General features: G+C 36.9%; 6 protein-coding genes, 1 non-coding gene and 1 pseudogene across 14 annotated transcripts; 4 read left to right on the top strand and 4 right to left on the bottom strand.

The window, feature by feature from the left end:
• Positions 1-65,345: 65,345 nt before the first annotated feature.
• LOC118932417 (dynein light chain 1, cytoplasmic-like) lies at positions 65,346-65,643 on the top strand. Its single transcript, XM_036925848.2, has one exon. The coding sequence runs from the start codon at positions 65,346-65,348 to the stop codon at positions 65,592-65,594; it is 249 nt and encodes an 82-aa protein (XP_036781743.2). The 3' UTR covers positions 65,595-65,643.
• An 18,337-nt stretch (positions 65,644-83,980) lies between these two features.
• XPO1 (exportin 1) lies at positions 83,981-123,665 on the top strand. 2 transcript variants are annotated; one of them, XM_057497166.1, is made up of 25 exons: positions 83,981-84,740; positions 87,890-88,021; positions 92,367-92,468; positions 95,945-96,017; positions 106,592-106,653; positions 106,866-106,910; positions 108,058-108,239; positions 109,129-109,177; positions 109,255-109,374; positions 110,594-110,722; positions 111,272-111,430; positions 112,370-112,567; positions 113,036-113,174; positions 113,362-113,543; positions 113,626-113,782; positions 113,878-114,041; positions 114,333-114,467; positions 114,810-114,993; positions 117,562-117,668; positions 119,344-119,538; positions 120,294-120,462; positions 121,124-121,258; positions 121,338-121,497; positions 121,578-121,674; positions 122,618-123,665. In XM_057497166.1, the coding sequence occupies exons 2-25, from the start codon at positions 87,896-87,898 to the stop codon at positions 122,762-122,764; spliced, it is 3,216 nt and encodes a 1,071-aa protein (XP_057353149.1). In that variant the 5' UTR covers positions 83,981-84,740; positions 87,890-87,895; the 3' UTR covers positions 122,765-123,665. The 2 variants fall into 2 exon arrangements, with proteins under 2 accessions (XP_057353149.1, XP_057353150.1); XM_057497167.1 differs by lacking the exons at positions 83,981-84,740; positions 87,890-88,021 and adding an exon at positions 93,585-93,648.
• Positions 123,666-159,472: 35,807 nt separating this feature from the next.
• On the top strand, positions 159,473-448,899 carry USP34 (ubiquitin specific peptidase 34). 7 transcript variants are annotated; one of them, XM_057497160.1, is made up of 80 exons: positions 159,473-159,606; positions 211,711-211,798; positions 221,054-221,474; positions 226,914-226,964; positions 227,112-227,261; positions 244,747-244,814; positions 246,624-246,677; positions 247,444-247,636; positions 273,694-273,755; positions 299,685-299,766; positions 299,850-299,942; positions 308,925-309,050; positions 309,738-309,867; positions 310,951-311,081; positions 311,364-311,974; positions 313,955-314,169; positions 318,117-318,232; positions 318,320-318,447; positions 325,448-325,537; positions 327,869-327,964; positions 332,658-332,740; positions 349,247-349,401; positions 350,515-350,628; positions 351,965-352,064; positions 352,196-352,355; positions 354,992-355,118; positions 355,207-355,354; positions 359,380-359,480; positions 359,692-359,901; positions 363,038-363,163; positions 364,384-364,506; positions 364,646-364,729; positions 365,201-365,287; positions 372,963-373,163; positions 375,303-375,385; positions 377,938-377,978; positions 378,120-378,244; positions 379,271-379,423; positions 380,399-380,503; positions 381,813-381,868; positions 381,964-382,084; positions 391,602-391,785; positions 392,214-392,377; positions 395,502-395,567; positions 396,822-396,968; positions 397,071-397,127; positions 397,230-397,307; positions 397,701-397,795; positions 400,456-400,628; positions 403,306-403,459; positions 404,538-404,616; positions 405,823-405,876; positions 405,994-406,089; positions 409,823-409,887; positions 409,982-410,057; positions 410,138-410,185; positions 410,297-410,362; positions 412,780-412,860; positions 414,597-414,682; positions 415,059-415,227; positions 415,327-415,401; positions 416,563-416,714; positions 420,111-420,159; positions 420,242-420,346; positions 420,425-420,469; positions 421,206-421,310; positions 422,396-422,543; positions 426,746-427,380; positions 429,304-429,461; positions 430,962-431,040; positions 432,557-432,683; positions 433,297-433,404; positions 434,543-434,647; positions 434,764-434,888; positions 435,883-436,006; positions 443,794-443,873; positions 446,065-446,205; positions 446,313-446,456; positions 447,350-447,509; positions 447,654-448,899. In XM_057497160.1, the coding sequence occupies exons 1-80, from the start codon at positions 159,564-159,566 to the stop codon at positions 448,259-448,261; spliced, it is 10,662 nt and encodes a 3,553-aa protein (XP_057353143.1). In that variant the 5' UTR covers positions 159,473-159,563; the 3' UTR covers positions 448,262-448,899. The 7 variants fall into 7 exon arrangements, 6 of the variants coding, with proteins under 6 accessions (XP_057353143.1, XP_057353144.1, XP_057353146.1 ...); XM_057497161.1 differs by having other exon boundaries at positions 392,217-392,377; XM_057497163.1 differs by having other exon boundaries at positions 355,285-355,354.
• Positions 173,801-176,225, bottom strand: LOC118932486 (cytochrome c-like; annotated as a pseudogene).
• Positions 386,604-389,709, top strand: LOC130679718 (putative RNA polymerase II subunit B1 CTD phosphatase RPAP2). The gene is made up of 2 exons (XM_057489122.1): positions 386,604-386,622; positions 387,882-389,709. The coding sequence occupies exons 1-2, from the start codon at positions 386,604-386,606 to the stop codon at positions 389,681-389,683; spliced, it is 1,821 nt and encodes a 606-aa protein (XP_057345105.1). The 3' UTR covers positions 389,684-389,709.
• Positions 412,104-412,210, bottom strand: LOC118932519 (U6 spliceosomal RNA). The gene has a single exon (XR_005032818.1). It is a non-coding gene; the product is annotated as a U6 spliceosomal RNA (small nuclear RNA).
• A 145-nt stretch (positions 448,900-449,044) lies between the features above and the next one.
• On the bottom strand, positions 449,045-473,322 carry LOC118932484 (activator of 90 kDa heat shock protein ATPase homolog 2-like). The gene is given in 12 exon segments (XM_057497547.1): positions 449,045-449,627; positions 449,769-449,806; positions 450,331-450,405; positions 450,407-450,445; positions 450,845-450,949; positions 451,633-451,685; positions 451,688-451,720; positions 452,741-452,803; positions 452,806-452,842; positions 454,667-454,752; positions 459,289-459,297; positions 473,112-473,322. Coding segments are annotated over 12 exon segments (921 nt in total). The 3' UTR covers positions 449,045-449,455.
• Positions 473,323-486,246: 12,924 nt separating this feature from the next.
• On the bottom strand, positions 486,247-488,147 carry C2H2orf74 (chromosome 2 C2orf74 homolog). The gene is made up of 5 exons (XM_036926070.2): positions 488,053-488,147; positions 487,721-487,819; positions 487,439-487,619; positions 487,383-487,385; positions 486,247-486,634 (listed from the first exon to the last, which is right to left on the bottom strand). The coding sequence occupies exons 1-5, from the start codon at positions 488,145-488,147 to the stop codon at positions 486,461-486,463; spliced, it is 552 nt and encodes a 183-aa protein (XP_036781965.2). The 3' UTR covers positions 486,247-486,460.
• Between the last annotated feature and the right edge of the window lie 39,366 nt (positions 488,148-527,513).

The following is a 527,513-nucleotide window of genomic DNA, read 5'->3' on the forward strand; positions in this document are numbered from 1 at the left end:
TATCATATGTTAATTGACCGTATATGCTTGGGTTTATATCTGGGCTTTTTATTCTGTTCCATCAATCTTTGAGTCTGTTCTTATGCCACAACCATGTTGTTTTGATTATTGTAGCTTTGTAGTATAGCTTGAAGTCAGGAAGTGTAATACCCCTGGCTTTATTCTTCTTTCTCAGGATTGCTTGGCTCTTTGGGGTATTTTGTGATTTCATATGAATTTTAAGATTCTTGTTCTAGTTCATTGAGAAATCCCATTGGTATTTTGATAAGGATTGCATTGAATCTGTAAGTTGCTTTGGGCGGAATGACAATATTAATTCTTCCTATCCATGAACATGGGAGAGATTTCCATTTATTTGTGTCTTCTTTAATTTCTCTCATGAGTGTCTTATAGTTTTCAGAGTACAGGTCTTTTACCTCCTTGGTTAAGTTTATTCCTAGGTATTTTATTCTTTTTGATGCAATTGTACATGGAATATTTTTCCTGATTTCTCTTTCTGCTAGTGCGATATTAGTATATGGGAATGCAACAGATTTCTGTGTATTAATTTTGTATCCTGCAACTTTGCTGAACCCAGTTGTTAGTTCTAATAGTTTTTGGTGGAGTTTTTTGGGTTTGTCGTTTACAGCCTTTATTATGTTGAGGTATATACCCTCTATACCCATTTTGTTGAGAGTTTTTATCAGGAATGGATGTTGAATTTTGTCAAATACTTTCTCAGCATCTATTGAGATGATCATGTGGTTTTTATCCTTTTCATTAATATGGTGTATGACATTGATTGGTTTATGAATGTTGTACCATCCTTGCATCCCTGAAATATATCCCACCTGGTCACAATGAATGATCCTTTTGATGTATTTTTTAATTCAGTTTGCTAATATTTTTTTGAGGATTTTTGTATCTATGTTCATCAGGTATATTGGTCTATACTTTGAATTTTTGGTAGTGTCTCTGCCTGATTTCGGTATTAGAGTGATGCTGGCCTCATAGAATGAGTGTGGAAGTATTCCCTCCTCTTCTACCTTTTGGAATACTTTAAGGATGGGTATTAGTTCTTCTTTAAATGTTTGGTAGAATTCAGCTGTGAAGCCATCTGATCCTGGATTTTGTTTTTTGAGAGTTTTGTTTGTTGGGAGTTTTTTGATCACCAATTTAATTTCATTGCTCAGGTTTTCTGTTTCTTCCTGAGTCAGTCTTGGAAGGTTGTATTTTTCTAGGAATTTGCCTTTTCTTCTAGGTTGTCCAATTTATTGGCATATAATTTTTCTTAGAATTCTTTGTATTTCTGTGGTACCCATTGTGACTATTCCTTTTTAATTTCTGATTTTGTTTATTTGTGTACTTTATTTTTTTTCTTGGTAAGTATGTTTAGGGATTTGTCTATTTTGCTTGTATTCTCAAAAGAACCAGCTCTTGGTTTTGTTGATTTTTTTCTACTGTTTTATTCTTCTTTATTTTATTTCTGCTCTGATCTTTATTATGTCCCTCCTTCTACTAACTTTGGTTTTCATTTGTTCTCCTTTTTCTAGATTCTTTAATTGTGAGTTTAGGCTGTTTATTTGGGATTGTTTTTGTTTCTTGAGGTAGGCCTGTATTGCTATGTACTTCCCTCTTAGAATCACTTTTGTGGCATCCCACAAATTTTGGACTGTTGTGTTATTGTTTTCATTTGTCTCCATGAATTGCTTTCTGTCTTAATTTGATCCCTTGATTATTTAGAAGCGTGTTGTTTCACCTCCATGTGTTTGCAGGCTTTTTTGTTTTCTTTGTGTAATTTATTTCTAGTTTCATACCATTGTGGTCTGAGAAGCTGCTTGATACAATTTCAATCTTTTTAAATTTATTGAGGGTCTTTTTGTGGCCTAGTATGTGATCTATTCTGGAGAACATTCCATGTACACTTGAGAAATGTTTATCCTGCTGCTGTTGGGTGGAATGTTCTGTAGTTATTTGTGAAGTCCATCTGATCTAATCTGTTGTACAGTACCTTGTTACCTTATTTATTTACTGTCTGGTTGATCTGTCTACTGATGTAAGTGGTATGCCCAATTTGTTTTTTTAAGAAAAGTGTGTAACTGTATCTGAGAAAGATATTCACCAATATGTTAATACTCTTTTCTTTGAGAGTTGGGCTTATTATTGATTATTTTAATTTCCTTCTTTGTGCTTGCCTGAATTTTCAAAAGTTACTACACTTGACATGTTTTCTTATATAATTTAAAAAGTTACCCCCAAGAGTCAATTTGGAGTGTTCTGTGAGTACTTCAGTTTGCTCCTTATTAGTCTCCCATAGTACTCTGAGCCACATATATGAATTTTAAATGAGAAACATCAATCCTGGGTTATGTAGAGAATTCTTCCTATTTGATTATGTACTACAAGGAGAAGGTAAGAGTAGAGGGATGGCAGATGGTAAGGGTGGATAAAACAGCTTAATTGGCTTTGTTACCTTTGTTATAAGTTTTCCTTTCAAGAAGAATCACTTAATGATTTTCTAGCCGAATGAGCTATTTTACATTTGTAGGGAAGACAAAACTTCACTATTTGCCAGGACCATATGCTTTTTTGATATTCATAAAGGCTTTGAAGTCTAAAATATATGCTGTTTAGGAATGTTAGTCTAGACTAGAGAATAATAGCTCTCCTCTAAATAACATATAAGTATCTTCCTAAATTAGCCTTGGCAGGGGGAAATTTAAAAATTAGAAGATATGGATCAGAATCAAGTTCTATAACTTAATACATTCCTTATAAAACATTTATGAGTTTGATTGAAGGATTATTTTAGAGACATTTATGTATAGCATAAATGCAAATTAAATGTAAAAAAATCTAATAATGAGAAAATGAGTCTTAAGAATACCAGCAGGTGGCATAAATAATTTATTTAACCAAAACTGCCAAGGTACATATTGTAAAAGATACCTTCTCTAATCTTTCCTCTGTGAAAAAATTCTCTTGAATATTTAAACCAAAATTCCCAATTAAACATAATTAAAGAAGATTAACTTGGATATAAATATAAAAATTTAAATTATAGGAGATAGATCTCTTATTTATCAACCTGAAGCTAGATTGTAAACCGTGTGCCTAGGCCTATCATTAAACTAAAACACAGAAGACAGCATTTAATGAGAATATTTCACCTAAATGCTCTACCCAGCATACTTCAGCATCTCTGAAGTGAGAGGAGTATCCTGACATTAGAAACTTACAAAAATAATGTCTTCAAAAGCTACATGGGTGTGTACCTGCCACAGTAAATTGCTCTGCAAGAGTAATATGAAGCCTCTCCTCCCTTCAAATGCAGCTGGAATGTTGGTCTCAACATTCAGTCTTTACTGGGTACTAATAGGGCACCAAGACACCAACCTATCAAATACCTGTTGGCTGCCTTGGATCTGAAAGAGGGTATCTTTCCCATTCGTCAACATCTGATGAAATGGCCAACAGGAAATGCTTGGCTTCACTTGCCTTTGTACCTGTCCTCATGAAAATAGCCCTCATCAGAGAAGTGCGTGCCAGAGATAGTTGGATTATAGTGGGTTTGGCCTTGAATTACATTGGAAGAGGAAACTTTTGTCAAGCGTAGCTCTGTAGGTTCTTGACTATCAACAGTATGTATTACAGAGGCAGAAGTCTGTGAAGCCAGTATGTCACCTAAGAACTCTAGAGCACTGCTTCTTGACCTGGAACCCCCATTAGGAGGGTCAGGGACCACGGATTTATCCACTGGCTATAATCAACATATGTGTAAAGTCCAGAACAAACTGCTTTCTCTGGAAAGTGAGATTGTAGGAGTTGTCTATTTTATACTCACTATTATATCTTTCATAGCTAGCCTTATACATAGCAGGTACCAAATAAATCTTGTTGAATGAATGCTTTTCTATAAAGTTTAGATTTTTTGAAATGAGCCTATAACTTTTGAAATCATAAAGAAAATAAAGGTTTTCTGGTATTTTCATTCTCAACAAAGAATCACTCTACTAGAGAAGGTGAAAACCTACTTCTTTTTTCTCCCCATCTTTATTTTGAATTAATTTTATTTTTGAATGAAAATACTACTCAATATATACAAGCCTGACAGAACCTACATAACCTAAAGAGTGTCTAAACCAGATAACTATCAATTATATAAATCATCAATGACTCATTTCAGAGACTTTCCAGGTATCCCCACTACCTGTTTGAATAAACACACTCCACTGTTTCTGCACTGATGTTTTCTTGTGGATGCCTTAAACACAGCTGCATTTTAAAGCATTGCCTCTCACAGTTGTGGTCCTTTTCCCACGTTAGCCAGGAAGCAATACTAAAAGTCAGCAGCTTTTCTTTAAGTGAGATATCCACAATGTTGCTCTGTGTTTCTCGCAAGCAATCCTTAGCTTGCATCCCAGCTAGGCCAAATATTAATTGGAAGACAAATGAGTGGAAGGATGTAGAAAAAAGTTTACTTTAAAATCATGTTATAAATAATGATTGGAGTCCAAGGCCACCTCACAAAAGTTGGATTCACATATAAGATCGTTTGAAAATGAATTTTGGTATACAGATTAGTAGACATTCAGTGTGTATTTGAAGAGTGAATGAATATTGATGGTCAGTGAATGAATATGGACTCATTTGGTTGTAAGAAATTGAGGTTGGCTAAATTAGCTTCTTAGCCAGAGGAATTTATAAACTGAGACCCACAGTCTCGCTCTCTACGTGTCCAGGAAGGCACCTTCTTTGCTCCTAGCACCTAGCAGTTGTTGATACCTGCGGGCACTTAGAGCTTGGGTATTGGTAGCTCGGTGTCTTATTGGTAAGCCTGTGTCGGTGTCTTGACAAAGATCTTCTGGTTGGAGCCTGAGGAAACTTACTCTAAGGGCACCAGCCTGTTCTTGCTCACAACTCTGGGCTGTGGCAGTTCTCAGAGAAGGAAGGTTGTGGGCTGGAGCATTAGAGTAATTGATTACGTTTATGTTTTAAAGCTTTAGGCCATTTCAGGTCTTTTTTCTTCTTTTATTTATTTATTTACTTACTTACTTACTTGTTTGCTTGTTTGTTTATTTGTTTGTTTGTTTTTATTATGGTGTCATTGATATACACTCTTATGAAGGTTTCATATGAAAAACATTGCGGTTACTACATTCACCCATATTATCAAGTCCACCCCATAACCCAGTTAAGTCACTGTCCATCAATGTAGTATGATGCCACAAAGTCCCTACTTGTCTTCTCTGTGCTACACTGTCCTCCCCGTCACCCTACACACACCATGTATACTAATCATATTACATCTCAATCCCCTTCTCCTCCCTCCCCACCCACCCTTCCCCACCCCTCCCCTGTGGGAACCACTAATCCCTGCTTGGAGTCTGTGAGTCTGCTGCTGTTTTGTTCCTTCAGTTTTGCTTCTTTGCTATACTCCACAAATGAGGAAAATCATGTGGTACTTTTCTTTCTCCGCCTGGCTTATTTCACTGAGCATAATATCTGCCAGCTCCACCCATGTTGTTGCAAATGGTAGGATTTGTTTTCATTTCATGGCTGAGTAGTATTCCATTGTGTATACATACCACTTCTTCTTTATCCATTCACCTACTGATGGACACTTAGGTTGGTTCCATATCTTGGCTATTATAAATAGTGCTGCGATAAACATACAGGTGCATATGTCTTTTTGAATCTGAGATCTTGCTTTCTTTGGGTAAATTCCTAGGATTGGAATTCTTGGGTCAAATGGTATTTCTATTTTTAGTTTTTTGAGGACCCTCCATATTGCTTTCCACAATGGTTGAACTAATTTACATTCCAACTAATTTAATGTAGTTAGAGTGTTCCCTTTCTCCACATCCTTGCCAGCATTTGTTGTTCCTAGTATTTTCGATGTTTGCCATCCTGTCTGGTGTGAGGTGATATCTCATTGTGGTTTTAATTTGCATTTCCCTGATAATTAGCGATGTGGAGCATCTTTTCATGTGTCTGTTGGCCATCTGAATTTCTTCTTTGGAGAAGTGTCTGTTCAGATCCTCTGCCCATTTTTTAATAGGGCTATTCGCTTTTTGGGTGTTGAGGCATGTGAGTTCTTTATATATTTTGGATGTTAACCCCTTGTCAGATATGTCATTTACAAATATATTCTCCCATATTGTAGGATGCCTTTTTGTTCTGCTGATGGTGTCCTTTGCTGTACAGAAGCTTTTTAGCTTGATGTAGTCCCATTTGTTCATTTTTCCTTTTGTTTCCCTAGCCCAAGGAGATGCGTTCAGGAAAAAGTTGGTTGTGTTTGTATTCAGGAGATTTTTGCCTATGTTCTCTTCTAAGAGTTTTATGGTTTCATGACTTACATTCACATCTTGGATCCATTTTGAGTTTACTTTTGAGTATGGAGTTAGACAGTAATTCAGTTTTGTTCTCTTACATGTAGCTGTCCAGTTTTGCCAACACCAGCTGTTGAAGAGGCTGTCATTTCCCCATTGTATGTCCATGGCTCCTTTATTGTATATGAATTGACCATATATGCTTTCATTAATATCTGGACTCTCTATTCTCTTCCATTGGTTTATGGGTCTGTTCTTGTGACAGTATCAATTTGTCTTGATTACTGTGGCTTTGTAGTAGAGCTTAAAGTTGGTAAGCGAGATCCCCCCTGCTTTATTCTTCCTTCTCAGGATTGCTTGGGCTATTCAGGGTCTTTTGTGGTTCCACATGAATGTTAGAACTATTTGTTCCAGTTCATTGAAGAATGTTGTTGGTATTTTGATAGGGATTGCATTGAATCTGTAGATTGCTTTAGGCAGGATGGCCATTCTGACAATATTAATTCTTCCTAGCCAAGAATATGGGGTGAATTTCCATTTATTAGTATCCTCTTTAATTTGTTTTAAGAGTGTCTTATAGTTTTCAGGGTATAGGTCTTTCACTTCCTTGGTTAGTTTTATTCCTAAGTATTTTATTCTTTTTGATGCAATTATGACTGGAATTGTTTTCCTGATTTCTCTTTCTGCTAGTTCATAGTTAGTGTATAGGAATAGAACAGATTTCTGTGTATTAATTTTCTATCCTGCAACTTTGCTGAATTCAAATATTAGTTCTAGTAGTTTTGGAGTGGATGTTTTAGGGTTCTCATGTCATCTGCAAGCAGTGACAATTTGACTTCTTCCTTACCAATCTGGATGCCTTTTATTTCTTTGTGTTGTTTGATTGCTGTGGCAAGGACCTCCAGTACTATGTTGAATAAAAGCGGAGAGAGTGGGCATCCTTGTGTTGTACCCTATCTTAGAGAAATAGCTTTGAGCTTCTCACTGTTAAGTATGATGTTCGGTGTGGGTTTGTCATATATGGCCTTTATTATGTTTAGGTACTTGCCCTCTATACCCATTTTGTTGGGAGTTTTTATCATGAATAGATGTTGAATTTTGTTGAATGCTTTTTCAGCATCTATGGAAATGATCATGTGGTTTTTGTCCTTGTCCTTCTTTTTGTTGATGTGGTGGATGATGTTGATGGATTTTCAAATGTTGCACCATCCTTGTATCCCTGGGATGAATCCCACTTAATCAGAGTGCATAATCCTCTTGATGTATTTTTGAATTTGGTTTGCTAATATTTTGTTGAGTATTTTTGCATCTATGTTCATCAGGGATATTGGTCTGTAATTTTCTTTTTTTGTGGTGTCTTTGCCTAGTTTTGGTATTAAATTGATGCTGGCTTCATAGAATGAGTTTGGAAGTATTCCCTCCTCTTCTATTTTTTGGAAAACTTTAAGGAGAATGGGTATTACGTTTTCTCTAAATGTCTGGTAAAATTCAGCAGTGAATCCATCTGATATGGAGGTTTTGTTCTTGGGTAGTTTTTTGATTACCAAGTCAGTTTCATTGCTGGTAACCAGTCTGTTTAGATTTTTTGTTTCTTCCTTGGTCATTCTTGGAAGGTTGTATTTTTCTAGAAAGTTGTTCATTTCTTCTAGGTTATCCAGTTTGTTAGCATATAGATTTTCATAGTATTCTCTAATAATTCTTTGTATTTCTGTGGTGTTCATCATGATTTTTCCTTTCTCATTTCTGATTCTGTTTATGTGTGGAGATTATCTTTTTCTTAATAAGTCTGGCTAGGGGTTTATCTATTTTGTTTATTTCCTCAAAGAACCACCTCTTGGTTTCATTATTTTTTCTATTGTTTTATTCTTCTCAATTTTATTTATTTATTCTCTGATCTTTATTATGTCCCTCCTTCTGCTGACTTTGGGCTTCATTTATTCTTCTTTTTCTAGTTTCAATAATTGTGACTTTAGACTATTCATTTGGGATTGTTCTTCCTTCTTTAAATAGGCTTGGATTGCTGTATACTTTCCTCTTACAACTGTCTTCGCTGCATCCCATAGAAGTTGGGGCATTGTGCAGTTGTTTTCATTTGTCTCCATATATTGCTTAATCTCTGTTTTAATTTGGTCATTGATCCATTGATAATTTAGGAGCATGTTAAGCCTTCTTGTATTCGTGAGCCTTTTTGGTTTCTCCCTCCTGAATTCATCCCTTAGTTCTTGAATATTTCTCTGTAGCTCCATCAGCATGCTTATGACTTTTATTTTGAATTCTTTTTCAGGAGGATTGGTGATTTCAGTCTCACCAGGCCCTTTCTCTGGTGTTTGAGGGATTTGGGACTGAACAAGGTTCTTCTGCCTTTTTGTGACAATGGGAGTGGTTGCCAGTGATTGGTGCATGTGTCAGCTGGGAGAACAAAGTCCCTTCCTGCTTGCCAGTTGCCTTGCCTGTCTCTGCTCTCTGTGCCAGTTAACCGTACACAGGGAGCAGCCTCTGGGTTAATCCCCTGAGCTGCTGTGGGTAGGCCGGCCCTTGGGATGGCCTAGGGCATTGGTGGGGGTTGCAGGCCAGTGGCGGGTGTTCTGCCATGAGAACAGAACCCCTTCATGCTTCCCAGACTCTGCACCCATCTCCTCTGTCTGTGCCAGTCAACTGCATGCAGGGTGCAGCCTCTGGGTTAATCCCTTCAGCTGCCATGGGTGGCCTGGCCCTCGGGATGGCTGAGGGCATTGGCGGGAGTTGCAGACCAGTAGCGTGTGTTCTGCCATGAGAACAGAGCACCTTCGTGCTTCCTGGACTCTGTGCCCTTCTCTGTTTTCTGTGCTGGTCAACCGCGCACAGGGAGCAGTCTCTGGGTCTGGGCCTGTTAGCCACATGCAGGGAGAAGCCTCTGTGTTAAGCTGTGTGGTTGCGGTAGGTGGGGCTGGTCCCCGGCTGTTCCGCAGCAATGGCGTGTCAGCCAGTTTGCTTGTAGTGCTGATGAGGGGGGAGGAACAACAGGTTGCTTATTGCCGTGAGGGTGTTTGGACTTGTGTTGCCACCCAGCAGGTTAGGACACCTGAAGTTCCTTAAAGTTCCCAGCCTGCTTGGCTGAGTGTGCCAGGATGATTTTGTCCACCTATTAAACTGTTGTCCCTTTAAAACTTTTAAAGTGCCTGCTTTTCTTTTGTCCCAGGGCAGCCAGCTGTGGGAACCTGTTTTCAGTCTTAATTTCAGATTTTGCTTTTCCACTCCTCTAATATCCAGCACACCATGCAATGTGTGTCTGGGCTCCCGGTGCAGATTACTAGGGATGGTTATTTAGCAGTCCTGTGCTCCCACTCCCTTCCCACTCTGATTCTTTTCCTCCCGCTGGTGAGCTGGGGTCGGGGAAATGCTCGCATCCCACTGGGTCATGGCTATGCATCATATCCTTTTCCATGAGATGTTGGGTCCTCGCAGATGTAGCCTGGCTCATGCACTGTATCTTCTGGTCACTCTTTCAGAAATAGTTGTATTTGCTGTATTTTCTAAATATAGGTGGTTTTGGGAGGAGATTTCCCCCACCCTACTCATGCTGGCATCTTGAGAATCCCCTCAAAACCATCTTCTTAAAAGCAGCTTATAATATAGTAAGGAAAATATCATGCTGAAACATAAGGCATGAACCAAAAGAGATAAGTGGAGCACTGAAGCTACTTTTGAGGAAATTTACCAGACTTGGTAAACTTGAACTTCATTTTTCATGGAGCACAGAGTTCAGGACCCATCCAGGATGGGAGGCTGATAGGAGAGACCCTGCTCTCATAAAGTTTGGACCAGAAATAAACCCATCCCCACTCCTCCACCCAGCATTCAGCAAGGAAAATTGCCATGGTGCTGAGCAAAGCAAGGGGGAACTGTCCCAAAGAGCTGTAACAGAGATTTGGAACATCCTGAGTGTAGATTCACAGCCCAAATTTACATCCCTGAGTAGTCCTATGAACCTCAAGTTAAGTCTAAATAAAGTGAGGTGAGAGAGAGGGGCGGAAGATGGCGGCGTGAGTAGAGCAGCGGAAATCTCCTCCCAAAACAACATATATCTATGAAAATATAACAAAGACAACCCTTCCTAGAATAAAGACCAGAGGACACAGGACAATATCCAGAACACATCCGCACCTGAGAGAACCCAGCGCCTCGCGAAGGGGGTAAGATACAAGCCCCGGCCCCGCGGGAGCCGAGCGCCCCTCCCCCCAGCTCCCAGCGGGAGAAGAATAGGCAGAGCGGGAGGGAGACGGAGCCCAGGACTGCCGAACACCCAGCCCCAGCCATCCGGGCCAGAGTGCAGGGCGCTCAATACTAGGAAAACAGGGCAGCAAGAACAGTGAGCAGGCACTGGAGGCTGGGCGACAGAGTACACAAGAAAAGCGCGTGACCATTTTTTTTGCTTTTTTGCTGTTTTGTTTTGGCGAGCGCTTTTTGGAAGTCTTAAAGGGATAGGGACCCCAATACTAGGGAAACAGGGCAGAAAGACCGGTGAGCAGAGGCCTGAGGCTGGCACTGGAGAATAAAGAAAAACGAACGACCACCTTTTTTTTTTTAATTAAAAAAAATTTTTTTTTTTTTTAATTTAAAATTTTTTTTTCTTTTTTTTTTTTTTTTTGGTGGGCATTGTTTTGTTTTGGCGGGTGCTTTTTGGAAGTCTTAAAGGGGCAGGGCAGGTCACTTAATCCAGAGGTAGGGAATCCGGGGATCTCTGGGCACCCTAACCCCTGGGCTGCAGGGAGCAGGCAGGCCCCTTACGGAGATAAATAGCCTCCCAGCAGCTCCTGCTCCAACGCGACTCCACCATTTTGGAGTAGCTGCCCGAGCCAGGCCACGCCCACAGCAACAGCGGAGATTAACTCCATAGCAGCCGGGCAGGAAGCAGAAACCCTGTCTGCGCAAGCCACTAGAGGTCACTGTTCTCCCAGGAGAGGAGGGCCACAAACCAACAAGAAAGGAAGTCCTTCCAGCCGTCACTCGTCCCAGTTCTGCAGACTATTCCTATCACCATGAAAAGGCAAAGCTACAGGCAGACAAAGATCACAGAGACAACACCAGAGAAGGAGACAGACCTAACCAGTCTCCCTGAAAAAGAATTCAAAATAAGAATCATAAACATGCTGACAGAGATGCAGAGAAATACGCAAGAGAAATGGGATGAAGTCCGGAAGGAGATCACAGATGCCAGAAAGGAGATCGCAGAAATGAAACAAACTCTGGACGGGTTTATAAGCAGAATGGATAGGATGCAAGAGGCCATTGATAGAATTGAAACCAGAGAACAGGAACGCATAGAAGCTGACATAGAGAGAGACAAAAGGATCTCCAGGAATGAAACAATATTAAGAGAACTGTGTGACCAATCCAAAAGGAACAATATCCGCATTATAGGGGTCCCAGAAGAAGAAGAGAGAGGAAAAGAGATGGAAAGTATCTTAGAAGAAATAATTGCTGAAAACTTCCCCACACTGGGGGAGGAAGTAATCGAACAGACCACGGAAATACACAGAACCCCCAACAGAAAGGATCCAAGAAGGGCAACACCAAGACACATAATAATTAAAATGGCAAAGATCAAGGACAAGGAAAGAGTGTTAAAGGCAGCTAGAGAGAAAAAGGTCACCTATAAAGGGAAACCCATCAGGCTAACATCAGATTTCTCAACAGAAACCCTACAGGTCAGAAGAGAATGGCATGATATATTTAATACAATGAAACAGAAGGGCCTTGAACCAAGGATACTGTATCCAGCACGACTATCATTCAAATATGACGGTGGGATTAAACAATTCCCAGACAAACAAAAGCTGAGGGAATTTGCTTTCCACAAACCACCTCTACAGAACATCTTACAGGGACTGCTCTAGATGGGAGCACTCCTAGAAAGAGCACAGCACAAAACACCCAACATATGAAGAATCGAGGAGGAGGAACAAGAAGGGAGAGAAGAAAAGAATCTCCAGACAGTGTATATAACAGCTCAATAAGCGAGCTAAGTTAGGCAGTAAGATACTAAAGAGGCTAACCTTGAACCTTTGGTAACCACGAATTTAAAGCCTGCAATGGCAATAAGTACATATCTTTCAACAGTCACCCTAAATGTTAATGGGTTGAATGCACCAATCAAAAGACACAGAGTAACAGAATGGATAAAAAAGCAAGACCCATCTATATGCTGCTTACAAGAAACTCACCTCAAACCCAAAGACATGTACAGACTAAAAGTCAAGGGATGGAAAAACATATTTCAAGCAAACAACAGTGAGAAGAAAGCAGGGGTTGCAGTACTAATATCAGACAAAATAGACTTCAAAACAAAGAAAGTAACAAGAGATAAAGAAAGACACTACATAATGATAAAGGGCTCAGTCAAACAAGAGGATATAACCATTCTAAATATATATGCACCAAACACAGGAGCACCAGCATATGTGAAACAAATACTAACAGAACTAAAGGGGGATATAGACTGCAATGCATTCATTCTAGGAGACTTCAACACACCACTCACCCCAAAGGATAGATCCACCGGGCAGAAAATAAGTAAGGACACGGAAGCACTGAACAACACAGTAGAGCAGATGGACCTAATAGACATCTATAGAACTCTACATCCAAAAGCAGCGGGATATACATTCTTCTCAAGTGCACATGGAACATTCTCCAGAATAGACCACATACTAGGCCACAAAAAGAGCCTCAGAAAATTCCAAAAGATTGAAATCCTACCAACCAACTTTTCAGACCACAAAGGCATAAAACTAGAAATAAACTGTACAAAGAAAGCAAAGAGGCTCACAAACACATGGAGGCTTAACAACACACTCCTAAATAATCAATGGATCAATGACCAAATCAAAATGGAGATCCAGCAATATATGGAAACAAATGACAACAACAACACAAAGCCCCAACTTCTGTGGGACACAGCAAAAGCAGTCTTAAGAGGAAAGTATATAGCAATCCAAGCATATTTAAAAAAGGAAGAGCAATCCCAAATGAATGGTCTAATGTCACAATTATCGAAATTGGAAAAAGAAGAACAGATGAGGCCTAAGGTCAGCAGAAGGAGGGACATAATAAAGATCAGAGAAGAAATAAATAAAATTGAGAAGAATAAAACAATAGCAAAAATCAATGAAACCAAGAGCTGGTTCTTCGAGAAAATAAACAAAATAGATAAGCCTCTAGCCAGACTTATTAAGAAGAAAAGAGAGTCAACACAAATCAACAGTATCAGAAACGAGAAAGGAAAAATCACGACGGACCCCACGGAAATGCAAAGAATTATTGGAGAATACTATGAAAACCTATATGCTAACAAGCTGGGAAACCTAGGAGAAATGGACAACTTCCTAGAAAAATATAACCTTCCAAGATTGACCCAGGAAGAAACAGAAAATCTAAACAGACCAATTACCAGCAACGAAATTGAAGCGGTAATCAAAAAACTACCAAAGAAAAAAACCCCCGGGCCAGATGGATTTACCTCGGAATTTTATCAGACATACAGGGAAGACATAATACCCATTCTCCTTAAAGTTTTCCAAAAAATAGAGGAGGAGGGGATACTCCCAAACTCATCCTGTGAAGCTAACATCACCCTAATACCAAAACCAGGCAAAGACCCCACCAAAAAAGAAAACTACAGACCAATATCCCTGATGAACGTAGATGCAAAAATACTCAACAAAATATTAGCAAACCGAATTCAAAAATACATCAAAAGGATCATACACCATGACCAAGTGGGATTCATCCCAGGGATGCAAGGACGGTACAACATTCGAAAGTCCATCAACATCATCCACCACATCAACAAAAAGAAAGACAAAAACCACATGATCATCTCCATAGATGCTGAAAAAGCATTTGACAAAGTTCAACATCCATTCATGTTAAAAACTCTCAGCAAAATGGGAATAGACGGCAAGTACCTCAACATAATAAATGCCATCTATGATAAACCCACAGCCAACATTATATTGAACAGCGAGAAGCTGAAAGCATTTCCTCTGAGATCGGGAACTAGACAGGGATGCCCACTCTCTCCACTGTTATTTAACATAGTACTGGAGGTCCTAGCTACGGCAATCAGACAAAATAAAGAAATACAAGGAATCCAGATTGGTAAAGAAGAAGTTAAAATGTCACTATTTGCAGATGACATGATACTGTACATAAAAAACCCTAAAGACTCCACCCCAAAACTACTAGAACTGATATCGGAATACAGCAAAGTTGCAGGATACAAAATCAACACACAGAAATCTGTGGCTTTCCTATATACTAACAATGAACCAACAGAAAGAGAAATCAGGAAAACAACTCCATTCACAATTGCATCAAAAAAAATAAAATACCTAGGAATAAACCTAACCAAAGAAGTGAAAGACTTATACTCTGAAAACTACAAGTCACTCTTAAGAGAAATTAAAGGGGACACTAACAGATGGAAACTCATCCCATGCTCGTGGCTAGGAAGAATTAATATCGTTAAAATGGCCATCCTGCCCAAAGCAATATACAGATTTGATGCAATCCCTATGAAACTACCAGCAACATTCTTCAATGAACTGGAACAAATAATTCAAGAATTCATATGGAAACACCAAAGACCCCGAATAGCCAAAGCAATCCTGAGAAAGAAGAATAAAGTAGGGGGGATCTCACTCCCCAACTTCAAGCTCTACTATAAAGCCATAGTAATCAAGACAATTTGGTACTGGCACAAGAGCAGAGCCACAGACCAATGGAACAGACTAGAGAATCCAGACATTAACCCAGACATATATGGTCAATTAATATTTGATAAAGGAGCCATGGACATACAATGGCGAAATGACAGTCTCTTCAACAGGTGGTGCTGGCAAAACTGGACAGCTACATGTAGGAGAATGAAACTGGACCATTGTCTAACCCCATATACAAAAGTAAACTCAAAATGGATCAAAGACCTGAATGTAAGTCATGAAACCATTAAACTCTTGGAAGAAAACATAGGCAAAAACCTCTTAGACATAAACATGAGTGACCTCTTCTTGAACATATCTCCCCGGGCAAGGAACACAACAGCAAAAATGAGTAAGTGGGACTATATTAAGCTGAAAAGCTTCTGTACAGCAAAAGACACCATCAATAGAACAAGAAGGATCCCTACAGTATGGGAGAATATATTTGAAAATGACACATCCGATAAAGGCTTGACGTCCAGAATATATAAGGAGCTCACATGCCTCAACAAACAAAAAACAAATAACCCAATTAAAAAATGGGCAGAGGAACAGAACAGACAGTTCTCCAAAAAAGAAATACAGATGGCCAACAGACACATGAAAAGATGCTCCACATCGCTAATTATCAGAGAAATGCAAATTAAAACTACAATGAGGTATCACCTAACACCAGTAAGGATGGCTGCCATCCAAAAGACAAACAACAACAAATGTTGGCGAGGCTGTGGAGAAAGGGGAACCCTCCTACACTGCTGGTGCGAATGTAAGTTAGTTCAACCATTGTGGAAAGCAGTATGGAGGTACATCAAAATGCTCAAAACAGACTTACCATTTGACCCAGGAATTCCACTCCTAGGAATTTACCCTACGAACGCAGCAATCAAGTTTGAGAAAGACAGATGCACCCCTATGTTTATTGCAGCACTATTTACAATAGCCAAGAATTGGAAGCAACCTAAATGTCCATCGATAGATGAATGGATAAAGAAGATATGGTACATATACACAATGGAATACTACTCAGCCATAAGAAAAGGGCAAATCCAATCATTTGCAGCAACATGGATGGAGCTGGAGGGTATTATGCTCAGTGAAACAAGCCAAGCAGAGAAAGAGAAATACCAAATGATTTCACTTATCTGTGGAATATAAGAACAAAGGAAAAACTGAAGGAACAAAACAGCAGCAGAATCACAGAACTCAAGAATGGACTAACAGGTACCAACGGGAAAGGGACTGGGGAGGATGGGTGGGTAGGGAGGGATAAGGGGGGGAGAAGTAGGGGGGTATTAAGATTAACATGCATGGGGGGGTAGGAGAAAAGGGAGGGCTGTACAACACAGAGAAGGCAAGTAGTGATTCTACAAAATTTTGCTATGCTGATGGACAGTGACTGTAAAGGGCTTTATAGGGGAGACCTGGTATAGGGGAGAGCCTAGTAAACATAATATTCGTCATGTAAGTGTAGATTAGTGATACCAAAAACAAAGCAAAAAAAAAAAAAAAAAGGGCAGTTCCTGTGTGGTAACCTCCAACGAGTTCTACACAAGGGTATAAAGGGCATATAAAAGTGTAGGCAAAGGGTCTGTTTGTGTTTATACAGAGGATCAAAGCCTAATTGGGCTACCCCGAAAATGAACTAAGATACAATATGAAAAAGAACTTCCAACATCAGCACTCTCTGGAAGACTCATGCCAGAAGATGATCATCAAAAAACCCCAGCAAAGATCCACGCACTGCTACAGCTGTACATGCACTCATCCCACCAGTTCCTGGACTTGCCATGGGAATGAGGAAGGAGATATCTAAGCTGGCCTGTGCATACAGTAAAACAACAAATTTGACTGGATCTATACTGCTGGAACTCAACCAAGAATTTGGAGAAGTGCAAATTGTAGCGCTCCAAAGTCTTACAACTACAGACTATTTACTGTTAAAAGAACATATGGCATGTGAACAGTCCCCAGGAATGGGTTGTTTTAATTTGTCTGATGTCTCTCAGACTGTTCAAGTTCAGTTGGACAATATCCACCATATCATAGATAAGTTTTCACAAATGCCTAAGGTGCCTAACTGGTTTTCTTGGTTTCACTGGAGATGGCTGGTAATTACAGATATGCTTTGGTTATGTAACTATATTCCTATTATGTTAATGTGTGTGTGCAATTTAAGTAGTAGCTTAAAACCTATATATGCTGAAGTTACTCTACAAGAAGATATGTCAAAGAAATAATCAATCTTCCCATGTTTTCTTCCGCCTGCTACTTCTATAGCTTTTCTTCTTCCTTCCTAATTACAACCCTTAAATAGAATTCGTGCCTCATATCAAATTTACCGAGTATCATAATTCTTTACCACTCTCCCCCTGCTACTTCTATAGCTTTTCTTCTTCCTTCCTAATTACAACCCTTAAATAGAATTCGTGCCTCATATCAAATTTACCGAGTATCATAATTCTTCCAAGTGGTAAAGATACCTCAAGACAAATGCTGGGCATAGAAGCTACAGGGCATAAATATGCAAAGAAGTAAAAAGCTAACCTTTTCAAACAATAAGGCTTCCCTCTCACTTACCAACTTCACATTTCCCTGTATGGCCCCGGAAGATGACTGGTTAGCCAGAGACGGGTAAGATTCCTCAAGGGAGGAACAACCTAAGACAGGCACAGTCGCAGGGGGGCCATCAGGTGAGAAATTGGGGATCAACAGAGGTGAGGCTTAGAACCTCACCCCCCCTGTTCTGAGAGAAATCTTCTGCATACGTGGATGTTTTATTGCCCTTGTCTAGCTTGGATTAACACATAGTCTACAGGCACACACCTGATCATCTACATTTGCTCTCTTACAACGCTAAACTATGTTTTCTACCTTTATCTTGTATCTACCTACCACTTCAGCATTTTATTAAAAATAATAATAATAAAGAGAGAAATGTGGTATCCACATATAAGTCAAGTATAAAAACCAAATGAGTATTCATATTTGAACTGACTGTTTAGAGTTCATAATGCATGAGCAAAACCGAAAGTTTCTGTGATGACTGCCCTTGTACTGTTCATTATGTAACTTATTCATTATGTAAGAATTTGTTCTACATGTAAGAACTTGTTTGTTATGCCTCAGAAGATTGGAGACTGATGAAAATTAGGCTTGGGGTGGATTAATGATTGTGCATTGAGCATTGACTCCCCTATACAGAATTTTATTGTCGTTAACAACCATTTGATCAATAAATATGAGAGATGCCCTCACAAAAAAAAAAAAAAAAAAAAGGACAGACTTCCAATGGTAAAATAAATAAGTAACCGGGATGTAATGTATAGCATAAGGAATATAGTCAAGATATTGTAACAGCTTGGTAGGGTGATAGCTGGAACCTAGAATTATGTATATAAATGTTCTACCACTGTGTTGTACACTTGAAACTAATGTAATGTAATACTGTGCGTCAACTACCCTTCAATAAAAAATAATTATTTAAAAAAAAAAAAAAAAAAAGAAGGAAAGTGGCCATGAGCTAAGAACTGTAGGCAGCCTCTAGAAGCTGGAAAAAGACAAGGAAATGGATTCTCACCTAGCTCCTCCATAAGGAATACAGCCCTGCCAACATCTTGATTTTAGTCCAATGAGACCCATTTTGGACTTCTGACCTCTTACACTATAAGACAATAAAATAGAGTTGTTTTAAGCCACTATAAAATAAAAATAAAAAAAAATAAAGTGAGGTGATACTAACAGAAAGTGGTGAACTGATGGTGCACGATTTCTGAGGCTAGGTCAGAAAAAGCCAGGCAGCTTCTACCAGGTTCTCCTGGAATGCTCACTTTCAGGAGAACCCATCTCAGAATCCCGCTGCCTTGCTATGAGAAACCCATATGTAGTTGCTTTAGTCATAGTCCCAGGTATGCCCTGCATTTGAGATATTCCGGTCCAGGCATCAGGTATGTGAATGAAGAAAACTCTAGATGATTTCAGCCCTCAGCCAAATGGATCACTCTTGGTGTTCAGGTCTTTCCCATGGGGGACCCAGACATTGTGCAGCAGAGACAAGCAGTCCATATTGTACCCCCACCATATAATAATCCAAATAAGATAGTTATTGTTTTTTACACTAAGTTTAAGGTGGTTTGTGATTCAGTGATTATAATCAGAACAGATTTTATTACCTGGAAATGGATGCTGTCATAAGAAAAACCCAAAACATGTGGTATTAGCTTTGAGACCAGGTGGCAGGGAGAAGCTGGAAGAGCCTTTGGGAAGATTGTTAGCAAAAGCCTGATAGAGACCCAGAAGACTGTCAGTGAGGACTGACAGGAAAGTGAGAAAATAACTGGAAGCTGGAGGAAAAGGGAGTCTTTTAGGTAGTGGTGGAAAGTTTAGCAACACTGTTGCCTGCCACAACATGGAAAATAGGAGCTGTACATAATGAACTCAGTGATGTAGTTAAGGAGATTTATGGGCAGAGTGTTGAAAGTGCCAACTTGTCTCTTTTAGCTGTGATGATAAGATTTAAAGAGAAATGAGCTTAGAAAGGAACAAAATTTGGAAGAACTGCAAGGGAGCCAGGACTTGCTAAATTTAAAAAATAAAACTATTTCTTATTCTCAGCTGTTTCAGAGGGCAAAAGAATTCTCAAATTTAAACATTATTTCAGAGCTAAAATCAAAGCCAGAGTGGGCCTGTAAGATCCCTACTTAAAACTTCAAAGATCTAAGGTGGTACTCCTACAAACTTTCAGCTAGACAAAGGCCTTGTAAGGATCTCAAAGGTGTACCTGTAGACACTTCCTGTTAAAATTAGAGCTTCTAACATATAAGCATTGTTCTCAGCTGCCTCACAAGGGGTCCAAGATATAAAAAGACCTTCTGCAGTGAAACTCTGTCACCACTCCATCAAAAGATAGAATCTAATTCCCCTCTGCATGAATCTGGAATGGCCTATATCTCTCAGGTAACCAATACGATGTGGCAGAAGTGACATTGCCTCACTTCTGGGTCAAAAAAGGCCATGCCACTTCCACTTGTTCTCCTGAAATACTTGCCTTCAGGATGTTCCTTCTTGGAAACCAGCTGCCAGGCTATAAGAAGCCCAATCACACGGAGATGCTTCAGTCAATAGCCCTGGCTGAGGCCAGCCTTTGCATCATACCAGCCCAGGCACCAGAGATGAGTGATGGAGCCTTCAGATTATCACAGCCTCCAGCTTTTTTATTTTCTAATTAAGGTATCATTGATATAAAATCTTATGAAGGTTTCACAGGAAAAACATTGTGGTTTCATCATTCACCCATATTATCAAGTCTGCCTCACAACCCCATTGCAGTCACTATCAGTGTAGTAAGATGCTGTAGAGTCATTACTTCTCTTCTCCATGCTATACTGCCTTCCGTGTGACCTACCTATATTGTGCGTACTAATAATTATAATGTCCCTTAACCCCATTCTTCTTCCCTCCCCTCCTACCCTCCCCAATCCCTTCCCTCTGATAACCACTAGTCCTGTCTTGGAGTCTCACAGCCCCCAGATCTCCAAATCACCCCCAGCATTTGAGTCTTACAGCTGAGGGCCCAGTCACCATGGAGCTGAGACAAGCTATCTCTGCTATGCCCTACCCACACTCCTGACCCACAGAGTTTGTGAGCATAAGATGGTTATGGCTTTATATCACTAAATTTGGGATAGTTTGATACACAGCAGTAGAAACCAGAATAGGAAGCATGACACATTAAAAGAACCAAAAGAAGGTGGTGTGGCAGGTGAAGGTGGGCTACTACTGGGTACTTGAAGCAACAATAATTTCTGTTGTTTTCTACCATGAGAAATAAAAAATCAGATAAAGAAGTAAAAGACAAGATCATTTGAGACAGGTAAGATATGGAGATTTGGCTTATACGTCTGTGTAATCCCTAAACCATGCAGAGTACATTACTCATTTTCAGTCTTTCCTATTATTGTAGAGTTAAATGCAGAGGCTTCTGCCCCTACCCAGGTTTGCTTTACATCAGGCTTCCTTACAGAACAGGGCCCAACGGCAGCTCTTACCACACCCTGAGCAACAACCAGCAGATGTCTAAGCTGGCCCTCCATACATCCCTGTTCTTGCTAAAGCCAGGCAACTGCAGCCAACCCTGGGCTTGGAGCTGTTTCGTCCCACCACCAGCAAAACCCTCTTTCTGTTAGTGACCCTGGTTTTTCTTCCTGTGAAAAGAAAAAGCAAGAAATTTTGTACAGTTTCTTTTGGCCTAGATAGGATTCCCCTTTCCCCTGGGCCATTCTCCTACAGGGGCATTGATTTCAAGGACACCCTGCCATGGCTCACTCTTCTCTGTATTAATTGTGTGGCTTTGCATGAATTCTAAATCAGGAGGCATTAGATGTTTAGGTCATTTGCACATGGCTTTCACTTTAGAATGTACTTAGGGTATAGGGCAAATGCCTGTTGATCCCATGTTTATTTTTTCAGCTGGTGGTTGAAATTCTGGTCTATAATAGATGGGAATGCCAGTGTCATGTTCATATTCATATAATTGCAAATCTTGCATACATAAGGGCCGTATTTCTACCCTCAGCACATAAATAAAAGTGATTTTCATGTTTGTGTTTCCGAAGTAAATACCATTGTATTTACCCCCAAACTCCACCCCCTAGAAATATTTTGAAAAGAAAAGACATGAATATTGAAAAATCTCATCCCAAACTTGTGGGGGAATGTTATTAATATGTGAGGCTTTTTTTAATTATAAAGGCTTTTAAAAAACTATTCTACAAATATGACCACTATTCTGCCTTTAGTATCTTACACCTCTTAAATGAATAACATACTCCCTTTTCTATGTGTTTATTCAATCATTTAATAAATATTGATTGAGTGCCTACTGTGAGCCAGATTTTGGGGATACACAAGTGATCAAGATAGACAAAAGAGGTCCTTGCTTCATGGCACCTATATTCTGGTTCAGGGGAAAAAACAGTAAACAAAAATAAATAGTAAGGTAATTTCTCGCTGAGAAAAATGCTTTAAAGAAAATAAGCAAGGGTAATGAGTGACTAAGAGAGGTCACTTTAGGTAGAATGGCTAGAGAAGGTTTCTCAGACCTATAAACTAAGAAAGAGCCAGTCATGTGAAAATCTGGAGGAAGAGCTGTGGGCAGAGAGATGGTCAAGTGCAGAAGCCTGAGGGTGGAAGAAGTAAGTATAGAGCTGGAGAAGTAGGAAAGGGCCAGATCATGCAGAACCTGATGGGCTTCCCCACTGAGGTGATTTTTGCTTAGGGAGTGACATGATCAGATTTATATATTTTAAATATCAGAGCTTACTTTGGCTGATGTGAGGAATGGACAGGAAGCAGATTGGGGACTAAGGGAGTTGGAAACCAGTTACAAGACCACAACAGTTCATAAGAAAGGCTGCTTCTCTTGCGCCATCAGCTAAATATATGTTTTGACTGTTTTTTAGACAGTGGCATTGATTAATTCACATGTATTGTCACGTAGTGGGCTAGTAGGTACTCAATAAATGTTGTATTCCTTCTCTTGACATTCAGCTCACTCACAAAGTGATTTTTTCAATCACATGAAATATTTCCCATGATACAATACCACATGTCCTTCCCCTGACAAATAAAAACAACTTACATGAATCATGACATTTAAAAAATACTTTAAATAAAAAATGTGTGGAAAAGCTCCAAAACAACAGCAAGCTGGAAACTGAGCTTTGCCATCCCCTTTTGCTCTTACCACTTCCCCATACAAGTTTGTAAGGCAAAATTGAGCCCTGAAACAGTTCTCAACCCTAGCCACACTTTGAAATCACACGGAAAGCTTTAAAAAAATACTGATGTCTGGATCCCAGCCCCTGAGATTCTTATTTAATTGGTTTGTCCTGGGCATCAGCACTTTTAAAAACCTCTTTTCAGATGATTCTAATGTGCAGCCAGGATTGGGAACTACTGGTCTACTAGCGCCTTAAAGAGTTATACGTGGGGCCAGGGACTAAACAATAAACACAAACTATGACAACTTGTTTCCACAGACAAGATATGGTTCCCCAGTTATGCACTCCTATGGTTCCCTGTACTTTTTCCTTCATGGAATTTAAACAGCTGTGTGTGTGTGTGTGTGTGTGTGTGTGTGAGAGAGAGAGAGAGAGAGAGAGAGAGAGAGAGAGAATGAGAGAGGGAAAGAGAGAGTGAGCCTGCATGAGATTGAGGAACTAACAGCAGTCTCTAAGCTTCCTGAGGGCAAGGCATCTGTTTATCAAGGCAGTATAGCATTGTGATTAACACTCTAAGTTCTAGACTCAATCGGCCCTGGAGTCCCAGTTCTTTAAAGAAGTCCCCACTTGCCAGCTGGGGACCTTGGACAGATTTCTTAAGCATCTGTATCTCAGTTTCCTCAGCTGCAAAACGGGACTGTTGCTCAGTTAGGGTGGTTGTGAGAACTGTGTGAGCTGTGCAGTGGTTTAGAACATGTCTGCAAATTCCCCAGCACTCCTCCTTCCAAAACATTGGGCTGAAATTATCTTCCCTTGAGCATGGGTGGACCTCACGACTTACAAATAGAATATGACAGAAATGATGGTGCCTCTGAGATTAGGACACAGAAGGCACTGTGGTTTTGGATCACTTGCTCCGGGGAAAGTCGGCTGTCCTCCTGCGTGGTCACTCAGTCAGCTAGTGGAGAGGCCCCTGTGGTGAAGAGCCGCGACCTGCTGACAGCCCTGTGAGGGAGCCATCTGAATGCGGCTCCTCCAGCCCCAGCCAAGACTTCAGGTAACTGCAGTCCCTGCTGACGTCCCGACAGAAGCCTCCTGAGAGGCTCTAAACCAGAACCAACCTGCTGAGGCACTCCAGAATTTCTTACCTACAGAAATTGAGATAATAAGTGCTTGTTGTTTAAACCATTGTGTTTCGGGTCTATTTTTACCCAGCAATAGAGAACTTCTTCCGTAAATGTTGCTCGTTGTTACTGCTGTGTTCTCCTTTGTATCCTTAGCACCTAACACCTGCTACCTAGTAGGAGCTCAGTACACAGCATGTGAGTGAATTCAGTCATTGGATGCACAAAGCGAAAGGAAGAGTTGAGGCAATCATCCACAGCAGTTGTTTCTGAAATTATTTGAGCAAGGGCATTTTCAAGCAAAATCTTAACCCGTGTTATCACAGTTGAGCCAAGAAAACAGAAACTAATTTAGTTATTTCAAAAAGAGGGAATTTAATATCAAGAATTGGTTAACAGGCACTGGAAGAGCCAAGAGGCCAAACAGGGAAGAATGAGGCAACCTAGAGATTAGCCAGAGCACGAAGCTGATATTCCTAGAGTCAGACAACGAGAACAGGTGGTATTGCCAGAGTCCAGAAGTTGGGGCCGTAGTGAGACCACAGAAGAAGGGTTTTGGTCCAGAGCCATGAAAGAGAAGCCACCTGAGTCAGAGATGCAGACGAAGAAACACCTTGGCTTCTTCCTTTACCTTGCCCTGGAGACTTTCACAGTGCATCCCACTGGCCAAATCTGGAAAGCCCGCTAGCAAAAGAGCCCTGGGAAATGTAGTTTCCTGTGGAGCAGAGCAGAGCAGGAATGGGCGAGGAATAGATCTGAGAGCCATATTACGTGTATGTAACTAGCATGTAATTATATATGTGTTTATGTATACATATGTATATACATAAATATATACATACAGCGAGAGAAATGATAAACAAATGTGGAAAATGACCAGCACACAGCAAAAAGAAAACAGATAAAATAATATTTATTTTACATGTTTAAATGTAAAGCATTTATACCTTTTGTCCAGTTGATAAGAACACGTTAATAAATTGGTAGTCTCCAGTGTGCTGAAATTTAATATGTTGCATATTTGAATATGTATAGTTTTTATTTTTAACTTTTAAATAAAATCATAGATTTGGGAAACCACTAATCTAAGTGATCAGTTGAAACACTTTAACCCTAAAAATTATTTTTTTCTTTTGTCATAAATGACAATATTAAGACACTTGATAAAATTTGAATAAGCTCTCAGTTAGAATAATAATATTATATAAATGTTAATATCCTGGTTTTTATTATTATGCTATGGTTATAAGAAAACAACCTTGTTTTTTAGGAAGTACACATTAAAGTATTGAGGGGTAAAGGGATATTATATGTGTATCATGTATGCCAAACTTTCAGGAAAAAGTTATGTATAATATGGAGAGAGAGAGAGAAAATGAAAAACAAATGTGGTAAATATTAATGTTTGGGGAATCTGGGTAAAGGGAACTCTTGCAAATTCATGCAAAGTTTATATAAGTCTGGAGTTATTTCAAAATAAAAATATTTTTCCTTAAATTACATATGATGGAATGGGAGAAGGTTTGGGGGGAATGATTAATAAGCTAGTTGAGAAAATAAAAGAAGAAAGACAACATTTGGCCAAATCTGAAAGTGGGCCATGGTCTTCTCAGTATCTGGCAAGTCGTATGGCAACTTGTGCCTGATATCTGGGGATGTTCCTGCAGCTGCTATCTTCTTCAGCTCTCCACCCACAAACCTCTTGAAGATGAAGATGGAAAGCAATAGCCTGGCAGTATTTACAGAGCATTCCAATACTCTTAGCTCCCCTGCCTAGTGGCAAGTCTCAAAATGAAAGACACCAGACCAAGAGAAGAATTTTGAGAAATATAAGACATTTGTAAGTGCAAGAAGATGAGGGAAATATGATTTACTTGGCAAGTAGGGAAGAAAATAAACTTTAAATGATCTAATAAATGTGTAAAAATGTGAGATGATGCTTAAAACACCAGGACTAATCTTCATAAATCCAAAGAGGCGATCAACATATTATAAATTAAATTTCCTGAAAGTCATTTGAGATTAAACTAGTACCCAGCATATATGATATAGGCAGTAGAGTTTTGTCTGCTATAGATTAATGAGAACATTACTCTGGAAGTTTTCTCTAAAATCAAGGCGTAATATTCTGAGAGCATGACTCAAAAATTGTATCAAACACTTCTTACCAATCCAGCAGAAAATGACTGGTACCCAAGGAAAAATGTACAAAAAAAACACAAAGAGGCAATTTACTAAGAAAAAACGCAAAATGCCAAAATAAATATATTTTTTAAAGCCTGCCTAATAATACAAAGAAATACAAATTTATACAATAGTGAAATATTATTTTTATTAATCAAATTAACAAACCTCTTTTTAAAAAATGTTAATACCCTGTGTAGTAAAGATATGACAGAGGACTGCATATACTTATTCATATCAAGAAAGAGCATAAATTGGTACTTTCTGGAGTGCAATTTAGCAGTCCATTTAAAAACACTTAAAGATACACATACTCTTTGACACAGAAATTCTCGAAGTTTATCTTAGGGAAATAATCATGGGTATCCCAAAAGATTTTGCCACAAGGAATATTTATAATGGAAAAATTTTAACAGCCTATATTTCTCCAATTGACTGGTTAAACCAAAATACATGCATAACATGGAGTGCTGTGCAGCCATTAGAGATGACATTAAAGGAAGAATAGTTTTAGGGCAGGGAAAATATTTTCATTATATTAACTAGGAAAAAGTGGGTTCTAAAACAACCTGTGAAATGGGATCAGTCAAAGCTAATTTGACAACTGAAGTGATTACCACTTAAGCCTGCCTCAGGAGCTTTCTCTCTAAACTTTAACTTCCCCATTTCTCCCAGGTCTCTAGATATTGTTGAATAACAAATGAAGTGTCAGGTAAGGGGATTCCTGGAGAATTTCTCTGATTCCTTTAGGACAATTTCCTGGTGCAGTGCTAAGCACAGAATCTGAGAGCCCCCAAATGAGTCACAACAGAAAATTCTAAGATCACTGCCATAATTTCCATGCTAGCTGTCTCAGCCACTGATTATATTAAGTAGTCAGTTTCTTAATATATCTGAGTATCTACCTTGGCCAACCACTCTGGATCGATTGGACCAATCGAGTTGGCATTAAGCCATTTGGAATGTGAATTAGGAGAACTCAGACTTTTCTGTCAAAGCCAGCCTCCGATTTTGTGTCCTAGATAGGCAGCCAGTGTTACAGGACACCAAACTGCAGAAAGACCACACACAAATGCGGGAGAGTCAAGGGAATGAAAAACACAATTCCTGGCTGTAAAGAAGTCAGGGATTAAGAATTTGATGCTGCTGTCCATTATATCACAATAAAAAATTTTCAAAAGGTGCTTGGTGCTGGAAAGGACTTCAGGTATAAAGAGATTAGTATAGGATTTTAGAGTCCCATACTTTCAGTCAGTCAGTCACCCTGCATGCCCACCTCCAACCTCTTGCCAACCATACAGGGTTTGCTTTTACCAAAAGACTACATCAATGTTTATTTACATTTTAAATAAGCTATCTCATGTTATAATGTAGGTAATTCACATACTAATTGCAAAAGGCACAAAAAAGGTAGAGAAGGAAATACTTTCCTACCACTCCAGGTCCCCAGCTATCCAATTCCCCATTCAGAAGCAACCCATGTCACTTCTTTCTTACCTGTAATTGTAGAGATAGTCTGTGCATCTCTGCGCATGTATATGTGGAGAGAGATATGGGTATAGATATATACAAAATAGTATATTATGGCTACTATTCTTCTTGATTTTTTCACTTAATTTGGAAACTATCATTTTGGAGATTCCATATCAATATATATAGGCCTTCCTTATTTTAAACTTTTAATTTAATAATAAAAAACTAGTCACATGGTTCAAAATTAATTTTAAAATAAAAGTTTCTCTCTCACCCTTGTCTCCAATCATCAGTTCCTAACCTATCCCCAAGAGCTAACCTTTATTATTTGTTCTTATGTAACTTTCCAAAATTGCTTTATTTTTTTGCTTGTAAGCCAATGCTTATTCTTTATTTCCCATATTTTCACACAAGAGGCAAAAATAGTACACAAACTCTATTGCTCCTTCCTTTTTCATTTAACAGTGTACCTTTGCAGAACTTTACCTTTTGGGTTGTGGCTCCTTCCTTTTTTCGTAACAGTTCAATAGTTTTCCATTGCATATTGTACCATAATTTATTTGCTCTTACAAATAATGCTGTAAGTAACCTTGTACTTGTGTAATTCCCTGCAAGTGCTAGTATTTGTGGATTAAATTCCCAGAAGACAAACTGATGTATCAACATCTATTTGTGTTTGTAATTTTGATTGATATTTTCAAATAGCCCTCTGGATGAACTGTACCAGTTTAAGCTCCTACCAGCAAATACATGAGACCCTGTTTCCCCATCCTGTGGCCAATACAGGTTTTTATCCAACTTTTATCCTTAGCAATCTTATGAATCAAATATGGTCATTTATTTAAGTTTTAATTTCCATTTCTCTTGAAGTGAGGTTTAGCACCTTTTCATTTATGTGAGCTGTATGTTTACATCCTGTGCCCATTTTCACACTACATTGTTTGCCTTTTGATAATGGATTTGTGGGAGTTCTTACATATTAGAAAAATGAGTCTTCATGTCATGCACTGCATACCTTTTTACCAGTTTGTTGTTGATCAATGACTCTATGATTTTTTTCATGCAGCTTATTTTCATTTTCACATCATCAAATGTATTTAACTTTTTCAGAGTCTGGGTTTTAGGCCTTCATTAGAATGGCCTTCTCCCCAGAATACCTCATATTCTTTCCTCTGGTACTTTCATGGTTTTGTTTTTTTATGTATAAATCTTTGATCCAACTGGAGGTCATTCTGATATGAAAAAGTAAAATTGGGATCAGTTTTGCCTTTTTCTCTATAGCTACCCAGCAGTTCTATGGAAAAATCCTTATTTTCTTCTATTTAAAAATGTTACTTTATCACATACTAAATTTCTATCTGTATTTGCGCCTATTGCTCTACTTTCTATCTCATCCTTTGAACTGTATGTCTCTACAGGCATCAGTGCCATAGTTTTAATTATTGATATCTAATAATATGGTTTAACATTTATCTGGTAGGACAGTGTCTCCTAATTGTTCTTCCTATTCAGAATTTTCTTGGCTATTCTTACCTGTTTGTTTTTCCACATGAAATTTAGAATCAGTTTGTTAAGTTCCCAGAAAAAAATAATCCTCCTGGTATTTTACTGGGATTGTGGTAAAGATTTTAAGATTAATTTAGTGAGAACTGATACCTTCATGATGTTGAATCTTTCATTCAAAGAACATAGCAGACATATCTGTAAAGTTTTTGATTCTCTCAGGAATGTTTTAAAGTTTTATTCAAATAGGTCTTATACATTTCTTGTTGAGTTCATTCCTAAGAATTTTTTTCTTTTTTTCCTTGGTGCAATTATAAATAATTTTGTTTCTCCTTAAATATTTAATATTTAGACATCTTTACATCTGGGTCAATATTCTCTGATTTCAAATTTCAAATATCATATTATAACTCTGAAGCAAGGTGGAATCAATGACACAGCACTCCAGGATGTCTCAAAGTATGAAACTTTGAAAGTAAGTAAGTTTCAATTGATTTTAATTTTTTTAAATGCCCATGCAAGGACATGGATCTGGCTTTAAAACCTAAGTTTAAACAGAACAAAAAATCCTCTCTAGGTTAAAAAAGTACAATCAACAAAAATTCTTTTTTAGAATAAGTTTCTACTACCATCCCTCCAGGCATCCCCAGAGTCAGGGATCTTCTTAAAAGGTAAATTGGATCATCTGACTCCATGCTTAAAATCTCCAGTGGCTTCTCATTGCACTGGGAATAAAATCAATACTTAAACAGACCTGCAAAGCCAACATGAAGATCTGGTCCCTTACACATCTCCTCTTCAATCTAATCTGCCAACTTTTCCTCAGACCTTTGCACATGCCTTCCCACCCTCTTCCCCTGGCACCCCAGGTCACTCATGGCTCAGTGTAAATGTCCCTTATTTGGGTGTCTTTCCCTGACCACCACATCGAAGTAGACTATCCCCGCTTAATTCTATATGTCAACCTTTTGTTTCCTTCCTCATAGGTGTCACAATTCTTAATTATTGTATCTGTTAGTCCCTCACCTTTTTGTATGTGCTCTAGACTGTGAGCTTTGGATGAGCAGGGTCTTTTGGGTCCCACTCACCACTGTATCCTCAGCTCCAAACACCTGGCCTCTGGCACATAATAGGGGTTCAATAAAGAACTGTTAAAAGAGTAAATGCATAGATTCCCAAACATGTTATCCATTTCTGTTCCTTTTTATTTTTATTCAAACTCTCCTTCCCCCCACTTGCCCTTTGCTGCCAAAATCCTACTGATCCTCCAAGGCCCAGCTTAAAGGGCATCTTCCCCAGCACCCCTTCCCTGATTGTTTACCATACATTCCTGCCTGCTTCCACCCCCTTCATGGCAGCTGAAGAACTCCCCTTACACCTAGTCAGCAACTTTTTCAAGTCCCCATGACAAGTATTTTAATCCTTCACCATTACTCCTACAAGGTCCCAACCTATTACCCCATGGGAAGGACCTCCCACTTCACTTAGAAAATAGAGGCCTTGCAGCAAGGTCCTCTGAGTGTAGCAGTTTCCCTTCAATATATACATTCTCAAGTTTCTTCCATTATAAAAACAAGTATGCAAATACATTAACAAAAACTCTGTCCATTGGCTTCCCCTTTGTGTGAGTTACCTACTACTGTGTAACACTGTACCCCAAAATTCCATAACTTAATAAAAATCATTAATTTTGCTCACAACCCTGCAATTTGGGCAGAGATCAGCAGGGAAGGTTACTCTGCTCCATGTGGCATTAGCAAGGCTGGCTCTACTGGGGGGTCTGGAGGGTCCACTTCAAGTTGGCATGTTAATGCTGGCTGTCAGCTGGGGCTGTAAGTGGGGTGTTGGTTCTTCTCCACATGGATCTCTCCACAGGCTGCTTGGACTTCTTCCCAACATGGTGGCTTCATTCAAGAGTGAGCGTCTGAGACAGAAAGTAGAAGGTACCAGTTGCTTAAGGTCTGAGTCCAGAAACTACTGCATCCTTAATTCTACCATTGTAGGGGCCGGCCTACGGCCGAGGCTGAGTCCCACTATGGCTGAACACCGCCCTTCCACTCTAGTTGACCAATGCCCTAAGGTGGCGCACGCTTCCTGGGCGCCACCCTGCCTGGTTTGGTGGCATTAGCATAAGGAAGTTGCTCCTGTAGGCTTGCATGATCTTGATCACCATAGGCCAGCTTCCTTTATATAAGGCATAAGCAGGAAAGAGAAGCACTCTCTCACTCTCTCACTCACTCACTCTCTCACTCATTCTCTCTCAATCTCTGTCTCTCTCTCCTCTCATTCTTCCTCTCATTCGCTCCCCCCGGCTGTTGCTTCTTCTCACTCACCTTCTCCCGGCCTTCCGAGCAACAATAAACAACTGAAGTGAACCAGGTCTGTGTACGTATCGCTGTCGTCACCGCCACAAGGGGCGAACGCGGCAGAGATTGAGAGAGAATGAGTGAGAGAGTGAGAGAGTGAGTGAGTGAGAGAGTGAGAGAGTGCTTCTCTTTCCTGCTTATGCCTTATATAAAGGAAGCTGGCCTATGGTGATCAAGATCATGCAAGCCTATAGGAGCAACTTCCTTATGCTAATGCCACCAAACCAGGCAGGGTGGCGCCCAGGAAGCGTGCGCCACCTTAGGGCATTGGTCAACTAGAGTGGAAGGGCGGTGTTCAGCCATAGTGGGACTCAGCCTCGGCCGTAGGCCGGCCCCTACATACCATGTTCTAATTGTTAAGATTTAGGGGAAGGGAATAAAATCCTATCTCTGGATGAGAGAATTGTAAAAGAATCTAGTTCATGTTTTTAAAACCATGACATCCTTTCAGATAAAGTAGGTTCTGTCCCCACTGCTTTTGCAGTCCAATCTACCCAAAAGAGTGGCCTCCACCATTTTCTCTTCCTTTCCAGCTATCTCTTCTTCACCAAAAGCAATCCACTTCAGTCTCCACAACTGTGAACTTGCTCATTGTTAAGTCCGGGGAAAGGAAGTCCCAGGGCAAAATACCTCTAAAAACCGAAATCAGTCAAAGGGAAAAATAAAGTTTAAAATCCGTTTATTGCCTACAAACTGCAATCCGGGCCCTTCTCTCTTTCTTGCTCCAGCAGAAACAAAACCGGCCCTCCCCTCATCTCTCAGGTACAGATAAGCCCTCGGTTGCCCAGGTAATTACCCACTGATGTGGAGATTAACTTCTCTCCACCCAGAGGAATGATGCAAATGCACTAAAGCCATACTTCTTTCCACCTCTGAACACCTATTGATATGCAGATGTACCTAAAGCCAGGCAAGATATTCTGGAAATATTGCAATTTTACCCACACTCACACCTAAGTCATCATGCTCATCCAGGAACCACTAATGTTCATGGACTGAGGCAGTTAACCAGATTGGGAATTCTTAGATTGAGATCCAAGTCCTCTAAAGTTGTATCTATAATCACGCACAGACGTGCATTTTTCTGGGTAGGTCCCATGGGTTTCATCAGCTTCTCAACAGGATCTCAACAGGATTGGAAAAGATTACTAGCCAGCAAGGGCTCTGCAGGGCTTCCAAGTACCTTAGCTTTAGGTTTCTAACATTTCTTCGGGAATTTTCTGAGTGGTAGGCACTAGTCTAAAGCTTTATGTTTATGTCATTTAGTCCTCAAAGTTACTCTATGAAATAGGTACTATTATTATCTCCATTTTACAGTTGAGTAAACTGAAACAGAGATGTTGCTAAGGATCGCAAGTTTGCGTCTTCCCAAAATTCACATGTTGAACCCTGATCCCAATGTGGTAGTATTTGGAGGTTGGCCTTTGGGAGTTAATTAGGTTATGAAGGTGGAGCCCTCATGAATGAGATTAGTGCCCTGATAAGTAGAGGCCAGATAACTAACTAGCTGTTGTTGCACCATATGACAGTGCAATGAGAAGTCACCAGTCTACAGGCTGGAGGAGATCCCCCACCAGAACTCTACCACGCTGGTGCTCTGATCCAACCTCAGGAACTGTAAGAAACAAATATCTGTTGTTTATAAGCCAACCAGTCCATGGAGCACTTTTTTACAGCAGCTCTGACTGACTAAGACAAACGGCAAGGATCTAAGTCAGGTTAATACAGCTGTTAAGTAGCAACACCAAGAATCAATGGGGCAACCTGAGTCTATATGCTTAACCCCTACTCTACACTGTCTCTCAAAATACCTTAATCATTTTAATAGCTAAATAGTATTCAGTGAGTTAATAGGCAACAATTTGGATAATCAGTCTCCTATTATTTAAATCCCTTCATTTAGGAAAATGAAAATTAGGTCTCAGAGATGTTAACTCGTACTTAGAGACTGATTGGTGAAAGACTCAGCTCACAATAGACAATGACTATTAAGTGCCTACTATATGACTGGCCCTTATTCTAGACCCTCTGAGTCCTTCCCCTCTGAAAGAGATTAGTACTAGATATGGGGAAACAAAACCCAAGGGAAGTAAGTAACACCCAAGAGCACAGAGCTGGCAAGCATCAGATCCAGGATTAAATTCCAGAACCTGTACCCTTTCTTCTCTGCTACACCATCTCCCAGTTAATCACATGTTCTCTGCTTTTCAATACTGTCTACTAGAAAGGCCCTCTTTCATACAATGGGGGTGAAAGTTTAAGTAGATGCAATCACCATGAAGGGTAACTTTGGCAGTATTTGAAAAAATTACATATATACATTCACAACAATGCAAATATACTTAACATTACTGAAGCAGACACTTAAAAATACTTAGGGTGGTTAAGTTTTACATGATTTTTACCACAATAAAAAAAAAACAGTAGAAAAATGACATTGTACATACCCTTTAACCCTATTGTAACTAGAAATTTATCCTATTGATATATACATATGTGCAAAATGATGTGTCTTCAAGAATATTCATTACAATATTGTTTGTATTAACAAAAGATCAGATGCAAGTGTCCATCAGAGGAAAACCAGTAAAATAAATTATGGTCCACTATGCAATGGAATACAAGGCAGCCTTTAAAAAGGAACAGGAAGATGTTTATACTGGTAGGGAAAGATTGCCATGATATATTGTAAAGAGAAAAAGGCAAGCAGTTGTGTAAAAAACAGTTGGTAGGAGGTTAAGGGATAGGAGAAGAAAATATATACATATTTGCTTATATACTGATAGACTATAAACTAGACTGATAGTTTCTGAAAAGAAACACAAGAAACTTTTAACATTGGTTGTTTCTGCAATGGAAGACTGGTGGCTGGGGACAGGGGACAGAGACTTTTATACCTTTAGAATTTTGAAGTTTTGTGAACTCAAGAAACTAAAAACAAATTAAAATTCCATTTTTTAATATAATCAGAGAAGTGAGAACTGGTGGAAAACTCAAGAAATCTGGACTAGATGAGTTCCAAGAAAGCTTCTAAAGCATTTACTAAGCTCATGATAAGACTCTGTGCATCTTACTTACTCACTGCTGTATGCCCAAAGACAACAGTTTGTAACCCTCTGTGGTACACAGCAAAGAATGAGTGAATGAGTTAATGGACAGCTGTGTTAACTACTTATTTTTATACTTCTCCATGATGTTAGGCTTTACACCCTGACAAGTTCAGACATTTTTAGTCAATATTTTTCTTCTGTATATGAAGGCCCATTTCGTCTTGTTGCATTATTGGTAGAAATAACCAGTTTTGTTGGTTAGGAGTCTCAGTTTAACCTTCCATATGTTTGAAGTCATTTGTGACCCCTTAGCCTTCCCTTTTACCATTTCAACCACCCCAATTCTTAACCTCTCAGACACCAATTTAGCATCTGTTCAATCATTGTGGCTTCTTTAAGCTCTCCAAATTCTTCTTTAAATGCAGATTTTCAATTGGTTCATGATATTTTAGTAAGGATCAGAGCTATCAATTATTGTGGAAGGATTATTGACCAGGTTTTTCAGTCTCCTCCACTTCCCTATGTTAGCATTTGAAAGAAAATCTTTTTGTTCCCCCAGAGATGTGGAGTTGGGGAAAAAAATCCCAGGTTTCAAACCAGGAGACCAGACTTTTGAATCTCTACCTTCCCCATTTACTGGTTGAGTGGCCTATCATTCATTCAACAAATATTTGTTGAGCCTACTCTATGCCAGGCACTGGTCTAGGCACTGAGGATAAAGTGGTGAACAGAACAAGTGATGTTCCTACTCCCCTGGAATTTACATTCTAGTGGGGAGAGACCACAAAAAACATGATGCATAAGTAAAATACATGCCATTTTAAATGGTGATAAGTGCTATGGAGAAAAATAAGGGTAAGGAGTGGGGGGTGGGGGCGGGCAGGGCACGCAATTTATTTAGAGTCAATAAACATCTTTCTTGGCAAGGCCATACTGAGAAAGTGATAATTAAGTCAAGGCCCTTTGGATGCGGGGGAGTGAGTCACGTGGATTTCTGGAGCTCAAGAGAAAGTCTCAGAGGTGGAAAGGAGGCTCAACGAGGAGCAGCAAGGAGTGAGTAGGGCTGGAGGGCAGTGAGCAGGGGAGCAGAGCAGAGGAATGGGTTTCAGCCAGAGAGGAAGCTGAGGGGCTGCAGAGTGACCTGTGGCGGAGTGGATTAACTCTGACAATTATAACAATACCTTATTCTCTGAGCTTTAAATAAAGTAACATACATGAAAAGTTCCTGCCACAGCATGTGACCTGAGCAGATGGAAGTAAGCTTAACTGAAAGTCTTTGTGGCTATTTCTCAGGGGGAATTGTTTTTTCCTAATGATTTACTCCCTGTGATTAGAGAGATATCTGTGTTCTGAACCATCTTCACGAAAACAAAAAACCATGTGGCTGATGTCAATTAAGGTGTTGGCCCATATCCCAGAGCTGATGTTTTTTATATTGAAAAGATATGTGCAGATTACAAACCCACCCATCTGTGGCAGAGAGAAAGCTGCCAGGATACCTTCCTTTAACTGAAGCCAAAGGTGAAGAGGTGAGAGGAACAGCAGCCCAGTGTCACTGGGGAGTGACACAGACCCATTTAGTGGATTCAGCAGAACATTTAGTTAGTGGATATATCTGACTAATTAATTCTCTGCAGTGCTCTGCTGTTACTTCTCTGGTCTTATCTAAGACCAGAGTTTCCAAACTACAGTAATGCCTAACCCAAACGGGTTTTTCTCTGCCTATCTATTTATTTACTGAGAGCTCGAGATTTTAGTTAAAGAAGAGAGAAGAGGCGACCTGACCCCTCAGCAGCCAATCAAGAGACATTTGTCTGAGAACAGAAGTGGAAGATGACCAATGCAGGAGCACATCCCCAGTTCCAGATTCTAGAGGGCCCAACTGCATTCAGTTGCTTCCTCCAAAGCATTTCCTTTGGGCCTGTAGGATAGCCTGCTGTTCTATCAACAGATAGAAACCTAGGTGGATTGAATTAATTTTGTTATCATCAATCCAGGTCTGTTAAATATTAATGCCTCAGGCCAAGATGACCTCAGGTTCTCCAAGAGGTATCCAGGTAACACAGTTTAACAACATCAGCAACTAATGTAAACAACACACAGTTATACTGACAGAGAATGAACTAAAATCAGTTGTGTTAGGGCAGTAAGATTATTTTATCCTATTTTTCAAACAATTGCTTTTGAAATAAAAAAAATACATAATGTGTTTTAGTAAATGTGGATTGCCAAGAAGCATTGTGTGATTAATTTGTGTCTCAAAACTCCAAACACACAATTCTATTAAGATTGACTTTTTAAAAAATTCAGTCCATCAGTATAATATGAAGCTATTAAGATATGTTGTAGAAGATAGGTGAGTGACTTAAAGAATGTTCAGGATATACTGCAATGAGTACTATATAATGTCATTAAGTGAATACTTTTATACATAAGGACAGTATGTATATGAAAATGAATAACATTATCAGTGTTAAATCTTAGATGAAAAATTACAAGTGGTTTTAATTTACTCTGTGCTGATCTTTATTTCAAAAATTTCTGCAATGTACATTATTACCCTTGTAATAAGAAATATTATTTTAAATTTTGTGTTAATTAAAATTCAACTGCCTAATATTTCTAAAAACCAAATTAATTTTCCAACTAGAAACACAAATAAAGCAATTCAGCTGTTTACTTTCTCTCCTACAGAAAATGGCCTGAGAAAAGCAGACAGCCGTAAGATTTGCACCTCAGTAATTTAGTAATGGCTGGCACTCTGCTAGGTGCTGTTGTCAGTGCTTTGCCAGCACCACCTCACCTAATCTGCACAAGCAGCCCAGGAAGAAGGCCCCTTTAGGGAGCCCATTTTAGAGATGGGAGAACCAAAGAGCAGAGAGGATAAATAAATTGCCCAAGACCACAAAGGGAAGAAGAGGCACAGATGTGGGCAGTGTGATTCCAAAACCTGAGTGTTCACCCCTGTTGGATGCTCACTACCATTCTCTGCTCCCAGACAGCCCTGGTCACCTCATCTATCACCACCAACAGCCTCGGCAGGCTCTAGCTCTCTCCTCAAAACCCACACTTCCCACCTCCTTCTCACTCCTAGCAGCTGACCTGATTTCAGAGAAAAGGAGAATCCCTTCAGCCTCCTGCATCCTTCCCTAACTTATCTATTTTCTCTCAAAGGGAGCAACCCTATATGACTGCAATATCTGGGACATATTGATATTTATATTTTTATCTGAAATTCAAATGTAACTGGACGTCCTATGTTTTTGAGCCACCCTACTTGGAGAAGATTCTCAACTATATTTCATCCTAAGAAAACACACCAAAGCAATCTTAATTCCTCATCTCTTTCCAACAACCAGTCACAGAGCCACAAGACGCCTATTACACCTACCAGACCCACGCTTCTCCCCAGGAAAACTGACAACCAAACCACACATCCTTTTGCCCTTGACAGTTCTGTTTGAACCTGTCAGGATCTGGCCTCTGCAGCTGTTTCGAGACGGTCATGGAAGATCACTAAAACCTCCACCTCCTGACTCAGAGCCTATTGTGTATTCTAACCAAATACCAGCTGCTCCTCCCCTCAGTTGTGGATGTGTCAATATACTAGGAGACGCCTGGTCATGGGAAACCCAACACCCCTCACCCTTGGTTACCATGTCAAATACAGCCTTTGGCTGACTCAGCACTTCTCCCTCACAACCCTGTTGCTCACAGCCCCAGGAAAAGCAAACCTTATCCTGAGCACACTGCCATTGTCAGTGAGGTGGGGAATGGAAAGGACTGGGGCATGGTAGATATTCCTGGAAAAATGGAATTCATCCTGTACCTTAGGGAAAACAACATTGCACTACTTTGTCGCGCGCCCCGTCCTCGCCGGCAAGAACAGCACGCAACAACAGCAGGATTCTTCTGCAGAAAGCTTTAATCTTCAGCTCTTTTGTGATACAATCATCAGGGGAAGGACCCAAAGGGAAAGACTGGGCTAGCTATATAGTTCTCATGCTCCAAGCTGATTGCGCGCCGTCTGTGATGCTTCATTAGCATAGCTGTTACGATACGCCAATTGGCTAGTAGGTGAAGGTCTAATTAGCATGTGGTATGCGGCCAGGAAGTGGCGGGATTATCCAGAAGTAGTCTTTGTTTTGCCTACAACTTTTTCTCAAGCTGGGCGCCATTTCTAGGTGCGGCAGGTATGGCTACCAACATCTCCCCCTTTTTTGTTTTGTTGAAACTCAGGGCAGAACTTGTCAGCTGAGGTGGAGATAGAGACCTGATCTCCAGAAACATTTGATGTCCTATTTTTGGAGAGGGGTTTGTAGACATCCACCCCTATGCAATCAGGCATGTCTCTCAGAGGGGCCCATGACCTCTTGCAGTGCAGTGCCTCGCACCCTCTAGCTGACGATGGGACCGCCCGGTACAAAGGGCTTGGGCCTGTGCAGTGACCCTCTTGTACCGAGTTTCGTATGAGAAGCTTCGGGTAAGCGAACAGGTACCTTAACCTGGTGCAATGCCACAAGGGCTCAGGGTGCAAGGGCTACCTCAAGCTAAAGCTGAGCTTCTTTATTGAGCATGTTGAGCCATACTTGGGGAGAGGCGCCAATATCTACCGCCATCAAGGCTTGAGCAAGGATCACTTTATCTTGCCTGTGTTGGGCACGGAGCCTGCATAACAACCAGAGTAGGAGCATGAGACCTCCAAGCATGAATACACCCATCCCAGCCATACCCGCCCACTCTTTAACGTGGGAGAGAGCTCTGTGGAACCAGGAAGAGAGTCCTTCTGCTACGGAAATATCTAGCCGGGTGGAGTTGATGTGGGTTATTTCTTGCCGTAGCTCTTCTAACGTTCCATCAAAGTCTTGGGACCAGTTTCCTGAAAGATACTGGGACAGGCTTCGTGACAGATTAGCTGCTCGCGTAAAGTTTTCATATTGTATGCTAGTAATGCAGAGAGCGCGAAACTTTCGCTCACATCCCAATTGGGCTAACTGCCAGAGCACATCTAGTTGCTCTTCCACTAGATCTACTCGCTGATTGAGGACCATAATTCCTCCTTTCATCTTTCCATCAAGTGAGGATTGACGGTCCAGAGCAGTGGCTACTGAATCCGCAAGATTATTCAATTCTGCAGCCGCTTTAACAGAGGTGTCCAAGGCTATGGCAGCTGCAGTGGCAGCCACTGCAGCCAGAGATATTAAAGCCACTATGGCGGCAGTGACACCAAAGTCACGTTTCTCACGAAACAAGGTCATGGAATCAGGTGAATCCACTGGGACAGGGACCCAGCGAGGAATGCGGGCCACTAAAGCATTGGAATGGACAGTTATATTCCAGCACTGAGACAAGAAACAGGTGTCATTGGAGCAAGAGTCAAAACTGTTATTGGATAAGATAAATAGAAATGGGGGATACACGCATACCGGAGTAGGTGGATATTGGGCAGGGGCTGGTGCAACTCTTTGACATGAAATATTATAAGTAGTCTTATTCACCTGGTATACAGTTTTGCCATCTAAGGTTGGGCTTGTAGCTTCATAGGTACAGGAACTATCAGACATCCCAATCCCTCCCCCTTGTAGGACAATAAAGGGAGAAAGGTCTGAACATGAACCATTAACTCCACACAGCAGCCATTTATCGAAGGGGTTCCTGCCTACATCTTGTAGGAACTCCCCTCCTTCTGCCACCCTTCTATAAATGCTGCCGGAAATTTCCTCCATATCTGGGGACAAGGAAAATTTGTGTCCCTCATCTGCCCAGGTTGTTGCATGTGACTGGCAATCAGTCCAGGGCCATTGCTCTCCCTCATAATCTCCCACACAATGGGGAGAATATTTGGGTTGACGGGGACGGTAAGGGAAGAATATGTTGCTATAATTAATCTGCTTAATAGGAGGTTTCACAAATGTACCATTGATCCAAAGGACCATTAGGCTTACTACTGCATTAGTGTAGGTCTTATTCTCACGAAAGGACTGACTAAATTCACCCGATTTTCTATCACGGCTAAACCACCTGTACATATGCTGTTTAAGGGACAGGCAATTTGAGTGGTTACGAGTGGTGAAGCACAAAGATCCATCGGTTTCAAAGGTTCGGTTTTCTCCTAAAGAAACTGCTAGAGAATCTAATGGTAAGTAAGGCAGGTTCATGCTAGAGTTAGTAGTAAAAAAGCGTGGAAAAACTGCTGCATTATAGCGAACAGGCATGGGCTTAGGGAAGACTGACAATATTCCCCATCTCAGTACTCCCTGAGTCAGGATTCCCATCGACAAGATCAGGATCCACAGGCACAGAGACGCCATCTCCTTTGTTCAGGACTTTCCTGGTCAGGCGTTCCGGGATCCAGAAGGGGTTTTCTTCACCCTGGGGAAAAACACATACAGCCCCCCTGGATCTAATTATAATTGGATCCGGGCCTTTCCATTGGTTAGATAGTACATCCTTCCATTTTACTAGTTCTTGTGGGTCTTTTGGCCATTGATGATGGCGGTCCGCCGCTGTATGGCCTTGAGCATCCAGATTCAAAAAATTGAGAGTGAAAAGTGCTAGGGCTATAGCTGTTTTGGGCGTGGGGGGTATGTCCTCAATTCCCCCTTTTTGTTTAATTAGATAGGATTTGAGAGTGCGGTTCGCGCGCTCCACAATCCCTTGACCCTGTGGGTTGTAAGGAAGACCAGTGATATGTTTAATTCCCATGTGATGACAAAATTGAGCAAATTTGGCAGAAGTATAGGCGGGACCATTGCCTGTTTTGAGGATTTGGGGTAACCCCCATGCGCTCCAAGCCTCAAGACAGTGGTGAATGACATGGGAAACTTTCTCTCCAGACAATGGGGAGGCAAAGATGACTCCCGAACATGTATCCACGGATACATGTACATATTTCAGCTTCCCAAAGGAAGAAATATGTGTTACATCCATTTGCCAAACCTGTAAAGGCTTAATACCTCTAGGATTGATCCCAACATGAGGTGTGGGAAGAAAACTGCAGCAGTGTTGGCAGCTAAGAACAATGTTCCTAGCTTCGGCTCTGGTTATGCTAAACCGCTTGCGCAGTGTATCAGCAGTGACATGAAATTGTGAGTGGAATTTTGAAGCAGTGGCGACAGGGTCTAGCAGAGGGAAAGCTATACTTCTAGTTGCAAGGTCTGCTAAGTGGTTGCCTTGGGTCATAGGCCCGGGAAGGCCTGAATGTGCTCTAATGTGGGTCATATATAAAGGAGAGCGTCTAAGGAGTAATTGTGATTGTATTTGTTTGAACAGGGTAGCTACCGAACTTGATGCTTTGATCAGCCCAGCTACTTCTAGGGAATTAACTGCATTAACAACATAACGATAGTCTGACACAATATTTAAAGGCCCATGAAAGGTTTGTAGTACTTCCAAAACTATATGGCACTCTACTATTTGAGGAGTATTGGGTGTATACCTTTTTGTTACTATATTGCCGTTATGGACATAGGCACCTGTACCTGTCTTGGATCCGTCTGTATAGACTGTGTCTCCGTGCGGTAACGGGGTGTGGCTAATGATTCGAGGGAATACTAAGGGATGAGCTTTAGCAAATTAAGGAGAGGATGCTTAGGGAAATGATTATCAAATGTTCCTGAAAAGCTGTAAGCAAGTATTGCCCAATCGTCATTCATGGCGCATAATGTTTGTATTTGCTCTTTGTTGTAGGGTGTTATGATTGTATTTGGAGCTTTTCCAAAGTGTGTGACTGAGGTTTTTATTCCCTTTAGAGCGAGACTGGCTATGGTAGCAGGGTAATATTCTATAGTTCTAGCCTGAGAGGCCTGGGGATGGATCCAGATCATTGGTCCTTGCTGCCACAAGACTGCAGTTGGCAGTCCCGGAGTAGGAAGAATGCATAATTCAAAAGGTTCATTTGATTGTATCCTACTCAATTGTGCTGTCATTAAGGCCTGTTCTACCTTATGGATAGCTTGCACTGCCTCAGGTGTAAGGGAACGCGGAGATGTTAGTTGTGAGTCTCCTTCTAGGGTTTTAAACAGTGGTTTCAAGTCAGTGGTAGGTATCTTTAAAAATGGCCGCAACCAATTAATGTCTCCTAGGAGTTTCTGGAAATCATTCAAAGTTCGCAGCTGATCATGTCTTATCTCAAGCTTTTGGGGGCAAATTACATCTGTATAAATGGTGGCTCCTAGGAATTTGCTAACACTAGATTTTTGGACTTTCTCACTGGCTATATTCAGTCCCCAAGTCTCTAGGGATTTAGTGAGCTTTACATAGGCCTCTTCTACTTCTGCTGATTGTGGGGAGCAGAGAAGGATATCATCCATGTAGTGAATGATTTTCAGTTTGGGGTAGTTTTCGCGAATTGGTGCTAGCGCTTGCTGAACATACAGTTGACATATGGTGGGGCTATTTGCCATCCCTTGAGGGAGGACTTTCCACTGAAATCTGGCGTCTGGTTGCTCATGATTAATAGCTGGCAGGGTGAAAGCAAACCTTTCTCTATCTTTGGTGTTTAGGTGTATGGAGAAAAAACAATCTTTGATGTCTATTATGATTACTTTCCATTCTTTGGGTAGAGCAGAGAGAAGTGGCAGTCCTCGCTGGACAGGTCCAAATAGCCTCATTTGAGCATTTACTGCTCTCAAGTCATGAAGCAATCTCCATGATCCTGACCTTTTTCTGATTATAAATATGGGCGTATTCCATGGAGATACAGAGGGTTCTAAATGTCCTAATTGGAGCTGTTCTTGTACTAAATGGTGAGCTGCTTCTAATTTCTCAGAGGATAGGGGCCACTGAGGAACCCATATGGCCTCCTCTGTAAGCCAAGGTATGGGCATGGCGTCTTCAATGGCCCCTACGAAAAACCCAGGCCATGACGGTCATTTTTTACTTTGGGAAGGATAGGCCCTGTGCGTCCCTGTTGGTGTTTCCCTAGTCCTTTACCAGGAATATATCCCATATCCATCATCATGCCTTGGGCAGGGGTGGAGTATTCATTAATAAGTTTAAGGCCTAGGCCCTGCATAACATCTCTCCCCCACAAATTGACAGGCAGTGGGAGCACATAAGGGGTAACTGTACCTTTTTGCCCTTCAGGCGCCTGCCATCTCAATGGTTTGGCACTAATGGTAGGACTAGACTCATACCCTAAACCTTGTAAAGAGTGTGAGGACTGTGTTATAGGCCATTTGGAGGGCCACCAGGTTGCAGAGATAATACTTCTATCTGCTCCAGTGTCTAGGATTCCTTCAAAACCTTTTCCCTCTATTTTAAGGGTCAATTTTGGTCTGTCTGCTAAATCTAATACTATAAAGGCTGAGTTATAATTAGAGGAACCAAAGCCCTTTTCTCCTCTCTCCGTGGTGGCAGCTGGATAATTGGCATGGAGACTAGGCAACACTAAGAGTTGGGCTATGCGGTCTCCTGGGGATATAGGGTAGATTCCTCTGGGGGCTGAACACATGATTTTTACCTGTCCCTCATAGTCTTGATCAATAACTCTGGGGTGGACTACAAGGCCTTTCAAGGTAGCAGAAGAGCGCCCCAAGAGCAACCCTACTGTTTCTGGTGTTAAGGGGCCTTTAAAGTCTGAGGGGATGGGTTGAACTCCCATCTGTGGAGTTAACACTATTCTGGTGGTGGCACGGATGTCCAATCCTGCTGAACCTGGAGTAGCTCTCCTTGGGGGGCTGTGCTGCTCCTGAAGGACACTGGTGTGCTGGTTGCCCCATATATTTGCGGGCCCTGGCGGCGGGGGCCCCTCTGGGAGTTTTTTGGCGACTCTAAGGGTTTCCCTTCTATGTCTTTAACAGATCGGCATTCCTTAGCCCAATGTCTGCCTTCCTTACATCTCGGGCACACTCCAGGGATTTTCTGGGCCGTCTGTTCGAAGTTTGGGCCCCTACAGTCTCTCTTCATATGACCTAGTTGTCCACATTGAAAACACTTAACATTCCTATTAAGGGTTTTTACTTGTTTATGGCTTTGCAATATAGCGGCGGCTAGGCCTGCATTGGTGAGGGGCCCTCCAATCTCCCTGCAAGCTTTCAGCCAAGCAGTCAATCCTTTCTGTTTCCAGGGGGTAATTGCCTGTCTGCATTCTCTGGTGCATTGTTCAAACACAAGTTGTTGGACAAGGGGCATGGCCTGTTCTTGATCTCCAAACACTCGGCCTGCAGCTTCCATCATGCGAGCGACGAAGTCTGAGAATGGCTCGCCTGGTCCCTGAATTATTTTTGTTAAATTACCTGACACTTGTCCTTTATTAGTGAGGGCCTTCCATGCCTTAGTAGCACACGCATTTATCTGTGTGTACAATGGTACAGGAAAAGCGATCTGGTTGGCTACCCACTGTCCCTGGCCTGTCAACATATCATAGGACCAATGACACGCGGGTTCCCCCGCAGCAGCGTTATCACGCGCCTGGGTCATGCTTATATCATGCCATAGTGCCTTCCACTCTATATACTGTCCCATGCTAGAAAGACAAGCTTTTGCTACATATTGCCAGTCTGAGGGTGTCATAGCGGATTCCGCCAGCCTTTCAATCTGCGCTAGGGTGTAATTAGCACTGACTCCATAGGTCCGAACGGCCTCTGCGAGGTCTTTAACCTCTTTATGGGTAAGGGGTTGATGGGCACGTGCTCCATTGTCTTCGATTACGGGGAACATCTGTCTAATTGCCCTTAAATCCTCTGGAGCACAGAAGGAATGTGCGCCGTTCGCATAGGGCGGCGGGGCTAAGGGCGATGAGGAGCGTCTCACTTTCATTTTCCCTTTGGTTTGCGTCTCCGTTTTGCTGGCATCTGTACTTTTGCACTTAGCAGTTCTAGAGACTCTGGTCTCTTCCTCCTCTTCCGAGGACATTAATTCATCTTCTGATTCCCTATTGGAAAGTTGGAGTTCCCTCAACTCTTTCCAGGGGTATTTGCTATTTTCTCCGAGGCGGTCGTCACCTGCTTCTCGGGGCTCTTTCGCTTTTGCCCTGGACGGGCTCTCTCCCTCACTCTGGGGCTTTTTAACTTTCGTTTTAGCGGCCCCTTTTCGGCCGCGAGCTAGCTCTGTCTCCCGTTCCGTTTCTGACATACTTTCTTGGATGTCTGACAAGGCTCTCTGACCTGCTTTTATCACCTTTTCACACTTTTCATCCTGCAGGCAAGCTCTAATCAGTTTCCATAGTGGTCTAGTGCCTCCTCTCAAGTGTCCCTCTTCTTCTTCTCTATCAAGATCTTTCCCTAACTTGTCCCAGCTCGGGATGGAGAGGGACCCTGAACAGATAAACCAGGGGGCAACACGGTCTATTTCTTTTACAAATGATCCTAAAACTTTGGTGGAGACCTTCAAATTTCGCTCTTTGAGAACTGCCTGTAATGCTGAGACTAACGATGGTGCGTTTCCCATGGTGCCTCTTTATTTACAGAGAACCATCAGCCACCACCCTTAAAAGCGCGTCTCTCGGAACTTACCTCTCCGGGCTATCTCTGCAGTTCTGAATCTTCTCCAGATGTCTGAAGGGTCCTCCCGGTGCCGGTGATGTTCTGGGTCCCGGGTTTCGGCACCACTTGTCGCGCGCCCCGTCCTCGCCGGCAAGAACAGCACGCAACAACAGCAGGATTCTTCTGCAGAAAGCTTTAATCTTCAGCTCTTTTGTGATACAATCATCAGGGGAAGGACCCAAAGGGAAAGACTGGGCTAGCTATATAGTTCTCATGCTCCAAGCTGATTGCGCGCCATCTGTGATGCTTCATTAGCATAGCTGTTACGATACGCCAATTGGCTAGTAGGTGAAGGTCTAATTAGCATGTGGTATGCAGCCAGGAAGTGGCGGGATTATCCAGAAGTAGTCTTTGTTTTGCCTACAACTTTTTCTCAAGCTGGGCGCCATTTCTAGGTGCGGCAGGTATGGCTACCAACACTACTTTACCACAACTGTTTCTCCTATTCTATACATTCCTTGAGAGCAGGAGCTACAACTTTTATGTCCATTTGCTGAGAATGATCACAAGGCCTGGAGAGCTTTACCTTGAATGAATGAATAAACCAATATCAAAACAGCCTACAACAAGGAATAACTAAGCAAACTGTGACACCTCAACTACATGGGCTACTACATACCTGCTTAAAGTAAGTGTATTACTATGTCAATACATAATGTGTATGTAAAATCAATTAAATTCAATGATAGATGTTAAGTCATTTGTATTCTGATTATAACTATGCTCAAATCTATGAACAGACTGCAATCAAGACTGGTAGAAAATTTGGAGTTGTAAATAGTTTAGACACTAGCACTCAGTGGGGGATTTCTTTATAAATTTGCTTAATTTTAAAATAAATACTTTCTTACAACAGAGAATCCAGAAAGACCTTTGGAATAAATAAATCCACAGGTCTCAGAATTTGAGCTCCTCTTAAAATTGGCTCAAGCTAGAAGATTTTCCTTTTCAAAGGTTACTATTCGAGTTCATGCTGTCCATACACCAGCCAATGTGACAGAAACAGCATCTAATCAACACAAATTGAAGGGTACATCTAGCCATGACCTGGTTGGTTTGACCAATAAAGACCCAGGTATGTATTTTCATTCCCCCAGATACTTCCCGTTGTCTTTTTGTATTTTATATTTAAATTCAGACTGTATTTAAATATTAGCTTAGTTCAAGAACTATAAGCTCACAGATCCACGTGAATCTCTCTCAAGACTATGTTTTCATCATAATCCTTCCCTAAAGCTCTTGATGGCTGCTGGTCGCCCAATCTTAATTCCGTCTGTTAGACTCCTACAGCAGCTAATTCTAAACTGTCCTTCCAATCTTATTTTTCACTAATCTTTTCTGCTAATATTCAATTTGCCCGTGGTATTTTACGCATAGAAATGTCTAATTCAAGCCCTACTCTCTTTGTAAAATCCTTAGGTCTTCCCTATCAGAAGAGTTTGGATTTCTCCTCGAAATTTCTCTGAATAGCATTTACTCTTGCATCTTTCTTCAACCTTTATCATTTTTCTGGCTCGTATTGTTAACTAATATCCTTTACATAAGTTCATTTGGTCTTCCCAAGTAGATAATGTCATCACTGAAGGAAGAACAAACCAGCAAACTACTTTTCACAAAGTGGGTTAATGGACCCAAGATTGGGTAGAGAAATTCAATTATGTACAATCCTCAAACCCCAGTGGCATCTTATAATTTCCAGAAATAATTGAAGGCTCAGGCTCCAGGGGACTAAATCATGCTAACCAAAAGCTCTAAAAATTATGTATAAGCCCTAATGTCCACTTCATATTTTGCAGTGGGGGTGACCATTTGTGTAGGTTACCTTCCTTCTGATGAAAACTAAATTACAGATGAGAAAGTTCCTAGTGAGCAGAGACAAGGAAAAGGAATTGGCTCTGTAACCATATATTAGTTTTCTATTGCTGCTATACCAAACTACCACAAATTTAGTAGCTAATTTCAGCACAAATTATTATCTTAGAGTTGTCTAGATTAGAAGTCTGACACAGGTCTCACTAAACTGAAATCAAGATGTTGGCAGGGCTCTATTCCTTTTCAGAGACTAGGGGAAAATCTGTTCCTTTGCCTTTCCCAGCTTTATTGGTGCCCACATTCCTTGGCTCGTGGCCCCCTTCTTCTAATCTTCAAAGCCAGCAATGTCAGACTGCTGATCTCTTCCATCTCCCTCTCCCACTTAAAAAACCCCTGTGATAACTTGGACTCACCCAAATAATCTAGGATAATCTCCCCATCTCAAGGTTCTTAATCATATTTGCACAGTCTCTTTGCTATGTAAAGTAACATAATCTGCATATTCTCAGGATTAGGAAATGGACATCTTTGGGAGGTCATTATTCTGCCTACCACAATCAAATTTCCAAAAAGATATGCATGTGAAACTAATATATTAAGTATGAATTTCAGCACATATGTAAAATAAAGAAATATTACTTTTATTCCCAAATTTTGGCTTTCATCAGAGTAAGGTAATGGGAAATTAATTCACAATCATTGTTGACTGCCCTGTATGTGGTGCATTTAATGTCAAAAAATCTTGGTCTCAATGAACAAGTGGGACCATATCAAGCTGAAAAGCTTCTGTACAGCAAAGGACACCATCAATAGAACAAAAAGGCATCCTACAGTATGGGAGAATATATTCATAAATGACAGATCTGATAAAGGGTTGACATCCAAAATATATAAAGAGCTCATGCACCTCAACAAACAAAAAGAAAATAATCCAATTGAAAAATGGGCAGAGGATCTGAACGGACACTTCTACAAAGAAGAAATTCAGATGGCCAACAGGGACATGACAAGATGCTCCACATCGCTAATCCTTAGAGAAATGCAAATTAAAACCACAATGAGGTATCACCTCACACCAGTAAGGATGGCCACCATCTAAAAGACAAACAACAACAAATGTTAGTGAGGTTGTGGAGAAAGGGGAACCCTCCTACACTGCTGGTGGGAATGTAAATTAGTTCAACCATTGTGGAAAGCAGTATGGAGGTTCCTCAAAAATCTCAAAATAGAAGTACCATTTGACCCAGGTATTTACCCTAAGAATGCAGGAGTCCACTTTGAAAAAGACATATGCACCCCTATGTTTACAGCAGCACTATTTACAATAGCCAAGAAATGGAAGCAACCTAAGTGTCCATCCATCAGTAGATGAATGAATAAAGAAGATGTGGTACATGTACACAATGGAATATTATTTAGCCATAAGAAGAAAACGAATCCTACCATTTGCAACAACATGGATGGAGCTAGAGGGTATTATGCTCAGTGAAATAAGCCAGGCAGAGAAAGACAAGTACCAAATGATTTCACTCATATGTGGAGTATAAGAACAAAGAAAAAACTGAAGGAACAAAACAGCAGCAGAATCACAGAACCCAAGAATGGACTAAGTTACCAAAGGGAAAGGGACTGGGGAGGATGGGTGGGAAGGGAGGGATAAGGGGGAGAAAAAGAAAGGAGGCATTAAGATTAGCATGTATAATGTGGGGGGAGGCACAGGGAGGGCTGTGCAACACAGAGAAGACAAGTAGTGATTCTACAGCATCTTACTACGCTGATGGACGGTGACTGTAATGAGGTTTGTGGGGGGGAATTGGTGAAGAGGAGAGCCTAGTAAACATAATATTCCTAATGTAATTGTAGATTAATGATACCAAAATAAAAAAAATTAAGGCCAGGATGTCAAAAGAAGTACCCAAGGTCACATGACTAGGAAAGGAAAGGGTTTACATAACCTGAGTTTTCTGACACCAGAGACTAAAATCCACACACAGAGTGGAGAAAAAATGGGAAGAGTTGAGTTCCTCTAAAATGATATACATTTTTTCCTTAATTTAGGATGTGGTTACGTCTGGACAAACCTGTCGTTAGTTGACAATAGCAGAAGTCAAAATGCATTTAATACACCTAACCTCCCAGTCTTAGCCTAGCCCAGTCTACCTTATATGTGCTCAGAGCGTTACGTTGGTCTCAGTGGGCCCATCAGCTAACACAGCCTATTTTATAGTGAAGTGTTGAGTATCTACTGTAACTTACTGAATACTGTACTGCAAGTGGAAAACAAAGTAGAGGTCTGGGTACAGAGTGCTTGTTAAGTGTATTGATTGTTTCCCCTCGTGATCATATGGCTGGGTGGAAGCTGTCTCACTGCCACTGCCCAGCATCACAGTAGAGTACTGAACCACAAAAAAAAAAAAAAAAAAAAAATCTTGGTCTCAGGCCATGTGGTCCCCTAATATGCAATGGCACTCTGCTCTGTGGGGTATGGGCATTTTTGCCCAAGCAGGGCACTTTGGGGTCCAGTCACCCTAAATGCCCCAATCTACTCTGAGGCCTTGACTCCTCCCAAGGCCCCCAAAATAGTAATGAAATTTGTGGTACTCTAGGACCCTGCCCTTCCTAGAAGAAACTCCCTCCCCCACCACAACTCCCACCCTATCAGTGGCAGGCAGGGGCTCCTCTCTCTTCCCTCCCCTTCACTGGGTTTACACTTTTATAAATGACCTGAAAAGCCTTTGGCTTTAAGCTGCTTTTGGCTTTCTTTCTTGCAAAAATTCCCAGGAAAGGAATTACAAAAGATCTAGACACAAAGAAACCTGTGTAGAGTGGGATGGGGTGGGGTGGGGTGGGGGCTGAGAAATAATATATTGAGCAAAAAACATTGCTACAATTAATAAATTAATATCTCAAAAAAAATTAGTAAATTAACATCTCAAAAAAGTCCTGTTGCCTAAATACACTCTATCTTTTTCCACCAGGACCTATTTCTATTTAGATAACTTCTTTCATTTCATCTTCCTTATAGATAGCTTTGCAGAAGCACTGGTAAATTCAGACTCTTTCAGGGTCCTTTTTAAAAAATTGAGGTATAATTGATATATAACTTTATATAGTTTCAAGTATACAGCATAATGATTCGTGAAATGATCACCACAATAAGTCGAGTTACGAACATAGTGACCATACAAAGTTACAAAAAAAATTTTTTTTCTTGTTATGAGAAGTTTTAGGATTTACTCTCTTGGCAACTTTCAAATTTGCACTTTGATATTATTAACTATGGTTACTAGGCTGTACATTATATCCCCATGACTTACTCATTTTATAGTTATGGCTTTAAAAAAAAATACCTTATAAGCCATGAAACTTCTGTTACATTTATCATTTAGCAGTGAATGTTTCTAATAATGTGGTTTATCTTATTTAGCTAGTTTAACCTAGCTGCTCCCTTAAAGGATTTGGGGTTACACCCTTATCTATCAGTGAGGTAGTTATAAAACAAAGTTAGGATGGGTTGTTCTGTCTGACAATAACCAACCTTTTTATGTGTGTGTATTTTGCACATTTAATTTATTTTTACAGTTTTTTAATCATGGTAAAATATACATAACATTAAAATTGCCACTTTAACAATTTTAGAGTATTTGATTCAGGGGCATTAAGTACAATGTTGTGCAACTATCATCACTAACTATCTAGTTCGAGAGCTTTTTCATCACCTCAAATGGAAACCGCATATCCATTAAGCAGTCAGTTTCTACTCCCTTTTCCCAAACCCTTAATTTGTGGAGTTTTTATGTTAATTTTTTCACCAGATATAATACATTCACAAACAAATATAAAATACATAAGCAATGTACAGGTAAAAATCTCTTTCCCACCCTATCATATCTGTTTCTCTTCAGGATGCTTCCAATTTCTTTATGCATATATAATAAGCATATTCTCACTCATTTTTACCTAGAATGTACCATTCTATAAACAGTTCTATACCCTGCTGTTTTTTTACTTAAAAACATATCCTTATAAAGTTGTTGTAGCAGCTAATGTGTAGGTAACCATAAATCCTGTTTTGCTTGGAGCAGTCTCTGCTATGCCTGTTTTCCAGGTGTTTGCATGATAAGTTATACACTCACCCTACTTATACAGAGTTTGTAACTCATGTTTCACCAAATAAAGTTATAAACTATTTTGGGAGCCAGGTCCATCATTGACCAATTAATAAATATTTGTTGACTAATTCATTATGAATCCTAGGTGACTCCTAAGTCAGACTTTGAAAATGACTAGTCTAGTAAAATATATAATGCCCAAGTGATCCTTAGCCTGTCAACCTTGAAAATCAACTGGAATGTGTTACTTATCTACCTCACAGACAGGCTCAAGAAACAAAGAATAAATTATCAATTATATTTGAAGTTGCTACTTCTTTTTGGAAAGCAAGTTGGCTATCTATGACAATATTAAATGCACATACTCTCTGGAAATCCTCTACTGGAAAGTGATTCCACATATATATTTACACAAATATTATTGTTAGGTGGTGTTTATTGTAATAGTTAATAGCAAAAACTAGAAACCACCTACATGTCCATCAAGAGGGATATGGTTAAATAATTTCTCAATTAAATGATATGTATCCATTAAAAAGAGTGTAGCATCAAGAGATTGAGAAGACAAGCCACAGACTAGGAGAAATATTTGTAAAAGACACATCTGATAGAAGACTGTTACAAAAATATACACAGAATTCTTAAAAGTCAACCATAAGAAAATAAACGACTCAATTACAAAATGAGCAGAAGACCTGAATATCTCACCAGAGAAGATATACAGAGGGCAAGTAAGCATACGAAAAGATGTTCAACATCATATGTCATTAGGAAATTGTAAATTAAAACAACAATGAGCTGTCACTACAGACCTGTTAGAATGACCAAAATCTAAGACATTGACAATACCAAATGCTGACAAGGATATTGAGCCACAGGATCTCTCATTTATTGCTGGTGGGAATACAAAAAGGCACAACCACTTTGGAAGACAGTTTGGCAGCTTCTTACCAGTTAAAAACATACTCTAACCATATGATGCAGCAATTGCACTGCTTGATATCTACCCAGATGAGCTGAAAACTTATGTCCACACAAAAACCTATACACAGATATTTATAGTAGCTTAATTGATAATTGTCAAAACTTGAAAGCAACCAAGATGTCCTTTAGTAGGTGAATGGGTGAATACATGGTAGTATATCCAGGCAATGGAATATTGTTCAATAAAAAAAAAAGAGCTATCAGGCCATGAAAAGACACAAAAGAACCTTAAATGCTTATTATTTTAAGTGATATTATTACTTATCATTATTATTATATATAATATACTTATATAATATACTTATAATTATTCACTTATTACTAAGTGAAAGAAGCCAATCTGAAAAAGCCCCATCCTAAATGATTCCAACTACAGTTGTTCCCCCTTCATCTGCAGGGAATACATTCCAAGACTCTCAGTGAATGTCTGAAACCACCAAAGAGTATGAACTATATAAATATATATATGGTTTTTATATGTACTATATATATAATGTTTTTTTATACATACATGAGACAGAGACCATGGGCTTAGTCAGAGTAGGGTGAAGGCCTCCAGAGAAAAAGCAGAGCAAGATAATTACAGTCAGAACAATGTAACAATGTGCAAAGAAGTCCCTATTGAAACTCTGTGTTAAGCATTATGCAAAGTCACACTAATTCTCTAGGGTAAAGATACCAGACTAGGAATATAGACATCTTCAGTGAGATCAGTTAAAGCTCAAAAGGCCAGGAGCAACTTGGCCTGGAATGTTTGAGTGTTCTGCAAATAAAGAACAGCATCTCAGCCTAACCCATGACTTCACTGTATCAATTAGATCATGACAATGTAAAATTTACCTTAGCCTGCTAAAAGGCCCAGCTTATTTTAATTGTACCTCTGTGCTGTTTTCCCTTCTTTAATCTTAATCAAGTAATCTGCAACCTAGGCTAATTTGGTAAGCAATCCCAACTGTAAACAGCCCTAGCAAACAGACAACAACCCAGCCCACCGTAGGGGCAGGGCAGGTGGTACAAGTCTGCACCCCTAGCCCTTATCTACATTCCTGAAAATCCTCAACTGACTATAAATCCCCTAGACAACACACCATCACAGGCTCTCTTGTACCCTCCTGGCGTGAGCCAAGAGCTCTATCCTCTCACTGTATCTCTCAATAAAAGCCTCTCCCTGGCTCTCCTACCTTGGGTGTTTGCTAAGTTCATTCTTCAACTCTGCAAACAAGAACCCTGGCATCATACATACCTATGATAAAGTTTAATTTATAAGTTAGGCATAGCAAGAGATTAGAAACAGTAAGTAATAATAAAATAGAACAATAATAGCAATATTCTGTTATATGTTACATGAATGTGGTCTCTCTCTCTCTTAAAATACCTTATTGTACTGTACTCACCCTTTTTCTTATGATATGAGATGACAAAATGCCTGCATGATGAGATGAAATGAGGTGAATGGCGTAGGCATTATAACATAGGCTACTATTGACCTTCTGAGCATATGTCAGAAAGAGGATCATCTTCTGGGACTTCACTTGACTGAGGGTAACTGAAACCTTGGAAAGCAAAAACATGGATAAGGGGGGACAACTGTATATGACATTCTGGAAAAGGCAAAACTATGGAGACAGTAAAAAGATCAGTGGTTGCCAGGGGTCAAGGGGAAAGGAGGGATGAATAGGCAGACCATAGAGGATTTTTAGGGCAATAAACTGTTTTTGTATGATACTGTAATTGTGGATACATGTCATTATACATTTGTCCAACCTCACAGAATGCACACCACCAAGAGTGAGCCTTAATGTAAACTACGGACTTTGGGTGATAATGATGTGTCACTTTAAGTTCACTGTAACAAATATTCTACTGTGGTGTACGATGTTGATAGTGGGGGAGGCTGTATGGATTTAAGGACGGAGGCATATGAGAACCCTCTGTACTTTCTGCTTGATTTTGCTGTGAACCTAAAATTGTGAAGTTTATTAACTAGAAAAAATTGAGTGTGGCACACTGTTAAGAGCCATCCTACTCAAGACATAGTGTTGGGTGAATAAAGTGAGTTCAGAACCATGCTTTATGATCTTATTTTGTGTAGAAAAAAAGAAATATAGAGAAATGGGTATATTAAATATGCTCAGAACATTAATGGAAAGACATAAAAGAACTTGCTAACTGGGGAGTGGGTTGGAGACACAGGAATGGGGAACTTTTATTTCCTTCAGGATACAGATTAAAATTTTAATATGAAGATGTAGTTCTGATGTTTTTTCCATGATAACTTATTTCAATTATTGAAGTAATAAATGGATTTTTTTTTTTGGCAAGATAGTCTAACAATTCAGATACGGTAAAAGTGCTCTTGATCTCCCTCCACCCAGTCCACCCCCTTCCCAGGAGACAACCTCTGATGGCAGTTTATTTGTATCCTTTTTTCATGGTTTTTAAAGGTATATTAAATCCCTTTGAGCTGCTTGAATCTCTGTGTTTATTATTAGTTGTGAAAGTCCCCAGTGACTACAGAAATACTCTTTATGGGGAAAGGGAAGTTTTAAAATAGGGGAGAGATAATATTTATCATAAGTTTGCCCAGCAGCAGGGAAAACCCCAGGCCTTTTTTAGATATCTTGAGAGTAGAAGGATGGCTTAAGGTGACTGGCCAGAGGCTGGGAGTGGACACAGAAAGGAAACCGAGAACAATAGGGTCACTCCACCTCTGCTCCTCTGGAGGTGGAGCCACAGCAGTAAGTGTGGAGTTGACCTAATCAATGTAATTTAGGGATTAAAACGTCACCAGAGTTAAAATCTTGTCATTATTTTGAATTCTAAAATAGGATATGGTTAAAGAGTGAAAAAGTCCAAGTATCAGATGCTTCTTTAGGTTTAAACTGCACAGGAGTTAGAAAGGGATGTGGAAGATGATGCCAATTAAATTATTTTGCTGCTTTACAATTGTTATAGGGATTAAAAATAGATGGGTGTTGTAGAATCCTTTCATTAAACAAGTTGCTTTCTGTGTCATTTTTGGATTATCAAACTATTTTCCCAAAATATTAATTTATTCTCCTGATCATAAAAAAAAAAACAAAACTGAATTTTACCCTGTTCAGGCCAGAATATGTATCTAGAGAGCTGGGAAATTCCTAATGTGGGCATTTGGTTTCAATTGGGAAAAAACGAGACTGGGACTCCAGTCCTGTCACTAACCACTGTATGATCTCTCGCTTAATTGCTCAATGCTTCATTTGTCTCGTCTGTAAAATGATGTTGGTACAAATTACTTTTATGGTCCTATGGCTTGAAAATCTTAGTTGAACCCGTCTAGTTAATGTTAAGACTGTCAGACTGAATCATGCACTCAAAATGAAGTGGAGAGTTGGATCAATTGTATGGATCATTCTGAAAAATAAATAAATTGTACCTCAATTAGATGTTTTTCAAGCCAAACTGTTTATTCTGTTGTATTTTTCTGGGGCTGTGAGATCAGAAACCTACCTGATGTGTGGATGCAGTTCACTTGTTCTCAGCTTCACTTCACCCAGGTGGCCCTCAGAGATTCAACCATTTATACCTCAAAATGCCAGGCATAGTTTTGCTCTTTCTGTGCTGTGGAAACAAAGATGTTCTTTCAACCTCGATACTGACCAGGTTTCACAGATAGTGCCTACCACCATGTAGCCAACCAGCCCTTCTCAAACTTGAAAATACCTATGGGTCACCTGGGGATCTTTTAAAATGCAGATTATGATACAGTAGGTCTTGGGGAGGCTCAGGAGTCTGCAGTTCTACCCAGCTTCCAGGTATGCTGACGCTGCTGATCTGTGTTCCACACTTGAAGTACCAAGGGGCTAAACCACTAGCCCCTATTGTCTTAAAATCCCTTTTCCCAAATGCAGCAATATTTGATGAACAGTAACTGATAAAACTAATGCTACTTTTAGATAGTATTTGTGAAATAAAGCCAGAATTAAGGTCATTCCTAAAATAAATGTGTTGAGTCTGGATGCATAATGCTTTGCTAATAAGTTAGGAAACTTACAAGCATGTTTCTTTCTCTTTCATTCTATAGATAGATACCTTATACAGCAAAAAAAACTTATTAAAACATATAACTCCCTTGCAAAAGAAAAGATTCAAGGCAGTAGTTTGTGATGATTAATGAGATCATCTATGTGAAAACCCTTAACCTCATGTCTAGTACTTAGAAAATGCTTAACCCAAAGATGTATAACCAAGGAAGGCAAAAGATATGAAGAGGCATTTCCTAGATGGGAAATCTGGAATGGTCAATAAACACATGAAAAGTTGTACAACGCCATTAGAAATCAGAAAGCTGAAATTTCAGACCACAGTGAGACACCTCTTAAAACCTTCAGATCGGCAAAAAGTAAAAAAATCATATGCTAGCACATGCTGGTGAGGATGCTATATACTGCTTGTGGATGTAAACTGGTGCAATTACTTTGGAAAACAACTAGGCATTACTTGAGAAAGTTGAAGAATATGAATATCCAACTACCTAGTAATTCCAATTGTAGCAGCAAATCCTAGAGAAATTCTTCTACAACACACTCATAGACATGCACAAAGAAGCTCATACGCATAAGAGAAAAAATGGAAACAACCCAAGTGTTCATTCACAGTAGAATGGAAAAGTAGTTTTATATTCATGTGAAGGATATTATATAACAGAAGAAAAATGACTGTAGTCACACACATCATAGATGAATCTTATAAACTTAATGTTGAGGGAAAGGAAAAGAAGAGAATACACAAAATATGAAAAACACAGTGAAAACATGGGTTTTTTAAAGAAGAAGTATGTCATAAAACTGAAGAAAAACAAGAGAATGATAAGTACAAAAATCAGCGTAATGATTATACTGGGCTAAGGACATAACTGCGGTTGGGCACCATGAGGAGTTTTAGATATATTGACGATGACTGATTTTTTTTTTTATTAAGGTATCATTGATACACACTCTTATGAAGGTTTCACATGACAAACAATGTGGTTACTACATTCACCCATATTATTAAGTACCCCCTATGCCCCATTGAAGTCACTGTCCATCAGTGTAGTAAGATGCCACAGAGTCATTACTTGTCTTCTCTATGCTACACTGTCTTCCTCATGAATCCCCCTACACACACCATGCTTACTAATCATAATACCCCTCAATCCCCTTCTCCCTTCCTCCCCACATGCCCTCCCCCACCCCTCCCCTTTGGTAACCGCTGGTCCCTTCTTGGAGTCTGAGAATCTGCTGCTGTTTTGTTCCTTCAGTTTTGCTTTGTTGTTATACTCCACAAATGAGGGAAATCATTTGGTACTTGTCCTTCTCTGCCTGGTTTATTTCACTGAGCATAATACCCTCTAGCTCCATCCATGTTGTTGCAAATGGTAGGGTTTGTTTCTTTCTTAGTGTATATGTACCACCTCTTCTTTATCCATTCATCTTTTGATGGACACTTAGATTGCTTCCATATCTTGGCTATTGTAAATAGTGCTGCAATAAACATAGGGGTGCATATGTCTTTTTGGATCTGAGAACTTGTTTTCTTTGGGTAAATTCATAGGAGTGGAATTCCTGGGTCAAATAGTATTTCTATTTTTAGATTTTTGAGGAACCTCCATACTGCTTTCCACAATGGATTAACTAATTTGCATTCCCACCAGCAGTGTAGGAGGGTTCCCCTTTCTCTGCATTCTTCTTTAAACTGTACATGTATTTTTATATATATTTACTCATATATATGATATCTATTTCATAACAAAACTTTAAAGAAATATATGTATAGCTATATTACAATAAATAAGGAAGGAATGAAAGAAAAAGAAAAAGAAAAATTGGACCACAATAGCCTTTGGTATAATCTTGGAATATTTTCATTCATTCTTTTTTTAAATGCATGTTGAGGTTTTTCCTTCCAACCCTTTTTTAAGTGTGTGTATTTCAAAAAAATAATCAGTCTATATACTTTAGTATCCTACTTTTTCTCATATTATCCATGCATGCTGTTATGGTCTTTATGATCATATTTTAATAGTTGCATAATAATCTATTATATCACATGAAGTAGATCAATTACTTAGCTATTTTTATATTATTGGATATTTAGATTTTTTCCATCTTTTTTTTAATTATTCTGATCTCCAGTTGTCCTCTTTTGGATAATTTACATATGGTAAATTTCTAACAGAAAAATTATAAGGTCAAAGGGTTTGAATATTTGTAGATTTTTCAAACATGTGCATATTGTATTTTCTGCAGCCAAGAACATATCTCCATTCAGATGCACGCAAATCATTTCAAATTCAAACTTTCTAAAATAGAACTTATTATCATCCTCTCTAAACTGGCCCTCTTCTCCCAATTCCTGTACTACTGGTAATAGAAATATCAGGAACCCAGGCTGGCCAAACCCCTGCTCCTAATTCCTAGAAATGTGCTCCCAAAAGACTGCCCAAACTAGAGACAGGTTCTTCCTCAAGGATTTGGGTGTTCTGTGAAAGGGCACGCCCTTTCTGCAGAAGCTATGCCAACACTTTAATAATCAATGCTAACAACTAACATTTAGTCAGCATTTACTATGGGTCAGGCTCTATTCAAATGCTTTACATTTGTTATATGTGAAGTACTTTTAGAAACTCCTCTATTTTCCAGGATTTGTAGAACTCCAATGATTATGCTAAAGAATTATACACTGCCTCCCTTAATTTGCATGACCAATGTTATCATTTTGAGCTGTGGTGAGCTTTATTCTTTCATATAGTGAAAAGCAGAGATGGGGTTTGAGCCCAGGTGGTTTCCTTCCAGTGGCCCAGGTTCTAAAGCACCACTGAATGTGAGGTCTCCATAGAACTAAGTTGTTGATTGTCTCTTTGAAATTTTTTTGTTTTAGCTTCTCTACCACCGGCTCCTGGCCCTCATCCTTCCTCTCTCCCTGCTCCTTTTGAGGCTCTTTTCCTTGATTCTGTTTCTCAGTGTACCACTGAAATGCTAGTGTTCCTTAAGACTGTCTTGATGAGATCTCATTCACTCCATGATTCAACTACTATGTGCACCAAAATGACTCCGAGCCCCTGACTCTTCTGTTGTTGAAGAAAAAGATGGCAACACAATGTCTAGCTTGGGACAGGAGGAAAAGGATATAGATTGGTGAGTGAGGACAATAACTTTAATATTATACATGCTGCCTTTGATGTGAAGATAGATAAGTAAAAACAAACAAAACCCAATAATAATCAATATGAATAGCTAACGTTTAGTCAGCACTTACTGTGGATCAGGCATTATTCAAAATGCTTTACATTTATTAACTTGCCCTCACTACAACCCAGTTAGGCAGGCACTATTATTATTATGTGCTTGTCCAGAGTGGGTACTCAATAAATACTGTTGAATGAATGCAATCCTTTTTTACAGATGAGGGAACAAGGTTTAGGATATTAAGTTGCCCAAGATCTCACAGATAGTAAATGGTAAATTAGAACAGTCTGATTCCAGGGCCTATAAATGTTTGCCATGATCCCCCAAATCCCTTTAAAATTGGACCCTAACCTACTTTACTGGACTCATCTCTGGATGCTTCCTAGTGTCCTTTCTCTGTCCTAGTAATTGTTCTCCAAATTTATGAAGTTCGTTCATTTTTGCCCATAGAGATGCCCATTCAGGCTCTTAGCTCTGGAATGCCTTTCTCTTCTCCCCCCTGGTCAGGGGAGATGTTCTCAACCTTCAATATCCAACTTTCTTATGACTGCCTGTAAGAAGCCCTCCTTCACCCTGAGGCTGAATTACTCACTCCCTCTCATATTGCTTCCACAACACTTTCTTCATGCCTCTAATTACAGATACTCTATCACTGTATTATGATTGATTTATGTGTCCGCATCTCACCAGGTTGTGTTCTCCTTCAGGGCAGGGACTGGGAGTCATTCATGTTTGTGTCCCCAGTCTGGCAGGTAATCAGGATTCAATAAATATTTGTTAAATGAATGAATAAATGGATGCCTTTGATTTGACTTTGCAAAAGATACAGAAAATATTTCTTTGAAAGGACACTTCTTATATTCACCTTTTTACAGAAGTTAAGGACATAAGATTAAATACTAATTTAGCAAAGGCCTTGGATAGGGAACTATTTCAATATCGCCAAGGTATCTTGCTTTCTAACATTACTTAATACAGGGTGTCAAGGAATAATTACAAAGACAAACCTTAAGTGTACTCAAATGGAGGAGGCTGAACAAATCAACGTGAATGGTTTGCTGATACAATCTAGAGAACGAAACCTAGGGAACTTAAAAGCCAAAGAAGTCTCAAATATTTTCATTTATCTTTTAAACTTTAGACAAAGGAATTGGGAATTGAGGGAAAACAATACCAGGCATCCTGCACTAAGTCTGTTTTTATGACTTCTGTCCAAATGCCTTCTCAAAACCATTAAGGACATCAAGTTCTCAGTGTGGATTATGTGTCATCTCTTTGTGAGATACAGATAACAGCAAGTTGGGTTTCTGAGACTGGTCATTTGGTAGGTTATTTGGATCCTTGGGTCTCTGAAAATTGTGAATTCCTGCCAACCTGTCTTACTAACTATTAACTTCAAGAGAGATGCATCTGACTCATTGACAGATCCAGAAGTTGGGCCATCCTCTTCATTGTTATCCTGGTATATAGTACTTGACAAATATCCCAATATTATTTTCAGTAACTTGGTTAAGTCTTTCCACCATTTCCCTCCTCACCTTTCTCTGTGTAACCAAAAACATCAGTTGAAAAACTCTCAGAAGAGCTTTTATTAATTCCATCCACAAATATGGTCCAAAGTATCAACACTGTGGTGAAAACAAAGCTCACGAAGAACTGTATTCAAAGAGTTCTTTCGGCTATTTGTCACTGCTTCTTCCGTAAACTTTACCTGCTTGCCAAAGGGAGCCAGGCTAATGAGAAGAGCGCTTGGTCTGTGGGCACAGGAGCATCACAGAAGTACCTACAAAGAGACAGGAGCTTCATGCTGACTGTCGAATTGTTGATTTCTAACCCGTCATGTGAAAGGCTCATGAGCCAGAGAGGTTCAACATTCAGACAGAGAAGATGATTAATAGTTCAAAGCTCAAGAGAGTGGGAGTGGGGTGTGTGAGCCACAGCATAGGTGGAAAAAATAGCCTTAATAGGTGGAAAGGAGGGGTGTTATTTTGGAGGCAGGAAGTTGGGGGAGGTCCTTTTAAAAGCATTCTGTTTTCTCTAAAGTAGGAGGTGAGGTCATTCTTGGAGGGTGAGGTGGGCAGGTCAGAGATTTGTGGAGGTTTGAAAAGGCTGTTGTAGATAATAGGAAACATTCACTTTCGTTTGGCAGCCCCGAGGGGCCCCTTTGAGGTGGACCCACGGAAAGGCAAGGGAAGGAGGGGTCAAAGTAAAGGGCTATCGGCTGCAAAAAGAAGAAATGAAGGCAGCACTCAGTCCAAAGGGAGAGAGAGAGGAGGAGAGGTCAAAGAACTATGGAAAAGAAGCAGGAATCTGAGGAGCAATTGAGGAAAGGGCTGGGTTTAGGGAAAGTTTGGTCAGAGAGTGGGGTGTCCAAATAATAATCATTTTAAGTGTAAGAAACAGTAGCAACTTGAAACAAAATTAAATATACTGCAATTTTGTAATCCTGCATTTCAGCATTGGTTTTATTTGTAGAGTGTGCTTTTCAAACTTTTTTTAAAATAAAATTTTGTGTAGACCTACATGGTTAGATCCAGAATGGGTGATCTAGAGCCCAATGTATCCTGTGTCAGCTTTACACCCCCAACAGCAACCCTGGAGCACCTCCATTTAATCTAGGGACTCTTCAAAACAGTTTATATCCGCCATCATTTGAGTTTTGACATTGAAAAAATTTTATATCAAACGAACACAATTCTGCTCTTGTTCTTGATAAGATGCTGAGTCACATATTTACTATCATCAAAGTCATGAAATCGTATCAGGAGCACACATTTCTATATTTCCTACAGTAGATAAGTATTACATTTATCATATATTCTAACTAGAGTCTGAAATGCAATTGATTCTGGATTCAGTTTGATAATGTGTCAAGACCCACCAAAAGAGCTAGCTAGCACTTGGGAAATTCCAAAGACAGAGCTTCCCAGCTACGGGAAAGAAACAGGTAGAGCTAATTTTCTGCATTTTTAGGGCTAAAGTAGGTCTTCTGTCTGTCCTGTCTCCTTATTTAACATTCTGACATTTGAGTAGAGACTTGCCTGAAGTGAGGAAGGAACTGTGGGAGGAGGAGCAGCAAGTGTAAGGCCATGGGGTGAACAATGGGGCTAGAACTGAGTGAGTGTGTGGGAGAGCAATACTGCAGGAAATTAGATCAAAGAGATGCAGGGGGCAATCGTGTAAAGCCCAGCACTCAACAGCATGCATGAGACTTTGATAAGATCACTAGTGTGGAATTAGAAGAAAGGTCTTAAAAGTGAGCTGGGAAATAGGAATATTGAGAGGTGTGGATGACTAGGGCTGGGTATTTAGCAGTCCTGTGATTCCACTCCCTCCCTACTCGATTCCTCTCCTCCCGTCAGTGGGCTAGGGTCTGGGGCGTGCTCGAGTCCCGCCCGGCTGCGGCTTGTGTCTTACCCCCTTCATGAGGCACTGAGTTCTCGCAGATGTAGATGTAGCCTGGCTGTTGTACTGTATCTTCTGGTCTCTCTTTTAGGAATAGTTGTATTTGTTGTATTCTCAAAAATATATATGGTTTTGGGAGGAGATTTCGGCTGCCCTACTCACGCCGCCATCTTGGCTCCTCCCCTACCATACTGTTTTTATTATTATTGCTCTATAATATATGTTTACATCTGTTAGCATGAAATCTACACTCATGACTCTCCTTTTTAGAATTAAAACATGTGTATGTGGATGTCTATGATTTTTTATTTTTATACATGAGCTAAATACGTTCTCAAATTTAAAATTATTTAGTTTTGTTTTAATGGCATTAAGCATTTAAAATAATTTGATAAATGACCTCTTTCAAATATAGAATTTTCTCACCTAATCACCTGGTCTGGGTTTCCAATTATTCAAGTTTCCATTTATTCAAGTCTTAGTTTCTTCATATAGGTCACACTCTTTATTTGCCAAAATTACTTTTAGGCACTTTATATTTTTTACAGTTATTGTGAACAAAGTCTCTTTTTCATATTTTCTTTTTCCTAGTTTGTAGAAATGGTCTTAATATATGTATGCATTCTCTTATGTTTTCTTGTTAGACCCAACATTATTTTCAATTTCCTTTATCTGGAGGTATTCAATTAATTTTATCAATTTGAATCAGTTTTTAAAGTTATCTAGCTATGTAATCATGTTCAAATAATGAGTCATTGCATTCTCCTTTTGGATATTTTTTCATCATATCTAAAACATGTTTTGTTGCATTGGTTAGAACATTTAACACAAGATTATAGAAAAGTGGTTGCAATTTGTATCATAAGCAGAGCTAATCTCCTTTATATAAAAAAGCTCCTTCCAAATCCAGAGAAAAAGACCAACAAGAGAAAAATGGACAAAGGATGTAAACAGACAGTTCAGAGAGAAGGAAATGCAAACTCTTAAATATTAAAAAAAAAAAAAGCTCACCCTCACTTATAATGAGAAAAACATGGTGCCATTTTTTATCTATTAGATTAGCAAATAACCAGAAGTTTGTTAACACTATGTGTTAAAAGGCTGTGGGGAAACAGGTGCTCTCATCCACTGCTAGTGAGAATGTAAATTGATTTAGTCCCTATAGAGGGCAATTTGGCAATATCTTTAAAAATTACAAATATATATAACTTTTGACCAGCAATACCACTTTTAGGAATTTATCCTACCTGCACAATTGACCTATGTACAAGGTTATTCACTGCAGCATTCTTTGTAATAGGAACAAATTGGAAACAATCCAAATGCCTATCAACAAGGAACTGGTTGAATGAATTGTAGTATATCCATAAAGTGGAATACTACATTGTGGAGAAGGAATGAAGTGCTAATGATACAGAAAGATCTTCAAGATATATATCACCAACTGAAAAAAACAAAGTGCAAAACAGTGTGTATGATATGCTACCTTTTCTGGGGAAGGAAGAGGAAAAAATAAGAATATATATTTATTTGTATATTCATAAAGAAATTCTGGAAAAAATGCATACAGTACTTATAGAAGGGATTACCTTTGGTAATCTGGGTCTGAGCCAATGGTAGGCAGGAGCAGGAAAATTTTAAGTGAACCTGCTAATTTTTTTTAATGTTTAAATCATGAGAATGCATTGTCTATTCAAAAAAGTATGTGGGGAAAAATATGTGAATGCATTACATACTCAACATTAAAAAAATTTGTATCAAAATGCACCACGGCGTTGGTAGTGATGGCAGCTCCCACTGGTTGGAGCCTTGCCAGCCCTTCCCCCAGGAGACCACTGCAGTTGGCCAGGTCCTGCTGCACCGTAATTATGTGTGACAGAAAGGACAAGATAAAAAATGTTGATATGCCGGGGGAGATGCAACAGGACTCTGTGGAGTATGCTACTCAGGAACTGGAGAAATATAACACAGAGGACACTGCAGCCCATATTAAGGAGTTTGACAAGACCTCCCAAGTTTTTGGGAGGAACCTCGGTAATTACCTGACACCTGAAACCAAACACTTCATCTACTTCTGCCTGGGCCAAGTGGCCATTCTTCTGTTCAAATCTGGTTAGAAGCATGGACTGTGCTACAAACCCAGCAGTCCATCCAAAAACAAGGACTGCAGCCCAAATTCCAATACAAGAGACTGAAATCTTCAGCCTTGCCTAAAGGGACACATCAATCTTGAAACCTTTATTGTGTTGTTTTGTACAGGATTCTCTGTATTCATTTGTTGTGGTTATAAAACATTTAGCAAAAAAAATGTTTTTAATCCATTTTTAAATGGGTTATTATGGGCTCCTTTTAAATTGTCAACAGGATATAGTGAAGTGGTTGGACATATTCCCAGTGGCTGGACTCACTGTGTCACATCTTGTATGTATGTGTGCAGCTTTCTGCTGTGGAGCCAGAAAACCTGGATAAGCTGAATTCAAACATTGGCTGTGGCCTTAGGCAAGTTCTTTAACCACCACATGGGGCTGTCATGAGGATTCAATCAGGGAGACAATGTTGTATAGGTTTTAGTTCAAAGTCTAGCTGTGCTAAGTGGAGATGGTTGTTTTCATGTGTTTTGATAGTTGGTGCTTGCCCCTCCCTCCTCCCAAGGCACCTGACACCCACTTCCCTTCAAAGCGCTTGTGCTCTGTGGTAGCAGTTTGTTTCCAAGTCTGATCCCTTGAAGGCAGACACCCTGTCTTACTTAGCTCTGTATCCACAGTACCCAACACATTGCCTGGCATATAGTAAGCTGTAGTGGGCACATAATAAATGTGTTCCTTCATTCAACAAATATCTATTGAGCACCTACTATTTGCCGAACAGGCTTGCTGCTGAGTGTTGAAAAGATCCGTGGTCCTGTTGACAGTCTAGCAGAGGAGACAGATATTAAACAGATGCTTGATTACAGTGTGATGAGTGAGAAGTACTAGTGTCTCAAGTACAATGAGACCCTGCAGGGAGGAGTCAGTCTGGGAGAGTCTCCCTTAAAAACTGGCTTTTAAAATGAGAATTAAAGATAAATCAAATTACTTCAGTCAAGATTATGAAGTGTTGCAGGCAGAGGGAACTGCCTTCCCAAAGGAAAGTAGTTTACGCCCTTGGGGAGCCAACAGGCCAGCTGACCCTTAGGGAGTGAGGAGAGAAACATCTGCAGCGGCCTTGGCCCAGAAGGTAGACTTGATAAAACTTGTTAACCCTGGTGTACTTGATACTAAGAACAATGGGTTTCCATTGCAGGGGTTTAGGTAGGAGAAAGAATTGATTAGATTTGCATTTCTTAAAAATTTTTGGCTGCTCTAGAAAGGTTAGGAAGCTTTTATAATTGTTGAGGATAATGATGGTAAGTGTTAAAGGAGTGAACAGAGGAACCCCAAACAACAATTCATCACCAATTATACTCAAATAGACTATAGTACAAATTTACTTGGTTTGCTCATTCTTTTATATTTCACTGAGATCACATCCTCTTTACTTAGATCTAGGAATTCACAGATCTCTTCAAGCTACAGATTATTAACCAGTTTGAGAGTGGTTACCTCTACAGATAGATCCTTTTACCTGTTGATACAATTTTACTGCAGAGGGTAATCAAATCTTGAAACTCTGGGGAGACCTCGCCCTGCTAACCCATCACACAAGTGCTCTCCTTAGGAGAAGCCTCAAAGAACTTCAGAAGAAAAATAAGAAAGGGTGTAGTTCTGGCAGAGGAGTGAAAGCAAATATGGAAACTGAGGAGTATCAGAATAAAGCCAATTTCAATCTTATTTAGTGTGGTTTTTACAGTTCTTTGGCTGCCTTAAGCATCAAGAAATTAATTTGAGTAGCAGTTCAGAAAGTGGCACTCTAGGGTTTTAATATTTTTAGGAAGCTTCTGTTCTAACAATAGCTATCCAGTATATTTGGCCAAAGTTAATAGAATTAGAACAATGTAACAACAGATTCTGTTTGTTTTAACAAAATAAAAATAACAACACTCATACACAACTTAAAATTCTGAAATTATTTTTATTCTGTTCATCATCTTATAAAGAGTTTGACATTTTTGCTGATATAGGTGCTAAGTAATAAAGTTCAGAATATCTGTTTAGAAGGCTATTACTTTAGGAAAAAAGCCATTGTTTTATAATATAAGTAGTTCAGTAGTGCTTCAAATGTGATGCTTTGAGCTGTATAAGTCTGAATGAGTAAAAATTCAAAAGACAATGATCAAAATTTTAAATGTCTTATTAAAACACATTTCCTTACCAGAAGGAGAGTCTGTAAACACAATCTGAAAATGAATCTCAAACACTGGAATCTTCTTCCAGAGTGACTTGATGAGGTTGATAAGCACCTTCCGTGACAAAATTTATTCTCTGACTCTGAGTGGTAGGGTAGTTTGGTAATTGTGTAGCAGTTGAATTTTCTTTTCTTTTAAACCAAGGGAAACACTATATTTTGATGATATCTCACTAATATGTAACAGCAAATTTGTCATGGTTGCAATTTATCAATCAAATAAATGATAGGTCATGAGAGCAGTGTGTATCTGGAATGCCTGACAGAGCCTGGCACCATGGACTGTACACAGACATTCAGAAATGTCTATCCCCACCTGGTGACTGGTAATCGTAATAAGTATTGAGTGCTTAGTGGTAGGCACTTTGATACAAGCTTTACAAGATACAATTAACTACCAATTCTCATCAATGACCCTATGAGGTAGATTCTGTTTTCCTCATTTACAGATGAGGATGCTTGATCATAAAGATGATGGGCAACTTGCACGAAATCACAGAGCTAGGAGATAGTGGAGCTGGAATTTGAAATCAGACATCTGTCCTTACAGTCTTTAATCACTGTTTCTTAAATATGGTATGACTAAAGCTGAGGTTTTCAAGCAGCAGGCCATAGATGTGGGTCTTTTAAAAATTAAATATAATATAATAGATTAGAACAGAAAATATAAGAATGCACCATGGTAAAGGGAAGTAATGTTTCATAGAACTAATGTCCTGTTTCAGTCACTTAGGTGTAGACAGGTGGATTGGGTCAATGTAAAATGTATTTTTTACTGTGGGTTGTGGTAAAAAATCTTTGCAAGCCCATTAACCTCAAGTATGGTTGATTTTTTTTTTAACTATCTAACCAACAGTATTGAACTGATTAGTTTCTTAAGTTCACCTTACTAAATAATTGTAAAAAGCTTGAGAAAGGTTATTTAAATTTTATCTATTTAAATTTTAAAAACTTGACTAAAAAGTTAAAAAAATTAGAAGTGCACAAAAATTTTAAGACCATAAATATAATAATTTGAGATCTCATATGGTGAAGCATTTATCTTTCAATTAAAATAAAAATTTGAGCATCAGAGTTCAAACTACCCTCATCTTTGGTATTTTTTGTCCTCTTCAATATTTTCAAGCAAGAAAGTTGGACTGATGCATTTTTAGGTTTAATTTTGCAGGTAAAATAAGATAGTGGTGATATTTTCCCTTTCTGGAACACTAATTCTGTTAGGTTCGCATCTGTGACAGTAAGATTTTGTAATGTACTTCTCATTTGATATTGTGTGGTGTTTTCACATTTAAAAAATAATCTATGCTCCTTTCCCAGTTTATTAGTAAGAGTTCTGCAAACATAGGCAATGGATTAGCCTTTCTGACTTTGTTTCTTATTTGTGTGTTTGATTAATTCTGACCTTATTTGAAAATGTTTTTGACGGGATATTGAACTTTGAAATTTAGGCTTTTGTCATCGCTTCTTGATTGTGGAAATATGCAAAGGTTGAAGAATGAATCAAAGCTCCCATTATGTAGGTTAAATGTGTTTATTATGTTAAGATTATTGCTGATTTCCAATAATGGGCTATTGATTAACTATAATGACCTTCTCCACTATCTCTGACACATTGTTTTTGTGGGTTAGTTTGCCCCCTTACTTCAGGAATTATAGTTCAATATTTTATGAGTTACAAGATTTTCCAGAGGGTATCTGAAAAGTGTACAGGATTTTTCTCTGTGGAAAGCATAAAACATCATTTCTGACATATCTAAGTGATAAGACTTCTCTAAAAAAAAAAAAACAGATACAGCATACAATATATTTTTACACTACTTTGGACAAGGGATCTCTATGTAATATGATTCTAAATGGCTGGTTGCACAGACTTTTCTCTTTGTACAAACTGTGTAAAAAGAGGTCCTTTCAAGCATTTTTCTGTAAGTCTCCTTCCTTCCAAAGAGCAATAGAAAATTTATATATTGATTATATTTGCCTTTTTTTTGACAACAGGATAGCCTCTTCTGTCCTCTCTCAGGCCTAAGGTGACTACTTTAATAAACATTGCTCTGAGTCTTTTGTAAATCTTAGTTGTATGAGTTTTATGTTTATTTTGTTTTGTTTGTGAGTAAGGATTTATCAGCTCTACCTTGTGTATACAGTTTTATTCATTCATTCATCTCTTAATTCAGCAAATATTTACTGAATACCTAATCTACATGTAGGTACCATGTGTAACTCAATAGAACACGAAGACATACTGCAGAGTTCCTGCTCTTCAGGAGCTCATCACTCTATTGGGGAGAGAAGATGTGAAGCCAATAAACCAAGTTCTGATGATTCTATCCCTTTAACATTTCTTGAATCTTGCCATACCTTGCCATTTGTCAAGGGTGCTACATTAGTTCAGGCCATCGACAACTCTTCCCTGGTATTCTGCAATAGTCATTCTAACATATCTCTTCCCAGTCTTGTTTGCTTCAAAACTGTTCTTCACAGTGTTCTTTCTAAAATGCTAATCTACTCCTTTTGCTAAAACCCTATAAAGACTCACTATTGTGCTCAGGATAACGTCCAAATTGTCAAACTGGCTGTATCTGTCCTTGCTTCTCTCTTTTGTCCCATTGCCAGCCATTCGTCTTCTTCAACTGTGTTTTCCAGCCACTCTGAATTCCTTTCCTTTCAAAATCCCTAATTGACTGTGCTTATCTTCCCTCACATTCTCCCTGCTTGGAATGTTATCTGTAGATGTGTGCTCATTAATTCATTTATTCACTCAAAACATCTTAAGTGTGTCTGCATGTCCATGTATTTCCCATTGCAGTCAGGAGATGGATGTGTGAGCAGGCCATTGTACTGCAGTAGGCAAGTCCCAGGATGGATGTATCACAGCAACTGTGGAAATCCTGGATGCACCGAAGTCCAGGGAATCATTGGAGGGAGGCAAGAGGTGAAGAGCAGTCTGGATTGAGGGAGTAACATGCATCAAAACAAAAAGCTGAGAGCTGTTTTTCTGGGAAACAGCCATCAGTGAGGCCTGAGTGAAGAATGTGCAAACCTCAGAGGATAAGCAGGACTAGGGGAGGCAGGGCCCAATCACTTAGCGCCTTGCCTCATATGCTAGGGAGTTGGGGTATTGGAGAGCCACAAGAATTTTGTAAAAGGAGGACCTGATCACATTTGTTTTTTAAGATCAATGCTCTATCAGCATTACTAGAAAAAGGGTCAATTTGTGACAAATTGCTTAAATAAGCAACCCCCCCAAAAAATCTGAAAAATTTCAGAGGCCACCTTATGAAGCTAGAGCAATTAACTAGCATGCTGAAGTTTAAATTGCATAAATGCATACTAGTTAAAATTTCTCATATTTTAACAGGCCAAGAGTATGAGTCTTTGAGGGCAGAATCTCTGCCTGACTTGTTCTCTTCCATATTCTCACCTCCTACAATAAGATCTATTATGGAGGATATTATCAATAAATGTTTTTAACCAGTGACTCAGAAATGTCTTTAAAGATTTCTCCCAAGATCATTCAATGAAAATAACCTTGGTATTAAAAAAAGCCCAACAATGCAACTACTTTAACCCCACTTGTTAAGGACAACATGTTCAAATTTATGAAACTGTGTATAATTACTCAGAAACTATTGTAGTTCCAATTATAAGAAAAATCAGACCTGAAGGAACATTTTTATCATTTGGTCTTTTTCTGTCTAGAGGAGTAAAGTTTTTTTTCTCATCGTTGTAGCCCCATCACAGTACTTGTCACATGCAGGGGCTCAAAATATTAGTTAGATGAGTGAATGGCTAAGTATAGAGAATGTTTCTTTAAGGCACACACATTCACAAAATCCCTAATTAAAAAAAAATTCTGCACTTCTGTTTATCTGCTCTAATCTTCAAGAAGAAAGGATCACAAAGAAGTTAAGGATTGTCAGTGAGCCAGAAAGGACCTTAAAGAACCTTTTAGCAGTTCCATCACTTCAAGGACGGTGACAAGCTCTGCCTGTCTATTAAGGGCAGAACTGAGAGAAGAATCCAGATCTCCTGATTCCAGACAGTTTTCCCTGTTGCATTTGGCAACTTCAATTTAAAAAGAAAAAAAGGTGGCAACATTTATAAAAATATTGTTTCATCCTGTGAAACTCACATTTTTGTACAGCTCAAACCTCTCTCTCTCCACTGCAGAATTAGTATAGAGCCATATATCTCCTGTAGGAGCATAATTTGTAATACAGATGTGAAATTCATAAATGAAGGTACTCTTGTCCCTCAAGTAAATCGTGCATGTTTTTCTGCATGGCGGTTATTTCCACAGTACAAGTTGTTTGGCTGTGGTCTTCAACCAATGAAGTTTATGTTGTACACAAGACCTTGGGGATTTCATGTTCACTGGCATCAGTAAAAGCAAATTCCCTCATGATCCCCTACCAAGAATTTCATTATGACATCCTGCCAGTTGCTTTCTCAGATGTGCATGGGATTCTGCTTTCCTCTCTGGATTCCCTCTCTGAAGCCCCATTTACGCTGTCCTCTCTCACTGGTCCTTTAGGGCCCGTTAGTGATCCTCTTTTCTTCCCTTAGCTGCTCTGACCTCATAAGAAATTGCTTGCAGATATCTCACTCCCGCAAAAGCTAGTGTCTGAAACCACTCTCCCCACCCCACACCATTCATTTGTGAGATTAACTAGAAGGGAGAAATAACACTTGCCCCAGACTCCCATTCTGCATCTCTAATGGCAGAGACCAGAAGACAGTTGTAGGCACTGCCCAATGGCCTTAGGGCTGCTTATAGTCCCTTGGGTCCTCTCTGGAGCAGCGTCAGTGAAGCAGGAAGGGAAGCCCTGCCACTTGTCTTCTTAGCCCCAACCTATGGAAGGGCACTCACACCTCTTACCTTGGGGGTTCAACCTTGGGCCCTGCTGAGTTCCTTGACAGAAATAACATAGGAGTCTGGGAGCCCAAACAGGCTGCAGTCTACATTCTCAATGAGATGTGGTGATTAGGTGAACTTCTGGTGAAAAGATGATCAGGAGCTGTATGAACTTCCAACTGCCCTTTGCTTGTCTATCATAGGCTTACTTACGTCAAGGACTTCCGTATCCTTCTCTAGCATCAGATCTGAAGCAAGACAAGACTGGACAAATTCTCCTGGCATAACTGAGTGGTGAACTCCATGACTTGCCTCCTGTCTTCTCTAGCTGCAGCAGTGGAAGCATGAACTCCTCAGAAAATAGAGGCCTTTTTGGACCAGTTTTAGAATTTGAAAATGCTATAATAGGTACAGGACCTCGGGGGCTCTCAAAAACCCTTGACTAATCTGTGTAGCGAAGATTTCTTGGTTTCCTGGCATACTCTCCTTCCAATCAGAAAACTGAAACCTTTGTACAAAATAGGGAGATTTGTATTTTGGTGTGGTAGGAATAAGCTGGAACTGTTTAAAGTCATGTCATTTGTAAGACCCCCTCTTCCTTCTCCATAGCTTCCTTAGGTTGAGTCCATTGGTTTATCATAAAGATGATGCTTCTGCCTGGAAGTGTGCAAACTACCACCTGGGTAATTAAGTCTTTGATCTTCACTGTCTCCCACTTCACCCGCTGAAGGCCAATCCAGCACTGTTTTCTATTTCCTCAGTCTGGCAAGTCTCTGGGCTTGTTTTGACTCAGCTTCCTAGATAGCATACGGTTCCAGCTAAGCAGGCACCCAGCCCATGACTACCCGCCCTCAGCCCCCCACCAGCCACTGTGCAGTGGTCCAGTTGTTTCAGTGTTGCCAACTGGTTCAGCCTCAGTTTCACACACCCTTTCTATTTTATTTGCTCATCTGTCACCTTCTCCAAAATTCACTGCAAAACCCTCATTGGGGAATCCTATTGTTATCCAGCAAAGAAAGAAGTGTTGCTTATCCTGGTTTAAACACAATCTGGAAAGGAAAGTCTGTGTAGTGCATTAGTGATGAGCAGAGAGATTATATTTAGGTTCTACATAAAACCTATAGTTGAATTTTCAGGCAAATTACTTTCAGTGTGTCCTTTGGTATAATTTGACTCCTTTAGGAAAGACTTAAGAAATATTTAAAATTACCAGCATTCATGGATCTCAGGAAAAGCTTATATTTTTAAATATTAAAGTGCTTTTTACAGAGTGTATTCAATAGGTTGGATTTCTACAGGCAAGGAAAAGTGTCATGAAATAATATCTGGATAAATAAGGGGAAAAATTGTTTGAATTTTTACTGTCAAGCATTTTCTATGTTCAAGATATTATGCCCCAAATCAAATTTCACAGTATATAAAGATTTTTTAAATATTGCTTTTTAAAAATTAAACATTCAAATATTTGGAAATTTGGACTTACTTTGGTCTTATTTCTGAATTATTCATGTCTGTCTACATGTATAAAGCATTTGGCAGACTAGTTACTGATAAATGGTTAATTTACCAGGCAGTTTTCTTATAAACAATTACTATTATTTGATTTCCATCAAATTACTTTGTGCAACCAGAAGAAACAGTAAGTGTCCAAGATTCAGAGCCTTGTAAAGAACCCCTTTGCAACTTCCAAATATATTATGGAGTTTTTTTTGTTTCTGTTTTTGTTTTTGTCTTAGAAGGTGTTGAGTGAGAAGAGAATTTTCATCAGATTCTTTCGATTCCACAAGCCCTGCCTCCCCAACATTTTTTTCTCAAATGTGTAAAGAAGGATGGAGAGGAGGAATGAATATATGTATGTACAAGTGAAAAACATTTAATACTTTTGTGCAATTGAACAATTATTATAAAAGGAACTTGTAGAGAAAGATGTTATGATCTCATGTTTACACATGTATGTTGTTTACCACATTTCTTAGGTAAAGGATATATAGCCTTATGTACAGAGGGTTAGAATTACTGAAATTATGACTATAATGGCCCATATAGTTATATAATATTTTTCACTTTGCTTTTCATGTTTAAGTGGTTTACACATTATTTATTTGAAAATCTTCAGATTCTAGTTACATTACATTACTTCAGATTCTAGTATATTATAGTTGTTACTTCAGATTCTAGTATATTATAGTTGTATTGCCAAATCATGCTAGATGATTCTTAAGAAAATATTCCATTAATTGTGGCAATTTGCAAAATGCATGAGCAAATGCACCTGTTATTGAAATAAGTCTTTTGCTTTTACAACATTACTCAGGGTAAAGATAATAGAATGGTTAGTTACATATTAAATAAATAAATTCTGGATTTTATACTCCTTTTCTTTGGGATTTTGGCTATAGCTCTGAAATACTTTTTAAGAGAACTTGAAAGTTTCTAGTTAAGTCAAATTAAAATAAAGTTATCAGGAATTAGGTAAGGATACCCATTCTTACCTTTCTTATTCAGCATAGTGCTGGAGGTCCTAGCCACAGCAACCATACAAGAAAAAGAAATAAAAGACATCCAAATTAGTAAGTAAGAAGTAAAATCGTCACTATTTGCAGATGACATGATACTTTATATAGAAAACCCTAAAGATTTCACCAAAAAACTATTAGAAATAGTAAATGAATTCAGCAAAGTTACAGAATACAAAAGTAATATACAGAAATCTGTTGTATTTCTATGTACTAAGAATGAACTAGCAGAAAGAGAAATTAGAGAACAATCCCATTTATAATTGCACCAAAAAAAACCCCTAGGAATAAATAAGGAGGTAAAAGACCTGAACTTTGAAAACTATAATACACCGATAAAAGAAAGATGACACAAATAAATGGAAAGATATTCCATGCTCATGGAATGGAAGAATTTATGTTGTTAAAATGTCCATACTACCCAAAGCAAACGGCAAGATTTCATTCTTTTTTTATGTCTGAGCAATATTCTATTGTGCATATATTACCACTTCTTCTTTATCCATTCATCTATGGCTAACAATGCACAAGTGTTCCCTTTACTCCACATCCTTACCAACACTTGTTATTTCCTGTCCTTTTATACTAGCAATTCTGACTGGTATGAGGTAATTTCTCATTATGGTTTTGATTTGCACTTCCTTGATGATTAGTGATATTGAGCATCTTTTCATGTGCCTGTTGGCAAGCTGTATGTCTTCTTTGGAAGAATGTCTGTTTAGTGCCTCTGCCCATTTTAAAATAGGATTGCTTTTTTTTTGGTGTTAGGTTTTATGAGTTATTTATATATTTTGGATACCAATGCCTTATCAGATATATCATCTGCAAATATATTCCCCAGTTCAGTAGGTTATCTTTTCATTTTGTTGATGGCTTCCTTTGCTGTGCAGAAGAAGCTTTTTAGGTTGACTGTAATTCCACTAAACGAATGCCCTATGGTTTCACTTATACATGGAATCTAAAGAACAAAATAAATGGACACATAAACAAACAAAAACCCAGAAACAGACTCTTAAATACAGCCAACAAACTGGTGGTTGCCTAAGGGGAGTAGAGTAGAGAGGTGAAATAGGCAATGAGGATAAAGAAGAACAAGCTTTCAATTATAAAATAAGTCAAGGGATGAAAAGTACAGCATGGGGAATATAGTCAACAATATTGTAATAACTTGGTATGGTGACAGATGATAACTACACTTATGGTGAACATTATGTAATAGATATAAATGTCAAGTCACTATGTTTATACCTGTGACTATTGTAATATTATGCCCACTGTACTTCAAGAAAAAAAAGAAAGCTCTTTTTAAAAAGACCTTATACATCTACATACATCCAAGCCCTTCCAGAGGATGGTATTTCTTTTCTTTTCTTCTTCCCAATGTTTTGGGATTTTCATCCAAATGGAAAGAAATAAGAACCAAAACAGTTTATTCTTTCTAGGAATCTTCATGCTTCAATCATTCATTCATTCATTCTTTTATCAGGGTATCCTTGTACACTTTTCAATTTATCTTCAAATACTAATACTGTGTCCATTCAGTTTGTCTTCAGATTTCTGTGTCCACTTCCCCATCTTAAAATGGCAATTGTAGTAGTTCCTTCCTCATTAGGTTATTGTGGAAATGAAGTGAATAAATATCAAAAGTGCTTAGAAAATAAGTTCCTGGCACATAGAAAGTGCTCAATAAATGTAGCCATTATTATACTTGCTGTTTTTTATTATAACCTTCACCTTATGACCTATCTGGATTTATGGTCTATTTGCTCTTTGATTCTAACATTCTCAATAAGTATGTAGAAATCCACTTGAAATGGTTTAAACATAAAACAACCTGAAGGCCCGGTGAGGTACTGAGGTTTTTCTACTAATGTATTTATGATGCTAATTTGATCTCCTCAGAGAGAAATTTCTTCTGGTCTAGAAATACATTTTAAAACTTTTCCCAGGAGGAAAGAACTGCAAAATACAGAGTACCCAAAAATAGCATGTTTTTTTATGAGTGCAATACAAACTTGCATACACCATGCCCCCCAGACATTACTTTTGGGCCTTTTCTGTTTAAATTCTCAAATTCTGTCCCCATCCCACCCCAACACACACCACAGTGACCTAATCTAGTGTCTTGTTATTCAAAGTTCAAAGTATGGTCCACTATCAGCATTAGTATTAGCATCTACTGGGAGTTAGAAATGCAGAATTTCAGGCACTGCCCCCTATTGAATCATAATCTGCACATCAATAGGCTCCCTAGGTGATTCACATTAAAGTTGGAGAAACACTGATCTAATTGAGATTCAGCTTTTCTTCCCTCTAGTGTGCCAGGGGTAACTTCGAATACTTTAAAACTAGATCAGGGTCCTGATCTAGTAATATATTATTATTAAAATAGTAATATCTTACTATTTTTGTCTGCTTTTTAAGTGTTCTGCTAATGGTGATAGTACTTAAACTTCTTTTTTTTTTCATCATTAATGTACAATTACATAAGCAACATTATGGTTACTAGACTCCCCCTATTTTCAAGTCCCCACCACATACCCCATTGCAGTCACTGTCCATCAGCATAGTAAGATGCTATAGAGTCACTACTTGTCTTTTCTGTGTTGTACTGCCTTCCCCATGCCACCTCCCTACATTCTTACCATTAGACAAGTGCAGCACCAGGCAGGCAGAGAACAGCAGGGCAAAGAATCAGGTAGACCTACTAAACAGTGAGAATTAAAGGAAGTAAAATGCACCTAGTTTGAAGTGACATCTAGCAGTTTTTTCCTTTGTTCAGAGTCATAATAGAGTTATAGAATTTCATATCTGGTAACATCTTCTCATCAACATTAATTTGCAGGACTTCATTGGATTACAAAAGTCAAAAAAAATTAATTCATGAATTCAACATATGTTTATTAAGCACACCAAGAAGCTGACACAAAGCTCCTGTCTTTAAGGAATTTATAGGTGATGGAAAATTGAGGTCCTACTTCTGCCTCATTCTCTGCAACCTGTTCTCTTGCAATGCACCCCAGAAAATAGAAACTCCACCCTTCCAGTCACTGAAACAGAAATCCATGAAGTCATCTTTGAATCCTCCTTCTCACACATCCTGATCCAATCCTATAGGAAATCCTTTTCACTCTACTTTGAAAATACATCCAGAATTTGAATACTTCCATGACTACCCCTCTGATCAATCCCTGAATTTGTGCAGAATCTCCTAACAGGTCTCCCTATTTCTATGCTATCTCCCCAGGCTAGTCTCATGATGGCATCTAAAGTGACCCTGTTAAGATTTGAAGTCAAGGTTATCACATCTCTTTTCAAACATTTGGAGGGCTCCCAATCTCAGAGAAAACAAGTCAAAGCATTTATAGTGGCCTACAGTGAGGCCAGGCATCATCTGGCCCCCCACCTGTCCTATTTATTGCTATGACTACATCTCTGTCTTGCTCAGTCAGCTCTGGCCACAATACTGCCTCCTTTATGGTCCTTAACACACAGTGGTGTTCTGGTAAAGATTTAACAGCAGACTCTCAGGAGGAAAAAGTCATGAATTTTAGCTGATTTCCATGGTGTAAGAACTTCCATTGTGGCTGATTTCAAGCTAACCAATGTAATGTCACAAAGCATGGAGTTATGAAGAGATGCAGAGGAGCACATTATTATATGTTATGTCCATCATGCAAATACCATTGATGTAAATAATCTCATGAGCACAGCTACTAGTGAAGTGTTAACATAATTAAGAAGTGTTATGTTTTGAGAGCTTATTACCTTTGTTTTTAATATAATCTATTTAATAGTACATTTATATAATTTAATTTTTCATAATGGCTGCGTTTGACCACAAAATTGCAAAATTCCTGAAAATGTAACAATTAGATCCCAGGAATCAGCGGAGCTGGCTCTAGCACACCGCTGTAAATAGCATGGCCAACATGCTTCCATCTGCCTGGAAAGTTCTCCTGGACTTGCGAGGAGTCCCTCTTTCATCTCTTTCAGGTCTTTTCATTAATGTTCCCCTCCAGGTGATGCCTCCTCAGCCCCCCATCTTAAATCGCACCCTTCCCCTGCACTCCCTATTCTATTACCTTGATTCATTTACAACCTTAACACTTATTGCCATACTACAAATCATTTCTGACTTCTTTGTTATTTACTTCCACTGTCCTCCATTAGACTCAAAGTGCAATGAAAGCAGGGATTTTTTTTGTAGGATTTGTTCCCTCTTGAATCCTCAGCACTTTGAACAGTGACCTGCAAATACAGATCTCTCAATATATCTTGAATGAATGGTTTAATGTCACCTCTTCATTTCCTTTATTTTACTTCCTTTTCTGATTCTCATTGCCTAATAAATAATGGAATGTATATGTGTGAGAGAAATGGCATATCTTTCCAATGCACAGGTATCAAATTTACCTTCCCTAGTTTTTTTTTTTTTTACTTCTTATATATGCAGACTCCAAACTCCAGCTCATTTTTGTTCTTGGCTTATAAATACTAAAGGAAAAACAACTCTGTGGCATCCCCTGTCCTGTCTGAGAATGATCCTAGTTAAAAGACACTTCATTTCTCACTTCTCCATGAGTAACAGTCTGGGCCCATTTTTGAATGCCACTTCATAGAACTGTATAAATTTCTCAGACTGCCAAACTATAATTCCTAGACTTAGCAGCTTTGTCAGATACTTTTATGCTATGTTCTCAAAAAGGCAGCAACTTAACTTTCCAGTGATTGCTGATTTTGCTCCTCACTGATTTGAGGTTTTTCAGAGACCCATATACATTATTCACTGAGGTCTTAGCCACATAGGGAGTTTAGTTTCACAAACATATTATTCACAAATTTCCATAAACATTCTCAACCTTGTAAATTGAGTTTGATAGGAATAGGATTGCAACCTGGACTATGCCTTTCCAGGTCAATTTTTTCTTCAAAAGAGTATCCGGTCTCTCCCACCTCCATGCTTCAGCATCATACACAATTATACTGTTGTCCAAGTTACATTGGTGTCGTTTTTTTGAAATGTAAGGATGTGATGTGACATACTGCTTCATGAAGAATTTTTAAAAGCAAATGGAAAAACATCTTCCTTATAAGAAATTACACAAAGAAATTCACAAATATCTTTCCCAGTACTTTCCTTCAGGCCTTACAAATCACAAACATACCCTAGAGATTCATTGCGAGAAAAAGCCCATGGAGTTTTGAATTTGTGCTCAATACCTGAATATGCCCAGTGAGTTAGACTCATGGTATGTTTAGTCCAAGTGCCCATTTTTTAATGACTTGTGAGAAGTTCATGTTGGAAGGTCACTGTTGTATCTCTGAGAACAAAGAGGTATCAATTTTCTGAAAAAGAGTGAAATGACTAATTCCATTATTAAAATAGTAAACTTATTGCATATCCTTACTTAAAAAATTTTTTACTACATTATATGGGCATTTATTTAATCTTATTATGTGTATTCCTCGAAAAGCTCACAGTTAGGGGAGATTGTCTTCAGAAACAAAAGGTCAAATTAAAATGCAAAGATTGCTCATTTGACTCTGGTGTGACCTTAGGAAATATCTGTGGTTTTGATAGGGAATAAAGAGATAGTGTTCACATATTGTGGTGGGTATGTAAGTTGACACAATCATTTTAGGGGCACCTTGGCAGTAACCAGCAAAATAACAAACATATATGGCTTTTCAGACAGTAATTCCACCCTTAGATGTTAACCTAGAGATATATTCACATTTGTGCACAAAATGTACAGAGATATTCACTGCAGCGTTATTGTAAGAGGAAAAACCGGAAATAGTCTAACTGTCCTCAGCAGTGGGATAGTTGAATCATTTATGGTACTGAGAAGATGGGGAAGACTGGAGCTTTTAACAACGATGAGGTAGATTCATACATTCTGACCTGTTAAGTAAAAAGCAAGTTACTGAACAATATGCATAGAATAATGTCATATATGTTGAACAAAACACAAAGCAGATGTATTTCTAAATGCATAGAAAATATCTCAAAGCATACACACCACACCCTCAACGATGATTATCTCTGGGCAAGAAAAAGAACTGGGGTGAGGCGAACATATGAAGGGGACTTTTACTTTTTACTTTAGATACTTCTTCCTCTATTGTTTAATTGTTAACCGTGTTCATGTGTTACTTTTTAAATCAAAAAAAATTTTTTTAAGTAGAAATAAGTGACAAGTGGTAAAAAGGAATTTATGGGTTTCTTTTATTAATGATGAATGTTAATGATTTGTGAGACAATGTGAACTTGTAGAAAGAACAAAAACGTGGGTTCCAATATTGAGTCAAAGTCTCTGGAGTGGTGTGTACTTGTGTGTATGTGTTTGTGTGTGTGATGGTGGGAACAGCAAGAGGAAGATCTACAAAATAATAACTATTTTACAGTGTTGCTTGGAGAATTCAGTGAAATATCGTACAAAAAGGTCTCTAACAGCCTGCTAGACAGCAGGGAGGCAAGAAATGTAGTTTACTTACATATTGTTATCCATATCCCACTTGAAGGGATATGAAATCTGATTTCAACAAATAAAGATAATGAAAAATGTGTGAATGCAGGTCAGGCCTGTGTTCTAAATTTGATCCTGAACATTTAGTGACCAAACATATTATTTGCCCCAGTCACTTCTTTTTGTGCTTATTAATAAGTTTATATGGACTACTCTGTTTTGGCTAACTCTGGGCAAAAAAACGATGGGCTTATTATTTACATCTGATTCATCGATGTGACCTCTTGGCAAATATGATTTAAAGATGTCATGAAAAGAGTCAAAGAGGGGGTGAGTGGGGAGGGTGAGGGACTCAGAAATTCTCAATCATGATATAAGTTGGTCACAAGGATAGTAGTACAGCATGGAGAATATAGCCAATGATTCTGAAACATCTTTCTACGTTGACTGGTAGTAACTGCACTAGAGGGGGTGAGGATTTAATAACATGGGTAGCTGTTGAACCACTGTGTTGTATATTTGAAACTAATATAAGATTGCCTATCAACAATATTTCAATTAAAAAATTATTTTAAAAAATAGTCAAATAAGGAGACAGTACACTGAGACTATTCAAACTTAGCAATCCACAAAATGCTTTACTAGTCACATGGCTTTTTCACATTCATTTGAACCCTTACAGGGATGAGACAGGCATGGATGGTATCAGCCACATTAAATAGGTGAGAAGGAACTGCTGAGGTCCAAATAGGTGAAGTGACTTGCCCAAGGTTACAAACTGAGCAAACCCAGGTCGTACTCCCTCTCAGTTTTTATTTTTGTAATTCTGCTATCTAAAAAATACGTGATCTGGTCCAGAGGTTGAAAATGTAGAGGGAAAAACTTTTTAAAAAACATATCCCATATGTATTATATATTATGGTTTGATATTATTCAGTTAAACTATGAATAAAAGTCTTAGGTCTGAAAGTCATTTAATATCATTTTGGTAAATCTACACATTTAGTTATTGGGTTTTTCTTAATTGCAGGAAGAGGGAGTTATAGTTAAGTGGTGCTTTGGTGTTAGCTATTGTTGAGTCTAGATTTGCTTAAGAAAACTGTGTTGATTTAATAAAGCATTTATTAACTTTTCGGTACTAGAAAGGGCCTAGAAAATTTTGGTGGGCTGCTTGCTCTCTTAGACAAAGATCAGTTAGTAAAGCTGGTTTGGAAAGGGCACCTGGGTACAAACAAGAGTGGTAAGCTTATGAAAGGATACGTGCGTGACTTTCATTTAAGATACAGTATTTAGTGTTGATGATGTATATGAAGGGCAGCTATACTAAAGAGAAAAACGGAGGGTAGGGACAGGTCGAGCTCACCTGGTGGGAGGCAGTTGGCATTTAAGTTTACCCAGCAAAAATGTGCAACATTATACCATTTACAAGGATTTACAGAAGCAGCCAAATTCCAGCCGGGGAAGACACCGAGTTAAAATGTGGAGACTTGCCCAAGAACTATTGAGCGTTTCTTTTCCAGGACTCTTAGAGGATCACGGGACGCCAAGAGTGCACGCCCCCACACTTCACCCCATCCTTTCTCACAGATATTCTCACCCTCAAAATCCTGGCCCCAAACCCAGGCTTTTAAAACAGATTAGACAGGGATGGGGCCTGCAACTAGCCTCCGAAATACTCCTCGCTCCTTCTTTACCCCGGTCCCCCAACTGAAAAAACTGGGCGTGCCCTCCCTTTCCGTAGCGCAGCCCCCGTGCGAAGGGGCGGGTCTCGATCCCAGCGGGCTCAGGCCCCGCAAGTTGGCGGGAGCTGGAGGGGCGGGCCAGCGCCGGTCCCGGAGAAGCCGAGCGAACGCTGCAGTGTGTCGCTCTCAAACTCGCGCCGCCACCAGCTCACGAGCTGCGCCCCACCCTCTCCGTCACCAAAGGTACCCAGCCAATGAACGGGCCGAAAAGGCCCGGCTTGCGGGCTAAGCGCGGGGATGGGGAGCGACGGGAGGGGAACGGGAAGTTGAGGGCGGGCTGCGTTTGACTGACAGCTCCCTCGAGCCAGTCCTCCGCGTGGCTTCTCTTCGCTCTCTGCGCTGCTCTTCTCAGCTCTTCGTCCCACCTCCTCCTCGTCCTCCCCACTCCTCGCTCCTTTACGACCCGCCCCACTTCCCCTCCCCCACTCTGCGGGCAAATCGCTGCTGGAAAGAGGCGGGGGCAGAAGCGGCGGGCTCGTGTGGAGACTTGAGGCAGGATTGACGGGCGATCTGGCCAATAAGAGGTAGGCTGATGGCGCGGCTGTGGCTGGAACCGACCAATGGGAGAGCGGGCTGGGGGCGGAGGCCCAGGTTCCAAACGCTCCGCGGCGCCATGGGCTGAAAACTCAACCGAGATGGAATCTCCCAGTCTGAACCGGTTTCAACCGGTTCCGAGTTTGAGGCACTAGGAGGAGGGGGAGAAGCGGCTGCAGCGGCCGCGGCGGGAGCAGCGGGAGCCACAGCATCAGCGAGAGCAACAGTAGCTACAGCCCCGGCGGTGGTGCCCGTTCCAGTCTTTGCTGCTGCAGTCCGTGCAACCACCCAGAGGGGGAGGGGGAGCCACCAGGCGCTGAGGAGAGGAGAGGGGGAAAGTTTAGGCGAGCCGGGTGGGGGTGCCCAGCGCCGGCGCCGCGTGAGAGGGAGCCGTGTTGTGGTGGGGGGAGTCGGACTGCAACTGGCAGCAGAGCGTCCCCGGCCGTGTGGACTCCGCAGCCCCCACTCCTGCCGCTCCCGCTGCCGCCTGTGGCTGGAGGGTCCCCCGGGGCTGAATCTTTGGGACTTGACCCCGTTCCCCTCCCCCTTCCGCACTCCCCAGCCAGGCGGGAGCATTTAATCCACAGATAATTCCCCTTCTCTTTTTGGGGGGGCGGGTGGGTGTGTGTGTTGGGGGGAGGTGTCCCTGAAATAGTAAATATTATTAAGCTTTTTTGGCCCTTATCCGTTTTTTTAGTTTCCTTTTTTAAGGTGGGAAAACTGTGAAACCCACCTTGATTTCCTCCCCTCTTACCCCTTCCACCTTCCCTCGCCCGAATCCCCCGACAAGGAAGGAAGCAGCAGTTGGTTTAGGCTCTGGGTAAGTCCGCTGTGTCTCCGGGGCCGAGGGTCGGGTGGTTGCGCGGCGGGTGGGGAGGAGGCCGGCGTGGGGCGCGGCGGCCGCCGCGGGAGGCGAGCCCGGGAGGCGGCGGCGGGCCCACAGCGGACCCTGCGATTGAATGGAGCCGCTGCTGCCGCTGGGGCATGGAGGCGGGAGGGGAGTGCTTGCTGGGTTATTCGCGTGTGCGTGTGGCCGTGGAGGAAGGCGAGGAGCGTGGTAGAGAAGCTGTGCCTCGCGTGAGAGGGGAAGGGCTTCCCCAGCCCCTTGGGTTGGGAAGAAGTTGGGGTGATTTCAGGAACATGTTTGTAAATTATTAGGAGTGGAAGTTTCCAGAAATATTTAGTGCACCAGCATTGAAACGTCCGCCTGCATCACGTGGCTCCTCGGTGGAAAGCTTGGGATCGGAGGAGGGAGGGGCTGCTGAGTCGCTGCTCCTGCTGCAAGGAAACTCAGAATCTTTGGGTGTTTTGCAGAGTAGTATTAGAAGTAGTAAAGATTTGTTGATTTTTATTTTTCCGGTATCTGCAAATGGGGTTCTGTGTTGTAGTTTGTTTTCGGGGACTTGAGTGTGCTATTTCAACGAATCATTTATTGCTGGCGTTGTACAGTGGGGATGCCCTGATTCTCCTTCATTCCGAGGTCTCTGGAGTTTGGGGTGGGTGGGAGGAAGTGGTATAGTAGAGGAAGCATTAAAGATTTGCCCAGCTCGAATCTCTGATCACGCAGAGGCCATGCTGCACTGAGAATGGGGCGGTGAACTTCAGGCGCCTGGTTCTAAATACCTCCTCCGAGTATGGGCGGGGTGTGTGAGTGCTCCGGTATGCTATAGTTAGAAGTGCTGCAGATCGTTTCGGGTAGGAAGCCAGGGGAGGGCGGGCCTTAGTGAGGTCTGTTTCTACTGAATGAAGCGGCAATTACCCACGCACCTAAGTAGCAGTGCCTTGTAGCGACTTGTTTTTTGACATACTAGGTAGTTATCATTAAAGAACGGTTTTGAATTTACATGGGAGCTGGCAGTGGATAGTTGCCTGCCTACTAAGTTTGAAATGGTAGTGAAGGTATTTTGGTAGTCCTACTTGTAGAGTCACCACATTGTTGGATAATCCCTTGTATATGCTATCCAGTGAGTGGATTTTAGGATTGAGTGTCCCAAGGAGAAAAGAGCTTTTGTGGTTTCCCCTTTCCCTCTATGGCTGCTTGCTATCTGCCTGATTGTATATCTTCAGCGTGTGGGACACTGCTGTTAGTGGAAAGAATGTTTTGGAAGCAGTTTGGGGGAAATAAGTGTGCTTGGCATTGGCCAGAAAGCCGCCATTTCTGTACTTCGTACAGTTTCAAGAATAGGTAGGTCATTTCGAAGATAGCCGCTGGTTACAAGGATGGCAAACTACTGAATTTAACACAAGCTTCTATTCTAAACCTGACTTTTCACAGAGTTTAACTCAGAGAACTCTAAGGACAGTGTACTTGAAAATGAAACTTTTTAGACTCTCTTGTTTAGCTTATTATGATAGGACTAGGAGAAAAGTTCTAACATTGTATGGCACTAGAAGGGAAATTTATTCATTTGTGGAATATGTAGTTCCTTTTTTAATAGTATTTGGATCAAAACTTGTGTATGTCGGGCATTGTGTATTAAAAACACGTTTGATTGCTGTAAGAACTGAAATCTAATCAGCTTTTACTGTCAGTAATAGATCAAAAGACTTCAGAAAAATAAATTCTTGAACTCTTCCGATATTTACATTAAATGACTCATCTTTTAGACTTCTGATTTGTTGTTACTATCAGTAAACAAAATATTTAAGTTGAAATTGCAGCAATTGTTAAGAACATTTTAAAACTTCTGTGAAATAGCTAAGAAATAACACTTTTTTCCTGTCAAGTTAGTACTTCCAAACATGATGTAATCAAATTAGTTACCCATTTCTAGAGGTGGAGAAGTGGAGGTGACCATCTGACCTTGTTGGGTGTAAATACAGTAAACCATGGGTTCTTCACCTGAGGCTTCCTGCATGGCTTTCAGGGCGTCCTGAATTTTCTGTAATTGTATACAAAATTGTGGGGGTTTTTTTTGGCAAGTGCCGTCGTCTTCCTCTGGTTGTTAAGGCATCTTGACTCAAAAAAGGTGAAGGAGTTCTGATGTATATTCATACTCGAGTGGCACTTTCTTTGGGAAAAAAGAAAGATTCTTATAATGTTGTGCAACAAAAATGTGAAATGGGTGCCAGCAACTTGTAGTAGAACCCTCTTAAAAGTTGTATATGAATCTGTAGGTTTGAGGCAATATATTGAGATGAAGAAGCTCATTTTTCTATTACAATAGGATTTGTTTTCATTTGGAAAATAGTTGGTAAGCTCTTACAGTTTTTGCCTTGTCAGTGAATACCTGGAAATTTTTAGAAATCTTGTTTGACATATTCCCGTAAAGGTTTTCTAGACCATATTTCCAAGGGTTTGTACATAAGTAATTTTAATCCCCAAATTCTTTTGGGGGTTGACAGAAAATACTTTGAGTGTAGAAATATAAGTTCTTTAGAGCAGTAAGGGCACCAGATTTTGTTAGACTTGTGGTTCCTGTTAATTATTGCTGTGTACAATAGGGAAACTTGGATACCACATTTAATTTTTAGCATCTTCCTGCCTTTTCATCATATCTTAAAGATTAAGGTAACAAGAAATGAAGGGAAGTAAGCTTTTTACTGAACTAGAAGACTACTTAGTAAGGGGAAAGAAAACACTTCTCTTGAGCTTAATCTGTATTTAAAAATTGAGAAGACTTTGAACTGTATCAGGTTTTAGGGCCATGAATTCCTAATAATAGATTACTTTTAAAAACAGAATTGTTTATGTAAATGATACTATAAAGAACTTTAAGATTTTTGTGGGGTCTAAAAAGAAGCATTAGAAAAGTTGAATGGGCCTAATAATTTAATACAGTTATGGAGTAGTTGAGTAACTTAAGCTTTCATTTGCTTTTACTGTCTCAGTTATTTAGGAAAAGTCTCTAAAGTACTCATTGAAATATTTGTAAGAACATATTTGAAGTAAAATAACTTGAGTATGAAGTTTTTGACTGATCATATCAAAACTTCATAAGCACCTTAAAATCTTTTCTTTATTTTCAGTAATCTATGCCAGCAATTATGACAATGTTAGCAGACCATGCAGCTCGTCAGCTGCTTGATTTCAGCCAAAAACTGGATATCAACCTGTTAGACAATGTGGTGAATTGTTTGTACCATGGAGAAGGAGCCCAGGTAAAGTAGCTGATCAAGTTTATAACATTATTGCAGTGTTAACAAAGTTGTGTTTAGAATAAAAATTTAAATGATCACCTTGTAAAAAACTGTCCCATAGTTTGTATATTAAATTAGAGTTACAAATATGTATATCAACTATTAATGAGAAGTGGTCTGGAGAAAGAAATTGCGTATTGACATGGTTAGAATGGGATGCATCCTTACACTTCTTGTTCTTAAGAAACTTTTACCCATTTAATAAAAGAGCCCAATGTGTTTTAATGCTTTGTAGATTAACTAAAGGTGGTTTGTACCTTATATATTTAATAAATTTGGAGTTAATATGATCTATTTAAAACATAAGTTACAGAACAACTTCACAGATACAAACTTGTTTTAGAAATCCAATAGTACCAAGCAGCTTCACATTATTTGAATTTTAGTACTTGGAGAAGTGGTACTGTTAATGTGGGGATTATATATAATCCATGTTTTGATCAGTTTAAAGTATGGGGGAATGTTTTGGGTTTTTTTTTAGCATCCAGTTGAAAGGTAAATGGGAAGGATGTTTGTATACTTTTTAGTTGTATATGTTACAAGAAACTAGGCAATCTTGAATCTTCACCCTGTGGAGTTAATAGTAGAAAGAGCTTTATATGACTAAAAAGTTTCTGTTGTTGGATTAAAAAGTCTTTTAAAGTGATCTGGCAAATATTTTAGTGCCAAAATACTCCATTCCTGATAGATAATGTTTAGTATATATGGAGTTACATCAAGATACTAATTTATATTTGCACTGGTAAACCTGATTTAGAAACCTGAAATGTGTCTTATCTTTTTACATAGTCCAAAAAACATTGTGTAAATATTAGCATGTGTGCAAATATTTTCATGTGAAATCCAACATTAATTGGTTTCACCTATAATAGAGAGAAAAGAAAAAAGGGCTATGAAAGTTTAAGAGTGGGAAAGTTATTGTGCAGTTTGTTTTTTCTCTTGTTCAGTTTTACACTCCCAAGAGGCGTTTTTTGATCAGTGTTCTTATCTTCAGAAGCGTTCTTGAAGAAGTTATTCCATCCATGTTTATTACACATATTCCGTTGTTTTCTTTGTGCTATAAATTCTGCATGGATGGAGCTTTAAGCTTCATTTCATTTTAACATAGATGTATGGAAAACAACTGCTTTTGGGAGAAAGTATTTAAAAAGTAAGGTTGAAATGGATGAAGTTTTGTCGGGCTCAACTTTGGGAACAAAATTGTAGCCATTAAGAAGGTGGGATATTAGTTGTATCACATCAGTCTTCTACTATCATTGTTTACAACATCTAAAAGTATGAATAAAGGAAGAGACCATTGTTCTAGGCTGTATCACCAAAAAGTAGCAGTAATTTTTAACATGAATATGTTAGTAGTAATACTGCTTTTAGTGTCTCACAGTATTGAGGTGTAATGATTAAGTTTGAATTTTTATAAAAAATAGGTTTAGAAAAGTGTTTATTTACTGTTTTAAAGGCAAAACTAACTTTCCGTAAAGTTAAGAGTTCTGTCTAGTTAGATCTCATGTGACAGATCAGTTGCATTAAAGATAATCATTAAACTGGTAATTTGTTATAGATAAGGAAACTGAGATTTAGAGCTTCAAGTCAGTTAAGAACTTTTTTCTAAGTCATTTATTTAAACTTCCAGTTCAGACTGTTTTTCATATACCACCTCTTTGGGGGTTTTATGTTGAATAAGAAGTAGAAAGCTGTAGTGGGGAACATGTTTTTAGTGTTAGATGTCTTAATTTTGTTCCAGTAAGTTTTCTAGTCTTCGCTCTAGAGGCTTAATGTACAAAGTGTTACCTACCTTGCCAGAAATTGGAGGATTAGTGATGTTTGCAAAGTACCTATTAGGGTGCTTGATACTTAGAAGGCATTTTTTTTAAAGGGTACTTTTGGAAGTGTAAGGAAAATTTAGCATGTGTGACATAAACTAAGTGTTTTAAAATATGGTATGGTTTCTTAATTTTTTTCCCAATCTCATAAAATACATGCTAAAAATGGCAAGTAGAAATTATAACTATTAAACTTTTAAACTCAACTGTAGGTAGGCCTTTTTTTTTTTTTTAAAGACTACGTAACTTTGGAGCGGAAGAAATTATTAGAAGGTGGCTTTTAAATCTGTAGACAGAGCTTTTTGCTAAGAAGGGTAGTACAGTAGGATATTTAGCACTGTAACATTAGGACTACCTTCTGTTATAAGCATTTTTTCTATTTTTAGCCATGTAGGCAGCCAAGAAAAAGATAGGGAAGGCTGGGTGTTTTATCCAATATTGTGTTAAATGTCTTGAACTCTTTTAATCTACTGCTTAGCAACTAAAATACTTGCACCATTCAGTTAGTAACACGGGGAGATGCCAGATTTTCTCTTTAGTCTCCTTTTGTGTCTTTTTTTAACCCCTCCTGGAGTTTTTAAGTTAATAAAGGAATATTACATAAGGGTAGTGGGATTAGGACAAATTAATCATTAGTATGCAAATATTAAAGGAAAGAACATGATTTATGCAGAGATTGAAGTGGTTGGTGGTAGTGTGGGCAGTACTCACTTATGTGTGGAATGCTCATCAGTTAAAAGCAATTATATCTTACCCAAGTAACTTTTACTGGACATGAGTCTTTAGTATATACCTTACCTTTTTGTTACTATTTTATGTGCAAGTCTGTCTAATTAGAATATCTAATTAGATATTCTCAGGGAGAGAAAACACTGCTAAAATGTGCTTTGGTCCTACATAAGTCACACTACTATTTTTTCTGCCTTTTGTCAGTTATTGTATAACATAGTTACAACTCCTTAAAGCTATCAGTCCCTTAATGAAATCAAATAAAATATGTATAGTTGTATTGTAAAAGCTTGTTCTCTAGCTATAATCCTAAACCCTCAGGGTAGAATCCAGGTGACTGATTTTTCTTCCAAGTTCCACAGTGGTTCTGGGATGGTTGTCAAGATACAGAACTACCAACACTGTAGTTAGTGGGCATGTATTTCTCATAGTTTTCTTTTAAATAATAAGCAGTGTATATTGCTGGTTGATTGATTGGAAAAATAATAACTGCTACCTGAGGAAAATCTTAACATCAAAGTCAACATAGGAATAATTTTTTTGTAACTTGGCATAAAAACCAAGTTAAAGATTATGGGGTGTCCAAGGTGGTTGAAACAAGAATGCTTCTCTCCCTCCTTACTGATGCTCTCTGATTTCTAACCCATAAAGTTAATTCTTAAGTGATTAGTCTAATTAGATCAAGTAAATTAGACAAGTTTTAAAACCAGACTTTTTGCTTACAACCTTGTATAACTGGGTAAAAGATAATTAGGGAGGATCCAGATGAGCTGCAAAACAGACTTTACAGGTGAAAAGGATTAAACTGCTATTTCTTGAAAAAGACATCAGTAGAATTACCAGTCTTTGTGTTTATAATATGCAAAATTAATAACGGTTAAAAGGAAGAAAGTAGATACATAATGTCAGCATAGCCAGATATTTTAAACTGTTGATTGTCAGTTATACCTCAGTAAAGCCAGGGTGGCGGGTGGGAACAGGACGCACTGTCAAAAGAGCATATTGCAGAAGGATTTTTTTATATAGATAAAATTTAGTAACAACCATATTGTTTATCAAATTCATACACATGCTGTGAAAATATGGAAAAGACACCTAATTCATGAAGGTGATTATCTCTAAAGAAGGAACAAAGGAAGGAAATGGCACTGGAGAAAGGAAGGAAGGTGTAAAGGTGACTTCCATAAGTTAGATCTTTTATGTTTAAAAGATACAGGACACACTACAATGAATTGGTACCATTTGTTAGTGCTAGATGCTGGCTGCATAGGTTTAATGTTTCTGGGCTTGCATTTTAAAAACATAAAAGCAGTTAGTCTTCCCATGAAATATATTTTTATTATTTAGAGATATCTTGATGACTCTTATAAAGCAGAGTATATACCATTCCATAATTTATCTAGATATGAATTTTTGTATGTTGTTTTTGGTCCATTGTAAGTTCTGAGAACTTATTTTGTGGAATAGATCTTTGTTAGCATTGGTTGAATTTAAATTGTTTTAAGAATACCAAATAAGGCAGATTGCCCCGCCCACCCACCAAAAAGCTATTCTGTTTCAAAGAATAAACTCCCCATTTCTTTGAAGTTTATGGGTGATGATGGATACTTTTTATTTCTATAAGGACTAATTATCTCTCTGAGTATTTGTTGATAGACTCACTGTTCCTATTAGGATTTGTGCCTTGCTCAATGCCATTTTGATGAATGATTCTGAAGAACAAGTAAGCTTACAATTCTTTCTGTATAATATTTTAGCAAAGAATGGCTCAAGAAGTGCTGACGCATTTAAAGGAGCATCCTGATGCGTGGACACGAGTCGACACAATTTTGGAATTTTCACAGAATATGAACACGAAAGTAAGCAAGTGGTGGTTTTAAAATCCATTATTTCTTCTTTCTTCCAGTCAAACTTTGAGGAAGGTATCTCATTTTTAGTATTAGTATTTGTTATCTCAAACCATTTAATATTGTTAACTTATTTCAAAATTTAGTCTTAAACATAGAATTACTTCTTGCAAATAGTCCTAAGAATTATGAATGAAGTTTTGTAATTGGGACTAGAATGCAAGGTAGCACCTTTTTTTTTTGTTGTTTGCTTTTTTTTTTCCTTTTTAGAATATGTATGCAGATCTTAGTTGCATAAATTCTGAACGTTATTCAGAGATGAAACATCAGAAATTATTTTGGGCAGTTATTTTGGGCAAGTGATCAATATACTATAGGCTAGGCACCTCCAACACCAAGTTGTGTGGGCAGTGTAAAACCCTACTACTATACTCCATGGTACCAATGCTTTTAATGGGACAGCACTCAGTTTTTATCTGCCATTGAAAATGTTATAATTCAGGTCCTTTTTTCTTAAGTTTGAACAGAAGGGTTGATCAAAATGTGTTTTGACTGTTTTAGGCTTGATGATTCACACTTCTCTCTAAACTGCCTTAAAGTAATAAAATACCATGCATGGCATTCTGTTTAATACACACAAGGTTTTCACTTGGTATACATTGTGTTAAAACAGAAAATAGCCATGTTCACATCTATTTCTGAAATCAGACTGTGTTATTAACAGTTTTAAAATATTAATTAGTTTTGACATCTTGTAAATTTTAGGGCAAAAATACAGTCCAGAACTTCCTCAAAGTGCTAACCTTAAGTAACATAACAGTGTTTGCCTGTTTGCTTGCCTGGTAAATTTTGCTTTTTATACTGACAGACATTACTAATGTTTAAGTTGATTTATCAACAGTATTTTTAAAAACTCAAATTTGTCTTGTGAAAAATGAGATGATTAGAGGAACAGAAAGAAAGCAACAGGTAAAGAATTCTTCAATTTACATAAATTACAAATGATTTGGTGCTAAATTTATGCACTATGACATTTGGCTTTTATGCAATCATTTTTTTTTTCTTTAAAGATGTTAACACTACCTGATATTAATCATAATGTTCCATTATGTTGATTGCTTGTAATAGGAAGAAAAGGGGTGTCTTCCTGTGCAACTGACACAGCTAGGCTTTGACGGCAGGCCTCCACAAGGTCTACCCTTTTGATTCCCTTTAACTGAATTCTGTTCATCAATTGTTTTTGTTTCATGGGTGGTGGGAGGGGAAAGGGGAATTCAATGCATAAAATAAGTATTTATAAGGGCTCAGTAGAAATTTCTACCATAGGGATCATTTCATGCATTTATTTTTTCATTTAGTCTTTGCTGTTATCTGTCCCTCATCTTCATAACTCAGCAGTGGATTTCTTAAAGTCCTGATTTAAGTACAAAGCAGAAATGTAGTTCTTTGGAATGATGTTTGGGTTTTTTATGGATATTTGCAAGGTAGTCGTTTATCATTGGCCCTCAGATTTGGCTATCATTTTGGGTTTTTAAAATCAGAATCAAAGAAATGAGAGTTTTCTTCATATGTGGGGTTTTAATGTCTAGGAGAGATTGGGTTTTAGGATATTATTATGATTTATGCATTTCTTTGACCTCTGAAAAACTTTTATTGGGCTTTGTGCCTCAGGCTCCTTGGCAAACGGAAAATACGAATTGTGTCTTCAAGCTTATGCTACCTTTATATAGTTGGAGAAAGGGCTAGAGGTCAGTAAATAGGCAATTTAGGTAATAGAGACATAAATGAAGAAGTAAATTAATGTAACGAAGGGGGAAATACCCTTCAATTAAAAAGAAGTATAATCTGAAAAACATTGCAAAATACAATGAAGTTACTAAGATTATTCTTACAGGTATATTTGTGGTAGTTTTGTTCTTTTTTTTAAGGTCTTGTAACTGGTTGAGAATTAAGAGGATATATTCCATATACTAAAAAGTGCATTGTTTTGACTTACTAAAACTTGATGGTCTGATAAATTACCTATAAAATAAATACAGAAAAATTTTAGGGTAGTTTTTTTTTTTTTAAGTTAATTTAGACTCTGAGTCAATCAGAACCTTAATCTTTTTGCTTATTTACATTTTTCTGAGATCCAGACCTATAAAGAGAAGTAAATGAACAGGGATAGAAGAAAGCTTCACTATTTACTGCTGATTATGAAACCTTTTAATGGTATCAAATTTACAATTTCAGATTTTTGCTTTGACCTTGTTTTTATTTTGGAAGTCTTTTTAAGGAATGTTGTGCAAATGTAGGATTTTAGTTGAAATGGCAAAATTTCCTGAAAAGTATGAAATGTTAAAAGTGAAAGAAAACAGCAAAAACATTTACTATTTGAGCACAATGTAGTTTGGGACAGTCTACATTGTACTTTGGATAAAATGAGCATTTACATGATCCCTTTGGTTGAAATACTAATGCTCCTATTTTATTGTGTGATGACTAACCATTTTAAAGATGAACTCTTATTCTCAGCCAAAACTTGCAATCTGAGGTTGTATGTCTATATATGAATGAATTTACCTTTCAGGTATTGTAGCCGGTTCTTCCCTAATTCAACCAGTTGGAACATACCACAACAATTTTGTCCCTTTTCTTCCTCCTGTCTATCCACACTAATTGGTCATGGTAATAATTTTGGGTAGTAACTCCTATAACATTATAAATTACTATAAACAGTTTGACTATTTAGAGTGAGTAATCAGCAGGAGGGACAAAATGGCTTGAAAGTGGTATCTGTGTTTACTAACTTCTTTCATGTTTTAGTTTTTATATTTAGGAAGGAATACCTGAAAGGTAGATACAGATTGCAACATGCATTTGTGTATTATTTTGACTGTGCACAAAAGTTTATCTTTAAATTAGTAGAAATAGCAATTGTAAGGGTGGGGTTAAAATTTAAAATTAGACCCATGGGCTGTCTTGCTGCTCCTTAAGTAACACACCAGTGATGTTTGTAAACACTTTCTGATGAAAATATCTCTCTGACAATACTTTAATACTTGGCCAAGAGCTTACAACTCCTAGAGGTTGGTAGGAAGCTTGAGAGCACCCAAGCTGCTAAATTCTTAGGAGCCTGGTCTTGTTAAAGTACATTAGCCTATGAGCAGTCATTTATGCTGTGAATTCATATCTGGCTGCTACTCTCCTTCTACAGATGAGCCCATTTGGCTGCTAAAGGGCTTTTTATTTGGTTCTTCCTCCTGGTGTGAGCATGTATAAACAGCAGGACGTTAAATAGAGTAGTAAACAACAAAATGAGGAAAATGCATGAAAATCAAGTATATGGGTGAATAGATCTTGTTTAATATTTGTAATTAAACTTGGTAGCATAATGTTTTTGAAACTTTAGATGTAAGTGTGTGAATGTCTGTCCATTTGTGAATCCTGAAAAGTTGTCAGTCTTATAGCAATATAGTCACATGTGTCTATTCTCCAATTTTCAGTATTATGGACTACAAATTTTGGAAAATGTGATAAAAACAAGGTGGAAGATCCTTCCAAGGAACCAGTGTGAAGGTAGGAAAATGTTTTAAAGAATCGTGATTTCAGAAGTTTATTATTCCTGGTGTTTTTATTATATATCTGAGTAGGGGTGGGTGAATTGGATTTGTAGTTATTATGCTCTATAATTACTGCTTTTATTCTGTGGCAAGGCAGGTTCTGTTTATATTTTGGGGTGGGGAGGAAGAATGTTATCTTATTGGAGAAAGAGGAAGGAAACCAAACTAGTTAATAAATATTGTTCTGAAGATATGTATCAACTGATAATTAATCTGGACAATGTCTGAAGTGAATGAAATTTGAAGATGTGATTATATGTGTTGTTTTAAGTACACCAAAGAGTAACTGACAGGTAATGAGTATTGTTAACACATGGAATAATATTTAAGTTTAACAGCAAAGGAAAAACCAAGTTTTAAAAATCACAAGCCTTTAAATTTTGAAAGACTGGGTGTTACCTTATAAGAGGTTGGCTTCCAAACTAAGGAAATAATCAGAAAATGAAGGTGTGGTGATGCCTGGTATTATACATTTAACTTTCCCCTTTGTTCTATCTTGGTAAAGGTAATGATAGTTTAAGAAACCTGGGACTTGGCATTGAATTCTTTGCTGTTATTCCCAGTTTTTACATTCTACCTATTTTATATTAACTTTATTCCTGAAAATATGAATAGAGGTCTGGACTTTATAGTGGAGGGTGTACTACTACTGGTGGCATTTTCTTCTACGAAAATATGTCCCCTTTGACTGACTATTAGTCTTTAAGATGTTGTTTTGCACCTGTTTTCTCATGTTCTCTTTATGGTGGGATAGTGGCCTTGTTTACTTGGCTAGTCTGACTTAAATCTTGGCATCTTTTCTAGCATATTTAGAAGTGAATAAGACAATTCTTTATGGCACTGTCCTTAATATACCATAAACCATAGATCAATAATGATAGTTTATAAGGAAGTAGTGCCACCAAAAAGTTCTTATTCAAAAGGTTTATTTGGGTTGAAACTTAGGTCATGTTTTGTGACCTCAGATAATTACAGTTTGACTGTGTGACCCCAAAAGATCCTTCATACTTCATTTTGCTTTTTAAGGACCTTTGGGACAGTCCTTGTTTCTTTACTGCTATTGTATGTTTTGAACCTCAAAATCTAACTTCCGCCATGGCTCAACCACACCAACAAAAAAGTGTTTAATTTTTCACTTCAGTACCGTTTAACTGTAAGTCACCTTTTGTTTCTGAACACCTAGACCTCTGCTTCTTACCACATAAGGACTGGACTAGATGATCCTCCAATATCTTTAGTTTTAAAACTAAATGATTTAAAATTATACTAGCTTAGTTATCAAAGTCATCATTGTGTTTGTTACTGAAAAAAGAGGAAGTCTCCCTGAGGATTTGACAGTTTTAACTTTCTACAGGAGTGGGTGATAAGTTTTGGTTTTTAACATAATCACAGTAGTTCCATATATTTGTATGTAAGTATAAAATGTACACATTCCAGGAGGTAGAAGAGTTAATTTTGAAAATCTAACCATCTTATTTGAAAAATAAGTGGGACATAGGGGTTGTAATAATTCTGCCTGACTGAAGAGAAATTTAGTTTTGTTCATGTGCTCTTATTCTGTGTGGGTGAGTTAACTTCATTTCTCTACAAGCAGTATTTAGTTAAAAAATGCATATATCTTTCCGAACCACCTTTTCCCCCTGAATTTTTGTCACCACTATTGATAAAATTAAGTAGGGTGTAAACTTTTTTTCCCCGAAGTTACTCTGTCACCCACAGATAGTTGCCGCTGTCAGTGTCATTACATGGAGGAAAAAGAGTGTGTAACTTCTAAGGTCTTCCAGAGGTTCACTATTAGAAGAACATGTAAAATGGCGTCCCCTCAATGTCAATGAACTCTAGAGTCTAGATCTAGATAGGCAACAGCAGCTTTGCATGCTCTATTTAATGATTTGTGTTTTTAAGGTAATTTACCTATTTGTTAAACATCGGAAAATAAGTTCAGTACTATATTAATTTGATAATTCTTATTAACATTGTTAGTCCTGGGAGGCTGTCTAAGCTTAAGATTTTGTACTTCAAAATATACTAACATTGTTAGCTAATAAGTTAGCTTTACCTTGTCCAGCCTCCTTAGCGTGTATATTTATTAACGTGGGACATCCATTTGTGTTTCTGCTTTGTACAAAGCACTGTTGGGTATTAAGACTATCTAAATCCCTACATCAATGTGTTACATGTGGGAAGATGAAACATGTAAATAAAGAAATACATGAGCATTAAATTAGGTACATATAATGAGCGCTGCTACAGAAAAGGGTGTAAGAGGAGTAAACATACTAAAAGAAGGGGGATTATGGTTAGTTTGGACACTTTTCGGCAAGCTCATTTACACAATTGGTAGTCCTTGATGTAACAGCAAGCCAAAATACGTTTAATACATTTTTTTTGGTATCATTAATCTACAATTACGTGAGGAACATTATGTTTACTAGGTTCCCCCCTTCACCAAGCCCCCCCCACAACTCCCATTACAGTCACTGTCCATCAGCATAGTAAGATGCTGTAGAGTTTAATACATTTTTTGCAATCTAACGTTTCTTTTATTTGCTTTCAGGTTCTTATCCATAAGCATATGTTAATTTTTACATGTTCTTTCAGCATAATGGCATTTTCAATGTAGGTCTTTTGTCTGAAAGCACTTTGCCACAAAAATCCCTGACAGCTCTGGACTGGGTTAGAGGTCTCTTACTGTGTGCTCCTTAGTGTATCCTGTACCAGGGGAACCACAGATCAATAATAAAATTTCAATAGCAAAAGACACACAGATAATAGTCAAGTGAGAAGATTAAAAAAAATTAAAAGGCATTTTAATAAAAAGCAAAGGAAGTATAACCTCATAATAAAACATTTTAATATATTTAGGCTTATGTAATACAAAATTTACTAAATTGCTCAGGTCTTTAATCATTTTGCTTTAGGTAAGAAAAATGTTTCTATTTGGAGTTTTACCCCTTCCACATCTTAGCATTTATTACACTTGGCTATTACTGTTTTTCTCATCCTTCCCCTATTCTCCAAAGTGTAAGTTTAATGTTATCAGGGATCAGAGAATGTTTTCATTGCATTGTTACTGCTTGGTATATAGGTGGTCAGTATATAATTACTCAGTGAGCTGCTTATTATTGATCTATGTTCCCCAATTTACTTCATTCCTCTACTTTAAGGGCCTAATGATTTGGCCAGTATTTTCGCTCACTTGTATGCAGTAGACTAATGGCAGTGCAGAGGTTGGGGATGCCTGACCTTCATACAGTCAAATCCACACGTAACTTTTGACTCCCCACACGCATTATTAGTAATAGCTTACTGTTGACTAGAAGTCTTACTGATAACACAGTCAGTTAAAACATTTAGTATGTTATATGTATCACATATAGAAAAAAATAAGTGGAGAAAAAATTTTCTTAAATTGTCACATTCAAGTTTTTTCCAGTATATCGAAAAAAAGTCTGTGAACCCACACACAGTTCAGACTCATGTTCATGGGTCAACTGTGTGTACGTTTGATGTCTTTGAGGTTAAATTTTGAAGTGAATGTTTACTTAATGAGCTATCATAGGTCAAGGACTAAATATTTGAGTGAAGAAAGATGGAAGGGAAATTTTAATATGAGAAGGAGAATAGAGAGTGTTTGCTAGTCACTAAAGTAACTAACTTAAAGTAACTAGGACTGTCAATGGATGTTTGTTCTCTGTCTTGGCTATACATGAACTAAAATTATCCAACTAAACCGCTTAAATAAAAAGAATTTTGTGCTTGGATTAGAAAATTCAAACCTTAAAGAAGGGAAGGGAGAACGTCCTTTGTCCCTCCGTGAAAAACAATTTATAGGAAGATAGCTGGATTTAAAAAATTTAAAGAGTCATCTTTTAATCTCTTAAAGCATATGGTTCACAGATTTTTCTTGAGATAGGTAAGAATTTGCTGACATTGTGAAAAGGGGTGGTGAATTTATGAAAAAATAGTACAAGTGATAAACTCAATAATGTTTAAGTACCTTGAATCCTGACCATCTTGTGAGTTTATTGGGATATGATATTAGAGGTAACATGTATAGATCTCTCTCTCTGCTTCTAGCAGTGAAGTATGAATAAATACGGCATGTGTGTGTAACCAGCATTTTTCCACAAAAATATTTCTATTTCTCTTCATTTCACCAAATAACCAGGTATTAGTCTCAAGTTATCTTGAAACTTTTTGCAGTAGCTTCCTAACTGGGCACCTTAAAACACACTTTCGTATGTCTCATATAATTTCTGCCACAAAGGATTTAGCATGGTATTTTAAGGACAGCACTGATTCTGTTACTTTCATGATTAAGATCTCCCACTATACTGAAGATCACACGTTCTAATGAGTTGCCTTTAAGCAATACTGGCTTTTAAAAATACTTTGCCAGTTTTTGTTGTTGTTTTACATTGTTTTTTTAAGCTTTGGGATATATTTGATGTACACAATAAACTGCATATTTTAAAGTGTACTATTTAATAAATTTGACTTAGGCATATACCCATGAACCTACCACTATAATTCAAGGACTTCGTCTTTGTGAGTACCTTCTCCCTTTAGCCCCCCAATCTTTGTTAACTTGATGAGCTAGGAATAGTGACTGGATCACCTACCTGGTAGATGTATATTTAACTGCCCAGCCGTTTTCTTAAATGATTTTATCAACTTTATATTCTTATCGGCAGTATATTGGTATACTTCATGTCCTCGCTGAAGTGTGGTATGGTTAGTGTTTTTATTTTAGCTGTTACAGATCATATATAATGGCTTGTCGTTGTGGCTTTAGTTTGCGTTGCCCTAATAACTGTTGAGCATCCTTTCACATTATCTGTATATGTAGTCTTACAAGTTGTTTGTCTTACTCCCTACTGAAATTGATTGTTGTTGGATTTTGAAAAGAAAAATTAAGTTTTGGGGCTTTTAAGTCCTTGCGTCTAAAGCAAATCCATGGTAAAAATATTTGTTCCCTTCTCGTAGAATGTAGTGTTTGAAACGTTTTCAGTCTAATCTCAGATTTGACAGGTGTGTTTATATATTTTTACCAGTTTTATTCCGTGATGAGGTAATCAAGGGAAATATAATTTTTTTTTAAGTGGCAGTGTTTTCAAGATAATCAGTTCCATTTAAGCAGAATACATTGACAAAAAACTATTTTCCTACCATGTGTCGTTAAGATAACAGTTTGGTCTCTGCAGGGTTTCTTAATTATGTGTAACTTCCATAAGAGGTCTTCACTTGAGATCTAGCAATGCCTAATCCTACCTTGCATCCATGTAGCAGTAGGAGACACAAATCACCTATAGAAATAATTTGTTAAGTGGTGGATTTCAATGAAGTGGCTTTTTTGTTACAGGAAAAATCATGAATCTTAATAATACCTAACAATGTTTACCATTTTAAGTATAATTCATGTCAGTAAGTACATTGACAGTATTGTGCAACCATCATCACTGTCCATCTCCGGAACTTTTTCATCATCCCAGATATCCCTGAACATTAACTCTATCCAGTGTCAACCACTATTATTTTACAGCCACTATTATCAGTTACAATAATAATACATCATAACCACTGTTGCTCTGTGAATTTGCCTCTTCTGGGTAACTCATAAGGGCATACAATATTTGTTTTTGTGTCTGGTTTATTTTACTTAGTATATGTTTGTTTACAAGGTTCATATTTGCAGCACGTATCAGAATTTCATTCCTTTTTAAGGCTGAATAAAGTGTGCATTGGTGGTACAGTGGTGAGCATGGCTGCCTTCCTTTTTAAGGCTGAGTAATGTGTGTATATATACCACATATTGTTTATCAGTTCAGTTCATCTATGGATAGACATTTTGTTTCTACCTTTTGCTTACTAGAAAAAATGATGCTATAAACTTAGTAAAATTTTAATTGCTGCATATCTTGTAGTGTTCTTTTCAGTGTCTGAGGCTGTAAACCCTTTTAAGAATGATGAATATTACAGGTCATTCCTCTTAAAAATTACTAAACATGCAGGCAAAAAGTTAGTCTTGTTCTAGCCTTTCTATGGGAGCCCTAGGTTAAGAACTACTATTTTTGAGTTTAACTAGTTGTTTCTCACCTTGCTGTTTGTTTTCACAACTATTTAACTGAGAGAGGAATAGGAACAATATTCTGGATTCCTTTAGAAAATAAAGAGGACAGATAACTAATTTTATTGACTATCTCTGATGATTGGTATTAATGGCTTGAATGGACTGATAATTGGTAATAAATGTGTGACATGGGAGAAAAAAAGGGAGTAAAAGGCATGACATGGGAAAATAGCCTTGCTTTCAAATTGCATATGGCTTTGATGGTGAGATGTGCCAAATTTGTATTTTTTATAGCTTATAAAGGAAACCTATTTAAAGTGAAATTGATCAGATGCTTTTAAGTATTGCACAACTGTTGATTTTGCCTCTTTGTATTTTTACTTGTGTAATAGTGTTTTAAGGCCTTCCATTTTCTGTGGTATATGAAAACTAGTCATTGAAAGGAATCAGAATGTGCAAGCTTTTCATTCAGATTTTACGGTTTAGAAATGTAGGGTTTTTTGCCTCTTACTCTGTAGGATCTTGTTTTTCATTGAAAACTTACTACATGGCAGTGTATCACTGACTAAATACAATAATGTAGAACCATAGATTTAAATTTTGAAAGGGCTTTTGTTTGCTTCCATGGAATTATGGCACCACCAGTGTGTTGTAGTCAGTAACTTCTCATATTTCAAAGGGTTTTAATGAATTGTCTTTATGAAAATCCAGGTTCAGTATGCATTTCTTTTACCCTATCATTAAGTATCCAATGTTTGCAAGATATTCTTTATAGATAAAATTATTAAATTTGCTGTGTAAGTTACCAGATGATGTTTAGCTTTTAAGTCAGCATAGGATTTCTTTAAAACCATCTGTTTTAGCTAGCTAAAGTTGATACCTATCCACTTAAAATTTATATTAAATATTTGACCCTGCTTTTTTTGAAAGTGGGATTGTCAAACACATTTTCTTGACATTGAGAAAATAGATTATAGAAGATAAATGCACAAACTCAGGGATTTGGGAAATTTACACGTCATAAGCTGCCTTTCAATGACTAGGCATTTTTATACTGTATCTTTTCAAGAAATTATACATGGCTGGTCTTAGAAAAAAAGGAGTTAACACTTCTCAATAAATATTTGAAGGTTTAACCTTGAGAGGTTTAATTTTGTTCATACTGAGAAGAATAGGATGGGGTGGTGCAATGGATAGAAATATCCTAAGTCACTGTATGAATCCTTTGAAAAAACTTGGTGACATAGTAACCATATAAGAACATGATTGCACTTGTTGTGACATACAATCTGAGAACTCTTCAGTGAGGTGTTCTTCTCTGTTTTTGTTTTTTTAATATATATATCAAGTTTTCCTGATTCTCAAGGAAGAACTTAGAAAGCTGCTGAAAGAAGTATCAGTTTCTTCACATACTTTCTGAATACTTGGAAACAGATAGCACAAGATTACTAGTAAGGTTTTTACTGATAATGAAGCCTGTAAAGGTAGTACTTTGTTGTAAAAAGGGTGTTCTACGTGCACGTACAGACACTAATTCATTTGGCACAAAGGAGACACTGGGATTATCATTTTCTGTTAAATCTCAGAAGCTAAGCTTTTTCTGCTACTTGTGAAAATTGGCTTTTCTACCTTCCTGTGTGTGTCACCATTGTTCTGTTTTCTTTTTAAGGTGCAATTCACAATTGTAAAACTGTTCTTAATTGAAGTGCTTTTGTTTTTTAAATTTTGGGTAAACGACAGATGGGGGTTGGAGGAGTTAATGGTACTTAATCAAATAATCCTTGTACCTACCAGTTGAGATTCTAGACAGATGACTTATGTGCAGTAGTAGTATTTGATTAAAAAGGTGTTATTTATATATGATTCCATTGTTTTGAAGGGATAGAAGTACTGATCCTTGTAGAAATGACATTAAATTGAAACTTCTTTGTGGGAAACTTCCCATTTGTTTCTTGACTACTTATTTCACATTTTTCCTATTTTCATCTTTTACCCTTTGCTCCATCCACAGGTGAATTTCAGAAGCCTCTGAAAAGAGGGAGACCATATTTAATTCATTTAATTGGTAACAGAAGAGTTGAAGGATCTGCCTGATCCTATTCTTTTACTCCCTGAGGCTAAAAAAAGCCTCCCATCAGACATACGTTGTCACTAGAGGCAATAGTAGCTTTAGACATTGCCTTGTTCTTTAAGACAGATTTAGAAGAACAATATTGAATCTCTTACAGTATTGTCAGTCATTTAATCTGAGAGGGTAGGCGTATTTTTGTTGTTCTAAACCCTGTCGCCTGTGTTAAGGTTTCAGAGGGATGCCTACTATGTATTTTTTATAGAATCCCCCTTTATTTTTTAGGTTCTTAATGATGTGTAAAGAGCAGAAGGATCAGCATTATCAGAATTATGGTTTGATTAAGAGCTAAAGGATATTAAGGACATGAGTATTGTGTGGGTGACCCTAAATAATTGGTACAGTTCATGCATTTTTAAAACAAATTTGATTCCCCATAATTGTTTCATTTTGAAAAATCACCTTATTAAAACTAGTCCTGATTTTATTTTGTCCACAAAGCCTTTTGTTATATGAATAATTTTAGACTTTAGAAAATGTTGCCCCAAAAGTAAAGACTGCATGAATGCCTAAAAAGTTGATAAAACTGTAATAAAATGATCAAAATGAAAAAACTAATAGTAGTTTAGTACCTTTGATTAATCTATGGGCCCTTAGTTCAAATTTCATGTTTTCTTTCATGTCCTTTTTCTGTTCTACAGCTCATTTTGTTGCATCTCTTTAGTCTCCTAATCCATAGCAGTTCTTAATTCTTGATTGCTGTCTTTGACATTTTTGATGAGTCCTGGTCATTTGATTCATAGATGGTATTTCAGTTTAGTTTTGTCTACTGTTTTCTCATTATTAGGCTGAGGTTCCACATTTTTTGGCAAGAATATCACACAAGTAATACATCCTCAGCCCACTAAACCAAGACATGGGGTACATGATGTCAATGTGCTTAATTATTCATTTATTATTAATCATTATCAGTTGGTTATAGTGGCGCCTGCTGGTTTTCTTTGTACAAAATAAATTTTCATTTTGAGAGAGATAGCTGTCTTGGGAAGACAGTTTGAGACTATGTAGATGTCCCATTTCTTCTGAAAGGTTTGCCCATTTTAGTATTCATCGATGGATCTTGCCTGCAACAGTTAGTATTGTGGTCTAATGTAGAACTGACTTTTAAAAATGTAAATGATAAAATTTTTATTAGATTGTATGTGTTTGTACTTAATTTTTTGGCAACCAGCAGGCAGTTTTTTAAATACTTCTTACACTGTAAATATTGGTACTACTTAAATTACATTTTCAGTTGGTAAATAACCCTCATAAGATATTATACTAATAAAATTATTTCTATTTGGGACATTTTAGGAAAGGACAGTTTCAACATAATCAGTAAAAATTACTTACAAGTGTGAATGAACAGAACCATAGGGTAATCGTAAATTTATACTTTAGCTCATGAAGATTACTGTATATAAGCACTTTGTGGCCATCAAGTTGGCTATATTTCTTGGTAATTCTTATGGATAAATGTCTTAGTGAATGCCTTTTCAAGGAAAATTGAGTCCAGCACTCCAGATTTGTTAGATGAGGCTTGGCGGGGGGGGACACAGCCCCACAACTCTATATTTCCGAAGTTCAGATAGCTCTGAAATTCGAAGATTTTAATGGATTATTTGGTGGTAAAGCTTAAATTAAACAGATGTGAGAGTAGTCTTTAGTGGGAAATAACTTTCAGGAGTATTAATGTAAGTTCATTGCATTACATTACTTCAAAATTTAAGGCAACCTATACTAGATGCTGAGTAAATTCTGAATGATGCAAATTAAAATCAAAGGCATGAAGTGTCTTCACTGTTCAAATAATAGGTTATTAAGATATCCTTAGGGAGAAAACACTACAAACAAAAACCCTGTTTTAACTACATTGTAGTGGGGGGACTTAATGGTATAATTAAAATAAACTGGAAAGGGATAACATCTGGCCTTGATTTATAAATATTTCTACATAAATTTATAATGCTTTAAAAGTTGCATATTTAGGGATTTTGTAGTTTTAACCCATAAAAAAATTACTTGATGTATGTATTTATTTAAATGAACAGCATATTAGTCCCTTGTGTATTTTTATTTTGGAAAATCACATATTGGTGTACTTGACTGGCATTAGCATTAAAGAATATCTTAGAGGATAATTTATTACTACTAAATCTGTATTTTGTAAAGGTTAACCAAAAAATTTTTAATGTAGTATACTAAGTGATTGACGTTTTCCAAAAAATGCCAGTATTGGTGATGGGATTGGCCTATTAATTTTACTGTTATCCCTTTCCCTCAGTTTTTTTGTTCTCGAAAATTTATTAGCATGCTGTAAAAGTATTGAATAATTTTTTTTTAATAGGAATTAAAAAATACGTTGTTGGCCTCATCATTAAGACGTCATCTGACCCAACTTGTGTAGAGGTAAGAGCTTTTTTGGAAATTATTGTGAGAGCATAAGATCATTTAAATATTGAATCTTCAGCTTAAGCCTATTTCAGACATACACATACATGTAGAATCACTTACAATAGATCTGCAGTCATTTTTCTCTCAGGGATTGCCTGTGCTTATATTCTTTCTTATTACACTTACTATAGGTCCTCACTTAATCTGAACTTTTTTTCTTTTCTTAGAAGGAAAAGGTGTATATCGGGAAATTAAATATGATTCTTGTTCAGGTAAGCTCAGTAGATTCACTGTTTTCTTTAAGAATTAAATGCCTCAGTTAGGCTGATAACTTGAACAAAATATCCAAACCTATTTTATCAAATGAGTAGACTAACATCTTACAGAAGTAGTGTAGTAGTAGTAGTTTTTACAATAACTGTAATAGTTAAGCTGCTGCCTAGAATTTGAAATTTTTAATTTGCTGTGGTAGGAAATACTATAAACCCTATCACTTTTATGGCTCCTATATAGATGGGACTCATTAAAATTGTTCTTATCGTGGTACTGTGCATGTTTCCACTGTCATCTATCTCAATCTTAATTCATAAATCTTGGCCTTTGAATTCAGCATTTCATTTATTGACCTCTATACTTAGCTTCTCTTCAAACTTTCTATTCAGACTTCAAAATTTTATATTTACCTTTTTTTTTTTTTTTTTTTGTAATGCCATATAATTTTCTGGAGAGCGTTAGTTGGTATATGAGGGGGAAGAAAAAAGATTTTTATACTTAGTAAGTTTTGAAACAAAAATTTTCATTAAGTTTATAAAACTGAGGGCTTTTCTTTGTTGTAGCCTATCTGAATGGGGAGGGGGAGGAGTACAAAGGACATACTTACCTCTTAAGGATAGGAGCTATCACAGAATGTCTGGTTGGGAAGTACCTAGTATACAAAATGTACACTACAGACTTCACTCCATTACACTTTTGGTCAAAGATGATTCCATCCCTAATTGTAATGCCTCCTTTCTTCCAAACTTAAATGTCCAAACCCTACTACATATCAAGGCCCAGATTTTCAGAGAAAGAAAATGCCTTTCCCTGCCCATCACCTTTGTATTTATTAGACTTAGATCTTTGAGTTTCCTAGGATAATTTGCACATATCTATTTGGGAGATACTGATATGTATACACATGAGAGCCAGATAGGCCATTTGGGACAATTAAGAGGAGTTATGAGCCATTTGACGCGGAGGACTTTCTGTGTTGTACTTCATCTTGTGTATTTCATGGAGGGTGGCACATTGGCTGTCTTAAGGGGGAGAAAATGAAGTGTTCGATAATTTGTTCGTACTTATTTAGTATCACAGTTTCTTTGAAGTTTTATTTGCCAAAGACAAGTAAAATGAAATTAATATTTCTCCCCTTTATTTTAGATACTGAAACAAGAATGGCCAAAGCACTGGCCAACTTTTATCAGTGATATTGTTGGAGCAAGTAGGACCAGTGAAAGTCTCTGTCAGAATAATATGGTGATTCTTAAACTCTTGAGTGAAGAAGTATTTGATTTCTCTAGTGGACAGATAACCCAAGTGAAAGCTAAGCATTTAAAAGACAGGCAAGTAATTTGTAGAATTTTTAAGTAATTTCTCAAGTAATTTCAAGAAATTGGGAGGTAGATTATAAACTTTTAAGGAATATGTGATCCTTAATATGTTAGGTTGCTTTTGTTTTTGAGGAGAAATTTAAATAGTTCTAAAATGAACCTACTGTAAATACTGGAGGCTTGACAAGTATGTGTGGTGTTAAAGATGTCATACTTCTGTTGGCACAGCAAAACATCATGTATCTTACACAAAAGGAATACAGGTTGACATTTCCCAGAAACCTCTTAGGGATGATCTGTTTTATGTGGTGACTACTTAATTATACATTTCAAGGAAATAACTTGTGTCCAAATGCCAACTGAATTCTTACTAGTCCTGTATCTTGTCAGTTCCCCTATAGCTAGTTAACTAGGAATATGCCGGACTTTTATTTTCTTCTACCTGGGAATAAAAATTTGTTCTAGTCACTAGAACACAGCAATTTCTTACCTTTGCGTATTCAAACTGGCTTCAGAATTCACCATTTTTCTTCCGGTTTAGTATATAAGCACATTTTAGGATTTAGGATATATACCTAATGCCACTTTTTTTATCTGAGAGTTTTATTTCAACTATCTTGATTAAAAAGGTAAAATTGAAATTATTCAAATAGAGTAAGGATTCCAGAAAACCCAAACCTCCAAGAAACAGAATTCAGTGCTTTTTATAGCAGTCTGTATATGTGAATTTTAAAAGGTGATATTACACGTGGCTTTAATAACATTGTAGCTTTTGATGAACTTATTGCTATTTGTGTTAAAATAGAAGTAACTGACATTTTTAATGATCATTATGCTGAAATTTCTAATGTATGTAAATGATTAAGTACTTCTATATACTAACCTAATGATTTTTTTTTAGTATGTGCAATGAGTTCTCACAAATTTTTCAGCTGTGTCAATTTGTGATGGTAAGTGCTTTTAACTCTTGTTTTTTTAAATAATGATTATAAGATTATAGTTACTTATAGGTATGTTTTTGTTGCAGGAAAATTCCCAAAATGCTCCACTTGTACATGCAACTTTGGAAACATTGCTCAGATTTCTTAACTGGATTCCACTGGGATATATTTTTGAGACCAAGTTAATCAGCACATTAATTTATAAGGTACATTGAGTATATGTCAGTTGTGTTTATTACAGGATAATTGTATATATTCTCTTAGTTTGTAATGCTCTTTCATATAGAAAAAACATTATGCATTCATAGCCAAACCAGTCTTGTTTCTGTGATGAGGAAACTGCTCAGAAGAACTTTTCCATGTTTCAGCTGGTAATTCTTTGAAATAGTGTCAGAATTTTATGATTGTGTCATTTATGCCATGTGATCTTACAAATTCCATGTGAACAACTATTAACAGGTGTGATTTTACTTCAGTTGATTATATATAGGTCACTAGGTAAGTAAAGAGATATTTTTACAACATGCAGTCTTGTATTTTTTTTCCTGATAATTTTAAGCAGTAGCATATAATGCCATGTAAAGTCTTAAAATTGTTCATTCAGATACCATTTGGTTGTATCATCTTAACACATGTTTTCTTGGCAGATGTAATAAATAACTTAAGTGCTTAATCAAGACATAATAAAAGCAGACCATTATAACGTAGATTTGGAGTTTGATAGCTTAGAGCTTGATATGGTGATACTATTCTAATATGTGAATTTATAATATTAGAGACATTTTATTGATAGACAATTTACATGAAATTTTTTGTTATTGTCAGCAGTACTGCAAGGAACATTCCTTATATATAGGATATCTATGTACTTGTCCCAATACTTGCTTTAAGTAAATTTTTATTCGTGTTAGTATCATGTTAATAGATGTACACTTTTAAGGCTGATGCTTACCAAATTTCCATTCACAAATGATACACTGTTTTTCTACTTGCTTAACAACAAAACATCAAAGAGCCCCATTTCCCACCCTTACATTAATCCTGGATGTAATGTATTACCCATCTCCTAAAATCCTAAGCAGTTACAAATATTGAGTCTTTTTTAGATTATACAGAAAACATGATATCCTTAAAAGTCAGTCATGCAACAGGTCCTGGAAATTACTGAGCAACTTTGTGTTTTTTCAGATGTCTGAGGAAACATCAGAAGAAAGCTGTTTGCCCCTTGAAGCATTTACTGTGTTTTGGGTGGATAATAAAATTCCTCAAAATACATGTGCAAAACCAATCATATCACCAGTTTACATAATTTTTTTCTCAACGTTCTTATTTATTAAATCCTTTGTGGTTTTTTTTTTGTTAAATTCAAGTAAAGTGTTTTAGGCCATTTAACTTTAGTCTTATTTTTCTTTTTAATTAAAATAGTTCCTGAATGTTCCGATGTTCCGAAATGTCTCTCTGAAGTGCCTCACTGAGATTGCTGGTGTGAGTGTAAGCCAATATGAGGAACAATTTGTAACACTATTTACACTGACAATGATGCAGCTAAAACAGGTGATACAACCCTCTTAAATACTGACTAAATTTTAATGCCTTACAAAAAAATTGGATTGGTGGTAAACCATTTCAGCACATCTTATGATAGATCAGCTATAATTTATGTATTACATAAAGTCAGAGTTACCCAGAAATGCTTAGGAATATTTTGAAAATTCTTTAAAGATTCTGAGAGTGTGATGCCAATTTATTTCTGCTGGATTTACAAACTTGGGAACCTGGGGTTTAATATCAGCTCTGCTTCTGATGTTAAGGCTCTAAAATGAAGGATTTATCCAAGTCCTAGTCTGATTAGATATATATGAAATAATCTCGAAGGTTAGTCATACTACTTCACTGTATATGTTTGTGATCTGAAGAGTAAATTAAATATTTTTACATATTTAATTAAAGAGGGGAATGTCTGACAGGAAAATATCAAAGGATAATCTTTGAGAAGGTCTTACTACTGCCAACATTTAAGAGTGATAGAATTGGACTTAAATGTGTTGTGTCTTTTTGTTGATTTTAAAATGCAGGCTGATGGTCCATATTTTAAATTTGCAGATGCTGCCTTTAAATACCAATATTCGACTTGCATATTCAAATGGCAAAGATGATGAGCAGAACTTTATTCAAAATCTCAGTTTGTTTCTCTGTACATTTCTTAAGGAACATGGTCAACTTATAGAAAAAAGATTAAATCTCAGGGAAACACTCATGGAGGTAGGTGGGCTTTGAGGAACCTTTGGCTTCTGAAATTCTTCTCCTCATAATAATTAAAACTCCTAAGAAGTGTGCCTTTGTTTTAAAATGTAGGAACTTCTTACCTGTTGTCTATACATTATAAATACATGTTGTTAATTCTCTTATAGTTATAAGCTGAGTTTCCTGATTTTGTGTGCCTACATACTGACAGATCAGTAATATATAATAAACATTAAATTCTTAAGATGAAAAGTCTATAAAGACCTTATTTTAAAATTGCGGTGTAATTCACATAACAAAAATTACCCATTTTAAAGTGTACAGTTCAGTGGCATTTAGTGCATTGAATATTGTCAACCAATCTGTCCATTTCAAAACATGCCACAATCCACAAAAAGTGGTATACTCATTGATAGTCACTCCTTCATTCCATTCTCCCGAGTCCCTAGTAACCACTAAAAAATGCTCTGTCTTTACGAAGGTACCTCTTCTGCACCTTTCTTATAAATGGAATCATAGTATATGGTCTTTTGTAGTTAGCTTGTTTCACTTAGCATGTTTTTAGGGTCCATCCATGTTAAAACATGTACTTCACCCCTTTTATGGCTGAATAATAGTTGTATGGGTATATCACATTTTGTGTGTCCATTTAGCATTGATGGACATTTGGATTGCTTCTACCTTCTGGCTGTTTGTACACGGTACCTTTTAATGTATGTACTGTTTTCAGAGACTTAGTATGTATTAACAGACATTACGTAAGGTTTTTGAAAGCATTCTAGGACCTGTCAGAAGAAATCACAACCTCATAATTTCTACAGTTTATTGGATTAGTAAACCTCAGTTGTGCAAAACAAAACATAAATTTTTATTTCCTATTGTGACAACTGGAAAGCAGTTTTGAGGTTGGTTAGTAGTACCTAAGGATTGTTTTAATTGCTTTGGTCTTACACATAGGCCCTTCATTATATGCTATTGGTGTCAGAAGTGGAGGAAACAGAAATCTTTAAGATTTGTCTTGAGTACTGGAATCATTTGGCAGCTGAGCTCTATAGAGAGAGCCCATTCTCTACATCTGCCTCTCCGTTGCTATCTGGAAGTCAACATTTTGACGTTCCTCCCAGGAGACAACTGTATTTGCCTGTACTATCCAAGGTAACCATGAAGTGGGTTGGCTGAGTGCTCTTGCTGTTGCTTACTGTGATTTTGAGGACTGAGAGGAAATAGTGGCCTTTAGTTTTTGGCTACCGTATCCAAATATATGAGCTACAAAAAGAATCCAACTTGCTTTGCATGTTGAAACCTAGAACACAAAAGGATTGGTTTAAGAACTTTTGTTGTTGGAAATGTAGGCCTTCTACAAGAAGCACCAGCACCACATGTACGTTTGTTAGAAATACAAATTAGGAGGCCACCCACAAGTCATTGAATCTGTCTGCCCATGAGATACCAGAAAGATTAATGACAGGTGACTCACACTCATGATGAATAAAAATATGGTTGTAGAATAGTACTTTAAATATGGGAATAATTTTGTTTGGTGTGTTGGTACTAAGTGAATATATTTCAATTTTCGCTTCATTTGATACTAATACAACAATTAAAAAAATTTTCTTCTGATAGGTCCGTTTATTGATGGTTAGTCGTATGGCTAAACCAGAGGAAGTATTGGTTGTAGAAAATGATCAGGGAGAAGTTGTGAGAGAATTCATGAAGGACACAGATTCCATAAATTTGTATAAGAATATGAGAGAAACATTAGGTAAGTCAATAACTACTTTGAATCTAATCTTTATGTTTGTAATTTTATTGTGGGGTAGAAATACACTAGGGAAATGTGGTTCTCTCTTCCGAATCTGTTAATAGCTATCTTTACAAATATGCTGTTACTCCTTAGTAAAAATCGTTTTGTGTTTGAAACATCTGTAACTTTTTTCCTTCCTTTGTAGTTTATCTTACCCACCTGGATTATGTAGATACTGAAAGAATAATGACTGAAAAACTTCACAATCAAGTGAATGGTACAGAGTGGTCATGGAAAAATTTGAACACATTGTGTTGGGCAATAGGCTCCATTAGTGGAGCAATGCATGAAGAGGATGAGAAACGATTTCTTGTAACTGTAATAAAGGTATGCACGTGATATGTGTGAACTGGAACCATTAGGTTAAGAGTATTTCATTATAAATGACTAAAATCTGCTTGTTTTACAGGATCTATTAGGATTATGTGAACAGAAGAGAGGAAAAGATAATAAAGCTATTATTGCATCAAATATCATGTACATAGTAGGTCAATATCCAAGATTTTTAAGAGCTCACTGGAAATTTTTGAAGACTGTAGTTAACAAGCTCTTTGAATTCATGCATGGTAAATCATTGTTCAGTGTATTGTATCATTTATTTTTGTTGAACAACAAAAAACGTTTTTCTTAAATTCTTTGATAAATATTTTTGTTTTGTTAGAGACCCATGATGGAGTCCAGGACATGGCTTGTGATACTTTTATTAAAATAGCTCAAAAATGCCGCAGGCATTTTGTTCAGGTTCAGGTTGGAGAAGTAATGCCATTTATTGATGAGATTTTAAACAACATAAACACTATAATTTGTGATCTTCAGCCTCAACAGGTATGTAGAACACTGCGCATATTTCTCTTAGAAGGTAACTGCTGTTCTAATCAGAATTCATTAATGGGAATAGAGTGCCAGTATTGGGTTTAGTTCAGGTGCTTCTGGTTAAGTTTTTACAGTAAGTCAGGAATATAACCAGAAGTATGTTAAGCTATTTCCTACTTCATAGAAATATTTCTGACACTTGTAATAAAAGTAGTTGTTTTAGTACAGAATTAGTACAAATGTGAATTGTTGGTGTGTGGTTTTTACTTCTCATGCATAAAAGTAAAATGTCTTTTAACACAGGTCCATACGTTTTATGAAGCTGTGGGGTACATGATTGGTGCACAAACAGACCAAACAGTACAAGAACATTTGATAGAAAAATACATGCTACTCCCTAATCAGGTTTGGGATAGCATAATCCAACAGGCAACCAAAGTAAGTTTCATTACTTTTTGTAAATAATGGAATTTTAAGAAATTTAAGAAGATAATATTATTTACAGAAGTAGTGAATTTAGTATCTATGATTTGTATGCCTGATCCTAATGATGCTTTTGCACATTAAAAATAATTGTATTATATTTTTATTCTGTTTTGATGGTAAACTGGGAATGTTTGACACTTTTCTTAGTGGAAGGCATAGGTAGTAAAAATTTCAATGTTAATTTTACCATTTAAGATTGTAAATACGGTGGTTTAAAGCAAAGCAGGTAGTAGTTTTTGCTTCAGTAATTACAGGGATAATTCTTATGTGAAAAATGGCATTTGTCTTTCACAGAATGTGGATATACTTAAAGATCCTGAAACAGTCAAGCAGCTTGGTAGCATATTAAAAACAAATGTAAGAGCCTGCAAAGCTGTTGGACATCCCTTTGTAATTCAACTTGGGAGAATTTATTTAGATATGCTTAATGTATACAAGTGCCTCAGTGAAAATATTTCTGCAGCTATCCAAGCTAATGGTAAGTGATTCTGAACTCTTACAGAGTGATGTATAACACGTAGTTGTACATTCACTGCCTTATCATAAGCACTCAGGATTTATTAGATTTAAATTAACCCTCCCATGTCCCAGATAACCTTAGGCAATTTTTTTAACCACTTACACACTTTCCCATACAGAATTAGTCTTATTTTCCCAATAATTCATCTGTGCTGTTCATTTGTCTTACTGTTTTTAGTTGTAAGTGGGAACTAAGAGTATCTGAAGGACATGTAACACCCAGTGTACAATTTTAGTTATGAAGTGGGTTTCACTGAACTGTTTTTGTTTTTGTTTTTTTGCTTTGGGGCTGCAGAGCAGGAAGACAGCTGGGAAAGTTTGGAAAGAGGTAATACTTGAGTAGATGAGTAAAATTTCCCAAAGAAAAGGAAGGAAGGATTGTAGGTTAATGGGTTGTAGATGCAGATGGCACTCTTCTGGTTCTTAATTGGGTATGTTTCACAGAATGGCACTGCCATTCTGTGTTTTTTGTTTTGTGTTTTTGTTTGTTTTTTAAGGTATTATTGATAATACAATCTTACGAACGTTTCAAAAGAGCAGCCATTGTGGTTACTACATTCATGCATATTGTTGAGTCCTGCCCCCCTCCACACACACACACACACACACACACACACACACACCCACCACCACCACCACCACCACCACCACCACCACCACCACAGTCACTATCAATCAGCGTAGCAAGATGCCACAGTCACTACCTGTCTTCTCTGTGCTACACTGTCTTCACTGTGACCCACACACAAACCATGTGTGCCAATCATAATGCTTCTCAATCCCCTTCTCCCTCCCTCCCCATGCACCCTCCCTCACCCCCTCTCCTTTGGTAACCCATAGTCCCTTCTTGAACTCCATGAGTCTGCTGCTGAGTCTGCTGCTGATTAGTTCCTTCACTTTGGCTTTGTTGTTATACTCCACAAATGAGGGAAATCATTTGGTACTTGTCTTTCTCCACCTGCCTTACTTTGCTGAGCATAATACCCTCTAGCTCCATTCATGTTATGAATGGTAGGATTTGTTTTCTTCTTATGGCTGAATAATATTCCATTGTGTATATGTACCACATCTTCTTTATCCATTCATCTACTGATGGGCACTTAGGTTGCTTCCATATCTTGGCTATTGCAAGTAGTGCTGTAATAACCATAGGGGCACATACATCTTTTTTAATCTGAGAACTTGTTTTCTTTGGGTAAATTCCTAGGAGTGGAATTCCTGGGTCAAACGGTGTTTCTATTTTTAGTTTTTTGAGGAACCTCCTTATTGCTTTCCACAATGGTTGAACTAATTTACATTCCCACAAGCACTGTAGGAGGGTTCCCCTTTCTCTGCATCCCTGCCATCATTTGTTGTTACTAGTCTTTTCGATGTTGGCCATCCTTACTGGTGTGAGGTGATATCTCATTGTGGTTTTAACTTGCACTTCCCTGATAATTAGCAATGTGGAGCATGTTTTCATGTGCCCATTGGCCATCTGAATTTCTTCTTTGGAGAACTGTCTGTTCAGATCCTCTGCCCATTTTTTAATAGGGTTATTTGCTTTTTGGGTGTTGAGGCATGTGAGCTCTTTATATATTTGGATGTTAACCCCTTGTCGGGTATGTCATTTACGAATATATTCTCCCATACTGTAGGATGCCTTTTTGTTCTGATGGTGTCCTTTGCTGTACAGAAGCTTTTTAGTTTGATGTAGTCCCATTTGTTCATTTTGCTTTTATTTCCCTTGCCTGAGGAAAAGTTGCTTGTATTTATATTCAAGAGAGTTTTGCCTATGTTTTCTTCTAGGAGTTCCTTGATTTCACGACTTGCATTTAGGTCTTTGATCCATCTCAAGTTTACTTTTGTGTCTGGAGTTAGACAGTAATCCAGTTTCATTCTCTTGCATGTAGCTGTCCGGTTTTGCCAACACCAGTTGTTGAAGAGGCTGTCATTTCCCCATTGTATGTCCATGGCTCCTTTATCATATATTAATTGGCTAAATCATGTGTGGGTTTATATCTGTACTCTCTATTCCATTGATCTGTGGGCCTGTTCTTGTACCTGTACTGAATTGTCTTGATTACTGTGGTTCTGTAGTAGAGCTTGAAGTTGGGGAGTGTAATCCCCCCCTACTTTATTCTTTTAAAGGATTGTTTTGGCTATTTAGGGTCTTTTGTGGTTCCATGTGAAGCATAGAACTATTTGCTCTAGTTCTTTGAAGAATGCTGTTTTTATGTTGATAGGGATTGCATTTAATCTATAGATTGCTTTAGGCAGGATGTCCATTTTGACAATATTAATTCTTCCTATCCATGAGCACAGGATGTGTTTCCATTTATTGGTGTCTTTAATTTCTCTCCTGAGTGTCTGTCTTTCAGGTCTTTCACCTCGGTTAGGTTTATTCATAGATATTTTATTCTTTTTGATGCAATTGTAAATGGAATAGTTTTCCTGATTTCTCTTTCTGCTAGTTCATTGTTAGTATATAGGAATGCAACAGATTTCTGTATTATTAATTTTATATCCTTGGATTGTATTTTTTTAGGTGAGATGGTTACAAAGCAGCCGTTAATTAGAAGTATGCGAACAGTAAAAAGGGAAACTTTGAAGTTAATATCTGGCTGGGTGAGCAGATCCAATGATCCACAGATGGTAAGTGAGACATTAGGCCTTCTGTGTTTTCATTTGACGCTGCACTCTCTAGGGTATATATGTTACATCACTTTATGCTTCTAGCTAATTCAAAAGTAATTTTGATGTCTACTTTTGGGGTGGCTCTTACTGCATTCTGTTTACTGGAATCCTTGAGTTCTTTAAACACTTCTGTAGCATCTTTCAAAGAAATTGCTGTTAGTAGGCAACAGTAGTGACACAAAACAGGATAGCCAAGAAGATGGGGGCATTTAAATTTCACCACAGATGGAGTTCACATAAAATTTTTGTGTTACTCAGGGTTTTCAGAGTAAGTTACAAAGCTGCCATTGATATACCTCTGCAGTGAGAGCAAGCATTTTACCAGTTGAAGGTTTGAAAGCCTCATTTCTTCTTCCTTTTAGTTTTAAGTCATTTCCAAAAAGGAAAAATGTTTTTCAGAAACTAAACCATCTGTGTATCTCTGAACTTGGAAAAATGTGCATTATTTTTGTTAACTCCATTTCATTCTCTAGATTCTTGGAACAGTAAAAAAAAAGTTCTATTCCTGTTACACTGCTTTGTGGACATTGTGGTTGACTTTCATAATTTTGAAATTGCAATATTGTTCTTACTGATCAGGAAACTTGTTCAGAAAACAACTGTAGAATTCTCTATCAAATACTGGAAGGTTTTGAACATCCGTAATACGAGATCAAAATTTATTTAATATTGTAAAGTAAAAAGTAGGATTAATTGACGTTGTGAAGTTCATAATTTACAGTAAATAGCGTGGACCAACCAGTTCTAGGAGTATCTGGTAATAATAACAAGGAGGGTATTGTATTTTACAACTAAAATTTATGTTGAGGTTTGGGTCGGTGAATTCAGGGATACTCAGAAGTACTTAAGATCCAGTTTGTAAAGACAAAATTGTTTTACTCAATGTTAAGAGTAAAATGAGAATCATTTCTTGTTTAAGAGAACAAGTTGGGAAAATGTGCTTGTCCTTTAAATGTTGTAAGACTTGTTGAGTATCGTGGGACACTACTATCACTAGTAACCTTCAGTTAAAAGAAACATTGGTTGTATTTACTGTACTCGATAGAAAACCTGTTAAAAGCATGGAAGTTAACACCTTAATATGACCCTGTTTCTTGAGAGTCATGAAAACTGTCTTTCTAGTTTAGTTCCAATTCCTTTTATGAGAGTGAAGGTTATTAATTCTGTTTAATAGAGAGTGAAGTTTATTAATTCTGTTTAATAAAGTAAAAAAATCGTAGAGTGTCTACTCTTGGTTAGATACGTGTTCTTTGGTTTTTATAGATACTGTTCATTGAAGAACTTGATGCAGTATTTATTAGGAAGACTTTGCTTTTAGCTTACTCATCCTATATATAGTATCCTTATGATCTTGTTCCTTCAAGAGTAACTTGGAGCCAGCCACTTGATTTGGAGCCTCAGTTTCCTTTAATAATTACAGATTTGAAGTACATGATGTCCATGGCTCATTCCAGCCTATTACTGAATTGGTTTTTTATGGTAAAAAGTTTTAATGTTATAAAAACCTAAGCAAACCTCGGAATTTTCCAGTTTCCAGCAGATAATCAATCTGAATCTTCTGGACAACACTGACCTGTTTATAAATAGTTAGCAAGTGCCCAAATTATACTTAAAAGTTTTTTTTTATTAACAGGTTGCTGAAAATTTTGTTCCTCCTCTGTTGGATGCAGTTCTCATCGATTATCAGAGAAATGTTCCAGCTGCTAGAGAACCAGAAGTGCTTAGTACTATGGCTATTATTGTCAACAAGTTAGGAGGACATATAACAGCTGAAATACCTCAAATATTTGATGCTGTTTTTGAATGCACATTGAATATGATAAATAAGGTATGTGATTTACATTTCAGTTATGGGAAATTCTGCAGTATCCTTGTAACTCTTGAAAGCATAAATGATATTTATGAGCAATAAAATTTTTAAGCTTGGAGCTAAATATTTGAACTCCTAGACCAGGAGATTCTGTTTTAATTTATTAAAAAACGTTCACAGTAAAAGAGTGAATTTGACAGATTATAATTGTCCCAGAGAGCAGCTCTAGCTAGCATTTACTGAAAATTGCTGCATTTTAGGCATTAAGAATTGAGTTGTATTAATGTGTTTGAATGAATGAAATGGTGGGTCTACATTTCAGTTATAAAAGTTTGATATACATTTTGAATAAATGGAAAAATATATTAACCAAGAAGAAGAAATGTAGGTATAAGTGTACAAATTTATACAGTAGCTGACATTTTTGTTAATCTGTGTTAGTGGTCTCAAAAAAGTCACTAAAAGTGGTACTAATAGTCTCAGTTATTAGAAAATAATGTTTTACATTGGGATTTGATGAGTTATCTTTGTAATCAGGTGATCTTGTGATTCTTCATTTTAGTAATTCATTTGTGTAATAAATGGTAATTTCGTTTTTTGGAAGCAGGGAATTATACTGTCTTTAGTTTGCCTTTCGGGAGACTCATGAGATCACTGACAAATCCAAACACTTATACTGTATTAGGGCTTGCTCTCCACCTCCCACCCCCCCACCCCCCCCATTTAACATAATTAGGCAATGAAACTATTTTGTTCTCACCCTTTATTTTTAGGACTTTGAAGAATACCCTGAACACAGAACAAACTTTTTCTTACTACTTCAGGCTGTCAATTCTCATTGTTTCCCAGCATTCCTGGCTATTCCACCTGCACAATTTAAACTTGTTTTGGATTCCATTATTTGGGCTTTCAAACATACTATGAGGAATGTTGCAGATACAGGTAAATAAATAGAAATAATGTCCTTTTATTTGTTTGCCTACCAATCCACAGATTTTTTACACTTTAGGGATGTATAGGTGTAGACAGATAGGTATCACACTTTTCAGGGTTTGGTTTGAGGGCAAAAGTTGCATGTGCAGTTCGAAGTCCTAAATGAAGTTCAGTCATCTGTTCCAGAGTCTATCCATGGGCAGGGTTGAGTTACAGAAAGAGAGGGAGAACACTTAATATCCTCACCAATAAGTGTTTTCCCTCGTGCTCTTCCTCTGACATTAAGGGTCAAGTAAGGATAAAACAAAAGAATATTCTTAGCCAGGAGGGTTCTTGATTGGTTTTGTTTTAAAATAGTGTTAATTGGTTTATATAATAGAAATATCTGCTTTGTTGTGTTGTTTTTTGGAGTGAATGTGGAAGGAGTCAACTAAACATCCAGAAGTACTGGAAAATTGATAATGGTTATTGACCTATAAGTAAGCAGGCATGGATTCTAATTGAATTTCCTTACTGAAATAACTTACTCTTAAGATACTTTTAGGCAAAGGACTATTAGTCATTATTAGCAGAAAGGAGAGGAGAATGGGCTTTGAATGAGAATAGTTTAGTAGTAGAAATATTGTCATATGAACATTAATAGTCCAATAACGTTTTCGGTGTGTTTTAGGCTTACAGATACTTTTTACACTCTTACAAAATGTTGCACAAGAAGAAGCTGCAGCTCAGAGTTTCTATCAGACTTATTTTTGTGATATTCTTCAGCATATCTTTTCTGTTGTGACAGACACCTCACATACTGCTGGTAAGAATTTAAAGCCATAAAAATGTTAGTTTTTCAGTTATTACAACTTGGAGTTTATAATAATGTTCTTTATCTACAGGTTTGACAATGCATGCGTCAATACTTGCATATATGTTTAATTTGGTTGAAGAAGGAAAAATAAGTACACCATTAAATCCTGGAAATCCAGTTAACAACCAAATGTTTATTCAAGAATATGTGGCTAATCTCCTTAAATCTGCATTCCCTCATCTACAAGAGTAAATATACCTTTTAATAAACTTAGAATTTTTAATTTGAAAAGATGTGATTATTTAATCACTGTGTTTTTAATTTGCAGTGCTCAAGTAAAGCTGTTTGTGACAGGGCTTTTCAGCTTAAATCAGGATATTCCAGCTTTCAAGGAACATCTTAGGGATTTCCTAGTACAAATAAAGGTATGTATTTTACGTGGAGTTGCAGAATTAAGACTGAATATGATTTAGTTGTTGCATTGTAGAATTAACTACTTTCTCTGTAATGCAAAATGAGTGGGCTTTTTAAATGTACAGTCTTACTACTAGTCTGTAGTATTTCTAGAATGAAAATCTAAATTAAGGCCAAGAAGAGAAGGTTTGAAATGTTGCTTGGAAGCTTGTTATTAGTGTGCTTCATTATAGATGATTTAAATGTCTATTGCAATATTGTGATTGAATCCTGCAGGCATTTTTCCGGAGTGGAATAGGTGTGAGAACTAGTTCCTTTTGGGATTTTATGTGCATTTTGTTATTTTAGGGAACCATGACAATTAGCAAATACCAACTTAATTTCTACTGCTAGTACAGTGTTCCATTCAAACTTACGGAAGAGGTATTTTTTTCTTGTATCTTACTTTAAAGAAATTCAAAACTGAAAACCCATACATAGTTCGATATCCATGATCATTAAATAACAATTGGTCACATAATACATTTGGGTTTTTTTCCTCCAAAATACAAACTTTTTTTTAATTGTAAATATGTCAGCTAAGTGTACAATATTAATTCGTAAACTAGAATGCAAAGGAGAATGAAAATCATCCAAAACACAGCTGTTAAGACAGTGATAATATAGCTAAACTTGATCATTGATCTTAGTAGAAAGAGCGTTAGATATCTTAGGAAGTTTATTTTATATGTGCCATCACAGTATGCCTTTTTTGTTACCACTACTCCCTCTATCTTTTTTTCACCTAACAACTTTGGTTTTTACTTCAGCTACATGGAATTATATCAATAAACTATCATAACCCAAATTCATCAATAAGGAAGTGTGTATCTTTTTTTTCCCCCCCAAAGGCAGTTTATTTTCCAAAATTGAAACTCACTACTATGTTGCTTTTTCAACTATCCGTTTTCATAGGAGTTTGCAGGTGAAGATACATCTGACCTGTTTTTGGAAGAAAGAGAAACAGCCCTTCGACAGGCTCAGGAAGAGAAACATAAACTTCAAATGTCTGTCCCTGGCATCCTTAATCCACATGAAATTCCAGAAGAAATGTGTGATTAAAATCAGAAGTCATGTTGCTTTTTTTTCCTCTGCCAACTGTTAGCAGAAGAAAACAGCATCTGGATATTTGTCGACCAAAATGATGCCAATTTGTAAATTAAAATGTCACCTAGTGGCCCTTTTTCTTATGTGTTTTTTGTATAAGAAATTTTCTGTGAAATATTCTTCCATTGTTTAATTAAGCTTTTGTTTTGGTCATCATTATTTAGTTTGCATGAAGTTGAAAATTAAGGCATTTTTTAAAATTTTACTTCATGCCCATTTTGTGGCTGGGATGGGGGGAGAAGGCAAATTTGATTTAAACATACTTGTAAATTCTAATGCAAAATTATACAGTTTTTCCTGTAAACAATACCAATTTTAATTAGGGTGCATTTTCTTTCTAGCCTGTATTTCAGCCTAGAAGAAAAGATAATGAGTAAAACAAATTGCATTGTTTAAGAGGATTATAGTGCTGCATTGTCTGAAGTTAGCACCTCTTGGACTGAATCGTTTGTCTAGAGTACATGTATTACCAGTCTGTATGGCAGGTTTGCAGCAAGATCATGTGCATATCATCCCATTGTAAAGCAACTTCAAACAGTATGGGAACACAAGTTAGTTATTTTTACACAGTTCTTTTTGTTTTTGTGTGTGTGTGCTGTCGCTTGTCGACAACAGCTTTTTGTTTTCCTCAATGAGGAGTGTTGCTCATTTGTGAGCCTTCATTAACTCGAAGTGAAATGGTTAAAAATATTTATCCTGTTAGAATAGGCTGCATCTTTTTAACAACTCATTAAAAAACAAAACAAAACAAAACTCTGGCTTTTGAGATGACTTATACTAATTTTCATTGTTTACCAAGCTGTGTAGTGCTTTAAGAACACTACTTAAAAAGTAAAATAAACTTGGTTTACATTTATTTTCCTTTTATTGGCTCAGAATTATTCCTATATTAATGAAAATGGTTAGTCATGTATAGGTATTAGGTGACATTTTTAAATAAAGTTGACACCTGTTAACATACAGATAATATTTCTAAGGTTATTAGGAGTAAGACAGCAATTGTGTAAAATGAACATGCTCCTTGAGTCAACCTTCTGTTCCCAAGGAACAAATTCCTCCCATGACAGTGTGACATGCTGCCTTTAATTTGCAAATTAAAGAGCCTCTTGTCTCCTCTGGTCAGGAGCTAAGTGTAAAAAATTAAAGATACGCCTTAGAATAACTCCAGGTGAAGGAAGCCACTGTAGATGTTCTTGTAAAATGTAACCCTTAGAAGCTGTCTTACCTCTAAGAAAGGTGGGAGGAAGGGAAAATTTGTGCAGAGTGCCTATAAAACATGAAAAGGGGTAGAACTAAGGGACTAGAAAAAGGAAATGAACTTGGGTGAACCTGTTTCCAGAGGATTAAACTAGCCTGTTCACCCAGACTTAAAACTGAAGCATTTGAAGTGTGCTTCATGTTCGTAGAGAAGAGCTGATTGCTGTACTGATTTTACTGGTCTTTTACAAATGTGCCTTCGTTTCAGTAGAGTATGATCCTGCATAATACAGTTTTTTCTCTAGAAGAGCAAATGGTAAGAATTTAAATATTCAGAGGAATATTGAAAAAAATTTTTAACTTAAGCTTTGTAAAAGTCTTTGGTTCATTTCTTACTATTTATTGGTGTTAGCTTACAATCTTTAAAGAGGTTTCTTTGAATTGGCCAAGAGTTTATGTCCAGAGTATTGTATAAAGAACATACTGTTCATTTAGGATACTATGACCAGTTTTAACAAATGTCATACAAAATTTGCTAATCTGCCTACAACCCTGTTATCTATCTACTCCCTGGACTCTTGATAAATTCTGGATGTTGCAAGAAACCAACTTTGGCTTGGAAATCAGGATAGTCCACTTTTGAGTTAGAAATCATTGGCAACTGGGGATTCAACCACTGCCAAAAGTAAATGTGTACCTTAAAATTAATAAAAGTAATTGTAGCAATAGGCAAAAAATCACTTCTTCAAGGCTTAAAATATATAAATGTGGCACATTGAAGGAAAACCCACAAATAGAATAAACTAGAGCCATCGGGTGTTTTCTGTTGTTCTATTACATATTCTAATCCCTTGTGGAGAGTTATTTTGTGAAGTAGGGAGCAAAGAGATGACCAGAAGTAGAGAAGAAAACTGATAGCACAAGTCTCGGGTATTTGTTGCTAACAGTTAATCATATTGGGGCTAACTTAAAGGTACTTGACAGCAAAACACTGGTAACTAGTCATTTCAGATGTTTGGTATAGTGATCCTGTTTTTGGAACAAGGTGTCTCAGTTAACAGTTGTAAGAACTGGAATTGTTTTTCATAGTAAGTGTGAATGCTGATCTAGGTACTCTTTAGATGGGGAATCTTGGGCAAGTACTGAATTTGGAAAAGAGGATCACAAAGCTAAGTGCCGGTATGGTGGTGAGAATTAAAGACAGATCTTTGCTAAGGTGCCATTTCTTACCAGCTTAGGATGCAGTTCTGTCTACACATTCTAGCATCTCAAATTGGTGTATATCTTCAAATCATGACATTTAACAATTTCTAGTGGCCAGGGAATACTGCTGACATGGACCTTATCTTCATGTGAACTTAATCATAGGTGTTTATGTGCGTTTGTCAGTTTAGTTGATACTTGAATGTGTCTTCCAAGGATGTTTCAGCATAGTGTTAGTGTGCAAGCTCACAGAAGTAGCAGGACTTAGTTGTTACTGAGGAGGGAAATGGCATTTTTGGGGAGAGAGCTACAATTACTTGCTTCCTTGGAAAAAAGACATTCAAGTTTTTCTTTGGACCTAAACAAGGTTGTTCCCTGTAAGCTATAAATCAAAGAATGTCTACTAGATGCCAAGCAATACCATCTTAATGAGAAATTGGTAACATGAGTAAATGAAACTTCAGAAAGGCTTCTGGGCAGTCAGTTCATGCATATGAAAACTGATGTTTTCATAGTTTGCATAGATCTCATACTTGACGGTACATGAAAAAGTGGTACATCTTGTAGTTTATGTCATTTGAAATCAGTAAGCAAGCCAAGTATGAAGTCAGTCTTCACAGGCTGGCCTTTTGAGTCAAATCTACTTTGGTAAACTTACCTAGGATGCAGACATTTCGTGGTTTGAAGCCAACAGGCAAGGACGTAGTTTGAAAGAGATTAGAATACTTAAAGGAACTAACTGGTCTGATTTAGACCAGTAGATTCTATTATGACGTGAAGGCAAATCATTATGGAAAAAGGTTCATAAAAATGAACAGTTGTCTAAGTCAATGAAATGATTTTGATGCTGTGACTAGAAGCTGATGGACAAAATGTCTAGTTTATATAATAGTTAAATATTTATAAATAATTCTTTGGGTAATTAAGTACTATTGTGTCTCACCATCTTTTGTGTTTACATTTCTGTGATTCATTCTGGGTAAATTTAAGAAAATTCTCAGCAATTCTGTAATACATCTAGGCCATGTTCAGGTTTCCCCAGCAGTTCCTAAGAATGTCTTCCATGGCTTGTGTTTTCTAAATGGGAATCCAATTTAGGTTCATGCATTTTGCATTTGTAGTCATTTGAGTTTTGTTTTCAGTGATCATTTTTTATGTAAAATTTGTATTTGGTTACTTTTAAATCTTAAAAAAACAGCATCTCATTTTTCATGCTTACTTGAGCATAGTTTATATTCAAAATCATGTTACTCAGATTGACAGCCCTCCTACCCTTGGTGACGTTGGCTTTCAGAGCCTACTTAATTAACATTTTGATACAGAATTTAATTCCAGGGGTCCTAGGAAGTACACCCTTACTAGCTCTCAAAAGTTGTTGTATGGTAGTCCTGCTTATCTGTGGTTTTGCTTTCCAAGGTTGTAGTCCTTATCAGCCATGGTCAGGAAACATGATCCTTCTGATGTCAGGGTCAGAAGGCCTAATGCGACACAGTCAAAATGGCTGCGTCATTCACCTCACTTCATCTCATCATGTAGTCATTTTATCATGTCATCACAAGAATGGTGAGTATGGTACAATATCTTGAGACACCACATTTATATTATGGTACATTACTACAGTTCTGATTTTATTACTAATTTCACTGTGCCTAATTTGTAAACTTTATCATAGACATGAATGTATAGGAAAAAACTATACATACAGGATATGATACTATCCTTGGTTTCAGACATCCATCAGGGGTCCTGGTACATATCCCCCTGTCAATAAAGAGGGCTGCTGTATATTTAAGGACATTTTTGTAAATGAACATTTTAAGGTGGTTTTTTTAATACAAAAACAAGTGATTTAATTACATTTTTCACTTGTTATTTGAAGTCTGCAGTTTGCCAGTGATACTGTTTGGATTCTGGCAATTTAGGGTGGTTTTTCTATCCCCAGCATCTGGATTATACCCCAAAGTCAAATACAGCTCCAGGAGTTCCAGCTGTTAACCTCTGCATTCTGGACAAGGCGGGCCATGAAGTCTTAAGTTTGTAAGACTTGGAGTCTCAAATTCGGAGAACGCTTTCATGTATATCTCTAGCCCCACCCAACAAGAGAAGCTGAGACGACTTTAAAGCTGGATGCATTGCTGCTCTGAATAAAATTGGTATTAAAGAGGAAGGAGTAAATTGAAGAAACAGTCTCAGTCACAAGTTCAAAAATTAAGTGAAAATAAAGGGCAAAAAGGAGTTGACTCCATTTAAAAATTAAAGGAAGTCTTCCCTAAGCATTGTAATACTGATCATGCCAATGAAATCACCCCTGTGTTAATGGCAGCTGTCTTTGTCATTTCACTGTCCATGATTTAAAGAAAATATTAAGGGTGGCAAGCACGACCATTTACTGCTTGTCTTTGTTCCTAATTGCTGTTGTGTTGATTTTCAAGATCAGTAAAAAGGAACTACTGAAACTAGTATCCAGACTTTGTAAATGAAACCTAAAGGAGAAGGGAAATTAGGTTGAGAGGGAAATCCCTTGTCTGAGAGTTAGGAAAGTATATGGGAGCCTGTTTTCACTGCAAAAATGAAATGGCTAATCTAAAATTGTAGCATCCTTTCTTGATTCATCCTAAACTCTCACCTCTTATTAGGAAACTTGGGGAGATAATATCTTTTCTCCAGTTTGCTGAGTAAATGAGGTCTTTTCTTTCCTAATACAGAAGTATTTGCTCCACTTCCAAAAATCCTCCATTGTCCTCACCCTATGTGTATATTTTGGGAGCCTATTGTGGGTCAACATGCACCTAAGTTAGGTCTTCTTTAGCCTATTAGAACAAGACCAGTTTTATGTTAAAAGTTGGTATACACTTTTTTGTATCCTAATAGGGCATACATAAGAGATCCAGCCTGAATATTATTTCTCTGTATTTGCTACCCAACTGAAGTCCCTGATCCAGAATGTCAGAAGAAACTGCAGTCTTCCCTCACATTGATCTCAATCTACTGAGATCAGACACTCAAAATGAGGCCAGACATGTTCAACATGCCCAATTAGTTAAGGGCAAACTGTTCTTAAATATGTTTTGCCTTTTTATTATTCCAGCTCTTAGAAAAGTGGTGTACTTCACATTGTTTTCCAGACTATTGATGATGGTCTACAAGAATTCTTTGTTCCGGAGCCCACCTCAAAGTCTGAATCTTCAGCTTTATCGGGGACACTAACAGGTGGGACCAATGTCCTAAGCTTTGAAGTTGGCCTACTTAGCATTTAGGTTGCCTTAAGCATTACAAATTGTTTTGTTTTTTAAAGACTCTCAGAGCAGAAATAGCCAGTCATTAGCTTATAGGAAGAAAGTTCTCCACTTCTAGTAGTGTTTGCAACTAGTTTGTGAGTGAGTTGTCAAGAGGCTATGCTAAAAATAGAGTAGACTATTAACAACTGCTTGGGTTCATCTATACATAGCTACAAAAAATTTTTTTTATTTTAGTAGCTATACTCAAGGATATTCACTTTTGTCAGTAATCCTTGTTCATTGAGGAGCTGTGCAGTAAATTGCCTTCATAATATTTACACATTTTGTACGCCATAGAGCTTCAGCTGACTAGTTACATTGCTTGCACTGGACTAGGCTATGCTTTGTCTCTTAATCTCTGCTCCTGACAGCCCAGGTAAAGAAGAAATTTTTCTAGACCACAGGTTTACATTGGGCAAAAAGCCCAGTTAACTCCAGTGCAAGCTCAACCCCAAAAGCTTGTTTATAAACAGATTTTGTTTATATAATTGCATGAAGTTATAAGGTAAGAAATGGTGTTATTTCATAAATTGTATCTGTTAATATTCACCTAAATCATAAATTCATTTGTTGTGTTTGCTTCAGTTTTTCAAAGCTAAGTATACTCGATGACTCGATGCAATTTCATTTTGTCTACATGACTCAGCTGTATGAAGCTTATATTAAAGGAGCTTTCAAAATGTTTCTGAATTAAGCCATCACAAAATAAGTTGATTAATATTAATAAGTTTCCTGGAGTCAGTGGAATCAACGAGTTGAATAGCTACAGAGTTACTTAATAGATGTAAAGTTATGACTTAAGGAAAGAATTCATAGGTTTTAGTAAGTATGAACTGCTTTAAATATTTCAGGTGCCTTTGCAAAATAAATTGAGAATGTTGCTGGACCATCAGTCATCTGATAAAACTCTATCAGGGTGACAAGTTTTGGAATATCCATGGGGTGTTGGAAAAAAAACTCAGAATAATCTTGAAGAATATGCATTCAAACAACATAGTCCAGCTGTGGTTCTGTGAAAGCCTATTGTTTTTCATCAAACATTATATAGAAGCTGAAAACCATGAGACAAGTTTGAAAAATGCAATTTCTCTTCAACCTCCCCGCTAAAGGTTCTTCACGGTGTGATCATGGGTCTTGTTTTTCACTGCTTGATCTACCCACATAGTCTCATATACTCTTAAATACAACCTAAATGCTTTTTCCAATTTACATCTGCTCAGACTTTGACCTTTCAGGCCCCTATACCTTCGTATCTTACGCTCAGTCTAACAGAAACTGAACTTTGCTCACCTACCCCTATAAAATTTCAAACCACTTGGTTCTGTGTTCCCTTTCTCAATAACACCAACATCCCTCATTCAGTTTTCATTGCAAGAAACCTGGCAATCATCTTTGACATCTCTGCTACACTCATATCCAACCATCAAGTTTATTCAAGTCTACCTTCAGAAGAGATCTCAAATTCATCTCAACCATATTCCTCCCCAGTTCATTCTCTCCCTTGCTACTCCATGTGGTCTGGGAATTACAGTATGCACATTACCTGGAAATCTCAGGCTCCATCTCAGACCTATTAAATTAGAAACTATTTTTGTAAATGTCTACATTATTTCTATGCACATTAAAGGATCTTTTCCAAATGTAAATCTGATTGTTATTTCCCTGCTTAAACCCTTCATGATTATGACTATTCAAAATCCCTAATATTCTCAGCAATAGTGTTTTTCCAATGCTTTTGGTCAAATTCCCCTCAAATAACTTTGAAAAGTTATATACACCTTGCAAATTTAAATTTTGTATAATATTTCTATCATGATTTTAACAATGATCACAAAATATATTTTTAAGCATAATGTATTTGTATATGTGCTTTATTTTTTTTACAAGACTTTGGAACAGCCAGCTTAACTTAACAGTGTCCACAATATTAATTGGAAGCTACTAGTAGTCCTCATTATCAAATCAGACTTAGAATCTGATTTTTTAAAATTTCAAATAAACATGCATTCATATTTTAAATAAACATACAATTCTAACAACCTTCTCACTTGTAAATTCTAAGGGGAAAAAAGATGATAGAGCTGGAATTGTCCCTTGGAAATGTTTACATCATTTGTAATAGAATGAGTGAGGGGTATAACTTTCTTTTGTAAAGTGGGAGGTGGGATGTATTAAAGGGAAGTGAGAGTTAAAGGCAAATGGCTGAAACATTTTAGGAGCAGATCACTGATTAGAGTCCATGCTGAAGTTGATTCCCTTAAAGGTATTTACAGAGTGTCCCTGACAAGTGTGACTAGTGTTTGTGTACCCACAAAGGGCAGGTAGTCCAATTTGAAGATTGCTGGTCTTCAACAATCCAGCATTATTCAGGCCACACCTGTTAACTTTCCAAGTAGAAGAATTTAACGTGAAACTTATGAAGTTTCAGGGCCCCTCAGGGATCTTAGGTATGTGTGATGTTGGTAGTAAATTTGTTTTTAAAGTTGTAATATGTTTATTTATACAATCTTATATTGGTTTCAAATATACAACACAGAGGTTCAACAGTTACCCATATATTAAATCCTCACTCCCTCTAGTGTGCAGTTACTATCTGTCAACATACAAAGATGTTACAGGATCATTGGCTATATTCTCCATGCTGTATTACTTATCCCTGTGACCAACTTTTATTATGATTGAGAATTTTTGTGGCTGTTTATCCCCCTCACTCTCTCCCATCCCCACCCTTCCCCCTCCCCCATGATAACCACTAGTTGCTTTTCAGTGTCTATGAGTTTACTGCTATATTGTTCATTCTGTTTTGCTTTGTTTTTTTATTTCACAAATAAGTGGAATCATATGGCATTTATCTTTTTCTGCCTGGCTTATTTCACTGAGCATAATAATGCCCTCTAGATCCATCTATTTTGTTGTAAATGAGAGGATTTATTTCTGTTTTATGGCTGAATAATATTCCATTGTGTATATGTACCAACTCTTCTTTATCCATTCATCTACTGATGGACACTTAGGTTGCTTCCATATCTTGGCTATTTTCTTGGAGGTGCATGTATCTTTTTGAACCAGTTTTTGTTTTCTTCAGGTAAATTCCTAGAAGTGGAATTACTGGGTGGAATCGTATTTCTATTTTTAGTTTTCTGAGGAACCTCCATACTGCTTTCCACAACAGTTGCACCAATTTACATTCCCACCAACAGTGTAGGAGGGTTTCCATTTCTCTACATCCTTGTGAGCACTTGGTAGTAAATTTTTAAAATTTGTGATTGTTATCTCTTTTCTCATTCCAAATAAATATTCACTTTTGTATGTAATTTTATATTTGTAGTTTTTTTTTCTTAAAGTGGGCCTCCCCCTTAATTGTGTAAGCTTTGGAAAACACAATCTGAATTCACCACTACTTGAACATTTTGTATTTACTCTTCCTTTAGTCCCACTGTTAATTTGGTTGGGGGGGTTATTCTACTAAAGACAGGAATATTAACTGAATCTGAACATTCACAGGCAAGAAACATACAAGATATCTATCACCAATTCCCTCAAGAGAAGCTATTGCAACCAAGAAATAAGGAAATATTATACGTAAATTTAGAGAATAAGAAACAACTTTTGAAAAGTAAAGAATAGCAGAAACAACTTAATAGTTGAAAGATAAGTTGAGGAAATCTCCCTAAAGGAGAGTAAAAAGACAAAACATGTGGAAAATAGGGAAGAAACAAAAAAAACTGGAGGATCACTTCGAAAGTTGTATGAATTCCAAGTAGCATGACAGAGAAAATGGAGGGAAGGAGAAAAATATCAAACGATTCACGAAAATTTTCCATAATGGAAGGACATCAATTTGCTGATTGAAAGGACCACGAAATACTCATCTCATGAGATGAAAATAGAGCTTAACAATATATGTTGTGAAATTTCAGAATACTGGGACAATGAAAAAAACCCTACACATTTCTAGACAGAAAAATAAGTCACACAAAAAGATCCAAAATCAGAATGGACTTCTCAATAGTAACACTGGGAAGTCTCCAAAATTTGGAAAGAAAATTATTTCCAAGCTAGAACTCTTTACTCAGCAAATCAGTCAAGTATGAATGACAGAATAGTGACATATTGGATATTCAAGATCTAAATAATTTCCCTCCCATAAAGTCTCCCTCAGAAACATCTGGAGGATATGTTCTGCCAAAACAAGGGAACAAGCAAGACAGGATACAAAAAAAAAAAAAGAATATTGACACTAGAGTGTGGCAAAGTTATGCCTCAGGATAATGGTGAAAAGAAAGCCACAAATGAGCAGCTGAGTAACAAGGCATAGAGGACAATCTGTTTAGATCTATGACATACTTTCAGGAAGAGGACACCGACAGAGTGCTTGATGCAATAGGTCTCATATCTTATTACAGTTGTAGATACTTTGAAGTTTCATTTATGTTCGTGACTATTTCAAAATTGCCATAGTTATTAACTCCCCCAACCATAGTTTATTTAGTGCATTAATAAACATGTATTCCTATATCACAAGTAATGTCTTAAAATCTTTTTATTACTGTTTCAATGTGATTGATGTTCTTTATAACCCTATATATTTTTTCTTAGGAGTCCAAAGGCTTCACTAGGCTGCCAAAGGGGTTTATAGCATAAAAACAATTAAGAACCCCTGCACCAGGAGGATCTCATGAGTCTCCAGTTAGTCTCTAAGCTAGAATAAAATGTAAGAGTGGGATGTCCTGATGGCTACTGAAAACCCTCAATGATGGTAAGTACAGCTAAGAGTGGATTTATCTCACAGGAATACAGTGTTTCGTGGGGAAAGGTGAAGTAGAGTAAAAGAGATACAGAAAATTATTAATTCACAGATTCTTGACATTAAAAACAAATGCATTGTTCTGAATAGATAGTACATTCATGATGCAAAATTCAGAAGTCACAAAGAATATAGTGAAAAGGAAGTTCCCTCTCTACCTCAATCCCTCAGCTGTATCATCCTGTCCTTGGAGAAAACCAGTGTTACCATTTGTAAATGCTACCACAGATGTTCTTTGCACACACCAGCAAATACATATCTCCTCTGACCTTTTACTTGATAGTAGTATTGGGTACATATTATTTTGCAACTTGTTTTATTCACTGAACAATACATCTTGGAGATGTGTTCATGTTAATATATAAAAAGTTCTGTTTATTTGGGAGGAGTAGCTGCATAGTTTTCAAATGTGTCATGATTAGTTTCTTACTGATGAGCATATAGGTTGTTTTCAGTCTTTGCTATTACAAACTATGCCACAATGAATGTGTACATATGTCACTTCACGCTTGTTCCTAGGAGTGGAATGGTTGGCCAAAGAAAATATGCATTTGTAATGTTGATATTGACATAGTGCTTTCCATAACTGTTGAACCGATTTCCACTTTTACCAGCAGTGTTGGGGACTGCTTGTTTCCCCAGACTCTGACAAGGCACGTTCTCAATCTTCTATTGCTTTGCCCAGACGATAGGTGAAAAATGGTATCTTACTGTGGTTTCTTAGTATGGGTGAGGTCGAGAATATTTACAAATGTTTCAAAGCCTTTTGTGTGTGTTTACTTTGCTGTAAAATGTTTATATCTTTCACTGTTTTATTTTACTGAGTTGATGGTCTTTTTCTTATTGGTTTGTAGGCGTGCTTTATAAAAATTGTCCATCTGGGATACATGGTTTACAAACATTTTCCCTTTCTTTTTTGACTTTACATATCTTTAAAGTGTTTTGTTTGGTAGGGCTTTTTTGCTTGTTTTGCTATAAAGAAATTTTTCTTTCTATGTTTGAACTTAACCTACCACTTAACTTATCATCATTTATGTTATGAATTCTGGGTTTGGGATCATACCTAATGACTTATAAAAAGCTTTCCCCATAGTTTCTTCTTCCTGTTTCATATGCTATGGTCAGATCCTTACCATTTTGGGGGAAAAAATGTAATGAAAGTTAGTTACCTTCCCCTCAGGCAAATACACACATACCCCAAACTTTCTATGCAATTTCAGGTCTCTGAATTTTTGACATAGTTTTCACACAAACAATAGCTTACTATATATACGAGGCTTTTTCCTTAGTGATATATCTTGCCAGTTGCCCCATATGAGGATATATAGAACTTCCTCATTATTATTTTTTCAGCTGCATTATAGTCCAGCTGAAAAATGGATGAATAACTGTAATTAATTTAACCATACAGTACTGTGATGAGTATACAGACAGTATCATGTAGTGATTAGAGTCTGGACTTGAATTCCAGTTCTAGCATTTACTAGTTGTGTGACCTTAGGCACATCATTCAACCTCTCCAAATCTCAATTTTCTCATTTGTAAAATGGGAGTAATAACTAGCTATAAGGTTATTAATTTTTACTTATGCCTGAGCAATACACTATAGACATGTTATCAGTATATGAGCGGCATATTTAATTCCATCTCATTAATATATTGTATAGGTTCTGAAAGAACCGAACCTTATCAGATTGCCAGAATTCCCATCCTTAACTTTCACTTCATTTTATTGTGGTCACCTATACATAAGCACTTACTGGTTGTATGACCCTAGGCAAACCATTTAACTTCTCCAAACCTCCATCTGTAAAATAGGATTACCTATCCATAAGGTACCTACTCATATGGTTATACCTACCCATCTGTAAAATGGGAATAATACCTTCCTTATAAGAGTATGAGAATTAAGTGAATTAATATATGTAAAGCATTTAGAACAGTGTCTAGTCCAAAGGTAAGTGCTAATTTCTTGCTATTACCCTGAAGAATATATACAAGCAATAAATTTCTAGAAGTAAAATAGTTGGATCAAAGCATTTGTGCATTTGTAATTTTAATGAATATAGATAAGGGCTGAAATATGGCCTTAGTTGCTGTAATGTTATAAAATTAATAATATGTTCCACTCTAAACTCAGTAGTTTAAGCTAACTGTTCTAAGATATCATGATGATCATTGTTAAATGGGTCTCCTTCCATGGTGACATCTGAGAAATATTTGCAGCATTTTCGCCAGTTCAATTCACATCACGAGGAAGACTGTCCTTTAGGAGGATCCCTGTGTATTCTTATTTGTTAATTATTTAGTTGCTGCTACTTCGAAATAGTTAAGTTTATACTTTGGCTTTATTTTTATTGCTTTGAAATTCTTGTACAGGTAGTAAGTTTACAGTTTTTGATATTTACAAATTGGATAAATTATTTTTAAATGTTAAAAAAAAAACAGGATAAAAAGACAGCCATGTTTGGAAAAGTGCCTTACATTCCTTTAAAATATGAAGTTGAATCTGCTGGAGAACACAAGGGAAATAATACTAGTGATGACTGTAGCCTGAACTTGGAATACTGTACAAAATAAGGACAGTCTTGAATGTCTTTTGATTCTGTGGAAGAATTGGTGCAATAATAAAACAGTTAATTATATTTCCAGAATAGAAAAAGAGCTTCATCATTTCAACAATATATGTGAGTGGCTTATTATTGCAGTTTATGTAAATGTAGATGCAAATGGTGGTAAAATGTAGTATTATTAAAACATGAAAGTGGTAGCTACATAGTCCATCTAAATGGCAATTAGGTTCTGTTATAGCTCATGATTTTGAAAAATTGCAAGCATCATTGGGGAAATTTTTTTTAATTAAAAGAAAATCATGATACTATTCACCAGTAAGAAAAGGAAAAGGCACTACTGATGCATGGAACAAAATGGATGCATCTCAAACACATTATGTAGGTGAAAGGACAGATAAAACTAATGTAAGATAATAGAAAGTGATTATATGAGTGTTACACAACTTTCAAAACTCATCAAAATGTGAATCTATGTTGTATACTTGAAACCAACATAATATTGTAATATTCCTTTTTCCAAGTGGACTACTTCGTTTATATAATATTGTAATATTGTATTAATTAAAACTCATCAAAACGAACACCTAATATGTGTACTTATTTTGCATTAAGTGTATCTTGATTGAAAAATACAATAAAAGTTAAAATAGCATGTTTCTATGCAGACTATATGTACAATAAGCCACTAGGAATAAATGACTGCCAACATTTTTTATAAATGTCCTGATAAAAGCAAGAAAAACTATACATATTTTTATATATGTCAATATATATATATATTTATTATTATTATTATGTTTTGGTATCATTAATCTACAATTACACGAGGAACATTAGGTTTACTAGACTCCCCCCATCACCAAGTCCCCCCCACAAACCCCATTACAGTCACTGTCCACCAGCGTAGTAAGACGCTGTAGAATCACTACTTGTCTTCTCTGTGTTGTACAGCCCTCCCCGTGCCCCCCCCATTATACATGTTAATCATAATGCCCCCTTTCTTTCCTTCCCCCCATTATCCCTCTTCCCACCCATCCTCCCCAGTCCCTTTCCCTTTGGTAAATGTTAGTTCATTCTTGGGTTCTGTGATTCTGCTGCTATTTTGTTCCTTCAATTTTTTCTTTGTTCTTATACTCCACATATGAGTGAAATCTTTGGTACTTGTCTTTCTCCACCTGGCTTATTTCACTGAGCATAATACCCTCTAGCTCCATCCATATTGTTGCAAATGGTAGGATTTGTTTTCTTCTTATGTCTGAATAATATTCCATTGTGTATATATACCACATCTTCTTTGTCCATTCATCTACTGATGGACACTTAGGTTGCTTTCATTTCTTGGCTATTGTAAATAGTGCTGCGATAAACATAGGGGTGCATATGTCTTTTTCAAACGGGGCTGCTGCATTCTTAGGGTAAATTCCTAGAAGTGGAATTCCTGGGTCAAATGGTATTTCTATTTTGAGCTTTCTGAGGAATGTCCATACTGCTTTCCACAATGGTTGAACTAGTTTACATTTCCATCAACAGTGTAGGAGGGTTCCCCTTTCTCCACAACCACACCAACATTTGTTGTTTGTCTTTTGGATGGCAGCGATCCTAACTGGTATGAGGTGATATCTCATTGTGGTTTTAATTTGCATTTCTCTGATTATTACCGATGTGGAGCATCTTTTCATGTGCCTGTTGGCCATCTGAATTTCTTCTTTGGAAAAGTGTCTGTTTAGCTCCTCTCCCCATTTTTTAATTGGATTATTTGCTTTTTGTTTGTTGAGGTGCATGAGCTCTTCATATATTTTGGATGTCAAGCCTTTATCGGATCTGTCATTTATGAATATATTCTCCCATACTGTAGGATGCCTTTTTGTTCTATTGGTGGTGTCCTTTGCTGTACAGAAGCTTTTCAGCTTAATATAGTCCCACTTCTTCATTTTTGCTTTTGTTTTCCTTGCCCAGGGAGAGATGTTCATGAAGTCGCCCATGTTTATGTCCAAGAGATTTTTGCCTATATTTTTTTCTAAGAGTTTTATGGTTTCATGATTTACATTCAGGTCTTTGACCCATTTCAAATTTTCTTTAGTGTATGGGGTTAGACAGTGATCCAGTTTCATTATCTTACATGTAGCTGTCCAGTTTTGCCAGCTGTTGAAGAGGCTGTCATTTCCCCATTGTATGTCCATGGCTCCTTTATCGTATATTAATTGGCCATATGTGTTTGGGTTAATGTCTAGAGTCTCTAATCTGTTCCACTGGTCTGTGGCTCTGTTCTTGTGCCAGTACCAAATTGTCTTGATTACTGTGGCTTTGTAGTAGAGCTTGAAGTTGGGGAGTGAGATCCTCCCCACTTTATTCTTCCTTCTCAGGATTGCTTTGGCTATTTGGGGTCTTTGTTGGTTCCATATGAATTTTAGAACTATTTGTTCCAGTTCATTGAAGAATGCTGTTAGTATTTTTATAGGGATCTCATTGAATCTGTAGATTGCTTTAGGCAGGATGGCCACTTTGACAATATTAATTCTTCCTTGCCAAGAGCATGGGATGAGTTTCCATTTGCTGGTGTCCTCTTTAATTTTTCTTAAGAGTGTCTTGTAGTTTTCAGGGTATAGGTCTTTCATTTCTTTGGTTAGATTTATGCCTAAGTATTTTATTCTTTTTGATGCTATTGTGAATGGAATTGTTTTCCTGATTTCTCTTTGTGCTAGTTCATCATTAGCGTATAGGGATGCAACAGATTTCTGTGTATTAATTTTGTATCGTGCAACTTTGCTGAATTCAGATTTTCTAGTAGTTTTGGAGTGGATTCTTTAGGTTTTTTTATGTACAACATCATGTCATCTGTAAATGGGGAGTTTGACTTCTTCCTTACCAGTCTGGATGCTTTTTCTTTGTGTTGTCTGATTGCTGTGGCTAGGACCTCCAGTACATGTTGAATAAAAGTGGGGAGAGTGGGCATCCTTGCCTAGTTCCTGATCTTAAAGGAAAAGCTTTCAGCTTCTCACTGTTAAGTATGATGTTGGCTATGGGTTTGTTATATATGGCCTTTATTATGTTGAGGTATTTGCCCGCTATACCCATTTTGTTGAGAGTTTTTATCATGAATGGATGTTGAATTTTGTTGAATGCATTTTTAGCATCTATTGTTTTAAAATTATAATATTTAGACATCTTCTTTTCAGATAAGCAAAAAGAAAAAGTACTAACTGTCATACCTACAACGAAATTGAACAGTTAACCCACCCATTGTTTATCTTTTTTCCCTGTCTATTTTAATAGAGTGGAACCATATAGTACATACTGTTTGATAGCTTTAAAAAAACATACATGCCGTTACTTACACTTCTAGAATAGTAGTTTTTAAAAAAACAGATTATTAAACATGCAACATCTATTTTAGTTACTACATAGTGATTCTTTGCATGGACACATTAAAATTTACTCACTAATTTCTTTATTACCAGACATCAGTGGTTGCTGTTTTTTTACTATTTAAGCAAAGCTTTGATGAGCATTCTTATAACTAGGTCTTAGGTCATTAATTATCCTTAGATGAATTACTAGACATGGAACTTCTAGGTCAGAGGATATATAAAAATTAATACATATTTAATACATATGGCCAAATTTATCTCCAGATAAACTGAACCAAATTTATATTCTTACCAATAATTTATTATAATTTGTGTTTTCTCTCTACCTCAGCCCAAGCTAGGAATTATTAAAATTTTTCTTTCATAGCATCTAATGAGGTCAGTTTCTTTAGTCCTTTTTAAAAATACTTCCAGTTATGCCAGTCTATCTTTTTGTCGTATTTGGGTTTTGGTATTTTGTATTTATTTGTCCTAGCAGAATGGTATTTGTAATGTTAAGAATAGTTTCCTCAGTTTGTCTTTCTTTCAATTTTATCTATGGTGGCTAGGTATAACAAAATTTTTTCTTTAATGTAGTCAAATCTATCAATTTCTATGTTTTACTTTTCATGCCATGCATAGAGAATACCTTCTACAACCTATGATTATATAATATTTTCCTATTTTTTTCTTTTAGTACCTTTACATAATTTAATTCTGCATTTTTGGTAAATGATGTGAGATAGGGAACATTTTTCTTCTCAAATGGCTAAGCAATTGTCCTAATATCACTTAAGCCTCTTTAAAATAAAGTCTTATCCATTCTGTTTTTTTTATTTTTTACTCCTATGTACATACTGATGTTTTATGGTGTATTTTTCATCTTAGTATTTGTAGTGGGAAAATTTGCCTGTAACAATTTAAATATTGGACGAATCAAGAAGCACCCTTGACATGAAGTCTACCTTTATATGGGTTGTTTGTACAACTTTCCTGGTATCCTTCTCCCATTTAAATTGCCTTGGCTCCTTATACTAAAGAGAAGAAAAGGAAACCTCTAGAAATGTACTCTTGCTGAATTCATTGACTAAATCTCTGCCTCCTTTACTTCAATTCATCTATCCAACCCCACACAACAAACAAAAACCAGAAATGGTAGTTGTGAAAGATTTTTGGATATTAATTCTTATGGAAGCACTAGTTGAAGGAATCTATATTAAGTTTTCAACAGAATGAAAGGAAGAAAAAAGGAGAAACAGTCTCTTATCTGTGGGAGCTCAAAGAAAATTTAAGTATGCTCACATGAAGAAAATATTTAGTCTTCAATTAAGGAAAAGAATATACAGAGAAAGAGGGAAGAAAGCCATAGAGTGACAATATGAAGGGTAAAATTAAAATTAGGACAAGAAGTTCAAAAATGAAGGGAGAGATGGGAGGAGAGAAAACAGACTGAATATAAACAAATTTTAGGGTGAATGTTATTTCATGGTAGTTTTAATTCATGGAACATGCTATGCTATTCACTTGGGTTGTAGTAAATAACAAGTGTCAAAAATGGTCTTCAAAATGTTGATTGGCAGTTATATATGCTTATTTAATTTTCAGTTGTTTCATACATTCTGAAAGATCCATTATTTTTAATCTTGCAATGGTTGGTACCATGGAAACATCTCCTAATAATGAAATAAAACTGAAGTCTTGTTCCCTGAATCACAGATGAAATTTGACATATATCAGTCTGTCTTGGTTGGACAGCAACCAAACGGAGTAATTTCTAGAAGTACCTCACATAATAACCTAGTCTTCTAGCATGTTATTGAGGGGCAGAATTATAACTGGACATTGTATCTTGGCATAAAAGGGTGATAGAATTTCATTTTATATTTGCCTTATTCAAAAGTTACCAAAGATAGCTCTGCTTTGTAATATATAAAAGCAACAAATTTATAGAAAATGGGAAAAATACATCAAATAGTTCAGAACATTTATACTTGAGAATTCTTCATAATTTATAATCAGAAACATTAAGGAAAGCACCTAGGAGGGCATCTACTCCAATCTCCCTTCTGAGACATTCCAGCTACCAGCTATCTAGCCACCATTGCATACCTAGTGGATGCATTAACCTGTTGGCACTGTGTAGCACAGGGTCAAGTAGTGATCTTGGATTAGTACTTCAAATTGAGTAGATTCCTGGGACAAACATTTCTTAAAATCCTTCCTTTTTTTTTAAATTAAAGTATCGTTAATAAACAATTTTATGTTGGGTTCAAATGTACATCACAGTGGTTCAACAGTCCCTCTGATTAACTTATATTGTGATTGCGAATTATTGTGCCTTCTTATTGCCCTCCTCCCGTCCCTGTGTCCTCCCCTCCCCCTTGGTAATCACTAGTCACCTCTCAGTGTCTGAGTCTAATGCTGTTTTGTTTCTTCAGTATTGCTTTGTTTTTATATTCCATAAATGAGTTAAATCATATGGTATTTGTCCTTTTCTACCTGACTTATTTCACTGAGCACAATACCTTCTAGATCCACCCATGTTGTTGCAAATGGCAGGATTTTTCTTTTTACGGCTGAGTAATATTCCATTGTGTATTTGCACTTCTTTATCCATTCATTTATTGGTGGACACTTAGGGTGCTTCCGTATCTTGGCTATTGCAAATAGTATGGCAGTAAACATAGGGGCTGGAGAGAACTAGGAAGGTGAAGCAAAAGAAGGGGAGGAGGGGAGCATGGAAGGAGATAAAAAAGTTTAAGGGTAAACTATATGAAGGCAAAGTGACTGGAAGATAGAGGAACTTGGTCTTTTTGTGCTCCTACTGTCATACCTCCTGTCATACCTAGCTCCTACTATGTACAGTGATTAATTAGTATACATTTTAGACAGCTAAACAGGCGAGAAAATGACAACTTGGTTCTCCCTGGTAAACAGGATATTGCAATTAATGTGCTTAATTAGACTGTACCTCAGTAAGGTCTACATGCCATTAAATACATGTGCAATTACTTTTAAGTTTAATTAGATTAGAATGGTATATTTGATGAACTTTCAAGAGGTTTTGATGTAATTATAAATAACCCCAAATTTCAGTAGCTTGTACTCCATGTGCTTCTGTCATTCTGCCATTTAGGCTAAGGGTGCTTCTCCATTCAGTCTCATGGCAGAGGCAAAAGAGCAATGGCAGAACTATGTGAAAAAGTTAAAGCTTCCGCTCACACATGGTCGAAACCACTTAATTCTATTGGTCACAGAAAGTTGCCTGCCAAAGCTGCCATAAACAGGGGAGGAATTGTACTCCTCTCATAGGCATGCAGTGTTAAGTCACATGGAAAGAGCAGGGAGGAACAATTCTTTAGCTGGGGAGGACAGTGAAGTGAATATTGGAAACAATAATGTAATTTATTAATAGCAGTGTGTTGACACCAGTTTGCTAAATGAACTTTCTTCAATAAACTATTGGATAGCATATTGAGTTTTCCAAATACTGTTATATACTTACCATGTTCCAGACAAATACATCCTGCAGTTGACAAACTCTTTCACTTCAGTGAGTAAGACAGATATGGAAACAGGTAATAAGCAATAAGGAATATGAACAAGATATTATGGGAACTACATGAACCCTACTGGAGATGTTCCCCAAAGGCACTCACATTTAATTGTCATTAGCTTGTAATTTAAAATAAGGAAACATTTTTCACCACTACTGGAAAACAAGTTTGGCATATAATATGATGGTGAATTGGTATAGTGAGATTTAACAATAGCCCTGGTGCATTATCTATGCACTATCCTACTTTGGTATTGAAACCAGTTGTGATGATGTAACTTACACTGAAAGTTCCTTGATACATAATTTCAAGTTGATTTTTCCCAGTTAGAAATTTCGCCTAAAACTACATTTAAAAGTGGTTTCAGTTATTATTCCATCATCAGATGAGCAAGAGTATTTGAAAGAAGTTTGAATGACAGGGTCTCAAAATTTAACTTCCCAGGTAGGGTGAAAGGAGATTATAAACAAAAATTTCATTTTTCACCCATCAGATTGGTGAAAATTTAAAGACTATATCCAGTATAATAAAGATATAAAGAAATGATAACTCTCATCACTGCTGATAGAAGTATAAAATGATAGACTTTAACGCACTCATTAATATAACAAATATTTAATGAGTGCTTACAAAGTGCTCAGGATACGACAAAACAAAGATCCAGCTCTCAAGCTTATATTCTAGTGGGAAGAGAAGACAGATAATAATCAAATATATTCCTAACATAGGACTAGTGGGTGGCTGTAGGGGTGATATCTTACATAGGGTGGTCAGGGAAGACTTCTCTGATAAGGTGACATTTTGAGTAGGAATTTAGGAAGCCAGCCATGTTATTACCTGGGCAAGGACCATTCAAGGCAGAGGGAGCAGTGAGTGCAAATATTCCTGAGATGGAACATCCTTGGTGTATTAGGGCAAAGTTTCTCAACCTTGGTACTATTGACATTTTGGGCAGAATAGTTGTTCGTTGTGGGGGCTGTCGTGTGCATTATGTTATTTAGCAGTCTCCCTGGCCTCTACCCACTAGATGTCAGTAGCAACTCCCCCTGCCTCCCCTCCGTCAAGCCCCTGTTAAGGCAATCAAAAAGTATCCAGAAATTAGTAAGTATCTCCTGGGAAGAAAATGCCTTTGGCTGAAAATCACTGTTAGAGAAACAAGGCAGTTAGTGGGGCTAGGGTGGAATGAGTGAGGAGGAAGTAGTAGGAAACTAATGTCAGGGAGGATGAAGGGTCAGATCACATAGAGATTAAAGATCAAGGCAAAAACTATGCAATTTATTCTGAATAAAAACAGAAGCCATTGGAGGTTTTGATCAGAGAAGTGATATTCAATTTATACCAGGCATGAAGTGATCGTGGCTTGTACTAGGGTGACAGTTGTGAGAAATGGCCAGATTCTGTATGTATTCTGAAAGCTGGGCCAACAGGATTTGCATTATACATGGAGCATGAGAGAAAGAGGGATCTGTCAAGATTTGTGGGCTAAGCAACTCATTAGATGAAATTATCATTTAACGAAATGGGGTAGATGAGGAAAGGAGCAGGTTTGGCAGAGATTATCAAAAGTTCAAATTTGGACTTGGTAAATTTGAAATACTCTTTAGATAAGTGGAGATTTCAAGTCAACATTTATATTCAGGGAAGAAGATGGGTTGGAGATAGGAATTTAGTAGTTGTTAGATGGTACTTAAAACCATGGGACTGGATGCGATCATGCAGGAAGTAAACAAGATCGAGCACTGAGCCTGGGAACGCCAGTATTCAGAGATGAAAAGAAGATAAAACAAGAGAGAGAACAAATAACCAGGATACAAAGGGTCCATTTGAAGATGGGCAGATCCAGTAACCCCATTTCTAGTAATTCATCCTGAGAGAATAAATGAAACTGTTTAGTGATGTATTAAGAGTGTTTATTGTGGTGTTAAGGAGGGGAAACTTGGAGATAATTTAAATGTTCATCAGCTGGGTCCAGTTTGAGGACCATACAGTTTGTGAATCCATACAGTGCAATGCTATACTATGGACAGTAAAGTGATATGTATTTATACATGTTAACATAGAAAACACTTGTAAATAAATGTCTCATTTAGACATCTTAGTTCCATTTCATAAAAATATTTAAATGCCTATTAAAGAATGAAAGGACATGTCCTAAGATGTTGATAGTGTCTTCGGTTAGGCATGGGGTAAGGGTCAATAGTTTTTTCATGTTTTCTATAGTTTTTATAATGAGTAATATTACTTTTATTAAAAAAAAGAGATTATAAGAAGTGACTGCAAAATATTCCAAGTAGGTTAAAAAAACAAATATAGGGAAAAATTTGGCTTACCAGCAGGACATGTGAAAACTTTTACAATTTAATTAGCTATAGTTTAGAGTGGTCAAATATGGCAACAATAATTGAGGTAGGTTGTCCAGAACTAGAGACTCTAATTTTATGCTATTCTGTGCTGTCAGACTATATTTCTAGGTACTGTGTTTTATGAAAACACTGCTGTTCTTTAGACAAGGCTTAATTTCTCATTCAGGATCAAGAATAGACCTGAAACAATATTATATGAGTAAAAGGTAAAAAAGCTCTGGAAGTTCTGGGCCAAATGGAAACCAGAACTCCTGCTTTCAAATATATAGAATGCACTGAAGAAATGGGTTAAACCTGTGCATAGTCTTTCTCATAGGGTCAGACAAGGACAACCTGCATCAGGATTACCTGGTGTGCCTGTAAAATAGTTTTCAGGTGGCTCCACTGTGCAATGCATAGCACATTAGACTTCTAAAATAGTTGACTTCTGGCCCCAACTCAGGTCCACAGAATCAAAATCTCTGGAAAATAGGCAAGAATGTTTTCCCTCCCTTCAAAAAACAAGGTACTTTTATGGAAGCAACCAAAATGTCCATCAATAGATGAATGGATAGAGAAGATGTGGTACATATACACAATGGACTGTTATTCAGCCATAAAAATGAAAGAAATCCTGCCATTTTTAAACAACATGGATGGACCTAGAGGGTACTATGCTAAGTGAAATAAGCTAGGCAGACAAAGACAAATACTGTATGATTTCACTTACTTGTGGAATATAAGAACGAAATGAACAAAACAGCAGTAGACTCAGGCACTGAGAAGTGACTGGTGGTTACCATAGGGGAGGGATTGGGGTGGGTGGGTGGGTGGGAAGGGTCAGGGGAGTAAAGAGGAACAAAAATCTCAATCATAATGTAAGTTGGTCACAGGGATGGAAATGCAGCATGGAGAATGTAGTCAGTGGTTTTGTAACATCTTTCTATGTTGACATAGTAACTGCACTAGTTGGGGTGAGGATTTAATACTGTTTAACTGTTGAACCACTGTTATGTACTTGAAACCCATATATCATACATCAACTATACTTCAATTAAAAAAAAGCCCTCCAAACTATTCTTGTGAGAATCAAGTTTAAGAATTACTGCAAATAATTTGAGAGTAACTCACCAAACAGCAGAAATTGAGGCATTTTTTCACTCAAATAGGTCACACTTAATTCTTATTGAATCAAACACTGCTCTACACAGTTTATCTGCATTAACTAATTTAATTCTTATGATCCTGAGGTAGGTAGGTACTATCATCAATACTCATTTATAGGTAAGGAAACTGAGCCATGGAACGATTAAGTAACTTGGTCAAGGTCACATAGTGATAGTTATACAAAAAATCCTTCAGATGGAATGAACCTCCTCTGGTCTGTAACTTCAAAACTGTGTTAAAGACAAAACTCTGTGAATGTCTGGAAAGTCTTTATGCCAAACCATGCAAAGATCCCAGAGCTCTGGTTTTTAGGCTAGTGTACACAAATTGGGTTATATGAACACTTCCCAAAGGACTACAAACATGGAAAGCTTTAAGGGAATATATTTGTAGATTGTTAACTTTCATGTTCATTACTAAGGGGCACTGCCTCAATGTGCAAAAATCTAGGGCTGGCTGGAGAACAAAAGGACATTCAAATTATTGATTTTAGGAAAGTCCCCTTTAGGATAAACCACCACATACACTTACAGGATCCCCCTATCTTTTTTTTTTTTTTTATTGAAGGGTAGTTGACAACAGTATTACATTAGTTTCAGGTGTACAACACAGTGATTCAACATTTATATACATGATAATTCTAGGTACCAGCTATCACCATACCAAGTTGTTACAATATTTTGACTGTATTCCTTATGCTATACATTACATCCCGGTTACTTGTTTATTTTACAATTGGAAGTGTGTGTGTGTGTGTGTGTGTGTGTGTGTGTATATATATATATATATATATATATATATATATATATATATATATATATTTTGTGAGGGCATCTCTCATATTTATTGATCAAATAGTTGTTAACCACAATAAATTTCTGTATAGGGGGGTCAATACTCAATGCACAATCATTAATCCACTCCAAGCCTAATTTTCATCGGTCTCCAATCTTCTGATGCATAACGAACAAATTCTTACATGGAGTACAAATTCTTACATAGTGAATAAGTTACATGGTGAACAGTGCAAGGGCAGTCATCACAGAAGCTTTCGGTTTTGTTCATGCATTATGAACTATAAACAGTCAGTTCAAATATGAATATTCATTTGATTTTTAAACTTGATTTATATGTGGATACCACATTTCTCTATTATTATTTTTAATAAAATGCTGAAGTGGTAGGTAGATAACGAGATAAAGGTAGAAAACAGAGTTTAGTGTTGTAAGAGAGCAAATGTAGATGATCAGGTGTGTGCCTGTAGACTATGTGTTAATCCGAGCTAGACGAGGGCAATAAACATCCATGTATGCAGAAGATTTCTCTCAGAACATGAGGGGGGAGGTTCTAAGCCTCACCTCTGCTGCTCCCCATTTTCTCACCAGATGGCCCCCTGCGACTGTGCCTGTCTTAGGTTGTTCCTCTCTTGAGGAATCTTACCCGTCTCTGGCTAACCAGTCATCTTCAGGGGCCATACAGGGAAATGTTAAGTTGGTAAGTGAGAGAGAAGCCTTATTGTTTGAAAAGGTTAGCTTTTTACTTCTTTGCATATTTATGCCCTGTGGCTTCTATGCCCAGCATTTGTCTTGAGGTGTCTTTACCACTTCGAAGAATTATGATACTTGGTAAATTCGACATGTGGAACGAGTTCTATTTAAAGGTTGTGATTAGGTAGGAAAAAGAAAAGCTATAGAAGTAGCAGGCAGAAGAAAACCTGGGAAGATTGATTATTTCTTTGACATATCTTCTTGTAGAGTAACTTCAGCATGGATAGGTTTTAAACTACTAATTAAATTGTGCACACACATTAACATAATAGGAATATAGTTACCTAACCAAAGCATACCTGTAATTACCAGCCATCTCCAGTGAAACCAAGAAAACCAGTTAGGCACCTTAGGCATTTGTGAAAACTTATCTATGATATGGTGGATATTGTCCAACTGAACTTAAACAGTCTGAGAGAATTCAGATAAATTAGAACAACCCATTCCTGGGGACTGTTCACATCCCATATGTTCTTTTAACAATAAATAGTCTGTGGTTGTAAGATTTTGGAGCGCTACAATTTGCACTTCTCCTAATTCTTGGTTGAGTTCCAACAGTATAGATCCAGTCAAATTTGTTGTTTTACTGTATGCACAGGCCAGCTTAGATATCTCCATCATTCCCATGGCAAGTCCAGAAACTGGTGGGATGAGTGCATCTACACCTGTGGCAGTGCGTGGATCTTTGTTGGAGTTTTTTTTTTTGCTGATATTCTTCTGTCATGAGTCTTCCTGAGAGTGCTGATGTTGGAAGTTCTTTTTCATATCGTATCTTAGTTCATTTTCGGGGTAGCCAAATTAGGCTTTGATCCTCTGTATAAACACAAACAGACCCTTTGCCTACACTTTTATATGCCCTTTATATCATTGTGTAGAACTCATTGGAGGTCACCACACAGGAACTGCTTTTTTTTTGTTTTTTGTTTTTTTAAATCATTAATCTACACTTACATGACGAATACTTTGTTATTAGGCTCTCCCCTATACCAGGTCCCTCCTATATACTCCTTTACAGTCTCTGTCCATCAGCGTAGCACTGTTGTAGAATCACTACTTGTCTTCTCTGTGTTGTACAGCCCTCCCCTTTCTCCCACCCCGCTATGGATGCTAATCTTAATACCCCTCTTTTTCTGCCCCCCCCTTATCCCTCCCTACCCACCCATCCTCCCCAGTCCCTTTCCCTTTGGTACCTGTTAGTCCATTCTTGAGTTCTGTGATTCTGTTGCTGTTTTGTTCCTTCAGTTTTTCCTTTGTTCTTATATTCCACAGAGGAGTGAAATCATTTGGTATTTCTCTTTCTCTGCTTGGCTTGTTTCACTGAGCATAATACCCTCCAGCTCCATCCATGTTGCTGCAAATGGTTGGATTTGCCCTTTTCTTATGGCTGAGTAGTATTCCATTGTGTATATGTACCACATCTTCTTTATCCATTCATCTATTGATGGACATTTAGGTTGCTTCCAATTCTTGGCTATTGTAAATAGTGCTGCGATAAACATAGGGGTGCATTGGTCTTTCTCAAACTTGATTGCTGCATTCTTAGGGTAAATTCCTAGGAGTGCAATTCCTGGGTCAAATGGTAAGTCTGTTTTGAGCATTTTGATGTACCTCCATACTGCTTTCCACAATGGTTGAACAAGTTTACATTCCCACCAGCAGTGTAGGAGGGTTCCCCTTTCTCCACAGCCTCGCCAACATTTGTTGTTGTTTGTCTTTTGGATGGCAGCCATCCTTACTGGTGTGAGGTGATACCTCATTGTAGTTTTAATTTGCATTTCTCTGATAATTAGTGATGTGGAGCATCTTTTCATGTGTCTGTTGGCCATCTGTATTTCTTTTTTGGAGAACCGTCTGTTCAGTTCCTTTGCCCATTTTTTAATTTGGTTATTTGTTTTTTGTTTGTTGAGGCGTGTGAGCTCTTTATATATTCTGGACGTCAAGCCTTTATCGGATGTGTCATTTTCAAATATATTCTCCCATACTGTAGGGTTCCTTTTTGTTCTATTGATGGTGTCTTTTGCTGTACAGAAGCTTTTCAGCTTAATATAGTCCCACTTGTTCATTTTTGCTGTTGTTTTCCTTGCCTGGGGAGATATGTTCAAGAAGAGGTCACTCATGTTTATGTCTAAGAGTTTTTTGCCTATGTTTTCTTCCAAGAGTTTAATGGTTTCGTGACTTACATTCAGGTCTTTGATCCATTTTGAGTTTACTTTTGTATATGGGGTTAGACAATGGTCCAGTTTCATTCTCCTACATGTAGCTGTCCAGTTTTGCCAGCACCATCTGTTGAAGAGACTGTCATTTCGCCATTGTATGTCCATGGCTCCTTTATCAAATATTAATTGACCATATATGTCTGGGTTAATGTCTGGATTCTCTAGTCTGTTCCATTGGTCTGTGGCTCTGTTCTTGTGCCAGTACCAAATTGTCTTGATTACTATAGGATCCCCCTATCTTACACATTTTTTGTTAAAAAGTCAAGCATAATCAATCAGATAATGTGTAGACTGAGCTTGTCTCAGAGTGACTTCTCTTTCTTTCCTGACAACCATCAACGAATGGCACTGAATGGGGTGATGCTTTTAAGGAAAGCAAAGAAAGCCTCAAACACTAAAAATAGCTTCCTCTTGCCCCCATATTTAAAGGTAAGCAAAAGCAACTTGAAAACCAGAAGCAGTGTATTTGCTGGTGATGTTGATTCTTTCTAATTTTGGGGGGACTTTCAAATACAAGAAATAAAACCAAGATAGGTAAGGTATACAGAAATCAGTTAGATAATTATAATCTGTCAAATCTTATAACATTTATAGTAAATTATCTTATTTCATTTTATTAAATGGTTTCATACTTCCCTTAACAAAAAATAAAATGATATGCTTGTTATCAGACCACAGTTTTTACTGATATATACCTTTTTGTTTCACTGAATACAAAGGAAGTTTGATCATGAGATTTAACAAAATTAATGTGTTTACTTCTGATTTTTAATAATTTTCCTGATAGTCCCAAAAACTCAATACCAGAATTTGATACACACATATACATTACTGAAGGCACACCATATCATTTTCCTCATTCCATAAATATTTTGGTTACATACTTTTTATTATAATGAAAACAGTATTTTATTGTATATAGCTTTTTACAAATTGTATCACTTGACATTTTACTTTAGTGATGTTGTAAGACATGTATCTCAGTGGTTTTCAATATTCCTATAAGTATCAAAATCTATTAAAATATACATCTATGTATTAATTAGATCTGAAGAATTAAGACATTTTATAGATTTGATTTGGCTTACTTGGATGACAGTTCCAATTAAGTTAACACAGCTAATGTTTTCTATAAATTGAATGAATCTGAAACCTCGTTTTGATAAAAGCCATAGTTGGTTCTAAATGAAATCCTGATATTTCACCTTTACATTTAATATTGTAGCAAACTGTTATATTTATGTTGTTTTGACCAACTGGGTATTCAGAATGTCAGAAAAGTTAACATTTAAAATCTCATCATGACAAACTTCTTGAATATGAGAACTGTATTGCAGTTATGTAGAAAATCTTATTTGTCTCATAGAATGTATTTAGGCAGTATAGTACCTTAGGGTGAAATCTAATGGGGGAAGTACAATGAAGAGCTTGTTCCTGTACCTTTCTAAATGGATGATTGTCGAGTATCAAGTTGCTAGGGTTTTTAATATTTCATTGGATACATTTAAGAGATGTAATAGTTTATTTATAATGTCAATAGTTCTCAGAAATTATACCTTTTGCAACTCTTTAAGGTTATGATGAAAAATGTTAGATGCCAAGTTAAAATCTGCAAGGGATACATTCTTTTTCAAAATAACTCTGTGGTATGCAGGCAACAGGATTCAGACTCCAGATCTGATTGATATTTAGTATTTCTTTTCAGCTTTTAGAGTTCTATGAATATGGTGCCAAGAGGCTGCTCAGAAACACTATAAATTGTGGAGGAAAACAAACCTCTCCATTTAGCCTCTCTCTCCACCTATCCCCACTCTCATCCCAAGATAAAACCTTTGCATCTTTTTTTTACAATCCTTTTAAAATTATTTCTAAAATATGCACACAATAGAATGCTTACAAAAATGGTATTGTAGCAGGAAGGTGATGACATTTTTAGATTCTTTAAATCTGTTTTATAAAGGTATGGAGATGGGTTCAAGGGAAGCAGTATGTAAAATACAAGGAAGAAAGGGAGTAAAGAGGAAGGCTAGAAATGTCCAAATTTATAGATTTCACACGAAGTTGGTTCCCTCCTTGTATATTTTAGAAGGAACTAAGGTAGTATGGCACTTACTCATTCTTGTTTTTTTGTTTTACCATTTATTTGGTGTTATCACGCAAAGCCTGGGTAGTTGTTAGAACTTAACAGGACAGACTCTGTGTTTCTGATAGTCTTTTTATGAATTGAAGACACCCACCTTTCCTCAACACACTTTACTTTCACATGTTGGAAAACTGTCAAAGGATGCTTTATGCTATCCTGTTACAGTAAACATACAAATCTATGATGTCTAAGATGTAGATGGCATTCTCTTAAGTTGTTCATCGCACAGAGACAGCTGTACTATGAAGGGCTCTTGGAAGACTGGAATCCTTAAGTGCTTGAGTACCAAAACCCAGCGCTACCTTCATTCTCCACCTGGAATCACTATTGAATTTTTGGTTAATTGATTCACCTGCTCTCCAGAACGTCTATTTCAAACCTTCTATAGTCCTCTCAATCTTGCATAATCCTGCCTTGTTCTTGTCTCCAGATGACTTTGTCTGTTGTCAGGAAAAAACCCAAACTGATGGGAACTCCTTCAAACTACTGACTGTCAAATGTGCACACATGGGTATCCATCCTTTCTTTCTTCCATATTATTAAAGATTAATCCTTCTCCCTGTACAGTGAATTCCATCCCCTTTACCTTCTTAGATAACAGTAACCCACTCCGGTTTTTTTGTCCTAGTATAATCACCCTCTGTCTCTGGGACAAGTTATGTAAACTTCTCTGTGTCTTGATTCTTTTTCTGGAAAACGGGGAGAACAGAACATACCACACAAAGCGGTTATGAGAATTAGCATTCAGATACTGCACAGTATGTATAATAATTTACCTATTATTTTCATATTTCTACTAGCATTAACAAACATTGTCTTCCTCACCTAGCTGCCCCATCTTCTCTAGATTTATTAATCTGAAGTTTAATTCCTATTTTGTTTGTACTATAAATTGTCTTTAGTCTACTGTAATGAGGCATTAGTGTCCATAACTACTACTCCCATTACCTCCATGTGCTAAATCTAATTATTTTGTAGATCTGATTTACTTGAATTCTCAGCATTCAACAGTTGTCATCTTCATTATTTCTAACTTTTCTCTTGGCTTAAGTTGTACCAAAATCCCCTCCCCACCATATTCATTAAACTCCTTAGGGTATCTTCCCTTCCTCTACCCACATTTTAGATGTTAAGAGTCCATGAAGACTCTTTGGTCCTTTTCACTGTATTCCCTCCCCCTGTATATTACTACCCACTGCCAACTAGCTTTTCCTTCTCTACCAGTGAAGCTGGAAAGCAAAATACTGGATTTCCAAGCTTTCGTTGAGCCTAATAACAGAGTTCCAGACCTAAAAAAGGTTTCTGGGAAGTTTTTGCTTTCTTGATGGGTTGAAGGAACTGGTTCTTTTTCCCTTTATACTGAAGGTGTAAGTTATTTTTCCCCCATAAACCAAAAAGCTATTCTAAGGATTGTTTTCATATTTACATTTCCAGTCCAGAATTTTCCTTTGAATTTTAGATTCAAACAATTGCCTGCTCAACAAATCCCCTGGGTTATCTCACAGGCACCTCATGCTGAGCAAGTCCAAAATGGTATTTGCCATTATTGACCACATTTCCCTCTGGTCCTCCTTTAGGTGATCCCTATCTTGGTGAATGGTACCACCATTTAGCCAGTTGTGCAAATCACTGGAGAGACTCCTGATACCATCTTCTCTTCTCCCTACACCCATCAATGAAGTCTTATTCTTTTCACCTCTAAAATATTCTTAGAATGGACTCTCTTTTCTTCATTTCTTTCCTATTACCCTAGTCCAAGCTGTCATCATTATCCTGGATTAATATTAATGACCCTCAGTTGTTCCTACCTCTAATACATTCTGTACAGATCAGTCAAAATATAAAATACAAATCTGATTGTGTTGCTTCCACACTTAAAAGCTTTCCATTGTTTTTTAAGATTTAGGCCAAAAACTTAGCCAAGATTGCAGTGCTCTGCCAAGCAAGGCACTGGCCTTCTTCCCTAACCATGTTCTAGTCATACTGGCTTTATTTTTGTTCCTAGAAATTACCAAGCAATTGTCTCAAGGGTTTGTTCTCTATATCTGCATGCTACTTGTATTAGTTTTCTATTGCTGCTGTAACAAATCACAATTTAGTGGCTTAAAACTATGTTTTAACAAACATTATTTTACAGTTCTGCACATTAGTAGTCCAATATGGGTCTCACTGGCTTAAATTAACGTGTCTGCAGGGCTGCATTCCTTTCTAGAGGCTGAAGGGGAGAATCTGTTTCCTTGTCTTTTCCAGTTACTGGAGGCCACCTGCATTTGGCTCATGGCCCCATTACATCTTCAAAGCCAGGAATGTCACATCTCTAACCATTACACAAAGATGGGAAAAGTTCTCAAACTTTAAAGCTCCATGTTATAAATTGAGCCCACATAATCTACAAATAATCTCCCCATCTCAAAGTCCTTACTTGTAAAGTCCCCTTTGTCATGTACTATACCGTATTCACAGATTCTGGGAATTAGGACATGGGCATCTTTGGGGGCAGTGGCATTCAGCCCATCACACTATTTTTAATGACTGCAATGGGCTATAAAAACTCCAGTTATGACCCTAGGTTATTAAATCTGCTACATAACCAAATGTCTTATACACCAACAGGTAGGCGGCACTGATTCAGCTGCTCAACAATGCCACCAGGGACCCAGGCCTTTTCTTTCCACGGTCATCTTCACTGCCTTGGTTTTTGCCTGTTGCCTACTGGGATGGCTGCTGCTTCTCCACATGCCACATTTGTATTCAAGGAAGACAGATGAGGGAGTATGCCAGATACTGGCAGTCCTCTGCCCAGATCCTCTAAGTCTTACTACTTCAGTGCACAGTGACCAGACTTCCAATGGCTAGCACCTGCATTTATATGCCTGAGGGGTTTCCCTGGCTACCTGAGCAGAGAAGCCTGCTTTGCTGTTTAGTTTCTCCCCCTAGCAACACTAAATGACTAAAGAGATTAGATACAAAATCAAGCTTCCTTGTTCCTTTGATAGGATGATTTAAGGCACATGTTTCATACTGGTTTGTAGAGCTTTCCAGTGTGATTACAGGGTTGTTACCTTCAGGAGTAAGAGCTTGATAAAAAATCCTTTACTGGATACCTATTTTCCCCATTTCCTATCTCAGTTCTCCACTATCCCACCAGTGTTTCTTAGGATGACATAAAAATAAACTATTTCAACTTGTGCCCTTGTCTCAGGACCTACTTTGGGGGGGAATCCAAACCAAGACAGGCCATTCTCACCCTTCCCTTCTTGTCTTTAAAGCAGGCAGTTAGTGCTATGGCATAAAGTTGTTGCCTAAGTAGCTAGACTACAACTAGGAAGAGACAAGCCAAAATGTGGAGGGTGGAGTGGAAAGAGACAAAGAACTTGGGTCCATACCCTTGAGCCATACCAACCCTGGACTGTCTACTGCCTGTTACTAGGGAAAAATAAGCCATATTTGTTTAAGCCATTCTTAATTAAAAAATTGTTTACTTGCAGTTCAGTGTGTCCCCAACACGAATAAACACAGAAATAAAGTAACTATAGACTGTAATAAAAGCTATGAAGGAAATAAACAGTGCTAAGATAGAGTATTGGAGGGGAATTATTTTTTGAAATGTTTAAATTGAACCTTGAGGATATTTTAGCTGTTTAAAATTAGAGGAATGTTCTAGGAAGAAATAACATTCACTAAGACCCAGAGCAGGAAAAGTTTTTATGTTTCAAAGGAGATGAATGTGGTTGGGATGTAACAAGAGTGACTTTAAAAACTGGGGAGAGAGATTGGGGAAGGCCCAAGTATAGAGTTTATTTTAAATGCAACAGGAAATATTGAAGGGTTTTAGGCAGGGAAGTGATATAATCTAATTTATTTTTAAAAAATGACCACTCTAGCAACTTACGAACCAAATAACAATTTGCTGAGCATATGTACAAAGCACTGGATTGCGTGCTGTGGAGAGAAAAAAATAGCACACCTGCCTCCTAATAATAGCCCTAAGTTCCACAAAACTGTCAAGTGTGGGTGTGAGAGAGAAGAGTAAACTGCAATAATTCTGGCCTCTGATGGTAACACCAGGCTTTAACTCCAAACTCCAAGACAAGAATCCTACGTTTCATAATAGCAACCACAATGCTAAGGTCAAATAATCCACAATACTAATTTTCCGAAGTTGTTTATGTGGGGCTAGTTTTCAGGAAAGTACATAGGAATATACTACAAATTTAGTGCAAACTCAAGGATTTAGAAATTTTAGTGTATAATCCTACTCAAAACATAATTCTACCACTAGATGGTGACATATACAAATACTGAAAAGAATAACCCTTATCAATCCTCTAGCTGTCAAAGCTAGACGTTTATTGAAGGTGATTAGTGATTACTGGTTGAAAAATCCAGATTTCTAAGACTCAAGGGGAATTTTACCAGATATTCTACTTTATTATTCTTTTTTAATGCATATCTTTCAAGTATACTAAAAAGTCTTTGTTCACACATACTAAACCCACACTCAAGAGTGCCTTTATCTGTTAACAAGCAGTTAGGGTAGGTAAAGGGTTGGTAAACTTCAGCGCATAGGCCAAATCTAGCCAGTTACATGTTTTTGTATGGCCTTGTGGGCTAAGAATGGCTTTATATTTTTAAATGGTTGTACAAAAAAACAAAAGTTGTATTTTGTGACACAAAAAAATACGAATTTCAAATTTCATAAATAAATTGGAACATAGCCACACTTATTCCATTATCTCCTGTCTAAGGCTGCTTCTGTGCTAACAGAGTAGTTCTGAGAAGACACCTGGAATGCCAATAAAGTCTAAAATATTTGCTATCTGGCTCTTTGCAGAAAAAATTTGTTAAGCTTTGAAGTGATGACTGAAGAGTGATGATCACTTCTGACAATAATTCTCTAGATTCTCAAAGCATTTTAAGCTAAGCCATCATTCACACTTTTTAAAGTAAAAAAGGCAGCAAGCAATTGTTAAAAATAATATTTCTTTCAAGATAAAAGAGTGTGTCTTCAATACATCCTCATGCTCCACATCTATGGTGGTAGTTGTCTTCATTTTCAAGAACTGTTACGGGTCCTCTAAACGCATAGGTGACAGATACTTACAAATAATTATCAAAAGAATACCTGTATCAGGAACTTGTTTAGCTACAAGTAATAGAAATCTGAAGAGTGCCTCAAAGAAAAAGGGATTTATTTTTTTCACATAAGCGGTCTGTGGATAGACAGCTGCTCAAGGACACATCTAGGAATTTTTTGTATCATCAACTTTAGGGTTGGCTTTTATCCATGAAAATGGATGCTGTACTATTACTATGTGTATCAATACTATGTTTCAGGTAGAAAGAATTAAGGGCTAAGGGGCGTGTCTGATGAATTTGCCTCATTTTTTTTTTAAAATTAGAAATGGGCAATTCTTTCCAAAAGACCACTCTGCAGATTTCTGCTTACATTTCACTGGCAGGAACTCAAACATAAATGGCCAGCCCTAAAGAAACCATAGCATGATTGGTTTTAAACAAGCAACGAATATTCCTTGGGGCTTTCTTTCCTGAGCCAACAAGGTCTTTAGCTGTTCCCTGAAAAAAACAAAAAAAAAACAAACCCGGGTTTTTCAAGTTTCCCTGCTGGCAAGAAAAGAGGGGCTGAAGAGTGGCTCAAAGAAAAAGGGATTGATTTTTTTCACATAAGCAGTCTGTGGGTAGACAGCTGCTCAAGGACACATCTACGAATTTTGTCTGCTACAGGGTCCAAAGTCAAATCTGCAGAAACCCAAGTTTTATAGTAAGGATGGGAAGATGATGTAGATAGCTTTACAGCTCCCAAGGATCAACTGCTCATACAGAGCGATATAAAACATGGGCAAAAACTTTATGGCACCTACGTCAAAATGCGGGAAGGTGGTCCTGGCATGGAGATGGTTCAACAGAACCTATAAAAGAATTACTACAGGGTCTTCATAGCTGCGCTGGTTACATTTCTAAGACTATCATGCACACTACACCTTTTGGACTTTTCAATCACATCTCTATATAAACAAACATACTGGATATACAAATCAGTGAGGAGGTATTAAGTGCAGGTGTGAGGAAGATTTTCCTGTTAACTAGTGGTTACCACAATACCCAACTTCAGCTGACTTCCTTTCCTTCACCTGTTTTATTTTCCGTTTCCCATCTTAATAATATCCTTTTTACTTGCTCTTCGCTGAGAAGCATACTATGCTATTTTAGGTGAAGAGTAGTAGATGGGCAACCCGTGAGGAGCCCTCCTGCGTAAAAATGAGACGCCATGTGATCACTCTTCACTCCGCCATTTCTAGTTACATCAAGGTTGTCTTTCTGCTCGAGGACTTTAGGGCCTTACGGAATTGACGGTAGAGACAAACCCCAACGCAGGTTAAGCCGGCCCCTGGGCTGTTCCATTCTCACAAAGCCCCGCGGGGAGGGGGCCGTGTGTCCCAACATGGGCTGCGGCGCCGTCCGGGCCCGGCTCCCCTAAACCCCAGCCTCCCTCCACCCCAAAAGCCTAAGCACGGGAGGGGAGAAATCAGTAATTTCCCTTTGAGGGCCTGGACGAAAAACGACGAAGCACGGGGCGGGGGACGGGGCGGTGCGAGTGACCCGGCGCTCGCTGGGCCGCGGATGCCGCGGTGAGCGACGCAGCGCAACCGCGACTGGCTCGGCGGCTCCGCCATCTTCTCTTACTCACCCGGACTCCCCCCGCAGCCGCCTGGCTTCGAGTTTCCCTTCCGGCCGCGGACTGAGATCCGGGCTGGGCGGGGTGGGCGAGCGCGCGGAGGGGGTGGGCCGAGGGCGGGGAGGCCGGACGGAAGAGGAAAGGGAGGGCGGCCAGTTGGCCGCGGCGGGGTGTGGAGCGCGCGGCGTGTGTGCGGAGGGAGAGGCGGGAGGGCGGGAGGCGAACAGAGTGGGGGAGCGCGAGGCGCTTCTCCTCGGCTTCCTCGCTCGGGCGGAAAAAGCCGAGCGCAGCCCGAACGCTCCAGTAAAATGGCGGCGGCGTCGGCGGTGGCCGCGGCGTCTGGTCGGTGAAGTGACTCTGCTGCTTCTCTCCCCACCCACTCCCACCGTCCCTCCCTCTCCCCTCCCCCCGTCCTTCCCCCCTCTCCCCGCCGCCGGCGCCTCCGCGCCCCTCCGGCCTGCCCACCTCCCCTCGCCCCCCTCCTCTGCCCCGCCCGCTCCGGGGACCGCCGGCCCCCTCCCCCACTCTCCTCCCCGCCCCGTCTCCGCCGCCGCCCGCCCTCGCCGCCTCCCCGCCCCGCCGGCCGGCCGCCCCCTCCTCCGCCTCTCTCCCCTCCCCCCCGCCGGTCGGGATCAGTCAGTGCGATCCGAAGCGGGGGAGGGGGGGGCGGCGGCCGAACGATGTGTGAGAACTGCGCAGACCTGGTGGAGGTGTTAAATGAAAGTAAGTAGCCGCGGCGGCGGCCTGTCGGGGTGCGGGATTTGCGGTCTCCTCGCCGCTCCCCGGCCTCTGCGGGCTGCTGCGGCCTGCGGAAGGCTGTGGCCGAGCCGGGCGGCGTGCGGGCCTAGCGGCCCGGGAAGGTGCGCGGTGGCGCGGCCGCCGCGGCGCCTCGGGCCCAGCCGGCTGGGTTACCTGGGCGCCCGAGAGGGGGCCGCCGCCGAGCTCTGGCCAGGTCGGCCTGGGCTGTCTCACCCCTCGGAAAGTTTCCTCATTACAGGTGTCAATTAACGAAGACACTGATGAGCCTTCGCCTCCTTCGCCTTGCCGGGAAGGTGTGGGGAGGTGGGGTCCGAGGACGAAGCTTTTCTCCGCAGTCCGAACCCTTCGACCCTCCGACCGCCCTCTTTGATTTTCAGCGTTCTGCCGAGGCCTCTCTTACCTGCTAATTTCCATTAAACTCCCTGGGAGGAGGTTGGTGGTTTCCCCCTCCCCTGGGGGGGTGTGGGTGTATTATCTTGCCAGCCTTTAAAATAGCTTGAAATGAACTGTGATATAGATTATTGGGACCTTCATACCTATTTTTGGGGAATTAGTTAATTGTATTTCTTTTTGTCGCACCATTCGTCGCTTTAATGGTAAATTCTGTTTTAGTAAGGTATCACAAATACCATCCCGGGATAGTCGTGGCCTGTCTCTAGGAATGAAAGGCCTTATTCCGTATACTTTTGATTATTGCAGAGCGTCCATTGATCTTTTCCAGCCAGATTCTTTTAATTTATTCCATTGCCGATACTTGTAATGTGGTATTTTAGCTTAAAGAAACAAGATTATGTCGCTGATTAACTACTGGGCCCGAAGGCCTAGTTGGTGAATCAGATAAAAGATTAATTTACAAAAACTTGATTATTGAGAAAAATGCTCATTTATGGACAGCTTATGTGGGTTTTTGGATTTGTGTTCTGTGTGTGATATTTCGAAAGACTTCCAAACTACCTATTTTCTAATATGATCCTTTAAAACAATTGTTTTATAAAATTATCATCTCGTTTGTGTTTGAATTTCACTTTAATGACCAGAGGCAATAAGAAGAGTGGAAGGGCTCTAGTTTACTTTCAACTGTGTATTTACTTCTGACAGGTGGAAGCAGGCTTTTGCACATACTTAAACTATACTTTAAAGTATTTGTGTCATTCTAAATTTTCCCAGAACTTTAAGGTTTTTTTGTATTTATTTTGAGATGCTCTTATTTTGGTGCAGGTGGTTTATAAGATAAGTCCTTATTAGTACTTATTTCAGTAAACCAATTTATATCTCAGATAAAAGTTGTGTGATTATGGCTTTGTTGTTCTGAAATTGAAAAATGAATAGCTTTCTAATATAAGGAAAAACTGCTTTTTAATAATATTTGTGTTTTAAAAATACTTAAACTTAACTAGGAAGATTAATTTTAAACACAGTAGCTAAAGAAACTAAACTTTGTTAATCTTTATTTAATCTTGAAAAGAGACATCATGAAAGGTCCCACTGAAGATTATTTGGAAAACCCCTAGGACTTTGTTTAGGAGTCCTAACAACTGCAATGGCATTATGGAGAATTAGAAATGTGGAGAATTGAAGTAGAATTTAGCTTTTATTACCTTGAAGTAAATAGAATCAGTTGAATCAGGTTCACAAAATCTGGCCTTGCACACCCTCTAAGAAATCTGTTTTAATGAAGATATAAGGGTTTTCTATTTTTCTATTCAATGATCTCTAACGGTACTTACACAGTTCCTTAGTATTTCATTTAAATCTCATAAAAATTTGCCTTCTAAACACTAATCTCACAATGATGCTTCCTTTTTTTAAAAAAAGAATTATTTCAGCAATTTGTAGGTTATTCCAAGTTTTTACAAGTTACTTCCCCCTCAATCCCCATAGTTGTTTTAAAATTGTTTTCATTTTTCCTTTGTGTAGTTCTTGTATCCCAAACATAAGGTACTTAAGTTTTCCGAGAGAAAGGGGGTGTTACTGTATCTTATCATGGTAACATTTATCTATGACTGGCTAGGAGCATGATGGTTGGAACTTGATAAAACTTCTTGAATTGAAGTAGGTTATATGTCTTATAATCTTGCTCATGGTAATTGTCTAATAAGTGCTTAGCAGTTCATCCTTGATTAGAAATTCAGAATTAAGGTCCCAAAATAATGTTATCAGAGTTCATATCTCAATATAATTCCCCATAAAAGTTTAACCAAGAGAAGAAATAAAATTACATTTTTGGGTGGTTTGTTTGCAGTTAATGTTAAAGATAATATTTTTTAAAAGTGCTAAAAACCTGTTGGCGAATTTACAAACACTGGTCAAACCTACAGAAGTCTGTACACACCAGTAAATGTGTAATAAAAAAATTTGCGTTTTAAACAGGTTAGAAATACTTGTACGTAGTATAGCTTTTTATCTGATATGCAGAGTTTTTAATAAAGGTAAGACTTCATATGAAATGTTTATTTTCAAATCTGACACAGTGTAATTAATGTAGGTGAAATAAAGATTGGTAACAAAAGATGTAGTTTCCTTTTGTCATCAGTTTTTGATGAGAGTATTAATATTCGCAGTTATACCTCTAGTCCTACCGAGAATCTGAAGCTGTAAACTGTCACCATGGAGATATATACAGGTATATAGACACAGTTTTGTCTGCATATTAGGGTCCCTTGAAACCTGTCTGGAACCAGGCTAAGGACCCCATAATCAGGACCCCCTTATCTCCATTTTTAGTATGGTTTTGACAAATATCCTGACACTTGAAATTACATTTCAGTACAGCATTTAGTTGTAGTGTTAAAATAACCAGTTTCAACAGTAGTAACGGATTTGAGTTTGTTTTCTTTTATGGTATTTTGAAAGCTAGGAATGTATTGTTGAATTTTGCTACTATCGTTTGTGGGGTTGCATTTAGTTTAGGAAGTAAGTTTGTATTCCTGTGCTTGTTCTGTTGAGTTTGTATATTTGCTGCTTTTATAGCTCCTTGTGAACCAGTTTACTAAGTCCAAAGCATGTCTGGGTGTTGTTGAGAAGTTGGAGGCCTGAAGTTATGCTTTGGGCCATCACCGTAGCTAGCTCATGAGTAAATTGAGGTTATTATTTGCGTTGGTAAGGTAAATTTTTCTGAGAGCAGGGTGAAATGGTTTTCAATGTGGATTTTATTCTGAGTGTGGTGGGTGAATTACAGTTTACCAGATGTTTTAAAAATAGTCCCTCCTAACTATCCTTTTTAGGCTGGAGCAAATATTGCTATCTCAATTTTAAAGGTGAAGAAATTGAACTTCAGGCTAAGTGGTTTGCTAAAGATCGCCTGTCACCTGCTTAGTCTATCAGTCATATCTAGGCTAGAGCTCAAGATACTCTGATACAGTATTTGCAGAATAATTCTGTTTGCAGTTTATTTTTAAAGCAGAATACTTTATTGAGCAGTTTGTGTTGGATACTTTATCAGTTCTTTGAGGTAGGTACTCTATCACCCTTTTCAGATAAGAAAACCAAGGTTTAGAGTTTACACACTTGGTCAGAGTCACATGACCATATTCAGTAGAGCCAAGATTTGAACAGGACTTAATCCCAGGGCAGGTAAAAGTTTATGCTCTTACTAGTTATACTGTATAAACACTACCATGATCTCTTTGAATGGAACACATTATTATGAATACCCTGTTTGGCAAAATAAAAGAATCACAATATTTTAATGTATTTTCACAAATTCAGGCATAATTTCATGGTAATTGTAGGAGTTTAAAAGCAGTGGTAAATGTAGCAGAATAGGATCTTACCTATCTTAATATTGTTTGTCCATAACAAGCCTTTTAATAAGCTACATACTTTTAGGGTTTTTGATTAAAAGTACATAGGTGCTAAATAATAATGTAACATTTTTGGGTAGACATTTAATTCTGAAGTTTGAATTGATTCTTAAAATTAGAAGTTTAATTTTACTATGATGCAATCTCAAAGTATGGATTTCTAATTTGGTAAATTAATCTTGCTAAGTATATACCATCTTAAACCAATTAATATTTGAACTTCTGTTTTTCAAAATTCATAGCTTCAGTATGAATATCTATAAAGTAACTTGTAAACCATAAAGCACTACAAATGTGTAATATACTATTCAGGCCATCTGCGTTGTCAGTGATAACTATTAATAACCACTGTATTCCTGAAACATGTTTGTTTCTTGTATATTTAATAATGATAGTACTTATATATCTACAAGTATTATGTATAGATCAAGTGTGTATTAATAAGAATTCTAATATTTTCAGAAAGAGAAAGGTGGAAACTTTCATTAATGACTTGACCAAGATGTGACAGACTGTAGCCAAATGGGATGGGCTCCTTTTCTCTTTTCACTTACTTAATTTTTCCTTACTAGAAAGGTTCCATATTCTTGTAGACATACTAAAAAATTCTGAAGTTTAAATCACCCATACTTTTAACAGTTACTGATACTTCCTGTTGATGCTTTGAAATACTTTTCCATCTTATGTTTTTGGTACATATTTATATTTTAAAAATTCAGAATGAGGTAATGTCTAAACGTCTGTTGTGTTAACTAACATATTTGATCATTTCCCTTATTTTTTTGAAAAAATTGTCAGTATATTAGAGCATTTTCTAAATTAGGAAAATAATGGTACTTTTTGCCTTTCTTTTTTTCTACTGTACTGGGTAAGAACTTTATTTTCAAACTGTTCTATTTAAAAATTTTTTCATTTTGGTATCAATATACAGTTACATGAGCAACATTGTGGTTACTAGACTACCCCCATTATCAAGTCCCCCCCCACATACCCCACTAGAGTCACTGTCCATTAGCGTAGTAAGATGCTATAGACTCACTCCTTGTCTTCTCTGTGCTATACTGCCTTCCCCATGCCACCCCCCTTACATTATGTGTGCTAATTGTAATCCTCCTTATTCCTGTTCTCTCACTCTTCCCACCCAACACCCTCAGTCCCTTTCCCTTTGGCAACTGTTAGTCCATTATTGGGTTCTGTAAGTCTGCTGCTGTTTTGTTCCTTCAGTTTTTGCTTTGTTCTTATGCTCCACAGATGAGTGAAATCACTTGGTACTTGTCTTTCTCCACCTGGCTTATTTCATTGAGCATAACCCTCTAGCTCCATCCATGTTGTTGCAAATGGTAGGATTTGTTTTCTTTTTATGGCTGAATAATACTCCACTGTGTATATGTGCCACATGTTCTTTATCCATGGATCTACTGATGGACACTTAGGTTGCTTCCATTTCTTGGCTATTGTAAATAGTGCTGCTATAAACATAGGAGTGCATATGTCTTTTTAAAACTGGGCTGCTGCATTCTTAGCATAAATTCCTAGAAGTGGAATTCCTGGGTCAAATGATATTTCTATATTGAGCCTTTTGAGGAACCTGCATACTGCTTTCAACAATGGTTGAACTAGTTTACATTCCCACCAGCAGTGTAGGAGGGTTCTCCCCTTTCCCTACATCCTTGCCAGCATTTGTTGTTGTTCTTCTCTTCTATGTTGGCCATCCTAACTGTGAGGTGATATCTCATTGTGGTTTTAATTTGCATTTCCCTGATAATTAGTGATGTGGAGCATCTTTTCATGTGCCTGTTGGCCATCTGAATTTCTTCTTGGAGACTTGTCCGTATCCTCTGACCATTTTTTAATCGGGTTATTTGCTTTTTGGGTGTGGAGGCGTGTTGAGTTCTTTATATATTTTGGATGCTAACCCCTTGTCAGATATGTCATTTACAAATATATTTTCCCATACTGTAGGATGCCTTTTTGTTCTGCTGATAGTGTCCTTTGCTATACAGAAGCCTTTTAGTTTGATGTAGTCCCATTTGTTCATTTTTTGTTTTGTTTCCCTTGCCCAAGGAGATGCGTTCAGGAAAAAGTTGCTCATGATTATATTCAGGAGATTTTTGCCTATGTTTTCTTCTAAAAGTTTTATGGTTTCATGACTTACATTCAGGTCTTTGATCCATTTTAAGTTTACTTTTGTGTATGGGGTTAGACAATAATCCAGTTTCATTCTCTTACATATAGCTGTCCAGTTTTGCCAACACCAGCTGTTGAAGAGGCTGTCATTTCTCCATTGTATATCCATGGCTCCTTTATTGTATATTAATTGATCATATATGCTTGGGTTTATATCTGGGCTCTCTAGTCCGTTCCGTTGGTCCGTGGTTCTGTTCTTGTGCCAGTACCAAATTGTCTTGATTAGTGTGGCTTTATAGTAGACCTTGAAGTTGGGGAGCATAACACCCCCCACTTTATTCTTCCTTCTCAGAATTGTTTTGACTATTTGGGGTCTTTTGTGGTTCCATATGAATTTTAGAACTATTTTCTCTAGTTTGTTGAAGAATGCTGTTGGTGTTTTGATAGGGATTGCATTGGATCTGTAGATGGCTTTAGGCACGATTGCCATTTTGACGATACTAATTCTTCATATCCATGAGCACGCGATGTGTTTCCATTTATTGGTATCTTGGTATCTTCTTTAATTTCTCTCATGAGGGTCTTGTAGTTTTCAGAGTATAGGTCTTTCACTTCCTTGGTTAGGTTTATTCCTAGGTATTTCATTCTTTTTGATGCACTTGTGAATGGAATTGTTTTCCTGATTTTTCTTTCTGGTAGTTTATCGTTAGTGTGTGTAGGAATGAAACAGATTTCTGAGTATTAATTTTATATCTTGCAACTTTGCTGAATTCAAATACTAGATCTAGTAGTTTTGGAGTGGATTCTTTAGGGTTTTTTGTGTACAATATCATGTCATCTGCAAACAGTGACAGTTTAACTACTTCTTCACCAGTCTGGTTGCTTTTTATTTCTTTGTGTTGTCTAATTGCCAGGGCGAGGACCTCCAGAACTATGTTGAATACAAGTGGAGAGAGTGGGCATTCTTGTCTTGTTCCCCATCTGAAAGGAAAGACTTTCAGCTTCTCGCTGTAAAGTAGGTTTGGCATATATGGCGTTTATCATGTTGAGGTACTTGCATTCTATACCCATTTTGATGAGAGTTTTTATCATGAATGGATGTTGAATTTTTTCGAATGCTTTTTCAGCATCTGTGGAGATAATCATGTTGTTTTTGTCCTTTTTGTTGATGTAGTGGATGATGTTGATGGATTTTCTAATATTGTACCATCCTTTGCATTCCTGGAATAAATCCTACTTGATCATGATGGATGATCTTTTTGATGTATTTTTGAATTCGGTTTGTTAATATTTTGTTGAGTATTTTTGCATCTGTGTTCATCAGAGATATTGGTCTGTAATTTTCTTTTTTTTGGTGTCTGCCTGATTTGGGTATTAGAGTGATGCTGGTCTCATCAAATGAGTTTGGAAATATTCCCTCCCCTTGTACTTTTTGGAAAACTTTAAGGACTATGGGTATTAGGTCTTCACTAAATGTTTGATAAAATTCAGCAGTGAAACCTGGGCCAGGACTTTTGTTCTTAGTTTTTTGATTACCAGTTCAATTTCCTTGCTCGTAATTGGTCTATTCAGATTTTCTGTTTCTACCTGGGTTAGTCTTGGAAGGGTGTATGTTTCTAGAAAGTTGTCCATTTCTTCTAGGTTATCCAGTCTGTTAGCATATAATTTTTCATAGTTTTCTGCCTTAATTATTTGTATTTCTGTGGTATCTGTAGTGAGTTTTCCTTTCTCATTTTTTATTCTGTTGATGTGTGTAGACTCTCTTTTTTTCTTGATAAGTCTGGCTAGGGGTTAATTAATTTTGTTTATTTTCTTGATGAACCAGCTTTTGGTTTCATTTATTCCTTCCATTGTTTTATTCTCCTCGATTTTATTTATTTCTGCTGTAATCTTTATTATGTCCCTCCTTCTACTGACTTTGGGCCTCATTTGTTCTTCTTTTTCTAGTTTCATTAATTGTGAGTTTAAACTGTTAATGTGGGACTGTTCTTCTTTCCTGAGGTAGGCCTTTGTTGCAATATACTTCCCTCTTAGCATGGCCTTCGCTGCTTTCCACAGATTTTGCAGTGTTGAATTATTGTTGTCATTTGTCTCCATATATTGCTTCATCTCTGTTTTTAATTGTTTGTTGATCCATTGATTATTTAGAGCAAGTTATTATGCCTCCATGTTTTGTGGGTTTTTTCGTTTTCTTTGTTTATTTCTAGTTTTATACCTTTGTGATCTGAGAAGCTGTTTGCTACAATTTCAGTCTTTATCAATTTACTGAGGCTCTTTTTGTGGCCTAGTATATGATCTGTTGTGTCTTGAAAATGTTCCATGTGCACTTGAGAAGAATGTGTATCCTGTTGCTTTTGGATTGAGTGTTCTGTGGATGTCCGTTAGGTCCATCTCTTCTATTATGTTGCTCAGAGCTCTGTGTCCTTACTTATTTTCTGTCTGGTTAATCTGTCCTTTGGAGTGAGTGATGTGTTGAAGTTTCCTAGAATGAATGCATTGCATTCTAATTTCCCTTTTAGTTCTGTTAGTATTTCTTTCACATATGTAGGTGCTCCTGTGTTGGGTGCATAGATATTTATAATGGTTATATCCTTTTTTTGGACTGACCCCTTTGTCATTATATAATGTCCTTTTTTGTCTCGTTACTTTCTTTGTTTTGAAGTCTCTTTTGTCTGATACAAGTACTGCAACACCTGCTTTTTTCTTCCTATTAGTTGCATGAAATGCCTTTTTCCATCCCTGTACTTTCAGTCTGTGTATGTCTTTGGGTTTGAAGTGAGTCACTTGTAGGCAGCATATAGATGGGTCTTATTTTTTTAATCATTCAGTGACTCTATGTCTTTTGATTGGTGCGTTCAGATCATTTACATTTAGGGTGATTCTCGATAGGTATGTTCTTATTGCCGTTGCAGGCTTTAGATTTGTGGTTACCAAAGGTTCAACAGTAATTCCCTTACTATCTAACACTCTAATTTAACTCAGTATGCTATTACAGACACAACCTAAAGGTTCTTTTTTTTTCCCTCCTCCATTCTTTATATATTAGGTATCATATTCTGTACTCTTTGTCTCTCCCTTGACTGACTTTGGGGGTAGTTGATTTGATTTTGCATCTGCTTAGTAATTAATTGTTCTACTTTGCTGTGGATTTATTTCCCCGGTTGACAGCTATTAGGCTTAGGAATACTTCCATCTGTAGCAGTGCCTCCAAAATGCACTGTAGAGGTGGTGTGTGGGATGTAAATTTTCTCAGCTGTTGCTTATCTGAAAATTGTTTAATCCCTCCTTCAAATTTAAATGACAAAACCTTGCCAGGTAGAATCTTCTTGGTTCGAGGCCCTTGAATATATCATGCCACTCCCTTCTGGCCTGTAAGGTTTCTGTTGAGAAATCTGATGATAGCCTGATGGGTCTTCCTTTGTATGTGATCTTTTTTCTCTCTCTAGCTGCTTTTAAATGTCTGTCTTTATCCTTGATCTTTGCTATTTTAATTATTATATGTCTTGGTGTTTTCTTCCTTGGTCCCTTGTGTTGGGAGATCTGTGCACCTCCATATCCTGAGAGACTATCTCCTTCCCCAGATTGGGGAATTTTTCAGCAATTACCTCCTCAGTGATAGTTTCTATCCCTTTTTCTCTCTCCTTCTGGTACCCCTGTAATGTGAATATTGTCCCATTTGGATTGGTCACTCAGTTTTCTAAACATTCTTTCATTCTTAGAGATCTTTTTTCTCTCTGTGCCTCAGCTTCTTTGTATTCCTCTTCTATAATTTCTTTTCCATTTACCGTCTCTTCTACTGCATCTAATCTGCTTTTAAATCCCTCCATTGTATGTTTCATTTCAGATATGGAATTTCTTAATGATTGAATCTCCGTCTTAAATTTGGTCCTGAGTTCTTGAATATTTTTCTGTACTTCCATGAGCATGTTTATGATTTTTATTTTGAACTCTCTTTGAGGAAGATTGGTGAGTTCAGTTTCATTTGGGCCTTTTTCTGGGATTTTGAGATTTTGGTCTGAACCAGGTTCCTTTGACATTTTATATTTCTCTGTGGCGCCCTCTAGTGCCCAGAAGCTCTACTCTCTGGAGCTGCTCAGCCTCTGGAGTGAGGTTGGGGGTTGTAGGGGAGTGGTGCTGGTGCCTGGGGGTTAGAAAGAGCTGTTTAATACTTCCCGGCTGCAGTGCCTGTCTCCAGTGTCAGAGCCGGTGGGCCGAGCACACAGGTGTAAGCCTCTGTGCTTTGCGTCTCTAGCTGTTGTAGGATGGGCCTTCCTCTGGCTGACCTGACGCCAGCACAGTGACTGCTGGTTTGCGAACTGATGCCGGCAGACTGCGTGTCACAGATTGCATGTCTTGTAGCTGAGTAGCCAGCCAGGGGGATGGAGTGCCTGAAGCTTCTCAAAGTTCCCAATGTGCTGGGCATTCGCCCCCAGACTATCTTGTCCACCTATCCCTTCTCCTGTGCAGCAAGCTTTGTGCAATCCTCGTCCCTTCAGCAGCTCTGTAGCTGATAGGAAGCCTCTCAGACTGCCTGCCTTTCTCTTGTCCCAGAGCGGCCGGATGTGGATCCCTGTCTTCCACAAACTGCTGGAATCTCAGTCTCTTAACTATTCTGCCTGTCTTAGCTTTCCAACCCCACTAATCACCAGAGCACCATGCAGTGTAGGTTTGTGCTCCAAAGCAGATCTCCAGGGCTGGGTGTTAGCAGTCATAGGCCTCCACCCTCTCCCCGCTCTGTTTCTCTTCCTCCTGCTGCTGAGCTGGGGTGGGGGAAGGGCATTTAGGTTGTTGTTTTTGTGTAATTGTCTGATTATCATCTTGAACATAGTATGCAAAATCAGATTGTTGAAGTAGCTAGCTCCTACAGTATATCTGGAAGGGAATCTGGCAATAAGAAAATCTAAAAAATAGATTTTTCCTTCTAACAGAATGTCAGTGTATAGGCATCATAGTCCTAAAAGTGTTAATTTTGATTCCTAGGTTTGTGGGGCTGTTTTAGCAATGTCCTTGTTCTTTTTTTATTTTTTTATTTTGGTATCATTAATTATCATATGAGCAACATTGTGGTTACTAGACTCCCCTCATTCTCAAGTCCCCACAACATACCCCATTCTAGTCACTGTCCATCAGCATAGTAAGATGCTATACAGTCACTACTTGTCTTCTCTGTGCTATACTGCCTTCCCTGTGCCCCCACCCCACCATGTTATGTGTGTTAATCATAATGCCCCTTATTCCCCTTATCCCTTCCCTCCCACCCACCCTCCCCAATCCCTTTCCTTTTGGCAACTTTAGTCCATTGTTGGGTTCCGTGAGTCTGCTGCTGTTTAGTTCCTTCAGTTTTTGCTTTGTTCTTATGCTCCACAGATAAGTGAAATCATTTGGTGCTTATCTTTCTTTGCCTGGCTAATTTCACTGAGTATAATACCCTCTAGCTCCATCCATGTTGTTGCAAATGGTAGGATTTGTTTTCTTCTTATGGCTGAATAATATTCCATTGTGTATATTTACCACATCTTCTTTATCCATTCATCTACTGATGGACACTTAGGTTGCTTCCATATCTTGGCTATTGTAAATAGTGCTGTGATAAACATAGGGGTGCATCTGTCTTTTTCAAACTGGGCTGCTGCATTCTTAGGGTAAATTCCTAAAAGAATTCCTGGGTCAAATGGTATTTCTATTTTGAGATTTTTGAGGAACCTCCATACTGCTTTCCACAATGGTTGAACTAGTTTACATTTCCACCAGCAGTGTAGGAGGGTTCCCCTTTCTCTGCATCCCCACAAGTATGTGTTGTTCCTAGTGTTTTCAGTGTTGGCCATCCTAACTGGTGTGAGGTGATATCTCATTGTGGTTTTAAATTGCATTTCCCTGATAATTAGCGATGTGGAGCATCTTTTCATGTGTCTGTTGGCCATCTGAATTTCTTCTTTGGAGAAGTGTCTGTTCATATCCTCCACCCACTTTTTAATCTGGTTATTTGCTTTTTGGGTGTTGAGGCATGTGAGTTCTTCATATATTTTGGATGTTAACCCCTTGTCGGATATGCTATTTACAAATACATTTTCCCATACTGTGGGATTTCTTATCAATGTCCTTGTTCTTAAAAGACAAAATATGAAAGTACGTTTTATTCTGAGTAACTTTGCTGGCAGACTTATGAACCATATTCTAAATATTGAGAAAGACTCAGTAACCAAGGATAAATGTAGAAGTACAAGAGCAGTATTAAGAACACTACTCAGATCAAATGCTAGCCCAGAATAAATTGAAACTGAAGAAAATGCTTAAGACAGTAGGGTTTTGGCAGTTGTGTTGAAAGTGAGAAGTAGGGGGACAATGGACCCAGTGCTTGGTAGAGTTGTGTAGCAGAGCATGATGGTCAGGGAAATGATGTTTTACTCTGATCATCATGCTTTGTTTCTGTTTTCCCTTCTAAAAGGAGTTGCCAAACTTGAAGGACCAAATCAGATATTAAGAGGCATCTAACCTCTTCTTTAGTGAGGTATGTAATGATAGCTTCCCTTTGTTAGTCCTGTTAAAGTTAAACTCTTCAGGTTTGGGCAGATTCCATGCAGTGAAGATGATGGAGCTTGGGTTCTGTGATTTTGAAGCTCTAGCTGTTAAGTGTGCAGAAGAGGAAAAATTGGGAAGTATTGTTTTAGGTTATTTTTGTCCCCTCATTTTGGGAACTACAAGAGAAGCTGCTATTAAATAATATTTAATAAAGAGGGAAAGGATAATAAAAATTAGCATGGCACTAATAAGTAACTTACGTTAAATCAGTCTAGATTTTTTCTTTGATCTTGAAACCAATATGATAAAACCATATAGTAAAAACCACCATAGAGATGGCATTTTGCTTACATCAAGCTGCTTAACAGAGCTGACCTTTCTTTGTGGAAAAGGTGAGATGTTTGTTTCCTCAACCTGTAGGGACTTGACTTGTGGCAGGCATGGGATCTTGTTCTTAATTCTTTCCTCTTTAGGATTTTTAGTAATAGCCCTTGGTTTATAAACTGTTCTTGGAATGGCTTGCCCTTACTTTGAGGGAGTGAGGGAGACTTTGGAACCTCTTCCCTTGTTTCAAAATGAAAAGCTCATTTGATCTATTCTATAAACTGGAGTTCTGTTTAAGATTTTTTTTTGAGAAGAAAAAGGTGTAGCTGCTTTATAAATAAGCTTGAAAACCATTAACAGTATTATATGTGTGCTCAAAAAACCAATACAACATAAAACTTAAGTGTTTTAAGTTTTGTGCCCAGATTACAGGAGGTAGTAGGGCTATGCTTGTGTAGTTGGAATACTGTGTTGAATTATTTATAACACAATGATGACGTTTACTTCTGAAGCTATTTGAACACTGTGTAATTTCACCTGTCTTCATTGAACCTGACAAAAATCATGAGAAATAGAATAATAGCTTAGCTAAGGTCTCAGAGCTAGTAAATAGCAGAGTTAGGATTAGAATTCTTATTTCTACTCTATTTTCCACTAATGTGATTTTTTTTTTTTTGAAGAACCTTGATTATGGGAGTTGGGAAACTCATGAAAATCTGTTGAAGGAACTATGGAAAGATTAATTCTGACTAATATGGGTTAGGCAAGGTTTTAAGGAAGATGGAAGATTGAACTGGGCCTTTACCTGGTTGGAATAGTTACTGGGAATGAGGGGAGTGGTATGACTTACTGTGATTTGTGAGGCTCTGGGTGACATAGCCAACTGCTAACTAACCCCATCTCCTTGCTTGCTTTGCCATTCAGTGATCTCTGCTACCACTGAGCCTTTATGTATGCCTGGAAGTTACCACCTTCCTATGACTTAAAGTCTTTGACTTCAATGTTATTTTTTCAGAGAGGACTTTCTTGAACATCCTGGTTCTTATCTTTCATAGTGCTTTCCACAGTTTAGATTATGTATTTACTTTTATTTAATGTCTTTTTATAAGACATGAGTTACAACTGCCTTTTAAATTAACTGAATTTCACAATGTCCACATGTCCTAGGGTCAATATTTATGTGTTAAGATAGTTGAAAAATAAGATCGCTGTTGGTGGGTAATGGAAGAGAGGGCAATGGTAAGCTGGATGTGATGGTTTTTCCTGTTTTCTCAGTTCTTGGATATTTCAGATACTTTCAGATACTTGGATATGTCAGTCTTTGATATCATGATATCCTGCTCAGTGCCTCCTCATCATAAAAAGATGCTTCATGGATTAAAAAACAAAATCTTTCAAGTTATTTTATTTTTTAAAAAATTCCTGAATGTAAAAAAAAAAAATCCTGAATGTCTCTTGATATTAAACACCAATGGGTTAAAAAAATCAAAGATTAGGAATTACTTTTTGAACCAGTTAGGACTCTATAGCAAGTAACCAGAAAGAAAACACACAGCCCATTTGGAAGAAACAGAAAGGTGTTTTTTTTTTAAATTAAAGTATTGAAATACAGTATTATGAAGGCTTTTCACATGAACAACATTGTGGTTTCAACATTCATCCATATTATCAAGTTTTCACCTCCGCCCCCCAACCACTGTAGTCACTGTCCATCAGTGTAGTAAGATGCTATAGAGTCATTATTTGTCTTCTCCGTGTTGTACTGCCTTCCCCGTGACCTAACCTATATTGTGATTGCAAATTATAGTGGCCCTTAATCCCCTTCTCCCTCCCTCCCCACCCACCCTTCCCAACCCCTTTCCTTTAGTAACCACTAGTCCCTTCCTGGAGTCTGTGAGTCTGGTGCTAGAAACAAGGTTTTTTTGAAAGCTGTAATTAAGCAGTGCAGGTGTGTGCTATATCTTTAGGTGTGGACACCTCAATCTGCGGAGTCATAATGTTATCATGACTTCATTTCTCTATGCCTTGCTCTGCTGCACTTCCTTGGTTTTGCCCTCAGTTTACCTCTTCTGGTAGCAGAAATGACTACTATACCACCTTTACACTATAGTTTGGAAATCATGTATTTATACTATGCAGAGGAAAAAGAGCATCCCTTCTGAAACCTTCTATACAAGAACAAGGAAACTTTTTTCAAAACCTTATAGCTAATTGCACTTCATATATCATTGGCCCATTTATCATTGGCTTTATTCTTGAAATAGAATTCAAAGAGAGTAGATTTTGATTGGCTTAAATGACCATGACTAATTCCTGAAGCTGATCTCACCCAAACCTCATAGCTAGGAAAGTAGGTGTTTCCTAAAAAGAAGTTTGGCATGTTGTGACCATGTGGTAGGTGAAATTGTTTCTGGCCAGCAAGCACGTGGATATTTAGTACACCATGCTATACTAAAAACTCTTTTTTTCTTTTTCTTTTCTGAGTTTCTATAATTTTATTTGACAATCAACAGTCAGTTCTCATCCACATTGACTGCAGACTTTTTAAAGTGGTGACAGTTATATAAGTAACCAAAATACAGAATTTGATGCATCTATATCCTCATTACCTTTTTTGAACTGCCTACAGATATTGGTATGGGACTATCCTTATTCCATTGACCCAGACAGTTTTGTTGAGCCTGGTGTCATTGCACACATGGGGAGTTCAATCTCCTTTGTGGCAAATTTCTGGATCTCTTTGAGTGCTTGACAAGGCAGGCTTGTTGAAGCCCACTGTGTGAATGCCCTTAGGAATGTTGATGGTGTTTTCTGTGGTTACTCTCCTGCTGATGGTTAACCCCCACCCTTTGCAGGAGCCATTCTGCTGGGACCAGGTTGGAAAGTTGAAAACCGTTTCTTTTTTTGTGAGAAGTGTTAAATATTCTTTATTTAGTATCATACATAAACCACACCAAAATGCCTTTCATTAAGTAAAAAGCAACATTTTAGATACACGTTATTTTAATTAAAGTGGCATAGTCAAGACCAAAAGATAGGGTATGTTGTCAGCTTATCTTAAGTCCTTACCTTTGGTAGCCTAATGAACACAACTTGAAACACAGGTGAGTTTTGCTGTTCTTTGAGACAGTAAGGAGATTTCTAAAGTATTTAATTCAACCAGTTATATAAGTCTAAGTATAAAACCAGTCTCCTACAGGTTTTCAGATGGTATTTACCATCCCTGTGAAAAGCTGAACATTACTAATCAATTCAGTCGTATCTTTAGAAGGGGAAAACGGTGACCAGACTTGCTGAACCAGAATTACTACCAAGGTTCAAAAAGCTGATCATAAGCACAAGCCAATCTTATTTAAGTCAGAATTGTCCAAAAGAAATACTCTACCAGCCATTCATGATCTGAACTCTGGTATATGATGTATGAGACCATTTAAAAATACGGCCTCCATAAAGAAGGTCATGAGATATTTCTGTTTTGTAATAAATAAAGCAGTGGCCAACTGTTACTCCTTAGTAGCTTTTTTGAGATGAGCTATCAGGTCTGCCCTTTCTGATGACTTCTTAAATCCCATTTTTGTTCTAGGGATGTACTTGGGGATTCTCCAAATAACTCCACCAGTGTCTCATCTTCCCAGATGATCCCTTTGTTCTTGTTGGCATCTGTGTAAGAAAATGCAGGGCCTGACCTGTCTTTCTCCAGAACAGATCATGGAGATTTGACCCAGTCATGTGCTTACCTCCCTTTTCCATGGTACGGCACTGGGCACACTTCTGAACAAAAATTTTCTTGCCCTTTTCAACGTTACCCATTGTTAAACCACTCTTTCATCATGTGTGATAAGAAGGTTCCCGCTTACCAGCCAGACGTCCCACTCTCTACAAAAAACATTTCTTTATGTTATATTTACTAAATTGATTATTTTGCAAGTGTCTTAACTTTATGTTTAGATACTTTTTTCAATATATAGGAAATACCTTGATTGTTTAATATGTGTAAAGAATTGTGCTGGACGCTGGTAGATGTAGAAATACGTTTAGATGTATACCTTCCCTTAACAAAAGTTAGAACTCAGTACAGATTAGGCCTTATGATAGTAGTTGAGAGAGTGATATCTAGAATCTGACAGACCAGAGTTCAAATTCTGTCCTATCATTTATTAGATCTCTGGCTTTGGTTAAGTTCCCTAACTGCTTCGTGCCTTCTTATTTGGAAACGAGGATAATAATACTGCCTTAAATACACACCCTATTGGGCTTTTGTGATTATTAAAAAAGATAATGCATATCAACACTTAACACAGTGTCAGCCTAAAAAATATACAAAAAATGACAGTCTGAGAAGAAAAATGGTAAAGTCTATAAAATATATATAGCTGAAACAGTGAGAGGAGTTTAGTTTTTGGCAAGATGGGAGGTTTCATGGAATTAATATAATTTAAATTGATCTTTGAGCAGTTTTTTTGTTTAATGATTGGAATTGGTTTTTCAGTAAAAAGTTCCGTAGGAATGGTAAGTGCAGCTTGTTTTTCTTGAAACTCTACAAAGAATGGTCTCTGGTTTTATTTCCTTCCGTTTCCTCCAGGACCTTGTTCTCCAGCTATCTCTTTTCTCCTTGGTCCTCAAGTTTCTGTGACTTGGCTTTTGCTTCTGACTAAAAACTATTTATCAGGTCACCAGTGGTCTCCTGTTTACCAAAGTAAATGGGAGTTTTCTCTGTAATTTCACATTGATCATTGCTTTCCTTTTCTGTTCCACTTAAAACTTTTCTTTTTCTGCTTATGGATGTAATATATATGATCATTGTAGGAAGTTTTGAAAACACTGAAATAAATAAAAAAACATTCATAATTACGTTGTTAAAATTTTGGTATATATCAGTGCAGCTAATTTTCTGTGAACGTATATATAAAATCAGTTTGTGTGTAGTTTGCTTTTTATAATGAGCATTTTCTCATATCATTGTATGTATCTGAGAACAGAATTTAATGGCAGCCTACTTTTAGTCTTTTGAATATAACATATTTAATTAGTGTTTTCCTGTTTAAAAAAAAAGTTGTGAACATACCCTTCAGCATAGGAATCTGGATCATGTCCTGGTTCAAAAGGTAAAAAGTTTTAAGACTTCTGGTTGCTAAATTGCTTCTAGAAAGGTTATACTAATTTATACCCCATCAACAGTATATAAGAGTACCTGTTTATATTTGCCTTAGCTATTCTTTTTTTAAAAATCCATATACTGGGGAGAAAAAGGATACAGTCACTATCCTAAACTATGTGGTTCCTGCAGGTGTTCAGATATTGAGGATTATTGCCCTGTTTGTATTAACATACTTGGATCCTGAGTTTTAATAGTGAATGGTCTACTGTTATTTAAAAAGTCTTTTCCCACTGTGAGATCAAATATTCAATTAATTTCTTACAGGATTTGTTTAATTTTTAATGCATCTGGAATTTATTTTGGTGTAAGTTATGAAATGGGATCTCACAGTTTTTCCCAGCTTATTACTCTGTAGTCTTAGCATCCGTCTTTTCGCCACTGATTTGAAATGCCACATCTCTTATACAGAATTCGTGGAGGGTATTCTTAGAAGGTCTGTTTTCAAGCTTTTTATTATTTAGTTATTCACTGTTGGCTTTATGATATATTTTAGTACCTAGTAGTATTAAACCAAATAGCTAGTGAAGAATTATTTATCACTTGAGATAAAACTTTACAATCCTTTTGTTTGTTGCATTGCTCCTGCATACCCCCACCTTCTTTTGGAATTTTTATTGAATGTTCATCATGTTTGTAAATAGGGGAAAGAGCAGTATCGATTGTGCCCCTTCAGGAAGCATAATGTGTTTGTTTTCTCATTTATATAATCTTTGTGAAGTTTTGTGATTTTTTTTCTCTTGACGTAGGTTCTACACATTCCCTTAACATATATTCCTAGGTTTTTTTTGGGTTTTTTTGGTGTCATTAATCTACAATTACATGAGGAATATTACGTTTACTAGGTTCTCCCCTTCACCAAGTCCCCCCCAAAACCCCCATTACAGTCACTGTCCATCAGTGTAGTAAGATGCTGTACAATCACTACTTGTCTTCTCTGTGCTGCACAGCCCTCCCTATGCCCCCCCCCATTATACATGCTAATCATAATGCCCCCTTTCTTCCCCCCACCCCTTATCCTTCCCTTCCCACCCATCGTTCCCAGTCCCTTTCTCTTTGGTAACTGTTAGTCCATTCTTGGGTTTGGTGATTCTGCTGCTGTTTTGTTCCTTCAGTTTTCCCTTTGTTCTTATACTCCACATATGAGTGAAATCATTTGGTACTTGTCTTCACTGAGAATAATACCCTCTAGCTCCATCCATGTTGTTGCGAATGGTAGGATCTGTTTTCTTCTTATGGCTGAATAATATTCCATTGTGTATATGTACCACATCTTCTTTATCCATTCATCTACTGATGGACACTTAGGTTGCTTCCATATTTTGGCTATTGTAAATAGTGCTGCGATAAACATAGGGGTGCATCTGTCTTTTTCAAACTGGGCTGCTGCATTCTTAGGGTAAATTCCTAGAAGTGGAATTCCTGGGTCAAATGGTATTTCTATTTTGAGCATTCGGAGGAACCTCCATACTGCTTTCCACAATGATTGAACTAGTTTACATTCCCACCAGCAGTGTAGGAGGGTTTCTGTTTCTCCACAACCTCGCCAACATTTGTTGTTGTTTGTCTTTTGGATGGTAGCCATCCTTACTGGTGTAAGGTGATATCTCATTGTGGTTTTAATTTGCATTTCTCTGATGACTAGCGATGTGGAGCATCTTTTCATGTGTCTGTTGGCCATCTGAATTTCTTCTTTGGAGAACTGTCTGTTCAACTCCTCTCCCCATTTTTTAATTGGATTATTTGCTTTTTGTTTGTTGAGGTGAGTGAGCTCTTTATATATTTTGGATGTCAAGCCTTTATCTGATCTGTCATTTATGAATATATTCTCCCATAGTGTAGGATGCCTTTTTGTTCTATTGGTGGTGTCCTTTGCTGTGCAGAAGCTTTTCAGCTTGATATGGTCCCACTTGTTCATTTCTGCTTTTGTTTCCCTTGCCTGGAGAGATATATGTTCATGAAGACGTCGCTCGTGTTTATGTCCAAGAGATTTTTGCCTATGTTTTTTCCTAAGAGTTTTGTGGTTTCATGACTTATATTCAGGTCTTTGATCCATTTCAAATTTACTTTTGTGTATGGGGTTAGACAATGATCCAGTTTCATTCTCTTACATGTAGCTGTCCAGTTTTGCCAACACCAGCTGTTGAAGAGGCTGTCATTTCCCCATTGTATGTCCGTGCCTCCTTTATTATATATTAATTGACCATATGTGTTTGGGTTAATGTCTGTAGTTTCTATTCTGTTCCATTGGTCTGTGGGTGTGTTCTTGTGCCAGTACCAAATGGTCTTGATTACTGTGGCTTTGTAGTAGAGCTTGAAGTTGGGGAGTGAGATCCCCCCCACTTTATTCTTCCTTCTCAGGATTGCTTTGGCTGTTTGGGGTCTTTGGTGGTTCCATATTCCTAGGTATTTTTATTTTTGTTCTAAGTAGAATTTCCACACACCTCCATTATTATTTTACTTTATTTTTGGTAACAGCTTTTTTGAGATACATACCTTATAACGCAGCCATTAAAAATTTACAACTCAGTGACTTTCAGTTATATTTATTGAATTGGGCAGCCATTATGACAGTTTTAAAACACTTTCATCACCTGAAAAAGAAACTCGTCTCCTTTTAACTAACACTCTAAATCCCATATCTTCTCAGCCCTAAGCAACAATCTTTCTCTACCTATTTGACTATTTGAACATTTCATGTAAATGGAATCATAATATATTGTATTTTGTGACAAACTTCTTTCATTTAGCATATTTTCAAGATTCATACATGTTGCAGCATGTATCTTGGTTTCATTCCTTTTTATGGTTGAATAATATTCCACTGTACAGATATACCATGTTTGTTTATCCATTCCTCAGTTGAAGGACATTTGGTTGGTTTCTGCTCTTTGGCCATTATGAATAACGTTTCTGTGAACATTTGTGTAAAAGTTTTTCTGGGGACTTGTGCTTTCATTTCTCAGGTGTATATGTAGGAGTGGAATTACTAGGTCAGATTTTTATTCTTTTTGATGCTGTTGTAAATGGAACTGTTTTTCAAAGTACAGCATCATTTTCTATTGCCTTGAGCAGTGTAGGAGGATTCCGTTTTCTCCACATCCTCACTCTCACTCACTTGTTCTTTTTTTTATTTTATTTATTTATTTATTTATTTTGGTATCATTAATCTACAATTACATGAAGAGCATTATGTTTACCAGGCTCCCCCCTTCACCAAGTCCCCCCCCACACCCCTTAACAGTCACTGTATTCACTTGTTCTTTTTTTTTTTTTTTTGTAGATAATTATTTTTTATTGAAGGGTAGTTGACACACAATATTACATTACATTAGTTTCAGGTGTACAACACAGTGATTCAACATTTATATACATGATAATTCTAGGTACCAGCTATCACCATACCAAGTTGTTACAATATTTTGACTATATTCCTTATGCTATACATTACATCCCGGTTACTTATTTATTTTACAATTGGAAGTGTGTACTTTTTTTTGTTGTTGTGAGGGCATCTCTCATATTTATTGATCAAATGGTTGTTAACAACAATAAAATTCTGTATAGGGGAGTCAATGCTCAATGTACAATCATTAATCCACCCCAAGCCTAATTTTCATCAGTCTCCAATCTTCTGAAGCATAACGAACAAGTTCTTACATGGAGAACAAATTCTTACATAGTGAATAAGTTACATGGTGAACAGTACAAGGGCAGTCATCACAGAAACTTTCGGTTTTGCTCATGCATTATGAACTGTAAACAGTCAGTTCAAATATGAATACTCATTTGATTTTTATACTTGATTTATATGTGGATACCACATTTCTCTCTTTATTATTATTACTTTTAATAAAATGCTGAACTGGTAGGTAGATACAAGATAAAGGTAGAAAACATAGTTTAGTGTTGTAAGAGAGCAAATGTAGATGATCAGGTGTGTGCCTGTAGACTATGTGTTAATCCAAGCTAGACAACGGCAATAAAACATCCACGTATGCAGAAGATTTCTCTCAGAACAGGGGGGGGTGAGGTTCTAAGCCTCACCCCTGTTGATCCCCAATTTCTCACCTGATGGCCCCCCTGCGACTGTGCCTGTCTTAGGTTGTTCCTCCCTTGAGGAATCTTACCCGTCTCTGGCTAACCAGTCATCTTCCGGGGCCATACAGGGAAATGTAAAGTTGGTAAGTGAGAGAGAAGTGTTACTGTTTGAAAAGGTTAGCTTTTTACTTCTTTGCATATTTATGCCCTGTAGCTTCTATGCCCAGCATTTGTCTTGAGGTATCTTTACCACTTGGAAGAATTATGATACTCGGTAAATTTGATATGAGGCGCGAATTCTATTTAAGGGTTGTAATTAGGAAGGAAGAAGAAAAGCTATAGAAGTAGCAGGCAGAAGAAAACATGGGAAGATTGATTATTTCTTTGACATATCTTCTTGTAGAGTAACTTCAGCATGTATAGGTTTTAAACTACTAATTAAATTGCGCACACACATTAACATAATAGGAGTACAGTTACATAACCAAAGCATACCTGTAATTACCAGCCATCTCCAGTGAAACCAAGAAAACCAGTTAGGCACCTTAGGCGTTTGTGAAAACTTATCTATGATATGGTGGATATTGTCCAACTGAGCTTGAACAGTCTTAGAGAAATCAGACAAATTAAAACAACCCATTCCTGGGGACTGTTCACATCCCATATGTTCTTTCAACAGTAAATAGTCTGTAGTTGTAAGATTTTGGAGCACTACAATTTGCACTTCTCCTAATTTTTGTTTGAGTTTCAACAGTATAGATCCAGTCAAATTTGTTGTTTTACTGTATGCACAGGCCAGTTTAGATACCTCCTTCTTCATTCCCATGGCAAGTCCAGGAACTGGTGGGATGAGTGCATGTACAGCTGTAGCAGTGCGTGGATCTTTGTTGGGGTTTTTTGATGATCATCTTCTGGCATGAGTCTTCCAGAGAGTGCTGATGTTGGAAGTTCTTTTTCATATTGTATCTTAGTTCATTTTCGGGGTATCCCAATTAGGCTTTGATCCTCTGTATAAACACAAACAGACCCTTTGCCTACACTTTTATATGCCCTTTATACCCTTGTGTAGGACTCATTGGAGGTCTCCACACAGGAACTGCCTTTTTTTTTTTTTGTTTTGTTTTTTTGGTAACATTAATCTACACTTACATGACGAATATTATGTTTACTCTAGGCTCTCCCCTATACCAGGTCTCCCCTATAAACCCCTTTACAGTCACTGTCCATCAGCATAGCAAATGTTGTAGAATCACTACTTGCCTTCTCTGTGTTGTACAGCCCTCCCCTTTCTCCCACCCCCCCATGAATGCTAATCTTAATACCACCCTACTTCTCCCGCCCCCTTATCCCTCCCTACCCACCCATCCTCCCCAGTCCCTTTCCCTTTGGTACCTGTTAGTCCATTCTTGAGTTCTGTGATTCTGGTGCTGTTTTGTTCCTTCAGTTTTTCCTTTGTTCTTATATTCCACAGATGAGTGAAAACATTTGGTATTTCTCTTTCTCCGCTTGGCTTGTTTCACTGAGCATAATACCCTCCAGCTCCATCCATGTTGCTGCAAATGGTAGGATTTGCCCTCTTCTTATGGCTGAGTAGTACTCCATTGTGTATATGTACCACATCTTCTTTATCCATTCATCTATCGATGGACATTTAGGTTCCTTCCAATTCTTGGCTATTGTAAATAGTGCTGCGATAAACATAGGGGTGCACTGATCTTTCTCATACTTGATTGCTGCATTCTTAGCGTAAATTCCTAGGAGTGCAATTCCTGGGTCAAATGGTAAGTCTGTTTTGAGCATTTTGATGTACCTCCATACTGCTTTCCACAACTGTTGAACTAATTTACATTCCCACCAGCAGTGTAGGAGGGTTCCCCTTTCTCCACAGCCTCGCCAACATTTGTTGTTGTTTGTCTTTTGGATGGCAGCCATCCTTACTGGTGTGAGGTGATACCTCATTGTAGTTTTAATTTGCATTTCTCTGATAATTAGCGATGTGGAGCATCTTTTCATGTGTCTGTTGGCCATCTGTATTTCTGTTTTGGAGAACTGTCTGTTCAGTTCCTCTGCCCATTTTTTAATTGGGTTATTTGTTTTTTGTTTGTTGAGGCATGTGAGCTCTTTATATATTCTGGACGTCAAGCCTTTATCGGATGTGTCATTTACAAATATATTCTCCCATACTGTAGGGATCCTTTTTGTTCTATTGATGGTGTGTTTTGCTGTACAGAAGCTTTTCAGCTTAATATAGTCCCACTTTTTCATTTTTGCTGTTGTTCTCCTTGCCCGGGGAGATATGTTCAAGAAGAGGTCACTCATGTTTATGTCTAAGAGGTTTTTGCCTATGTTTTCTTCCAAGAGTTTAATGGTTTCATGACTTACATTCAGGTCTTTGATCCATTTGGAGTTTACTTTTGTATATGGGGTTAGACAATGGTCCAGTTTCATTCTCCTACATGTAGCTGTCCAGTTTTGCCAGCACCACCTGTTGAAGAGACTGTCATTTTGCCATTGTATGTCCATGGCTCCTTTATCAAATATTAATTGACCATATATGTCTGGGTTAATGTCTGGATTCTCTAGTCTGTTCCATTGGTCTGTGGCTCTGTTCTTGTGCCAGTACCAAATTGTCTTGATTACTATGGCTCTATAGTAGAGCTTGAAGTTGGGGAGTGAGATCCCCCCTACTTTATTCTTCTTTCTCAGGATTGCTTTGGCTATTCGGGGTCTTTGGTGTTTCCATATGAATTATTGAATTATTTGTTCAAGTTCATTGAAGAATGTTGCTGGTAGTTTCATAGGGATTGCATCAAATCTGTATATTGCTTTGGGCAGGATGGCGATTTTGACGATATTAATTCTTCCTAGCCACGAGCATGGGATGAGTTTCCATCTGTTAGTGTCCCCTTTAAATTCTCTTAAGAGTGACTTGTAGTTTTCAGAGTATAAGTCTTTCACTTCTTTGGTTAGGTTTATTCCTAGGTATTTTATTTTTTTTGATGCAATTGTGAATGGAGTTGTTTTCCTGATTTCTCTTTCTGTTGGTTCATTGTTAGTGTATAGGAAAGCCACAGATTTCTGTGTGTTGATTTTGTATCCTGCAACTTTGCTGTATTCCGATATCAGTTCTAGTAGTTTTGGGGTGGAGTCTTTAGGGTTTTTTATGTACAGTATCATGTCATCTGCAAATAGTGACAGTTTAACTTCTTCTTTACCAATCTGGATTCCTTGTATGTTTTTGTTTTGTCTGATTTCCGTGGGTAGGACCTCCAGTACTATGTTAAATAACAGTGGGGAGAGTGGGCATCCCTGTCTAGTTCCCTAGTTCCCGATCTCAGAGGAAATGCTTTCAGCTTCTCGCTGTTCAATATAATGTTGGCTGTGGGTTTATCATAGATGGCCTTTATTATATTGAGGTACTTGCCCTCTATGCCCATTTTGCTGAGAGTTTTTATCATGAATGGATGCTGAACTTTGTCAAATGCTTTTTCAGCATCTATGGAGATGATCATGTGGTTTTTGTCTTTCTTTTTGTTGATGTGGTGGATGATGTTGATGGACTTTCGAATGTTGTACCATCCTTGCATCCCTGGGATGAATCCCACTTGGTCATCGTGTATGATCGTTTTGATGTATTTTTGAATTCGGTGTGCTAATATTTTGTTGAGTATTTTTGCATCTACGTTCATCAGGGATATTGGTCTGTAGTTTTCTTTTTTGGTGGGGTCTTTGCCTGGTTTTGGTATTAGGGTGATGTTAGCTTCATAGAATGAGTTTGGGAGTATCCCCTCCTCCTCTATTTTTTGGAAAACTTTAAGGAGAATGGGTGTTATGTCTTCCCTGTATGTCTGATAAAATCCCGAGATAAATCCATCTGGCCCGGGGGTTTTGTTCTTTGGTAGTTTTTTTATTACTGCTTCAATTTTGTTGCTGGTAATTGGTCTGTTTAGAGTTTCTGTTTCTTTCTGGGTCAGTCTTGGAAGGTTGTATTTTTCTAGGAAGTTGTCCATTTCTCCTAGGTTTCCCAGCTTGTTAGCTTATAGGTTTTCATAATATTCTCTAATAATTCTTTGTATTTCTGTGGGGTCCGTCGTGATTTTTCCTTTCTCGTTTCTGATACTGTTGAGTTGTGTTGACTCTCTTTTCCTCTTAATAAGTCTGGCTAGAGGCTTATCTATTTTGTTTATTTTCTCGAAGAACCAGCTCTTGGTTTCATTGATTTTTGCTATTGTTTTATTCTTCTCAATTTTATTTATTTCTTCTCTGATCTTTATTATGTCCCTCCTTCTGCTGCCCTTAGGCCTCATTTGTTCTTCTTTTTCCAATTTCGATAATTGTGACATTAGACCATTCATTTGGGATTGCTCTTCCTTTTTTAAATATGCTTGGATTGCTATATACTTTCCTATTAAGACTGCTTTTGCTGTGTCCCACAGAAGTTGGGGCTTAGTGTTGTTGTTGTCATTTTTTTCCATATATTGCTGGATCTCTATTTTGATTCGGTCATTCATCCATTGATTATTTAGGAGCGTGTTGTTAAGCCTTCATGTGTTTGTGAGCCTTTTTGCTTTCTTTGTACAGTTTGTTTCTAGTTTTATGCCTTTGTGGTCTGAAAAGTTGGTTGGTAGGATTTCAGTCTTTTGGAATTTACTGAGGCTCTTTTTGTGGCCTAGTATGTTGTCTTTTCTGGAGAATGTTCCATGTGCACTTTAGAAGAATGTATATTCTGTTGCTTTTGGATGTAGAGTTCTGTACATGTCTATTAGGTCCATGTGCTCTACTGTGTTGTTCAGTGCTTCCGTGTCCTTACTTATTTTCTGCCCGGTGGATCTATCACACTTGTTCTTTTGACTAGTTTATTTTAGCTGTCCTAGGGGTTGTAGTCTCATCTCACTGTAGGTTTGATTTTAATTTCCCTGATGAATAATGATGATGAACATCTTTTCACGTACTTGTCATTTGTATATCTTCTGTAGAACAATGTCCTTTGAATCCTTTGCTCACTTTTTTTTTAATTTTTAATTTTGAAATTAAAATTAAAATTAAAAAAATAAAAAATTAATCTACAATTACAGAAAGAACATTATGTTTACTAGGTTCCCCCCTTCACCAAGTCCCCCCCACGTACCCCTTCACAGTCACTGTCCATCTGCATAGTAAGATGCTGTAAAATCACTACTTGTCTTCTCTGTGTTATACAGCCCTCCCCGTGCCCCCCCCCCACGCTATACATGTTAATCGTAATGCCCTCATTCTTTTTCTCCGCCCTTATCCCTCCCTTCCCACCCATCGTCCCCAGTTCCTTTCCCTTTGGTAACTATTAGTCCATTCTTGGGTTCTGTGATTCTGCTGCTGTTTTGTTCCTTCAGTTTTCTTTTGTTCTTATACTCCACATATGAGTGAAATCATTTGGTACATGTCCTTCTCCGCTTGGCTTATTTCACTGAGCATAATATCCTCTAGCTCCATCCATGTTGTTGCGAATGGTAGGATGTGATTTTTTCTTATGGCGGCGTAATATTCCATTGGGTATATGTACCACATCTTCTTTATCCATTCATCTGCTGATGGACATTTAAGTTACTTCCATATCTTGGCTATTGTAAACAGTGCAGCGATAAACATAGGGGTGCATCTGTCTTTTTCAAACTGGAGTGCTGCATTCTTAGGGTAAATTCCTAGAAGTGGAATTCTTGGGTCAAATGGTATTTCTATTTTGAGCATTCTGAGGAATCTCCATACTGCTTTCCACAATGGTCGAACTAGTTTACATTCCCACCAGCAGTGTAGGAGGGTTCCCCTTTCTCCACAACCTTGCCAACATTTGTTGTTGTTTGTCTTTTCAATGCTGGCAATCCTTACTGGTGTGAGATGATATCTCATTGTGGTTTTAATTTGCATTTCTCTAATGATTAGCGATGGGGAGCATCTTGTCATGTGCCTTTTGGCCATCTGGATTTCTTCTTTAGAGAACTCTCTATTCAGCTCCTCTCCCCATTTTTTAATTGGATTATTTGCTTTTTGTTTGTTGAGGCCTGTGAGCTCTTTATATATTTTGGATGTCAATCCTTTATCGGGTCTGTCATTTATGAATATGTTCTCCCATACTGTAGGATACCTTTTTGTTGTCTTGATGGTGTCCTTTGCTGTACAGAAACTTTTTAGCTTGATATAGTCCCACTTGTTCATTTTTGCCTTTGTTTCCCTTGCCCAGGTTGATATGTTCATGAAGAAGTCACTTATGTTTATGTCCATGAGATTTTTGCCTTTGTTTTTTTCTAAGAGTTTTATGGTTTCATGACTTACATTCAGGTCTTTGATCCATTTGGAGTTTACTTTTGTGTATGGGGTTAGACAATGATCCAGTTTCATTCTCTTACATGTAGCTGTCCAGTTTTGCCAGCACCATCTGTTGAAGAGACTGTCATTTCCCCATTGTATGTCCATGGCTCCTTTACCGTGTATTAATTGACCATATATGTTTGGGTTAATATCTGGAGTCTCTATTCTGTTCCACTGGTCTGTGGCTCTGTTCTTGTGTCAGTACCAAATTGTCTTGATTACTGTGCCTTTGTAGTAGAGCTTGAAGTTGGGGAGCGAGATCCCCCCCACTTCATTCTTCCTTCTCAGGATTGCTTTGGCTATTTGGGGTCTTTGGCGGTTCTATATGAATTTTTGAAGTATTTGTTCCAGTTCATTGAAGAATGCTATTGGTAATTTGATAGGGATTGCATCGAATCTGTATATTGCTTTGGGCAGGATGGCCATTTTGATGACAGTAATTCTTCCCAGCCAGGAGCATGGAATGAGTTTCCATTTGTTAGTGACCTCTTTAATTTCTCTAAAGAGTGTCTTGTAGTTTTCATGGTATAGGTCTTTCACTTCCTTGGTTAGGTTTATTCCTAGGTATTTTATTCTTTTTGATGCTATTGTGAATGGACTTGTTTTCCTGATTTCTCTTTCTGTTAGTTCACTCTTAGTATATAGGAAAGCTACAGATTTCTGTGTGTTTATTTTGTATCCTGCAACTTTGCTGAATTCCGATATTAGTTCTAGTAGTTTTGGGGTGGAGTCTTTAGGGTTTTTAAATTTTTTTTTGAGAGGACATCTCTGATATTTATTGATCAAATGGTTGTTTATCAACAATAAAATTCTGTATAGGGGACTTAATGCACAGTCATTAATCAACCCAAGCCTATTTCTAGAGTGTTTAGGGTTTTTTATGTTCAATATCATGTCATCTGCAAATAGTGACAGTTTGACTTCATCTTTACCAATCTGGATTCCTTGTATTTCTTTTGTCTGACTGCCATGGCTAGGACTTGCAGTACCACGTTGAATAACAGTGGGTAGAGTGGGTATCCCTGTCTTGAACAGCCTCGCTGTTCAGTATGATGTTAGCTGTGGATTTATCATATATGGCCTTTATTATGTTGAGGTACTTGCCCTCTATGCCCATTTTGTTGAGAGTTTTTTTCATGAATGGATGTTGAATTTTGTCGAATGTTTTTTCAGCATCTGTGGAGATGATCATGTGCTTTTAGACATTCTTTTTATTGATGTGGTTGATGATGTTGATGGATTTTTGAATGTTGTACCATCCTTGCATCCCTGGGATGAATCCCACTTGGTCATGGTGTATGATCCTCTTGATGTATTTTTGAATTCGGTTTGCTAATATTTTGTTGAGTATTTTTGCATCTACGTTCATCAGGAATATTGGTCTGTAGTTTTCTTTTTTGGTGGGGTCTTTGCCTGGTGTTGGTATTAGGGTGACGTTGGCTTCATAGAATGAGTTTGGAAGTATTCCCTCCTCTTCTATTTTTTGGAAAACTTAAAGAAGAATGGGTGTTATGTCTTCTCTGTATGTCTGATAAAATTCTGAGGTAAATCAATCTGGTTTGGGATTTTTGTTCTTGGGTAGTTTTTTGATTACCAATTCAATTTTGTTGCTGGTAATTTGTCTGTTTAGATTTTCTGTTTCTTTCTGGGTCAGTCTTGGACGGTTCCATTTTTCTAGGAAGCTGTCCATTTCTTGTAGGTTTTCCAGCTGGTTAGCATATAGATTTTCATAGTATTTTCTAATAATTCTTTGTATTTCTGTGGGGTCCATCATGATTTTTCCTTTCTTGTTTCTGATTCTGCTGATGTGTGTTGACTGTCTTTTTCTCTTAATAAGTCTGGCTTGAGGCTTATCTGTTTTGTTTATTTTCTCGAAGAACCAGCTCTTGGTTTCATTGATTTTTTTCTATTGTTTTATTCTTCTCAATTTTATTTCTTTCTTCTCTGATCTTCATTATGTCCCTCCGTCTGCTGACCTTAGGCCTCATTTGTTCTTCTTTTTCCAATTTTGATAATTGTGATATTAGACTATTCATTTGGGATTGTTCTTCCTTCTTTATCTATGCCTGGATTGCTTTATACTTTCCTCTTAAGACTGCTTTTGCTGTGTCCCACAGAAGTTGGGGCTTTGTGTTATTGTTGTCATTTGTTTCCATATATTGCTGGGTCTCCATTTTAATTTGGTCATTGATCCTTTGATTACTTAGGAGTGTGTTGTTAAGCCTCCATGTGTTTGTGAGCCTTTTTGCTTTCTTTGTACAATTTATTTCTAGTTTTATACCTTTGTGGTCTGAAAAGTTGGTTGGTAAGATTTCAGTCTTTTGGAATTTACTTAGGTTTTTCTTGTGGCCTAGTATGTTGTCTATTCTGGAGAATGTTCCATGTGCACTTGAGATGAATGTGTATGCTGTGGCTTTTGAATGTAGAGTTCTATAGATGTGTGTTAGGTCCATCTGTTCTAGCGTGTTGTTCAGTGGCTCTGTGTCCTTACTTATTTTCTGTCTGGTGGATCTGTCCTTTGGAGTGAGTGGTGTGTTAAAGTCTCCCAAAATGAATGCATTGCATTCTATTTCCTCCTTTAATTCTGTTAGTATTTTTTTCACATATATTGGTGCTCGTGTATTGGGTGCATATATATTTATAATGGTTATATCCTCTTCTTGGACTGAGCCCTTTATCATTATGTAATGTCCTTCTTTATCTCTTGTTACTTTCTTTATTTTGAAGTCTATTTTGTCTGATACTAGTACTGCAACACCTGCTTTTTTCTCCCTAGTGTTTGTATGAAGTATCTTTCTCCATCCCTTGACTTTTAATCTGTGCATGTCTTTGAGTTTGAGGTGAGTCTCTTGTAAACAGCATATAGATGGGTCTTGCTTTTTATCCATTCTATTACTCTGTGTCTTTTGATTGGTGCATTCTGTCTGTTTACATTTAGGGTGATTATTCAAAGATATGTACTTATTGCCATTTCAGGCTTTAGATTTGTAGTTAACAAAGGTTCAAGGTTAGCTTGTTTACTACCTTATGGTCTGACCTCACTCGCTTATTGAGCAGTTATAAACACAGTCTGATGATTATTTATTTCCCTTCTTTTTCCTCCTCCATTCTTCATATGTTGGGTGTTTTGTTCTGTGGTCTTTTTAGGAGTGCTCCCATCTAGAGCAGTCCCTCTAAGATACCCTGTAGAGGTGGTTTGTGGGAGGCAAATTCCCTCAACTTTTGCTTCTCTGGAAATTCTTTAATTCCTCCTTCATATTTAAATGATAATCTTGCTGGATACAGTATCCTTCGTTCTAGGCCCTTCTGTTTCATTGCATTAAATATATAATGCCATTCTCTTCTGGCCTGTAAAGTTTCTGTTGAGAAGTCTGATGACAGCCTGATGGGTTTTCCTTTGTAGGTGTCCTTTTTACTCTCTCTGGCTGCCTATAATACTCTGTCCCTGTCCTTGATCTTTGCCATTTTAATTATTACGTGTCTTGGTGTTGTCCTCTTTGGATCCCGTCTCTCGGGAGTTCTGTGTGCCTCCATAGTCTGAGCAAATATTTCCTCCCGCAGTTTGGGGAAGTTCTCAGCAATTATTTCTTCAAGGACACTTTCTATCCCTTTTTCTCTCTCTTCTTCCTCTGGTACCCCTATAATGCGGATATTGTTCCTTTTGGATTGGTCACACAGTTCTCTTAATATTGTTTAATTCCTGGAGATCCTTTTCTCTCTCTCTGCATCAGCCTCTGTGCGTTCCTGTTCTCTGGTTTCTGTTCCATCAATGGCCTCTTGCATCTTATCCAATCTGCTTAAAGATCCTTCCAGAGTTTGTTTCACTTCTGTTATCTCCCTCCAGGCATCTGTAATCTCCATCCGGACATCTGTAATCTCCCTCCAGATTTCATCCCTTAGCTCTTGTATATTTCTCTGCAGCTCTGTCAGCATGTTTATGATTTTTATTTTGAATTCTTTTTCAGGGAGAGTGGTTAGGTCTGCCTCTGCAGATCCTTTTTCAGGTGTAACCATCTTGGAGTGGACCAGATTTTTTTGCCTTTTCATCGTGATAGCAGTGGCTGTAGTCAGGTTGCGGGTGTGTCAGCTGGGAGACGAAAGTCCTTTCCTGCTTGCTGGATGCCTTGCCCCTTCTACGCTGCCTGTGATGGCTACCTGCACTCCTGGAGCAGCCACTGGGTTAATCTATGCTACTGTGGGTGGGGTTTCTGTCAGAGCAGCGCAGATCCCTGCGGGGAGTGGCAGGCACACCGGGTGCGCTCCTCCATGATAGTGGCCACCCTGCCGGGTAGCTGTGTGGCAGCAGCGGCCTTTGGGTCTGGCCTGAACAGCTGTGCGTTGGGCTGGGATTCCCGTCAGGTCCCGGGAGCATGCCTGCTCCCTCTGGCTCCACTGCAGGTGCGCCCGGGGCTCCTCCGCACAGGCTTCTACCGGGCTCTGGCTTCACTGCTGCTGGTGTGCGCGAGCTGCTCCCGGGATGTTTGGTCGCGCCGCTGTGGGCTAGCACAAGCCTTTCCTGTGGCGCACTGATCTGCTCTCAGTTCCTTCCAGCGCTTCCACCCCCTGCGTGCGCTCCCACTCTCCTGCTACTGGGCCCATGTGTCGGCGTTCGCGCCAGTTGGAGGAATGACTGGCAGGTTGCCTAGTGCTGTGAGGGGCTTCAGAGTTGCACTGCCTCCGTTTAGGGCGCCTAAGTTTCCCTGGTATTCCCAGCTCCCAGGACAACTTCGTCCTGCTATGGGGTCCTTGTCTCTTTAAGACTTGCAGAAAGCACTCACTTTTCTTTTGTCTCAGGGGCGCCGGTTGCGGGTACCTGCCCACAGGTTTTGCTTTTCCATTTCTCTAATATCCAACACCCTGTGCACCTTGTGTCTGCGTTCCGGGTGCGGATTTCTAGAGCTGGTTGTTTAGCAGTCCTCGGATTTCACTCCCTCCCCGTTCTGACTCCTTTCTTCTCGCTGGGTTTTGGGGTGGGGGAGTGTTCGGGTCCCGCTTGGCCGCGGCTTGTATCTTACCCCCTTCATGTGATGCTTAGTTCTCGCAGATGTAGATGTATCCTTGCAGTTGTACTGCTTCCACTGGTGTCTCTTTTAGGAATAGTTGTATTTATTGTATTTTCATAAATATGTATGTTTTGGGGAGGAGATTTCCTCTGAACTACTCATGCCGCCATCTTCCCGTGATCCCCCTTTCCTCACTTTTAAAAAAAAATTCTTTTATAAAGGTATGATTGATATACACTCTTATGAAGGTTTCACATGAGAAAACAATGTGGTTAGTACATTTACCCATATTATCAAGTCCCCACCCATACCCCAGTGCAGTCACTGTCCATCAGTGTAGTAAGATCCCACAGATCTACTGTGTGCCTTCTCTGTGCTACACTCTTCTCCCCGTTATCCCCTACACCATTTTTACTAAACATAATATCCCTCAGTCCCCTTCTCCCTCCCTCCCCACCTGCCCTCCCATACCCCCTCCCCTGTGGTAACCACTAGTTCATTTTTGGAGTCTCTGAGTCTGTTGCTATTTTGTTCCTTCAGTTTTGCTTCATTGTTATGCTTCACAAATGAGGTTCCTTTGCTCACTTTTTAAGTGGGTCATCTTTTTATTATTGAATTGTAATAGTCCTTTTATATTCTATACACAAGTCCCTTAACAGATACATGATTTGCAAATATTTTCTCCCAACTGTAGGTTGTCTTTTCGCTATCTTAGTAGTGTCATTTGAAGCACAAATTCTTATTATTGATGAGGTATAATTTATGTAGTTTCTTCTGTTGCTTGTGCCTTTGGTGTCATATCTGTTGCCAAATCCAAGGACACAAAGACTTCTATGTTTTTTTCTAAGTTTTTTATAGTTTTGGTTCTTACATTTAGGTCTTTTATTCGTGTTGAATTTGGTGTGGTAAGTGTCCAACTTTATTGTTTTGCGTAAGGCTGTCCGGTTGTTCTGACACCATTTGCTGAAAAGACGTTACACATTGAGTAGTCTTGGCATATTTGTTGACAATCAGTTGACCATAGATACATGGGTTTATTTGTGGACTCTCAGTTGTGTTCCATTCATCTTTATGTTTATCTGTCTTGATTACTGTAGCATTGTAGTAAGATTTGAAATAGGAAAGTGTGAATCTTCTAACTTTGTTCTTTTTTAAGATTGTTTTGTCTATTCTGGCCGAGTCCTTTGAGCTTCAATGTGAATTTTAGGATAAGTTTCACAATTTCTACAAAGAAGGCAGCTGGGATTCTGATGAGGTATGGTAAACCTGTAGGTAAAGTTGAAGAATATTAACATTTTAATAATATTAAGTCTTCTGATCCATGAACATGTGATGTCTTTCTATTTATTTACATCTTTAACTTTTTTAAACAGTGTTTTGTAGTTTTCAGAATATGTTATCACCTCCTCTTATTAAATATATTTCCTAAAGTTTTATGCTTTTTGATGCTGTTGTAAATGGAATTATTTTCTAAGTCTTACTTTTGCATTGTTCATTGCTAGTGTATAGAAACACAGTTGATTTTGTATGTTGATCTTGTATCTTAGAACCTTGTTAAACTTATTAATTTTATTCAGTGGATTCTTTAGGATTTATACATTATCATGTCACCTGAAGAAAAGCTCTTTTACTTCCTTCTTTTCAACCAGGGATATCTTTTATTTCATATACCCCTTTATTGGTAAATCTGTATCTTTATTTGGCTTCATCAGTGGTTCTCAAGTGTCGTCTGTGGACCCCTGGGGGTCCCAGAGAGCCTTTCAAGGCATCTGAGAGGTAAGATGTTATTTGCCTTTTGGTTGATATTTTCGTGGATAGTGCAAAGGAATGATGGATAAAACTGCTGGCTGCATTGCAGGAAATAAAGCAGTGGCATTAAGTTGTTAATGTAATATTCTCTGCCAAGCACTTGCTGTTTAAAAGACAATCACTTGCTGTTCTTGGTGAAACACTGCAAATTAACTGTTAAATCTCAAAGCCTGTGTACTTGTTTTTTTAATATTCTGTAATGAAATGAGAAGTACACATAAAGCATTTCTTTTCTTTTTTTTTTTGAAGTAGAGTAAAAGTTTTATTTAAAGTTACTTAGAAAGAAGTGCAGGTGACCTCAAAGAGAGAGGAGCGCTCTGAAAGGTTGGAGAGAAAGAGTTTAAGATGAAAAGATTACACACTTAGAAAGTGTGGGCGACCTCAGAGAGAGAAGCCCATATAAAGCATTTCTCATGCATACTGCAGTAAGAAGGTGATTGTGTTAAGGAAGTACAATCATGTGATTAAGGTGTAAGCCAAACTTGCAGCTTTTTAGATGGAACACCCATTTTTTATTTAAAAGAATAATTGATGCACAAGTTGTCCACATTTGGGCATTAGGCAGGCATTTTCTGAAATGAATAAAAAGCAAGTGTGTCACTTAAAAGAAGACTGACGACATTGGTTGTCAGTGACAAAATTGAGCTTTTAAGAAAAAACCTACAGTTTCGGAAAACTTATGTCATTGTGAGTTTGACAGCTGCCCAGTACTAAGAGACTTTTTATGAGATTGGTGATACAATTTTTTGATACTGTGTAGTGAAATATGTTGGCATTGGGAAGATCTGCATAACTTAGTGAACCAATATTTTCTCTATCACCAATGTATGATGCAAAAAAACATTTTTTTAAATAAGGTATCACTGATACGATAATTAAGGTTTTCACATGAAAACCATTGTGGTTTCTACATACATCCATATTATCAAATCCCCCCAACACCCCAATGCAGTCACTGTCCATCAATGTAGTAGGATGCCACAGAGTCACTACTTGTCTTTTCTGTGCTATTCTGCCTATCCCTACACCATGTGTACCAATTATAATACCCCTCAGTCCCCTTCTCCCTCCCTCCCTACTCACCCTCCTCCACCCATCCCCTTTGATAACTGCTAGTCCCTTCTTGGAGTCTGTGAGTGTGCTGCTGTTCTGTTCCTTCATTTTTGCTTTGCTGTTACACTCCACAAATGAGGGAAATCATTTGGTACTTGTATTTCCCCACCTGGCTTATTTCACTGAGCATAATATCCTCTAGCTCCATCCATGTTGTTGCAAATGGTGGGATTTGTTTGTTTCTTATGGTTAAATAGTATTCCATTGTGTATACGTACCACATCTTCTTTATCCATTCATCTACTGATGGACAGGTTGCTTCCATTTCTTGGCTATTATAAATAGTGCTGTGATAAACATAGGGGTGCATATGTCTTTTTGAATCTGTGATCCTGTTTTCTTAGGGTAAATTCCTAAGAGTGGAATTCCTGGGTCAAATAGTATTTCTATTTTTATTTTTTTGAGGAACCTCTATATTGCTTTCTACAGTGGTTGAACTAATTTACATTCCCAACAGCAGTGTAGGAGGGTTCTCCTTTCTCCACATCCTCACCAGCATTTGTTGTTGCTTGTCTTTTGGATGTTGGCCATCCTAACTGGTGTGAGGTGACATCTCATTGTGGTTTTAATTTGCATTTCTCTGATGATTAGTGATGTGGAACATCTTTTCATGTGCCTGTTGGCCATCTGAATTTCTTCTTTGGAGAATTGTTCAGATCCTCTGCCCTTTTTTAGTAGGGTTATTTGCTTTTTGGTTGTTGAGGCATGAGTTCTTTATATATTTTGGGTGTTAACCCCTTGTCGGATATGTCATTTGCAAATATATTCTCCCATACTGTAGGATGCCTTTTTGTTCTACTGATGGTGTCCTTTGCTGTACAGAAGCTTTTTAGTTTGATGTAGTCCCATGTGTTCATTTTTGCTTTTGTTTCCCTTGCCCGGGGAGATATGTTCATGAAGACATCTGTCGCTCATGTTTATGTCCAAGAGATTTTTGCCTATGTTTTATTCTAAGAGTTTTATGGTTTCATGACTTTCTTTCAGGTATTTGATCCATTTCGAGTTTACTTTTGTGATATTTCCTTTATTTCATTAAATTTTTTTTCAAATTGTAAGAAACATATATCATAAAACTTACATCTTAACAATTTTTAAGTGTACAGTTTTGTAGTGTTTGGAATATTTGTTGTGCAACAGATGTCCAGAACTTTCTTTCTTGTAAACTTTCACTCTGTACACATTAAATAACTGCACATTTCCCTCTCTGCCCACAATCTGACAACTACCATTTTACTTTCTCTTGCTATGAATTTGGTTATTCAGATGTCTTATTTAAGTAGAATTATACAGCATTTACCTTTTTGTGACTGGTTTATTTACTTAATCTCTCAGGGTTCACCCATGTACCATTTGATAGGCTTTCCCTCCTCTTCAAGCTGAACAATTATATACACTATCTTTTGTTCATCTATCAGTGGTCATTTGGATTGCTTCTACCTTTTGTTGTGAATAATGCTCTCATGAACATAGATTTACAGATATCTCTTTGAGATCCTGCTTTCAATTCTTTGTAATGCATACACTTAAAAGTGGGATTGCTAGATCATATGGTAATTCTCTTTTTATTTTTTTGAGGAACCACCGTACTCTTTTCCAAAGCAGTTGTATAATTTTACATTCCTACCAACAGTACATAAAAGGTTCCAAATTCTTCACATCCTCACTTACACTTGTGATTTTATTTACCTACCTATATATTAATTTGTTATTAATAGTCACCATTGTATAAGGGTTGACATCCAAAATATATGAAGAGCTCACATGTCTTAACACCCAAAAACAAATAGCCCAATTAAAACATGGGTAGAGGATCTGAATGGCACCTTTCCAAAGAAGAAATTCAGATGGCCAACAGGCACATGAAGAGATGCTCCACATCACTAATCATCAGAGAAATGCAAATTAAAACCACAGTGAGACATCACCTCACACCAGTTAGGATGGCCAACATCCAAAAGACAAGCAACAACAAATGCTGGCAGGGATGCCAAGAAAGGGGAACTCTCCTACACTGTTGGTGGGAATGTAAATAAGTTCAGCCATTGTGGAATGCAATATGGAGGTTCCTCAAGAAACTAAAAATAGAAATACCATTTGACCAGTAATTCCACTCCTAGGAATTTACTCAAAGAAAACAAGATCCTTGATTGACAAAGACATCCACCCCTATGATCACAGCACTATTTACAATAGCCAGGATATGGAAGCAACTTGAGTGTCTGTCCATCAGTAGATGGATAGATAAAGAAGGTGTGGTACATGCACATGGTGTGGGGGAATCATGGGGAAAACAGTGTAGGACAGAGAAGACAAATAGTGAATCTGTGGCATCTTACTACACTGATGGGCAGTGACTGCATTGGGGTATGGGTGGAGACTTGATAATATGTGTAAATGTAGTAGCCACATTGTTTTTCATGTGAAACCTTCATAAGAGTGTATATCAATAATACCTTAATAAAAAATGAAAAAAGAAAAGAAGGTGTGGTACATGTACACAATGGAATATTATTCAGCCATAAAAAGAAAACAAATCCTACCATTTGCAAGAACATGGATGGAGCTGGAGTGTATTATGCTCAGTGAAGTAAGCCAGGCGGTAAAAGACAAGTACCAAATGATTTTACTCATCTGTGAAGTAGGACAACAAGGCAAAATTGAAGGAACAAAACATCAGTAGACTCAGACTCCAAGAAGGGACTAGATTGTGGAGGGTGGGTGGGAAGGGAGATCGAAGGGGATTAAGGGGAATTATAATTAGCACACACAATATAGATAGGTCATAGGGAAGGCAGTATAGTACAGAGACTAGTAATGACTCTATAGCATCTTATTATGCTGATGGACTGTGATTACAATGGGGTGTGTGGGGAGACCTGATAATATGGCTGAATGTTGAAACCACAGTGTTGCTTATGTGAAATCTTCATAAAATTGTGTATCAGTGACACCTTAATTAAAAGAAAAAAAAGCTCTCCTAATGGGTGTGATGTGGTACTTCATTGTGGTTTTGATTTGTGTACTTAAGTTTGAAATCACAAAGTGTGAGTCCTCCAACTTTGTTCTTTTTGAAGATTGTTTTGGTTATTTGGGGGTCCCTTGAAATTCCATACAAATTTAAAGGTGCAGTTTTCTATTTCTGCAAAAAATGTTGGGATTTTGATAAGGATTCTATTGACTCTCTAGATTACTTTGGGCTGTGGTGACGTTTAACAGTGTTGAGTCTTCAATCCATGAATATGAGATTTTTAAAATATTTGTGTCTAATTTCTTTCAACAATGTTTTGTAGTCTTCAGTGTACAAGTTTTTTGCTTCCTTGGGTTATGTTTATTCCTAAGTCTTTCAATCTTTTTCATATTACTGTAAGTGCAATTGTGTCTTAATTTCCTTTTCAGGATGTTCGTTGTTACTATACTGAAAGGGGATGGATTTTTGTTTGTTGAATTTGTGATCTTCTATTTTACCAAACTCCTATTTTCTGAGTTCTTTTGGTGGACTCTTCATAGTGTTCTACATATAAAGTCATGTTAGCTGTGAAGTAAATGTGATGTGAGAGGTAATTTTACTTCTTCCATTTCAATTTCTTCTTTTCTCATTGCTCTGGTTACAACTTCCAATACTATGTTGAATAAAAGTTGTGAAAGCAGCTACTTTTGTCTTTTCCTTATCTTAGCAGAGAAACTTTCAGTCTTCTATCATTGTGATGTTCTCTGTTTGTCTGGAAAGCTCTAATTTGGTCCTGATAGTGTATCCTTCCCTTCCTTTCTTGTTATGGGATAGATTTAATGGAGCAAATTGGAAAGTTTATGTTGCTGAGCAATTAGGCCTCAGGTGGAGATAGGTGCCTGAGCACACTTACGCTTTTTACAGAATGTGTGCCATTTGTGTATTGTGTTAGAGACGGATGTGATTGATGTTAACAGCCACTCTGTTCACTGTGTTTTCAGACTGGGGAAGGAAAACTGGCATTGTGTACCATCTTGCTGAAATTAAATAAACCAAGAGCTTGTTTTTAGTAATTGCCTTATCTCACCCTCTGCTCTATCTTACTCTGTTATGGTTGCTAGCTTTTGTTAGGATCTTCTCCCTGTTGGGCAGTAATGGAATTGTCTTCCATGGCCTCAGGTGCCGTTACCTTGTTACCCATTTCTTTTGTAATATTTGTCTTCATGCCTTTCCTTCTCTTCCTACCCACATTTTTTTTTTTAACCTTTCTTGGTCTAGTCAGTACTACCAGAGAAGAGTAGAATTTCTGGAGCTGAGAGGGTGAAGAGTGCTATAAATCTGAAGATTGAGCATATAGGCTAATCTAGAACAATTTTTTTTTCAAGGTGAAAATTAAGCTCATACACAATTGGTAGATAGAGGAATGATACTAGTATAATGAAATATCTTACTGGTTCATAGGAGATTTTCCATCATGTTAATGTTTTACAGTGATCCACGCAAGCTTTTTGTGATTAAAGAGAATGCCCTACCAGTATATGAAAAACAGTAACAAAGCTGATGATCATCAGAAATGCCTTCTTGTTGTGCATGTAGTGATTGGTTTATTGACTTCAAGGACCTTGATGTTTTCTCCTTTGTAAAGTTATGTGGATAAAGTTAAGTAGATGCAAAATCATTAAAATGATGGATTCATGAGAATGGTTATATAAGAGAGATTTTTTGGGGAAAGATCTTTGTTATAATAGAATGCCCACGGGCCTCTTCATATGAAAAGATGAAGCAGAAGCCTCATGTTTTAAAGCTGCAGAAGATTCATTGACACTGGTTAGGTGCAAATGCCAACAGAGATTTAATTGTGCTAGTGTATTTTAATTTTAAATTAGACTGTTGATTTTGTCAGTGGTCTGAAGATAAAATTTTGTGTTTTGAGTAGTTTGCTTTTAACCTTGTCTTATTGTTAGCCTCATAATTCTTCAGTGCAAGGTTTTGCATCATTTGAGTCTTCTCAGGAATGCTTACATGACATAGTAGGAAATGCCTGTACAGAGACATTGATGTATTTTCAGTGATACTTGTGGCTTTCGGCTGCTTGGTTTTCTGAAAACTAGATCCCTCTGAACATCTCCAGAAAGGAAACATAGTACTTGGGAGATTCAGAGAGAGAGAGAGAGAGGTTGAGACAGTGTGAACCAGAGAACAGGAGAATGTGTGCATGTGTGTATAAGAAAAGAGGGAATATAAGAGGTGTCTGATTGCTTCTTAATAAGAATTCAGTGTTTTTCAGCCCCACTTGTACTTCTGTTTTCAGAGGTACTCAGAGTTTCTAATTCTGGAGCCTTTCTGAGATTTCATGGGAAAAAATTAGCCTCCTTCCATTCCCCAATATTGGTCTGATTATTTTAGTTTGCTGTGGTTATACTAAGTCTGGTATCATTTTCTGCCACAGTTTGTTTTTGCCCTGTGTGTTTGTTTTATTTTCTATTGTGGTTTTAGTGAAGCTTTGGGAGGTAGTGGAAAAAAGGGTGTTGAACCTGGTGTATTTAACTCAAAAAAATTAATTATGTAATAGGTCAGACCTGCAAGAAAAGATCCTGAAAGTAAGATATACATGTACTTACCAAATTTATTTTTAAAAATTAATTTTTGTAGCAGTATGTACAATAAAATGCAAAAATATTAGGGTGTATGTTGATGAATTTTGACATGTGTACACTCATGTAACCATTACCCAGATGAAAGATATCAAATATTCTCTTTAATTTTTCTCCCCTTCACCTGTTTTGCTTATCCCCCTGCCCTCTCCCCTTTGGCAACCACCTGTCTGTTCTCTGTGTCAGTGAGTCTATTTCGGTTTTGTGTGTGTGTATTTTTTTTTTCCTCCAGATTCCATATGTTAATGGAAGTCACACACTAATTGTCTTTATCTGACTTATTTCACTTACCATCATACTCTGTAGGTCAATCCACATCACAAATGGCACGAGCTCATTCTTTTTTATGGCTGAATAATATTCTATTGTGTATATGTACATCTTCTTTATCCATTCATCTATGGATGGACACTTGGGTTGTATCCATATTTGGGCTGTTATATATATTAGTGCTTCAGTAAACAGGAGTGCATATATCTTTTCAGATTAGTGACTTTATTTTCTTTAGAAGGGATTGTTGTGTTGTACAGTGTTTTTACTTTTAGTTTTTTGAGAAACCTCTGTACTTCTTCCCTTGGTGGCTGCACCAGTTTACATTCTCACAGCAGTGTACATGTGTTCTCATTTCTCCACATCCTTGGCAACACTTGTTATTTCTTGTCTTGTTGATATTAGCCATTCTGACTGGTGTGAGGTGATTTTTCACTGTGGTTTTGATTTTCATTTTCTTGATGATTTGTGATGTGGAGGATCTTATCATGTCTACTGGCCATCTGTTTTCTTTGGAAAAATGTCTGTTCAGATCTTCTGCCCATGTTTCAATTGGAATCATTGTTAATTGGTATTGAATGTATGTGTTCTTTATATATTCTGGATATTAGCCCCTTATTGAATATATTGAATATATTAAGTATATCACTTTCAAATATTTTCTCCCATTCAGTAGGTTGCCTTTTGTTATGTTAACAGTTTTCTTTGCTGTGCTACAGAAGGTTTTTAGGTTTATGTAGTGCCACTTGTTTATTTTTGCTTTGTTACTCTTGCTTGGGGAGACATACCTAGAAAAAATTTTTCTAATGCTGATATTCAAGAGTTCACTGCCTGTGTTTTTCTTCCAGGAATTTTATGTTTTCAGGTGTTATATTTAGGTCTGTTAAGGCATTTTGAGTTTGTTTTTGTGTATGTTTTAAGACAGTGGTCCAGTTTCATTCATTTGCATGTAGCTGTCCAGTTTTTCCACTGCCATTTATTGAAGAGACTCTCTTTTCCTGATTGTATATTCTTGCCTCCTTTGTCATAGATCAGTTGACCATATAAGCTTGGGTTTATTACTGGGCTGTCTACTGTGTTCCACTGATCTGTGTGTATTTTTGTGCCAGTATCATACTGTTTTGATTGCTGTACCTTTGTAGTATAGTTTAAATCAGAGAGTATGATACCCCCAACTTTGTTCTTCTTCCTCAAGATTGTTTTGTCTCCTACCAAATTCAATAGATGTTAAGATTTTACATTGGCTTTTGAAAAAAAAAAGAAATAGAAATTGCCTGAGAGATAAAAGTAGTTCCTGTCTCCTCTTTATCCTTTTCCCCAGATGTGACCATCTGCTTGATGTGGACGTGTATCATATTTTAAGTATAATTGCATATGAGTCCATAAGAAGGCAGTTTTTTTATGTGTTAAAAGTTAACAGGTGATACCCTACTGTATCATTTTTTTGCTATCATTAATGTACAGTTACATGAACTACATTATAGTTACTAGACTCCCCCTATTATCAAGTCCTCAGCACATTCCCCATAACAGTCACTGTCCATCAGCATAGGAAGATGCAATATAATCACTACTTGTCTTCTCTGTGTTATACTGCCTTCCCCGTGTGCCCGCCCCCACATTATACGTGATAATTTTATTGCCCCTTTTACCCCCTTATCCCTCCCTTCCCACCCATTCACCCCAATTCCTTTCAGTTTGGTAACTGTTAGTCCATTCTTGGGTTCTGTGAGTCTGCTGCTGTTTTCTTCCTTCAGTTTTAACTTTGTTCTTATACTCCACATATGAGTGAAATCATTTGGTACTTGTTTTTCTCTGCCTGGCGTATTTGACTGAGCATAATACCCTGTAGCTTCATCTATGTTGTTGCAAATGTTAGGATTTGTTTTCTTCCTATGGCTGAATAATATTCCATTGTGTATATGTACCACATCTTCTTTATCCATTCATCTACTGATGGACACTTAGGTTGCTTCCATTTCTTGGCTATTGTAAATAGTACTGCGATAAACATAGGGGTGCATCTGTCTTTTTCAAACTGGGCTGCTGTATTCTTAGGGTTAATTCCTAGAAGTGGAATTCCTGGGTCAAATGGTATGTCTATTTTGAGGAACCTCCATACAGCTTTCCACAATGGTTGAACTAATTTATATTTCCACCAGCAGTGTAGGAGGGTTCCCCTTTCTCCACAACTGTGCCAACATTTGTTGTTGTTTGTCTTTTGGATGGTGGAGATCCTTACTGGTGTGAGGTTATATCTCATTGTGGTTTTTTTTTTTTTTTTTTGAGAGGGCATCTCTCATATTTATTGATCATGTGGTTGTTAACAACAATAAAATTCTGTATAGGGGACTCAATGCACAATCATTAATCAACCCCATGCCTATTTCTCAACAGTCTCCAATCTTCTGAAGCATAATGAACAAGTTTTTACATGGTGAACAAGTTCTTACATAGTGAATAAGTTCTTACATAGTGAACAGTGCAAGGGCAGTCATCACAGAAACTTTCGGTTTTGATCATGCATCATGAACTATAAACAATCAGGTCAATTATGATTATTCATTTGATTTTTATACTTGATTTATATGTGAATCCCACATTTCTCCCTTATTATTATTATTATTATTATTATTTTAAATAAAATGCTGAAGTGGTAGGTAGATGCAAGATAAAGGTAGAAAACATAGTTTAGAGCTGTAAGAGGGAAAATGTAGATCATCAGGTGTGTGCCTATAGACTAAGTATTAATCCAAGCTAGACAAGGGCAACAAAACATCCACGGATGCAGAAGATTTCTCTCACAACAGGGGGGGTGAGGTTCTAAGCCTCACCTCTGTTGATCCCCAATTTCTCACCTGATGGCCCCCCTGCGACTGTGCCTGTCTTAGGTTGTTCCTCCCTTGAGGAATCTTACCCATCTCTGGCTAACCAGTCATCTTCCGGGGCCATACAGGGAAATGTAAAGTTGGCAGGTGAGAGAGAGGCAATATTGTTTGAAAAGGTTAGCTTTTTACTTTTTTGCAGATTTATGCCCTGTGGCTTCTATGCCCAGCATTTGTCTTGAGGTATATTTACCACTTGGAAGAATTATGATACTCGGTAATTTTGCTATATCTCATTGTGGTTTTAATTTGCATTTCTCTGATGACTAGCAATGTGGAGCATCTTTTCATGTGTCTGTTGGCCATCTGAATTTCTTCTTTGGAGAACTGTCTGTTCAGCTCCTCTCCCCATTTTTAAATTGGATATTTGCTTTTTGTTTGTTGAGGTGTGTGAGCTCTTTATATATTTTGGATGTCAACGCTTTATCAGATCTGTCATTTATGAATATATTCTCCCATACTGTAGGATGGCTTTTTGTTCTATTGATGGTGTCCTTTGTTGTACAGAAGGTTTTCAGCTTGATATAGTCCCACTTGTTCCGTTTTGCTTTTGTTTCTCTAGCCTGGGGAGACATGTTCATGAAGACGTCGCTCATGTTTATGTCCAAGAGATTTTTGCCTATGTTTTTTTCTAAGAGTTTTATGGTTTCATGACTTACATTCATGTCTTTGATCCATTTCGAATTTACATTTGTGTATGGGGTTAAACAATGATCCAGTTTCGTTCTTTTACATGTAGCTGTCCAGTTTTGTCAACACCAGCTGTTGAAGAGGCTCTCATTTCCCCATTGTATATCCATGCCTCCTTTATCATATATTAATTGACCATATATGTTTGGTTTTATATCTGGGCTCTCTAGTCTGTTCCATTGGTCTCTGGGTCTGTTTTTGTGCCAGTACCAAATGGTCTCAATTAGTGTGGCTTTGTAGTAGAGCTTTAAGTCAGGAAGTGTAATTCCCCCCAGTTTTATTCTTCCTTCTCAGGATTGCTTTGGCTATTCGGGATGTTTTGTGGTTCCATATGAATTTTAGAATTATTTTCTCTAGTTCACTGAAGAATGCTGTTGGTATTTTGATAGGGATTACATTGAATCTGTAGATTGCTTTAGGCAGGATGGTGTTTTTGACAATATTAATTCTTCCTATCCATGAGCATGGGATGTGTTTCTGTTCATTGATATCTTCTTTAAGTTCTCTCATGAGTGTCTTGTAGTTTTCAGGGTATAGGTCTTTAACTTCCTTGCTTAGGTTTATTCCTAGGTATTTCATTCTTTTTGATGAAATCCTGAATGGAATTGTTTTCCTGATCTCTTTTTCTGCTAGTTCATCATTAGTGTATAGGAATGAAACAGATTTCTGAGTATTAATTTTGTATCCTTCAGCTTTGCTGAATTCAGATATTAGATCTAGTAGTTTTGGAGTGGATTCTTTAGGGTTTTTTATTATGTACAATATCATGTCATTTGCATACAGTGACAGTTTAACTACATCTTCACCAATCTGGTTGTTTTTATTTCTTTGTGTTGTCTAATTGCCATGGTGAGGACCTCCAGAACTATGTTGAGTGCAAGTGTAAAGAGTGGGCATCCTTGGTCTTGTTCCCCATCTGAAAGGAAAGATTTTCAGCTTCTCACTGTTAATTAGGTTTGTCATATATGGCCTTTATTATGTTGAGGTACTTGCCCTCTATACCCATTTTGTTGAGAGTTTTTATTATGAATGGATACAGAATTTTGTTGAATGCTTTTTCAGCATCTATGGAGATGATCATGTGATTTTTGTCCTCCTTTTTGTTGATGTGGTGGATGACGTTGATATTGTACCATCCTTGCATCCGTGGAATAAATCCTACTTGATCATGATGGGTGATATTTTTTATGTATTTTTGAATTCGGTATGTTAATATTTTGTTGAGTATTTTTGCATCTATGTTCATGAGGGATATTGGTCTGTAATTTTCTTTTTTTTGGTGTCTTTGCCTGGTTTGGATATTAGGGTGATGGTGGCCTCATAGAATGAGTTTGGAAGTGTTCCCTCCTCTTGAGGCTACTTTATGGAAATCTTTAAGGAGAATCAGTTTTAGGTCTTTACTAAATGTTTGATAACATTCAGCAGTGAAGCCATCTGGTCCAGGGATTTTGTTCTTAGGTAGCTTTTTGATTACCAATTCAATTTCGTTGCTGGTAATTGGTCTTTTCAGATTTTCTGTTTCTTTCTGTGTCAGCCTTGGAAGGTTGTATTTTTCTAGAAAGTTGTCTATTTTTTCTAGGTTTTCCAGTTTGTTAGCATATAATTTTTCATAGTATTGTTACTAATTCTTTGTATTTCTGTGTGTCTGTAGTGATTTTTCCTTTCTCATTTTTGATTCTGTATATGTGTGTAGACTCTTTTTCTTTCTTGATAAGTCTGGCTAGGGGTTTATCTATTTTGTTTATTTTCTCGATGAACCAGCTCTTGCTTTCATTGATTCTTTCTCTTGCTTTATTCTTCTTGATTTTATTTATTTATGCTCTAATGTTTATTATGTCCCTCCTCCTTCTGACTTTGAGCCTCATTTGTTGTTCTTTTCCTAGTTTCATTAATTGTGAGTTTAGACTGTTCATATGGGATTGTTCTTTTTCCTGAGGTAGGCCTGTATTGCAATATACTTCCCTCTTAGCACGGCCTTTGCTGCATCCCAGAGATTTTGTGGTGTTGAATTATTGTTGTCATCTGTCTCCATCTATTGCTTGATGTCTGTTTTTATTTCGTCATTGATCGATTGGTTATTAAGGAGCAAGTTGTCAAGCCTCCATGTGTTTGTGGGCTTTTTCATTTTCTTTGTGTAATTTATTTCTAGTTTCATACCTTTGTGGTCTGAGAGACTGGTTGGTTAATTTCAATATTTTTGAATTTACTGAGGCTCTTTTTGTGGCCTGGTATATGATCTATTCTTGAAAATGTTCCATGTGCACTTGAGAAGAATGTGTATCCTGCTGCTTTTGTGTGTAGAGTTCTGTAGATGTCTGTTATGTCCACCTGTTCTAATGTATTGTTCAGTGCTTCTGTCTCCTTAGTTATTTTCTGTCTGGTTGATCTGTCCTTTGGAGTGAGTAGAGAGTTGAAGTCTCCTAGAATGAATGCATTGCATTCTATTTCCCCTTTTAATTCTGTTAGTATTTGTTTCACATATGTAGGTGCTCCTGTGTTGGGTGTACAGAAATTTATAATGGTTATATCCTCTTGTTGGATTGACCCCTTCGTCATTATATAATGTCCTTCTTTGTCTCTTGTGACTTTCTTTTTTTAAAGTCTATTTTATCTCATACAAATACTACAACACTTGCTTTCTTTCCCTATTAGTTACATGAAATGTCTTTTTCCATCCCTTCACTTTTAGTCTGTGTATGTCTTTGGGTTTATGTGAGTGTCTTGTAGGCAGCATATAGTTGGGTCTTGTTTTTTTATCTCTGTGTCTTTTGATTGGTGCATTCAAATCATTTACATTTAGGGTGATTATCAATAGTTGTGTACTTATTGCCATTGCAGGCTTTAGATTCGTGGTTACCAAAGGTTCAGGGGTAACTTCCTTACTATGTAAGAGTCTAACTTAACTCACTTACTATGCTGTTACAAACACAATCTAAAGGTTCTTGTTTTCCCCCTCCTTTTCTTTCTCCTCCATTCTTTGTATATTAGGTATCATATTCTGTACTCTGTCTATCCCTTGTTAATACCTCTGGTGACAGCTATTTAACCTTAGGAACACTTTCATGTAGAGCAGTCCCAGCTTTTGCTTATCTGGAAATTGTTTAATCCCTCCTTCAAATTTAAATAATAATCTTACCGGATATAGTATTCTTGGTTCGAGGCCCTTCTGCTTCATTGATTAAATATATCATGCCACTCCCTTCTGGCCTGTGACGTTTCTGTTGAGAAGTCTCATAGCCTGATGGGTTTTCCTTTCAATGTGTTCTTTTTTCTCTCTTTGACTGGTTTTAATAGTCTGTCCTTATCATTGATCTTTGCCATTTTAATTATTATATGTCTTGGTGTTGTTTTCCTTGGGTCCCTTATGTTGGGAGATCTGTGCACCTCCATGACTTGAGAGACTATCTCCTTCTGCAGATTGGGGAAGTTTTCAGCAATTGCCTCCTCAAAGACACTTTGCATCCCTTTTTCTCTCTCTTCTTCTTCTGGTACCCCTATAATACGAGTATTGTTCCGTTTGGATTGGTTACCCAGTTCTCTCAGTATTCTTTCATTCCTAGAAATCCTTTTTCTCTCTGTGCCTCAGCTTCTTTGTATTCCTTTTCATTAATTTCTGTTTCATTTAACTCCTCCATCATATCTAATCTGCTTTTAATACCCTCCATTGTGTTCCTCAGCAATTCTATCTCAGTTCTAAATTCATTCCTGAATTCTTGAGTATTTTTATGTACCTCCAGGAGCATGTTTATGATTTTTATTTTGTAATCTCTTTCAGGAAGATTGCTTAGTTCTATTTCACTCGATCCTTTTTCGGGTGTTGTTGAGATTTTGCTTTGAAACAGGTTTCTTTGACATTTCATATTTGTATGTGGCGCCCTGTAGTGCCCAGAAGCTCTACTCTCTGGAGCTGCTTAGCCTCTGGAGCGATGTCGGTGGTTGCAGGGGAGTGGTACTGGTGCCTGGGGGAGGAAAGCGCTGTTTCCTGCTTCCCGTCTGCTGTGCCTGTCTCCACTACCAAAACCAGTAGGCTGAACACACAGGTGTAAGCCTCTATGCTTTGCATTTGTAGCTGCTGTTTGCGGTGCTTCTGTCTGGGAGGCCTGATGCCAGGGCAGGGTTTGCCAGCTACGTAAGTGCAGGCTGGCCCGGAGGAAGGCACAGTAGCCTGCATATCATGGTGGGGGCCTTGAACCTGCATATCCAGCCAGTGGAATGGAGTGCCTGAGTTCACAACCCTGTTCCGTGAGGTCTTTTCTTTCCTCCAGGCATATGCAGTCTGGCGTGGCCTTCTTTCCTGTTGCTCTTTCAGGATTAGTTGTATTAATTATATTTTCATATTATGTGTCATTTTAGGAGGAGGTCTCTGTGTCTCCTCTCATGCCACACCATCTTTAATCCCTCTCGGATCCTATTATTTTCTATTTTAATTTTTATTAAATAATGTGCCTTGGTTAAAGAAAATCAAACAAGTTTGTTAGTCTTTCAAGAAACAGCAGCCATCTTTGTTGGAGCCCCACTTTTTCCTCTCCTAGAGATAATGACTTTCCATTTTATGTGTTTTTTTTTTCCACCCAACATTTACCTTCCTTTTCAAATAATAAGGTTAAATCATTTTTTCTCAATGTGTATTTTCAGCTGTTGACTTTCTTCTGTGAAATTTATTTTGATCTTTTGTTGACATAAATTATGTTTAGTCCCCCACCTGGAACCATCCTTTCCGTAGTCCTTATTCTCTTTGGCTCCTTTCTGACGCAGTGTTCTTGGGTTCTATGCAGTGATCATCCTTGGATATCCCTTCACATCATCCTGGGAACTCGAAAGATGAACTTCTTTATTAGAAGGCTTTACTCTCTTTTTCTTTTTTTAATGTCTAAATTCTTAGCATTCTAGGCTTTGCTTAAAAATCACCACCTCAGAGAATGTCTCCCTTACTCCCCATTTCAAGGTTGGTAATGCTTATTATCAGCTATATAGTACCCTATTTGGTTTCTTTTTAGCATTTGTTAAAGTATGAATGAGTATCGTTATATTTTCATTTGTCTCTTTTTGTCCTTCCCTCTTCTTGGGACAAGAATAAGTCTCATGAGGAGAGGACTGTTACTTTATCAGTCACTCTTACTTACATTAATTACTGCTTAACATACAGAGTGCTCAACAAATGTCAAATAAAGGCATTTATGATAACTTCTAGACACAGTGAAGATTTAAATGGCATGAGTTATCTTATCTTGTTGGACTTCATTTGTCTAGCATAGAGTTGGCGAACTGTGGTTTGCCAAATCTTGTCAACTGCTTGTTTTTGGAAACATGGCCATGCTCACTTGTTTGCAGTATTGTCTGTTGTTTTTTTCAAGATGCAGCAACAGTGCTGCTGAGTTATAAAAGAGATTGTTTGGCCTGCAAACCTAAAATATTTGCTTTATGACCCAGTATAGAAAAGTTTGCTGACCTCTGATCTTGTACAATGGAACATGTTACATTAGAAGACTTATTTGGGCCATTAGCCAATCTATTTTTTTGGTACAGTTTCTCTTATTGATTTAACTGTAGATTCCTTTCATAGTATTTACATATTGTGTGTGCAATGGCAGTATGTCATTCCGTGTCCAATCAGGGAGGTAAAGAAAGGATTTAATAAAGAGAAGATATTATACAAATGTTGAAGGTTTAAGAGCAAAGAGGGAACTTGGAGGCCACCCAGAGATGATGGTGGTGACAACAAGGACAACTACTGCAAGAAGCAGCCAGTCTCCCCTAAGGCTGGGGAAACAAAATATGAAATAGAATTGCTCTGAGGTGGGCCCTGTGAAGGAAGCGAAGAAGGGATGCTGCCTGGCTACTCCTGGTACCTGTGAGAGCAGTACTGTGAGATTGGTTCTTGGAAGCTGGAGACTGGAGTCAGTGCTGCTGCTGAGTGATGCTTTTAGACACAGCATCATCTTTGGTCTCCTCTTGCTTTCTGGTCTTAGAGTGCTATGTAGGCACTGAAGGAAGGCCTTTATAGGAAGCTAGCAGACATGAACAATGTAGCTTGCAGAGTCCCAGCCCCAGCATCACGATGCATAGAACAGAGGGTAGTTTTGAATTTGAGAGACAACACTAGAATAACTTAACAGGGTATCTTCCTTTTTTCTTCCCAAAATTAAACCTGTTAAAAATCTCTTCTTAAGCTCAAATTAGTCATTAATTAGATTAACCAAGATTTATTTCTTTGGTGAGAACAAAAAATAATTATCTGAAATAATTACATTTGTAAACCCCGGCTTTTTTGTTGTTGAAGTTTTAATACTGGTTTAATACTGGTTTAAAGTTTGAATGCTGTTATTGGCTTTAATACTGGTTTATCATTATTTATTTCTAATATTAATTTTTCTACTTTATTTCAGTATCTGATATAGAAGGTGGTGATGGACTGCAGCTCAGAAAGGAACATACTCTCAAAATATTTGCTTATATCAATTCCTGGACACAGAGGTATGCATCTTTAAGTTTTGAATTTTGAAGTCTAACTTTGTGAGTTGTATTTTCAGTTGTTATTGTCATCAGACTTTCCTTCTAGGACATTGGGTTGTAAACTTAGTTCATTAAATGACAGTTCATCAACATTTATTAAGTCTTCCCGTCTTCTTACTCATGGGGACATTTATTGTTTTGTTTTTAAAACATGAAGGTAAAAATTGGTTTCTTTCTTTAACCCATCCTTCATTATTTTGAAATATGGGAGTGATTGAAATTCTAAAAATAATCATTTTGAGGGATTAAAGAATTGTTATGGCATAGCTGGAGAACTGTGACAAATTTAATCCTTTAAAAAATCAGTATTATGGTAAGGATACTTTGACTCTTCTGGAAGCCACTTGCTATTTGTTTCTTTTCCATAATAATTATGCTTATTAGTCCAATGTTTAAATAATACATATATTGATAATGTAGAGAACAAAATTTTAAGGACACAATCATTAATATAGCCAAAATTAGTAAGAAGGATTTGCAAATTCCTGTTCCTCAGTATGGTGTTAGCTGGCTGTGGCTAAAAATTCTCACATGTGTGTCTATTCCTTTTAAACTTCTTAGACCTTCTAAAATTTTTATGGTTAAAGAATGTTGAAAGCATTATATGTATTGACTATTGCAACATGTTAAATACAGTCATAACATAAATGAATATCCTGAGGCACACAGTCTAGCTAATAATATAGCCAATCAGAATAATTTATTTTCAAATATCATTTGCTCTATAGTAATACCTGCTTGTGTATTTTTTCTTTCTCTCTGTCAATAAAATTGGTACATATGTTTGTTCTAAAAAAGATTGTAGATTTTAGTTATTTCAAACTTACGTGGCATTAGTATTGGTATCTCTTTTCTGAGTCTCAACCAGTTGAATTTTTTTTAAGTAAATGTAGCAGTGGTTCCTGTTCCTCTATTTATGGTAGAATAGATAATTGGATATTTCATAATACTACTATGGTAATGGTATAAGATTAACTTTAATAGTGTAAAGAATTTGCTGAATAGTAATCAGGACAATTTGGTACTTGCACAAGAGCACACCAATAGATAAGTGGAACATAATAGAGAGCCCAGGTATAAACCCAAGCAAATATGGTCAGTTAATATATGATAATGGGGAAATGACAGCCTCTTCAACAGCTGGTGTTGGCAAAACTGGACAGCTACATGTAAGAGAATGAAACTGGATTATTGTCTAATACCATACACAAAAGTAAATTTGAAATGGATCAAAGACCTGAATGTAAGTCATGAAACCATAAAACTCTTAGAATAAAACATAGGCAAAAATCTCTTGGACATAAACATGAGCAACTTCTTCATGAACACATTTCCTCAGGCAAGGGAAACAAAAGCAAAAATGAACAAATGGGACTACATCAAACCAAAAAGCTTCTTTACAGCAAAGGACATCATCAGTAAAATAAAAAGGCATCCTACAGTATGGGAGAATATACTTGTAAATGACGTCTCTGATGAGGGTTTAACATCCAAAATATATACTCATGCACCTCAACACCCAAAAAAGAAATAACCTGATTAAAAAATGGGTAGAGGATATCAACAATTATCCAGAGAAGAAATTCAGATAGCCAGCAGGCACATGAAAAGATGCTCCATGCCCGTAATCATCAGAGAAATGCAAATTAAAACCACAATGAGATATCACCTCACACCAGTTAGGATGGCCAGCATCCAAAAATCAAGCAACAACAAACGCTGGTGAGGATTTGGAGAAAGGGGAACCGTCCTACAATGCTGGTGGGAATGTAAAGTAGTTCAACCATTGTGGAAAGTAATATGGAGGTTCCTCAAAAACTAAAAATAGAAATATTATTGGACCCAGGAGTTTATTCCACTCTTAGGAATTTACCCAAAGGAAAGAAGATCTCAGATTCAGAAAGACATATGCACCCCCATGTTTATCACATCATTATTTACAATAGTCAAGATACGGAAGAAACCTGAGTGCCCATCAGTAGATAAATAGATAAAGAAGGTGTGGTACATGTACACAATGGAATATTATTCAGCCATAAGAAGAAAACAAATCCTACTGTTTGCAACAACATGGGTGAAGTTAGAGGGTATTATGCTCAGTGAAATAAGCTAGGGGGAGAAAGACAAGTACCAAATGATTTCCCTCATTTATGGAGTACAACAATGAAGCAAAACTGAAGGAACAAAACAGCAGTGGACTCACAGACTCCCAAGAAGGCACTAGCAGATACCAAAGGGGAGAGTGGGCGGGGAGGGAAGAGAAGGGAATTGAGGGGGATTATGATTGATACACATGGTGTGGGGGGGTCACAGGAAAAACAGTGTAGCACAGAGAAGACTAGTGACTCGACTTCAATGTGGTATGGAAGGGGAACTTGATAATATGGGTGATTGTAGTAACTACAATGTGTTTTCATGTGAAATCGTCAAAAGAGTTTATCAGTGATATCTTTTTTTGGAAGCATTACGTGTATTGCATCAACAATCTTAGCTGTCATTTAGTCTCTGAGAGAACAATCCTCAGTGGTTCCTCATTATAGTGCCATTTGTATAGCGCTGCATTTCTTTTTTACAGAACATTATATTTACTAGGGTCCCCCCTTCACCAAGTCCCCCCCCCAGAAACCCCATTACAGTCACTGTCCATCAGCGTAGTAAGATGTTGTAGAATAACTACTTGTCTTCTCTGTGTTGCACAGCCCTCCTCATTCCTCCCCCCCACATTATACATGCTAATCGTAATACCCCCTTTCTTCTTCCCCGCCCTTATCCCTCTCTTCCCACCCATCCTCCCCAGTCCCTTTCCCTTTGGTAACTGTTAGTCCCTTCTTGGGTTCTGTGATTCTGCTGCTGTTTTGTTTCTTCAGTTTTTCTTTGTTCTTATACTCCACATATGAGTGAAATCATTTGGTATTTGTCTTCTTCACTTGGCTTATTTCACTGAGCATACTACCCTCTAGCTCCATCTATGTTCTTGCAAATGGTGAGATTTGTTTTCTTCTTATGGCTGAATAATATTCCATTGTGTATATGTACCACATCTTCTTTATCCATTCATCTCCTGATGGACACTTAGGTTACTTCCATTTCCATTTCTTGGCTATTGTAAATAGTGCTGTGATAAACATAGGGGTGCATCTGTCTTTTTCAAACTGGGCTGCTGCATTCTTAGGGTAAATTCCTAGAAGTGGAATTCCTGGGTCAAATGGTATTTCTATTTTGAGCATTTTGAGGAACCTCCATACTGCTTTCCACAATGGTTGAACTAGTTTACATTCCCACCAGCAGTGTAGGAGGGTTCTCCTTTCTCCACAACCTCGCCACCATTTGTTGTTGTTTGTCTTTTGGATGGTAGCCATCTTAGTGGTGTGAGGTGATATCTCATTGTGGTTTTAATTTGCATTTCTCTGATGACTAGTGATGTGGAGCATCTTTTCATGTGTCTGTTGGCCATCTGAATTTCTTCTTTGGAGAACTGTCTGCTCATCTCCTTTGCCCATTTTTAAATTGGATTATTTGCTTTTTGTTTGTTGAGGTGCATGAGCTCTTTATATATTTTGGATGTCAACCCTTTATTGGATCTGTCATTTACGAGTATATTCTCCCATACTGTAGGGTACCTTTTTGTTCTATTGATGGTGTCCTTTGCTGTACAGAAGCTTTTCAGCTTGATGTAGTCCCACTTGTTCATTTTTGCTTTTGTTTTCCTTGCCCGGGGAGATACATTCATGAAGAAGTCGCTCATGTTTATGTCTAAGAGATTTTTGCCTATGTTTTTTTCCAAGAGTTTTATGGTTTCATGACTTACATTCAGGTCTTTGATCCATTTTGAATTTACTCTTGTGTATGGGGTTAGACAGTGATCCAGTTTCATTCTCTTACATGTAGCTGTCCAGTTTTGCCAGCACCATCTGTTGAAGGGACTGTTATTTCCCCATTGTATGTCCATGGCTCCTTTATTGTTTATTAATTGATCTTATATGTTTGGGTTAATATTTGGAGTCTCTATTCTGTTCCACTGGTCTGTGGCTCTGTTCTTGTGCCAGTACCAAATTGTCTTGATTACTATGGCTTTATAGTAGAGCTTGAAGTTGGGGAGTGAGACCCCCCCCCCACTTTATTTATCAGTGATATCTTAATAAAAAAATATTGGCTGAGAAGTGTTGCATTTGAATTCTAATTTTGGGTTTATTGTAACTACCGCTAGGTGGCAATACGTTACAGTAGGATAAAACCATACTTTTAGGATTGTGCCACTGAATAAAATGAAATCCAGAAAAATGATATGATTTTTCTGATGTTTCACCAGTTATTGCTAAAGGTGGGTGGGAGTTAATAGTTTTCCCATTCCTAGTCTCCTTTTATCCTAGATTATTACTTTTCATTTCTGTATCAGGAATTTTTAACTTAGTGTCTATGGAGGGAAATGAAATTATAAAGGAAGTTTTGATAATGTATAGTTCTAGGGAGTAGTCCATATGTTTCATCAGAGTATCAAAAGGTGTTTGCCGCCAGACTGTAGAGATCCTCAGTCATTAGCTAATGCTACTCCAGAGTGTAGTGGTTAAGAGTATGGCCTTGGAGCCAGGTAGATGTGACTTCAGTCCTGCTTTATCAGTGTATTGGATAATTATGAAAAATGCTTCTGTAAGCTCATATTTCCTCATTTGTGAGACGAGAATATTAATAAAACTACTATTGTCTTAGAGTGTGAAGTTACAAAGTGCTTAATGAATATGACAAAAGAAATTAAATACCTGTAAGATTGTTAAACTTTATTTTAGGAAACGAAATATATATTGAAAGATACCAAAACTAAAATGTGAAAAGCCCATCTGGAAAACTTTGTAACATTTATAATTTTATTCATGTCAATAAATATGAATAATTTTTAGCTGGTCGTTAAAAGTACCAAAAAGTAGAATGTTAACACTCCTAATTGCTCATTCTGACTAAGAGGGAAGTGAATCCAGTTGGATCACAGTGCTTTATAGTAAAACTTTTTGCCTATTCACCACACCCCCAGTTTCTTGTTGGGCATCAGAACATACTATTATTGTGATTCTTATTCAGGATAAATAGCTATTAATATATTAATAGCAAAAGTAATCTACAAAAGGGATTACATGTTTTATGCTTGGCATTTAGAAATTTTATCATTGCATGTTCTTAAATGTAAGCATACTCCACTCGGGTGACAGCTGATAACTGTACTTGGGTGGTTTAGTGTTATCAGACATGTAATATATGTAGGATTAAGAAGAAAATAGGATAAGCTTAGTTAGTGGAAGGATATGTATGATATGCTGTATAAATACAAGTAATAATACAGCATTTAAAAAGTAAACTGGTGAAAAAGCCTATAATAAAAAGTCCATTGTCCCCTATCTCCCCAGCCCCCTCAGTTTCTGTTTTAAACTTTTTTAGATGTTGTTTTTGATACTAATCTCTGTATTGATATAATATTTTATGTTTCTGTTGGTTCATCTATCAATTTTAGGTATAATCTATGTACTTCCTTTTCTGATATACAAAAATTTCACTTTTTTACCCTTCCCCATCCTCTCGATAAAGTTGTATCAGTTCTCAGGGTAATTTTTTTTTTTAATTTTGGTGTCATTAATATACAGTTACATGAGCAACATTGTGGTTACTAGATTCCCCCTATTATCAAGTCCCCACCACATACCCCATTACAGTCACTGTCTATCAGCATAGTAACATGCTGTAGAATCACTACTTGTCTTCTCTGTGCTATACTGCCTTCCCTGTGTACCACACCCCCCTACATTATGTGTGCTAATTGTAATGCCCCTTATTCCCCTTCTCCCTCCCGCCTCCCCACCCCATCCCTGTCCTTTTCCCTTTCCCTTTGGCAACTGTTAGTCAGTTCTTGGGTTCTATGAGTCTGCTGCTGTTTTGTTCCTTCAGTTTTTGCTTTGTTCTTATGCTCCACAGGTGAATAATATCACTTGGTACTTATCTTTCTCCACCTGGCTTATTTCACTGAGCATACCACCCTCTAGCTCCATCCATGTTGTTGCAAATGGTAGGATTTGTTTTCTTTTTATGGCTGAATAACTTAGGGTAATTTCAAAAATAAAAATACTGTTCAGTGATGAGCCTCTGTGGTTCATTTTATATCTTACAAGGTATAAATTGTTTAGGTTTTGTTAATCATTGTTTTTTTCCTAGAGTTTACTATATTTTCTAGGTGTGAATCTCTAATTTCTTCCCAAAGTCTCCAGCTTTTTGTACTAGTTTTTACATTTTTATATACCATTAGGTGATCTATTCCCTTCCTTACTCTTCTGCCCAGTCTCCTTTGACCTTTATTTCCTGCTCTCATCTGTATTGATTTCTCATGAATTACTTAAACAGCTCTTTTCTCTTCAGATCATCCTTGAAATGCCTTTTGCTTTTTTCTTTTATTGGATCACTAGGTTTCTGGATTCCATGTTGATATCTTTATTGGTTTACTTTTTTTGTTGTTGTTAGGATGACATCTTTCTGAGAAAGTGCATGGGAGACAAATATTTTAGACCTACCCTTTCTCTTATTGATAACTTTGTTGGATACTGGAATTCTAGGTGGAAAACTATTTTCTCTGAGAAATCTGACGGTATTCTTCCATTGTATTCTAGCTTCCAATATTGATTTGGAGAAGTGTTAGCTATTTTTATTCCTGAGCTTTTCCTTGTCACTATTTTCTCTTTCCCTAAAAGCTCTCTTACCATCTTTATCCTAACTTGGCCTTACAAATTTCATCATATGTGTTCTGATGGGTTTTTCAGTTCTGAATTTTTTGGTTCTTTCATCATTTCCTCACTTCCATACTTTGATTTTGTCTGCTTGAAATATTTTTAGTCAGATATTGTTACCTCCTTGATTGATGGTATACTTTTCATTTTTCTCCCCATTGTCTTCTTTTGTTTATTCTACTTTCTAGATGATTTCTGCAGTTTTACCATCTGAACCTTGTATTGAATTTTACAAATTGTGGTAATTTTGTTTTTTAAATTGTGAATGGTACATATGCAAAAGTTACATAATGTGTGATTTGAGCACAAATGGCTCTTCTTGATAATAAAATGCATGTTTTAATAATATTCTGTCCTTATTTTCAGTAATTCAGTATCTTTTATGTCTGTGAGGATATAAATTAATGTTTTCTTGCTACATTTTATATACTTCCATTGAATTTCTTTTTACTGTTTGTTTTGATCTGCCTTTGGTGGTGCAGCTTTTTCTCTCAAGTCTTACTATCCTTGATTATACTTTTTGTGGTTGAGGGAGGGGCACTGAAAAATGGATTGGGAATTTTGTGTGAATGGGGCATCTTAGATGCTGGCCGATGCTGTATGATGGTAAAATGGGGAGCAGGCTTTATTACTAAGATCTAAGATTGTTCACAATCTTTGGCCATGAAATACGCTATTCTGGTTGTTGGGCAGGGAAAGACAGGTACTTGGGGAGGTTCACCATTCAGTCAGTCATAATTTCACTTCCCTTTCTTCCATTTTCTTATACCATCCCTGCTTTCTTCAGTTTGTGGTGTTCCTGAGTTTATTTTGTTCACTTAATGTCCAGGAAAAAATAGTTTCCTGGGTCAAGTAGGAATGGTATCTGTCTGTCTGGGCTGGGGATCTGCAGTTTATAACTGTACCTTCCATTTAGTCCTCCTTTTTCTGCCCCATGCTTTCTCTTTACCTGCAGAGGTATCTGATGATTGATAAAGATTTTTAAACCGGAGGTGGCCTTAGAGGTAAAATGCCTTTAATTTTACCCCTGAGAAAACTGGCCTGATGTATCATTTATCTATTTCTATGTAATAGATTATTCTTAAAATAGTGTCTTAAGACAACAATAGACATTTATTATCCTCAGAGTTTCCGTGGACAGGATATGGAGTTGCCTTGTCAGTTATGGTTTGAATTTTTCATAAAGTTTCAGTTAAGGTATTGGCCAGGTTACAGTCATCTGAAGCTCTATTTGGGGTTGGAGGAACTGCTTCCAAGTTGTTTCACTTACAAGGTAGGTAAGTTGGTGCTTGTCATAAGTTACTGGACGCTTCAGTTTTTTCTCATTTGACCTCTCCATGAGCTTCTTAAGTGCTTTACAACGTGGTACCTGGCTCTTCCCAGAGGGAGTGATCCAAAAGAGGCAAGGCAGAAGTGGCAGTGTCTTTTATGACCTAGTCACAGATGTTACAAACTGTCATTTCTGCCTCATTCCATTCATTAGAAGCCAGTCATTAAGTCTGGTCCACATTCAAGGGAAGGGAAATTGGCTTTACCTTTTAAAGGGAAGAGTATTTTAAAGAATTTGTGGCTATACTTCATATCTGGTATACCTGGCAAAATGAAATTATTTCTACATGGTTATACAGGGAGTTGCTGATCTGTTTGGACTACCATATAGTTGTTTTGGTTTGTTTTGATAAGTCGGTATGAATTGTAAGTAATAGTTTCTTAACTTTTATCCATCATTGGATAGAATTGCTAATGTAACCTGGTAACTTGGGTATCATTTATTGTGTCACTAGACCCTGTTGATTATCCACAATATACCAGACATTATGCTAATACTATGTTTAAGAGTACTAAGTTTGTGTATTGTAATTACAGACTCTTTCATTTATACTAATGTGTGTGTGTGTCGTATTCTAAATGCTTTTGATTTGCCAAATAGAGTAAGAATGCCCCACCCAAATAACCTTTAAGCAACTTACTAATCTTAATTTTTTATTAGTTGACAAATTACTCATTTTAATTGTTTACCAGTAGCTTTTGTATTAGTTGGCAATGAAACTCCTTATGTGAAATAACCAGTTCCCTTTACCAATAAGGTATTTTATTATAGCCAGTTCCCGGATACTCACACAACTGAGTACTCAGTATTTAAAGAAGCAAAAGTATTTGCCACAATTCTTGTTTTTAAATGTTCTTTGTGTGGAAGGGCCAATAAATACATAAAATTAAGGATGACAGCTGTCAACCTAATATGGTGACTTTTTACTAACTAAAATTATCAGTTTTTAGTGTGATGCCGTCTCTGTAAGTTATTATGGTGCTACCCCATCAGGAATGAGGAAATAAAAACTGCTTGGAAGAAAAAGCTAGTATTTGCTTATTTTTTTTTGTATTACTTATTAGAAAGATAGAATTTTTTGCCTCTCTAGGAAGCATTAATTATTGAAATTTTTTTCTCTTACAGGCAATGTCTGTGCTGCTTCAAGGAATATAAGCATTTGGAGATTTTTAACCAAGTAGTGTGTGCACTTATTAACTTAGTGATTGCCCAGGTTCAAGTGCTCCGGGACCAGCTTTGCAAACATTGTACTACTATTAACATAGATTCCACGTGGCAAGACGAAAGTAATCACGCGGAAGAACCACTGAGTATAGAAAGAGAGTGTAATGAAGGAAGTACAGAGAGGCAAAAGTCAGTAGAAAAAAAATCAAACTCTGCAAGAATTTGTAATCTGACTGAGGAGGAATCTTCAAAGAGTTCTGATTTGTTTAGTTTATGGACTACAGAAGAGAAGGAAAAACTCTTACTGTGTGTGGCAAAAATTTTTCAAATTCAGTTTCCTTTATATACTGCTTATAAGCATAATACTCACCCTACTATAGAGGTATGTAAAAATAGGTATAAATTTTAAGTAATTCTAAGTTATATTTATGTTGGCAGTTTCTCAATAAATATGAAGACAGAGCTATTGCTGATGGAAAATTTGATGAAAATCACTATTTTCATTATAAAAAGTATCCTAGTTTTCTCCAGACCATTTCTTTAAAACTTATGTCAGCGTAATCCTATTAAGATTTAGAAATTGAACTTATAAAAATTAAGCTGTCAGTGATCTAAACATTTTGCTGGTGTAGATCTATACTCTGCTTACTGTAACTTTCAAAAAGTAATGATTGAAAACATGTAGTATTTCATTCTTAGAAATATAGTTGACAGGATTTGGAATTTTCTTTGTTAAGGAAAAAAGCTTAAATTTAACTACGACTTTTAAATAATACTATTTTCTTTTGTAAGTCAACATGCTTGACTCATTGTATTGGTAATATTTTTATAAGCCTTTCCAAGAGTTATTTTAATAACCCACATTAGGTTTCTTTAGATAATGGCATTTCTTTATATAGTAGGAATTGAGATAGTTATGTGGAAATGTATTAGTGGCTTCAAACAACAGTGAGTTATTCCTCACGATTCTGTGGGTTGGCTGGGCAATTTCTTTGCTGATTTTGTTTGTTTATTTGTGGTCTTACTTAAGAATTTGCATTTACTTTGAGAGTTGTAGGGGTTTGAAGGTATAAGATGTTCTCACTTAAATGTCTGACAGTTGGTGCTGGAGCTTGTCTAGGGCTCCTTGGATTTTCTCCACTTGGCCTCTCATTCTCAATTAGGATAGACTGGCTTCCTTATATTGTAGTTTCGACTTTGATCCAGGAAAGCGAAAGTGGAAGCCATAAGGCCTCTTTAAGGTCCAGCCTCTGAAACAACATAGTATTCTGCTACATTCTTTTGGTTGAAGCAGTTCACAAGGACAGCCTTAGATTCAAAGTGGTATGAAGTAGACTCCATCTGTGGATGGGAGGAGAAAGAAAAGGTTTCATTTTGAGTAACGTTTCCTATGCGTCCTGGAATGGGAAAAGTTATGGTCATTACAAATACACCACATGCTTTTTAAAAAGTCTTCCAGTTTTCTCATTCTATAAGCTTCATACTGACTTCTCTAAACTTCTTAATCTAGAAAAAGAATAGTCCTTTAATGAAAATATTTTCACATTGAATCGAGAATATTTAAAAACACAGCTCACGAGATGGGTATTTGCCCTATTAGAATTCTTAAGAATATTTTAAATCAGACTGCTGTGTCTTCTAGAATTCTGTTATTTTTTCATATAGAAAACTTCTAATGAATGTCTTACATGTCATAATATATTTATTACAAATCCTAAAAAATGGCAGTGTAGAATCCTCTTTTAACAAGGAGATCCTTTCATGTAAAGCTGCAAAATTTAATCTTAAGAACACTATGTGAATAGGGTTTTAAATACCTTAAATCAATAATTGAAATTTAAAATTTAAGAATTTAAAATTGGTTAAGGACCTAGATATGTGAAGTTCACACAAGGTTTCTTAATAAAACTAATTTTCTCTAGTTAAAAATCTCTTAAAATAGAACTATAGCATTACTAAATATATGTAGTTCCTAAAATCAATTTGCTCATCTTTTTTTTAAAAGATTTTCAGAAATGTAGACATATTCACACTGTCCTATACTTTCCTATTTGGAATAAAATACCTCATTATTACTGTTCTAGAGGAACATTGTGTGTGACTATTGGGTTGAAAGCAATGATTTCATGGGGTTTTCAAGATAAAATTCTAATGAAAAACACCTTTAGATACAATAAAATATTCCTATACAAAATTCAAACCTCCTTACAGAGAATTTATATGTGCTGCTTTAATATTCTGTTCATAATGTAGTTGTTCCCCAAGTTTCTAATGTCTTAGTAATAATTTGTTGCAAATACTCTAAAGTTCCAGTTTTTATCCTAGCGGCCATGTAACTGTTAGCAGTCAACTGTTTCAATGGGTCTCAGATCAAAACCTTGGTATCATACATACATATTTGTGTTTCTTAATACACATAAACACAGGTATCTTTAGAAAACCAATACTTTGCAATGCAGTAGAGCTCACTATAGAGTCTTAATCCCACCTTTTTAAAAGGAGATAATCCATCCAGTCTTCCCTTCCTATTGTTGTGCCATCCTTTTCTGATAAAGCCTTTTAATTTTTTTGCAAGGCACAGATTGGCTAAGACTCTTTAGGAGAAGATTCAGTATTCATATGTTAATATTTGATATCAGTGACTCTAGAAACCTAGTCGACATCCTTATTTTTTATAAAAGGGAACTGGTTTACAGAGATTTTAAGTTTTGGTCATGTTTGCACAGCACTGCTGAGAGGGCTCTAGAATTTAAGTCTTACTCTACCATACTTCTTGGCAATCATTTCAAACTAAACACATGTAACTGTTGTATCCATTGCCAGTAGTGAATAAGATGGGAATTTGGAGCCTTCCTTTTCCCCATATCTTCCTCTTTTCATCCTTTCTTCCCCTACTATCAAAGTTCATAATATATTTAAAGCTGAAGTAATTGGAAATAAGCAATAATAATTCAGATTAAAAGTTTTTGGGCCAGTTGAATTATTTTCTTAATTCTGAGTAATTGTATATAATTCTGTGAAATGAGGTATTCCTTAGTGTTATAAGTTTTATTCTGAATGAAAATGATACTTAAATCACTGCACTTCTGTTAAATGTGTACATATGTGTAATATCAGCTAGAGTAATTTTACACATGCGCTATTTTCTAAATTTTTGAATCTAGGCTGGTTTTTCTCTTTACATTCCCCACTATCTTTTTTATTCACCCTTTTTAAAATTAAAGTAGTTAAATATTTTTAATTCGCCTTTTAAAAATATATGGGTTAGTAACTTTTAATATATTCCCCAAGTTGTGCAACTATCATTACTATCTAGTTTGAACACTTGTGACTTCTTTCTAAGCAAAAATTCCATGCATAAGCTACTGGCCTTCAATTCTTTGTGGTTTGATTATGGAGCATTGTTTGCCTAATTAGATACAGAATTACTTCCTAAAGGTTACTCACTTTCTTTTCTTTGTTTCTTTTAAGGTAATAGATAAATTTCTCTGTTTACTTCTAGAAATAGAGTGGCATCATTTTATTTGGTCAGTGTCTGGTTTTGGGAAGAAACAAAAACCTAAAAATTCCCTGATAGGTTTCTTAAGGCCTTGTCAGGGATCATCTAGAATTAGAACTTCTGAAAGAAAAAGTTGATTCAGCTTTTTTACAAGGTTTTCTAGTTTTTTCTACATCTTATTTTATATAAAATACTTAAGAATATTTTAAATCAGACTGTGCTCTGTCTTCTAGAATTCTGTTATCTTCCCGTATAGAAAACTTTTAATCAATATCTTACATGACATAATATATTAAACGTCCTAAAAAATGACAGTGTAGAATCCTCTTTTAACAAAAAGGAGATCCATTCATGTAAAGATGCCAAATTTAATTTTAAGAACATGTGAATAGTGTTGTTCGTAGTGTTGTTACCTATAGACCTATGTTAACTCTTTATATAATACTTAAAAGGACATTATAACAACATCATAGAATACTATCATCATATATCCAGAGTAGAAATATGAAATGGTAAAACAGTTCTTCTGAGTAGCCAAAATAGATGTAACCGGGTCCATGAATTATATTTTGTACATCAGAATAGAATTATGTTAGGAGATATTCTAGCTGTGTCTATGTTAGGCATAGAAATCTTGACTCCAATATAATATTCCAGCATCGGTTCATCTGTTCGATGAATCTATTTAATAATACTATAGGAGTTCTTATATTCTGGACTTTTTCGAAGACAAAGGTTTGTTGAGAATAACTTAAAGCTATAACTGTGGGCCAGGAGGTTTAGTATACTTAGACAGGTGTTTTGACGTCTCTTAGAACATTTTTTTTTTTTAATGTTTTGAGAGTTTTATGTGATGCTCTCAATCAGTTGTTTTCAAACTTTTCTGTCAGCAGTGGAACTTACATGAAACAGGTAATAATAATGAATGAATGGGTTCCTTGGGCAACTGACCTTTTTCAGATGAAAGTATTTAGATTTCTGATTATAAAAGTAACATTTTCAGTGTGACTAAAAAGTACAGAATATACAAAATACTTAAGCCTGGAACCTCTCCTTTTCATCCATCTGCTCCTACAAAAAACAAAAAAAATCCAAAGCATTGTTATAAAATTAGTTAAGGTATTTTCAGACATTTAAAAAATTATGAAAATGAGATCATACTCATAAATTCTAATTTTTAAAAATGTAATACAAGATATCTTTCTATGCCTGTACATATAAACCCACCTTATTTTTATAAACAGCTTTTCAAAGGTATGACTTAACATACCATGAAAATCACTTGTGTATAATTTATTCTTAGCAAATTTTTAGAGTTGTGCAACAATTAACCACATTCCAATTTCAGAATAGTTCCATCATCCCCCAAAAATCCCTCTTGCTATGTATTTCACCTTACAATTTTTGAAGGCTGCATAAGACCCTGGACTGTTATGCCAGCATTTTTTAAGCTGTCTTACTGATGGATATGTAAGTTGTTCCTAATTTTGAGATGTTACAAATAATTTGAATGTATTATACGTATACATTATTATGCATATTTTTCACAGCATTTCTTTTGTTAGTTGTTCAGGATAATAACCAGAAGATTAATTGGGTCAAAGGGAATGTGCATTTTAAATGTTGATAGATACTGACAAATGGCCCTCCAGCAAGGTCATACAAACTTATGCTCTCACCAGTGTATAGAATGGGACCTTCAGGTAGTTTAAATCTTACGTATGGAAAGCACATTATGGAACTTCTGAGTATTCCTCTAGGGAATTCCAGAGCACAGTTTCAAAACCACTTAACTAAGTTACAATTTTATTTTTAAGGTATCATTGATGCACAATCTTAATGCTCAGGTTTCACATGAGCAACACTGTGGTTACTACATTCCCCCCTATCATCAAGTCCTCACCACATACCCCATTACAGTCACTGTCCATCAGCATAGTAAGATGCTGTAGTCACTACTTGTCTGTGCTATACTTCCTTCCCCATGCCCCCTCCCGCATATTATGTGCGCCAATCATAATACCCCTTAATCCCTTATCCCTCTCTAATTATAATGTGTTTTTTAAAGAATTACACTAGTTCTTTAATGAAAGGTTTTTGAGAAGGCAAAATAATATGTAGTATAGAAAGACTTTTTTTGGAAAGAGTTAAAATATACTTTAGAACTGAATCATATTTGCTATGGCTAGGAATACCACTGTTGATGAGAAGCAAATGTAAAATCTGAGTTTTCATAAAATCAGTCTTCAGAAAGTTGTATTTTTAAAAGATTGTCATTTAGTAGTGTGGCCTAATTGTATTTTACTTTTTTTTAAAAATCAGGACATATCAACCCAAGAAAGCAACATATTAGGGGCGTTCTGTGATATGAATGTAAGTGTTTATCATTCTCAGATGTTTGAAGTTTTTTTTTTTGTTCATATGTATTTTGAGTTTATTTTTATGTCTGATTTGTATCTAGGATTGATTAATAAATTATTTCTGATAATACTAAAAATAACATTTTCTTTTTTTCTTCAGGATGTAGAAGTACCATTGCATTTGCTTCGTTATGTATGTTTGTTTTGTGGGAAAAATGGCCTTTCTCTCATGAAGGATTGTTTTGAATTTGGAACTCCTGAAACTTTGCCATTTCTTATAGCACATGCATTTATTACAGTTGTATCTAATGTAAGTATTGTTTGGAATTGGTTTTAATATTGGAAATAATGTTTATTATTTTAATAAATAATTTTATGCCCAGAAAAGGCAGATTTTGAGTGATTTGCATGTACATTACTATTTTTATATGGATTATATTTTGAAAAAATCGAGTATGGAAACCTGTAAAAAAAAGTTTATTATAACAAAATTGGCATTTGTATAAGTTAAATAAATGTAGCCATTTACTGCTTTTTTATAAAATACAAGCTAGATATCTAAGCAAAAAATTCTCATGTTGATGTTACTTTCCTTATCTGGGATTTTGTACTGGGAAATTTTTGGATTCTTAGTTTTTTGTTAATTAAATGATGGCTAGCCTAGGGTCATACTATAGTGTGCCTGACTTCCCTCTATGTTACAAGTAAAGACCTAACATTTCTTTTTGCTTCTGTAAAGGAGATAATTCTTATGTATGTTGTGAATGTCATTACTGTGAAGTACAATACATAATGGAAGCAGAGAAAAATACATTTTACTGCCTGTATATTAAAATGTAGCCTTTACTAACCTATTCTGGTCATCATTTTTTAAAACTGGTATAGTAAAACTTAAATCTAACTTTACGGAAACTTGAATTCTTGTGTTAACTGAATTACCTTAATAAATAATAACTAACATGAAATATGTAAAGTACATACATAAAACAAAAGCAGAAGGCGAATAAAGACTCAGATAATTTTATTGCATTGTTTCAAATGATACCCTCTTTGCAGTGAAGTAGTATACTGGAAAGGCCCTTGGCTTTATTCAGATTTATTGAGTATCTGAACCTCTCCTATGTGAAATAAATGTTTTGTATTAAGGTCATTGTTACTCCCCAAATTCTTTGGTTTCTGACAGGTTCAAAGTACTAGATGCAGTGGCAGTACAGCATGCAGGGTAAGAATGCAGGCTTTGGATTCACAAGTTGAATTAAAATCCTGAATCTGAGCCTTAGTTTTTTGTTTTTTGTTTTGTTATTTTATGCAGTACTTTTCATCCCCATAAGTTATGTATTTTATAACTGGAAAGTTGTACCTCTTATGACCTTCACCTATTTTGCCCATTCCCCTGCCCACTCCCCTCTGTCAACCACCAGCCTGTTCTCTGTGTCTGTGAGTCTATTTGTTTTATGTGTGTGTGTGTTTCGTATTCCACATGTTAATCAAAATCACACACTAGTTGTCTTTATCTGACTTATTTCACTTACCGTAATACTCTGTAGTTCCATCCATGTCGCAAATGGCACGAGCTCATTCTTTTTTATGGCTGAGAATATTCTATTATGTGTATGTACCACATCTTCTTTATCTGTTCATCTATGGATGGACACTTGGGTTGCATCCATATTTGGGCTATTATATATAGTAATGCTTCAGTAAACATAGGAGTGCATATATCTTTTCAGATTAGTGACTTAATTTTCTTTAGAAGGAATTGTTGTGTCATATGGTATTTCTTTTAGTTTTATGAGAAACCTCAATACTTCTTCCCGTAGTGGTTGCACCAGTTTACATTCTCACAGCAGTGTACATGTGTTTTCATTTCTTCACATCCTTGTCAACACTTGTTATTTCTTGTTGATATTAGCCATTCTGACTGGTGTGAGGTGATTTTTCACTGTTGTTTTGATTTTCATTTCCTTGATTTGTGATGTGGAGGATCTTATCGTGTCTACTGGCCTTCTCTTTTCTTTGGAAAAATATCTCTTCAGATCTTCTGCCCATGTTTTAGTTGGGTTCTTTGTGTATTGGTGTTGAATGTATGACTTCTTTATATATTCTGGATATTAGTTCTTATTTGAATATATTGAATTTATCACTTTCAAATATTTTCTCCCATTCAGTAGACTGCCTTTTGTTATGTTGACAGTTTCTTTTGCTGTGCTACAGAAGGTTTTTAGTTTGATGTATTGCCACTTGTTTGTTTTTGCTTTGTTACTCTTGCTTGGGGAGACATGCCTAGAAAAAAATTTTCTAATGCTGATATTACAGAATGCACTGCCTATGTTTTTCTTCCAGGTGTTTTATGTTTTCAGGTGTTATATTTAGGTCTGTTAAGGCGTTTTGAGTTTGCTTTTGTGTACCGTGTAAGACAGTGGTCCAGTTTCATTCGTTTGCATATAGCTGTCCAGTTTTCCCAACGCCATTTATTGAAGAGATTATCTTTTCCTGATTGTATGTTCTTGTGTCCTTTGTCATATATTAATTGACTATTAAGCTTGGGTTTATTTCTGGGCCGTCTACTGTGTTCCATTGATCTATGTGTATTTTTGTGTCAGTACCTGCTTGTTTTGATTGCTGTATCTTTGTAGTGTAGTTTGAAATCAGAGAGTGTGATACCCCTAACTTTGTTCTTCTTTTCTTAAGGTTGCTTTGACTATTCTAGATCTTTTGTAGTTTTATGTAAATTTTAGGTCATTTACTCTAGTTCTGTGAAAAATGCCTTTGATATTTTGATAGGGATTGTATTAAGTCTATAGATTGCTTTGGTAGTAGTATAGACATTTTAACAGTATGAATTCTTCTTATCTATGAGCATGGAATAGCTTTCTCTGTGTTGTCTTCAGTTTCTTGGCTTAAAATTTTCAGTGTACAAGTCTTGGTTAAATGCATTTCTAGGTATTTTATTCTTTTGATGCAGTTGTAAGTGTGATTGTTTCCTTGATTTCTCTTTCATTATAATTTTGATTGTTTTTATAAACCTGTATCACAATGAGAATGTTAAGGGCTCAGTAAATGGTAGCTTTTCTATGAAAATTTTTTCCTTTCAATGTTGACATTTTTTTCACTTGTCATTTTTTTCCCCCACTAAAGTTACTTCCAGGCTTACAAATTTAAAGATTCTATAACCTGAGGTCTTACCTGCTTCCATAAAGCTTTTTCAAAGTAAACTCTTACAACTCTCCTGCATTAAATTCTTTCTTTCCCAGTGCCTGTATTTTCAGATCACACGCCATGCTGATGTCTGTCTTTATGCATCTATTAGTCTTTTACGATCAGAATATGATTTTTTTTAATGCTTGCCTCACAGTCTGTATTAATGTAGTGGCAGCAAACTTCTGTTTGCTCTTCATAGCCAGATTTAGTCCATTCCCCATTGTTTCCAACTTCCCAATTCAGCAGTCATCACTCATTCATTCCTGAAGCATTCTGGGCAGGGTTCTTTTACAGTGCTTAACTCACTATATCATAATTATTTGTTGACCATTTCTTCAGTGTTTCTTGTCTTAGTAACAATAGCTAACAATTCCTAAGTGTTCAGTATGTACTTAGGAGGCACTTTATCTTTCCTCTTTTATAACTTCACTTGTCATTTATACTTAAATTTTTAATTAATTTTTGTATATCCTAAAGTAAAAGGTACTACTGTACCTATTTTTGTTTCCATCACCTCTAATGTGCTCTGTATATAAGTGAATCTTGTAACATTTTTTAACAGTTTGTAGTATGACATTCATGCAGAAACATGCACAAAATAATATATAGCTCAGTGATTTATCAGTGAGCACCCCATTTAACCACTACCCATACAAAAAAAGAAAATGTCAACTCCTCAGAATCTTCCCTTATGATCCCTTCAAGTCACTATCTCATCTCTTTGCCCTTAAAAGGTAGACACAATTCATATTTTTATGATGAACTTTATAAGCTTACATTTCTAACTACAGTGATTTAGTTTTGTATACCATGTAAGTGGAATCACATGCTGTGCATTCTTTCATGTCTAACTGCTTTCGTTTAACATTGAGATTTATCTTGCATGTAGTTCTAGTCTGCTAATATTCATTGTTGCATGATACTCTTTTTTAAAAATATGCCAGCACTGATCCATGTTGGTGGTGATGGGCATTTAGGCTATTGAAATTAATGTGGTGTAAGCATTAAAAAAAATTTTTTTAATTAAGGTATTAGTGATATACACTCTTACGAAAGTTTCACGTGAAAAAGCAATGTGGTTACTATATTTATGCATATTATCAAGTTCCCACCCATACCCCATTGCAGTCACTGTCCATCAGTGTACTAAGATGCCACAGATTTACTACTTTCCTTCTCTGTGCTACAGTTTGCCCTGTGACCCCTCACACCATGTGTTCTAAACATAATACTCCTCAATCTCCATCTCCTTCCCTGCCAACCCGTCGTCCGACACCCCTCCGCTTTGGTAACCACTAGTCCCTTCTTGGAGTCTATGAGTCTACTGCTGTTTTGTTCCTTCAGTTTTGCTTTGTTATACTCCACAAATGAGGGAAATCATTTGGCACTTGTCTTTCTCCACCTGGCTTATTTCACTGAGCATAATGTCCTCCAGCTCCATCCATGTTGTTGCAAATGGTAGGATTTGTTTCTTTCTTATGGCCAAATAGTATTCCATTGTGTATATGTACCACCTCTTCTTTATCCATTCATCTACTGATGGACACTTAGGTTGCTTCCATATCTTGGCTATTGTAAGTAGTGCTGCGATAAACATAGGGGTGCCTATGTCTTTTTGAATCTGAGACCTTGTTTTCCTTGGGTAGATTCCCGGGAGTGGAATTCCTGGGTCAAATAGTATTTCTATTTTTAGGTTTTTGACCAACCTCCATATTGCTTTCCACAATGGTTGGAACAATTTACATTCCCACCCGCAGTGTAAGAGGGCTCCCCTTTCTCTTCATTCTCACCCGTATTTGTTTTTTGTCTTCTGAATAATGGGCATCCTAACTGGTGTGAGGTGAGGTGGTATCTCATTATGGTTTTGATTTGCATTTTCCTGATGATTAGCGATGTGGAGCATCTTTTCATGTGCCTGTTGACCATCTACATTTCTTTGGAGAAGTGTCTCTTCAGATGCTCTGCCCATTTTTTAATTGGGTTATTTTTTAATTGGGTTATTTGCTTTTTGGGTGTTGAGTCGTGTGAGTTCCTTATGTATTTTGGATGTTAACTCCTTGTTGGATATGTCAGTTACAAATACATTCTCCCATACTGTAGGATGCCTTTTTGTTCTGTTGATGGTGTCCATTGCCATACAGAAGGTTTTTAGTTTGATGTAGTCCCATATGTTCATTTTTACTTTTGTTTCTCTTGCTCAGGGAGATGCGTTCAAGAAGAAGTTTTCCACATTTAAAATTCAGGAGATTTTTACCTATGTTGTCTTCTAATAGTTTTATGATTTCATGACTTACATTCAGGTCTTTGATCCGTTTACAGTTTACTTTTGTGTATGCGGTTAAACAGTAATCCAGTTTCATTCTCTTGCATGTAGCTGTCCAGTTTTGCCAACACCAGTTGTTGAAGAGACTGTCATTTCCCCATTGTATGTCCATGGCTCCTTTATCATATATTAATTGACCATATATGGTTGGGTTTATATCAGGGCTCTCTAGTCTGTTCCATTGGTCTATGGGTCTGTTCTTCTGCTAGTACCAAATTGTCTTGATTACTGTGGCTTTGTAGTAGAACTTGAAGTTGGGGAGCATAATACCCCCAGCATTATTCTGTCTGAGGATTGCTTTGGCTATTTGGGGTCTTTTATGGTTCTATTTGAATTTTAGAACAATTTTTTGCTCAAGTTCATTGAAGAATGGTGTTGGTATTTTGATAGGGATTGCATTGAATCTGTAGACTGCTTTAGGCAGGATGGCCATTTTGACAATACTGCTTCTTCCTATCCATGAGCATGGGATGTGTTTCCATTTTTTGGTACCTAATTTATCTTATGAGTGTCTTGTAGTTTTCAGAGTATATGTCTTTGGTTAGGTTTATTCCAGGTATTTAATTCTTTTTGATGCAATTGTGAGTGGAATTGTTTTCCTGATTTCTGTTTCTGCTAGTTCATCATTAGTGTATAGGAATGCAACAAATTTCTGTGTATTAATTTTGTATCCCACAACTTTGCTGAATTCAGATATTAGATGTAGTATTTTTGGAGTGGAGTCTGTAGGGTTTTTTACGTACAATATCATGTCTTCTGCAAACAGGGATAGTTTGACTTCTTCCTTACTGATCTGGATGCCTTTTATTTCTTTGTGTTGTCTGATTGCCAGGGCTAGGACCTCCAGTACTATGTTGAATATAGAAGTGTGGAGAGTGGGCATCCTAATCCTGCTCCCGATCTTAAAAGAAAAGCTTTTAGCTTTTCACTGTTAAGGATGATGTTGGCTGTGGGTTTGTCATATATGACCTTTATTATGTTGAGGTATTTGCGCTCTATACCCATTTTGTTGAGAGTTTTTAGCATAAATGGATGTTGAATTTTGTCAAATGCTTTTTCAGCATCTATGGAGATGATCATGTGGTTTTGTCCTTTTTGTTGATGTGGTAGATGACGTTGATGGATTTTCTAATGTTGTACCGTCCTTGCATTCCTGGAATAAATCCTACTTGATCATGATGGATGGTCTTGATACATTTTTGAATTTCGTTTGCTGATACTTGGTTGAGTATTTTTGCATCTATGTTCATCAGGGATATTGGTCTGTAATTTTATTTTTTTGTGGTGTCTTTGCCTGGTTTCAGTATTAGAGTGATGCTGACCTCAAAGAATGAGTTTGAAATATTCCCTCCTCTTGTGGCTGCTTTTTGGAAAACTTTGAGGATGATGGGTATTTGGTCTGCACTAAATGTTTATTAAAATTCAGCGGTGAAGCTATCTGGTACAGGAGTTTTGTTTTTAGGTAGTTTTTTGATTACCAGTTCAATTTCATTGCTGGTAATTGGTCTTTTCAGATATTCTGTTTCTGGGTCAGCCTTGGAAGGTTGTATTTTTCTAGAAAGTTGTCTATTTCTTCTAAGTTATCCAGTTTGTTAGCATATAATTTTTCATAGTATTCTTTAATAATTCTTTGTATTTCTGTGGTGTCTGTAGTGATTTTTCCTTTCTCATTTCTCATTCTGTTTATGTGTGTAGCCTCTTTTTCTTGATAAGTCTGGTTAGGGGTTTATCTATTTTGTTTATTTTCTCGAAGAACCAGCTCTTGTTTTCATTGATTCTTTCTATTGTTTTATTCTTCTCGATTTTATTTATTTATGGTCTTATCTTTACTTTGTTCCTCCTTCTACTGACTTTGGTCCTCATTTGTTCTTCATTTCCTAGTTTTGTTACGTATGAGTTTAGACTTCATATGAGAATGTTCTTCTTTACTGAGGTATGCCTGTATTGCAGTATACTTTCTTCTTAGCACCGCCTTTGCTGTGTCCCACAGATTCTACAGTGTTAAATTATTTTTGTCATTTGTTTCCATATATTGCTTAATCTCTGTTTTTATTTGGTCATTGATCGATTGGTTATTTAGGAACATGTTGTGAAGCCTCCATGTATTTGTGTGATTTTTCATTCTCTTTGCCTAATTTATTTCTAGTTTCAGTATGTTTGTGGTCTGAGTAGCTGATTGGTACAATTTCAACCTTTTTGAATTTACTGAAGCTCTTCTTGTGGTCTAGTATGTGGTCTAGTCTTTTTTTTTTCTTTTGTTATGATTAATCTACAGTTACATGAGCAACATTATGGTCAGTACACTCCCCCCATCATTAAGGCCCCACCGCATACCCCATTACAGTCACTGTCCATCAGCATAGGAAGATGCTGTAGAATCACTACTGTCTTCTCTGTGTTGTACAGCGTTCTCTGTGCCACCCTCTCCATTATGTCTGCTAAACACAATGCCCCTTTTTGCCCCTTGTCCCACCATTCCCACCCATTCTCCCCGGTTCCTTTCCCTTTGGTAACTGTTAGTCCATTCTTGAGCTCTGTGAGTCTGCTGCTGTTTTGTTCCTTCATTTTTTTTCTTTGTTCTTATACTCCACATATGAGTGAAATCATTTGACACTTGTCTTTTTCTGCCTCGCTTATTTTACTGAGCATAATACCTTCTAGCTCTATCCATGTTGTTGCAAATGGAAGGATTTGTTTTCTTCTTATGGCTGAAAAATATTCCATTGTGTATATGTACCACATCTTTATCCATTCATCTACTGATGGACAGTTAGGTTACTTCTATTTCTTGGCTATTGTAAATAGTGCTGCGATAAACATAGGGGTGCATATGTCTTCTTCAAAGTGGGCTCCTGCATTCTTAGGGTAAATGCCTGGGTCAAATGCTACTTCTATTTTGAGTTTTTTGAGGAACCTCCATACTGCTTTCCACAATGGTTGAACTAATTTACATTCCCACCAGTAGTGTAGGAGGGTTCCCCTTTCTCCACAACATCACTAACATTTGTTGTTGTTTGTCTTTTAGATGGTGGCCATCCTTACTGGTGTGAGGTGATATCTCATTGTGGTTTTAATTTGCATTTCTCTAATGATTAACGATGTGGAGCATCTTGTCATGTCCCTGTTGGCCATCTGAATTTCTTCTTTGTAGAAGTGTCCATTCAGATCCTCTGCCCATTTTTCAATTGGATTATTTTCTTTTTGTTTGTTGAGGTGCGTGAGCTCTTTGTATATTTTGGATGTTAAGCCTTTATCGGATCTTGTCATTTATGAATATATTCTCCCATACTGTAGGACATCTTCTCGTTCTTTTGGTGGTGTCCTTTGCTGTAAAGAAGCTTTTCTGCTTGATGTAGTCCCACTTCATTTTTGCTTTTGTTTCCCTTGTCTAGGGAGAAATGTTCATGAAGAAGTTGCTTGTGTTTATTGTCCATGAGATTTTTGCCTATGTTTTTTTCTAAGAGTTTTATAGTTTCATGACTTACATTCAGGTCTTTGATCCATTTTGAATTTACTTTTGTGTATAGTTTTAGACAATGATCCATTTTCATTCTCTTACATGTAGCTGTCCAGTTTTGCGAACACCAGCTGTTGATGTGGCTGTCATTTCCCCATTGTATATCTATGGCTGTTCATCATATATTAATTGAGTGTATATGTTTGGGTTAATATCTGCACTCTCTATTTTCTTCTACTGGTATGTGGGTCTGTTTTTGTGCCAGTACTAAATTGTTTTGATTACTGTGGCTTGAAGTTGGGAAGCAAGATCCCCCTGCTTTATTCTTCCTTCTCAGGATTGCTTTGGCTCTTCAGGGTCCTTTGTGGTTCCATATGAATTTTAGGACTGTTTTGTTCCAGTTCGTTGAAGAATGCTGTTGGTGTTTTTATAGGGATTGCATTGAATCTGTACATTGCTTTAGGCAGGATGGCCATTTTGAAAATATTAATTCTTCCTAGCCAAGAGCATGGGATGAGTTTCCATTTGTTAGTGTCCTCTTTAATTTCTCTTAAGAGTGTCCTGTAGTTTTCAGGGTATAGGTCTTTCACTTCCTTAGTTAGGTTTATTCCTAGGTATTTTATTGTTTTTGATGCATTGTGAATGGAATTTTTTCCTGATTTCCCTTTCTGCTAGCTGATCGTTACTGTATAGGAAAGCATAGATTTCTGTGTACTAATTTTGTATCCTGCAACTTTGATGAATTCCAATATTAGATCTAGCAGTTTTGGAGTGGAGTCTTTAGTGTTTTTTATGTACAAATACCATGTCATCTGCAAGCAGGGATAGCTTGACTTCTTCTTTACCAATCTGGATACCTTCTGTTTCTTTGTGTTGTCTGGTTGCCATGGCTAGGACCTCTAGTACTATGTCGAATAACAGTGGGGAGAGTGGGCATCCCTGTCTTGTTGCCAATCTTAGGTGAAAAGCTTACAGTTTCTTGCTGTTAAGGATGATGTTGGCTGTGGGTTTGTCATATATGGTCTTTATTATGTTGAGATACTTGCCCTCTATACCTATTTTATTGAGAGTTTTTGCCATGAATTAATGTTGAATTTTGTCAAATGCTTTTTCAGCATCTATGGAGATGATCATATGGTTTTTGTCCTTTTTGTTTATGATGATGATGGATTTTCGAATGTTGTACTATCCTTGCATCCTGGAGATAAATCCCACTTGATTGTGGTCTATGATCCTCTTGATGTATTTTTGAATTTGGTTTGCTAATATTTTGTTGAGTAGCTTTGCATCTATGTTCATCAGGGATATTGGTCTGTAATTTTCTTTTTTGGTGGTGTCTTTGCCTGGTTTTGGTAGTAGAGTGATGCTGGCCTCATAGAATGAGTTTGGAAGCATTCTCTCCTCTTCTGTTTTTTGGAAAACTTTAAGTAGAATGGGTACTATGTCTTCTGTCTCTGCCTGATAAAATTTAGCAATGACTCCATCTGCCCTGTGGGTTTTGTTCTTGGGTAGGTTTTTGATTACCGATTCAATTTCAATGGTGGTAATTCATCTGTTTAGATTTTCTGTTCCTTCCTTGGTCAATCTTGGAGGTTGTATTTTTCTAGGAAGTTGTCCATTTCTTCTCGCTTATGCAGCTTATTAGCTTATAGATTTTCGTCGTATTTTCCCATAATTCTTTGTATTTCTGTGGTATCCATCGTGATTTTTCCTTTCTCATTTCTGATTGTTTATTTGTGTAGATTCTCTTTTTCTCTTATGTCTGGTTAGCAGTTTATCTATTTTGTTTATTTTCTCTTAAGAACCAGCTCTTGGTGTCATTGATTTTTTTTCTATTGTATTCTTCTCAATTTTATTTATTTCCTCTCTGATTTTTTTTATGTCCCTCCTTCTGCTGATTTTAGGCTTCATTTCTTCTTGTTTTTCCAGTTTCAATAATTGTGACTTTAGACTATATCGGATTGTTCTTCCTTCTTCAAAAATGCCTGGATTGCTATATACTTTCCTCTTAGAACTGCCTTCGCTGCGTCCCACAGAATTTGGGGTGTTGTGCTGTTGTTGTCATTTGTCGCCATATATTGCTTGATCTCTGTTTTAATTTGGTCATTGATCCATTGATTATTTAGGAGCCTGTTAAGCCTCCATGTGTTTGTGAGCCTTTTTGTTTTCTTGGTGAAATTTATTTCTGGTTTTATACCTTTGTTACCTGAGAAGCTGACTGGTAGAATTTCAATCTTTCTGAATTTACTGAGGGTCTTTTTGTGGCCTCATATGTTCTCTATACTGGAAAATGTTCCATGTGCATTTGAGGAGAATGTGTATCCTGCTACTTTTGGGTGTAGAATTCTATAGATATCTGTTAGGTCCATCTGTTGTAGTGTGTTTTTCAGTTCCTCTGTGTCCTTATTTTCTGTCTGGTTGATCTTTCCTTTGGAGTGAGTAGTGTGTTGAAGTCTCCTAAAATGAATGCATTGCATTCTATTTCCTCTTAATTGTGTTAGTATTTTTTTCACATTTGTTGGTGCTGCTGTGTTGGATGAATATATATTTATAATGGTTATATCCTCTTGTTGGATTGAGCTCTTTATCATTATGTAATGTCCTTCTTTATCTTTTGTTACTTTCTTTGTTTTGAAGTCTATTTTGTCTGATAAAAAGGTAATGCAACACCTGCCTTTTTCTCACTATTGTTTGCATGAAATGTCTTTTTTCCATCCCTTCACTTTTATTCTGTGTGTATCTTTGGGTTTGAGGTGAGTCTCTTGTAAGCCCCATATAAATGGTGTTTCTTTTTTATCCATTCTGTTACTCTTTGTCTTTTGATTGATGCATTCAGTCCATTTACTTTTAGGGTGATTATCAATAGATATGTACTTATTGCCATTGCAGGCTTTGGATTTGTGGTTAACAAAGGTTCAAGAGTAGGTTCTTTACTATCTAACTGTCTAACTTAACTCTCTTATTAAGCTATTACAAACACAGTCTGATAATTCTTTATTTCTCTCCCTCCTTATTCTTCCTCCTCCATTCTTTGTATGTTAGGTGCTTTATTCTGTACTCTTTTGTGTATCCTTTTTCTGCTTTTGTGGATAGTTGATTTTATTTTTTGCCTTTGGTTAGTGTTTGGTTGGTTGGCTTTCTTTGTTGTAATTTTATTTTCTCTAGTGATGTGTATTTAGCATTAAGAGTGCTTTCATCTAGAGCAGTCTCTTTAAAATACCCTGTGGAGTTGGTTTTTGGAAGGCAAATTCCCTCAAGTTTTGGTTGTCTGTTAATTGTTTAATCCCTCCTTCCGATGTAAATGATAATCGTGCTGGATACAGTATTCTTGGTTCAAGGCCCTTCTGTTTATTGCAACCAATATATCATGCCATTCTCTTCTGGCCTGTAAGGTTTTTGTTGAGAAGTCTGATGATAGCCTGATGTGTTTTCCTTTGTAGGTGATCTTTTTTCTCTCTCTTGCTGCCTTTTATACTCTGTCCTTGTCTTTGATCTTTGCATTTTAATTATTATATGTCCTGGTGGTGTCCTCTTTGGGTCTCTTGTGTTGGGAGATCCGTGGCCTTACATAGTCTCAGAGAGTATTTCCTCCCCCAGGTTGGGGAAGTTTTCAGCAATTATTTCTGTCCCTTTTTCTCTCTTTTGTTCTGGTACCTGTACAATGTGAATATTGTTCCATTTGGACTTGTCACAGTTCTCTTAATATTCTTTCATTTCTAGCGATCCTTTTATCTCTCTCTGCCTCATCTTCTCTGTATTCCTGTTCTCTGATTTCTATTCCATTAACAGTCTCTTGCACCTTGTCCAGTCTTCTGTTAAGACCTTCTATTGATTGTTTCATGTCTGTTATCTACCTCTGGATTTCATCCCTTAAGCGCTTCCATATTTGCAGGTCCATCGGCATGGTTATGACTTTTATTTTATATTCTTTTTCAAGAACATTGGTTATATCTATCTCACCAGGCCCTGTCTCTGGGGTTGTCTGAGTTATTTTTGACTGGACTTGATTCTTCTGCCTTTTCATGGCGATAGAAGTGGTCATAGGCTGGTGGCGTGTGTGTCAGGTGGGAGAACAAAGTCCATTCATGCTTTTTGGTCACCTTGCCCTTCTCGGCTGTCTTTACTGTCTACCCGTACACTGACAGGCAGTCTGTGGGATAATCTCCCAATATGCCGTTCGTGGGATGGCCCCTGGGCTAGCCTAGGGCTCTGCGAGAGTTCGCAGCCACCACCTGAGAACCTGAGAGCACGGCGCTCCTGAGAGCACGGCGCCCCTTCATGCTTTCCTGACCTTGGTCTGGCTTCCACTCCCTGTGCCAGTTACCCGCACACCAGGAGCAGAGTCTGGGATAATCTGCTGAGCTGCCGTGGGCGGTGCGGCCCTCGGAATAGCCTAACGCACTCCAGGGGTTGGCAGACATACTGGTTGTGTTCTCCTGTGAGAACGGTGCCCCTTCATGCCTTCCAGACCTTGCTCTGGTTTCCTCTGTCTGTCCCGGTTAGCTGCGCGCTGGGAGGAGTGTCTGTGTGGTTGATGTGGGCGGGGTTGTTCTCCGGCTGCTCTGCAGCTGTGGCAGGTCAGCTGACTTGATTGCAGCACCGGCAGGGGAAATGCATGGCAGGTTGCTTATTTCTGAGAGGGGCTTTGGGGCTGCTTTAACCTCCAGGGATTGGGGAGCCTGAAATTCTTCAAGATTCCCAGCCTGCTGGACTGAGTGTGCTGGGACGATTTTGTCCAGTCGTTGAGCCCTTGTCCCTTTAAGACTTTTAAAAAGCACCTGCTTTTCTTTTGTCCCAGGTGAGTTGGCTGTGGGGACCTACTCACAGTCTCCATCTTGGATTTTACTTTTCCGTTTCTCCAATATCCAGTACACCATGCAATGTGTGTCTGTGCTCCCGGGGCAGATTACTAGGGCTGGTTATTTAGCAGTCCTGTGCTTCCACTCCCTCCCCACTCTGATTCTTTTCCTCCTGCCAGTGAGGTGAGGTGGGGGGAGTGCTCGGGTCCGCTTGGTCTTGGCTTTGTATCTTACCTTTTCGTGAGATGCTGAGTTCTCGCAGATGTACATGTAGCTTGGCTGTTGTACTGTATCTTCTGGTCTCTCTTTTAGGAATAGTTGTATTTGTTGTATTCTCAAAAATATATATGGTTTTGGGAGGAGATTTCCACCACCCTACTCACGCTGCCATCTTTAGCCCCCTTTCAGTCATGATCTATTCATGAAAATGTTCCATGTGCACTTGAGAAGAATGTGTTTATGATGCTTTTGGGTGTAGAGTTCTGTAGATATCTGTTAGTCCATCTGTTCTAATGTGTTGTTCAGTGCCTCTGTGTCCTTACTTATTTTGTGTCTGGTGGCTCTGTCCTTCAGAGTGAGTGGAGTGTTGAAGTCTCCTAGAATGAATCCATTGCATTCTATTAGTATTCTGTTTAATTTTAATTTTATTTATTTATTTTAATTCTGTTAGTATTTGTTTCACATATGTAGGTGCTCCTGTGTTGGTTGCATAGATATTTATAATGGTTACATCCTCTTGTTGGATTGACCCCTTTATCATTATGTAATGTCCTTTGTCTCTTGTTACTTTCTTTGCTTTGAAGTCTATTTTGTCTGATACAAGTACTGCAACACCTGCTTTTTTCTTCCTATTAGTTGCATGAAATATCTTTTTCCATCCTTTTACTTTTAGTCTGTGTGTGTCTTTGGGTTTAAAGTGAGTGTCCTCTAAGCAGCATGTAGATTGATCTTGTTTTTTTATCCATTCACTGAGTCAGTGTAAGCATTTTTAAAAAATGTCTTTTGGTGCACATGTGAATGAATTTATTTGGACATATATCTAGAATTGGAATTTCTTGATCATAAGTTATGCATATATTCAATCTTACACAGAAATATTAAAGCTTTCCTTTGTGAGTGTATTAATTTGTACTCCTATGAGAAATATGAGAGTTCCCATTGGTCCACATCCTTGCAAACACCTGGTATTTTGACTCTTTGAGACTTCTGATGGATGTGTAGTAGTATCTCACTGTGTTTTTATTTTATATTTCTTGTGCCTACAGGATATATTACTGAGGTATGCCTGTAATGAGATTGAGCACCATTTCATAGACTAATTAGCCATTTGGATATTTTATGAGAAGTACCTGCTCAAGTCTTTCATCTGTTTTAAAAATGAAATTGTCTGCCTTTTCCTTACTCTTGTATTGAGATTCTTTATATGTTTTGGATGCAGGTCTTTTGTCTGACATACATATATTAATATTTTCTTCCACGCTGTCATTTGCTTTTCATTCTTTTTTGTCTTTTTAGAACTATTACTCGTCAAACAGAGTGTGTAATGTATCACAAATTTTTTTTTCTTTGTGTTTAATGTTTTCATTTATGGTTGAAAAAATCTAAGCGTCATGAAGATGTTTTCTTATATTCTAAAGTTTTACTTTTTTACTTCACATTTTGATTATATAATTCATTTGGAATTGATTTTTATATGTGGTTTTGGTGAGGGATCATGATTTTCCTTATTGACAATCATTGGACCTCTCCTAACACTATAGCAAAGACAGTTCTTTTCTCTTTGTACCATTTTTGTCAAAAACAGATGTCTTTATATGCATGACTCTAGCATACTCCATTAGTCTGTTTGCTTAATATTGTGCTATTTGTACATCATCTTAATTTCTGGAGCTGAGAAGTCTTGTTGTCTCGTAAAGCAAGTTCTACCTCCCTCATTTTTTTAAAATTGATGTATAATTGACATACTACATTAATATTAGTTTCAGGTGTATGATACAATGGTTCTGTATTTGTATGTATTGCAAAGTAATCACAGTTTAGTTAACATCTGACACTGTGTGTAGTTAACAAAAGATTTTTTTTGTTTTGATGAGAACTTTTAAGAACTGTTCTCCTAACAAGTTATAAATATGCAATCCAATATTAACTATCGGCATACATCAGAGATACTACGGGTTTAGTTCCACACTACCACAGTAAAGTGAATACTGCAATTAAATGAGTCAAATGAATTTTTTTGTTTCCCAGTGCATATAAAAGATACATTTACACTATTCTGTAGTCTGTTTCAATATGCAGTAGCTGTGTGTCTACAAAAAAAGTACATAACCTTACTTAAAAAATATTTCAGAAATGCTAACCATCATCTGAATTTTTAGTGAGTCATAATCAGTGATCACAGATCACCATAACAAATGTAATAATAATTTAAAAGTTTGAAATACTGTGAGAGTTACAAAAATGTGACACAAAGACATAAAGTGAGCGGATGCTATTGGAAAAGTGGTGTTGATAGACTAGCTTGATGCAGGTTTGTCAGAAACCTTCAATTTGTATAAAATGCAGTGTTTTCAAAATGCAGTGAAACAAAGCATAATAAAATGAGGTATTTCTGTATAGCCACTGTGCTGTACTTTACACCCCCACACCCGGTCACTCTTAAAGTGTGATTTGTCTCAATGCATTTGGAATCGTGACTTATACACTTTAACTGAGTATATAAATCAATTTGGGGATAACTGTCATCTCTACAATACTGAACTCTCTAATGTAAATATGGTAAATGTGTTTTTATTTGTATGTTACTTCTCATAATTTTCTATTATTTATGTAGAGGTGTAATATATCTTTGTAAGATTATTCCCAGGAATATGATACTTTTTGGTGCTGTTGTAAAGAGAATATTTTTGAAAACTTTATTTACTGTTTGTTCCTGGTCTATAAGAAATAAATATATATTAAAAATATTGTCTGTATGTGTTTGTATATATGTATTTATATTTATTTGTTTGCATTAACTTTCTAAGTCATAGCCTTGCTAGTTAATTCCAAAAAATGTTCATCTGGAAATTATTTTGGATTTTCTACTAACATGATCATATCATGTCAGAGTTATACTGGTTTTAAATCTTTTCTATTTCCCTTTTATTCAGTTCCCTTTTTTTTTTAAGTAAGATATCGATAGACAATCTTACAAAGTTTTCACATGAGCAACACTGTAATCAGTTTCTTGAGTGTTGTATTGTCTAGGACTGTCATTTCAAGTTGAATAAAGGCATTCTTGTTTAGTTCCTAGTCTCAGTAGGAAAAGTTTTACCATTTAACCATTAGTGTAGTATTTGCTCTAGTATTTATACAAATATCTTTGATTAGATTAGAGTGAAGTCATGCATTCTATATTCCCAATTTATTTTTAATTTGTAACCTTTGCGTGTGTCAGGGCATACAAACTGTGCAATAGTTTGTTGTTTGACGATTTGCTTAGGATTTCTATTCTGATAAGATATTTAAATCACTCTTTTTGAGAATAAAACTATAATGGTAAACACATTAGGTTTGTAAATGAGTTGGAGTATCAAGTAGAAAAAAGGAATAAGGTTTATTGTAACTTTTTATTTGGGTACTTAAAATATGCTTAACTCAGTAAATGTTGATATTGTAATCAGTGTGTGACTTTCAATTATATTTGCCTTATATGGATATTGATGTGATTAGAAATCATAGGTAATTTATATTTTTTTGAAGGAGGGATGAGATGGTTCATTAAAAAACTATTCAGCAAGAAGCTGATAATCTTCTGATTGATTTTATGTATGTGTATAAAAAATATAGATAGATTAAATTATTTACCTGGTCTATGCGTAATTCTATTTCTTTATCCTTTTCAAAGTAGATAAAATATATATAATTTAGAGACAGCAAAATACTAAATGCTCTTGTTTTTAACTGAAGTGAAAATATACATGTTTTTCACATATTCATTATATATTAATTTCATTTTTCTATTTCTTTATAGATTAGAATATGGCTACATATCCCTGCTGTCATGCAGCACATTATCCCTTTTAGGACCTATGTTATCAGGTAAGTTTATATAATCTTTTCCTGTTGATTATCACTGTAATATATTTAAATAATTTATAACAGCATATTTCAAACAATTATATTGTTTGAAAGTTCCTCGTATTCATATTCTCTAGAGAAAATTGTAATTGACATTTTGGCAAATAGTGTTTTGTATGCACATGTGTAGGTTTATACTTAATGTTACTTTTAAGAAATTTATGTTGGAATTTTTAATACAAATATATAAAAAAGTTAAAGAGATTAGTAATGGTTACTTGGTATTCAATTTTATTCAGTCAACAAATATGTACTAAGTACTATGTTCTGGAAACTGGGGGCAGATCCGAGAAAAAAAATTTCTCTTTGCAGTCTATGTACAGAATACATAAGTAAATTATATAGTTCATCACAAAGTGATGAGTATTACAGTAAAAGTAACAGAAGTGGATTGAGAGTTCTAGAGGGTGGGTTACAGTTTTTAAAATGGGGATAGAAAAGGTCTCATTGAGGAGGTGACATTTGAGTTCTGTGAGTCTCAACGTAAGAACAAAATTGAAGGGTGCACAAATAATTTATTGATTAGAATTAAAGAGTGTGAACTATTGGTTTTCTAAGGTTTATTTCTTGGTAATATTTGAGTTCTTCATACCTTTTCTTCTTCATTCACAAGAATTTCAGTGCCCGCTGTTTTCCTGATACTATTGGAGTTTTTGGAGAATGTATCAGGGAAAGAATCAGTAGTGATGAATGCTATGCAAGCAGAGTACATGTGATGGAGAGAGGGGATATGAGGCTTTTCTGAAGGTGACATCTGAAGAACATGAATCCTGTAATTAGAAGAACATATTCCAGATAGAAGGAACATAAGGGCATAGGCATTGAAGTTGGAAAGAATGTGACCTACTAAGGGAACTGGAAGTGGTCTGGTCTGGAGCATAGTGTGTAAGAGGGTATAATTATGATAAGAGGTTGGATAAGCAGGGGCAGCTTATTCTAGACCTTCAAGACTTTGTAAGGAGCTTGGATTTTATTTTAGTAGTGGGAATCTATTGAAGGATTTTAAGCAGATGAGTCATGATGGTTTTTAAAGATGACTTTGGTCTTTAAGTGGATCATAAATTTTTGGTGAGTGGGTGGTGTTGGAGTGGAAGTGAGGAGAGCAATTGAAAGGTTAATGTGTCCTGGAAACAAATGATGGTTACTGGTACAAGGATTGTTTAAGAATGGGATAAGTGAAAATGAGATTGACAAGATTGGTGATTGTGGAGTTCAAGGAAAAGGTAGCATCATGAATAACACTTAACCCCTTTCCCCTTGATTTTTCTTTTGTGCTGTGGATATCATTAACAGCTGTGAAAGAATGGGAGCACTTGAAGACTTAATTGTGAGATGCCTGTGGGACATTTAAATGGTACTAGCAAGTTGGGAGTATAAACGTGTAATTCAGAACATCATTAATTTAGGGGTTGTCAACATAAAGACAGCACTTAAAACCATGGGAGTGAATGAGGTCATCTGGGGAGAGAATGTAGAAAGAATAGAAGTGAGTCAAGGAGAGAGCCCTGCAAAAGGTTGCTTTTGCTGTGTAAGGAAACAATCCTTGAAACTTAGTGGCTTAAAATAAGAGCCATTTATTATTTCTCACAGTTCTCTGGGTTGGCTAGCTCTTCTGAGCTGGGCTGATGTGGCTGGAACTGAATGCTCTAGAATAACCTCACTCATATGTCCTGTGGTTGGCTGACTAGTCTTGGGAGGGGAGCAGAGTTCTTATATGTCTTGCGTTGGTTAGACATTAGTTGAGGCATCAGCCATGTCTCTTTCATCCAGCAGGCTAACCTGCGTTCCTTTTCTTGGTGGTGGAAGATTTGCCAGCAGGAGAGGGTAAGCTCAGAGACATTCAGGCTTCTGCTTATGTCATATATCTTAATGAATATATATGATATTCATTAGAAGTTTCCAATTTTTAGCCCCAAAAGAAGTTTCATGGCAAAAGCTCTGATTCAAGGGAGTAGAGAAACATGTGACCCTTCTAGACAGAAGAGTGGCAAAGTTACATTGCAAAGGCCTCTATATACAGTGACGGAAATAATTTGGGTGCTTTTTGCAATCTATTACAAAACTTGAGGAGCACTAAGGTAGAAAGATTGGAGGAACTAGCGAAATAGAATAGGCATTACCCGAGAGGAAAACCAGTGGTTTGTGATTTTTGGGAAATCAGAAGTAGAATAATGTTTAAAATGTCCACATTTGAAATAATTTTGGCTGTATGGGGGAGTTAGATGTATTGTTTATATGAGGTCAGCTTAAATACACTAAAACAGGAGGTATATATGACAAGTATTAGAGAATAGTAAAGTTTTACTGAAGGTGCAGAATCTGATTTTAAATGATTTGGCTCCATTCAGTTTTCTGATTGAAGTTGGTTTCTCAGCAAAGCAGACATTTTGCTGAGGTCCTTGAAGCATCACAGTCCTGAATCATTTATAAATAGTTGAAATTGGGAATCTTAAATCCCAGGATGCCAGGTTCTACTATGTTAACTATTCTGGAGGTATGTTAAACATGGAGCAAAGGAATATTAGTGAATTATTGAGTGGTTAGAAATAGCTGGCAATTTTTTGTGTATTTTATTTCTGAATCATTTCAGGTATTTATGCAAGCTCTCTGATCAAGAGTTAAGACAGAGTGCGGCTCGTAACATGGCTGACTTAATGTGGAGCACAGTGAAAGAACCATTGGATACAACTTTATGCTTTGATAAAGAAAGCCTAGATCTTGCTTTTAAGTACTTTATGTCACCTACTTTGACTATGAGGTTGACTGGACTAAGTCAGATAACGGTAAGCTGTATTTGCTTTGTTTTTGGTCATTTTTATTTGCCTTCCTGATGCTCATCATCAGAATTCATACTATTTATGCATCAGTTACCTTATGCTAGGCATTATGTTTTATGTGCATTGCTTTGGTCCTTACAAAGAATTTCTGTATTTTCTCTATTTTAAATATGAGATTAGGCTTACATTTAGAGGAATTTATATGTCACATCTTTTTTTTTTTAATGAAGATACTAAAGTTTTTCTTACTAAACTGTTCTTATTTTCCTGCAAGGCTATTGCTTCAGTGTATTAAAATAGCACCAGTAAAGACAGTATATCACACAGTTAAGATAGTATTGTTCTTCATCTGACAAGTACAACAAAAACTTTTGTCCACTGCAGTTATTCCCAATGGAAATAATCATTAAGTATTTTGACCCAAATCAAGAGATGGATACAAGCAAGTTATGTTACATAAGACTTAAGATAACAATGTTATCCTTAAATTACAGATTTTTATACCTAGCTTTTATCACAGATCATTTTAACAACTGTGAATACTATAAAAGTAGCCTAGCCTAAAAATCATAGGATACTGTGGAAAAGATGCATATTGTGTTTATTTGCACTCATTAGAAAGTTAAGGGGTTTTTCTTCCAGCAGCATTGTTGCAGGTAGTTTCTTTTCCTATTGGTATTGCTAAAAGTTGTTTAAAAATTTCTATGCATCACTGATTTAAGACTATGAAAGATTAAGTTGTTTCATAATAGTTTAGAGTTTCTGTTTTCACTCAGTAGATATTATGTATTTCTCATATGTATCTTGATCAGGCAACTGTTTTCATAACAAGATTTGTTGTCAAGTCCTGAATTTTCTCCAAGAGCATTATTAATTTCAATTACTTCTCCTCATAGAGAAGACTACAGTTCCATAGCAGCTTTCACACTTTCTAAGCTCCATAATCATCTTGGTTCTTCAATTTTGCTGCAACTTCAAGCAGGCTACCATAAACATCTCCCAACACATCCTGTACAAAATCGATTCCCACTGTTCCAATTCCATTTTGTATTGTTACTAATTCGTGTTTTCTCTGAAATTATGCATGGAGAGCAGAGCAGGGCCTGTGCGCAGCTTCCTGACCGTGTCTGCTCTGAGCCCACAGGACTGCGGAAGGCACCAAGACAGGGACCAAGCTGCAAACTGTGGCCTGTGTGCTCTGGGCCATGCCGAGAGATATGTTTGTGTCTTTTTGATTTCAGGGTCCAACTCCTTCACCATTCTTTTAAAAATTGAAGTATAGTTGATACACAGTTTTTTTTATTGAACTCTTGTTGATGCACAATCTAACATTGGTTTCAAGTATAAAACAGTGGTTCTAACAGTAACTCATATCATTAAATCCCTACCCCAACTAGTACAGTTATTAATTGTCAACATAAGATGTTACAGAATCATTGGCTATATTCTCCATGATGTCCTTCTATCCCTGTGACCAATTACATTATGATTGAGAATTTTTGTGCCCTCAACTTCCGAACTCACACACCCCAGTTCTTCTCCCATGGTAAACAAACCCTAGTCCCTTTGCAGTGTCTGTGAGTCTACTTCTATTTTGTTCTGTTTGGCTTTTATATTCCACAAAGAAGTGAAATTATGTAGTATTTGTCTTTCTCTGACTGACTTATTTCCCCTAGTATAATACCTCTAGGTCCATCCATGTTGATAAAAATGGCAGGCTTGCTTATTTTTTTTTTTACTGATTGAATAATATTCCATTGTATATATGTACCACCTCTTCTTTATCCATTCATCTATTGATGGACACTTAGGTTGCTTCTGTATCTTGGCTATCGTAAATAATGTGGCGATAAACATAGGGGTGCGTGTATCTTTTCGAATCAGGGATTTTGTTATCTTTGGGTAAATTCCTAGGAGTGGAATTACTGAGTAAAATGGCATTTCTATTTTTACCTTCATATTGCTATCCACAGTGACTGTGCATCAATTTAAATTCCCACCAACAGTGTAGGAGGGTTCTCTTTTCTCCACATCCTTGTCAACACTTGTTATTTCTTTTCTTTTGGATAGTGACCATCCTAACTGGTGTGAGGTAATACCTCATTGTGGTTTTGATTTATATTTCTCTGATGATTAGCGATTTGGAGCATCTTTTCATATGCCTGTTGGCCGTCTGTATTTCTTCTTTGGAAAAATACCTATATGGGCCTGCCACACATTTTTTAATTGGGTTATTTTTTTTTTTCTGTGTTAAGGCATATGAGTTCTTTATATATTTTGGATGTTAACCTCTTACTGGATAAATCATTTACAAATATACTGTCCAGAATGCCTTTTGGTTCTTCTGATGGTGACCTTTGCTGTACAGAAGCTTTTTAGTTTGATGTAATCTCACTTGCTCATTTTTTTATATTGTTTCCCTTGCCCAAGGAGATGTTTTCAATGAAAAGTTGCTCAGGTTTATAGTCAAGAGATTTTTGCCTATGTTTTCTTCTAAGAGTTTTATGGTTTCATGACTTACATTCAGGTCTCATATTCAAGTTACTTTTGTGTATGGAGTTAGACAATAATCCAGTTTCATTATCTTACATGTAGCTGTCCAGTTATGCCAACACCAGTCATTGAAGAGGCTATCATTTCCCCATTGTATATTCATGGGTCCTTTATCGTATATTAATTGCCATATATGCATGGGTTTATGTCTGGGCTCTCTGTTCTTTTCTATTGATCTGTGAGTCTGTTCTTGTGCCAGTACCAAATTGTTTTGATTACTGTGGCTTTACAGTAGAGCTTGAAGTTAGGGAGCATAATCCCCCCAGGTTTGGTCTTCTCAGGATTGCTTTGGCTAGTCGGGGTCTTTTGTGGTTCATTTTGAAGTTTAGAACTATTTATTTGTTCTAGTTTGTTGAACAATACTGTTGGTATTTTGATAGGGATTGCATTGAATCTGTAGATTGCTTTAGGCAGGATGGCCATTTTGACAATATTAATTCTTCCTGTCCATGAGCACTGGATGTGTTTCCATTTATTGGAATCTTCTTTAGTTTCCCTCATGAGTGGTTTTTTTTTTTGGTTTTCAGGTTATAGGTCTTTCACCTCCTTGGTTAGGTTAAATTCTTAGGTATTTTATTATTTCTGATGCAACTGTAAATGGAGTTGTTTTCCTGATTTCTCTTTCTGCCAGTTTGTTGTTTGTATATATGAATGCAACAGATTTTTGCATATTAATTTTGTATCCTGCAGCTTAGCCGAATTCAGTTATTAGTTCTAGTAGGTTTTTGGTGGATTCTTTAGGGTTTTTATGTACAGTATCATGTTATGTGCAAACAGTGACAGATTAACTTCTTCCTTACCAATGTGGATGCCTTTTATTTCTTTGTGTTTTCTGATATCTGTGGCTAGGACTTCCAGTACTATATTGAATAAAAGTGGGGAGAGTGGGCATCCTTATCCTGTTCCCTATCTTAGAGGAAAAGCTTTCACATTTTAACTGTTAACTATGACATTGGCTGTAGGTTTGTTGTATATAGCCTTTATCATGTTGAGGTACTTGCTCTCTATATCCATTTTGTTGCCAGTTTTTGTCATGAATGGATGTTGAATTTTGTCAAGTTCTTTTGCGGCATCTATGGAGATAATCATGTGATTTTTGTCCTTTTTGTAGATGTGGTGTATGATGTTGATGGATTTTTGAAGGTTGTACCATCCTTCCATCCCTGGAATAATTCCCACGAAGGGATGATCTTTTTGATGTATTTTTGAATTTGGTTTGCTAATATTTTATTGAGTATTTTTTCATCTATTTTCATCAGGGATAGTGGCCTGTAATTTTTTTTGTGATGTTTTTGCCTGGTTTTGGTGTTAGAATGATGCTACTCTCAGAATGAGTTTGGAAGTATTCCCTTGTCTTCTACATTTTGGAATACTTTAAGAAGGATGTGTATTAGCTCTTTAAATGTTTGATAAAATTTAGTTGTGAAGCAGAGGAGAAGCCAAGATGGTGGTGTGAGTAGGGCAGTGGAAATCTCCTCCCAAAACCATAATATTTTTGAAAATACAACAAATACAACTATGCTTAACAGTGAGACCAGAAGATACAATACAACAGCCAGCCTACATCTACATCTGCAAAAACTCAGCATCTCACGAAGCGGGTAAGATACAAAGCTGCGACCTGGTGGGACCTGAGCGCTACCCCAACCCCACATCTCCGGCGGGAGGAAAGGAGTCAGAGTGGGGAGGGAGTGGAAGCACAGGACTGCTAAATAACCAGACCTAGTAATCTGCACCAGGAGCACAGACACACATTGCATGGTGTGCTGGATATTAGAGAAACGGAAAAGTAAAATCTGCAAGTAGGTCCCCACAGCTGGCTCCCCTGGGACAAAAGAAAAGTGAGTGATTTTGGAAAGTCTTAAAGGGACAGGGGCATAACAGCTGTACGGAATCGTCCCGGCACACTCAGCCTGGCAGGCTGGAAATTCTGAGGAACTTCAGGCACCCCAACCCCCTGGGTGGCAATGCAGCTTTGAAGCCCCTCATGGTGATAAGGAGCCTGCCAGTCGTTCCCCCTGGCCGGTGCTGCCCTGCCACAGTGGCAGAGCAGCTGGAGAGCGGTGGCGCTCAGAGGAGCCGCCCAGAGTCTCCTCCGGGTGCGCAGCTGCCCGGGCCAGACCCAGAGGCTGCTGCCGGCGTGCAGCTGCCTGGCACAGGCAGAGGAGGCCGGGGCAAGGCGCGAAGGGGCACCATTCTCGCAGGAGAGCACACCCTGTGTGCCTGCCACTGCCTGCAGGGCTTTGGGCTACTCTGAGGGCCACCCCGCCCACGGCAGCTGGGGGGATTAACCCAGAGGCTGTTCCCAGTGTGCAGGTAACCAACACAGGCAGCGGAGAAGGGCAAGGCGACTAGCAAGCAGTAAGGGACGTTGTTCTCCCAGCTGAAACACGCGCCACCTGCCTATGACTACCTCTATCACCATGAAAAGACAGAAGAATTTGTCCAGTCGAGAATCACCCAGACAACCCCTGAGAGAGGACCTGGGGAGATAAATATAACCAATCTTCCTGAAAAAGAATTCAAACTAAAGGTCATAACCATGCTGATAGACCTGGCAAGAAAAATGCAAGAGCTTAGGGGATGAAGTTAGGAGGGAGATTACAGAAATGAAACAATCTCTGGAAGGACAAAAGAGCAGACTGGATGAGGTACAAGAGACTGTTAATGGAATAGAAATCAGAGAACAGGAATACAGAGAAGTTGAGGCAGAGAGAGATAAAAGGATCTCCAGGAATAAAAGAATTTTAAGAGAACTGTGTGACCAATCCAAATGGAACAATATTTGTATTATAGCGGTAACAGAAGAAGAAAAGAGAGAAAAGGGGATAGAAGATGTCTTTGAACAAATAATTGCTGAAAACTTCCCCAAACTGGGGGAGGAAATAGTCTCTCATACAATGTGAGCCCACAGATCTCCCAACACAAGGGACCTGAGGATGACAACACCAAGACATAAAATAATTTAAATGGCAAAGATCAAAGACAAGGACAGAGTATTAAAGGCAGCGAGAGAGATAAAAAAGATCATGTACAAAGGAAAACACATCAGGCTATCATCAGACTTCTCAACAGAAACCTTACAGGCCAGAAGAGAATGGCATGATATATTTATTTAATGCAATGAAACAGAAGGGCCTTGAACCAAGAATACTGTATCCAGCACGATTATCATTTAAATATGAAGGAGGGATTAAACAATTCCCAGACAAACAAAAGTTGAGGGAATTTTCCTCCCACAAACCACCTCTACAGGGTATTTTAAAGGGAATTCTCTAGATGGAAGCACTCCTAAGGCTAAATAGATGTCACCAGAGAAAATAAAATCATGCCAAAGAAAGCAGACCAACCAAATACTAAAGGCAAAAAATAAAATCAACTATTCACAAAAGCAGTCAAAGGAAACACAAAAGAATACAAAATAAAACACCTAATATATAAAGAATGGAGGAGGAGGAATAAGAAGAGAGAGAAATAAAGAATCATCAGACTGTGTTTATAATAGCTTAATAAGCGAGTTAAGTTAGACCGTTAGATAGTAAAGCTACCCTTGAACCTTTGGTAACCAGAAATCTAAAGCCTGCAATGGCAATAAGTACATATCTTTCAATAAACACCATAAATGTAAATGGACTGAATGCACCAATCAAAAGACGCACAGTAATAGAATGGATAAGAAAGCAAGACCCATCTGAATGCTGCTTACAAGAGACTCACCTCAAACCCAAAGGCATACACAGACTAAAAGTAAACAGATGGAAAAGATATTTCATGCATACAATAGAGAGAAAAAAGCAGGTGTTGCAGTACTAGTATCAGACAAAATAGACTTCAAAACAAAGAAAGTAACAAGAGATAAAGAAGAACATTACATAATGATAAAGGGCTCAGTCCAACAAGAGGAAATAACAATTATAAATATATGTGCACCCAACAGAGGAGTACCAACATATGTGAAACAAATACTAACAGAATTAAAAGGGGAAATAGAATGCAATGCATTCCTTCTAGGAGGCTTCAACACACCACTCACTCCAAAGGACAGATTAGCCAGACAGAAAATAAGTAAAGACACAGAGGCACTGAACAACACACTAGAAAAGATGGACCTAACAGACATCTACAGAACTCTACATCCAAAAGCAGCATAATACACATTCTTCTCAACTGCACACAGATCATTTTCCAGAATAAACCACATACTAGGCCGCAAAAACAGCCTCAGTAAATTCAAAATGATTGAAATTCTACCAACCAACTTCTCGGACTACAAAGGGGTAAAACTAGAAATAAATTGTACAGAGAAAACAAAAAGGCTCACAAACACATGGAGGCTTAACAACATGCTCCTAAATAATCAGTGGATCAATGACCAAACTAAAATAGAGATGAAGCAATATACGGAGACAAATGACAACAACACAAAGCCCCAACTTCTGTGGGATGCAGCGAAGGCAGTTCTAAGAGGAAAGTATATAGTTACACAGGCCTATTAAAAGAAGGAATAACAATCCCAAATGATACTCTAAAGTCACAATTATTGAAACTGGAAAAAGAAGAAAAAATGAGGCCGAAAGTCAGCAGAAGGAGGGACATAATAAAGATCAGAGAAGAAATAAATAAAATTGAGAAGAATAAAACAATAGAAAAAAAATAATGAAACCAAAACCTGGTTCTTTGAGACCAGACTTACTAAGAGAAAAAGAGAATCTACACATATCAACAGAATCAGAAATGAGAAAGGAAAAATCACGATGGACCCCACAGAAATAACAAAGAATTATTGGAGAGTACTAGGAAAATCTATATGGTAACAAGCTGGAAAACCTAGAAGAAATGGATAACTTCTTAGAAAAATACAACCTTCCAAGACTGACTAAGGAAGAAACAGAAATCTAAACAGACCAATTACCAGCAGTGAAATTAAATCGGTAATCAAAAAACTACCCAAGAACAAAACCCCCGGGCCAGGTGGATTCACCACTGAATTTTATCAAACATATAGAGGAGACATAATATCCATTCTCCTTAAAGTTTTGCAAAAATAGAAGAGGAGGGAATACTTCCATACTCATTCTATGAAGCCAGCATCACTCTAATACCAAAGCCAGGCAAAGACACCGCCAAGAAAGAAAATTACAGACCAATATCCCTGATGAACATAGATGCAAAAATACTCAACAAAATACTAGCAAACTGAATTCAAACGTACATCAAGATCACATACCATGATCAAGTGGGATTCATCTCAGGGATGCAAGAATGGTACAACATTGGAAAATCTATCAACATTATCGACAAAAAGAAATAAACCATATGATCATCTCCATAGATGCTGAAAAAGTATTTGACAAAATTCATCATCCATTCATGATTAAAACTCTCAACAAAATGGGTATGGAGCGCAAGTACCTCAACATAATAAAGGCCATATATGACAAACCCACAGCCAACATCATACTTAACAGCGAGAAGCTGAAAGCTTTTCCTCTAAGATCAGCAACAAGACAAGGATGCCCACTTTCCCCTCTTCTATTCAGCATAGTACTGGAGGTCCTAGCCCTGGCAATCAGACAACACAAAGAAATGAAAGGCAGCCAGATTGGCAAGGAAGAAATCAAACTATCCCTGCTTGCAGATGACATGATATTGTACATGAAATACCCTAAAGAATCCACTTCAAAACTGTAGATCTAATATCTGAATTCAGCAAAGTTGCAGGTGACAAAATTAATACACAGAAATGTGTTTCTTTCGTATACACTAACAATGAACTAGCAGAAAGACATATCAGGAAAATTATTCCATTCACAATGCATCAAAAAGAATAAAATACCTAGGAATAAAACCTAACCAAGGAAGTGAACGACCTGTACCCTGAAAACTACAAGACACTCTTAAGAGAAATTAAAGAGGACACCTAACAAATGGAAACTCATCCCACGCTCTTGGCTAGGAAGAATTAATATTTTCAAAATGGCCATCCTGCCTAAAGCAATCTACAGATTCAGTGCAATCCCTATAAAAACACCAACAGCATTCTTCAGTGAACTGGAACAAAACAGTCCTAAAATTCATACGGAACCACAAAAGACCCCGAATAGCCAAAGCAATCCTGAGAAGGAAGAATAAAGTGGGGGTGGGTGGGATCTCGCTTCCCAACTTCAAGCTCTACTACAAAGCCACAGTAATCAAGACAATTTGGTACTGGCACAAGAACAGAGCCACAGACCAGTGGAACAGAACAGAGACTCCAAATATTAACCCAAACATATATGATCAATTAATAAACAATAAAGGAGCCATGGACATACAATGGGGAAATGACAGCCTCTTCAACAGGTGGTGTTCGCAAAACTGGACAGCTACAAGTAAGAGAATGAAACTGGATCACTGTCTAAACCCATACACAAAAGTAAATTCGAATTAGATCAAAGACCTGAATGTAAGTCATGAAACTATAAAACTCTTAGAAAAAAACATAGGCAAAAATCTCTTGGACATAAACATGAGTGACTTCTTCATGAGCATATCTCCCTGGGCAAGGGAAACAAAAGCAAAAATGAGCAAGTGGGACTATATCAAGCTGAAAAGCTTCTGTACAGCAAAGGACACCACCAATAGAACAAAAAGGCATCCTACAGTATGGGAGAATATATTCATAAATGACAGATCTGATAAAGGCTTGACATCCAGAATATGTAAAGAGCTCATGCACCTGAACAAACAAAAAGCAAATAATCCGATTATAAAATAGGCACAGGATCTGAACAGACAGTTCTCCAAAGAAGAAATGTATATGCCCAACAGACACATGAAAAATGCTCCACATCTCTCATCATTAGCGAAATGCAAATTAAAACCACAGTGAGATATCACCTCACACCAGTAAGGATCATCACTGTCCTTACTGACAAACAACAACAAATGTTGGCAAGGTTGTGGAGAAAGGGGAACCCTCCTACACTGCTGGTGGGAATGTAAAGTAGTTCCACCATTGTGGAAAGCAGTATGGAGGTTCCTCAAAAAAACTCAAAATCGAAATACCATTTGTCCCAGGAATTCCACTGCTAGGAATTTATCCTAAGAATGCAGGAGCCCAGTTTGATAAAGACATATACATCCCAGCACTATTCACAATAGCCAAGAAATGGAAGCAATCTAAGTGTCCATCAGTAGATGAATGGATAAAGTAGATGTGGTACATATACACAATGGAATATTATTTAGCCATAAGAAGAAAACAGTTCCTATCATTTGCAACAACATGGATGAAGCTAGAGGATATTATGCACAGTGAAATAAGCCAGGTGGAGAAAGACAAGTACCAAACAATTTCACTCATATATGGAGTATAAGAACAAAGCAAAAACTGAAGGACCAAAACAGCAGCAGACTCACAGAACCCAAGAATGGACTAACATTTACCAAAGGGAAAAGGACTGGGGAGGATGGGTGGGAAAGGAGGGATAAGGGGGAGAAAAAGGGGGAGGGCATTACTATTAGCAGACATAATGGAAGGGGGGTTCATGGGAAATGCAGTATAACACTGAGAAGACAAGCAGTGATTCTTTAGCATCTTACTTTACTCATGGACCTTTACTGTAATGTGGTATGTCATGGGGCTTGCTGATGGGGGAAGTCTAGCAAACATAATGTTCCTCATGTAATTGTAGATTAATGATACCAAAAAAAAAATTCATTTGTGAAGCCTTCTGGACCAGGTGATTTGTTCTATGGTAGTTTTTTGATTATGTGATTGATTTCATTGCTGCTTATTGGCCTGTTCAGATTTTTTGTTTTCTTCCTGGGACAGTCTTCCAAGGTTGTATTTCTCTAGAAAGTTGTCTGTTTCTTCTGGGTTATCCAATTTATTGGCATATAATTATCGATAGTATTCTTTTTTTTTTTTTTTTTTTTTACTTTTAAAATATTTTTTTTTTTTTTTACTTTTAAAATATTATTATTATTTTTTTTATTGAAGGGTGGTTGACAACAGTATTACATTACATTAGTTTCAGGTGTACAACACAGTGATTCAACATTTATATACATGATAATTCTAGGTACCAGCTATCAGATAGTATTCTTTAATAATTCTTTATGTATCCATGGTGTCCATAGCAGTTTTCCCTTTCTCATTTCTGATTTTGCTTATTTGTGCCGTCTCTTTTTTTCCTCATAAGTATGACTAGGAGTTTATGTAGTTTGTTTATTTTCTCAGAGATTCAGCTCTTGCTTTCACTGGTTATTTCTGTTGTTTTATTATTATCTATTTATTTCTCCTCTGATATTTATTATATCCCTCCTTCTAGTGACTTTGTGTTTTCTTTATTCTTCTTTTTCTAGTTTCTTTAATTGTGTGTTTAGACTTTTTTTTTGAGATTTTTTTTTTTTCCTGAGGTAAACCTGTATTGCTATGTACTTTCCTGTTAGAACTGCATTTGCTGCATTCCTCAGGTTTTGGGCTGTTGAGTTGTTGTTGTCATTTATTTCCTTGTATTCCTTGACCTCTCTTTTAATTTAGTTATTTATCCACTGATTATTTAGAAGCATGTTTTTTAGCTTCTGTGTGTTTGTAGGGTTTCTTGTTTTGTTTGTGTAATTTATTTCTAGTTTCATACCTGTGTTGTCTGAGAAGCTGCTTGATAACAATTTCAGTCTTCCTGAAGTTATTTAGTCTCTTTGTGGCCAGTATGTGATCTATTCTGGAAAACATTCCATGTGTACTTGAGAAGAATGTGTGTCTTGTTGCTTTTGGGTGGAATATTCTGTAGGTAATCTGTTTAGTCCATCTGATGTAATGTATTGTTCAGTGCCTCTGTTTCCTTACTTATTTTATGTCTGGTAGATCCTGTCTGTTGATGTGAATGATGTGTTGAAGTCTTCTAAAATGAATGTGTTGCAGTCTGTTTCACCTTTTAATCTGTTAGAATTTGTTGTACATGTTTAAGTTCTCCTATACTGGGTGCATAGATATTTATAGTGGTTATATACTCTTATTGTTTATATACTAACCCCTTTATCATTATGTAATGTACTTCTTTGTCTCTTTTTGCTTTTGTTTTGAAATCTATTTTGTCTTGTGTGAGTATTGTGACTCCTGCTTTTTTCTCCCTATTATTTGCATGGACTTTATTTTCTATCCCTTAACTTTTCATCTGTGGATGGGTCTTATTTTTTAATCTATGCTGCTGCTCTATGTCTTTCGATTGGTGCATTCGGTCAATTTACATTTAGGTGGTTATTGATAGGTATGTACTTACTGCCATTTTATTCATTGTTTTCTGGTTTTTATGTCTCTGGGTTTTTTTTTTTCTTCTCTTAATACTCTTCTGTTGTTATTGGATGGATTTCTTTAGTGCTGTGATTGGATCTTTCTTTCCATCTCTCCATTTTCCTCCCTTCCTCCCTCACTCCCTCCATTCCTTCCTTCCTTTGTTTCCTCTCCTTCTCTCCCTTTCTGTTTCTGTCTCTTTCTTTCATGTCGGTCATTCATCTTCCCATCCTCTTTCCTACCTTCCACTCTTCCTCCCTTTCTCTTCTTCTATTCTAGGCTTTAGTTTTCTGATTACCAAAGGTTCAAGGATAGTTTCCTTACTGTATAACAGTCTTTCATAAATTCCTGATTACTCTATTTCCAACATAATCCAGAGGTATTTCTTCTTCATTCTACACTTTATGTATTGGGTGTCATATTGTGCACTTTTTGTGTATCCCGTGACAGATATTTTTCAGATAGCTGATTTAGTTTCATGCTTGCTTGGTAGTTAATTGGTCTACTACCTTTACTGTGGGTTTATTTTCACTGGTGCAAGCTATTTAGCCTTGGAACATTTCCATCTACAGCAGTCTCTTTAACATATCCTGTAGGACTACATTAGTGGTGGTGAATTCCTTCAACTGTTATCTGCAAATTGTTTGATCCCTACTTCAAATTTAAATGATAATCTTTCAGAATAGTGTATTCTTGCTTGGAGGTTCTTCTATTATACCACATTAAATATATCCTGCCACTCCCTTCTGGCTTGTAAAGATTCTGCTGAGAAGTCTGCTGATAGCCTAATTGGTTTTACTTTATAAGTAATCTTTTTTTGCTCTCTGGCTGCTTTCAGTACTTTCATTTTCCTTGATCTTTGCCATTCTAATTAATGTTTTGGTATTGTCTTCCTTGGGTTACTTTTGTTAGGGACTCTCTGTGCTTCCAGGTCCTGAGTGTCTGTTTCCTTCCCCTCATTGTGGAAGTTTTCCACAATTATTTTATCTAAGACAGTTATCACTTTGTTTCCCTCTTCTTCTTTGGTACCCCTATCATGTGAATATTGTTCCATTTGGATTGGTCATACAGCTCTCTCTTCCTGTTCTTTCATTCCTAGAATCCTTTTTTCTCTCTGTTTTTTGGCTTCATTTTTTTTTTTGTTCCCTAATTTCCATATCATTTAGAACCTCTTCAACCTGAGCTACTATTAAATCCCTCCATTGTATGTTTTATTTCAGATACTGTATTCTTCAGCTCTGAGTGGCTCTTTTGCAGGTCCTCTTTTTTGTTGATACCCTCCCTGAGATCTTGAATATTTTTCTGTAGTTCCATGAATGTTTATGAATTTTACTTCTTTATCAAGAAGATCGATCCTTCATTTTAGTTTCATTCAGCCCTGTTTCTAGTGTTTTGTCTTACAGTTTTTTTGGGGACATATTCCTCTGCATCCTCATTTTTTCAGTGTTTCTTTGTGTCTTCCTATGGAGTAATAACTTTATGAGGAGGCACCCTCTAATGCCCAGAAGCTCAAGACACTTTTCTTTCCAGTGTGGGAGCCCCAGCTGTTGGTGTGCACTGGGTGGGCTGCCTTTCTGTCTGGCTTATAGTGGTCTGTATCCAGGTGGGCTGTTTGCTTCACCTCTGCCTTTGTGATCAGTGCAGACATCTCTGCTGGAGCTGCGGTTGGCATGCAGCCCTCTGCCTGGCTTGCGGCAGTGGTGTTGGCTGCAGGGTTAATGGGGTGGGCAGGCTGGTGTCTGTGGGTCTGCCCAGGAGTGTTGCACTGGATCTGGGGTCCCCAGGAAGGAAGACACTCCCAGGCCTGCTTTCTTCAGGCAGTTCTTTGGATGGGGTGAAACAGGCTAAGGAAGCTGGAAGTGTCTCCCTCTGCCTACCCAGGAGGAAAGTCTGACACCACTGCTAGGTCAGATGTGCTGTCTGCAGGCCACGCACGCAGGGAGGAGCCTTGGTGCTGCGTTGCCAGCCAGGGGGATTGAGCTCTGTGGGCTCCTAAGAGTTCTTGTTCTATTGGGCTGAGGTCTAGCTGGGGAGGTATCCTCCACCTGTGCTTTATCCTGAGCAGAGAGCTCCATCTAACTCTGCCCCTTTGGCACCTTCCCACTGTTGGGAAGTCTTTCAAACTGCCCGCTTTACTTTTGTCTCAGGGGGGCTGGTAGAGCGTGCCTGTTCTCCAGAAACTGCTAGAATCTCAGCTTCCTCGAGTGTTTCACCGTCTCTGTTGTCCATCCCCACTAATCACCACAACACTGTGTAATGTGTATTCATGCTCCTGAAACAAATGTCCAGGGCCAGTGTTCAGTTGTCCTGGGCTTCTTCTTCCTTCCTCCTTCCTGCACCATTCCTCTTCTTCCTGCCTGTGGGCTGGGGTTGGGGGGAGGGCTTGGGTCCTGCCATATCTTGACTTTACCACTTTACCCTTTTCTGTCAGGTCTTCTCTTCTTCCCCAGATGTAGGTAGTCAGTTCTGCAGTTTTCAGGTTTAGTTGTATTCGCTGTATTTCCATGTTTTATTTGTTTTTGGGAGGAGGTTTCTGCTTTGCCTTCTTATACTCCACCATCTTTTTCCAGGGTGATCCATTCTGTGTCTTTTGATTGGTGCATTCAGTCTGTTTAGATTTAAGGTAATTTTGATAGATATGTCCTCATTGCCATTTTATTAATTGTTTTCTGGTTACCTTTATAGTTTCTCTCTGTTGCTTTCTTCCTCTTTTATACTCTACAGATTTGATGGTTTTCTTTTAGTGTTGTGATTAAATTTCTTTTTTATGAATTTTTTCTGTGTGTGTTTATTATAGGCTTTAGGCTTGTGGTAAGGTTCATAGCTTCCTAAATATATGACCATCTATATTCGGTTGTTCTATTTCGAACACAGTCTAAAAATTCTTGTCTTTTTACTCTTGTTCCTCCTCCACACTTTATGTAGTTTGTACTCTGCATTTTTTGTGTATACCTTGACTGATTTTGTGTATATAGGTGATTTTAGTACCTTTTTTTTTTTTAACTTCATACTTGCTTAGAAATTGGTCTGCTACCTTTACTGTGGGTTCATTTTTACTGATGAAAAAGTTTTAGGCTTAAGAATAGTTCTGTATTCAGAAGTTCCTTTAACACATTCTGTAAGGCAAAAGATTATTGGTAGTGAATTCCTTTAACTTCCATTTATCAGGGAAATTTTTAATCTCTCCTTCAATTCTGAATGATAACTGTGCTGGGTAGAGGATTCTTGGTTGAAGGTCCTCTGTTTCAATACATTAAATATTTCATGGCACTCCCTTCTGGCATGTAGAGTTTCTGCTGAGAACTCTGCTGATAGACTGGTGGTGTTTCCCTTTTAAATAATTTTTTCTCTCTAGCTGCTTTCAGTACCCTGTGTTTATCTTTAATCTTTGTCATTTTCATTATTATATGTCTTGGTGTTGTCTGCTTTGGGTTCCTTTTGTTAAGGGCTCTCTATGTCCAGAACCTTTGTGTCTGTTCCCTTCCCCAGATTGGGGACGTTTTCAGCAATTATTTCTTCAGAGAGGCTTTCTGCTCCTTTGTCTCTCTCTTCTTCTTTAGTATCCCTATTATGTGAATGTTGTTTTGTTTGGTGTTGTCACAGAGTTCTCTTAGCAACATCTCAATTCTAGAGATTCTTTTTTCTGTTTCTCAGTTTCATTGTTTTTCAGTTTCCATTTCCTTAATTGTTTCCTGTTCTTGGAACAGTCTATTTCTCATTCCCTCCATTGTATTTTTCATTCCAGTTACTGTATTCTTCAGTCCTGAGTGGCTCTTTTTCAGCTCTTCAGTCTCTTTGTTGAAGTCCTCCCTGAGATCTTCAATATTTTTCCACAGATCATTGAACATATTTGACTGTTACTTTGAAATCTTTATCAAGAAGATTGGTGATCTGCATTTCTCTTAGCCCACTTCATGTTGTCTTGTCCTATAGATTCGTTTGTAACATATTCCTCTGCCTGCTTATTTTGTCAGGGTTGCTGTGTTTACTTCCATTGTGTTAGATATACCTGCTATGCTTCCTGGTCTAGAGAGTAATCATTTTATGAAGAAGGCATTTTGTGGTGCCCAGAAGCTCAAGACTTTTTTCACCAGTGCCTCATTCTCCCTTGCTGTCCAGTTGCAGTTGCTGTTGGTGGACTGTGGGTGGGGTGCTTTCCTGCCATCTGCTGACAGTGGCTCATCTCTGTTAGTAGAGGCCTCACATGAGCTGTGCAGAGGTGTCTCTGCTGGGGTTGTTGATAGGGCTGCCCTCTGTCTGCCTTGCAGCAATGGTGGTGGCCTGTGGGGTGGGTGGGGTGGGTGCAGCAGGTGTGCACAGTAGCACAGCTTGGGGCAGGACCGTGAGGAGGAAGGAATGTTGGGTGCTGGTTCCTTCAGGTGCATCCCCAGTTGGGCTGAGAGATAACTGGGAAATCCTCTTCCACCTGCCAGAAGCAAAGTCATCATGACTGCTACTGTGCTGAATGGGCTGGGTGGGTGCACAGAGAAGTGCCTTGGGCCTGAGCCGCCCGTGAGTGGGATCGAGCATTTGGGGCTGGCTCCCTCTCATGCCCAGACAGTTGGGCTGAGGGATGGCTGGGGAGACATCCTCCACCTGCCCTTTCTCCTGTGTAGAGAGCTCCATCTTACCCCCTCCCCTCTGGCACCCTTCTTGCTGCTGGTAAATCTTTCAAACTGTAGCCTCTGTGTTGGGTCTCAGCAGGACTACCAGTGTGTGACTGTCTGCCACAAGCAGCAGGAGTCTCAGCCTCCCCGGATGTTCCAGCTATCCCTGGTGTCCAGCCCCATTAATACCCAAAGCGTAGTGTGATGTGGACGTGTGTTCCCAGAGCAGATCTCCAGGACCATGTGTACTGAATTCCTGAGTGCTTATCTCGTCCCCACTGTATTCCTCTCTTTCCCGCTGTGAACTGGGATCCGAGATCGGCTTGGTTCCCATTCCATCGTGGCTCTGCTGTTTTGCAGTTCTCCTTGTGGTCTTCTCTAATTTTTTTTTTTTTACATTTACAGTACTGTGCTTTATTTAAAAAGTCTGCATGAAAGTGAACCCACACACTTTAAACCCACGTTGCTCAAGGGCTAACCATTCTTTTTTTTTTTTTTGTAGATCATTATTTTTTATTGAAGGGTAGTTGACACACAGTATTACATTACATTAGTTTCAGGTGTACAACATAGTGATTCAACATTTATATACATGACAATTCTAGGTACCAGCTATCACCATACCAAGCTGTTACAATATTTTGACTATATTCATTACATCCCGGTTACTTACTATTTTACCATTGGAAGTGTATACTTTTTTGTGTGTGTGTGTGAGGGCATCTCTCATATTTATTGATCAGATGGTTGTTAAAAACAATAAAATTCTGGATAGGGGAGTCAGTGCTCAATGCACAATCATTAATCCACCCCAAGCCTAATTTTCGTCCGTCTCCAATCTTCTGAGGCATAACAAACAAGTTCTTACATGGAGAACAAATTCTTACATAGTGAATAAGTTCTTACATGGTGAACAGTACAAGGGCAGCCATCACAGAAACCTTCGGTTTTGCTCATGCATTATGAACTATAAACAGTCAGTTCAAATATGAATACTCATTTGATTTTTATACTTGATTTATATGTGGATACCACATTTCTCTCTTTATTATTATTATTTTTAATAAAATGCTGAAGTGGTAGGTAGATACAAGATAAAGGTAGAAAACATAGTTTAGTGTTGTAAGAGAGCAAATGTAGATGATCACGTGTGTGCCTGTAGACTATGTGTTAATCCAAGCTAGACAACGGCAATAAAACATCCACGTATGCAGAAGATTTCTCTCAGATCGGGGGGGTGAGGTTCTAAGCCTCACCTCTGTTGATCCCCAATTTCTCACCTGATGACCCCCCTGCGACTGTGCCTGTCTTAGGTTGTTCCTCCCTTGAGGAATCTTACCCGTCTCTGGCTAACCAGTCATCTTCCGGGGCCATACAGGGAAATGTGAAGTTGGTAAGTGAGAGGGAAGCCTTATTGTTTGAAGTGGTCAGCTTTTTATTTCTTTGCATATTTATGCCCTGTACCTTCTATGCCCAGCATTTGTCTTGAGGTATCTTTACCACTTGGAAGGATTATGATACTCGGTAAATTTGATATGACACACGAATTCTATTTAAGGGTTGTAATTAGGAAGGAAGAAGAAAAGCTATAGAAGTAGCAGGCGGAAGAAAACATGGGAAGATTGATTATTTCTTTGACATATCTTCTTGTAGAGTAACTTCAGCATGTATAGGTTTTAAGCGACTACTTAAATTGTGCACACACATTAACATAATAGGAGTATAGTTACATAACCAAAGCATACCTGTAATTACCAGCCATCTCCAGTGAAACCAAGAAAACCAGTTAGGCACCTTAGGCGTTTGTGAAAACTTATCTATGATATGGTGGATATTGTCCAACTGAACTTGAACAGTCTGAGAGAAATCAGACAAATTAAAACAACCCATTCCTGGGGAATGTTCACATCCCTTATGTTCTTTTAACAGTAAATAGTCTGTAGTTGTAAGATTTTGGAGAGCTACAATTTGCACTTCTCCTAATTCTTGGTTGAGTTCCAACAGTATAGATCCAGTCAAATTTGTTGTTTTACTGTATGCACAGGCCAGCTTAGATACCTCCTTCCTCATTCCCATGGCAAGTCCAGGAACTGGTGGGATGAGTGCATCTACAGCTGTAGCAGTGCGTGGATCTTTGTTGGGGTTTTTTGATGATCATCATCTGGCATGAGTCTTCCAGAGAGTGCTGATGTTGGAAGTTCTTTTTCATATCGTATCTTAGTTCATTTTCGGGGTAGCCCAATTAGGCTTTGATCCTCTGTATAAACACAAACAGACCCTTTGCCTACACTTTTATATGCCCTTTATATCATTGTGTAGAACTCATTGGAGGTTACCACACAGGAACTACCCTTTTTTTTTGTTTTTTGTTTTTTTTTGTTTGTTTTTTTTAATCATTAATCTACACTTACATGACGAATACTTTGTTATTAGGCTCTCCCCTATACCAGGTCCCCCCTATATACTCCTTTACAGTCTCTGTCCATCAGCGTAGCACTGTTGTAGAATCACTACTTGTCTTCTCTGTGTTGTACAGCCCTCCCCTTTCTCCCACCCTGCTGTGGATGCTAATCTTAATACCCTCCTATTTCTCCCCCCCCTTATCCCTCCCTACCCACCCATCCTCCCCAGTCCCTTTCCCTTTGGTACCTGTTAGTCCATTCTTGAGTTCTGTGATTCTGTTGCTGTTTTGTTCCTTCAGTTTTTCCTTTGTTCTTATATTCCACAGATAAGTGAAATCATTTGGTATTTCTCTTTCTCCGCTTGGCTTGTTTCTCTGAGCAAAACACCCTCCAGCTCCATCCATGTTGCTGCAAATGATTGGATTTGCCCTTTTCTTATGGCTGAGTAGTTTTCCATTGTGTATATGTACCACATCTTCTTTATCCATTCATCTATCGATGGACATTTAGGTTGCTTCCAATTCTTGGCTATTGTAAATAGTGCTGCGATAAACATAGGGGTGCATTGGTCTTTCTCAAACTTGATTGCTGCATTCTTAGGGTAAATTCCTAGGAGTGGAATTCCTGGGTCAAATGGTAAGTCTGTTTTGAGCATTTTGATGTACCTCCATACTGCTTTCCACAATGGTTGAACTAACTTACATTCCCACCAGCAGTGTAGGAGGGTTCCCCTTTCTCCACAGCCTCGCCAACATTTGTTGTTGTTTGTCTTTTGGATGGCAGCCATCCTTACTGGTGTTAGGTGATACCTCATTGTAGTTTTAATTTGCATTTCTCTGATAATTAGCGATGTGGAGCATCTTTTCATGTGTCTGTTGGCCATCTGTATTTCTGTTTTGGAGAACTGTCTGTTCAGTTCCTCTGCCCATTTTTTAATTGGGTTATTTGTTTTTTGTTTGTTGAGGCATGTGAGCTCTTTATATATTCTGGACGTCAAGCCTTTATCGGATGTGTCATTTACAAATATATTCTCCCATACTGTAGGGATCCTTTTTGTTCTATTGATGGTGTGTTTTGCTGTACAGAAGCTTTTCAGCTTAATATAGTCCCACTTTTTCATTTTTGCTGTTGTTCTCCTTGCCCGGGGAGATATGTTCAAGAAGAGGTCACTCATGTTTATGTCTAAGAGGTTTTTGCCTATGTTTTCTTCCAAGAGTTTAATGGTTTCATGACTTACATTCAGGTCTTTGATCCATTTGGAGTTTACTTTTGTATATGGGGTTAGACAATGGTCCAGTTTCATTCTCCTACATGTAGCTGTCCAGTTTTGCCAGCACCACCTGTTGAAGAGACTGTCATTTTGCCATTGTATGTCCATGGCTCCTTTATCAAATATTAATTGACCATATATGTCTGGGTTAATGTCTGGATTCTCTAGTCTGTTCCATTGGTCTGTGGCTCTGTTCTTGTGCCAGTACCAAATTGTCTTGATTACTATGGCTCTATAGTAGAGCTTGAAGTTGGGGAGTGAGATCCCCCCTACTTTATTCTTCTTTCTCAGGATTGCTTTGGCTATTCGGGGTCTTTGGTGTTTCCATATGAAATTTTGAATTATTTGTTCAAGTTCATTGAAGAATGTTGCTGGTAGTTTCATAGGGATTGCATCAAATCTGTATATTGCTTTGGGCAGGATGGCGATTTTGATGATATTAATTCTTCCTAGCCATGAGCATGGGATGAGTTTCCATCTGTTAGTGTCCCCTTTAATTTCTCTTAAGAGTGACTTGTAGTTTTCAGAGTATAAGTCTTTCACTTCTTTGGTTAGGTTTATTCCTAGGTATTTTATTTTTTTTGATGCAATTGTGAATGGAGTTGTTTTCCTGATTTCTCTTTCTGTTGGTTCATTGTTAGTGTATAGGAAAGCCACAGATTTCTGTGTGTTGATTTTGTATCCTGCAACTTTGCTGTATTCCGATATCAGTTCTAGTAGTTTTGGGGTGGAGTCTTTAGGGTTTTTTATGTACAGTATCATGTCATCTGCAAATAGTGACAGTTTAACTTCTTCTTTACCAATCTGGATTCCTTGTATTTCTTTGTTTTGTCTGATTGCCGTGGGTAGGACCTCCAGTACTATGTTAAATAACAGTGGGGAGAGTGGGCATCCCTGTCTAGTTCCCGATCTCAGAAGAAATGCTTTCAGCTTCTTGCTGTTCAATATAATGTTGGCTGTGGGTTTATCATAGATGGCCTTTATTATATTGAGGTACTTGCCCTCTATTCCCATTTTGCTGAGAGTTTTTATCATGAATGGATGTTGAATTTTGTCAAATGCTTTTTCAGCATCTATGGAGATGATCATGTGGTTTTTGTCTTTCTTTCTGTTGATGTGGTGGATGATGTTGATGGACTTTCGAATGTTGTACCATCCTTGCATCCCTGGGATGAATCCCACTTGGTCATCGTGTATGATCCTTTTGATGTATTTTTGAATTCGGTGTGCTAATATTTTGTTGAGTATTTTTGCATCTACGTTCATCAGGGATATTGGTCTGTAGTTTTCTTTTTTGGTGGGGTCTTTGCCAGGTTTTGGTATTAGGGTGATGTTAGCTTCATAGAATGAGTTTGGGAGTATCCCCTCCTCCTCTATTTTTTGGAAAACTCTAAGGAGAATGGGTGTTATGTCTTCCCTGTATGTCTGATAAAATACCAAGGTAAATCCATCTGGCCCGGGGGTTTTGTTCTTTGGTAGTTTTTTGATTACCGCTTCAATTTCGTTACTGGTAAGTGGTCTGTTTAGATTTTCTGTTTCTTTCTGTGTCAATCGTAGAAGGTTGTATTTTTCTAGGAAGTTATCCATTTCTCCTAGGTTTCCCAGCTTGTTAGCATATAGGTTTTCATAGTATTCTCTATTAATTTTTTGTATTTCTGTGGGTTCCGTTGTGATTTTTCCTTACTCGTTTCTGATGCTGTTGATTTGTGTTGACTCTCTTTTCTTCTTAATAAGTCTGGCTAGAGGCTTATCTATTTTGTTTTTTTTTTTCTCAAAGAACCAGCTCTGGGTTTCATTGATTTTTTGGTATTGTTTTATTCTTCTCAATTTTAGTTATTTCTTCTCTGATCTTTATTATGTCCCTCCTTCTGCTGACCTTAGGCCTCATTTGTTCTTTTTCCAATTTCGATAATTGTGACATTAGACCATTCATTTGGGATTGTTCTGCCTTCTTTAACTATGCCTGGATTGCTATATACTTTCCTCTTAAGACTGCTTTTGCTGCGTCCCACAGAAGTTGGGGCTTAGTGTTGTTCTCATTTGTTTCCGTATATTGCTGGGTCTCCATTTTGATTTGGTCATTGATCCATTCATTATTTAGAAGCGTGTTGTTAAGCCTCCATGTGTTTGTGAGCCTCTTTGCTTTCTTTGTACAGTTTATTTCTAGTTTTATGCCTTTGTGGTCTGAAAAGTTGGTTGGTAGGATTTCAGTCTTTTGGAATTTTCTGAGGCTCTTTTTTTGGCCTAGTATGTGGTCTATTCTGGAGAATGTTCCATGTGCACTTGAGAAGAATGTATATCGTGTTGCTTTTGGGTGTAGAGTTCTATAGATGTCTATTAGGTCTATCTGCTCTACTGTGTTGTTCAGTGCTTCTGTGTCCTTACTTATTTTTCTGCCCGGTGGATCTATCCTTTGGGGTGAGTGGTGTGTTGAAGTCTCCTAGAATGAATGCATTGCAGTTTGTTTCCCCCTTTAGTTCTGTTAGTATTTGTTTCACATATTCTGGTGCTCCTGTGTTGGGTGCATATATATTTAGGATGGTTATATCCTCTTGTTGGACTGAGCCCTTTATCATTATGTAGTGTCCTTCTTTATCTCTTGTTATTTACTTTGTTTTGAAGTCTATTTTGTCTGATATTAGTACTGCAACCCCTGCTTTCTTCTCGCTGTTGTTTGCTTGAAATATGTTTTTCCATCCCTTGACTTTTAGTCTGTACATGTTTTTGGGTTTGAGGTGAGTTTCTTGTAAGCAGCATATAGATGGGTCTTGCTTTTTTATCCATTCTGTTACTCTGTGTCTTTTGATTGGTGCATTCAGCCCATTAACATTTAGGGTGACTATTGAAAGATATGTACTTACTGCCATTGCAGGCTTTAAATTCGTGGTTACCAAAGGTTCAAGGTTAGCCTCTTTAGTATGTTACTGCCTAACTTAGCTCGCTTATTGAGCTGTTATATACACTCTCTGAAGATTCTTTTCTTCTCTCCCTTCTTTTTCCTCCTCCTCCATTCTTCATATGTTGGGTGTTCTGTGCTGTGCTCTTTCTAGGAGTGCTCCCATCTAGAGCAGTCCCTGTAAGATGTTCTGTTGAGGTGGTTTGTGGAAAGCAAATTCCCTCAGCTTTTTTTTGTCTGGGAATTGCTTAATCCCACCGTCATATTTGAATGATAGTCCTCCTGGATACAGTATCCTTGGTTCAAGGCCCTTCTGTTTCATTGCATTAAATATATCATGCCATTCTCTTCTGGCCTGTAGGGTTTCTGTCGAGAAGTCTCATGTTAGCCTGATGGGTTTTCCTTTATAGGTAACCTTTTTCTCTCTAGCTGCCTTTAAAACTCTTTCTTTGTCCTTGATCTTTGCCATTTTAATTATTATGTTTCTTGGTGTTGTCCTCCTTGGATCCTTTCTGTTGGGGTTCTGTGTATTTCCGTGGTCTGTTCGATTGTTTCCTCCCCCAGTTTGGGGAAGTTTTCAGCAATTATTTCTTCTAAGATACTTTCCATCTCTTTTCCTCTCTCTTCTTCTTCTGGGACCCCTATAATACGGATATTGTTCTTTTTGGATTGGTCACACAGTTCTCAACATTGTTTCATTCCTGGAGATCCTTTTATCTCTATGTCAGCTTCTATGCGTTCCTGTTCTCTGGTTTCAATTCCATCAATGGCCTCTTGCATCTTATTCATTCTGCCTATAAACCCTTCCAGAGTTTGTTTCATGTCTGCGATCTCCTTTCTGGCATCTGTGATCTCCCTCCGGACTTCATCCCATTTCTCTTGCGTATTTCTCTGCATCTCTGTCAGCATGTTTATGATTCTTATTTTGAATTCTTTTTCAGGAAGACTGGTTAGGTCTGTCTCCTTCTCTGGTGTTGTCTCTGTGATCTTTGTCTGCCTGTAGCTTTGCCTTTTCATGGTGATAGGAATAGTTTGCAGAGCTGGGACGAGTGGCGGCTGGAAGAACTTCCTTTCTTGTTGGTTTGTGGCCCTCCTCTCCTGGGAGAACAGCGACCTCTAGTGGCTTGTGCTGGGCAGCTGCGCGCAGACAGGGTTTCTGCTTCCTGCCCGGCTGCTATGGAGTTTATCTCCGCTGTTTCTGTGGGCTTGGCCTGGTTTGGGCCACTGCTCCAACGTGGTGGCATCGCGTTGAAGGGGGAGCGGCCTGGAGGCTATTTATCTCCGTATGGGGCCTCCCTGCTCCCTGCAGCCCAGGGGTTAGGGTGCCCAGAGATCCCCGGATTCCCAGCTCTGAATTAAGTTTCCCGCCCTGCCCCTTTAAGACTTCCAAAAAGCACCCGCCAAAACAAAACAACAACCACAAATTATATATATATATATATTTTAATTTACAAAAAAAAAAGGTGGCCGCTCGTTTTTCTTTATTCTCCGGCTCTAGCCTCAGGCATCTGCTCACCGGTCTTGCTGCCCTGTTTCCGTAGTATTGGGGTCCCTGTCCCTTTAAGACTTCCAAAAAGCGCTTGCCAAAACAAAACAGAAAAAAAAAAAATGGTCCCTCGCTTTTGTGATGTCCTCCATCGCCCGGCCTCTGGTGCCCGCTCACTGTTCTTGCTGCCCTGTTTTCCTAGTATCCAGGGCACTGCACTCTGGCCCGGATGGCTTGGGCTGGGTGTTCGGCAGTCCTGTGCTCCATCTCCCTTCCGCTCTGCCTATTGTTCTCCTGCCGGGAGTTGGGGGGATGGGCGCTTGGCTCCCACCCGGCCGGGGCTTGTATCTTACCCCCTTTGCGAGGCACTGGGTTCTCTCAGGTGCAGATGTGGTCTGGATATTGTCCTGTGTCCTCTGGTCTTTATTCTAGGAAGGGTTGTCTTTTTTATATTTTCATAGATATTTGTGGTTTTGGGAGGAGATTTCCTCTGCTCTACTCACTCCGCCATCTTCCGCCCCTCCTGGTCTTCTCTAATTTACCAATTCTGTAGATGGTCTGTTCTGCAGTTGGCAGGTCATTTTTAGGGTTTATTGTTTTTGCTGTAGTTGCGTCCTTGGCGTTTGTGTGGGGAGAGGTTTTCACCTTGTTTTCCTACTCTAATATCTTCTTTGCCAGAGATTCTTCACCTTTAAAAAAAGTTATTTAATTTTTTTACACTAAGAAATCAGTGTTTTTAACAGAAAAAATGGAGGAGGAGATTATAAGTAGTTACTTAATTCATTTACCAGAATGAAGCTACAGATTTAATTAAACTGTCGGCCAAATTTGACTGACAAATGTTTTGTTTGCATGGTAATAAATACTGTTTTAAATACGGAGAAACTTGTATTGATTGGCTTTTGTTGGGTGACTGGGTATGAAGGAAAACGTGGCATCCTTGAGTTTGTATTCTTGCAGAACAACAATTTGCTGGATATAAGTACTATGGTTAATTTCATCCTTTAGAATGGACCTGCTCTCTCTGTTTACCAAGACTCCATTAGCTTTTCTGTTTTACTTTTCCTGTCTGTTTTTGTAGTGTAGTTATTCTAAAATAGCTAAGTTTTATCCATGTTAACATAGAAAATATTGTAATATACTGGTATAGTAATAAAATACAGACTTTGTAAATACAGAAAATACTTCTTCACATATTCTGAAATTAAATGTTCAGTATGTTCATTTAGGGAGCCTTTCCTGAAATTTTATGTCTGTAGTAACACATTACTTACTGCCTTACATTAAATTCTTTTATTTTTCCCTTATTTGTGTTTGTTTTCTTTAGTGTGCTTAGTGGAATAAAGCATAAGTATTACTTGTGGAATGAACTTATTTAGTGTTTTAATATGATAATGGAGATAGCCAGACTAATTGGGAAGTGTATGTCTGTCTTACATTTTGTAATTTTTATCTGGTTATTGATTATGATCTCTATATTTATGTGTGTTGATATATATGTCAAACCATGGTTTTTGATAATTGCTAATATATGCAAGAATAATTTTGGAAAAAACTTTCTTTTCTCTATAGAATCAACTTCACACCTTCAATGATGTGTGCAATAATGAATCATTGGTATCAGACACAGAAACGTAAGTGGGAACATTAGTTTACATATAAGTTTACCATATTAATATATAGCTTTGTATGGTAAATATAATTGTGACTTTATTAGATATGTGTTTTCTAGAAATTCTTTGCCTTGTGGTTTCATTGGTACAGTCTTTCATAAGCTTCCAGAAATATACATTGAAACATTTCTCTTTTTTAAAGCATTTGCCTATGTACTAGTATTTTCACAGAATTCAATCCTATATATATAGGAGAATTTAAAGAATAGGGTACTGATAGTTTACAAAAAAAATACAGCTCAGAAAAAGAAAATACCTCATGTAATACATTTAGGTACAAAACTAAGTTAATGATGCTCATGTATTAAAAGTAGCTTAGGGCTTTTCAAGTTCTTAGAAATATGTATTCCAATATTTATTCCATTTAGTTGTCTATCCAAAATAGATACCATTTTTTACATCACAGTTGGGTAGTAACATTTTCTCCTTGAAAGGAGTTGTATAGTTTTTTTTTTTTTTAGATAATTATTTTTTATTGAAGGGTAGTTGACGCACAATATTACATTACATTAGTTTCAAGTGTACAACACAGTGATAAAACATTTATATACATAATTCTAGGTTCCAGCTATCACCCTATCAAGCTGTTACAATATCTTGACTATATTCCTTATGCTATACATTACATCCCGGTTACTTATTTATTTTACCATTGGAAGTCTGACCTTTTTTTTTTTTTTTTTTTTATGTGAGGGCATCTCTCATATTTATTGATCAAATGGTTGTTAACAACAATAAAATTCTATATAGGGGAGTCAATGCTCAATGCACAATCATTAATCCACCCAAGCCTAATTTTCGTCAGTCTCCAATCTTCTGAGGCATAACAAACAAGTTCTTACATGGAGAACAAATTCTTACATAACTAATAAGTTACATAGTGAACAGTAGAAGGGCAGTCATCACAGAAACTTTCGGTTTTGCTCATGCATTATGAACTATAAACAGTCAGTTCAAATATGAATACTCATTTGGTTTTTATACTTGATTTATATGTGGATACCACATTTCTCTCTTTATTATTATTATTTTTAATAAAATGCTGAAGTGGTAGGTAGATACAAGATAAAGGTAGAAAACATAGTTTAGTGTTGTAAGAGAGCAAATGTAGATGATCAGGTATGTGCCTGTAGACTATGTGTTAATCCAAGTTAGACAAGGGCAATAAAACATCCACGTATGCAGAAGATTTCTCTCAGATCGGGGGGGTGAGGTTCTAAGCCTCACCTCTGTTGATCCCCAATTTCTCACCTGATGGCCCCCCTGCGACTGTGCCTGTCTTAGGTTGTTCCTCCCTTGAGGAATCTTACCCGTCTCTGGCTAACCAGTCATCTTCCGGGGCCGTACAGGGAAATGTAAAGTTGGTAAGTGAGAGAGAAGCCTTATTGTTTGAAATGGTTAGCTTTTTATTTCTTTGCATATTTATGCCCTGTAGCTTCTATGCCCAGCATTTGTCTTGAGGTATCTTTACCACTTGGAAGAATTATGATACTTGGTAAATTTGATATGAGGCACAAATTCTATTTAAGGGTTGTAATTAGGAAGGAAGAAGAAAAACTATAGAAGTAGCAGGCAGAAGAAAACATGGGAAGATTGATTATTTCTTTGACATATCTTCTTGTAGAGTAACTTCAGCATGTATGGGTTTTAAGCTGCTACTTAAATTGCGCACACACATTAACATAATAGGAGTATAGTTACATAACCAAAGCATATCTGTAATTACCAGCCATCTCCAGTGAAAACAAGAAAACCAGTTAGGCACCTTAGGCATTTCTGAAAACTTATCTATGATATGGTGGATATTGTCTAACTGAACTTGAACAGTCTGAGAGAAATCAGACAAATTAAAAGAACCCATTCCTGGGGAATGTTCACATCCCTTATGTTCTTTTAACAGTAAATAATCTGTAGTTGTAAGATTTTGGAGTGCTACAATTTGCACTTCTCCTAATTCTTGGTTGAGTTCCAACAGTATAGATCCAGTCAAATTTGTTGTTTTACTGTATGCACAGGCCAGCTTAGATATCTCCTTCATTCCCATGGCAAGTCCAGGAACTGGTGGGATGAGTGCATCTACAGCTGTAGCAGTGCGTGGATCTTTGTTGGGGTTTTTTGATGATCATCTTCTGGCATGAGTCTTCCAGAGAGTGCTGATGTTGGAAGTTCTCTTTCATATCGTATCTTAGTTCATTTTCGGCGTAGCCCAATTAGACTTTGATCTTCTGTATAAACGCAAACAGACCCTTTGCCTATACTTTTATATGCCCTTTATACCCTTGTGGAGAACTCATTGGAGGTTAACACACAGGAACTGCCCTTTTTTTTTTGTTTTGTTTTGTTTTGTTTTGTTTTTGGTATCACTAACCTACACTTACATGATGAATATTATGTTTACTAGGCTCTCCCCTATACCAGGTCTCCCCTATAAACCCTTTTTCAGTCACTGTCCATCAGCATAGCACTGTTGTAGAATCACTACTTGCCTTCTCTGTGTTGTACAGCCCTCCCTTTTCTCCTACCCCCCCATGCATGTTAATCTTAATACCCCCCTACTTCTCCCGCCCCCTTATCCCTCCCTACCCACCCATCCTCCCCAGTCCCTTTCCCTTTGGTACCTGTTAGTCCATTCTTGACTTCTGTGATTCTGTTGCTGTTTTGTTCCTTCAGTTTTTCCTTTGTTCTTATATTCCACAGATAAGTGAAATCATTTGGTATTTCTCTTTCTCTGCTTGGCTTGTTTCACTGAGCATAATACCCTCCAGCTCCATCCATGTTGCTGCAAATGATTGGATTTGCCCTTTTCTTATGGCTGAGTAGTATTCCATTGTGTATATGTACCATATCTTCTTTATCCATTCATCTATCGATGGACATTTAGGTTGCTTCCAATTCTTGGCTATTGTAAATAGTGCTGCGATAAACATAGGGGTGCATCTGTCTTTCTCAAACTTGATTGCTGCGTTCTTAGGGTAAATTCCTAGGAGTGGAATTCCTGGGTCAAATGGTAAGTCTGTTTTGAGCATTTTGATGTACCTCCATACTGCTTTCCACAATGGTTGAACTAACTTACATTCCCACCAGCAGTGTAGGAGGGTTCCCCTTTCTCCACAGCCTCGCCAACATTTGTTGTTGTTTGTCTTTTGGATGGCAGCCATCCTTACTGGTGTGAGGTGATACCTCATTGTAGTTTTAATTTGCATTTCTCTGATAATTAGCGATGTGGAGCATCTTTTCATGTGTCTGTTGGCCATCTGTATTTCTGTTTTGGAGAACTGTCTGTTCAGTTCCTCTGCCCATTTTTTAATTGGGTTATTTGTTTTTTGTTTGTTGAGGCATGTGAGCTCTTTATATATTCTGGACGTCAAGCCTTTATCGGATGTGTCATTTACAAATATATTCTCCCATACTGTAGGGATCCTTTTTGTTCTATTGATGGTGTGTTTTGCTGTACAGAAGCTTTTCAGCTTAATATAGTCCCACTTTTTCATTTTTGCTGTTGTTCTCCTTGCCCGGGGAGATATGTTCAAGAAGAGGTCACTCATGTTTATGTCTAAGAGGTTTTTGCCTATATTTTCTTTCAAGAGTTTAGTGGTTTCATGACTTACATTCAGGTCTTTGATCAATTTTGAGTTTACTTTTGTATATGGGGTTAGACAATGGTCCAGTTTCATTCTCCTACATGTAGCTGTCCAGTTTTGCCAGCACCACCTGTTGAAGAGACTGTCATTTCGCCATTGTATGTCCATGGCTTCTTTATCAAATATTAATTGACCATATATGTCTGAGTTAATGTCTGGATTGTCTAGTCTGTTCCATTGGTCTGTGGCTCTGCTCTTGTGCCAGTACCAAATTGTCTTGATTACTATGGCTTTATAGTAGAGCTTGAAGTTGGGGAGTGAGATCCCCCCTACTTTATTCTTCTTTCTCAGGATTGCTTTGGCTATTCGGGGTCTTTGGTGTTTCCATATGAATTTTTGAATTATTTGTTCCAGTTCATTGAAGTATGTTGCTGGTAGTTTCATAGGGATTGCATCAAATCTGTATATTGCTTTGGGCAGGATGGCGATTTTGACGATATTAATTCTTCCTAGCCACGAGCATGGGATGAGTTTCCATCTGTTAGTGTCCCCTTTAATTTCTCTTAAGAGTGACTTGTAGTTTTCAGAGTATAAGTCTTTCACTTCTTTGGTTAGGTTTATTCCTAGGTATTTTATTTTTTTTGATGCAATTGTGAATGGAGTTGTTTTCCTGATTTCTCTTTCTGTTGGTTCATTGTTAGTGTATAGGAAAGCCACAGATTTCTGTGTGTTGATTTTGTATCCTGCAACTTTGCTGTATTCGATATCAGTTCTAGTAGTTTTGGGGTGGAGTCTTTAGGGTTTTTTATGTACAGTATCATGTCATCTGCAAATAGTGACAGTTTAACTTCTTCTTTACCAATCTGGATTCCCTGTATTTCTTTGTTTTGTCTGATTGCCGTGGGTAGGACCTCCAGTACTATGTTAAATAACAGTGGAGAGAGTGGGTATCCCTGTCTAGTTCCCGATCTCAGAGGAAAAGCTTTCAGCTTCTCGCTATTCAATATAATGTTGGCTGTGGGTTTATGATATATGGCCTTTATTATGTTGACGTACTTGCCCTCTATTCCCATTTTGCTGAGAGTTTTTATCATGAATGGATGCTGAACTTTGTCAAATGCTTTTTCAGCATCTATGGAGATGATCATGTGGTTTTTGTCTTTCTTTCTGTTGATGTGGTGGATGATGTTGATGGACTTTCGAATGTTGTACCAACCTTGCATCCCTGGGATGAATCCCACTTGGTCATTGTGTATGATCCTTTTGATGTATTTTTGAATTCGGTGTGCTAATATTTTGTTGAGTATTTTTGCATCTACATTCATCAGAGATATTGGTCTGTTGTTTTCTTTTTTGGTGGGGTCTTTGCCAGGTTTTGGTATTAGGGTGATGTTAGCTTCATAGAATGAGTTTGGGAGTATCCCCTCCTCCTCTATTTTTTGGAAAACTTTAAGGAGAATGGGTATTATGTCTTCCCTGTATGTCTGATAAAATTCCGAGGTATATCCATCTGGCCCGGGGGTTTTATTCTTTGGTAGTTTTTTGATTACTGCTTCAATTTCGTTGCTGGTAATTGGTCTGTTTAGATTTTCTGTTTCTTCCTGGGTCAATCTTGGAATGTTGTATTTTTCTAGGAAGTTGTCCATTTCTCGTAGGTTTCCCAGCTTGTTAGCATATAGGTTTTCATAATATTCTCTAATAATTCTTTGTATTTCTGTGGGGTCCGTCGTGATTTTTCCTTTCTCGTTTCTGATACTGTTGATTTGTGTTGACTCTCTTTTTTTCTTAAGAAGTCTGGCTAGAGGCTTATCTATTTTGTTTATTTCCTCGAAGAACCATCTCTTGGTGTCATTGATATTTGCTATTGTTTTATTCTTCTAATAGTTGTATAGTTTTAAGGGGTTAGGAAATTTATAACTATAAGACTATGTCAACATATGTGCATTGATCTCTGTTCTGCCCTGTTTAGCTAATCTCAGTTGAACCCATCCCTTTGTAACTTTGAAAGTCAGAGGCTGTCTTTTTACTCTGTTTTTTCCATCAGTTTAAAGAGTTTTTATTCCTCCAGTTGTTCTTCATATGGTATGTTTCTTATATTTGTCACCAGACCCTTCATTCATCTCTGGAAACATTCTTTGTCAATGGTCCTGTTAAAGGTGTTGCCCAAAATTGTAGCTTTATAAATTCTGGTTATATTGGGAGTGCCATTTTACATTGTCAAGATGTTCTATAGACAATACCCAGTGTATGTTAAACGATACCTCTGGTTTGCCTTTTTAATCCCTCAGTGCCCTTCCCTCTGCACCCTTTTACTCCCCTGGACTGCCTAAGAAAATTTTTTTTTTTTGAGAGGACATCTCTCATATTTGTTGATCAAGTGGTTGTTAACAACAATAAAATTCTGTATAGGGGACTCATTGCACAATCATTAATCAACCCCAAGCCTAATTCTCAACAGTCTCCAATCTTCTGAACCATAACGAACAAGTTCTTACATGGTGAACGAGTCTGCCTAAGATAATTTTTAAATTGTCAATGCAGTAATCACCCCTCCTCCTGCAAAAAGAAAAAAAAACATTTCCTGGAGTCAGTGCCATGAGCCCACACGTCCAGGCTAGGTTTTTCTGTTTCTGAAACAGTAGATATAATGTAAGAAAGATTTCACTGAAAGATGTAAAGGGAATATACATCCTAAAGACATGGTTAGGAAAGAGGGTTGGACTAATAAAGTTGTCAGGAATAGTGGGTAGAGACAGTTTTAAGTTGGGAAGAAAATGGTGTGGATAGTACAAGAAAACTGGAGCAAATAGAAAAAGTGATAAGAATTATTTGGAGCTTATGAATTGGGTCTCTTTTTTTAAGCAGTTTTATTAAGATACAGGTACTGAATATACCATGAAATTTGCCTGTTTACAATACATTTTATTAAATTTATAGCATTGTGCAACCATTATCATAATCCACTTCTACAACATTTCCTCTGTTCATTTGTAGTCAATCCCAATTCTTATTCTCAGTCCCTCTGATCTACTTTGTCTCCGTAAATTTGCCCATTTTGGACATTTCATATAAGTGGAATCTTAGGATAGTGGTCTTTTTCATTTGTCTTTCACTTTAGCACACTGTTTATCTTGTGCACATTCATATTGTGGAGTGAATCAGTACTTCATTTTTACTGCTAAGTAGTATATTACATAGGTATAATAAATTTTGTTGATTATTGGTTGGTTGATGGATATTTCTATTTCCACTTTTTTGTTAGTATGAGTAATGAAGCTTTAAATATTTCTGTACAAGCCTTTTTTGTGGACATGTTTTCACTGATACTCAGTAGTATGATTGCTTCCTTGTATGGCCATTTCATGTTTAACTTTTAAAGAAACTGTCAGAATGTTTTCCGACATAACCGGCATTGTTTTATGTTCCCACTAGTAATGTATGAGAGTCCTAGTTTCTCTCCATTCTTGTTACCACTTGTTACTGTCTTTTTGATTATAGCCATTCTAGTGGGTAAAGTGGTATTTCATTATGGTATTAATTTGCATTTCTCAAATTAATGATGTTGAACATCCTTTTACTTGATTATTTGCCTTTCTGTTTTTTCTTTGGTGAATTGTTTATTCACTTTTTTGCCCAGTTTTTGTGTTCCTGTTGTATGGATTAGCATGTAATCAGTATTTCAGAATGTTCAGTGTGTTTATTTAAGAAGACTGTTTATTCTGCTTTTGTTGTATGGATTGTTTTACAGGTGTCTGTTAGGTTTAATAAATTTGTAATAGTGGTCTTTTTCATTTGTCTATATTATTTGCCTTTTATATTTGCTTATTTGCCTAGTTCTATCCATCATAAAAGTGGCATATTGAAGTCTCCAACTCCAGTCAATCCTCATTTTGTGGAATTTGTATTTGTGTATTTTCATATCTACTGCAATTTATTTGTAACCCCAAAATCACTTTGTGGAAAGAGGAGGTGGTGCTTCATGGTCATTTGTAGAAATGCACAGAGCAGTAAAAAAATTGTGTCTCCCAACAAGCATATTCCTGAAGTTAACAAGGCAGTTCTGGTATATGTTGTATACCTGAATTTCCATTTCAGAGGATGGAAATTGTAGGAAGCATTGTAGCATAGTGTAAGAAGCTAGTTTTGGGGCCAGGTTGGTGGGATATGAATCTCAACTCTAGCATTTTTTTGTTGGGATAGCCTCAGTCAAGTCACCTAAACACTTCTGAACCTCATTTTCACTTTGTAAAATAGAGAAAATTAGAATCTACAAGATCAGTTGTTTTAAGGATTTAAGAGTCAAGGGTTCAGTATTAGCTAATTCAGTGCAGTGAATTTATGGAATATAACTGCCATAAGTAACAGGAATTGGGCATATTGGTTATCTTTTTCTCCCTTCAGTTCTGTGATATATACACATAAACAATGGAATACTAGTCAGACACTAAAAGAATGAAATCTTGCCATTTGCAACAACGTGGGTGGACCTTGAAGGAATTATGCCAAGTGAAGTAAGTCAGAGAAAGACAAGTATTGTATGACCTCACTTATATGCAGACTTAAAAAAAAAAAAAACACGACCAAAACCCAAAACACAAACTCATAGATAGAACAGATTGGTAGTTGTCAGAGGCATGGGGTGGGTGGGTTAAATGAACGTAGTGGGTCAAAGGTACAAACCTCAATCTATGAAATAGATAAATCATGTAGATGTAATATATAGCATGGTGACCATAGTTCACAATGTTGTATCGCATATTTAAAGTTTGCTAAAAGAGTAGATATTAAATCCTCATCATAAAGGAAACAAATCATTTTTGGAGCTATGTATGGTGACAGATGTAACTAGACTTACTGTTCTCCCTATATACAGTATTGAATCATGTTGTATACCTGAAACTAATATAATATCAGACATAACCTCTTTTTTTTAAAAGTGTTTTTAGATAAAGAAAGCAACGCCAAGAGATCATTGTAATATCCAAATGAAAGCTAGGTCTCTTTTTCAGAGGGAGTAGGGTGTGGGGAAGGATGCTGATGTTCTATTATGGCATTTTAACATAAGGGGAGGCAGAGCCTCCCTTGCATTGCCCTAACTGGAGCAGGAGCTTCAAAACAGATTTTCATTCTGTGAAACATCTCTCTTTAAAGGAATTCTGAAAGTCCTCTATGTACTTCAAAGACAAACAGCAAGTCAAATTATTGTCTTCTAAGTAGAATCCATTCTAGGATGCACTTGTCATAATGAATGATATGCTCTTTTCACTCATTAAAGCAGTTGGTGATGATAATTAAACAAATTTGAAGGGCTCAGTATTAGCTAAATCATTGCACTAGCTTAATAGCATATAACTGCCATGAGTAATATGGACATACTGTGTTGTTTGTATTTTTCTCCCTTCTGGTTTTTGCTTCATGTTTTGAGTCTTTTGGTTAGGCCCATATGTTTGCAGTTGTTATGTTTCTAATAATTTCATCCTTTATCACTAAAATGTTCCTCTGTGGTTCTTTAAGATATTTTTTCATTTAAAGTCTATTTTGTCTGATGTTAGTATAGCCACTGCAACTTTATTATGCTCACTGTTTTCATGGTATATCTTTTTCCATCCTCTAACTTTTGACCTCTTTATGTTTTTGGATCTAAAGGGTGTCTCTTGAAGGCAATGTATAGTGGGATTTTTTAAAAATGTAGTTTTATACTCCCTGCCTTTCATTTGGAGTTCATTTATTATTAATGTTATTTATCTAGTTGGATTTGTCTGCCATTTTGCTATTGGTTTTCTATGCCTTCTGTCCTCTTTGTTTTTCTATTTCTTCTTTACTTACTGCCTTATTTTTTAGTATGTAGGTATATACTAGTATACCATTTTAATTCCATTGATACTGTGTTTGTACTTTAAAAATCATTTCCTTTGTGATTGCTTTATGGGTTATAATATGCATCTTTATTACTGTCTACTTTAGATTAGTAATAATAATTCTAGTAAAATAAGGAAGCATATCTCCAATATAGCAATTCCTGTGTTTCTGATAAGAAGCCAGCTGTTGATCTCACTGTGGTTGTCTTATATGCTTAGTTCTTTTTCTTTACTGCTTCCAAGATTTTCCTTAGTCTTTGATTTTAACAGTTCACTGTAATGATGTGTGTAGGTGTGGATCTTCTTATGTTTATCCTAAGCTTGGAGTTTGTTGTGCTTCTTGGATATGTAGATAAACATTTTTCACCAAATTGGGGATATTTTGGCCGTAATTTCTGAAGAATTTTTTCTTGCTCCTACCATTCCTTCTGAGACCCCTGAATAGTTGTTATTGATAATGGTCAAACCAAGCAAAAGTATAACCAACCAATTGCTTGGTTATACTTAACAGCTCTCTGCTATTATGGAAGTCCTTTTAATTTCCTTCAAGCAACTGAAAAGAATAAATTTTATTTTATAATTACTAGTTGATGACCTGTTTACTTACATGTTATGCAAATCAGAGAGTTGAATTATGGATAATGGCTTTTGTAGGACTTTTGTAGGGATCATAGCTTTTACCAGAAATAGGTTAAAATATATCATTAATAGTTTTGAGGCCCATATGTATAATTCATAGCTCTTTAAACTTTCTTTTTAGATCTTAAATGTTTTTAACTAAATGTAATTATTTTATGGATTCTTCCTTTCTAGACAAGAATTTCTAAACAAAATTAATTGTTCAGTTCTTCCAGTTTTACTGTGTTTAGTTAATATAGATGGAAAATTTTGAGGTCCTTTACTGCACATCCTATTTTGAAACCTATTTTTTTCACCCACAGTACACCTATCACATTATGCTATCTGTATTAAATGTTCTTCTGTAATAGCCATTAAAAATTTTTTTGAAACAAATATTCTGAATAGGCCTATATCTATTAAAGCAATTTAATCCACAATTAATAACCTTCTAGAACAGAAAGCTCCAATCCCAGGTATGTACACTGGTGAATTCTACCAGATATTTATGAAAAAATTATACCAATTTTCTATACTCTCTTTGAGAAGATAGAAGCAGAGTGAATCCTGCCTTACTCATTCTTTAAGGCCAGCATACCCTAGTAACAAACCCAGAGAATGACATTACAAAAAATGAAAACTACAAACCAATATTTCTCATGAGCATAGATTCAGAAGTCCTCATAAAAAGTTAGCAAATTGAATCCAACAATGTATAAAAAGAACTATACACCAAGGTTGAATGATACATATATCAGGTATACAAGTCTACATCTATTTTTGAGACTTAATGTAATTCATCAAATCAGGCTAAAGAAGAAAAACATGTTCATATGAATAGATGTAGAAAAAGCATTTGACAAAACTAAGCACTGATTGATGACAAAAAATGAGGAATATAGGAGAACTTCCTCAACTTGATAAAGAACATCTGTAAGAAACCTACAGCTTAACATCTTACTTAATGAAGAGAAGCTCAAAACTTTGCCACTAAGATCTAAAACAAGGAAAGGGTGTCCCCTCTCACCATAGTTTTATAACATGTTTTGTACTTGAAGTCCTCTCTAATGCAATAAGGCATGAAAAGGAAATCAAAGGTATAAAGATTAGGAAGGAAGAAATAAAACTGTCTTTGAAGACATGATCATCTGTGTAGAAAATCTGTAAGATTAGACAAACTCAGAACTAATGAGTACTTATAGCAAGGTTGCAGTGTACAAAGTAAAAGTCACTCACTTTCCTGTGTACCAGTGATGAAAAAATAGTTTGAAATTTAAAATATAGTACATTTTAATCTTTTTACATTTACATTAGCTTCCCCAAAAATGAAATACTTAGGCATAAATTTAATAAAACACAAACAAGATATATATGAGGAAAATTACAAAACTGAGATATCAAAGATGAACTAAATACAGTGTAAGATATTCCATGACTGTGGATAGGAAGACTTAAAATTGTAAAGAAATCAGTTCTTCCCAACTTGATCTGTAGATTCAGTACAATCTTAGTCAAAATCCCAAGAAACTTACTTTGTGGATATCAAAAAACTGTTTCTAAATTATATATACAGAGGCAAAAAGATCCAGAGTAGTCAACAAAGTATTGTAAAGAACAAAGTTGGAAGACTGACACTACCCACCTTCAAGACTTACTGTAAAGTTACATTAATCAAGACAGTGTGGTATTGGTAAAAGAACAAACATTTTAGTGTAAGAGAGTAGACAGCTGAGAAACAGACCCATATAAATATAGTATACTGATCTTTGACAAAGTAGTAAAGGGAGTACAATGGAGCAAAGATAATCTTTTTAATAAATGGTGATGAAACAATTGGACAACCACATGTGAAAAATCTAGACACAGACCTCATACCCTTCACAAAAATTAATTCAGAATGGACACACAACTAAACAAAACAATGCAAAACTATGAAACTCCTGGAAGAGAAGATAACAAAGGAGAAAACCTACATGATTTTGGGTATGGTGATAACCTTTTGGATATAACACCATGATCCATAAAAAAAGGACTCATGAGCAGGACTATGTTAAAATTAAAAACTCATCCTCTGCAAAAGACAGTGCCAAGAAAAGACAAGTTCACAGATGGGGAAAAAATACATGCAAAAGACACATTTGTTTAAGTACTGTTATCCAAAATCTACAAAGAACTATTAATTTAACACTAAGAAAACCAGAGTAAAAATATGCTAAAAACTTAACAGATACCTCATCAAAGAAGATATACAGATGGCAAATAAGCACATGAAAAGATGCTACTGTACATCCGCTTCCATTAGGAAAATGCAGATTATAACAGCAATGAGATTCCACTCCCCATCTATTAGAATACTCAAAATGTGTAACTCTGATAAACACTGAATGCTAACAGAGATGTAGATGGAAGATGAGTATTTATTCATTGCTGGTGGGAATGCAGTGAATGCATTCTGGAAGACAGTTTGGCAGTTTCTTATAAAACTCAACATACTCTTTTTGTTGTTGTTATCATTAAATCTACAATTACATGAAGAACACTATGTTTACTAGGGTCCCCCCTTCATCAAGTCCCCCCCACAAACCCCATCAGTCACTGTCCATCAGCATAGTAAGATGTTGTAGAGTCACTACTTGTTTTCTGTGTGTTGTACAACCCTCCCCATGCCCCCCCTTCCCACATAATACATGCTAATTGTAATACCCTCTTTCTTTTTCCCCACCCTTATCCATCCCTTCCCTCCAACCCATTCTCCCTAGTCCCTTTTCCTTTGGTAACTGTTAGTCCATTCTTGGGTTCTGTGATTCTGCTGCTGTTTTGTTCCTTCAGTTTTTCTTTGTTCTTATACTCCACAGATGAGTGAAAGCATTTGATACTTGTCTTTCTCCGCCTGGCTTATTTCACTGAGCCTAATACCCTCTAGCTCCATTCATGTTGTTGCAAATGGTAGGATTTGTTTTCTTCTTATGGCTGAATAATATTCCATTGTGTGTATGTATCACATCTTCTTTATCCATTCATCTACTGATGGACACTTAGGTTGCTTCCATTTCTTGGCTATTATAAATAGTGCTGTGATAAACATAGGGGTGCATCTGACTTTTTCAAACTCGGCTGCTGCATTCTTAGGGAAAATTCCTAGAAGTGGAATACCTGGGTCAAATGGTATTTCTATTTTGAGCTTTTTGAGGAACCTCCATACTGCTTTCCACAATGGTTGAACTAGTTTACATTCCCACCAATGGTGTAGGAGGGTTCCCCTTTCTCCACAACCTCGCCAGCATCTGTTGTTGTTTGTCTTTTGGATGGTGGCGATCCTTACTGGTGTGAGGTGATATCTCATTGTGGTTTTAATTTGCAATTCTCTGATGACTAGTGATGTGGAGCATCTTTTCATGTGTCTCTTGGCCATCTGAATTTCTTCTTTAGAGAACTGTCTGTTCAGCTCCTCCCCCCATTTTTTAATTGGATTATTTGCTTTTTGTTTGTTGAGGTGTGTGAGCTCTTTATATATTTTGGATGTCAACCCTTTATCGAATCTGTCACTTATGAATATATTCTCCCATACTGTAGGGTACCTTTTTGTTCTATTGATGGTGTCCTTTGCTGTACAGAAGTTTTCAGCTTGATGTAGTCCCACTTGTTCATTTTTGCTTTTGTTTCCCTTGTCCGGGGAGATATGTTCATGAAGATGTCACTCATGTTTATGTCCATGAGATTTTTGCCTGTGTTTTTTTCTAAGAGTTTTATGGTTTCATGACTTACATTCAGTTCTTTGATCTAATCCGAATTTACTTTTGTGTATGGGTTTAGACAGTGATCCAGTTTCATTCTCTTACATGTAGCTGTCCAGTTTTGCCAGCACCATCTGTTGAAGAGACTGTCATTTCCCCATTGTATGTCCATGGCTCCTTTATTGTATATTAATTGACCATATATGTTTGGGTTAATGTCTGGAGCCTCTATTCTGTTCCACTGGTCTGTGGCTCTGTTCTTGTGCCAGTACTAAATTGTCTTGATTACTGTGGCTTTGTAGTAGAGCTTGAAGTTGGGGAGCGATTTCCCTCCCCACTTTATTCTTCCTTCTCAGGATTGGTTTGGCTATTCGGGGTCGTTGGTGTTTCCATATGAATTTTTGAACTATTTTTTCCAGTTTGTTGAAGAATACTGTTGGTAATTTGATAGGGGTTGCATTAAATCTGTATATTGCTTTAGGCAGGATGGCCATTTTGATTATATTAATTCTTCCTAGCCAAGAGCATAGGATGAGTTTCCATTTGTTAGTGTCCTCTTTAATTTCTCTTAAGACTGTCTTATAGTTTTCGGGGTTTAGGTCTTTCACTTCCTTGGTTAGGTTTATTCCTAGGTATTTTATTCTTTTTGATGCAATTGTGAATGGAATTGTTTTCCTGATTTCTCGTTCTATTGATTTATTGTTAGTGTATAGGAAAGCCACAGATTTCTGTGTGTTGATTTTGTATCCTGCAGCTTTGCTGTATTCCGATACTAGTTCTAGTAGTTTTAAAATGGAGTCTTTAGGGTTTTTTATGTACAATATCATGTCATCTGCAAATAGTGACAGTTTAACTTCTTCTTTACCAATCTGGATTCCTTGTATTTCTTAGTTTTATCTAATTGCCATGGCTAAGACCTCCAGTACTCTGTTAAATAACAGTGGGGGAGTGGGCATCCCTGTCTTGTTCCCGACCTCAGAGGAAAAGCTTTCAGCTTCTCGCTGTTCAGTATGATGTTAGCTGTGGGTTTATCATATATGGCCTTTATTATGTTGAGGTACTTGCCTTTTATACCCGTTTTGTTGAGAGTTTTAATCATGAATGGATGTTGAATTTTGTCGAATGCTTTTTGAGCATCTATGGAGATGATCATGTGCTTTTTGTCTTTCTTTTTGTTGATGTGGTGGATGATGCTGATGGATTTTCGAATGTTGTACCATCCTTGCATCCCTGAGATGAATCCCACTTGGTCATGGTGTATGATCCTTTTGATATATTTTTTAATTCAGTTTGCTAATATTTTGTTGAGTATTTTTGCATCTACATTCATCAGGGATATTGGTCTGTAATTTTCTTTCTTGGTGGGGTCTTTGCCAGGTTTTGGTATTAGGGTGATGTTAGCTTCATAGAATGAGTTTGGGAGTATTCCCTCCTCTTCTATTTTTTTGGAAAACTTTAAGAAGAATGGGTATTATGTCTTCCCTGTATGTCTGATAAAATTTCGAGGTAAATCTATCTGGCCCAGGAGTTTTGTTCTTGGGTAGTTTTTTGATTACTGCTTCAATTTCTTTGTTTGTAATTGGTTTGTTTAATTTTTGTGTTTCTTCCTTGGTCAATCTTGGAAGGTTGTATTTTTCTAGGAAGTTGTCCATTTCTTCTAGGTTTTCCAGCTTGTTAGCATATAGGTTTTCATAGTATTCTCTAATATTTCTTTGTATTTCTTTAGGGTCCGTCAAATTTTTTTTCTTTTCTCGTTTCTGATTCTGTTGATGTGTGTTGATTTTCTTTTCCTCTTAATAAGTGTAGCTAGAGGCTTATCTATTTTGTTTATTTTCTCAAAGAACCAGCTCTTGGTTTCATTGATTTTTTCTATTGTTTTATTCTTCTCAATTTTATTTTAGGCCTCATTTGTTCTTCTTTTTCCAATTTCGATAATTGTGACATTAGGCTATTCATTTGGGACTGTTCTTCCTTCTTTAAGTATGCCTGGATTGCTATATACTTTCCTCTTATGACTGCTTTTGCTGCGTCCCATAGAAGTTGGGGCTTTGTGTTGTTGTCATTTTTTTCCATATATTGCTGGATCTCCATTTTAATTTGGTCATTGATCCATTGATTATTTAGGAGCATGTTGTTAAGCCTCGATGTGCTTATGAGCCTTTTTGCTTTCTTTGTACAATTTATTTCTAGTTTTATACCTTTGTGGTCTGAAAAGTTGGTAGGATTTCAATCTTTTTGAATTTACTGAGGCTCTTTTTGTGGCCTAGTATGTTACCTATTCTGGAGAATGTTCCATGTGCACTTGAGAAGAATGTGTATCCTGTTGCTTTTGAATGTAGAGTTCTATAAATGTCTATTAGGTTCATCTGTTCTAGTGTGTTGTTCATTGCCTCCGTGTCCTTCCTTATTTTCTGTCCGGTGGATCTGTCCTTTGGAGTGAGTGGCGTGTTGAAGTCTCCTAAAATTAATGCATTGCATTCTATTTCCTCCTTTAGTTCTGTTAGTATTTGTTTCACATATGTCGGTGCTCCTGTGTTGGGTGTACACATATTTATAATGGTTATTTCCTCTTGTTGGACTGAGCCCTTTATCATTATGTAATGTTCTTCTTTATCTCTTGTTACTTTCTTTGTTTTGAAGTTTATTTTGTCTGATACTAGTAGTGCAACACCTGCTTTTTTCTCCCTGTTGTTTGCATGAAATATCTTTTTCCATCCCTTGAGTTTTAGTCTGTGCATGTCTTTGGGTTTGAGGTGAGTCTCTTGTAAGCAGCATATAGATGGGTCTTGCTTTTGTATCCATTCTATTACTCTGTGTCTTTTGATTGGTACATTCAGTTCATTTACATTTAGGGTGATTATTGAAAGATATGTACTTATTGCCACTGCAGGCTTTAGATTCATGGTCACCAAAGGTTCAAGGTTAGCTTTTCTTTAGTATCTTACTGTCTAACTTAACTCACTTATTGAGCTATTATGAACACTGTCTGGTGATTCTTTATTTCTCTCCCTTCTTATTCCTTCCCCTCCATTCTTTATGTGTTGGTTGTTTTATTCTGTGCCCTTTTGTGTGTCCTTTAACTGTTTATGGGTAGTTGATTTTATTTTTGCCTTTAGTTAGTATTTGGTTGGTCTGCTTTCTTTGCTGTGTTTTCATTTTCCCTGGTGACATCTATGTAGTCTTAGGAGTGCTCCCATCTATAGCAGTCCCTCTAAAATACCCTGTAGAGTTGGTTTGTGAGAGGCAAATTCCCTCAACTTTTGCTTGTCTGGAATTGTTTAATCCCTTCTTCATATTTAAATGTTAATCGTGCTGGATACAGTATCCTTGGTTCGAGGCCCTTCTGTTTCATTGCATTGAATATGTCATGCCATTCTCTTCTGGCCTGTAAGGTTTCTTTTGAGAAGTCATATGATAGCCTAATCGGTTTTCCTTTGTAGGTGACCTTTTTCCTCTCTCTAGTTCCCTTAAAACTCTGTCCTTGTTCTTGCTATTTTCCATTTTAATTATTATGTGTCTTGGTGTTGTCCTCCTCTGGTTCCTTCTGTTGGAAGTTCTGTTTACTTCTGTTGTCTGAGCGATTATTTCCTCCCACAGTTTGGGGAAGTTCTCAGCAATTATTTCTTCAAATGCACTTTCTATCCCTTTTTCTCTCTCTTCTTCTTCTGGTACCTCTATAATGCGGATATTGTTCCTTTTGGATTGGCCACACAGTTCTCTTAATATTCTTTCATTCCTGGAGATCCTTTTATCTCTCTCTGCGTCACCTTCTCTGTGTTCCTGTTCCCTGATTTCTGTTCCATTAATGGCCTCTTGCACCTCATCCAGTCTGCTCTTAAGTCCTTCCAGAGATTGTTTCATCTCTGTAATCTCCTTCTGGACTTCATCCCTTAGCTCTTGCATATTTCTCTGAAGATCCATCAGCATGGTTATGACCTTTAGTTTGAATTCTTTTTCAGGGAGATTGGTTACATCTATCTCCTTCTCAGGGGTTGTCTCTGTTAGTCTGGTCTGGATCAAATTCTTCTGCCTTTTCATTGTGATAGAGATAGTTTGCGGAGCTGGTGCGTGTGTTGGCTGGGAGGACGTCCCATCTTCCTAGTTTGTGCCCTTCCTCTCCTGGGAGAACAGCGACCCCTAGTGGCTTGTGCTGGGCAACTGCGTGCATACAAGGTGTCTGATTCTTGCCTGGCTGCTGTGGAAGAAGCTCTGCCCGGTTGCTGTGGGCGTGGCCTCTGCCGCTGTGGCAGAGTCGCACCAGAGGGGGAACGGGCAGGAGGCTGTTTGTCACTGTGAGGGGCCTCCCTGCCGCCCAGGGGGTTGGAGCATCAGGAGTTCTCCGGGATTCCTAGCTACTGGGCTGATTGCGCTGGGGTGCTTCTATCCAGCTGTGGGATCCCTGTCCCTCTAAGATTTTCAATGGGCACTTGCTTTTCTTTTGTCCCGGGGCACCGGCTACGAGGACCTGCTCGCAGGTTTTACTGTCCCATTTCCCTAGTACCCAGCACTGCACGCACTGTGTGTCTGCGCTCCAGTGCGGATCGCTAGGGCTGGGTATTTAGCAGTCCTGGGCTCCCTCTCCCTCCCGACTCCAACTCTCCTCCCGCCAGGGAGCTGGCGTGAGGGGCTCTCAGGTCCCGCTGGGCCGTGGCTTGTATCTTACCCCCTTCGCGAGCTGCTAGGTTCTCGCTGGTGTAGATGTAGTCTAGCTGTTGTCCTGTGTCTTCTGGTCTCTCTTTTAGGAATAGTTGTATTTGTTGTATTTTCAAAAATATGTATAGTTTTGGGAGGAGATTTCCGCTGCTCTACTCATGCCGCCATCTTGGCTCTGCCTCAACATACTCTTATCATATATGATCATCCATCATTCTTGCCTGGTATTTTATCCAAAGTAGTTGAGAACTTATGTCCACATGAAAACCTGCACATGGATATTTACAGCAGCTTTTATTCTTAATTGCCAAAACCTGGTTGGAACCAATCGGTTATTGTTAAATGAAACAAAACGTATAAATGTTAATGTTGAGTGAGAGAAGCCAGATAATGAAATACAATATCATTTTTTTTGTTTATATAAAATTCTAGAAAATAAAAACTAATAACATGAAATAGGTCACTGGTTGTCTGGAGAGTAAGTTTGTAGAAGCTGCAAAAGGGATGGATTATAAATGGGCATAAGGGATTTTTCAGGTTAATCATGTTTTTTTATCTTGATTGATGGTGATGGATTCATAGATGTATACTTATCCTTAAATTCATCAAACTGTGATCGAATTGTTCCCTTTAAATGTTTATTATACGTCATATATATCTCAAAGCTGTAAAAGACAATTAAATAATAAACTCACGGTACCTTATTTGTAGAACACAAGTTAGTTAATATGCCAGTGTGGTACTACTCTAAAAGAGAATTGATAGCTTTTCTTAAAAAATGAAGGATAAAGTGAAACTGTTCTAACATAAAAGTTCTTTTTATTAAGGTATTATTGATTACACTCTTAGGAAGGTCTCACTTGAGAAACAATGTGGTTACAACATTCACCCATGTTATTGTGTCCCCCCCACACCCCATTGCAGTCACTGTCCATCAGTGTAGTAAGATGCCGTAGAGTCACAGTTTGCCTTCTCTGTGCTACACTGCCTTTCCCGTGATCCTCCCCACACCATGTGGGCCAATCATAATACTCCACAATCTCTTTCTCCCTCCCTCCCTACCTGCCCTCCCCTTTGGCAACCGCTAATCCCTTCTTGGAGTCGTGAGTCTGCTGCTTTTTTCCTTCAGTTTTGCTCCTTTGTTATACTCCACAAATGAGGGAAATCATTTGGTACTTGTCTTTCTCTGCCTGTCTTATTTCACTGAGCATAATAACCTCCAACTCCATCCATGTTGTTGCAAATAGTAGGATTTGTTTCATTCTTATGGCTGAGTAGTATTCCATTGTGTATACATACCACCTCTTCTTTATCCATTCATCTACTGATGGACACTTAGGTTGCTTCCATATCTTGGCTATTGTAAATACTGCTGCGATAAACATAGGAGTGCATATGTCTCTTTGAATCTGAGATATTATATTCTTTGGGTAAATTCCTAGGAGTAGATTTCCCAGGTCAAATGGTATTTCTATTTTTAGTTTGTTGTGGAACCTCCATATTGCTTTCCACAGTGGTTGAACTAGCTTACATTCCCACCAGCAGTGTAGGAGGGTTTCCCTTTCTCCACATCCTCCCCAGCATTTGTTGTTGTTAGTTTTTTTGATGCTGGCCATCCTAACTGATGTGAGGTGATATCTTATTGTGGTTTTAATTTGCATTTCCCTGATGATTAGTGATGTGGAGCATCTTTTCATGTGCCTGTTGGTCATCTGAATTTCTTCTTTGGAGAATTGTCTGTACATATCCTTCGCCCATTTTTTAATCAGGTTATTTCCTTTTTGGGTGTTGAGGCTTGTGAGTTCTTTATATACTTTGGATGTTAACCCCTTGTAGGATATGTCATTTAAAAATATATTCTCCCATACTGTAGGATGCCTTTTTGTTCTGCTGATGGTGTCCTTTGCTGTACAGAAGCTTTTTAGTTTGATGTAGTCCTATGTGTTCATTTACGCTTTTGTTTCCCTTACTTGAGATGCATTCAGAAAAAAGCTACTCATGTTTATATTCAGGGAATTTATGCCTATGTTTTCTTCTAAGAGTTTTATGGTTTCAAGACTTACGAATTCAGGTCTTTGATCCATTTTGAGTTTACTTTTATGTATGGAGATAGACAATAATCCAGTTTCATTCTCTTCCACGTAGCGGTCCAGTTTTGCCAACACCAGCTGTTGAAGAGGCTATCATTTCCCTATTGTATGTCCATGGCTCCTTTATCTTATATTAATTGACCATATATGGTTAGGTTTATATCAGGGCTTTCTAGTCTGTTCCATTGGTCTATGGGTCCATCCTTGTGCCAGTACCAAATTGTCTTGATTACTGTGGCTTTGTAGTAGAGTTTGAAGATGGGGAGCATAATTCCCCCCGCTTTATTATTCCTTCTCAGGATTGCTTTGGCTATTTGGGGTCTTCTGTGGTTCCATATAAATTTTAGAATGATTTTTTCTACTTTGTTGAAGAATCCTAATCCTGTTGGTATTTTAGTAGAGACTTCATTGAATCTGTAGATTGCTTTAGGTAGGATGGCCATTTTGACAATATTAGTTCTTCCTATCCATGAAAACGAGATTTATTTCCATTTACTGGGTATCTTCTTTAATTTCTCTCATGAGTGCCTTGTAGTTTTCAGAGTATAGGTCTTTCACTTCCTTGGTTAGGTTTATTTCTAGGTATTTTATTCTTTTTGATGCAGTTGTGAATGGAATTGTTTTCCTGAATGCAAGAGATTTCTGTGTATTAATTTTGTGTCCTGCAGCTTTTCTGAATTCAGATATTATATCTAGTAGTTTTGGAGTGAATTCTCTAGGGTTTTTTATGTACAATATCATGTCATCTGCAAACACTGACAGTTTAAGTACTTCCTTACCAATCTGGGTGCCTTTTATTTCTTTGTGTTGTCTGATTTCCATGGTGAGGACCTCCAGAACTATGTTGAATACAAGTGGAGAGAGTGGGCATCCTTTGTCTTGTTCCCGATCTTAAAGGCTTTCAGCTTCTCTCTGTTAAGTAGGTTTGTCATATATGACCTTTATTATGTTGAGGTACTTGCCCTCTATACCCATTTTGTTGAGAGTTTTTATCATGAATGGATATTGAATTTTGTCAAATGCTTTCTCAGCATCTATGGAGATGATCATGTGGTTTTTGTCCTTTTTTTATTGTTGTGCTGGATAATGGTGATGGGTTTTCTAATATTGTACCATCTTTGCATCCCTGGAATAAATCCTACTGAATCATGATGGATGATCTTTTTGATGTATTTTTGAATTCGGTTTGCTAACATTTTGTTGAGTATTTTTGCATCTATGTTTGTCAGGGATACTGGTCTGTAATTTTCCTTTTTTTGTGGTGTCTTTGCCTGGTTTTGTTATTAGGGTGATGGTGGTCTCATAGAATGAGTTTGGAAGTATTCCCTCCTCTTGCACTTTTTGGAAAACTTTAAGGAGGATGGGTTTTAGGTGTTCACTAAATATTTGATAAAATGTAGTGGTGAAGCCATCTGGTCCATGGGTTTTGTTCTTGGGTAGTTTTTTGATTACTGATTCAATTTCATTGCTGGTAATTGGTCTCTGCAGATTTTCTGTTTCTTTCTGGGTCAGCATTGGAAGGTTGTATTTTTCTAGAAAGTTGTCCATTTCTTCTAGGTTATCCCAATTTTTTAGCATATAATTTTTCATAGTATTCTCCATTCTTTGTATTTCTGTGGTGTCCATAGTGATTTTTTTCTTTCTCATTTTTCATTCTGTTTATGTGTATAGACTCTCTTTTTTTCTTCATAAGTGTGCCTAGGGGTTTATCTATTTTGTGCATTTTCTCCAAGAACCAGCTCTTGCTTTCATTGATTCTATTTTATTCTTCTTGATTTTATTTATTTCTGCTCTAATGTTTATTATGTCCCTCCTCCTGCTCATTTGTTTCAGCCTCATTTGTTCTTCTTTTTCCAGTTTCATTAATTGTGAGTTTAGACTGTGCATGGATTGTTCTTCTTTCCTGAGGTAGGCCTGTATTGCAGTATAGTTCCCTCTTAGCATGGCCTTTGCTGCGTCCCACAGATTTTGCAGTGTTGAATTATTGTTGTCATTTGTCTCCATATATTGCCTGATCTTTGTGTTTATTTGGTCATTTTTCCATTCATTATTTAGGAGCATGTTGTTAGCCTCCCTGTGTTTGTGGGCTTTTCATTTCCTTTGTAAAATTTATTTTTAGTTTCGTACATTTGTGGTCTGAGAAGGTGGTTGGTACAATCACAGTCTTTTTGAATTTACTAATGCTCTTTTTGTGGCCTAGTATATATGATCTATTCTGGAAAATGGTCTATGTGCACTTGAGAAGAATGTGTCTCCTGCTGCTTTTGGGTGTAGAGTTCTGTAGATGTATGTTTTGTCCATGTGTTCTAATGTGTTGTTCAATGCCTCTGTCTCGTTACTTATTTTATGTCTAGTTGATCTCTCCTTTGGAGTGAATGGTGTGTTGAAATCTTCTGGAATGAATGCATTGCATTCTATTTCCCCTTTTAATTCGGTTAGTATTTGTTTCACATATGTAGGTACTCCTGTGTTGGGTGCAGAGATATTTATAATTGTTGTATCCTCTTGTTGGATTTACCTTTTATTATTATGTAATGTCCTTATTTGTCTCTTGTGACTTTGTTTTAAAGTCTATTTTGTGTAATACAAGTACTGCAACACCTGTTTTCTCCCTATTGGTTGCATGAAATATCTTTTTCCATCCCTTCACTTTCTGTTGTATGTATGTTTTTGGGTTTGAAGTGAGTCTCTTGTTGGCAGCATATAGATAGATCTTGTTTTTTTATCCATTCAGTGACTCTGTGTCTTTTGATTGGTGCATTCAGACCATTTACATTTAGGGTGATTATCGATAGGTATGTCCTTATTGCCATTGCAGGCTTTAGATTTGTGGTTACCAAATGTTCAAGGGTAACTTCCTTACTATCTAAGAGTCTAACTTAACTCACTTAGTATGGTGTTACAAATACAATCTAAAGGTTCTTTTTTTTTTCTCCCACTTTTTATTCCTCTTCCATTCTTTATATGTTAGGTATCATATCTCTACTCCTTGTCTATCCCTTTTTATTACCTCTGGTGACATCTACTTAACCTTAGTAACACTTCCATCTATAGCAGTCCCTCCAAAATACACTGTTGAGATGGTTTGTGGGAGCTAAATTCTCTCAGCTTTTGCTCTTCTGCAAATTGGTTAATCCCTCCAAATTTAAATGATAATCTTTCCAGATATAGTATTCTTGGTTTGAGGCCCTTCTGCTTCATTACATTAAATATATCATGTCACTCACTTCTGGCCTGTGAGGTGTCTATTGAGAAGTCTGATGATAGATAGCCTGATGGTTTTTCTTTTGTATGTGATCTTTTTTCTCTCTCTAACTGCTTTTAATAGTCTGTCCTTATCCTTGATCTTTGCCTTTTTAATTATTATATGTCTTGGTGGTGTTGTCTTCCTTGGGTCCCTTGTGTCGGAAGATCTGTGCAGCTCCATGGCCTGAGAGACTATCTCCTTCCGCAGATTGGGGAAGTTTTCAGCAATTGCTTCCTCAAAGACACTTTCTATCCCTTTTTCTCTCTCTTCTTCTAATGGTACCCCTATAGTACGGATATTTTTCCATTTGGATTGGTCACCTAGTTAGTTCACTCAGTATTTTTTCATTCCTAGAGATCCTTTTTTCTTTCTGTGCCTCAGCTTCTTTGTATTCCTTCTCCCTAATTTCTGTTTCACTTATTGTCTCCTCCTCCAAATCTAATCTGCTTTTTAGTACCCTCCATTGTGTTCCTCAACGATTGGATCTCTATCCTAAATTCATTCCTGAATTCTTGAATATTTTTCTGTACCTCCAGGAGCATGTACATGATTTTTATTTTGAAATCTCTTTCAGGAACATTTGGTAGTTCAGTCTCACTCGGTCCTTTTTCTGGTGTTGAGATTTTGCTTTGAACCAGTTTTCTGTGACGTTTCATATTCGTATATGGCACCTTCTCGTGTCCAGAGCTCTACTCTCCAGCTGCTCAGCCCCTGGAGCGATGTTGGGGGTCACAAGGGAGTGGTGCTGGTGCCTGGGGGGAGGAAAGAGCTGTTTTCTGTTTCCCGGCTGCTATGCTTATCTCTACTCTCAGAAGCAGTTTGCCAAACACACAGTTGTAAGCCTCTATGCTTTGTGTCTGTAGCTGCCATAGGCGGGGCTTCCCTCTTGCTGGCCTGTCACCGAGGCTGGGGCTGCCGGTTTGCGAGCCAGGTGCAGACTAGCTGGGAGGTAGATGCAGCAAGGTGCATATCATGGTTGTGGTGCCTTGGAGCTGTGTAGCTCACCAGGGGGATGGAGCACCTGAAGATTGTTTAAGTTCCCAACCTGCTGGGCAGAGTGCACCTGGACAGTTTTGTTTACCTGTCCTTTCTCCTGAGCAGTAAGCTCTGTGCAGTCCTTGCCCCTTTAGCAGCCCTCTTGCTTTCAGGAAGTCTCTCAGATTTCCCATCCCCATCAGCCGCATTGAATCCCTGTTTTCCACAAGTAGCTGGAATCTTTGTCTCTCCAGGTATTCCACTTGTGTTAGCTTTCCAACCCAACTAATCACCAGAGCAGCACGCAGTGTAGGTTGCTGCCCCCAGAGCAGGTCTCCTGGGCTAGGTGTTCAGCAGTCCCAGGCCTCCACTCTGTCCCTGCTTTGCCCGCTCCCCCACCCCGTGAGCTGGGGGTGGGGGAAGGGCTTGGGTTCCACTGGGTCATGGCTTTGGTACGGTTACCCTGTTCCCTGAGGTTTGTTCTTCAGATATATGCAGTCTGGCGCAGCCTTCTTTCCTGTTGCTCTTTCAGGATTAGTTTTATTAATGGTATTTTCTTATTATATGTGGTTTTAGGAGGAGGTCTTTGTCTCACCTCTCACACTGCCATCTTTAATCCCTTCCTAGCCTGGTTTTCAGTTTTTTTTTTTTGAAATGAAGAATGAGATGTTAACAGATTTATCTTCAGGGATCACATTAGTTGAATCTTCACTAGTCAGGCACTAGACTTACAGTTTGGCTTGGAGATAATTCTTTTTTTCACCCTGATGCTGTCTTACCATAGGGGGCATGTTGGGAAACCTCCCCTGAATGCTTTCTGTCTACTGTGGAAATTTAAAAGTGGGTTGGCAAAGTCCTTGAGTAAAAAATATGTCAGTTATTAGGCCTTACATGTGGTATTTTTGCCTGTGTTATTGGTGTTAGTAATTCTTTTTGCCTGTTTATAAAAGCAAACAATATTGTCATTTCTTTCTTTATTCTTTGTAATACTCTATAAACAGTTAATGGTATATAATCACTTCTTTACAATTTGTATGTAAACAAATTTAGGATTTCAACTGAGACTGCTATAAAACGTGAAATAATGATACTAATTTTTTTAAATGTTTTAACTTTTTATTATTTTTATTTCAGGTCCATTGCAAAAGAACTTGCAGACTGGCTTATAAGCAACAATGTGGTAGAGCATATATTTGGACCAAATTTACATATTGAGGTTAGTGGACAATTACATGATTGCTCTGCTCTTTAAGAGAGAAGAATATTTTTAAAAATTAATTGTAAGTTTTTATTTTCCAGATTATCAAACAGTGCCAGGTGATTTTGAATTTTTTGGCGGCAGAAGGACGACTGAGCACTCAGCATATTGACTGCATTTGGGCTGCAGCACAGGTAATATTAATAGCTCATGTTTAGTAAGTGCTTTCGTATTACGTGTTTAAGTGCTTTTACTCTGCTATAAGGTAGGTTTTGTTATCATCCCCATTTTGTAGCTAAAGAAACCAAGACATGGAGAAAGTTGGGAGTAAAATCTATGAAGTGTGGCTTCAGAGTCCATGTCTTTAGTACATACTGGTAAAACTGAAGGAAGTGATAGCCAGTCAGTTGGTTCTTTACAAAACCATTTTGGTTTATTAAGAGCTGCTTTCCTATTAATTTCATATGTTAACCATTCTTTCTTTCTTGAATGTTTTATTGGTATTTTCTTTTTTCTTTAAATTATTGAATAGGCAAATACCCACATGGTTCAAAATCCAGCAAGTAAATATAAAAGGACATGTTATACATTTTCCCCCTCCTTTCCTGTATCCTAGGTTTGCAGTTCTTAATCTCTCAGATTTATCATAGATTTACTATATGAAAAGCTAATTTTAAATATTTTTCTTCACTTGTCCTTTTTTTCCACACATCTCATACTAAATAGATTTAGCTTTTTTTCGCTTAACAACTTCTCCCAGAGATCATTGCATATGTCAATATATAAAACACTTTTAAAGTTGCACAGTATGCCAGTATATGAATGTACCATAATTTATTTAACCAATTCTCATTCATAGGCATTATGACTATTATTTTTCCCCCAATCTTTTCTAAAGACATCTTCTGTAAACAATGTCATTTCACCCATGTGCAAAATTGTTGTGTAGGATAAATTCCTACTTATAAATAGAATTGTTAGGTTAAAGTATCCATGTGGTTTACTTGTACATAATGGGTGTGATATGCCACTTTTCCCTTATCGTCCCTGATACAGGGTGTCCTTAATAATCTTGATATTTGCTAACTCGATTGGTGAAAAGTGATGTTTTAAATCTGCATTTTGTTTATCTGACTCAGGTTGCAAATTTTGTGTTTAAAAGCCATTTTTGTTTGCTTTTTTGGGAATGTCTGTTTATGTTCTTTGCATTTATCAGTTGCTTTAAGGAAATCTTTATATATCAATGAAATTGGACTTTTGTCTGTTTTATAAGTTATAGGTCTATTCTAAATTAATGTCTTCTCCTTTGCTTCTTTTGCTCTTGAGCTTCAAGTTTATAGTTTCAAACTTGTGACTGAATTTTTTTTATGGCCTGTGGATTTTGCTAATGGTTTGAAATGGCTTCTCCATTCTAAGATTATAAGAAAATTACCCTTTAGTTCCTGTATGTTTTCTGTTTCAATTTTATATTTTAATCTTTGATCCCAATGGAATTTTTCTTGATTCAAAGTTTCCCACAGGTATATAATTCCCTCACCCCCTCACCCCCATTTTTGTTCTGTAGTTGACTCTGGTCCATTTGTTGAGTAGCTCTTCTTTCCTCACTGATTTGAGACACTGCATCAGTTATTTAAGCTGGGTCAATTTCTGGACTTCATGAAGTGACCAATTGATACATTTAGTTAGGGATAGGTAAACTTAACGCTGAAAATCCAAGAACACCAAATACAACTGGCCACCTCATTTTGTAAATGGAATTCTTGTGCAGCATAGCCTTGCCCATCCTTTTACATATTGCCTGTGGCTGTTTTCATACTATAGTGGCAGAGTATGGTACTTGTAACAGAGACCTTACCACTTGGATTCTTAAAATATTTATTGTCTGGCCTATCAAGAAAGGGTTTATACTGTCTTTACTTTCTTTCCATGTGTCTTTCTAATATTTTTAAATACCTGGCAGGTCAGGTTCTTCCTCCTGTGTTTCTTAGAGAATTTTTCTGTCTCAATTTTTCCATGGAAGTTTTAATATTGACTTATTCTTCAAAAATATTGTTGTTTTATTATAATGATTAATTTGAGAATTGAAGTTCCATCTTCCTATTTAAAACATGTTTTCTTTTGTATCATTAAGCATTTCGAAGTTATTTGTATATAAATTTTATTCCATGTTATGCTTATTCTTAGGAATTTTGACTATGTATTAATAGCTATTATAATAGCCATTTTTCCCATTATTAACTATTTTCATAAATTTTCTACTTTTTTCTATTATAGTTAATGATTATCACGTAAATACATAAAGTATATATATAAGCATCTTCAAATTTTTTATTGTTATGTATGCTTTGATACCTTACTCAGTTCTTAGATTGGTTGTTGTAATTTTTCAGTACCTTTAAAACAATTTCCTGTATTTAATATTATATCTTTATATATCACTACCATTTTAACATATTAAGGAAGCAATTCTTGTTTCAGAGTAAAGGGAACTTTTCTTACTCTTCTTAGATTTTTAATTTTATTTTGTCCACAGAAAGACAAGTAAAATATGAGAACAATTATGTTAATTAATACAGATAAAACTAGGAATAGTGAAACATTACTCTTTATCTAAACTGAAACTTACCAAATTTACAGTTGATATTATTATCTGTTTAAACTTGTAGCTCTTTATCATAGCAAAAATTTGAAGTAACCTAATGGAATGATTTAAAAATAGTGGCATAATCTGTGATACAGTTGGCAATAACTTCAATTATTCATACAAGATTGTTTAACAAAATCAGTATTTTAAGGTTTATTTTAATTGGCTGTTTCTGTGGTTTGTTACTACTACTTCAGTTTTGAGTTTACCACAGATTTGGAATGATCAGAAATTTTTACATTTTGAGTGTTTTTAATTTGAGCACCAAATACAACCGAGTTCAAAGTGTCCAGGGTTGGTTGGTTTCATACAGAGTCCTGCCTGAGTTTTTTTTCTCCTCTATGGAGTATCTTTTTGAGGTCACTTTGCTCACTTGAAATACTCACACAGATGATTCACCCAGTAGTAATTGGATTTGGTGCTGCTCTTTGCACTGTTTGCATCACAGTGCTCACTCTGGAATCCAAGAAGAAAATAGATGAAAATGACAGAGGTGACAAACGGGAAACTGATAGAAAAGGAAGAGTGTTTATAAATATTTGAAAAATGCTTTCCTTTGTTTATAATTAAATTAAGTTCAAATAACATAACAGAATGTTAATGTGTTTATTTGCATAATGTTTAATAATACGCAAAGTGATCAGAGTGTGGCATAAACTTTCTGGTGACCAATACAGCAATTTCTGTTAATTTACCCTGTAAATACATGAATATGAAGATGTTCACTATAGCATTGACTGTACTAGCAGATCAGGAATATCAGTTACTTAAAGATTAAGTAAGTTTTGGGAAATCCATGTAATATTTATTAAATATTTATTAAATAAAGTAGGTTAATAGATCTTGTATTAAGGGAAAATGCAAGCACATGGTGTATTCTCCCATTGTGTGCTGAAAAACTATAAAAAGAGGATGCATACACATGTTGTCTCTCTACTTGTGAATGCCTGGAACTGTTTTGGAAAAATACACAAAGTTTTAACAGGTTTGCTTTTGGGATAGTGGGAGACTTCTTTTTTATTGTCTATGCTTATGTAAACTTTAAAATTTTTACATGTGTGTATTTTTCGGTAAATATAAAAACTAGTATATAAAGTTACAATAAATATTTTGACATTTAAATCACTACTATTTAAGGTTATGTACTCTTCTGGTTTGATTTTGTTACCCTCTTAGCATTTTTGTCTCCACACTCATCCACTGTAAATCTTTCAGTCACAGGATGTCAAAAAAATAAACTTCAGCCTCTTTCCACTCTATTGGAATTCAGTTTTAAATGCTTTCCAAATTTGAAGAACTTTTGCATAAATGAGTGTAACTCATTGGGATAATAATCTTATCTTAACCTGGCACTAATAGCTTTTTTTGGATAGATGTTCATGTCTCAATGACAGAAGTCAAATACCCTCGGATTCAGAAGGGACTTATATGTCATCTGATTCAGATGTGCATTTGCTGTTGTGTGGAGTGTTTGCTTTATGTCTGTTAAGTCTGATTGGTTTATTGTGCTGCACAAGTTTGCTGTTTCCTTACTTCTGTCTAGTTTTTCTGTCCATTATTTAAAGTGGGGTATTGACATCTGCAGCTATTATTCAGAACTTTCTATTACTCCCTTCAGTTCTGTCAACTTTTGCTTCATAATGTTTATAGTTGTTACATCTTCTTTCTGTATTGAAACTTTTATTAATAAATGGTTTCACTTTGTTAACCTTTCTTTAAAAATTTTAACTGTGGGTGGGTAAAAAACCCACATAAAATTTAGCCTCTGAATCGTTTTTAAGTTCAAATAGTTTTAACTATACCCATACTGTTCTATAAAAGATCTCCACAATCTTTTTTCATCTTCCAAAACTGGAAGTTTATACCCATTGAGCAACTACTCTGTACTGCATCCTCACAGTTCCTGGTAGCTACCATTTTACTGTTTTCCATCATTTTGACTGCTCTATAGATCTCCTAATAGTGGAATCATATATTTGTCCTTTGGGGACTAGCTTATTTCACTGCACATAATTTCCTCAAGATTCACCTGTTTTGTAGCATGTGACAAGATTTCCTTTCTTGTAAGGCTGAATTACATCCCACTGAATGTTTATACCACCTTGTGTTTATACATTAGTCAGTGGACGTTTGCTCTCCTTCCATTCTTGACTGCTGCAAATAATGCTACAATGAACTTGGGTCGACAAATATTCCTTTGAAATCTCACTTTTAATTCTTTGGATATATACTCAGGATTGGGATTGTTGGATCATATGGTAATTCTATTTTTTTCCAGCAACCTTTTCAAAATCTAAAGTCTTACTTGGTTTTATTATGGTCAGCTCAGCTCTCTTTTGCTTATTGCTTGGAATATCCTTTTCCACACTTTCACTTTTAACTTATTTTTGTCTAGATTTAAAATGAGTTTTTTCTGGACAGCGTATAAGGTTGTATTAATGTTTTTTTTTAACCATTCTGCAAATCTGCAACTTTTCGTTGGAAAGTTCAAAACATTTATATTTAAAGTAATTACCCTAAGATTTCGGCCATGTTTTTTATGTTGTGGAGTGTTTTTCCCCCGTTATTTCCTTCATTACTGCCTCCTTTTTTGTTTTTCTTGGTAGTAAAATATGTTGATTCCCTTCCCATTTCTTTTTTGTATATTCTATAGATATTATGTGTTTAACATGGGAATTACATTTAACATCTTGAGGCTCTAAAAATGTAATTTGAATTTCTGCCAACTTAAATAGCATACCAAAACTATGCTCCAATACAGCTGTATTCCCCTTATTTTTGTTGATATTATTATAAATTACAACTTGACATGTGTGTGCCCAGTTATGTAGATTAATAATTCTTCCTGCATTTGTCTTTAAATCATGAAGCAGATAAAAGGTGGGATTGTGGAATCGCAGATGAAAACTACAATAATACTTGCTTTTATAGTTACCTATGTATTTACCTTTATCAGAGATCTTAATTTCTTCCCTACTATGTAGTTTCCTTTCATTTTGTTCAGAAGGACTTCTTTAGTATTTCTTGCAGGGAAAATCTAGTTGTAGTGAACATGTTCAACTGTTATCCGGAAATGTATTAATTTCTCCCTTTTGGGACAGTTTTGCCAATGAAAGAATTACCGGTTGAAAGTTTTTTCTTTCACTCTTTGAATATATTGACCTTTTCTGGTTTCCAAGGTTTCTGACAGCAAGTTGACCGATAATCGTATTGCGCATCCTTTGTATGTAGTGAGTAACTCATTTTTTTCTGCTTTCAGGATAATTTTAGTGTCTTTGGCTTTTGTTCATTTGATTATAATATGGCTTGGAGTGGATCTCTTTGACTTTATCCTACTTAGGAGTTTGTAGAACTTCTTGACAGTGTAGATTATGTCCATCATCAAACTGGGACTTTTTAGTCATTGTTGCTTCAAATATACTGTGTGTCCCTTTCTTTCTGGAATTTCCCCCAGTGAACATGTTGATACCTTTGATGGTGTCCTACAGGTCCCTTAGATGCTATCACTTCAGTTCATTCTTTTTTTCTTTTTCTGTTTCTTATAATCAGTAATTTTAATTATCCTATTTTCAGGTTTGCTGATGTTTCTGCTTGCTCAGATCTGCTTTTGACCCTGTAATACTGCTTTTGACCCCTGTAATAGAGTTCTCATTTCAGTTATTTTATTTTCAGCTTTTGAAATTCTTTATAGCTCCTTTTCATAATTTTGTCTCTTTAATGATATTCTCATTTTAGAGAATTCTCATCAGGCACTCCTCTTTCGTCCTTTGTTTCCCTTAGGTTTTTGAACATCTTTAAGGTTGGTGTTTTAAGATCTTTGTCTGGTGAGTCTGCCTGGTGGGCTTCCTTTAGTATATTTGTTTTGCTGAAATTTTTTTGTATTTTGTGGGGTTTTGTTTCTTTGTCTTCTTTCTTGTTTGGATTGTTACAATGTAGGGTGTTTCGGTGCTGGGGATCAGCCTAATATGAAAGCTTTTGGTCTTCTCAGGTATTTTCTGAGCCTGTGTCTTTTCCTGGGAATGTGCAGTGCCTTTTTAACTTCCCCTACACACACATCTGTTATTCAGTGTCCAGAAAAACCTGGTTGGCTGTTTAAATCTGTGAGTAGTCAATATAGATGATTTGGGTTGACACAGTGGCAGCCAGTCTTCTGTGCCTGTCCCTTACCAGTCAGATGTAGCAGTCCATACAGAACACAGAAACCTGTTACTTGGAGGACAAGATCTTTATTGCCCAGCCTGGCTCCAGCAAGCAGTACCAGAATTAAATAACAGTGTCCCCCCAGCTGCCTACCACAGGGTCAGGGAGTGGGGAATGGGTAGCTGCTGTCATACTGAAGGCTAAATTTGGCTGATAATACAGCAGTTTATCAGCCAAGCTTTCCCTTGGAAGTGTGGAGATACAAGAGTTCATATTGAGCCTAGAGTTTCAAAATAGTTACATCAGACAATTTCTGCCACTATAATTGCTCTCTAGGTACAGAGATGGATTCCTGGTACTTCCTACTTTGCTGCCTTCCTGACATCCTTTTTCTCTTTTTTTGACAACTAGTGAAGAGAAGGTCTGAACCAGCTCCACACTGCCATCTTTATGAGAAACTCAAGCCATGCAGTTTTTGATTGTTTGTTTTTGTTAAGGTATCATTGATATACAATCTTATGAAGGTTTCACATGAGCAACATTGTGGTTACTACATTCACCCACATTATCAAGTCCCCCCCACACCCTTTGCAGTCACTGCCCATCAGTGTAGTAAGATGTTGTAGAGTCACTACTTGTCTTCTATGTGCTATCTTCCCTGTGAACCCCCTACATGATATATGCTGATCATAATACTCCTTAATCCTCTTCTCCCTCCTTCCCCACCTATCTGCCCCACCCCCTTCCCTTTGGTAACAACTGGTCCCGTCTTGGAGTCTGTGAGTCTGCTGCTGTTTTGTTCCTTCAGTTTTGCTTTGTTGTTATACTCAACAAATGAGTGAAATCATTTGGTACTTGTCTTTCTCCACGTGCCTTATTTCACTGAATGTAATACCCTCTGGCTCCGTCCATGTTGTTGTAAATGGTAGGATTTGTTTTCTTCTTATCAAGCAATGCAGTCTTAATAATTTTTTTTTTCCTGTACTGTATGAATTTACTTTAATCTGGGCACATCTAAAAGAGCCTTTTTTTTTTTTTTTTGGCTTCAGTTACAGGATTACTGATATCTCTGGAGGGTTTGCCACTTAAAGATAACTGATTAGATATTTGATTATGAAAATTAAATCTGTTAATGAAATTCCATTCTATTAATGATTATATAGGCAGCAAGTCAAATTTATTATGTGCTATGTTTTTATTATGTTTAGTTAGGAAAAGTATAATCTAATTGTTGGCAAAAAGCAAGCATAAACTTACAGTCTAGTTATAATGTTAATTAATACTGTATTAAAATTAACATTCTTGGTTAAGACCTATAAATGCAGTAAGCTTGTAATTAATGATTCACTCCTATATCAAATGATATTTTTGGTGTTGATATACTGCAGTTGTTTTTTTTTTTTAATGGATAGCTAGTAGTGTTGAAGTAAAAGTGTAGCTTGTAAGAAGTCACCCTGACGAGAGGAATTCTTTGAAAGTTATTACTTTTATTTTTCCTTCTGTGTCAAAATCAGTTTGTGCATATTTTCTCTGATAGGGGATACAATGCAATAGAGAGGTTCCTGTGATTTATGCCTGAGAAAGTCCAGTCAGTGTTTTGGAATAGAAAAATCTGCATTTTCATATAGACTTTTTATGTATTGAAGATAATAGGATACCTTAGCTTTTTACGTGTGGAGCCCTTAAATTGGGAATTACTGTCTAGTCATATCTGTTGCTGTGTTTTTGATTTAATAGCAGCTTCATGGCTGTAAAAAACATGTACTTTACATGACATTGTAATATTTAGTATTCCTATCTATCTTTGTAAATGTCCTTTTCCTCATATATACCTAGTTCTGTTCAGTTTAACAAAGGAGGTATCCTGTTTCCTGGTTATTATTATGTAGACCTCTATTGCAAGGAAATTTCTGTTGTGTACTCTAGCAAAATGAATGTGTTTTATAGATACCTTATAACCATTTAATATGAGAACTGTTACACACTTAAAATAATATTTGATTTAGTTTTCTCCCCTACTTGTGATTTCATTTTATTTGTAATTGCTTATGTCTAAGTTTAGTAATTAACTTGTTTTTGCATTAATCATATGTACAAAAATTTAATTGGAATCCTCTTCATACTTAGATTACAGAAATTGCATTTATTGTGGGCTTCCTTCTTATGGCTAGAAATCAAACTTACGGTGTGTTCAGATAGGTTAAAGTTCTGCTTATGTGGAATTTTATTTTCATAATTTTATGCACTGCCATTTATGATTTTGGTAATTAGCATTAACCAATATATTAAAAAATAATAGTGTACTGGCCACTTTTAAAAGTATGTAGTTTTTTTATATCTGTTATTTATGTACTATAATTATTTTTTACTATTGTCTACCTTTATTTTCTAGTTGAAACATTGTAGTCGGTATATACATGATTTATTTCCTTCACTTATCAAGAATTTGGATCCAGTACCACTTAGACATCTCCTTAATTTGGTTTCAGCTCTTGAGCCAAGTGTTCATACTGAACAGGTAATTCATTCAAAACATAATGGTAGACTGTTTAGAGTTCATAATGCATGAGCAAAACCAAAAGTTTCTGTGATGACTGCCCTTGTACTGTTCACTGTGTAACTTATTCATTATGTAAGAATTTGTTCTACATGTAAGAACTTGTTTGTTATGCCTCAGAAGATTGGATACTGACGAAAATTAGGCTTGGGGTGGATTAATGATTGTGCATTGAGCATTGACTCCCCTATACAGAATTTTATTGTCGTTAACAACCATTTGATCAATAAATATGAGAGATGCCCTCACAAAAAAAAAAAAAAAAAAAAAGGACAGACTTCCAATGGTAAAATAAATAAGTAACCGGGATGTAATGTATAGCATAAGGAATATAGTCAAGATATTGTAACAGCTTGGTAGGGTGATAGCTGGAACCTAGAATTATGTATATAAATGTTCTACCACTGTGTTGTACACTTGAAACTAATGTAATGTAATACTGTGCGTCAACTACCCTTCAATAAAAAATAATTATTTAAAAAAAAAAAAAACATAATGGTAGGGTTTGTTTTTGTAAAGTGAAAACTTATTTCTGATTCAGATAATTGAAGTTATAGTTTATTACTATTGGCATTTCCATTAGGCAAAATAATATTAAACTTGTTATGTTGCCTAAAACCTCTAATTTCAACGTTTTTTTTTTTTAAGACATTGTACTTGGCATCAATGTTAATTAAAGCATTATGGAATAATGCATTGGCAGCTAAAGCTCAGCTATCAAAACAGAGTTCTTTTGCATCTTTATTAAATACTAATCTTCCCATTGGAAATAAGAAAGGTTAGTAAAATACAATGTACTTTTTGGAGAAAGTTGTCCAAAGTTTGTAACTTAAATTTGAAGTTCATTCTGCTAAGTTTGGTTCAATATTAATTTCAAAAAAAGTTTGGGATAGGAGCTGTTGTATTCATGAAAGGGTTAATAAATTGGGATTAACTCATGTTTTTGGTTTATCCTTCAAGTAAAGAACAATCACAAAGTTTAGTAGTTACAGGATTTTTTTATTTGCGTCCTTTCCTTTAAAAAAATCAATTTCTTCATAAAAGCTTTGGAGCTTTTGGTAAAAATCAAACAGCATGGTTTGTTTTAGAAATAATTTTGAGAACAGAACATCATAATACAGTTCTGTTTTCTACTTCAAAATTTTTTGATTCAGGTGTTTTAAGTGTTCTTTTACATGTATAGCTTTCCACGGCTTTCTAAGCTTAATCAACCTTACCCCAATTTTTGTCTCCTGATATCATATACTACTGTTTTCTTAGGCTTTTCTGTGCAGGCACCTACAACTACTACTGCAGGTGGTGGGACTCAACATTATTGCACATCATTTCCCTACCTGTATCTTGATTGTATAATAAAAACAAATGATATGCTGTCCCAAAGCAGCTCAGTCACTTAGAGTATTTCCCTCCTGTTTTTTTTTTTTTTTTTTTTTTTTGTTGTTGTTCTTTTTCCTTCAGAGGAAGAAGAGCTCAGAAGAGCAGTTCCATCACCTTGTAAGTTGAGTCTTAGAAATGCATGGCAAATGACTTTAGTTTTGTTTTGATGATCATCTAGAGTTAATTGATTTTATGTAATGTGTTATATCAGAGTCATATAGAGCAGGAGTTATTTTGAGCAAGAGATGAAAACCCTTAGTTATCCATCTTACTTTCTGTTTACACCATTAGTATCTTGACTTATAATTGAAATCATGTGTATCCTCTTTAGAAATAATTGGCAAATGTTAATTTATTTCCAGATTATATTTTGGATACTTAGCATAAAGCTTTTGTAAATCAAAGAATCAAAGGACTATGTCATTCTGGTCCATGTTAATATAATACAAATTAGAAGTAATAATAAAAAATCTGTTTAATATAGGGTCACCTGCAGCTAGTCCTCAAAGCAGTGATAACAGTGATACCCATCAAAGTGGAGGCAGTGACATTGAAATGGACGAGCAACTTATTAATAGAACCAAACATGTGCAACAGCGACTTTCAGACACAGAGGTACGAAAATGGCTCCCCAGCCCCAAAGCAATTTTTGGATTTTAGGGGTTCTGCCATGTTTATCCTTTGAACTGGAAATATAAACATGATCCATATTCAGGCCTTTCCTTACTGTCAAGTACTAATTCAGGTCTTTCAATTTCCTTAGAGTTTTTAATTCCATTTTATATTGTTCGAAGGAATATATCGAAACTGGCAGCCTTTTAAAAAGTATAGTGTGTTGATGTCATCAACTTTTTTCTTACTAATTTAGTATTTATTTAAATCTGTTTCTAAATACAGGAGTCCATGCAGGGAAGTTCTGATGAAACTGCCAACAGTGGTGAAGATGGAAGCAGTGGTCCTGGTAGCAGTAGTGGGCATAGTGATGGATCTAGCAATGAGGTGAATTCTAGCCATGCAAGCCAGTCAGCTGGGAGCCCTGGCAGTGAGGTACAGTCAGAAGACATTGCAGATATTGAAGCCCTTAAAGAAGAAGATGAAGATGATGATCGTGGTCATAATCCTCCTAAAAACAGTTGTGGTACAGATCCTCGGAACAGGAAGTTAGAAAGTCAAGCAGGCATTTGCCTAGGGGATTCCCAAGGCCCATCAGAAAGAAGTGGGACAAGCAGTGGAACAGGAAAGGACCTGGTTTTTAACACTGAATCAATGCCATCTGTAGATAATCGAATACGAATGCTAGATGCCTGTTCACACTCTGAAGATCCAGAACATGATATTTCAGGGGAAATGAATGCTGCTCATATAGCACAAGAATCTCAGGAATCTTGTATTACACGCACTGGGGACTTTCTTGGGGAGACTATTGGGAATGAATTATTTAATTGTCGGCAGTTTATTGGTCCACAGCATCACCACCACCACCACCACCATCACCACCACCATGATGGGTAAGTCTAATTAAAAATAAGCAGTTTATATTTCCTTTAGGGAAGAACTTATAGCCTATATTTATTAAATGGCAATATATTCTAGATAAGTACTGTCCAGTAGGAATGTAATGTAAACTGTAAATGCTTGCCACAAATATGTTATTTTTAGTTTTCTAGTGGACACATTTTAAAAAACAAAATGAAACAGATGAGATTAAATTTTAAATTTTATTTAAAGCAGTAATATCTAAAATACCATCTACATGTTAACAGTATAAAAATTCAGGTATTTTTCTTTTTTTTTTATATACCAAGACCTCATTATTTTTTGTATATTATGTATTACAGCACATCTCAGTTTAGAGCAGCCACTTTTTACATGTACAATGGCTGCATGGGGCTAGTGGCTGTCATATTGGGCAGCACATATCTAGATCTTCAACTCCTTATTGTAATTGCCTGGAAGCAGATAGAACATTGCTTGTGGAAACTTATTGAAGTGTGATCATGAAAAGGGAAATTTTATGCACATCCGAATTTTAGGTCATTAATTAATATAAAGCCTTAACATAACATTTTTTAATTGTCTGAAATATACTACACCCATGATATTTTGACAGTAAGGGATTCTGTCACTAGTGTTAAGTTTTTCTTTCCATCATTTTCTCACCTGTAAAATAGGAACAGTTGTACCTATCTCATGGGTTTATTGTGAGCATTTCATAGGCTGATCTGACTGGCACATAGTAGTTCAGTAAATGTTAGCTGCTGTTTATTGTCATTACAAGTAGTAATATTTGAATTGAAATGAAATATGAATGTGTGATTTATCAGGATGAGCTTTCTTAGATTTGAAAAATTTGCTAGGCCTTTCAGAATTCAGCATGGTTGTTGGGGAGAACTACATACTCCTATATGTACTACTACTGTACTTCCTTTGCCTTTTTATTCTTATCTCTAATTGATAGTTTAAAGTATATTTCTTACCTTTTGCCAGTATTGACATTTTAAGTCAGGTAATTCTGTGTTTTAAATAAGCAGCAGAGGTGAATGCTGCCCTGTGCATGTGGCATGTTTAGCAGCTAGCCTCTGTCTGAGATGCCAGCAGCATCTCCCAAGTTGCAATAACCAAAAGTGTCTCTAGACATTGCCAGATGTCCCTGTAGGGGTCAGAATCACCTCTGAGAACCGCTGGTTTGTGGACTAACATGATAGATACACATGTTCAGAGTTCTCTCTAGGACAGCTCATACTAAAGACAAGGCAGTTAATAAAACCAAAGTTTGGTGTATTGCAAATCACTTTTAGTCTTTCCACCTCATCAACCCCCTGCCACACAATACTGAATGATTTAATTTTTTATGTTAGCACTTTGCATATTCTGTGGTGTATGATAGATAATACTTGTGAGTCTCTAAGTCAATCCTGAATTTTAATTCTTTGTGTTACTTTTTATCTTTTTTGTCTTTATATCCTTGAAGCACCCAGTATTGTATGTTTTAGAAGTGAGTGCTTAATTGTCCATTGTCTTAATAGGTATTTTACGCGTAAAAGTTGCCTAATTAATATTAACCACGTCTAGATTGCAGCCTTAAAACGAAGTACTTTACTGGTAGTTGTCTCATAAGGTTCTGTAGTTGTATGAATAAATGTAAATAAATTTTAAGGTTTCACATTGTGCCTTGACTTTATAAAATAATTATATAACAGCAAGTTTACTGATCATCCCTAAAATTATTCTCTTTGAAGTTGTTTTAGTGAAATGTATTGATGGGCTAGATAACTTGGATATATTGTAAAGTTAATAAATAGGTCTGACATGAGCTTTGTAGTTTTTGTAAAGCTCTCAATATTCCCTATTGTTAAAAAACAAATGTAACTTAATTCTTCTTGAGTGTGTTGTAACTTGGACCAAATGTTTTGAGAGGTTTTTCTTTTTTGTGATTCATAAAGTGTTTAAATTTGTAATTACTAGCCTTGTGCTTTTTTGTGTTACAGGCATATGGTTGATGATATGCTAAGTGCAGATGATGTCAGTTGCAGTAGCTCCCAGGTCAGTGCAAAATCAGAAAAAAATATGGCTGATTTTGATGGTGAAGAATCTGGGTGTGAAGAGGAGCTAGTTCAGATTAATTCACATGCAGAGCTAACATCTCATCTCCAACAACATCTTCCCAATTTAGCATCTATTTACCATGAACATCTTAGTCAAGGTAAGATTCTATAGTATAAAATATATTACTTTCTTTAAAATAGGAGAAATGTATGTTACATTGTTAAAAGAAATCAATAGTTAAAGTTACGATACTTAAATGTTTTTTTTTGCCCAATAACTTTCATATGGTAGTCTTCTTTGCAAGGGAATGAAATTACTGCGAGTACTCCATCATGGATATAAAGGCAGCAATCCTATCAAGAGTTATTTAGGTAGGGAAGGAAATATATATAAAAATTATAACTTAGAAAATAAATGACTGTATTAGATTTTCTATTCGAAATTTTAGAACCTAAAAGTAGGAGATTACACAGGATCATATATTGTTTGATTCCACTTACATAAAATGCCTAGGTTTGGCAAATCTGTAGAGACAAAAGTAGATTAGTGATGCCTAAAGCTAGCGAACATTGGGGGGAAATAAGGGGAGGGGTGACTACGAAATGGCAAGGTGTTTCTTCCATTTGGGGTGATGAGAATGTTAAAAACATGATGGTTCTAATCACTTTAAATCACCTAAAAAAAGTGATAGGACATAACCAGACTTGGAAAAATGGAGATTAGAGGAGCTTAAAGAATAGTAAAAGAAAAAGAAGGAAGGGCAGAAAAATTAAAGAGGAAAAAATTTTATTTTATTTTTTCTTAATGCTTTTTACTTTTTATTTTAAAAAACTTTTTATTGTAGTTGACTTATTGGTTTCAGGTGTACAACATAATGATTTGACATTTATATACATTACAAAATGTTCACTAGAAGTATAGTTACCATCTGTACCACAGAAAGTTGTTACAGTGTTACTGACTGTATTCCTAATGCTGTAATTTTTTTATCCCTGTGACTTATTTTATAACTGGAAGTTTGTACCTCTAAATCCCTTCACCTGTTTTGCCTATCCATCACCCCTTTCCTCTCTGACAACCACCAGGTTGTTTATCTGTTATATATGGGTCTGTTTCTGTTTTTCTTTCTTTCTTTGTTCATTTGTTGTTTAGATTCCACACATAAGTGAAATCATATGGTGTTTTTCTCTGACTTAATTCACTTAGCATAATACCCTCCAATTCTGTTGATGTTGGAAATGGCAAAATTATACTTTTATGGTTGAGTAATATTCTATTATATATATATACCACACCTTCTTGATCCATTGATCTATTGATGTACACAGGTTGCTTCCATGTCTCGTCTATGTCTCGGTTATTGTAAATAATGCTGCAGTGAACATAAGAATGCAAAAATATGGAAAAATGATTTTAGAATTGGCAATTTAAAGGTCTTGTATCCAACCTCATGCTTGGTTAGGTACCATCCATACTTGCTAGCCTAGGAAATGGGTTTTGAGATGCCAGTATGTTACAAACTAAACCTGGTGGGTAATTTTATGCTAATAGGCTATGCTCATACTTGGAGACACAACTTGGGGACCCTTAGGAACAATTTACTGATTTCAAATGTTACTTATACATAATCTGGATGAGATGACCTTCAGTTTTTTTATGGTTGTATTATTATGGTTATTGAGGCTAATTGAATTTGATACCACATTTAAAAAGTTTTCACCATTCTTCTGTTCTTAACCCATTTTCCTTTTAGTCAGTATTGTACATACTTTTTTACTTCATAAAGCTATAGAATTGAGAATTATTCGATGTATTAATGCTCTTCAAATTACTGTGTATTTAACACTATGAAGAACTCTGCCAGCAGTAAGACAAACAATTCAATTTAAAAATGGGCAAAGATTTGAACAATTCATTCATAAAAGAAGATGCAGAAACGGTGAATAAATACATGACAAAGTTGCTTGATATCTCTAGTTACCTGGCAAATGCTAATTAAAAGCGCTGTGGTGGTACTGCTACATACCTACTAAATGGGTGTTCGCAAAGGCTACTAAGGATAATAGAGCATCTAGTATTCTCATATATTGCTATCAAGGAGTATGAAACAGTTTGGAGAACTGTTTTATCAATCTCATATAAAATTAAACATGTACTTACTGCATGACCAACAATTCCTGTTTTAGGTATTTACCCTAGAGAAATAAAAACATATATCCACAAAAAAATTTGTACATGAATATTCATAGCTGCTTCATTTGTAACTTAAGTTGGAATTAACTGGTAGATAAATTGTGGTACATTTATATAGTGGAATACAAGTCATAAATAAAAAGGAAAGTACTAATACATAAAATATCATGGCTGAATATAAAAGACATCAGTTTAAGCAAATGAAGTTAGAAAGAAGAATAAATGTTGTATATCATTTATAATAGTTCTAGAATATTCTAAAGTAATTTATAGTGGTTGGAATCTAATGAATGATTACCTAAGGTTTGGTGATGGGGATTGATTATCAAGGGAACTTTTTTGGGGGTGATAAAAATGTTCTGTGTCTTGATTAAGTACTTATATTTTAGTAAAATTAATTTTAGAAAGTAAACACCAAAGCCACTCCCAACCCCACCCCCAACCCCCCAAAAAAGGGCAAGCCACAGACTAGGAGAAATACTTGCAAATTATATAGGCTTTGGATGTGGGCTTATATTCAGAACATATAAGAACTTTTACAACTCAATAATTAATAACAACTTAATTAAAAAGTGAGAGATGATTTATTTCACCAAAGAAGGTATACGGATAACTAATAAAACACATAAGATGTTCAACATCTTTAGTTATTAGGAAGTTGCAAATTAAAAACCACAGTGAGATTCTATTGCATACCTATTAGAATGGCTAAAATTAAACAGAGCAATCATACCCATGTGTTGGGGTAGGTAGAGGAACAGGAACTGGCACCCTGATACATTCTTGGTGGGAATGTAAGATGGCACAACCACTTTGGGGAACAGTTTAGCAGCTTCTTCAAATATTAAACATACATTTACCTTATGACCCAACATTTTCACTCCTAAGTATTTACCCAAGAGAAAGGAAAACATAGGTCCATACGAAGTCTTATAACACAGATGTTTATGGCAGCATTATTCATATTAGCCCCAAACTGGAAATTATTCAAATGTCCACTAACTAATGACTGTATAAATAAAATTCAGTATTTCTGCATGATGTAATATCATTCTGTAATTACAGAGAACACATTGCTGATAGGTGCTTTAACATGGGTGAACCTCAAAAGACATTCTGCTGAGTGAAACAAGTCAGACAAAAGACTATACTTACTGAATGATTTGATTTACATGAAACTTCTGGAAAAGGCTGAATTATGGGGATGGAAAAACAAAGTTGGGCTGGATAATGGGAATCTGGGATTAATGTAGTTAGGATGAGAGAATGCTTTAGAGTGGTGAAAATATTCTAAAACTTGTGACGGTTGCACAATTCTTTTAATGAAATCAGTGTAGGTGTACAATTAAGTAGGGAAATTGCATGGTAAAGCTGTTGACAAAGACAAAAAAGCATTTTTGCTTAGTATAGCAGAACTAGTGAGAATTTATTTAGCCTATTATTCAGAAAGGCTGAGTTATTGTAACAAGCTTTCAATTTAATTGAATGTTTTGAGTAAATTGTCTCCAATAAAAATTTTTTTTTTTCACTGTAGGTATATGAGACACTATACAGGAGATCATTTAAAGGAATGTCCCTTGGCTATAGAATTATTTTAAGTAAATTGTTGTCCTTATGCTTAATTTGGGTTTCAAGTATTTATATATAGTTCTCTAAACATGTGGAAAACATTAAATAATCATACTAGAGATGGTGAGGAGACTAGAAAACTCATTTCACTTTAGTCTTACCAAACTCTAAACATACTATTCTGCGCCATTCAGGCAGCTGTTGTGCTAACCTTAATGCTTTTATTTGGTGTTGAAGAGATTTATTTTACTTTGGATTTGTTACCTTTATGAATGCTATATTTCACTTCACAATTTCAGTCAGCTGCATTCCTCTATAGTGTGTTATATTTTGCTCTTTCAGGACCTGCAGTTCATAAACATCAATTCAACAGTAATGCTGTGACAGATATTAATTTGGATAATGTTTGCAAGAAAGGAAACACTTTGTTGTGGGATATAGTCCAAGATGATGATGCAGTAAGTTGTCAGAACCAAAAGACTACAAAATTAGAGCAAAATGCAATCAGGATAAACAGTAACTTTATGTATATACATCTTTTGTAGGTTAATCTTTCTGAAGGATTAATAAATGAAGCAGAAAAACTTCTCTGTTCCTTAGTATGTTGGTTTACGGATAGACAGATTCGAATGAGATTCATTGAAGGTTGCCTTGAAAATTTAGGAAACAACAGGTAAATAGGAATTTAAAAATTTTTGGTGCAGTTGTTAAAGTTCATTTTGTGGATTCTTACTGCTTACATATGGTGAATTCGTGGAGTGTAATGTACCGTTATTAGCCTGTTTTTTAGTAATTGTGGTTTTCATATCAGGTTTAAAGACTTTCCTCTCCCAGCATTCATATTTTTATCACGCAGTCTTGCTTTGTTCAGCACTTTTTGGCACTCTTGCTAAGATCTGCTCAGCAGAAATGAAGGACTAATAATAATAATACATATTCTCTTGCAACACAGTAGTGATTACTCTTTTTTTGAAATTACAGTTAAATATTCTTGAAGTGTGTTACGTATAAAGGAAGTTAAATAAGATAAGTTAAACTTACCCTGAAATGTAAACATTTTGATAATGACATTGTCCTTCCATCTGGGTAGATCTTTTTGTACTTTGAGTCCTGTAATGCATAAAGAATTAGGTTAATGTTTTTCTTTAGTTTAAATTCTGCAATATATTTATATACTTCTGATTTGGGCTCAAGTGATCACCACAGGTTTCTTGATTTTCAGTTCTGTTCCACTGGTACAATTTCAGGTTTCCTTTTACTTACAGTGCTTTGATGTTTCATTCTCTGACATAGTGAATTACATTACTAATTGAATATTTTATATATTATATTATATTACAGTTTTCAGCTTACCTCTGCTAAGAGCTGATAGAAATGTCTTTATTGAATACTTAAATGCTACAAAATATTTTTTTACTTCTTTGAATTAGAAAAAGTATGTGTAATATTCTATTTTCTACTCTTTATAAAGACCTGTAATTTGAATAGTCAGATTTAAAAGTTGATTGTTCATGCAGGTATAAACCACTGATAGACCTCAGTTAGTGGATCAACTGCCTCATTTGGCATGTATTAATTTAAAAGGAATGCTTTTAATAGCTGGGTGATACATTTCATCATTTTCATAGGTATTATAGCAGTTAATTTTAAAATGTTCATTGTCTTTTAAAAGTCTTTGTGAAACTATCAGTTTTTTGGAGTGGTCTTATCAGTTTATATTACTATGTGCATCTGCATACCCTATGACCCAGCAATTCAGATACTAAGAATGTGCCTTACAGAAATACATCTGGATGGTCACCAGAAGGCAGTCAACAATATTCATAGCTGCACTACCAGACTAACTGAATATTCTTTGTATGGCTATCCAAGTGCCAAAAGAGTAGAAAGGAAAATTAAATTACAGGCTGTTGGTTGAATGAAATAGTACATAACAATAACAGTGAATGAAGTACGACTGCACAGAATAGTGTAGATGAATCTCACAAACATGTTGAGTGGGAAAGTATATCTCTGTTACTCCATTTATATAAAGTTTAAGAACTGGCAAACTATTGTATTTAATAATCAGGATGATAGTTACTGTTGGATTGTTCATGAATGGAAGTGGCCAAAATGAAGGGATCTAGTATGCTGGTAGTGATTTATTTCTTGATGTGGGTGATGATTGCAAAGGTTGTGTTCACCTAATATTTTAAATTTTCACTCATTTTTACACGCATTTGTGTGTGTTAGACCTCAATTAAAAATCCCTGTGAAATGTGAAATATCATGTGGCCTTTAAGAATCCTTTTTTCAAAGGTGGTGTAATGATGTGGGCATATACTCACAGACCCATCTGTTAAAAGTTGCAAGCAATATGTGAGACTGTAAAATGGTTATTTCTCTGAGAGGAATGAGTTATTTTTTCTTCTTTATGGTTTTTTATTTTCCTTTTTTTTTTTCACAGCATATATTTCTCATAAGTAGGGAAATTTAAAAGGGACAAAAGGAAAAATCTGTGTAAAATGGAAAACTGTCAATCTGGATTTTTTTTTAAATTTGTCCAGCCCCAACTATTTGAAAATGATTCATAGTTTTCATTTTTTTGAGACAATCCCTGTGCCCTAATATAGTTACTTAATGGTTTATTGAGTATCTAATAAACATAAATATTATGTTGAAATTCATTTTGCCCTCAAATTTTACTCCTCACAGAGTTGCTATATCATGCTAGTCTTCCTATGAATGACATGAGTCATATATGACAATACTTAGAGCATAGTGGCATTTTTCACCCTGGGAATGCAACACGTCCAGTTTATACCAGTTAAATTTGGTGAAGTTACTAGGCAAATTGAAAAAATTAGTTTTGAACATATTTAAAAACTAATTAGCCTATGTTTCCTGGTAAACTAGTTGTTTTCAGTGAGGGTTATTTTTTTTCTCCAGACAATGCCAACCAGGATATTTTTGTTTTCACACTAATGAGCAGTATTGGAGGTGTTACTGTTGTCCAGGGATGCTACTAAACATCCCTCAATGCAGAGGACAACCCCCCACAACAAAGAATTATCTGGCCAAAATGTCAGTAGTGATATCAGTGTTTTGAGGAATCCTGTTCTAAACACACGGATCCTTTCTCCAAACCTAGTTCCCTGCATTTGCCATACAGCAAGGAAAGAATGTTACCCGAGTATACTCAAATTGATTAGCGAGCTCTTCCTTATGTTGAAACAAACAAATGGGCCAGTGCAACCTTAACTCATTTACTATTTTCCTTACTTTTGACAAAAAACAGGTCTACTTCTTTTTGATGTCAATTTTTTATGTACTTATAGAGGTTTTATTTTTCTTTTTTATTTTCTCTCTGTTTTCTCATTTTCTTTCCAGTTCCTCATTTGCCATGGCTTATATCCCTGTCAACACTTTTTTCCCCCTTGGTCATATTCCAATTTATTTTATAAAATGAGCTTAGCCTTTTTTGAACAGTAATAAGGGCTCATTACTTGTCAGGAAGCATAGAGATCTGAAAAAGATAAAGTTTTCTATAAATTGCCCATAATTCTTCAATTTATATGTAGTAACTGCAAATACGTTTTAAAAATGCCTGCATATTGGGGTTGATTAATGACTGTGCATTGAGTCCCCTATACAGAATTTTATTGTTGTTAACAACCATTTGATCAATAAATATGAGAGATGCCCTCTCAAAAAAAAAAAATGCCTGCATAGTCTGTCTGTCTGATAAACAAGTGCCTTGTATATATACATTTAGCCTTAGACACATTGTTATGTAAGGCACATAATAATATTTTCACAGTGCAGGAAGTTTAAAGTCACACACAGAAACACATAGTAGTAGACTGGTTTACAGAATGTTGTTAACAAGTGAGAGCATGAGACAGACAGTAGCTCCCACAATGAAAAGTCCATTACTTTTCAGCTTAATGTTTGTTGCCAAGGATAAGAGATAAGACTGCTTGCTGTCCATTGAGTAGGGTGGAAGTACGGGGTTGGGTTGTAATCAATCCCTTCAGTATTTTATTTTTACTAGATGGCAGGTTTACATCTTGTGCCTAGCTGGCCCCTGAAATTCTGTAGCCTCCTAAGAATTAAATTGAGACTCTGGAAACCTATCCAGTGTGCTGCTTTTTGCCACTCTTGATCCACTGTGTTCAAAGTTTTCACCACTGTCTATGAGATTTCCTTAGTAAAATTGCTTGTGCCAAGGATCCTGTTTACATAAATGTTCATATAATTAAGATATGGATGGTACTATATATATTGTTTTGTTTTCCCTCCATAAGACTGCATTGTATGCAGCATTTCATGTCAACTTTTAGTATATACCATCATTTATGACTGAATAGCATTTTGGTAGGACATACTAGTCTTCTTAAAATATGGAGTCAAGGATTAGGGAAAAAAATCATCCAAACATGACTGTGAAGACCACCAGCAAACATGTTCATTCTACTAAGGCAACATAAATTGTTAATTCTCATAAGAACAACACACTGTTGCCTAGTAATAAGCTTCTGGTTATAACAAAAAACCCTGAAAATCAAGTAAAGGCAGTGAGGGAAGTAGCATTATTTCTTGAGTCTTTATTAGCATCTTGTTATTCTAGATCCTTGAACCTTTTAATCCTAAACACTGTTGCCTGGGATTGTGTGTTTGATATCTGAAATTTTCACTCTTGGAAGAATCTATGGAATGTAAGATTGAATATAACAACCCTTTTTTATACTGAGGTTTTTAAGTATATAAGCAGTTAAAACTATTTGGACAAAAAGTTAAGTCAATGTAAATAAGTCAATGTAACTCATAGCTGTTCCAGGAAAAATTCTACAACATAATTTTAATTGGAACAAGTTGGTAGATTGGGTGATACTTCCTTTAACATTTGAAATATAAATTCTTATTGTCATCAAATTATCTTGCCCATTTTTTATATATGCTACTGATTTTCAGCCTGTAATCAGTACTTCATATCGTTTTTCTTTTTAAATTTATCAGTTTGAATAAAATGCCCTATTGTTTCAGGATCACTTTGAATCTACATTTACTAATTTCTTATAAAGTGTTCTTAAATGTGTAGCACTTAAAATGTGTGTCTTCTATATTTAAATTTTTTTAAGGAGGAAAATTTACAATTTTTCTGATTACCTTAGGAAAAACTTAAAAAAAAAGTTTGTCATCCAAGATGTAATCATTCCATGATAATCCAGTGTTTATATTATAAAATGTGGGGAAAGCATTCTTCATAGGATAAGAGTAGAGGGAAGATGAGTCCTCTTTCTACATTACTATTTATAGTTCTTTTTTTATATGAATTTGCCATTATCCATTCAACTCAACCAGTATCCCCTCAGTGCCTGGCTTCCTATTCTTTAATGTCAAGCAGCATTACATTTTATAAAATGAAAATATGTTATTTTAGAAAATTGACAAGTAAATTTAAACAATCTAGACTCCTAACACCATTAACTGCAAAAGATATAATTTAATAGATTTTCAGCAAATATAAAAATCTTAACACAATAAATGAGTTGCCATAGTTCTTCTTAAAGGAAATTATATTTGGTATCTATATTTTAAAAATACTGTTGTAATCACATTAGGCAAACAAGTTTTGAAATTTGCTTTTGTGATTTTAGGTGAAACTTTTCTATATCTTTTTTTCTTTGTGGTATCTTATATTGATTTTATGCTTGTAAAGCCTTAAGTCAAATTTAATATATATTCTAGCTTTTTATGTCTTAATTTTTAGGAAAAACTCTGCTAATGTCCCTGAAGTTCTGACAGAGGATTTTAGTTAAAGAATCTCAAATTGATTTCCCCCTGACCCTCCATGGTCCATTTCCCAGGCATCATTACTGTGCAACTTGTTTGAAAAATGTTAAAAAATTTTAATATTTAAGAATACACAACATTTAAAATGTTCCAGAATATATTCAAAGAATATTTGCTTTGTACTTACTGGATATCAGACATTTACTATCTCTGTTACCTCACGGTGTTCTCCTTAATCTGTTTGATCCTCTAACATTCTGTTAGCATGTTGTTTGTTTTGTCATTCGATAGTATTTCTCTTCTGTCCTCATTCGTCATGACAGTTATATAACATTTACACTATTGGTCTTCCTCCATTCCTTGATAATTTTGCCTTTATGTTCTTTACTTTTCATTATTTAGACAAGTACATATATTTGGTGTGTACCATGTGCAAGGATTTTTAATGAATAAGACAGTCTTTGTGCTCATCAAGCACATTCTAGTGTTAGATATATTAAATAAAGGAACATTCATTAGGTGATAGTGAATGAAGAAAAATCTATTGGAAATGAATCAAGAGGAATAAAAACATTTCTGGGGGCAATGGTATGGTATTATTTAATGTAATGTCAGGTCATCCTTTCTGTTAACAGCTGAGGAAACCTGACTAAAGTTAAGGGAAGGGAGTCTTGCAGATAGATATTTAGTTAAAGAGCATTCCAACAGAGGCAATAGCAAAGGCTCTGAGGTAGCAAAAAGGGATAGCAAAGAGGAATATTGGAAAGAAATTCAGTTAGACTGGTAAGTGGAATGGGGACAGATCTCACAGTGCTTTGTAGCACAAGTATTTTTTATTTTGTTCAGAAACAGGAAGTTTTCTCTCTAATTTTTCCTACTCAGTATTCACCAGTTTCCTTCCCATTCAGAAGTGCAACCTTGTATTCTGGTATCTCTGGTACTAATCTCAAAAAGAGCTACTTTTTAGGGGACTTGTACACCATACCTGTAGGTAGGGTGTAACATTACTCTGAAAAATCTTTGATGAAGCAGTTTTGGCTCCTGAACATACAAAAAAAAAAAAAAATTCAGTACCACATTTGAGTTAGTCCTGTTTTCTTCCAAGGCTCATGTAGCCACCCTCCATTGTCTACTAAGACTTCTGAGATTTGTCTATCATTTTCTTCCTTATACTTATTCCCCTTCTTTCAGAAAATAGGCAAACTCAGATCTACTTGAGGTTTTGAAATGATGTCTTAATCCCTTTTTTACTTCTTCACACTTGAGGTGTGTTTCCATTATTAACATGGCTCATAATGCAATGATTTTCAACTTGGATGCACATTATATTGAGAGTTAGGAAGTGGTAATTTGTATATTTTGAAAACTGCTCTCTGTATTATTGCTGCTCAGAATGTGGTCCACAAACCAGCAGTATATGAGTATCACTTGTGAGCTTGTTAGAAATACAAAAATTACCTAGATGCACAGAATCAAAATTTCCATTTTAGACAAAGTTCCTCCAGGTGAATGAAGTGTACATAAAATTTTGAGAAACCCTGCTCTAGATTACTTGTTGCTCTCTATTTTCCTTCATTAAATCTTCAGAAGCATTCATGACTCTTTAAAGAATACTTTCATGAAAAAAAATTTGCCTTTAAATGCTCTTTTATTTTTAGATTATAGTGTATTTTACTTTAAAAGTCTTGGTTTGATATTTAAAACTTGAATTTCTTGCCTCAATATACATAGAAAAGATAATTTTAATGTTTGCATAGGAATTATTTTTATGTGAAGTCCCTTAAATGTTTTTTTCATTAAAGTATTTAAATAGCTGAATTTCTGTAAAAAGCTAGAATTACTGATAGTGGTTAAAATTACTTTATTCCTGTAAATACCTCTCTTTACTGTTTCAGATCAGTAGTAATTTCACTTCGTCTTCTTCCAAAACTATTTGGTACTTTTCAGCAGTTTGGGAGCAGTTATGATACACATTGGATTACAATGTAAGTAAATAAAAGAAACAAATGTATTCATTTTAAAGGTTCTTTTTTTTTTTCAAGTTATAGTTATCAAATAAGGTTTTGAATAAATTACTAGATATTCTGCAAGAGGAAAATCTGAATTTGGTGTGGTTCAAATGTTTTCTTAGATTTCTCAGAATGCCATCTCTGCCATTTAGCCCCTTTGAGATTACATCCCTATCAGCAGGAAAATCTGACTTTTGTATTCCTTGTAGTGTGAGAAAAATACTGTAGCACTTAATGTTCTGATTTGAGGGTGAAGATTTTTAGTGTATCTGGCCATAGCAACTCCTGAAAAAGATCCACACTAAAATAAACAATTTAGGGTGCTTTAAATTTTTCCCATTACTAGGAATTGGTTCTAGACATTTCATCATGTTAAGGATAATATTGGCACTACCCTATTAGTCCTTTACATTTATAGAAAATTTGTGATTAATAAATGTTAAAGAATTCTTTCAAAGATAGTACTTTGATGTGAAATTGATTTGTTTGGCAATATTCTAAAAGAAAGTAGGTTATCACAAGCACTTCATTTAATCTGTAAAAATATTATTTGATATATTCTAAATAGGCTTTTGGAGAGATTTCAGAGATATATTTTTGGAAAAATTATATCCATTGAAGGATTGATTCATTGTGAGGTCAAGTAGGATGACTTTTTACCTGATTTCTTCTCAAATCTAAGATTTGATAGATGGTAAGGGTACTGTTTGCTTTCAAAATGAATTATTTAAAAAATTCTTGGAAGTCTAAACTATAGTTCTAAATAGGATGAAGTTAGTCTTCTGAGATATAGCCTTGTCATTTATTGCTCTTTTAAAGGGGATGTCTTTAACTGGAACCTCTATTATTTTTCAAAAACCATCTTAGAATCTCTCTCTTTGGTTAATATTACAATATGACTCTTGGGACAGTTCTGTTTGGGAGTGTAAGGAAGGCCCTTGAGATATTAAACCAGAAAGATGGAGGAAAGCATTTAGCATTCTTTAAGTACAAGAATTGCATTAGTCCTGTTTCATTGACTCTTCCCATAGTTTTGAAATGACTGAATTACAATATTCTAAAGTATTAAAGGAATTCACTTGTAGCTAACTTGGGAAAGTTAGTGACGTATTGTAGGCATTTGTGGAGGTTAGTAGTGGGGAGGAACAAAGGCTAACATTTTTTTATAGAAGTGGAAACTCTGAATATTCAGTGACTGATCAGGTACCTGAACTTAACTATATTGAGTTGAAACCCTTTTAGCTTGTTCCTTAAATTAAATGTAAATAAATTGTTAATGGCAGTTCATTATGAGACTGGTATCCTAAATCCCATCAAGTGTATCACATAACTCTGAGCTCCTGTGGTTAGTTGGCAGCAGTGAATTAAAAACTTAAAGTTGTGAATCTATTATGTGCAGCAGCACTCAAAATTTGGTATATATATATTTTCTCTTAAGCTCTCTTGGCCCATATTTTAAAACTGGAAATTGTTATCCCTGATCCTTTTAGTAAATCTGGGGGTAACCCAGCAGACAGACTTCAGGAGTTTAGCTTACTTGTCTAAAACCTTGCAGCAAGTGTGTTGGAATGGGTGTCAAACCTAAGTCTTACTGAACATTTTCTTTCTACCCCCTTGACCTTCATTGAGTGATTGGCAAGGCAAGAGTTAACTTATTTCGAAAAGAGGGCTACAGCAAAAAACATGATGTAAATTACATTAAAAATCTTGGAAGTTTAGTATTTATATGCATTTTAGCAGATGTTTTGCTAATCCATTTAGCAGTAATAGATTGTTAGTTATGGAAGTAATGAACCTTGGGATCTCTGTTTTTATCACTACTTTTTTTATTCTAGTGTTTATAGGTTATTATGAAGCTGAATACTGAAATGTGTTTTTTTTAATATTTAAAAATAAACACAAATTATTGATAGTTTAAAAAAAACCTGATTGATTCAGTTAAGTTTTTATGTACTCTATATGTCAAACACTCTGCTAAATATTGACCAATGTAGTCTATCCTTGTATGGACTGTATTGTACTGTCTCTACAGTTAACTCATATTAATCATATATAATTATCATTCTGCCAGAGATTTTATCCCCTTCACAGGGATTGAGTCTAAAAAAATAATTATACTTTAATTTCTTACAAATTAAGGCATATTGCTTTTATCTTTTCACAATTCAAATAAAAGTAGAACTTGAAAGTTTGGTAATTGAAAGACTTTGTATTTGCAGATTTTTTTTAGATAAATTTTTTTTCCCTGCCTATAATTATTTCTCTTACCCTATGCCTTTAAAATTATTTTTTCTTTCATTTGGCCAGGTGGGCAGAAAAAGAACTGAATATGATGAAGCTTTTCTTTGATAATTTAGTCTACTACATTCAAGCTGTAAGAGAAGGAAGACAAAAACATGCACTGTGAGTATCCCTTAGCTAGGTTAATTATGTTTCAGTGCTGATTGTCTTTCCTCTAAAAGATATTTTTCAGTATTCCTACTTCTTTTCTTTTATATGGTACATAAATGTAATGAAAACTTCAGTTGTAGAAATTTTAAGAGAAAGGCTCTTTTTTAAGTTTAAGAATTCTATAAAGTTATTTTTATAATTTTAGTCTTAGGGAAATGCAGGCTATAAAACTTTTGGAGCGTTAGTTAACTTTCACTACTGATTGTTTTCAAAGTCACTGTTTTCAGGAATCAGAAGTAAACAATTTTTTTCAGAAATCATCAATGTCCTTTTAGTAGGGTGTTGACTGTAGAATTTTTAAATACTTGCTTCCAAACAAATATATTTAGCATGTAGTTAAGTATGTTAAACAGAGTTTAAAACATTTTCCTTTATTTTAATTGGATACTACTATTAGAGACTTTTGGACCTGTATGGGAAGTTTACAAACTGTGATGGTGTAACTGGTTAACATTTCATCATTAAAAATATTCTCTGAATTTACTGAAGTGACTTTGGATAAGAATTGGTAGAAATTGGTTAGTGGCATTGCTGTGTTTAAAGCTTCTTGTAGGGAGATGCTTGCCTGAAAGGAAACACAATGTAAGATTCAGGTTTTTGCTTGTGAATCAGTTGGGGGGCACAGTTGGGAGACCAGCTCAGTGTCAGTACAAGCATTTCAGTGAATAAAAAAGTAGCTACAGTATTTACTGAGAAAATGTTAGCTTAGAAAACTTCCACATAGATGGAAACAAGCAGCTGAGCAAGTATTCAGAAAAGCGATAAACCTTTAAGGCATACTTATCTCCAAAAACTAATTTACTTACTTTTCCTCACATTTTACTGTGTTCTTCAGAGTACCACCATCCTCCCAATCACCTAAAACTTGGAGATGTGGGGCCTTTTTTGTATTATTCTATTTCCAAACATGAATAATAATGATGATGATGATGATGATGATAAAAATAGCCATTGTTCTTCGATACTTACTATATGTCAGATACCATTAAAGTATTAAGTATTCAGTATTAAGTATCAAATTTGAGGTATGCAGTCTCATTTGAAAAATGAAAACATTTAAGCTATGAGATGACAAGTAACTTGTCTAAGGTCACACATTTTATAAATAGTGGAAGTAGGGTTTCTATAATTCATTTACTTTGGTAAGCAAACATTTTAAAAACAGTGCAACAGTCTATTTTCTGTAATTTACTCAAGTGCTATATTTTACTGTCATCAATCTTCAGTTTTCTTACTGCTAAAATATATCCCATGTCTTTTCACAGGTTGACATTCCCACAAACACTGTTCAAGTCCTTTTAACCAGCCTTTGGATCAGTCCTCTTGCCTTAGTCACCCCCAAGCCAGTTAATTTCTTATCCTTACTAAATTAGGAAGGCTGTATGGCATTGGTGGAAAGCATGTGGCTTGAGAATCATACAGATCTGAATTTAGATTATGAATCTATTATTTTGACCTTATTTCAGTTATTTACCCCTCTAATAAATTAGTTATTTACCTCATGAGCTTTTGCGAGGATTAAGTGAAATAATTTTGTAAGTTCACCTGGCACATAGTAGATTATCTGTAAATTGTAGTTACCTGGCTAAAACAAACTACATTAAAAAAACGAAAAAGAAACTTGCCTCTTACCCCCATTTAGATTCTTTCTGCAGAAAAAAATAAATCGCAGTTTCTTCATCCTCATATTATTCTGAACCCTTGAAAATCTAAAGTTAACAAATCTTTCCTGTGGAAGGCATCCTATTCTACAAGTCTATCAAATTTTTTATTTGATAGCTTTAAATTTATTATTCTATAGCTTTGCTTACAAAGTTACCTCTACACAAGATGCATTCTCTTTAAATCCTGTTAGAATTCAAAGTGTTCTTCATAGTGTATGTCCTCCTTTAATTTCTGTTCTTGAAGCAGAGGTTGAGGGTATTTATGGTCACTTGATGGAGTATCTCTTTACATCCTTTATGAAAACCATAAGATCAACAAAGAGCAGAAATAAAACTGTACATGACCATCTTCAGCACTTTTAAGAGGCCGAGAATTCAAATTTCCTGCAATAGAGAAATAAACACTAAGTTACAAAAGACCTTCACCTACAAACACAAGGCTTTGGGCTTGAAAAGCAGGGATGGGAGGCTTAAAAGAGAGTAGAAGGCATAGATAAATCATCCTTAAAAAGAGGAAGTTCAACATGAAGTGCGAAAAATGAACATGGATCTGAGACTTGGTTGTTCACAGCATTGGCTGCAGGGAACTTGCCCACTTTGTTAGTGGAACTAGAGGCAGATCCTCACATAAGCATAAAATCTGTGGCAAAAAGGATAAACAAATAGTGGAGTGGTGCTCTTGGAGATGAGTTTTATGCTTTCCTAACGTATGCCAGTGTCCTAACAATTCTCCCCATCTGCCTTGTTGTCCGGCATCTTAGGAACATAAAACCTTGGAACAGAGATGTTGTGTGGACTGTTTTGGAAGCCCCTTGTTCCTTCATGCTGTAAAACAGAGTTGTACATTTGTTACTCTTTGTTAAAGCATACTGACTTCTTGAGTTTGTGGCACATTATCTTCTCTTTGTTCAGCGGGAATTAGAGTGGCAAGTTGTAAGATTGTCTCCTAGGAGAAAAAGACTCTTGTGGCATAAAAGGTAACACTTCAGTTCCTAAATGGACATACTACGTATTTCTTGAAGCCAGTGACCTCTAGAGAAAATCCTGTCTGTGTCAACATTGAGGCTACAAAGACAACGATTTTTTTTTTTTAAGGCATTGTAAAAAAACGTTTCATGCCTTCGGGGAGATTATTTTGTCTTATATTTTCTGTAATGCTGGAAGCCATGGACAACAAACCCATGAGAAGTTCTCAGTATAATAATATCGTATTTTTTTTTCATCCCAAGAAATTCCCTGGCTGGTGATTTCAGCAGCTAGTGGGAACTTGACAAAGCAGAGTTCTTTGAAGTGTGAACCTAATGGCTCTACTGTGGAAGCTGAAGAAAGGAAAACCAAGGGCTTAGATTCATGCCTTCTAGGGTTATGGGATCCTCACTTTAAGATGCAGGTATCAGGGAAGGAATTATTCAGGAAATAAATGCACTTTTTAAAGAATGAGACTTCATTCCACTTTTATGTCTGTAACCAACAACCCCCAGACTCAGGCTCAGAAAACTGCAATAATTTACTTAAAATCACAGAACTGACAGACGATGGAACTGGTATTTGAACCTGTACACCAAAGTCTCTGCTACAAAATCTCTGTTCTTTTAGTAAAGGATGATAAGCTGTTACAAACTGTTTTTTAAATTTATCTGAATAGCATTCTAGTTTGTGAGTTGATCAATGTATTCCCCTTTCACACCCCAGCCACTTTACCAGATGTACTTTCATCTTCACAAAGGGCACTGTAATAATAATGAAGTAAAAATTCACCTTTTCTTTGCGAACGTTAATACAAGGTAGTAAAGAGCAGCAAAGGGATATCCAGCCAACTCAATCTTTAGAAAACCTTAACTTTATAAACTTCTACGGTGAATCTAGTGTAATTTTTTAAACTAGCTAATTTGGGAAGCTTTTAAAATTTGTACATACTTCAAGATTATAGGAAATTGAAGCTCTTTGACTCTCTGCAACATGGGATATAGATCAGGGCTGAGACTGGCTGCTGCCGTTTTTTGGCACAGTATTCCATCCACAACCAGTCTTTTGATTTGTAACATAGAGGTAAGAACTCATGATTGATTTAGTGTCATTGATTGGGTGCTCAGGTGGGTACCTGTGGAAATTAGAATGTTTGTGATATCATAGACATAGTTCAATATACAGTTCACAGGGTTGCTGAAGGAATTCTGACCTACAAACCTGTTTATTAGCCCCATCACCCCCAATATCCTTCAGTGACTTCCTTTTCCATCCAGCACAGTACTCTTCCATCTGATACTCAGGCTGGCCATAGTTTGGCTCTTGTCCACCTCTTCAGGCCCATCTCCTCTCCTTCCTCCCCCGCAGACCAACACTTTCTTCTTAAAATGCTGTTTCTTAGCAAGTGTCTACAGCTGTATTTGCAGAGAACCATGTGGACATCTACTTACAGTTCCAAAGCAAAGGGCAACTCTTACATTAACCACTGAATTTTGTACACATGAATTAGAATTTAGATTTGAAGTAACATTCAAAAATGCCAGTTTTATGTCAGCTGTATCCTTTATGATGTATTAGGTTTAGGAAAATGATGTTTTATTAGCATTTCTTGCTTAGGGAATGTAGTATTATAATGGGAAGGACAATAATGAAGCATGAAGTCTTTAGAAAGAGATGGCAGTTTTTAATATGCTAACTTCTAATTTATGTGCTTTGTGCATAATTTCAAAATGATATTTCTTTGGTTCCACTGTTGAGTCCTTATGTACTTTCTCATCTAATTTGAAAGCATGTTCTCATAGTTTGCAGAAGTTTATAATTTACTAAATAACAAATCTGAAATGTAACATTTGACTTTATGACTACTTTGTGTAACTAAAATTGTATAATTAAAATATTTAAAAATTATGTTCTTAAAATGGTATGATTTAAGATTAGGGCCATTAAATCTTGTAAAACTAATTAAAAACTAGAATATTTAAGTTAATTATCTGAATTATTTTAAAAAATCATAGGTACAGCCATAGTGCCGAAGTTCAAGTTCGACTTCAGTTCTTGACTTGTGTGTTTTCAACTCTGGGATCACCTGATCATTTCAGTAAGTTTTTTAATTAGTACTTTAATCAGCTTTTAACATCTGTACTGATTCTTGCAAGAGTCCAGTTAAATTTTCTGATGCCTTTAGATTTCAGTAATGATTAAATTATTCCTAATATGAATGTCCTCTGAGTAAGTGTGGCAATATAAGCATGACACTGACACAGTCTTGCTTCAAACTGTGAAAATTACATTTTCTCAATGGATAAATGGCTTATTTCAAAAACAATATTCAGGATAGGAGAACATACTGTTAGGGTTACTATATCTTTTATTACCATTGCTTATAAAATCTTCTTACCACTCCATTTGTAAACACCCACTCTTTACATATTATTATTGGTACTAATCTTACGCAAAATTGCTTGGCTTCGTAGATGATAAAGATGTTTAGTTTCATGTTGATTAATTTTTTAAAAATTTAACTAAAGTTTAGATTAAATCTCAAAATCAATTTCATAAGCAGTTAATCTTGAACAAAAAGTTAGAGCTTGGTCTGGTGTATTCAGAGTGTAGACCGTATTCAAATCCACATGCTAGATGTTCTTACAAGAGAGGAGGAAGCCTAATTTCTTTTGGCCAGAGCTCCTTTTCTCTTATGAGATTGTGTTGTCTTAATTTGCACACTTTTTTTGTGTGTCCATGTCAATAAACCTCATTTGTTAGAAGGACGTTTTCTTTCTTTAGCTATGATTAACATATTCAAACTGGTGAGTGTCTTCGCTAGCCTGAGAGGTGTCATCAACACTCTTTTAAGTTGTTATCTGTGTTTGAGGTACACCTGTGTTTATCTTAATGTCTAAGTATGTAATTTTTTCTTTAAGTTAAGCTGTTTGTAACAAATGCCACTAGCATTGTGATACCAACAGATTTCAGAATGAAGGCATCTGTTTTTGACAGGGATCTTCTGTTTCATGTTAGGTCATTTATCATACCCATTATGACTGAACATACAAGAAATAATATAGAAGAACATTTTCATACATGGAGAAGTCAAATCAAAACAAATACTGTCACTATAAATACTTTAACACGACCATTAAGTTTCATGTTTTGTTTAGATTCTCATAGGACACTGTTAACTATTTTTTTTTATTGTTAAGGTATTATTGATATACACCCTTATGAAGGTTACACATGAGAAAAACAATGTGGTTACTACATTCACCCATATTATTGAGTCCCCTCCCATGCCTCATTGCAGTCACTGTCCATCAGTGTAGTAAGATGCCACAGAGTCACTATTTGCCTACTCTGTGCTTCCCTGTCTTCCTCATGATCGCCCCCACACCATGTGTGCTGATCATAATACCCCTCAATCCCCTACTCCCTCCATTTGCACACGCCCTCCACCACCCCTCCCCTTTGGTAACCGCTAGTCCCTTCTTGGAGTCTGTGAGTCTGCTGCTTTTTTGTTCCTTCAGTTTTGCTTCGTCATTATACTCCACAAATGAGGGAAGTCATTTGGTACTTGTCCTCCACTTGGCTTATTTCACTGAGCATAATATCCGCCACCTCCATCCATGTTGTTGTAAATGGTAGGATTTGTTTCTTATGGCTGAATAATATTCCATTGTATATATGGACCACATCTTCTTTATCCATTCATCTACTGATAGACACTTAGGTTGCTTCCATATCTTGGCTATTGTAAATAGTGCTGCAATAAACATAGGGGTGCATATGTCTTTTTGAATCTGAGAACTTGTATTCTTTAGGTTAATTCCTAGCAATGGAATTCCTGGGTCAAATGGTATTTCTATTTTTAGTTTCTTGAGGAACCTCCATACTGCCTTCCACAATGGTTGAACTACTTTACATTCCCACAAGCAGTGTAGGAGGGTTCCCCTTTCTCTGCATCCTCACCAGCATTTGTTGCTTGTCTTTGGATGTTGGTCATCCTAACTGGTGTGAGGTGATATATTATTGTGGTTTTAATTTGCATTTCTGTGATAAATTAGTGATGTGGAGCATCTTTTCATGTGCCTGTTGGCTATCTGAATTTCTTCTTTGGAGAATTGTCAGTTCATAACCTCCGCCCTTTTTTTTTTTTTTTGAGAGGGCATCTCTCTTATTTATTGATCAAATGGTTGTTAACAAATACAGAATTCTGTATAGGGGTGTCAGTGCTCAATGCACAATCATTAATCCACCCCAAGCCTAATTCTCGTCAGTCTCCAATCTTCTGAAGCATAACGAACAAGTTCTTACATGGTGAACAAATTCTTACATAGTGAATAAGTTCTTACATGGTGAACAGTACAAGGGCAGTCATCACAGAAACTTTCAGTTTTGATCACGCATTATGAACTATAAATAATCAGGTCAAATATGAATATTCGTTTGATTTTTATACTTGATTTATATGTGGATCCCACATTTCTCCCTTTATTATTATTATTATTATTATTATTTTTTTTTTTTTAATAAAATGCTGAAGTGGTAGGTAGATGTAAGGTAAAGGTAGAAAACTTAGTTTAGTGTTGTAAGAGAGCAAATGTAGATGATCAGGTGTGTGCCTGTAGACTATGTGTTAATCCAAGCTAGACAAGGGCAATAAAACATCCACAGATGCAGAAGATTTCTCTCACAACAGGGGGGGTGAGGGTCCAAGCCTCACCTCTGTTGATCCCCAATTTCTCACCTGATGGCCCCCCCTGCGACTGTGCCTGTCTTCGGTTGTTCCTCCCTTGAGGAATCTTACCTCTCTCTGGATAACCAGTCATCTTCCGGGGCCATACAGGGAAATGTAAATTTGGTAAGTGAGAGAGAAGCAATATTATTTGAAAAGGTTAGCTTTTTACTTCTTTGCAGATTTATGCCCTGTGGCTTCTATGCCCAGCATTTGTCTTGAGGTATCTTTACCACTTGGAGGAATTATGATACTCGGTAAATTCGATATGAGGTACGAATTCTATTTAAGAGTTGTAATTAGGAAGGAAGAAGAAAAGCTATAGAGGTAGCAGATGGAAGAAAACATGGGAAGATTGATTATTTCTTTGACATATCTTCTTGTAGAGTAACTTCAGCATGTATAGGTTTTAAACTACTAATTAAATTGCGCACACACATTAACATAATAGGAATACAGTTACATAACCAAAACAGATCTATAATTACCAGCCATCTCCAATGAAGTCAAGAAAACCAGTTAGGCACCCTAGGCATTTGTGAAAATTTGTCTATGATATGATGGATATTGTCCAACTGTATTTGAACAGTCTGAGAGATATCAGACAAATTAAAACAGCCCATTCCTGGAAACTGTTCACATCCCATATGTTCTTTTAACAGTAGATAGTCTGTAGTTGTAAGATTTTGGAGCCCTACAGCTTACATTTCGCCTAATTCTTGGTTGAGTTCCAACAGTGTAGATCCAGTCAAATTTGTTGTTTTACTGTATGCACAGGCCAGCTTAGATATCTCCTTCTTCATTCCAATGGCAAGTCCAGGAACTGGTGGGAGGAATGCAGCTACAACTGCAGCATCGCCTGGATCTTTGTTGAGGTTTTTTGATGATCGTCTGCTGGTATGACTCTTCCAGAGAGTGCTGATGTTGGAAGTTCTTCTTCATATCGTATCTTAGTTCATTTTCTGGGTAGCCAAATTAGGCTTTGGTCCTCTGTATAAACACAAACAGACCCTTTGCCCACACTTTGATCTACCCTTTATACCATTGTGTAGAACTCATTGGAGGTCACCACACAGGAACTGCTTTTTTTTTAAGAGAAAGGAATATTATCAGAAAAGTGTACCTCCATAGCCGATCATCTGACACCCTTTAAATGATCAAAATTAAGGATATTTAAAGCATGCATTAATCGTTGATTTACAGTTTTATCCTATCATGGAGTAATCCCCCTTTTCTTTCTTTCTTTCTTTCTTTTTTTTTTTTTTGTCATCTTTAATCTACACTTACATGAAGAATATTATGTTTACTAGGCTCTCCCCTATACCAGGTTCCCGCTATAAACCCCTTTACAGTCACTGTCCATCAGCATAGCTAAATGTTGTAGAATCACTACTTGTCTTCTCTGTGTTGTACAGCCCTCCCCTTTCTCCCACCCCCTCCTATGCATGCTGATCTTAATACCCTCCTTCTTCCTCCCTACCCACCCATCCTCCCCAGTCCCTTTCCCTTTGGTACCTGTTAGTCCATTTTTGGGTTCTGTGATTCCACTGCTGTTTTGTTCCTTCAGTTTTTCCTTTGTTCTTATACTCCACAGATGAGTGAAATCATTTGGTATTTCTCTTTCTCCGCTTGGCTTATTTCACTGAGCATAATACCCTCCAGCTCCATCCATGTTGCTGCAAATGGTAGGATTTGCCCTCTTTTTATGGCTGAGTAGTATTTCATTGTGTATATGTACCACATCTTCTTTATCCATTCATCTACCGATGGACATTTAGGTTGTTTCCAATTCTTGGCTATTGTAAATAGTGCTGCGATAAACATAGGAGTGCACTGATCTTTCTCAAACTTGATTGCTGCGTTCTTCGGGTAAATTCCTAGGAGTGCAATTCCTGGGTCAAATGGTAAGTCTGTTTTGAGCATTTTGATGAACCTCCATACTGCTTTCCACAATGGTTGAACTAATTTACATTCGCACCAGCAGTGTAGGAGGGTTCCCCTTTCTCCACAGCCTCGCCAACATTTGTTGTTGTTTGTCTTTTGGATGGCAGCCATCCTTACTGGTGTGAGGTGATACCTCATTGTAGTTTTAATTTGCATTTCTCTGATAATTAGTGATGTGGAGCATCTTTTCATGTGTCTGTTGGGCATCTGTATTTCTGTTTTGGAGAACTGTCTGTTCAGTTCCTCTGCCCATTTTGTAATTGGATTATTTGATTTTTGTTTGTTGACGCATGTGAGCTCTTTATATATTTTGGACATCAAGCCTTTATCGGATGTGTCATTTACAAATATATTCTCCCACACTGTAGGGTTCCTTTTTGTTCTATTGATGGTGTCTTTTGCTGTACAGAAGCTTTTCAGCTTAATATAGTCCCACTTGTTCAATTTTGCTGTTGTTTTCCTTGCCGGGGAGATATGTTCAGGAAGAGGTCACTCGGTCACTCATGTTTATGTCTAAGAGGTTTTTGCCTATGTTTTTTTCCACAAGTTTAATGGTTTTATGGCTTATATTCAAGTCTTTGATCCATTTTGAATTTACTTTTGTATATGGGGTTAGACAATGGTCCAGTTTCATTCTCCTACATGTAGCTGTTCAGTTTTGCCAGCACCATCTGTTGAAGAGACTGTCATTTCACCATTGTATGTCCATGGCTCCTTTATTGAATATTAATTGACCATATATGTTTGGGTTAATGTCTGGAGACTCTAGTCTGTTCCACTGGTCTATGGCTCTGTTCTTGTGCCAGTATCAAATTGTCTTGATTACTATGGCTTTATAGTAGAACTTGAAATTGGGGAGTGAGATTCCCCCCTACTTTATTCTTCCTTCTCAGGATTGCTTTGGCAATTCAGGGTCTTTGGTGTTTCCATATGAATTTTTGAATTATTTGTTCCAGTTCATTGAAGAATGTTGCTGGTAGTTTCATAGGGATTATATCAAATCTGTATATTGCTTTGGGCAGGATGGCCATTTTGATGATATTAATTCTTCCTAGCCAAAAGCATGGGATGAGTTTCCATTTGTTAGTGTCCCCTCTAATATCTCTTAAGAGTGACTTGTAGTTTTCAGAGTATAGGTCATTCACTTCTTTGGTGAGATTTATTCCTAGGTATTTTATTCTTTCTGATGCAATTGTGAATGGAATTCTTTTCCTGATTTCTCTTTATATTGGTTCATTGTTAGTGTATAGGAAAGCCACAGATTTCTGTGTGTTAATTTTGTTTCCTGCAACTTTGCTGTATTCGATATCAGTTCTAGTAGTTTTGGGGTGGAGTCTTTAGGGTTTTTTATGTACAGTATCATGTCATCTGCAAATAGTGACAGTTTAACTTCTTTTTTACCAATCTGGATTCCTTGTATTTCTTTGTTTTGTCTGATTCCCATGGCTAGGATCTCCAGTACTATGTTAAATAGCAGTAGGGAGAGTGGGCATCCCTGTCTAGTTCCCAATCTCAGAGGAAAAGCTTTCAGCTTCTCGCTGTTCAGTATAATGTTGGCTGTGGGTTTATGATATATGGCCTTTATTATGTTGAGGTACTTGCCCTCTATTCCCATTTTGCTGAGTGTTTTTATCATGAATGGATGTTGAATTTTGTCAAATGCTTTTTCAGCATCTATGGAGATGATCATGTGGTTTTTGTCTTTCTTTTTGTTGATGTGGTTGATGATGTTGATGGATTTTCGAATGTTGTACCATCCTTGCATCCCTGAGATGAATCCCACTTGGTCATGGTGTATGATCCTTTTGATATACTTCTGAATTCGGTTTACTAATATTTTATTAAGTATTTTTGCATCTACATTCATCAGGGATATTGGTCCGTAATTTTCTTTTTTGGCGGGGTCTTTGCCTAGTTTTGGTATTAGGGTGATGTTGGCTTCATAGAATGAGTTTGGGAGTATTCCCTCCTCTTCTATTTTTTGGAAAACTTTAAGGAGAATGGGTATTATGTCTTCTCTGTGTGTCTGATAAAATTCCAAGGTAAATCCGTCTGGCCCGGGTGTTTTGTTCTTGGGTAGTTTTTTGTTTACCGTTTCAATTTCTTTGCTTGTAATTGGTTTGTTTAACTTTTTTGTTTCTTCCTTGGTCAGTCTTGGAAGGTTGTATTTTTCTAGGAAGTTGTCCATTTCTTCTAGGTTTTCCAGCTTGTTGGCATGTAGGTTTTCATAGTAGTCTTTAATAATTGTTTGTATTTCTGTGGAGTCTGTCGTGATTTTTCCATTCTCATTTCTGACTCTGTTGATTTGTGTTGATTCTCTTTTTCTTTTAATAAGTTTGGCTAGAGGCTTATCTATTTTGTTTATTTTCTCAAAGAACCAGCTCTTGGTTTCATTGATTTTTGCTATTGTTTTATTCTTCCCAATTTTGTTTATTTCTTCTCTGATCTTTATTATGTCCCTCCTTCTGCTGACTTTAGGCCTCATTTGTTCTTCTTTTTCCAGTTTTGATAATTGTGATGTTAGACTATTCATTTTGGATTGTTCTTCCTTCTTCAAGTGTGCCTGGATTGCTATATACTTTCCTCTTAAGACTGCTTTCGCTGCGTCCCACAGAAGTTGGGGCTTTGTGTTATTGTTGTCATTTGTTTCTATATATTCCTTGATCTCTATTTTAATTTGTTCGTTGATCGATTGATTATTTAGGAGCATGTTGTTAAGCCTCCATGTGTTTGTGAGCCTTTTTGTTTTCTTTGTACAATTTATTTCTAGTTTTACACCTTTGTGGTCTGAAAAATTGGTTGGTAGAATTTCAATACTTTGGATTTTGCTGAGGCTCTTTTTGTGAGCTAGTATGTGGTCTATTCTGGAGAATGTTCCATGTGCACTTGAGAAGAATGTGTATCCTGTTGCTTTTGGATGTAGAGTTCTATAGATGTCTATTAGGTCCATCTGCTCTACTGTGTTGTTCAGTGTTTCCGTGTCCTTACTTATTTTCTGCCCGGTGGATCTATCCTTTGGGGTGAGTGGTGTGTTGAAGTCTCCTAAAGTGAATGCATTGCAGTCTATTTCCCCCTTTAGTTCTGTTAGTATTTGTTTCACATATTCTGGTGCTCCTGTGTTGGGTGCATATATATTTAGAATGGTTATATCCTCTTGTTGGACTGAGCCCTTTATCATTATGTAGTGTCCTTCTTTATCTCTTGTTACTTTCTTTGTTTTGAAGTCTATTATGTCTGATATAGTACTGCAACCCCTGCTTTCTTCCCGCTGTTGTTTGCCTGAAATATGTTTTTCCATCCCTTGACTTTTAGTCTGTACATGTCTTTGGGTTTGAGGTGAGTTTCTTGTAAGCAGCATATAGATGGGTCTTGCTTTTTTATCCATTCTATTACTCTGTGTCTTTTGATTGGTGCATTCAGTCCATTTACATTTAGGGTGACTATTGAAAGATATGTACTTATTGCCATTGCAGGCTTTAAATTCGTGGTTACCAAAGGTTCAAGGTTAGCCTCTTTAGTATCTTACTACCTAACTTAGCTTGCTTATTGAGCTGTTATATACACTGTCTGGAGATTTTTGTCTTCTCTCCCTTCTTATTCCTCCTCCTCCATTCTTCATATGTTGGGTGTTTTTTTCTGTGCTCTTTCTAGGAGTGCTCCCATCTAGAGCAGTCCCTGTAAGATGTTCTGTAGAGGTGGTTTGTGGGAAGCAAATTCCCTCAGCTTTTGCTTGTCTGGGAATTGTTTAATCCCACCATCATATTTAAATGATAGTCGTGCTGGATACAGTATCCTTGGTTCAAGGCCCTTCTGTTTCATTGCATTAAATATATCATGTCATTCTCTTCTGGCCTGTAAGGTTTCTGTCTAGAAGTCTGATGTTAGCCTGATGGGTTTTCCTTTATATGTGACCTTTTTGTCTCTAGGTGCCTTTAACACTCTTTCCTTGTCCTTGATCTTTGCCATTTTAATTGTTATGTGTCTTGGTGTTGTCCTCCTTGGATCTGTTCTATTGGGGGTTCTGTGTATTTCCGTGGTCTGTTCGATTATTTCCTCCCCCAGTTTGGGGAAGTTTTCAGCAATTATTTCTTCTAAGATACTTTCCATCCCTTTTCCTCTTTCTTCTTCTTTCTGGTACCCCTATAATACGGATATTGTTCCTTTTGGGTTGGTCACACAGTTCTCTTAATATTGTTTCATTCCTGGAGATCCTTTTATCTCTCTCTATGTCAGCTTCTATGTGTTCCTGTTCTCTGATTTCAATTCCATAAATGGCCTCTTGCATCTTATCCGTTCTGCTTATAAATCCTTCCAAAGTTTGTTTCATTTCTGTAATCTCCTTTCTGGCGTCTGTGATCTCCCTCTGGACTTCATCCCATTTCTCTTGCGTATTTCTCTGCATCTCTGTCAGCATGTTTATGATTTTTATTTTGAATTCTTTGTCAGGAAGACTGGTTAGGTCTGTCTCCTTCTCCGGTGTCTCTGTGATCTTGGTTTGCCTGTAATTTTGTCTTTTCATGGTGATAGGAATAGTTTGCAGAGCTGGGATGAGTGACGACTGGAAGAAGTTCCCTTCTTGTTTGTTTGTTTGTGGCCCTCCTCTCCTGGGAGAACAGCGACCTCTAGTGGCTTGTGCTGGGTAACTGCGTGCAGACAGGGCTTCTGCCTCCTGCCCGGCTGCTATGGAGTTTATCTCCGCTGTTGCTGTGGGCGTGGCCTGGGTCGGGCCGCTGTCCCAAAGTGGTGGAGTCGAGTTGGAGGGGGAGTGGCCGGGAGGCTATTGATCTCTGTAAGGGGCCTCCGTGCTCCCTGCAGCCCAGGGGATTAGAGTGCCCAGAGATCCCCGGATTCCCTACCTCTAGACTAAGTGTCCCGCCCTGCCCCTTTAAGCCTTCCAAAAACCACCCGCCAAAACAAAACCACGAGCAGAAAAAAAGTAAATAAATAAAAAATGGCTGCTCGTTTTTCTTTATTCTCCGGTGCCAGCCTCAGGCACCCACTCACTGGTCTTGCTGCCCTTTTTCCCTAGTATTGGGGTGCCTATCCCTTTAGGACTTCCAAAAAGTGCTCGCCAAAACAAAACAGCAAGAACAACAACAACTATAACAAAATGGCCGCTCGCTTTTCTTTTGTTCTCCAGCACCAGCGTCCAATACCCGCTCGCCGGTCTTGCTGCCCTGTTTCCCTATTATTGTGGTCCCTGTCCCTTTAAGACTTCCAAAAAGCGCTCACCTCAGCAAAACAGAAAAAAATTGCCGCTCACTTTTCTTATGTCCTCCGTTGCCGGCCTCCGGTACCCACTCACCGTTCTTTCTGCCCTGTTTCCCTAGTATCCAGGGCCCCGCGCATGCACTGTGTCTGCGCTCTGGTCCGCATGGCTAGGGCTCGGTGTTCAGCAGTCCTGGGCTCCCTCTCCATCACGCTCTGCCTCCTCTCCTCCTACCGGGAGCTGGAGGGAGGAGTGCTCGGGTCCCGCCAGGCCGGGGCTTGTATCTTACCCCCTTTGCGAGGCGCTGGGTTCTCGCAGGTGTGGATGTGGTCTGAATGTTGTCCTGTGTCCTCGTGTCTTTATTCTAGGAAGAGTTGTCTTTGTTATATTTTCATAGATATATGTGGTTTTGGGAGGAGATTTCCGCTGCTCTACTCACGCCGCCATCATGGCTCCCCCTCCGCCCATTTTTTAATCCAGTTATTTCCTTTTTGGGTGTTGAGTCGTGTGGGTTCTTTGTATACTTTGGATGTTAAACCCTTGTAGGATATGTCGTTTCCAAATATGTTCTCCCATACTGTAGGATGCCTTTTTGTTCTACTGATGGTGTCCTTTTTAGCTTGATGTAGTCCCATGTGTTCATTTTTGCTTTTGTTTGCCATGCCTGAGGGGATGCGTTCAGGAAATAGTTGGTCATGTCTATATTCAGGAAATTTTTGCCTATGTTGCCTTCTAAGAGTTTTATGGTTTCATTGCTTACATTCAGATCTTTCATCCATGTCAAGTTTACTTTTGTGTATGGGGATAGACAATATCCAGTTTTATTCTCTTGCACGTAGGTGTCCAGTTTTGCCAACACCAGCTGTTGAAGAGGCTGTCATTTCCCCATTGTCAGTCCATGGCTCCTTTATCGTGTATTAATTGACCATATATGGTTGGGTTTATATCAGGGCTCTCTGTTCTGTTCCTCTGGTCTATGGGTCTGTTCTTGTGCCAGTACCAAATTGTCTTGATTACTGTGGCTTTGTAGTAGAGCTTGAAGTTGGGGAGGGTAATCCCTCCCCCACTTTATTCTTCCTTCTCAGGATTGCTTTCACTATTTGGGGTCTTTTGTGGTTCCATATGAATTTTAGAACTATTTGCTGTAGTTCATTGAAGAATGCTGTTGGTAATTTGATAGGAACTGCATTGAATCTGTAGATTGCTTTAGGCAGGATGGACATTTTGACAATATTAATTCTTCCTATCCATGAGCACTGGATGTGTTGCCATTTATTGGTATCTTCTTTAATTTCTCTCATGAGTGTCTTATAGTTTTCAGAGTATGGGTCTTTCACTTGCTTGGTTAGGTGTATTCCTAGGTATTTTATTCTTCTTGATTCAATTGTGAATGGAATTATTTTCCTGATTTCTCTTTCTGCTAGTTGGTCCTTAGTGTATAGGAATGCAAGAGATTTCTGTGTATTAATTTTGAGTCCTGCAACTTTGCTGAATTCAGATATTAGATCTGGTAGTTTTGGAGTGTATTCTTTAGGTTTTTTTATGTATAATATCATGTCATCTGCAAACAGGGACAGTTTAACTTCTTCCTTACCAATCTGGATGCCTTTTATTTCTTTGTGTTGTCTTGATTGCCATTGTGAGGACTTCCAGAACTATGTTGAATAATTGTGGAGAGATTGGGCATCCTTGTCTTGTTCCCAATCTTAAAGGAAAGGCTTTCAGCTTCTTGCTGTTAAGTGTGAGGTTGGCTGTGGGTTCATCGTATATGGCCTTTATTATGTTGATGCCTTTTTGTTCTACTTAAAAGGCACTACGTCCCACAGATTTTGCTGTGTTGCCCTCTATACCCATTTTTTTGAGAGTTTTTATCATGAATGGATCTTGAATATTGTTGAATGCTTTTTCAGCATCTATGGAGATGATCATGTGGTTTTTGTCCTTTTTTTTGTTGTGATGGATGATGGTGATGGGTTTTCTAATGTTGCACCATCTTTGTGTTCCTGGAATAAATCCTACTTGATCATGAGGAATGATCTTTCTGATGTATATTTGAATTTGGTTTGCCAATATTTTATTGAGTATTTTTGCATCTGTGTTCATCAGGGATATTGCTCTGTAATTTTCCTTTTTAGTAGTGTCTTTGCCTGGTTTTGGTATTAGAGTGATGCTTGCCTCATAGATAGAGTTTGGAAGTATTCCCTCCTCTTGTACTTTTTGGAAAACTTTGAGGAGGACAGGTATTAGGTCTTCACTAAATGTTTGATAACATTCAGCAGTGTATCCATCTGGTCCATGAGTTTTGTTCTTGGGTAGTTTTTTGATTACTGATTCAACTTCGTTGCTGGCAGTCGGTCTGTGCAGATTTTCTGTTTCTTTCCAGGTCAGCATTAGAAGGTTGTATTTTTCTAGGAAGTTGTCCATGTCTCCTAGGTTTCCCAGCTTGTTAGCATATAATTTTTCATAGTATTCTCTACTAATTCTTTGTATTTCTGTGGTGTCCATGGTTATTTTTCCTTTCTCATTTCTAATTCTGTTTATATGTATAGACTCTTTTTTTCTTGTTAAGTCTGGCTAGGTGTTTGTCTATTTTATTTATTTTCTCGAAAAACCAGCTCCTGCTTTCATTGATTCATTCTATTATTTTGTTCTTCTCGATTTTGTTTATTTCTGGTCTAATTTTTATTATGTCCCTCCTCCTACTGTCTTTGGGCCTCATTTGTTCTTCTTTTTCTAGTTTTGTTAATTGTGAGTTTAGACTGTTCATATGGGATTGTTCTTCTTCCCTGAAAGAGACCTGTGTTGCAGTATACTTCCCTCTTAGCATTGCCTTCACCACGTCCCACAGATTTTGCTGTGTTGTATTATTGTTGTCATTTGTCTCCATGTATTGCTTGATCTCTGTTTTTATTTGTTCAATGATCTATTGGTTACTTAGGTTAAGTGTCCATATGCTTGTGGGATTTTTCATTTACTTTGTGTAATTTATTTCTAGTTTTATTCTTTTGTAGTCTGAGAGGCTGGTTCATACAATTTCTATCTTGTTTAATTTACTGAGGCTCTTTTTGTGGCCTAGTAGATGATCTATTCTTGAACGTGTTCCATGTGCACTTGAGAAGAATGTGTATTCTGCTGCTTTTGGGTGTAGAGTTCTGTAGATGTCTGTTAGGTCCATCTGTTCTAATGTGTTGTTCAATGCCTCTGTCTCCTTACTTATTTTCTATCTGGTTTACCTGTCCTTTGGAGTGAGTGGTGTGTTGAAGTCTCCTAGAATGAATGCATTGCATTCTATTTCCCCTTTTAATTTGGTTAGTATTTTTTTCATGTTCATTCATATATGTTGATGCTCCTGTGTTGGGTACATAGGTATTTATATTGGTTATATCCTCTTTTTGGATTGACCCCTTTATCATTATGTAATGTCCTTTTTTGTCTCTTGTGACTATCTTTGTTTTGAAGTCTATTTTGTCTGATACAAGTACTGCAACTCCTGCTTTTTTAGCCCTATTAGTTGCATGAAATATCTTTTTCCATCCCGTCACTTTCAATGTTTTTATGTCCTTGAGTTTGAAGTGAGTCTCTTGTAGGCAGCCTATAGACAGATCTTGTTTTTTTATCCATTCAGTGACTCTATATGTTTTGATTGGTGCATCCAGACCATTTACATTTAGTGTGATTATTGATAGGTATGTACTTATGGCCATTGCAAGCTTTAGATTCGTGGTTACCAAAGGTTCAAGGGTAACTTCCTTAGTATCTAAGAGTCTAACTTAACTCACTGAGTATGCTATTGCAAACAGAATCTAAAGGTTCTTTTTGTTTTCTCTCCTTTTTTCTTCCTCCTCCATTCTTTATATATTAGGTATCATGTTCTGTACTCTTTGTCTGTCCCTTGACTGACTTTGGGGGTAGTTGATTTAATTTTGCATTTGCTTCATAATTAGTTGTTCTAGTTTCTTTACTGTGGTTTTTTTACCTCTGGTAACAGCTATTAAACCTTAGGAACACTTCCATCTATAGCAATCCCTCCAAAATACGCTGTGGAGACATTTGCGGGAGATAAATTCTCTCACCTTTTGCTTATCTGGGAATTGTTTAATCCCTCCTTGAAATTTAAATGATAAAATCTTGAAGAATATTCTTGGTTCAAGGCCCTTGTGTATCATTGCATTAAATATATCATGCCATTCCCTTCTGGCCTGTAAGGTTTCTGCTGAGAAGTCTGGTGATAGCCTGATGGGTTTTCCTTTGTATGTGATCTTTTTTCTCTCTCTGGCTGCTTTTAATAGTCTGTCCTTACCCTTGATCTTTGCCATTTTAATTATTATATGTCTTGGTGTTGTCTTCCTTGGGTCCCTTGTGTTGGGAGATCTGTGCACCTCCATGGCCTGAGAGACTATGCCCTTCCCGAGATTGGGGAAGTTCTCAGCATTTACCTCCTCAAAGACGTTTTCTATCCCTTTTTCTCTCTCTTCTTTTTCTGGTACCCCTATAATACGAATAATGTTCCGTTTGGATTCGTCACACAGTTCTCTCAATAGTCTTTCATTCCTAGAGATCCTTTTTTCTTTCTGTGCCTCAGCTTCTTTGTATTTCTCTTCTCTAATTTATATTTCATTTATAGTCTCCTCCACTGTATCTAATCTGCTTTTACAACCCTCCGTTGTATTCCGTAATGATTGGATCTCTGTCCTAAATTCGTTCCTGAGTTCTTGAATATTTTTCTGTACCTCCATGAACATGTTTATGATTTTTATTTTGAAACCTCTTTCAGGAAGATTGATGAGTTAAATTTAATTTGATCCTTTTTCTGGTGTTTGTGGGATTTTGGTTTGAACCAGGTTCCTTTGACATTTCATTTTTTTATTGGGTGCCCTTTAGTGCCCAGAACCTCTACTATCTGGAGCTGCTCAGTCCCTGGACTGATGTTGGGGTTTGCAGGGGAGAGGTGCTGGTGCCTGTGAGGGAGGAAAGAGCTGTTTCCTGCCTTCTGGCTGTTATGCCTGTCTCCCCTGCCAGAGCCAGTGGGCTGAACACACAGGTATAAGCCTCTCTACGTTTGTAGCTGCTGAAGGCTGGGCTTCCCTCTAGCTGGCTTGACACCAAGGCAGGGCCTACCGGTTTGCGAGCCGGGTGCTGGCTGGCCGGGAGGAAGTTGCAGCAGGCTGCGTATTATGGTGGGGGCCTTGGTGCTGCATAGCTAACCAGTGGGATGGAGTGCCTGAAGCTCCTGAAAGTTCCCAACCTGCTGGGCAGAATGAGCCTGGACAATTTTGTCTACCTGTCCTTTCTCCTGAGCAGTAAGCTCCATGCAATCCTTGCCCCTTTAGCAGCTCTCTCGTTAGAAAGTCTCTCAGACTGCCCACCTTTGTTTTGTCCCAGAGCAGCTATATATGGATCCCTATTTTCCACAAGTGGCTGGAATCTCAGTCTCTCCAGGTATTCCACCTGTCATAGCTTTCCAACACCACTAACCACCAGAGCACCATGCAATGTAAGTTCATGCTCCCAGAGCAGATCTCTAGGACTGAGTGTTCAGCGGTCCCAGGCCTCTCCTCCCTTCCCTCTCCCTCCCACCAATGAGCTGGGGTAGGGGAAGGGCTTGCATCCCATGGGATCACAGCTCTGGTACATTACCTTGTTCTGTGAGATCTGTTCTTTTCTCCAGGTGTATGCTGTCTGGCACAGCCTTCTTTCCTGTTGCTCTTTAAGGATTAGTTTGGTTGTTTGTGTGTTGGCTTCCGGGGGTACAAGTTGTTCTTAGAAGAAATAATCTATGCATTGACTCATTTGTGTGAGGAACTGATAGGATTTTTTTTCTGGTCAAACTCTCTTGACTGATTTTTCTGCTAGATAAATATTTTCTGAGGTATTTTTGCATATTCTTGATCTCATATACTTTTTCCCAAGAAAGAGAGAGGTTTATTAATATACTTTAATTCCCTTCTGATTCTAGGGAAGAGCCCCCAATTTAGGATATACTTTATCCTTGTGATATACTTTAGAAATCCCTGTAATGCTTGTATTCTGCCCGTTTTGGTTGTCTCATTTATCTGTATTCAGACTTGTGGTTGCCTGTGGTGACCTCTCTTTGGTTATGAATAGTTATTCTGACTTCCTTCTGTCACACTCAGGAATTAATTTAATATGTGGATCAGAGTACTGTACAAATTTCATCTCATTACATGGGCTTCCCAGCTAATTGTATCCCCTGATGTGTTGCTCTTCCCTGTTTAGGCAGTCAATTCCATTTTCCTTTATTCAACCTATGGATTCTTTTTTTTTTTTTCCATAGTTTCCAAACATAATACTTTCTGGCATTTATTGTTTATCTCCTTTGTGTATTGAATGAGCTTTGAACATAGTATACACTCTATTTTTAAACCTTAAACGTTAGAACTGACTCATCAACTTTGAGGATTACCTCCCCTTTGTCCTGTTTACTATGATACAGTGGTGTTCATATTTTAAGGAGAATGATTTTCCCAAGTGAATCTTCTAGGATACAGTGTAAGTTGGGTATTTTTAAGCAATTTATACATGGATTATATTTAACTACATTTTGAAAGCATAAATTATATGAAATCTCCCACAAAATAATTTTTATAAGATGGTATAAAATATCTCCTTTTCATTTCTAGATATGTTGGTGCTTCTAATACATTGAATTAGAACCAAAATGTTGTATATACTGTGATTCAAAATTTGTAATTTTTATCTAGGGTTAAGTTTAGAGCAAGTTGACATTTTATGGCATTGTTTAGTAGAAGATTCTGAGTGTTATGATGATGCACTTCATTGGTTTTTGAATCAAGTTCGAAGTAAAGATCAGCATGCTATGGGAATGGAAACCTACAAACATCTTTTCCTGGAGAAGGTAATTTTATTTCTTGACAGTTTCATTGTTTATATTGCTTTTCCATATTTCCTTTTTACCTCTTAAAATGTAGACTGTAATGTTCATTTTTCTTCTTGACAGTTTTAAAAAATAGACAAGTGTGCTGTTTTTCAGCAGTCCTTACATAGTTTTGCCACTAGATTTTGCTTTAATTTTGTCCTCTACAGTGTTTGTATGTAAATGAATAGTTTATATATACAAAAATGTTCCTTAGCTAAAGTACTTAAAATAACAGTAATTAGAATAGCTCTTCATGTAAACACTAATAAGAAATGTGGGACTTTTGGTGTTTATTTTTTCTTAATCATTAATAACATTGTAGTTCAATTTTCAGACATGGTGCCCATACCCACTAGTGTGAGGGCTTTATTCTGTGACTCTCTTCCTTAGTTCAATGTGATTTTTTAGCTAGTCTTCTGGCTGATATAAGCCAATGTTCAGATTTTTTGTGGATCTTTGGAAAGGCATATTTAGGAAGTGCTGGCATGCTACTGAAGAACATTCTTCTATCCAATTTTTGTTGTTATCAGATGCCACAATTAGTTCGGGTGGTAATTTTCTACTTGACTTTTGAGACATCAATCATAATGAAGCAATAAAGTTTTTGTTTTTGCGATTATAAAGACCGTGAACTCTCACATTATCTCTTTGGTAGAGTTGAGTGTGTATGAGTTTTGGTACATATACCTAAATCACTTAATTGAATCAAGGCAAATCTACAAGTACACCTTTAGGTATCTTAATTTCAAGCTCTGATCTATACATGAACTGTACACATAGCTACACATCTTATAAATGTGTATCGTATAGGTATATAATGAATGACAACATTTTTTATTCATTTCCTCTAATTCGAGTCTGTGTATATCTCAAAAAGAGAAATATGGATCAGACAGGTTTCGGTTATGACCTGGAAACATTTTTCACTAAGTTATTATGTGATTTTTGAAATCATACTAAAAATCTGAGCTGATACCTTTTTTTCATAATGTTTTCAATAAAAATTTTTAGCTTAAATCTGTTAAGTTAAATACAGTAAAATCTGTTAGCTTAATTATCACACTAAACAAACTTAAAAACTTTTTTTTTAAGATGCCCCAGCTAAAACCTGAAACGATTAGCATGACTGGCTTAAACCTGTTTCAACATCTCTGTAACTTGGCTCGATTGGCTACCAGTGCCTATGATGGTGGCTCAAACTCTGAGGTATGGATTCAGACTTGTCATATCATTAGGTCAGTTTGTAGAATTTTTCCTTTATTCCCCCAAATTAGATTACTGAATTTTATATAGTCTGCCAAGCACTGAATTAACCAACTATGAAGACTTTTATTCTTAGGCTTTAAAAAGTTTTCTATTTTGGTTTTAAGAAGCTTGAAAGGTTGAAAAAGTAAGTTTGTTGATACTGCATTACCAAAGATAATCTTGGTTGTGTTTAATGAAAATTTACTACGTTTTCCTTGATTAATAGAGAATAGGACATCTGAGTGTTCTTTTTGTCCCCTAAAAGCTCCCAGATAAACATAATCAAGTAGCTTTGTCAAGTAGAAAGTTGATCTGTGTAAAATATGATTTTTATGGCCTTTGTTTTGGCCAGCCTGTTAGTTGCTTCTGGGCAGCTCCAGAGTTCGCGTGTGCGCCCGTGCCCGCGCGCGCGTGTGTGTGTGTGTGTGTGTTTACTTCCTGCGTGGGTGTGTGTGTGTGTAGTTAGCTGCTCTATAAATAATAATGCTTTCATAGTGTTTTCCTACCTTCTTCCCTTGTTTGAATAGTGGGTTTTTTTGTTTGTTTTTGGTCCTATAACTGTCAGTTGTTAATTTCAGACAGCCAGACAGATCTAATTTGCCTAGGAAGTAGTCATGCCCCAATTTGAGGTGATACTGCTTTTCAAGTTGTTATGAATGCTAAGGCTATTCAGTAACCTATCAGAAAAATATCTTTGTTTACCCTGCCCAACTTTGGAGAACTTTAAGTTTTCTTTTTCTGAGGTTTTGGTGAAAACATTCTCTTTGTCATCTCATAGTTAACATCATAAATTTAAGCATCAACTTGGGTTAGCCTATCTCCGTAATTTTCCATATATACCTGAAAGCAGTGGTTCTATCAGAATAAGTTGGGCAGAAGCATTGGAACATTGTTATACTAATAATTATGTGTGTGTTGTTTTTATTCCTTTGTACATGTTTGGGTGTTTGGGGACTTGAGATTTACCCACCGTGTAGTCATAAGTTTTAGTTGAACTGTGTGTGTGTGTGTGTGTGTGTGTGTGTATAGTTAGCTGCTCTATAAATAAGGATTTTTAGACAAATACAGGTATAAGTAACTGAGGAAATTTCCAAGGCTTTTATCTTTATTATTATTTAATAATTCTTTAATAGGAGTTGCCCTTTAAATACTTTATAGGATATTAAAACTCGTTGATATTTGTATGACCTTTAAATTTGTTAGTCTTCTAATCATTTACATTGTTCAACAAAAAGTAATATTTATATCTGTAAAATATATATTAAATACATATAAATGTCCTAATTTTCTTTCTTAGCTTTGTGGTATGGACCAATTTTGGGGCATTGCTTTAAGAGCACAATCTGGTGATGTCAGTCGTGCAGCTATCCAGTATATTAATTCCTATTATATTAATGGTGAGTGATTTGAGGTGTTGTCTAATGGATAATTTTTTATGGGAGGATTTTCTTAGCTACAATTCATTGTCTTTAATGTAGTTAAACAAGAATAAAAGATTGATATACATATCTAAACATCTGATTTTTAGGTAAAACGGGTTTGGAGAAGGAACAAGAATTTATTAGTAAGTGTATGGAGAGTCTTATGATAGCTTCTAGCAGTCTTGAACAGGAATCACACTCCAGTCTCACTGTAATAGAAAGAGGACTCCTTATGCTGAAGACACATCTGGAAGCATTTAGGAGAAGGTAATTTTTTTAGATACCATATTATTAGAATGAATTTCAAGCTTTTTCATTATTAACATGTCCAAAAGTACTCTTAAATTAAACTAAATGTTCTCTTGGGGGCAGGTGGAAAGCATAAACATAACCAAAGTGAAGGGTTAGCAGTAGAAGTAATTTTTATTCATAATATGTACCATTCACTGTGGAATAAGCAATATAGGTTCCTAGTAAATATTGTGGAGCTTTAAAAATCATTAGACTGAGGAAATATGCATGAATAAGAATATTTAGACAGAATTCTATCTCTAAAAAAGTATTACTATTAAAAGGCAGAACACAGCACCAAGAAAACTTTCACTAAAACCCTCACCAAGAACATCAAATAATCTCTCATAGTTGAATCATTTGTTTCATTTGCTGTTTTTTTTTCTTCCTGGACTAGGAGACAGTATTTTAATTTTGAATTTCCATTTACCATGGAAACATCAAAAAATTCTGTGTTAATGAATATCTGTATAATTAATTTAGACATACCCTGTGTAATACAGAAATAAAGCAAAAATTAACATTTATGAATGTATCGGCTGAAATGAAAGGTGAGTAGATAGTTTTTATTAAGAAATTATTTGTTAAAAATCATGAGTAAATGTAAAAGTACAAAGAACTGTCAAAAAGATGTTAAAATTAATAACTTTCAACTTCAGAGCTTAGTTTGATAATGAAAAGTCATACAATTGATATTTATTGACATCTTATTTAAAATATCAGGATATGTTGAATAATTAAGATATTCTACACATTCCTTATAAATATTATGGTTCCATGATTTAAAACATTAGGGCATTGCAGATTTCTCTATTTTAATTATAATTACAGTTTTGGGGGATTCTACTTAAATAATTCCTTCTGTTTTTAAAGAGTGTACAAGAGAACTCCAGAGTTTTTTGCATAGAAACTTCACACTGCCTCATAACTTTTATCACTTAAAAAAAATAAATATAAATAAGCAAATGTGGTGATGTGTCTTATTCAAGTTATTACATACTAATTACAAAATGCAGATATTATGTATTAAGGTAATACTCTTAGAAAATGAAAATTATTGTAGTCTTTCTCTTCCTGTCATTGATAGTTACTATTAATGATATGATACATATTTTTCCAAAATTTTCTGTATGCTGCAGGGTCTGCAGACAACAAACCAAAAAGGCCCTGTTGGTTCAAACCCTTAATCCTCACACAACGTTACCAGTGTATTTAAAATAAATACATACTTTAAAAATTAAAGTCTTTAAAGTAAATTAAATTTCTTAAGGTTCAGTGGTGCTTTTTATAAATTTAATGAATTTAGTTCAAAAATCCCTCCTCAGATATACAGAAATTTTTTCTAACTCAGGAGAAAATTGATTGTAGTGTCCTTGATAGACATCTTTATATTAGTTCATATTTTACTCCAAAAGTTAATGTTGGTGTTAAGTAATTTATGTAAATACTTATTTTTTTGTGTGGCAAGTAGAGAAGCTAGGGAACAGAATTGAGTATTAAAAAATCTAAGACTAGTTTAAAAATTAGGTATTTCCTTACAAATCTGTGTAGAGTACATCATTGTGCTATTTCAATTGCTACTACTAATTTAAAATTGCCTAACACTTCTAGAATGAAAATACAAAGTGATTATTGTGTATTTGTGTATTCCTTATATTAAGATAGTAAATAAAATGCCTTTTTGAAAGAGTTTTCTTTTTAAAAAGAGATAAGTTTATAATCTTAAACAGTAGTTCTCAACTGGAAGCAGTTTCCTGGGGGACATTAGATAATGTCTGGAGACATTTTTGATTATCACAGTTTAAGGGAGAAGGGGGGTACTATTGGTAGTGGGTAGAGACCAAGGGTGCTGCTAAATATCCACCAGAGCTTGAGACAGCACATGACCTGTAACAGAATTACCTGACCCCAAAAGATTAAAATTACTCTTTTCTCAGTCATGTAACCTGGTCATTGGATCACTTCTAGGAAATCAAGTCCATTAACCTCTTAATTGTCTTCCTTCTATTCCAGAAGTGCTGATTAGATTTAGATGTTGCTACTTTATTTCTTAACTAAATTCAGGTACCCTGAATCCTGTCTTCTACAACTGAAAATAAGTTAGAATATTGACATATTTAGTGAGTGTCATGCTAGATGAAATACTGAAATACTAGTCTTTGTAATTTTAACAGTCATGAAATCTGCTCTCAAATTCAGTTAGGCTGCCTAACATCAATTTACTACAATAAATTTCTATCTCTGAAAAATATTTCCTAATATCTTTTTTTCCTCTTCTGAATGTAGGAGGGAGAGTTTGCCATTTCACTGGATTAGTTTGTTTCTTTGAAGTCATCCTGCCTCTACTACTCCCTTCCCCCCTTTAAAAAAATGCTTTTAATGGGATTTTTTCTTCCTCAGTAATTTTTCTTGGAAACTTTTTTTTTTAGGAACTCTTAGCTATATGCATTTAAGTTTGATTCAGTATAATGAATCTAAACTTAAAGTAGGTGATATAGGGTGGAATGTGCTAGAAACTTGTAGGTTTTTCATTTTGTAAAATATTAAAAACTTCTATAACGTTAAAATGATTTAAAATTGTATCCTTCCTGTGTGTGGTTTTTGTGTTTTAGGTTTGCCTATCACCTCAGACAGTGGCAAATTGAAGGCACTGGTATTAGTAGTCATTTGAAAGCACTGAGTGACAAACAGTCCCTTCCTCTAAGGGTTGTATGCCAGCCAGCTGGACTTCCTGACAAGGTAGTTCTAATTTCCAAATTTTTAACATTTCCCAGTTCAAATATCTGTTCTTTTTGTATTTTTAAATTGGTTGCATCTCATATTTCAGATGACTATTGAAATGTATCCTAGTGACCAGGTAGCAGATCTTAGGGCTGAAGTAACTCATTGGTATGAAAATTTACAGAAAGAACAAATAAATCAACAAGCTCAGCTTCAGGAGTTTGGTCAAAGCAGCCGAAAGGGAGAGTTTCCTGGTAAGTCCAACAGTTCAGATTTTCATATTTCCTAGGTTTTATTACATATTAACATTGAACCTTTATTTTGAAGACTCCAGCCATGTTCATGGCTCCCCTCCCCTCCTCTTCGTGTGGAACAAGAGTTCTTAGGCAAGAGTTAAGAGTTACTTCAGATGGTATTTGCAAACATTTATAAGTATACTACTCAAGTACCCCAATATTTTTTGTATTTTGATATATTTCTTTTTTTGGGGGGCTATGAAAATAATACCCCCTTAAATCCCACCTGTGCATCTCCTGTTCCTTCCAAAAAACTATCACTTTGAGAAGTATTTCATGTGGACCTAAAGGTATATTTGATTGTTCCCTTACTATTACCACTTACGCATTTTTATTGTTTTCCCATAGCTTATAAAATATGAGCTAAATTAGAGGAACAACCAGGAAAACTGGTACTTTTTACATGTAATTAGAAGGTCTGAAATTATAACGGACTAAATACATGTTTAGGGGAAAGAAAGATCTTCAAGTTTTAATAGGACTTTTAACCTGCCTATGTATGGAGTGATAATTCTTTGGCATCAATTAGTAAGCCAACAGTTTTACTACAGCATGCTTAAGATGAAACCACATGTATCTTCTAATGCATCAGATCTTAAATTTTGTTCTTTAATAATTAGCAAATATTCTTGGAATAAAAGAATAGATGTAGAAAAGTCTCCTTTCCTACCTTCATCTCTAAATCATCCATTCTGCTCTCCTGAAGCAAATGCTGTGGATTTCTTGCATAGCCTTCAAGAGATACCAAGATACTGTTGTAAGAATGTTCATACATGTATAACTTAAAACAAATGGTAGTATTTCACTTACAGTCTTTTATACTTTGCTTATAGTGTTTAATATTATCTTAGATAACATTTCATATTAGTACATGTAGGAAGTTACCTCATTGTTTTTAAGATCTGCAAAGTCCATAATAGGATACCATCATTTGTTTTACCTATTCTCTATTAATGGACATTTAAGTTGTTTACATTCTTTTGCAATTACAATCAGTGCTACAGAGAATATCCTTATACATACATTAATTAAGACATGTTGGCTGACTACCTAGTTACGGAATTTTCAGGTCCAAAGGTATCTGCTTTTGTTATGCTGAAAGGTATTACACATAAAGAAGAGAATATGCAATGAGTGATAAAATGAAAACCACCCATGTACCTTCCACCTTGATTAAGAACTAGGACAGTAGTAGAAGCTACTTGTGTGTCCCTCCCTAATATTATACTTTCCATTCCCCTTAACACTATCTTGGTTTTTTAGTTTTCTATTCTTCTATTATTTAGTCTTCTAGTTTATTTAATCTTTAGCTTATAGTTTTATCTCCAGTGTAGATATACCTAAACAATATATTTAGTCTTGTGAAACAGACAAAGCCAGCACAAACATGATAGGTTAAGGAAAAGGAGAGTATGGCTACTATCAGTCAAAGGATCACAGAAGAAAATAAGCTAAAGAGGATGTACTTTCACTTTTTCTAAAGGTCTATAATGCCTCGTTTGAGGATTTCAGTAGGAAAGTTCTCAAGTATAGGTCTTGACATAATTAAGACATCTCAGTGTCATAATATTGACAAGATGCTGGGACATCTAACAGAAATATACATAGAGTTTGCCTTTTTTTTTTTTTTTTTCCTTTTTCTGTTCTCTTCATGACCTACTTTAGCTCTCAGAAGGAGGTCAAGGTAGAATTTCTTCTGTGACATGAGATGAATGTCAGTAGGATATGGAGGTGAGAGTAGAAACTTCACTAAGCATATGGTAGAGTCCAGGTACAGATAGAAAGGCTGGCCAAGTTCACTTGCTCAGGTATTCTTCCTCAGATAGAGAAGATATTATGATGGCAGCAAGGATTTTGGTCATTGGCCCCTCAGTCATGCATTTTTCTCATAACACTGATCCTACTGATGGTCTTCCAGCTCCAGATACACAGTAGTAGGATATCCTTTATCATTTTAACCAGTACAGTAGTTCTCTTTGTCTCTGCTGCATTGAATGCTGTTCCCAGTATCCATACATTTTTTTCCTACTTTTTCTTTCTGCCCTTTTTTTTCCACAGAATTTTAGAGGTATTGTTGTGTTGTGTTTCTTCTGTTGTTGCTGTTTAGAATTCTGAAGTCATTTTGCTTCCTGATATTTTTTTACATACCCTTTTTTTCCTTTAGAGCTTAATGAGTCTTATTGTCTTCAGTGTGGCCTGAGTGTGAGTCTGTTTTCAGCAATTGTGATGGATACTATAGAGTTTAGGTTTTTAGTGGGCCCTTTTAGTTTGGCAACTTGTGTATTTTAAGCTTGGGGAAATTTTCTTGAGTTCATTTGGTTTCCTATCTAATGTTTGATCATTTCTCTCTTTTTAGAAATTCTTTATTACATGTTTTATCTTTTGGATTATTCCTAATTTACTTATCTTTTCTCTTTAATTTCTTGGAGTTTTAACTTCCTGAGAAGTGTTCTCAACTTTATTTTGTAACCCTTCTTTTGAGGTTTTCATTTTTGCTGTCATGCTTTTAATATCTAATATCCCTTTTTTGTTTTTTCATGGTTGCATTATCTCTTTGAGGTTATTAGGGTTTTTTTCCCTTAATTGTTGAATTTTTAAAAATCCAGACTGGTGGTTCCTGAATTTTAGTTAGAATATTTTGCTTATTATCTAATTATTTTCTATTACTTACATCTCTTCTTTTACTCTCTTACCATGTATTTACCACTCTTTGTATGGTAGATTCTTTGTATGTGTAGATTGAAATTCCCATTTGGTTTCTTTTTCTTTCTCTTTTTCTCTCTTCTTTTTTCTTTTACCCTCTCTAATGAATTACTTTTAAACATGGTCTTCAGGTCATGAATTTTCTCTATCTTTGTCTGGAAGAAAAGTTCATTTGCCTTAATTTTTGGAGGATATTTTTACTGGATGTAGAATTCTAGGTTAAGAGCCTTTTTTCCCCTTCAGGACTTTATAAATGCTTATAAATGTTTTCTCATTTTATCTTTTGGCTTGCAAGGCTTCTGATAGAAAATCTGGTTTTTCTTATCTTTCATCCTTTGTATACAGGGTATCTTTTTAACTGTGGTAAGTTTTACAAAATTTTCTTTAACAATGATTTTTGAGCAGTTTGATTATTGGTGTGCCTTGTTTTTAACTTTGTGTTTATGCAGTTTGGGTTTATTTCACATTCTTGGGTCTGTGTGTTTATAATATTTATCAAATTCGAAAAAGGTTAGCAATTCCATATTTTGTCAAAAACAGGTTTTTTTTCATCTTTCCCCAACCCTAATTTCTGGGCCTCTAGTTAAATGTATCCTGGACTGTTTGTTCATGTCTCATAGATCACTGAGATGTTGATATTTTTCCTTTATTCCTTTTCTCCTTTCTTCTTTTCTCTCTGTTTTTTTCCCCCTCTTCTTTTCTTTCTCTCCCTGCCCTTTCCTTTGATCTCTTCCCACTTTGGTCAGGTGTTGAGCCTACTTCTCTGACAAATCAGCATAAATCTATTGATTTATTGAATTTACCAATTTACCATAATCTGGAATGTTGTAGCTGGTCTTTTTCATATCAGAGTTTTTGTTTTTTTTCTCCCACTCTATAATCTGTTTTGTTTTATTTTGTTGGGTAATAACAGGGAAGAAAGGACTCTATCATTATAAATACATGCTAGTTACTTATGCAACTAAGGCATTAATGAATCTAATTCACGTATTGCTAGGGGAGATGCTGTAGCTTCCTAGAAAGCTACATAGTGTTTTCAGTTACAGAATTTTGCATATTATTAAGCAAGTGGGAATTGATTTTAGTATTTTCTTGTGGTTTTTACTGCCTAAGGCTAACCTTGGACAGCAGAAAATATTTCAGGAAGTATGCTTACGACTGCATCTACTTTGCTCAAGAAGTGTGTTTAAGCTTAATGTCTGTCTATAGTCATGTATTCATGCCAGCAAATAATTTAACTCTTATAAAAATGTTCACTTAGATTTTCTGCTGTTTTTAAGGAGGCCTCATGGGACCTGTCAGGATGATTTCATCTGGACATGAATTAACAACAGATTATGATGAAAAAGCACTTCATGAGCTTGGTTTTAAGGATATGCAGGTACTCATGAACAGCATTTGGATTTTAATCATCTATTGACTGTTATAGTCAGTAATTGAACAGTCAAAGTTATACTTCAAAAATATTTATTACAGCTTTTGTAATTAAAATTTTAAGTGAAGTTATTTTATAATTAAGACCTTTATTAAGCCAAAAATGTCATGTGCCTAAGTAAGTGTTGTTTTTTTCCCCATTGTTCTTATTTTTATAGATGGTATTTGTATCTTTGGGTGCACCAAGGAGAGAACGGAAAGGGGAAGGTGTTCAACTGCCAGCATCTTGCCTACCACCCCCTCAGAAGGATAACATTCCGATGCTTTTGCTTTTACAAGAACCTCATTTAACTACTCTTTTTGATTTATTAGAGATGCTTGCATCATTTAAACCACCCTCAGGAAAAGTGGTAGTGGAAGACAGTGAGGTGACTATATCATTTCATTTTTATAAAGTCTTGTTTTCTCTTTCTTTTCAGTGGAAAAGAATTTTCTCAGTGAACTCCTAAGAGCAGTAAAACCTAGGAATCCATTTATTATCTAAGGGCCTAATGTGATCCAGGCATACTGTTTTAAGTAATGTTTTACAGGGATCAAAATAGGCATAGTTTCAGCTTTAATTGAATCCAGTTGGAGAGACAGATACTGACATGGCCTAAAAGATAGTTTGAAATAAACTAACAGATAAGTAGTTTCTGATAGAGATAGCTGCTAAGATTGAAACATGACATGTCATTATTAAGGGGTGGTAATAGACACACATTGACATTATTGGTCAGGGAAAATTTCTCTGAGGGAAACTGTACATAATCTGAGCAGCTAAATGAAGAGAATGAGTCATGTTAGTTGCAGATGGGGAGTCCTTCAAATTGGGTTTACTGCTGATCAGAGTGATGAAGCATTACAGATTCACAGAAAAATGAATAGCATGTTTGAAAACCTGGGAATGTGAGTATAGTGTAATTCTTAATAAGAGTACAGAAAAGGAGATTGTTATCTATACTATAAAGGATCATGTGAGATTTTTATTTGGATTGCCATCATCATGGAAGGTTTAAAGCAACAAAATGAGATCCTTTCTGGGCTTTTAGAAACAAAATGTAGGTGTTAGTGTGATGGATGTATGAGAGAAAAGAAAGATGAGAGGTAAGAGGACCAGTTAGTAGGCCACCGTAATAGTCTGTGTGAGGCCTGGACCAGAGTGGAAGCATTCATTTTTTAGCAGATATTTCACTGAACTTTGTGACAAATATGGCATTGTTGATGTGGGATTGTTTTGGTTGCATGAGCGTTGAAAACATTTATAGAAACAGTAAAAATAGTGGGTTTTCACTGTGTATGAGACCCATATTGTAGGGCCCTTCAATCATAACATAAAATATAGTCATAGTCAGATACACTTGGAATATTTTTTTTTCCCTTCAAATAGTTTTTTGCACTGAGTTCAGTCTTACTTTTTTTGTTTTTTTATCTGGTGTTTACAAAGGAATTAATTCCATTTTTCCTGAAGAACTCATTGCCATTTCCCCCACTAAACCAAAAGTGGGTTGCTTCTCTTTTTTCTTCAGGGTTATGAAAAGCAAGTTACCTTGAAACTCAGTCTTTAAGATTTCCTTGACTTCAGAGTATTCCAGCTTTATACCACTATACAAAAAGAACTTTTTATAGATTTCTTTGGCATTATCTTAGAAAAAATTTTGACAGCAATAGTACTAGAATAAAAGATATAAAATTCATCCTCTGTGGAACATTATGTAGATACTCTGAGGAAAATTCTAAAATTGTAAATTTTAGATTTTGCTGCTTATTTACCTCTTGGGTGGTGCTTTAGTTTAAAAAATAAAAAAGGAAACCTGCCTATTTCCTTGATACTCTCTGAAACATTCTTTAGCTTACTATTATCTCAGCACCTTTACGGAGTTCAAATTTAACAGATAAAAATGGAAAAAATATGTTCTTTATAATTGTTTGCTTTCTTCTTAATCTATTCTTGTCTGAAACTGGAAAATAAGGTATGAATTAGCAAAATAAGAGAAACAGGTTACTCTTTTTTCAAATATAAGGTCAAGGATTTAATTCACCAGGTCTTGTCATTTTTAGAATAGTGGGCTGCACAGAGGAAGTAGGTAATAGTCTTGGTGAAATTTACTTGAATGGCTTTATAAACAGACATTTTCACTTATATTTGAAAAACTTCTGAAGGAAAGTGGTCAGACATACAGGCCACATTTTTTTTCCAGAAGGGTGTTCAACAACAAATTTGAATACTAATTTGATAATAACTTAATTTTTTGAATGAATGTATTTACTATGTAACAAATAGTTTTTCACTTGGAGAACTAAAAATATTATCAAATTTGATAATGAAAGGGGGAGGGTTGAGTTTATTTTCCTTAGTTCTTGTCCCCGCTGCAACAAAGAATTGCAGGGCAGAGACACAGTATTGAAGCAGAGTAAAAGGTTTATTTGATTACACTCCAAGAGAGGATTGAGCCAGAGTCAACATAGACAAAGGCAGATTTACTTGAATGAAGCAGAGAGCAAGGAAAAATAGAGGGAGGAAAGGGAAACTCATTGAACTGCTGCTTGGCATTGGGCATACATAATCCCTTGCCAACTCCTAAAGCCAGTGTCCACTTGGATCTGCATGGCGTGGGAACTAAGTTTCTACCACCAGGATCTGGGGGAGCCTCAGAGCATTGGATGGAGTGAGATTATGTTCTGAGAACTTCCCAAAGGTAAAGAAAGGAAACTTTCAGGCAGGCTACTAAGGAGCATGATCATACAGCTGCAGTTCTGTTTGGGTCAACCAGGTGACAGAAATTTGCAAGCCCCAGATCAGAGCTCTCAGCAGCCCATTTGTACCTGTCTGAAGTAGGATAGAGTGAGTGACCCACTGGAAGACAGGCGAGTGTGGGTAACCTCAGAGAGGAGGCGTCCTTAAGGGTTTGAGGTTTGGGGTTTTTTTTAGGGCCTTTTTGGGTAAGGGTCAGCATAGGCATGATGTACACAGGTGATTTATAATTCCTTTGGAGTTTTGTTTAAGAATAGAGGGTTAGTTCGGTGACTGTTAGTTTGGGACTTGGGCATTCTTTGCCCACATAGGTTTATTTACACTTCCGAGGTCTGTCTCCTGCCCTGGTTACAAAGTTACTTAATTAAGGGGCTGGAGGAAGTGGAAAAACAGCATATAGGTTAAATTAAAGAATAAGCTGGGCCTAAAGTAAATTTTTAAATGGTATGATGTAATTGATGCAGTGAAGACATGAGCTGTGCTCTGAAACTTTTCTTTATCTGAGGAATCTCCTGATATTCCAAGTTGCTCCTGTCCTTTGGAACTTCAACTGATTAACTCATTAACTCCAAGTCTTTTCTGGCTCTCTAGTTTTATCTGGTTAACTCTTTGAGTGCCTTTTAGTGGGCTTTACTGGCCTTATTATCCTTCCACCTGCTCATATCTATATCAATTTTTCTGCCTAACAGTTTTATGCACAAAAGTTGAAGTTAAGTTTAGATTTTTTAAAACTAATCCATGTTGATAAGTAGCTGTTTTTATTTATGTAGCGTTTAAGATGTGAAGAACTTCATCTTCATGCAGAAAACCTCTCTAGGCGTGTATGGGAGCTGCTGATGCTTCTTCCTACATGTCCTAACATGCTGATGGCATTCCAGAATATTTCAGATGAACAGGTGAGCCCACAAAAGTCTTTTTACTTTCCTGGAAGATAGTATAAGTTTACATTCTTCTTGGCAGTGTATGAGATGCTCATTAACCTAGATCCTCAGTAAAATTCTGCTGATATAATAGGTAAAAAGTGCCAGTTCATTTTAATATTTGATTGTTTAATTATTAGTGAGGTTGCATAACATAGGCTAAGTATTTAATAACAAAAATAAATAAAGGATGTTTTCTAAAACTGTCTTTAGAAAATTATGGATTTTCCTTTATATTAGTGTTTCCTCATATTACTGTGTATTCTGAATATTGCTTTGTTTTTAACAACATGAAATAATAGAGAAAATACACTGGTTTATTTATATGATATATATCAATGCTTGGTTCAGATGCTATGCTATACAAGTCAACTGATAGAATTAGGGGAAAATGAGGCAAGGAAATTTAATGTATATTTGTTAATTTTCCCATAGGGACATGACCTCACGTGTGTGTTAGGATATCTTTGTAAAGATGTCTGTTAAAATAAGAGATTTAAAAACTACGTATAATAAGGGGTTGCTTTGTGGAGATACCAATAAAATACCTACTGGATGAATGGAAAAACAGTATCTTAATGTTATGCTAATGGTTATCTATGATTTAGGACATTGTCCTATGATTCAGAAGGTTGTATATCCCAAATGACTTAAAGTGAAGAAGGTGGACCAGGAAAATGGTGCCTGATGACTCACAGTAGCTCTAATGATAATATTGTCAAATAGGCATAAAAGTGTGAATAACACAATAATATTTAGAAAAGTACAATATTTTAAAATTGATGTATTTGCATATGACTTTTAATTGTGTAGGTGTAGCTTATAAAAATATTAAATACAGACTTTAGTGCTTGTCTATCCTCGAAGTTCATGCATTCATTTAGGCTGCAATGTTATATTCATTGGGAATATAGTAAATTAGCTTATCTGTTGTGAAGGTTAACAAGACATAACTGTATGCCTATGCCACTGTTCATGTATTTTTATTTTAATAAAATGTAAGAAATAATTGGTGTTTTAAGCATAACACTAATACCAATTATATAAATCATTTTCACATTTGAAAGTATTTCAATTTAAATATAGTATTTGAGTTTTTATATAGTGTCAGTTTCTTTAACATATTTTTGGAGTGTGTGGGGGGCCCCTTAGTAAGTTGGCTTAAGAAACCTATGTTTTTCTTTTTTCAATTTAAGGGTAATGATGGACTTAATTGGAAAGAACTTCTCAAAATTAAGAGTGCTCACAAGCTGTTATATGCCCTAGAAATTATTGAAGCACTGGGAAAACCTAACAGAAGAATAAGGAGAGAGTCAACGGTAATTGTGTTTCCATTATTATCATTGAGTGTTTATATTATCTCTGGAGCAAAATTTCAATGTGTGTTACCTTTCTATGGTAATATTTTTCTCTTGCCCCCCTCCATTAATATTTTCTTCTTTTGCCATATTCCCACAGGGAAGTTACAGTGATCTTTATCCAGATTCAGATGATTCAAGTGAGGATCAAGTGGAAAATAGTAAAAATTCCTGGAGTTGCAAGGTTTGATTATATGTGTTGATAAAAATAATTTATCTCGAATTTTTCAGAAATAGGTACTATAATTATTAACAGGTTTAAATTAATTTTACTATTAAAATAAAGCATAGTTTAAAAGTTTTGCATTACTCCAAATCATAGTGGTAAGAGGAGATGATTTAATGCCTTGGTGCTCCTGTTTTTCGCACTTCCCTATTCCATCATTGGAATACTTTGTTAATACATCCCAGTGTCTCAAATTAAATGGCTCATGGAATATGAAGATACGTTTATAGGTTTTTGAAAGAAAAAAGAAATTCTTGAAAGTAGGCTGTATGTTATTACTTTGTTCACAAGTTACTTTGTTTACTTAAGGAATAATTTCCTAAATGAAAGATGGCTAATGTCTCACTTGCACACACACAGCCGCTGCTTAGTCAGAGGCGTCTCTCCTGTGTTGCCGCGTCTCACCATCACTCTCATGGTTGCTTACAGTTTGTTGCTGCTGGAGGCCTTCAGCAGCTGCTGGAAATTTTTAATTCTGGAATTCTGGAGCCCAAAGAGCAAGAATCCTGGACTGTGGTAAGTGAGAATTTATAATTTAAACCAATTATAGGTTTCCCAGTTTAAGCACTCCCACTTCCATAAGCAAGTGTAACATTGCTACATACTTCACTGTAATAGATGAGAGTATGGATTATAGTAGAAATAAATTTTTTTTTAAAATAGGGAGTCTGCTAACTGAGGTAAGAGTCTCCATGCCACCTGTTCAAAATTTTTTAAGTGCTAAAGTAATATGACTCTGAACTATGGCTAGTTCATAAAATTTTTTTCCTTTAGGTTGTTAAATTATGTATTAACTTTAATACAGTCTTAAAATTTGGATGCTTTTTAAAAAGAACTTGGTTTACATCTTCAATTTTTTAAAACATCCTTTTTCATTGTTTCATTTTGTTTGGTTATTTCTTCCTTTATAGCAGTACTACCCAAAAATATGTTTCCAGACCATTTGTGAGTAGTCTGCAGAAATAGGTACGGAAACTGATAGTATTTTACAATATTGTTGGACCTCAGCAAAGTGGAAGTTTTAAAATGGTACTGTACTATTAACTTGAAGAAGCACCGTTTTGGGAAAATAAATTGCTTGTGGAGTATTAAAAAATTCATAATGCTATACCAAACTGCACAATCCAGTTTGAACTAAATGGAAAGGATGCTCTATTTCCTGACCTCCACCAAAGCAGAATAGCATTATCAAACATTTCATTCAAATATTAATTTCTTAGTATGTGTTTTTTAGAATTACCTTGGAACCTAGGAGTCAGGTGTTCTTGATTTGATACCAAGTTAATACATTTAGAAAACATATTGCTATCTTCCAAGGTTTTGTTACTCTTACCACTGGTTTCCATCCTTTTTCCCCCACTTTTGTTTTTTACATATTTTATTATAGGCATTTTCCTTTTTTAGGATAAATACATCTTCTGTAATAATGAATAATTATAGCTCGGTTTTATAATTCAAATGTCTGTTGTGTTTTATTGTTAGTCATGTCTTTGTTGTCCCTCAGAACTATAAAGTGGTTTTTAGTTCTTTGTCAGAGTGGGAGAATTTAACCTAAAATTTTAAATTGAGTTAGTATGTGTAATTTATAGGAATTTTGTTTATAAACTGCTCTGAGTTTAGAGTAAAATGATTAGTTTACAGGGAATCATATGCTAAAGATTTTCTCTTGTTTCCTTTGAAATTGTGAGTACTTTCATGAAGCATTACTATTACCACTACAGCTAGTAGTAATTACTACCATTTGTGACACATTGTAGCCTAACAATGCTTGAGAAGCCAAGCATGCCTAAGAGACACGGGTTTCTTTTAAGTCAGCTGATACCCCCTTTTTATAATGGCATCTCTGTTACTGTATTACAGGTATTTATAAACTCAGAATCATTCTTGTTTCTTGATCAATTTTTTTACCTTTAAAAAAAATGAACTTAGTTGAGATATACTTTCAAATTAAAATTTTTAGGAATATAATTCACATACAATTCACCCTTTTAAAATGTACAAATCAGTGATATTTAGTATATTCACTGGTTGTACAACCATTAACACTAATTCCAGAACATCGCTCCACAAAGAAACTCCATAGTCATTAGCAGTCAGTCCCCAGTTTCCCCCAAACTTCAGCCCCAGGCAACCACCAGTCTACTTTCTTTCCGTATGGATTTGCTTATTACAGACACTTTGTGTAAATGGAACCATTGTTTCTCTGTTTCTCTCTCTCTCACATTATATATGCTTTTATTCCTTTGTGACTGGCTTCTTTAACTTAGCATAATGTTTTCAGGTTTCATCCTTGAAAGTAGTACATTATCCAAGCTTTATGAAGATGTATGACTGTGTTTTCTTTTAAGAAGTTTAGCTGTTTTACAATTTCAGAATTGGGGTTTTACAATTTTAATCCTTAGACATTTAGGTCTTTGATCATTTTAAGCTAATTTTTGTAAGTGATATGAAATTGAGGTACTTTTCAGGCAATAATACTTTTCATGCATAATTAATGCACTTAATTTAAAAAGTATGATTCAAGTTTTGAAAAATGATATACTTGTATAATTCTCCAGCACAATCAAGTTATAGAACATTTCTGTTTCCTCATCAGTTCCATCCTGCCCTCTTACAGTTGTTCCCCTCTCCCAACCAACCAGCCCGTGGCAACTGCTGATCTGCTTTCTGTTGCTGTAGATTATATTTGCATTTTACAGAATTTCATTTAAATGGAATAATACAGCATGTACTCTGTTGTCTCTGGCTTTCATTCAACATGAATTTTGAGATTGATAAATATTGTTGATAAATGGTTGGTAGCTTTTATTGCTGAGTAGTATACCCATTGTATAAATCTATTTATCCATTCACCTACTGATGGACATTTAGGTTTCCAGTTTTAAGCTATTAAGAATAAGGCTGACATAGACATTCATATACAAGTCTTTTTGTGTAGATATGTTTGTTTCTCTTGGGGAAATACCAGGTAAAGAAATTGCTGAGCAATACGTTAAGTATAAGATTAACTTTTTAAGAAGCTGCCAAACTGTTTTCTAAAGCAGTTGTACCATGCAGCAAATAAAAGTTCCATTTGCTTCACATCCTCACCAACAGCAGGTGTGGTCAGGCTTTTTAATTTGAGAACTTCTACTTGGTATATAGTATTATTTCATCGTGGTTTGCTCTGCCCTTCTCTGATGACTGGTGTTGCTGATGTTGAGCATCTTTACATGTGCTTATTGACTGAGCAGTTTTTTTTTAACTGTGGTAAAATACACATAAAATTTATCATCTTAACCATTTTTAAGTGTATATAGTTCAGTGGTATTAAATACGTTTACATTGTTGTGCAACCATCACCACATCCATTCCTATAACTAAATTTCATCTCATAAAACTAAAACTCTATACCTTTTAAACAATAATTCCCCATTCTCATCCTCCCCCTAGCCCATGGCAACTACCATGATGCTTTCTATTTCTATGATTTTGACTACTCTTAAAATACCTTATATAAGTAGAATCATACAGTATTTGTCCTTTTGTGATTAGCTTATTTCACTTAGCAAAATGTCCTGAAGTATCATCCTTGTAGCATATTGGAGAGTTTCCTTCCTTGTTAAGGCTGAGTAATAGTCCATTGTATGGATGTACCATGTTTTGCTTATCCGTTCATCCTCTGATAGATGCTTGGGTTCCATCCACATTTTAGCTATTATGAATATTGCTGCTAAGAACCTGGGTGTACAAATCTCTTTAAGATCTACAAATTGCTTTCAGATCTTTTGGATATATTCCCAGAAGTAGAATTGCTGGGTCATATGCTAATTTTATTTTTAGTTTTTTGAGAAACTGCTGTACTGTTTTCCATAGCTGCTGTACCATTTTACATTCCCACCAATAGTACATAGGATTCAAATTTCTCCACATCTTTGTCCAGACTTCTATTTTCTGTTTTGTTTTGATAGTAGCCATCTTAATGGGTGTGAGGTGGTATCTCATAATAGTTTTAATTTACATTTCCTTAATGATTAGTGAAATTAAGAGTCTTTTCATGTGCTTGTTGGCCATTCATGTATCTTCTTTGGTGAAATGTCTTTTCAACCCCTTTGGGCATTTTTGAATCAGGAGGTTTGTTTTGTTGTTGAGTTTTAAGAGTTCTCTGTATATTGTGAATATTAATCCTTTACTGGATAGGTAGTTTGCAGATGTTTTCTCCCATTCTGTGGGTTGTCTTTTTACTATGGATAGTCTTATGCAGAAATTTAAAAACATTTTCATCAAGTCCAATTTGTTTCTTTTTTTGTTATCTGTGCCTTTGTTCTCCTATCCAAGAAATCACTGCCAACCCCAGTGTCATGAAATTTTGGTCATATTTTTTTTTCTGAGAGCTTTGTTGTTTTAGGTCTTATATTTATATCTTGTTTCATTTTGAGTTAATTTTTTCATAGGGTGTTAGGTAAGGTTTGAACTTTGTTCTTTTCTTGCATGTGGACATCGAACTTTCCCAGCACCATTTCTTGAAAATACTGTCCTTTCCCCTATTGAATGGTCTAGGCACCCTTGTCAAAAATCATTTGACCATACATGTGAGAGTTTATTTTTGGGCTTTCTGTTCTCTTCCATTAGTTTATATGTCTGTTTGCCAGTACCACACTGATGATTACTGTAGTTTTTGTAGTAAGTTTTGAAATCAGGAAATGTGAGTCCTCCAGTTTTGAAAACACTGTCCTCTCCCCCCTCTGAATGGCATTGGCAACCTTGTCAAAAATCATTTGACCATGTATGTGAGGGTTTATTTCTGGTCTCTCTATTCTATTCCCTTAGTCTATATGTTTATTTGCCAGTACCACACTGTGTTGATTATTATAGTAAGTAAGCTTTTGTAGTAAGTTTTGAAATCAGGAAATGGGAGTCCTGCAGTTTTGATCTTTTCTTTCAAGGTTGTATTGGTTATCTGGAGTCTCTTAAGATTCTGTATGAATTTTAGGATGGGTTTTTTCTGTTTCTGCAAAAATCGTCTTTACGATTTTGTTAGGGATTTCCTTGAATCTTTAGCACTTCGGATAGTATCAATATTTTAATAATACTGTCCTCTAGTCCATGAACATGGGGTATGTTTACATTTATTTATGTCTTTAATTTCTTTTAACAGTGTTTTGTAGTTTTCATTGTAGAAGTCTTTCACCTACTTGGTTAAGTTAATTTCTAAGTATTTTATTCTTTTTGATACTATGTAAATGGAATTCTTTTTGTGATTTTCTTCTCATAGTTTTTATTGTTTGTATATAGAAATGCAAGTGGATTTTGTGTGTTGACTTTGTATCCTGTACTGTACTGAAGTCATTTATTAGTTTAAGAGCCTTTTTGTGGTATCTTTGGGTTTTTTACATACAAGAACATATCATCTACAAATGTAATTTTACTTCTTCCTTTCCAGTTTGGATACCCTTTTCTTGCCTCATTGTTCAGGCAAGAACTTCCACTACTATAGTGAATAAAAAGAATATACTTGCCCTGTTCCTAATCTTGGAGGAAAAGTCTTCAGTCTTCCAACTGTTAAGGATGATTTTCACTGTGGGCTTTTTCACATATGGCTTTCATTAGGTTGAGGTAGTTTCCTTCTGTTCCTATTTTGTTGAGGGTTTGATCATGAAAGGGTATTGAATTTTTATTAAATGCTTCTTCTATACCAGCTGAGTTGGTCATGTAGTCTTTTTCCTTCATTTTGTTGATGTGAAGTATTCTATTGATTGATTCTTATATATTGAACCATCCTTGCATTTTAAGAGAAATCCCCCTTGATCATAATAATATAATCCTTTTAATACATTGCTGATTTCGTTTGGTAACATTTTGTTGAGGATTTTTGCATCACTATTCATAAGGGATATTGGTCTGTAGTTCCCTTGTAGTGTTTTGTCTGGCTTTAATAATCAGGGTTATGCTGGCCTCATGGAATGAGTTAGAAAATGTTCCCTCTTCTGTTTTTTGAAGATGTTTGAGAAGGATTGGTATTAGTTCTTCTTTAAATGTTTGATAGAATTTACTAGTGAAGTTATCAGGACCACAACTTTTCTTTGTTTTAAGTTTTTTTATTACTGATTTAATCTCCTGGCTAATTATATCTCTTCAGATTTTCTATTTCTTCGTGATTGAGTCTTGGTAGGTTTTGTATTTCTAGGAATTAATCCATTTAATGTAGATTGTTCAGTTTCTTCGGTGTCCAGTTGTTCTTAGTACTCTTATAATCCTTTATTTTCTGTAGAATTGGTAGAAAAGGTTCCATTTTCATTTCTGATTTTAGTACTTTTACTCTTCTATCTCTTTTCCTCATCCTCTTAGCTAAAGGTTTTTCAATTTTGTTGTTCTAGTACTCTTATAATCCTTTATTTTCTGTAGAATTGGTAGAAAAGGTTCCATTTTCATTTCTGATTTTAGTACTTTTACTCTTCTATCTCTTTTCCTCTTCCTCCTAGCTAAAGGTTTTTCAATTTTGTTGTTCTTTTTATAAAGACCCAACTTTTGTGTTCATTGATCATTTTCTGTTGTTCTAGTCTGTTTTGTTTACCTCTGCTCGGATCTCTGTTATTTCCTTCTTTCTGTTAGCTTTGGATTTAGTTTGTTCCTTTTATAGTTCCTCAAGTTGTAAAGTTAGATTGTTGGTTTTTTTAATGTAAACATTTATAACTATGAATTTCTCCTCTAGCTCTGCCTTCACTGTGTCCCTTAAGATTCATATTGACCTTGCATTCTATCTTCTTTTGTAAAGTGTCTGTTCATATCTTGGGTTTGGGGGAGTGTTATTTGTTTGTTTTGGTCCTTGTAAAGATGTGTAAGGTTTTTTTCCCTTAATTGGACAAGTTTTTGTTTTTTGGTTTTTTTGCCAGGTATATATAGTGGGAATATTTGCATTCAATTTGTGTCTTGATTTTTCATTATATTGACAGTGTCCTTTAAGCAGAGAAGTTTTTAATATTAACAAAATTTATATCCTACCTAAGAAATCTTCATTCCAAGGTCACAAAGGTTTTCTCCCATGTTTTCATCTGTAAGTTTTATAGTAATCTTTTACGTTTAGCTCTTTGTTACATTTTGAGTTAATTTTTATAGAGTGAGAGGTTGAGGTTTTGTTCTATTATTTTCAAATAGCTACTCAATTTTTATATCACCATTTGTTGAAAAGACTATTCTTTCCTTACTGAAATATTTTGGTCCCTTTCTTAAAAATCAGTTATGTAGTATTGGTATATTTCCTGGCATGTTGGTATAGGTATACAAGTTAGCAGTGGGATTAGGAAAAGAGGAGGAAATGACTATTGAAGAGAAAGCTCTGAAAATCTCATCTTTTACTTAAGTGGTGTTCTTATTAATTTATTTAAAGGACTGGTTTTATTTTAAACTTTTAACATAGAGTTTAGGTCAGTTGTAAATTTTACTTTTCATACCAAACAATATTTTAATAAAAGAAATATTTCTTTTATTTTAAATGTATATGTGTAAAGTACAAAATACTTAGTTGGATTATTTTCTAAAATTATTGAGAATTGCTTTTTTGGCTCCAGAGTATCAGAGTATATAATCACTTGTGTGGAGAAGCAAGTTTTAATACTTTGTCTCTTAACTCATCTTATTAGAATGGTAAATGATATTTTTATTCACATTTTAATAATTTAAAAAATTATAGTACATTTTGAGCAGTATATATTTTTTAAATCCTGTATTTCTTTTTTCCTTTTTTTTAAATAAGTTATCATTGATATGCACTCTTATGAAGGTTTCACAAGAAAAACAATGTGGTTATTACATACACCCTTATTGTCAAGCCCCCCCCCACCACCACCACCATACCCATTGCAGTCACTGTTCATCAGTGTAGTAAGATGCCACGGAGTCTCTATTCATCTTCTTTGAGCTACACTGTCTTCCCCGTGACCCCACCTGTATTTCTCTTTTATATATATTTGTATGCTGCTATTGTGATAGAAATGCAACTGCCATTTCTGTTTCATTAAACACACCCTCTTAGATATTTTTCTCTTAATTTTTATAAGATTTGATTGTTACTAGCCATAATACATGTGGATACATGTGGAATAAAATTTCTATAGTACATGGATTAATTTAATTTAGCCTTTAATTTGAAGTTTTATAGTGACCATATTATATTAATGAACATAGGGAAATGACATTTTCTTCTTATCTACAGTGGCAGCTAGACTGTCTTGCTTGCTTGCTGAAGTTAATATGCCAGTTTGCAGTTGATCCGTCCGATTTGGATTTAGCATATCATGATGTCTTTGCCTGGTCTGGTATAGCAGAAAGCCATAGGAAAAGAACCTGGCCAGGTAAATCAAGAAAGGCTGCTGGTGATCATGCCAAGGGTCTTCATATACCAAGATTAACAGAGGTAAAGTACAGAAGTTACCATTAAATTATAGCAATGAATTCTATTTATGTTTTACTAGACCTTGTATATTTTTGTTTTTTTCAGAGTGAAGAAATAACACCATTGCATAAGAAATACTAATCTAAATTACTACAATGTGACTTAACAATTGAAGTTACACCTTCATTTTAAGGCAGTAATAATTATGAAGCAGTAATGCTTTTCAGTTAATCATTCAAATGCAGGAATGAATTATACACCATTTTAATGATAACTGTAGCATTTAGTTCATTATTCAGATTCAGTAATTTATGTATGAGTGTATCAGGGTCCATTTTGGAAAACAAGCCACTCTAGGTATTTCAATATAGGAAATTTAAAATAGAGAATTGGTTTTACGTATATGGGTTGGAGGGCTAAAAATACAGAAAAGTAATGTCGAGGCAACCATTAACCACCCCTACAGTTTGAGGAACATATGGAAAGGACTGTCAGAAAGAGAAGCTTCTGTTGAACTTGGATTTAGGCCGCTAAGGAAGGGGCTGTGCTACTGCTTCTGAAACTAATGCCTCTTTTGGGTAGTACATTTGTGGAATAGTGCTAACAGAATAATATTTCTAGTGTCCCAGGTTGACAGAGCTTAATAAAAAAGCAGCTGGCAAAGGAGGGATTTAGTTTGTGATGTACCTGCCCTATCATCACAGAGCAAATCTGTTGAATAGAGCTGAAAGGAAATGGCATAATTACCAGCATATCCAGCAATAAAAATGGAATTTTTTTGACACTGGATTCTGTTGTTCATGTGACAGGTATTTGCCCTGCCAACGTCTCCATAAGTGAATAGGGAGCGGGGAGAGATGAAGATGAGTGTTCAGTAAAATCTCTTATTCGTTTTATAACCTTTTGAAAATGGTACCTGACCTCATACCTGACCAAGAAATTTCAGAGTAATGAGTTGTTACTGATAAATACTGTGGTAAATGTAGGTTTTAAACTGTTGGTGTAAATGGAAACTTCAAAGCATATTTCCCTTTTGTAATTTTGGAAGTTTAATGGAAAAAGTGATCTCTGCTAGTGTTTCAGATCATTTACAGCTATACAATTGAAAGGACACATAAGGAATACATATGTTTAAGTGTGTTCTACAATGTTGCATATTGTGAATTATTTACTTTGACCTTGAATTGCTGTAATGTTACAGTTTTTTCCAGAATGAACACCCTATTTTGGCATATTACATAGATAAGAAGAACAGAAATTTTGAAAATAATTTACTGTCATGCATTATTTCATTTGTTCTCCTTAATAGCTTGTTAGAAGGTCCAGATTCAAAACTGAACTTTGAAATTCTACCCTATACATAGTTTTTCTGGAAGCTTTCCTGATTTTGTCAGGGACAGATTTAGTTGCTCCTCCCTTTTGTTCATTTGGCATATAGTATATACTTGTGTTAAAGTGCTTTCTGTGTTGGCTGCACTAGACTCAAATCTCCAGGGTGGAAACAGTGCCTTATAAAATATGTTCTCAGAATGAGTTCCAACCTGCAGAAGGGATTCAGTAATTCTTTATCTATAAACTAGCAAATTATTTTCTTTGATTGTAAGGATAAAAAACTAGAATCTAGACTTAGGTTATTTATTGGAATCATGCAGCTTGAACATTAGTAAACTAAACTTAAGGATTTTAAACCTAGAATCCATGTCCTGTACTCATGGTATATTATATTGCTTTCCTTTATTCAGGATGATAGTGAAATCTGCCACAGGTTGGCCTTTTTTCTCCTTATTTCAAAATTAGAAAATGTTTAGTTCTTCATTTACCACCCCAGTAAATCACTGACATGTGCAACGTATATTCTCACCCAATTGGGTGACATACAGAGAATATGTATAAATCAAATACAAAGAATAGTTTTGCTACTTTATTTCTACATTTTCATTAATTTTTTTTAAGTTGCTGTTCTTAAGCTTAGTTACAAAATTCTTGTTTTCTAGTATTTGATACTTTTATAGGAGTTTTGAATAGTTACAAATATTTTCAAATATTCTTAGGACATTCCTTGTCATAGATAAAAATCAAAATAATTCGGAGTCTTGGATTAAAAATGTAATTTTATGTTTTAGTGTATTTAAAGATTTTTTTAATGTTTTTGTTTTAAAGGTATTTCTTGTTCTTGTGCAAGGAACCAGTTTGATTCAGCGACTTATGTCTGTTGCTTATACATATGATAATCTGGCTCCTAGGTATGAAGTTTTTACATGATTTATGTATGTATTCGTAATAAAAATAGTGTTTCACAGCTTCATTTTGAAAAATTTGAAACTTAACAGAAAATTTATTAGGTATTTTAATGAATTCATACCATTCACTTACATTTGCATATTGTTTTCAACATTTTGCCAATTGTTAGTACTTTATAAGCATGAGTGTTCTTTGTATATCTGTGTGCATGCATATATTTACATATTGTCCTGAATCTGGTGAAAGTTTCACACATCATGACTATTTGCCCATAAATACTTACATGTGTATTTCCTAATACCAAAGACATTTTCTGAACTAGAGTAAAATATTCACATTTAGAAAATTTAATATTACTAAAATAATATCTCATACATAGTCCATACTCAAATCATCCCATTAATATTCTTTATAAGCAAGTTTTTTGCTGGTCCAAGATTATATACTACATTTAGTTGTCATATTTTTTTCATTTCCTTTATCCAGGAATACTTTAATCAGTTTTTCTTTCATGTTACTGATATTTTCAGAGTAGTACAAACCAATTCTTTTATAAAGAACCTGTTTTAATTTAGGTTTTCTGATTGTTCTTCACGATTAGATTTAGATTATACATTTTAGCAGTAATACTCCATAAGTGATGTGTCTTTCCTAATACACCCTTGTGATGTCAGTTTGTCTCATTATTAGTGATACTAATTTTGATCCATTTATTTGGTTTCTTCCAGGTTTCTCTGTAATAATGTTTCTGATTTTTTCCTTTTTAATTAAAAGTAACTTGTGGGAAGATATGTTGAAATTGCTTAAAATTCCTGATCCTCATAAAACTTTCATTCATTGATTTTTTAGCATTCAGTGATGATTCTCACCTGAATTAAATATTAGTATAATGTTTGCAAACTAGTGATTTTTCTAACTCTTACCACTCCTTTTATGTTTATTGACATCCTATTATAAGGAAGAGCTTTCTCTTTTTCCCTTTTTTTAATTTAATTAGTATCAGTTTGAATGCGTGGATTTTTTTTTTCATTCAGTATGTTATAATTCATTACTGTTACTACTCACTTTACTCAAATCATACCTGATCAGTATCTGCTTTACCCCCACTAGACTTAAAGTTCTATATAGACTGTATCTGATTTTGCTCATCATTGTATTTCAGTGCTACTCATCTTCATCGTTTATTAAATTTACGAATGGATAATGCAGGGAGACAAAAGATAGTACTATAACATGCCCTTCATTTGTATGATAAAAAGAATTTTACACTCCAGCCACCAATTACTCTCCAGTAATTCTTAACTCTTCCTTCTTGTCCTCTATCACACACTCTATCTCACTGTCCCACACCTTATAATATATTGAATTAACAGGCAATTGAATGACGGTTTTAGTCTGCTTTTAGTTCTTCACAATTAAGAAATAACTCACTTGACTCTGTTAAACTCATAAAATGAAAAAGAAAATATTTCAGGTTTGATACCAGCTTCTGCTATGTAAGTTGGTTCACTCTGTAGCAGTGTTTGTTTTTAGTCTACAAGTTCCACTTTTAAAACTCATTACAGTCTTTAAAGTGAGCTCCTCCCTCTTTCACCCCACATCCCAGTGTTTTCTTGGCTCTGTTTCATGCCATTATCTTTTCATAGACTCCTGCCTTCAGTTCATATTTTACTAGGAGGTTGTTACCAGTCAAGGCAGCTGGAATGAACTTTTGTTATTAAAAACCTTCTGTTGCTACAGATTAAAAGCTAGATGGGTAGTTTGCTCTTGGTAAAGTTAAATATTTTATACCAATTTGAAAATTAAATACAAAGTATGGCCAAGTATTTGGTTTATAAGTTTATCTCCTTAGAACCTTTTAATCAATATATGGGTGAATCTTGCTTTTTGAGAATTGAAAAGGTATTTTATTAATTATACAGAGTGAATATGCTAGAAATTGGTTTTTGGTTTTTTATAAACAGTGTATTTATAAGGTAAATAGTAAAACCCTATTTATTGGTTTTGTTAAAATGAAAATTTTAGTATTTAATTTTCTTCAAATTGAGGTCACTAAATTTTCCATTGAAGTTACTAGAATCTGAGGGAGGGAAATACAGAATTAAATTAGTTTTCTCTATATTTTAATAATTTGCTTTTCACCATTCCTGACAGAAATTGGCATTAACAGTACAAAAGGAATGGCATTTTATGTCAGTGTATGATTTCCTTTTTTAGGAATCTGAAGTTTACACTCTAAACCACTATAACCTTTCTCTTTGTAATATGCGTCTCTTTAGTCTGAATCATGAGCACTTTCTGAGGGTTCATTTATTTCAGTTAGTTTGTATGCACTCAAATTTTGTTGAATTGAAACAGTCATTTGGTGTGGGCTATAAGATTTTACCAGTGATTTTTTAAAATAAAAGATAAAGACCATAGGAGAAGTAAGTAAGGAGCTTTCTTAAAGTCTACTATTTTTGTTGGGGGCATAGTATAAACTTTAAAGGATATGTGGCCGTTTATTTTTAATTGATTGCAGAATTTAATTGATGGTGGTGTTGTGTTTTTACAGAGTTTTGAAAGCTCAGTCTGATCACAGGTCTAGACATGAAGGTAAGGATTCCACAAAGTTATTTTTAATAGATAAGATTTGAATAACTAGATACATTTATATATGTAATTTTAGTAACGAGCATGTGTTTTCTTCAGAGCACAAGCCCTTACAGTTTTTGTTTTTTTGTAATTTTTCTTTAGTTTCACATTATTCGATGTGGCTCTTGGTGAGTTGGGCTCATTGCTGTTCTTTAGTGAAATCTAGCCTTGCTGACAGTGATCATTTACAAGACTGGCTAAAGAAATTGACCCTCCTTATTCCTGAGGTAAGGTAAAGATTGAAGATTGTTAGTATTATTATTATTCATGTCTTTTCATATTATTAGCATTTTGATAATAAAAAGAAAAGCTAATGGAAACAAATGGACATGATTCTATAAATACATCATGTTATCTGGAATATGCTTATTTAATCCTTTAAGATCTAGAGTGTTTTGAACTATGTGCACTTGAGTGTGAACATTAAACATTCTGTAAGCATTCATATCTGTCTTTTTCTGAAATACTTGTTTACAGAGATTATTTTGCTTTGGATTTTTTTTAAGTTGCTTTTTTCTGGTGGTGGTGAGGATTTGAGCCATTTGTGTTGGTGATTTGTGCTTTAGATAAGTTTCTTCTGCACTTTCTATTTAATTAGAGTGTATCCTTAGATGGAAGAGATAGTAAAAGTAAATAAAATATATTTTCTTTTGATTCCAGTATTGACAGGAGGTCAATTAAATTTTCACTAACCTTATCTTGGTATATTACTCATACCATATTCCTAAGTGTAATAGTAGAAACACACTCTTACTAATACATTTAGCCACACATAGATTTTAGACAGCATTATCTAGTATTGTTAGCTCTGAATTGAATGCTTATGTGTTCTTGTTCAGGCTCCGTCCCAGGTAGCCATTTTAGCATTTGAACAAGACCCTAAGAATCTGTAAAATGTTCTGGTTTAAGTACTTCTAAGTTGCTTCTAGTTCTGAAAACCTTCTATTCTGTGACCTAATCTTATAAGTAAAGTATTATGAATATCCCCTCCTTTATCACTTTTGTATTTGTTTTTATATTTTTTTGGTTTGTTTTTATGGCCGTATTTGGGAATTTCTAAAATATATTTTTACGTATTACTGTATGCTTTGGAGTATTGATATATATTATGTGCATGAGTATGTGATCAGAACATTGCATTTACAATATATTACTAAAGCAACCTAACATGTTATTTCTGCCAATATATTAACTTTAAGATTAACTTTTTAATAGTAATTCACACTGTCTTTTGAACTTACTTTTTCATTTAGACTGCAGTCCGTCATGAGTCTTGCAATGGTCTTTATAAGTTATCTCTGTCAGGGCTGGATGGAGGAGACTCAATCAATCGCTCTTTTCTGCTATTGGCTGCCTCAACATTGTTGAAATTTCTTCCTGATGCTCAAGCACTAAAACCTATCAGGGTAAGATTTTTACTGTGTTGAGGAGTAGTTTCTATTTCTGCCATTACTTTGGCTCCAGCTTTTGTTGTATTATATCTTTGCAGTAATTTTGAGTACTTATTTACTGTATGTAGTTTTCAACAAAAGGATAGTAGTTACATAGCTCTTAAAACAACAGTATTGTGACATATTGTGTCCATGATAAACCCAGGAATGGAGTGCTTTGATTTCAGCTCTGTGAGATCTCTCATGGATATTCTGTTTTGGAGATAGCGTTTGTTCTTACTAGGTTCAGGACCTTGTGTTAATAAGTTAATGATAGAAATATCATCAATGTAGCCTTTTTCTCATTCAGTCACACAGGTTTTGGTTGTTTTTTGTTTTTAATATTTTTTAATACTGAAATTTCAGTTTCCTTCCCTTCTCCAATGTATCTACTAGCCTTGTAAAAGCCTTCTGCTCCAAAATTAATCCAGACTTCATTAATAAATTAGGAAATTTTACTAATTCCAGAAATAGAATGCATTTGTAGGATTTATATTTTCTTCCTCCATATTTACCTATTATCACCTGTGTATGAAATATAATGTATTTTTTATTTTTCAGATTTCAAAACTATAATAGATCATTGCATGTGGGTAGATTTATATACACTTACATTCTATAGGTTTCTTCTGTTTTCCCCATTTTAATTGGATTCTTAGTTTGTATCACATTATTTAGCATTATGCATCATTTGTATCTTTTCCAAGTAGGTCATAAGTGATTTGAGAGTAGTGTTTTTCTGAGAGTTCACATACTGTTCACTTTAGTACCTAGTATTCTCATTTTACAGAAATTAGGAGTATTTTCTCCATTTTTTGTTAAACTTTGGAAACTGTTTAGTTCGTATAGGGACTTAATTTTTCATAAAGCCTATATTCTTAAATGTACTATAATTCTAAGTTATTTCCCTTTTTAAAATGCTTCACAAAGTTAAAAATTTTTTTTTAATAGATAGATGATTATGAGGAAGAACCAATGTTAAAACCTGGATGTAAGGAGTATTTTTGGTTGTTGTGCAAATTAGTTGACAACATACATATAAAGGACGCTAGCCAGGTATGTTCAGAAAATAATACATTAATTTGTTACCTTATTAAGGGCATTTTTATCTATAATGAGTTGAAAATATCATAATTTTTCTACTGTATTTGTACCTTTCTGTTCTGCTCTAATTCCTTTCTTCTTTTTACTTCAACCTTAGTTGAAATGTCTTCATCTGTTACCATAAAAATAATTTCCTGTCTTTTCTGAGTAACATTTGTGTATGTAAAATCTTATTTTCAATGTGAATTTTAGACTTTAAATATTCAGCTTTCTATAATAGCATGTGGATTTGGAGTTCTGAATATTTAAAGTAAAACTACAATTCAAGTAGAAATCTGAAGCTAAAGAAACACTATCAGTTTGCAGTCTACTAATTTTCTTGTACTAGATAAAAATATTTTTGTCCAAAGAAATGTTTAAAACAAGCTGATTTCAAAGACAAATTTTCCACTTAAGGACTTTTTTTCTCCTTTATACATTTACTAAGCTATTTAAGTGATCTCAGAAAAAATGAGGGACACTAGAAAGATACATTATTTAGGAAATACTTCCTTGAGTTCTTTTCATGTATTTTAATCAAAAGGCAATATATACACTTTACATTTTAAAAATCCTGTAGTGCTTGAACTTCTTACATTTAAGAACTGTTTACATCTGAGTTTTTATTCTGCTTCATTATAAAAATTAATGTTTATCATGTTTTAATTTAATTATTCATTAAATCTTGATGCCAGACATTTTTTTTTAATGGGGTTGCCTTATTTGAAGTTAGGAATCTAGTGTTTCTTGCTTGCCAGTCAAAGTAATTTTCCTTCTTAGCAATATGAGTTTCTTTGAGAATCCTCTTAAGGTCTGTTTTATGAAATCTCTTGTAATTTTGTTGCTCACCTATAATGAGAAAACTTTCTGAAATTGTTTAACTGTACATTTAGGTTTGTTTTTAAAGCCTAGTTTTAAGGTGGTATAAACAAACCTCAGTGGGTGAGTTGTATGGTCTATGATGATGTCTCAGTAAGATCATTAAAGAGAAGATAAAACAACAAGTCTTATGTCTTTGATGAATTACTGTGACTGTCAGAAATTACTACATTCTAGGGTTCTTTTTCAAAGACTAATGATGTGTTTACTTTACACCTATGGTTTTATTAACTGACATCTTATGTAAGAGTAGCTTGTAGTATTTATGATTTAATTGGTATATTAATGAATTTGGAAGATTCAAATTTTTCTTACTTAAAAGGATTTTTTTTGTTTTGATGATCTTTGACTGACTGAATGTAAAAATATGTACTTGAATTTTTTATTTTCTCTTTCTATTAAGACAACACTCCTCGACCTAGATGCATTGGCACGGCATTTGGCTGATTGTATTCGAAGGTAAAATTTGATGTGAAATTGACATACACTGTTGAGGAAAGATAAAGGATATAATTATGTGAAGTATCTTGTTTTGCTTGTATTCTGTTTTGTAGCAGGGAGATCCTTGATCATCAAGATGGTAATATTGAAGATGATGGGCTTACAGGACTCCTAAGGCTTGCAACAAGTGTTATTAAACACAAACCACCCTTTAAATTTTCAAGGGAAGGACAGGTAGGTATTAAGACATCCAAATGTGTATATGAAATATGATTGAAACTTTTTTTGTTGTTGCATTATATGTGGATATGTTAAATTTCCTTAATCATGCAAACAAAGTTTGCTAGAACTTTATTACTGGCAGGAGAAATGACCTTGAATAAAATGAACCCTAGAAATATAAATCTTAGGCTTGACTTTAGAATGCAGAAACAAGTTTTAATTCCTGTGACTGTAAATAGAAAGGCAACCTCTACTTTAATGGTACAGTTCTGTAGGTTGGAATCTTTTGAATTAATAACTTATACAGTGGAATTAGTAAGCAGTCATTATAGTGTATCTTTTGCCTTTCTGGTTTCATATTTTAAAGGCCCATTTAACATAAAAGGTATTAAAAAGTATTACTGAGTATTTGATAACACCTAAGGACTGTACCAGCAAATGTCTGATTACTCTTTAGGTTAAGTTATTCAGTATACCATTAATACTTTTGTCACTGCCTGTGTTCAGGGAGACAGTTATGGTTTGGAGCATTGTTTCCTTGAGGCAATGATTGTGTCAGGAAACACAGAAATAAGCAAAAGAATGAAGGCTGTGCCCCATGGGAATAGACTGAGAGATTCTTGAGATAAACCTCAAGTGATACCATTCTGTGATCTTCTTCATGTTAAAAAATGAATACATTAAAAAAGGAAAAAATACAATTTTAAAAATTGAATACAGAGGGAAATAATTTAATCTTTATTGACATTTATGTTGCTGCTAAATTGGAAAAAAAAAAATACCACAAAACTGTAAGGATCATCTTTGCACACCTGTCCCATTATATACCTATATAAATTCTTTAAAGTGAATTTGATTAATTTTAATCAGAAAACATAAGTTTACAAAAGACTGTATGTCAGTTTATACTCTCAGCCACACTATATGAGAATGCCACTTTCTCAGACATCTCCACATTCCTTAAGTGACTCTCATCTTTGCCAGTCTTACTGTTACTTTAGTGTTATTTCTTTAATTGTTGTTAGAAGACGAGTGTCTTTTCATTATGTATTTTCTATTTATATTAACTTGTGAATTTTCTGATGATAATCTGTATGTGTTCTGTCATTTTCCTTTTTATTTATTTGTAAAAGTTCTTTTGAAAATATCAGTTCTCTATTACATATGTAGTAAATATTTCCAAAAGTCTTATTTTTCCTGATTATTCATGTTTTTTTTCAAGGTCATTTGTTTCTCCTTCTCTCTTTTGTTCATTGATTTATACAAATAATTATCTTAGGCATAGTTTTTGAGACCTTATAAGCTAGATATTGTTATTAAATCCCATTTTGGCAAGTAACACTAAGGCATAAACAGGTTAAGCAACTTCCCTTACTCGTGTTGTTCAGACTCTTCACTTGGCTGAGCTTTTAACCGCTAAGCAGTACCTGTCTACAGACATTAAAACCTTAAATACAGTTTTATAGTTTGCCTTTTTCACCTACATTAGAGATTTTCCATCTCAGTATATATACAGTTAATTTATTCCATTTAACAACTGCATAACATTCTTTTTTGAATATATTTAATATATCTAATTAGCTTTCTAATGATGAACATTGTCTTACACTATTATGAGTGATATTGCAGTGTATACATCCTCACTTAGGAAATCTGAAGGAAAAAATTCTAGAAGTATAATTTCTGGTTCACAGGGTAGGTGTCTTCAAGATTTTTGTCAGTATAACCATGTTGCCCTCTACGGAGGCTGAGCCAATTTATGGTCTGACCTACAATGTATGTGAGCGAGTGCGTCTTTCCCCACATTCCTGTTAACCCAGTGTAATATCAAATATTTTAATGCCAGTCTTACAGGTGAAAAATTCCTAGTTTTTAAAATTTTTTTGTAATTATGAGTAAAGTTGAGCTGCTTCTTGTGTGTATGAAGGTCATTTACTTGTGTTATCTTTCCTACTCAAATACTTTCCTCATTTTCCTATTATGTATGTTTATTTAGTCCTTTTCTTACTAATCTGCAACTTTTTTATATAAAGGAAATTATCCCTTTGTAATATGAATTGCAAATACTTTTTCTGTCTTAACTCTAGTTTTGGTTTTGCTTGTTCTGCTGAGCAGAATTTTTTTTTCATTTTCATATAATCAGATTTATTAATCTTTTCATAGCTTCTGAATTTTCTGTTATACTTTAAAAATTATTCTTTTCTCATATTTTCATAATTTTATATTTTACATTTAATTTTGTTCTGTAGGAAACTTACTGAGATAAAAAGGATGAAATGGGGAGATAGCTACCTAGTTGTCCTAATATCTGGCTAGTTTATTTTTTATCCACATTGTAGAAATGCCTCATTTCTCATATAGTATCTTCTAGAGATGGTCCATTTCATTTTTCTTTTTCAGAATTTTCTTGGCTGTTTATTTTTCCACATGAACTTTATAATCATTTTGCCTCATTCTTTGAAAAATTCAAATTCAAGTTTTTTTTTACTGGGGTCATGTTAAATGTATAGATTGATGTAGAAAAATTTACATCTTATTATATTGAACTTGCCTAATAAGCAAGAACAGGATATTTCTTCTTATTTATGTAAGAACAGTCATTTTCTGTTCTTATCTGTAAAGTCTTCATTTAGAATTTGAATTTTTAAGCATTTCTGAATAAAGTTACCTAGGAATTTTACCTTCTCTGCTGGCATCAGAAATGAAATCTTTTCTTCAGTTATGTTTTCTAGCTAGTTTAAGTGTAATAAGGATTTTTCTGTATGATTGCAGGCCATCTTACATTTGTTTATTGTTGGTAGTTCTTTTTTTCATTTATCTTTGCTGTTGTCTTCAGTATTGTCTTTGATTTCCCTTTTTAAAAAAAATTTCCCATTTGTTTTTAGTTTATTATCTGCAAGTAATTATTTTACTTATTAATTTTTAAGTCTTAAACTCTCTTCATTCTTTTCACTTGTTTAATTTTGTCTAGGCCCTCCAGAAAATGTTAAATAATAGTTGTTTTTTTGTTGTTTAATAATACTGTTTATTGAGAAAGTTTTAAAGTTTGTGTAGTAACAACTAGTTTCCCATTGTTGTTTGGTGAGATGAGATACCTTTAGAAGCTACTGTACAGGAGAGATATGTGGTTTTAATTAACATTTTGACTGCTTCACTAATGCTCGAGGTGGAGATTTAGACTCTAGGTAGAGAACTAGGATGGCAAGTGTGTTGGTCAGGGGTCCATGTAGGGAGTTTTGGAGTGATTCCAGAGAGGGATGATGGTGAAAAGTGGTTGGATTTGAGGTATTTATTGAAGGTACAAATCATAAGCCTTTAAATTTGGATAGGGTTTTGAGGAGGCAGGGGAGAGAGAAAGAAATTAATTAAGAATGGCAAAGTTTGAGAAATAAAGTGAATGATAATACTATTTACTAAGAAAGAGAAAACTCAGGATAGATCAGATTGGGCAGAGTAGAGATGTCAAGATCAGGAATTCTATTTTGGACATGTTAAATTTGAAATGTAAATTAGGTATCCAAGTGAGGTGTTTAAGGCAGTTGGTTTTGGTGTAATATTAAGTCTTCCTTACCTCCAAGATACTTAAAATGCCTTTCTAACTTAATGATTTTACATAATTATTTAAGAATTTAAAAAATTTTTGTCTAGAATTTACTTTTAGTTCAGAAGTCAGTAAACACTTTCTGTAGAGAGCCTTATAGTAAATATTTTAGGCTTTGTGGGTCATGTAAGGTCTTTGTCACCACCATTACCACCACCACCACTAACTACTACTATTGCTTCTCCTGCCTCTCCTCTCTCTTTATCCCTTCTTTTCCCTTCCTTCCTCCTCCCATCTTCTAATTCACTTTTAAAAATACACCTGTGCAGAATATCTAGCAAATAAATGTATCAAGCAAATGGATGATTAAGGCTCATTCCTGATTCTTTTGCAAGTGATATATCTGATAAGGGACTAATATCCAAAATATATAAAGACTCATTACAACCAACACCAGAAAAACAATTAACTTGAACAAAAAATGGGCCAAGGCTCTGAATAGACATTTTTCCAAAGAAGACATACAGATGGCCAACAGATACATAAACAATGCTCCACATCACTAATTGGGGAAATGGAAATCAAAACCACAATGAGATACCACTTCACACCAGTCACAGTGGCTGATATCAAGAAGATAAGAAAAAATAAGTGTTGACAAAGATGTGAAGAAAAGGAAACCCTTATACACTGCTGGTGGTAATGTAAATTGGTGAAGCCACTAGGGAAAGGAGTATGGAGGTTTCTCAAAAGCTAGAAATAACCATAAGATCCAATAATTCTACTAATGGGAATTTACCCAAAGAAAACACAGTCACTAATTTGAGAAGACATCCCTACTCCTGTTTATTGCAGCACTATTTACAATAGCCCAGATATGCAAGCAACCAAAATGTCCAGCAATAGTAGATGAATGGATAAAGATGTGTACATATACATAATGGAATGCTCAGCCATAAAAAATAATGACGCCTTGCCATTTGTGACAACATGGATGGACTTAAAAAGAGTAATACACTAAGTGAAAAAAGTTAGAGAAAGTCAAATACCATATGACTTCACGTACATGTATAATCTAAAAAAAAAAAAGAATGAACAAACAAAACAAATAGACTCATAGACAAAAAACTAGTGAGATTTCCTGATGTGGACAATGGTTACATAAGTCAAAATGCATCATACTGTAAGATTTGGGCATTTTATTGCATATACCTCAAAGACTCAGGTCTGATTCTTAAGAACTGACAATCTAATGGTTCATTTGTTCAGCAGGTAATTATTGAGAAACCTGCCTTATGCAATATATGTAGTTACTCTCACAAATAAAGCTGTGAATGGGATACCATCAGGGATATGAAAGATCAGATGGTATTGACATGTTTAGGAAAGACTTCGATGATCATAAAGCTCTTGTAATGATTAAGTTTTCCTAAGTAGAAAAGGGGAACATTTAAGTCATAAAAAGGAATATAAATAAAAAGTCACAGGAAACCAGTGGGTATGTGCAGGAAATTGAATGGTTAGTTCAATTCAGCTTGAGTCTGAAGAAATATTGGTAGAACTTTGGGAAGCTAGGTAGCCATCTGTTGTGTTCACAGGAAATTATTTTTATATGTACAATAAAAAAAATATTAGTAATTTTAAAGAGGGGGCCTTTGAAGCTTTTGATCAGCCAAATAACATCAGGAATATATAGTATAGCAAAAATTCTGGTAACAGATTGAGAGGACCCTCAAACTGTTCTTACATAAAGAATTTCGGAAAACTAGATTTCCACTCACAGATTTAAAAATTTTTAAAGATTCCTAGGTTTTCAAGTTTAAGTATTTTTAAAGGGTATAATACCAAGAAATTGTGGAAATAAAAATATTTATTTCCTGTGCCCACGTGTTGTCTTGAATTTCTTCTGTATTTAAATATCATTATGTTATATTTATTTGGACACAGGCAGTCAAAGCAACATAAATATACTTTAGTTTTTCCAATTAAGTATGAAACATTAAAATGAAATTTTACTGAAAACATGCATTAATAAGGATAAGGCTTTTAAAATTTATATAGTTGTTGATATTATTTAGTCAGTGATCATGCATTCATTCTCTTCCTACTTCATATTTTTACAGATGTAATTCTGAGAAACATTATTATTTACATAATGGAAATGTAAACCTTGTTCACATAATGTTTATGGTGGGAATGGAAGGATTTTTGTTTTAACAGTGTTACTTAGTTCTTTGAATTATTACATATCAAAAATCAAATTATGAGACGGGGCCGGCTCCCCGCGCCACAGGGCCCGGGCCCCCCGCGCCTCCCGAAACGCCGCAGATACTAAACAAACAAGTGCCTTGAAACAAGAAGATGCTTATAAAAGGAAGGCAGAACTAGAAGCAGCTGTGAGAAAGAAGATTGAGTTTGAGAGAAAAGCTCTACATATTGTTGAACAGCTTTTAGAAGAGAGTATTACGGAAGAATTCCTAAGGGAGTGTGGGAAGTTCATTACACCTGCTCACTACAGTGATGTTGTGGATGAACGTTCCATCATCAAACTCTGCGGTTATCCATTGTGTCAGAAGAAGTTAGGAATTGTACCAAAACAGAAATATAAAATTTCTACCAAAACCAATAAAGTCTATGATATTACCGAAAGAAAGTGTTTTTGCAGCAATTTTTGCTATAAAGCATCTAAGTTTTTTGAAGCACAAATTCCTAAAACTCCGGTATGGGTTCGAGAAGAAGAAAGGTATCCTGATTTTCAGCTGCTGCAGGAAGGACAAAGGGGCCATTCTGGAATAGAAGTACAGTTATGCTATGAAGCCATTAAAACATCAGATGTTGACAATCCTGGCCATTTTAAGAAGCATTATGAATCTAGTTCTTCTAGCACTCACAGTGATAGTAGCAGTGATAATGAGCAAGACTTTGTTTCCTCCATTCTACCAGGAAACAGACCAAATGCAACAGCTATAAGACCACAGCTGCACAAAAAGTGCATAATGAAAAAGAAAGCTGGTCAAAAATCTAACTCCAAACATGAAGACAAAGAGCGAACAATAATAGATGTCACCGAGCAGTTAGGCAACTGCAGACTAGATAGTCAGGAGAAAGCTGCTGCCTGTGAACTTCCTCTGCAGAAAGTACATACTCAGATTTCTTCAAATAGGCCTTTGCAAGAAAAACTAGAAGCTTCAGAGAATTCTGAAAATAAATACGATAGTTCAAAAATAACCCTAGTAGGCATAAGTAAGAAAAGTGCTGAACATTTTAAGAGGAAATTTGCCAAATCAAATCAAGTTTCTAGGTCAGCTTCTAGTTCGGTACAGGTGTGTTCTGAAGTTGCAAAGACAAACTTACTTAAAGTCCTGAAAGAGACTTTGATTGAGTGGAAGACAGAAGAAACGTTGAAGTTTTTATATGGCCAGAATTATGCTTCTGTGAGTCTGAAGGCTGAAGAGGAACTTGATGAAGATGATACAAACTCTGACCCAGATATTCATTCCCCTGCTTTGCCAGAATCTCAAAATAGCTTGGATGAGTCTTTACCTTTTAGGACCTCAGATACAGCCATTAAACCACTGCCAAGTTACAAGAACTTGAAAAAAGAAACTGAAACATTAAATCTAAGGATCAGGGAGTTTTACAGAGGGCAATATATTTTGAATGAAGAAACCACCAAATCACAAGATTCAGAAGAGCATGATCCCACCTTCCCACTGATAGATTCAAGTTCTCAGAACCAGATTAGAAAACGCATCATACTTGAAAAGTTGAGTAAAGTCTTACCTGGACTTTTGGAACCTCTTCAGATTACAATAGGAGATATTTACACACAGCTTAAAAATCTTGTCCAAACATTCAGATTAACAAATAGAAATATTATACACAAACCTGCAGAGTGGACCTTAATTGCTATGGTGTTGCTGTCATTACTGACCCCAATTCTTGGCATTCACAAACACTCTCAGGAAAATGTGGTGTTCACACAGTTCATAACCACCCTGCTTGAAGAATTACATTTAAGGAATGAAGACCTTGAAAGTTTAACCATCATATTTAGAACCAGCTGTTAACCAGAGTGCCGTTTACTTCAACCAAATTCCTGCAATGATCCATTGAGAACATCCTCATCCTACTTTCTTCTTCAAAGAAATCGCCCTCAACCCAGCCAATACCTTAGTCATCTTATGTGCAGCAACATGTATGTGATGTCCAGAGTTCATCTTGGATCACAAGGATGAGGACCACATCTGAAGAGGAGCAGCATATAAACCTAGAAGCAATCTGGGTTCCTGAGGTCATGGAGTCTGAACTGCCTACAAAAGATGTCCTTTATGTAAGAGAGCAATAAATGTTACTCTTTCTAAAAAAAAAAAAATAATAAAAAATAAAAATCAAATTATGATCTGTCAACAGAAACTATTTTTAATACTCTCTCAGGTAGCAGTCTGTGGTTCTTCTTTCTGTGAAGTATACCAAAATGGCTTCACCATTATTTATCAGATAGATATGTTAATATACACACTACTCTCACTTAGAGACAGTTGCTTTCCTGGCAAACTGAGGGTAAGAAGAATGAAAATATTCATTTCATTATGCTTTACCTCCTGTATTCCTGGTAAAATGCTGTTACTTTATCAAATTTTTAAGTACATTTCATCAAAGCTTTGGAACTATGGATGTTCACCCTCATTCAGTTTCTGGATCTAAACTGATTGGCAGATAGTTCAAGTAATGTTTGACTTTATTTTCTGGTTCAAGTTAATGTGTTACTTTGTGTCCCCAAGACAGTCATCTTACCTCTGAATTTTAAGATTTTACACAGGATGCAATCTTATTATCCGTCTGTGAACTATATGAAATAAGCCCCTGTTCACTTGCCGTATTTCTGAGCCCAACTTTTCTTTGCAAAATCAGAAATTATACATTGTGCTTTCTTTCACAGTAGTGAGATAGAAGAGCTGAGGTCATTAATGGGAAATATTTCAAATTGTTCTTTATTTGGTACCTGTGTCAGAGGTTCCCAAGACCACCCCCCAATTCAGTGATCACTAGAAGGAGTCAGCATGTGCTTGTGCTCATGGCTAACATTTATCAACACGTGATGATACGAAATGAAATCAGCAAAAAAAAATATAAAGCATGGGCCCAGCTCAGGTGGAAACCAGATACACTCTTCTTTCCCAGTGGAATTGTACAGCATGTGCTTAATTTTCCCATCAGTGAGAGTGACAACGTGTGCGTGATGTCTACCATCTCTTGAGCCTACGAGCTTACTCTCTTTGGTAAAGTAGCAAAGGACCAGTTAAGAAAGAACAGGTAGGAAAGGTGACCCTTTCTCAGGCAGATCAAATTTAGGAAAAAGTACTTCTAGAATGTGCTTTACATGATAAAACCTTGCACCTCAGTTTGAACTTCACTGGTATAGAAGTTTAAAGTTAGGCATCTGAAATCTAATTCTGGCATCTTCCAATTGTATGACTCCAGGCAAGGCTCTTAACCTTTTTTGTTACTCTGTTTTGGGGCCATTGAAGAGTACCTGGCGCCTCCAAGTGCTAAGTTACGGTGCTGCTTTTCTGCTCTTGCTGCTGTGCTGCAGCTGGTATTATTACTCAGAGTGAAATAAGGAGAAACTTAGTAAATAGGCAGTCAAGATTGGGAATAATGAGTCCTTAACAAAAACTTGGTCATTTAATGGCGTAGAAAATAATAGCCTTGCTGATGGGAATCTGTAAGAATGAGGCTATTAGGTATCAAGAGGGAGGGAAGAATAAAGGTGATCCCCACCCATTCCATTTTCTTTTAGAAATCTGAACATTGGAAAGACTTTCAGATGATGGTATATGATGCTACTTTGAGTTTTCAAAGTCTTTTTAGTAAGTTGTAGATTGTCATGTAATGTAGTTTACTCTATGTAAGTTACTCATTGTATTTGGAATATAACTAATATCCAAGTTTAGATAATATACTTGGTCTTTCTCTTTTTTCCAGGAATTTTTAAGAGATATCTTCAATCTTCTGTTTTTGTTGCCTAGTCTGAAAGATAGACAACAGCCAAAGTGCAAGTCACATTCTTCAAGAGCTGCTGCTTATGATCTGTTAGTAGAAATGGTAAAGGGATCTGTTGAGAACTACAGGCTAATACACAATTGGGTTATGGCACAACACATGCAGTGTAAGCATTCTTCCTGTCCTTTAACCTTCCTAAATTTTATATGCAGAGATGAGATTTTGGAGGACATGTTTTAAAGAAAGATTCACTGTTCACACACTTTAACATGATAAACTGTTGCTGGGACATTAAAAAGTAAAAATTGGCTGTTTAAAAAAAAACACAGTTGTGAAGAACTTTTTTATAGGTATCTGAAATACTTTGGCAGGTTTTGTTAATTTAATGCCAAGTAAAATCAAGTTTTGACAGTCCTTTAGATTTTTACATAATGAGTTAGTTTTAGTATGTTTTCTTACTAATTCTAAAAATTACCATATGTAATATCTTGTGTGTATTAGTTAAAGTGATGAAGGTAGTGGCTATTAATAAAAAGAAAAATGTATTGTTTAATAGTTTGTTTGGGGGACATCTTTTTCTCCCTCTTTTTTCAGCAGCTCATGCACCTTACAAATGGGACTACTGGCCTCATGAAGATGTCCGTGCTGAATGTAGATTTGTTGGCCTCACTAACCTTGGAGCTACTTGTTACTTGGCTTCCACAATTCAGCAACTTTATATGATACCTGAGGCAAGACAGGCTGTCTTCACTGCTAAGGTACAGTTTTCCTCACTTTAAAACTATAAAACAAAATTTTTTTTATTTTGTTGATAAATCTTGATTATTTCAATTTAGTAAAATATTATTTCATAAAATTACTTAAGAATTACAAAATGATAATCGATCACATAACTTGCTATCATATTTTAATTATTTCTACATTCCAATACATTAATGTATTGAATACAATACATTTTACATTTCAATACATATACATTATAACCTTGTATATATAATTTCTTTCTTTCTCAAAAGAAAATAAAGTTTTAGAATATTCATGCTTGGTGTATACAATGAACATGAGCTTTTCAGTAAAAAATAAAATTTAATCATGTAGAAAATAAGCAAAGCCTGAAGCAAAGTAGGGAAATTACCAGAATCACTGAACATGTTTCATTTATATTTTTCCCAAAGTAAATTTAAATGTGGGCCTAGTTGGTTTGGGTAAGCTCTGCTTCATGTTATATTTGTTAAACTTGCTCTTTCTAGTTTTCATTCCTTTTTACCATGGGCTATTTTTCAGTTTGCCTTCTGCACTGCTTTTATAATTTCTTGGCAAACTTACTTTATGCTTGTGTTTGGGTTTTTGTCTTCCTCCATTATGTCATCTTTATGTCCTTGCTTCCCTCTACCCCAACCCCAGTAAGGTATTACAATTCTTTATATACCTTCAGTGAGTCCTTAATATATTTAAATTATGCTTTCAGGTCTTCAATTTATAGCATATTTATGTGGGGGTTTTCTTTTTAGCTTAACATTAATGCTTTTATCTTCTAAACTGATTATAATTAGAAATAGTTGAATAATTGCTTCATTTAGTATATGGAGATTTTTGTGACTCAATTTGCTGGTACCATCTGCATAATTTCATGGAATCAGTTATTAAAAAAGAGGTATGTTTTTAGTGATTTTTCTTTTTACCTGGTGACTTGGCCATATTTCATGGTTTCAATGCTCACCTGTTAGACATCAGCACTCTCAGGAATTAATGTGTAGCAGAAGGAACAAATGTGTTAATTTTAAGTCTCCAAAGTGGTATTTTTGGTTAAAAACTGAATTTAGATTTGACTCTACATGAAGAATTCTTACAGAATAGAATTTGATGATACTTTGGAAAGTAGTCAATTAGGCACTTGATTTTTTATATGAAAAGATTATTTTTCCCTTTTCTGATATTCATAGACATATTAAAGCTACATGTATTTCACTTGTGAAATGTATGCAACATGAAATTTACCATATTAATAACCATTTATAAGTATATAGTTTTGTGATATTAATTACATTCACATTGTAGTCACCACCATCATCAGTCTCCAGAATTTTTTCAGCTCCCTCACCTCTGTACCCATTAAATACCAAACTTCCCATTCTCCTTTTCCCCAGGTCCTTGCAAACACTATTCTGTTTCCTATATCTATGAATTTGACTACTCTAGGTGCCTCATATAAATGGACTCATACAATATTACTCCTTTTGTGACTGGATTATTTCACTTAGCATAATGTCTTCAAGGTTAATCCATGTTGTAGCATGTAACAGAATTTCTGTCCCTTTTAAGGCTGAATAATATTCCCCTGTATGTATATACCATATTTTATTATCTATTTATCTGTTAATGGACACATTTGGGTTGTTTATGCCTTTTGGCTATTGTAATGCAGCTGTGAACATGAGTGTATAGATTTCCATTCCAGTACTTGCTTTCACTTCTTTTATATATATATATACTTAGAAATGGAATTGCTGGATCATACAGTAATTCTGTGTTTGCCTTTTTGAGGAATCACCATGCCATTTTTTCCACAGTGTCTGCACCATTTTATATTCCTACCAGCAGTGCACACTAGTGTCTGCGCCATTTTATATTCCTACCAGCAGTGCACAGAGGTTCCAGTTTCTTCATATTCTTGCTACTGCTTGTCATTTTCTGTTTTTTTTGTGTAATAACTATCCTGATGGGTGTGAATTGATTCTTTTAAGTAGTAAATACATACATGTGTACAGTATATATTTACTTAGAAATTGTACATTAAGTAAATATCCTTGGTTTTACTTAAATGAATTCAGTCACTTCTGTCCTTCAACCAACTTTATTCCCCAGTAATGAAAATATAAAACTTTTATTCTGATAATTTTATTATTCTGAATTATTAAGTTTGCATGTATCAGTTCTATGTTGGAAAATACATTTTATGTGACTGTGCTCATAATCTCATGAAATACTAAGCCTCCTAAATGCCAGAAATATACTAGTTGTTTTTGCCCATTTTGTTGATTCCTTTTAGTCAATTGCTATTGCACTTAATACCATATAATTTTGCAGTAACTGTATATTGAACAGATCCCCGTTTCATTGTTCTTACATTGTGTCCTCAAGATTATAAGCTAAGTAGCAGAGCCATATATTACTTGTACTCCCCACAAAATTGACACAAATAACTAGTGTATACTTCTGACATATAGGAGGTTTATTATTCCATGAGACTGTCAAAACTACTTTAAAATTATATGACAGGTAGGAATTTGAAATGGAGATAATACCTACTTCATAGTTTTAATATTTGAAATAAAGTATATCTAATGAGTGCCTGGCATGATTTGGGATCTCCTTTTAAATCTGATGTTCAGGACTAAATTTCTAATGCATAAGTCTAGTCACATACCTGTATATCATCAGTTAATGATATTTGAATATATAGAGGCTTTTCAAAATGTTTGGCCAGTATTTCTCTGCAATGTTAAGGATCTACTGTTCTCAAAAATATAAAGATATGACCAGATGAGGGTGAGATGTCACCTATTAATATAATGAAAATCTGAACTTTGTTGCACAGTCACCAACTTGTAAAACTAGCATTGCACCAAAAGGGTGTTGATTGGGAAAGCAATTTTTAAAAATCTCTTTATTCTGTTTCCTTGCAGTATTTATATTACAAAGTACTCCCAATTTTTAAAGTGCTGAAATTGCTAAAGAGAGAATAAACTGTGTTTTTCCTACAAATAGCTGAAAGAATGAAAACAGATACTGTGTTAAACACATTGTAGTATTTTCTTTGATAGAATGCCTAATTTACTACCATCAGAATGTTTTAATGAAAATCTTTCTCTTAATTTCCAGTATTCAGAAGATATGAAGCACAAGACCACTCTTCTGGAGCTTCAAAAAATGTTTACATATTTAATGGTATGTTTGAGAACCATGTATGGAAAACTTATTAGATGTAATCTCGACCAAAGCTGAAAACATTAAATGATGTTCATTTGTATTGGATTTGTCCTGACTATATACTCTTTATTTTTCAAATCGAATTTGTCAGTCACTGGCATTTTTTATCATGGTGACTTTTAATAGTCATATCTCAGTTAACTACCTTCTGTTGATTTGTCCTTTGAAGAATGTCTTGTGTGTGATCCTTTTTCCATCATAGGGTTACCCCTTATGCTTAGAATTTCCTGACCAGTTTCTCTTTATCCCTCTTAATTCCTCCCACCCCCCAAAGTGTAAAAGTAATCTTTAAAAAGTAACAAATCTTCTAGTATTACTCCGCTTCTTAAAACTCTTCAGTGGTTCTTTATTGTGAACAGAACAATATTCATGTTCATGAGCATTTTGCCCCTTCCCTTCAACCTCCTCTCTTATCCTCCTGCATATCCAGCCTCACCGTTTAATAACGGTAGGCCTTTGCCCATCACCTGTTGCTTCATCATGTGTGGAGTGATTCATGCTGTGCCTTCTGCTATAGTGCTATTCCCTCAGCACTGTTACCCGTTTTCTTCCCTCTCTTCTCCCGGAATCAACTTGGTTTTCACTTCCTCTAAGAGACCAAAGATTCCAGTGTTTCCAAGTCACCGTAACTTTTTGTCGTTCCTGCCACTTATATTAAAAGTTACTTGTATCGTCTATTAGAATCTTGACAACAGAGATAATGTATTCAGTTCTGTATTTTTCAGCATCTGATACTTAGTAAGGACTCAGTAAGTGAGATTTTTAACAATTAAAAGATTACTACTCATCCTTTGATTGCACTTTAAATCTCCCTTTAATAGAAAATTTCATTGTTAGTATTTAAACAGCTATTGAACAAAAGTTATGTAGGAAAACTTAACCTGCAAAGGTTTTTTTTTTTTTTAATGATTCACAGTACAAATCTGTGTCCCTTGTGTCCCAAATTCCTTCCTAGAAATTACTAAACTTAAAAAAAAATAACAATTTCTTAACAGTAATTTAAGCATCTTCTGGCACAAAAAATATTAAACTGAAAATGACATGAAAATTTAAAAAAATGAAATAGAAAACTTTTTAAACCTTTCTCGTAGATTTACTCCCTGTTGTGTTGTTTTATTGTTTATTCAAGAACCTTGTGATAATTTTATTTTTATTTGAGTCTTAGATTTATTTATTTGATTGTTTCACATTGCTCCCTGTACTCCTTTGCAGGAGAGTGAATGTAAAGCATATAACCCTAGACCCTTCTGTAAGACATACACCATGGATAAGCAGCCTCTGAATACTGGGGAGCAGAAAGATATGACAGAGTTTTTTACTGATCTGATTACCAAAATTGAAGAAATGTCTCCAGAACTGGTTAGTTCCAGAATACTGAAGTTTCTTTGAAATCTGTACAGGTTTGCCCATTTTTAATTACTCACTTTTCTTTGTTGTTGTTTTTTGTTTTTTTTTTTAAAGAAAAATACCGTCAAAAGTTTGTTTGGAGGTGTAATTACAAACAATGTTGTGTCCTTGGTAAGTACTCTACCTGTTCTTTGTTTTTTTGGGGGTGGAATTCTTAATGTATATTTTAACTTTCTTTAAAACTTTTCCAATTTTTAACTGTTGATTGACCAGGATTGTGAACACGTTAGTCAGACTGCTGAAGAGTTTTATACTGTGAGGTGCCAGGTGGCTGACATGAAGAACATTTATGTGAGTAATGTTGTATGTCCACTTTTTTAGACTTTTAGCTGCTTTTAACTATTTGTATGCAGCAGGTTTATCATCTTGAGAGAAAGTGAACTCTCACCATGTTTTCATCTATTTCCTTCTTGCTATTCTACTGAAATAAGAATTAAAGGTAGATTACAAAGCTGATTTTTCCCAGTCAGAAGTTAAATATTTGCACTTTTGAAGAGTTTATTAAAATTCATAGAGCATCTTATCAATACAAAGAAAACAATTCTTTACTAAAATTAAGAATTCACATGTTTATTCAAAAGATTTGTTTTCCTATGTGCATTCTGCCCAACTTATAGTTGCATTTTGTATTTTGGCATGCTATAAGCACTAATAAGAAATATTTAAATTGGGTGTTATACACAGGAATCTCTTGATGAAGTTACCATTAAAGACACTTTAGAAGGAGACAACATGTATACTTGCTCTCATTGTGGGAAGAAAGTACGAGCTGAAAAAAGGTGTGTTTTTTGAAATGTAATTTTTATCATTTTGATGAATCATATGGAAGTAAAACAGAAAAAGAATAAATTAACCTTAAAAACTTTATGAAAAGTATGTGGTAAAATTAAAGTCAGCTGCTTAGAGCTTACTATCATGCAGCAACTTTTCATTCAGTCACTCAGGTATACTTTAAAGCACGCTTAAATTTTTTCAGATTTTTGTCCTATTAAATATTTACCAAGGTCTGTCTGATTGTTTAGCCTTTTGCTGTGCACTCAGTGGAGCATGATAAATGGTCTGCTTAGGAACTGAAAACATCCTCCTCTGAATTTCTAAAGTGAGAGATTTTTTTTCTTAAGAACCAGCCATAACACAGCCAGTTTAGGACAAAGTAGTTGGGTAAAGATGTTTCAATCCTACAGGTGAGCACTGAATGCCAAATAGAGATTGGATTGAAAGATAATCTTACCCAGTTAGTTACTGGGAACAAAGGCAGAGAAATGATCTGAGAAGGAGCATAACTGTTAGAAAGGACTGAGTCCTAAGCCAATCTTAAAGTACAAAGGAAAAAGTGGCACAATTGAAGTTAGGAAAGAAAGAAAGTCAAGATAGGATGATAACCCACAAACCAAGGAAGAGAATCTCCAGAAGTTCCTCAGTTGACATAATCCACAGACAAGGCAGAAAAAAATGACAGCTGAGTAGAACCATTAGGTTTTCCAAAAAAGTAGTTAGTGGTCTGTTTTGTTAGGTTGTAGCTATAGAAGCCAGGTTGTCAGGGTACATGGCATCAAGTATAGGTCATTGATTTTAGTTGTTTGACAGTAAGAAACAGCAAGGAAGGTGGAATCTAGAATTAATTTTGGATCAAATGGGGGTTTACTAGATGAAATAGATCTGTGCATATTGAAAGGCAGAGAATGAAAAGCCATCTATTAAGATTGCTAAATAGAAGATTTTTCCAGGTAAATATGCATGAAAGAAATGATACTCTTTTTCTCAGTCTCCAGAAATAAAGTTGCTTGCAAGAGAAAAATTTGTATATGGACATACTCAAAAGAAAGCATAGCTGTGCAAGCAGTTATAGGGAGAAAACAAACTCACATGAGAAGAACTGGGTTAGGGTAAGAGTTAAGGACTGACACAGTAATAGAGTCAGTTAAAAGTTTGTTACTGTGAGGAATATAATGAGGCACCAATAAAGAAAATTGAGAGGCTGAATCATGTTCTTTGGAGAATATCTTTATGTAGATGGAATAAATGAAATTATTGAATAAATCTGTCATTCTTGACAACTCCCTACTTCTTGAAACTTTGCCTTCTTTTGACTGATATTATTCTACTGTTTTTCTAAAATAGCGGCTCACTTCTCCCAGGAACAGTGTTATTCAGTCCCTTGTACTCTTTCACACTTGTAGATGTCTGTAATAACATAGTAAGTATTCAACAGCAGTGGACCAGGGATCATATTCTATCTTCAAACCTCTGGTTTTCTCAGTTTATTTATTCTTTCCTGAGTAACTTTATCTACCACCAAATCATCAATCTCTACTGACATGCTGATGATTCCCAAATCATCTTACCTAATTAAGACCACTCTGGTGTGTTTTCCCAACTATCTTGTGTGTCTCATATATTCAGTAGGTCTATAACATAAACTCTCATTTCCTAAGATCCGTTTGTATCTTTTATTCTCTGGCGTAATGTATGATTCCACTGCCCACCACAAGTCCTTAGTGTCTCTTAGCTCTCAGGGTAAAATTTATACTCTAATATTATACACAAAGCCCTTCAAAATTTGACTCCTTTATAATTCTGTAACCTCATCATTTGCCAGTCTCCCAAATAATCAATAATGATGAATTTTTATGAGTTCTTTACCTTCTGCTTGTGAGATCCCCCTTTTTTTAAACCAAGCTCTTTTTTAAACCGAGGATCTCACATGCAGTGAAGAATTATTCCCCAGAAGTCATACTTTTCATAAGTCCAAGTTTTATATATATATATATATATATTTTTTTTTTTTAAACTGAAATTTGTCTCTTTAAATTTGAACTAGCAATATGGTATACCGTAAGATTTCTGTAACCGCTGGGCTTGCTGCTGCTGTGGTGGGTGTAATCAGGGACAGCACTTACTGAATGCTGTCTGCCAGGCAGCATTCTGAAAGCGGTAGGGAAGCAGGCACTTTCATCTCCATTTTACAAATCAGGAATTAAGCTCAGGGTGGTTCATTAACTTGTTTAGTGTTATACATCTAGTAAGTGATACAGCCAAACTTTTCAATTCTAATTCATAAAAATAAATACTTTAAGGTGGAAAAGAAAACAACCAAAGACCTCCTTGCTAGTAAAGTATGATGTGAACTCTTTTTGTGCTTCCATAGCACCTTTACGTATGTTCTTCATGGTATTTAGCAGTCTACTATAATTTTTTATTTTCCTTATCTAGACACAGGAAAACCTTTTCAGATTGGAAAAAAGTCATGTAAGAAAGGGTGATTAATTGATTGATTTTAATAATAGCCATGATTTAGAGTACTATTTACTCTTGAGTTGAATATTGGAGTAAGTATAGTAAATGTAAATGATACTAGCTTAAAGTACTTTTGAAAGAATTTTTAACAGTGTTTTTAACAAAAAAGGGTTTTTTGGCTTTGTTTTTTTAAATCTTTCAGAGCATGTTTTAAGAAATTGCCTCGCATTCTGAGTTTCAATACGATGAGATATACATTTAATATGGTCACGATGATGAAAGAGAAAGTGAACACACACTTTTCCTTCCCACTGCGTTTGGATATGACACCCTATACGGAAGATTTTCTTATGGGAAAGAGTGACAGAAAAGAAGGTAATTTTCCATCTCTTTCTCTTGCCTATGTTTATTGTAAGTCTCCATAACAAGGTAGTCAGTCATGAAGTTGTAATCAACTACACACTTAATTAAATTGAATCTTAGGAGAATATTTTTAAAGACAATATGGCACATCATCTAGTAGGATATGTTCTAACATGATCTTTTAGATATTGGAAAAACATTAATGAACAAGATAAACTTGGTTCCTGACCTTGTAGAATCCAGTATTTGGCAAATGTTACTGAATAAAGAATTACAAACATGATGTGTTGTCAATAGAACAGTGAATGTATCACAGATACAGGGGACTCAGGGAGGACTTTCATGATAACATTTAAGCAGAGCTTGAATAAGAGCTAAATTGAGAGGAATGGACAGGCAGGAGGGCATTGATGAGATAGGCAAAAGGCAATGGCCAGATCATTTTGTTTGTAGGCCATGTTAATTTTCTCTTTACTCAATGTGAATCCATTGGGAGATTTTAAGCAGGCAACAGAGATAACCAGGTAGGATCTAGAAAAAATTATTTTGACTACAGAAATAGAAGTGGATTAGAGGATGGTGAAAGAGATGTGGTGAGGCCATTCTCTCTGTAAACTACAGAGAGGATGGTAGCTTAGATGAGAAAGCATATACCATTAGAGTTGGAGAGAAGTGTATGAAGATAGAGTTATTAATAGAACTTAATGATTGAATGAATAAATGGATCCAATAAAGTTAGTGAAAATATCTCTCTACCATGTAACTTGCTATTCTTATGGTAATAGAAATACAGTGACAACAAAAAACAAGGTCTTTGCCCTTATGCAGTTTACATTTCAGTCTGCTGCTAAAGGGCAGAGGGAAAGTCAAGAATGACTCAGGTTTCTGGCTTGATCAGCTGTGTAAATAGTGGTATCAGTATTTCCACAAGCTCTTAAGAGGGAATGTGGTCAGAAGTATTAAATGCTAAGGAAAAGGACCATTTCCAGTAAAAACATGATGGAAAATAATTTGATATCTGGAGGGTCTTTAGGTTATTTTTATCAGAGCAGTTTCACTGGGTTGTTGCAATAAGCAGGCAGATTGCAGTGAGTTAAATTAAAGATGGCACTTGGTTCATAAGGAGTTACTCCAAATTGTTGCTGCTTTTCTAAGACTGGTGATTTTTTAACTTCTGTGAATGTTCCTTGAGGACCACAGAGGTGATGAATGGAAACAGGTGGGAGAAAAAAGCAGAATGGATCTAGCTCTTGCCTCCTGCATTGTTTAGCTGTAGTAGTTTCATTTTACACAAGAAGGTTCCTAGAAATGTTTTCTTTGTATAAGAAGTTCTACTGATTAAAAATTTTAAAGTTTGAAGAAGCCACTCTAAGATTTAGGAAAGAAAACCCTATTTTAATCTTTACAGTCCATTGCCTGGGACTTAGCATCCAGTAAATGTTTTACTCTCAACTAAATGAGAGATGAGTGTTGGCTATTCTTTCAAGAGAAGAGCATACTCTTTCTTTGAAGAGAGGAGAGAAGATGGTGATGGTAGCTATGAAGGAATGTGGAGTTAAGGGAGGGAATTTTTCAAGTTAGAATTTGAGTATGTTTAGAAGTTGTAGGCAGTAAGCCAGTAGAGATACTTGAGAATACAGGTGAAGCTAAGAAGTAAGCTCTATATATATGTATATATATCTCCTACTTTTTAGAAACTCTTTCTAAACCTTTTGTAAAATTAGAGCAAGACTGCCCAGTAACTGTGCTTTATTGTATTTTTCATGATGCTTCCATGTATGGAAGAAGCAGAAATTTGTGGCAAGATAAAGGATTTTGTTAGGCTACAGGTGATGCATTCAGATTCTGGTCCTACAGTATTGAACTCTTCAGCCCGCTACTTGTGACACTGTTAGTGGCCTAATTGCCACTTCACTTTTCTGTTTAAGACTGCACTCAAGTTAACCAAATCTGCTTTCACTTACTTGCTTCTGGTTATACTTTTTCCTTTCTGTGTGATGCTGGGACTAGAGATTGCAAATCATAAATCATCTTTAAACTTGTTAGACCATTTTGTAGTTTTTCTCCTAGCATTTTTTTATACTTTTCAAATTTAAATCTTTGGGGATGTGAAGTATATCTTTCATTTGTTTTGTTTCTTTTCTACATATAGCTCCTAATATAGAGTGTTTTCTACTAACTGATAACACAGTATAAGCCTGCTACCAGTACAGTATTCCATATTCCTTAACATGAGACTAAAAGGCATAAATGTTAATGCTTTTTCAGATCTTGTGTTTGCCTGCTCCTAGTAAAGATAAACTCGAATGAAGAATTTTGTATTATCTTTTTCAAAAGGGCTACCCAGATTAAACAAAAAACATATTTTACATTTATATATTATATTGAGGTTGTCCATAGTTAATGCACTAACACATGGTTATTTTTCCAATGATTTATATAAATGTTCCTTAAAATTGTAGGCTGTGATTGGTGACTAGCAAATAGAGTTGTTTTGTACCTATTTTAATATAAAAAGTATCTATTCCTGTATCTGTCCATAAAGTATATTATATAAAGTATTCCTATATCTGTCCATAAAGTGATTCTAAGGTGTCACTGCATTCAGTTTTCAAAATTATTGCCATTTGATATGTAATGCCATTTGATATTTGATCATTATTGCCAAATGACATGTAAATCATTTCAGGTTTTAAGGAAGTCAGTGATCATTCAAAAGACACAGAGAGCTATGAGTATGACTTAATAGGAGTGACTGTTCATACAGGAACAGCAGATGGTGGGCACTATTATAGCTTCATCAGAGATATAGTCAATCCACATGCTTATAAAAACAATAAATGGTGAGTTTAAAATATTTTATTCTTGGGATTTTAAAAAATCTGTCTTTAAACTATAAGCTTTATGATAGTTTTCTCCTCAGATATGTTTCCTGATTTCAGTTTTCTAAAAACTTTCTTTAGGAAAGGGGGCAGACAAATTTTTAAAATAAAAGTGACTTTCAAAAGACAGTATGAATCAATTATTCTCCTGATTTGAGAATTTGATGAGTGTTCTCTTAATAAACACACACAAAGTTTTGCATATAACTTTATAGAGTCAGTGACAATATTGTACCTTCCAAATCTTATCTTTAGGTGTTGACTCATTCAAGAGCTGTTCACTAAGTCTTCTGTAGTGTGACCACAAAGTCCTTATGTATGCCAATTAGAAGTTACCTGTGTGGTCTGCTCTGTTTCCCTTTGCCTTCCAACATACACACTCATCTTCTTTCCTACCATCTCTTACCAACTTAATGGTTGGAAGTCATTAAATCAGTCCTTAATAGATATTTTTGGTCTTCAGATGTTGTTAGGTAGAGTCTCCTATATAGAGACTCTATTTGTACTAGGCATTATTCTAAGAATTGGGGATATTGCTTTTAACAAAATGTACATTGCTAAATTGATCTGCAGTTAGCAGAATAGTTTTGTTCAACTATTTCTCTTCAAGCCTTCATATCTGGGGTATCTTTTGCTTTTTCGTCCATTTAAGTAATATTTCCACAAGTATATTTTGAATCATTTTTTTATCATGTTTTGAAATGGCATTTGATCTTTGAAAGTTCTTCCATCTCTTAATCTTTTCTGTCCAACAACTTTATGTTTATGCAAGCTTTTTATTCTTAGTTTCTATGAACTCTTCTATGTTATTCCTAGGTTATAATCGATCTATCCAATTTTAGGGTGGTTATTGACTATGTTGTAAAATTTCTAATTTCTAGTAGACTAGAATTTTCAAAACAAGAGCTTCGTTAGAATTTACCTCATGTTAATAGTTTTGATCAATATTTATATCAGTAGGTAATCGTAATATTTTTTAAATAGTTATAGAGATATTCAGTACATGTATATTTGATCAATAGTACATGCTCTATTTTAGGTATCTTTTTAATGATGCTGAGGTAAAACCTTTTGATTCTGCTCAACTGGCTTCTGAATGTTTTGGTGGAGAGATGACAGTAAGTTTTATTCAGTGATTATAAATTGTTTGGAACTTTCAAAGTGCTTTACAGTTCCATGTAACCCAGTAGCAGAGTCACTTAGTTCTCACTGTGATTAATCTATTCAGTTGTTACTTACTGGAGGTTTTGTATGTTTGGTGTGTATATACCAGATGCTGGGAAATATTCTTTAAATTACTGTTTTTTGTCTACAGCTGGTTAAAAATGTTAAGACTTAACAATTGACAAATTAAATAATAGTATAAGAATTGAATTACATTGCCATGAAACATGATTGAAGAAGTTGTTTACTTAAATGCTTTGGGATTAGAGCAAAAAGAAATTATTCTTTACTGACTTAATATGAAGAATCTTTGACAAGGAAGTTGGCTTGAGAAAGGAACTTTATGTAACAGCAGCAGCAGCAGCCTCATTATCACTAATGACAAGATAGAAAAAGAGTATGTTATCTGTTACATAATAAACAGTGAGGCATAAGACAAGACAATTAGGTTGGAGTAGGAATAATTTCACTTTTTCTAGGCAGTTTATCCTAGTATCAGTTTTCTGAAAACAGTTTTAAAATACCCTGATGATTTTCACAAGTCAAGAAGTAAATAGTGATTTCCATTTCACGGATAGGCCCAGATAAAGTTATTCTTCACGTTAAAATTAAATTAATAAAATTAAATTATTAGTAAATAATAAAAAGAAGACTCAGTAACTGGATTTTAGTGAAGAACTTCCTGTTGCTCTTTCGTGCTCTTATCTACTATTCTGAATAGAAAAGGATAAAGAGGCAGATTGCTAACACTTTGGAAATGTGTAGAAGAAAGAAGTAAATAATTACTGTTGAAGCCATCACTAAAACAATTGCGTCTCTAGATGTTATTCCTAGGATATTTCCTAAGGAAAAGAAAAGAAACATAACTTTTTGCAAAGCTCTTCTCTTAAAAGTCAGTTTTTCAAATTGCAAGTCCATTTTATCTTCTTAATGCTTTATATGTTTTATGGTAAGTACCTTAAAAATGTTGGGAATCTTTGCTTTCCAAGTACTCTTGGTCAAAAACTTATGTCAGGAATTTATATGAATGTAATGCTATTTGAAAACGATTTACAAAGCTTAAGAATAAAATAGCTGTTTGTGAAATATTTAATATATATAAATATAGCTAATATACCCATTTTTTATAGAAGGAAAACTTTTGTTTTTGTTTTAAACAGACCAAGACTTATGATTCTGTTACAGATAAATTTATGGATTTCTCCTTTGAAAAGGTAACCATTCTTTCCTATATAATTTTGCATTGTTTCTTTCTTCTACATTGTCTACTTATTTTATAGTTATACTTGTCAAAATGAAAATATACTACTTACTTTTTTTTCCTCTTGAAGACACACAGTGCATATATGCTGTTTTACAAGCGCATGGAACCAGAGGAAGAAAATGGCAAAGAATACAAATTTGATGTTTCATCAGAGTTACTAGAGGTATAAGCTAATTTAACTTTACAAACAATTTAAAAGCATGTTACATATTTAGAGAAGTAGTAATACTGTTAAGAGTAGGCTATAGCAACAATAGGAGCTGTAATCTAAAGTAGACCTTAACACTGTTTATTAAATGGTCCTGGTAATACTGACAATTGACAGGTAAATGTAGAGTGAATGAAATTAAAGGGAATGGAAAGTAATTATTAGTAACATTGAAGAAAAATAAGAAAGGTAGAATTGTTGATAGAATCAGGGCAAGCTCCTAAGTAACTCATATAGATGGTGGGTGGCAAGTGTTCCTTTTCTTACACTTCATGTTACCCACAAGTGTACAGTATATTTGAAAGACCTTTAAAATATGGATTTTACATACTTTAATAATGTCTCATTTGTAATAATAGGCTTTCTTTGATTCATAATGTAGTAAATGGTAATGTTAATGTTTTAAGATTTATAAAAAATTCACAACTCAGTGTATATTAGTTCCATGTTTTAAACTCAGTTAGCCAAAAGTACAAAAAGTAAATCTCCTGAAGTTTATATTTGATAAAAATATACCCTTCCTTGTAGACAGTTAAGCTCTTAACTATCTTAATTGATTTATTGATATTTGCACTGGTCTTAAAACTGAGTGGATTTTGTTCCCTGAGTCCTTTGTGTTATCTTGCCTATCCATAATATTACTGATAAAAAAAGCAATGTCATCTTTCAAACTGTTGATTTGGATTTACCAGTAAAATTAGATGCTTCACTAGGTTTCAAGGTATTAAACTCACTAATTTGCACAAAAATTTATTTCAACCACCTTTATAACCAAAATCAGATCATAGTCACCATTAAGTGCAAGACTTTGTGCCCCAAAAGCATTCAAACAAGTCTACATCTTGTTCAAGATGAGGACCTGACATTATTTAATGTTAACTAACCCACTTGTGAAGTAAAATGAAATTTTAATAAAACTCTAATGATGTATATTCATTTATATCATGGTTCTCAAATTTCCTGTGATCAGGACTCCTTTATGTTCTTAAAAATTATTGAGTATCTTAGAGAGTTTTTTTATATTAATTTTAATGTGGTTATATCTAATAGTATTTATATTAGAAAGTAAAACAAAATTCTAAAATTTGTATTCATTTACACATAATAAAAATACACACATAACATGCTAAGAGAAGTAACATTTTAAGAAAAATAATTTTTTTGGAACAAAACCATTCAACAAGAAAAGTGGCCCTGTTTTACATTTTTGCAAATCTCTTTAATATCTGATTTAATGGAAGACAGCTGTAGTCTCATTAGCAGCTTCTGCTTTTGGTCTGTTAGGATCTCATTCATCGTTTAGCCTCTGGAAAACAGCATTGTATATAATCAGGAGAGGAGGAGAGTTTTTTATAAAAGGCAGATAATAATATTATGCTATTACTAAGAAAATTGTTTTGACCTTTCAGAGACCCTAAAAAGGTCACAGAGACCCACAACTGTGTGAACCATTCTTTGAGAACTAGTGATTTTTTTTATGCTATGACAAAAGGGGATCTCAGGTCTTTGCTGTCCTGTAACAAGAAAAAAAATCCCTGAACTATGTTAGATTATTCTTTATTGGCCTAAACCAATCATATTTTCCCATCATTGTTTCAGCTTATTAAAATGAGTTTATATATGTACACCTTACTAAAATGGTTAAATAAAAATATAATACTGTTATATAACATTAATATAGATTTTAGATATATAAATTGGAATTTGGTTCTTAAGATTTATGCGTTTAAAAATAGGTAGGTAGTTGTCATCTACAACGACATGGATGGAGCTAGAAGGTGTTATGCTCAATGAAATAAGCCAGGCGGAGGAAAACAAATACCAAATGATTTCACTCATTTGTGGAATATAAGAACAAAACAAAACTAAAGGAACAAAACAGCAGCAGACTCACAGACTCTAAGAAGGGACTAGTGGTTACCAGAGGGAAGGGGGAGTGTAGGGAGGGAGGGAGAAGGGAATTGGGGGGCATTATGATTAGCACACATGTTGTAGGGGGGTGCATGGGGAAGGCATAGCACAAAGACAAGTGGTGACTCTGTAGCATCTTACTACACTAATGGACAGTGACTACAATGAGGGGGGACTTGATAGTATAATATGGGTGAATATAATAACCACAGTGTTGTTCATGTGAAACCTTCATAAGATTGTATATCACTGATACCTTAATAAAAAAAAATAGGTAGGTAGTAACCAACTTCCCCAAAAGGTAAATAGAAAATTTTAGAAATCATAAAATATATTAAGTAAACAAACATTATAAATTATGTAGACTTACTGACAAAACAAGCAGAGCACTCAGAGTGGTTGATTGAGATTGCTGGGGAAAGTGATCAGGAGATGTTTCAGATTAACCTTAAACTGAGACTTGAAAGTTAGCAGAGTTAATCATGTGAAGAGTACTCCAGGCAAAGGGAACATTGTGTACAAATCTCCTGAGGAAAGAAAGGTAAAGCTTAAAAGAACACCTCTGGCTGTGATGATTAAGCGCAAGGAAGAATAGCCCAAGATTAAGTTGGAGGAGTATGTAGAAAATACCTAGGGAAGTTCTTATCAGTGTAGTGCAATAATTTCATACTTAGACACATTCAGATGGCTCCCTATACGTTGTATTGATACAGTGTAAAAAGGATCATCAAAAAACAATGAATATTTCCTACAACAAAAGTGGAACAGAATTAAAAGCACTGAGTTTGGTGGAACCACAGGATTACCAGGTTTTAGGTCCAAAGCAAATAACGGTGGCCAAGAGTTCAGTTCTTGTGGAGTAAAGGGTACAAAAATTACTACACAGGATCTAGAGCCAAGCTCATAGGTAGAAGCAAGAAGCTTAGAATGGAACTCTATTGCTATGAAAAGGCATTGAATTAGGATGGGTGAATGCTGTCAAATTCTCCTCCATGCTGCAGCTTCATAGAAAGCTGTGTGTTTAGAAATGCTAGAGGACCAAGAGCTCTGACGCTGGCCATTCAGTGACTAGGTGTGTGATTTTCTAAATATAAATGTGGGCAGGAGCCCTAATATGCAACTAAGACCTGCTTCTGGACTTGGGTAGTGGGCTAGGGGAGCTAGTAGAGGTAGTTGAAATCTTTTAAAAGGGGTAAAGACAACCAATAATATGAATAATCAGAACATAAATTTGTTCGAGATAAAAACAATTTATAAAACTTAAAGTGAGGATAAAGGATAAAAATTAAGGAACACAAAAAGTAAAGTCAGAGCAATTCTGTAAAGCTAATGTTAGAAATAATCATTTTTCAGGATTTTTATAAACAAGGAAATCATTTCTTATTTAGGTTGCCAACCTTTTGTTTTGCTAGTTTTTAAACATAAACCTTTCTCTCATAATAACCTGTTCTTAATAAAATGCAGCATGACATAGTTTTATTCATTTATGTATTTGCTCATCAGATAGATGGGGTTTCAGAGTTCTAAACTTTCAAAATCTTTATACATGCATTCTTTAAAAAAACCTTGATTGCTTGAGGTAGCCAGATAAGTAATATAAGTGGGAGCTGGTTTAGTGACTACTTTCATATTCCATACACCTGGGAAAAAAGTCAACATGAATTTTAAGTGTATATATGTTTGCTTTTTGTTTCTTTTGTGTCTAGTAAAAATACTGGTAAAATGCAGTGAAGTAAATGCTTTTCTGATTCTAATGTTAACATTTTTTTTTCTTCAGTGGATTTGGCATGATAACATGCAGTTTCTCCAAGACAAAAATATTTTTGAACATACATATTTTGGGTAAGTTTGGTAAATGTTAGTAATAGATATTTTGTTAAACATTTAAAAAAAATATTATCCTATGAGAATTTTAACTTTTATTTTTAAATTCTAGGTTTATGTGGCAGTTGTGTAGCTGTATTCCCAGTACATTACCAGATCCTAAAGCTGTGTCCCTAATGACAGCAAAGGTAATATAAATACCTTAGATAATTTTTTCAAAATTGACTACTTTAAAATAATTAAACCTTTACTTAATTTTGTCTTGCAGTTAAGCACTTCCTTCGTCCTAGAGACATTTATTCATTCAAAAGAAAAGGTATTCTATTTTGTGAACTTTGTGTCATTTATCAGATACCTTTGGTTTTCATTCTTTAACTCAGAAGTCCTTAATGCCTTGAGTGACTTTTTTTCTTTCTTTTATTTTTAGCCCACAATGCTTCAGTGGATTGAACTATTAACCAAACAATTTAATAACAGTCAAGCAGCTTGTGAGGTAAGGTAAATAATTTAACAAACAATGTACTGTTTTCTTTTATTCTTAACTTAGATGGTATAGAAAAATTATTTTATATATTATAAATCATAGGGAGTACAGTGTAAGTTCTTACATTACTTGATAGATGAGTTATAGTTTATGTATTAAATCTGTTATACTGATTAAATTATTTTTAAGTTATTTAAAATCCTTGTTTTTTTCCCCCATGTATTAGAAGGAAAAAGTATAGAAAACTCAAAAGACTGTACGAGACATTTCATAACTACTTTTGCATGTTATCGGTAAATACTTAAAAATGCATCTTTCCTCCATCTTTGAGATAAAAATGTATATATCCCAGTAGATCACTTTATGTTCAATTTTGTCTCCTCCAACATTGCATTATAGGAGACATTACTAAGGGTAATCAGCCCATACATAGATAATGACCACTTAACTATATTGGCATCTTATTATCATTTATCATTTTTTATTATCTCCCAAAGTGGTGTAAACCTTCCTAGGAATGCAACTCTTACAATTTCCAGAGGTGAGAAATAGCAGCATAGTATGCAATAGATTAAATTAGTTGAAGATTTTTATATATAGAAAGTCATCCAATTATGCCTTGGAGCAATGGAACAGGAGAATCTGGTTATTGTAAATTTCAAACAAAAGCATAACTTTTGAAACTTTAAAATGAACCTTGCAAAATATGCACAGAAGTAGAAAGATACAGTGAACTCTCGTGTACCTGTCACTCAGTTTCAACAAATACTAAGTTTTTTTATCTTTATCTTATCCTCCACGTGTTTTTCAGCTGAATTATTTTAAAGCAAACTGAGATACCATTTCATACATACTCAGTATGTATCTCTAATAGATGAGAACATTAAAAATACAACCAGAGTTTCATTCACTCCTCGTAAAATTTAAAGCAATTCCTCATTGTCATCCAATACCCATTTTGTGTTTGGTTTTCTCTGATTGTCTAAAACAATTTTTTTCAGTTGGTGGTTTAAAGGAATTAGGATTCACACAAGCTGCACATTTTGTTTTTGTTTTGTAAATCTCTTTTCAGCTATAATAGTTTCTTTTTTCTCTCACCACTTCGTCATTTATTCTACAGGATTTTCCACATGCTGGCTTTGGTTGCATCCTTCTGGTGTAATTTTAAAAGTTCCTCTGTTCCTTTCCTGCTTCATGATTTTTTTTTTTAATTTTTTAATTTCGATATCATTAATGTACAAATGCTTGAACAACATCATGGTTACTAGACTCCCCCTATTATCAAGTCCCCCCCCCACATACCCCATTACAGACACTGTCCATCAGCATAGTAAGATGCTATAGAATCACTACCTGTCTTCTCCATATATACTGCCTTTCCCGTGTCCCCACCTCTACATTATGTGTCCTAATTGTAATGCCCCATTACCCCCTTATCCCTCCCTTCCCACCCACCCTCCCCAGTCCCTTTCCCCTTGGTAACTGTTAGTCCATTCTTGGGTTCTGTGAGTCTGCTGATGTTTTGTTCCTCCAGTTTTTTCTTTGTTCTTATACTCCACAGATAAGTGAAATCATTTGATACTTGTCTTTCTCTGCCTGGCTTATTTCACTGAGCATAATACCCTCTAGCTCCATCCATGTTGTTGCAAATGGCAGGATTTGTTTTCTGATTTTTTTTTTAATCGAGTGATAGATCCAGAGGTTTGATTAGGTCCTAATTTATTTGTTTTTTGTTTCTTTTTTTAAAATTATTTTTATGGAATGCTTCACAAATTTGTGTGTCATCCTTACACAGGGACCATGCTAATCTTCTCTGTATCATTCCAATTTTAATATATGTGCTGCCGAAGCAAGCACTTGTTTTTTGTTTGTTTGTTTTTTAAATTGCCACTTTATTTTTTTCCCTAAGGATTTGCCTTTGGAACTCTCAAAAATTCTGTGCAGTTGTCAGTAATTGTATGCATACAGGCAGTGCAATTCAATAGAGTTAAATATGTGATTAAGAGATGTCTTGAAATCAATGGGAAATTATTTAGGATAAAAAAAGGTGTTTTTTAAATCAAGAAAACAGTTAGCTTTTAAGCAGAAAGAAAGTGAATCACTCTCAGACCATGTATTACTAATAGGAAAAAAGTGTGACGTATATGAGGTCTAAGATGAAAATAGTATTTCATTTTATTATGAAAAGGATTCCAGGTTAACATGTAGGGCATACATTCTGATGTAAATGGCATCCCTGGAATTCTGTAATGTAATGGCCCTGATTATGACTGTAGGCATTCTAGATTTTGGGGCTTTCTAATAATTGAAGAATCTGTTTTGGTAAGAACTTAATTTAATAACGACTAGAAGTAAAATCCTTATGTGATTTTTATCTCACTTAACAAATATTGGTTGAATGTTAAAATGACACTAATTTTTTGCAGTGGTTTTTAGACCGCATGGCTGATGATGACTGGTGGCCAATGCAGATACTAATTAAGTGCCCTAATCAAATTGTAAGACAGGTAAGAAAAAATTTATTTGAAAAAGAGGTGGCATTCAAGTTAATTGTTCTAAGTTTGCCTGTGAATATCTTAACCCAGCACTGAAAGTAGTTTGAAAAGATCTACCACAACCTCTTACATAAAAGTAATTTTGCTGTTGTTTTCAGTAGCTTCTTTTAGCAAATCAAGTATCAGTCCAATCAAGTGATTAAAATCATTCTTATTTCCTGAATGTTAGGAAAATAGCTGTAATCACCTACTCTCTTAGATCCTACTCTTGGCTGCTTTATGAGTTGTACTGTATTCCTTTCAGATGCTTAGATATTCTAAACATGTAAGATACTGTAATGACCTTGAAAGTTAAGTGGGTAGTATATAATTAATTTCTATGACAGATTCTGAACTGTCCCATAAATCAGTTTGTTTTCCTTAAATAATTGGAAAAATTAGGGAAAATGTAAATATTACTTTATATTCACTTACGATATAAACCAAAAACTTAAGCTTAAAATGCTACTTTCCAGTTATTATTGAGATATAATTCTTACAGAATTCACCAAAACCTTTCAAAGTGTAAAGTTCAGTGGTTTTTAGTATATTCCCAAACTTAACACACCCACCATCTAGTTTTATAACACACCAAAAAGAAACCCCATACCTATTAGTACTTACTCCCCATTTTATCCTGTCCCTTCTCTCCACCTTTGGCAACCACTAATTTTCTGTCTCTGTGGATTTACCTATTCTGATCATTTCATACAAGTGGAATTATACAGGAGGTGGTCTTTTGTGACTGACTTCTTTAATTTAGCAATCTTTTCAAGGTTTATCCATGTCATAGTGTGAATCTGTCCTTCATTTCTTTTTGCCAAATAATATTCCATTGAATGGCTGTACCAAATTTTGTTTATCCGGTTCGGCAGTTGATAAACTTTCGGGATGTTTCCATGTTGGGACTACTTTGAATAGTGCTGCTTATGAACATTTATATAAAATACTTGTGTGGATGTGTATTTTCAGTTTTTTTAGCTATATACCTAGGAATGGAATTCCTGGGTCATATGGTCACACTATGTTTAATGTTTTTAGGAACTACCAAACTGTTTCTCTTGAGTGTGTGACCCAGTTTACATTCCCATCAGCAATCCATGAGGGTTCCAGTTTTGCTATATATCCTTCAACTTTTGTTACTGTCTGTTTTATGTTAGTCATCCTAATGGGTGTGAAGTAGTATCTCAGTGTGGTTTTGGTTTGCATTTCCCTAATAATTATATTGAACATCTTTTCATGCGCTTATTGGCCGTTTGTATACCTTATTTAGAGAATGTCCAGTGATTTTTAATCCATGTTTCTTAATGGGTAAACTTAACATACTTCCTTTTCCTATGCTTTGACTCTGATAAGCAGCTATCCTGCCCCCACTCCACTCTTCTAAAAAAAATGGATGCTAAATTTTCTTTTCCCTATATCTCCACTAGTTGAGAGCGGGCTTTGTGAAGCTTTGTTTTTGGTGAATTATTACTGAAACCTACAGTTTGTTCTGTTTTTTTCCCTTATTGTAAAACTGAATAATATTTTTCAAGCTAACTTTGCTTTATATTTTCAGTCTGTAGTTGATACTCCATAAAAGCTTTAGAATGTCAAAAGGTAAATTAGCGGGCAAAATGTAAATGGATGGCAGATAATTTTAAATCATATTAACTTTTTAGTGTCTTTGTGTGAGTTACTCTTAAGTTGTTATATCTTTTCATTTATAGATGTTTCAGCGTTTGTGCATCCATGTGATTCAGAGACTTAGACCTGTGCATGCTCATCTCTATCTGCAGCCAGGAATGGAAGATGGGTAAGAAGTACCATTTGAACATTATATTTTTAAGCTTTTTGATGATCTGTCTACAAAGTATTTTTAGATATCCACACTGAAATATTTAGGTTCTTCTCCTTAAAAGTAGTCTGTAGTAATACAAATCAAGAAGGAAAAACTTTGATTTCTAACTAAGTGCATCTTCAAAATCCTCTATAAATAACTTCATGACTTAATCTTTTTGTCTGATTTAGCTAGATACAATAACTGCAATTGAATTACTTGTATTACTGTAAATGATGTTCATTTTTACAAAGATGAAAGAGATTGGCTCAGGTTTTTTAAAATATTTCTTCTCCCAGAATGTTTATCCCCAGACTTCATATATCTAAGATACATTAAATTGTGTCTTCAGGTCAGATGATATGGATGCCTCAGTAGAAGACATTGGTGGTCGTTCATGTGTCACTCGATTTGTGAGAACTCTGTTATTAATTATGGAACATGGTGTAAAACCTCACAGTAAACATCTTACGGAGTATTTTGCCTTTCTTTACGAATTTGCCAAAATGGGTGAAGAAGAGGTGAGGTTATATCTTACTTCTGGGATTGTGTAAATATTTTCAGTATTTAAAACTTGGTTGTTGTTTTTTTATTTTTTACATCAGTATTTTTCTTTTTAGAGCCAGTTTTTGCTTTCATTGCAAGCCATATCTACAATGGTACATTTTTACATGGGAACCAAAGGGCCTGAAAATGTAAGTAAAATTCTGTCTCATATCAGGGATTTAGGGGTCATGTTTTCAAGTTGTATCATGGAAAGTCATTAGATATTAGAACCCTTTAAAGTCTCTTCTAGCACTGATATTAGATAATTTGAAGGGTCTGAGTTGGAGTGATATTTTTAGTCAATATAGCAGGAGAAGAAACTAATAACAGATTTCCCTGGTAAGGCCCTGCACCAAAGCAAATAAATTCAGGTGAAATGGCCACCACCTACTTTGGGGTCCTGTCAATAGAGTATTATTTTGGTGAACATTTTGTTGACCATGTTTTTTAAGCTTTCTATATTAAGTTTGTCAGAGTCTTCCAAAACCTTAAGCAGCTGGTCTATTCATAATATTAAAGTATTACATGAATTTTGTGTTGTTTTTATTGATCACATTGGATTGGATGCTCTATTTTCACTCTTATTTAATCCTGTTGCAGCCCTAAGAGGTAAGTACTATTGTTACCTCTAATGACAGATGAGGAACTGGAGACACATAAGAAGTCAACTTGTTTTATATCACTTTGAGTTGGGTTTTGATCTTTGGACAGACTCCTGAGACAAACTATTAGCCACTGTGTTGTAATGCTTCTCAGAATACAGACCGTATCTAGTATCATCTAATTCCAGTCTACATGGCTAATTGCTTAAACTGCCTTTCTTTAACTTTGTTAGATCATAAAATCTTTTCATTCTCTTGCATTTCAAAATTCACATGAATATCTCTTTAAAATACCCACCACTTGGATTATCTGAAAACTGCAAATAAGAATTCCTTGATTTGTAAAACTGGCATTTTTATTAAATAGGAAATACTATTTTATCATACTTATATAAATTTTGATCCTGATTTATCTTCCCGTGGGATCACCTATAAGAAAAAAAATTATTAAAGGATTTATCCCTTAGGCAAGGTGAATAGTCACACTATTGAAAGTCTTTGTTCTTAATAGTTCTGCTGATTAAATAAGTCTAAAATTGTCCTAAATTTGGTTCAGACTTTAAAGTTAGGGTCAGGTCTTTGAGTGATTGTTTTTCATGTTACGTGCTTCTGCCACCAACCCTGGATAGTTATATAAAACAAGTTATTTGCTCTTTAGATGATGTTAAAGCTAATATCATATTAAAATTGAGTCTTGTTCTACTTTAGCCTCAAGTTGAAGTATTGTCAGAGGAAGAAGGGGAAGAAGAGGAGGAGGAAGAAGATATCCTTTCCCTGGCAGAAGAAAAATACAGGCCAGCTGCCCTTGAAAAAATGATAGCTTTAGTTGCTCTTTTGGTTGAACAGTCTCGCTCAGAAAGGTGAAATGTTTCAACATTCAAAATGCTTAAAGCATGTTTGATTTTATTCCTTTTACGTAATTGTTTTACCACTATTAACTCAGTAGCTTTTGTTACATAATTTCTTTTAAATAATAACATCATTATTCATCAACTCTTGTGGATAAGTATTTCAATTCTTTGTACCAGACTCTTACTTTGCCTCCAAGTCATGTTAGAAACACATTGAAGAAATATACAGTAAAATATTTAGCAAAATTATATGTGCAGTCATCCTTTAATCAAACAACCCCACTTCTAGGAATCTGTCCCCAAAATACAGAAAGATGTATGTGCAATGCTATTTATTAAAGCAGTGATTGTAATAGTGAAAGACTGGGATTTGTCCACTAAGAGGGGATTAATTGAAAAAAAAAAAGCGGGATTCACTGATAGCTGAAAAAGGGGAAGTGTTGAATATATCTGTAATACCATGGAGAGATCTTAAGGATAAATATTAATAAGTAAAAACAAGGTGGAGAAAAGTTTATATAATGCTACTTTTAAAGAAAGGGAAGGCTATGAGAGAGAGAGTGTGTATGTTTGTGTGTGTACAGCCAACACTCATCATTCATGGATCTCCTGTTTGCAAATTTTCCTATGTAAGAATGTATGTATAGTCCCAAAATCAGTACTCAGAGCTTTTATAGTAATTTGTGAAATGCAGAATGTACATGTGCACATTGGCAAAAATATTCGAGTTGTCTGACACATACTTTCCCAGTTGAGGTCAAACATGGTAACACACTGCCTCTTGTTTGAGTTCTCATGTTGTAAAAAAAATGTCCTTTTCATGGTATATGTCATGTTTTCACATTTATGCTATTTGTTGATGATTTAGCTATTGCAAATGACCCCCAAGTGTAGTGCTAAGTGCTGTCCAGTATCCTAAGCTCAAGAAGGCCATAATGTGTCTTAGGGGAAAATGCACATGTGTGAAATACATTTCATTCAGGTACGAGTTATAGTGCCATTTACTATAAGTTCAATGCTAATTAACCAATAATATTTATTAAATAAGCTATCTTTAAACAGAAACACACATAAAACAAGGTAACATTAATTGGTTGATGAAAATGTTATGACCATAAGCTCAAAGGAGCCTAACTATATTCCCCTGCAAGCAGTGATCCAGTATTCACGAACTTGGTGTTTGCAGCAATTTTAGAACTATAAAATTGGAGACTAAATCAAAGACCTACAAAAAGTTCCCTATGGTTGGGGGAAGGAAAAACAGGCTGGAGGGGACAGGAATAAAAGCTTGACTCCTTTGAATATACATTGTTTGGGGTTTTTTTAGATTTAACTTTGGAATCATGTAAATGTTTTATATAATTATAAATAAATTAATAAAATGCAATCCCTAAAAATTGAAAGTAGACTGAAATAAATGAACCTAACTATATATATTGAGCTTGTGTCATAGCCACTGGAGGGGAATTGATTGCAGTGACTTTATAATATATTAATATAACTGTAAATTCCTAGAGGGATGTACATGAAGGACATGAATTGTAAAATTATCCTAAATTGTCTTACTAATAATATTGTTAGTAGTACAATTGGAGTTATTATTCTGAAACTATATTATAGAATAAAGCAAATTAGTAATTGTCAATGTCATTAGAAACCAAGATTTTCAGCAAAAGAAAAACTAAATACAAATATAAAATTACAGGGTTTTTATATAACTTATTTAAAACTAAATTTGAATTTGGAAATATCAGAGTTCATGGTGTATTTTTTCTCAAGCAAACAAAAAAATGTATTTACATACTTCTATTTTCTGAAAAGACCTAGAAATCCTGTCCAACATAGAGTTAATGCATGATCCTGTCATCTAGATTGTAGTCTGTAGGTGAAATTTCTCACTGGAAAAAAAAAAACCGAGAGTTCCTTGAAAAAATGGCCAATTCCAGGTTTGGGGAGAAAAAAAATGTATGGGAAGCCTAGAATATTTGTCATTTTGGAAAGCATGGAGGCTATCAGAGATTACTGAGGTCATGTTAAAAAGACTGCAGAGCCAACCTAAGGAAGTTTCTACTTGTCATAGATTGGACAACCTGAGCGTCAGTAATAGTAAGAATAACTACACATGGGCCAGAACACATCACAGATGTTTCAATCCATGGGTTCATAGCAATACTTAAAAACAAAAACACTTATGGGGGAAGTTTATTGTCATAGAGGTGATTGAGCCAATAAATGAGCAAGTAATGTTGGAATTAGAATATCAATATTTTGCATCCCAAATGAAAAATGGATCTGGGAAATGATCATCATTGGCTGAAAATGTTATAGAAAGACAACTTTTCATTGTGTGCCTACTGATGAAAAGTCCAGACCACCATATAAAAGCACTGTTGATTAAAAAGTCAAACATAGATTTGATCAAGACTGTAGAGCCTACCAGCAGTTTACAGGAAATACGGGGACAGAAGAACATGTTAAAGCATCATCACAAGGATACAATCAGCAAAATGGAAATGTGGGAAATACTACAGGATACATACCACTGATGTCATCAACTGATAAATTGCAAGATAAAACAACTTGGAGGGAAACCAGTAGTCTAAAAGAGATTTAAAAAGACATTTCAACCAATTGCAACAAAGGACTTTATTTGGATCCTGATACAAGCAAATTATAAGAATTTTTTTTTTTTAGGAACTTGAGGAAATTGTACACTGGGTATTGTATGATAGGAATTGTTGATCTATTTTAGGTGTGAATAATGATAGTGTTGTTATGTTTTTGAAATTTATTTGTTAGAGATACACGTACCAAGACTTATGGATTAAATGATAAAATACCTGTAATTGCTTCAGAACAGTCCATACTGAATGAATAGGAGATAGAAATGAAACGAGACTGGCCATGAATTGGTAATTTGAAGCGAGAGTGATGGGGATACCTACACTGTTTTTTCTGTTTTTGTATGTGTCTGAACTTTTCTAAGATACGTTAAAAAAAGAAATATGGAGTATTTTTAAACTGTGAAGTGAAACTCTCTAGTGTGTCTTAGAAGTTCATTTTGTTTTGAAGGTTCTCATGTAAAAAAACTCTCTAAATTAGACCCATCCTAGTGTTATATACAAGTATTGCATTAATTAAATGGAAATACAAAAATATTGAGTTACTTAATGGAAATAAGGTAGATTTGGGCCTCCATGTATCAATCCTGGAATCATGAAAAATTGTCTAAAAGATGTCTAGCAAGCAAGTCCAGCTAGCAGAAAGTTCAAAAATAGTTCTAAAAAAATGGCAGCTTGGTACAATTGTAACTGAATTAGCAATTTTGATGCTTGTTATGATACAAATAACTATAAAATAGCACGGAAGTAAGAAAAACATATTTACACTAATATTTTCTTTCAGGCATTTGACATTATCACAGACTGACATGGCAGCATTAACAGGAGGAAAGGTAATACTTTCTCTATATTTGAGAATTTGCTAATGACAAAAATAATAACAGTTCATAAATGACCAACTTTTGCTTTTGACAGGGATTTCCCTTCTTGTTTCAACACATTCGTGATGGCATCAATATAAGACAAACTTGTAATCTGATTTTCAGTCTATGTCGATACAATAATCGACTTGCAGAACATGTAAGTGCTGACAAACAGTCCTAGAGATTTTTGCTAACTTTTAAAAGAAGATACTGAAATTCTCCTTATCTGTTTTAGATTGTATCCATGCTTTTCACATCAATAGCTAAGTTGACTCCTGAGGTATGTAGACATTTGTGAATCCATATTTTTAAAACTATCCACTGACAGTGCTTCTAGATGAACCTTTCTAATTGTTCTTGAAAACAATTTATCATAAGGTTTCCCCCTATAACATGACAACCTATTTTTGAGTATATAACTTGAATAAATTGAATCACCTCTTCATGTGTTATTATTACAATTATCATTTCTCAAACATGTAAATTCAGTATATCGTAGTGCCACCTAGATACTAAGCTTTAAAATTGTTTGATTCATATATCATGATTGTGCCCAAGAAAAAAATAGACTAACCAGAACTCTGTATAGGTAAAGAAATATGTGGAAAATAGAATACAGTACTGTACAATAAAGTACTTTTGTAAAATGGAAATGTTATAGCTACATTTATAATACATGTCAAATATTAATATAAATTACAACTCAGATCAAAGATTGTTACAGGAAACTTTTCGTTTGGATTTTTCTATAAATATGATTGTCTCAATAACAAAAGTTTTAATTTTTTTTCCAAATTAACATGTAGAAAAATACATGTTCTCTGTTACATTGGCTCTCATGCACTTTGTATCCCCAGCTGATCCTGCTGCTTTATGGTAGTTAAGTTCATATGCAGGACTACTGAGCTCTGTTAACCTAACAGCAGATTTAAATGATGTGTAGAAGAACTTTATTTTTCACTGAAAGAGATGGGTTCAAATACATATAAATGCACAGTCATGTATTTTTCTTACAGGCAGCCAATCCTTTCTTTAAGTTGTTGACTATGCTAATGGAGTTCGCTGGCGGACCTCCAGGAATGCCTCCCTTTGCATCTTATATTCTACAGAGGATATGGGAGGTAAATCTTGGAGCAGATGTTTCAGTATTTTTTTCCCCAGGATTTTATTCTTCTAATACAATCACTACTGTTTTAAGTACCACTTTCTTCTTGGGTAACCCAAAATTGTTTTAGTAAGTTACAGTAAAGGGAAGAAGAAACACTTCTTAGAAAGTTTGGGGCCAAAACGAGTTCTTGGCTAGTCTCCCAGATGTTTAAAAGACTTTTTCATAGAGTCATTAACAGCCATCAATCAATCCAAGTTTCTCATTCCTCTGCCCTCAAAAAGATTCCGGAAAGTGATAGAATCTCTAAAACTATAAACAAAGTGTGTCTTCAGCAATTCACAGAAATAATAGAGCAAGCATCAGCCACTTAATTTCTTCCAGAATTACTTCTGAGGTCACAGAATTTCTCATTTAGTAAGCATTGGAAAAATCCACTCTAAACCAGAGGTCAGCAAACTATTAACAGGTAGGCAGTAAATATTTGTCTTTGTGGGCCACATGATCTCTTGTCAAACCATTTAACTGCTGTTTTGGCATAAAACCAGCCATAGACAATATGTAAGTGAGTGGACATGGCTGTTTTCCAGCAAAAACGTAACGAAAGCAGGCAAACCACAGAATCTGGCCTGTGAGCCCTACTTTTCTGACCCCTATTCTAGATCCCTAAGATTCCCTTTTACTATGCAAAAAATAACCCCAGCAACGTAGTCAGCAGTTTTTCATTCTCATTTGTAGTAAGAAATTGGGTAAGCAATAAGACAAAGATAAGAAACTTCAGAGAATTAAAAGCACTTTTAAGTAAACTTAAAAACATAACAAGACCTAAGTCACTGGATTCTCTTACTGGTCCTGTATTAGAGTCCTTGATTATTTTAATTTTACTTTATAAACTAAAAACAAATTTTCTAAACATTTCCTGTTCTAGAAAAGTGAGTAGCTGTAAAAATGGGAAAAAACATGGTTGGAACATCTTTTAGGCTCTGGTTTTCACAAAACTGTTTTGGCTTTAAGTGTTTAATGGCATATACCAAAAGTAAGTAAAAAAGTAACTGCCCATTTTGTTGGCCTTATATTCTGTACTTGTCATTTTATTTGTAGGTAATTGAATACAATCCTTCTCAATGTCTGGATTGGTTGGCAGTGCAGACACCCCGAAATAAACTGGCACACAGCTGGGTCCTACAGAATATGGAAAACTGGGTCGAGCGGTTTCTTTTGGCTCACAATTATCCTAGAGTCAGGACTTGTAAGTCAAGTATTGAGAATTTAACAAACCATTTGTTAATGTTCCAAGTTTTGTTTTGTTTTCAAGGCAACCACAGTGTGCCTGCCCATTGTTGTATAACACAAAGGCTTTTGGAGGTACTGTTCCTGAAGGCCAAAGTTCTGTCGGTATTTGGAAACCAATGGCAATGTTTAACAAAAATCTATAGTGTGTTTGGTTTTTTAAGGATAGGAAACTATGTTCTTTCTTGAGTGACACAATTACCACTACCTTTTTTGTTTGCTTGCTTGATAGAGTGACACAGCATGGTCAGCATTAGTGAAGAGAGTAAAAGGGCTAGAAAATTCTATCTTAGAAGTAACTTGAGAAGGCCAAAAGTAAGGTAATAAAAGTAATAAAGCCTGAGAGAAAATATTCACTGAAATTATGAGAGTTAAATGATAAATACCTTTATTGTACACAGGTTGGAGGGGAATAAACAAAGACCTTGGAAGATTGATAGACACATACCAAAAATAGATTATTTCACAGAATAGAAAATTGCTTGTAAATCAACATTGAATACTATCAAAAGACAACACATTCTAAGAAATAAAAGTCAAAATAAAATTTTAATTCATTAATCATTAAAATCATATATCCTAGCTGTCTACTGAGAGGGCCTAGAATCAATGACACGACAGTAGCAACAAGCACACTGAATACCCAGATTTCTGTTTCTAAACACCATTCTCCAGTAAAATGAATTACAGCTTCTTGTAGACATAGCTGATTCTAGGACTGGGCAGGGAATATACAAGATGAGCCCGGAGCATCTTGTAGTACCAGAAAGTAAAGAAGTACTCGAGACAAAGTGATGGGGGTATGTCAGAGAGACACAAAACCAACCTGAAAGAGCTCCAAATGGCCAAGGCTGGAATAATTGCAATTTTAAAAAAGATAGTAACAGCACTGGATTGTCTCCCAAAATTTAAATATCCATGAGTCCATACTGATATAAATAAATGATTGTGTAAATACGTATATGGAAAAGAGACAAATCTCCCATACAGAAGAATCCTAAATAATTTTATTCATCCTCCACCCTTAAGTGTGAGCTTAGTGACTTGGTTTCAAAGGATAGAGTATGTGGGATGGGGAAAGTAACTTTAAGTGAAGAAACTTGACAAACATTAACTCAGTCAAGTGATTAAGGGTTAATATTGTCACTGATAAGTCATGTTGATAGCATGTACCCTTGATGTAATATGATGCAAAGGGCACTTCACCTGTGTGGTCTTCCTCCCAAAAATCCACAAGCTGAGTCTGAGTCTAAGCATGATTGATTAACATCAGACAAACTCAGTTTGAGGGACATTCTACAGAAATACCTGACCAGTACTCTTTGAAGCTACTAAGGTTATCAAAGCAAGGAAAGTCTGAGAAACTGTCACAGTAAGAGCTTAAGGAGACATGGCAAAACTAAATGTAATGTATCCTAGAACCAAAATAAAAGAACATTAGGACAAAACTAATGAAATCTTAAGTGTGGAGTTCAGTAACAGTAATATGCCAGTGTTAATTCCCTAACAAATACACCATGGTAATAATAGATGTTAACAATAGGGGAAATGGGGAGAGGGTGTGTGGGAACTAACTGTCTGTTCTACCTATTCTATAAAAGGTTTATTTGGGAAAAACACCTTTCAGTGGTGGTTACACGTGGATTGGGATTGGTATCCTCCTCAGAGACTTGTTTTTCCTGCCAGTTTAGTTAACCCCATAGGAATGGGATATTTGTAAGAGCAGACACCCTATGCTGGTCAGCATTCATGTCTTGACTCCTAACTATAAAAAAACCTATGCCAAAAAAAGTGTTTGAGCTAGCTGTTACACCTAATACTCATGACAGTGCTGAAGAAGAGGCATTCTCATACACTGCAGTGACATTCTAAATTACTATTACTCTGAAGAAAGGCAGTTTAGCAGTATGTACCAAGATCCTTAAAGATGTTTTGTTCTTTTTTAACTTAGTAATGCCATTTTAGGGATTCCAGTAAAAGTCAGTCATCCAATATATATATTATTTATAATTGTAAAGAATTAAAAGCTGGATGTACATTTAGGAAACAAATTGTTAACAATGCATCATTTACAAATTACAATAGTGAAGATTGTAGTAATATGAAAAAATGCTCCTGATAGAATATAATTAGAAAAAAAAGGGCCCAAATATTTAAATAGAATGGCTATAACTTAGAATAAGAATTAGAGTAACATGTATAGAAGAAAGCTACAGAAAAATACTTACAAATCCTACAAAATAATTTTAAGGAATGACTGAGAATGTTTAGAGAAAAGGAAAATGGAGTCATGATAGGTGTTTTAAATAGTTGAGTTGCATACAGAAATGGATGTAGATTGTTCCAAGTTCTCTATAGTATAAAACTAGACCCAGGGTCTTTTAAGTTATACAGCAAGACACTTTTTAGTAAGGTGGTCTGTTCTTCCATACCGACCTTCCTAATTGTTCTTGAAGACAAACATAATTAAAAAGTTGTGTTTTCTCCCTGAAATAACTAACTTATTTAAAAGCAAATAGCTTTTATAGAAATAAGTAGATGCTTAGGTATGTGATAAAAGAAAATAAAATGTTAATAATTGTAGAATTTAACTGGGAGGTCCATGGTCCTTAGTAGCTTTTTCAATCTTACTGTGTTTAAAAACTTTTCATCATAAAATGTTGGGGTAAAACTATAAAACTTAAAGTGAGTAAGTTTTTCATGATCACAAATTACTTTTCTCAATTGCAGTTTTATACAAAAATTGATCAGTCTGATACCTGAATGCCAAGTTTGTATATTTGAAAACACTAGTACTAACAGAAAATATACTAACCAGAGTGATATAAAGATGAAGAAATACATAGATATGGACTATTGTGCAGAAATGACTCTGTAATATAGATTACAATTAACTTTAAAAGCCCTAACTTTATTTGCTTTGGCAGCACATTGGAAATTATCAAATTATAGGTAGAAGAGTAGGAGAGCATTTAGTAGGTGTACTGAGGAGAGTTAGAGTTAGAGGCTTTGAGGAGGCTCTGTACCGAATGCTAGTAGGTGCATTAGCTCATGAGTCTGAGAATCTGGGTTTGAATTCCAGCTCTGTCTCTAGCTGTATAATATGGAGCTGTCTTACTATTTTAAGTCTGAAAATGGGGATAGTAAAAGTACTGCCTTCTACATAAAATTATGATGTTAGATAGTATAAACGTTTGATAAGTGTTAGCAATTCTTGTTGTTATTGTTTTACCATTATTATTATTGTTACCAATATCGTTGTTTCCCAAGGCCAGATCTGGGCTCCACCTCTTTATCTGTGTGATCTTGGCCTTTGCTTCTTCAAGATTCAGATTTCTAGTGTAACATCACCTACCTCCAGGATTATGATGATTGTGAGAATTAAATGAGATAATATTTCTAGATTACCTAGCTCAGTGTCTTGGTCATAGTAATTGCTTTCATAGATGGATTCAACTATTAAGTCATTAACCTCTTAGAATTATAGCATAGACTTAATAACATTTTTCGGGTGTGTTGAAGTAGAGATTGTTTGCATTCAAGGTTAAACTAGAAGGCTTTCTAAGACTTCCAAAGTTAATGTTGTATAATTGGCATATATATGATCTTATGTATTACAAATGACTTTTAAGTAGAAGATTGCATTCTATCTTTATAAGTAAAATTAAGTACATTTTACCATTATCTGTAAATTATTACAGAACAGTTTACCATTATTTTGTAAAGAAGCAAAGTAAGATACTAAAACATTAAATGATTTAACCATGTCAGACAGCCTCACATATATCTTCTGGCTCCAAATGCTGTGTTCTTCCATTAAACTATATTATTTCCTGAGAAGAAATGAAACAACAAAATAAGTGGGAACTTTCTACATATTGGGAAAGCTAAACAGGAAAGGTTTAAAACTGTTTCTGCTAATGTGATTATTTTCACACTTAAAGAAAAACAATGACAGCATGAAGACATCTGTTTTCATCATTCCTTGGGATCTTTCTTTGGGGCCAGTGGTAAAGCAGAAAGATATTAAGAGATGTTCATGTCCCTTAATTTTCACTCATTTTAATTTTTAAAGAGAAGAGTGGCATTTTGTTTAATGACTGTTCTTCAGTCTATTTGATATCTTATAAGTATCTGACAGTTTTGTTTTACATTTTATAGCTGCAGCTTATCTTCTGGTGTCCCTTATACCAAGCAATTCATTCCGCCAGATGTTCCGGTCAACAAGGTCTTTGCACATCCCAACCCGTGACCTTCCACTCAGTCCAGACACAACAGTAGTCCTACATCAGGTCTACAACGTGCTCCTTGGTTTGCTCTCAAGAGCCAAACTTTATGTTGATGCTGCTGTTCATGGCACTACAAAGCTAGTGCCCTATTTTAGCTTTATGACTTACTGTTTAATATCCAAAACTGAGAAGCTGATGTTTTCCACTTATTTCATGGATTTGTGGAACCTTTTCCAGCCTAAACTTTCTGAGCCAGCAATAGCTACAAATCACAATAAACAGGCTTTGCTTTCATTTTGGTACAATGTGTGTGCTGACTGTCCAGAGAATATCCGCCTTATTGTTCAAAACCCAGTGGTAACCAAGAACATTGCCTTCAATTACATCCTTGCTGACCATGATGATCAGGATGTGGTGCTTTTTAACCGTGGGATGCTGCCTGCCTACTACGGCATCCTGAGGCTCTGCTGTGAGCAGTCTCCCACGTTCACACGACAACTGGCTTCTCACCAGAACATCCAGTGGGCCTTTAAGAATCTTACACCACATGCCAGCCAATACCCTGGAGTGAGTAAAATTGCTAACTTTCATATCTATATCCTCATGTTGATTGGAAATACCTACTTCCCAATGTGGGGAGTGGTGACAAAATACCGAAGTACAGTCTCTAACCCTTCTTTCTTAAGGACTTAACGTGTATTTGTGTTCTTGAATACATGTATAAAACGTTCTATTGTTATAAAACTGATAGACATGTCGATAGTTTTTCTTAGGTTGATGTTGAAATTTTATCTTTAATGGAACTTACCTGTTTCATTTTGATTTGCGGTTTTATAAATGTCTTTCATATGTACCTAACGAAAAAAGTCAGCTTTGTTGGTAGAGTCTTAAGGATGTATTTACTATTTAGGTATTTGTTACCGAGATCTACATACTGTCCTAAGCTGTGAACTGGGCAGTATTTTCTTTTACCTATAGTATTCCCTAGTGTTTTTTTTTTTCCTTACACTACATTCAAGTGAATACAGTTGTTAAGGGGTCTATCAGAATACAAATATATGCAGTCTAAATCTGACCTCTTTTTCTCTGCAAACTATTTGAGGGTTACATATTAAGTTATTCCCCCTCCATGTAAGGTTGTCATTCCTGGATATTTCTTTTTCACTGTGGCCTCTTACTCTCTACTGTAAACTCAAGATTACACCAAGGGGTTATAAATCTGGGAAGGGGATTAGAAGGAGAGTACAGACACTTTTTTCAAGCTGGTGTCAACCCAGAGGCCACAAACTGCTAACATGTGAGGCTGTTTGCTAAATGGGAGATGGTGGAAGTGGAAAAGTAGGAGCTTTTTCAAGATATTCAAGATTTACTTAAGAATTGAATTGAGTGAATAAAGTAAAGGGTATTTTAAGTTTTGGTATTTTTGATTTGGGTACTACGTTCCTTTTTCCCTTAACTCTCCTTTACACATAATGTAGTAAATTGTTCAGAAATTCTCACCCAGAAAGAATAATCTGATTTTCAGCTAAGAAAGTTAGAATGCCTATAATGAAGGAAGGAAAGTGAGTATGTAAAGTACTGAAAGAGGTTCAAAGACAATGATAATAAGAGTGCAGTAGGAAAAGAATAAGAGTTTGCCTGACTTTAAATAAGTCAGACACGACTTACTAAGATTCAGTGATTTTTTGCTATCACATTCACATAAATAATACTTGACTTTGTAATGTCATGATGAATGTAATTAAATACAAAATGTAATGACATGATGTATATAATTAAATACACCTTTGATGAGTGCCATGTGACTTAGAATATTTATCCAATAATGTAGTTTCTTACCCTTACCATCAATGAAATGTAACATCTTTTATTGTAGAACTTGTCTATTACATTTTCATGAAAATGGTGCTTAAATCAACTTTTGCCATGAAAAACATGAAGTTGGGGGTTTCAGTTCATTGACAAGTATGTGTTAGAGCAACACTTTCCTAATATACCCATGAGTAAATGAGTTTATAAAATCATAGTACGTGATTTTAAAAAATATTCTCACATGTCATGCATCAGGTACCTTGAACTTGACCATTCAGTCTGGGTGATCATTCCAAATATTGGCACAGAGGATTTTCTCAGAAACTGTGTTAATTTACATGTGTTTGAGGGGGGTAAAATATTTGTGCCAAAGAAGTGATTTCTTGAAGCAGAGAATTAGTGTGGCTCATCTGTGGATACCCATTTCAAGTTACAAAACTAGTGCTTAATGTAAACTGTATTTACTAATTCTGAAGTTCTATTTTAAGATTTTAATGAATAATATATTAAATTTCTGAAACAATTCATTGATAATTATAACTCTTCTTGAATGAATGGTAGTGTAATTTTATTTGTGTAATTTTAAGAGTTGTTTAATGAGCATAACATTAGAAGTGACGCAGACATTCTAAAATGTAGGCTTAAAAGATCATCATTATGCTTAATTGTCCTTTTTAGGCAGTGGAAGAACTATTTAACCTGATGCAGCTATTTATAGCTCAGAGGCCAGATATGAGGGAAGAAGAATTAGAAGATATTAAGCAGTTTAAGAAAACAACTATAAGTTGTTACTTACGTTGTTTAGATGGCCGCTCCTGCTGGACTACTTTAATAAGGTAAAAAGGTGTTTTCCAGTGTTTTTGTTGGTTTTGTTTTTCCAAGTGAGGGGACAGGGACCATCCTTTGACACTTAAAGAAGCATAACTTAAATTATTTATAATTACAAGTTTTCCAATTGTTTAAGGTTACTGGAGAAGTATTTATGCATTTAGTCACCTTGGAAAATTCATGTTTTGAAAGTTAGTGAGCTACTTTTGAATAGCTTTTGGTTTGGTTTGGGAGTATTGTCATTTTGTGTTTCGTCTGAATCGCAGAATCTTAGCATTGGAAAGGAACGTTAATGTACACAGTCTTACACCTAAAGTGTAACCCTCCTCTTTATGTCAGTTCATCCTAACTTGTGCTTGGACAGTTCAGTTCTAGAGGCCTCCAGAAACAGCTTTTTTCACCTTAGGATGAGTTTCACTGTTTCTCTGTTTTTTGTTCTATTTAGCCAAGATGTACCTGTCTTTTTTAACTACAGGAGTTAGCCCAAATAACGAAACATCATGTTTACAATTGATGAGAGCTCCAGAAGTTTTTGAATGGCTAAAATGGAGCTGCTGCAAATTACATTTAATTCCCTTTAACTGTAGAAATAAAGCCCAGATTAATTCCTTAAAATGATTCTGTATGTCTAAGACTTTCAGGTGAGATCATTTCTTAGGCACACATATTTTGGTAGTATTTTCTTCAACACTGTAGTATCTTAAGTTCATCTGCCCAAGAAAAGGTTCAGATTATCTTCTTTAGAAAGCTTCTAAATTTGAATATCTGTATTAATATACAAAATGAAATTAACTATACTTTTGTCAGGACTCTTTAAAAAAGAATTCTTTAAAAATTTAGCATTAATTATGAATACATTGTTTTCTCAAGGTTTGTTACTTAAAGCATATTTAAAGATAAAGACCTAGGGCTCTTTTAATTCTTTTTTGAAAGGGCAAAGAAAATACCTCATTAAAGTAGAAGGATTTCCAGTTACGTTATATAACAGCATTTCCATTACCAATAATGAAATAAGGTCTGTTAACAAGAGTAATACAATGATTTTGATATAAATTATTTTTAAGGCCAATATTTGTTTTTAATGTTTTTTCCCCTCATGGTACTATTTCTTCCTAATAACCAGCTGATGAATGCTTTGATAATTTAAGTATAATTATTGCCCAGAACTTAACATAATTTAGAAATAATTATGTTACTATAAAAAGTAAAAGAAGTGGTTTTTTTATACTGAAACTTTAAAAATATTCCCATCACACCTCTCTTCCACCATTGTGGATGATTAACAGTTGACTAGCTACTAATAGACACAACTTTTCTCAGTTGCTTAGAGAGTTTCTTATTTAATATTAACTCCTTTTATTACATTACTAAAAGAAATAGATGTAGCAGTCTCTGTTCTGTAGGTAAAAAGTAGAGTGCCTAAATGATGATTTAAGTTATTTTTTATCACCTTTGTGTTCTTATCTGAGATTCAGAGTTCTCAAACTGGACTTTATGTATTCTTCTAGTGCCTTCAGAATACTATTAGAATCTGATGAAGATAGACTTCTTGTTGTATTTAATCGAGGGTTGATCCTGATGACTGAGGTAAATATATTACCACATTTTATTGTAGATTTATCACATTTTAATATCTTTCCAAGACTTCTTGTTTTGTGGCTATTTAGAATTTCTGGTAGACTGTTAAATAGGTGTCTGGATTTTAATTCTACAGATCGGTAAGTGCTCATTTATATTCCAGGAAAAACAAGGCCACAGTTTTTAGGTTACTTTTTTCTTTGTCCATCTTAATTCCATACTTTGTCTTATTTTGTATTTAGAACAGCCACTTTAAAATAGCCTACTTGTAATTATTCATTTGTAAGGATAGAAATGGAAAAGAAACTCATAGATTTAATCAAGGACACAATTTCTCAGGAGCTCACTTATTAGAGTTACAGAAACTGAGATTAGCAGCATTAGAGGAAGCCATTGATACTATTACAGTGCTTAAAATCAGCCATTCATTCTTCCCATAATCTTGAATAACCACAACTGTGAGATGATTTTAAGACCCAGAGGTGCATCATACTTCTTGGTCAAGTAATAGAGACAAAAGAATACATGCCAAGAGTACCATGAGAAATAAGAGGGAAGATGGTTTTTTTCAGCTAATAGTATTGCAGAATAAGAAAACATGTTTGCAACTGACTTCAAAGAATTTGGACTTGTGAAGAAAAATGGGATAGTATTTAGATAAATGACTTAATCAGCACAGAGGCAATAAATAATACATTAAGTGTATTTGGGAAATGCCAAGTATTTCTGTTTGGCTAAAACAAAGCTACGTGAAAAGGAGTGGGGAGAATTTCACTCTTTCATTCAGCAAATGTTTGAATGCCTACTCCATGCCACACATTGTGGTGGCCACTAGGGATACAGCAGTGAACAAGACAGACATGGTTCCTGGCCTCACAGCTTACAGGTTAAATGCTGCCCGAGTACATTGTTCAGATTATGTACTGCCACACACTGTGGGCTACAAATTTTGAAGTATATAGGCTAGGGGAACTGACATGAGAGGATTAGAAAAATGTTTTGGTGTAAAATGCAATAGGAAAAAAACTGTTTTAGGAATTAAAGGAATTAAAAGACTTTAACAAGCCAATATGATTAAAGGAACTCCTACCTTTTGGACCTACTCTTAACCTCACTTCAGACCTACTCTTTTGCTTATGGCTGACAGCTATTTCAGAAGCCCCAGAAAGTTAAAGCAGTTACCTGTTTTCCCCCATCTTCCTGTTGTTGCCTGCTGCTCTGTAATCTCTAAGGCCTGCAGTCTTAGAGTAAACAGTAATCCAAAAAAAAATCCCATTAATCAAATTATTCCTTCAGACTAAAATGTATATACAAAATAACAGAGCTCTGAAGGTGAGGGCTATTTTTATATTTTCAAAAGGGCTGCTTGATAGAATGTGACTTTTGGATAGAAAGAAAATTTGCTGTTTACATATGCACAAACATAGTCTGAGTCTGAAAACGTCTGTCATAAAGGATGAACCCTACCACTTTGTGGCTCAATCAAGTAAAATGAAGTTTTCCATTTTTTTTAAATCACTTGCAGTCTTTCAATACACTGCACATGATGTATCATGAAGCCACAGCTTGCCATGTGACTGGAGACTTAGTAGAACTTCTATCAATATTTCTTTCGGTTTTGAAGTCTACACGCCCATATCTTCAGAGAAAAGGTTTGGTCATTCTTCTTATTTTTGTTAGTTTCAGCTATTAAAGAGCAAAGGCTTTTAAATGGCATGCTTCAGAGAATGTCTTTATCTCTAGTTTTTATGTACAAAAGATGGGGCCAATGCTAGCTAACCATCAGGAGGCATTCATCATGACTTCCTGTTATAAAGCTGGAATAATGCTCTTGTTTATTTTCTTTATGCCTGCCTGAAAAATGGGCAAGCATGCCATAAGTGTCAAGATTTAGGAGATTAGAAAAGTGAAGGTCTCCAGCAGGAAACTTCTATGGCTTAGGTTTGATCATTTTTAGTTTCAAAAGAAGTAACTATAAAACATCTCTCTTGCATCCCTGTAAATTAGTGTGAACTGTGAACTTCATACACATTCCTAGAAAATGGGACATACTCATCATTAAAATATGTGCTTTAAGAAATCTAACAAGTTTAACAGTAGTAGCCATCTCATGAAAATAATCACTTAGTTTTCACCAAAGCTGTTTATGTAATTAATTTGAATTCCTTAGTGTTAGCCTCCATAGTTTATAGACTACAATAAAAAATAATTGTGAAGACATATAATCTCAAATGGCATATTTATGTTTGCTTTTTATATTTACAGATGTGAAACAAGCATTAATCCAGTGGCAGGAGCGAATTGAATTTGCTCATAAACTGTTAACTCTTCTGAATTCCTATAGCCCTCCAGAACTTAGAAATGCCTGTATAGGTAAGATACTTGAAAAATATCCCTGTTAAATACCTAGTGGAAGAACATTTCTGTGGGATTTTTTCCTTGTAAGATGTTCTGTAGAGTTTGGAATACATTTATATTTTTTAAGTGTAATTCACACTGGCCAGCAGGTCCTAAGAAAATTGGTTATTTATTAACATGCCAATAATTACCTCTGTGATCATGGGTATGTCACTTAATATATCTGGATTCTTTGACCTTAGATTATGTCTCTTGCAGCTCTGAAATCTTCTGACCCTATATACAAGGTAGAACTACGCGTATGTTTACAAAGTAGATCTGACATTGTAAAGGGTTGTGATTATTTCACTGTGAGTTCTTTGCCTAAAGATACTTGGTAGTAGCTGTTCTTAGACTCCTGAATATTTTTATTGATTGCATATTTATAGTAAAGTGACCATTTGTGCTGTTGAAGGACCCCTGTTTTTAAACTTACATTGAATTTTTTACTTACCTTACAAGCCATTTTAATTATTTGCACAAATAATTTCTCAAAATGGCCTGAATAACTGGCCAACTGGTGTAAGCCGTCAGTCTTGGCAGGTTTTGACCTCATGTTCTGTACAATTACTGGCTTCTGTATATTTCTCCAGTAAGAAGAGAAGGGCACATAGCAATAACTTCTGATTGCCAGTAGCCTGTATTCATGAGCTTTTCTCCTCTGTGATTAGAAGATGAGAATTAGTCCAGCCAGCATCATGAAACATTAAAAGTAGATTAATTATCATCCCTCAGATCCAAAGAACTTGGATCTTTAGATTTCTTTCTAAGCTGCTATCGTTGATTTTCTGAAGACACATAATCAACATGCATTATGTATTTCCCATAGTGTACTTCTTTATGATACTTATCTTAGATAAATAAAATACAAATAAATAGTTTTAAATTTTGGTCTCTAAATGATGGCCCTATTGTCGTTAGTAACTCTGATAATCCAGATGTAATTGAGCATCAAACAGAATTTCTCCCAGTGTCAGGAGCTGCAACGATTTTAGACTCATTAAAACCTTTCAGCTGCCACACTACAACCAGTCACCCCAACAGGGTTTGTGTTTGAAAGTAGCAGGTAGATATACTCTAGTTCTTTAATACCAAATTGTGTTTTTGTTTTCAGATGTCCTCAAAGAACTTGTGCTTTTGAGTCCCCATGACTTTCTTCACACTCTGGTTCCATTTCTGCAACACAACCATTGTACTTACCATCACAGTAATATACCAAGTATGTATTCATCTAGCACAGTACTTGAATGTGGCTGGCATTTAATCTTTCTGCACACTGAAACATGGAGATTTATTTTTTCCATTTATTCTTATTGTACACTTTTAATGTCTTAGTGTCTCTTGGACCTTATTTCCCTTGTCGAGAAAATATCAAGCTAATAGGAGGGAAAAGCAATATTCGGCCTCCGCGCCCTGAACTCAATATGTGCCTCTTGCCCACAATGGTGGAAACCAGTAAGGTATGTTGGGATGCCAGGAAAATCATGTTTCTGTAGTACAGTAATTTCCCCTCTAGCAGATAGGAATATATTAGATTTAAATGACCATTTTGTGGCTCCTAAGATTAGACTCATTTGGACTTTTTCCTTTTAGTGCTCTGAAATGTTGGTTGAATATTTACAAAATCAACACTAAGCACAAGTAGTAAGTTTTTTTTCCCCTCAAAAAATACCCTAATAGAAGGCCTTATTAATATTTGTCACTAGGCTAAATTACAACTGGGTCATACATCTAAACCTGAAAAGTCAAGTTAGGTACTTACTATTGTTTAAATTTGGCCATAGATTCAATAATGACTTTATTGTTCTTTCATTATAATCCTTTGACCTAAGCCTAACATAACCGATTGATAGATTTATCATCATTTGTAATCTGATTATTGTCCTCTAACACTTATTCTAAAATAATGCTATTCTAAATTACAGAGAGAAGGTACATTGACATAGGATAATTTATCTTAGTTTCACCATTTTTTAAACAATTTTCCCCTTTATCTTTCTTCATCCCACTTCATTGACACTCTTACTTGCCCACACCACTTATCTTTGGATCTTAAATATACTGAAGAAGTTCTTTAAAAATATTAAAAATAATTAACACTGCAGTAACCACTATAGAAATAAATTGAAATCTTATTTCAAAAATCAGATTTAATCCACTCTTCTTGAAATGTCTGTAGAGTTAGTGTCACATTTTAAAATTCTACAGTAATTTTTATTAATGTCTATAGAAATAATGGGTAATTTTAATTGATAGCATTTGCACACTGAAAATAAACTTGTGACAATTAAGATCTTAATACCATGACTAGAAACTTGGAATTTAAAGCTAGGTTCTTATAGAATTTAAATATTTAATCAGATTTTTAGTTAAATTTATTACATTTGCACAAAATATGCTCTTTAATTTATTATACAATTTAAGTGCAACCATTTTATCATCTTTAACCTTCAGGGCAAAGATGACGTTTATGATCGTATGCTGCTAGACTACTTCTTTTCTTATCATCAATTCATCCATCTATTATGCCGAGTTGCAATCAACTGTGAAAAATTTACTGAAACATTAGTTAAGCTGAGTAAGTATAAAAGATGAGCAGTAAATTCCACTGAATTATTTTAAGCCCCTAGCCATTCAGGAAGGGGAGGAAAAAAAATGAGACAATCTTTTTTTTCTTTTTTAAAGTGACTGTTTAAAAACATTAATTATTCTTGGGAACATTTTTATTTTTATTAACAAAACACCAACTTACTGGTTTCCATTGAATAGCTCTGCCCAGAGTTTCAGCTGGCCTATAAAGGAGTGTGGAGTAGGGCTGGTCACTTTTGTACATAGAAGCCCAAGTCCTCCTCCATCTGCCCAGCAGAATTAAATTAAAAAAAAAAAAAACTGCTCTGTTTAGGGAGGCAGGCTTAGAGATGGACTTCCCCAGCTCTGATCGTGAAGATAAGATGAGATCTATAGTGCCAGCTGTGCTGTGGAGCTGGCAATGCAAAGGCAAGCTAAGTGGGCTTGCCAGGGTGAAGCAGAGGTGCATATATGAGTAAATTAGGAGGTAAGTTTCATAAAGTGGAAAAGTGAGTTGAGAATAAGGGAAATTTAAAAAAGAAGATAGGAGAAATAGAAAACCATTAGTGGATTATGAAGGAGTACAAAACTCCCAATTACTTAATAGTAATATTGTCTCTCCAAGAATGTACCTGAGACCTTTTAGAGAACTGCTCCCTTTGGGTGGCTTTCTCTAGCTGAAAAGTCTTTAGAAGACATGGAGCCCTTCTCCAAATGACCCCTATCTCAGGACCTCCAGAGTTCCCAGGCTCTGTGTCCAGTGAGTGTCAACTTTAGGGATGGCCCAGCATCCCTTCAGTGTCCTGGATATTTTTTTCAGAGGATGGGAAATGAACTACTCACGGAACCACCACCCAGGTCAAGAAATAGAATATTATCACACTCTAGAAATCCCCATGTCCCTCTCCGTCACAACCCTTTCCTTCCTATGGAAAGAGTTTTGATCCATTACAGGTAGGGCAAAAGATGTGAACTTATCTTAGGTTTCGTTATCCAAGAAGAATACTAAAGTGTTAACATCTGTCAGGGATAATTTCTCTTCAGAAAACTCTCTTGTTGGTAAGTTATTAGTGTCTTAAGATTTGAAAGGTTGTTCTTTCTACCTGTTATCATTAGCTGGTTTTATAGATATATATGTGGCTGAAGTGCCAAGGTGGAGAAATGATATGTTCAGATTGGCCATTTCATGATGACACAGTTGGGTCGTGGCATTTGGTAAAAAGCTCTAAAACCTAGAAATCATCTGGTGTGAGCAAATACCCAGAAATTCTAGTAACACAGCCTTGCTTCCAGATAAGGCAAGGGACTCACAAAGATGCTGACCTTAAGAAAAGTTCTTGGTAACTAGGTACTTAAGATTTAGATGAAAGTTATGTGAGGAGCTATATTAGCCACTTGAATAGCTCTGACTCTTTATTCAAATAATGAATTTTATACCCTGTTTAGGACGGTCTTCCTCATCAACCCAAATACACAGTTTTGGGGAAATTACAGTTGGAGGGGAAAGAGGGAAGGGATACACGCCTAGCCATCCATGTTAGCTGAATCAGCTTCCATAGTATGTCATACTTGTGTCACTCTTAAACCATGAGCACTGTTGGGGCTTCCTCATAGCATTTAGCTCCTTACATAAGCCGTAGCCCGTAGAACTTAATATGAAGATGGGAATATTATCCAACTGCATCACCAGCCTCAGTATGTATGCAGGTGAGTGTTGAGAACTTAAAATGTGCCTAAGCAAAGAATCTTTTACTTAATTTTGACCAAATCAAATAAAATAGCACAATGTAGCTGGTGGCTACCATATTGAGTAGCACAGCTCTAGATAAAAACTGACAAATTGAATAGGTAAATAAACACTTATTGAAGAAAATAAATACATCTTAGTTATGCAGAAAACTAGATATTTTTTGGATATGAAGTAAGATAAACACCTAAAAACAGTGCTTTACACCTCTTATATATGGAAAGGTTGTGTCCTGGTGTCTGAAGTTAACTCTCTATTCCAGCTGAAATGACTATTTCCAGAGAGAGGCACATAGGAAAGGGCTTGAGAAAGCAAAGCCCCCATGAATGACTGCAGTGGGGAACAGAATGCTGACAGGGAGTCTTAATTTACATAATTTCTTGAAGAAATTTTATTTGGCAACAAGAGAAGTGTAAGTTTAAATTGGTTCTGTCCTTAATCATTTGAGCCTTGTGGTTAGATGGCCTGAGGGCCAAAATATGGTGACCATAGGTGGGACCTATCTTAAGACCTACACTGGATTGTAAGTCATTTCCAGTTTTAAGGAAAAGTCTTTGTGGTAATTTTTATATGGGCAATTGACCAGATTTTAAGATTTATTGGGTAAAAAGGAATTATGTAGTAATTGTCAATTAGAATTGCAGGAGATAGAGTTGCAGTGCTAAATAGGAAACAGGGAGGGTTGGGATGCTTTTGAAGTGAGGACAGCCAAGCGTGGGGTTAGGGGAGAAAGAAACGGGGAAGAAATTCAGGGAGGGTGAACAAAGTGAAAAACTGTGTCTGAAACCCAGTATTCTGATACTTAAAAATAACAAGAGTTTAGCCAGAAATATTCTGAAAAGAGTAATAATGAGGGACTGGCCCTATTGATTTATAAAATATTTACTAAAGATACAGTAATTTTTTATCTTATTGTTTAGTATTTAATATATACAGTTCATAATTCAAAACATTATCAAAAAGGTACACATCACCTTATCACTCATAGGCTTTCCCCCAATTTTTATTATTAGTTTTCTGCAAAAAAAAACAGCAAATACAAGTGTATTTTGTCCCCTTTCTTACATAAAAGTAAATGATAATGATTAAAACTGTGTAATACAGATACAGAAATTCATAGGCAGAGCAGTGGGGGAAAAGCCCAAAAATAAACATAAGAGATAAATGAGGATTTGGTAGATAATAAAGGTGACATCAGACTTGTGGGAAATGGCCAGTATTGAGAGAATTGGTTAGCCCTCTGAGTCAGAGAGGAGTAGTAAGACTTCAATACCTACTTCATTCCTTAGATCAAAATACATTCCAGGTGGATTAAAGATTCAACTGTGAAAAATAAATTGTAGGAATAGTAAAAAAAAAACATACTGTCTTAGAGATACCACCTTGATATTTGACAGACCACGTTAAGTAGGACACAAAACTCCAAAACAATCAAATAAGAAATTGAAAATACTGACTGCATAAAAATCGAAAATAAATGTGAGAGGCCATAAGTTAAAATGCAAACAGCTAATGGGAGAAATATTTGCATTTTTAGCAGATAAATAGCTAGTATTGCCAATATGCAAAAACTTTTAATGATTCAGTAAATGGTAAAGAACATTAAGTAAAATACACAAAGGACATGAGGCAATTCACTGTAAAAAAGTAAATATTTGGTAGCTGTATGAGAACTTGCCAAGCCTTACTAATAAAGAAAGCAAAAATTATTTTCTTTCTTTTTTTCCCCCTAACTGAGATAAAATTTAGATGATAAGCATACTTACACAGTTTGGTCAAAGAAGAGATCTTATAATGGAGTCAGTTTTGAGAAATAATTTGGCATTCTCAATTTAGATTGTATCAGATAAAGGAATCCACCTTACTCAACTCATAAAAATGTACAACAACATACATAGGATGCTTATTTTCACTTGGTTTGTATTTGGTAAAAACTGGAAACAGCCCAAATGTCCATCAAAACAGGCGCTTAAATAAACCATAGTTCATCTGTATTAGCCTTTATAACAAAAGATAGAAATAACCTTAGATTACATGAAAAAAGCAAATTAGAAAACATTACACAGAATATGACTACGTTCTTACAAATGAGAAAAAAATTGGTATGTGCAAAAAATATATACATAATTCATAAGGATAAAATTATGGGATACTTTAATTCTCTATTAAATGTCTATAAGGTTTAAATTATTTGAATGATCATACATTGGTTTTGTATTCGGGAAGAAAACACAATTCTTAAAAAGTATGTAGAATAGTACTGCAAACTCTAACAACATTTTTTTAGGTACCATAGTTCACATGCAAAATTAACAATGAGATGCTCAAGTAAAATTAAACTAAAGAGCAAATGCCTAGATTTCATCATTTAAATAATATTCTCAGGGACAAAACAAGAATTTCTCTCACCTTTATTATTTAACATTGTTTTTGAAGGTTTTCTTAATGCATTAATAAATGAAAGATAAATCAGTTTTTTGCAAGTAACATTGTTATGGACCTAGAAAATCCAAAATCTCTAGAACTAAAAAACTAGTATAGTTAATAAATGGAGGAAAACTCAAATTACAGAAAGTACAGTTCTGGTTTCAATCTTTACCTTTTGGTGATGTCAAGGTGGTACTGATTGAATAAACTGAGTAGCTGTTCCCCAAAAGGCTTCTTACGGTGAATATGCTTCACTCCAGTCACTGAGTGTATATCACATGCCAGCTTTTACCAGTCCACCAAGGGCAAATCCATTTATCTTAGACTAATACACAGTAATTACATTTAATAGACATATTTATAATTCAGCAGTAGGTTACCAGTTTGCTAATTTAGAAAGATGAAGAACTGACACATGGATCTGAATATTCCATGGTAGGGCCAGTAGATTTTTTACCCAGTAACCTATAAGAGAAGCTGAATAAATAACAGTAGGTTGCTTTTAGTGGGTAGGAAGTCACAATAAGTGGAATTAGAAGAATCAAATGTGTGATACAGGCTAAGAGGTCTTGATGATTCCATTTGAAGTGAAGCATTAGTTGTTGATTTTTCATCCTTTGGCTAAAGCTATCACTTTCCATTGATAATGTTTGGATGGGGTAAACACTTCATAGAAAACTAGACAAAGAATCATAACACAATTCTTTGTTATCTAGTCATCTGAATTACCTTTGTACCTATAAAATGGTAAAAATGTTATTTAAAAATTTTTCTTTTAATAACACACTCAGCAGCTTCTACAGTATGAGGTGGTCTAATGAGGAAAGATGTTAGGAACAGTTTTGGATTATGGTGTATTAGTTCCTTCATAGTTGGGTATGGGGGTGGGGTGAGGACCCTACTGAGGATACACCTGAAGTCCCAGGATGAAGAAAGATAAGTGGTACAGAAGCTAGTATATTCTAGACCTGCCTGTCCTGTTTACTGAGATAAGGCTTGGACATGTGCCTGAGAATTTGGTGAGTGCCATCTCCCTGTGCTTTGCCACCCAGTCAGTAAGACACCCTAGAAGGTACTGGAGAAGTGTGTGGAGAACGGTGGCATTGGCCTCTGCCTGAGTCACAGAGCCAAGCTGTTCCTGATCATGAGTGCTTTGTGAAAATGCTAGAAAGAAACTAAAATTCTGTTGCTCTGAAGGGGTGGTCTTGCAAAGGAGAGGTGCAGCTCAGAGAAGAAATAAGTAGTACTGTGAAAAACGTGTCTTTGGCTCACCATAGTTGACAGTGTTTTCCAGAGCATAGTGTACAAGTTGGCCCAGGGAGAATAATTTTTCTATTGGTAAATATGTATGCATCTTACTGTATGACAAATACGTAACTGGACACCAAATCCATGATGTCCTAGATGTTACAGTGCCTAAAAAAAATCCTAACGTGTATTAGCCTAAGTGAATCTAAAGAACAGTATTGAGTAGAATAGGTATGGACAGATATGAAAACAGTCATGAAAGTGATGTATGAATGACTGAAGTTTGGGGAAACACTGATTACTGAAAAGATTTATGGACTTGAGAATCAGATAAATCTGGGGTAGATGCAATTGTATCACTCACTGGCTATGGGGATGAACCTGAGCTGAGATACTCCATATTCTCTCTGAGCCTAATGTCCTCATCCAAAAAGCAGAGAGTGAGATGAGGATAAAGTAATTCCTTCTAAAGTTGATGAGAATTAAATGTGGTGATCTGACATGCCTAGCACAATAGATGCCAGTCGGTGTTTATTTCCTCCTTCACTTACCAAATAGAGGTATTTATTATATCAGGATATTACTCTGAAATGATCTTAGATCACAGAAGGCCTCCCAAGTTTTTTGTGTTGTGGTAGTGCTAGCTTTTCCATAGTTGGGGAAAATAGGAACAAAGAATGTTTTATTTTGAGAAATAATTGGGGAAAAAGAATACAAGATTAGGGAAACAAATGACAGTATATAACTTTATACTTCTACCTGAGGCTTATGGCAAGGCAGCTTCTGTTCAGAGGTTGGCAGATTTTCTGCACAGAGTAGACTTTGCAGGCCATTATGGTCTCTGTCGAATATTCTTTGTTTGGCTGTTTTTTTACAGTCCTTTAAAAATCTAAAAGCCCTTTCTTAGCTCACATGGCCACACAAAAATAGGCTGTGGGCCAGATTGAGCCCGTGGGCCAGTTCGCCAACCCCTGCTCTTTTATGGGTAATTGCCATGCCAGAGACACGGGAGCATAGAAACTTTCTTCCCTGTGGCCAGCAGTTTTGATGACATGCCCTTGTTTGTTTCCACGTATTAGGATGTTTTATTAGGTAAATGCCTCTAACCCAACGAGATTAGGTATGGGTAAAGAAGAAGGATTAGAGTTTCCTTGAGTGTATTTCTAGAAAGGGACTGATCTTGACAGGAAATTAAATAGGCTTACCTACAAAAGTGAGTCTAGAGATCCTTGAAGAAGAGAGCTGACTTGTCTACATTTTCTCAAACCCTTCATCTAACCCAGAGGCTGGCAAGCAGTAGTCTGCATGCTGCCTGTTTTTGTATGACCAGTGAACTACCTGCAAGCTAAGAAGGGTTTTTACATTTTTAGTTTCAAGTTTCATCCTGAATAAAGTTTTATTGAAAGACAGCCACACGCATTCATGTGGTGGTGTCTGTGGCTCCTTTCACACTACTTCTGCAGAGTTGAGTTGTTGCAACAGAGCTTATATGGCCACAAAGACCAAAATTACTATTTGGCCCTTTATAGACAGCTGGCCAACTTCAGGTCTAACTCATAATTTTTTCTTAACTGGAGGATAGTTTTATCATATTTCACCTTCTCCATGATTATGCTGCCCTTGGAGGTGGGATTCTGGAGGATGGTGAATTTATGTATGACTGTTACATCGCACTTTCCATGCTTTGAGAGGTAGGAGGGCAGAAGGTAGGGGAACAAACTCCTTAAAGGTATACATGACATCGGGGATAGTCATCAAGAAGAGGAAGGTTAAAACCCTAGCGGTGCCAAATAAGATGCTGACATACAGTGAAGTATGGTCCACCCAAAAGATGCTGGGGACAAGGCTTTAAGCTGTCAGAGCAGTGTTCACCAAAGTCTACCATAAAGATAATTCTCCCTGTTGCGAAACAGTGTAAAAGAGGAAGGAACAACATACTTTCTAATTCTCTGCATCCTCTTTTTGACCTTGCACCCCTCTGCCTCTGCAGCCTTGCTATTCTTCGAAGATTATCTAATATGCACAGTGGTACCTAAATCCAAGAAAGCTGTGGAACCACTTGCAGTAACTCTTATGAAATGTCCCAGATAAAGTTCTAATATTCAAAAGGCAAAATTGGTTTAAGTTGCCTCAGATCCTTCTAGGCATGAGGTGTGTTATAGAAATAAATTCAAAGTGTCCTGCATTCTAAATTATTTTACTGGTTAAAACATTGGAATGAATTCTTTCCTTTAAGAATTTATGTATTTCTAAAAGCATTTAAAATATGCATAATTATGACTAGAAATAGCTGTAATATTTGTACCTGCAGAGTGTAACAACTCAGTAGTAAAATTTATAATTATAACCTATTCTGATTTCTTTTCAAATATTAGGTGTCCTAGTTGCCTATGAAGGTTTGCCACTTCATCTTGCACTGTTCCCCAAACTTTGGACTGAGCTATGCCAGACTCAGGTAAAGAAAACGAGTTTTAGATAATTTGGTCTTTCATCTTATCTGACCATATTTGGTCAGTAATTTTAGGAACAATGGGTTGAAAACTGGCTGGAAATTGGGGATGTTTTAGAATCTTGACAGGTAAAACATGACTCATGAAAATAATAGCTATCGGGCGTCTAGTTGTCCTTTGAGGTTTTTTACTTTAGAAGATTTGTATCATAGGATACTCCAAATAAGCTATTCATAATTGAATTCCTCCTCTTTATAGGTCAATATAAACAGTTGTGATAAAAGTCAAAAGTGGTATTAGGGGCAGAAGGCATATTCCACGTCTTGCTTTCCCCCTTTCTCCCGTCTCCCATCTGTCACTTGCTCCCATCCACTGTTGCAACACTCTAGCAGAAACTACTTCAGCAGTCTGTCCTTTACCTCTCATTTATTGTTACCTCAGAGTAGTTTTCCGAAAATCTGATGCATGTGTTTTCTTACTGACAGTCTCATTGAGAACAGAAAACACTTCTATCTTAAGTATCTAAGAGCCAATCTCTTAAAATAAAAGTCGACACCTGAATCATGCTTGTAAATGATGGAGGGGAAAGGAGAAACCCGATTGGTCCTAAGGTTTGGCTCATTCCCTGGATCAAGCATAAAGGATCCCCACTCTGTTCAGACCCTGAAAAAACTATTGGTTTCCTATGTGGTTGCATATGCCCACCCCCAGAGGAAGAGATTAATTTGCTTGCTTTCCTTTGCCGTAAACCCTTTTCCCACATCATAGTATCTGAAATACTGTGAGTCTGGTCCTGCTTCCTGTGTGGGCAGTGGCACTCTGTATTCTCCTAATGGATGTGTCATGTGGTACTGTAACAGTTGTTTCTCTAGCTCCTTGTACCAAACTGTGAGCTCCTCAAGTGTAGAGACTATCTGAGTAATCTCTATTCCTTGAAGAAATGGCATTTTGTTTATTACTATAGTAGGAATCTTGGAAAGGCTAGTGTAGTGTTCACTGACCACATACATGGCTTAGGACACAGCAGTCAGAAAACGACTGCCGGTTGGTTTCTGAGCCGAGCATCTGTCCAGTACATGGGAGAGCTCCGTTTTTTCACATGCTGCTCCTGTTGCCCATGTCTTTCCTTCTGATTTGGGTTTGTTTGTTTTCCTGTACTCTGCCACCACCTCTGGCTTCCCTACTGCTTTATCTACTTTTGCATTCTACTGCTCCCTTTATTTGGCTTCTTTTCCCACACACCATCCTCCAAAACTTAACTTTAAAATAAAGCTAAACCATCTAAGGCTTCCAAAGCGCCTGTCAACCCTAAAGCAGCAGCTACCATGTAAAAGAAACAGGCAGCAGGCAGAGGCTGTGATTGGTACAATAAGGCATATTTTCCTGATACCAAGGATCTGAAGACCTGGGTCTTGGTCCTGTTATAACTCCTAATTTCTTGGGGACCATGAGCAATTTACTTAATACGGTTGCTTATTCTAATAAAATACGTAAGTGTATACATGTACATAATATCTAAACCTTGTCCTATTTTTTAAGAAGTCTTCCACATAAATGATCTATTATTAACACACACAAATCTAGGGAACATAACTACTTAAAGACATACTACTTGTGTTTAAGAGCCATGACCATTTGAAAACAGGAAAACCAAATTTTAGTATAATTTCCATATATTGGGACCCACTAATGCTTTGTGTGAGATAATTAGGAAAAGAGGTTTGTTTACCTTTTCAATAGTTAAGGGAGGGTTGTGGGGACTAAGGATATTTACCAAATTACTATTGCTAATGAGATTATACAGTAAAAGTTACAATTCATTTTAGAGAATTCTGAAAATACATCTTTACATGTGGCTTGGCATCTATTAATTATCCATTAACTGGTCCCTTGAAAACTCTCTTTTCCTGTTTAGTTGTCCAGTCCTTAACTGACTTAATGCTAAATAATAAAGCTGCATTTCTTTTTAAAACATTTATTCTGTTTTGGACTTCTTACAAGTCTCTTCCTCCAACACTCATATAGTCCAAGATAACTATTGGGAGGAGAGTTGTTGTAACTGAAAGTTTAGTAGACAGAGTTAAAAGTGGCGTTCCAGTGAGATTTAAAAGACTTTGGATGCATATCAGAAGCAGAATGGTAAAGGTGTGCAGTTATTTTAGGGCTCACCCATCAATACTTCTCTCCCCACTTCAGTCTGCGATGTCAAAAAACTGCATCAAGCTTTTATGTGAAGATCCCGTGTTTGCAGAATATATAAAATGTATCCTAATGGATGAAAGAACCTTTCTAAACAACAACATTGTCTACACATTCATGACACATTTTCTTCTAAAGGTATGTGATACTTTGGAAACTCAGAGTGTTACTTCCAATTAGTTAGTGGTTGTGTTTGCATTATGTTGGTCTTTGGAGATTTTTTTTTTTTTTTTAATCTTTTTCAGGTTCAAGGTCAAGTGTTTTCGGAAGCAAACTGTGCCAATTTGATCAGCACCCTTATTACAAACTTGATAAATCAGTATCAGAATCTGCAATCTGATTTCACCAACAGAGTTGAAATTTCCAAAGCAAGTGCTTCTTTAAATGGGGTAAGAGTTATGGAATAGAATAGCCATGTCCTTCATAACTTCCTTAAGTCAACTCTCAGTTTGGCCTTAGTATGGTTTTATTATAATTTTATTATTCAAACTCTAAAAAATTTATGCATTTACTGTGCCTTTTATGTATGTAGTACCTATTAGCTTAGAAGGCATGTGCTAATGTCATTAAATAGTAAGGGCAATAAGACTACTAAGAGGAGATACTTCCTTTCTCTCTGTTCACTTGCAAAGTTTCTGTTATTGGCTATGGCTTGTAAGTAACTGAAACAACCAGATTAATGATCTGCTGATTATAAAGCCAGTTAAAACTAGGAAATTAATTGTCTTGTGTAGACTCCCACGCTAGCCATGTCACAGAATAATGGAACACCCTGGGAATGTGTGCTACCAGTTCATGTCCAGCAGCAGCCTCCCAAGTACCAAAATGCTTAGGTGCAGAAGAGATTATATAGCTAAACTAAATGGGAAAAATATTTGTGACATCTCCCAGAAATCAGCATACTTGAGAAACTATGGTATCTAGATAAGTAAAGCCTAAATTTCTCATGGATCATTCAGGTTGTTTTTGTTTTTTTTTAATTCCTATTTTTCTTTTTTTTTTTTTTCCTTTTCCATTTGAGTCCTTTTTTCCCCTCTTCTATTTGAGTCTTCATTCTGACTTAGTGGCATGGTACATAAAACAATGAACGGTATTAGTGACTTAGAAACAGAGAAATGTAGTTGTATAAAGTGGCTTTTATCTAAGTGCTAGGATTCTTCTAAAAATGCCAGAGAAACCAGGATAGATTCCCAGAAAAGTAAGCATGTGCAATAAAGTGTGACACAATTTTGTCAAAATGTTACCTTTAGAACTTACAGTGTTCATGTCTGGATTTTTGTAGGACCTGAGGGCACTTGCGTTGCTCCTGTCAGTACACACTCCCAAGCAGTTAAACCCAGCTCTAGTTCCAACTCTGCAAGAGCTTTTAAGCAAATGCAGGACTTGTCTGCAACAGAGAAACTCTCTCCAAGAGCAAGAAGCCAAAGAAAGAAAAACTAAAGGTTAGTTACTGGCTTTCTGGACTAACACTACCTTTAGGGCGGGAGAAGGAAAGAAAACATGTGGTGTGACTGCCTTTGCTAAAAATGACATTTCCCCCCACACACTCCTTTCAGGAAAGTTTGTTTTGATGTTGGTTTTCACAGATGACGAAGGGGCGACTCCTGTGAAAAGAAGGCGCGTTAGCAGTGACGAGGAGCACACTGGAGACGGCTGCATCAGCGACATGAAAACGGAAACCAGGGACGTCCTGACCCCAACAAGCACTTCAGACAATGAGACAAGAGACTCCTCAATTATCGATCCAGGAACTGAGCAAGATCCTCCTTCCCCTGAAAATAGTTCTGTTAAAGAGTACCAAATGGATGTTCCATCTTCGTTTTCAGAAGACATATCAAATATCAGGTCACAGCATGCAGAAGAGCAGTCCAGTGATGGTAGATTTGAAGACTGTAAAGAATTTAAAGACCTTCACTGTTCCAAGGATTCTAACATAGCTGAGGAAGAATCAGAGTTCCCTTCTACTTCACTCTCTGCAGTTCTGTCTGACTTAGCTGACTTGAGAAGCTGTGATGGTCAAGCTTTGCCCTCCCAGGACCCTGAGGCTGCTTTATCACTCAGTTGTGGCCATTCCAGAGGACTCTTTAGTCAGATGCAGCAACACGACATTTTAGATACCCTGTGTAGGACCATTGAATCCACAATCCATGTGGTCACAAGGATATCTGGCAAAGGAAACCAAGCTGCTTCTTGACATTAGACGTAGCATGTCTACTTTTAAGGTTCCCCTTCCCCCAATGCTGTTTGTATAAGTTTTGCTTATTTCTGTTTTTGTGCTTCAGTTTGTCCAGTGCTCTCTGCTTGAATGGCAAGATAGATTTATAGGCTTAATTCTTGGTCAGGCAGAACTCCAGATTTAAAAAATTTGCATTTCTCTCTTCAATATACTTCCTAAAGGGCAATCAGATAGTGGGTATGTTTTATGTAATGAAGAGTTCACTGTAGTGGCTTTCATTTAATACAGCTGTTTGGGAGGAGCAGGGTTCCCTGGCCCTGTACAATGTAATTTAAACTTACAGCATTTTTACTGTGTATAATATGGTGTCCTCTGTGCCAGTTTTGTACCTTATAATAGAGGCAGATTGCCTCCGATCGCTGTGGTTCTTATTATCAAAATTAAGTTTACTTGTATACGGAACAACCACAAGAAATTTGATTCTGTAAAGAATCCTCTTTAGCTGTGGCCTGGCAGTATATAAATGGTGCTTTATTTAACAGAATACCTGTGGAGGAAATAAAGCACACTTGATGTAAAAATAATTGTTTTATTTTTATTGACATGACTGATTGCTATTCTGTGCACTTAATTAAACTGATTGTGATGACTTTTCATTTGTTTACATACGTTGCTTCAGTCTTCTCAGAGGAAAGTAATGAGAAAAACGTGAATGAGGGGAAGCACTTAACCATTAGATACTCTGTTTATTAGTCCCAAAAAGTACCTTATCCCATAGACTTTTCAGTGCTTTCTACCCCAGGTAGAAATTAGTACATTGTAACTGCTGCAGGGAGAAGAGTAACAGTATAGCCAACTTACCTCATTGCCACATGCTCCTGAAAGCAACATGCCACTTCTTCACTAAGAGCTACACACCTTACACGCCCTGAAGTAAAATGTTTCCCACGCTAAAGTTGGTCTTAGCAAGCTTAGCTCTCTGTACTCAGGGACTTAGTTCCCAGAGGAGCATCTATGGGAGGTAAAGTTAATACCTAGTTTCAGGTTGCTTGCTACTTTAACTCAACAATCTAGTCATAATAAAGATTCAAATAATGCTTTAAATTATGTATAAGTTCATGGATTTCATCCAGTATACTGAGTTTTTGTTTCTTTTTTAAAAGGAATAATAGGGAAAAGGTAAGTTTTCTTTTTCTACTTACAAAATCTAAATCAACCATTTAGGGTAGTCAGCTGCAGTAATAAGCCTTTTATTTCTTCAGAATGCTGCTGCTGCCAACAGAATGTCATGTTTTCTTCGTTACAGACAGGAACTCCTTTGCAGTCCAACTGTAATTCAGTTTGCCCTGGAGGAGGCACAAAGGGCAGTGCAACTGTTAACACACTGTTTTGGAAGGAAAACAGGATGCTTATTTACTGCATTATGAAGAGGCTAATGTAGCCATATGGTCCTGCTACTGCTTTCCATGGCTGGTGGGGGGAACAGCTTGCATGTTTTGGGGCTCGTAGAACAAACCAAGTGTACTAGTAACATACCTCTGGCCAGTTCCTGCATGTCCATATCTTTTCATTTGTTAACTGAAACAAAGGGGAAATTCCTCTGAAAACATCTTTTAAAACTTCTTACGACACAGGAAAACACAATCTTTTCATCAAAACCCCTACATACTAAAAGTGACAGTGAACAACATCCAGTCCCGTTTTTCAGGCTCTACACCAGCAGCCTTGAGAATTCACTGTCCCCAGTGCCAAAATGTAACAGCACTTAACATCAGGGACAGACAGTGACACTGGTCACCAAGGGTGAAAGCAACTGACAGCACCTTGGACCCCAGTGATTCAGGTAGCAGAAACTTGAAACTCCTAGACTAAAGGTTGCAAAGAATTGTGCTTATTTCTTCTAGACTCAGACATCTGCACAATTACTGAAACTAAGGCTTCATCTTTACTGTCACCTAGTATATAAAACATTTTTTATTTGTTCTATAGCCAACTTTCTAAAGTTCTCAAGTAACTGAGCTCAGAAGCCCAAAGCAAGTTAAAAACAGCAAAAGTGGAAAGTCAGTCCCAGTTTACTTTTCTTTAACCGGAAGATTACTTAACAATTCTATATATTCATTGGTGATATTCCCATCAAACATTTGGAATTTCCCTCTCTTTTTTAGCTTCTAATTCAGCAGATGCAGAAAATTTTTGCACCAACTAACCAAGCAAAAAACACAGTAGATACGTTATTCCAGATGTGCTGTCACCTTTTTAACATTAAAGTACTAACACAAAAAGCCCAAACCATAGTAACTTTTTTTTTTTTTAATCCTGAGTACATAACGTCCTTACAGCTTGCTTTCTTCTTCTTTCAGAAATAGAGCAGTAAATTAATGTATCCCCTAAATGCTGGCATATCCCCCCAGAATGCCTCCTTTCTCCCCTCAGATTTTTCAGAAGCTACCCAAAATTTTACCACCACCATTCTACATCCCTTCAATTCGAAAAAAATACAACCATATGAGAAATAAAACCAGCTCTATTTCTTTGTGGCCCATTTTCTCCCAATATCAGCACATAAGGCCCCAGCTTGACAAGTGACTTAACATTTTTCACAGTGAACATAACGTAGCGATGCTCCGCCACTCTGTGGAACAGGCCCGTCTTGGGTGCCACAGCAGGGACCCCTACGCCCGGTGCCACTGGAGAGGAGGCCTGAACCTGAAGAAGAGAGTTAGAATGCCAAGAGATAAAACTGCTTAGATTTAAAAATTCAGTTTTCCAGTCTTGACATAAGATGTGCCAAATTCCACACTACCCCTTCTAGACACATGGGAAGAGCACAAAAAGCCTTACTAACAGTACCAGCCCTGGTCTTTACTAGAACAGTCCATTGTTCCTATGGCCCTTCAGCTCTGTTCTCTCCCAGAATATGGCTTAAGACCCCAAATCCTACTGGAACATGTAAATATGGCCCAAAAGGCATAAAGATAAGCAGATGCAGGGCAAAAGAGTGTCAATCCCCCCACAAGATTCCAAGCACAGGATCTAAAACTTCCAATCCAAAAGTCCTGGTAGAAGGTTCTTCCACTGGTATGTGAGCCTCCAAGTCACCCTGTATTGTAATCTGTTGCCTACCGAAGAACACTGCTGTTAGTACACTGTCTTGAACTAAAATTCAGTATTTATCCCACAGAAAGGCCTGTTTATATGTTCCCTTCCATCAAGGATGGAAGTCTAATTTCATTATTTCCCCCTAAAAATGGCAGGGGATGCAAGGGTGGATCAACTGGCCCTCCTTGCTATCTTACGGTTCATCCTAAAAAGATGTTCAGAGCTTTGAGGCATTCACGTTAAGCACCTCATCTTCCCCCTCCCTACATACTGGCCATCAGAGGTCACACCTGCAAGGCCCTTTCACACTGTCTCCTCTCAACAGCCAGTCCTTGGGTTGTCCCAGTTTTGTCAGTAAAATCATGTCCATTGTAAATTCTACAAAGAAACACAACAGAGTTTTAACCCTTCCTTTTAGGTACAGACCAAAAAGTAGAAAATTCAAAAGAACAAGTAAGAAAATAGAAGAACTGATCACTTATAAACTATTCCTATGCTGTTTTGAGAATTTCAAGACCATTCTGTGTTTTTACGTATTGCACTGATATGAACATGAATTCCCCAGCAACAAAAGCCTTATTTCAAATGCCTCAGTTCTTTCTAGTTATTGATAAAATAGCAAAATTTTCTAATGTTCTTTTCCAAAAAGCTCAGCTTTACACAACTATTAGCTTTTATGACCTTCACTAAACTGTCAAAACCAAACACTTTTCCCTCTGCTTCACACCATCTCTCAAGAGCTTGCCCCCTCACAGCAGTCAAGCCTGTGGCCAGGCACATTTTTGGTGTTTTGGGGAAAGCGGCAGCCCCAAACCCATCTACGCGCACACCTGTATACTCAGGTGGCAGAGTCCAGTAGTGAGGTAGACACACAGGCCCCACTGGCCATTCTGCCTGGCAGGTGGCTTCCCTAAGTTACGCAAGACAACAGTAACCTCACTTCAACAGTGTAGAGACACATTATCTTAGTAAATCTCAACTACTACTGTAATATGTGCAGTCACTTCCACTCATTCATGCAACAAGGGTTTATTAAGCCTCTACTACGTGTCAGGTATTGTGCTGGATGCTGGAGACAGAGCAATGAACATGACACACAACTTCCATGCCCTTATGATCTTACAGTCTAACAGGGAAGATAGACATGAAACAAGTAATTAATTATACAACTGATTAAATCATTAGGCAAAATGGTTCACACTGTGCACTAAACTGGTAGTCTCTAATTGTCTTACTCATGACCAGCTCTCCCTCTCCAGACGAGTTTACCCCTGCAGCATAGAGAATTGTGTCTGGAGCCTCAGACACCAGCTAACCTGGGAATCCAGACCATAGTGGAGAGCATACCTGGGCAAATAGAAAAGGGACCCTCTGGCTCACAAGGGATGCCTTCTTTGCCTGTCTTAAGTGCCTTCAGTTAATCTCCAAGGGCCTCCCTGACCTTGGCGGGGCCTGCAATTATATAAGATCTTTCAATATATCCCCATCTCTTTCTTTTAACTCACATTACTCACCTATAAATCAGAAATAACAGACATCTGGTTTGATGTATTCTTACAACATTGGGACAAATGCCTGAGAGAAGAGCTGTGGTGGGGAGGGAAGGAGAAGAAATGGGTGTAAGAGATCTGACTCAAGATCTCCTCACAGAGTCTGAGAAGATGTAAGGGGTTTTTTTAGTCAAGGGTCCACTGAGTTGGCCAAATCTTAAATGGACCTCTTAGAATGTGAAGTCCTTAGTTTGCATACAAATTTGTATGTGTCTATGTAAATGGATTATATTGATGATGCATGTAGTCCACGGCTTTTATCAGGGTCTAGAAATGCGCTGTCCAGTATGAAATGTGGCTGGTTTGATTTAAGATGTGCTGTAAGGGTGAAATGATACACAGGAGACTTGGAAGGCTTAGAACAAAAAAAGGAATTGTAAAATACTCTCAATAATATTGATATTGATACATGTTAAAATGGCATTTTTTATACACTCAGTTGAATAAAAAATATCAAAATTAATTTCACCTGTTTCTTTTAGCTTTTTTAAGCTAGCTACTAGAAAATTTTAAACTCCACATGTGGCTTGCATTATATTTCTATTGAACAGCGCTGACCTAGAACCACAAAGCCAGTGTATTAGGAAAATCAGATTTCCAAATAACATGGCCTTCAGCTACTCTCTTTTGGCAGGGAGAACTGGGAAAAGGAGAGGGGAAGAAACTAGGGGGTGGCCAGGGGAGAGAAGGGAGGGAGGGAGGGAGGGAAGAAAGGCAACAGGAGGAAGAAGTGGGACCGGGAGAGGGAAGCATCAAAAGGCTGCTCTGGGGATGCCTCTGGGGTATCCTCAGAATGATGAGGTGTTCATTAGTGTCCTTACGATTCAGTTGAGGCGGGTTTGCTCCCAGATCCCAGTTCCAATCTAAAGAGTTTGTTCTGTTGCACTACCAAGGGTTGAATCTAAAAAGGCCAGTTTAACATGCCGATGAAAGACTCAGCTGTTGGATTTGAATATAACAAAGTAAAATCACAGCCTCTGAATACAGCAACCACATGTCTGAAGATACGTCTGACACAGCCCCAATCTGATGGCATTTTATAACCTTTAATTTAATGAAGGTGAATCATCATGCTGCTCAATATGATTTAGTTTTTATATCTTTGAAAGTCCTCACATTGAATACGTTCACAAATCAAAAAAAGCCCTCTTGTCAAACTATCTTGGTTTGGAAAATAAAGCTGCTGTACAAATGGTCTTAGCCCAGAACCAACCTTTCAGCTTGAAGAGGGCAGTCAGCATGCTTTAGAGTCACATAGGCTCTATCTCTCAAGGGAACTAGGAAAGCAGGTCAAAAGCAGCACACAGTATAGTAAGTAGTTCATGGAAAACCACGCGACACAACCAAGGGATATCACAACTAAAAGCTGAGAGTTTTCACTATTCATTGGAAACAGCAAAGATATGGGGGAGGGAAAACAAAATCCCATTCGCTAAGCTGTGCGTGAGGCCTGGGCACTTCACGGTACCTGCGAGTCACACTGTCCTGACACCATCTTGAAAAGATGAGTCGGCCCCACTTCACAGATGGCGCCTGCCGGGGCGCCACGCTGGGCCTGTGGAGCGGCCCAGCCTTCCTGGCCTTGCTCTTTTTGCCTATACCTCTCTGCTCCACACCCCACGGTTCAGCCACCCTTCTCCACAAACGAGCCCTCCCCAGTTCCCCACCACTACCACACAGGAGTCACACAGTCTGATGAACAGGTTTTCAAATGTCCAACGTCTGTAGCTTGATTTTAAAGGAAGAAAGAAAGAAACTCTATCAGATACCTCACCTCAGTGCCATCTACATCCTTTTCTTCAGAAAGGCTGGGTATTTCAACCAATCCCTTCTGCTTGGCACCAGATTCTTTAATTACACCTAAAATGGGCAAAATGTGTTCTTCAATTCCAAAGTTAACAACTGGTTTATGCAAAACTCCCCTGCCTAATGGAACAGGTGCCTCACGGGGCAGGTGCCCAGCTTTCCCCCCACAGGTGCCCAAACCAACCCTGTTCTCCTGCCCTCATCAGAGGTAAGCAACCGAGAAAGGTGGGGGCAGAACCTGGCCAACGGCACTGCGCATGAAATCGGGCTGGCTGGAAAAACGGGTCGGAGTAAGTGGGTGTGTAAGTAATGTTTCTTTATTCATCCCCCAATATTCTTAACAAGGTCAAAGTAGGATAAAGGGCTTTCTCCAAGAGATGCCATATAAGGGAGGGGAGGACAGAAAGGAACGATGAATTCTGATCACGGAGTGAGCGAGCAGAGAGAGGGTGTGGCTTAGGAGAGTCTCTGCGGGCTCATGCGGCTGGATTTCCTTCACCACCAGAGTGTGATTTCAGTAACAGCACAAAGATGGCAACACAGCTTGTTCCTGGCTTCAGTCCCCCTCACAAGAAGACCAACTAGCAGATCTCCATAGACAAGCCACCGTGAAAACCACAGAACCCAGAAGTGAGGCTGAAGAACCCTCCTGGACCAGAAAGAGAGGAGGAGTACGTCAGGAGGGAGGGAGCACCAGAGCACTGTGACCAAACCATGTGGACTGCATTCCTAACCGCAGCAGCACGTGGGCAGAAAGCCCAGCCAGGGACTGCCTGAGTGCAGAGCCAAGCTGGCAGCCCTATCTGGCCAGGGAGCTCCGTTGGCAGTTCTGCCTGATTGAGGTCCCAGTCAATGGGCTGAAGCCGGCTGTGGAGCCCCCAACAGGCAGGCAGGTAATTCACAGCCCTACTCAACTGCTGAGTGTAGCCTCCATTCCTGACCATCCAGGGAGCCTGACCAGAGTACCTGGGTAGCTGTGGAGCCCAGCCTAGAGCCCCACTCAAACACAGAGCCAAACCAGCAGCCCTGCTGCACTGTCCAGCATAGCCCCTGGTCCCACATACCCAGGGAGCCCAAGCAGTGACCTTAAGCAGCCTCACAGCCCAGCCTACAGCGCTACTCCTGTTAAACACAGCTTACAGCCTTGTGCCGACGGAGCCCAGACAGGAAGCCCATCCAACGAGGGAGCACAGCTGCTAGCACTGCCATCTGCAGTGGGCACTGGAAGCCTCTCCCAACCAGAGAGCCCAGCCAAGGCCCTGCCAACTGTGGCGGCTCGCCTGCAGACCTGCCCAACCTCAGAGCACAGGTATGTTCCCACCTGATTGCAGAGCACAGCCTAAGGCCAGGTCCAACCATGAAGCTCCACCTGTGGCCCTTCCTGGATAGAGTTCAGCCAGTCACCCCATCTGGTCAGGAAGCGTAACCTGAGTCCCCACCAGCCTATAGCCCCGCCCAATCACAGTCCAACTAGTGGCACTGCCCTGCCAGGGAACACAGCCAGTGACCATGTCAAGCAGCAATCACGGCAGTCCAGAAAGGGACTTCACGTCACTGTGCAGCACTGCCACCAGCCCCACCCAGTCAGCGAGCTGAGCTAGTGGCCCTGCATGAACATGGAGCCCCACCAGCAGACCCAACCAAACACAGCTGAGCCAGCAGCAAGCCCCCAGCCTCAGAGCACCACCCACCTGGAGGCCCCAACAGCAAGGCCCAGCTGCCATGACACAGTGAACTGATGAGCCAGTAACACCAGCTCAGCTGAACAGTGAAGGTCTTTCCCTGCCGAGGCAAACCTGTAAAGTCTGCAAGAAGCCCGCTTATTTATGTGCACAGATACCAATGCAAAGAATCAAGGGTTAGGAAGAATTAGGTGAACATGATACCACCAAAGGAAATGAATAAAGCTCCAATAACAGACCCTAAGGAAAGGGAGATCTATGAAACTGCATGAGTGGGAATGCAGAATAAACCTCTTAAAGCAGCCTAGTGACCTATAAGAGCACACAGACAGACACCTAAATCAAGTTAGGAAAATCATGCAGTACCAAATAGAAACCCTAGAGCTACAGAACATAATGACTGAATTGAAGAATTAAGTAGAGAGCTTCAATATCTAATTCAACCAAGCAAAGGAAAGAATTAGTGAATTAAAACATAGGTTGTTTTCAATTAGCCCCTCAAATTCACAAAATAAAAAGAGAATCAAAAAGTAAAGAAGGTCTAAAGGACTTATGGGATCCCATAAAAAAATACTGCATGCATTATGAGAATCCCAGGGAAGAAAGAAAAAGGGAAAGTCTATTTAAAGCAATAATGACTGAAAACTTCCCAAACCACAGAGGGGAAATGCACATTCAGATTCCTGAGGCCCACAGGACTCCCAAATAGACTAAACATGAAGGCTACCCTAAGGCACACTATAATTAAACTGTCAAAATTCAAGGACAGAGAATAATGAAAGCAGCAAGAAAAGTAATTCATCACATATAAGGGAGGTTCCAAGGCTTACAGGTGGGTTTCTTTTTTTTTTTTTTTTTGCTGAGAAGGCATCTCTCATATTTATTGATGAAATGGTTGTTAACAACAATAAGATTCTCTTTAGGGGTCTCCATGCACAATCATTAATCAAGTCCAACTCTCAGCAGTTTCCAACCTTCTGAAATGTAACAAACAAGTTCTCATGATGAACAATACAAGAGCACTAGTATCACAGAAACTGTTTCTGTCTTGGCTACTGTTTCTGTCTTGACTATGAATCATGAACTACAAACCATCAAGGCAAATGTGATTATACATATGATTTTTATACTTTATATATAAATTCCCACATTCCCCCCCCCTTTTTTTATTAAAGAGCTTCAAAGTAATGATTGTTGTAACTCAAACGAAAGGTCCGTTTTTAATTTTTTAAGTATTAACTTAGCTGGACGAAAGCAGCAGAGAATGCCTCATATAAATGGGGGGATGAGGTTCTAAGCCTCGCCTCAGTTGGCTCCCACCTCCTCGCCTGTTGACCCTTTATGACTGTGCCTGTCTTAGGTTGCTCCTCCCATGAGGAATCTTACCCATCTCTGGCTAACCAGCCATCTCCTGGGTCCACACAGGGGGAGAACGTACAGAAAAAGGAGGCATTAGGAGTTGACTGATATTTGATGATGTTTGTTTTCATACTCTTACTCTTATGTCCAGCCTTAATCATAGAAATCATAAAATACAAAGGTTTAGTGCACGGACTTTCATGAGTAACAATTCAAACAAAGAACAATCATTTTTTAGACATCACTTCTAGGAAAGTAGCATAAGCATGTATTGGTTTCAATAAACTGGTAACTATATGACGCATCCAGGCTATCAAGACAGGAAGGCAAATACACAAAAGAATCAGGCCTACAATTACTGGCCATATCCAGTGAAACCAAGAAAACTAGTTAGGTTACTCAGGCATTTGAGAAAACTTATCAATAATATGATGAATATTATCTAATTGATTGTGAATAGTTTGAGAAAAGTCAGACAAATTAAAACAACACATGCCTGGAAACTGTTCACATCCCATATGTTCTTTCAACAACAGATAGTCTATAGTAGCGCAATCTTGAAGTACTGCAACTCGTACTTCTCCCAGTTCTTGGTTGAGTTCAGATAATACAGAAGCAGTCAGACTTGTTGTTTTACTGTATGCACAGGCCATCTTGGGTATTTCGTTCTGCATTCCTACGACGAGTCCTGGAACTGGCAAGATGAATGCAGCAGCGACAGCTACAGCAACAGGATCCAACAACTTCAAGTTGTCATCACAATCAGGTGGCAGAGCTCGAGAAACTTGTTTGTGTTTATATCCAGGATGGTCTATAAGAGCAGGAAGAATACGTCCCACACCACAAACACCTTGCTAATGTGAAGAAAAGGCTTGATATGTTTTGTTATTGCATAAGAACACCCAGTCATTTGGAAGTCTATATCCAAAAGGCCATTTTACACGAATGGTAGAATTGCGGTAGGAAGGTATATGGGTGCAATTAATACATTTACATTCAGAAACTATAGTAGTACTGACAGGTAAGTTCAATTGAACTTCACGAGTAAGAACTTTAGGAGAGTGAGTAATGTTTATTCCTGAAATATTAGTGAAAACAGAAAGGGAGTCCTATACCTATCAAATTCTTCTTTAATAATCCACTAATAGAGGAATCTCCTGCTATACAAAACGATGACTTGTTTAATCCTCGACTTGCAAGTTGTAACCACAAGTTAGGTGAAGAAAACTCCCTCTCTGGAGAGAGTGATGTGCATAATTACTTTTATACAATATATCAGGAGTTCCTTTTTGATATTTCTCACAAGAATAATTACCAATATCATTTCGGGTCAAAACTGTTTTGTAAATATCATAGCGAGTATTATCTCTTTTAGACTGATCTGTTGCATTATACCACCCAAGTTTTCCTCCATACTTTTTTTTTTTTTTAGATAATTATTTTTTATTGAAGGGTAGTTGACACACAGTATTACATTACATTAGTTTCAGGTGTACAACATAGTGATTCAACATTTATATACATGATAATTCTAGGTACCAGCTATCACCATACCAAGCTGTTACAATATTTTGACTATATTCCTTATGCTATACATTACATCCTGGTTACTTATTTATTTTACCATTGGAAGTGTGTAATTTTTTTGTGTGTGTGTGTGAGGGCATCTCTCATATTTATTGATCAAATGGTTGTTAACAACAATAAAATTCTGTATAGGGGAGTCAATGCTCAATGCACAATCATTATTCCACCCCAAGCCTAATTTTCGTCAGTCTCCAATCTTCTGAGGCATAACAAACAAGTTCTTACATGGAGAACAAATTCTTACATAGTGAATAAATTACATGGTGAACAGTACAAGGGCAGTCATCACAGAAATTTTCGGTTTTGCTCATGCATTATGAACTATAAACAGTCAGTTCAAATATGAATACTCATTTGATTTTTATCCTTGATTTATATGTGAATACCACATTTCTCTCTTTATTATTATTATTTTTAATAAAATGCTGAAGTGGTAGGTAGATACAAGATAAAGGTAGAAAACATAGTTTAGTGTTGTAAGAGAGCAAATGTAGATGATCAGGTGTGTGCCTGTAGACTATGTGTTACAGGTGGGTTTCTAAGCAGAAACTTGAGTGGGATGACATATTCAAAATATTGAAAAGAAATGACTGTTAACCAAAAATACTATATCCAGCAAAGCTATCCATCAAAAATGAAGGAGAGATAAAGACTTTCCCAAACAAACAAAAGCTGAGGTTGTTCATCAATACTTGCCTTATAAGAAATGCTAAAGGGCATCCTTCAGGCTAAAATAAAAGAATGCTAATCAGCATCAGGAACACACACAAATGTATAAAATCACTGGTAACAAAGTCAGATTATCTAATATTGCAATGGTGGGGCATAATTCATTTACAACTCTAAAAGTCAACAAACATAACCATAAACATAACAACAAAAATAACCATAACTACAATAACTTGTTATTGGATATGCAATATAAAAAAGATGTAAATTGTAACATCAATAACCTAAAATGTGAGGGGGAAGAGAAGTACAAATTTCTCTATGTATTATCAATTATTAATTATCAATTATTAGGTTGTTGTATATTAGCCAGGGTAACTACAAAGAAAAAACCTGCAGTAGATACAAGAAATTATGATAAAGGTGTCAAAACTTACCACCACAAAAAAGCAACAAATCAGCAAGGAAGATGAAGGAGGAGACAATGAACACAGGATCTAGAAAACAGTCATAAAACAATGGACAAAATGGCAATAGTAAGTCCTTAACTATCAAAATTATTTTAAACATGAATGGGTTAGATTCTCCAATCAAAAGATAGAAAATGACTGAATGGATAAAAATTAAAAACAAGATCCAACAACATGCTGCCTATAGGTGACTCACTTAAGCTTTAAGGACACACATAAACTAAGAGTAAAGGGATGGAAAAAGGTATTTCAAGCAGGAGGGGCAGAAGATGGCAGCGTGAGTAGAGCAGCGGAAATCTCCTCCCAAAACAACATATATCTATGAAAATATAACAAAGACAACCCTTCCTAGAATAAAGACCAGAGGACACAGGACAATATCCAGACCACATCCGCACCTGAGAGAACCCAGCGCCTCGCGAAGGGGGTAAGATACAAGCCCCGGCCCCGCGGGAGCCGAGCGCCCCTCCCCCCAGCTCCCGGCGGGAGAAGAGCAGGCAGAGCGGGAGGGAGACGGAGCACAGGACTGCCGAACACCCAGCCCCAGGCATCCGGGCCAGAGTGCAGGGCGCTCAATACTAGGAAAACAGGGCAGCAAGAACAGTGAGCGGGCACTGGAGGCCGGGTGCCGGAGGACATAAGAAAAGCGCGCGACCATTTTTTTTTTTTTTTTTTTTGGCAAGCGCTTTTTGGTAGTCTTCAAGGGATAGGGACTCTAATACTAGGGAAACAGGGCAGCAAGACCGGTGAGCAGAGGCCTGAGGCTGGCACTGGAGAATAAAGAAAAACAAGCGACCACCTTTTTTTTTTTAATTAAAAATATATATATTTTTTTTTAATTTAAAAATTTTTTTCTTTTTTTTTTTGGTGGTCGTTGTTTTGTTTTGGCGGGTGCTTTTTGGAAGTCTTAAAGGGGCAGGGCAGGACACTTAATCCAGAGGTAGGAAATCCGGGGATCTCTGGGCACCCTAACCCCTGGGCTGCAGGGAGCAGGGAGGACCCTTACGGAGATAAATAGCCTCCCAGCAGCTCCTGCTCCAAAGTGACTCCACGACTTTGGAGTAGCTGCCCGAGCCAGGCCACGCCCACAGCAACAGCGGAGATTAACTCCATACCAGCCGGGCAGGAAGCAGAAACCCTGTCTGCGTGCAGCTGCGCAGCACAGCCACTAGAGGTCGCTGTTCTCCCAGGAGAGGAGGGCCACAAACCAACAAGAAAGGAAGTCCTTCCAGCCATCACTCGTCCCAGCTCTGCAAACTATTCCTATCACCATGAAAAGGCAAAGCTACAGGCAGACAAAGATCACAGAGACAACACCAGAGAAGGAGACAGACCTAACCAGTCTTCATGAAAAAGAATTCAAAATAAGAATCATAAACATGCTGACAGAGATGCAGAGAAATACGCAAGAGAAATGGGATGAAGTCCGGAGGGAGATCACAGATGCCAGAAAGGAGATCGCAGAAATGAAACAGACTCTGAAAGGGTTTATAAGCAGAATGGATAGAATGCAAGAGGCCATTGATGGAATTGAAATCAGAGAACAGGAACGCATAGAAGCTGACATAGAGAGAGACAAAAGGATCTCCAGGAATGAAACAATGTTAAGAGAACTGTGTGACCAACCCAAAAGGAACAATATCCGTATTATAGGGGTCCCAGAAGAAGAAGAGAGAGGAAAAGAGATGGAAAGTATCTTAGAAGAAATAATTGCTGAAAACTTCCCCAAACTGGGGGAGGAAATAATTGAACAGACCACGGAAATACACAGAACCCCCAACAGAAAGGATCCAAGAAGGACAACACCAAGACACATAATAATTAAAATGGCAAAGATCAAGGACAAGGAAAGAGTGTTAAAGGCAGCTAGAGAGAAAAAGGTCACCTATAAAGGGAAACCCATCAGACTAACGTCAGATTTCTCAACAGAAACCCTACAGGCCAGAAGAGAATGGCATGATATATTTAATACAGTGAAACAGAAGGGCCTTGAACCAAGGATACTGTATCCAGCACGACTATCATTCAAATATGACGGTGGGATTAAACAATTCCCAGACAAACAAAAGTTGAGGGAATTTGCTTTCCACAAACTACCTCTACAGAACATCTTACAGGGACTGCTCTAGATGGGAGCACTCCTAGAAAGAGCACAGCACAAAACACCCAACATATGAAGAATCGAGGAGGAGGAACAAGAAGGGAGAGAAGAAAAGAATCTTCAGACAGTGTATATAACACCTCAATAAGCGAGCTAAGTTAGGCAGTAAGATACTAAAGAGGCTAACCTTGAACCTTTGGTAACCACGAATTTAAAGCCTGCAATGACAATAAGTACATATCTTTCAATAGTCACCCTAAATGTTAATGGGTTGAATGCACCAATCAAAAGACACAGAGTAACAGAATGGATAAAAAAGCAAGACCCATCTATATGCTGCTTACAAGAAACTCACCTCAAACCCAAAGACATGTACAGACTAAAAGTCAAGTGATGGAAAAACATATTTCAAGCAAACAACAGTGAGAAGAAAGCAGGGGTTGCAGTACTAATATCAGACAAAATAGACTTCAAAACAAAGAAAGTAACAAGAGATAAAGAAGGACACTACATAATGATAAAGGGCTCAGTCAAACAAGAGGATATAACCATTCTAAATATATATGCACCCAACACAGGAGCACCAGAATATGTGAAACAAATACTAACAGAACTAAAGGGGGATATAGACTGCAATGCATTCATTCTAGGAGACTTCAACACACAACTCACCCCAAAGGATAGATCCACTGGGCAGAAAATAAGTAAGGACACGGAAGCACTGAACAACACAGTAGAGCAGATGGACCTAATAGACATCTATAGAACTCTACATCCAAAAGCAGCAGGATATACATTCTTCTCAAGTGCACATGGAACATTCTACAGAATAGACCACATAGTAGGCCACAAAAAGAGCCTCAGAAAATTCCAAAAGATTGAAATCCTACCAACCAACTTTTCCGACCACAAAGGCATAAAACTAGAAATAAACTGTACAAAGAAAGCAAAGAGGCTCACAAACACATGGAGGCTTAACAACACGCTCCTCAATAATCAATGGATCAATGACCAAATCAAAATGGAGATCCAGCAATATATGGAAACAAATGACAACAACAACACTAAGCCCCAACTTCTGTGGGACACAGCAAAAGCAGTCTTAAGAGGAAAGTATATAGCAATCCATGCATATTTAAAAAAGGAAGAGCAATCCCAAATGAATGGTCTAATGTCACAATTATCGAAATTGGAAAAAGAAGAACAGATGAGGCCTAAGGTCAGCAGAAGGAGGGACATAATAAAGATCAGAGAAGAAATAAATAAAATTGAGAAGAATAAAACAATAGCAAAAATCAATGAAACCAAGAGCTGGTTCTTCGAGAAAATAAACAAAATAGATAAGCCTCTAGCCAGACTTATTAAGAAGAAAAGAGTCAACACAAATCAACAGTATCAGAAACGAGAAAGGAAAAATCACGACAGACCCCACGGAAATGCAAAGAATTATTGGAGAATACTATGAAAACCTATATGCTAACAAGCTGGGAAACCTAGGAGAAATGGACAACTTCCTAGAAAAATACAACCTTCCAAGATTGACCCAGGAAGAAACAGAAAATCTAAACAGACCAATTACCAGCAACGAAATTGAAGTGGTAATCAAAAAACTACCAAAGAACAAAACCCCCGGGCCAGATGGATTTACCTCGGAATTTTATCAGACATACAGGGAAGATATAATACCCATTCTCCTTAAAGTTTTCCAAAAAATAGAGGAGGAGGGGATACTCCCAAACTCATTCTATGAAGCTAACATCACCCTAATACCAAAACCAGGCAAAGACCCCACCAAAAGAGAAAACTACAGACCAATATCCCTGATGAACGTAGATGCAAAAATACTCAACAAAATATTAGCAAACCGAATTCAAAAATACACAAAAGGATCATACACCATGACCAAGTGGGATTCATCCCAGGGATGCAAGGATGGTACAACATTCGAAAGTCCATCAACATTATCCACCACATCAACAAAAAGAAAGACAAAAACCACATGATCATCTCCATAGATGCTGAAAAAGCATTTGACAAAGTTCAACATCCATTCATGTTAAAAACTCTCAGCAAAATGGGAATAGAGGGCAAGTACCTCAACATAATAAAGGCCATCTATGATAAACCCACAGCCAACATTATATTGAACAGCGAGAAGCTGAAAGCATTTCCTCTGAGATCGGGAACTAGACAGGGATGCCCACTCTCTCCACTGTTATTTAACATAGTACTGGAGGTCCTAGCCATGGCAATCAGACAAAATAAAGAAATACAAGGAATCCAGATTGGTAAAGAAGAAGTTAAACTGTCACTATTTGCAGATGACATGATACTGTACATAAAAAACCCTAAAGACTCCACCCCAAAACTACTAGAACTGATATCGGAATACAGCAAAGTTGCAGGATACAAAATCAACACACAGAAATCTGTGGCTTTCCTATATACTAACAATGAACCAACAGAAAGAGAAATCAGGAAAACAATTCCATTCACAATTGCATCAAAAAAAATAAAATACCTAGGAATAAACCTAACCAAAGAAGTGAAAGACTTATACTCTGAAAACTACAAGTCACTCTTAAGAGAAATTAAAGGGGACACTAACAGATGGAAACTCATCCCATGCTCGTGGCTAGGAAGAATTAATATCGTCAAAATGGCCATCCTGCCCAAAGCAATATACAGATTTGATGCAATCCCTATGAAACTACCAGCAACATTCTTCAATGAACTGGAACAAATAATTCAAAAATTCATATGGAAACACCAAAGACCCCGAATAGCCAAAGCAATCCTGAGAAGGAAGAATAAAGTAGGGGGGATCTCACTCCCCAACTTCAAGCTCTACTATAAAGCCATAGTAATCAAGACAATTTGGTACTGGCACAAGAGCAGAGCCACAGACCAATGGAACAGACTAGAGAATCCAGACATTAACCCAGACATATATGGTCAATTAATATTTGATAAAGGAGCCATGGACATACAATGGCGAAATGACAGTCTCTTCAACAGGTGGTGCTGGCAAAACTGGACAGCTACATGTAGGAGAATGAAACTGGACCATTGTCTAACCCCATATACAAAAGTAAACTCAAAATTGATCAAAGACCTGAATGTAAGCCATGAAACCATTAAACTCTTGGAAGAAAACATAGGCAGAAACCTCTTAGACATAAACATGAGTGACCTCTTCTTGAACATATCTCCCCGGGCAAGGAACACAACAGCAAAAATGAGTAAGTGGGACTATATTAAGCTGAAAAGCTTCTGTACAGCAAAAGACACCATCAATAGAACAAAAAGGATCCCTACAGTATGGGAGAATATATTTAAAAATGACACATCCGATAAAGGCTTGACGTCCAGAATATATAAAGAGCTCACATGCCTCAACAAACAAAAAACAAATAACCCAATTAAAAAATGGGCAGAGGAACTGAACAGACAGTTCTCCAAAAAAGAAATACAGATGGCCAACAGACACATGAAAAGATGCTCCACATCGCTAATTATCAGAGAAATGCAAATTAAAACTACAATGAGGTATCACCTCACACCAGTAAGGATGGCTGCCATCCAAAAGACAAACAACAACAAATGTTGGCGAGGCTGTGGAGAAAGGGGAACCCTCCTACACTGCTGGTGGGAATGTAAGTTAGTTCAACCATTGTGGAAAGCAGTATGGAGGTACATCAAAATGCTCAAAACAGACTTACCATTTGACCCAGGAATTGCACTCCTAGGAATTTACCCTAAGAATGCAGCAATGAAGTATGAGAAAGATCATTGCACCTCTATGTTTATTGCAGCACTATTTACAATAGCCAAGAATTGGAAGCAACCTAAATGTCCATCGATAGATGAATGGATAAAGAAGATGTGGTACATATACACAATGGAATACTACTCAGCCATAAGAAAAGGGCAAATCCAACCATTTGCAGCAACATGGATGGAGCTGGAGGGTATTATGCTCAGTGATACAAGCCAAGCGGAGAAAGAGAAATACCAAATGATTTCACTTATCTGTGGAATATAAGAACAAAGGAAAAACTGAAGGAACAAAACAGCAGCAGAATCACAGAACTCAAGAATGGACTAACAGGTACCAAAGGGAAAGGGACTGGGGAGGATGGGGGGGTAGAGAGGGATAAGGGGGGGAAGAAGTGGGGGGTATTAAGATTAACATGCATGGGGGGGTAGGAGAAAAGGGAGGGCTGTACAACACAGAGAAGGCAAGTAGTGATTCTACAACATTTTGCTATGCTGATGGACAGTGACAGTAAAGGGGTTTATAGGGGAGACCTGGTATAGAGGAGTGCCTAGTAAACATAATATTCATCATGTAAGTGTAGATTAGTGATACCAAAAACAAAACAAAACAAAACAAAAAAAAGGGCACTTCCTATGTGGTAACCTCCAATGAGTTCTACACAAGGGTATAAAGGGCATATAAAAGTGTAGGCAAATGGTCTGTTTGCATTTATACAGAAGATCAAAGCCTAATTGGGCTACCCTGAGAATGAACTAAGATACGATATGAAAGAGAACTTCCAACATCAGCTCTCTCTGGAAGACTCATGCCAGAAGATGATCATCAAAAAACCCCAACAAAGATCCACGCACTGCTACAGCTGTAGATGCACTCATCCCACCAGCTCCTGGACTTGCCATGGGAATGAAGAAGGAGATATCTAAGCTGGCCTGTGCATACAGTAAAACAACAAATTTGACTGGATCTATACTGTTGGAACTCAACCAAGAATTAGGATAAGTGCAAATTGTAGCGCCCCAAAATCTTACAACTACAGACTATTTACTGTTAAAAGAACATAAGGGATGTGAACATTCCCCAGGAATGGGTTGTTTTATTTTGTGTGATTTCTCTCAGACTGTTCAAGCTCAGTTGGACAATATCCACCATATCATAGATAAGTTTTCACAAATGCCTAAGGTGCCTAACTGGTTTTCTTGGTTTCACTGGAGATGGCTCGTAATTACAGATATGCTTTGGTTATGTAACTATACTCCTGTTATGTTAATGTGTGTGCGCAATTTAAGTAGTAGCTTAAAACCTATACATGCTGAAGTTACTCTACAAGAAGATATGTCAAAGGAATAATCAATCTTCCCATGTTTTCTTCCACCTGCTACTTCTATAGCTTTTCTTCTTCCTTCCTAATTACAACCCTTAAATAGAATTCGTGCCTCATATCAAATTTACCGAGTATCATAATTCTTCCAAGTGGTAAAGATACCTCAAGACAAATGCTGGGCATAGAAGCTACAGGGCATAAATATGCAAAGAAATAAAAAGCTAACCATTTCAAACAATAAGGCTTCTCTCTCACTTACCAACTTTACATTTCCCTGTATGGCCCCGGAAGATGACTGGTTAGCCAGAGACGGGTAAGATTCCTCAAGGGAGGAACAACCTAAGACAGGCAGGGGGGTCATCAGGTGAGAAATTGGGGATCAACAGAGGTGAGGCTTAGAACCTCACCCCCCCGTTCTGAGAGAAATCTTCTGCATACGTGGATGTTTTATTGCCCTTGTCTAGCTTGGATTAACACATAGTCTACAGGCACACACCTGATCATCTACATGTGCTCTCTTACAACACTAAACTATGTTTTCTACCTTTATCTTGTATCTACCTACCACTTCAGCATTTTATTAAAAATAATAATAATAAAGAGAGAAATGTGGTATCCACATATAAATCAAGTATAAAAACCAAATGAGTATTCATATTTGATCTGTTTATAGTTCATAATGCATGAGCAAAACCGAAAGTTTCTGTGATGACTGCCCTTGTACTGTTCACTATGTAACTTATTCATTATGTAAGAATTTGTTCTCCATGTAATAACTTGTTTGTTATGCCTCAGAAGATTGGAGACTGATGAAAATTAGGCTTGGGGTGGATTAATGATTGTGCATTGAGCATTGACTCCCCTATACAGAATTTTATTGTCGTTAACAACCATTTGATCAATAAATATGAGAGATGCCCTCACAAAAAAAAAAGAAAAAAAAAGGACAGTCTTCCAATGGTAAAATAAATAAGTAACCGGGATGTAATGTATAGCATAAGGAATATAGTCAAGATATTGTAACAGCTTGGTAGGGTGATAGCTGGAACCTAGAATTATGTATATAAATGTTTTATCACTGTGTTGTACACTTGAAACTAATACTGTGTGTCAACTACCCTTCAATAAAAAATAATTATCTAAAAAAAAAAAAAAGATATTTCAAGCAAATGGTTACCAAAAGAAAGCACGAGTAGCTATACTTATAGTAGACAAAGTAGACTTTAAGCTAAAAAATGGCCAAGAGAAACAAAGGTCATTATATAATGTTAAAGGGGTCAAAAATATATAACAATTGTAGATATTTATGTACCCAACATCAGAGCATCTAAACATACAAAGCAAACACTAACAGAACTAAAAGGAGAGATAAATAGCAACACAATAGTACCTGGGGACTTTAACCACACTCTCAACAAGGGTAGATCATCCAGGCAGAAAATCAGTAAGGAAATAGCAAATTTAACCAAATGAACCTAACAGACCTATACAGAATATTCCATCAAACAGCAGCAGAATACACATTCTTCTCAAGCACCACAGAACATTTTCTAGGATAAATCATATGAAAGGCCACAAAACAAGTCTCAACAAATAAAAAAAGACAAAAATTTTAACAAACATCTTTTCTAACCACAATGGAATGAAACAATAAATAACAGAAGGAAAGCTAGGAAATTCACAAATACATGGAAATTAAACAAAACACTCCTGGAAAACCAACAGCTCAAAGAAATCAAAAGGGAAATTTTAGATGAATCTTGAGACAAATGAAAATGGAAACACAACACATCAAAATGTACAGGATGCAGCAAAAAACAGCTTTAAGATGGAAGTTTGTAGTGATGAATACATACATAAAGAGAAAAGAAAGATCTCAAAGAACCTAACTTTACACCTCAGGGAACTAGAAAAAGAACAAAATAAGCCTGAAGTTAGAGTAGAAATAACAAGCAATCTACAGATTCAATGCAATACCTATCAAAATTTGAATGTCATTTTTCATAGAAATAGAACAATCTTAAATTTGTATGGTACCACAAAATACCCCCAAATAGTCAAAGCAATCTTGAGAAAGAACAAAGCTAGAGGCACACTTCTGATTTCAAAATTATTACAAAGCAATTGTGATCAAAACAGTGTGGTACTGGTATAAAAAAAGACAGATCAGTGGAACAGAAGAGAAAGCCCAGAAATAAACCTCCACACATACAGTCAATTAATCTATGACAAAGGAGGCAAGACTATACAGTGGGGAAAGGGCAATCTCTTCAATAAAATGTGGTGAGAAAACTGGGCAATCACAAGCAAAAGAATGCAACTGGACCACACTCTTACACCACACACAAAAAGTAACTTAAAATGGATTAAAAACCTGAATGTAAGACATGTAACCATAAAATTCCTAGAAGAAAATACAGGTGGGTAAGCTCCTTGACACTGGTCTTAGCAATGATTTTTAGATTTGACACAAAAAACAAGCAAAAGCAAAAATAAACAAGAGGGACTTCTAACTAAAAAGCTTCTACATAGCAAAGGAAATCATCAACAAAATGAAAACCTATGAAATGGGAAAAATATTTGCAAATCATATATCTGATAAGGGATTAATATCCAAAATATATAAAGAATTCATAGAATCAAAAACAAAAAGCAAACTATCCAATCAAAAAATGGGCCAAGGATCTGAAAGACATTTATGCAAAGATATTCAAATGGCCAACAAGAACATGAAAAGGTGTTCAATATCACTCATCACCAGGGAAACCACAATGAGGTATCATCTCACATCTGTTAGAATGGCTATTATTAAAAAGAGATATAAAGTATTGGTGAGGATGTGGAGAAAAGGGAACACTGGCACACTTACCAGTAGGAATGTAAACTGGTACAGCCACTATGGAAAACCCTATAGAGTTCTCAAAAAATTAAAAATAGAACTACCATATGATACAGCAATCCCACCTCTGGGTAAATATTCAAAGGAAATGAAATCAGTATCTCAAAGAGATAGCTTCACCCCATGTTCACTGCAACATTATTTACAGTAACCAAGACATGGAAACAACCTCATGTCCATTGATGGATAAATGGATAAAGGAAATGTGGTATTTGTGTAATGCACATGTCTGTACACACACACACACACACACACACACACACACAGGAATATTACTCAGCCATAAAAAATAAGGAACTCCTGTCATTTGCAACAACATGGATGGATCTTGTGGGCATTATGCTAAGTCACATAAGTCAGACAGAAACAAATACTGTATGATCTCATTTACATGTGTAATCTAGGAAAAACACACAGAAACAGAGAGTGGACTGGTGGTTGCTGGAGGTGTAAGTGGTCAAAGGATACAAAAGGTATAAACTTCCAGTTATTCATTGATCAGTAAGTTCTGAGGATGTTATGTACAGCATGGTGAGTATAGTCAACAATACTGTACTGTATATTTTAATGGTGCTAAGAGGGTAAATCTTATAAGTTCTCAACATACACAGAAAAGAATTGTAACTATATAAGGTGATGGCTATGTTAATCAACCTTACTATAGTAATCATTTCATAATATATACACATACCATCACCTGTACAAAAAATAAATAAGCCAGTGATTTTAAGAGAAAATACTACTTTACATAGTGGGTAGTATTATCTTAAGGAACTGAGCAGGAGGGTTAAAAGATATTTGGTCAAAATATGGCTTGAAAGGCACACTTGTAAGTTTGAGGGTGGCAGGTCTCTCAAGGCTGCTTGAGGGAACTGGGCTATAAAAAAATATACAAAAAAAACCTATAAAAAAAACAAACAAAACAAAAAAACAAGACCAGAGTGCTGTCTTCTCCCCAATGGGTACCCCTTGCCACCTCTGGGGCCCACCGCGAGGAGAGCGAGCACGGGGTGCCCTCTGGCTGCTGCCTGGAAATAGCTGAGTTTACCGCTCACAGAAGGTGGTTGCTGCTTTGAGGTAAGGGGGACAGAAGAGACACAAAGCCATGAGCTCCCCTGAGGGAAGGGTCCCAGGGATGGGGTGGGCTATAAGAGGCCAGACCCTGCTATGATCCAGCCACAGCAGCCATGGGGGGAACAACTGACAGCAAAGCCCCAGCCAGAAGATTCCAAGGCAGGTGTGGGCAGCTTCTGAGGCTTGCTGAACACCTCCCTAGGCCTGGGCCAGGCTGGAGCTGGCAATGCCCAAGCTGGCTTACTGGGTGGCTCTCTGATCCAGACTCTCAAGAAAGGAATTAACCCTGAGCTGAGGCCCAAATTCAACAGGGCACACCTTCAAGGCCAGATCTCCCCCTCTCTCCTTGTCCTTTTCCCCTTTGTCTTCACATCCACAGTTACTTCAGCAAGTATTCACTGAGCACAGACTGTCTACCCCACCAGGAGCTAGGCAGTATGGGAGAAAGTTATTCATTAAACACACACACATTTCAGACAGTGATCTGGGCCAGGAAACAAAACCATCTATATCTGATCAAAAGACCCAAAGAGTGAAAACAACCCAAATATCCATCAACTGATGAACAGGTGAACAAAATGGGCTGTATGTTATACAATGGAATATTCAACTATAAAAAGGATGAAATACTCAACACAGATGAACCTTGAAAACATGTTAAGGGAAAGAAGCCAGTCACAAAAGACTACATGCTCTAGGATTCCACTCATACGAAGCGTCCAGAACAGGGAACCCCAGAGAGGTAGAAAATAGATTAGTGGCTGCCAAGGACTGAGGGAGTGACTGCTAACAGGTACAGGGGTTTTGGGAGTGATGAAAATATGCTAAAATTGACTGTAGTGGTGGCTACACATCTCTGTGAATATATTGAAAATCAACTGCATGCTGTAAATGGTTGAGTTTTAGGTATGTACATTATATCTCAAAAAAGCTGGTATTTAAAAAATCCCTGCCCTAATGAACCCTGCAGGGGAAGGGAGGAAACTAGAATAAACAAGATATTTACATAGTCATATACAGTATACCAAATATCAGTGCCTTGGGGAGAAATAAAGCAAGGAAGAGAGACTACAAGGAAGGAATCTGTAATTTGTATAGGATGGAAACAGGTGGCTTCACTCAGGACAAACAGCTGATGGAGCCAAAGGAGCCAGCAGGCTGCTCTCTGGGGAAGGTGCTCCAGATGGCAGCTCCTGGAGACTCTAAGGCTGATGAGAGCCCAGCTGAGGGGCAAAGAGCTCTAGGCAGCTCGAGTGCTGAGATAAAGAGAGGTCCCCAGCCTGTGGGTCAAGGAGCTCCACGTGCAGGTAGGGTGTCTAGGACTCTGAACAGCAATTCAGGGGCCACTCAGTGCTAGGCCCATTGGACTCATTCTAAACGCATCTATTGGTGAATGAATAATGAATCAATTGACTCTGCCCCAAGGCTGTTTCCAGCCACCTGTACCCTGAGATTGTTACCTTTCTTAGCCCCAAATGATGTTCCACTCATAAAAGAAAATCAGCTTTCCTTTGTGGCTGCTGCAGGAAGTCTCGCCTTCCACCTGCTTCAGCTCACTGATCTCGCAGCCAGCCTCGTTCTGCAGGATGATGCCCACCAGGAGCTCTCGTAGCTTCCCCTTGGACCAGCTGGTGACACTCCACTCTGTCCTGCCAGGGAGGAACAAGAAGGGCAGAGCCATGAATGGAAGCCTTAGCTGGTATCCACATGCTCATCCTGGGATGGTAGGGAAGCACCTGCGCCCAACCCAGATCAGCCCAGTTCCCCTCAAGCAGCCTTGTGAGACCTGCCACCCCTTAACTTTACAAATGTGCTTCTCAAGCCAGATTTCTACCAAATATCTTCTAAGCCTCTTGCTCAGTTCCTTAAGATACTATGTAAAGTAGTATTTTTCTCTTAAAAACGCTGGCTTATTTGGGGGAAAAGGGCCTAGCAATCTCACCTGGCCTGTAGGCAAAGCCTGGGCCATATGAAAAAGCAGTAATAACTGAAACTTCAATAACTGAAATTTCAATCATAATGAGACAAGTTTCAAGTGTTTTCAAACATTAGCTCATGCAATCTTCCCAAATAATGTTCCCATTTTAGGAAATGGAAATGAGCCGAGAGAAACACGTGATGCTGAGACAGGGACCATGGGTGTAGTCAGAGTAGGGTGAGGGCCTCCGAGAAAAGCAGGGTGGAAAATTTACAGTCAGAGCAATGTAACAATGGGCAGAGAAGTCCCTATTGAAAGTCTGTGCTAAGCATTATGCAAAGTCAAGGTCACACTAATTCTCTAGGTAAGGATATAGACATCTTCAGTGAGATCAGTTAAAGGTCAAAAGGCCAGAAGCAACTTGGCCTGGAAGACTTGAGTGTTCTGCAAGGGTATCAGCATAACCCGTGACTCTGCTGCCAGCCCTGGCAATCAGACTACGACCCGGCCCACCTTGACAGGGCAAGTGATGCAAGTCCACACCGCTAAATTTTTTTCATGTTCTCTAAAATCCTCAACTGCCTATAAAACCCCTTAGACAACACACCACTACGGGCTCTCTTGTCCCCTCCTGGCATGAGCCAGGAGCTCTATTCTCTCACTTTACTTCTAAATAAAAGCCTGTACCTTGCTCTCCTACCTTGAGTGTTTGTAAAGCTCATTCTTCGGCTTCGTGAACAAGAACCCCGGCATCAGTGTTTCCATGGTGACAGAGCTAGGAAAGCAGAAGTCAGCCCTTCTCAGCCCCAGGCCAGGGCTCCCCAAGTAAAGCATTCCTCTGCTCTGGACCTGCCTTAGCATCACCTCCGTAGCATCGAGGTACCACAGCCCTCACGAGCAGGGCGGAGAGCATCACGTCCCAAAGCTCTGAGGTAGAGGGATGTAAATCGGCCCATGTTCCAGATGAGGTGCATAAAGGATGGGTAACTGTCCAAACTCCTCACACACACGCACACACACACACTTTCTAGCTCCTTTTTAACTCCCAGAAACACGGAGAGGGCTGGCTGTGGGAGGGGAAGGGGAAGGGGCGGGAAGCCCCTAGGGCCGCAGGGTGTCGGAGGTCAGGCAGAAGCCTTTCCTGGATTCCAACCCAACTTGCAGAGGGAGGAGCTCACGTCTCCGGGCCAGCGCAGACCGCCCCCAGGCGCCCTGGGCCACGGGAATGCCCCGCACCTGCCTTCCAAGGTTATTACTGTGGCAACGATTACTTTCAACGCCAGCACGCTGAGGGGCACCTGAGAGCGGTGCGGGGGACGCCGACCGCCGGCGGCTGCCCGGCTGTGACGGATCCGCGCCGCGTGCAGCGGACCTGCGCCTCGAGGCGCCACCCGGGTACTCGATCTCCTGCAGTGCGACCTGAGGTCGGGGCGTGGCCCGCCCGTGCGGCGTGCTCTCGGCCCTGCACCCTAGTTGTATACCACGTTTGGGTTTTGTTCCTTCGTGAGGTTGATGGTGGTATGGTATTCATGTGTTTTCTACACTTGTCCAAGTAGCACAAGCTACGAAGTTCCAAGTTATTTCAGGACCGTTTACGTTTTATTCATGCAATAATCTTGTACAGATGACGAAAGAATGTGACTGCCATCTCATATTGCAGTTTGATGAAATTTTACAATAATTATGTAGACATTAATGATTTCTTTAACGAATTTTCACCTTGTAGCAAAAACTTTGCACCAGCTCTCCGGAAAACGTTACCGAGGTGTCTGTGGATATTTATCTAGCAGGGAGAACGGGTATGGCAATGGACGGGCAGGGGTCCCTGGCTTGTCTGTTCCCCTGTCGTGGCCCATGCATTGCCTGTCTATGCTTATCAGTGAAACTAACTGATGGAGAACATTTTCGCCTTTTGCTTACTGGCGCTATTACATTCCAACAAAATCTTCCAGAAAGCTAGAACAGTTAAATAAACGGCTTCAAAGTATTTTGACCCTCAAACAACAAAATGGCATTTTAATTTAACCTTTACACTTTACTTCGCCAAAGGCATGGACAGTTAACACCAGGTATCAAACAGAAAATATTTGCAATGGCAATAGTAGTGGGCACCTTTTGGTGTAGATTAGCTGTCCTTTTATCCAATTCATAAAGAATATTACTGATAGACCATTACATGGTAAGTTTTAGATATGTGTAATTGGAATCCCAGGGAAAAATAAGATTTACCAGAAAACTTACAAAGGCAGAGGCTATAAATGCTAAAATTTTATGTGGACCAAAATTTTGTAATGTTTACACAAGTAGAATTTATCCCAATGGAAATAATTTTATTAAAATGTAAACATATTCTATGTAGATAATTAGTAATTATATTGGTCAAAAGATTTTGTTCCAAAAAGTAATTTGTCAAAGAAAATATTCGGAATTAATATAATTAGTATTAAAATGTTTGTCTTAAAAAAACTGAGTCAAGGATCTCCAAGAGATATTTGTACACCCATATTCACAGCAGTATTATTCACAACAGCTAAAATGGGGAAGCAACCCAAATGTCAATCAACAGGTGAACAAATAAGCAAAATGTGGTACATACACACAATGAAATGTTATTCATCCTTAAATAGGAAGGAAACTTGGACATATGCTACAAAACATGGATGAACCTTGAGGTTCACTTTATACTATTAGTGTGAACTTAGCATATTAACATTTTGCTGAGTGAAATAAGCCAGTCACAAAAAGACATAGTACATGATTCCACTTCTATGAAGTATTTAGAGTAGTGAAAATCAGAGACAAAAAGTAAAGTGGTGGTTTCAAGGGGCTAGAGGGAAGAAGAAACAGGGAGTTATTGTTTAATGCATATAGAGTTTCAGTCTTACAAGATGAAGAGTTCTGGAGATGGGCAGTGGTGATGGTAGCACAATATTAAGAATGTATTTAACACCACTGAACTACACACCTAATGGTTAAGAAGGCAACTTTTTAATGTGTATTTTATTTTAATTCTTAAAAATGGGGTGAGGGGAAAACCCTACATCAATGCGCAAAAGATTGTTGGGGAAGAAGATATTCACATAGTGTGAAGGTATCACACACCCTCCCCCACCCAGTTCTCTTATTAACTACTGTAAGGAAATGTGATGTTTACAAAGGAGAAATCTGGCAACTACCACCTTAATCAAATGATGAAATTCAGCACCACCAGAAATGGAGCAAATGGCCATGGATACACCATCACCTATGTAGTATTTTTGCCAAAAATGCTTAATCTGAGTCTAATCATGGGGAAACAATCAGAAAAGCCCAAACTGAGGGAAATTCTGCAAAATGAACCTGGCTTAGACTCCAAAAATAAACAATTCATGAATATCAAAAGAAGACTAAAGAGATGAGAGATGTGCCAACTAAAAGCAGTGCATGATCCCAGATTAGCTCCTGGATCCCAAACAGTTTTAAATGACAAAATTGGGATTTAAATTGCATATCAGCCTGCATATTGGATAACAGTGTGTCAATATTAAAATCTCTAAAAATCGAATATGGGTTACAAAGGAAAACATCTTGTTCTTTGGCAATACATCTGAAATATTTAGGGGTAAAGTGTTGTGATGTCTGCAATTTACTCAATCAGTTCAAAGGAAAAATCATAAAGCTGGTGTGGCAGAATGCTGACAACCAGTGGCTCAAGGTGAAGAGTGCCCAGGGGTTCATCATGATATTCTTACAACTCTGTAAGTCTGAAAAAAAAATTTTTTTTAATTGAGTCAAACATCTTTACGGATGAATCGGCAGTTTCCAGCTGCTAGGGTGGGTAAACATTCTACCACATTTAGTGAGCATCTCCTGCGTGTCCAAGTCTTTGTGTCCCAGTCTGTTTATGCTAGAGTTAATACAAAATAAGACACAGGGCTCAGGTGCTAGTGGGGACCAGCATGAATCCGCCTTCTGGTAAATACCATGGGAGCCCAGTGGAGAAAGGGCCTAATTCTCCCTAGGAAGTGTGATGCTCCTGTAGGTCTTTCTGTGAGGACATCTGCAGAGTGAGCAGGACTCTTGGCTTTAACAGGAAAGGAGATGCCAGGCAGAGGGAGCAGCAAGTGCCCAGGCACAGGGGCAGGGAGAAACACTGCCCTGAGGTGGCTGTGCGGGAGTGATGTGAAGGGGCCAAAGGTGATGAGGCTGCACGGGGACGAACTGCCCCAACACGAAAGCCTTGTGTACCCTGCTGAGGAGTTTGGACTTTGTTCTATAGGCAGAGGAAACCATGGAGGTGGTCTAAATGGAGAAAGGATGATATTGGACTTGTGTTTTAGAAAAATCATTCTTTTGAGAATTTGAACAATGGACAAGAGTGGGATAGAAACTGGAACGGGAAATTTGTCAAGGTGGAGAGAAGACAGATATGAGAGACATTTGGAAGTGGAATTGGTGAGTGGATCAGATCCTGGGGTGATGCAGAGGAAGTGATTTTCAGGGCCTAGGACTCTCAGCTGGGTTAGTCAACACCACCCTGAGGGACTAGAATAAAAAGAGGTTGGGAGAAGGCTTAGGTTATAACTCTGGGCATCAGCATTTAAGGGGTGGGCAGAGCTGATGGAGCCTGAAAAGAAGCAACTAGAGGAGGAAGGAAATGCAGAAGGCCTTTCGGAGGGACGCCAAGGTCCGTGATGACAGGAGTGGTCAGCAGGGTTAGATCTATCGAAAAGTGCAAGAAGGATAATAAAGAAATTGTTCTTTGGATTTGACAAGAGGGTCACTGGGCTCTGTGCAGAGAGTAGTTTCAATGAACGGGGGCAGAAGTCAGGTCACAGACGACAGAAGAATCACTGGGAGGTGAGCAGGTGGAGACTGTGCTTTCAAAATGTTTGTGAAGGATGAGTAAGAGAAATAGCTGTATGAGGACCTAGGGTAAAGGAGATTTTGTCTTTTCCCTTGAAATGTGTTTATAGGCTGAAGGGGTCAAAAGAGGGACAGGTGGTGGAGCAAAGCCCCAGGAACAATGGGAGGAGATGAATCCAAAGGCAGATGGGGTCAACCTGGGAAGATCTGAGGAGAAAGGATGAGGATGGATGTTTCTATACCAAGCCTGGTTTTGATTGGTTTGTTTTGGGGATGGGGAGGGGAGCTGAGACAGGTAGCAAGTTGAACAACTTTAGGTGGCATCTTTTCTGCAGTAGAGTGAGGGTGATAATGTTGACAAGCTTTGGAAAAAGAAATGCAAAATGCTCTAAGTATGTCTTTTTTCCTATAACCATCTGTGCTGGTGTAAGCCTCAATTATTTTTCCCCTTTTCTAAACACAGCTAACTCTAACACATATTCTCTATGTCTAGAGAATGGAGTTGAAAAGTATACATCCCAGATTGACTCTTACTAGCATGAACTGGAGAATCAGGACTTTGATTCAAGTTTCACATCACAATAGATCTATGGGGCAGGGGGAAACCCTAGGATTCTGCTTTTGACGAAGTCACTATTCTGATTTATTTTTATAATTCTGATGCCTATGCCCCAGCCTGAGTTAATTCCATTAATATTTATTGAGCTAGCAATATGCACACCTGCTTCAAGCACATTGTAGCTCAACACACACTGTGCGCAGTCACTTGCCCTCAAGCTCTGTTTTCACCCTTGGCCTTGAGGAAGAAGTTCTTCCTCTCTTTATCCCAATGCTGGAGCTGTGCACAGTAGGCACATAGTTAGGATCACTGAATGGAAAAAGGAATGAATACTTCTCAAACCTGAATGTTCCAACCTATTAATAAGTTGTAAAATCAGTTTAGTAGGTATCCACTATAATTTTTGTCTTAATGAAATAGAGTTTAAATTATCAGAGTGATTACATATGGTAAAGGTAAATATTGTTTCTTAAATCACTGTGTGTGTGTGTGTGGAATTCTATCGTTATCACAAGGTTTTTTTCTAAAGTTCGAAAGCCACTGGTGTAAAGAACAGAAAGATAAATACAATAGCTTACACAATAAACTGCTGATCTGTTTTGTGCACTGTAGAATCCCCAGTGCCTAGTACACAACAGACCTCAACAAGTATTGGTTGAATTGATCAAAAGAGTAAAAAAAGACATTGGTTGAAGGAACCTGAAAGGAGAAAAATGGTCTTTGAAGGATGGCTGGAATTTTAGCAGGTAGAGATGGGGAGGTTGGTCCAGATCCAAGGGAAAAAGCATTGGCAAAGATGCAGAAATCAGGGCAGTATTTGTGGGGAAAGGAGCACGGGCACAAACATAATGGGCAGCAAGACCATGGTTAGGACATTTTGAGGTTCGTGGGAAGAAAGTTCTTACCAAACAAATTTACCAACAGAAAGTAAATTGCCGGGAGCCATGCTACTCAAGCTGTGTAGCCAAACTCAGGCTGGAAGAAGACCCCCATAAGGCAGGGGCCTTCGCAGCTGGCCCCCCCCATTACCCACCTTGATTTTGCTTTTCTCCATTATACTATTGGTTTTGTTTTTTGCTTGCATTGTTGCCAAGGGTTAACTAACCTTTGCTGAGCAGTGTGGAAAGGATGAGAACATAAGTTTCCCAGGAGCTTTTCAGGACAGTGCTCCTGAAGAATGGAACACGCAGGGGCCAAATGGCGATCTTGGCATAAAGTACCGAAACCTGCTGTTAGTTAGTCAAACATTGACCACCCCATTTCCACTGAGAATGCCCCCCTTGTTTGCAATGCTAGTGAAACTAGTGATGGAAAGTTTTCTAGAAATAGAGTTATGAGGGAATGTTGAATGGAATAACCTTGTTGACACTTAATTAATCATCTCATGTTTTCTTCCCTCTGCTACTTCTATAGTTTGTTTTTCTTCTTTCCTAATTACAGCCATTTACTAAACTTTGTGCCTTATATGTGAGATTACCAAATACTATAATTTTCCAGGAAGTAAAGATACTTCAAAACAAGTGCTGGGCATAGAAGCCACAGAGCATAAATCTGCAAAGTGAAAAACTAACCTTTTCAAAGAATATTACTTCTCTCTCACTTACCAGCTTTACATCTCTCTGTATGGCCCCGGAAGATGGTTGGTTAGCCAGAGACGGGTAAGATTCCTCAAGGGAGGAACAACCTAAGACAGGCACAGTCGCAGGGGGGCCATCAGGTGAGAAAATGGGGGCCAACAGAGGTGAGGCTTAGAACCTCAACCCCCAGTTTTGAGAGAGAAATTGTCTACAACCGTGGATATCTTGTTGCCCTTGTTCGGCTTGGATTAATATCTGGTCTGTAGGCACAAACCTGATCATCTACACCTGCCTTCTTACAGTTCTAAATCATGCTTTCTATCTATATCTTGCATCAACCTACTACATCAACATTTTATTAGAAATGTAAAGGAGAAAATATGAGATTCATATATAAAGTATAAAAATCAAATGAATAATCATACATCATATTTGACTTGATTGTTTATAGTTTAAAGTTTGTAGTTAAAACAGAAACAGTTTCTATGATATGAATGCCCTTGCATTGTTCACCATGTAAGAACTTGTTTAGTCCCTGCAGTAGTGGAGTCATGGAGACCTGTGTAGCATATGTCAGGGAGATTTTGGTATCCACACAGAAGAAAGAGAAATGTAGATAAGAAGGGGAAATTTAGTTTGCTGCCTACTGTGCCCTATAAAGGGGTATAAGGTGAAGATATGAGTTTATGATTTTAGATTGGTCATAAATTTATTAAAGCCTCTAAAAATATTTTTGTGGAAAAGAATTCTAGCTAACTGTGGCACTAGGTGACCTGTATTTCACCCTGAGCTGATGGACTCCATAGTTGCTGCTACATACTGCACGCTCCTAAGGTCACATGCGCTACTTAGAAACTGCGTTGCATAGAAACGTAAAACACAATAGAGTACATGTTGATAGGAAAAGTTTCAGTCAAGGAACAGAAAAACAATCACCTGTCTAACGCTTGACCAACCATGAATAGATTAGAAAGGAGAAGAAAAAAAAAAAAAAGCTTGCCTATACTTATTAACCAACTGCCTTTACTAATTAATCATCAGAACAATAAAAAATAATCATATCCTTGTGCAAAATGGTATAAATAAAGCTGTCATCAACACTTTTCTAGAGACCACCTCCATCTGACTCCGTGTCCTGTCTCTCCATACGCCGACTCTGTCCTGCACCTTCGGGCAACCCACCCCTAGGCTGGAGCTGGACTCCGGCAGTAAATGAGTGCTGAGTTGGTCTCCCACAGCAGTGTCAGACCACGCTGCCAGGCTCTGAAGCCCAGCACCTGGATCCCGCAGAGGATTTATGTTGGCTTTGCCCGGTGCCCAAGGCAGTACCAAGCTGAGACTATGTGGTAGGCAGCCTCTAGGACGTCCGTCAGTGGCCACGGCCTCTGGGTGTTCATGCCTTGTGCATCCCCTCCCCTCAAGTGCGGGCTGGACCGAGTGACTTGCTTCCAGTGAACAGAACACAGCAGAAGTGATGAGATGTCTGTTCCAAACTTCCAGGATTAGCTTACCAAAAGCCTGCCCCTCTTCTGGCTCATGCTCATTCTCTCTCTCTCTCTCTCTCTCTCTCTCTCTCTCTCTCTCTCTCTCTCTCTCTTTCTCTCTCAACACTTTACCTGAGAACTCAGTCACCAACTTGTGAGGAAGCCCAGGTCACATCAATAGGCCATGAGTAGGTATTGCAGTGACAGCTCCTGAGCTGACGTCCAGCATATGTGAGTGAACAAGCCTTTGGATAATTCCAGCCCCAGCCTCAGAGTCTCCCAGCATCAAGGGCCTAAGCATCACAGAGCAGAGACAAGCCATCCACTCTGTGCCCAGTTTGAATTCCTGGCCACAGCAACCATGGGAGATAATACATAATTACTTATTATTTAACTCACCAAGTTTTGGGGTAATTCATTATGCAGCAGTAGGTAATTAATACATGTACATGTGTCTGCATATATGTGCATGTATGTGTTCACACATACATAGATTTCCTACCTGTGTCCACTCAGAATCTAGAAACAGTAACAACCCGGGAGCAATGAGCACACTGATGTGCATGTCTTAGTTTCAGGATACCATTCTCCACTACAGAAATAGCTGATTCCAGGGTTGGGCCAGAAAGAGTACAAGATGAGCTTGGAACATCCTGTATAGGAAAGTAAAGACGTGCTCAAGGAACAATGGAGACATATTTAGACAATCCAAGGGGCCCCACTGGCCATCTCAGAACATTAGAGCACAAAAATGAATAATGATTACACATGATTATAACCTATTGAATAAAACAGGAATCTAAAATGTTACACTAACATGTTAAATGAGTGAATGAATGAATGAATAAATAGAGAAGGGGAAACCTACCTTTCAGTAGGATGCCAACTAGTATCATTTATCAATGAGTAAAAAATACTTATGCATTTACAGTGGAGAAATCTGACAGTCATAATCTCAACCAAGTAATAAAAATTAAAATTTTATCAATACTTATAGGACAAATTGATAGCACATGCCTCCTGATATGATGCTCTGAGATCACATCTGAAATATTCTTGCCAAAGATACACAGTCTGAACCTAATCGTGAAGAAACATGAAGTGAACACAATAGCAAGGGACATTCTTCAAAGTAACTGGCCTGTAATCTTCAACAGTGTCAAGGCCAGAAAAGTCAAGGAAAATCTGAAGAACAAGTCCAGACTGGAGGAGACTGAAGATACATGTCAACTAAATGAAAAGCATTATTCTGAATTGGATCCTGGACCTATAAAGAATATGATTGGCACAATTGTCAAATTTGGAATGAGGCCTGTGAATTAGACAGCAATAGTAAATGTTAATTGATGGTTGGTCAACTGTGGCTTTATGGGAGAATATCTCAGTCTTTAGGAAATATGTGCTAAAGTACTTAAGGGTGAATGATACAGCATGTTTGCATTTTACTCTTAAAAAATGCTTAAAAATACGAATATGTTAATATGAAGAGAGAATGATAAAACAAACGTGGCAAACTGTTAACTAGAGTATCTAAGTGATGGAACACAGTTTGTAACTTTTCTGTAAATTTGAAATTATTTCAGTATAAATGCTTTTCTAAAAAATAGGTCTTCCAAGTTTTTTGTTGGTGTTTTTACTTTGTTACTTCTTGCTAAACAGTTTTCAAAAATCAGTCCAATTTATCAAGCTTTTCCTTTTTGGCTTTGGGAAATGTGCCCTGCTTAGGGAAGTGAGTTGAAGAAAGTCCCTGGGTCAACAGCTATTAAAGAGGAAAACTGGCAAGTTTGATCCTACTTCTGCAAGAGAAACACCAATGGGCATTGAGAAAGAATTGCTCAACTTTTCACTGAATCCACAGCTTAGGAGATGGAAATGCAGTCCTATAGCTTCATTGCTCACTAAGCATCTTCAGTTGAATTTCTGGTAAACACTTCAGTTCAGCAGAACTAAAACCCACCTAATCTCCCATGAATTAGTCACCTCCCTAGACCTTCCTGCTTCTGACAGCCTCTCTGGTATCCGAGCTCAGGCGTTACCTTCTTGTCCTCCTCTTGCTCCTCCATGTCTAACCAAAACCTGAAGTTCTTGGTTCTTTCTTCATATTTTTGTTGTGTTCTGCCATCTCCCTATTCCTGATCTTCGTCCTTCAAACCCAAATTGCCACCATGGCCATGTCCATTTACCTGCCGGTTGCTATCTGCAGTAATCTAACCCGGGAGGAATGTTCTCATGGACACCCCCACCTAACATTATTGCCTTAAATTATTTATTACATACAGTGGTACTTAAAAATATGTGGAAACAAAAAATGTGGCTATCAATTTTTATCCGTGGAGCTCTCATTCAACTCTTAAACCAAAACAAATTTACAAATCAAATACAAACATGAGAGTAAAATCAATGAAATTCAAATTAACATTTAGTGCCAGATGCTGGACTGTTGACCTCTCTACCACTCACCTCCAAGCTGTGCACCGATGGCCTCAGGAATTACGTGTGCCTGTACTGTTGTGGGCACACTTGGCCAATTTTCTCATGATTCTCTTCTATTGGAACTTTTACAGAACTTTGGTTAGTATAGTCACTCACCAGGAAATTGGCCTTCACTTTGACATAGAAGCGTCATTTACATATGAATTTATCCTCTGCTCTTTTCTCATCAGTGTGGGACAAAGTAACTTGGTTCCATAAATACATATGCAGATATGGGCCAATGAAACCATGATGTCATATGGGAACACACAGCTATAAATGGTCATCTAGGTAAGTCTGAGCTTGTTTAGATTAAAATTTTAAATACTCATATCATTATTCACAATAGAAAAAAGGTAAGAAGCAAGCCAAGTGTGCATCAATGAATGAATGGATTTTTAAAATGTGGTATATATGCACAGAGATGGAATATTATTCAGGCTTAAAAAGGAACGAAGTTCTTGTCACATGGATGAACCTTCAGGACATTACACCAAGTGAAACAAACCAGTCACAAAAGGATAAATACTGAGATTCTGCTTACATGAGGTACTTAGTCAAATTCTGGTTGCTATCAGAGAGACAGAGAGTAGGGTGGCAGTTACCAGGGGCTGGGCAGGGAAATGAGGGGCTGGTGTTTGACAGGTGCAGTTACAGATCTGGGAGAGGAAGAGTTCTTTGGATGTGGTGATGGTTGTACAACAACGTACTCAACACTAAAAATGGCCAAGATGGTAAATTTTGTATTACTCGTATTTTACCACAATTAAAAAAATTTTTAAACATTGTCTTTGGTGAAAGTCCAGAAATTTTAAGTGTTCATAGAGAGTTCATGGTTCTGAATGAATACTTTTGCTGACCCCACCCCCAGGAGTCAGCACCGCTTTAATCTGCTCCCCACCCTCTCCCTCTGGCCTGGCGCCCCAAGAGCGACTTCACTCTGGCTCTCACTGCGATTCACCGTCACCTCTCAGCTCTCCCCAGCGCCCAGCCGCGGCTCCAGACGCCTGGTGGTGTCCGCCCAGCGCGACCCGTCCTCGCCACTCTGCCTGGGCTTGTGCCTTTCATCATCTGAAACGCATTCTTTCCGAGCCTTCCTCCTCACAGTGCGATTGTCCCAGGCCACAGGGACTTCAAAGGGTGGCAGCAGCCTCATTTAGCATTAATCACACGTTCTAAATTGATCAGTCATTCTCCCAATCACCAATAAGCATTTATTGAGCATATGTCATATGCGTGACAATGTGCGAAGCCCTTGAATCAAATGTCATGTCTTCTGCTTTTCGTCTTTCTCATTGCCCCTTACACTTTTCATAAACGCGTCTTGCAGTGGCTTGGATGGTACCATATTCCACATATGGACAGAAATTTCTGAACTACTGAAATCAAGAATAGTGTAAACCCAGGACTCGCCTAGAGTAACAGGATGTTTTGTTGTTGGTGGTGGTTTTGTGTCAATAGTAAAAGGCAGTTGTTCATAAAATAAAGGTTTCAGGACTGAGTTCAACAGGGAATATGTTAACAGGAGACTGCAGTCCTAGCTTTTGGATGTTTCCATGACAACAGCAGTGATGTTATTTGGTCATGACGCCTGTGATCAGAGCATCAGGAACATGTGTGGTTTCCAAAGTCCCCCTGGAGGATGATTTACCTAACAGACATCTGCACAAACAGTAACTTTATTCACATGGAAGAACAGTGTTTGAGTAACCAATGTTTTAAGGCCACTTAATACAATCAATTTCCTGAACTCAGATTTGAGTTTTAAAAGAACAATATTCAAGTTCTGGGTATTCTACTTACAGAACTTCACACGTAGCCCATTTCTTACTGCATGAAGGTGAAATGTTACCTGTATTTGTTTAATTCTCCATTATTTTGCTGTTTCAACATGATTTTGTATCTGCAGTCATTTCATTGTTAGTCTAAGGTTACGTTTCTTTCACTCTCAGCCTGTTTGAGCTTCATTTTCTCTCTTTATGTTTTCGAGTATAGCTTTGAGGGGTAGGGTATTCCTTCCCAAGGTCTACAACAATTACCTCCCTTGAAAATGTCACTCCTTTTAAAGGTCTTTTGTGTTTTTCAACAACTGAAGGCATTTCAGTGACAGGTATGGGTGGTTTTTCCAAATTATAATCCTGCAAAAGAATGGGACAAACAGTATAAATGACCAATTTATGAATGCAAAAAACCCTGCTTTAAAAAAATATAGCTCATGTGGACATTGTTGGTGAGAAACATAAAAGCATATCTAAGTGACATAGGGAAGAAGTGACAATCCATCACCATCTTATTCTCATAGCTCTGTGGCCATAAGAGCATATATGGACATATTCAAGCAGCGTTTGGTGACATGTTATTCTCTCTGGAGCAGTCAAACCCAACAGCTGCCTGCACCATCATTCTGCCTCCAACTGGGCATGGGTCTTGTTTTAGGATGAGATGTGAGTTGTTCTTATTAGGGAGTCCCAAACATGGTGTCAAGAAGGCCCTGGCAGTGTTTGTTTGCTGCTGCAGAAGGAGACTGGAACTATAACCGGCCATGGGGTCTGGTCCTGAGCTCAGCCACAGTAGGGTTATTGGTTTTGTTTTCTTATTTGAAACATGAGAGAGGGTTGGGTCACTGGTTGATCTCCAAGGCCCCCTCCAACTCTGTGATTATAAGATTCTGAGAAAAGCAAAATGGAGGGGAATTATTAAGAAAAACATAAATGTAAGAATGAAGAATGAACAAGTGTCTAAACTTGGCATATGCAGGTGGTTTGATAAGATGAAGCAATAAGCTAAGAAGAATGGCTCACGTGACTGTGGACATTGCACTTTTTCCAGATACAAATCTAAGTTGAGGGAAGACCACCTCTCAGTACACCTAGCTGAGTAATAAACCTCCTTTCAGTCAGACAAATTCTAGAAGGCCCCTTGAGAGCAGAAAAGCCCATCACCTTTCGACCATTTTCTCCACCATTCTCAGGCACCTGTTCCCCTTTTGTCTTGTTCTCCTCTTCATTCTCCATGTCCTCTTTGTTTTCTAAGGGTGTGGCCACCATTTCTTTACTCTGTCTCTGGACAAGAATACCAGGCCTCACCGGTGTGTTCACACCCATGACTTGTGTTAGGAAAGTCCTAGAAAAGCAATCAGCAGTGTTTTTAAAATTCATGTATCTTATCCACCATTATCACAAAACAAAAATGGCTTTCTAACACATTCTATGATACAGACTTACTTTTCTTGGTCTCCAGAATTGGCAGCTAAACAATTTTTACCTCCATTAGCACCTATACAGAGTCTTTTTTCTGTCTGCTCATCTTTCTTGGTTTGGAAACTGAAAATGAGCAAGCAAAAAATTCAGGAAAGTAAGGATAGTCTTGAATTTAAGGTTTGGCATGGAACTTCACTTTTAACAGGAAATTAGCATTTCTAAAACCCTGAAATGGAAAAAGTAGATAGCTACAGCATTATTATTTGCTCTGTTTTTAAACTGTTCTATATTATTTCTAGGTACATTTGCTAGTGTGACTTGAAATCTGATCCCAATTTAGCAGCATGGATTTATACCATTTATATAAAAAAAACACCAGTAAAAGGAGGATGCAAGTGAAGCAAATTAGAAGGATGATGGAGAAAGTGATTGCTGTGGCTTCAAAGCTCATCAGGTCAGCTAGAAGACGCGTCCACTCTCACAAACCACAGACTGTCCAAATATTCTCTTCCAGCCCAGTCTGAATGTAGTTCTCTTGTTCTTTAAGTTTTCTAGAAACAGTAGAATAAAAGGCTGTTTTCATTGTTGTTCTTTTGACCAGCTTCATAAAAGATACTCTGCTTGTTTCGGTGGAGCTGACTCACACTGGCTAATTTCTCTCCATAAATGAGGTGGGGGCAGAGGTGGCTGTAGGGGAGGCTGAGCTGGGACACATGTGATCACTTAGCTCAGCTCCTCTCATCCCCCAAACTATCAGAATCCGTAGGAGAGAGGAATCGGAGCCGCTGGAGCCAAGCCCATTCGTTTCTCTTCAGTGACATCATAGAATCATGGAACCATCGAGTTAGAGGGCCAGGGCACCAGCCCAGCCCTACCCACGCCCTCTCCTCTGTGCTGCTTTCTGTTCTCTACTCTGGGAGGGCTGGAAGAGAGGCTGCATGGTACGATCTTGGCCACTCTTTGGACTAAGATTTTCTTCCTTATCTCCAAACACCACCATCCCTTTCTTAACCCAAGTCCGTTTCTCCTACTGCTCCTTTCACAGGCCATGAACAATCAGTTCTACTTCCTTCCTATAAAATCCCTCTTTATAGCTCTAAGGTCAGTAATCAATCAACTTACTTCCTAACTGTGTTCTCTCCAGGCTAAATAGCCAATACCCTTCTAATCCCACATCACTGGACCTACTGTCTAGACACACAAAAAACGGGCAGCTCTAGAGGCCATGGCTGAGGAAGTAGGAATAAAACAAGATGGTCAGAGGAAAGATGACCTCTGGCCACAGCCGAACTTCAGGTGAGTGAGGGCCGCCCATGACCAGGAAGAGAGAGTAGAGCTAGGATTTCCTGATGTGCAAAGGAGCACATAAAGGAGTAAAATGTCAGAAGGTTAGCCCTGGGGGGTCTTTGGGCTGCAACAACATTGGCAATTCTCCAGAAGAGCAGGGACTATGACTTCTTTATCTTTGGGTATTCCACCAAGTCAAGGCCTGAAAATTCCATAAATGTTGAATGAATGGGCCTCTGTGTGGCGTGTGTGTAAACACAAGTAGAGTTTGTTAGAGGGTTCATGCCAAGACCAATTATCAGAATATGTGAGCATCTGAACCACTCTTGGCAGTCAGCAGAATTCGGGATGCTTCCTCCAGCCAAGGCTCCCAGATGAAGGCTCAGAGCCCAACTCTTCCTCCTTACTCTATGCTGCTGCCAAACTGAGACTTTAAGAGCCCAAATCTTCTCATGTGTCATGTACAAATAAAGGATTTTCCTGGGAGATGGGGATAATTTATATAGACCTACTGGTAGTTACAAAGGTCTAAACATATATAAAAACCCATCAAACTGTGTACTTAATATTAGTGCACTTTATGCCCTCTACTGTGTGGATATTATACCTGAACAAAAAGGGAAATGGGGTTGCATCCCCAGGCATGTGTGGTACAGTGTACTGTGGAACTAGCATGCACTGCTGCTAGTAGGTCCTGGCTCCAATGGTCATTCACCACACATATCCTGAGACCAGGGACCTTTATCAAGGATATAGTAGTAGCGACAAGTAAGGCTGGTAAGACTGCATCATAAGGGATTTTGTTTTACTGAATGTGGCTTAAGAATCAATATCATAAGTTATATGTGTAGTTAACATAATTTTGAAAAGTGGAGGGTTATCCAACTTTGGTTATTGAATCTCATTTTAAATGCACTATATTGTAAGTTGTAATGCCATGGGGTCTACTCACAGATGGGGCTCCAGGGCCTAACACAGTTCACTTTCCACACAGAAGGTGTGTGCTCAAAAATTATTTGGGTGGGACATTACTAGTAATTCTACAGAAATAAAAAATATTTCAGGAGAGTACTATAAACAGTTGTGTACTAACAAATTGTGTAATCTAGATGAAATGGAAAAATTCCTCGAAACACAAAACCTACCAACACTGAATCATGAAGAAATAGAAAATCTGAATAGAACTATAATAAGGAGACTGAATCAGTAATCAAAAAACCTCTCAACAAAGAAAGCACTTGACCAGATGATTTCACTGGGAAAATCTATCAAACATTTAGAGAACACCAATCTTTCTCAAATTCTTCCAAAAAATTGAAGAAAAGGGAACACCTCCTAATTCATTCTACAAAGCCAGTATTACCCTGGAACTAACGCCAGCCAGAAAAAAAAAAACTACAAAAGAAGAAAACTAAAGAATTATATCCACTATGAACACTGAGGCACAAATCCTCAACAAAGTACTAACAAAAGAATTTAGCAGCATATTAAATGGATAATACCCAATGACAAAGTAGGCTTTATTCCTGGAATGCAAGGATGGTTCAACATACAAAAACCAACATAATACACCATGTTAACAGAATAAAGGGAAAAAAATACATGACCATCTCAATTGATTCAGGAAAGGCAATTAACAAAATTCAACATCGTTTTATGATTAAAAAACATTCAACAAATTAGGAATAGAAAGAAACTACCCCCAACAGAATAAAAGCTATATACAGCTAACCTCATAGTCAATGGTGAGAAATTATTTGTAAATCACATATCCGATAATGGGTTAATATCCAGAATATATGAAGAACTCCTACAACTCAACAACAACAAAAACCCAATTGAAAAATGGGCTAAGAACTTAAATAGAAATTTCTCTAAAGAAGGTACACAGATGGCCAAAAAGCACATGAAAAGGTGCTCAACATCACTTATTATTAGAGAGCAAAAACACTTTATACCCATTAAGAAGGCTATTATTATAAAAAAAAACAGAAAACAACAAGTGTTGGTAAGGATGTGGAAAAATTGGAATCCTTGTGCATTGCTGGTAAAAAAGTAAAATGGTGTGGTTGCTGTGGGAAATAGTATGGCAGTTCCTCAAACACAGAATTCCATATGATCCAACAATCCCACTTCTGGTTATACACACAAGAGAAGTGAAAACAGGGACTCAAACAGATATTTGTACACCCATGTTCATAGCAGCATTATTCACAATAGCCACACATCAACAGGTGAATGGAAAAACAAAATGTGGTATATACATGCAGTGGAATGCTATTCAGCTTTCAAGATTAATGAAATCCTGGTACATGTTAACATAGATGAACCTTGAAGGCATTATGCTAAGTGAGGTAAGCCAGACACAAAAGGACACATATTGCATGATTCCACTAATACCAGGTAACTGAAACAGTCAAATTCAAAGACACAGAAAGAATAGTGGTTACCAGGTCAGTGTTTATTCAGGTGAGGGGTAATGGTGAGATATTATTTAATGGATCCATAGTTTCTGATTGGGATAATGAAAAAGTTCTGGAGTTGGATAGTGGAGATGGTTGCACAATGTGAATATACTTACTGCCACTGAATGTTACACTTAAAAATGGTAAAAATGGTCAATTTTGTGTTGCATATTTTATCAAAATTAAAGAAAATTATTAGTGGAACAAAGGAAAGGCAACCCACCTGTAAAGTGGCAGGGTACATGGCAGGCACTGGAAAAATAAATAGCACATAGAGATCTTATTTCAATCTCCAACAATTTGCTCAATTAGTTTTCCCACTATGAATGTCCTCCCCTAACTCCTCCCTTCACCTGTCCCCACCTCTAGATGCTCCAAGACTTGGTTCCTGAACTGCTTTTCCATGAGGCCATCACTATCCACCTGGCTTCCTTCTTTCTTGCCTTCTCTAGGCTGCTGTTTCAATTCAGTGATGCGCAATGTCTCAGACCTGCACCCTAAGCCCCTGCTCTGTCCAGCTGCAGGCTGGCTGGGAAGTGGTGGTCTTTCACATTCCTTGTCTTTCTCACCTCCCATCCCATTTATCCCTTGACCTCAGGCTCTCAGAATCCTGAAAATTTCATTTCCTCCTGTTATCAAAACCTGTTTGCCTTTATACCAAGAATGCCAGATAGAAACAAAGTGTTTCTACTCTCAAAGATATTTGTATCTTAACAAGGCATAACGTGAATGCAAGATGGTAGAACTTTAGGCATTGGCCAGAGGATGGGGAGGTCTCGTTGGAGCAGGGGGTGCTTTTCTGGTGTTCCTGGCATCTGCCATGTTGGGCTCAAACACTGACTCCTCCTAGAGTGAGCAGTTCTGCCCTGTGTTCTGCTTCCTGCCTTCACGGTCCTTTTGGGCAGTGGCCATAGGGTGTGCACTGCTGGTGACGGGTATGCAAGAAACTTGTGCTCCAGAGAGGTGCGGGGTGTGTGTGAATTCCCAATCACCTCCCAAAGGCCTTGACCGTGTGATCTAGTGAGATCTGCTGATGACAGCATGATCCCTGAATTGCAGGATCAAGACGAGGACATTCAGAGGACTCACAAGTCAACAGCTGCCTGAATTTGGAAACCAGGGGTTAGCACAGAACCCAGGCCTGGCAGATCTGAACAGTCTACAATGCAGGGGTTGACATGAGATCTAAATCAGTTAGTCTTGATGTTAAAATATTTGTAGAAACTACCAGCACAGAAGAGAGTATGGCTGAGAGACATGGAGAGAGGCAACTTACAAATTGACTCTGCTTGGTCCAGTCGTGCCTGAGGCCATGATTTTTCAGTGTTGAATCTAAGCTGGACTTTTAGTTGTGAAATAAGGCAATGCCTTTCCTTTTGGGCTTAGGCTGGTCTGAGTGGGGCTCATGTCACTTGCAACCCAGGATTCCTGAGCAAAACACTTTGTGATCAGCATCGGGCTGCTGCCTTTCTGAGCCCTCGATTCCTCACATTGAGAGCCATGGAACCAGTCCGCCGTGTCATGACCTTGCAGGACGTTAGCTTCCCTCTAGCCTCCAGCAACAAGTGAAATGAAATTAGTGCCTTTTCTCTTAGTTAATCAAGTAGTGCAGCCTCTTTCCCTACCACAGCTTATGGGGCTCCTTCAAGGTCTTACTTTAGATTTTAGAAAACCAAATGGAAGTTACCAAAACTCATCAACATTGAGCTCTGATATTTAACAGGGCACCTGGATTGAAATAGGCTTTTTTCTTCTAAGTCGATGGCTAAGACCTGTCAGTTTTTTCTGGTGGAAAAAAGGGGAAAAATTATGTTGAACATTGAGATAAATGGCTAATATTTTAGTACTTGTAATTTCCACATAAAAGAAAGGCTATTCTGTTGAAAAGCCTTCATTTTTTATTACTCACAGTAACCTTTCGATGCAGAAGCCACTCAAAACCCACAAAGTCACTATACCTTGATAAGGTTTTTAAGCAATCCATTCATCATTTCCTACCAGACCAGCAACACTGAGCTATACAACAGGCTGCACTGCCCTTGCAGGGGTGAGGACATCGAGACGGCACTGATCCCCAAATGCCACAAAACACATTGGTGGCAGTTTTGTTTTCTTTTTAAGTTTTAAATTCATTTTGGTCAATCTGTAAGTTTTTTATTTTTACTTCCTTCTAAATATAATTTGCTGCAATCATTTATACTGTTATGGCTTTTATATATCTTATTTCAATCTGTTTTAGTTTTTATTCATTTTCCTCATCCCCTTTGATCATAGCCTTTGATCTAAACATCTGGAAAGGTTATTGGAATTATCTGGAGCAGGAGTTCTCTATCTATGGTGAAGAAGCAGGTTTTAATTTTTTCTCCCAATCCACTGAGGAAAAGTACTTTAGTAAAACAGAATTAAAGTGATGATGTCACAGCAATGTAAAATAGCTATTAAAAGTATCTAAGTATTTACTCTCAGTTTCTGTAGTTTGTTGCATACCAGTGACAACTTAAGGACAAACACCAGTTCACAGATCACACTTAGATTAGCACTTACTGACCAACTCTTTCATTTATTAAATTTTAAATAACTCCACCAGCCTTCTCTATGGACTAACCCCCTATCCCTGGCTTTCCCTGATGTCACATTAGCCCACCTTCTTTATCTACAACAAATGTAAACTTGAAGAACTTTCTTTACTTGAGACCCCCTCATAAATTCCCCTTTCTTAAGTCTGGTAGACAAGTTGCTTCTGTGAACTGGCCTTGCTGCTGGTAAAGCAGAAACTTCCTGTCCCAGGATTCAGTCCTTCTTTTTCTGGCTAGCATCTGTAATGGCTCGATAAACCCTTTTATTTCAGAGATCTCTCAGTCTCTAGAGGTTTTAATTTGTCACCATTACTTACAATATAATTTCAGAACATTTAATCAACCCCAAGAGGAGCCTCTTACCCATCAGCGTCCACTGCCCCTCTCCCTCTTTCACAATCCCTGGCAACCTCTGATCTACTTTCTGTCTCTGTAGATTTGCCTCTTCTCAGCATTTCATGTCAGTGGAATCATACAATATTTGGTCTTTTGTGTTTGGTTTCTTCCAACTTAGCATAATGTCTTCAAGATTCTATTCCTTTTTATTGCCAAATAATGTCTTTTATGAATATATCATATTTTGTTCAGCCATTCATCATTTGATGGACATTTGGATTGTTTTCACTTTATTATGAACATGCTGTTATGAACATTCATGTACAAGTTTTTGCATAGAAATACGTTTTCATTTCTCTTAGATACAGACCTAGGTGTGGAATTGCTAAGTCATGTGGTAACTCTGTGTTTAGTATTTTGAGGAAACACATAGGTATTTTTATATTACAATTTTTTTAAAAACTGGAACCATTGTATATATATCTTATTAAACTTAAAATTTTTATTATGAACATTTTCCATTGTCTTTCAATAATCTTCACAGATGACTTTTAATACCTATACATTTTTTCATTTTATAGAAGTACGATAATTATTTTCTTATTGTCACACAATTTACTGTTTTTATAAATAGCATTATTGGACAAATTTATGCATAAATATGTGAGTATAAGTCTGATATTGAAATATTAATCTGTTATTCACAAAGGTTATTGGCATCTGATCTATCTTTTATTTTAAATCTCATCCATTTTGTTCCACTGTTTTTGGGCTTCAAATATCTTACGTATTGATGTATTATTTTTAACTTCTATTTATTCTTTTTCTTTTTTTAAATCTAATTTCTTATTTCTTAGATTCAGTCTCTCTTAATCTTATTTAAGATAATCATATTTAAGGTAAAAACAATGTTCTGCTTTAGATTTAGAAACAGTTGAAACACTTTGATCTCTTTGTAATTTGTCTCATTAGTTGCAAAAGGGGGATTATAATCATCTGGAGAACCCAACAGCTTTCTTTGTTTTGCTTTTGGGAGGAGCAAAAAAAACACATTGGTGATATTACTTAAATTTTAAGGAACGTATTTCATAAACAAGCACTATTTCCAATAAAAGCAATTTTTTTAAGTCTAGAAGTTAAAGTTTCTCTTGTAGATGTCAATGTCTTTCTTATCACAAGAGTTGTTCTTGGTCTATTTGAATTAGAAGAAACCCCAGAATCACATATCTGCCATTTGAGCAACTTAATTAGAAACACATTTAAACTTAGTCATGTTCAACTTTTCTGTTACTTTCTCAAGCTCAAAGTAAAAATGTTCATGGCACATCACTGGTAATCTAATTCTCTGAGAGGTGTTTTTAAATCTAATTTCTCCGAGAGAAATAAGAAATTAGATTTAAAAAAAGAAAAAGAATAAATAGAAGTTAAAAATAATAGATCAATAAGAGAGATGTTTTCCTCTCTGTGTAAGATTTTGGTGACTATTGAGTAAAAACATTTTAAGTTTAGAACATTTTTATATTTACAGAAAAACTGAGAAGAAAATATAGAGCTCTATTAAAAGGAAAACCTCAGGCTCAACAGCAAGTCATTTGTGATAGGCCAACAGCAAAACAGGGCTTACTGCCTAGCTTACTTAGTTTCAATCTCCCCCAGAAACATAGACTTAACAGTTAATCAGTAATTTTCTGGTCAGCACCAATCAAGTAATCTGTTACATAAGCCTTCTTCATCTCCCAAAAAAGGAGATGAGGTAATCTGCATAAGCACCCCCTGCTCTTCTACAGTAGGGGAGAATATATTCATAAATTGATTTATCTGAAAAGGGGTTAATATGCAAAATATATAAAGAACTCATATGCCTCAACACCCAAAAAAACAAAAAAAAAAAACGGATTAAAAAATGGGTGGAGGATATGAACAGACAATTCTCCAAAGGAGAAATTCAGGTGGCAAACAGGCACATGAAAAGATGCTCCATATTGCTAATATCAGGGAAATGCAAACTAAAATCACAATGAGATATTCATCTCACACCAGTTAGGACAGCCAATATCCAAAAGGCAAGAAACAACAAATGCTGGTGAGGATGCGGAGAAAGGGGAAACCTTTTACACTGCTGGTGGGAATGTAAAGTAGTTCAACCATTGTGGAAAGCAATATGGAGGTTCCTTGAAAAACTAAAAATAGAAATACCATTTGACCCAGGAATTCCATTCCTAGGAATTTACCTGAAGAAAACAAGGTCCCTTATTCAAAAACACATATGCACCCTTATGTTTATCGCAGCACTATTTACAGTAGCCTAGATATGGAAGCAACCAAAGTGTCCATCAGTAGATGAATGGATAAAGAAGAGGTGGTACATACACACAATGGAATATTATTCAACCATAAGAAGAAAACAAATCCTACCATTTGCAACAACATGGATGGAGCTAGAGGGTATGATGCCCAGTGAAATAAGCCACGTGGAGAAAGACAAGTATCAAATGATTTCACTCATCTGTGGAGTGTAAGAACAAAGAAAAAACTGAAGGAACAAAACAGCAGCAAACTCACAGACTCCAGGAAGAAACTAGCAGTTACCAAAGGGAAAGTGTTGTGGAGGGTGGGTGTGGAGGGAGGAAGAAAAGGATTAAGGGGCATTATAATTAGCAATCACAATATAGGTAGGCTGTACAGCACAGAGAAGACAAGTAGTGACTCTAAAGCATCTTACTACACTGATAAACAGTGACTGCAGTGGGGCTGGAACTTGATAAAATGGGGGAATGTTGAAACCACAGTGTTGCTCATGTGAAACCTTCATAAAATTGTATATCAATGATACCTTAATTAAAAAGAAGAAAGAGCCCCCTGCTCTTCCCCCTAAGGGAGGGTTACTCTGCCTGAACCAATCCTTTCTCTTCTTTGGCTGATAACTTCTTGGCCCACTCTCCTTCTTATAAAAATGTTCCATTTTGAAATCCTTGGAGCATCTCTACTTTTTTGTGTATGACTTCTTTTGCTCAACATTGTGTCTGTGAGGTTCGCTGTGTTGTTGTATATGGCAATATCCCGTTCTTTTTCTCTTTGATATGTATTATTCCATCATATGCTTAGACCTCAATTTATCTATTCCACTGTTGATAAACCTTTGAATTATTTCCAATGTGTGGCTATTATGAGTAGTGCTGCTATGAACATTTTTATCCATACCTTTTAGCAGATAAAGCACTAAATCCTGTTGGCTCTGCAAAAATGGTTTAGATGGGTCACAGGTAAGCCCCAGTGGACACCCAAGTCAGGTTCCCAAAGTGTTCATATCAGTTTACACTCCTGCCAGCAACATGAGTTCAGGTTGATACATACCCACACCAATCCTTCGGTGTTTTTAGACCTTTTAAGCAATATGAAACAAAACCTCATTATTCACCTTAGGAGGATGCTACACAGCCAACACATTATTATTTTTTTTTTCAGGCTGTTTATAGCTTTTATTTAAAGACAAACAAAGGTTTGGTACAGGAAGTGCAAAAAAAGAGGAGTCCAGGATGGCTGGGGAATGATGTGGGTGAGGACAGGTGGGCTTGTAACCCACACGTGGACTGTCACAGAGGTGGTGGGGCCTGAGTTCTGGGGGCTGGCAGATCCGAGGAAGCCAACGGCTTGCTGCATATTATGCCCGTTCCAGATTTCCATCTGTGTGAAAATAGTCCCTGTGCACTGGCGTTTTCTTCATCTTTTGAGCAGCTTCATCTTCTATCCATTTTTGGTTAAAATAAACAGAAGTGGGTAATGAAGGTTTTCTTCATATACATCCTGGGTTTCCTTTTTCAACTTGGAGTGGAAGTTTGAAATGTGTTCATCGTAATTTTCATGTCTTTGGATAGAGAAATCAGCTTTTTCAGCTAGATTGCAGAACTGGTTTAAAGTATTCCCTCGGCGTGGTGCAAATACCATTGCTTTCCCCCTGGACTGGAGTAGTCTCTTTATTGCCTCAACAAGGCTGGCTCTGTACTGGTCCAGAAACAGGCAGTCAGCACACAAAACAATGTCAAAATGTCCTTCCAGTTGAGAGACCTCTGTCTCATTATCCCATCGTAAAACGAATGAGTACGGTGCCCCCTGGAGGAGTGCTATTAGGCAGGCTTCTATCCTGGAAGGCTAGAGATGATGGTGACTTCAATGCTCAAGGAGCTGGTCCTTCTAATTCTTCTCTTCCAATGATCTTGCCCTCCACCCTTCTCAGATAATTCATAGGACAGCTGTGCACACTACAGCAGTGCTTTAGCTGAAACTGGATAACATTCCTGTGGAAATTGGTTTCTTCAGTGCAAAACACTACATAGTAGGGACATAGCCCTTAATGTCAGTTGGTCTGCAGACAGTGCACATGTATGCCTGAGAAGACACCTCTCCTGAAATGAAAGTCAGCTATCTGATATATAAACTGGTGTCTGAATTTCTAGAGCTTGACTTTCTTCTAAAAATTGTGGGGTTCTATAAGCTTTATGGATTCAGGTCTTTCAAAATATGCTCCAGGTACAAATCTTAAAATCTTTCATATAACAGGGATAAACTACACTAATTGCTTCAGGGAATACAAAAACATATTAAGCAGAAGCCCTGCCTTCAAGAAAATCATCTGTCTCCCTTGCTGAAATCTGAACTAGAAGGCATGGGCTTTCTCAGGCTTCATCATCACTTCATTTCTAGCACTTAGAACAGTACTTGGCAGACGAAGGTGATCAAAATATTTGTCAAGAAACAAGCGGGCCTATTAACATGAAAACAAAGACAACATGCTTTGGCTATAGGAAAATATGCCATGTTTAACTATGGGACTGTTCTAAGGCCAACAGAAGTTACAAGAAGGAAAAGATTAGGGCAGGCTGAAATAGTATGAGAAGGCAGAAGGAAATGTGATAATGAAGCCATCCTGAAAGTAAGGATTTAGATGGCTGAGAAGGAGTAGGAAAACAAGACTGGCAAAGACCAGAGACGGGGAAAGACCAAATGTGTCAAGAGGAGAGAGCTGGGCGGGGGAGGGGAGGTCCAACACATTATTTTTAAAACCAGTAAATAAAGATGAAAAAAAATTAAACAAGTTTCTATTTTTCTTAAATGATTTCTAGCACAGGGCACCCAGATGATCAGAAATTTCTTTTTAGAAAGGAGCTCCATATAGGAAATAGAAGAGAACTACATTAGAACTTGAATATCGTTGTGCAGTTCCTGATGTACAAATGGATCTAGGCATTGTTGTTAACATCACAAAAAAAGAGACAACCAGACAGTGTCTCCTTATGGAATTACACATCACCACCTATAAAAAGTTTTGTCTTACCCCGCCAACTTGAAAAACTTTGAATCTCTATCTGAAAAAATACCTAGATCTAATATCAGTTTATTGGAAAAATAAGGGCCAAAGGAACATGTGAAGCCACATTTTAGGGGGAAAGCATCTAAATGCAGACTATGGGGACAGTGTATAGGAGAATAACCTGGTTTTATCACCAATCAGAAATAAAGGAAAAATTTAAATGATGGGGAATAAAATCATAGATTAAAAGAGATTTAAGATACCTATCAAATAAGTACAACAGGTGAACCTCATTCAACTGTGATTCAAACAACCTGTACTAAAAAAAATAAAACATTCAGAGAAGTGTGAACACTGATTGGGTATTTAATAGATCAAGGAAGTATTATTAAATGTTTTAGGTGTGATAAGATATTAGATGGATCCGTTATGCTTCCTGGCCTAGCGAGTAATGGCTTTATGAAGAAGCATCCTGTGGTGCCCAGAGGCTCAAGACTTTTCTCTCTAGTGCCTGGTTCCCCTTCGAGGTAGAGATAAGGTAGTTATGTTTAAAAAGAACTCTTATATTTCAGAGAAATATACAGAACTATTTACAGATTGAATTACATGCCTGGGATTGTTTTAAAAATAACCTGAGTAGGGGAAAATGGAGGCTCTAGGTGAAATACAATTATCCATATGTTGATAGTTGTCGAATCTGGGTGATGGGGACATTGGTTTCATTATTTTATTCTCTCTGCTTTTGTATAAGCTTGAAGTTTTCCATAATAAAGCTTTTAAAAATCATCCTACAACATTCTCTGTAATGGCAAATATTTGGCAACTAGGTGTCTGTGGCATGAGAATGGCCAAAATAAAGGTGGTGTATCTGTATAATGAAATAATATAGACAACAGTTCTCAAACTTTTTGATTTTAGGAACTTTATGCTACTAAAAATTACTGAAGACTCCAAAATTTTTATTTATGCTGTAACAGCTAATATTTTCTGTATTATAAGTTAAAACCGACAAATTTAAAACGTTTCCCTCCTACTGTGCAACCCACCTCCCCCATGCACCTGTGCACTCTGTGGTGCACAACTCACTGCAGCTGCATGAATGCACACCCTGCCTCTGTGCAGCTCCCTGGCGACTGCCCTGCCCACCCTACCACCCCAGCAGCCCCAGCATTGCTTCAGGGAAGGCAGAGAGTGGCCTTCCCACAACAGGCCCAGCAGAAGCCACTGCTCTGATCACAAAGGGTTGCTGAGGCAGCCTGCCAGCAATAGCAGACTGAGATAAACCACTGCCAGCAGACAGACAAAAGGCAGCCTCACCCATTGCCCATGAACAGCAACTGGGGCTCTACCTCAAAGGGAAATCAAGCACTGGAGAGAAAAGTCTTGAGCCTCTGGGCACCACAGGACACCTTCTTCATAAAGCCATTATTCTCTAGACCAGAAAGCATAATGGATCCATCTAATACAAAGGAAGAAACAGAAATCCTGACAAAATGAGGGAGCAGAGGAATATGTTTCAAACAAAACTACAGGATAAGACACCAGAAAGAGGGCTAAATGAAATAGAGATCACCAATCTTTTTGATAAGGATTTCAAAGTAAAAGTTATAAATATGTTCAATGATCTGCAGAAAAGTATTGACTATCTGAGGGACGACTTCAACAAAGAGATACAAGAGCTGAAGAATACAGTAACTGAAATGAAACATACAATGGAGGGAATGAATAATAGATTGCTCAAGTAGAGGAGACAATCAATGAGATAGGAATAAGAGAACAGGAACACAATGAAGCTGAAACAGAGAGTAAAAAAAGATCTTTAGGAATGAAAGAATAAGAGAGCTGTGTGTCACCAATCCAAATGAAACAATATTTGCATAATAGGGGTACCGAAAGGATAAGAGAGAGACAAAGAGATAGAAAGTCTCTTTCAGGAAAGAATTGTTGAAAACTTCCCCAATCTGGGGAAGGAAATAGACACTCAGGTCATGGAAACACAGAGAGCTCCAGGTAAAGGAACCCCAGTGTGGGAAAAATTGTAATATTTCCAGATTATCTCTCCTGGCTTTAGTACATCTGCATATCAGTGGGTGTTCAGAGGTGGAAAGAAGTATGGCTTTAGTGCATTTGCATCATTCCTCAGGGGTGGAGAGAAGTTCATCTTGGGTGATTACCTGGGCAGCAGAGGGCTTATCTGTGCCTGAGAGGTGAGGAGGAGGGCTGGTTTTGCTTCTGCTGGAGCAGGAAAGAGAGAAGGGCCCGGACTGCAGTTTGTAAGCAATAAACGGATTTTAAATTTTATTTCTCCCTTTGACTGATTTCAGTTTTAGAGGTATTTTGCCCTGGAATTTCCTCTCCCTGGACTAACACCCAGGAAGACAATACCAAGGCATATAATAATTAAAATGACAAAGATTAAGGATAAGAAGAGAATAATGAAAGCAAGGAGAGAAAGAAAAAAGATTACTTATAAGGGAAATCCTGTCAGGCTATCAGCAGACTTCTCAGTAGAAACTTTACAGGCCAGAAGGGAGTGGCATGAAATATTTAATGTACTGAAACAAGAAGGACCTCCTAACAAAAATTCTCTACCCAACAATATTATCATTCGAATTTGAAGCAGAGATTAAACAATTTCCAGATAAAGGAAGGCTCAAGGAATTTTTTTAAGGTATCACTGATATACAATCTTATGAAGGTTTCACATGAGCAACACTGTGGTTACTACATTCACCCATATTATTAAGTCCCCCCTAACACCCTATTGCAGTCACTGTCCATCAGTGCAGTAAGATGCTATAGAGTCACTATTTGTCTTCTCTGTGCTATACTGCCTGCCCCATGACCCCCCTACATTATGTGTGCTAATCGTAATGCTCCTTATTCCTTCCCACCCAACCCCCTCCGTCACTTTCCCTTTGGCAACTGTTACTCCATTCTTGGGCTCTGTGAATCTGCTGCTGTTTTGCTCCTTCAGTTTTTTTTTTGTTCTTATACTCCACAGATGAGTGAAATCATTTGATACTTGTCTTTCTCCACATGGCTTATTTCACTGGGCATCATACCCTCTAGCTCCATCCATGTTGTTGCAAATGGTAGGATTTGTTTTCTTCTTATGGTTGAATAATATTCCATTGTGTATATACCACCTCTTCTTTATCCATTCATCTACTGATGGACACTTTGGTTGCTTCCATACCTTGGCTATTGTAAATAGTGCTGCGATAAACATAGGGGTGCATATGTGTTTTTGAATAAGGGATCTTGTTTTCTTCTGGTAAATTCCTAGGAGTGGAATTCCTGGGTCAGAAGTATTTCTATTTTTAGTTTTTTGAAGAGCCTCCATATTGCTTTCCACAATGGTTGAAATACTTTACATTCTCACCAACAGTGTAGGAGGGTTTCCCTTTTTCCACATCCTCACCAGCATTTGCTGTTTCTTGTCTTTTGGATGTTGGCCATCCTAACTTGTGTGAAGTGATATCTCATTTAATAGCATTTCCCTGATAACTAACAACGTGGAGCATCTTTTCATGTGTTTGTTGGCCATCCGAATTTCTCCTTTGGAGAATTGTCTGTTCATATCCTCCACCCAATTTTTTTTTTTTTTTGTAGATAATTATTTTTTATTGAAGGGTAGACACACAGTATTACATTAGTTTCAGGTGTACAACACAGTGATTCAACATTTATATACATGATAATTCTAGGTACCAGCTATCACCATACCAAGTTATTACAATATTTTGACTATATTCCTTATGCTATACATTACATCCCGGTTACTTATTTATTTTACAATTGGAAGTGTGTACTTTTTTTTTTTTTTTTTTGTGAGGGCATCTCTGATATTTATTGATCAAATGGTTGTTAACAACAATAAAATTCTGTATAGGGGAGTCAATGCTCAATACACAATCATTAATTCATCCCAAGCCTAATTTTCGTCAGTCTCCAATCTTCTGAAGCATAACGAACAAGTTCTTACATGGAGAACAAATTCTTACATAGTGAATAAGTTACATGGTGAACAGTACAAGGGCAGTCATCACAGAAATTTTCGGTTTTGCTCATGCATTATGAACTATAAACAATCAGTTCAAATATGAATCTTCATTTGATTTTTATACTTGATTTATATGTGGATACCACATTTCTCTCTTTATTATTATTATTTTTAATAAAATGCTGAAGTGGTAGGTAGATACAAGATAAAGGTAGAAAACATAGTTTAGTGTTGTAAGAGAGCAAATGTAGATGATCAGGTGTGTGCCTGTAGACTATGTGTTAATCCAAGCTAGACAAGTGCAATAAAACATCCACGGATGCAGAAGATTTCTCTCAGAACGGGGGGGGTGAGGTTCTAAGCCTCACCTCTGTTGATCCCCAATTTCTCACCTGATGGCCCCCCTGCAACTGTGCCTGTCTTAGGTTGTTCCTCCCTTGAGGAATCTTACCCGTCTCTGGCTAACCAGTCATCTTCTGGGGCCATACAGGGAAATGTAAAGTTGGTAAGTGAGAGAGAAGCCTTATTGTTTGAAAAGGTTAGCTTTTTACTTCTTTGCATATTTATGCCCTGTGGCTTCTATGCCCAGCATTTGCCTTGAGGTATCTTTACCACTTGGAAGAATTATGATACTCAGTAAATTCGATATGAGGCACGAATTCTATTTAGGGTTGTAATTAGGAAGCAAGAAGAAAAGCTATAGAAGTAGCAGGCGGAAAAAAACATGGGAAGATTGATTATTTCTTTGACATATCTTCTTGTAGAGTAACTTCAGCATGTATAGGTTTTAAGCTACTACTTAAATTGCGCACACACATTAACATAATAGGAGTATAGTTACATAACCAAAGCATACCTGTAATTACCAGCCATCTCCAGTGAAACCAAGAAAACCAGTTAGGCACCTTAGGCATTTGTGAAAACTTATCTATGATATGACTCCACCCATTTTTTAATCAGGTTAGTTGCTTTTTGGGTGTTTAGGTGTGTGAGTTCTTTATATGTTTTGGATATTACCCCCTTGTCGGATATGTCATTTATAAGTATATTCTCCCACACTGTAGGATGCCTTTTTGTTCTACTGATGGTGTCCTTTGCTGTACAGAAACTTTTTGTTTGATGTAGTCCCATTTGTTCATATTTGCTTTTGTTTCCCTTGCCTGAGGAGATGTGTTCAGGAAAAAATTGTTTATGTTTATATTCAAGAGATTTTTGCCTATGTTATCTTCTAAGAGTTTTATGGTTTCATGACTTACATTCAGGTCTTTGATCGATTTCAAGTTTACTTTTGTGTATGGAATTAGACAATAATCCAGTTTCATTCTCTTGTGTGTAGCTGTCTGGTTTTGCCAACAACAATTGTTGAAGAGGCTGTCATTTTCCTATTGTATATCCATGGTTCCTTCATCGCATATTGATTGTCCATAATATGTGAGTTTATGAAGGCTCTGGGAATTTATAACCACTAAATCAGCATTACAGGTTATGTTAAAGGGGCTGCTGTAGATGGAAATGTTCTTAAGGCTAAATAGTTTTCAGTGAAAATAAACCCACAGTAAAGGTAGTAGACAATTAATTACAAGCAAATAAGAAATTAAAACAAAACAAAAGTAGTAAAACCAACTGTGCACAAAATCAGTCAAGGGATACACAAAAAGTAGATTATGACATCTAATACATAAAGTGTGGGGGAAGAAGAAGAAGAAAAAAGTACTTTTAGATTGTGTTTGAAATACAGCAATCATCAACTTAAGATAAATTGTTATACAGCCAGGAAGCTATCCTTGAATTTTATTGTAACCACAAACCTAAAGCCTGTAATAGATATACACAAAATATTAAAAAAGAGAAATCCAAGAACAACACTAAAGAAAACCAACAAATAACAAAAGAAGAGTATAAGAGAGGAAGAAAGGAACAGAGAGGAGCTATAAAAACAAACAGAAAACAATTAATACCACGGCAATAAGTACATACCTATCAATAATTACCTTAAAGGTAAATGAGGAGGCGGAGCCAACATGGCGGCGTGAGTAGGACAGTGGGAATCTCCTCCCAAAAACATATATACTTTTGAAAATACAACAAACACAACTAGCCCTAAAAGAGAGACCAGAAGACGCAGGACAGTGGCCAGACTGCAGCTACACCAGCGAGAACCCAGCGACTGGTGAAAGGGGTAAGATACAAGCCCCGGCCTGCGGGACCCGAGCGCCCCTCCCCCCAGCTCCCGGCGGGAGAACAATAGGCAGAGCGGGAGGGAGACGGAGCCCAGGACTGCCCAACACCCAGCCCCAGCCATCCGGGCCAGAGCGCAGACACAGTACATGCCCAGGGGGCCCTGGATACTGGGGGAACAGGGAGTAAGACCTCTGAGCGGGTGCTGAAGCTGATGCCCCTGTGACAAAGAAAAGCGGGGGCTTTTTGAAAGTCTTAAAGGGACAGGGACTTAACAGCTTGACGGAAACAACCCAGGTCACAGTACAGCAGCTGGAAATTACAGGGAAAACCGGGTGCACTAACCCCCTGGGCAACAACTCTGAGACCCCTCACGGAGGCAAACAGTCAAGCAGCCCCCCCATCCATTACCCCAACGGGCGCTGCAAAAGCAGAGAAGCAGCCTGAGACAAATTCCGCCCACGGAAAGGGAAATTTCTCCCTTCCGGCCAGGCAAGACACAAAGACCCACTCTACACGCAATTACCCAACACAAGCCACTAGGGGTCGCAGTTGTCCCAGTAAAGAAAGGCCAGTAGCAAGTGAAAATTTTGGCCCTCCCAGCTGACAGTCAATAGCACCTGTCAACATGAAAAGGCAAAAAAATATGATCCAGACAAGACTAACCCAGACAGCTTCAGCATCTGCTACATCTTCCCCTGAGAAGGAAGCTGGGGAGATAGATTTAGCCAGTCTACCTGAAAAAGAATTCAAAACAAAAGTCATAACCATGCTGATGGACTTGCAGAGAAATATGCAAGAACTAAGGAAGGAGAATTCAGAAATAAAACAAGCTCTGGAAGGACTTCAAAACAGAATGGACGAGATGCAAGAGACCATTAATGGACTAGAAAACAGAGAACAGGAACGCAGAGAAGCTGATGCAGAGAGAGATAAAAGGATCTCCAGGAATGAAAGAATTTTAAGAGAGCTGAGTGATCAATCTAAAAGGAATAATATAAGAATCATAGGCATTCCAGAAGAAGTAGAGAGAGAAAAGGGGATAGAAAATGTCTTTGAAGAAATAATTGCTGAAAATTTCCCCAAACTAGGGGAAGAAATGGCCTCTCAGACCACAGAGGTACACAGAACTCCCATGACAAGGGATCCAAGGAGGGCAACACCAAGACACATAATAATTAAAATGGCAAAGATCAAAGACAAGGACAAAGTATTACAAGCAGCCAGAGAGAAAAAAAAGGTTACCTACAAAGGAAAACCCATCAGGCTATCATCAGACTTCTCAACAGAAACCCTACAGGCCAGAAGAGAATGGCATGATATACTTAATGCAATGAAACAGAAGGGCCTCGAACCAAGACTACTGTATCCAGCACGAATATCATTTAAATATGAAGGAGGGATTAAACAATTCCCAGACAAGCAAAAGCTGAGGGAATTTGCCTCCCACAAACCACCTCTACAGGGCATCCTACAGGGACTGCTCTAGATGGGAGCACTCCTAAAAAGAGCACACAACAAAACACCCAACATAGGAAGAAGGGAGGAGGAGGAATAAGAAGGGAGAGAAATAAAGAATCATCAGATTGTGTTTATAATAGCTCAACAAGCGAGTTAAGTTAGACAGTAAGATAGTAAAGAAGCTAACCCTAAACCTTTGGTAACCACAGACTTAAAGCCTGCAATGGCAATAAATTCATACCTTTCAATAATCACCCTAAATGTAAATGGACTGAATGCACCAATCAAAAGACACAGAGTAATAGAATGGATAAAAAAGCAAGATCCATCCATATGCTGCTTACAAGAGACTCACCTCAAACCCAAAGACGCGCACAGACTTAAAGTCAAGGGATGGAAAAAGATATTTCAAGCAAACAACAGAGAGAAGAAAGCAGGTGTTGCAATTCTGGTATCAGACAAAACAGACTTCAAAATAAAGAAAGTAACAAGAGACAAAGAAGGACATTACATAATGATAAAGGGCTCAGTCCATCAAGAGGATATAACCATTATAAATATATATGCACCCAATACAGGAGCACCAACATACCTGAAACAAATATTAACAGAACTAAAGGAGGAAATAGAATGCAATGCATTCATTCTAGGAGACTTCAACACACCACTCACTCCAAAGGACAGATCCACCAGACAGAAAATAAGTAAGGACACAGAGGCACTGAACAACACACTAGAACAGATGGACCTAATAGACATCTACAGAACTCTACATCCAAAAGCAACAGGATACACGTTCTTCTCAAGTGCACATGGAACATTCTCCAGAATAGACCACATACTAGGATACAAAAAGAGCCTCAGTAAATTCCAAAAGATTGAAATCCTACCAACCAACTTTTCAGACCACAAAGGCATTAAACTAGAAATAAACTGTTCAAAGAAAGCAAAAAGGCTCACAAACACATGGAGGCTAAACAACACGCTCCTAAATAATCAATGGATCAATGACCAAATTAAAATGGAGATCCAGCAATACATGGAAACAAATGACAACAACACAAAGCCCCAACTTCTGTGGGACGCAGCAAAAGCAGTCTTACGAGGAAAGTATATAGCAATCCAGGCATATTTAAAGAAGGAAGAAAAATCCCAAATGAATAGTTTAATGTTACAATTATTGAAATTGGAAAAAGAAGAACAAGTGAGGCCTAAGGTCAGCAGAAGGAGGGACATAATAAAGATCAGAGAAGAAATAAATAAAATTGAGAAGAATAAAACAAAAGAAAAAAATCAGTGAAACCAAGAGCTGGTTTTTTGAGAGAATAAACAAAATAGATAAGCCTCTAGCCAGACTTATTAAGAGAAAAGGAGAGTCAACACACATCAACAGAATCAGAAACGAGAAAGGAAAAATCACAATGGACCCCACAGAAATACAAAGAATTATTAGAGAATACTATGAAAACCTGTATGCTAACAAGCTGGAAAACCTAGGAGAAATGGACAACTTCCTAGAAAAATACAACCTTCCAAGACTGACCCAGAAGAAACAGAAAATCTAAACAGACCAATTACCAGCAAAGAAATTGAATTGGTAATCAAAAAACTACCCAAGAACGAAACCCCTGGGACAGATGGATTTACCTTGGAATTTTATCAGGCATACAGAGAAGACATAATACCCATTCTCCTTAAAGTTTTCCAAAAAATAGAAGAGGAGGAAATACTCCCAAACTCATTCTAAGAAGCCAACATCACCCTAATACCAAAACCAGCCAAAGGCCCCACCAAAAAAGAAAATTACAGACCAATATCCCTGATGAACATAAATGCAAAAATACTCAACAAAATATTAGCAAACCAAATTCAAAAATACATCAAAAGGACCATACACCATGACCAAGTGGGATTCATCCCAGGGATGCAAAGATGGTACAACATCCGAAAATCCATGAACATCATCCACCACACCAACAAAATGAAGGACAAAAACCACATGATCATCTCCATAGATGCTGAAAAAGCATTCAACAATATTCAACAGCCATTTCATGATAAAACTCTCAACAAAATGGGCATAGAGGGCAAGTACCTCAACATAATAAAGGTCATATATGATAAACCCACAGCTAACATCATACTGAACAGTGAGAGGCTGAAAGCTTTTCCTCTGAGATTGGGAACAAGACAGGGACGCCCACTCTCCCCACTGTTATTCAACATAGTACTGGAGGTCCTAGCCACGGCAATCAGAAAAAACAAAGAATTACAAGGAATCCAGATTGGTAAAGAAGAAGTCAAACTGTCAGTATTTGCAGATGACATGATATTGTACATAAAAAACCCTAAAGACTCCACCCCAAAACTACTAGAACTAATATCAGAATTCAGCAAAGTTGCAGGATACAAAATTAACACACAGAAATCTGTAGCTTTCCTATACACTAACAACGAACTAATAGAAAGAGAAATCAGGAAAACAATTCCATTCACAATTGCATCAAAAAGAATAAAATACCTAGGAATAAACCTCACCAAGGAAGTGAAAGACCTATACCCTGAAAACTATAAGACACTCTTAAGAGAAATTAAAGAGGTCACTAAAAAATGGAAACTCATCCCATGCTCCTGGCTAAGAAAAATTAATATTGTCAAAATGGCCATCCTGCCCAAAACAATATACAGATTTGATGCAATCCGTATCAAATTACCAACAGCATTCTTCAATGAACTGGAACGAATAGTTCAAAAATCCGTATGGAAACACCAAAGACCCTGAATAGCCAGAGCAATCCTGAAAGGAAGAATAAAGTGGGGAGGGAAATCGCTCCCCAACTTCAAGCTCTACTACAAAGCCACAGTAATCAAGACAATTTGGTACTGGCACAAGAACAGAGCCACAGACCAATAGAACAGAATAGAGACTCCAAACATTAACCCAAACATATGTGGTCAATTAAAATATGATAAAGGAGCCATGGACATACAATGGGAAAATGACAGTCTCTTCAACAGATGGTGCTGGCAAAACTGGACGGCTACATGTAAGAGAATGAAACTGGATCACTGTCTAACCACATATACAAAAGTAAATTTGAAATGGATCAAAGACTTGAATTTAAGTCATGAAACCATAAAACTCTTAGAAAAAAACATAGGCAAAAATCTCTTAGACATAAACATGAGTGACTTCTTCATGAACATATCTCCCCGGGCAAGGGAAACAAAAGCAAAAATGAACAAGTGGGACTATATCAAGCTGAAAAGCTTCTGTACAGCAAAGGACACCGTCAATAGAACAAAAAGGTATCCTATAGTATGGGAGAATATATTCATAAATGACAGATCTGATAAAGGGTTGACATCCAGAATATATAAAGAGCTTACACACCTCAACAAACAAACAGCAAATAATCCAATTAAAAAATGGTCAGAGGAGCTGAACAGACACTTCTCCAAAGTAGAAATTCAGGTGGTCAACAGACACATGAAAAGATGCTCCATATCGCTTTTCATCAGAGAAATGCAAATTAAAACCACAATGAGATATCACCTCACACCAGTAAGGATGGCTGCCATCCGAAAGACAAGCAACAACAAATGTTGGCAAGATTGTGAAGAAAGGGGAACCCTCCTACACTGCTGGTGGGAATGTAAACTAGTTCAACCATTGTGGAAAGCAATATGGAGGTTCCTCAAAGTGCTCAAAATAGAAATACCATTTGACCCAGAAATTCCACTTTTAGGAATTTACCCTAAGAATGCAGCAGCCCAGTTTGAAAAAGACAGATGCTCCCCTATGTTTATTGCAGCAATATTTACAATAGCCAAGAAATGGAAACAACCTAAAAGTCCATCAGTAGATGAACGGATAAAGAAGATGTGGTACATGTACACAGTGGAATATTATTCAGCCATAAGAAGAAAACAAATCCTACCATTTGCAACAACATGGATGGAGCTAGAGGGTATTATGCTCAGTGAAATAAGCCAGGCAGAGAAAGACAAATACCAAATGATTTCACTCATATGTGGAGTATAAGAACAAAGAAAAACTGAAGGAACAAAACAGCAGCAGAATCACAGAACCCAAGAATGGACTAACAGTTACCAAAGGGAAAGGGACTGGGGAGGATGGGTGGGAAGGGAGGGATAAGGGCGAGGAAGAAGAAAGGGGGCATTATGATTAGCATGTATAGTGTTGTGGGGGCGTCTACGAGGAGGGCTGTACAACACAGAGAAGACAGGTGGTGATTATACAGCATCTTGCTACGCTGATGGACAGTGGGATGTGTGTGGAGGGCTTCATGAGGGGGGCAGTCTGGTAAACATAGTGTTCTTCATGTAATTGTAGATTAATGATAGCAAAAAAAGTCGATAATTGGGCCTCATTAAAATTAAGACCTTCTGTTGATCAAAACATTTCATTAAAGTGAAAAGATAAGCCAGAAAGTGTTCATCAATAAATAAGAAAAAGACAACCCAGTAGAAAGTGGGCAAAAGACTTGAATAGGCACATCACACAATTGACTAATCAACAGATCCAAATGATTAATCAATTGATTATCCAAATGACTAATCAAAAGAAATGATGAGTAAATTAAAAAATATAACAGACCTGTCCTTCATATTTCTGAAGCATGTGAATACTACAAATGATAATTAACTTTTTAAAAATACTTTTAAGACTAAAGCAAGTAAGATGGTATAAGAACATAACCAATTAATAGTAGTTACCTTTAAAAGGTGAAATATTGTGGGATATTTTTCATTTTTTATACAGCACATTTCTGAATTTAAAAAAAGTCTCTATTTTATTTACTTTTGTTTTTAATGGATAAATTCATATGGTTCAAAAAGCAATGTATTATAATATATAATTGAGAAGTCTCTCACCCTGTCTCTGTCTGTCCTTCCCTCTATCCCACAGAAAGCCATGCTTATTAGTTTTTTTGTATCTTAAAAGAGTTTATGGGAAACAAAGGATCTATAATCTTATTCTCCTTTCCTACACAAAAGGCCTACTTTATATGCTGTTCTGGACCTGGCCTTTTTTTGACTTAGGCAGACATCCTGGAGGTCTTTCCGTGTCAGTACACAGGGAAGCTCCCCATTATTTTTCACAGCAGCGTAATTCTCCATCATGCATATATACCATTATTTTAAAAGTCAGTGCTCTGGATACTTAGTTTCCAGTCTTATGCTATTACAATCAACAACCTCATACATCATTTCATATGTAAGTAAGTATATCTATAGGAAAAATTCCCAAAAGTGGGATTGCTGGATCAAAGTATAAATGTAGGTGTGATTTTGATAACCACTAAGGGTTGGAACATTCAGCTCTCCTATCAGCCCTGTGAGAGAGCAGCCTGTTTTCCCACATCTTCCTATTTAGCATATATCTCCAAACGTTTCAATGTTTGTCAAACTGGGTAAAAAATAGGATGTCATTATAGTTCTAATTTGCCTTCTCTTGTTACAACTGATGCCAAGCATCCTATTGTATGTTAAAAGTCTATTGTAATTTTTTTCCAGTGGCTCTCTGCTCCCCAGTCCTCTGCCTTTTTTTCTATTGGGCTGCTGAAATTCCTGTTATAAAACATACCAGGCTTTCTTCCACAAGTCTTGGCGTCCAGCCATAGACAGATTCACAACCATTCTCCAACCACTTCCAGAACACCTGGGACAGACAGTGTGGGCTCCGAAGAGCCCACGGCTTCCGAACCTCAGTCCCACATGTGAGAAGTGTGTGTCACTTCTGTGCAGAAACTCTAACAGCTTGAGGGCAAGCCTTTTAGTTTTTTACCCTGTCCCACCGAAGCTTCGATCAGGATGGCACCTCCGTCAACCCAGGTCTCTGAGGACTACACAGACAAAACTTCACTGATGATCCACGAAGTACTTGAAGCATGAGCAACAACTAACTTTTGAATTAAGCCACTGAGATTTTGTAGTTGTTGGTTATTGTGGGATCATTTAATTATCCTGAATGATAACCTTAATTGCTAGTGAGGAAGAGGAACAACAAAGGACTCATATAGTGCTGGAAGGGGTCTAAGCTAGTACAACAACTGTGGAGAAAAGTTTGGAAAGATTTAGTCAAATTGACAATATGCATAACCTTCAACTCATGTACACACAAAGATAAAGATAAAAAATTTTTACTGCAGTGTTATTTTAAGAAAAAAAACTACAAATAACCTTAATGCCCACTAACAGGAAGTGGATGAATGTATTTTGGTAGATTCATTGATTAGAATTACTGTAGAGCAGCTAAAATAAACTTAAGCTGTCTCAAAATGTTAAATTTCAAAAACAAAATTTATAGTCTAAAAAAATCACATAAGGAGATATACAGCATGATTCCATTATATAAAATTTAAATAATATACTGTGGATACATAATATATGTAGTAAAAGTATAACAACATGCTTTGGCACAAAAACATCAAGTTCCAGGAAGTGTTTACTTCTGGGAAAGGAAGAGTTGGAAACAGGAACATCTATAACGGTGAAGGTTATGTGGAATGTTTCATTTCTTATAAAAAATATATATCATGCTATTATGTCCAAATAATGGGTGTGGATACCTGGATGTTTATGGTATTATCTTCTTCTTTTCTGTCTTCTTGAAACATTTAATATTTAATAAGCAAATACAGACAAGCAAAAATGAAAAAGAGCATCTATAATTCTACATTTCCTGGCTCACTCTGGAATTAACCTCTATTAACATATTGGTGTCAATCTGTCCAATATTTTTCTGTGTCTTTGTGTATCTACCTAAATGGATAGGAGGACCAGGGCAGCAGGTTCAGAAAACTGCAGCAAGGACAGTGCAGAGTTTAGCAGGGTAGGTTATCTGGACCTCATCTTACTCATTTAGAGGATGTAGTTTTGCTAAGTTAAATATTTACTAAAAGGAAAAACATTTCATTATTTTAAGAATTTGCATTAATTCATTTCCCATCACTTATTTTGGTTTGCTCAGACTGTTTAAACATTTTCCCTCTCAATTTTTCAGAAATAGTAGAGAATTCTAAATGCTCACAGAACCTACAGAATAAATATACAAAAGCATGACTTTAATAGGCAATTCTGGTAGTGATGAAGGGCATCAAATTTAAACTTTAAAAGTGGTGTTCCTATTCACTTTCTGCTTTTTTTCTCACTTGCTTTCTAGGATTCCTTATGTATTATAGCTATAATTTCTCCTTTTCCACTGTTTCCTTCTACAAACAATATGTACATGTACACTTGGTAAGGGAGGCTAAGCATAAAGCTTAACTTTTCATTTAATTTAAGCTATAATTTCCTTGCACTTTAAGTGCCATTTTATGGCAGCACTCTGATGTCAGAATCTATGCTTTCCTGATTTAAAAAAAATGCTCCTGAGCACACTTCTAGCTGAGGATTACAGTGCTAGTCATTTAAACATAGCATGTCACATAGCAATATGGTTCTCAACCCATCTGCGCAATAGAATCAGCTGGTAACCTTTAAAAAAATACAAACTCTAGGCCCCACTAAAACCTGTCAGAAAGCCTTTTACAATGATTTGTTGGCCATAGTTAGATGTCACTTAACAAATACTCAGTTCTACTGCTTACTGGGAAAGAAGTCAGCTTTCTTCCCTGAGTATATATGGCTATGTTATCATATGACTGTTTATGGTTAGACATGAATACATTTCAGAGATCACCTCAAGTATTTGTTCTTAATGTGAAATAATTGACAGTTACCTGCATTTCTTACTGAAGCTTTACTTTCTCTTAATTTTATTTTTGAAATTCTCATAATTTTAATGGCCAGTAGCTTCTGGTCAACTTTTTTCTTCAGTTTGGGAAAATGTATTAACCAGACAAACAGAGGGTCTAAAACAACCAACAGCTGTACCCACCACTCATAATGAACAAGTGTAAACACTGTCATGTTTGTTTTAAATATTTTACACATGTCATAACCTATATATCTACATAATGTTACTAATAGATCATAAGAGTTGGCTGGAGAATCAAGATCAGCAAAAAAATTAATGAGAAGACCTCACTGTTAAACTGTGACAATATCATAAGTGCAATATAATTCAGAAGAGCGAGATCCACGAATTCACTGAGGAGGTGGGATCTGAGCAGGGACTTGAAGACAGGAATGTTGATGGGTAACAAAATAAAAGGAAAGTATTGTAGGTTGAGAACAATGTGAACCAAGGCCAAAAAATGGAATAAGCACTATTTATTTATTTCTAAAAGTGTTCTGAAACTAATACCTAATATTTTTGAGCATTTACTGTATACTGTATGTCAGGCACTATTTTAAGTGCTTTCCATGTATATATCACCTCATTTAATGCAGCAATACTGTCATCAAGAGCACAATGCTTAGATCATTCTTTTCTGTTGCCTTCAGACAAGTTGTCATGGGCGGGGTGGGTCTCAGTTGCTCCAACGGTAGAAAAAGCAAATAATAATACTGTCCTGTGCATGGATATATGCATATGGGTAAATACAGAAAGACACTAAGTAGAAAATGATATATCTGTTAGAAAAAATTGGTAAGTAAATGTTCACTCAGTGTTTAATTTTCTTGAGGAATGGTCAGTCTGCTTTTCAAAGTGGCTGCACCGTTTTACATTCTCACCAGCAGTTAGTGAGGGTTCCAATTTCATCATATTCTTGGGAATATGTTATTAGGAAGCTTTTTGGTTTTAGTCATTCTACTGGGTGTGACATATCTCATTGTGGTTTTGATAGGCATTTCCCTGATGGCTAATCACGTTGAGCATCTTTACAAGTGCTATTGACCATTTTTATGTCTTCCTTGGAGAAATGTTGATTCACATCCTTTACCATTTAAAAGCAGAGTTGTCTTTTTTAATGCTGTAAGAGTTCTTCCTATGTTCTGGATTAAGTCCCTTAAAAGACATATGATTTTTGAACATTTTCTCCCATTCTATAAGCAGTCTCATCACTTTCTAGATTGTATCTGTTGAAGCACAAATGTTTACAGTTTTAGTGAGGTCTTTTTTTCCCTTTTATTTATTTATTTTTTATTGCTTCTGTTTTTAGTATCAGATCTAAGTATCTACCGCCAAATCCAAGGTTGGGAAGATTTACCTTTATGTTTTATTCTTAAAGTTTTATAGTTTTGGCTATTACATATAAGTCTCTGATCCATTTTGAGTCAATTTTTTGTACATGGTGTGATGTAAAGGTCCAACTTCATTCTTTTGCATAAGGCTATCCAGTTGTCCTAGCACCATTTATAGAAAAGACATTCCCCACTGAGTGGTCTTGGCACATTTGTTGAAAATCAGTTGAAAATCAGATATATGGGTTTATTTCTGGATTCGCAGTTTGTTCCATTGATCTATTTGTCTATCCTTATGCTAGTACTACACTGTCTTGTCTACTGTAGCTTTGTAATAAGTACTACAAAGTGAGAATCTTCTTTGTTATTTTTCAAAATTGTTTTGGCTGTTCTGGATCCCTTCAGTTTCTATTTGAATTTTAGGATCAGCTTGTTGATTTCTACAAAGATGCCTGCTAGGATTCTGATAGAAATTGTGCCAAATCTATGTATCAAGTTGAAGAGTACTGCCAACTTAATAATATTGAATCTTCTGATCTATGAACATGAGGTGTCCTTCCATTTATTTCAGCCTTTTAAAATTTCTTTCAGTGCTATATTTTTCAGAATATATATTATACATTTCTTTTTTAAGTAGAGTATTTTTATGCTATTGTAGAGGAAACTGTTAATTGCATTTTCACATTTTTCATTGCTAGCATATTGAAATATATTGATTTTTGTATATTGATCTTGTATCCTGAAATCTTACTGAATTGAGTTATAAGTTCTAATAGGTTTTTAGTGGATTTCTTAAAATTTCCCATATATAAAACAACATGTCATATGTGAATATAGCTTTACTTCTTTTCCAATTTGGATGCATTTAATTTCAGCTTCTGGCATGGGAAACTGAAAACCACAAATTAAAAATTTTAAGTATTGTGATATCTGAATTCAACAAAGTTGCAGGATATAAAATTAATACACAGAAATCTGTTGCTTTCCTATACACTAACGATGAACTAACAGAAAGAGAAATCAGGAAAACAATTCCATTCACAATTGCATCAAAGAGAATAAAATACCTAGGAATAAACCTAAACCAAGGAAGTGAAAGACCTATACACTGAAAACTACAAGACACTCTTAAGAGAAATTAAAGAGGACACTAACAAATGGAAACTCATCCCATGCTCTTGGCTAGGAAGAATTAATATTGACAAAATGGCCATCCTGCCCAAAGCAATCTACAGATTCAATGCAATGCTTATCAAAATACCAACAGCATTTTTCACCAAACTGGAACAAATAGTTTTAAAATTCATATGGAATCACAAGAGACCCCAAATAGCCAAAGCAATCCTGAGAAGGAAGAATAAAGCAGGGGGGAGCTCACTACCCAACTTCAAGCTCTACTACAAAGCCACAGTAATCAAGACAATTTGGTACTGGCACAAGAACAGAGTCACAGACCAGTGGAACACAATATAGAGAGTCCAGATATTAACCCAAACATATATGGTCAATGAATATATGATAAAGGAGCCATGGACATACAATGGGGAAATGACAGTCTCTTCAACAGATGGTGCTGGCAAAACTGGACAACTATATGTAAGAGAATGAAACTGGATCATTGTCTAACCCCATACACAAAAGTAAATCTGAAATGGATCAAAGATCTGAACGTAAGCCATGAAACCATAAAACTCTTAGATAAAAACATAGGGAAAAATTTCTTGGACAAAAACATGACTGACTTCTTCATGAACATATCTTCCCGGGCAAGGGAAACAAAAGCAAAAAATGAACAACTGGGACTACATCAAACTGAAAAGCTTCTGTACAGCAAAGGACACCATCAATAGAACAAAAAGGCATCCTACAGTATGGGAGAATATATTCATAAATGACAGATCCGATAAAGGATTGACATCCAAAATATATAAAGAGTTCACGCACCTCAATAAACAAAAAGCAAATAATCCAATTAAAAAATGGGCAGAGGAGCTGAACAGACAGTTCTCCAAAGAAGAAATTCAGATGGCCAACAGACACATGAAAAGATGCTCCACATCACTAGTCATCAGAGAAATGCAAATTAAAACCACAATGAGATATCACCTCACACCAGTAAGGATGGCCACCATCCAAAAGACAAACAACAACAAATGTTGGCGAGGATGTGGAGAACGGGGAACCCTCCTACACTGCTGGTGGGAATGTAAATTAGCTCAACCATTGTGGAAAGCAATATGGAGACTCCTCAAAAAACAAATAGAAATACCATTTGACCCAGGAATTCCACTTTTAGGAATTTACCCTAAGAATACAGCAGCCCAGTTTGAAAAAGACATATGCACCCCTATGTTTATCACAGCACTATTTATAATAGCCAAGAAATGAAAGCAACCTAAGTGCCCATCAGTAGATGAATGGATAAAGAAGATGTACATATACACAATGGAATATTATTCAGCCATAAGAAGAAAACAAATCCTATCATTTGCAGCAACATGGATGGAGCTAGAGGGTATTATGCTTAGTGAAATAAGCCAGGTGGAGAAAGACAAGTATCAAATGACTTCACTCATCTGTGGAGTATAAGAACAAAGAAAATACTGAAGGAACAAAACAGCAGCAGACTCACAGAACCCAAGAATGGACTAACAGTTACCAAAGGGAAAGGGACTGGGGAGGATGGGTGGGAAGGGAGGGGTAAGGGCGGGGAAAAAGAAAGGGGGCATTACGATTAGCATGCATAATGTGTGGGGGAGGGCATGGGGAAGTCTGCAGAGCATGGAGAGGACAGGTGGTGATTCTACAACATCTTATTACACTGTTGGACAGTGACTACAATCAGGTATGTGGGGGGAACTTGGTAATGGGGAGAGTCTAGTAAACATAATGTTTCTCATGTAATTGTAGATTAATGACACCAAAAAAATTAAAACATTGGAGTAATAATGTCATATATGTGCAGAAATAAACTATGATGATGTGATGAGAGTGACTTGGGTAGCCACCTTAGATTGGGTTCATAGGAAATGTCTCCTGTGAGGAAATGACATGTAAACAAATCTGAATTATAAGACAATGATTTCTAAACAGTGGGGACAGCTAATGTGAAATGAAAAGTGGGAAAGAGGTTACTTATTGGAGTAACAGCTAGGCTAATGTGACTGGAATTTAGTAAGCAAGAAGGAAAAAAGTCTGAGAGGCAACCACGAGCTAGGCATGTAAGACTTTGTCAACCTGTGCAATGGCACTTGGATTTATTCTCAGTTTGAAATGGTGCTACTTGGGTGTTAAGCAGGGGAGTGATGTGATCTGATTCACACTTCAGTATCACTATAATTGCTTTGTGGATAACAGATGTTGGAATGGAAGTTGTGGAAGCACTTAGAAGGCTTTTGTAGCCCTTCATGTAAAAGATGCTAATGATTTGGAGTGGTGGTAATGGAGATGGAGAGAAGCAAATGGATGTAGGGTATGCATGGGGTTGGCTAATGAATTGGATGTGGCTAGTGAAGGAAAGAGAGGAATAAGGAATAATTTCTAGATATTTGGTTTGTCTGCTTGGGTTGAAAATAGTGCCATTTACTGTTCTAGGGAAGACTGGGCTTGGACAAGAAGGCAGTTGGCAGGGGCAGTGTTAGAAAGATATATGATAATTGTTTTGATTTGTGTGAAGTTGGAGACACCTACTAGAATTCCAAGTACCAATGTCACATAGGCAGTTGGATAAAGACTAGAAGTAGAGCAAGCAAGCTGGGTCACTTGTTTCCAGCCTAAAAGAGCTGCCAGTGAGGCAGGAATTACTCCAGGAGACAATGTTTCAGGTAATCCAAGGTGAAATTGTTCCAAGAAGAGGCGGAGCCAAGATGGCAGCTGTTGGGAGCAAACCTATGGGCCTTTAGGCAGGCTCGGTTACGAAAGCCCCACCCTTAAAACCTCCCTCCCAAGGGCCCCCACCCACAAGATGGCGAACTCCCTGCTTCTCTTCCGGGTCCTCTGCTCCCGCCGGCGCCAGCCAAGGCTCAATCACCCCTCTGCACCTTCCCACCGGCGCCACCTAAGGCCCAATCACCTTCTGACCCAACTCTTCCTCGCTACCTGTATAAACTGAGCCTGCAAACAATAAACTGTGTCAGCTTGATCAGACATCCTGTCTTGCTGTCCGTTCTTTGTGTCCCTTGCCCCTTCATTCTCTCCTCCAGGTCATCGACCCCCGTTGACTGTCCTGCGGGTCGGGACAACTGGTGCCCAACGTGGGGCCCGACAGACCGGAGAGGCGAGAACGTCACCCCCAGGAGGGTGGCCCACCCATGAAAGGAGGTGTCTGCAGCTAGACCCTCGCCAGAGTTGCCACTTTCTGAACCCGGCGTGAGACAGACTCATGTATACTCAATCGGCGACGCATTTAGGAAGGTAAGTCATGGGGTAAGCATTCTCGCAAGATTTGTTCATAGCCGGACTCAAGAGTCCCTCAGGACACGAGGAACAAGGGTAAAGAAAAAAGATTTGAAACGTTTTTTAGTCTTTATTGAAGATGTGTGTCCCTGGTTCCCTCAAGAAGGAACCATTAGTGAAAAGAAATGGCAACGAGTAGGCGATTGCCTTCAAGACTATTACAGAGTTTTTGGTCCAGAAAAGTACCTGTGTCAGCATTTAACTATTAGATTTCCAGCCCCCTGAACTGGGGCTGTCTAAACCTTAACCCAGTAATGTAAACTGCTTGCCCTTAGAGTGTATTCTTGAAAACTGAAGTACTTTTAATCAAATAAACTAAGAAGAAAGAAGGCAATTGAATATTAGAAACTCAAATCTTTATGTCAGTTTGTCTGTGTATGTTTTTATATGAAGTGTTGCTAACTGTAGTCATTATGTCTTGGTCTGTATGTTTGTGTGTCTAAGTGTGTAAATAAAAAATGTTTTCTACCTCCGGATGGTATTAATAAAAATTGATTTAAAAACAAGCGCTTGTAAAAATTGGGCATTTTTGGCATTCTAAAACTTCCAGAAAATCTAATAAAAAATATTATGCATTAATGCTAATTTAAGCTTAACTGATATGGACATGTCCTTATAGTTATTAACTGCCAAAGTTTACTTAAAGTCATTTAAGTTGATGTTACCTGTTAAATATTTCAAGAAGATGCTTAAAGAAAAGCTTGACTTTGATGTTTAGTAAAAGTTTTATAAGTAATCTGGCATGTTGCTAAAAATAAGTAAACAAGTGTAGCAAATAAACTTTTAAATAATATTACTGTATTAATGTATAAATGTATATATCTGCAAACAGCTTGAGAATTTTTGTGGTAACCGAAATTCTTAAAGTTTGCTAAGCTATACAGACATATTTTGTACTTAATGAGAAATTGTGCTATAAGGCACATTTCCAAAAATGATAAAATATGTTCATAAATGTATCAATCTGAAGAATGTTGGTGTAACAGTTTACAGTGGCCTATTTTTCAGTGTTCACTGAAAGTTAAAGTATCAAATAGTTTTAAGTTCTAATGAAAACTACTTGATATAATAAGGAAAATATTTTAGTATGTTAAGATGTGTGTTTTAATAAGAGAAAGTATAAAGAACGGAAATTCGTTTTGTTGAGAGTAAAAGAAGGTTAATTGTTCTAAAGTACAGCTATTTATTTAAAGGGAGACAGAGAGACAGAGACAGAGAGAGCAGTGTGGTGCAGCAGCATGGTGCCTTTTGTTGTGGCAGATCCGCTCAGCCTGTTGCTCTGGGGGAGGGTCAAGATGTTTAGAGATAAGGCGGGATAAACCCAGTCAAGCCCCAGGCAAGCCCAGGCATAATTCTCACCGGCTTATGTGCTTGGGACCATAGGGCAAATGAAGAATAAATTACTGTATCCTTACAGATATAATCATGCTATGTGAAATTAAAGCAAGTGAGTCTTAATATCGAGAACACAGCAAAATCGGAGTTTTGTTTTCAGTTGGAAAGACAAAGTATTCTTTAACTGTTAGTCTGCTCTTAATATCGAAAGATTGCAAAGGGTTCTCTAATTGTTTTATTAAAACAGTTTCTTATGCTTAAAGTCTTAATTAATTGTCTGAGTATTTAAGAAAATAAGATCTTAATATTAAAGACTAAGCTAAGTGTTAACAACTATGTAACCTTCTGCATTTGCTTTTAAACTTTCTTATTATCATTCTAGTTAAATAATAAGTGTTCTTTAATAACTATAATTCTATTTAGGCAAGTGCCTTAAAACCTTTTGACAACTTCCCAAGACCAAATTTTTAAAAAGTATTTTTACCTCTCAATTAACTCTGATATTTTCCAGAGGGGCCCTGGAACATATCAGTAGAATTTCTTCTCATCAAAGAAAATATTTGACTAATTTGGCTTATTTACCTGATATATACTTACCTAAAAAGTGCTGTCAAAAGGAATAATGCTAAACTTTATTACTGAATGTTTTATGTTACAGAAATGTCACTCTTCCCCCTAAGATGCTTACTCCTGATGCCCAATTAAATTTACCTGTTAGTACTACTATAATTACTGATTGTGTATGTATTAATTGTACTCATGTACCCTCTTACCGCAATTCTACAATCAATGTAAAATAGTCCTCTAGATACAGACTTCCAAATGGTTAAGTATTTTTGTGTAATAATAAAACATATCAAGCCCTCTCTCCACACTATCAAGGTGTTTGTAGGGTGAGATGCATTCTTCCTGCTCTAATAGACCATCCTGAATATAAGCACAAGAGACTTCTCCAAGCTCTGCCATCTGACTGTGATGAAAACTTGAAGCTTTGAGGTCCTGCTGCTGTTGCAGTTGCAGCTGCGTTCCTCCTGCCGGTTCCTGGACTTGTCGTTGGAATGCTAAAGGAGATATCTAAGCTGGCCTGCGCATATAGCAAAACAACAAAATTGACTGCTTGTGTATTATCTGAACTTCACCAAGAACTGAGAGAATTGCGAGCTGCGGTGCCTCAGAATCGCGCTGCTGTGGACTGTCTGCTGTTAAAAGAGCATGTAAGATGTGAACAGTTTCCAAGAATGTGTTGTTTCAATTTGTCTGATTTTTCTCAAACTACCCAAAATCAATTAGATGATATCCCCGGTCACCACAGAACCATTTAAATCCTATCTTATTTGCAGCCAAAACTGCATCTGATATATTAAATCAGGTGAAAGGCATGTGCAAAGAACCCCTGAATAGTCTCTGGCACGCTGTTACACCTCTCTTAACTCTAAGCATTTTATGGCTTTTGTTGCTGTTACTAGGGCCTTGTGTCCTTCGCAGCATGTAGAAACTCATCCAACAAGCCTTAAGAGGCCTGCATCATTTGAAATTGCAGACGGTCCCCCCCCACTTGTAAATCATAAGATCTAAAGTCAAGTATGGTAGCCAATGACGGGTAAGATATGGTTGAATTGTAAATACCAACCTAAGACAGGGAGTGGTCAACAGAGGACTATAGCCCCATGACGGGTAAGGATTTACTTCAACCATACAACCTAAGACAGGCACCTACCTTGACCCAGTCTGAGTTAGACTGGTTGTTTTATTAAAGAGAAAAAAGAGACGGGTAAGCACCCTAGAGCCTCTGGCAACCTAAGACAGGGCTTCCACATTGGAGTGGGAGTACCAATGATGGGTAAGATCAGAGTCGCTGCCTTGGGGCACCTAAGACAGGCACTGTCTTCTTATTATAAAATAAAAAAGGGGGAGATGTTGGGAGCAAACCTGTGGGCCTTTAGGCAGGCTCGGTTACGAAAGCCCCACCCTTAAAACCTCCCTCCCAAGGGCCCCCACCCACAAGATGGCGAACTCCCTGCTTCTCTTCCGGGTCCTCTGCTCCCGCCGGCGCCAGCCAAGGCTCAATCACCCCTCTGCACCTTCCCACCGGCGCCACCTAAGGCCCAATCACCTTCTGACCCAACTCTTCCTCGCTACCTGTATAAACTGAGCCTGCAAACAATAAACTGTGTCAGCTTGATCAGACATCCTGTCTTGCTGTCTGTTCTTTGTGTCCCTTGCCCCTTCATTCTCTCCTCCAGGTCATCGACCCCCGTTGACTGTCCTGCGGGTCGGGACAGGCAGCATGAGTAGAGCAGCGGAAATCTTATCCCAAAACTATACATATTTTTGAAAATACAACAAATACAACTATTCCTAAAAGACCAGAAGACACAGGACAACAGCCAGACTACACCTACACCTGCGAGAACCCAGCGCTTCACGAAGGGGGTAAGATACAAGCCATGGCCCAGCGGTACCTGAGCGTCTCACACCCCAGCTCCCCAGAGGGAGGAGAGGAGTTGGAGCCGGGAGGGAGAGGGAGCCCAGGACTGCTAAACACCCAGCCCCAGCCATCCGAACCAGAGCACAGACACACAGTGCGTGGAGTGCTGGGTACTAGGGAAATGGAACAGTAAGACCTGTGAGGTGCCCCTGGGACAAAAGAAAAGCGAGTGCCCTTTGAAAGTCTTAAAGGGACAGGGGCCTCACAGCTGGATGGAAGCGCCCTGGCACAATCAGTCCAGTAACTGGGAAACCCGGGGAACTCCGGGCACCCCAACCCCCTGGGGATCAGCACAGTTCGGAGGCCCCTCACGGTGATAAACAGCCTCCTGCCGGTTCCCCTCCAGCACGACTCCGACATTGCGGCAGTGGCCACGCCCACAGCAACTGGCAGAGCTTCTTCCACAGCCGCCAGGCAAGAACCAGTCACCCAGGCTGCGTGCAGCTGCCCAGCACAAGCCGCTAGGGGTCGCTATTCTCCCAGGAGAGGAAGGCCACAACTAGCAAGAAGGGACGTTCTCCCAGCGGACACATGCACCAGCTCCCCACAACTACCTCGATCGCCATGAAAAGGCAGAAGAATTTAATCCAGACCAGACTAACAGAGACAACCCCCGAGAATGAGTTTGGGGAAATAGACCTAACCAATCTTCCTGAAAAAGAATACAAAATAAAGGTCATAACCATGCTGATGGAGCTGCAGAGAAAAATGCAAGAGCTAAGGGATGAAGTCCGGAAGGAGATTACAGAGATGAAACAATCTCTGGAAGGACGTAAGAGCAGACTGGATGAGGGGTAAGAGGCCGTTAATGGAACAGAAATCAGAGAACAGGAACACAGAGAAGATGACGCAGAGAGAGATAAAAGGATCTCCGGGAATGAAAAATATTAAGAGAACTGTGTGACCAATCCAAAAGGAACAATATCCACATTATAGGGGTACAAAAAGAAGAAGAGAGAAAAAGGGATAGAAAGTGTCTTTGAAGAAATAATTGCTGAGAACTTCACCAAACTGGGGGAGGAAATAGTCGCTCAGACCACGGAAGTACACAGAACTCCCAACAGAAGGGACCCAAGGAGGACAACACCAAGACACATAATAATTAAAATGGCAAAGATCAAGGAAAAGGACAGAATTTTAAAGGCAGCTAGAGAGAGGAAAAAGGTCACCTACAAAGGAAAACCCATCAGGCTATTATCAGACTTCTCAACAGAAACCTTACAGCCCAGAATGACATGATATATTTAATGCAATGAAACAGAAGGGCCTTGAACTAAGAACACTGTATCCAGCACGATTATCATTTAAATATGAAGGAGGGATTAAACAATTCCCACACAAGCAGGAGTTGAGGGAATTTGCCTCCCACAAACCACCCTCCACAGGGTCTTTTAGAGGGACTGCTCTAGATGGGAGCACTCCTAAGGCTAAATAGATGTCACCAGAGAAAATAAAATCACAGCAAAGAAAGCAGACCAACCAAATACTAACTAAAGGTAAAAAAAAAAAAAAATCAACTACCCACAAAAGCACTTAAAGGAAACACAAAAGAACACAGAATAAAACACCCAACATATAAAGAATGGAGGAGGAGGAATAAGAAGGAAGGGAAATAAAGAATCACCAGACAGTGTTTATAACAGCTCAGTTAGTGAGTGAGGTCAGACAGTAAGGTAATAAACAAGCTAACCTTGAACCTTTGGTAATCACAAATCTAAAGCCTGCAATGGCAATAAGTACATATCTTTCAATTATCACCCTAAATGTAAATGGACTGAATGCACCAATCAAAAGACACAGAGTAATAGAATGGATAAAAAAGCAAGACCCATCTATATACTGCTTACAAGAGACTCACCTCAAACCCAAAGACATGCACAGACTAAAAGTCAAGGGATGGAAAAAGATATTTCATGCAAACAACAGGAAGAAAAAAGAAGGTGTTGCAGTACTAGTATTTTGAAATAGACTTCAAAATAAACAAAGGAACAAGAGATAAAGAGGGACATTACATAATGATAAAGGGCTCAATCCAACAAGAGGATATAACCATTCTAAATATATATGCACCCAACGCAGGAGCACCAGCATATGTGAAACAAATACTAACAGAACTAAAGGAGGAAATAGAATGCAATGCATTCATTCTAGGAGATTTCAACATGCCACTCACTCCAAGGGATAGATCCACGGGACAGAAAATAAGTAAGGACACAGAGGCACTGAACAACACACTAGAACAGATGGACCTAATAGACATCTACAGAACTCTACATCCAAAAGCAACAGGATACACATTCTTCTCAAGTGCACACGGAACATTTTCCAGAATAGACCACATACTAGGCCACAAAAAGAGCCGCAGTAAATTAAAAAGACTGAAATCCTACCAACCAACTTTTCAGACCACAGAGGTATAAAACTAGAAATAAATTGTACAAAGAAGCAAAAAGGCTCACAAACACATGGAGGCTTAACAACATGCTCCTAAATAATCAATGGATCAACGAACAAATTAAAACAGAGATCAAGCAATATATGGAAACAAATAACAACAACACAAAGCACCAACTTCTGTGAGACACAGCGACGGCAGTTCTAAGAGGAAAGTATATAGCAATCCAGTCATACTTAAACAAGGAAGAACAGTCCCAAATGAATAGCCTAATGTCACAATTATTGAAATTGGAAAAAGAAGAACAAGTGAGGCCTAAGGTCAGCAGAAGGAGGGACATAATAAAGATCAGAGAAGAAATAAATAAAATTGAGAAGAATAAAACAATAGAAAAAAAAAATCAATGAAACCAAGAGCTGGTTCTTTGAGAA

Source organism: Manis pentadactyla, chromosome 2 (assembly GCF_030020395.1).
Source record: "Manis pentadactyla isolate mManPen7 chromosome 2, mManPen7.hap1, whole genome shotgun sequence".
Classification (NCBI taxonomy): domain Eukaryota; kingdom Metazoa; phylum Chordata; class Mammalia; order Pholidota; family Manidae; genus Manis; species Manis pentadactyla.

Excerpts from the sequence above, each read along its gene's own strand:
- C2H2orf74 (XM_036926070.2), bottom strand. The coding sequence starts at position 488,147 with ATGAGCTTTGAAGCCACAGCAATCACTTTCTCCATCATCCTTCTAATT. Across the intron at positions 487,820-488,052 it reads GTGTTTTTTTTATATAAATG|TTTCCAAACCAAGAAAGATG; the intron begins GTATAAATCCAT and ends GCTCATTTTCAG. Across the intron at positions 487,620-487,720 it reads AATTCTGGAGACCAAGAAAA|GACTTTCCTAACACAAGTCA; the intron begins GTAAGTCTGTAT and ends TTGCTTTTCTAG.
- USP34 (XM_057497160.1), top strand. The coding sequence starts at position 159,564 with ATGTGTGAGAACTGCGCAGACCTGGTGGAGGTGTTAAATGAAA. Across the intron at positions 400,629-403,305 it reads AAAGAGTGACAGAAAAGAAG|GTTTTAAGGAAGTCAGTGAT; the intron begins GTAATTTTCCAT and ends AAATCATTTCAG. Across the intron at positions 420,347-420,424 it reads ATAATCGACTTGCAGAACAT|ATTGTATCCATGCTTTTCAC; the intron begins GTAAGTGCTGAC and ends TATCTGTTTTAG.
- LOC118932417 (XM_036925848.2), top strand. The coding sequence starts at position 65,346 with ATGTGTGACAGAAAGGACAAGATAAAAAATGTTGATATGCCGGGGGAG.
- XPO1 (XM_057497166.1), top strand. The coding sequence starts at position 87,896 with ATGCCAGCAATTATGACAATGTTAGCAGACCATGCAGCTCGTCAGCTG. Across the intron at positions 92,469-95,944 it reads CACAGAATATGAACACGAAA|TATTATGGACTACAAATTTT; the intron begins GTAAGCAAGTGG and ends TCCAATTTTCAG. Across the intron at positions 114,468-114,809 it reads TAATCCAACAGGCAACCAAA|AATGTGGATATACTTAAAGA; the intron begins GTAAGTTTCATT and ends TGTCTTTCACAG.